This window comes from Pelmatolapia mariae, linkage group LG10_11 (assembly GCF_036321145.2).
Source record: "Pelmatolapia mariae isolate MD_Pm_ZW linkage group LG10_11, Pm_UMD_F_2, whole genome shotgun sequence".
Lineage (NCBI taxonomy): Eukaryota > Metazoa > Chordata > Actinopteri > Cichliformes > Cichlidae > Pelmatolapia > Pelmatolapia mariae.
The window spans coordinates 51,347,356-51,924,071 of record NC_086236.1 but is presented as its reverse complement, the minus strand read 5'-3'; the positions used below and the strand labels follow the sequence as shown (position 1 = coordinate 51,924,071).

At 40.6% G+C, this 576,716-nt stretch overlaps 18 protein-coding genes and 1 long non-coding RNA gene across 31 annotated transcripts in view; 10 read left to right on the top strand and 9 right to left on the bottom strand.

The window, feature by feature from the left end:
• Positions 1-17,296, top strand: part of LOC134635430 (furin-like protease kpc-1) — a 201,651-nt gene extending 184,355 nt beyond the window's left edge. The window contains exons 16-19 of the mRNA XM_063484815.1: positions 4,663-4,786; positions 9,844-10,013; positions 13,641-13,703; positions 14,186-17,296. Coding sequence (XP_063340885.1) covers positions 4,663-4,786; positions 9,844-10,013; positions 13,641-13,703; positions 14,186-14,347 — 519 coding nt within the window. The 3' untranslated portion in view covers positions 14,348-17,296. The remainder of the gene's footprint in view (positions 1-4,662; positions 4,787-9,843; positions 10,014-13,640; positions 13,704-14,185) is intronic.
• A 5,015-nt stretch (positions 17,297-22,311) lies between these two features.
• On the top strand, positions 22,312-23,472 carry pou3f2b (POU class 3 homeobox 2b). The gene has a single exon (XM_063487357.1). It carries the CDS (start codon positions 22,327-22,329, stop codon positions 23,470-23,472), a length of 1,146 nt encoding a protein of 381 aa, XP_063343427.1. The 5' UTR covers positions 22,312-22,326.
• A 9,592-nt stretch (positions 23,473-33,064) lies between these two features.
• On the bottom strand, positions 33,065-50,807 carry fbxl4 (F-box and leucine-rich repeat protein 4). 3 transcript variants are annotated; one of them, XM_063487411.1, is made up of 9 exons: positions 50,740-50,807; positions 47,586-48,216; positions 45,790-46,123; positions 44,374-44,618; positions 43,912-44,125; positions 42,043-42,114; positions 38,281-38,405; positions 37,709-37,896; positions 33,065-36,966 (listed from the first exon to the last, which is right to left on the bottom strand). In XM_063487411.1, exons 2-9 carry the CDS (start codon positions 48,080-48,082, stop codon positions 36,803-36,805), a joined length of 1,839 nt encoding a protein of 612 aa, XP_063343481.1. In that variant the 5' UTR covers positions 48,083-48,216; positions 50,740-50,807; the 3' UTR covers positions 33,065-36,802. The 3 variants fall into 3 exon arrangements, with proteins under 3 accessions (XP_063343481.1, XP_063343480.1, XP_063343479.1); XM_063487410.1 differs by lacking the exon at positions 50,740-50,807 and adding an exon at positions 50,642-50,731; XM_063487409.1 differs by lacking the exon at positions 50,740-50,807 and adding an exon at positions 50,421-50,725.
• A 31,556-nt stretch (positions 50,808-82,363) lies between these two features.
• Positions 82,364-105,762, bottom strand: faxcb (failed axon connections homolog, metaxin like GST domain containing b). 2 transcript variants are annotated; one of them, XM_063484644.1, is made up of 7 exons: positions 103,979-105,762; positions 102,204-102,325; positions 98,059-98,194; positions 95,912-96,108; positions 89,690-89,907; positions 87,194-87,310; positions 82,364-86,780 (listed from the first exon to the last, which is right to left on the bottom strand). In XM_063484644.1, exons 1-7 carry the CDS (start codon positions 104,012-104,014, stop codon positions 86,461-86,463), a joined length of 1,146 nt encoding a protein of 381 aa, XP_063340714.1. In that variant the 5' UTR covers positions 104,015-105,762; the 3' UTR covers positions 82,364-86,460. The 2 variants fall into 2 exon arrangements, with proteins under 2 accessions (XP_063340714.1, XP_063340713.1); XM_063484643.1 differs by lacking the exon at positions 103,979-105,762 and having other exon boundaries at positions 102,204-102,705.
• Positions 105,763-105,873: 111 nt separating this feature from the next.
• coq3 (coenzyme Q3 methyltransferase) lies at positions 105,874-115,554 on the bottom strand. The gene is made up of 6 exons (XM_063484646.1): positions 115,123-115,554; positions 111,444-111,581; positions 109,544-109,643; positions 107,629-107,880; positions 106,743-106,902; positions 105,874-106,428 (listed from the first exon to the last, which is right to left on the bottom strand). Exons 1-6 carry the CDS (start codon positions 115,314-115,316, stop codon positions 106,256-106,258), a joined length of 1,017 nt encoding a protein of 338 aa, XP_063340716.1. The 5' UTR covers positions 115,317-115,554; the 3' UTR covers positions 105,874-106,255.
• Positions 115,555-117,834: 2,280 nt separating this feature from the next.
• pnisr (PNN-interacting serine/arginine-rich protein) lies at positions 117,835-123,959 on the bottom strand. 4 transcript variants are annotated; one of them, XM_063485683.1, is made up of 12 exons: positions 123,871-123,959; positions 123,285-123,393; positions 122,984-123,160; positions 122,641-122,876; positions 122,116-122,281; positions 121,556-121,746; positions 121,294-121,434; positions 120,946-121,045; positions 120,294-120,347; positions 119,687-119,881; positions 118,510-119,608; positions 117,835-117,990 (listed from the first exon to the last, which is right to left on the bottom strand). In XM_063485683.1, exons 2-12 carry the CDS (start codon positions 123,370-123,372, stop codon positions 117,957-117,959), a joined length of 2,481 nt encoding a protein of 826 aa, XP_063341753.1. In that variant the 5' UTR covers positions 123,373-123,393; positions 123,871-123,959; the 3' UTR covers positions 117,835-117,956. The 4 variants fall into 4 exon arrangements, with proteins under 4 accessions (XP_063341753.1, XP_063341757.1, XP_063341756.1 ...); XM_063485687.1 differs by having other exon boundaries at positions 118,510-119,605; XM_063485686.1 differs by having other exon boundaries at positions 119,690-119,881.
• A 4,204-nt stretch (positions 123,960-128,163) lies between these two features.
• Positions 128,164-165,357, bottom strand: usp45 (ubiquitin specific peptidase 45). Of its 2 annotated transcripts, none has more exons than XM_063485928.1 (18): positions 165,246-165,357; positions 164,039-164,149; positions 163,663-163,832; positions 162,175-162,275; positions 160,898-160,998; positions 151,739-151,887; positions 148,958-149,053; positions 148,615-148,745; positions 139,264-139,351; positions 135,980-136,061; positions 135,442-135,533; positions 134,664-134,720; positions 134,314-134,445; positions 132,458-133,130; positions 131,821-131,918; positions 131,513-131,599; positions 131,198-131,342; positions 128,164-130,061 (listed from the first exon to the last, which is right to left on the bottom strand). In XM_063485928.1, exons 2-18 carry the CDS (start codon positions 164,139-164,141, stop codon positions 129,931-129,933), a joined length of 2,436 nt encoding a protein of 811 aa, XP_063341998.1. In that variant the 5' UTR covers positions 164,142-164,149; positions 165,246-165,357; the 3' UTR covers positions 128,164-129,930. The 2 variants fall into 2 exon arrangements, with proteins under 2 accessions (XP_063341998.1, XP_063341999.1); XM_063485929.1 differs by having other exon boundaries at positions 151,739-151,884.
• Positions 165,358-166,077: 720 nt separating this feature from the next.
• Positions 166,078-168,582, top strand: tstd3 (thiosulfate sulfurtransferase like domain containing 3). The gene is made up of 4 exons (XM_063485930.2): positions 166,078-166,223; positions 166,314-166,475; positions 166,892-167,051; positions 167,443-168,582. Exons 1-4 carry the CDS (start codon positions 166,085-166,087, stop codon positions 167,498-167,500), a joined length of 519 nt encoding a protein of 172 aa, XP_063342000.1. The 5' UTR covers positions 166,078-166,084; the 3' UTR covers positions 167,501-168,582.
• Positions 168,583-171,186: 2,604 nt separating this feature from the next.
• On the top strand, positions 171,187-175,028 carry zgc:172323 (uncharacterized protein LOC564165 homolog). The gene is made up of 11 exons (XM_063487750.1): positions 171,187-171,413; positions 171,565-171,718; positions 171,863-172,012; positions 172,413-172,532; positions 172,634-172,729; positions 172,826-172,960; positions 173,047-173,157; positions 173,240-173,350; positions 173,496-173,620; positions 173,715-174,578; positions 174,757-175,028. Exons 1-11 carry the CDS (start codon positions 171,187-171,189, stop codon positions 174,848-174,850), a joined length of 2,187 nt encoding a protein of 728 aa, XP_063343820.1. The 3' UTR covers positions 174,851-175,028.
• A 5,843-nt stretch (positions 175,029-180,871) lies between these two features.
• Positions 180,872-187,626, top strand: prdm13 (PR domain containing 13). Its single transcript, XM_063487195.1, has 4 exons — positions 180,872-181,156; positions 182,617-182,748; positions 182,863-182,983; positions 184,923-187,626. Exons 1-4 carry the CDS (start codon positions 180,989-180,991, stop codon positions 186,410-186,412), a joined length of 1,911 nt encoding a protein of 636 aa, XP_063343265.1. The 5' UTR covers positions 180,872-180,988; the 3' UTR covers positions 186,413-187,626.
• A 47,717-nt stretch (positions 187,627-235,343) lies between these two features.
• Positions 235,344-320,160, bottom strand: me1 (malic enzyme 1, NADP(+)-dependent, cytosolic). The gene is made up of 14 exons (XM_063487841.1): positions 319,848-320,160; positions 284,651-284,784; positions 280,897-281,046; positions 256,997-257,072; positions 254,627-254,788; positions 247,723-247,826; positions 239,153-239,262; positions 237,360-237,457; positions 236,936-237,049; positions 236,713-236,818; positions 236,420-236,562; positions 236,136-236,309; positions 235,941-236,039; positions 235,344-235,850 (listed from the first exon to the last, which is right to left on the bottom strand). Exons 1-14 carry the CDS (start codon positions 319,974-319,976, stop codon positions 235,683-235,685), a joined length of 1,767 nt encoding a protein of 588 aa, XP_063343911.1. The 5' UTR covers positions 319,977-320,160; the 3' UTR covers positions 235,344-235,682.
• Positions 318,760-324,265, top strand: LOC134637424 (uncharacterized). The gene is made up of 3 exons (XR_010095116.1): positions 318,760-319,021; positions 321,382-321,449; positions 324,175-324,265. It is a non-coding gene; the product is annotated as an uncharacterized LOC134637424 (long non-coding RNA).
• Positions 324,266-341,079: 16,814 nt separating this feature from the next.
• On the top strand, positions 341,080-347,006 carry prss35 (serine protease 35). Its single transcript, XM_063487415.1, has 2 exons — positions 341,080-341,237; positions 344,542-347,006. Exon 2 carries the CDS (start codon positions 344,561-344,563, stop codon positions 345,812-345,814), a length of 1,254 nt encoding a protein of 417 aa, XP_063343485.1. The 5' UTR covers positions 341,080-341,237; positions 344,542-344,560; the 3' UTR covers positions 345,815-347,006.
• A 1,306-nt stretch (positions 347,007-348,312) lies between these two features.
• snap91a (synaptosome associated protein 91a) lies at positions 348,313-405,529 on the bottom strand. 2 transcript variants are annotated; one of them, XM_063487417.1, is made up of 28 exons: positions 404,614-405,529; positions 384,812-384,954; positions 382,323-382,398; positions 380,864-380,966; positions 380,201-380,294; positions 379,675-379,786; positions 379,339-379,445; positions 379,204-379,245; positions 373,378-373,439; positions 372,642-372,654; positions 372,232-372,398; positions 372,023-372,117; positions 369,637-369,645; positions 369,197-369,409; positions 368,129-368,206; positions 366,002-366,256; positions 363,223-363,306; positions 362,859-362,927; positions 362,399-362,515; positions 361,642-361,713; positions 360,040-360,276; positions 357,277-357,474; positions 357,170-357,188; positions 356,918-357,008; positions 356,578-356,673; positions 354,848-354,967; positions 351,751-351,839; positions 348,313-350,837 (listed from the first exon to the last, which is right to left on the bottom strand). In XM_063487417.1, exons 1-27 carry the CDS (start codon positions 404,741-404,743, stop codon positions 351,759-351,761), a joined length of 2,883 nt encoding a protein of 960 aa, XP_063343487.1. In that variant the 5' UTR covers positions 404,744-405,529; the 3' UTR covers positions 348,313-350,837; positions 351,751-351,758. The 2 variants fall into 2 exon arrangements, with proteins under 2 accessions (XP_063343487.1, XP_063343486.1); XM_063487416.1 differs by lacking the exons at positions 348,313-350,837; positions 351,751-351,839; positions 354,848-354,967; ... (14 more) ...; positions 372,232-372,398; positions 372,642-372,654 and adding an exon at positions 373,205-373,232.
• Positions 405,530-407,136: 1,607 nt separating this feature from the next.
• dop1a (DOP1 leucine zipper like protein A) lies at positions 407,137-436,690 on the bottom strand. 3 transcript variants are annotated; one of them, XM_063485071.1, is made up of 38 exons: positions 436,338-436,690; positions 434,503-434,700; positions 434,148-434,329; positions 433,887-434,057; positions 431,523-431,712; positions 431,268-431,366; positions 430,761-430,860; positions 429,801-429,910; positions 427,782-427,896; positions 427,540-427,660; positions 426,941-427,060; positions 426,045-426,162; positions 424,793-424,822; positions 421,080-421,346; positions 418,862-419,384; positions 418,434-418,717; positions 418,195-418,347; positions 418,020-418,120; positions 417,623-417,888; positions 415,407-417,528; positions 415,066-415,177; positions 414,645-414,827; positions 413,436-413,561; positions 413,044-413,178; positions 412,689-412,744; positions 412,438-412,542; positions 412,004-412,070; positions 411,708-411,852; positions 411,206-411,285; positions 409,876-409,985; positions 409,552-409,701; positions 409,226-409,287; positions 408,867-409,019; positions 408,622-408,758; positions 408,473-408,528; positions 408,217-408,381; positions 407,905-408,034; positions 407,137-407,736 (listed from the first exon to the last, which is right to left on the bottom strand). In XM_063485071.1, exons 2-38 carry the CDS (start codon positions 434,638-434,640, stop codon positions 407,428-407,430), a joined length of 7,491 nt encoding a protein of 2,496 aa, XP_063341141.1. In that variant the 5' UTR covers positions 434,641-434,700; positions 436,338-436,690; the 3' UTR covers positions 407,137-407,427. The 3 variants fall into 3 exon arrangements, with proteins under 3 accessions (XP_063341141.1, XP_063341142.1, XP_063341143.1); XM_063485072.1 differs by having other exon boundaries at positions 429,801-429,883; XM_063485073.1 differs by lacking the exon at positions 424,793-424,822.
• A 1,053-nt stretch (positions 436,691-437,743) lies between these two features.
• On the top strand, positions 437,744-457,654 carry ube3d (ubiquitin protein ligase E3D). The gene is made up of 10 exons (XM_063488058.1): positions 437,744-438,019; positions 440,420-440,631; positions 441,143-441,233; positions 443,059-443,281; positions 443,667-443,739; positions 443,825-443,903; positions 444,904-445,012; positions 446,087-446,253; positions 449,703-449,841; positions 457,237-457,654. Exons 1-10 carry the CDS (start codon positions 437,931-437,933, stop codon positions 457,255-457,257), a joined length of 1,203 nt encoding a protein of 400 aa, XP_063344128.1. The 5' UTR covers positions 437,744-437,930; the 3' UTR covers positions 457,258-457,654.
• Positions 457,655-487,193: 29,539 nt separating this feature from the next.
• Positions 487,194-489,437, bottom strand: tpbgb (trophoblast glycoprotein b). Its single transcript, XM_063488167.1, has one exon. The coding sequence runs from the start codon at positions 488,930-488,932 to the stop codon at positions 487,799-487,801; it is 1,134 nt and encodes a 377-aa protein (XP_063344237.1). The 5' UTR covers positions 488,933-489,437; the 3' UTR covers positions 487,194-487,798.
• Positions 489,438-492,188: 2,751 nt separating this feature from the next.
• On the top strand, positions 492,189-517,375 carry ibtk (inhibitor of Bruton agammaglobulinemia tyrosine kinase). Of its 3 annotated transcripts, none has more exons than XM_063484666.1 (29): positions 492,189-492,357; positions 492,968-493,835; positions 493,992-494,088; positions 495,305-495,429; positions 496,839-496,949; positions 498,328-498,498; positions 498,661-498,778; positions 499,160-499,340; positions 500,649-500,772; positions 501,095-501,272; positions 501,491-501,644; positions 502,821-503,205; positions 503,397-503,653; positions 503,739-503,825; positions 503,935-504,017; positions 506,290-506,327; positions 506,456-506,552; positions 506,697-506,798; positions 507,046-507,163; positions 507,334-507,394; positions 508,347-508,474; positions 508,649-508,761; positions 508,851-508,996; positions 509,150-509,268; positions 509,540-509,638; positions 509,849-510,004; positions 510,987-511,187; positions 515,632-515,764; positions 516,204-517,375. In XM_063484666.1, the coding sequence occupies exons 2-29, from the start codon at positions 493,512-493,514 to the stop codon at positions 516,327-516,329; spliced, it is 4,032 nt and encodes a 1,343-aa protein (XP_063340736.1). In that variant the 5' UTR covers positions 492,189-492,357; positions 492,968-493,511; the 3' UTR covers positions 516,330-517,375. The 3 variants fall into 3 exon arrangements, with proteins under 3 accessions (XP_063340736.1, XP_063340737.1, XP_063340738.1); XM_063484667.1 differs by lacking the exon at positions 492,189-492,357 and adding an exon at positions 492,639-492,725; XM_063484668.1 differs by lacking the exons at positions 492,189-492,357; positions 492,968-493,835; positions 493,992-494,088; positions 495,305-495,429 and adding an exon at positions 496,327-496,428.
• Positions 517,376-542,342: 24,967 nt separating this feature from the next.
• tent5aa (terminal nucleotidyltransferase 5Aa) lies at positions 542,343-547,220 on the top strand. Its single transcript, XM_063486179.1, has 2 exons — positions 542,343-543,542; positions 544,005-547,220. The coding sequence occupies exons 1-2, from the start codon at positions 543,117-543,119 to the stop codon at positions 544,782-544,784; spliced, it is 1,206 nt and encodes a 401-aa protein (XP_063342249.1). The 5' UTR covers positions 542,343-543,116; the 3' UTR covers positions 544,785-547,220.
• Positions 547,221-576,716: the final 29,496 nt, after the last annotated feature.

Genomic DNA, 576,716 nt, shown 5'->3' with positions numbered 1-576,716 from the left:
TGGTTCAGATTAAAGTGAATCTATATTTAAAAAATGTGGAAGCATATCTCAGGAAAGTATTTTATATCATCACAAACTGACCATTTCTTGGCAGAATTAACAAAGCCATTTATTTAGAATTAACACCCATAGTAACAGTGACTAAACAAACATCTGCCACCTGCAAAACAATCAGTACGTATTTGTAAAAAGGTGTCAACTTTTAAGAAGGAGAGGATGGTGTAGAAATGGTTGGAGAAATGACACAGCAGTGATGCCTAATGTAGCTGCTAGCGAGCTTTGCTTTGATTCAGAAATTTAACACGGTGCACAGTCACGTCCTTTCTCAGAGGAGCTGTACTTTTAAGAATTATAGAATTGTGGTGAAAGTATCTTCCAGGTGTATGATTGTATAAATGTGGAATGGGGTGTCCTGGAAAGGAGTTGATACTTCCTCTGGGAAGAAGCACTGAAAACATCATAAAGTACAGTTTTCTTGTCTTTTCTTTGCATGTCTCCATTTAATTGTCTTTCTCAGTGATGCTCTCCGTCTTCTCCTTTCTGCTAAATGCATAATTTGTGCTCTGTTTTTGTTCTTTTCATCTCATTTTGTCTATCATCCTCCCACTCTCACCATCTCTCACTGTTCCCATGTTTTTTTTTCCACAATTCCACTACCTGTGTATCAGCATCTCTTTCTGAACTCCTTCCTCATCACTCCCAATCACCGGGTCTCGCTCCCATCACCCTGACACTCACCCGTTTCGATATCCTGCCATCTCTCGCCCATCACTAATCCCCCTCTCCAACCTCTTTTTGTCTCTGTAGTTTCACTCTCTCTCTCTCTCTCTGGCTTTTGAAATCCTTCCACTTTCCCCTCTGTTCCTCTACTTCTGCTAATCCTTTCATTTTCTTTGTCTCCCTTTGGTCTAAAAGTCAGTTTAATATCTTTCTATCCTCTATGCCCCGATTTTGTCTCCACTTGTAGTTCTCACATTTTTTATAACATTGTAGTTAAATATCATTTTCATCACGCCTTCAGTGTAATAGCTGGATGACTGCTTCTTAATTTTTGCCTTATCTTCAGTTAGTAATGAAGATAAGGTGCACTTATAGTTGACACCAAATATCACCATCAAATAATACAACATGTTGTTTGGTGTGCTTTACAAAATGATTACAAAGTTATGGAACTCACAAGCTTATTTTATGGATTCAGGAACATAACTTTATGTGTAAAATGAACTTCGGCTCAATTAGAAACAATCTGGATTTGAAATATTTGACTCGTGAGGTTTCCCGGTGACAGCAGGGTTGCAGCTCTTCAGAGAGCCATGTCAACCTAGTAGAAAGTCCTGCTGGGAGGCGAGGAGGCATGCAAGGCATATCGATCCACCTGTAGCATCCAGCTGTTTGTTTACCAACAACAAATCAATGCAGCACTCAGCTGGGGGCTGCCATGCCTGGCCTCTGATCTGCTCTGAGCACTCTCTCACACACACAAACACTGCATAGAATATACACACACACATATGCACACACACACAGGCAGACAGGCAGACTGGACAGTTGATGTAGCAGATTTATGGTATAAAGCCATCTTTGAACAATGCTTGACTAAAAGGGGATTTTGTGGGTTTTCATAATAGTCAGGTAATTTAGATTGATATGTTACTTTTAATTATCTGTGGGCTGAGCTACAGAAGAGATTTCATTTTTCCCATTTTTTATCCAAATACTGTCCTGATTTATGAGTAAAATACTGATTTGACGTAAATGAAAGTGGAAGTCAGAGAACTGACATGACAGAGTGAGAAAGATAGTTTTCACCACCCTTTGCAGCCATAACTTGAAGTCATGGTTTTCCGTATGACTTTATCAGTCTCTCACATTGTTGTTGAAGACTTTTAGCCCACTCTTCTTTGCAGCATTTCTTCAGTTCATTGAATTTTGCAGGCATTCGTTTATGCACAGATCTGTTAAGGTCCTGCCAGGCATTTTAGTCGGGTTGAGGCTGGACTTTGACTGCGCCATTGCAACTCTGTTGCTGTTGTAGATTTGCCGGTGCACTTGTGATCCTTGTCCGGTTACTTGACCACATATGGGACAAGCTTTAGCTGTCAGACAGATGGCCTCATGATTAAATCTAGATCTAGGTCTGTATGCCTAAGTAGTTGGCAGTAGTCGACAGTTGATTGACCAAATGACTGCAAGGTGTCCAGGTCCTGTGACTGAAAACGAGACCCAATCATCACACCTCCACCACCTTGCTTGACAGTTGGACAAAACATCACATCAAACATCTCTATTTTGGTCTCGTCTGTCCAAAGGACATAGTTCCAAAAGTCTTGTGGTTTGTTCAGATTCAATTTTGAAAACTTAAGATGCGCTGCCATGTTTTGTTTTGCTTTTTAATAGAAAGAAGAAGCTCTCTCCTGGCAACCCTTTCAAACAGGCCATATTTGTTCAGCCTTTTTCTAATTGCAAGTCATGATTAGCATTTAACATGCTAAGTGAGATCTGTAGAGTATGAGATGTAGCTTTTGGATCTTTTTGGACTTTCTCTGCGCATTGCACGGACTGATGCTGAGGTGAATTTCACTGACAGCTGTCTAGAATGTTTTCCACTAATGAATACTGTTTCTGTTTTTGGAATGGTGACTTCAGATTGTTAAAAAAAATGTTCTTATACCACTTGTCATATTGACAGGCAGCAACAGTTGCTTCTCTAAGATCACTGTTGAATGCTCTTGACCAGCTCTTGTAGGGATGAAGTTAATTTTTGCCTTGACAATTACATTAAAATGCAGCTACAGAATGATTCATCTTGTACCTTTGGAGATTACAGACCTCAACTTGCACTTTTGCTGCAACACGCTGCATTGGCCGCTGTGACAGTCAAAGGCTTTTCATAGTCATTTGTGTTGTTGTGTACAAGTTTTAAGTACTAAGGCTACGTTCACACTGCAGGCGAAAGCTTATCAAATTTTTTGACCCTATGCACTGTCATGGTATGACAGTGTGAACGGCACAAATCCGATATTTTCAAATCCGACCTGGGTCACTTTCGTATGTGGTACTGAATCCGATACATATCTGATGTTTTAGAAAGCGACTGCTGTTTGAACGGTCATGTCGCATTAAATCCGTCTTTTACGTCACTGACACAAGACAGACGTCAATTATCAGCGCCGGAGAAGCGCCCGAGAAGACATCGCAAACACTTCCTGGCCATCCAGTGTAGATGTTAGTGAAACTGTTGGGAAGACGGCGTTGGAGAAACGTGAACATTTTATTTGTACTGTATAATCAGCAGATTCTGACAGAACTCTGCAACTATCCTTTGAAGCACCGCTCCTCTCTAAAACAGCAATAAGGATCATTATTAGGCCATATGTAAATAACAAAATAACTTTAGAACTTAAAGGAAAATTGGGAAACGTAAAGTCCGAAACAAGTCTTCATATTAAGGGCCATCAGTCAGACAATACTGTTTGGTCTGGGTCTAAACAGAGCACGTTGTGTGTGACGTCTTCTTTTGCGCATGCGGGCCGCTTTGAGGGTTCACACTAGAGCGTGTTTGCTGTCGCATTTTATTTGTAGTGTGAACAAGCAGACAAAAAAATCGGATTTGATCAAAAAATTGGAATTGAGCATTAAGACCTGCAGTCATCAGATTGCGCTGTCACATGATCTCACCCCCCACCCACCTCTAGCGAAAAACAATCCCCAAAACAGCTGAACAGTTGGCATATCGATACTCTTTGTGGTTGTTTAGAGTAAATGAATAACTTCTGTCCTTCACTTAGACTCTTAAACTCAATTAAAAAATAATAAATAAATAAACTAAAAACTGTGGATGTGAAATTCTGGGCTGAGACTGATGGTTACAGTAACAGTATTCCTTATTCCTTCTTTCCAGAAGATATCTTCATTATAAAAAAATATTACTGAATATCCATCCACATTATACACTCAAGGTTGCCATCGAGTTTATTTTTGTATTGTTGTATGAAGACTTTATGATTTTGTAATCTACGCTTTGGTTTTAACACATAAGCTCTTCCTGCTTTAAAAATGTGGGTTGATTAAACAAAGTAAGAAGCGTTAGTTCACAGTTTTTATGCTTTAATAAATGTAAAAGTAACGGACAGAGACTCTGGGGAGTTTTATCTCTGTAGCAATGCATGCTGGGAAGTCTGCTACTATGTTTATTCTCTTTCTTAACCTCTTGAGACCAGAGCTTCTGTTGGGACGCATGTGCAAAATCAGATGTAAGCATCTGGGATTAATTCAGCTGATACGAACTAAAGTTAGATATTTAAATTATGCCAGAATGGATCGGTGTATTCCACTAAATTCCTGCATGATAATTTACAGATCAAAATCCATTTCATGTTTATGTATACCATTACTTCATCACCTTTTTATAAGAGAAGTCTGGCGCTTTCCTAAAAAACCTTTTTCCATCATGAAAAGGTTCATCCAATAGTTTACTGTAAAATAAATTCTCAGTTTAACGATTATATGCTTTATTCACATACTGGGAGATCTTCTCATTCTTTGCCTTTGTTTTTAGTATTGCTGCGTTAGGACATTTTCACATAAAATATTGATTGACTTGTTGATCAATTGATCGATTTTTTTGTGAAATGGTGTCTTTGTCATGGTGATTGTTTCCAGGTGACTGACCACAAGGGCACAGTGAGGAGCTGCGCGAGGCCAAGTGAAGAGGAGGCAGCCGGAGCTCTGCACAGCGTTACACTCATCCTCTATGGCACCTACCACCCACACAGGACCACGCACGGTATGTGAAAGCGTCAACCGGTACATTCTGAGGTGGGCACGGAGGCTGAGTTACTGTAGAGGTGTGACATGTGTGCTGGACGTACTGCAAACGATGCACGGAGTTAATATAAAAAACAGGACAAGGAAAAAATAATACACGAGCTAATTAAACAATAGAAATCTGAAAATAGATATAACATGTGCTATCCTTATTATTCCAAGTTTCCTACAACCCTCCACTCCCACCACCACCTGCCATCCCTGCTCGTGTGGCTGAGGCACCGCAGTCAGAGGAAGTCAGTGGACTGACCACAGGGACTATGATGTGTAATTACAGCGTGACCCCTGGCTGCCCCTTCTCAATCCCACCCGTTCCTCCACAGTGTGTGTCAGCTTCCCTGTTGCACACAACTTCCACACACACACACACACCTTGTTAGCCGCACACAGCATAAAGCCACAGCACCTTCCTCTGTGTCCCTGTCGGGGGTTTCAGGTTTGTTAGACTCACCGAGGCATGCTGGGAGAGAGAGACGTACCCAGACTGTCCTGTTGATCTCTGTCAACAGGGGTTCACACTGGTCATGAGGTCCTGGAATACCACTTTTTACTGATAGTCAGGCAAAGTCAGGAACCCTAACCAAAGTGCTGTCAAAGTTTAGATTTATTTTAGATTTCTTTTTTCCCTCGCATTACATCCCTGTTTCAGCCCAAATTAGGAAGGAGGTGTGTTTTTAGGGCATAAAAGTACTCGAGCTCAGTTATGGAAAAGTCATGGAATTCACCCGAGGGCCGCAGTGGGTATCTCCCCTCTTTTTCTGTGTGTGTGTGTCTTGCTCCGTTGCTCACTCGTCTCTTTCTGTCAAGATGCTGATCTCTCTGTTGAGAAATCAATGCCCCCCCCCCCTCTTCCCTCCTCCCTCTCTCTTCATCCATCCATGTATCCCTCCCCATGCTCCTGGATCTAACCCAAGTTCAAGCTGTTAGTCAATCTGCTGTCCACACACACACTCACTTCATTCACAGGTTCTTACAGTGTTGCTATTCCTCAGTCGTATCCCCAGTGACATCATTCTGTAGTGGGCCAGTTAGCCACACTGTGCCCTGAGCATCACCCTCAGTCATGACTTTGGATGATTCTAATTTCCAGAATAGCTTGTATTATGCTGTGTGCAGAACAGATTAGAGTGCTTTTTCATATTTTTTATAAATAGCTTTCCAAATCTGTCTGCTAAATATGAAGTTTGTCATAGAAACAGTAAAGTTTCTATGACAAACAGTAAAGTTTCTATGACAAAGTAAGTTAGTAAGATATGAATTTGTATGTTTCAGACTTGATTGTACTTAATATGTGTGCTTTTTAAAGTAATTAATGAGTTCCCTGTAGAAAGTGATGTTACACTATTACATCATCACAATACTGACTGCAAAGTTGATGAAAACTAGCTGCACAAGAAAATTATCATTGAAACAGCACTTCAACTGTAGATTTGTCCCAAAAATGTCTCTCCTCTGCGTGATCCTATAAGCCTGTTGATCTCTGCCTTTTGTTACCTTTAAAACATTAATCTTTGGCAGATGGCATCAGCATCACCCTGGGTCATGTGGTCTTTAGCTGCTATGTTTGTGTTAGTGTATAACAGACTTCTGCAGATTTTGAATGCCTTTAAGTCAGCGTCACTACTCCCTAGGCTTGTTACTTTTTACAGGGAGGGATTTGCTCTTGTTCTGCCACAGAAGAATTATTTAGATTGCATGTTGATGATGGGTGAAACCATGGCTCATGACTCATCCTGAACATGTATGGATGGAGTTTGAGCTTTGTGCTGGCCAAACTGGGGAAAGCCATCTCACTGCACTACACTGTGCACAATGGAAGTGTCATGTTGAAGCAGGAAAAGGACAATGTTATTCAAGTGTGTGGGGTTATATTCGTGTTTTTGTTTTTTTGTTTATTTGAGGTCCCATGAGGAACTGCTGCCATTTTTAGCATTAAACCTGTGTGTTACAGTTTTAGCAGAACTTATATATTTATATAAAGGCAACTCAACGGACACCGTCTGAAGACACAAAATTTGTCTGATTTCTTGGAAAGATAAAATATCAAATCTTTATGCCACTCACAGAAAAAGAATATCAGAAGCAAGGCACAATAGCAAACAGGATCATTGTGGAAAGGTTATTTTACTCTTAATTAATGATAATGATAATTATAGCAACTGACTGATGATTTTGAGATCCCTGGTGTCATAAAGAATGTGCAAGAAGTGATTAAGATGAACAGATTTGGGTCACAAATGATTTCTGTTACTTACTTACAGCGCGTACCCTTAAATATACCCAGCTACATTTGCTAGACAGAAGCTGTGGTATTTATAGTGGTGGCATTAATGTAATGGACATGTTGGGAAGTGCTGTTGCTGTTCATCACATATTTAGTAAATAAGCATTTCACTTAAATTGTTCTCTGCCATCGTCCTCCGTGTCTGTTTGATGCTGGTTAGCCTGCGGATGCCTCCAGATGAGCTTCACATTAATGATGTGTAGAATGAAGCCAGTCTGGTCGGTCTTTGTGATGCGGCTGTGTCTCTGCTGGCGTTTGTGAGGGGAAACCGCCTCTGTACGTGCGCCTGTGCCTCTGTGTGTGTTTGTTTGGTGGCTGTGCAGCAAGTGAAGGTAAATTGCTGTGATTATGTGGCAGTAATTGAACAGGGATGGTGTGCTTAATTGAGTTGTTGTTTCTTGATGTTTCTCTGTAGTAGCAGGAACCACCGCGCTGACAGGTGCCTCGTCTCGTCTCACCTCGCCTGGATGAGGGCTTTTTTTTTCCTTCCATACTATAGGCTTTGTTGTGTCTTCTTTAAAAAATGCGTGTGTGTGCGTTTGTGTGTTTGTGTTTAAATGTTCAAGCAGGTAGAAGAAATCATAGGGTTTGTGAGATGGTTCTGTGCACTTCTACAGGTTATTTACATAATATTTGTACGGATTTATGGCTTTAAATGTATGTCTCTGTATATGAGTCTGTGCATGCGTGTCTTCTTTCATGTGTGGGGTGGTATGGAAGAGGGATGGTGTGCATGCATCCTTGTTTCTTTGCATGTGCTGATTCTATGTGTGCATGTAGCTCTATCTGATCTGCCTCCTGGGCTCTGTGGCCCAAATCAAATGGTAGGAAACATCAATTTCACCATTCCGTTTTCCTCCTCCCCCTTCCTCTCCTCCTATCTCCTTGTATAATTTCTCCTCTCTTCTTCCCTTCCTCCCCCCTCTTCAGCCTGTCCTTCTCTCCTCCCCTTTTCGATGTCTTTCTCTCTGCGGAAGTGTGATTACGTTGCTCCTCTGAGCACCAGTGATCTGAGGGTTCAGCGTGTTTATATGTGTGCGCGTGTGCGTGTGTGCACGCGTGCTTGGTGACTGCTTGGTGATCTGAGCAGCCCGGCGCTGGGTATTGTGCAGCGCAATTCACGGACGATGTCTCCAGATGAATGCCTCCATTCACAATTACAGCCTCTCCATTAGCTGCAGCCCTCACCGCCTTGTTGTTGTCTTTTCTTCCTTCTCTGCAAAAGGAAAAAAAAAAAGAAAAAGCAATTAAAGCAGGACAAAAACAAGCTAGAAGAACACAAGTGATGTACCTGGAAGAGAAAAAAAACAGCAAAGGCAGGGGGAGTTGGGAGTGTTTGAGAGGTGGGGGGGCTGATTCTTCAGTCGGGATTCACACTACACACTATCTGTGTTTTATTCTCAAGGAAAGCTTGTGGATTTATTTGAACATTTGTGCATGAACTCAGTCCCCTCAACTACAAATACTCTGTGTCAGATATATATTTTTCATTTTGCTGTTTGTGCTGTAAGTGACTCTGTCCTGCAGTTTCATCCTTAAAAGGATCTTCTTTTTTTTTTTAATACACAGAAAGCTGAGAAGCATCCTCTAAGTTGAGGACAGACTAGTGCTTTTTATGTGTGTGTGCCTCTATTACTACAATATTATACTCTATAATATGATAGAATAGATGCTTCCTGCTTTTTTTCTTTTTTTTTTAATTCTGCAAAATGATTCTTACACATTCTTTGGTATTATTAATGCAAGGAACAGATGGATATGTTGTGTCACTGCACTTACTTATTCTAACTAAAGAGGATAATGTCAGTGAGATAAATGGAAAGGCTGGATTACATGTTGCATCTTCATGCAGGGAATCTCTTTTGAAGGGTAGACAGTTTGAGTCTGACACTGAAAGTCTGCCGCTAACAATGAAAACTCCTGCATGACTCTCTTGGCTCACAGTGGGCCCTTGGTGGGGTGACATGATTGGCCTGGGTACAGTAAAGGCAATGAGTCTGTGTTGCAGTATCTCACCGAAAACAAAAAAGACCTGTAAATTTTCTTGTTGAGTAACAGAAGTATAAATTCAAAAATCTGGTTTTAAATCAGCTGCTGCTGATTTTAATATCAATCTAAATAAGGGCTCTTTGGAAGAACAAGAACTCCTCCTGCAAGTAAAACCCTGCATATAAAAATATTGCACAACTATGGCTGAAAATATCAGTTTGTAAACTGTAACAAAACAGGATTGACTCGATAAAATCTTCTGATGTATGTGCAAAATGAAATTGCAAGGCAAATATCACCCAATATCATTTATTTTAGCAAAACTGCCTGAATAACATTTTTCTGCTACTAACCTCAGCAAATGGTAAATGGACTGGTTCTTATATAGCGCTTTTCTACTCTATCTGAGCACTCAAAGCGCTTTATACAACTTTTTCATTCACCCAATCACAGCGCTTTTCTAGGTTTTCAGTGCTACCTAACTAACATTCATACACATTCACACTCCGATGAATGGATCCTTGGGCAAGATATTTGGCATGCAGACTGGAGCAGTTAGTAGGTGACCTGCTCTACTACCTGAGCTAGAGCCACTCCAGCACACTTTATGTATTTACAGACCACAGAACCGTTCCTGCCTTATTTAAAAAATGCAATAGAAACATATTTGGCATGTACTGTAGATAGAAACATAGGTAGTGAGGCATGCAGCAATCTAATTGTGCTCCTATTTTTAACTTCAGAGGGACCCCTGCAGAGCGTTGTGTCCATGGGGTTGAATCACCCTGTCCCTCATGGGTGGTTGTTCCAGAGGGACCAGTCCCCTTCTATGGACCTGCTGCAGTGGATCTACCAAATGGAGAGGGAGAAGAAGGTGCGAGCTGCTGATATCGCCATGTCACTAAGAGGAAAGGTACAGTATGGCGCACGGAGCTGGAACACAGACTCTCCACACATCACACGCACCATGATTTACTGTTCCAATAAATCACTTGCGCCGCCTAATTTCCTATGGATTTCAATTTCCCCCTGGACATATCTGCATTGATCAACTTCAGGTATAAGGATGTGCCAGGCGTCGCTCACTGTGACACTGAAGAATGGCTCACAGATCTCTGTCAAGGGTGTTTCTGTGTGTGTGTGTGTGTGTGTGTGTGTGTGTGTGTGTGTGTGCATGTGTGTGTGTGTGTGTGTGTGTGTGTGGATAGGGGGTAGAGCCGTGGGATTTGTGCACATGCAGCATTTCTGTTGAGCGCCGTCGTCGTCACTGTCGAGGCTTTAGGATACAAATCCTTGAGTGTGAGTAATAACATCTGAAAATGTCAGAATCATACAGGCAGAGATAAGGATCAGACAGTTGAATCGGGACTCCAGATATTGTTATTCCCATCATATCTGCTCGTAGTCTAGGCCTGATTATGAGGAACAATTAAATATCATTCTGGCTTCTCCAACAGTTGTTACTGCAGAAAAAACACCAGGGTATAACGCTCCTTAGAAAATTAGACGACATTTTGCGGTCTACTTAATCATTGCTCCAGCCCCAGCGTTTGAGCTGAAACAAATTCACAAGCCCCTGTCACTGTCCTTTATGCTGCATTATCAGGCCAATTACAGCCTTGACAGAAGTGTGCCGCCGGACGACAGGTAGCTGTTTGCGTGCACGCGTTGCTGCCCGATGTGTCCTTGCAGGGGTACACGGTCCCCGGGCCTGTAGATGAGTTTTGAGCTGGTGTTAGGAGGCAACGGCAAGGCCTGACAACGTCTTTACCCCGAGTTCCTCCCCTAGAGGCAGATCTGAATGGATTGCAGAGGCAAGGAGGAGAAATAAATTGGAGAAAAGGATAAATCGATGCTCGGCGGAGAGGCAAACAGACCTTCCAACCCCCGGCCCAGAGACACACACACACATGCACACACACACACACACACACACACACACGCACACTCGTACCACAGCGTGGCTTTTTTTCCTTGGGCTGTATTGGATTGGTATGCAGAGCTGAGGAGAGAGACGCTCAGAAAAAGACTTGGCCTACAAATGATGTCCTTTGTTTGATCCATTAGGTTGGGGGGGGGGATTGGTTGGTTGGGGGTGGATGGGGAGGGTCGTCCCACGGAGACGGTGGAAGGGCTGGGAAACAAACGTCTCTGTCTGTGAGCCTCTCCCTCTCTCTACTCACCAGCATCTTCTCATCTCAGAGAAGAGAGAAAGATCAGCTCGAGGAAAAGCTGGTTGTCGTCTGTCTGCGGTGATGTGTTGGAGGGCAGAAAGGATGCAGTGTAGGTGTGTGCGCCTATTCGCTTGAATATGCTAAATTTACCAATCTGAAGCTTTTCATCTGGAGGTTGTTTTTATTCTTTTTTTCTGGTCGTGGATTTTTCTATTTGTTCATCGTAGTTGTCGTCCTTCCTCTTGGATAACAGTAACACTGTGTTCACCACGATCATTTCTGATCTGAACTGGGAACTCTGTGACACAATTACAAAACAAACAGTCTGACAGATATCTTTGGGTTTTCATTTTAATATGTATAATTTTTAAAAAAAAAAATAAAGCAATCAAGGTCGATGCCAAAAAATGTTTTGTTAATTGAACAATGAATGATGTTAATACACAGCAAACAACATAAACCCGAAGCTGCTGTTGCTGTTGAATTGTATTATTACCTCTGCCAACAGGTAATGTGATCGGTTGAGTTGGTCTGTTTTCATGTAAAGTTATTGCAGTTGTGGATTTGTTTGAATATTTTACTTCTGGAGCTGATCTGGATCCTTGATCTGGATCCTTTAAAGGATTCTTTACTGTTGTGATACAGATTGATTTTTTATTTATTTATTTTTTTTGGTGTTGTCAAGAAAATATCACAATCTGGTCTCTGTTCTAAGTTCTTACTCTGGAACGGGTTTTAGCCTTAGCTGAGGTTTGCAGCATCACACTGCTCTTGTTTCATAAGTTATCAAGGTATATAAATACTGTAAGACTGTAATATAACATGGCAGTGCAGTACAAAGAGAAACACTCTGATGTAAGAAACAGCATCATGAGTTTGGACTGGGTGCTTCATTTGTTTTCACCCATGTTAGCAGCATAGCTGTATGAGCTGAAAGGTCAGTAGGGCTGGGAGTCAGTCCACTGCTTTGATCCAGACCCCCAAAATATATGCGATCAACTACAGGACGGATTGATGATGATTATGTGCCGAAATGTATGTATTCTGTCTGTTTTTCTATAGCATTATCATCAAACCAATAATTTAAGGTGGCAGGTTCACAAACAATAACCTACCTACAGTAGAAAACTTGCCATATTCCCGTTAGCCTCATCTGTGCTTAGCAAATGTTAACGAATTAGCATGCTAACAGAGCAAACTTAAAAAGCAGGTGTTCTCCTTTCTGAAACCAGCGTAAGTTGCAGCAAGTTTCCATAAAGCCTTCATATTTAATATTATGAATGGATCTGCGTGTATGAGAGGTTCTTTGAGGCCCACTGCTTAGAGCATCAGGCCAACATAACTCTAAAAACCGATTCATAAGATGCTCTCAAATACAAACTTCAACCTCCTTCCAGTTATTTATGCATCCATTTTGCTCCATCACCCCTACTCTGGTCTGTACTCTACGCTATTTCTGACTCTCTTTTCGGGAGGCATGCATTTTTCTGAGCTCTTCACCAGCAACGGCACACAACGCCATTTATTTTAGCTTGGGAGTTCTCTTTTCACTCCGTGTCTTTTTATAGTTTTGTCGTTCATACTGTACTCCCCGCTGTGCTTCTATTTTCATGAATGCTGTGAGAAATAATTGAAAGCACCGTGTATGGTGCCGTCTGTTGCAGCGCTCCCACTTCCTCATGCCTTGTAAATACTGTATCACTAAAACCCCCGCTGTAAGCTGCCGGCTCGGGATTCCTCACAACTCTGAGACGTCAACACTCACTGAAAACTTGAGCCAAGATCAAATCGTAACCAGAGCCTGAACGTTGCTCCTGTGGACAGAGCCAGCGTTTGATTGATTTCAAATTCAGCTGTTTGTCCTTGCCTTTTTTCTTGCAAAAACAGAGCTGAATTGGATTCCTCTGAACAGCTCGTGGCCCATTTCCTCTGTGTGTTTTCTCAGCTTTTTGACTTCCATAAGGAGGGGGAAAAGGATGTCAAAGGAGTCGCGACTCCTGCTGCAAGTGGTGGTGGTGAGAAGTGCAGCAGATGGAAGCCCACAAGGAGCCTTAACAAGAATAAATAACGTACCATAGCTGCTAAAAATAAAATATTGCTTATTAGAAATTAGAGTTTCTCTACTGGTTTTGCACATGAATGCAGCTTGCTAGTGTAGCCAAGTGCTGCCCAGCCTGTAAAGACATTGGTGTCACGGTGAGGAATAACTTTAAGAAGCTGAAAAATATGGTTCATTACCAGGTTGGAAGAAATCTGCATTATGGGAAATGCAGGAATCAGTGTAATTTCGCTTCCCTCACACAAAGAGTCATATTTTGTACATATTTGGTTTGTCTTTAACATGAAACATCTGTTTCATTAACCAGATGGGAAAAACTCGAGGAGACAGACCGGTTAAGTCGAGCCTGACATCTAGTCTGGCTTTCAAGGTAAGCTGCAACCCCCACCAGTCCTAAAACACAGGTTATTTTTATAGTTTGGGTTTTTTGTGCTTTTTCTGTTAGGGGGGTGAAGACTGAGCAGTGGAATAGATGAAGGGAAAATGATTTGATTTAATGAATCCGAGGAATGTGAGTTTGCGTGCTAGACACATGGCACTCTGCCCATTTGGCCACCAGAATGCTTTATTTTTTTTTCGTAATAGATATGTGGTTGGTCTTTTTGTTTTTGTTTTTGTTTGTTTTTTAACAGCTGAAACAATTATTTAATTGAATTGGCAACTATTGTGATATTCAGTTAATTAATTAAAGAGATTTTTCTCTATTGAAATGTAACCCACTCAGGTACAGCGTTTTCGATTGTACCAGAATTTGCATATTATAAAATTACCCAATAAGTGAACTGAAGAGCAAAATCAGACCCTATATTGCCTGTAGACTGCTATCTTATGACTATTTACACTGTCCCACAGACACTTGACACACATGTTGCCCAGAAAACAAGACCTACTGTTGAGAGGGAGCCTCCTGAAACCGAGACCTTCGGGGACGACGCGGATGAGGAGCGCAGGTCCTTGCCCTCACAGAAGATCCAGGATGTCGGCACAATCCGGCGTTTTAGATCCAACAGATGACGGATCTGTGAGCAGAAAGGCATGAGAGGAGGCGGGGCAGAGGGAAGGGAATTAAAAACACAACCATGAACCATAGTTACGTAAAGACTGTAATTTTCCACAGTGCTGAAAAGCCAGTTAATCATGAATCAAGTCAGCGTACTGTATTTTGACTTTGTGGCCTCGGTGTCAGCAAAGATGACTTATTGTAGGTCGGCTTTGAAACCCACTTTCTCAACTACACAAACCCCAAAACCCTGTTTCTGAAAAACAAATAGCTTCAGCAGCGCTCGTCTCCGCCCCCCAACCCCCGATCCCGCTCCTGGTTTGCCTTCGGAAGTAGCAAAGGTTAGTGAAAGATATGTTTGTCTTTTTCCACTTCAATGAAGGGTGAATTCAGCTCCGTGCAATAAGAAATGGATTACCCCGTTCATTAAAGGGGGCTGCGTCACTCCTCATTGAGTTGGACAAATAACAAATTAATTCCTAGCCGCCTAATTTCTCTCTGTTCTCCACTGAATTCCCAATAACGTCGAATTACTGATCACAGCCATGTGAGCTCTCTCAACTTTCTATCAATTCATTAAAATTTTTGCCACAGTGGAGATACTGCTGAGGAGGATCTCTCCCTTTTTCTTTTTTCTTTTTTTCCCATGCATGCTTCCTTTAACACCACAAGCTGTATACAAACAGAAAGCAAGTGAAGTGTTAATATTAGGAGATTAAAAACACCAGGAAGCGTTACAGAGAAAGTTACTTTCACCCCGGGCGGTAAACTTTTTTTTTTCTTTGCCAGTCTAGTGCAGGTCTGTTGGTGGAGGTGTTTTGTAAAGTAGCAGTAGTGTATTGACAGGGCAGTATTGATGTTTCAATTAGAGCAGCGTTACATAGTGCTCCAGCATGGTAACACGGTGCGTCTTCTGCCATCTGCTCTGCCTCCACGTCTGACGAACGAGGCACGTGGGGCTAATCGAGCCGCACATGAGCGATGGGGCTGCGAGATCTTCCGCGCACATACTCGCGCGCACGCACACACACACTTATCCTGTACGCACGTCCTTATGCAGAAAAATAAGGGGGGAAGGACGATGGAGAGCTCCTCAGCCCTGCTGTTTAAACAGCCTTCAGAAAGCCTGTGATTCCTCGCTTCACATGTGCCACAGGAGAAGCCAGCAGGTTATTTCCCCGACAAGAAAACGGGCAAAAGCGCCAGATGCACAAGTTAAAATTCTTCAAAAAAAAGAAGCTCATCTGATAGAAAGAACAAAAAATAAATAAATAAAAGAGAGAGAGAGATCAGCTTCTGCCAGGTTTTCTCGTGCTGGGACGGCCTGAAATAACAGTGTGTATTATGCCTGGCATTATTGCCTGCCAAACCACACGAATCAAAGACCTCATTGTGTGGATTACCTCGTTAATCTGTTGATGCCATTGACTAGTATTGCAGGTGCTAATGTGCCAGGTTTTTTTCCCTCCTCTTTCCTTCTCTCTTCTCTTATTGGGGAGGTGTAGCGTTAGGTTTGTAATCTGCTTTAAATGCTTTCTGGGGAATGAGACGCACTGAAAGCCAGCCAAGAGAGCTCTGCTATCATGGAGCGCTTTCTCTTAATACAGCACACAGAGGGGGACAGACTGACTGAGGCTGCGGCGCCTGTGCCAACGGGGACGAGCTAGCGAGCTACACGCCCCACGCCACTTGTTGAAATATATGACTGCATGAATAATGAAAGAGGAAGAGGGAAGTGGTATTGCTAGAGCAGTCCCACAATGACATCCATCACAGGAATGCCTCATTGCTCCTCTTCTTCTGTTTCCTCCTGCAAAAAAAAAAAAAAGGAGCTCCAACTTGTGTCTCTTTGGAGAAGCTAACCGGAGCTGAGCTCAGTTGCCTGCCCGAGCTGATAGACTTTAGAGGTGAAACCAGAAAGAGAGGAAGATAAAGAGGCAGAGAGAGAGAGAGAAAGACAGAGGGAAAGGGGACAGAAAGAGAGGTAATCCTTGCTTTTTTTTTCAGCTCCCCGGGGTGGTCTCTTCATCCAAGGCCTCAAAGAGGGACAGAATACACGTCCCTGCTACAATGAAGGGGACCCACAGGGGATGTTGCTATCAGTGTGTGTGTGTGGTGGGGGTGCAGCTTTAAGCAGGCCTTTGAGTGGCCTAATTGCATTGGAATACAGCAGTCTGAGAGCTGGCTCAGATCACGGCGGGCTGCTGGAGGGGTGAGCGCCCGCACCTCGACAGCCACACTCAGCAAAAGAGCCCCGGCACAAAGCACACAATTAATGCTGTCCCTCTCGTTAACTCTCTCCCCACTTTTTGTCCTCTCCTACTTTTCTCTCATTCTCCTCCTCCTCACCCCCATATCTTCGTCTCTCTCTCTCGCTCTCCTCTCCCTCTCTCGTTCCTCCCTCCCGCCTCAGTATGTCGTCACTCACCCACTGTATTAATCCTCCCATACAGCCTGTCAGTCTCCCTCGTCTTTGATGCACACAACAATTACAGTAAGGATGAAAGGCGTGGGTCGGCTCTCGTTATGCAAGATTCGAAACGGGCCTTGGCGAGAATTATTGACATCCGAACAGCTAATCTGAAATAAAAACTCTGTTATTACTTCGAAGGAAGTGATCTGTGCTCGCTGCATATATTTCTGGCTGTATATACTCAGGATTAGGGGATCTTATTTTATTGCATAAATTAAAAATAAGGCATGTACTTTATTTGTATTTAAATGAGCCCACACTGATTGTATTCTTCTGATCTGAAGATTTTGTATCAGTTCTGCTATCAGCTAAAGTCAAGGCAGCTGATAAATGCAAAGTAAACAGATTTCCATTTCATCACGATTGTTCCCCAAAGATGACACCGCGGTAGAGCAATAATGCTCCAGCGGGGACTGTTTGTATCTTTGCTGCATTAAACACAAAGCTGTTACAATCTAAATGTGCTTCATTGGATTTTATCTTTTACAAAGAAAGCCTGGATATCATACAGGAATCTAGAGGTGTATTATATTAGAGATAATTGTGATATTTAAAAAAAATGATATATCAATATTGTGCTAGTAATTCATAGGCGGTAATGCTGCAAATAATTGTTTTTTATTGTGTGTGCTTTAGTACAGTTATGTAAACATTTGTCCACTGGTATTTTGAGTTTGTTTCATTTAAAGTATGAAAAGTCATAGATTATTTTCAATGATAACATTATTTACATTACTTTAAAAAAATTATTTTCTACAGATGTTACAGTATTGTTTTTATATTTTATTATAAATCATCAAACTAAATTCTAGTATTTTCTGATATTGATTAGATTTTTAAATACAATGCCATTTTTGCAAGGTAAAAAAAAACCAATCAGACTTTCAAATATGAATATCTAGTGACTGCTTACGGCTTCTAAGGTAACCATATGAATCTTTTTGGATTTTGGACTGTCGGCTGGACAAAAATAAATGTTTATGACGGGAATTAAATGAATTTAATTTACCAAGTTGTTCCACACATAAAGTTCAGCAGCTTCACTGAAGGTCATTCCATTTTAGACTGAAAATTCACTGGAAAAAAAACTAAACAAAACAAGTTAACCTACTGGACACAAGATAACGCATCTGCATCACCAAGAAGCCTGTTGTCAGTGAATGGAGGCTTTCAAATCTCCATATCACACTAAAACTGCATACTGAGTTGTGATTGGCTTTCAAAATGATGATGTCATGAATTGTTTTTTTTATACTGTACATGCATATGCAAGGCAGATTTAAGGTGAGCACAGCCAAACCTAACCATACCTGTCAGCACATGGGTGTGAAAACCTTCCTACTGCACACACACACACACACACACACCACTGTGTTCTGGGCTGTTTGTGTTCTGGAAACTGATAAGTAGGTTTCATTAGTTAAGACTGTGAAAATAATCATGATTACAAATTTCTTTCTGAAAGATCTGACACGTTAAGGTGCTGTATCTTCTCTCTGCAGTGGGCGGTGGACACACTTTTCATTACACGGGTTAATATAATCGTTCTTTGGCGTTCACAGACAGCGAAGAGTGATTGGGCCTCGCCTTCCTCTCTCCCTCAGTTTGGACCCCAATGTCCTCGTCTTTAAATAGGACTCAGCGGACTGAGATCGTGGAACAATCAGTGATTTAAAAAACATATCATACTCAACCAGCCCCTCCTTTGATTTTCTTCATTACACGAGCCGTGTCTTAATAAAATCAAATTATTTCCGCTCACAGGACGCTTTCTGGTGAGAAATTGGCAGAGGGATGTGAGCTGATGTATGGGGAGACAGTCGCCTAATTAGAGCGTTAGAAATTGAATCTTTACAGCACACGGGTCATATAATTATCCTACTGTTAATTTAACGCTTACATTCTCTACTGTTCATTTTTATTCCCTTAAATGCAGTTTGGCAGCGACCCTCACTGCGTCTCGGTGCATGAGAGGAAAGGCAGCGTGGCCCCTAACGCTGGCCCCTCTGTGTGATTGAATAACTACGGACCCCGCAGTCCAAATAACAAGGCTCGCATCATTTATGCATTGTTAAGCCACGTAATTGAAACGAGCCATAGTTTGCATATTACGCCATTAAAATAATGTGCTTTGCGTTTCTCCCAACACGACTATTTAAGCCTGTGTGGCGATGTGGTAATTCCTTGAATTACAGCCTAATTACCACAATGTTCTTTTGATTTGGCCGATTTCAATGTTACACCACAATAATGTTCAATATTACCAGAATGAATTACTGAGCCGTGCCTGGAAACTTTTTCCTGGTATGACTTAAATCCTGGCCTCTTCATGTGCTGTCAGTGCAGCTGGATTCACTCCTATGAAGGATTATTAGCCTCTGAAATGAGATCCATTAAAGGCCCAATCAGTAATACTTAATTGAAGAGCCCGAGTGATACATGGAATACGAGGATTTTGCGTGTGTTTTTGCTCTTCATCATCACTACTCGCTTTATGCTGCTGCGTATTACTGATGTAAACAGACCATCAGAAGGCATTATAGCAGTTGTCCACTGTTTATCTCCGCAATTAAAGACAAGTCTGTTAATTAGGGCTGATGGCAGTTTTCTTTCTTTTTGAAAGTTTGCTGACAAAACATGTATTTACTATACAGCTAACAGCCTTAAATGTATTCTAAGTTGGTTACGTTACTTGTCTTTTGTTCATATTTTGTGGCATTAAAGATCAGAAATGAGAATTTTGGCCACTTAAGTGACATCAAAGCGCAAAGAAAAAGTTGTAGTACAACTTAAATCAGCATATGAATTGAAACTGCAATCCAGGTCATAGAGAAGCGACATTTTGGAATTAGCACTTGCTCTTTGTTGGATGGCCCTGCATTGTTCCCAGACCTTTGTCTATATACACGACATGTGTCCCTGTGTGAACTTTTTGAATAAATTAACATCACTAATAATGATTTGTGAGCGTGAATATTCACCATTTGTGTTTTCGTTGCACGGCTTGAATTTTTTTTTTTTTTTTTTTTTTTGGGAGGGGGGGTGAAAAGTATTTCTTTGATAATTGCTTTTTTATTGCCTCTTAATTTTACTGCAGGTCCAAAGTTATTAAATAAAATGTTTAATTACAGTTTGAGTCATTTGCATACTTTGAAAGTTATAAATTGTGGATATTGAAGAACTGCCTGCATTGATTTATAGGTTTAATTTGTGGCCAGTATGTATGACTTTATTTCTGGTGGACTGAATTGTTGTAGGCCATAGACTAACCAAAGGTACTGTTAATTGCACACATGCAGCAGGAATCATTAATGTCTTCTAACATGCAGAATTACTGCCTCAGAAGTTAGAAAGTTAAACATGTGCCTCTGCCAGTGAAAAATGTCCAAGATGTGTTTGTCATTTTTTTCACAGTTTGCTTTCTCTCAGCGGAGTGTGAGGAGCAGCTTTGAGGACAGACATAATCTCTCTCATCTTTTTTTTTTTTGCTTTTTCTAGCCCTTTCTCCCTCTCAGGGCCCTGTGCTCTTTACTCCTCCCTCCTTTATCCCTGCAAAAGCTTTGTCCCCGCAGTAGAGAGCCTTTCTAAATAGAGGCCTTTAGATAGTCCGGGAACAGGGGTGGGGGAGAGCTGCAGCGATGCAACTGCTGTTGTTTCATTTACCTCTCCCTATGGCAACCAGCAGCAGTTGGCCAGGAATGTCCCCTCTCTGGACAAAGTCCTGGTCCCCGAAGCTGACACTGGAGGGTTGGGGGGGGGGACAGCTGAGACAGGATGGAAACCTGCCCTCCCTGCTCTGGACTAGAGGCCTGAGTTTGGACTTAATCCTCCTCTTCACTTCTGTCTAGCTTCACTTTAGTGGATGACGAGCAGCCAGAGAAGGTGTTCACACAATATTAACTCTGTAATCGTTCTATATAAGACCTGAAAATAATTTTTAAATCTCTTTTAGTGAAGTGAATAAGCCTTCAGTACAGTTGCACCATGCTCTAATGGCCCCATATACAGGTTCTTTACAGTGTTGTAAACAGCCATTTAGTCCCTCATAATATCCTTTAAACTGCATTTAATAAGGGCACACTGGAGAGAGTTTTATCTCTCTTTTTTTAATCACTAAACTTTGCAAGTCCTCCATGCTATATATATAGAGAGAGAGAAAGCCATAACTTCAACTGGGAGGGGGCTTCCTTCTTTTTATCAGCGTGTAGCCTCTCCCACCAAGACAGACTTGTAAAACTCACTTTACAGCCTAGTTGGACACAAAAGTTGATCTGTTTACTTTATGGGCTGTTAAAAGTTTTAAAGTCAAGACAGCTGACCGACATCTACATTTACAAGCCTTCGGTGAAGGGAAAAAATATACTAGTTTACACTTTTACAGGAAAGCGTCAGTGTTTGAGGAAGTGCAGCTTGAATAGCCGATGCTTTTAAAGATCCCAGTCCCCATTACCAGCTGCAAAAATCACCTGAGACTGATGCCAGCTAATGGCACACACCTCAGTTTAAGCAGAGCGCAATGTTTTTACCTGAAGACTTTAAATACATTTCAGTCTGCATGGCAGCAAATGTTCAAAAGTTTGTTAACATTTTGTTACTGTCATTTTTTTTAATAAAATCAAATTGTTTAAAACATGCCCGAGCTCCTTTCTCTATCAAATATTTCACTTTAGAAGCTTCTTGTGTGACAGATTTATTACATTTAGTTTCATTCCAATATATGTCATTATAAAAGGTCATTATAAAAAATGATTGGCTCATCTAAGATATATTTTCATCCTCGAGAAGAGACAGCGCAATATGATGCATTTTTCCCTCATACAGTACACAGACAGCTCTGCACGAACAGCAGCAGACATATGAATATGCATGCATTACAACGACAAGCAGAAATGTTGCACTAAAACAAAGATTTTCTGTCAGACGGAACTAAGCTTTCCTGCAAATGTAGACTACACAAAACGCCGTCTAGTCCTTGTTTGCACTGGGGTGGAGAAAAAGTTATGCGCAAATCAGAATGGTTCGCACTTTTTCCAGTATTTAATGCCATAAATGTGCGTAAAAATCTGAAGTCCACCTAAATTAGGGATTGAATGGTTAAATACACGGCTACACAGAAGAGCTCCGGGTCTCCTGGAACTAGACTCCCTGCAGTCTCAGTCTGGATAGAACGAGATTATCAAAGTAAATGAACTGGATCTTACAGCTGCGCTGCTGATCCCGGTGCTCCGTCTCCCCATGCTGCACTCCGGCTCTCCGCTTCCACGGGAGCCTCGGCTCGCACCTCTCCAACAAAGACAGTAGTGTTTGTTGAGACTTCCACGCGGCCAATCGCCGCGCCGTTGCCCCTGGTAACCCCGTCCATCATCCTCCCGTACCCAATGAGCGGCGGGGGGCGGGGCGGAGTCCAGGTGCGCTTCGGCGTCCACTTGGCAGAGCGCCTGGGAGCCGCCTGTGGGCAGGAGAGGTTCTGTCAAATGCGAGGTTCCTTTAATAAGAGCGACCAGTCCGGCTCCGAGAGTCATGGCGACCGCAGCGTCTAACCACTACAACATTCTCACCTCCAGCGCATCCATCGTGCACTCGGAGCCCGGCAGCATGCAGCAAGCCACGGCGTACCGGGACGCGCAGAGCCTGTTGCAGAGCGACTACCCGCTGCAGAGCAACAGCCACACGCTCAGCCACGCACACCAGTGGATAACGGCGCTGTCCCACGGAGAGGGAGCCCCGTGGTCCTCGAGCCCGCTCGGCGCGGAGCAGGACATTAAACCCGCGGTGCAGGGCGCCCGGGACGAGATGCACAATTCCAGCAGCAACCTGCAGCACCAGTCACGGCCGCCCCACCTGGTGCACCAGACGCACGGGAACCACCACGACGCCCGCGCGTGGAGAACCACCACCGCGGCGCACATACAGAGCATGGCGACGACAAACGGCCAAAGCCTTATTTACTCCCAGCCGGGCTTCACCGTCAACGGGCTCATCCCGGGCAGCGGGCAGGGGATGCACCACCACAACCTAAGAGACAGTCACGAAGACCACCACAGCCCGCACCTCAGCGAACACGGCCACCCTCCGTCCCAGCATCAGCACCAGCACCGGCCGCAGAGCCACCACGACCACTCGGACGAGGATACGCCGACCTCGGACGACTTGGAGCAGTTCGCCAAGCAGTTCAAACAGCGCAGGATCAAGCTGGGATTCACGCAGGCGGACGTGGGACTAGCCCTGGGGACCCTGTACGGAAATGTGTTTTCGCAAACCACCATATGCAGGTTTGAGGCCCTGCAGCTCAGCTTCAAAAACATGTGCAAGCTGAAGCCTCTGTTGAACAAGTGGCTGGAGGAGGCGGACTCCACCTCGGGCAGCCCGACCAGCCTGGACAAAATCGCGGCGCAGGGGAGGAAAAGAAAAAAACGGACTTCAATCGAGGTAAGCGTAAAAGGAGCTTTGGAGAGCCATTTTTTGAAGTGCCCTAAACCGGCAGCGTCGGAAATAATCACCCTGGCGGACAGTCTGCACCTGGAGAAAGAAGTGGTGAGGGTTTGGTTTTGTAACAGGAGACAGAAGGAAAAACGCATGACCCCTCCGGGAGGAGCGCTGCCGGGGAGCGAGGATGTGTACGGGGACACGCCGCCGCACCACGGGGTCCAGACCCCGGTCCAATGAACTCTGCCGGACCGGCTCCTCCAGGACTTGTTTACCGTTTTAATTTATCCCACCCCCCAAGGTTATATATAAATCACTGGACTATGAAACGATATAGTGGGTGTTTTATGTATAATAGATTGCAGTGATTACTGACACAATATCTGCAGTGAATATCTGAGAAATGGAAAACGAGTGACGGGAGGACAGGACATTTTTTTTGTCCTCCCCTCTCGCAGAGCTGAAGGAACATAAGCCCGTGTTATGTTCTCCGAGGATACATGCCCAGCACTGTGACTCCAGACGACGCAGTTTCAAGGTGTAGCCCCTATTGTGTACTGAAATTATACTTGACGAAAAAAAGGAGGGGAGGGGAAGAATGGTTTTAGAAGAAAAGCTTCCATTTGCCAGTTTTTTTTTCTTCTTCTATTTTTTTTCTTAAATATATCAAATCCAACCTTTTTGGGGTTGTGCGTAAAAGGGAAATCAAAGACCTTTTTTATCTTTTCTTTTCTTTTCTTTTTCTTTTTTTTTAGTTTTGTAGCTCTAAATTGTGCGTCCAGCAGTGATGGGTGTGTGAGCAGTGCAGTGGGAGGTCAAAGGAGCTGCGTTAATGGAGTAAAGTGGAGGCCGGTATAGGCTTCAGCTCCAGTGCAGTGGAGTCCAGCTGAGGGTGAGCATCGCCTGAGTCCCATCTGTCAGCCAGACCGCTTTTATTTATTCTGTGTGGACTGAGGTCACCATTTAGTTAAGAACACATTATTATTATTATTATTATTATTATTATCATTATTATTATTATTATTAGTGCACGTGCAGCTCACTGGTTAAACTCTTCAGTATAAATGGCCTGAGCGCAGAGATGTGGTAAATAAAAAGTGTGTGACCTCTATCGTGAGTCAGCCAGCAGTCTAAACAACAAAGTCCGTGTTTTCCACACAACAAGCGTTAAATATTATTATTTCCGCCCTCAGAGCGTCTCCCAGCTCCAGGATTGGGGCTCCGTGGCGATTGTTTGGATTATATGGCACCTTTTTCTTTTTTTTTCTCTTTTTTTCTTCTCCCCACAACAGGATGGGCTCCAGACACACACACACACATACAGATCTCTACGCAAGCAACTCTCACAGAACAGTTTGGATCCGCTTTTGTAAATATTGTATAACTTTAAAAGTCATCCCTCTTTTTTCTCGCTTTTTCTTCACTGGGGCACTTTTTCCCATTTCCTTTCATTTTTTTTGTCCCCCTCCCCAAAAAACAAAAAAACAAAACAAAAATCACACACACACACACACACACACACACACACACACACACACACACACACACACACACACACACACAAGCAGGTTGAGCTTCAGAGTCCATAGCCTAAACCCACCGCCTTGCACTTGTGTACCTTTTTTTAATGGTTCGGACTTTTTTTCTTTTTCTTTCTCTCTCTCGCTCTCTTTTTTTTTTTTTTTTGGTAACGCGTTAATTTTGATGTCTAAAAAATGTCTGCTATTTTTGTTTGTTTTGTTATTTTTTAAATTCCCCTGAACTTTTATTTTGTATTATTATTATTTTTATTATTATTATTATTATTTTGGCTTATTCGCCTAGTAAGAGTTTGCTTTCGCCATGTTGCGCCTGCTCTGAAAAAAAAACCAGTGCTTTAAGAGTGAATCCACATAAATATGGCAGAGAAATGTCCACAATAAACGATCTAAGGTGAGGATTACAAAACAAAATTAATGTGCGAATAATTTGTCCTCAAAACATATTTTAGTTGCGTTCCAAAAATTGCAGCATATGATCAAAATTATTATTATTTTACAATTACCATACAGCCTTTTTGTTCGTCTGTTTTGCCTTTTTTATATAACGGGGGGAAATTGCGCGTAGACATTTTATTTAATCTTATTTTTTTAGTTTTGTTAATGAGATTGTAATTTATTCTGGGTGGCTTTTACAGAAGAGACAAAGGGTGAGATATATAAGAAATGAAGAGCCGAGAAGGCTTTTGTTTTGTAAGGGACGGGGAGACAGAAAGAGAGACCTATTTTTCTTTCTTTTTCTTTTTTTTTTCCTTTTTTTTTGTAATAGCGGGATTGCCACAGCCTGGACCGTCACAGCTAAATGTATATACATGTTTTTCTCCGTGCAGTAGCTCGCCTTTTTGTTTTATGCAAAGAGAGAAATCCAGGGACTTTATCCCCCTTTCCTATCCCCTCTCATGTGGAAACAGCTTTTCTTTTCTCCTCCTCTTCCTGCTCTGTGTTTTTCCTCTGCAGAAAAAAATAATAATATCATTAACAAGCAGAAACCATCATGGCATTGAAATCTTTCTTCCAGTAGCTTTAAAACGAATCGATCCGAGTCACAATTCACTGGAAATACAAGTTGTGGGATGTAGACCTGTAGCAATCCAACGCTGTTCTTCTTGTTGTTTTTGTTTAATTGCTTGTTTGTTTATTTGTTTGTTTGGGGGGGGGGGGGGGGGATAGGCTATGTCATATTCACTGGATGAACTTGGGGTAGATATAACGCAGAGGTGAGGAATGCCTGCAGGTGTTTCATCACTTGACACATGAACAACGGACTTGCACATTTTTAAATAACGGGGTTGATATTAAACAGCTTTTTTCCAACGTCGAGGCTAAATGTATTTATTTATTTTATACACACACACACACACACACATACATATGTATATATATTTCCGTGAAACCCAGCAAATCAGGGAGCTGCTGCACTGAGTTGCCTGACAGCTGTGCTGTTAAAAAATATGCTTCTTGCTTTGAGCCCATTCGTTTGAGTGGAATTAATGGCCGAGAGAAAATCAGGGTTGATGAATGGAAGATTGTGAGCCGATGATGTGTTGTTTCTGCCCCGAGGCTGCTTTTAAATGAACTGGCTTTGGCTGGGAAAACCACAGCTTCCATCTAGGGTTAAATTAGGGCTTCCCAAAGTGGAGTCCGAGGACTAAAAAGTGGTCCTTTTGGAGGGCTGAAACAGGTCCAATGCGGTAATCTTTTGCTTTTACTAATATGTGGACTTTTTCTTTTATCACACAGGATTACACACAAAGATTGTGAGCAGCTGTAGATGTGTCCTCCATTTTTATTTAGTTCCCCCCCCCTTCTTTTGCTCCTCTTCTCCCCCCTTGAATGACGCCGTCTAGTTTATTTCTTAAGATAATTAATTAATCTAAGAAGACAAAAAATTACCTTATGAAGTCAGCTTTAACCCTAAACACAACTTTAGGCTGTCGTGATTAAATGAGGGTTAAAAGACTGGCAATTGAACGCATCGCGACGATGCTTTCCTGATTTCAGATAAAACCTGAACGCTTTCAATTTGTCCCGATGTGCTAACATAAAAAATACTAAGAAAAAAAAAACTCTTCTTCTGTTTCTTCTCTTCTGGTGACCGTGAGTTTGACACTGGTGACCCTGATGGCATTTCCCCTTTTCCCTTGAGTGAGTTATTTCCCCACAGTAAGCATTGGTGTGATGTTTGTGTGAGCACGTGTGTGAAAATCTAGCCTAGCTGATTATTATTACTATTTTTTCCTGCTTAAAAATGTGCGTGATTGCGCGCGGGCCTTGTGCCTGTCAGAATAATATTAATTAGAATCGGATCCCTCTCTGTTTCCTGTTCTGATGTCTGCAACCTCACGAGCATGGATGAAGTGCGTCTTTTCTCTCTCAGAATTAAGAAGTAAACAGAGAGATGGATTGGCAATCAGTAGCTAATAAGGTATTGATAGTGTTTATCAATAAAGCTGATCATAAAGAACTAAAAAACCAATCGTGCGCTTTAAACAGAAAAAGAAAAAACATGCAGATATCCTCTGATTCAAGGTGGGTGTCATTTTAATCAACGCTAATGTGCTTAATTTAACCTATACGAGACGATGATGATGTAATACCAGCTTGCCAGAGAGCGCGTCTTCACGCGTTGTTTTGATGTGGGAAGAAACACCATCATCACCACCCCCACTCACCGTTTGACCTGCCATTTGGACGCCTGGTATGAAATGACCCCGGCATTTAAAGCCCCCTCTGCCACTCTCTGATCTCTGAAGTAGACTTTTGTGAAGCCCTGTAATAAAAAAAATAAAAATAAATAAATAACATTTTAAAAAAGGAAAAAAGTGCGCCCTCGTGCCCTTCATCCGCTCTCTAGCAGATGCAATTAATAGCGCGTCGCGTTAATTACACCTTCCTTTTTATTTAGGTGACTTGAAATTTCCCATTAGGCTCACAGGCAAGGAGGGAAAGCTGCTGTGCTGATGCTGTGGCGCTGACTGAGCCGAGCAGAGGAAGAGAAGCGGGAGGGTTGGGGGGAGGGGGACATGGTCGATGCTCTAGCGCCATCTTGCGACACCAGCAGGAGCCTCGGGGGTGAGTGCAAAGAAAAAAAACTGGAGTCAGGAGGTCGGGTCAAGTTTTTCTTTCACGACAGAAACGTGGAATAGAAGGCTTCTCTGTTCTTTGGGGATATTATGTTGGGATACTGTTGAGGTATTTTTTTTAAGTTCACATTCTTATGCGAATTAATGCAAGGTAAAAAAAAATAAAAATAAAAAAGATTTCACTAAGATGACAGATGAAAGTCAGGTTCATTGTTCAACCCTTTAACTGTCCGACCAGATGGAAGACATTACTTTTCATTCATAAAAACAAAACAAAAATGGGAAAAATTCAATGTGCAGAAATGTTAAAAGTCGAAAAGATGTTACAGTTTATTAATTACATAAAATCAGGCTTTAGTGTTAGCGTCCCCCATGAAAGGAGGGAGTTTGTCCAACTACAATTCATAATTACAATTCAATTTAAATAAAAGTGCAGTGGAGCAGTTTTCCACTGGTTATATCTTTACCATTCATGGCTGGCCAGTCTCTGTGTGGGGTTGACCAAAGTGCAAGTGATTCTTCAAGCCTCCACTAAGCTCCACACCCCTGCCCAGATTCGTGCTCACTGTGGGCCCCCCGGGTTAAAACTACAAGCTGATTGTGAAAGACTCTTTTACACAAGTATGAGTCAGGTTGTCATGTCTCACCTCCATTAGATAAGCCTCGTCTGTATGTAAACTTACCTCGATAGCATTGGAGGGTTTTGTTCTCTTCTAGTGACAGAAGCAGCCAGTGTCTCCAGTGGTGGGTAATGAAGTAGGGGAGTACAGTGTGAGATTTAAGGAGCATCGCTGACTCAGCACGCTCAGCCCTGCCACTAGATGAGCATGTGTAATTAGTGGTTTTACTAACTTGCTAACAGGGGGGCTGTTAGGTGTAAGTGTGATTCGACAATTGTGGATACATATCAAAAAAGTGATACACAATCTCACTCAGATCACAGAAATCTAGTTTAACACTGTGTGTGTAACTACGCAATGTTTCAGTGTGAATTTCAGGGGTCTAATTGATTTTGAACACGAACGTTTTAGCCATCCACCCCCTCCACAGTGATCTTCACTTAATGCGTTTGTACAAAGTATCAAACATCAGGGTCCTGTGAGGACCAATCAGCCCAACAATCGCTCATTTCATCTGTCAGTCTCTCTTTACTCACACCTCCTCCTCCTCCACGCACACACAGAAACACACACAGATAACAGTGATACAAGCTCACGAGCTGAACATAATTCCACCATTTGACATTGTTGTTGTTTCGGTTTCACTCAGATGCATCGCAGCTAATTACACTTTGCACACTTAAGCACACAAACGCGCGTGTGCGTTCATTTGTAAACGAGTTATTGTTTAATTATAACTTCACATGAACTTTGCTGATCAACGGGGCGAGTCGTGTCTCCCCTTCAGCGCATAATTATTCGGGCTATAATTGCTCGGCCTGTTTGTGAAACATGCTCATCCTTCAGCACGGCCATCGCACACATCCTGTGCCAGACCCGCGCTGTGAAGGCCCGGTGTAAGAACAGGAAGCTTTAGGTGGACAAATAAAGCTTTTATATCCATTGTAAATGCATCATTGGCCACATTTACATTTAACTGGTGCATTTGACCCAAATCATAGCCTCCTTATTTACCCTGAGTTGTCTCTACTTCAAGCTTTAATTCAAACCTGTGAAAAGATAGCCTTATAAACTTCTAAATATATATTTAAAAAAAAAACATTTTAAAAACACACACAAAGATGAGGACAAAAAAATGCTTCCATATGAAATTTAACGTTTTTGTCAAAAAAAAAAATTTTTTAACAGTGCAATTATATTTGTATAATCACAGAATTATTTCCAAAAAACCCCAAAAATTACCAGGGTCAGTATTATTAGTCCCCTTTTTACTGAGCCATAGCACAAACCACTGCTGTGCAATGATGTGCTTCACCTCTGTATTGCTCTAAGCAGTAAAAGCAATTTAAAACTGAGGGTTATCTTCCAATTTACACACAATATAAAAACGTCAGTGGAGAAAACATCATGCCAAATACAAAAGACATCTGTTTAGACTTGAGAAAAAGAATTGTGGATGCTCACAAAGTGGGAGATGGATATACAAAGTTATCACAGAGCCGCCAAGTGTCAAGAACTGGAGTGAGATGTATCATCAAGGAATTCAAAGAGAGCCACACAGTACAGAACAAGCCTGGCAGAAGTAGGAAGCGAAAAACTTCAAAGACTCTGTAAAGCAAACTAGTGAGAGATGTGTCTGAAGAACCCAGAACAACTGCCAAGACATGAATGAATGACTTAGCAAAGTCAGGACTGCTGACGTAAAGAAGACAATCACTAGAATTCTGCATATAAGTGGACTGTGAAGTGGACAAGAGAAAGAAGACACATTCAAGCCAGACTGAAGTACGCCAAGGACAACCTGGAGAAAGATTATGCTTACTGGAACTGTGTCCTTTGGTCAGATGAGACGAAACTAGAGCTCTCTGGACACAGACGCGCTGATTATGTTTGGAGACAGAAGGAAAAGACATACAATCCAAAGAACATTGTTCACAGCGAAACATGGTGGTGGGAGTGTTATGCTGTAGGGATGCTTCAATACACCTGGAACTGGGAATCTCATCAAGGTGGAAGGGACCATGAAGAAGGATATGTGAAGATTTTGAAAAAGAAAACCTCATGCAGGCAGCAGCAAAACTGGTTCTGGATGGATGTCTTGACAATGAGCCAAGACATACATCGCTCCTGCATAACTACGTCCAAAGGACCAAAGTAAACGTTACTGGCTGGCCTTGGATCTTTTACTTAAGAGCTTGTTCCTGTGCTGCCACAATTAGTGCCTCTGTGCTGTCTTAGTCCAGCCACTGGTAGTATTTAGACATTTATATTATATTATATTATATTATATCCCCACAAACTGCATGTCTTTGGACGGTGGGAGGAAGCCGGAGTACCCGGAGGGAACCCACGCAAACACGGGGAGAACATGCAGTTTGTGGGGATAGGTTAATTGGTTAATCCAAATTGCCCATAGGTGTGAATGTGGGAGTGAATGTGAGCGTGAATGGTTGTCTGTCCCTGTGTGTTAGCCCTGCGACAGACTGGCGACCTGTCCAGGGTGCCTCTCGCCCTATGACAGCTGGGATAGGCTCCAGCGCCCCCCACGACCCTGAAAAGGATAAGTGGAAGCGAATGGATGGATGGATATTATATTATATTATTATTTTATTTAATAAAGACAGATACTCACACAGGAACAGCCTAAAATTAAAGTAAGTGGATTACAGTTGTAGTTCAAAACTGAAACTACTCTCTAAATTCACACACACTTTGACTTCTTTCTCTGTTTATTGAGGGGAAAAAAAAAAAAGACGTGACTAAGGCCAGCATTTGCAAGCAACTCTCTGTTTTAATAATGTAGATGTCACTTTAATACATTTCTAATCATCTGTGCCACCAGGTCAAAGTTGGTGTGAAATCTGCAGGATGGCTGTTTGGTTCAAAACAAGAAAAACTGTGTTGTTCATTTCGAACGAGGAGACCCGAGATAATGCTGACGGGTCACACTATGATTAGAGGGATAAGAAGGGAAAAAAACCCAAAAAAAAAACACTTCAGGCTCCTAAAAATTCTTCAAAGGAAACAATCTCAGCAAGGAAAGTCTCTCCTTGTAACTCACGTCCAACACTGAGGCCATAACCTGCAATGAGAGGCCAGATTTTTTTTTTTTAGTCCTAGAAAATCAATTTTCTGAAAGGAGACAAAAAAGAAAAAAGAAAAAAAAAGAGGGACTTGATGTAACAGGATAGAGTGAGTTCATTTTGAGAAACAAGCACCGCATCTCTTCAGCCAGCATCAGATCGGATCTCTGAAGAGTCACTGTGTGGTGGCACTTTGTTTACAATAATTAGGGTGAGGTATCACAGTTTGGCAACATGTACAAATAAAAACAGTTATCCTCGTGGATGCACAGACGGCTAAAGAAACAGTGTACCCCTGTAGCTTCAAAACACCACCCTGTTGAGTTTAGTGCTTGGAATAGATTTAAGAAACTGAGTGCTGACATTCAATATCCTTAAAAACATAACAAAAGTAATAAGCTTCAGACACAACGGTGAGGACTGTCAGGGATGTCTTCATTATTAGAGTCCAAGGAGGGAAACTAGAGAAGCAGCACCAAGCCACATAATGATGGGTATCACGGTGAGGTCTCCCTCAGGCAGGTCTGAGGCCTGTCGAATCCCAGCCTGAGGAGGGCTCAGAGGAGGTAGACCACAGAGAAGACTGTTTCTGCTGTCAGCTTTGTCCAGGTATGCTCTTGTGTCACTCACACCATCTGGAGATGGGGGGGGGGGGGGCAAAAAGGCACGGAGAGACCTTGTGACACCACTCCCTAACCCCCCTCCCATTTACTTTTTAAACGCTGGATTTATTATTCAGGAACAATATTTCCATCCATATATTCCCCCTGCAGATTCATCAAGCTATGTCTGTAGGCACTTGAAAGACAAATAAAAAGCTGAACTAATTGCTGTGGAACCCCCCCTGGATATATCAGCCTCGTAGAGGAGCGTGACAGCAAGAAATCAAGCTGTAGTGCAGAGCGGAAAGCCTCCATGAATCACGTTTGCATCCACACTCGCGCGCAAGCACGCGCGGCGGCAACGTTAGTGGCTGAGGAATAATCATTGGGGAGGCAGTCCAAATTAATACTTCAGCCGAGGCCGCCTCGTTCTCCGTCATTAGGGCACATTACAGGGCCACAATATACATCATTAAACTAGGCATAAACAATTCATTAAAAGGCCGTTAAGAAGACAAGCTAATGTCACTTCTCCCTGTGGTATTAATAGACTGTAAAATGGCAGAGGGTTAAGGCAAAAAGGATCATTCCGCAACGACTATCCAGTCACTCATCCTGACTAATGGCTCTGCTAGTTGTTGTGGATTCAGTAGACGAGCCTACTCCCCCCCCCACGCCTCCAACCCCAAATCACACTTAGACGACTCTCTCCTTAAGAAGCCCCAACATGATACAGCGGCGCAATTTCCATTTGTTTCGGCGGCAGTGGCGTGCTGTTCAATGAAGCTGAAGAATAAGAGAAAATAGAATATGAGCGAGTTAATGCCTTCGCAGCCACTTTGTTCTACAGTCAGACTGCTTACATCTCTGCTCCTACAGGATCAAAAACGAGCCACACACACTCAGTCATCAGCCTTAGGTTTATTTAAAACCTGGTGAAAGTGAAGCACCGGATTTCATCGCGACAGAGGCACACAATCTCTTTACACAACAGTGGCTTTCACGCTGCAGCGGAGGGAGCGCCGCTGCAGGTCCTCCCAGTTCATGGCACAAAGGTTGATCACATATCCAGAGTGGGAGAAGAGAGACTGCATATTCATTAGAGGAAGAAAAAAAAAAAAAAAAGCATAGGGCCACCTCAGAAAAATACACCAAACTGCATCACTGGTCAAACAGTGATGATCTGAGAGTGGTGCTCATTTTTTAAATAGTTTTGCCTTTGCAAATTAATGCTGTTGCAGATAGTTGCTGTACAAAGTATAACGCTGACAGTGTTTTTATTGTGGTGCAGTAGTTATTACTGACATAATTACATAATTACATGATAGCAGGTCTTCGAAATGAGAGGTTTACCTGGATAAATAATAATAAAATAAAAAAAAAAAAACATCAAAATGTATTAAAAATTTGGGTGGGCCGGGCAAAAAAATGCATTAGTGAAAGGGCTGGTGTGCCATACTGTTACCACACCTGTTTAAAACAAAACTGGAAATAAACCAAGTATTAATTTCCCACTCTTATGCAGCAATTTAACCATACCCACACCAATAACAAGACTGGAAGATCGATATGTGTTTGACTTCTGCGCAGCCAGGACTGCTCTGGGTTTAGCCTAGCTCAGCACAGAGACTGGAAGCAGGAACAGTGTAGGAAGTCATTTTTAAGGTGTTTAGAAAGGTAATGACTGTAGCTGCAGAATGGGAATGTCACTGCCATATTATTTCTTAAAGCTTAAACAACTGGCAGATGGGAAAAAATGTGCATTCTCTAACATCGATCACTGAGCAAATCTGAATTTCAGTCTTTTTTATGTTTCTGGAGTATTTTGGGTTACCGGGGGCAGGCTGCTGATTGGTCTGTAGGCCCACGTGATTTGAGGTTTAGTGGACTAGCATTGCACAAACTAAGGTAAAGACGTGCATTCAGTCTTACTGCTAAGTCAGGCTAAAGGCATGTTTTCAGTCTTTATGCTGAACCAGGCTAAAAAAACATTTCCACTTCATGTTAGGCTAGGGTAAAGGCATACTTTCAATCTTAGTGATAAGCTAGGCAAAATACCAAAAAACCCAAGAAACAGTTTCCCAAATTGTATATTACCATTTACACATCCACCAATAGTGAGTATAAATAACATTTTCATTGCACAGGGAAATATAAATAAACCATTTTTTGCATATATAGCTCTATATTTTGCAATAATTAACATGGCTGATACAAAGTATATGGCATAGAAACTGGTCAAATATAGGTGTGAGACTGATGACGACCAGGTTAATGTGTTATTACTTTGGTTGAAGGGCATTAATAAAAAAAAAAAAAAAAAAAAAAGCGAAGCACTTCACCACAATCTAAACCACTTGGACACAACATTCAAACAGAAGCATAAGGCACAAATATTGACTAGTAGCATGTGCTTCAACTAAAAATTCAAGTTTGTTTCAAACATAAAAATGCTCTTCAAGCACTTCTCCCACACTGCAGCCTTGGCTTCATATATTACAAAAAATAAATAATCAGCAGCAGTACATTTTTCATACAATTACCGCAACATTCAACACTCAATAAGCTCTGATTAACGTCTCTGTTACGCCAGCGCAAACTGACGATTTGTGTCACGTGTGTGTTTGTTGTGAGCAACACCAAAGCCCAGTAACCTTAAAGCTAACTCAAGTCTGGTGTTACTTTCTGTAAAGATGTCCTTTGTGCTGGTTTCTGGAGTAAAACATGTTTTTAAAAAAGTGACATTTAATGAAAATGAGATTATATATAGCCCCTGAGTTTGAGGACAAATACTGAGGTCACATATAGTACTTAAACGTGTTACACGTTAACATTATGTCCTCGGCTAAATTTACAGCACTCCTCCTCAGCGGTGGAATTTGATCGGAGTGGGTTATGTAGTCGGCTGTAGTCAGACAGCAGTGACAGAACTCAACAGGAACGACAACAGAAACAGCACTAACATTATGACACTGCAGAGGGCCCATCTTGCACTTTCAAAGAAGGTGTTCTGCATTTGCAGCTAATTTTAATGCCTGGGCCCAGCTCTCCAAGTTTCATGAAACTCAGCTTGTGTAAACTTGCTGACAGAAAAACAGCACTGAAAACACTCCTCCACCTGAGCTCTCACCTTGGCGGAGGAGCCAGTGACTTTTAAACTTGGGGAAACAAAAATTTAGCCTAAAGGCCCCAATTTGCCTACGCTGAAATGTTTACACAACCTATGAGGTCTGAACAAAACCAATTATCAAGCACCCCGATTATTAACACTTTCTATTTCATTTAGTCCACTGAATTGTCTGATGTACTGTATACAGCCAAACACATTAAACTGCTTCAGCTGCAGATGACTCTCTCTACAGTATTCCAACAAAGGCCTCTAGTTCCACACATGCATATAGCATAAATTTAGTTAATAACTACCCCTGTATTTCTTACTTGTTAACACCTGGACTTAATATAGAATATTATTACATTCATCTGAAGTGTCTGATATGTGGTGACACATTAACAGCTGCCCAGGTAATACAGTTGGAAATTCTTTCATATTATCCTAGTGAAAACATTAACTTCTGGACCAAAAGCGCCTAACTGAGAGTTGGAGAGGAAAAGATTTATAGATTTGTTTCATGTCATCTTAAATAGCATCTTCATTACTTCTCTGTGCTTTTATTTCAAATGAGTCAGTGTGCATATCTTTTGAATTTGATGCCTTTAGGTGTTTTCTGTACTCCTGCAATTTTAGAGCATGTGGAAATGAAAACAATTTTTTTCCCCCCCATTGATGGAAACACGCCATAGCTAAATCTCTAGTGCATGGACATTTAATGATGAGATCCTTGTATATGATCCTGCAGTTTGTAGCAACAAATATTAACTTGTGATAGTCTCATTAAAGTAAAAAACTAAAAGAATAACACTAACCACAGTGCATTGCATCTAGTGCAGCTGTTTTCACCTTTAAAGCCCCTTTGAACACAACACCATCCACTATGATTCAATGAAAGTGAGTGAATGGTGATAAACACCACCGGAAAGACCTTCATGTACAAACCAGCCCGTTCATATTCCACAATCAAACAAGGCACTGACCAAGGCCCTGATCTGTAGCTAATATTATTATGTGAAGTCCAGTAATAGGTATGAATGCTTTGTGTTCCATTTGTTTTCCTAAAAAGATGCTTAAAATAAGTTCTCTCTCAAATGTTGCTTTTTTCATGTGTGATTTCTAGTGGTAAGGCATATTTCCTTGCCGTGTGTTATCTGGCAATACATACTGTAAGTGCTGATTCATATTGTGGGAACATGTGGCAGCTTCACTGCAACAACTCTGATTTAAAAAACAAACAAACAAAACCCCACCCAAAAATACAAGTGTCTTATGTTGTATAATCCTGCTCCTACAAATCTGTAGTCATTTAGGTTCACTAAATCAGTAAAGCCAGTAAAATCCTCCTCACCCAGTCCCACCGCTTTTTATACTGACCGCTAAAAGAAGATCTCGTCCGTGATACAAGCAGAGGCAGGTCTGCAATCTCCTCCTGCATCTGACCTGCCTCTGAATCACTCTGGGGCAGTATGTGCTGACCAGTACCTCCCTCCACTTGCTACATCTCAGTAGTGGGAAATGAGCCAATGCTGGGGTCACTGAGTGAAGCTTTTCTTGATGGCCACATTGGGGAAGAGGCCAGAGAGCTCCTGGACGACGCGCATGTCTATCTGTGAGCAGAAGGAGACGTCCAGGAGGACAAGCTGAGGACACGACTGGAGGAGTTTCTTCAGTGAGGCGGCGCTCACTGACCGTGTACCTGTCCGGCAGACGTATCACAACAGGGACACGCAGAAGGTGAAAAACGCTTCACAAAAAACGCATAAAAAATAAAACAAAACAAAACACAGAGCTGAGAAATAAAAACAATTATATTTTTATGTCTGGCTATTTCTTAAAAAGGAAACTGCGTGTGTATTTTCTTTGTAAATGAAGTAAAAGTTCCTCTCTGCCTGTTCACACAGATCATAGAGTCCAGACCAAAATCATTTGCACACCTTCCAGCGAGTCAACCACTGAAGCACATCTGAAATAACCAAAGAACTGACACATCAGCATAGCCTGAATAACACTGAAGCTACTGTGCTGTCAAAAACATCAACTTATGCAACTGGAACTAGAGTGTTACTGCTATGGTGTGCTGCTGTAACTTTGCTTACTGAGCATTACTGTATACCAATATTAAGCTGATTATTTGAGTTTGTGTTCGAGGTTAACTTTAAGTTTTTTTTTCACCCCTCAAATGCTATACTGGGAATGGGCCTGCTGTGAATATGATAAGTGAATGATGAGCTAAATCAAAAATGCAGTTGCCCAACTGACAAAGTCTCTTATAAAAAATAAAAAAAGTTAAGTTGTGGCTATGCTGCTCTGATGGGCAGCTTTATACACCAACGTGATGAAACATAAGTCATGACCGAATAACCACAAACTTGACACTCATTAACAAATGATTAATAAGGCAAAAGTTTGTTTCCACATATGTGTGAGGGAGATCTTACCCAGAATGTCGAGATGCCTGAGACAGGGGCAGCTGGCTGCCAGCTCCTCTATGTCTGAGTCGCAGACGGTGCGGTTGGCAGTGAGGAAGAGCTTGCGCAGGCGTGGAAGGCTGCGGGCGAGGTGTTGGAAACATCCCGTACTGCTCTGCAGCGTGGGACACCAGCCCAGGTCCAGTTCCTCCAACATCCTGAGCAACAACAGAGCCAACAAGTAAACTGGGGTGACGTAAGGACAAATTTGGATATTCACAGAGAAACCATGCAGTGTCTCTAATGTGTTAGTGATTTAACAAAAACAAAGCAATCACAGAGAAAGCTAACACCATTTCATGTCCTGGACAATTTTACAACCAAAGATGTTATATGAGAAGAATCCTGAACTGAAAGCTATGAAAACTCCCCACCAAGCAAAAAGATGGTGGCAGGAGCAGAGAGGGGGGAGGAGCTTCCTGAAATTTTATTTTGGGGCGAAATTAGCACTTTAAAAAAAAAAAAAAGCTGTTATGATTGGTTATTCTGCACATGCCTGGAGTCTGCAGGTGTTATAAACAACAGTAGCTTCAAGTGACTACCTGCACCCTGAGACGAGCTCAGTCAGGCCTCGATCGGTCAGGTTTCTGCAACGCCACAGGTCCAGAGAGCACAGCGAGCGACAGCGAGTGGCCAGCATACTGGCTACAACATCATAGTCTTCGATCTGCAAGTGAGACAGGAGCATTTACTCTCTATACAATATGCAGCATTTGCAGCTCACAAGCGAGTTCCCAGAGAGACTTTTGGACGATTCAGACCTGCTTTAATGTGCAACACCACCCTCGTCGTATGCTGCAGTCGATTCAGATGTTATGATTGGTACACGTCAGTGTGAGCGATGTACGGGCAGAGGTGCTGTGATCTGTGCTCATCTACAATACTCTTCTTCTATGGGGTGACATACTGTCACAGTCCCAGGCTTTTAAAAATGTGCCTTTAGGATATCGTAAAGGAAGATGATGCTGTCAGGATGAGCCAGTCAATAGTCTATCTAATATATTCTGAACAAACTTTTGAAATGCTGCGATAATAAAAAGCTGATTAGCGGCATCACCCGGCTTGTGGCTCGTAACCTCGCTTCCTCGAGAGAGCAAAAGAACAAAGCACTAACGTGGAATACTTTCACCGTAAAAAACAAAAACAAAATAGTCTTTCAGGAACTGATTTATGTTTGCGAGGCTGTTATTGTTCTTTGGTGTCAGGTAATGCTGGCCATATTTCATTGTTTCATCCAAAGATGAAAGCAAAGAAATGCAATTTAACAACTAAAAACAGCCCGAGCAGATACCTCAGCTACAAAAATGACAGCAAGAACATTTCTCAGAGTTAGCAGTGATGGATATTTAAACTCTGGCAGAGAGAGTCGCTGCCTTTATGCATTTCTCTTGCCAAATGTTGCATAACTTTATTTCTGATGATGACAGTTATGCCTTAAGAAAGACCACAAGAGGATTTTCTCATGTATTATATCAGTATTTGCATCAAAGTCAGTCAACTTTCTTTAGGGACACCCAGATGCCCCATCATTATCATCATGACACACTAAACATTTATTAAAATTCCTCATTAATAATTCTAAATGATATTAATAATAAAACATATTGTACTTTAATATCATCATACATATCTGTCCACAACAATTGCTGTATACCATTCCCCTCATATTCAATGAGCCAAACATCATTAAAGGAGTAACAGGAGAATGACACCTCTCTCACAGAAGTCTACAACTACCAACCAATTATCTTATCTTAGCACAGACTGTAAACAGCTGCAATTGATTCCAATATTTAGGCCCCTGCTCAAAGATCAGCCAGTGACCCCATGCCAACCACTGGCTGTTAGTGAAAAATGTGTATTCCCAGACTGGTTTTCAAGTGGTTGTTGGCGTTTGCTGTCACTGGGTGAAATTGGTTCTAAAGAGGTACACGGTGCTGCACTGAAAACTTCTTTGGCCTCCAGCAAGTTGCCATGGTTGCCTGTAGTTTGCACGGAAGAAGCTTAATGTCACTGCTGTCTAACCATGGAGCAGTAGTGAAACTTGGTTTTGGTCTTAAGACGCACGTTTTTCCAGGTCTCATTACCATGCTATGATTAGTGTTTGCAAATGGGTGTCTTCCATGCAAACACTAAGGTGAACAATCGCAAGGAGTGCATGGTGCAGCACCCTCTTGGCATCTGAATTCACTTGGCAACACCCAGAAACCTCCAGTAATCACTCACTAACCAGTCAGGGTATACATATTTATTAGGGATGCAACCATACACAAAATTCACGGTTCGGTTCGATACTTTGGTGTCACGGTTCGATATTTTTTCGATACAAAAAAATGTTCATGCCTTTTTAATTTGTCATGTATTAAAATTATAAATATATATTTGAACTCAAAAGTACAGTTTTTAAATTTAATGTTGCTGAAACAACAAAGTAATAAATCTATCTGATCGAGAAATCACTCATCTTTGGAAAAAGAGAGTTTATTACAGAGAAATGGCTCTTTCCAAAATAAAAGCTATACTATACGCTTCTTCTGGGCTATATTCTCAGCAGCATATTAAACATATCAGGTCCCCATAAGGAGAATCATGTGCTAACGGCTGTCTAAATGACTCGGGTAAAGTTTGTAGCATGCGTGCTTGTTGTTTTTGTCTGCTTCCACTTGTCTTTGCACTAGGATGATGTCGGCGTAAATATGCAGTCATATTCGTTGTGTTCCCACTAGTGCTGTCAGCGTTAATCTCGTTGAAATGACGTTAACGCCACAACACGGCAAATCTCCGTTAACGAGCTACCGCGGATCGCCCCGTGCGTGGGGCTGGACGGCGTCAACACGTTAACAAGCTAACTGCGCTAACGCACTAGTTCCCACCAATGTAATTGAGCATTGCGTGGCACATCCGACATACTGTTTTACTTTTGTCCATGACGCGCTTACCTTCAGGGTCATACTTCACATGAAGACCAAAATAGTTCCAAACGCCAGATCTGAATGAGGGTGGGGGAGGTTCAATTTGCCATGTTGCAACGAGCAACTTCTGTCTCGCTAGCTTGCGCTGCGCTCAGTGGATCTGCGCTCGACAGTGCAGCCTAGGCGGATAAGTCGAACGCAGATCCACTGAGCTCTCAACACAGACAGCATCGTCAGAAGAAAAGTTGATAAAATAAATAAAAAAATTTGTATTGTTCGATACACATGCGTACCAAACCGAAAGCAGTGTATCGAACGGTTCAATATCGATACGAGTATTGTTGCACCCCTAATATTTATCACTAGCCACTAGATGGTGGCCAAATGGTGTCTAGGCCTGTGTGACTATGGCATATGCAACAGTCATACTAAGAAGAACAGTGGTTGGGGTATGACCAAAATTATTGTGACCTTGTGCAATGACCTTGCAATCCTGTCACAGACAGGGACCAGGTCTTGACCACTCCCAGTCAGTTGCCATCTTCAAAGAGACTTTGGCGTGGCAAGATGGTGATAAGAGTGATTTGCCTATCAGTCTGTCAGCTTGCTACTGAACTGGGTCAAGTTGGCAATTACATGCAATCATTTTGTGTTAATACAGTGATTAACTTGTGACAAACTGTCAACAATTGCAAATCTGTTGCAGTATACATACACAGAAATCAATATTAACTACTTACAGAGTCGAGTGAGAATCTCAGAAATTCAACAGAAGCAATTGCTCCAAAAATAGAGACCTTGCTGCTTCAGGACAGCAATTTAACTGCAATGTGATATACTGTAGGTGCTTGGCAACCTTGATTTTATGTAGGAATATAACCAGAACGCAAACAATTGGCCACCAGCTGACTTGATTCATTACAGCAAATTGGCATGTTACAGATGAGTTGCGCTTATCTGCACAGACTGGCTCACACGCTGACTGCATTTTCAAACTGTTTGTGTTTATAAATTAAACATCATTTACTTGAAACCTTCACTAATCAGAGTGATTCCAGTCAGTTTGAATCAGGCCACCATTGTTTGCAGACAGGTTGCCTTCCACCAGACAACCTGTGCGATCGCACAAGTGGGTACTGCAACTACTTGTAATCAGTTTTTAATGCAAAAAAACATTAAATTTAAAAATTCAATTATATAAACACAGATTTTTCCCAGTTACGATAAGATTGCTGTCCTACTTTTACTCCAGTGTGACTAAGCCATTTGCCAGGGATCACAGGGCTCTCTTTCATCTTCCTATCTGGCATCTTTTAGACAAGCTTCCAAAATGAAAGGTAATAGTTAAGATTGTAGCTTTCTTTGAAACTTCATATGTGTGCACATTCTCACCCTCACACAGCTCCCCAGGTTGAGGTGTCTTAGCTCTATGCAGAAAGTCAGAATGCTTAAGATGGCTGTTTGCTGTGGAGGAAAGGAGAGAGAGACAGAGGTGCACAGGTGAAAACCAGGTAGGTAGAAAGAGCAAAAGAGATTTAAAACACCGGTAGCATCTTACCTGAGTGTAAATCTATATATAAGATAATTTAAAACAACATAGGTTTTAGTAGCGGTAACAAATCCAGTCATGTCACCTAAAGTTCTCGTTTAAGTAACTTCCTGTCTGTTACCTGGCACACCCAGCACTTTCAGGATTAAAAGGTTTTTAATAAAGCACAGGAGACAATTTTTCCATCTCCTTGTGGAGTGAAAAAAGTGAAAACGGAGGCCTCTCGAGCAGCACTACAACTAGTATATGGAGATATCAGAATTCAGTGCTGCAACTGCCAACACATGTACCTCAGCGGTAGGAGAATGTGTCAGACATGAAAGTGAAAGCCTCTTGTCTGCGTGTGCGCGCGTGTGCTCGACTCGGTGTCAGGCATTTTTATAAGTGCCTCTCTCCCGTATTCTAGCCATTTAATTAGAGCAGTGACAAGGTAATGACAGCTGAGATGTCAGGGCCTCAAACAGACACACGGCTCGCTCTGTCTGTCCGGGTGTAAACAACCTGCAGCACGCTGCCTGGCTCCACCGCAGAAACTCTACACCGTCTGTTGCCCACAACGTCACTCTGAAACATGACAAACACTAGAGAAACGCTGAGGTGCACCACCAAAACAAGGCACAGTGATATTACACATCAGACATGCCTGAGCTTGAATACACGCAATGTATATTCAACACCCTGTAGAATCAGAGTTTACTCAGTTCATCTTAAATCTTTCTTAAGGAGAAATCATTAGTTTTTTCATTAAATGCACATTTTTGGGAAGTTTTGTTCAAACTTATACTATATGCATGTTTCAAGTGAAACAAAAGAGGGCATCAGATCATTAACTAAATACGAAAAAATAAGATTAAAACATCTTTAAAACAAAATGATGATCATTTTTTTATATTAGTTCAGTTACACAGGTGGACCTCAGACTTTATAAATGAGGAAAATGTGGTTTTAATTGCTTACAGATCCCCTATCACAGAAAAGTCATAAGTCATCAGTATGTGAATGCTGTAAAACCTGAGTTTCTGAACAGGGGCGCGCAGGCCAGTGGAGGCCCTTGGTAACAGTTCATGTGGCCTAGCAATGAAAGAGGTTATGACATGAGCTAAATCGGTTTGCACCAAGGCTTAGTGTAAGATAAAGGATTCATTTGAACTGTGAATCATGCAAAACTACTCTAATACAGTCCAAGAATAAAAGTACAGAGTTGGCGATGAGCAGGTCCCCTTTAAGAAGATAAAAGCTGCCTCTGGCTCCTCTTTTATCTCAAGGGGTCGTCAAAGTGGGCAGCTCCTCATGTTTGATTTGCCAGACGCCCTTTCTGATGCAAACCCAAAAGGGATTTTCTGCTTTATTAGATACAATTGATCAAATTCTGTTGCTTGAATATCAGAAAAGTGACTAAATTCTCTGACCTTTCCACCGTGTGGAATCTACCTCTTGAAAATCTCTGACATTCTATATATTCAAAATACGAACGATAATTCATTTTTTTAAAATCTTTTTGTAATTTTTTTGTAACAGCTTAGTATCAATGGTGAATAAAACATTTTATACATTTAGAAAAAGGAGCAGTCTGCAAATTATAAACAGCCAGGGTATCGGATATATCATTAACCAAACAACAATTTGACCTGCTCTATATTTAAACAAGACAGATCGAAGTCCACACGAATCACTCTGATTAGTTTCGCAGAGACACTGTTTGCAGCGCATACCTCTATCTTTGTTCGGTAAAGCACCAGCCTGCGGAGGCGTGTAAGTTTTGAGATGTGCGTGAAGGCCTGTGGGGGGAGACGATCACAGGAGGACAGGTTGAGCTCCTGGAGTCCAGGACAAGTCTGGGAGATGACCTCGAGACAGGCTTCGTTCAGGAAGTGGCAGCATGACATTTCCAGGCAGACCAGGCTGAGACCACAGGCCTTCATGAAACTAAGGCGGGAGATTGAGAGAAATGAGTGACAAGAGGCCAAAAACAAAAACGAACAAAAAAGCCATCAATTCCCCAGTAGTCCTTCATCCTCTTCTTAATTTATTTTTCAATCAGTTACAGAAGAATGTGTAAACTGATTTTCTTTGTTTCAGTATGCTCCTCCTTGAAAAAGTGCTTTTACTTCTATTGCTACTTTCCAAGGTCATTTCCCTGTTTGCTGCCATTCGTGGCCCGCTGATAGTCTGACCTGCTGAAGCCCGTCAGGGTAAGGGCTCCACGGTTGCCGGTCCAGGACAGGTTGAGCCTCTGGAGGAGGGTGCAGCGGCTCTGCAGGTGTCCCAGGGAGGCGTCACTCAGCCGGGCCCAGTAAGGCTGCAGACTCAGCTGGGTGTACTGTAGCGGGTCACAGCAGTGCTGGTGCAGCAGCTTACAGCTCTGGGCCAGACGGCAGAGGTCTGGCAGGGTCAGGTGGCTCAGTATCAGCTGGATGAGCTATGGACGGGAGTCGGGGGAAAGGGGTTAAGATAGGAGACGAGGAGAGGAGAGGAGAGGAGAAATGGTAAGATACGAGGAGGGTGAGAGACAAGACATGTTTGGTCTTGTAAGAAAACATAAGCAGAAAATAACACATAATAGAGAACATTAAAGAATAGTGGAACCTAGCAGAGAAGAGAAAATAGTTCAGTGTAGAGTGGAGAATGTTAATTGCGTCCCCTCTGTCAGGCAGATCTAAATAGTGGTTATCTGGGAGACACAGCACCGATAGCAGGATCAGCAGTGAGGTGGGCCGGCTTGTTTTGCACCGCATTCGTGTGTCTCTCAAAGAGAAAGAATGGTTGTGCGTGTGTGTGTGTGTCACAGTGGATTAACAATACACTGTGTTCAAGCTGGTATCAGCTGACAGATAATAGCTATATTGTGTTTCTGAAACAAACACACAGCGGTTGTGAAGACTGCTGTTAATGGCAGTGGTTTGGATAGGAGATAAGAGAACAACTATCAAGAGTACTGCTGGTGTTTTGAAGCTCGCCTCAGACAACATGATACGTCTGTATGGCATGAAAATGACTCTGTCTGTGAGTGCGAGATCAAGAAAGTGCCAGAATGGTTCAACCCGCAGTGTTCGTGTGTTTGTATGGGACACGTTTTTTTTTTTTTTTTTTTAAATACAACAACAAAAAAGTGCACATGTGCACACATGCTGAGCACATATAATAAGGAAAAAACTTGATGTGCATAAAGAAAGCTTTAAAACACTTCAAATAATCAGCGCTGCAAATGTTTTGTGTGCAAAGAAATGACTGCAGCACCTTCAACCTGTATGTAAGACTACTGCGTGCTACTGGAACATCTTCAAAAAAGGAATTTTACATATTGCAACTTTCAGGCAGTAATTGTAGAAGTAATGAGGGCGGCAGCTGAGGAGTCAGGTTGGATCTCTGTGCTTGTCAAAATAGGAAGAGTGTGATAGGAAATGGTTAAACCTAATATTTATTAAAGAGGTACTGATCGAAAATACTCCTGTCTGTACCATTAAGCAAACAGGATCACATCTGAAAAATAAAATTAAAAATGCAGTTTTATTTCATTGTGCGTATCTAAACTTTCAACCCAGGCTTGGATGACGCAAGCCTTCTGATTTGTTATTAAGGACTGTAATCACCTCATATGGCAGTTTGTCAAAGTAGCCATTTCCTGTCCTCTGGTGCTTGCCATCTCCTTGCCTGAAAGGACCTCCCACATCAGACAGCTCCTCTTCGCTGTCGCTCAGGTCACTGATGTCGATGATGGGCATTTTATAGAGAGCCAGCATGGGCCTCTCTTTTACCCCACGCAGGATAACTGCATCCAGTTCGGTGTAATAGTCCAGCAAAGAGCTGTTCACCTCTAGACGCAACAGGTTGGTTGGGAAGCCGATATGCTTTATTTTAGGGGAAAACTGGCGAGCCTGTGGAGTCAGCACCTTGGTGGGCTCACCAGACCACAACACCTCCCACCTGGACAACACAAAACATGTGCAAATATAAAAATAACATTCTTTGACCTATATAATGCTATTAAGACTACTTTGCACTACTCTAGGTACTCGTTGAAAGCAGCAGGAAAATACAGTCCTAAAAATGTTCTTAAGCCTGTGTGTGGCATTGTGCACAACAGTGTTTGCCTCTTTATCTTAACATATTTCTAATAAGCAGAGACAGACGGATTTGACCATATATGTTGTCGGATATGCCCCCATATGAAAACTGTCTTTATTACAGTAATTTTTTTTTTTTAAAGCTGTGCGGTGTAACTTGTAAATGATGTTTTTACATAGCTTATCAAGCAGAGCAGTTTTCCCTCTGTTGTTTGCAGTACTATCAGTACTTTATGCAACACATGTTCACAGGTTGTGAAACACATTGGAAAGTTACTAAATAACAACTCCATCATTGTCTGTTTTCAATATAAATCAAACATACAAATCAGGCATATATAGTATTATAAAGACTAATGATATAGTGATATCAAAACTTTACACTCCAAAACTCCAGTGTTGATCATGCACTCTTAAATAGTGGGACTACTTTGAATGGCTTTTAGCAGCTGACCACATCCATAATCCATCAGAATTGTATACCCTGACTTCGGTCTCACTTATTTTTTTGCTGGCTCCCTGTGTGTCTCAGTGGACATACAAATAATCCTTACAAGCCAGAGGTTGAGGCTTCAGAGTAAAAGCTGATACTCTGCTCTCTATGGTGTCAATGACAATGTACCTCATTTAGTAATCTTTGCTCTACATGTTTTTTTTTTTTAATGTTTTCTATGAGAGGGGCAGCCAATCAGAGGAAAGCAGGCTTGTGGGGGAGGGGATTCTATGACTTGTTTCGGACAGTAATGAACTGAGAGACTGCACCAAGAGCAGGACCAAGGCAACATAAGGCAACACCTAACACGAGGCAATAAACACCAAGCTAAAGCTACTGTAAAAAGTGAATAAAGATCCAGGCAAATCTTAAGACTTTATACAATTTTATCAGTTTAGTTTTTTCTAATCAAGGTAGCCTAAATCATTTATCTGCATGCAAACATGGCTAAATATGATTCAGTGCTCTCCTATACATAATACTGCGTCTTCAAGTCGGAACTAAGAAATTAAAAAAGCTCAGTCTCTGCACATATGCAGCTCCACTGTGCAGTGTGACTCCCTTGACAATTAGCAGTTAGTGCTATAGCAGGTAGATTGTTGAAGAAATCATCTGTGATAACGAATTGTAATAAGCTAATCCCATTGCATCCTCTGCCAGGTTTCTGGTAGTTTTCTGGTAGAAATTCTGGCCAAGCAGTACTTTACTCCATGAAATGCCAACTGGATTTTATCCAAACACTGAAGCCTTGTTATGTAATCGAAAACTGTGCAATTTACTGGTATTGTAAAGTTTTAGAAATGGCATAGTGTGGAGGAACTATTGTTACCTGACATCAGTAGGCGGGTTCTGGGTGAAAGGATTATGAGAGCAGGCCAGGATCTGGACGATGGCTCCAGGGTAATAGGTCTCAAACACCTCCACTGCTGTCGGGTAGACGGGCTCCTCAAAGCCTAGCTCAATGTAATCCTTACTGTAGAAGCCTTTAGGAGTGCGACGAAAAGGCAGCGGAGCACTGGCACACTGTTCCCACCACGTCCCATAAGTTCTGAATACAGCTGTCTGGGTGAAGTCCCCTGAGCTGGGGTAGACGTTAGGCACCCCTGCCAGGTTCCACATGGTGTAAGACATGCTATTCTCACTGCCATAGTGGGAGCTGAAGTCCAAAACCTCTTTGGCGTACTGCTCCACCTCTACACTGACTGGCAGTACCGCTCTCTGGCCAGATTCCACAGCCCGTCGACTGGTCAGAGCCTCGCCTCGAGTTCCACTCCTGGAGCGCCGCCGCAGACAGATATAGTAAAACATGCTCAACAGGGTTAACATAGGGAACTCTGGGACTGATGGGGGCAGTGGGGAGAAACGGAGTAGGAGGTTAACCCTCCACCTACAGGTAGAACATTATCTCAAGCGCTGGGGATGAACAAAGCGCAGGCTAGAAGGCTGGCTGCATGCATGACCTGTGGGTTAGGCAGAGACAAACAAGAGTGAGAAGAGCAAGACAGCAGGTCTAAGACACCACAGAGGGACCAATTTCTGCTTGGTCCCGATATAAACTTGATCATTTTGGATATCTGAATCCTAAATTTTAATGAAAATAGCAAGAAGCAATAATACATTTTTGGCTGAATATAAATTGAAGGATTGTAAAACCAAAACAAAACAAAAAAACCTTCCATGTGGAGAAAGCGCTACTTTATGTTGTGCGTGATTATACTAATAAATAATCAATACATTCAATACATTTCTTTGGGGTTGTCATAAAAAAGACCTGCTTTCAACACAAGGTTTTTACATAACAGGACAAAATATAAAATCATCCACCCTGTAGCGGGTCTTTAAAATCAGATAAATGCAAGATCAGAAGAACAACATCACATGACATATGACGCATCCCTATTCATTTAACAAAAATTAAGCCAAAAATACAGAAGCAGTGTGTGAAAGACTAAGCACATGCCCGGTTTCAGCAGCTTTTAGAGCCCTAATCATCACCCATCCACCGCCATGCATTACGGGCAAATATCTCCATATTAGCTCGTCTGTTTAAAGGACACTGTTCTAGAAGCCTTGTGCTTTGTTCAGATGTAACTTTGCAAATCTAAGCTGAGCTGCCATGTGTTGTTTTTTTAGAAAGAAGAGATTTTCTCCTGAAATCCTTCTAAACAAGCCATACTTCTTCCAATTGTACCGTCTCCAAGCACAGTCTGACCTTGGGATGCATCTGCTGGGAGATACACTCCAGGGAAAATTGGCAACTGTCTTCAATGTTTTTGCACTTTTTTTTCCACTGCAGAATGATAGACTTCAAATTGTTTGGAAATGGTCTTTTAACCCTTCCCAGATTGATGGACAGCAACAGTTGTTTCTCCAAGCTCACTGCTGATGTCTTTCCTCTCTAGCATTGTGTTAACACACACCTGGCTTGTCCGTACCAGTAACCTCCCAGAGCTTCTGCTTTTCCATTTGTTAAACAAATAATGACGCTGTGCAATATGTAAAATGTTGTTGGTTATCTGAGGTTATATTTGTTTAAAAGGTAAGACTTACTAAGAACCATGTTTTGTAATTTGTGCTGATATAAAAAAAAAGTTAATTAAAAGATGGGCAGCTTCTTCTTATCATGACTGTACATGTATATACTTATTTTTACATTTTGATGCTTTCTTGTAGACAAATGATTCAAGTTTTACACATTGACAAATTACAGCTTGTTAATAAACACTTGTACCGCCAGCGAATCTATATCATCATAGAAACTGAAGAAGCTGGATCTAATTTCTAGCGGTTTCTTCACTATTTTAACCACTTTGACACTTTCTGAGAAGAAGACTTTTGCTAATTTAATGAATACTTATTCTGCAAACAAACCAAGCACTTCTGCAGCTGCCAATCTTCGAAAGGTAGCCTTGTACCGCTGCTTGCGTGTGGCATTTCTTCATAACTACATGCGGTAGTTTGTGGTTAAATGAAACACAGCAAGACATTTATCAAACCAAAATGCAAACTTTAGAGGTTAAATCCATGTTAACGCTTGAAACCATCAGAAAGCTCTAGCACTGACTACAATATTCAGGTTTCAAGACATCCTGGTACTTAATGGTAGCCACAAATCAAGAGTGGCTACATGATACCAGAAACTTCTGGGTCTGGTGCCTGACACTCCTGCCTCACAGGTTTTCAGTATCACAGATTGACCCAGCTGTAGGCTGCAGTGAGCAGTACACGTTTGCCAGGGACATCCTGTGCTTATGTGTAAACAAACGAATAGCCCTACAAGCAGTAACAGGACACGAATCCCTACCAACCCTATATTAACCGCCTTTAACATTAAAAAACAATTACATAAAAGCCAGTGATGTTTAGACATAACAGGCACGTTTTGATAAAACTAAAACATTAGCTTTAACTGTACACATGAAATACTAAGAATACTGTAAAAAATACTACAGTTATGACAATAATGTGGCCTTATTAATACTGTACAGGAAGAGAAAAGGAAGTGTAGCGTTTTCAGAATGAATGCTAAGTCTGTCTTGCAAATGTAACCTTTGATATTTCATTGTGCATTTGAAGCTAGCTAAACTAGCCCTCCAACCTTGCTACCTTTGAAGGCATTTCGACATTACATTAGGTAAACGAATTCTGACATACGTAAGCGTACTTTAAGCCAGCTGCCACGAAGAAACTGTCTTTTCCCAAGTCCTTGTTCAATAAACTGAGCAGTCTCCCACAGCTAGTGCTGTCAGTGTTAGCTAACGATAAATAGTTAGTGTTAGGTGGGCAGCTAGCTAGCAGACACAGGCTGAGCTGTCAAAACATGAACTGTTAGCTTCCGTAATGGTTGCTGTGCAAAACCGAGCGATCAAAGAGGACAAAATTTACAGTGAACGTAGATCAATAAATCCACTGACGAGGAAAAACTCCCTTCCTTCCATAGCCGTTCACAAAGATTTCAACAATCAAACATTCTTGACGTTTACCTTGTGTTGCCTTCAAGTAACAGTCGGCCAATACATTAACTCAGAAAGCGCACAGTACAGTCAGCAACATAATCTGGGTAACCCTTCATCTTTGTGTGTTTTAAGTATTAGAGAAGTATCAATATTATTACTACCACTACACGAGTTATTTCTACAAAACACGATGCACTGGGGCGAGGCTCCAGGGGGAAAGTAATGCATTTTGGAAGACCGCTGCTTTTTTCTCTCTATCATTGCACCAGTGCGGCACTAAATAACTGACTGTGTTCAAATATCGTGAACAAATGGGAAACATGGCCAATTTTGGCGGTTTTTGTCAAAACGTGTGATTAAATAGGACGCAGAAACCTGAAAAATAGAAGTTACGTATGAACTTTAAACGTCACACTTTAAATGTACAACAAATTATCAACATCCGGTCGGCTTCTTTTAAAGCAAAGGATTATGGGAAAAGTAGTTCTTTAGTTTAAAACAGACGCTCAAAACATTCACCCCAGTTTCATGGTTTTTAATACATTTATAGATAATCCAGCTTAATGTGTATTAAAACATACCATTAAAACAATGGAGGAGTGTAATAAGATTTCATTCTGTTTCAAGGCCATTCACAAACAACATAGATGTACACTATATACACACACCCAAAAATAAAAGGTAGAGTTCGGTCAGCAATGGTGAAAATAATTCTTCAGCTTAGTCAACCTCGGAGATAAAAAAAAAATTAAAACAACTGAAAAAGATTTTTTTTTAAATAAAACACACACCAAAGGGGAACCAGTCATGTAAACAAAGAAAGATATAAGGTATAAGGTAAGAGCTAATTAAAAAACAAGATAAAAATGTATTCAACTTTTTAGACATATTTCAGCGTCCTAAAATACTAACGTAATGTAAGAAAACAGTCAAAGAGGGAGTACAGCCTTTCGCTCAAACACAAGCAAACACAAGCAAACGTGAATAATAACTCTTTCTCGTTGAAGGACCCATTTATTGGCAGGTGTTTGAGCAAAGGGGGTCAGAGGAGTTTAGGGAACACTGCTTGTTGCTCTGCTGCATCCAGAATATTGTTCCGCCATTGGCGTGTGGCAGTGGTGGCAAGGGGTTCAGTACTGGGAATGAGGTCACCCTGTACTGTCCTATTGACAGCAGGAAGTGGTGCAGATGACACCACAGCAAAGAATGCGGTGTCTCTGCGCGCTGACTCTTCTCCTGGTCCCGTCAGGATGTAATTCAAGCCTCTTTGGGCAGTGATGTTTCCAAGAAGTTCATTACTCTTGGCAGTATTAGTGCTTAGAGAGTAATGGAGCAGATTGATTTCTGATTTGCTCCATTAGATCAGAAATGAGCTTAGTCATTTCTGCTCTGATGGAGCATGTGAAAATAGCAGTGGAGAGCTGGTCTGCTTTAGCTAGGACTACTTAGAAAGCCATTTTACTGAACTGCTTGGGGAGAAGTGCTTAAAGGTGGCAACCAGGAACCTTCATCATCACTATCATCACCACCAAAAACCTCCTGCTGGTGCTCTCTCTTTCTCCTGGAGCACCCTTGATCCTGCCGGGTGGTCTTGTAATTTAAAAGCACTTGAAAGCACCCATGAATCTTTTAAAAATAAATAAACTAAAGGTACGGGAAAACATTTTTATACACCAGATAAACCTTTAAACATTTTGCCAATTTTCTCACATCTTCTCTTGGTTTTGTAATGCCACTTTATTTTTTTAACAAGTAGCTGATAATGTAGACATAGTGTACTCAAAAGGAAACAAAAAATAAAAAGCTAGCATGCCCACTGCATTTTCAAGAGTCGTAACTCTAATGAATGTACGCTACAATTTGCACAAATACTGAATATTATATTTTGGGGCTGCCAATCAAACTGAATGTTTTTCACATGCTAAAAGTCTCTTATCTACAAAAGAGAAGTCCATCCTCCACCATCTCCTCATCACCTAAACTCTTCAACCACAACAGACAGCAAACTTCAGCTGCACAGTTTGTTATACAACAAAATCCATCAAGTGATCACACAAAAAGAAAGAAAACTCAGTGTTTGCTGCTTGCTGTAGCGTTCCTCATGGCAGTAAGTTTTTGGACTGCTTCAAGTGAAGTGTCCAGGAAGGACGAGTGATTTTCAAAAAAAAAAAAAAGAGATGGTGCATGAGATGATGAAAGCGTCGTCTCGAAGAAAAAGATGAAAATGTTTTCGCATTGCTTGGCAAACACTCCAAAGGCTATAAATACAAAGAAGAGTGAAGTCACAGTGGTGCTCTACAAAGGTTAAAGCAATTTGTGCTGAGCTATTGGTGGTTTAAGAAGTGTTTTATTTTTCCTGGGCACAAAAGCACACAGATCACACGTTTCATAAATCTGAAACTCAGCCATCTTCTTCAACTCGTGAAGCCCTCCTGCTGTAGATCGTTTGCTGGTTTTAAAACCAGCGGAGTAACTAGACAAACAGTGATGTTGAGGGAAAAAAGCAAAAACAAAACATATTCGCAGTTTGAAGACTCTTGATGGAAATCTGTAACAGACATCGAGGTTGAAATTATTGCTTCATTATTGCATTAATATTAACTATGGGGAAATACATTACATAAAACCTAAAATAAATGTAGGTGCAACATTTTCTGTTTGGTTTATGTAAGCGGACAGACACTTAAAAAAAATCATGTGACTTCAACCAGAATCAAAGGCTACAGGCACAAGACCCAAAACTGCTAAGAAAACTCTAAAATTAGTTACTTCTGATTTTCTTTCCTTCCCTACCTTCTATGTTATCCTATGCATTGCTTTGAAGAGTTACTTTCCTCCTGTATATTTGCTTCCTTTGTTTTCCCTCATTGGTTTCTTGTGCCTTGCTTTACTGCAAATTTTGATATCAATCCAATAACAAGGGTCAGTATTGCAGATTCCAATACCAATACTTATACTATAGAGGCAGCTTATACAGGAGACAGCAGCATGTCGTGATTTATGAGCTGAGTCAACATCAATTTGCAAACTATGAACACATTTTAATGACCACTAAATCACTGTGATTTTTACTTTGCACAATAATTAGTTGATAAAACAAATCACATCTTTCAGCTTTTCATGTATTTAGAAACTAGGTCTTTTGGATATCTGGAATGCAAATGTGTTCATCTCTAAAGCACTTTGGGTCAGCTTCTGTTGTTTAAATGTGCTATAGGCTATAAATAAAAAAGACACGACAGTCACACAAAGGTTCAGTTGTTTATTATAGTGCAGGTTTAAATAAAGTATACTAAAACAACCTCACACAATTCAGTGGGTTACAAACTGAGCTTAGGTGATAATAACAAAGTATCGATCCTATCGTGCTTGTATTGATCCAGTACCAGTACCAGTTTTGGTATTGATATTATCAATATTTGGATCGATCCCCCCCACCTCTACATTCTATCCTGTGTGTACATGGTCTGCCTGTGTCTCCACGTCTGTAGTGGGATCATCTCTTTGCTCTTCATTTGGCTACCTCTCAGTTCTTGTGCTGCTTTTGGGAACTCTCTTTTGGACTTTGGGTACAATGTTTTTTGGGTCACCCCCAAAAAAGCTTGCTTTATTTTTTTTTATTTATTGTCTATTCTGCTTGTCCCTGCTTCCTGCATTTGGTTGCTCTCTTGTACATTGCTACCTTGATATTGCACATAAGAGAACATGTATTAATCATATTGAGACCATGACACAATTCAGTGTTTGGCATCACCTCTCATAAAACTTTAGTGATATTCCAAAATACACGCACACTCTCCACCCTGTATCCCCTGATAATTAAGAGCCTAATAGATCTTGTGTATGATGGCGGTCACACTTTGGCTGGCATTTTGCATCGTTGAATGACTTGTCCAGTTGCTCAGTCTCTGCAGCACACCGAGGCTCTATTGTCAAAACCAAAAGACCAGAGTGCCTCGACACACCCGCAGGCGACCAATCATGAGTCCAGCTCTCATTAGCAGGCATCCATTGTGGGTGACAAGAGGAGATAATTACCTTTGACCACAAGAGCTCTCTTGTTCTCTTCCTCTGTCATAGAGACAGTGTCATAGAGTGTTATGGAGACTTTACAGATAAAAATATACCCCATCCAGCTAAATCTGTCACTTTTTTGTAAAAATAGGAGACTTGTCTATGGCTTGCAAGAAAGGTCCTTTGATTGTGATACTAATAGTTCTTGACCGTGATGAACAGTTTCACTTTGACATCACTGCATTATATCTGCTGATGCTTGGACATGTTACTACAAGATCAGATTAACTTTCACAGCATGACATGTTTCTTAGCAAATCCTGTACTGGGTTTTCATCACTTTATCTTGATTGATCTCTGTCTAAAAGAAGACTGTAACACAGAAGCACATCAGAGACAAGGATGCAAAACTCCACACACACCCACACACACACACACACATATAAAGACTACCCAGCCAGATTTAGAGTTAACAAGAGAGGATGATGTGAATAGGGGGCTACTGGGCATGCTCTGTGATTGACAGGCCAAGCTGCTGTCAGCTCCTCCAGGCAAGCATCAGCGAGCAGCAGTCCTGCTACTGTCAGAGCTCTGTTCTGGTCCACTGTGCCACACATACATATGCACATGGCCGAGCACCCACAAATGCAAATCAGGTTGGACACACACATGTACACACACACACAATCTATTATTTTCCCTTGTGTCACTCACACGCACATCCATGCACTGATACACTTTCTGTCCCTCTGCTGTGCCCCAGCTGTCAAAAGCCAGTTAAATAACGAGTGTGCTGCTCTCCTGCCTCTTTGCATAGAAGCAGAGAAGCTGGTTATTGCTTGTATGGAACAGAGTATGTGTGTTTTTCTCCCAGCTGCAGTGTGGTCACCCCACATGGGGAATGTCTCATGAGGCTGTAAGAGTAACCGAGCATGCCTGCTCATCCCTGTTTAGATTGGATACAGGGAGAAGCGGCCTTGCACTGTGGCTAGCCTCTTATTTTTAATTCACTTCCCTGGAATGAAATGTAATATTGTGCACTCTGGGATTAATCCTAGAGTAAGGCAGTCGTAGAAGTTTGATTTATAAACGGATCACAAGTTACAGCATCCTTTGCATCAGAAAGATCTGTTTTTGTGCCATGAGCTCTAGATGGCTGGACATGTATCACTTGTATATATTTAATCGACAGGTCAACATGTTTCAGGCATTACAGCCGGGCAAAGGGTGTGGCTGAAGGACTGTGGAAACTGAGAGGCTGTATAGGATTGACAAGAGAAAGCAGGTTAGTGTGAAAGGTGCAGTGCAGCTGTTAGCAGGTTAAGATTTACATTGCTGTTAGTTGATATAGAGGTGATGGCAGATTTGAGCGCAAACTAAACATGGAAATACCAGAAATAAAAAAAAAGTGTCTTCCACTTAATATCGCAGTAACTGGCCACAATGTTGCTCTGAATGAAAAACTAATGTGAGCATGTTAACAGGTTAATGCTTAGGGAGGTGTGGTTTAATGTGTGCAACTAATCTGATGATGGTTCTACATGAATAGTTAAACACAGTTTATCCTGCTACTCACATGGTTGTGTGTGTCATGGCAGTCCATCCCATAATAAGATGGATGTAGCCATCAGGACATCACCCACTGGTAAATGTGTTTGGTAGTTCTTACAGAAAAAATTCCAGGGACACTACAATCTCATGTGGCGTGACTTGTCAGTCACAATATTGGCCAGCTTTACTGTTCTTTTGACTCTAATATGGACCATAATTAACAACATGGACATGAATGTTTAATTCATTAGGACTTGAGTTTGCATAGAGCCTATGGTCTATTTTACTCTATTTTACTTATTACTATTGAATTAAATGGAATTTCAATGCATTTTATCTGAAACTACAATTAAATTATATTTACTTACAAATGCTTATCCATAGATACTCAGTAATAGTAGTAGTAATAATAATAATGTAATAATAAGAGGTATTTTAACAGGAAAAGAGATAATTATACTGTAATAGATTTTAAATAGTGTGTAACTTCAAGTATTTTATAAGAAACAAGAAAAAAAATTATATTGTAAGTAATTTTAAGTAATCTGATTTTTATACATATTATCAGAGTACAACTGAATAGTGAAGAATCCGTCATGCACACCAAAGAAAGTATAATTATTTAATAGGATTGGAAGTTAAGCTACTTCATAATTAAGCCTACGGCCCTGTATGTACTGCGCATTTACAGCATAGGTTGGAGAAGTATTATTTTTGTGCTAAAATACATGGAAGTTACTCACTACTTAAAATTACTCACAGTATAAATAAATCTTCTTCCTTGTAAAGTATCTTACGTTACACACTACTTACCATTTTTACAGTGTAGTCTGTTTCTTCTGTCCTGTAAAATACCTGACATTACTTAAAGTAGCATAAAGTATAATTATTTCTTCTTTGTTGTAAAAATGTGAAATTATACCCCCTTATGCTAGTGTATAGGTATTTTAAGCTAAATTAATTACATCTTAATTCTAGCACAATTACACCCTTGCTGGGAGCCATAAAGTGCTACCAAATGATAAATAGTTTACAGTGTCGTTAAAATACATTGAAATTTGCAATGCATTTTTTGTTTGTTTTTAATTCTTTTCCTGTGCTTAATTTTTAATCTGGTAAAAATTATAACACCTTCTGTCATTTATAACTGATTGACAGTAATAGTAATTACATGAAATTTTAACTGTGTTTTATTTATACATGACATGATAAAGCTTCAAGCATACTAAAGTATATTTAATAACAATTTAGACAACTCCATTAAGAGTCCATTATGACGAAAACTCAGAGAAATCTATATCTATTTCACAGGATGTAACTGTATGATTTGAGATTTTAGACGATATTAATCATCAGTCACTCCGCCCCTCACTCTTCACACAGCTACACCCATAGATTTTTCTGTTGCCTCAAGGCCACACACGGGTATAAAACTCCAAGACAAATCTAATTTCCCTGTTACAGTCATTAGATGAAATATTTTAATATATTCTATCCACCTTGGTTTTCTTGTTACTTATCCGGACTTTCATCCTAGAGAGCGCAGTTTCTGAATAATCATACTAATATTTCATTCAGTAAGCACCAACACTGTGTGTGAGTTAGGCTCTGAGTTGATGAAACCCACTTAACAGCCTGTCAAACCTGATTGTGGGATCCATTCACCCTCGCTGCCCTTGTCACCACCATCCACTGGAGCAAACCAGTTTATTAAGTTTCCTTTCTTCCTTTTAGACACTAAAACGCGCGTGTGCATCAGTATATACCAAAACTATTATCTGTCATTATGATTTTAAATCTTACAACATTCCCATCATTCACTTACTGTTCTCTTCATTTAACTTTTCGCACAGCTCTGACCTCCAATCATAGTCTGTCACATGACATTCAGCTAAACTCTGATAACTTTGCCTACCAAGATGCTTTGAACATTTTCCACTCATTGCAAAACTTCTCTTAATGACAAAATCTGCAAATATAATTACTGCTGCAAGAAAACCCAGCCAGAGATAGCGGACAGAAGCTGTCATCTGCTATTGTTTTCTAGTCCTTGTCCTCCAACTGAACTTCACCGACCGACAGTTTAATTGGTTTCAGGGAATCGAGTGTGAAGAGGAGTCATGACCTTGATCTTTCTCCCCGATAAATGACTTTTTCTTTTTTTTTTTACGAACTATACATGCAAATATGCAGAGTATGTGTGTTAGAGAGTTGAGAGGGAAGTAAACAGATACAGATTGTCTCATTTTATTGTGTGTTTAGTGGCTGATTAGAGGCCTAATTAAATACAGTGTTAGTGAGCTCAGAGGCAAAAAGAGGAGACACTGACCCTGCGACTTCTAATGCACCCTGGGGATCAGCTGAACAAAGAGAGTAGATGCACATGGGAGGACAGAGAACATGCATTCAGAGACTTTGAACAAACAAGCATCACCAGACCTTTATCACCTGAACCTGTCCTTAATTCACTCTTCAACCCGCACCATAAATATTAATAGGAGGGCAGCAGGAAACGAAGCAGAACTAAACATTAGATCATGGTGATGTTGTTTGCTTCAGTTCAGACCTGGGGGGTAAAAAAGCACAATATTCAATATATAGGCATGAGGACCAATGTCACAACCTTGACATATACCCACAACTGACAACTCACCTCCACTGATTTCAAAACAGTGTGGGATTTAGCAGAAATATCTGTAACGCCATCAGCAGCCAATCTCACTATCAGTTTCTTTCCATCTGATGCACTGATACAGCAAACGTTCACTTCAGAATAATATGATTATGTGAGAACGCTGCACGTTCTTCGCCCTTTGGTTGAACAACCCTGTGTTGTATACATTTTACATATATGTACTGTTTGGAAAACATATAAAACAGCACAATCAGATAACTTACACAATCAAAATCTGTCGTTTCTTTCTGTTATTTTGTTTTGTTTTATTTTTAAAAGTTATATCTCAGGTAAGCCTGAAAACTGCAAATTGGATTATTTATAATATTGCAATTGTCACTAGTTGACAATAAGATTATTATATGTTACTGCATTTCTTTTTTCTTTTTCTTCTTCTTTTTTTTTTGCTTCTGCTAAGGACTGGATGTAGTTTGGTTTGTCTGTTTGTCATTGTAAACCGAATTACATAATAAGTTATGAATGAATTTATATACAAATTTCAGGAAGCCAGAAATCCAGGATTCAGAAGGTAGGATTTTTTTTAATGTTGCAAGATGGGGGGAAATTGGACCCTTTCCATTATATTTTCATGAATATATATCAGATTGAAATAGGAAAACACAGAGAGACATCTTGACGTTCTCCAGAAAATGATCCAAACTAATAGAGATCCAGGTATTCTTTTCATTATAGGAATTCAGCTCATACATAATGTTTAATGGATTTTTCCATTCTCTGAGGTATGTATTTGAGGATCTAGGAAATGCACTTCCAAAAACAATGCTCAGAACTGAAGGAACATGTGGAGGCCAATATAATCAAGACTACATTTCCCACAGTGCAATTCAATACCACATTTTCACTGACTCAGCTGCCACTGGTAAGATCTCTTTCTTTTCTTTTCTTTTCTTTTTTTCTTTTCTTTTTTTATTCTTTCCTCCTGATTTTAGTTTGATCTTAATGCAATTAAACAACCCCAGTTACATCATTAAAGCTGCTTTCTAAAACTTCAGACAGTTCTTTCAGGAGTCACATGAGACATGGTCATATCCACAGGCTTAGTGCTGAGAAGGGTTTTTTTTTTTTTTAATTATTTTTGTTGAAAAAAATGTTTCATAAATTTTTGGGATTAAAAAACAATTGGGAGTGCTTCCATAACTTAGATTGGTATGAAACTGCGGCAGGTAATTCAGTCCAAATGATTTGGTTATATTTGGGAATATCTGGTTCTCTGGATTAACACGTAGTAGGTGTAAGGCTCGGTGTGTAAACCTTTTCAAATGAGAAGTTAGCTACACCTTCTACAAACACAATCAAAGAGCATTACAATTTGTCCCAACAGGTGCTAAAGCTTGGCTAAAGAGTTTCACTTTAAAGCATTTGAGTCTTAACCCTGTGAGGTACCGTTCATCGCTGCTGATAAGCCTAGGCTAACAGACTATGTCATGTTTTTTGTCAATGTTTGCATCAAAGAGTACTTGAACTTTTTCCAAAACATCCATTTTGCTTTTTTCCAAAGGATTCAAGTCCTGTTTTTGAACAGAATCCAGCAGCTTGGGGTCTGCATTTTGTAACATCGGAGCAGTGGTGGTCAAAGCTTGTAGGCGCTGCAGAATTTTCCTGCGCTCTGCTAAAATAACTGACAAACAGTATCTCTCAGCTGAAATAAATAGATACGAAGAGAACATACATTAGATGTGTAAATTTTTACCAAGGTAGTTTTTCTTATGTACTGCTGTTGAGCAACATAACGGAAAATAAGAATCATTCCTCAAGTTAACTGACGATAATGCTAGTTGGAGCTGCAGGACAATATTATGTGCATTAACATTTTTTCCAGTATGTGCCCAGTCACTTTTGCTTGGTTTTTTTTTTTTTTTCAGTGAATACAGCCTAGCTTTAACAAACTTGTGACCATTTAGTTAACTGGTTTTGGGAGGGGGGGGGGGGGGGGGTCTTGAAGTGCCACTTAAGGCGCTTTACTTAGTACATGATGGCTATGAAGGGCTTGCAGTAGTCATTAGCAGCAGAGAAAGTGTATGACGTGGGGCTTTATTTCTTTTTCTGGGGCAGTGAACGTAATGTACTGGTAACATAACATATGACACTTCTTGTGGAGAAAGTTTAACAGCTTACATTATGTCAAACACACACACAAAACCCCAACAATTTATTTAACTGTGATGTATAGAGGGAGTGAGAGGAGGGGGTAAAGAGAGAAAAAAAATAGGATATAAATATGTAAAAAAAAAAAAAAGAATTTCTGTACAGATATATGGTGCTTATCCCTGCTTCTCTAGTGCTGTTCTGTTGTGGTATTACAGACCTTATGTTTGGGGGGTTTACTTTTTTTTTCTTTTACATGCATTAGGAATAAATGTTGAGTTCACAGTTGAACACCTCTCCATGCTCTGATGGTATTCTGCTTCTTTGCAATGATATTTCGCTTCAGAAATGCATGACCTCTTTGAGCATTCTCAGGACTCACAGGATTAGCATTGATTACACACCTAATCACACATGTGTTCCTCAGTAAATGTTAACATTTTTGGGAATAGCTACAAAATTAGATAATTAAAAGTAAATTTGGTATAATGTTTTTTGACCAGAATTTTAGGAATCTACATTCTCCAGGCCACAGATGAAGCCATTATCCAACGATCTATTGAGGAAACAACCATGGGAATCTACATCATAAGGTCGAGAGATGCCAGTGACAGCCCTGAGGACATTGGGATAGTCCTTGAAGGCCAGAGAGTCTTGCAGCATTTAGATAACTATGCCCTAGCAGCTGCAATGCTGTTTGGACTAATGTTCACTTTGAAACTACCCACCGGAACTTAAGTATACCTTCAAGGTATTAGAGAAACTGGTTATGGAGCTCGAAGGGAACAGCCTTTCAAACAAGGCCCCGGTTCTCAGGAACAGACTGTACAAGTGAACAGTTTTCCAGTTATGACACGGGAACAATATGTTTACCACTTTGAATATGTGTCCTTGTTTATTTTTTGTAGAACACTGGTAAAATTACAGTACATAGTGAAACTGTAGCATTCAGTGTTCACTTTTCAAGCCACGGCTCTTTTGAGAAACAGAAAGTGTCATGACACTTGTGCTGTAGTTTTTTTTCTTCTTTTTTTTCTCGTCACCTTGAGACTGAGTGTGCCACACCCTCTGCTTCTGGGCAACCATTTTCAATCGTAAGGTGTATTACCACAAACATTGCATGTAATGCCAACTCAATCCCAATCGACTGCAAAATGATCACTGCATTACTGCCGTCTTGATTCACCAAAGTGATTTTGAAGCTGGCAACTGATCTCAGGTGGTCACAAACCTGGTCTCAGTCACTGAAGCAGCTATTTAGAAGGCAGACAGTTTGCAAGTTCGTTGGACATGGTCACAGTAATTGTGGTTATGCTGCGATGTCTGGCCACTGTTTTCCCTAGAATGACTGTAGCATAAGTTATTGTGATGTTTTGGTGATAGAAGCAAGCCAATGCTAATCACAGTTTAGGTCTCTTGGTTATGTGCTTGCAGGTTAAAATGTTATTTTAAGGCTCTTGTTTGTGACATTTTAATAATTACATTCCTGTTGCCATACTGCCTTAAGGCTCTTACATTTAAAAATATTTTTTATTTAGATAGGTGGGATGTAATAAGGCCATAGAATGTTGAATTCAGGATCCAGCAGATATTTTTGAGGAACGTTGTGGAATGCATTGTAACCAGATGACTATGTTGGAAGCCTGAATTGAAAGTCCAGTGTTACAAACTGTATAGTATTTTCAAAAATACAGTTCATTGTTCAAAAATGTTTTTCTTATTGCTTTTATTGAAAATAAAATGTACAGTCCATACACTGAGATCAACCTTAACTTAGTTAACCTCATCTTTCACCTCTTCGTCGGAGCAGAATCGACTTCCTTTTTTTAACTTAGGGAACAGGTGGTAGTCACTGGCTGCCAAGTCCAGATTATAGGGTGGGTGGGTGATGAAGTTCCAACTTGTCTTAGAGGAGGACGACAGTTTAACGGGTGACGTGTGGACGAGCGTTGTCGTGGAGAATGCTTACGCCCTTGCTTAACATTCCTCTTCTCCGGTTCTGAATTGCCCTTCTGAGTTTTTTCAGTGTTTCACAGTACTTGTCAGCATTTACTGTGGTCCCAGCAGGCAGAAAGTTGACCAACAATACCCCCTTTCGGTCCCAAAACACAGTTGCCATGACTTTACCAGCAGCCTGTGATTGTTTGAATTTGCGCAGCTTGGGCAAAGAGGGATGGCGCCACTCGTATGATTGTTGTTTGGTCTCAGGTGTAAAGTGGAACGCCCAGGTTTCGTCACCTGTGACAATCGAGTCCTAGAAGTTGTCCTTTGTTTGCATAGCAGTGAAGAAATTTGCGGGAAGAATCAACTCGTTGCCGTTTGTGGTCTTCTGTCAGCATATGTGGTAACCATCTTGCGCACACCTTCCGATATTGCAACTTTTCCATTAAAATCCTGTGGATGGTGCTTCGGGATACCTCAGGAACCAAAATGCAGACAGCATCCAGAGCAATGTTCCCTCTAAGCTGCGCGCGTGCGCAATTGCGCACTGCTGGCACGGTCTCTGCGCACAGAAAATCTGCGTTGCGCACAAAAAAAAAAAAAAAATCTAACCTGAATTGAAATTAAAATTAAAACTTTAACAATTCTGTTTTGCAGTGTTAGTCAGTAAGTGACTGGCTGCTCCCGTATGGGATTAGAACGATGCCACCTTATCACATAGCCCAGCCAATAATACGATTCACATTTGTATATACGCAGCTAATCAACGTCGTTGACAGGCTATGACAGCGTCCTTATGTGCCGACACCGGTGTTTTAGCTAGCAAAGCGGCGTGGCTGATGTGGAGTGAAGCCACGTTAATGACAACGTGTACAACCATTGGAGATGTGAGCAGGACAGACGGAACAATTGACTGAAAAAGTGTGGACTTTATACAGTTTTTAAATTGTAATGATAGGCCACGTAATACCAGAGTTATGATAAAAATATATGCAATGTTTGGTTTTCTTCCTGAATACTATTGTTGTTTATATTTACTGCCGGAAGAAACGGTAAAAACTGCGTTTTATAAGGAAAACGCCTGAAAGCACTCTCCACCTGTGAGCAAAACCAAAACCAAAACACCCCCACCCTTTCCTATTGGTCGAAAAATGTACCATGTCGACCAATCAAAAAATGATATGGCAACATGGCATTTATTGTTTAGGAAGGGGGGAAGTTTTAGGAGTGACGGCGGTGTTTTGAGATGTGAGAGATTTGCGACGTTTAGCGCAAATCTTGTTTAGTTAGTGTGTAATGTAGTCAATAGTTTTGTTGTGTGTGTCAGAACAATGAGGCGATACATCTGCTGTTGTCAGGCCTGCCGGTATCAGGCTGTTGTTCTCCTTTATCTCACAGTGCAGCGGTCCCCAACCTTTTTTGCGCCACGGCTGGTTTATGCCCGACAATATTTTCACAGACCGGCGTTTAAGGTGTCGCAGATAAATACAACAAAATAAAACTAGTACCGGTACCGAACAAAGAAGATTTATTCATAACACACGTGAAAAGACCCAGGAAAACTGTGTTAACGATAAAAAACGATAACAAAATAACGCTGAAAACCGATAAAAACCCTGAAAACCATACATTTCACACCCGAGCCTCAACTCTCGCGGCCCGGTACCAAACGACTCACGGACCGGTACCGGTCCGAGGCCCGGGGGTTGGGGACCGCTGTCATAGTGGACAGATATTATTTTTTGGAGTGACACAAATAATTTGTGTGGCTTCAAATTTGATGCAGAACACCTGATTGTGCTGTAAATAGTTTGAAATGTTTATTTTAAAAAAACGCCTTGGCTGCACTTTTAGGTAAACAGCTGCAAAAAACTTTGTTGTTTGCATAACTAAGTTACTTTTTTGAAGAAGTAACTATATAATTAATTGCCCAACATTGGTCATTATATACTGTATTTTGCAGACAGAGAGTTACAGAACTCTCTCCCAGACCACAGACTCATACTCATAATACAAGTCAGAGCTTTAGGGGAAAAAAAAAAATAGTTGTGTTTTCAAAATTGGAGTTCAAGTTATTTTTACTTCCAATAGTGTTAACATACTACACAGGTCATAAACAAGATTTTTTTAAATTTTCATTGTAAGTGGGCTAAAGCAGTTAACTAAAAGTAGTCTAACATAAATGCTGTAATTTGATTATTTTAATAAACCATGTAACTTGGATGGATTCGATGCTGGCGTGACCACAGTGCACATGTCTGCTGTTGCTCACAGCAGGGGCGGATCTAGAAGGGTGGCATGGGGTGGCAAGTGCCACCCTAAAATGTTCCCTTGCCACCCCAAGTGCCACCCCAGTTTTGCAAATGACAGTGTTGTTTATTAAAATAAGATAGCACTAACAGTTTGAGCGTAGTTACAGTCAACAGTGAATATAAATGCTAAAACTGAATATATTGCAGAGTGTTCCCCCCCTCCAACAAATGGTTCAGCCCATAGCAGGACCGGCTTTTTTTCTTGTTTTCAGTAGCAAGCGATGCTTATGATTGTGCCAGAGCGCATTTTGAACAACAGCATGGGAATTTCGGATTTTACACAGGTGGGTGGATGTTACACTCTGGAAATGGAATGAAGGTGAGTGTTATTAACCCTCTGTGGTCCACGGACACGCTGCACCTCCAAATCACATGACTATTTTAAGCTGACATAGCAACAAGCTGCAGCCACGCTGAGTCTCTATTTCAGCCCACATTGAAAGTTCGGACTTCAAAGTTTTTAAATTTTAATTACAGGCCAGTAAATCCAGAGTTATGATAATATATATAAGCCATGCTTTTTTCTAAATACTGTCGTCACGTTTTTGTGTGTGTGTGTGTGTTTTAAGCGTTTTCTAAGGACAGCGCGAAAACAGTAAAGAAAGGAAAAAAAGCCCCCTCTTTCCTATCGGTGGAAAAATGTACCAGGTCGACCAATTAAAAAAAGTCAACACGTGGGATTTGGTTGTTTAAGAAGAGGGGAGAGTTTGGGGAGTGACGGTAACGGCAGCGAGACAGAGCGAGCAAGTGAGAGAGAGAGAGCGAGTTAGAGAGAGTTTTTAGATGTGGCCATTTGTGACCTTTAGTGTGGAGTGTAGAGCTGGGCGATATATCGAGTTTTTAAAAAATATTGATATATTTTCATACGAGATATAAGATGTGACAATATTGTTTATATTGATATAGTATATGTTACGTTATAATTACAGTTGTGGAGCCGCAAGTTTGCCTCTCTTTCGTCCATTTTTGTCTCTACGCTGCGTTACTCGGCCTCGCCTCTCCTTCACTGAACACAACTCCCCCTCCCCCATAGCTTCACCTGCAGGCAACGACAAGATGAACACGGCAAATCTCCGTTAACGAGTTACCGCGGATCGCCCCGTGCGTGGGGCTGGACGGCATCAACGTGTTAGCGAGCTAACCGCGCTAATGAGCTAACCGCGCTAACGACATGCAGCACCTAAAATCCTTTCATTTTCTCAAAAATCGACAGTGCACCTTATGTATGAATTCTGGTTGTGCTTACTGACAGCGAACCGTTTTTATGTGGTACAGGGCGCTCAGCAATCTGTCAAAAAATGTTTTAGTACGACTTTGGTAAGCTACGGAGCCGCACCGCTTGATTGATTGTCGGAGCATTACGGCTACCGTAGTGGAGCCTCGCGGAGTGATACGTACGGTGCTTCAACGTAATATTACCATATTGTGTGTGTATAAGGACCATAAATGGCACCTGTTAAGAGACATGGTTACAAAGAGGATTTCAAACTGCAGGCTGTCAGTCACACAGTAGAACTTGGGAATAGAGCAGCTGTGAAATCTGTCTCTTTGTTATTATGCTCAGCGTCTTTTAGTTTACATTTTGACTGCACAATTGTGAGCTCTTTGTTATGCACAAAAACAACATTGTGTTCTTTTATTTATGGAGCATTATTATTTAATAAATGCTGATAATTTATTTTTGAGTAATTTCTTCATGTACACCTACGCTGTATGTTAATAAAAGTGCCTGTGTGACATCTGGGACACAGCTTTGACTAAACTCTTTTTGTTCTTACCTTATGGCTTAAAAAAAAATATCGAGATATATATCGTATATCGCCATGCAGCTAAAAAATATCGAGATATGAATTTTGGGTCATATCGCCCAGCTCTAGTGGAGTGTATACTTAGTGTGTTGTGTTGTCTTGTGTAGTTGTTCTTTTGTGTAGTCGTTTTGTGTGTCAGTGAGGGCACTAATGAATGTCACAAAGGCACATTGCAGTGTAAACGCTGTAACGAAAACCAGCGGAGTGATACACCTCCTGTTGTCAGGCCTGCAGGCTTATCCCTGTGCTGTTCTCCTCTGTCTTTTGGTTTACAAACTTTTTTTTTACTGGCACACATCATTTGTGGGTCATCTTATTGCGAAACCTGATTGTTCTCTCATTTTAGTTTTAGTAATATTTTTAAATGGTTGCATAAAATGAAAAAAACAGCAGGTGTATTGGCTGCATTTTTAGATAAATAGTTGTATATGTTTACAAAATGTACAATTTATATTTGCCTTTCAAGTTGTAAAAATTTACTCAACATGTCTGTTTTTTTTTTTACAGTAAAAAATGCTACTAGGATTTTAAGTTATTTGTGTGATTTCAGATCAGTAATACTAATGCAGTATGTCAGTGAAAAAAACAACTAAATTCAGTTGAGCTGAAAAGAATGATGCCAAACAAGGCAAGGGGGAAAAATAAAATGAAACAATTTGAGGGTGAACTACAAACGTAAACTCAAAAGGAGTCAAAAATGGCTGTTGTATTTCAGACCTCAGTGGGTTAATCCAACAAATCATGAAAAATTAGGTTTAAATTTTTGTTCATGAAAGTGCAGATTTCTGACATTTTGTGTAATTTAAGCACCTAACAATGTGATTGTTTTCTAAGAAAAAACAGTGTGAAACTTAAGTTAGACTTGTGTTTGTAAATGAACCGCCCCACGTTGTGTAGCTTTCGAGATTTTATACTTATTGGGCTACGTATTTATTTATTATCCAGGCTATACAGTACATACAATCAAAACTCACATGTTTTATGTAACTAAAGTGTTTAATTATTTAACCTTTATTTAACCAGGAATGTCCCATTGAGATTAAAAACCTCTTTTTCAAGGGAGTCCTGGCCAAGAGGCAGCACATTTTCAAACAAATACATACAAACAAACAAGATTAAAAATTACACAAAACAATTACACATTATTGAGGCAGTCTGTAGGCCTTTGAGTTTAGTTTTAAAAACATTTAAAGACAACAATTCAGTCAGTTTCCAGTCTTTCTGTAACAGGTTCCACGAAAAAGGCGCAGAGTGGACAAAGGCTTTCTTACCCAACTCTGTGCGGACAAGGGGAACAGACAGCAGCAACTGATCATTTGAACGCAAGGAGTAAGAACCACTATTTGTCCTTGTGACCAAAGTACAAATATAAGGAGGCAACAATCCAAGCATAGCTTTGTAAATAAAAGTGTACCAATGCCCCTGTCTTCTAATGGCCAAAGAAGGCCAATTTACTCTTAAGTACAAGTCACAATGATGGGTCAGATATCTACAATTGGTGATAAACCTCAAGGAAGCATGATACATCGTGTCCAACATTAGAAGACATGAGGAAGAAGCGTTCATATACAGAATGTCACCATAATCTAACACAGAAAAAGGTTGCAGTGACAAGACGTTTTTTTACTGCAAAAGAAAAACACTGTTTATTACGGGGAAAAAAAACGAAGTTTCAGCCTCAGTTTCTTTACAAGTCTCTCTATATGTGGTTTAAAGGTAAAGGAGTCATCTATCCAGACACCAAGGTATTTATATTCATGAACTATCTCTATGACATTTCCTTCAAGGGTGGACACCACTGGAATAGGCTCTGGGACCTTCTTTGACTTAGAAAACAACATTAGCTTAGTCTTGTCAGCATTGAGAACTAATTTTAGCTGGATAAGTGAATGCTGAAAAGCAACAAGGGCTTTCTGTAAGGTTTCAATGGCCTGAGTAAGAGATGATCCATAGCAGTAAATAACTGTATCGTCAGCATAAAAATGCAAATTTGTGTCTGAGACATTTTGACCCAAGTCATTGATATATAAAAGAAACAGAAGGGGACCCAAAACTGAGCCCTGTGGCACCCCCTTGTGGACAGCAACAAATTTAGAACAAAGACCTTCAAGTTTAATGCACTGGGTTCTATTATTCAGATAATTTGAGAACCACGCTATTGCATGTTCTGACAATCCAAGGCTGAGCAGTCTGTTTTTTAGGACAGCATGATCAACAGTGTCAAAAGCTTTTGAGAGGTCAATAGCTTTTGTCTGTAGCCCACATAATAATTAATTATGTGGGCTACAGAGAATAATTAAGTTATAGAAAATATTTATATGAAAAACGTGTATACTTACGGCATTTGAATAATTTTAACCATATGTAACCACCTGCATATGTGTTTGGGGGGGGGGAAGAGGCTTTGATTTTGCCACCCCATTTGATTTCTTTGCCACCCTAAGAAAATTTCTCTAGATCCGCCCCTGGCTCACAGTGGTCCAAGGGACCACTCAGGGACTTTGTGTTTTCGCTCAGACACATGAAAAATTAGAGGGAACATTGATCCAGAGTGATCTGCCAATCTTCAGGCATGTTTTCATCAACCTTCGGGACTGTCTTGTCGGAAATTGACAGTCTCCCACTCCTTTGTTTGAAGTGAATTTCAGTACGACTGGCTGCAAACTCTCTACATCGCTTGCGAACATTTTTGACATCCATGCACAACTGTCCATACACGTCTCTCAACTGGCAACGAATTTTCAAGGGGTCCTTTTGCGTTCAAAAACAGAATAACTGCGCGCGCTTCGCACTTGGCGGTGGCGTTCAATGGTAGCTCCATTTTCATAGGGCTGTCAAGCCAAGATTGAGCATCCCAGCGAAGCCACGCATGCTTGTTTGGGAGTGGAGGAAGCACCAATTACAACAGTGTGGCCAACAGCCGTACGAACAGTTTCTCTACGTCACCACCGCTTTGGGAGACCTTACTTTTGGGATTGCCCTCATATATAAAATAAACTTAGCAGAGAATAATCTTGTTAATCTAACACATAGTAGATAAATACAATTAACATAAAAAAAAAAAACTTTACATTTTACATAATCAGTTAATGGACAATAAACAAGTGGTTTCTATAAATATTTGACAGAAATGAAAAGCATAACAACAACATAAAAAATCATGTTCATTGCAAAAAATAATTGTGTGTAGTTACAATAACATAAAAAACTATGGTTGACAAAGCATAACTTAATTGCGTGCAACTGATGTACATATTTTTTTAATGTTAATCCAACAGGTTATTTTTTTCAGTGTAGATGGGCCCTATAGTTTCTGTTTTACATTAACATGCAACATGCAGACCGCTGCACACGCATGATGTCCTAGACACCTTATCAAAACAGATGAGATTAAACTTTCATTTTACCTGAGGGTGCCTTTGTAGATACGATCAGAGATGTGGTAATACATGTAACATACTAACAATGTCAAGTGGGAATGATATAAATATTTAACTAAAACCTGTCTGTGTTACAGGGGTTTAATTATAAATGAGGAAGGACATTTGAGAGAAAACGGTATGGATTATGCAGTGTGAGGACGTGTGAAGGAACAACCACAAAACACACCAATATTGTACATGGCAGGTGAAACGAATGGGAAGCTGTGGTAAAATAACCGTTTAAAGCCAAAGCTGTACAGATTGCAGCTCATTGCACTCTAACAGATGTAAAGAGGATACAGAAGGTATGAAAAGACCTAGGTACTGTACACAATGCACATGTCAATCTGGTGAAGATAAAGTACATGTAGAGGAAAGGCAATCAGTGCCACACAGTCCACAGAAGCAGTGAGAGTGCAAAGTATATCGACACTGTCACCTATTGACGCGGTCATTATCACTAATCTAAGATGAGGAAGGAAATCGTCTAAAATAAGCTAAAATATCACTGCATTGGCCACACCTTTGATTTCCATTTAGCTCATGTTCCTCCTGAGGCCCTTGAAGGCTATTTCTCATGCAGACCCCTCCTTTGGTTCTCCCCCCACCCCCACACCCCCTCCCCCTTTTTTTTATTCCCCAGCCCTCTCATCCCCTCTCCACCCCATTGCCGCCAACAATACCCCTCTCACCACACCACCCCACTCTCAACAGGCTTCTGTGGAATTTATTCAAATATTTTGACATTTCGCCTCCCCTCACTTCCCGAGCAGAAATGATTTGTGACAGCTGGAGATGGGTTCGGTCGGAGGAGCTTCCTCTAACACCCTGCCTTCTTTTTTTTCCTTCTCTGTCCTTCTTTGTAGAAGGGCAGATTTTTCTCTTTCGACTCCCCATCTTTTTTTTCCCTTCTTTATTCACCACTGCTCCTGTCAGCTGGCACAGGCCTTGAAAGCCTCTCACCCAGTTTTTTTTTTTTCATGTGACTTCATAGTGTGATAGACAAACTGGGTGATATTCCCCTATTTGTTGACATTTTGTGTTTGCTGTCTCTTTTTGTGCCTTTTGCTCAGTGCCCACCTACTGTTTGATCCTGGGCTGACACCATGTATTGGTAACATGGAGGGTAATCCTTCTATGAAACGCCTTTCATCTGCCTCCTCTGACGATCGAGTGCAACAAAATCCTCGCTTGTGTTGCCTATAGACAAATATAAATAACACAATTTTTCTACAGTGTGATCACCTGCATGGTGTTGCGCAAGCTGGACAGTAAGGGAATGACACCAGCACTTTCAAGGTGCCTTATTTTCCCACATGCATTTCAATAGCCGATAAACTGATAGAGCATCAACATGAGGAAGCGGTGCATCAGGCAGTGCTGCCTGTGACAGCAGAGTGTGGACTACAGCGCGGTGCACTGACAACAAAGACTCCATTTGAATAATGCTGCTCATTAGTTGGGGGACAGGGCCTTTTTCTGTTGGCGCCTGTCCCTGGTCACTTTGCACCACTGCGATAGACAAACACGCACACACACTCAACACCAAGGTTGTCATCCATCACCACGCTGGGAGAAAGGTAGGCGACGCTCAAGACAAATGCATTTTTCGTTTTTTTGTTGTTTTTTTTCCTCTGCAATGATTAGACATTTTCTCTTGTGGAGCATCACAGCATCCACACAGAGTGAAGAAAGTGATGCCAGCTCTCTTGTACTGTACATGGCGCAGACTGAAGGAAGCTATTGAAGAAAGATCTGAGATTCCAGTGGAGACTCGAGCTGTTGGAAATCCTTTATCAGCTCCAGTGTCAGACTACTAAAGAATAATAAACTTCCTGACTGACCACATACAAAAAAAAAAAAAAAACGAATCTTCATTATATTCTAGCATCTGCATAAAATTAATGAGTTTCTGTCCAAATTATACTAAATTAAGTAGTTTTACTGTGTTTCGTTAATCTGTACATGTTCTAAAATTTTACCTCCATCTACTACAATCTACCGCCCCAAAAAAATGAAAAATAAAAAATTGCCATGAATAAGAATCAAAGTCCAGTATCCAGGACTAAAGCTGGATATGCTTTTGCAAAGCAAGTGGAAACATGAAGCTAGCATCAAAGACACGTCAATCCCCACAGAGTCAAGTGAAAATGCCCAAAGCAAAAATAAGCATATTTGGTTTCCGTATGATAGGAGCTTATTGTTATTCATTATGAACGGCTTGGCTAATTTGACTGACAAGTGGATGCTGTTTGGGGTTTTTTGTTGTTGTTTTTTTTTTTTTAAAAAGTAGTGAATTACTGATGGACCTTGCTGAAAAGCTAGCTCGCAACCACCACTAGCATTTATGGTTAACACCCTAAGCTAGCTCAGCCTGTACTGGGGTTAAGCTAGCTTAAACTGCCAGCTTAAATAAAACAAATTTTTTATAAAATAAACAAAAGAAAGCACAAAAGCAGGAAGCCAAAAAGCAAAGAAAAGAAAAAAACTGCAAAATAGTGTTAATAATTAGTGATTATTTTTGATAAGATCTTAGTGTCATTAGCTAATGCTAGCTGCATTTATAAACCATACCAGAAACTCTGCAAACATGGTTGAGGGGTCCAATCTAATAACACCAGTTAGTAAAGGTGAGGCTCAGCAGACAGCTGTGTGGGCGTAATGAGTTATAAAAAAAAAACCCAAAACATCAATCTACCATACAGTTGTTATGAAGTTAAATGGATTCATACTCATTTAGTGCTTTTCTACTCTGAGCATTCATGCATTTGCTGCTGCAAGCCTCATTCACCCAATCACACACACACATTCATACAAGTGTTTTTTTTCTCTACCTAAGGGCCTTGTTTAACATTCGCACACAGACTAAAGCTGATGGATGCATTGGGGGCAATTAGAGATTCAGTATCTGGCCCAAGGATACTTGGACATACAGACTGGAGTAGCCGGGGAACTGATCCACCAAATGTCCGCTTAGTAGATGACCCGCTCTACCTACCCACTCTCTGCCCAAAGGTGGAAACAATCCAAAGATAAACAAAGCATATTTTTGTACCAGGCTGTAACCATCTATGTCTTGGAGTCAGCCTGAAATTGCCATTCCAGGAACTGCAGTTTCACCGTTTGATTAATTTTACAACCCTGGAGGTTGTTGCTTGCTCCAAATGCTGACTTTGTGGTTCTTTTTACAATGAAACACTCCCTTTTGTTTTTACAAGAGCACTTGTATCAGTCATTTCAAAAAGTAGCACCAGACAGCTGATATCACTGTTTAGCTGCTCTTTTTAGGACATCTTTATTTGGACAGAGCCAGGCTGGACTAAGCTAACTGCCTGCTGGTGGTGGTTTCATAACAGCATTTTCCTCATTATGATATGATGATAGTTTTTCTTTAACTTGACCTTTTTGAATGATTGCACTACCTCAGATGAAAATATATACAGCATGCACCATAGGCATCAACTGAGTATCGGGAAATCCATCTTCAAGTACGAGCACATCTCTGGTAGAATTTAATTAGACAGTGGTTTATCCTTTATGCAAATAAAAAAAAGATGAAACCAAAGTAATTTGGCTTTAAAAAAAAAAGAATACAGCAAGATTGTGATTGTTTGAACAGACCTGTGGAAAATCCAACTGTAGCTCTATAAAAGGGAAAGAATCAGTCATCTGCCAAGGACAGCCGGAGCTAATAAGTGTGTAACATGATAGAAAAGAAAATTAGTTCATAGCTGTCATCTTCTTGATGAAGAGGCAATCAAAATCAAAGTGAATCACTCTGTGAGGAGGATTGTGTTTTGGAATTCAAACGGGCAATGCTTCAATATGACAAATCAGCCGGTGTGGTGCATGTTGATTGATTCCGTCCATGAAAACCTAATAGATTTAGCCCTCTGTGAATTTGGCTCTCATTAACCTCGCAGCGTTTTCATACGAGAATGTATTGGAGCCATTTTATCCACCACTCAAAGGCAATTCAGTGGGTGATAAATCCTTTGGCTTATCTGGCTGCAGGTGACAGCACAGCAGAGCACTGAGGCTGACGGGGGCACAAACACACTCTCACAGAAATGCATGCGCACATATTCACACTCCACAGACACAAGCAAACACACATTCTGTTGTGACGCACACACATTTTCTCATAGGGGTCGCCATGGTGACCCATGTGCGGAAAAACCCTGTGATCCAACCGGAACCGAAGACATGCTCCTCGACCCGAGCGGCCAGCCGCAGCACAAAAATCTTCCTCTCAGCTCCCAGAAAAGAAGAGGAGGAAGAAGAAGAAGAAGGAGGGTAAAAAAAAACTGAATTCAATTACACAGTCGAAACCCACTCCTTGCCCTCCGGGAGTGATATCAGCACCATTTAAAAGTCTGATTACTCACAAAACCAATAACATTTTGACTCCTTGGTAATGGACCAGTAGATTAGAAAATTTAGATTACATTTAACTGCCTGTAGATTCTCATTAAAACGCCACCAACTAGTTAGAAACAATAGGTAATTAAGAGTGTAATGAAGCGCAGTAGCGTTAGCGCACGTCTGCACGTATGCTACTCTTGTGGGACCCAGCCTTACTTTGCACTTATCCTGCAGCAAAGCCATACCAGCGTCTCATTTGGGCAATACGACATATTTAATTAGATTAATGAATTTCGGTGCCGTCTCCATGGGGTTGGTTGCGCTGCTTGCAGTGACAGTATAACAACACATTATATATTGGGGGAGGCTTGCAAGCTGCAGGCAGGCCGGTTTTAGGTTGGTCCCCTGACGGAGGCGCAGTTTGTGACAGTTTGGGTGGAACCTGTCTCAGGTTTACTCCTGCAAAATTGTCAAATGCAAATAATCATAAGCAAATGTGCTGCAAGATTAAGCACAAACTCTTATCCAAAACTCCAGATTTGATTTAGTAAAGTGAGGTGTATTGAATTAAACATGATTGATTGTAACAAAAACAGAACAAAAACTGAAAAACACAGGCAAGAGAACTAAGGGTGATAAATGGGTTAGTGTTTGGCTTAAAGCTAGTCTCTGTTGCTCTGGCCAGTCAAAAGTAAATGCTTCGACACAAAGTAAAGACTAAAGGAAATGAAACGGGCCGTGGGTCTCTGAGGCTGCAGCTAACTTGTTTGAAATACTTGGAGACTGTTTTCAGCCTGCTGTAACAGTCAGTTGAAGAAAGTTTTTATTTTATAATGAAATGGTAAATAACTTGGAAATACATTTAGCACGAAGTTCATAGCACCAATGTGATACTACCTTAATATGTTAGCTTAAACAGTGTTCCTATTGGGTTTACAGGCAGTTTTTAGGCTGAGACAATTTGCTACAAGAAGATGAGAAAAGGTTTTGCTGAGTGTAACATGAATAGGTGTTACTGGAGTTGAACTCACCTCTTACGACACTGCTGTTATGACACTTCTCTCTTCCACGTCAGCATTTCTGTGCCTGTGTTGAGTGTCTTACCTCGCACAAACCTTTTGGGTGGCAGCGACAGTCGATAACTCTGTTTTAACAAGCAGCTTATCTCACTGAACGTCACCTGTTTTTGAGCATATAGTCTGCTTTAGTGATTATTGGCGTAAACGGGGCCTTTTCATAGCTCTGCTGTGTTGAGATATATTTAATTAATGAATCATCCTGACTGTGCTGTTCACAAAAGTTGATTTACTTATTGATTACTGAAAAAATTCATCATTCGTAAGTCATTTTTCTTATTAGGTTACATGTTGTGAATTTTTATGTAATTACACACACGCACAGACATACTGTATGTGTAATAATTAATATATATCGATGATGGTTTTATTGTGTTTGTATTTTATTGTAAATTCGTATGCTTTGGCAGTGTGATTATGTAAAGTTTAATGTCAAAACACCACTGATACTAGTAATAAGAGAGGTTACAGTCCATGTGAACAATAATACAGTGAGCACTATCATAAAATTCTGACTTAAAATTTAAGGGGAAAAGCAAACAAAAAAGGCAAAAAATTGCATTGTTGATTTCAATAAACAGATTAGACTTTTGTTGAAAAAATGCACATGTCCAGATAGGGTTGATAGAATTGACTGCAAACAAAGGACAGCCACTGGAACAAATCACCTTTTTCAGTTTTAGAAAAGTTAAATGTAGTATACTACGAGGCCCTGATTGATCCACTCTGTGGGAGGAATAATTGCTAGTTATTAAGTTACTGATGCTGGCTACTCTGGACAGAGTATGATAGTTATTCCAAAAAAGGATGGATCAATAGAAGTTACAGCTGTTTACAGCTGTCGTTTAATAGCTGTTGCACCATCAATCCATCCATACTATACCAGCTGTCACAGTGCAGCATGTGCTGTTGCCCCATGGGCTGGCAAATTAATAACAAGGAGTTAGTAGTTTATAGTAAATATTTTTATCAAACTAAGTATTAGCTATAACTGTGTTTTAGGTTAAGGTGGGAGCTCTGGTTTCTGATTTTTCTTTAGCTGTAACTTTAGCTTTGACTATTTGCATTATATTTGTTTGATTCAGTTTTTAGAACATTACAAACATTTTAACTGGCACTAACAAGAAGTCACATATTACTCCAGTTTTGGATTCTCTTCATTGGTTGCCAGGAAATTTTAGGTTTCATTTTAAAATCTTAGTTTTAACTTTTAGAAGTCTACGTGGTGAAGCTCCCCAGTATATCTCTGACCTGTTGAAACCTCATGCTTCTTCCCGAGCACTTCCCGAGGTCTTCAGGTCAGAAGTTACTGTTGGTCCCATGCACTAGGTTCAAAACATGTGGGGATCGAACTTTTCAGGCACTGGCAAGGCTGTGGAACACTCTTCTGTTGTCTTTACACTCCATTAACTCTTTTAAAAAGACATGTCTATACACTTTGTGATTTTTTCTATGAAAAGTGCTATATAAATAAATTTTACTAACTTACTTACTTACGATTCATTATGGGTGTTGACTTGTACAGAAGTCAATGTAGACCTGTATGGACCATAGACTGTAATGGGGCTTAGTAACCGTGACATTATCTATTGGTTAGGGAAGTTTCTGAAACCTGGAACTGAGCGTTTTCCCTGTGGGCATCTTGCTGTTTTGAAATTAAATGTGATCTATGATAGTAACCATTAGGAGTCTCCCTCTGCTGGCTATTATCAGAATAAGCACATGTTTAAAGTGCTTTCACTTCACTGCATCTTAAAGATGGCTGCAGCCATCTTTAAGATACAGTCCCTGTTTGCACAGCATCACACTGAACCATAAAAACACAATTCATAACTGATGAATAGATAGCATTCAAAGCTTTAACCTATTTAGTCAAATGGGTCCTCATCAGAGCCAAACAACACAGTTTATATTAACTGTACACTTTTGCACCTTTGCCTATGGACTGCGAAGCCATGCTTGCTATCATTTTTCTTTTGTAGTATTGCACTGCCCTCTATGGGACTGCATCCAAACTGCACACAGTTTTGTGTGTTTCGGGCATATCTCCTGCCCAACTGTTTTCAGCACATTATGGATCTATATTTCAGCACAGAGGGCATTACATTTTGCCGAGAAGCTTTTTAAAAACAGTTTCTCGAGCTCAGCTTTATTCAGAGTCTACTGTAAATGGCTTGCTGTATTTTAACTTTTTGCGCTGATTTTAGAGACAGGCACAGATGTTCCACTCTCTATGTGTATAGACACAGCTTGTATGTGAATCACTAGGGGAATATGTCTAGAAAGCGCATACGCATTTGCACACCTCCAACCTGGTAGAGTGTTTGTGCTTGTAAGTACTTGAATAATTGAGCCAGATTCAAACACACCATCTCTCTGAAAGGAGTCATGGAGGAGGAGGAGGAGGAGGAAGAAGAGAGAAGGAGAGCAGATGGCCCAGTGCAGATAGACTCAGAGACTGGGAGCGAGGAGTGTTCGCTGAAGGACAAGGTCTTGTATTGTTGTGGCTGCGAGGGCAGCTCTGTCACACGTCGTACCAGGGGTCCCCAAAGAGCCAGGGTCTTATGGTGTCAGTGTCCCCCCAGTCCTCATCCCCCAGCCCTGGCCTATTGTGATTCTTGTTTTTTAATTTCTCAAACGCAATCAAGTGTGACACAAACTGTTTACCTAGCGTGTCTGCCACAACCAAGAAGAGAAAAGGAGAGGAGAGCGAGAGAGAAAAAACAGGCACACAAGCCAGGATCTCGGCACAAAAATAATCCTCCATAATACCAGAGAGTTTAAAGAGGCTTTGCCAACACCTCCCTGAATCCCCCCCTCCACCTCTCTTTGCTCTTATGAAAAAAGGAGGGGGGAGATAAAAAGAAAAAGGCAAGGAAAAAAAACACATCAGAAGAAAGCTGTTAAATTCGCCCCTCAGTCTCGTTTGGGATTGCTAATTATTGTTTTTAGAGCACAACAATTGGGGTATTAGGGCATAAGCGGCTGGAGATAACATCCAGAGGAAGGCGAGGGGAGGGAAAGGGGAGAAAAGGGAAGAGGTGCACGGGGGGAGACAGATAATGGCTCGACAGAAGGGGAGCTATGATAGGGTCTGGTCCATGGCGGTGTCTCTCTGTACTGCGACACACCACAATATCGGGGGACTCGCTGACTCGCTCTGTCTCCAAGGATCTTGAAAAGTGAAGAAAACTTGGCAAGGAAAAGTTTCTAATGTTTGACAGATTATGAATTTGGCTGAGATCAGAAGAAAGGGAATGAGAACAAAGTCACCACATCACACCACAACAAACAATGTTAATATAACCAAAATATTCAGGAAAAGAAATGTAAAAATGCTACTATAGATATGCCTTAAGAAATATATAAAACCCCTTGTGGAATTATCATCAAACACAACATTTATCATCAGCTTTATGGGAATTTTGTGACTTTTAGCTCTTTGTTTCAGTTTTGGGCTCACATTAGACGCAACCAATGACCAGCAGAGTGGCACATTTAACAGATAAAAAGACATATTTCTCTAAGAAAGCACAATCTAAAGCAAAGGAGAGACAAAAGATTTTGAAAATCAGCTGTGGAATGAGTTAATTGCGAGCACAAAGACTTTTATCATCTTTCCATGACTTTTGGTGAAAAAAAAAACCCTTGCAGTTTCTGTCATGGGTTACATTTTCATGTTATGAATGGGTCAGTTTTGGTGTTGGAGGTCTGCAAATGAAAAACTAGCAGATTTTGTGACATCACAACCAATATATAAGAGAAGAATCTAATTTTTAAAGCAATGATAACTTTAAATTAGAGGTGATCCAAACACCGATCCTTGTGGAACATCAAACATGAAATTATAGACAGAGGGGACATGGTATGGCAACATAATATGTTTAATGATGTTGTTTATATTACATGACTTGACTTGATTCAGGTTTATTTAGGAGTGAGTGGTTTGTGGTGCTTAACTGCTGACACTGATGGGCAAAGATAGATGGCACACTATCGTATTACATAATTAATTTTATTTCAATGAAGAAAAGAAACTTTAGAGTACCAAAAAAAGTACCTGGAGATGGCGTATGCCCCAGAGGAGAGAGAAAAAAACAACAACTGGAAAACACATTCATACACACACACACATACACACTTTGGCTTTTATCCTGTGAATGAGCAGGCCAGCCAAAGTCATCTGGAAGCCTGCACATGCCAATGAATAAATAAAGCCGTAATTAGTAAAGAAAACAGCGCCACCTGTTGGTGTCCCACCCCTGTGAACTCGGACCATTATAGGGAGCTGTGGGAAACACCTGAGCCTACAAAGACTGTGTGTTAAAGAGCTGGCACACGCTCAGAACGTGCGTGGGCGTATCAGAGGAAGTTTTTTTTCATGTGGGCCACCCGTGTAACCATGTGTGTTTCAGGCCTTCCATTTGTAAAGAGGCTTACTGAGCATATGTGTTGGTATTGTGAGAGCGCGCATGTGTTTGTGTGTTCACTTGTGCTCGCTTGCGTATGTGAAGGGGTCCAACTGCATGTCCTGGGGCCCACCTGGCAGCATTGTGCAGATTCCGGGGCCTGAGCAGCTGGCCTGGGGGCTGGTGGGGGTGTTCGGTGCGGGAGCAGGAGAGGAGGTTTAAGAGGGGCGTGCGGAGGTCTTCCATGGCCCTTCTCCCACCAGACCCAGGCAGTAGGAGGCAGATGGGCAGGCCACAGTCACTGCCAGAGGGCCAGAGGGGCCACAGGGCCAAGGGACAGGGCCAGCCAAGCCCAACAGAGCTCACACGCATGGAAAAAACATCAAAAAGACCCCCCTCCCAACAAATAAAAAAACAGAACAAAAACAGCTAACCTACAATAACAGACTTAATACATGTAAATTGGAAGACTTAATTTATTAATGGATGCACATCCATGAGCAAATAGTAAATTTGTACTAGTTAGTTTTTATATATAACTATATAAGCAAAGTACTAGATGATGATCGCCATAGTTATTGCAGTCTATCCTAAGAAAATACAGCAAATGTGTCAGAAATTCAACCAGTCATTGTTTTCAGAACCTGTCTGGAGCTAAAAGGGTGAATGACCAAAAACTGATCATTTATCATTATTGACCATCAGAGAAAATGTTGCTCTCTTCCATACTTTTAATGTTGCTCAAATGAGGCGAGACTGCTGTAAGTGTACACGTCTTACACACCGATGTTCATAAAGACGATTATGAAGTCTCTTTTAAACCTTCCGCAGCTGCTTCAACACATGCTGAAGACAAAAACCAAGACTAAACCAGCACAATGCAGAGGACGGTTTTAAACATGGGGCAGGGTGATTTCAAAGGATATCCTGTGTGAGTGTGTTTGTGTGGGACTGACACGCAGATTGTAGTGAACTTGTACTATAGGTTGATTCTGGTGGTGGTGGTGTGGTAGGTAGCCACCGGCTCTGGTAGTCCAGAGAGCCACAGATGCTCCACTGTTTGTGTGTTGACTCTCTGTAATTTGTTTGCTCTAATTTGTTTTGCCGTGCCAAGGGAGTTCCGATTTTAATTTTGCTCTGTGTGTGTTTACCCCTCTTTGTGGATCGCTGATCTGTTAAGCACAGAGCGAGGGAGAGACAGTCAGTGCGGAGGGTGGGCTGTTCGCAGAGCCAAATTAAAAAAGGAGCAGTGCAGATTGTTTTAAGCTCTGGCAGCCCCTTCAGGCCCAAAGGCCTCGCTCGCAGCCTGCACCTGCTCCGTCCCCGGGGAACTTGGTTCCTGATCCGTGGCCCTAGCTTCTCCTCCCCGGGCCCCTAGCCCAGCCGCCTCATCCCCTCCTTTTCTCTCCTCTCCACTCCACTCTGACTTCTTGCTTTCTTTTTCTCTCCTCTCCTTCTACCCCTGTCTTTTCCAATTCTTCCCCTCCAAAAAAAAACCTCCTGATGCTCCTTTTCTCTTTCCTCCTCCTTCTCCTCCCCAGTGACTTCCCACTATCCCTTCACTCCTCAGTCCTGGCCTCTTCACCTCTTCTCTCCTCTCCACCACCTGCTCCTCTAGTTCTTTCTCATTCCTCCTTTCCCTTTTCTTGCTCCTGGTTACTTCCTCTTCGCCCTGGCTCAACTCTCTCTTTTCACCTAATGATCTTTTTTTTTTTTCCTCCTCCTGCTCCTCTCCTCTCGTCTTGCCTACAGAGTCCTGGCACACTCTTAATCAGCCCCCCTCTGCACATGAGTGATTGCGGCTGGTTTAGCATGATTGAAAACACACCACCACACGCATGATATGCAGTCAGGGATACGACAGCCTCGCACATTAATGCACAGTGTGCGTGTCAATAAAGCTGCGTCATGACTTCGGCCCCTTTCCGTTAAGCTGAGATGCACAAGGAAGCAGAGTGAACACGAAACCAGGGTGTGGTTAAAATTGTCACAGCTAGTCTTTATTGAAATCATCCAGTCACTCCAGTTTGTATGACTGCCACAGGTAGTTTGATCAGTCAGTCAGCTCTACATACAGTATGATACACTTTGTCACACATACAATATTTACATTACACCAGCAGCAAACGCTATGATGTGGTTCCAATAACAAGACATCTAGTTTTAATATGGCTTGATTAATGCAGTCCAACTGTACTGTAATATCATGCCCAGACTGGATGAGGCGACTGAGAGGCACACAACCGAGGCTGGTGCGGATCAGGTCGGAATGCAAACCACGGGACGACATGATGGAAGAAGGTTGTTTCTACAACCTGAGTCTCAGTTCATCTCTGGCCTTTGGGCAGCTACCCAGGATTGTTCCCCCAAAACAATAAAACAAAACATAAAAGTCATCTCCTCAGATGATACATAGACATGCAGACAGTTTTGGTTTTCCCTGGCCAGGTTTTGAGATATCCACTTTTACTTCATAAGGATGGAAATGGATGGATTTTTTCCTTATTTGAAGTGAACTGCTGCTCTCACTTCCACTTCATAGTTTTAAAAATAAACCTTATGTATCTTCTACAGTGCCTCCCTCAGTCCTGCCTCTGTCTGAAACAAGCTCTTTTACCTCTCATACATTAAAAACAAATTTCTTCTGATTGGGTGCCTCTTACAAACAACAGGTTTGAACAGCTGGTGGGTCGGCTTCTGTTCCCACTGCCAAAGCTATTAGGGATAACCCCTCATTGATCGCAGTGAGAGCCAAGAGTGGAAAAAATGTCTAAAACGGAGCATTAAGAGCAGTCTGAACCCTGAGCTTTTGGCTCACAGAGATTACCGACATAAATTCATTATTAGAAAGGTGGACATGTTTAATATTAATCCAGTAAGCTAACAGTATATTATATATATCTATATACACTTGCTTATTAGAAAGATTTAGAGCATTGTTGTTCACTTGGCATTCCTGGCTGTCTGATTTAACTACAGTACTCACTCAAATTTATCAGTGGTTTGGTCTCCAACTTCTGAAGGAAATTTTAGCTCTTTACTTGCTAAATAAGCTCAATTATGATCACCAGCAAGTTGCCGTCATTATTAGTGTCATATGGTGCTAAGCAGTTTGTCTAGAGCTAAAAAGCTGCCAGCTGCTTCTGAGAATGACACTAATGAGAGCAGTGAGACTTAACAAAAAGCAGCTAAGTTGCAGCCTGCGCAACCAAAACAATCACCGGAGAGGTGCTGTGTCTCTTTGTAGATCTGAGGGGAAAAATGCAACACGACTCTGTTCACATTAGAAAAATTAATGGATCCTTTTCTGAAAAAAAAAAAAGAAGAAGTTACCATCAGCTTTAAATAATTCTGCAGAAATCTCTGATAGTTGCTCAAAAAAAGACTCAATTTTTTGGTGACAGGTAAAATATGTTCAAAAATGTTTCGAAAGCATGCAAAAATCAAAGGTCATTTTATTAGCTATAGTATTTAACATTAAAAGAAGATTAATTTGAATGATTTACAAGTCAATTGATTTTTGTGACAGACATCTGAAGGCTGGGTTCACACTCCAAGCCCCTATGCAGAAATTCTGGTTTAATCCTCCAATGAGTTTGTTTGGCACTTTTTTTTTTTTGCATTCCTCTCTTAGCCAATATCAGAAAGACACATGTGTAACAGCGTCCCATGCATCGTACTTTTACACGGAAGCGACAAGAGGCCGAAAAAAATGCGTTTACCATTTCACTTTTAAGTTGATGTGCAGAAGAAGCCGGCTAATCAGAGAGGAAAAAGAGAAAGACCGTGGCTTTTTGTGGTACAGTAACTCCTAGCTTCATATAGAGGCGTGGAGGCAGTGTTGGAGCCCGGAGTGGTTGGATTCTGATTTTCACTGACTAAAAAACTCTGTATTTCAGGGCTCCATATGAAAGAATTGAAAAAAAGAAAGCAGATTTCTGTGATTTGTGCTTTTGTGAAGAAACACGAGTGGTATTTAAGCAAAGGAATCTGATTTGGGCCTTTTTTGCCAGCAAGTGAATATAACCTACGAAACCTGTTTGCACTGTAAGATTCTAGGCTGATAAGTGTTTAAGTTAACCATCTCATATTTTGTTCATTTACTTTTTGTTTATTCCCCTTTTTGTGGCATAAAAACTAATGAATCTGACAACTCTGACCATCTATCCAGCAAATTGAATGAAGATTTTTTAATTTTTCCAGGAATTAAAATGAAACTCCATTAATCTCGTGGAGTGAAATAAGAAAAGAGACATCTCCAAGCCTGGAGAATTCAAAACAAAACTATCTGCACAGTTTAGTGCCACTCGTGAGGAGAAAAAAAAAAGTTTATAATCAGGGTTTGTAGACCCTTTAATGCAAGTCACACTTACTTTTTATGTACCATAGTCAGTTTTTAAAGCCATCACATTTCCATTACGAGCACTTCCAGCGAGCTTAACGTGACAGACAAAAACGAACGCTCCCCCCGGCCCAGACACTTTGGTCCACATTTTAATCAAGATTTTCCACCGAGCTATAGCCGCTTCCTTTTCATTTGGTATTCTGACTCAGTCCGGTCTGCAAACACTTTATCAGCTGCTTCACTGATGACATTCACACCCGGTAACATTCGCATATGCGCAGCCGACATGAGCAGCACAGTCCACTGCAGCCTGATCTTTATCGGAACGCTCAGCGTTGTTCAGTCTCCATTCTGTGCCTTCACAGCTGACTCCTCCGACTGAAATGAGGTGAAAATTAAATTTCCACTAGTGCAAATTAAGATCTCTCTTTGAGAGCAATAAGAAAAAGAAATAACATTAAATATATGTATATATTTAACAAAAAATAAATTACTGTAGAAAGAATAATATCAAGTGGCACTGATAATAAATTATATCATAACAAAAAAATGTCGCAAAGGAGTTTCAACCATTTGTTTCAATGTTCTGAGTGCTGAGGGTGAGTTGTTGCTGCGCTAAGTTGTAGTATGTAGTATCTTTCTCTCTCACACACACGTACACACACACACACACACACGCACACACACACACACGCACACGTTACGTATGAACTGGAGATTTAGCAAAGAAGTGGAAATTTCTTGTGTTAAACGTACTGCACGTCCTTAGGCTGGAGTGACCTTGATGTAGAAGGCAACAGGCGGACTGCTGACTCCATCTAGTGGTCAAATACAAGAACTGCAGCTCTTCGATAAGACCACAAGAAGTTTGGAAGAAACTACAAAAAAAAACCCGACAACAACAACAACAAAAAAAAACCCAACTCTCCAAGTTCAACAATAACAAAGTGCAGGCAGATAATTACTGGGCAGAAAATAGGATGAAGCTTGCAGAAGAAACAGGCACAAATCTTACCTCCTGATTTTTGTTCAACAGGCCTATACAGTAAGTGTATCTGGGGTTTTAGACAAAATGATTGATTTACTTTTTTTTCACCACATACAGAAGCATGAGGGAGCATGAGGAAAATGACTTTAGGGTCAACTTAATGCACGGACTGATGCTCAATGTCATCTGTGTTTACTCCTCAGCACACGGATGGCTAACAGCAGAGACATGGCAGCTGTTCCTTTTTCAATCTCCACCTGTTTCAGTGGTTTTGTGCGTTATGACACACGGCAGAGTGGTGATTAGTTGCATCATTTCATAGCAAGTGAAGTGCCACCTGTCATGTCTGTAGCACTCTTCTGTTGCCAACGCGCTCTTCATGAGATGGTTCCTTTGTGTGTTAACCTTTTGCGCTAGCTTCTGCATCTTAGGATGAGACAAATAAGGCAAAGAGGAACTGTCACAAGGACAGTTCTGACGTTACGGGAGGGAACTGACTGTACAGTTGCATGTTTTGTAAGGTTTATTTTGCATCGTCTGCATACAAACGCCCAGTCTGCCCATTGGGAAGTTGTAACATGCTGGGCATTACAGGTGGAGGAGCTGGAATAGTTCTTTCAGCTGTGTGCGAGCTGTTGCTTGGACACATCGTTCCAGCCAGATTTATTTAAGCAAAACCACACAGCAGCCTGTAGCACCGACTGTTCCAGCCTTCGGTCAGTCTCAGTCTGCCTAGGTCAAACTTCCAGGTCTGGCATTGACTCCTCTTTAAACTGAGCATCATTGTCAGACCCTGTGCCCACGTCCGAATCAAATAGCGAGCGGTCAGAGTCGGGGGAATGTGTGTGCGTGCGTCCGGCTGAGTGGCTGCTGCCATCGCTGTCGTCCAGCGTGTCAGTCCTGGAGAAGAGGCCGAAGTCCAGCAGGCCTGTGGGGGTGCCCCCGCTGCTGCTCTCGCTGTCTCCGTCGTAGTAAAAATCCTCCACCTCAACAAACCACTCGGGCCAGAACCTCCTCCGCATCCGCTCACAGAACATGGCCAAGTTGATCAGCTCTCCTGTGGAGACATGTAAATCTTTTTGAAGACAGAGAAGAAACCAGCAGGTGGTATCACAGGTGCTTACTGCCTTTGTTAGTCTTTTTTTTGTGTCCGGTTTTGTTCCCACAATCACCTTGATCACAAATTATGGATTAAAACACAGAATCAAGCTCTGATGCTGTTCTCTGAAAAGATAAAAAGACTTCAGTGTTCCCTGTGTGAGACTTTAAAGCTGCTCTCTGAGCTTGTGTAAGCAGCACTGCACTGCAGCAGAACAGCACTGCCATCTAGTGGACTACACATAAAAATACACCAGTGAAAACATCTCACAAGTATGCTTAAATACGGCAAGGACAATGTAATATACAAAAACTTGTGATAAAATACAGCATGTATGTGTTGATTTGCAATTACTGAATAGATCATCTGACCTTTGATAAGTTGCTCTGGTCGTGTTCCAGGTAAAGTCCACATGGCTTGAGCTAGATGCCCAAACACTGTAGCATCTAATGTTGACATCTTAGAGCCCATGAAGTATTTCTTATCTCCTGCAAGACAGAAAACAAACAGCAATTTCAAGCAACGATAAAGGGAATATACGAGAACCTCCACAGCACTGTGCAGCTAAAGATGGTTAAATTAAAACTATTAATAAGCAGCGATGAAGCAACAAGTTGGCCAGCTGATACTGTCCCTGTTCACCAGTACTGGCATGTTGGCAAATAGGAATCCATGTCAGTGGCTGTTAGTCATCTGCTGTGGCATGTTAATGCAGAGCTGAGAAGACTTTAAAACAAATCAGTTTTTACAGTGATGATTTACCTGTTGCAAATCAATAACAGAAACAAAATAACCAAACACACACACACACACACACACACACACACACACACACACACACAATAGATATCAAAAACCAAATTAGAGTACTCCTTTTTCAACTCTGCAACTCGTTCCATCTGTGTTGTTGAAAGGTTTTTTGCTACAGATGATTTTCATTACACTTGTACTGGCAGAAGGTGTTTGTAAACCAACAGTTTTCGCTTTACTTTGAGCTTTTTTGATGCACTAACTCTTCATGAACTACCTTTAGCTCACTTTTTGAGAGGTTTATCATTAAGACCTTTGCACACTGAGTGTGCTGGGAAAAAACGTTATATTCCGAATTCTTGGGATATGAGCTGGTCATGTAATGTTTATACATATAGGATGTCAGTGGGGCAGTTTAAGCTCTTGGTGGCAGAGTCAGTATCACATCTGAGGAGGCAGAGAAATCATTTCAAAGAGCCAGAGCAGTGTCTAGCTGTGTGACTGAGGTAAAATAGTATAATTTTACCATTTCAATATCCATCTTAATGTATGAAATATCAGTACAAATTTGATGCATCTGGTGTGTGGAGGGCTTTACTTTAAGATTACAATACAAAATTATCTATCACTAGCACTAAATCTTAGTTCACGGTTGTTTTTGGATAGTTTTTTTTCCACCTAAACACATTTCACCGAGCACATTTTGAACTGCTGCAGACAGAGTGCTAACATTGACTAGAAAGACAGAGCATATTTCTCCCATATTGCCTTCTCTTCATCGGCTCCTTGTTAAATCCAGAAACAAATTTAAAAACCTCCTCACGTACAAGGTCTTGACACCCTCGATTCTTTTAAGATTAGGCTTACAACATTCCTTTGTGATAAAGCTTATAGTCCTCCCCTAGTTACACTGCTATAGGCCTGAACTTCAGACTTCCCATGATGCACTTGGTGTTTCTTCTTCACTCACCTCCTTCCTTTAGACTCTGTATGTTTATACACCACTCTGCATTTAGCCATCAGTTATTATTCATCTCTGCCTCTCTTCCACAGTGTGTCTTTTGTCTTGTCTCCCTCCCCTCACCCCCACCTTGTCCTGGTTCTGCTGGATGTTTTTTTTCCCCAACTCTGCCAAGTGCTTGCTCATAAGGAGTTGTCTGATTGTTGGGGTTTTCTCTTTATTATTGTTGGGTCTTTACTTTAATATAAAACGCCTTGAAACTTGTGATTTAGTGCTATATAAATAAAATGGAAATGAACTGAATTTCTTTTTACTTTTGTTTTTAAATTTGTTCAATTTATTCATACGTTTTTCAAATAAGTGGAAATACTCTGCGATCTTTGAGTACCCCAGGCAGCTGCTGAGATCTCTCCTGGTTGGGAATCCCTGCTCTTATACACATCATCATCAATGCCATTAGAGATGTTTTTAATGTAACCTGTAAACACTTCCAGTAATGCAGAGGGAAACCAAAACACTACAGGAAGGCTGGTTAATGAAAGGTTGCTAAGTATTTGTGTGCTTTTCTTGCCCTTCACAGAGCAAACTTCAAAGTAAACTAATTTCATTTTGAAGTTGGGAAATCAGCTCTTCTGGTTAAAATGCCAGATTTTAGATGAACACTTCTGGTACTTGTGCGTAACAAACATTAAAAGAGGGAAGCCAGATGGTTGTGGAGTGTACCAATGCTTTCACTCGGGAATGACTTTTCCATTTTATACAAGCGGTTGTTCGCTGTAATGACACAAGCAGATCGATGCAAAGCACTATTCTAAACACACTTATATTGCATCCCTCCAGCTAACATCCAGAGCTTTCCCTGTTTTTCATTACTGTCTGTAACCTCAATAAAATTCAAGTGCAAAAACGCAGATAAATGGCATTTTGTTCTGATAAATATAAACCAATTAAGAGGAGCTTGTGAATATTTTGAGAAATATCAGCTCACAGTAACAAATTCATGTATTTTCATTACAGCCAATGGAAAAAAGAAATAACACTAGCTCCATTATCAGCTTGCATAACAGCATTAGCGTATCGCTCTATAACCACAGTCCTGATGAGGTTAGTCTTAGTTCTACTGAACAGGCATTAATACGCGCAGCTTGTTCCGTACCCAGTAGAGTGGCCAGTGTCCTCATGTCCTTCTCCATCAGTGTGTAGACCTCCTCCTTGGAGAAGCGTCCAATTCCGTGGCCGTACATCTCTCGCCGCACCATGCCGCCATTCAGGTGGCTCAGCATCCATTTCAGCGTGTCACTCAGAGGCCCACTCATCGCCAGCAGCTTCTGTGTTTCCTCCAGGTTATCCACCCACTGGCAGTAGGCTATTGTCCTGAAGGAAAACACAATGTAGACAACACTGTGTTACGATTACACTGGCTGGCAAAAAGCTACTTCTCTAAATCAAAAGTGAGCCTCAGCTACACCTACAGTCTGTCAGTTTCTTACACTCCTCCTGTACTTACTTAGCTCAAGATCAAAAAGTATTCCAAATGTTGGTCTAAAACCATCGTGGTCTTTTCAAAAAAGAACAAACTGCATTTGAAACTGAGTCTTTGAGCCATCAGTTCATTTGTATCATTTATAGTTGAACATAAAAAATGATTTCTACACAGCCAAAAAACCTTATCCCACTCAGCATACAATCCATGTACCACGAACATGCTAGAAGGTACAACACCATCAATATTAGCACACATATTTAAACATAAAATTATCACATACAAAAGGTTAGGGATATAACAGTTCTCCAAAAGCATGCTTTTGTTCATACTGCTGTTTTTAAAGGGGATAAATAAAGCAAAAACAAGGAAAAACAGCTTTAATGCCTTAATGCTTAAATCTTATTTAGTTAGTTCAGTGACTGCATGTCTGTGTTCACTTTGGCATTTTTCCCCTGCTTTGCAAAAACATTGTCATGTTGTGTTGTATTAAAGATCTATAAATCATAAGATCCGTTTCAAGTAAAACCAAAAACTACACTAATACAAGAAAGAAGAGCCATGTTTATTCATCTCTCCAGTCTAATGCTGTATTTTTAAAACTGAATATGGTGGCAAACCAGAATTTTACAAAGGACCAACAGTAATATTTTACTCTATGATGTTGAGTCAAACTGAATTAGAGTGGGATTCCAATAAAAGTGTTTAATGAAAGGTTCAGCCACTGCATCGTAAAGCTTTATGTCTAATAACAATTAGCTTCAACTTAATCAATAAAAGTGCTCCACCCATTCATCAGCTGGACCGCTCTGCACTTGCTGCCAGAACACAACATCGTATATTCAGCCCTTCAAACTGTCGGCCTGAGGGTTGAAAGAAATGCCTGGAATCCGTTCCTGCCTCTCATAATAAAATACAGACGTCTACTGCTGCAAAGCACCGGCAACTTACAGTTACTCATGAAAAGAAAGCAAGGCTGCAGAAATGGCAGCATATAGTGTATCTCTATATTGAGATTTTTCACACACTGTGGTCCAACAAATCCTGTTTATTTACAAGCAAACAAGCCCAACTCAAACCCTCAAAATCCCTTGTGAAACCACTAAAGGACAAATGTTTCACATGAATTCACTCCATAAAACAAAGACAATGAAAACAGCAACTCTGGTATTTCATACATTTGTTGCTTCTGTTCTGCATAAGTTGTCTGTGTATCCAGATACTACGATTAAGCTGTTACATTCTTACACAAGTGTAAGAGTCTAGTACAAGTGCAGGGGAGACCTACATGTTTCTACCTACATGGGTTAGAGCTTTTACCTCTCAGTTCATCTAAAGGCCAGCGCCTGGCCATCTTTCTGCTGTATGTGACTGGTTGCTCAATAGAAACTGAATTAAAGAATCTGGGTTATATTAATTTTCAGAGTGGGGACTATCCATTGGCCAAATGCTACTTCCTGTTATATTATCTGATGTCCAAAGTGTCTGTATTCTTAAAAAAAAAAAAAAAAAAAAAAAACAGAAGAGGAGCAAGCATAAATAGAGTAATGTTTTTTTAATCCCCAGGTAATTTCAAATGCAACCTTTGCAAATGTTTCTGTGCAGTTTGCCACAAAATGCATTTTCAAGATAAAGCTGCAGTTGCAGTATTTCCCTGGGAGAGAAAAAAAATGCTAATGTGTGATCCTGACAGATGGAGAAGGATGCAAGAAAGAGAGGAAGATGGATGGATGAAGGATGACTGTTTTCAAAAGTTCTGGCTGCTCAATACAATAAATTTTCCATACAGGAAATTTAAATCTTACATGTAATGTCCTCATTCATTTTAGAGTTTTATAATCAGATACATGTCTGATGCTTTACTAAATACATTTTTGTGAAACCTCTTGACAAACAAACTGAGTGTTATTCAAGGGTTGCATGGGAATACCTGGCGGTTTAGTGCAGGCTAAACAGTACAGCGGACTGGTTACACCGAGGGTGGCAGGGATCATTTTGGTATATTTAAGGTAATGATGCCGATTAGATTCACTCTGTGAACTATGGCTTTTATACTAGCTTTATAGTGTCTAGGAGTTGGGGCCATTTAGCCATAAAGCTTATGAAACATCTACTTATACAGTATTTTAGTGAACTTTGCTGGCTAAATCCACAAAGAGCAGTGAATATCAGAGCAGCAGCCCAAGTCAGACAATCACAGCCTGCACACAAAGAAAAGTCCAATGGAGCTCACGAAACAAATCATTTTACTGCGTGATTTATTTATAACTCATTCTTTTCACCATAGATGTGTTACAGCCGATCTTAGAGTTCCTCCTCCTGCCGAATCCCCCTTTAATCCGTGGTTATACCTGCTGTGTTTGCAAACAGTTGGACATTTAAATATCCAGCATAAGGTTAATCTCAATTTAAAGTTGTATTTATGCCCAGTTTTACTCTTGAAATTCCTCTTTGACATTCACTGGATCACAGCTGCTAAACACTAGTTGTCTGTGTATGTCTACTTTAAAGTATAGCTGAGTGATCCTTTTCTGGTAGTTCTTTACAGCAAACAAAACCTAATATATCCCTCTACAGCATAGCGTTGCCCTGAGGCAACAAACCACATTTTCATGCCTTACACTGGCCCTTCAAAAAAAAAAACACTTTTTTTTTCAAATAATGCTACCAGACACATCTCTTTCCAATAAAATGATGAGTTGAAGGTGGTGTGACTTTCATTTTAGGGGGGAAGGACCCCTTTCTGCAAGTTGCACTACATGAGAGACATCTCGATTAGGAGGCAAGATAAACATCACTATTTTACATGTTTATAGTGAAATAAACTTATTTTAAAAAATACTTGTATGTGCATGAATATGTTAAGAAGCATATTTGATTGTTTGTTCTACTTTTTAAAATTTATTTATACAGTAAAACTGTTAATTTTCATTCGTTGCCTCAAGGCAACACTGCGCAGTTAGCCCAATTTTTTTCAGGCAATATAATGCATTTGCATATGTGTGTACAGATGTGTTTGTGTGCATTTATATGATCATAGACAATGTTTTTTACTTTACAATCTACTCATAATTACAGGACATGGATGTAAATACCTTTTATGGAAGGAAACCAAGGGAATGTGCACTTTCTGTCCTCAGAAAGTGAGGACAGTGAGCTTTCAGGGAGTGACATTGAAGTAGAGGAGTGGATCCCTGAATGAGGTTTGGGGAATACTTAGGAGCTCAGGGGTCAGGGGTCAGTTAGTAAAGTAACTGTGTCTGTGTGTGTGTTAGTGCCCACATAGCAAGCAGGTCTGGCCAGGATCTGGTATCAAGTCGGCACTGCTGGCTGACTTCTGGCATGATAAGATGTATGTCATCCAGATAAGGGCCAGGCCTGGCATAGATGGCACTGTCTATGTGATGGCATGCCATATCTGGCTTGATTGTGGCTTGGTTTATGTGGCCCAGGCCTACAGAAAACAGGTCTGCCCCAGATCTGGCATCAAGCTGGCACTTCTGACTGACTGATGTTTTGGCAGAATGTATGTCAACCAGATGTGTGCCAGGTCTGGCAATGACCCCACTGTTTATGCGATGGCATGCCATATCTCAGGTGGTAGAGCAGGTTACAAACTGATCGGAAGGCTAGTGGTTCGATCCCTGGCTCCTCCAGTCTGCATGTCAAGAGTGTGAATGTGTATGAATGTAGTTAGGAAGCACTCAGTTTGGCGAAAGTGGGTGAATGTGGCATGTTGTATAGAGCACTTTGAGTAATCTGGGAGAGTAGAAAAGCATTATATAAGAATCAGTCTGTTCACTGTCTGAACAGAGTTTCGGCATGTTACTTTTGCACTGTTTTGCATGTTCTGGCACATGTTGTTATTACATGGCTTGATTAAGGTACACATTAGGCTGACATCTGGGGCCAGAACTGAAACCGTTCTGGGCCAGCACAGGGCCAGCAGTGTGTCTACAACTGGCCTTGTGCTGGCCCATGTGTGGGCCACCTCTGGTAAACCAGGTCTGGGCCACCAAAGGGCCGTCATTCTTTGCGGTATGTGGGCCATGTGTAAGCACATTGTGTGGGCCTGATCCGGGCCATACCAATTTTGCTGTGTGTGTGTGTGTGTGTGTGTGTGTGTGTGTGTGTGTGTGTGTGTGTGTGTGTGTGTGTGTGTGTGTGTGTGTGTGCGTGTATTACTTATTGTTGTAGGGACACAAATTTGTTTACACACTCACATTGTGAGGTCTCGCCTACTTTATGGGGACAAATTGCAAGGTAAATCATTCAATTTTAGGGTGAAGGCTTTAGTCAGGGTTAGGGTAAGGTTCAGGCAGGGAATAGTGATGGGTAGAGTCAGGATAAGTCTCCAGAAAATGAATGTAAGTTAATGAAATGTCCCCAAAAGTGATGGAAACACAACGTGTGTGTGTGTGTGTGTGTGTGTGTGTGTGTGCGCGCGCGCGTGTGCATGGGGTTAGGGTCAAATGTTGGATATTTTGGTGTTTTATTGTTCTGTGGAATGTTTACATTGTTTATTTTTTGTGTATTTATTTGTTCATCCTTGTTGTACTAGTACAACTTATTATAGAATAACTTGGCATTTTACTACCCTTGTCGCACAGTGTTGCCTTGAAGCAACAAACCAATATCTGTTTGGGGGGTGGGCAGGGTGTCAAATTTTTTGATTGATATATTATTAGGGACCCTAAAGCTCCCCCAAAATAGGTAGAAATATTTTTTTCCCCAAAAATTAAAAAGTCATGCAGTAGAGGGATATTACAGAGTTATTAGAAGATTTGTATTTTTAAAAAGCACAGCAAAATAAATGAGTATATAATAGTATAACCAGCTTTCAGAACATTTTCTGCTCTATAACCATGCCACTATGAAACAGGAAGGCAACTCTGTGTGTGCATGATCTAACCAAATCTATCTCTAGGCTGTGTCTCAGTACACAAAGAGCAGCACGCTGTCATGCTGCCCTTCCCTGAAATAAATAATTCAATCAATAGGTCTATATGTGGGTCCAAACCTGGTGCAGGGTGCATGGAGAAGCAGAGGAAGAGGAGCAGGGAGGTGACACAAGGAGACAGGAAGGGAGGGAGCGTGAATGTGGATTACATGAATGACCTCTGCTGCTTTTAGAGAAATGGAGCAGATTCGGTTTATAACACAAAGCCAGCAAATTGTTCCATCCTTTGTTCCTTTTTTATAAGTGAACTAAAACCATTGAGTAGTTCAAATTGTGTTCTAAAATTATTATATAGAGAGGAATAGGCCATACCACATGGATCAAACCGAGTTAGATAGTGTGTGTATGTGTGTGCGCCTTTGTGAGGGGGATGGATAGAGAAAGAGAGATAGAGCTTTTAGGTAATGGAAAACACTCCTCTTGGTGTAGATGGAGTGTGGAAAACGATTTCCTAGCAGCATGTCTCTCCCCCAGTGATCCTGGAGTGACTCACTGCTGCGAAGGATGGCAGATATCACAGCCTGGGCTGAAAAGCTGCACAAACAATGCACAAATAATCTTACTTTTTTGTTTTTAGAATAAATCTGCAGTGTGTCTTTTTTCTCTTGTTGCTAAAATAAATTGGACCTTTTTTTCCCGGGAGGATCAGTGTAGGTGGTTCCTTATATGGTTTAGCACTGAGCACATTAAAGTGTGCATTTAAATATGAATGCATACACACAAAATTACATAATCAACTCAGCACCACATAATTTCACCCCTCAAGTGCAATAATTAAACCAAACTGTAGAAACAGAGAACTGCTTTCTGTCTTTAAATTGATCTGAAAGTGGCAAAATTATTGTACTTTTCCATTTAAAGTGCCTGAAGTCATAGCTCTTAAAAGCCTTTCAAAGGCACAGCTACAGCACTGTATACCTATACGACTTACTTACCAGTAGAGGTGTTCCTCAACCATTTTGGTGACAGCGCGGGACACAGCTATCTCCTGCGGGGTGAGGTTCTTGTTGAGGTTCACACCCAGCTTCTCCTCCAGGAAATCCACTATGAACTCTGACCCCGACACCTGCTCGTGGTTGTACTCGATCCAGGGCATCTTACCTTGCGGCGATAGCCTCCCATCAAAGTAGTTCTGCAAAGGGAAACAACTTTGCACATAAATTTCCTGGGCTGTGTGTACATTTTATTAACAAAACAAAGAGACTGTAGACCTATGTGTCAAAATTGTTGTTGTTGTTTTTTTTAATTCAGTGGTTATGTACTGCTGATTTTTAAAACGTGGTGATTTTCAGTAAGTCACTGAGAGATCAGAGATCCTTTTACAAGTCAAGGAAAAGCTAACCTAATTATGCCTGCTCAAATAATTCTAACCATTCAAATACTGAACACTACTCCTAAAAAATCTAATAAACTTAAGAAAACCTCTTAACTAAATATAAGAAAACCTCTTAACTAAATAGCAAATCTGTGTAAAAAGTGACAGTCACAAGATAATTCAAAGAAGTGTGGAACCAGTATTTCAACCAGTATTTCTGCCGAGTCATTAATTTGTAATAAGATTAAAGAATTTGCAGTTAGCCAATTAGCTGTAACTTACTGCAGAAATGTATCAATGGTTAGCTGATAAAGTAAAAAGACCACCTAAGGTAATTAGCATTTTGCTGCATAAGATAGCTTCAATTCATCTGTGTTTTCAGAGAAGCTGGCGTTAGCTAACTTTAGCCAAAAGAAAGCTTAGGGTTGGATTTAACAACCACCCCAAACTTAAACTTTTGCCTGAGAGCACAGTTCCATTTTGGTCAGATGGGCTTCACTGCATAAAAACTTGTTTATTCTGGCTAATGTTAGCTTACATTATTGCTTGATTATATTTAGCAGCTAGCTGCCTAAACTTAGCTCAGTTGCTAACAGTTTTGCTAGCAAAAAATATTTGTGACCTCTTTTGGCTGCTCCCTTTAAAGTTAATCATCTGGCTCCATCTTACCCTGTAACTAGCATCCTCTTTTGTCACACCAACCTACTGCATATCTTCACTAACCACACCTGTGCGGTCTTCCTTGCCTCCTGCCTTTGCCCAATCATGGACAATAGAAAATAAAAAACATAGCTTCTAGACTAGATCACAAAAATTAAGCCAATACGGAAGTCCCTTGAACCTGTATTCAATCTGAAGGCCACCAGATGGCAATAGATGTGATTGTAACAAAGACTACGGTGTGTTCACACCGTAAGGGTGAACACACCTCTGTACACACTTTTCTGTTAATGGCCTTCCTGTTAAAAGAAACTTTTTCCAAGTGCTTAAACAAAAGGGGGTCATCTGATTGTTGGGGTTTTGTCTGTATTACTGTACAATCTTTACATTATAAAGCACCTTGAGGTAACTGCTGAGATTTGGTAGTACATAAATAAAACTGAACTGAACTGAAAATGGAGACTTATTTGTGGCATGAAACCACACAATCATTGACTAACAAGCTGTAAATCACAAGTCATCATCCATAATAAGCATGTGGTTTCAAAGTCAGACCCAGTCTTCCTCATTGCATCCATTTTTTTTGCAACCAAGATGGTGGCAGCATTAATACTCACATAAACACTTGATGCTTCAAAACAAGACTTCAGAAACCAATGAGTGGCATCACAGTAGCATTTCCTTTATACTGTCTATGTTCCCAGTAAATCTACTATCCCTTCTCTGCACGTGTCAAAATTATCTCTAACTTGCCTTTCTAACTTTATCTCAAAACCACTCGATTAGAGTTGTCCTCCACCCTTCCCCCGATACACTCCTTTATAATCCTGTCCCTTATGGTCATTAACAACTAAAATCTTAAGATCTTCAACTCTGTCACGTCCAACAGCTACAACAGCTTTCATTGTTTTTGTCCTTATATGGAAGCTGTTGACAAATGGGACCCCATTTCTAAGCTGCCATTAGCTTGTGCTGCCCAGTGTTGATGCTGATGGAAGAGAGGCATTAAGGCTGTGCAACAGAAGTAGCTATTAATGGCTGAAGAGAAAAACTACTTAAACAAACTCTTCAGAGGCAGAAACACCCCCCTCCCCTCTCTGTTATCACCTGGTAGGGCAGATCCGCCATCCGCAGGTACGTCTCTATTTTGAGGCAGAAGGGCGAGAGGCTGGGCACACCATTCTTTGGCCTGGAAAACTGATGGAGGATGATGGCGTCTTTGGAGTCCAACTCCTGCTCCTTCCTACATAGAAACCAAAGATGGAGAAAACTCAATGAATAAATGTTGTAACTGTAAATGTTATACCTCTTTAAAGACCATTCTTAAACTCACTAACATACATTGTCTCATTTTGTACATTTTGTTCCAGTGTTAACGTTAACAGCATACTTTCATCCATTCTGTGTGGATGAAAGTATGCTTTGGTGTCTCGAGCCTTGCCAACTATGCATAGACACCAAGAGCAAAAACTGCCTAAAAATGTTTAATTTTAAGCCAGCCAGCCACCTGTTTTCAGGGTCAATTGGTGCAGTGGGGCCAGTGAGATAAATTCCAAATGTAACTCAGCATCTGAACAGAAAACAGGACTTTGAGTTCAGCTTCAGGCTCTGGCCGACCTCCCTGTGAGGAGCTGGTCACACCTGCAGTTTTTTTCTACCACGGTGACACACTATTCGTGCCGAGTTCTGTTTTCTTTGCTAGTTTTTTAAAAAATTATTATTATGTTAAAAAATTACAACGAATCCCAATCCAACTTTATTTATAGAGCACTTCAGAAAAACAACATAGCTGACCAAAGTGCTTTCCTGTTAAAAGACAACATCAAGATTTAAACAAACATATTAAACAAAAAGGAAAAAATAATATAAATCACAGTAAAACATGGAAAACTATAAATAAAATAAACAATAACATATACAAGAAATAAAACTAACAATAAATGCAAAATAAGTATTAAAAGGGACCAAAATAACAACACTTTCTTTATTCACACTGAGGTCACTAACTTTTACATAATGAGTCTGTACTTCAAGTGACTTCAAGTGTTTTGAGATATACTGGCATCACTAGCTGTTATTATACTCCATTAAAACTCTTTAAGTGATTGTCAAGACTAGAAATTTTATTTCCACTTTGATAGATCGTTCTGTGAAACAAGGAGCAGCAGAGCTACCTAAGGCTTAAAATCCACAAAGTTGTATTTATACTGCTCCACTGTATTAGCTGAGGGGTATTAAGAGCTTCAGTTATAAGTCAGAATATTGACCAAATGAGTCATCTCTCCTCCCACTGTACTGTAGGCCTGCTGTCTAAAGACACTTTAGATAATAATAAGCTAGAATGCAATTGTGCAGGGAGGATGTTGCTGTATTCCTGCACTGCTATTACCGTGCTAAAATTGTAGTTGAGGAGTGTCTCAATGCTATCTAATATGGCAATTAGAGTAAAAGACCTTTTTTGCAACCAGAGAAATAAAACTACACCTAACACATCAGCACAGGAAAAAAACTAAATCTAATCTAATTTTACTACACCGCTTTCCTAATCACATTACACATTCATCTGGGCATCTAAGAAGAAGCTTTTAGGCATCATCTCAGGTACACACACACACAGACCCCATCTGCTCTGTTTAGCATCTCTTTTATCACTGACCACTGCTCCCTATATTTGAATACATTTATGTAACTGCAGAACGGTCTGACAATACTTACTCCACTTTTAACGATCCGTTTTTAGAGTTAAGTTTGTGGAAATTATATTATAGATTATGGTTGCTTTTGTTTTTTGTTCTATCCTATTTTACGATCACCATTACAACATGATGTCATTTTTTAAATTATTCGGAGGGAAAAAAAAAACTTAATTCTGTACATTAAGACAAAAATAAGTAAAAAAAAAAAATTACCCAGGCCACTTTTAGAGTGACAGAAAAAAAAGATAAAGCAATATTTTGCATGGCACTATTGTATCGATAAAGGGACACCAAATATCTATATTTTATTAAATAAATTAAAATATTCTGGAAACAATACAATAAGAGAGCTCATATCATGTAGCACCAGCATTAGATAAGGTTAGCGGAGCAAATTCACATGAAATCAGCTGAACTTTTGCAATATAAAACAACTCAATAAATACATCATTAAAAAACAAAACAAAATGAAAAACCATCCAATACTGGACACAGTTAGCTTGACGATGCTACCTCCTACTTCAAAGCAAGCTAATCGCTCAGTCACATGAATTCATTTGTAACAACAGATATTTGACTGTGAACAATTTATCACTGTAACAATTTATCACAGTTAATTACCGTATTATCAGAAACTGATTCCATGTAATTGGCAACTTGACCCCATTCCAGGCTGGATGTTATCTAAACAAAAACTAAATACAAATCTGTTTTTACAGGATAGTACACAGTTTATGTTTTATTATATTTAAAAAATTATATTTTCATTTCTAATTTAATATCAGCAACATGTTTCAAAAACCCCAAGTCAACAAAAGATTGTTTTAAAAACAACAACAACAACAACAACAACAACAAAAAACAAAACAACAACAACAACACACAGCTGGTTGAATGTTTCACAACTTATGAGATTAAACTGTCATGGATGCTCCATCCTAAAAGATAAAGAAAAGAGCAATCCCTCAATCTACTATCAGTCCATATTTCAGTGCCAGCATCTGTGGTTGTGTGCATTGTGTGCTTTGAGGCAACGTATGCTGCCATCCAGACAATGCTTTTTATTTTCTTTCAGGGAAGGCCTTGCTTATTTTCAGTAAACCACATTCTGCAGAAAATATAAATTCATGCTTGCATGACCACAAATTCTTATTTTTTTCATAACGTTTGTAGTTAGGGCTTAGTTATGCAGGCATAGGCTAAGGCTGCAGTGGGGACTTCCCATGATGCACTAAACATTTCTACTACACTCACCTTTTTTCACTCCCCATGTTTTTGTTTTTTGTTTTTGTTTTTTTAAATAAATCTAGTGCATGCCATTAACTTTTGTCTAGTCTCTCCCATAGCTTGTGGTTTGACCTGTTTGCGGCTGAGATCACAGCAAATATTTTTGATTTTCCTAAGCTTTGTTCTGCTGGAGATTCCTTCCTGTTTAAAGGGAGCTCTTCCTCTATATTGTCACAGTGGTGGCTAGGAGTTGTTGTTTACATGGTTGTTACAATGTAAAGCGGGTGTTGTGATGCTAAATAAATAAACTTGAGCTGACTGTGGTGCTGAAACCTCGCAGGTCTCATTGGTACCTGTCCACAGTTACATGGTGCTGAAAATATTCTAAATCTGCAGAGAAACTGACATCATATTATTACGCCTGATCTACGCATGCCGTCCTTCTTCCATGCACATTGTGGTGCTTCGTCTCTCAGAGGAACCACTTAAAGAACCTCTCAAAGATCTCTCAGCTGGGAAAAGGAGAACAAAAGCTGACTAGTCGTAGCAGCAGCTCTGCCAACAATACATCACATGGCACGGACAGATGACGCCGGCAGGCTGCGGGGCCAGCCTCAGCGGCCTGCACGTGAGTCAGAGTTTCTGCACGAAATGCACGGTTCACGCAGCTTATGGATCGAGGAGGGGGGAGTGAAAGCAGAAACTACCAGGCCACTGTAACAGGATGTGCTTACTTCCTGGCACTGGCCTGGCCGAAAAAAATAAATAATCCGTCCATTCACAGCCAGGCGTTCTGTGCTCTGACAATAGTCCCGTGTTAATCTCTCTTACAGTGACCGCATACTGATCACCAGCTTTCATTGTAGAAAACAACTGTAAATGATGCGGACAGCTGCTGTGTCTCAGCTCATTAAAGGTCAGGCTGATTCCGCAGCGTCCGAGGAGCGCTTCGTTTAGACACGCTCAGGTGCCGATGTGTTCTGCACGGGAACTGGCACACGAGCGGACGCGTGACTCGCTTATTAATTAATTTTATTTTTTTTTTTAAATCTCCACCTAGTGTCGTGTCCTTTGAAGGAGAAAACGAGGGACGGCAACCTCAGCAAGCCTCTTCCCGCGAGAGCTGCAGAGGAACCACATCCCCATGTACACACTCCTCTATCCATAATGCTTTATGCGGTGTCACTCATCAGTCACTGTCAGCGGGGGTGGGTGCGATCAAAACGTGAGCCCCGGGAGGCAAACGAAATACTAAACAAACAAACAAACAAACAGAAACCTGGTGGTGATAAAGATGATAAAGAGCGCAGGAATGTTGTGCGTCCCTACCTGATGGCGAGCAGCTCATGCAGTAGGTAGGCTGCAGCAGCCAGCAGGGCCCCCCCGGTGATGTACAGCGTCTTCTTCCACCAGGAGTCCGAGCCCAAAACCGACATGATGCCTCCGTAATCCTGCAGAGGAAAGGCGATGATATAGCCATACAACGACTGCTGCTGCTCGGAGCCGCACAGCCCGATGGGCAGGCTGTGATTCCGCCCCAGTTCAACAACACACGGCCGGGAAGAGGCGAAACCAGCAGCCCAGTACATCCTCTTCCCTCGGTTACAGCCGCCCCGCGTCCTCCCTGCTGCAGTCCCCGTTAGGCTTCATCGAGACCACCGGCGCTGTGTCTACGGCATGGCGGCGGTGTGGCTAATATTGATCCAGGAAAGCGGAAAAGGTAAATATCTGGAACATCACTCCCTGAGATGAGGCTCGGCAGCCAGCTCGCTTTCCTTCGCAGGATCTGCACAGCATTATCGCGCGAATAACAATGGCAACACCGCGACTTCCGGTCCCTAATTTCAAAATAAATGTCAGTGTCCACACTGTTCCAATTACATTTTTTGCACCTAATATTTTACTTGCAAAATAACCTTTTCTGCTCTTAATAACCGTACACAGTGGCTGTTAGTTATTGCTAGTTTTCCATCACATATCATGTGAATGAAATTCTATCGTAAATCTGAACATGATATAAACTAAATTATTCATTTTTGTTCATGAAATGTTATAATATTTTAAAAGTAGTCAAATCATTATCTGATTTGTCTGACCAAATAAATAGGTTTAATTTATTATTAGCAAAAACAAATTAAAGTAGCTGGGACCAAAGATTATTTGGCTGTTTTGCTTCCAAATAATGGCAAAAGCTTAAAGCAGGCCCATCATGTATTCCCTTATTTTCTGTTTATATGGCAGATCCTCATATGACCAAAGTTTCGAGGTACTAATGGGTGCTTCCTTTTTTCTCAAGGGACAAACTAAGATAAACATGAGTTAATCTGAACTGTGAATTGTGCAAAGCTACGTGTACATGCCTATATTCTATGAAGTTTAGATCAAGGTGGAGGGCTGTTCCAGTTTTTTTTTTTTTTTTTTTTTTGCGTCTCTCAAAGAGCTTTAGTCAGATACACTTGGTTTGCAAAAAGATGTTGTCCAATCCCCACCATAGAAACAAGAGTTTATGAGAAAGAGAAGCAATTGATCTAATTAAGTTCTGTATAGAGCTGGTAAGAAACTTATGTGATTAACATCTGTAGAACTTAATAACTTTCACAGCATATATTACGTGTAGTGGAGTGTACATTTTGATCATCAGATCAAGGTAAACAGAGGGCTAGAAACGCAAAAAAGAATTACCCAGTCCTTTTATTTTTGTGGCAAAGTTGGGCAACTTCCGTTGTTGTCTAGTCAAATGCTGGTTACTTCATGCAGCCGGCCTATTGTGTTTCTCCGGTGGAGGATCGGAGCCACCCCGCCCTGACGAGCCCCCTGCGCTCACTGAACGCAGAGACTCACTCACCACCACGAAAACACAAACTATTGGCCAACAGCAGCCAAACATAATGATAAGCCCTTCTGCTCCGCTTCAGCTACTACAGACTGCTGATTCCATGAAGTGCAGTGTGTTTGTGCAATCACACTGAAGCACATTACGCAAACGAGAAAAGTAAGACACGGATTGCAAATCCACTATGCCACCTGTGCTGTGGGTATAGACTCTACTTACAGTCTAACTGTATAACTTAGTGGTAAATGCACTAATAGGAAGGAGTACTCACTCTGGAGCAAGTTTGGAAGTGGAAGAAGACGTTCATCCTGACGCTTTAATCCAGCAGGTGAGTTGGAGATCTGTTTGTCGAGCATGCCGAGAACAGGATGTAGACAACTTGGACAAAAGAACATCCAGTAGTTACGTGTCCGCCGGTATCATCCTGGTGCCAATTACCTGCCTGCTGCTGTCTGACCCCGTCAGGTCAGTGAAGGAGGGTGAGCGCTTACCTAAGCCATGGCTACGGCAAGTTAAACGCGCGGCCTCGTGGCTCTCGGGAGCGCGCATTACAGCAGGAGCGTGTATTGGTGTTTACTGCTGAACCAGCCTGGGAATATGACACAGCAGGCACTGCTGGAGCAAGGCATTTAGTAAACACACACATAGATATACTGTCGGCAGATAGAGGAAACGACTTTGACATCAGGAAGCATCTTTATGACTCGGCTTTGTTGTGCCTACATTATAATTTATCTAGTCCTTTTTGGCCAATTAAAATATCTGGATAGAAGCGTGATGCTATATTTGCTGTGATTTCTGCTGCACTTTTGGCCAGATCGCTCTTGAAAAAGACATTTTTGATGTCAATGACACTCTTTACCTAGATAAATATAGGATACATAAAAGTCACTTTGCCAAAAACCGACTGCAGCTTCTTACCTTAAGGTAAGACAGGACTGTTTTATTTCTGGCCCAAAATGGCTTGATATCATTCTTAAGAGACATGCTTGTCATGTGTTTGACAGATTGTGGGTTGACAAGTCATTTAAAACAGTTTAGATATAGACAATCATTTTGGGGTAAATTCCTGAAATCATTTTTCTGGCACAACACAGACTTAAAGCACAGCGCAGAGTCTCTAACACAGCAGCACAAGAACAGGCTTCTAGGCATCAGATAGAGGGTTGAGTCTACAAAGGGAACAAAGTTGAACAGTGTGCAAAGGTGCCCCAGAGACTATCCAACATAGAGTAATAGGATGTAAGAAGCAAGCTGGAACTGCATAGATGTAGAGGCACAACCAAGTGGCTGTGATAGTGTACAGGAACATCTGTGCTGCATATGGACTAGAAGTCCCCAAGTCCTCAACCACAAAAGGTGGTTGAAAACAACAGGAGTAAGGTCATGTGGGACTTCCACTTCCACATAGAAGCTGCTGGCAAACCGAGCAGTATTGTAGTGGTTGTTGACAAGGAACAGAAGACCGCAGTTGTCATAGATGTTGTAATCCTACCGGACAGCAACATCAGGAAGAAGGAGCACAAGAAAATGGAGAACCAGGTGCTGAAGAAACATCTGGAGCAGATGTGGAAGGTAAAGTCCAAAGTGGTCCTAGTGGTAATAGAAGCATAAAGGAGCTGGAAAATTAGCTTGAGCAGATTCCAGGCACAACATCCAAGGTCTCCATCCAGGAGAGTGCAGTCCAGGGACCAGCTAAGACACTGCACAGAGCACTCTAACTTCCAGGCCTCTGGTAGAGGACCTGAACGTGAGGAGCACACACATACCACCCCCCAGAGGGTGAGAGGGAGAGTTCTTTTTAAAATATGTATGTACAAAGAGCTTTTTTTTAAAACAGTGAAATGTCAGCATATCTGAAATTGAAATAGGTGTAGTGCTCAGTCCTCAAATGGTGCTCTGTTAGCTTCTGCACATGTTCTACAGTCATATTTCTGGTCTCTTTAAGACCATCATGCAAGCATGACTTATTCTCTGCACGAGGGAGATCTGTATTATGTAATACTTCCACATGAGACCAGACCCCTTATAATCCCACAGGAAATGGTTGCCCCTCCCCTCTGTGGACACAAAATATAAATTAATATTAACATCTAAAAACCTGAAATCATGTTTGTTTGTTTTTTTGTTAGCATTCCAAATAAATCACATTTTTCACTCTCATGCTTTCATTCTTGAGAAATCAAACTGATGTGAGGTCAGTTTTAATGGAGGATGTTGCAAACCTTTCACTATTCAGCCTCAAACACCACACTAATGCAGGACAGCATATGCTGAAAATGATTACACAATTAAAGGATGCGCCGTTGCTTTACACAGCTTATCAAACACAAGACATGTATTCAGCACTCACGCAGCACAGCACAGCACAGCATCAATAGGTCTGCCAAATGCAGCACATCTCTAATTCTATCTGCAGGCAGTTTGTCCCTTTCCTTGAATAAACTCAGTCTCATGTGCTGCGTCACAGCTGGCCGACAGGATCTCAGGGCCGCTCGCGTCTGAGTTATTATTTCTCATTTCTGGATTTTTTCTCAAGTGGCGTGGCTCAGCTGCGAGTTTCTATGGTGTGGTCCTCTGGGTGGAGGCTGCTGTCCTCAGCCTGTTTTCTCAGTTTGACGGCGTGGAGGGCGTAGTTGATGGCAGTGCTGTCGGTCCAGCTCCAGGCTCCCGACAGGGGGTTGTACAGCATTCCTTTGACAGACTGCACCGAGAAACCATCTAACAAAGAAGGAAGACACTGATGTCAACACAAAGGCAAAATTTGATTTTTTTTTTTGCACTACTTCTGAACACGAATTATAAAATGAGCTTTGCAGACAATTTATGGACACAGAAATCCTCAAAATTTGATGCCGTTTAAAAAAACTTTCACATCTTGCAGCGACCTTTTGTAATATGGTATATTTACTTAGTTCCACATATATTTGCCCACCTAATTATTTAAAAAAAAAAAAAAAAAAACTTTGCATTTTTAGTCTGTTTTCTATAATCAGGGGGAGCTTCTTTTTTTTTCTCCCTCCAAAGGGACTTACGAGACTCCAGGAGGCGCTCCAGGTCTACTGGGCTGACAAACTTCTCCCAGTCGTGGGTCCCGTCGGGCACGATGCGCAGCAGCTGCTCCGCTACAACAATGCCCAGCACGTAGGACAGGTTGGTTTTATTTATAGTCGTGATGAAGAGTGAGCCACCTGGCTGCACACAGGGAGCAAAAATGGAAAGGTTTGATTCATGAAATATAAATTAAATAGACTGCGTTACTTCTGGAAAGACATTTCATGACACCTCTGCAGGTGATATACAAGGGAGGAGCTCTTCTACGAGAGGCAGCAGGGTATTTATAGAATGGATTTAAGGCTTTGAGAGGACAAAATCCAGTGCGCGAGACCTGGAAGGATGCCAAACCTCAAAGTTCAACAAGGCCAAGAAAAATAGGTTGAACAGGAGGGGAGAGAAAAAAATAAATAAAAGCATGAGCATCAAAAAAATATATGTATGCGTGGTCAAGAAAAGTACATTTAAATGTTTGGGTTTTTTTAATGAAAGTCCAGAAGAAAGATTTAGACCAGAGAGAGAGAGAAAGAAGTCCAGTCATGACTTAACCACCTGCATTAAGCTTTTTTTTTCCCCTCTCAGCTACTTTTGGCCCACTAACCTAGGAGATTCTGACCCTCAGGCTGCAGTATGGACCACGGCTTTCACTGAAACTTTTCAATGATAAGTACAAGGCACACACAGAAAAACACAGCAGGTCATCCAAAGACCCCGTCCGGCCCGGTACTGACTCGGGCCCCCATAACTGTCTAATTCAGAGAGAGGGAACCTCTACCTGATATGCAAACACAAGTGCAGTATTAATGCACAAATATCAGAGTCAAAGTATTAAAAAACAAAACGAAACAATAAAACAACAAACAGCACCTTTAGCACTTGGCTGCAGCAGAAGGCGAACGTTTCCAGGTCAGCCAGATGTTCCACAACCTCAGACGCCACCACAGCGTCAAAGTGTCCCGCTCCTTCATCCTCTCCTCCTGAGAGCTCTTCCAGGGTGCACACTTGGTAGGACACCCGCTCACATAGGTCCGGGTCAAAGGACGAATGCAGCTGGGCGGTGCCAATGCTGTTTTCCACTGGATCTATACCCAAAACTTTAGCTCCCAGACGACCCAGGGGCTGGAGGAGGAGCAGAGAACTGCATATCAAACTTTTTTTTTTTCTTTTTTAAAAAAGCAGAGCTGAATACGATTCACTTAAAAGAAGAAAAACAAAAACAGACAGTACAAAACCATATTAAAAATGATAAAGGTAGACAAAGCACACATTTTAAATGAATAATATATTAGTTGCATTAGCTTTGAGGAATAAGAATAAGATTTTTCATTGTCCTCTTTGGATGATAAATACAACATTATACATCAATCATATTAACCATGCTAAATAATTAAAAAAATAAGTCACTGTTCAACCACAACAGCTAACAATATGAGCAACATTTGTCTTGCATTATTAAAAAAATATATCTGTATCACAATAACTCATATATTTTACTTAGTCTTAGTAGAAAAACTTGACTTTTACACATAAATAACGTTGTACTAACAAACTTAAAATGTTACTGCTTTGTTAGCTAACCTGTCTTCTTCAGGATGCTGTGCTCATTTGACTGTGAAGTCACTGATTATGTATTGGAACTCACATTTCCACAAGCCTTATGTTTATCTACAGTAATATATTCACTGGGGGGGGGGGGGGGGGTAATAGGCACAGATTTGCATGAACTATTAAATTCTGGAATACAAAATTTAATGAGAGAAAGAAAATTTCCTGACTTCCATCATTCACTTCATCCACACTGATTCATAACCTGTCCATCTTCATAAGAAGAAGAACTAGTAAATGGGGACTGTTGTTTTACATGCAGATAAATACAGCACAGTGTAGGTCAAATGAGAGTTATTTGAATTCAATGTTAGGCTTTTATAATATATCTAAAACATGTCAATTAATACAAGAGATTTTGTGGTTGTTGAGTAAAAAATAAATAAATAAATAAATAAACAACTCATGAAATTTAAAACAATATCAATCATGGCAGTAATGCACCATTTCATCTCCACAAGACGCTGTGCTGGCACTGTAAAGAGAGTGGGAAAAAACATAGCAGTGATATGCAGGAACACGCACTAAATAAGGGTTTGGTGTGAACGGTGCCCTCCTGTGGACAAAAGCTAAACATCCAAGTCTGACTGAAGAGCTTTTTCGCCCAGGGGCCTGATATCCATCCTTCTGCTGCTGATCCCGTGTGATGGTAGGACTGTTAGCTAAGAGACGGTCAGACACACAATAACAGTCACAGCCTTAACAGGCGCTCTTATCATGTGTGTCTGTCTCAATAAGACAACCTGTGTGACAGAGCTGTATAAGAACAGGACCTGATTTTGTCTTCAGAGATCACACAGCACAGCTGGTGAGTCCTCAGCTCACATCAAAGCTCCGTCCCGGTCATGCAGCTATCAGCACTAACAAACAGATAAACAACTGTAAACGACCGACTGTCCGATCCACCACGCCGTGACCAGTCAGATCAAAGCAGAACGAGCACCGGGCTGACGTTGAAATGTTTATCCGGGCACTGCTGCGTATGCATGTGAGAAGCCTGGCACTGAAGCACATCGAAGGCACATATTTACGCTGCACGAGGGAAGAAAAGACTCAATGTGACGTGAAAGGTAGCAATTGAAAAAATTGCGCCCGGACAGATAATATGTAGCAGGAAAGACGCTTTTCTTTGGCGCTGTTGTTTGCTCTGAGTCCGCAGCTTTCATACGCTTTTTACCTCTGTGAGCAGGCCTCCTCCACAACCGACGTCCAGGATCTTCAGTCCTGCGAGTGGCTTCCCGGGATGGCGCGCTCTGTGTACATTCAGCAGGTTATCCCTGTGCAAGGTAAAAATATATAAAAATATATCTCCCATTCCCAAGTCTTCAAGATATTTCAGAATACTCTACAACAGACCTAACGCTTAAAAGTAAAAGAACAGTGGGCAGATATGAAATTGTGAACCTCCAAAGTCTATGAGAAGCCGCTTAGCATGAGGAAGTGTAGGGGTAACTCCATGCTGTATTACACCATCTTCTCTCAAATCGCTCCGAGCAACAGTGTCAGCCAGCAAACAAACATCCTCACTTCCTTCCCTAACATGCAGTCCGACAGCCTCCTGCCTGAGGCCCGAAACATGGGAACAGGCTTAGACCTGACTGCACATCATGCTCGTCATTAAAGCTCTGCTAAGGTGCCAGAATATACTTACATCCATCTAACTACCTCCTCACACTACCACCACCCAGACAGAGCCAGACAAAAGCTACTGCTGAACTATCAGCACATGATAAACCATTACTGTCAGCATGAACTCAGTGATTACTTTCATAAAATTTACTTTGACTTAATGAACCAAAAACCCCAAAAAGAAATTCAGTCTCAAACCTGAAATATTTCTGAGTGTTTTCCAACTTTATATTTTAGAAACTGTGGGTAAACATAATGTCAAACAGGTAAATTTGCATACACAATGAATAAAAAGTCAAATAATGACCTCTACATTTTTTTCCCTATCATACTGTGTTCCCTCACTTTGGTGATGCTGGTAGAGTAAGCCATCTATCACATGGATCCAAATATCTCCGTGTTCAACTTCGTTGAGATCAGCTGATTGTGAAAACTGTAGCATATGGTTCGCATCATTTTCATAATAATCAAACCTTTCAGTGACCCACTCATGTCCTACAGAAGGTTACAACTGCCATCTTGGAAAAGACCACTCCCATCAGGACATAAACCTGTTTCTTCATTGCAATGATTTCCAGTGACCCCATCCTTTGATAAGAGGACAAGTATGATGGAAACTCAGAATTCCTCACAATAAAGGGCAGATTTTTTTCCTTTAATTTGTCACCATTGCATGTATAGTTATGATTCACTGTATTGCTGTCAGTGTAACATTTTGAGGACAAAATAGAAGTAGACCATTTTGCTAATAACTAAGACAAATCAAACATTAAACCCTGTTTTGTTAAAGACATTGCATTTGGTTACTACGCGGGGTATCTGCACAGATCCTGAGTCTGTGTACAACACCATGTATCACAAAACTAAAGCACACACTGAAACAATGAAGAAAATAAGGCACCATGGCAGGATGAACTATCAGAGTCGCAGAGCTCCAGCAGCAACAGTGGCAGCACTGCTGCTGTCTCTCATTTCAACTTGCCCTGAGGGTAAAATCTTATTGGGCAAATCATCCCCACTCAGACATCACTGACACTAGATCTGTCATACTGTCACCATAAGCACACATCATCATCACCACCACCATCACCACCACCACCACCAAGAAGATCCCAGGGTGGGGGAGGGGAACACAGCACTGGGCTCTTGGCTGGATGGCTGTCATGATTACAGCAAAGGGTCCTGAACAACAGATCTTATCAATCAAAACAGCCCCAGCGGACCCCCAAAACATGCACACGTGTAGAGCCAAAGCAGCTGAAACACTATTGGCTAAAAATGTACTGATATTTGGAAGAACCCTGTCACTTTCAATTTCTCTTATTTTTCCTTGTATCCTCACAAGTTGCTTTCAGATACCACGAGGCCGCCCGGCTTTCCTTTGGGTTATGTTACGTTGACACCATCTGTTGGCGCCTCTGATGATGATTGACGGGCGGATTGTGTACCGTATAAAAGGCACCCTCAGGTCGTTCATGGCGTGAAGAGCTGCAAATTCTCCCTGTTCATCCCACCACTTGTTGGCCAACGACTGGAACTTCCTCAGTTCATCAGGGTCCACGGTGCTGTGAGAGGCTGACCGAACGCTGCATGTGGAAAAAAAACAAAAAACAGGCATTAAAGTGGAAACAACCAAGCCAAATAAACAAGGAACCAACAGAAGACTGTTCTATAGTGTCGATAATAAATAATAAAAATCTCACTATACTTTTGGATTCAAAATTCTTCTCCAGAACCTGCAGCTGAGTAGCCCGACAGCTGTGTTGAGTGTGTGCACATATACACACACACATATATATATATATATATATATATATATAAAAAGTATATACAGCGCTTCACTTGTTCCACATTTTGTCATGTTAAAGCCTTATTCCAACATGGACTCGATTATCACTTCATAATGAGTAAAAAGGTTTGCTTGAAATTCTTGCAATTTTATTAAAAATAGAAAAAAAATATGCCATCTAAGTATTCAAAGTCTTTGCTCAGTATGATGCTACACGCTTTGCACACCTATCTTTGGGCAGTTTCTCTCATTCTTCTTTGCAGAAACTCTCAAGCTCCATCAGGCTGGATGGAGTGGGAGTTGGTACACAGCCATTTTCAGATCTCAAACTTCAATCATGTTCAAGTCTGGGCTCTGGCTAAAGTCACTCCTTTGTTATTTTGGCTGTGTGCTTAGGGTTGTTGTCCTGTTGGAAGATGAACCTTCGCCCCAGTCTGAGATCCAAGCTAAGGCTGACTAGTCTCCCAGTTCCTGCTGCCAAAAAACATCCCCCAGCATGATTCTACCACCACCAAGCTTCACTGTAGGGATGGTATTGGCCAGGTGATGAGCAATACCTTGTTTCCACCAGACATGATGTTTAGCATTCAGGTCAAAGAGTTCAATCTTTGTTTCAATTTCAAGAATTTTGTTTCTCATGGTCTGAGAGTCCTTCAAGTGACTTTTGGTAAACTCCAGGTGGGCTTTCTTGTGCCTTTTATCGAGAACTGGCTTCTGTCTGACCCTCTCCCATACAGGCCTGATTGGCGTAATGCTGGAGTAATGTTTATCCTTCTGGAAGTTTCTCCTCTCTCCACGCTGGAGCTCTGTCAGACTAGGGCTGCCACGATTGGTCGACTAGTCACGATTACGTCGACTATCAAAATCGTCGACGACTAATTTAATAGTCGATGCATCGTTTGAAGCTTTGTAAGATCCCAAAAGACGCAGGACTAAGTAGTAGGATTTAAGAGTGTAATAACGGAATGAAACCGAAGATGGCAGCACTGCATGTACAAGGATGCCAGCTGCCGTTAAACCCAGAAGAAGAAGAAACTGTGTCCCAGAATTCATAGCGCGGCCCTGCTCAGTTTCCAACAATGGCGGCAGCTAGTTAGTTTTAATATCTTATTATTCTTTCTGGGTCACAAAATAAACGTTTAACATATTTTCAGGCGAGAATGTAGCTGTGTAAACTTCAAATATCTGCTCAGTTTATCAAGACACCACATATTTTCAAAAGCGCTCCGACGTTTTCGGAGACGTCTGTTACCCACTAGCTCGATAGCGAGCCGGGGGCAAGCCTCACTAGAGCCCGTGAGAACAGCGGACTCCCGGCAAATTGTTTTCAAACCCACCGCTGTCTTTCACTACTCAGGTTAAACATGATATATGAGTCACTTAGATAACTTAAAAATGTTATTGTTTGGCTTTTTTCAGTATTTTATTTGTTCCTGAGTAAATCGGTTTGGCTGAGATTAAAGTTATAGTTTTTACACAGCTGAATAAATGTCAAGCAGACAACTGATTATCAGAAGTGTGAGATGCTCGAGAATATACTCCGATATCCCGTTATATTTTAGATAACAAGGAGTTTATTAAACTTAACCGAAACAATCTGCAAATTTCATTTAAATTTAATAAACTATCATCTTGTTTTTATTTTTAGTTAGCACATACCTTAAACACTTAAAGCTGTAAGCTAATGATAGTTATATAAGAGCAGATGCTGCTGGTGCAATAAGCTGTACGTTTTACGTTCAATGGATGCATAATCTGATTAGTCGACTAATCGCAAAAATAATCGGTGACTAGTCGACTATCAAAATAATCGTTTGTGGCAGCCCTATGTCAGACTGACAATCGCTTTCTTGGTCACCTGCCTGACTCAGGCAGAACTTCTCCTATTTACAGATGATGGTGATATTTTTGATGAAGAGTAATTTTTCTGTAACCTTCTCCAGATTTGTGCCTCAATAAAATCCTGTGTCAGAGGTCTGCAGACAATTCCTTGCTTTGTTTGTGCTCCAACATGCACTATTAACTATGGGAGCTTATTTAGACAGGTAGACTCCAATCAAGTTATAGAATCATCTGACAGATGACCAGTGGAACCAGGATGTACATGATTTTGAGTGTCATAGCGGGGGCTTTGAATACATATATAAACATATTTGTTTGCTATTTTTAGTAAATTTAAAAGAATTTAAAGCAAACCTTTTATTAACTGTGTCATTATGGGGTATTGTGTGGATTTTTTAGGTAAATAATGAATTTAATCATTTTGGAATGAGGATGTAACATGATGAAACACCAGCAGTCGTGTACCTTCTGGATGCACTGTGTTGGGCTATGTACCAATATCAATATCATTGGCTCTCATATGTGAGCTTACTGTTTTTCTTATCCTATCCAGTATTTTGCATTCTGCTGTGCTCATCATACTTTGGACATACTGAGTGCAGTAAAACTGAAGAAAATGACAAGCAAAATACCAAGTCCTTTTGTTACTGACATCAAACATATAGTTTCTGAAGATGCAAATTGCAAATGCAAATTCTAAAAAAAAGGTACTTGTGCTGGTATTTGACCCTCAGTACCCATTTCATTCAGTTCATCTTGCTAAAACCAAGTAAAGACGTGTAAAAAAACGTGTAAAATGGTTCGGTAATGATGCAGTCTCTGGTGACGTGCAAATGTTTACAAATGCTTAATTGTGCCGAATTTTGTTTTTTAGTTCATGCATAAGTCACATGCTCAAAATGCTATCACTTGAGTAAAAGAAAAAGGCAGCATTTTTTAGTGTACTAAGAAATTTAGTGAAAAGTGTTCAGCCACAGGACACATGAAGTAAGGCTCACTGAAAATCGTGTCTGTAAGCAATGAATCGGTTTATTTGTGCAGAGATAATCTGCTTGGAAACCTTTCTAATATTTTACCATCCACAAAGATACTCAACTTTAAGATACTTTGACTATAAGGCAGTGCATTGGAGGAGCATCACACATTTCACGAATCAGTCTAGTTCATTTAACAAAATGACAAACCTGACTATCTTTCTGGATGCAAAAGGATGCTTGTATTAAATTTCAGAGTAGTAATTAGAAATATTTCCGTAACATATTTATGATGTACTATGTATCAGCTGTCCAGAGTCGTAGAGCTATCAGGGTGAGCCTCGGACCTCTTAGTCTAAGCAGTAGCTGTATGCTGCTAAATTTCACTGGGTTTTACAGTTTCATTTATTTTTTTTTAACTTGAATACTAATTTCTAGCCTTGCTTCCGGCCGCCCAAATATTCTTATACAATGTGGCACTGTAAAGGAAGGTGTCACCACACGAGTGTGTCTGCTAAATACCCGTTATGACGGAGCACAGCACGTCGCTCTATCTCCCGACAGGCGCTCCTCTGCAGCCACAGTGTCCGCTGTTTACACACCGCAGTCCAGCTGAACCCGCTTCGACCTGCGGCCCTCTGGACCAGGGCGCAAACAGCGGTCGTTTTAAGGCAGTGCAGCCCTAACATGAGGCGGCGAAACTTGTTGGAGTACATGTCATAAAACCATCGAGCTACTAGCTGTGAAGTTCATAACAAACAGTCTTCTTCGTCTTGGGAGTTCAGCGTCGCTGGTTTTCCTTCTTCTTCTACGCTGAGATTTAAGCGCAGCTCTCACCGTCGCCGTTGCACTGCTGCCCTCCTCTGCCTTTGGAGATGAGCCCACTTCTCCACTCTAGTTTCTCGGGCCTCTCAGGTAAAACCAGCGAGATGTAAAGCCTGCTTCCAGATTACAGTTACTATTTTCAGTTTCGTCATCATTGACGTTGACTATCTTTTTCAATTCTCCAAAAGTTGAATCTGTTCATCTGGACGTAGCGTTTTGTAGGAGAAACGTTTCGTCACGCATCCAAGTGACTTCTTCAGTCTCAGCTGACTGCAGGTTCCTTCAGTGGGCTGGTTTCAGTCATGCAAATGTACTGTTTATAAGATTTGGGGAAACCTGCAGTCAGCTGAGACTGAAGTCACTTGGATGAGTGACGAAACGTTTCTCCCACAAAACGCTACGTCCAGATGAACAGATTCAACTTTTGGAGATTTACTTTCCTGGATGATTGAGAATGCATCAAGACATCTTTTTCAATTATTCCCCACTTCCTCTTGAGCTGCTAAGGACCCAGTGCCTCTGCCATTCTTCATTTATTTATATTTTATATATTTAATTTTATGCTATGCCAGTTTTCTTTTTTGACTGCTTGTGTCTGCTCTATGGTATTCGAAAAAATAAATATGAGCAGTAAAAGTATGCCAAGTTCTTCCTTAATTGTTTAAAAATTAAAAAGTCCCAGTTGAGACCTGACCAACTGGACAATGTAGAGTCTAATGACTTTGGTTAGTTTCATTTGTCCAATACACTTTTTTACCCAGTAATCACTTGCTGGTTAATAGGATCCATCAGTAAAGAAATCGGATATTGCAAATCACTCAGTAAAAATCAATGTTTGCACAGTAGGAAATGAAAGTTCGACAGCTTTCTGTTTGTTCCCAGTTTTTTCAATTTATGTTTTAAAATGGATTTGTGGGAGTCACACTCTCAGTTGTAATGCCTGATCAAACATTTAACTATAGTTTCATTTTTTTTAAAGTGCCAATCATGGCTGTACAAACAGAAAAAAAAGTTTACTCATTGGGGGAAAAACAAAAACTGATAACTTCACTGGCCAATCATATGTTACTGATGACTATTTTTTACTACTAGGGTGTAATTTGTGATAACTTGCATTATGTTCACATGTGGAAGAAAACAGTAAGATCACCTATGACAAGAACGTTTCTGGCACAGTGGAAACAGCTGAATGGTTTGAGGGACGTGAGATGAAGATTTTTGTGTTGACTGTTGTCTCCAAATTCTAAATGTGATAAAGCATTTAACCTGCACAGGCTTCAAGTACTCATGTGGTACACGGTGTTGCCCGTTACGGTGTGAACACACCTGTGCTCCCCATTTGTCAGCGCTTGGACTCAGTGTTGGGATGCATTACATGAACAGCTGTTGTTTTTTTCAAGGCCAAATCCAAGCATCACCTTTCAGAAAACTGTCTGGATGTGCTCATGTTATATTTTTATGTTCCAGGATTTAAAAAAAAAAAAGATCAGAAACAATGGTGTACCAAACACTGGGCATGATTTTCAGGCTCATGTGCAGCTGAGAGCCTTTAACGATGTGTTATGTAAGAAGTGAAACTACTGAAGTGTTAATATTATTTTATATTGAATAACTGTTTTTCAGTATGAACAAACAAGAAATTCGATGCTTTAAACAGAAACCATTATCCTAACTACAGCATCAAAAAATATTTTTTTCCTAAAGTAAAAGTTCTTATACAAAACCTTTTAGATTTCTAAGAGTTACATTTTGATGTTGTAGATCTAAATTGATTGGATTAAAATAACTTATTTAATCACTTTAATATTGCTGCATTGCTTTATCTATAACAGCAACAAACTTGTAGATTTAGTTTAAAAAGTGACACTCTAAAACTTTAAAATATATGGTAAGGAATACAAAGTGCACCATTTGCATTACCTAGTGGAACAGAAGTAGCATAACTTGTAAATACTTATGGACAAAGCAACCGTTCTTCAGAAAACTGAGAAAATGTTTTAAGTTACGTTCTACCATTCATTCTATCAATGCATGGTTTTTGCATCACGATTAACACTACTTCAATCCAGCAGCACTGACAGCTGAACACATGCAGCCTTAAAGTGTGAATTATTGTAATCTCAGGGAAGTAGCAGGATCCTGCTTTGTATGGTTAAGTTTAATGCAATTGTAACACGCATCATTAAATACTGTGTTAGTAAATACTGAATTAAGGTCAGAGAGGTAGTGAGGCAAGACAAGAAACAGTTTATTAGACATCTTACAATAACTGGAGAAAAAGTTAATCTTTTTTTAAAATATACACAGTTTCACTTGAGTTTTTTAGTGTGTAATTAAACTGTGCATGATAATGGAAACTCCTACCATTCAAACTTGTTCTTCAGGCACACTTTAAAAAGAACATATTTACAGTAAAAGAAATGTATGAGGGGGTTTTCACCTACACAACTGCCTCTATAATGAGACAAGCCTGTTCAACTCATGGAATTTAAAATGGCAAAGTGCACAGATCAGGGCAGTGACTGTGCTCCTCAGCGTCTGCTACGACGGGAGGGAGACGTCGACCTGAAAGAAAGTTATGAACACGACATTATTCCTGCACTAATGACACTGATTGCAGTGCACAACAGAACAAAACACGTTTCACCAAAAATAGTGTCAAGACTATAAATACGGCAGAAAACTTCCATAAAAACTGATGTTATACAAATTCTACAGATGCAAATTAAACTGCAGAACATGGCAAAAAGACAAATTTGTTTGTTTGGCTCAATTTGACATTTTCGCCCTCTACTTTGGCCAGGAACCACACAAACCAGGCAGATGTTCTAGGGAAGCGGTACTTGCTAGTATTCAGTCATGACATATTTGCATTTGACATAGAAAACCGTTGTGAAAGATTTAAACCTTTAATTCATGAGACTTGACTTTACACAGTCAGGCACGTGTAGCTGTATTAAACATTAAATTTTCATAACAGCCAACATTATCCTCTCAGCTACTAAAACAGATCAAAGACTCGAGAGAAATCACAATGAAAACAGTATTATACAGTATTTTGAAAGAGAAAAAAACGAATACTACCTTGATCGCGACTTAGACTTGTGTTTGCGGCTTGCCTTCTTACCAGACTTGTGAGATTTTTCCGTCGATCTTGAGCGACTACGTTTGGATTTCTTATATTTTTTTTCCTTGCTAACTTCAGGGGAGGGGGATCTACTTGAGTCAGAGTCTGAGTGCCTCTTGCTAGCTTTGGCCGAGCCCTTCTTGCTGGCTTTACTATCATGTCGCGAGTGCTTGTCAGTTTGAGAATCGGTTCCTAACTCGCTCTCTTTCCTTTTCTTCGATTTGCCATTCTCTTCACTAACTACAGAGCTCCCTTTTTCCTTCTCCTTTTCCCTCTCTTTGGTCTTTGGCTTTTCCTTCTTTTTATCCACCTCTTTGTCTCTATCTTTATCCTTCTTTTTCTTGTCTTTCTCATGGCTACGACTCCTTTCCCTCCTCCTCTCTCTGTCTTTGCTAGAGGCCTTTTGTTTATGTTTGCTGCTGCGACTATGACTGCTGTCCCTGCGTTCCCGGCTCCTTTTCCTCTCTCTATCCCTCTCCCTGTCTCTGCTGCGACTGCGACTTCCTCTGGCCCTCTCTCTGGCCCTGTCTCTGGACCTAGATCTACTCCTTCGACTCCTGCGCTCCCTGGAATCACTGCGATCTTTCTTGTGGCGGCCTGATCGCTCTGCACTGCTCCTCCTCCTGTCCCTGCCCTTCTCACTGCGATCACTACGATGCCTGTGTGAGCTGTGGCTGCGGCTGCGCTGCCGGGTTTTGTGGGATGAGGAGCGACTACGTCTCCTTTTCCTTCGCGGGGAGGAAGATCGAGAGGAGCTACGGGAAGATGCTGAGGAAGAAGATGAGGAGGAGGAAGATCGACTGCTGCTGTGGCTGGAGGTGGAGCGGGAGCTGCTGCTGTGACCATTGGCGGGAGAATCGCTGCCGCCTCTCCCTGAGCGTTCCTTCCCTCTGCCTGAATGCTTTCCCTCACTACCCTCCCTCTCACTACGGGACCTGCGCCTGTCTGCCAAGGGCTCTGCCTCCCTCTCTTTCATGTCCTGTTTGTGTGGATATTCTGACTGACTCTCATCATATTCCCCCCTTTCTTTACTTAATCTCTCCTTTGCCATCTCTTCTGTACAAACAGAAAACAAAGACTCAGGTTAAAAGTGAACTAGTAACACACATTGCACAAATGTCATTTAATATTTACCACGTGCTAGCAGCGCCTCCTGAGCTTGTTTCTCTTGCAGCAGCTGCATCTCCCGCTCTTTGCGGCGGAACGCGTCCTGCTTCTCCCGGATGCGGTGACGTAATTCTTCCTCATCTGTGTCTGAGGATTCGGATCCTCGGACGCTACGGCCATCCTCATCCTCGCTCTCATCTGAACCATAGTCACCGAGCCCGCCTGCCACAACAGAGCCCCCAGGTTGTTGAGTGTTGGAAACTGTTAAGATCTGCTCTCAAATCAGGTTCCACTTATGAAACCACTCAATCCAAACTCAAGGTCCCCATGAAAGGCACTTAATCTTGTTTAACTTTATACTTCACACCAGTAAACCTCTTATTAACAAAGAGTACACATACAGCTCTTAAACACTTTCAACAGTCTGTAATGTCTTTGAGAGCATGCTTCTAATTTCAAAGCACAGATCTAAAAAGCAAGTCAGATGCCACTTTTGCCTTAAATAGTAGCAGTGAAATATTGGGTGTCACGCTTTGTGCGAACAGCTTTTCCCACGTTCCGACTAATAACCCCGACTATAAATCAAAGAAATTTCCCTTCCCTCCCCACCAGTGACAGAAAAAGGGATACTCACTGAGACCGGTCAGAGAAGCCAGTGCACTTGACTGTGCCAGCTGTTTTGCAGGAGCTTTGATTCACATCAACAACAGGAACAACATGTTAAAACACATACTGCCATTTTCTCAAAGGCAAGAGTCGCTAGAGAAAGGGATGGGGGCCACAGATAAAGCACTATTCACAAGAGCTGCCATTGGTAACAAGAGAAAAAAAATATAAAATAAAACAAAAGAAATGGAGAAAAGAGAGAGGGTTAACAAACAAACTTCTGTCACACATCCAAGTCAAACAGTCGGACAGGAGCGAAAGAACCAATCTGTACTAATGCACAGTCACTTCACTGGAGGAAGTCTCTTATATCTACAGGTGAGTGAGCGCTGAGACTTTATTCAGTCTTACAGCCATTCAGCAGCACCTCCAATACCATGACAGGTTTTCAATACTGTTTGTGACAAACACTGCTCTGCTCTGTCCTGATGCATTAGCAGAGAATGGTTGAAAATGCATATCAGACAGACATACTCTGATGTATGCTGCTCAGTCACCCTCACTTACAGGGTGTTACGGAGTAATTTTAAGAGGCACGTAACGAATTCTGTCCAGATTTAAACATAATGTTTTTGTGACAAGTACAGATAATGCAAAAAGAGGAAAATATAAGACCAGACCTCGAGTGGCTTTCCTGTGAGTATCTCTAGCCACATGCAGGATCTCTTCATTTGTGACCTCGAGAAGGATCTCTGTCAGGAGTGTTTTTGTCATCACCATCTAAAACAAGGAAAAATTAACAAACATCTCAATATTTTATCAATTTCAACAATTAGATTAAAATCAAGCGCTCAAAAAGGAGTCAACTGGATGTTTTGGTTTGTAAACACATTTCACCTCTACAAATCAGAAAAGACGTCCAGTTGCCTCCTTTTCGAACACTCAAAACTGCCATGACCCGGACTGAGAACCTACACAATCACACTCAAATCCGACTACTTGAATGTAATTTGAAAGTTCAAACTAACCAGCTGGAATTCCTTTTCCTCCTCAGTCATTTCAGGTTCACTGTCTTCTGCAGGGGGCGAGGGACTCCGCACAGAAAATTCTTTCTTTAGTGAAATCTTTTCTTCGTTGTCATTATCATCATTGCCCTCATCATCACTGTCCTGATGCAAACAGAAGAGAAGAATGAGTTTCAATCAAGAAAACATAGCCAATCATTGCTACAGATAAAGAGGGAAAAAAAACAAAACTATTTGCAGTATGGGTCTTAAATGAGTTCCTTACAAATTTACTCTTGCGGGGCAGACGTGGGCCATCACCACCCTCATCGGCCTCATGGCCTTTAACGTCATCTTTTGCCATTTCTGCACGCTCCTTCTCCATCCGCTCTCGCTCCAGCTTCTTTTGCTTCTCCCTGTCCATCTTTTCAAGACCTTCTCTGATCCATGCAGGTAGTGTGCGTCTCTTTACAGCATCTGGAGATCAAACGTGTTATCCACATATATTTTACAAACAATTAAACTATTCCAGTACAAATCCATGTACGCGAAGAAGTTGTTGTATTAATATGTTGCATCAGTTAGTTTCTACAGCTATCACCTATTTAAATTTGACTCTTTTTTTTTTTTTTTTAAACAACCAAATTTTTATTAATACCTTTTGTATGCATATAAAATGAAGCCAACACAGGTGGAATAAGGACTTCGATTATTTAAACATGTAGTCATCTACTGATATTTATCTCATACCTCAATACCATTTTCTTGAAATGTTTCTAGAAATTTCAGGAATTTAAATAAATAACTAAAAAAAAAATAAAAAAAAATTCAGACATCAGGACTCACCTAATGGTGCTGCTGGGGCCTCAGGTTTGACAGGGAGCTGGATAGGGGATCTTGGCCTGTCTCGAAACCCAGGCGGTCTGGCATCTCGTCTGTTCTGAGGAGGACCCTGCCAGTATGGGGAGTGGAAGCCTGCTGGTGTCGGAGTAAAGGATGAGGCAGCTCCATGCTGTTGAGAGACAGCACAAACTCAAAATTAAAGGCAGTTCTAAGTACTAAAGGTCCTCTGTTTTGGCAGTCACTAGGTGTGGGGTTGCTGTTGTCTTTCCCCACTCCTTACTGAGCTAAAAGGTATACTTGGGTTAAAAGGGGAAAAGAAAAGAAAACTCAACAAATAAAGTAATAACAAACCATGCTGGATCCTCAACAAGCCAACACTTCCTCTGCACAGCATCAAGAAAGCAAACGACTGATACGCCTAGATGCTCGGACCCGGCAGAGTGTCTATGGATTGCTCCTTCTCGTGCTACTTGGCTGTCACACTAAAACCAAAACGCTTCAACAGTTTCTACCGTAGCATCTGCATACCTGATAATCAAACTGGTTCATGGCCATGGGGGCCATGGCGTAGCTGTCGGGCTGTGCCCCATACCCATGGCTGTTCTGGGGGTAAACCCCATGGTGGGCTTCAGAGTTGAATTCCACGCTGTCCTGGCTGTTGCTGTCCTCGCTGGGGTTCACCACATCCATTGGTCCTGACCCTGGAGGGATCCAGGCCTGGTCAGGGGGTGGAGGAGGAGGGGGCTGGCCATGCATTCCCCATTCTGTTAAACACAAAATACTTAAACAAGCCACAAGAGAAATCTCCAGTTTTCTGTTTTGTTTTTTTTTCCCAGGGGGAGAGCCATGGCTCAAAGGCTTAATTGTGTACCTGGTTGCCACATTCTGCCAAATGCTGGGTCACCCTGAAAATTGCTGTGATTATTCTGTCCGACAGATTCGAGGCCTGGGATTTCCTGACCATTGGGCTGGATGTTCTGCTGCTCTCCTCCTGTAGACTCTTTTTGGGCTATCCATGCTTGCGCCAGGGCTGCCCAGTCCACTTGACCTGGAAAAAAGTGCATTAAGACTCTAGTTGCCAGTACAGTTTTTGAATCCATTGTAAAATATTTAGATTTTTTTATTGAGGGAGCAAAAATGCCATTTGTGGTGCATGAGCATCACTCACTAACCTGGATCATGCTGATGCTGAAAAGATTGCATCCACTGCTGCTGGCTAAGAGGCCATTGCGGCCAGGGCTGTCCTCCCTGGTCCCACATTGCTCCTTTCACGATTTACACCTGAAACACCCAGATCAGCTACATTTAATTGTATTGTGCACTCTCAACATGGAGAGGTGTGTCAGTGTAGAATTACACTTGCAAAATGGCAATGGAATTGCAAGCTGCAATAAAGTGCTAACGCTACTTCAAACTGACCGGCTAGCTGTACGTTGGGACACTTCCCTCTTAACGTTAGGACGCTACCTAATGTGAGACATTGTGTCGTTACTTACATACGAAACTGAAATTAATTCGGGAATTGTGCATTGGTTCTTTTTTGTTTTTTTAATTAATTTTTTTTTAGCTAAGAAAGCTTAGCCATGCTAACGTGAGCTACTATTAGCTAGGCTAGGCTGAGTCTGAAAACCAGCAGTTAGCACCACATTTTTCTCAACGACCGAGCAAAGGTTCACTCATTTAAATTAGGCCATAATGGGAAAGAAGAGTGGATGAAATTTACACTGAAGCTGTGCTTTGAGTTTACAGAATTCCCACCTTTGCCTGACGGGTTCGTTCCGGCGATGCGGTCGCAAATCAAAATGGCTGTACAGGCGAGCTGCTCGGAGGAAGTACGAAAGAAGAACTGCTGCCTTCAAACTAAATAGGAAAGTTACAAATCATTCAGTATGCATGGTTAGTAGAAGCTTGCTGGAAGATTATTTGAAAAGTCGAAGAGATACTCAATCTAGTCTGTGACTGTATGTGCAATACAGTGCTTGTGAACTTAGTGCGTGTTAGGACATTCATTTGTCCTATGTCAAAAAAGTTGAATTTGTTGTTCTAATTTGAGCTATTAAATACATTTAATGAATTTAAATTCTTTAAATTTTTGTAGCTATGACGGGTGCATTTCCTAACCTCAAATAATATTTTTGTTGTCTAAACTTGAATAAATGGGATTAAACTGAAAATGAAACGGAAGTCTTTCCACGTGAAAGCTTTTCTGTACGAGCAGCAAGTGAAGGCAGCACGCCAAAGGCTTCAGATGGTGATGTCAGTGTGATTTTAGCACCCATTTATAGCTTGCGTAGTTTTCATGTAACTGGAATGCTGAGATGCCTTTCAACTTACGCCCTCATAGAGGGTATAGAGAATGTGCCGCAATGTGCATTCAGAACCACAGGCATTTGGATTTGAAACAACAAATCTACCCAGGGCCTTCCTGTTTGTAGGGACCCTTCTAAGCCTGTAATGAAACGCCTATTTTTTGTTTTCGACTGCTCGTTTCTCTGCAGTTCTTCTTCTTCTTGTTGATATCAAGCTCCCTGACAAACTCAGCTGAGTGAGCGAACTTCCAAAATTAGAATAGAAAAAAATGAAACAGCCTAAAATAAAATTATGAAAGGAAATTGAAAGAAAGCAAACTGTGGGACGTCAGTAGTTAATTTTCTTTCAAAAGAAAGGTGGGAAGAGCACAACTAACAGATTAAGGATGGTTTAGATATCAGCAGTTGTTATAGATAGTGTACGTAGTTACTTCATAGTGATGGATGTGTTCATGTATCTTTTTCTCCTTGTACCATGTACACCAGCATACCTGTTTTTATTACTAAATCACCCAACATATCTGAACGACCATCACGCTTCCGTATTCATTTTGATAATATGAAGTCAAACAGTCAAACATATCAGATCATATCTATTATTTACAATCATTATGGTGACTTTGGTGATCTGGTTGGATCTTTGATGTGCCTCAGCACCAAAACGGCTGGAAAACAGTATAAGGCTGTAAGCAGGTTAGCCTAATATCAGTCCTGTATGCTTCATTCCTGTGGAGGTTATGTCTGTGTAGCAGCTCATGAGGCTTAGAGGTAATCTGACCAAAATGACAAAGACTAGAACTGAAGATGTTTCTTGCACATTTTTATTTTAATAGTTTCCAAAGTATAGATCATCAGTTATTATTATCATTTTAACTAGTTAAAAAAACCTGCAGAAAATAATTCATTTGTAATGAATGAATATTTTGCACAAAAAGCAAAAACTACATAAGATTATTTTGTCTCTGTTTATACTGAATAATGATATCATCAAACTGAACTGGAGCATATTTATATAGCGATCTATTTTTTGAAAGAAACAAAGTTCTCTGAGCCTCGTCGTTTTGGCTCTAGAAGAGCGTCCGCTCTGCAGGGTAAGCTGGTTCACAGCCATTTAACATCAAAGACTTCTTAGCTTGAAAATTTTTTTCCAATAAGACATTTAAAATGAAACACTTCATTGTCAAACACTTGATTTGTATGCAGCCACAGATTGTGCATTTCACATTTCAATATTTTATTATTGTTCAAGATGCTGGGTCAAAATTTGGTTCTTCCTAATTTGTGTTCTCTTTTTGAGTATTTTTGGCCTTTCATTACTTCTTAAGTACAGGAGATACCCACATGAAATTTGCACAGCTGTAAAACAACTGTAAAGCGCTGTTACAAATGGCAAGCAAATCAATTTTACACCCAAACCAAGTGGCAGAGCTTTTGTTTCACAAAGCTTTTTTAATAACCAACTTTTACCATCAGTATCATGGGGAATATCATAGGTTTAATAGCAAACAGCACCAGTTTAAGGTTTATAATATTGAGTAACAGAAGAATGAAGCAATGTTGGTGTTCACATTTAAAAAAAAAAATAACTCAGACATATTTTAGATTCTGAAAATTCTTCCATTCATTTTCTCCTGCTTAACCATTTCAAGTTCACAGTTGGGCTGGAACCTATCCCAGACAGATCCAGCCCATGACTGGTCTGATGCAGAGCAGAGACAGCCATTCAAGCTCACACCTACAGCCAAGTTAGAATCACCAGTTAACCTTACCCCAGTCATGTCTTTGGACTGTGGGAGGAAGTTGGAGCACCTGGTGAGAACCCAGGCATTAAATGGAGAGCATGCAGACTCCACACAGGAGATTTAAACCCATGGCCTTGTTGATGTGATGTTATGGTGCCATCAAATGCACCACAGTTTTTCCAAAATTTCCACAATTGGAGCACACACAAGAGGCTTAGTTCTTTCCATAAAGTTTCAGTTGGATTCAGGTCAGGTGATTGGCTGCGTCATTTTAGCAGCACTATTTTCTTTCTCTGAAACCATTTGAGTTTCCCTGATGGTGTGTTTGGGATCACCATCTTGCTAACCCCCTCGCCTTGTTTCATCTCCATCATCCTTGTAGATGAAGCAGATCTTTAATCAACAATGTCTCACTACATTTTAACCATTCATCCTTCCTTCAATTATATGAAGTGTGCCAGTGCCATATGCTGAGAAACCGCCCCACACCATGATGTTCCCACCTCCAAACTTCATTGTTTGTATAGTGTTGTTGGGGTGATAAGCAGTGTCTTTTGACCTCCAGACATGGTGTGTATTATGGCATATGAAGAGTTCAATTTTTGTCTCATCTGACCAGACTATATTCTCCCAGTATTTCACAGGCTCATTTAAAAGATGTTCAGCAAATTTTAAATGCACTTCAGCAAGCTTTTTCTTCAGCAATGGAGTCTTGTGTGGTGAGCGTGAATACAGGCCACGAGTAGATTACTTATTGTTTTCTTTGAAACACTTGCTGATTCTGGTTTTTCTGTACCTTTCTTTGCATTCAATACTTTTTCCCTGTGTGAATTGTTACCAACATCTGGTAAGACTTTCATGTCAATAGCACCTTTAGAAATGTTTTTTCTTTTTTTTTTTAACTAAAATCGGTGATGCTTTCAATACTTCTTTTACCTGCTGTGTCCATTTGGGAATCCAGCCATTTGCTGAGCATAAACAGGTGCTCATGTCATTCTGGAGGTTCAAACTGCATAATTTAAGACTTATTTATTGGCATGAATAAATTAAGCCATAATCAGCAGGATTCCAGCATTACACAGACTGGATGGAGCCCACTTTTTTTCCTAAAACAGAACTGAAGCATTTTATGAGAACATGTCGTGTGTTCAAAGAGGTCATGTGCAGGTGTTATTTAGTACCATCGTGTATTCTCTTGGTATAGTGTTGATGCATTTGCCCTGTGAAGAACAAAGCCTGAGGCGTGTGCAGTCCAAGTGTGTGAATGCTTCCATGTGAAAACGTGTTGAGCGTGTTATACATTAGTGAGTGCATGTGCAGCGTGGTGTGCAGCTGGGCCAGGCTGACAGTGAGAGCAGTAAAAATTTAACCTCGACTGCTGGTAGACGAGCTCCACAGCAGCACCTTATTAGTTTCTTAAAAATGTCTCATGCAGAGGGAGGGCGCTTTTCATTACACGAGATTAAATCACATCAAATGCCTCAGCATGTCCTCCAGCCAAAAGCCCCCCCCCCCCCTTTAAAAATAGACAAATGCACTTCAGAAAAGATTTACTTGTTTTGTTTGGTGGCGGTTTGACAACATGCTCTATGTTCCAGCCGCACGGCCAGGATGTCACAGCGTGTGGGAGTGAGAGAACGCACGGGGCGAATGTCTTTGGACGTTGCCCTTTTTCCTGATTCCACACCCACCTCCTTTTCACCAGCTCCCGACATGTTCTGAAGCAGTGCTGCTTTGCACCCGTCACGGCCGATAACGGGCGAAGACTGGCTGAATGTGGCACCGCGGGATCCGCAGTGACAGCTGAGATAGGAAGAGGGAGACTGTCGACGACATCTTGCTTGGAGTAAAAAAAAAAAAAAAACAACCCAAAAAACAAAACCCAGCATGACACCAATTTAGCAGCAGAAAACATTAAATCTATTGTGATTTCTTTTCTACTACTAGAGCTGTTGCACAAGTGAAGCTTAAAAAAAGAGAATATCGTTGAATATACTGTTCATAAATTAGGTTTATTTTTATACATTATGTTTTATGTTCATTCCATAAGCAAATTTAAATATTTTTCTGGGAGCAAGAATTTGTCTTGAGGAAGGAAACCCTGCACGCCTGGAGCACCATGAGTTTTGTATTGTCTTATATGTACATTTACATACACTCAGTACTGTTTTTGCTTACAGTAAGCAATACTGTACATAAATAACCCACGCATATCCCTCTTTATATGATTGCAAGTTGTCTTCTCACCATGCACGGGTTTCTTAACCGTGAAGAGAGGCACAGATTTTGTATTTTTTCTCTCACAGGCAAACATAATTCATAAACTCGGATGCATACGTTGAACTCTTTTCTGTCTAATCGTTTTGGCAAAGCAGGAGAAACAAAAGTAGTTGTAAAATATTTTCATAGAAAAAAAAAAAACCCAGGTCATTTGTCATGGACATTTGAAGAATAGGCAATACATTCATTAGAACATCAACCCATGCACATTACAGAAAGAGGTTTTTCTTATTAGCCTTTTTTTTTAAGCCTTTAAACTGTTTTCTAACATGTTTCTCTAATTTGTTTCTTCAATTATGCTCAAGCTTATTCATGGCATTAGAGAATGAAGAGCAAGTCTGTTGTGGTGCTGACTGTTTGTCTGACACTTTCGTGTGTTCGGGTGGAGCTGAAATACAATGAAGGCAGAAGAAGTGCTTTGTTGATGCGATAAACATCAAGTGCGCCTGCCTGCGGGGGGAGAACTACACCGATGACCTTGAGGGAGAGTATGTTAAAGAAACTCGGCTCAAACTTGCCGCAGAATAAAAAACCAAACAAACTTGTCTTTGGCAAATTCAATTCACTGATAGTCAGACATTTATACATTCTGATTTTAAGAAAACAATCCTTTTGAAAAAGGCCGAAGTAGAATAATGTTGTGCTACTCCTTTAAAGGTGCTGTGTGGCAACTTCAGTCAGTATGTTAAGCCAGTGTGTATCCTGCGTCAACAGAGCCAAGGCTGATTTTTCAGACTGGATGTCTCAAATGTACAAACACAGATTCCAGTGAACTCCACAGAATGCTGCTTCTAGGCTCCTCATCGTCTATATTCGTCTTTACTGTCACAAATGATCACGTTCTCACTGAAGCCATTGCCTCACAATTCAAATACTTTGTGCGGAGCCTTTACATTCATAACACAACCAGACTACCAAGTCTGATTTAAGCTGGCGATCATTTACTGATGTGAAAATGGTACACAGCACCTTCAAACTACATTCACCGGTCTCTCGCTCACTCACCCACACAAATACACGCAACCGACACCAACTCATAGGCGCCGGGTACAGGTTAGCATGCAGTAAAATTCTGCTTGTTTCCAGTTAGTTATTGTAATAAACTATCATGCATTTTACATCTCAGGCACGTGACTGTGGCTGAGACAGACCGTAACATTTGAACAGCTCAGGTTCAATAACACTCTGGTTTTCACCTAGCCTCTTTTTAAAGAGCAGGCTTTTCATAGTAATGATGATAATAATAATAAAAAACAGAACATGAATGTAAATCTCTAAGCCACAAAATAAAATCATTTTATCCTTTATACATCTACAATATTTAAAGGTGCCAATTTAAGTAATACAAAGGTGTATACAGTGAAATCCTTCCCTTTTCTTGCCTCCAAAACACCCAAAGATACAGTAAGAGGAGTTTACAGGCTTCTGCAAAAACAACACAAAGCAAAAGGAGGTTTTCTAGAGATAAAATACTTTCTTCTGTCATGTTAGAGGATTTCCTCATAGAAGAGCAGATATGCCTGAGAGTTGAGTACCCTTGACTCTGGTACCATCTGAACTGTGGTATCGCTGACATACACCCACTGGCCCTGGGAGCTGCTGCAGGTGTCCCTCGCACCTGGGAAAAAAACAAAAACAAAACCCACAGTGTCAACATCGTGAGGCATAAAGGCTCCTCCTGGAGTCAGGGGGTGGAAATACAAGGAGATACTGGGTTACTGGAAGTAAATATTGGGACAAGCTGTCACTTCATGCTTCCATAGCAACAAAGCTAAAATAATGCTAGCCAGTAAGGAGTGCTGAAACTAGCTCAAAGTGGACTCATTGTGCTCTTCTTATTTTCTATATGTTACAATGGATGAAACTTTATATAACCCTTAAAATGTCACAAGGGGCATTTTAAACTCTGTTCTGAGAGCTTACAACACTCGATTTATGGTAACTAAGTGGTAAGACCAGTGCCATCAAGTAAACAGACAGAAAGCCTCAAATAACAAGGTCACAGTTTATAACAGGCTAACTCGCTGCTATTACCTGTGTGTTACAGCAGCAAGACTGCATAAATTAAAAAAAAAAAAAAAACTGAATACTTTTTAAAGTCTTTAATAAAAACACATTTTTAAAAAGGACCTGCAGACATGTTGGCAATAAGATTATTTTTTTACCTACTACTCTCACAAGAAAAAAAGCAAAGCATGATTATATATACACAAAATAATACTTTCAAGCTTAGCTGAGTTAAAATGAAATTATTGTAGTAAGTTACTTTAATGCTTTTACATTGAGCAGCTAGAGCAGACAGAAGAAATGTTGAGGAAGACAAACTTTCATTTAATAGAGATGTCACAAGGGCTTAAGATAAGAAATTGCTCGATTCACCAGTCTGTCAGCATTCATTGTAAAGACGTGAGACCTGTGTGTCATCGCCAACTAAAAGCTCCTATTGTAAGACATCATTTCTTAACATTATTCTGGAAGCAGCAAGGAGAACTTCTTCCTTGAGGTTTTCAGCTATTTTTCAGCTTTTCTGCAAACCTGGACACGCTATGAAAAGAGAATGAAAGAGGGAAAGAGAAAAACATGGCTCCAAAGAACACAAAAACTTCTATTCAACCTGCTCTTTGTGGAGGACATCTTTGAGGTTACAGGGGAGTCAGGGTTTTATTGCCAAAACACTGACTAAGCTTACAAAAACACAGAAACAAAATAACAGATAGAAGGTCTTGAAAGAGCTCAGGAGAGCTGGCCCCTGACCTGACAGGTTCTTGTGCTGTTGTTCTGTTTTCCTCTGTGGAGCACGCACTTTTACATATGCAGTGTAGTGGCCTCCACGCATTGAGCCACTGTGTTCGACAATCCCGTACAGGCTGTAGAGGACACGCTCACCGGCTGCCAGGTTCTAGTGGAAAAAAAAGAAAGAAAGATTAGCAAAAAGTAAAACTGAACTTTACAAAAAATTAACTACTACCAACCAAGGACTTTCATTACAAGCTGAACCAATGAAGTGATGTAGTCACGGTAAAAATCTGAAGGTGCAGGAAAGTTTTCAGAAAATTTAAACTCTAAAACCTTGCAGGACGCAGAGCAGAAAGGAGCCAGATCCAGGATCAGAGGAAAGTCAACATGACGGTTCACCTTACGGAGGTTCATCCCTGCCTTAAAGGAGAGAAAAAACAAACAAACACACACACACACACACACACACACACACACACACACACACACACACACACACACACACACACACACACACACACACACACACACACACACACACACACACACACACACACACACACACACACACACCAATCAACAATTAGGCTCTCAAACTTACTGATGATTTTGCTGAAGAAAACAGAGTTATGGCTGCCTACCTGGTGGAAGCGTTTAAGGTGCAATGTGATGACAGGAGGCAGTGAGGATATGAGCATCTGCTTCCTAGCACTGGTGTAAACCTTCTCCACTTTCTTATCTATGCAAACACAGAAACACAGTAATGTCAGCTTCAACTATTAACTACCTGAGTAATTTAGACAAACACAGAAGCAAGCCAAAATAATATCAGCCACTCAGTATGGGCAGTATGGATTCCTGGACGTCTGTTCAAACTTGAGCGGTCGTTTTAGAGCAGCAGTCTGATATGTGAAGACATGCGGCAGCTCATGAGAGTGAGGCCTCAGATCCAAGGCCTGAGATTTTAGCTCTGTGTATGTTATGACTCACACTACAAAGAAGTGGACCGCTACAAGATTGGACCGACAATTTTCTGTGTATGTTTTTATTCTTTTTCCCCCCACAATGACAAAAATACCAACTCCACACAACCAACTCTAAAGAATGTGAAGAATACTCCGATGGAAGATTTTGCGTGTAGCGTATAGACAACCTGTGGTCTGGGATTCAAATGTACAATAATCTGGAAATAATTTAAACTATGCTTGTAAAGAAAATGCTGGTTTCTCATCCTCAAAGCATTTTGTATTCTGCTTCCAGATGTTTGTTTTCTTTTACCTGCTGAGCTGCTCTTGCGCAGCTGCTTCATCCTACGCTCAGTGCAGCTCTCACAGAGCAGCCTGTTGTTGCCCATCAACAGCTCCACAGAGGTGAACTGGTGGAGGCAGGACTGGATGGAGCACTCCTTGGAACTGGGTGTGTAACTGTGGGACAGAGCCTGGAAGGCCCCCTGGTGGTGCTGATGGTGGAGATTGTCTCGGCTCTGTGTTTCTCCGTGCTCCTCTGGAGAACAGTGTGCAGATGGAGAGCAATCCCCAGAGCTGAAGCTCAGGTTGACTTTAGAGACAGCGCTAACTAGCTGTTCTACAGCGCCGCCTTGCCTTGTGGAAGACGATGAAGAAGGAGATGAGGCGGAGACAGGCGTAGGGGATGGAGTGAGGGTGGAGGTGGATGATGGGGTAGACATGTGCCCGTGGCTGTGGCTGTGGCTCTGGCTGGAGGAACGTGGCGTCCACTCGCTCTCAGAGGCCTCGCTGTCGGCATCATTGCTGCTGTCTTGAGCACCCGAGTCTCTCTCGCTGCCGTCCGACAGGCTGCCGGCAGCCGCCATCTTACAAACTGAGACGCAGTGACTTGATCCACCTGCAACGCCTTCATCCTCTGGTCGGTCCCCACTAAAGCCTGCTCCTTTCTCCTCCACAGAGCTGGAAGACCTCCTGCTCTGTTGCTTCTGCGGAAAGGGAGAACAAGTACATTATCATGCACACTGAAGACTGATCTTTCTGCAGGATACAGCATTTTTATTTGAAATTCTCATTCATTAAAAAAAAAAAATTCTCATATCTGTACACAAGCATTCTAAGAGTCTAAGGGAACTCTCACCAAAGCCAAAAACCACAACACCTTCCCATGAATACTGAAGGCAGCTCCATCTAATGCATAATCATGCATTAGAAAAACAGAAACCAATGTCAGAGAAACCAACTACCTACAGCAGTTTTCATATAAAGGAAAGAGAAAAAACAGAAAAGAAAAAAGATCATAACAAGGACAACCAGAAGCACTCCGAGAGAGAAAACCTCTGCCAAGGCAGCTCAGTCTCTGGGCAGTATTTACTTTTCAGAGAACAGTATTGCATTTTCTATATATTCAGTTTGTTTCCTTTGTTCTTTTTAAACGTACTTTGAGAAGTTTGTAATTTGGCTTTGTTATTTATCCTGGTGAACCCCATTTTAATATACTTGATGATGAGTACAATTATTCTTTAGTTTTCTTTATTTATGTGGACATTGTTTCAATCTTTAGTTAGAAAAAAAGCTTTATTATTTTCTTTTCCTAAAAAAACAAAACAACCCCCCCCCCAAAACAATTAATGTCGTGTACTTGAATTGTTATAACTGTTACTGTAATGCATATAAAGTCAGAAGAAAATCAACTATACTCAAAATATATTAAATAGCTCTAGCTCTTTAAATAGCATTATTAATCACTTTGACCCTGAGATCAATTTACTGACCTTGAAGGAGGTCAATAAATTGTAATATTTTTATAGTACTTTCTATATGTTGACAATACACACCATACTTGTAAGAATCATAGTTCCTAAGTTCTAAGGCTTTTTGTCAATTTGCAGCTAATAAATCAATAAGTTGGTCTTGTAGATCTTGGTGGTTGCTATTCGTGGTCAAATTTCAATGGATTGTTAACACGTATCTACACCCTGAAAAGGTTTTAGCAGAATTCATTCAAAACTATCCATACTATCGCATTTGCAGACAGAACAACATGCACACAAACACTACCAAAAACATAACAGTCTTGGCAGCGGTAATAATAATAATAATAATAATAATAATAATAATAATAATGATGCTCAAGAAAAGGAGCAGAATAGACCTGTACAACAGTCTCACCTGTCCGCTCAGCTTCCTGGTATTTCTGTTGACAGAGTGTGTTGCAGAAGGAACTTGCTCACTGTGAGCTGTGTGGCTCTCCTGCTCCCGGGTGCCCTTCCCCAGCCTACCAGGGTTGGAAGGTTTTGATATCTGAGCACAACAAAAACATGGAGGTGCAAAGAAAAAAAAAAAAGTTTCAACAAGGACATTTAACTGATTTCAGCAGGTGAGGTTGACCATTAAAAAAAAATAGAGAAATGTACCACTAACCCAGCAATCTGTGAGATAACTACCAGCTCAAACTGTCTCAGAAAGTTAATTTTTATCCTTTAAATTATCCACAATGAATGTAATTTACAGCAGCTCACCCTCTCCTCTATAATGGGCAAAGAGATGTCAATGAAGGCTTCCTTTACTGTGGATATCTGAAAGAGAAATAACAGCAAGTCAATGTCATGATATAAACTTTTATTCTCCTCAACAGTTAAAATCATAGTTCTGCTGCAGTCTAAGAGAAGATGACTGAAAATGCTTTCATTTCCTCTCCTCTTTCTTAGCTCCACACCTGCTGCTCTCCATCTTCAATGATACTCTTTAGTTTGCATAGAGGCATGTGCTTTGTTAACCACCCTAAGCTTCCACAATTTACTGTAAATGCCTGCTGTAAACAGTTGGTATTCGAGCTGGTCCTTGAAATGATTTGTGTTTGTTTTTCCACTGACTTCCATTTGTTTCCTCTGATTAATTTTTAAAGTCTGGAATGTTTCCTGGACGTCACAGCTGGTAAAGAAATCTTGGTGCTTAGTTTTGTTGTCTTTTCATTTCTGGTTAGAGATAAATGTCTGCCAATTTCTGACTAACTGAAAAATACCAGTGCTGCTCTTGTGACAATCATTCAAAGCAAAAAAAAAAAAAAAAAAATCAAATAATTAAGGCATGAAATGTCCCACAATGAGTCCTAACTAGGTTACACAGCTATTAAAAAGCGACTCATGTCGGAGCTGGTTGGTTTAAGAAATGCCAGCTTGTCAACCCTCATGTGCTTCATAAGTTCTAATTCTACAGAGGGGAAAAAAACCCTACAGAGCAGTGTCTGATTGGTTCTTCCCGACTATTCAGGTCCTTTGCTTTATTTCACTCGCTTACGTGCTCGCACTCTTCGCACATGATTGTGTTTGTGAGCTCGCCGACAAAGATGCGGTCGACAAAGTTCATCTTCACACCTTCTTTCCCGTATGCTGATGGAGAAAAAGACAAAAGGTTTTCTTTTATTATTTATGCATGAAAATTGTGATTATTGCTGTTACAGGATTACCTTCAAAATTTTCAACACTATAATTTCCGCTTTAAACACTATTAAGCATCAAAATTTACAATCACTATTGAGAATTAATGAGATCAAAAAGTGCAAATACAGGACTACTTTCACTGCTGAGACAAAGGAAGAACATGGGTCAATAAAAAACAAGTGACAGAGATCAAAATTAACTATTTAAATTTATTAGCTGGTGTATAAATAACTGATTATACACAATCAATTTTGGATACACAACTGGAAGGACGAGCTAAAACATGAGCATGTTTATTCTTCTCTTCATGAAACTGTCAGTAAATTAACTGCCTTTCCACCAAATGCCACAAGATGGAACTATTGATCTCTGCTGTGTGCCGCCTCCATATGAACCTTTGACTTGGCGTTTGGTCTCCTCATCTGCTGTCTTCTCTGTAGGATTGTTGAACGCCTTTAAAATGCCCGCTTTCACCCTCTGCATATAACAAAACCAGAAAAATACTAGAGGTCACATTCGAGGTAATATTCATAAATCAAATTAATTATATAAATGATGCAAATAAAATGCATTTTTGGGGGGATATTTCTTGAATTCTCTTTATTACATCCATTAGTGACATATCACAATCTCGCCTGCAGCTGAGCCTGACAGGTATACCCATTATAAGCATCATTAGTGTAAAATAATTATTGTGCTTGTCCAAAAATGTTATCATGTAAATCACTTAATTAAATGTGCATGTTTGTGTGTGTGTGTGTGTGTGTGTGTCGTTGTCTTATTGGAGATGACATGGTCAGTGAGTGTGTTGTGAGAGAGCTGTGAAGAGGCACAGCCACAGTAAAGCACCAATCAATAGATAATTGGCCATGGTCTATGTCTGAGTCGAGACCAGTCGGCCCCCATTGTCCCGGGACCCACACACTGCACTGGCTATTTAGGTCAAAAAACCCTGTTAATCCCAGCCCGGCCAGTCTGCACCTCATTCAGAGAGCGTGGTCAAACCAGGATGTGGCTCTCCTACTAATTAATTACCAGTAACCCCCATGCCTCTCTATCTCTCTCCCCCGAAAGTAACAGCATGCACTGTCTCACACAGGATGGGCCAAAGGGAGGGGAATCTGGTCGGGGGGGGGGGGGGGGCGTGAAGAGAGTTGCTGGTACAAGTGTGCAGGGGTGGAAACTAAAATGAAGACAGGGCAAAGAAGGACAGTCCATGACCTGGGAGGGTAATACCTCCCATCTCAGCTAATTGGTGATAATTGACTGGGTCTAAATTAGCATATTCAGATCTCTGATACTAATGGCCATTAAACACAAACACTTAGGGCCTCTAAAAGGTTGGCTACACACAGTGAACACTAGAGTGGCTCTCCCACTCTCTTACACACACACACACACACACACACACACACACACACACACACACACACACACACACACACACACACACACACACACAATGATGTGGATGTACTATCGCTAATAGTCCATTTGTGTGGTCATACAAATGAGAAACAAATGGGTTTATTCCAGTTATGAATGAATCAACATTTCATGAATTGATGTGTGCATCCTGTTTTTCTGTTTGAGAACACGTGATAATAATAATACTTTGATTTTTACAAGAAAAATTAGTAACTGGTATGACTTACGAGTTCATTTTTAAAAAAGGTATTCGATAATGTAGGCCTAAAATGCCACTGAATCTCTGAATGTGCTGCATAAATGAGTTTCTGAGTCAATGAATAGCGGAGGCCATACCCCCCTCCCTCTTTACCTCCTTGATTGGATTGGGAGACGGGCTGATGAGTGTGTGTGCATGTGTGTTTGGGAGGAGGCTGTGGGCGACCCTCAAGCACAATGGGACGGCCCTGGAGCTCATTCAGCAGCTGTGGGTTTCCCAAGATCACACAATGATGCTGGTTATGCCACTTGCAAGTCCCCTAAGTGGCACAACTGTTACTGTTCACAAGTTTGAATGGGAACAGGGGAGCCGAGCCCGTGGCCCCTTCCTGGGCCCGGGGCTGACCACTAAACACACCCGCTAACTTCTCCTCCTTGGTTTCACACAGCCACTGGTGGGATCACAGGGGCCAGCTAAGCCCTCCAATGGGCTGTTGTGGGGTCTCCTAATTGCCCCATGAAGGGTTGTGGGGGCAGGGGTTCTCTGTACTTGCCAAAAACATGGCACCATAAGGTTTGAACACAACTGCTGGCTAAAGACGACATGGGTTTATGTGAGCGAACAAAGCCACCCACAAAAACAAAGATGAATGTCTTCTGGTGATAGCCATCTAGGATAAGTTTTAAGATCTTTACTGAATTACAGCATAATGCATATGTGGAGCAGTTGATAGGACTAACAACAAGTAAGACAGTGATTAGCTCCTCATGGCTTTTGAAATAAACACAGTGGCAATACCACTGGAGCTAAAAATCAACCATCTGACTTATTCCGATGCATTTTTTAAACTTAATTATTAGCATGTGAGATTGAACTATCATCACCAAGTTACTAATGTGCATTTTTTTTAAAGCAATCGAGCTGAGTGTTTGAGCAAACTTTAAAAATCAAGCACCTCTGTGAGGTTGTACTTTGTGTTATCCATCCAATTTAGGTTTGGATATTTATATGTTGACATGAGGTGTGATCATAAAGTTTGTCACTCTGCTCATACAAAAAATAAGTCAATACATAAAATCCATTAAATTTGTCTACTTTCCCCTTCAAGGTCGACTCCCTGATCACCACCTTTAGCTGTGCGGTTAGTTTTCAGTCATGGAAGTCCTATTCTGATCATTTCCACAAGTAAATATCAACTTCTGTGTCTGACTGACCTGATGCTTTTTCTCACTGGCAATAAGAGCTGAGTCTGCGGCTATGACCCAGAGACCAAACAGCACTCTTCACTGAAAGAGTCTGCAGCATCCAAGACTGAAGGCAGCAGCAGCATGACCAGAAGCACGCTTATGTTTTGTTTTTTCCTGACATTAACAGGGTGTACCATAAATTCATCCAGCAGACTCAGACTGTCAAGACAGAGCTCTCTTTGGAAGACTTTGATGTTTTTGAGACAAGAGTTTGGTGAAAACTTGAACTGCAGTGCCAGCAACTTTGATCCAGCACACACAAGTTTTGTGTGGCAAAAAGAACAAAATTCTCATTTCTCACTTCCCCAGAATTTAAATTTAGGTTAAAAGGTCAATTTTTGGACACACTGCAGGTGATTCAACACCCATCACAAAAGCATAAATGTAAGGGGACAGAAAGGGACTTCCACAAAGTGACCTAAAAACAGCAGATAATCTTGAAACAGAAGAGACTGAAGGAATATATGGGGCAGACAAAAATTAAATCTTGTGTTTTTGTATCACATATTTCCCAGTCAGCACAAAACTATACCTAAGCACACTGAAACTAAAACACATAAATCTATTGCCTTAATGTTTGCTATAACCTTAATATGTATTCATGTTGTTCATATTTTCTGCAAATTTGTCTCATACAAAATGTTCTAAATGCACCTGAATGAAGATGACAAAAATAAACCACAAACACTTTGTGCTTGATTGAAGAACATAATATAACAAAACATCGCCCAATTCTTATTCTGGGCTTAGAAAAATCATATGGATTATTGAAATACATGAAAGCCTATCATGTATGAAGGCGTACTTTAGTTTCTTCTACTCGTATGGAGTCCAGTAAGTAGTGCAGAAGCTCCTGGCTGTCTTGTTGTTGGTAGCCCTTGAAGCATGGAGCTCTGGAGAAAAACAGAAACATATTTTTTTTAGAAAAAAAAAAAAACCACAACAAAAACCCCAAAAACAAATAAACAAACAAACAACAAAAAAAAAAACGCCCAGAAAACAAAGTTAAGACTAACTGAAGGATGGATGTTTGTGAAAATACAGTGACAACATCAAACGTGGGAGTGAATCTGACTCAAAAGATTCTGTTGTTTGTGCACAAAAACTGAACACGTTATCGAGTCTAGAAGAAAACCACTGAACACAAAGCAATTAGAATCCATGGCAAAACACGCAAAAAGAAGAAACCGTGCGTCAAGGTCTCTCAAGAGTTTTCACTGCTGGATCTGTGAAATCCTTTCTGCCACTATAACTCCTCCTTTCACAACCCAGGTGGACGCAGTATAAAGCTTATACACTTAAAGGACCAACAAACAATTTGTTAAAGTTATTTTGGTGGACAGAATATTTTCTTCATACAGTCATGTTAGCAGAAACCCAAACAAGACATTTTGAATTGTTCCTAGATATAATTTAAAACCAGAACATCAATGACAGAGTAGCTCATTAGGCTCATGACCCAAGACAATTCACAGATTTTAAATGTTTGTGCAGGGCAGAAAGAAAGCTGCAAGTCCACTTGTCGTTGGTTGGCTCTAATGCGCAATATATAATGAGAATTAAAATCCACCAAGAAGTCGAGGACGCTTGCAAACAGTCATATCCAGGATCTTAGGTTAACAACTTCACTAAATGGTCTGAATAGAATATTGTTCAGTACATCATAATTGGGTGCTCATAAAACCACAAAAACGACTTTGAGCTTGAGCACAGGTTGGGTGAACTTACACACAGTGATCACATGTTTGATTATATTCTGACCAAAACTGTAGGAGGAGGAGCGATTTTAGTGAATGTGAACAGACCACCAGATGAGCTCTAACTATCTGCAGTAACTCCATTACCAGGATGAACACCTATTTGCTACTAGCAAATGAACTGTGTGAAAGCAGGTCCCCCTCAGATAAAATTAAACATCATCTTCTTTTTGTGAAAGCAGTTGCTTATTACACTGAACTTCAATAAATTATAAATTCATTATACTTTATTTATTAAAAAAATTATACTGGATGGAAAAAAATATTTAAATAAGTCTTATTAAATACCATTCTTCCATCCATAAAAAAGTAAAAAATAAATACAATGAAGCTCTCCAAGCAATATAAGAAGAGGTTCATAGGCAAGTCACCACTCCTCTATGTTGGATACTTCCACAAAATTGACTTTCTGCTGTGCACAAACCTTCTTGGTAAAGCAAATGGACACCATTAGAGTGGTTAGAGGGGAGGCTCTCCTTGGCTCCGACCCCTGGCTGTCCACGGTGAAGCAGATGTGAGGACAGATGCCAGGGGCAGATGGGTAGCCAAGGTTGGAGCCACTGCAACCTGTTGGGCCGAGGCAACCACATAACCAAAGGACAGGTTGGTTCAACAGGGATAACACATACTGAGAGGCCACATTCCTGATTAGACAACATTGAGGGTGGTCAGAGGTGGGGAGTGGGTAGTAGTGGGTTAACTCCTTTCAGGCCATTGTGGAGCTTTTGCTATGCTATGATCTTTGTATGTTAAGTTTCTTTGCTTGCCAAAACGTTCTGAATAGGAATGCTGCACACCTGTTCCTGTTTGATGAAAGCAGTTAATCCTATTATAATTATTAAAAAGGAATGCAGTGTGTCAAATATAAATTCTGACCAATACATTCTCCTAATGACATTCCTAATCCTACTTATGTGGGAAGATCACTCAGACCAAAACAGCTTTTTACACCCTTGACACATTGCCCTGAACAAATGGATGTCCATAGCTAGGAGAGAAATGGCCAAGCACCTCTCTTCAACACAGGTCAGAACCTGTAAATCTGGAGGAGATCAAAGTTGCCCCACATACTCGCATCTTATCCTAATCTCTGTCTTTCATGCCTCTTTTTGTGCAAACAGAAGGCAACGTGCAGGGGTGAAGATGGTACAGAGAACATATGTTATTTACTGGCGAGCCTCCAACAAGAGCAGCAAGTAAAGGAATGCCTCCATCTAGCTTTGCTAACTGAATTTGTTGATCAACTAAAAGAGAAAAATATGAAGAAAAAACAGAGGGGAGAATGCGTGAGACAGAAAAAAAAAAGGGGGGGGGGGAGAGAGAGGCAGTGAAAAAGAAAAAAAAATGAATGCGCATAGTTGGTATCAGTGGGAATGAGGAGGTCTGGAAGTTCATCCCAGTGGAGACAAAGCAGAAGGGCCCTGTAGCCCTGCTCTCAATCTGGCCAATACAAACAGCTGCGGTGCTAACACAATTAATAGCCGGATGAGTTAGTACCAGACACAAGGCCACACAAGCTCCCCCCAAGTCGAACACACACACACACACACACACACACACACACACACACACACACACACACACACACACACACACACACACACACACACACACACACACACACACACACACAACATGTTTATTATTATTAATCCTTTACTCTTAGACGGCTTTAAAACATTGCAGTTCAATGTTTGCATTCACTGCAGCATTTAAACACTATGAATAATTTCAAATTAAAAATAATAAACATTTGTTGTCACTCTGAGAACATTGTTACTTTAACTACTGACTTCACTAATGGGAAATTGAGAGACAAACCCCCCAAAAACATTCATTCTGACTACATGGATTGGTCTGCACCCTCACTGATGCTGACATACTGGTGCTGTATAAGAGAAAGAAAACTCATATATCATGACACAGTAACGTATTTAAAGGTTGATTCGTCAATGAGAAATGGCACAATGTTTGAAACTGTAACATAAAAAGATTTTATGCCTATTGAAATATTCCATAAAAACGCGCAAAAATTCTAGTGCAACAGGGGAAAAAAAAAGAAAGAAAAGAAATCACTGAACCGCCATCACAGATTGGCTTTGTACTTTTAATTCATATTTTTCTGGTTTTGATCATGAAGCTCTCAACATCATTATTCGAAGGTGTCCTGTGTTCACAAACCAGATAGAGAGCAGCAGAGCAGAGGGAAAGGATGTAAAGTTTCAATGCCAGCTTTGAATATGTGCACATGTCAAAATTATTATTCTTATTTTTATACCAACTCTGAATCTGTCTCTCTTCTTTTAATGTGGTGTGTGCTGTATGTGCATGTGACCTGGATGCCAGCACTAGATGGAATCCATTGTTGTCATGTGCTATTTCTATCAGGGATGAAAGGCTTCTCACAAGGCTTATTTATGAACAATTTTTGAAAGATGTGAGTATGTGGACACAGTACACGGACAGAGAAGAGAGCCAGCATACTTTTCATTTTTTTGCACCACAAGAGTGTCCAGTGGCTGTCCTGAAAATGGAATCAGTCCTTGAAAGAAGCAGGTGTTGATGAATGCCCTCTGTGTGGCCTTTTTGTCCAGATTGTGCATTCCACATGTGTAGAGAGTGCATCCAGATAAAGTGATGGACATTAATGATGAAAATTCTCAAAAAAATTGTCATTTTTAATACTTAAGACATTTGAAGTCCAGGTCCAAAAAGGAAAACAGATAAACAGTTGTGTCTGTAATTATTTTTTTCCCCCGGTTGTGCCACTGACTGGCTTTGTAGTACACTGGGTACAAGCTGGGACCCTCCCTGGCACCAGATACAGAGTGTGGTGCTGGCCGTCCGACACACACTGCTTGGCACTGGTCTGAGCACAGACCAGACCCCGTGCTGTTGGCAGGAGGATGAGGAAGCAAGCTGTGGGGTACTCAGCTGGTTAAGGTCAAATCCATGTGAACACACGCACATTTAACACAAAAATGGGCTCGACTGTAGGATGAGCTGAGTAGAGTAGGTTGACTCATATGGCTGTTTCAAGGTGTCGGAAACAGACTGTGTTTGTCGTTATAATTCAGAAGATTAGTGCTGTTTATTCCAACTTCTACCTTACTTTCAAAGCACAACAGCTCCAGCCTGCAGATTTACTTCCTTTTACCGAGAGTAAAGCCTAAATCAGAGTCTGCTCTGCGTGGGAATACTGTAAAACACTGGATCAGCCATGGCTGTAATCAATTGACCCCTGCTAAGTATGGTCCCGGTGCTGAAAAAACATTTAAACTGCCCTGATCACAGACTGAAGGCCCCATTATGCAGTGTGCTAACACAAACATACTGGGAAAGACTGATAAAGAAATGAGAAAAGCGCTGTTAGCCCCCGCAGGCCAAGGGCAGACCCAATCTTCTTTGAGTGAGAAGAGCTTGCAGAGGATGGCAGGACATTTTCAGAGTACAGGTACTGTAAAGGTCGCTACAACAGAAAAAAAAATGTCCCAGTAAACAGGAGCAGTTCTTGGCCTTGGCCTTTCAGATCAAAGGCTTTAGGCCTGAGTAGAGCTGGGCGATATAAGATTTTTTCATATCACGATATGTTTTTTTCATTTCAGGCGATAACGATATATCACGATATAAGCCAAATAACTATATTTGTAAGATTTAAATGTGCCGTTGCTCAAAAGTAAAATGTGAAATAATCAGCAGCTTGTTTTGATTTAAATATTTATTTGCCATAATAAGTTCAACAGGGTAGATGTACTTAAGGAACATGAGACTTTTTCAGATAAATAGGCAAATATTGCAAACTACACAAAAGGCAGCCGCTAAAGCGTTTAAGTTTCAAAATAGAACAAACAAAACAGACTACTAAATTGTCAATTTCACTTAGAAACAAAATATTAATTCTAAAAATAAATCTTAGTTTGTTTTACAGAAGAACAGACAAACTTTTGTCAATATCAAATAAACTGAGAACTAAAAGGAAATTCTCAATCTCTCCTTGTTGTATAGCTTAGCTTTTCAAGCAGTTTTAAAATAAAGATGCTAACTGAACATTCTTCATATATATATATATATATATATATATATATATATATATATATAAAATAAATAAACTTTAGTCTGACAAAAGCCGAATGACGAATTAGCGCTTTCAATCAGAGATTGAGCATGCACCGGTTTATTGTATTTCCAGACTTGCTTTCAGCACAATTTACAGTGCGCGCTACTCTGTTTTTTGTCAGACTTGAAATAGCCGAAATACCTTCGCACTACGGAACTTCTATGGCCCTTCCATTCGACAATCTCTCCGGCATTGGAACCATCATCTGTTTTCTCTTCGGTAACCTTCGGTCACGCTCTCGGTTGATTTTTCTCTAGTCAGCACACTCATTTCCTCCATTACCCGGGCAGCACGGCGGCTGGCTGCTTCCCAAACAAATACACATGTGCGGCTTGGCACTTGTGCTGTACGTAACAAGTCAAGTGACGTGACGCTGCGGCTGTGATTGGTTCGGCTCTGCACTACTTAATTTGGATTGGCTGTTCTTTTTTTTTTTTTTTTTTTTAAGAAAGCAAGAGAGATGAGGTCTATTGCAATAGTTTAATTTTTCTATCGAGAAAAAGTTATTTCGCAATACATATCATTATCGTTCTATCGCCCAGCTCTAGGCCTGAGTAAATGTAGATAGGCTGCTAAAGGAGTCGTCTAAAAACAGGTGACAGCGCAGGCTATCATCAGGCTGAAGAATCATGTATGTTCTGTGGCGTATAAGTAAATTTAAAAAAAGTTAAGTTGCCAATCACAACACTAACAAAAAACAACAACAAACAAACAAACAAACAAAAAAACAAAACCCAAAACAACCCCCCCCCCCCCCCCCCCCCAAAAAAAAAAACCCAACCCAGACAAAACAAAACCCCTCATTAAAAATAAATATATATTGAACACTACATACAGCCTGAAAGGAATCTACAGCAATTGTGGCCAGAGACAAGTGACTACAAGCAAAATAACTGCTGGCGATGGGAAGTGGGCGACACCCAAGAAAAATTTCTCTCAATTCCAGGTGATAGTACATACATTAGAGGCTCACCCAGACCACTGGAAACTGGCTATCCACAAACAACCGGCCGTCAGCTTCAGCGATGTGTGACGAATGCGTTACTTCAGTAGGCATCTTTCTTGATGAGTTTATGTTCTGGTTTGTTAGTTTTAAGTCTTCCTGATTACAACAAGACAATTTTGTCTTCATTAGAGTGAAAAATGAAGCTAAAGCAGGGAATGCTTTAGGGCAAGGCTACCTCATGGCAAATAAGTCTCTGCTGTATGAGTGTGCAGTGTCCCTCACTTTTTGAATTGGATAATTTGGCTTCAAGACATCAAGATGGCGATACCAAAAACGGGCTGACCGTTTTTGGTATCAGTTTCCCGTTAGAGCTAGCTAGGAGGTGACGTCACAGTAGTGAGTAGTAGCTTTCATCATCAGTCCACATAAATAGAAGAAGAAAAAGAATCTACTTTCAGCTGCTTCCTTGCCATAAACAAGGGGTTCACCAAAACGAATAGCTCTGCACGTTTGGTTTGACGCAACCATGAAGGGGATTTGTCTCTGGCTGGAGTAGAATCAGCAACTTTTCACCTGCCAAGTGAATGTGTTAACCACTACACCATGGGATGAAAAAAATTTACATAAACTTCATACCTGTAAAAGGCTACAACATACAATAATTTGAATGCTTACATGTCTATCTATATCTCTATCTATTAGATTATGTGAATTGAATTTACCTAAAAAAAAAGGTTATAAAAACAAAACATTGATGATGAAGTGCATCAAATATTATTGTCATTGGGAATAGACATGAACACTGTAATTGAGCAATAAAAATGTTTTTAAAATAAAATATCCTTTGTTTCCCACCTCTTTGCCATTTGAAGCATAAAAACAATGTATTAAATCTGTCATTTTACTGTACTACAATAAAGCTGTATGGAAAAAAGAATAAATTAATCATTTGATACAGTTTAAACAAAGAGTAGCATAAAGTGTGGTGAAGCTTAAAGTCAAATCTGTCTATTCAAATGTATGTTAGTGGAATAGATTAGTTCTACTTGAAATTAGACATGTATGAGTGCATAAGAGTGTGCAGTGCTTGCTGTCTGAATGCACAATTGCCTGCATGCGTTGCAGGGCGAGGTGGTGCCAGGTGAGGTGGCATCCCACAAACACACACTACACAAACACACACAGAGGTCTGTCTGATAAAAGCTAGGTACCAGAATAACTGTAAAAGCCGCACCAGAGAACGATCCAGTCATCCAACGTCAAATGCTCTGGTCATCCACCTGCACTACTAAACAGTGTGAGACCCCAGCCCCCCCTCCATACACACAAACATGGTGGACCCAACCAGCAGGGTACCAAGCTCAAACAATAAGTCAGCCAACCAGACACCCACACTTTTCATGTAAGAGCAAGGTCTGCCTGCCTGTCACACAGTCTGTCAGACCTTGGATCAAATGCGACACAGGTGGCACAGCCATGTGGAGAGAAGCAGAACTACAAATGGCTAGCTACAGTGGTACAGTGATTTGAGTGCATGTTCCGTGTACGTCAAGGTTAGTGTGTGTGAAAGGCATTCAGCAGAGACCATGTGCTACTGGGGTCTGGCTGGTTAAAAGTGTGCACTGCTGCAGTAAAGGGATGAAAGCAGGTGGAAGCTGTGGCTCCTGCAGTGGTGATGGAGAACACTAATTATGGTGAATTCTGATGGCTTCACTGACCCTGAAACCAAACATTGGCAGGAGTCTGAAGCTGGTGTATCATGATTGGTGATTTTAGGTCCGCAATTACACAACCAGAGTTCAAAATGTCTGAAAGGTTTGTTAATAAAATCTGTGTACTCGAAGTACAAATACTTTTTTACTGTGCTTAAGTACTATTTTCAGATATATGCACTTTACTTGAGTTGTTTTTTTCTGACTACTTTTTGCTTTTACTCCCTACATTTTTTAAATATTTGTAAGTTTTTATTGATTATCTTGCACAAAGTATTTACATTAGGAGCGTTACAACATTCCTGAAAAAAAGAAACCTGGCATTTATATGTATAGTATTTGTCCATACACAATTTTGCTAAACATTGGAGACAAACATATATGACAAACAATTTCAACTCCTCAAAGTTGTAGCAAGATGGAAGTGGTATGTCCCGATTGTATTTCCCAGATGTTTTTTATGTAAAATGTTTATTTTGAAATAAATATCTGGTTGTGATTTTAATTGTAGGCAAAAAAAGAAAAGAAAACCAAAAAAACCCAAACCAAACCAAACCAAACCAAACCAAACCAAAACAAAACACACACACACACACACACAAAAAAAAACAAAACAAGAATGAAACCAACAAACCGAACAGTAGGACCAGTGGAAACAGCTGGCCCAGTCTTGATGGCATTTTCCACCTCATAGTTGTTTTACTAGGTAAGGTAAGCTATTTAGACAAAATTACTTCTTATCTCTTTAATATAATGGGTCCACTTAAACCAGGGTATGTTGAATTCACTCTTTAGAGCCGCAAAGACATAGTGAGCCTCACCATTATAAATATTTGGTAGACCGTATGGTACAGTTCTTGTATTCCTTCCAATGCTTGGAGCCATTTTCTTGTCAGGGTTTTCTTAGCTGACATAAATATCTACTGAGAATTATGTTAATCTGCTGGATTAGTTATATTTGGGATTTCCAGGCCTAAGTACATATATAAGAAATTAAAGGGAATTTGTGTGCAGAAAATCTTTTTCAAACATTTGTGGATATCTTGCCTAACCCTAATTTTTGGGCAGGACCAGAATAGATGGTAGTGATTAGACTTCAGACTGCCACATAGTCTCCAGGACCCTCTACAGTATAGGCAACAGAAAATAGATACACATTTTTTATTTTCCTTCTTTGTCTTCTGATTCAAGATGAGTATCATTAGAATGAAAAAAGTTAGACAAAAGTGATTTCAATCTACTGAGATTATGTTATCATTACGTTAATATAGCACAAGGTTCAGTTAGCCTTGCATAAAAATAGAAGCATCCTCCACAGAGGTTTCTTACTTTAAGTGCATCTCTGAGCCTGTGCTTTTTTGCTTGAGTAAAGAAGTTGTATCAGTACTTCAACTTTTACTGGAGTATTTTTTAACAGTAGTATTTGTACTTCTACTTAAGTACAGAATGCCTTTGCTTTTGCCAACTCTGCTTGCTTCAGACTGAAAATATTCAAATCAACATAGCCTCTGCTATGTTGATTTGCTTACATTACTCCTCATGTTCCCCACAGATGAGGGGACACATAAAGCAGAGGCTTTGGGTTCACAGGAAGTAGCAGGTGTTATGAAAGGTTGTGCCTTACTTTTGGCAGAGTTGGTTGAAGAGGATTTTGGGATTGACACAGCCCTTCCCTGGATCCTTCATGTTGTGGAGGAAGGCAAACATGGCGGCAGTCAAGGGTTCTGGACTGGGCAGCACTACTGTTAGTGGACTCTGGAATAAGAAGAACACATGAAAGTAAAACATGTTGTTCTTATTTGAAGTAATTAGTATCTTGTTTATGAAATAAGGCCAGAAATACAGAAAACATGGAAATACTTCAATTTTAACTACTACTAAGTTCTAACAGCATTCTAAAATTTCTGTAATTATGCATATTAAAATATGCATAATTCTCCTTTATTAATGAGAATAATAAGCTGTACCAGATTTGTCTCTGGAGGGGGGCAGATCCTCAATTTGTACCCCTTCTCCTTCACTTCCTGGATAAGGTCAATGAGCATGTGTGTCTGGGACAGGTTCTGTGAGGAAAACAGAATCATGTTAAGACTGTTAAGTGTGGTGATCGTTTTCTAAAGGTGGGACTCGCTTATACAATATTAATGCAGTTTAACATTTTGCAATATACTGAGTATTGCAATAACATCTATTGTGATTTGTCACCTTTTCCCAACTGCAAATTATGTCCTCAAAGTTAGACTTTGTCAGTATCTGTTTCATTCATATTATGGTTTTGTTGCAAATAATTGTCAAGCACACCAACACTGCCACTAAAACCTGCCATAAATGTTGCCAGTAAGTCTGCTATCAGTCTGCAATTTAGTTTGGGTCAAGTTGGCAATTACTTGCAATCATTTATGACAATACAGCAATTAACTGTGATAACTCATTAAAACTCACATGTGAAATTCACATTTAACCATTACATTTGGACTTAGCAACATTCCTGCTTTATATAACCAGTATACAACCAGTTGGCAGCCAGTTGAATCCTATGGAGTTGTCCTCAGTGACAAAGACTCATTCAGACTGATGGCAACATGCAGGCAATCTGTCTGTATTTATGAATTAAACAGAAATTATTTTCACACTTTTGACAATCTTTCAGAGGGATTGCAGTCGGTCCAAGTCAGACTGGAACTGTTTGCGGAAACATTGCCTCTTGCAATCAAAAGTTGTTGTGAGGATCTAACACTCTCAAGGTCTAGGCAACCATTTACTCACCACAAGATGCAGAATGTGAAAAAAGGGCAATTTTTTAAAATGTAATGAAGATCCTATTTTGTAGTTGTGTGACTGAAGGTAGCTTTGTCAAACTAAGTGTGTCCAGTGTTGGATGGTTTTTCGGTTAATTTAAATTAGCTAACATTATCTCAGATGAGGTAAATGAAGTGAGCCCTCTTTTTTTCTAAGTATTAGAATTTATTTAATAAAATATTGATATTTGGTGTCTCTATATCCATACAATATCGCCATGCAAAATAACACAATACCAAGCTGTGTTGATTTCCCCCCCACCATATCTGACACTCTGATTTTAACTGGGCAACAATATTCATCAGGTGCATTAGATCAACTGGTTTTAACTAGAGAATATTGTACATTAAAGAAGTGGCTCCAACTGATCAAAACCACAGATTCTAAGATTTTTTTTCATAAGGCAAAGAAACAAGAAAAGCTATAATGTTTTAGAGATATAAAAATGTTTCTGCACTTAGCTTGTGGCAATATCATGTAGTCAACTAAAATAGCTGCGCAACAATGTTTTCTCCATTTTAGTATGATTTAGAAACTTGTGCCGAGTTTATCACTGAAAAAGGCAAAATTATCTATGATCTGTATGAATTAAATGCAGAGAAGATTCTTGGCGAGGAGATAGCTTGAAGCAGTCATTGTCCCTTCATGTTAGAGAAGCATCTTTTCCTCCCTTTTCAAGAGATATTTGTTTTGTCACATCCTGGCAATAAAGACTGTTGCTATGGAAAACACACAATGGAGCTGGCATTGTGAACACAGACACAGCTCATCCTCTGACAATTATGTGTTTTCACCAGAAAGATTGCAATTTTCAAGGAGACAATACAAACAGACAGGGAGAGGGAGGGAAAAGCATGTAAAGCGCGCTCACTCGAATTTCAATCAACGAGGGAGACCCTGAGGGTGATTAACAAAATGGCGGAAAAAAAACAGCTTCATTGTTGAAGAGGCATGTCAGTTTGCAGTCACCATGACATGACCAGGGAAAAACTGAGGATGGCTCTATAGCTGTGCTGTGAACGTGCTCCGCACCAACCGAGTGCCAGTTGTGTACAGTAAAGTCTGGAAATATTTGGACAGTGATACAAATTACATAATCTTGGCTTTGAATGCCAATATCACATTAACCACAGAGGAATTACAACTATTTTTTGTCCAGAGTCATCCATTTTCAAGGTCTCCAATGTAAGGTCCAAAATAAAATGTCCATTTTAAATACGTTGAGTATCCTTTGAAAGCAATGACTCCCTGATGTTTAGAATCCGTGGACCTCCCTAAAGGAGGAGCTTCCTACTTTGTGATGCTTTTCCAGGCCTTTATGCTGTAGTGGTCTCCAGTTGTTTGAGGGTCTTTCTGGCTTTCCAGTATTGCAAGTAAGTGATAGACTTGGCCATTGCAGTAGTTCACTTCATTACCTTCAAAAGCGTCTGGATTGCTTTCAGAATATGTTTTAACTTATCTTTGAGTTGCAAACACCAACCAGTCAACACTGTTGAAAGCGAGCTGGCAATATAGTTAATACGAGTTTTACTGTCTTTCAGATGATAGTATGCTTCAGGTCACAGATCACTTGTTTGGATCTCGTGGTGAACCCTCTGTATTTTTTCCCTCCTTAACAGTGTTCTTCACTTGGCTGCATGTTCTCAAGCAGTTCTTCTTTACCATAGAAAGGATACTACGATCATCCACCACTCCTGTCTTCCACAGATGTCCAGGAGTTCATGCACATTTACTATCTATGGCTTCTTTCCACAGGATGCCACTGGTGTCACTTTCCTTGGGAGCTGTATGCCAAAAACGATGCTTCTGAATATTTTAGTGTTCTGTTAATGGCAACAGTTTCTCAGTTCTTGAGTTCTGACCCAATATTATAAAAAGAGTAAGATTCAAGTAAAAAAAAAAAAAAAATCATCAAGGACGAGTAACAGAAACAGAATAGCAATACCAACCTGCATAACAGCATTGAAGAAGCAGGTGTTACCAAGGTTATTGATTCCCTTAACAGGGACCAAAGCACTGCTGACTGAGCTCTTGCCTTTTGGTGGGTCAGCATAATCTGGTGGTTCTTCTCTGAGTTTTATGATCTTGGGTGATACTGCTGGAACACATAAAACAAAGAGGTACAGTAAAAGGCTATAAGTTAGAGTTAAATGACAGGATTATAGTGTGCACATGGTTTTGAATTAAACCTTAATATTATTTTTCATAACAAGACTGAAGTCAAGATGCAGCAAGTGAGGTGGGGGTCTTGAACAAATTTCCATTGTCCTGGAATACTGGCCAAAAAAAAAAAAGAAAGAAAAAAAAAGACTTTGCCTTGCAACAAAACTGGGACTGAGAGTAGGGTATTGGGATGGCAGCTGGAAGGAGAGCTGGGTCATTTGGGAAAGCAGATGACAGCTGTAGAAGTTTCCGCTGGTTAGTGGTGGAGGAGTGGGGGCTGGGGTTGGAGAGATGGCTCTCCAGAGCCAGCTGTTACTCCTGATCACCAATGAAAACTAACCTTCCACAGAAAGTAAGACACAGATGGTCAGAATCTAACAGTGGCATACAGCTTGCTGGGGACAGACTAGAGTTAGTACTGGAGCAGTGTGGGCTGATGGCGTGCCAGCAGCTAGCAATATAGCTAACACCATGATGGGTCAACAATAACACGTTACTGACACATGCTAGTCTTCTTCACTAGTTAACTTATTGTTCTTAACATGAAATCTTACTTTTGGAATTTATCATGGTAAAAAATCATGAATAAATAAACACAAATATGTGACAGTTGCAGCTTCTTCAGGTAAAACGCAACTGTTGTTCGGAAACAAACGCCTATGTGGGAACACACCATAATCCTCTACAGATTTGGCTTTTTTAATTTATCAGCCTTAGGCACAGAAAGAGGTCTACACAGTGAACCAGCAGTAATGAGAATACCAATGTAGCCATTATCAACTCCCTAAAATGATCACTGTACACAGCTGAATAATGAAATGAGAAACAATGAATGTGTTCTGTTTGGTATTAAAGAAGAAAATAGACTATTTTAAATGCTAAACAATAACCAAGCCAGGGATGAGACACACAAGCAACTCAAAAATGTGCTACTCTTTAATTAACATTACCTGTTTGCAGTGAAGAATGAGAAGATATTTCAGTCAGAGTGCATTTCATTTGTCAAATTAATTCATGAATATTTTGAAAGATTTATCTATTTGTTTGTATGTCAGGAGAAAGCTTTTCTTTAATTTCTCTAATGATCTGGAAACTTGATGTTTATCATATTTTTGTCTATTTAGTCCTAGTACTTTGGGATTTTCATTAACAGGATCTGATTTTCTGCCTTAAACAGTACTGGGCAAAAGCATCGAGCCACTGTTCATTTCTTTATATTTTGCTTCCCAGCAATCAGACTTTCTTGTAATCTTTTAAATTGGTCTTGAGCAATAGTTCTCCAGGCTTTCTGAAACTCTTGCAAAGTTTTTCTTTGGACATTGGCTCTTTTTTCACTCATTTTTTAGAGGAATGTTTTTTTGTTTTTGTTTATTTCTTTGTTAATCCACTTAAAAAGAAAAAAAAATGCACCTAAATTAAGGATGAACAAGTGTTGTATCCATACATAACAGACAACTGTAATAGCAGCCTGTTGCAATACACAATTTGTTTCCTTTTCTTCACTAGAATCTATGAAAGTCAGAATCACAGTTTTAACAGGTATATAAAGAAACTTTTTGCACCAGCAAGGTGATTACCAAAGAGCTATTAGCTGAAAACTTGGTATAAAATATCTAGGTATGATGCACCTAAGAAGTCATCATAGCTCAAAAAGAAATATGATGCATCTGACCCTTCAGTTCATCCATCTACTGTTCACTAAAGCCTCATCAGAAATGGTCTCACTGGAAGCGTTGCTGGCAGTTAGCCATTCTTAAGGAACGGAAACAGGGAGAAAAGGCTTAGGTAGGCAAAATTATACAAGACCTGGACTGAAAATCAGTGGCAACAGTTCTGATGGAGTGATGAATCAATATGTGAAGTTATTAGTCAAAATTTTGTCAGTATTTACAGAAGAGGTCAGGAAAGATTTACCACAGTGTCTACAACCGTCTTAAAAGCACGCTGGAGGCTCTGTCATGGTTTAATGCTAAATTTCAGAGGATTGTGTTGGAGAGCTTCTTAAAAATAATGAGCACATGAACTTGTTAGAATTGTACAAACCCAGTTTTTGATTTGTATCCTGTACTTTCCTTTATGTTTGCACATGTTTTCAATGGTCAAATGCCGGACACTGGTGGCGCCAGTGTCCGGCAGCCTCGCCTCTGTCAGTGCGCCCCAGGGCAGCTGTGGCTACAATGTAGCTTGCCATCACCAATGTGTGAATGTGTGTGTGAATGGGTGGATGACTGAATGTAGTGTGAAGCGCTTTGGGGTCCATAGGGACTAAGTAAAGCGCTATACAAATACAGGCCATTTACCATTTAAATAAATCACAACAACCATTTCCCATTTTCTAGAAAATTAGTAGTATATATAGAAATAGTGGCCCAAGTCTTTAGCCCAGTACGCTATAGTGAGGCAGATCATCTTATAGAGATTTTAGAAAATGTTACAGGATGATCCCCCCCCCCCACCACCACTGTGGTCAGAGTAAGGCACAAGTGATAGAAGTGAACACGGACAATCCCTGTTATGACCAAGACTGCAGCAATCTTTCAAACTGGGTTTGTAAAAAGCTCAAATATATTCTTTGATGCAGTACAGGACATTTGACATATGCCATTTGCATTACGCTCTGAATGGCATCCATATTAACATTGAGAACTGAATTCTTTTTAGCAGTAGTCAGTCCTCAGTGTAAAGAATTTGTGAATGCACCAGCATGATTTTAAAAAAAATCAAATAGTTTGAATTTTTTGAATACTACAATAACAGAGTCAAAGGATTTTCATGTCATTTTAATCTTATTTAAAAAATATTGCTGAACAGAAGTTACAACAGTTGACGTAAAAAAAAAAAAATTCAATGAGTTTCCTACTGCATAGAAAATATAACCTCTCTTCTGAGCTGATAATAAGACATTTCATTACAAAATGGCAAATTCTTGCAGGGGCTGATGGAAGCACTTTCAGGTCCAAAGGCTGTTGAGAAATCAAATAATTGCCGAGAAACACAAAGAGAGTTTGGTCCATGAACACTTTATACATATAAGCGAGTCAAGAGAGCAAGCTAGCAGCGAGGTCACTAGCCTGAACCTGCTTATGTCCAAACCGAGAAATTCAATACAACAGTAAACCTTTATAAGAACCTGCACCTTTGCTCTTGCCATTCTCTTCCTCAAAACAAAATGGCCCTGCATTTGCACATATTGAATTTATAGAATCACTCTTTGTGCACGTTTACTGAAAAAGCTATTCAACATACAGCGATAGGTAAGCCCACTCTTGGCCGCTACCAAGCAAGCTTTCCCTCCCCAAGGCCAAGGGCATGAATACCACTGTCCTGGTCACAGTCGGTGGAATGTGAGCCTTGGACTTTTATTTGTGGCTTTAAAAATTTGCATTTTATACTAAATCAAATTCCACTAAACAGTGTCTAAAGAAAAGGTCAGCTTTTCTTTTAGATAGATTTGAGAAGAAATACCACAACAACTCTGTCACAATGCACAGTGCATAGTTTCTTTTTTCATTGTATTTTCTTGCCTGCACCAATGCTGCTGCCTTAAATTATATTGCTTTAACAGAAAATATTTGGCGCTGATGAGAAATGAAGCAAGCGTATTTAACCCTGGAGAACCCATGGGGTCAAATTTGACCCCATGGTTTCCCTAGAAAACCAATGGGGTTGGATCTGACCCCATGGGTTCTCCAGGGTTAAGCTTGTCCTCTAGATTTGGGATCAAGAAGGCAGGGGCGAGGTTCAGCTTGTCGGGACAACATGCTGCTGAGACACTCCACCCAGTGGTGCTAAATGCATCTGGCTCTCTGTGCTGGCAACATCTGGAGGCCTATTTTCAATTTCAATATGCAGCCATAAGGGAGCTCCCATATGTCATCACATAGAATGCATGGAAAACAAGTGGGGATGACAAAAGGCCATGGCCTGATCGAAGGAAAAAAAAGAAAAGAAAAAAAATCGGTGTATTTTTGGAGTTTTGGTGTGAGACTGAGAAGGTGTGAAAAGAGACGTTTACGCAAGTATGGACAATTGAGCAGAAGAGATAGTTGAGTGGGAGTAAGAGTGTGTAAATGAGCATGTCTACTTGTTGTGGTATTTGAGAGACACAAAAATCAACAAAGTGCAACTTGAGTGCGAGAGCCGAGACCTGCACTTGAGCTAAGAGAGAAGCAGAGGAATGAGGGAATGAAATGGATGGAATGGGGATGCCGATGGACACACACTGCATCTGGGACCGTCACCCAAGGTAAACAACGTTCAGGGAGCCATCTGGCTGAGACTGGAGGCGGAGGAGGGGGTGGGGGAGCGATGGGCAGAAGAGGGCAGTGTGGGGGGAGTAGAGGGTGGAGGGAAGGGTTGCGACGAGCACAAGCATATGGAAAAGCAGATTTTTCCTCTCCCCGCAGCAGTCAGCGCAGGCAAATGTCAGCATGAGCTGCATCCACGCTTGACTGTGCTGCACTCGGCACCACCACCTGGCCCTCCTTGCTCAGCCACCGAGTATGGGCAGCAGTGACACTGTGGAGCCTTTCCCCAGGGCAGAGGAAAGCATCGCGGTGCTCGAGCTCGCCCACATGCATGCATGTACACCAACACCTCCTGTACTCCCTGCTCTTTTTCACACAACGGAAATACAAAGAAACATGCTTACTTTGGCAGGGAATATTACTAAAAGTACTTGCAAAAGAGAAAGAGAAAAAAAAACGAACTGCCTTACATGTTCTACATTATCAAGCTGAAGCAAGGCTAACATCAGAATAAAATTCAAACTCACAAAACAAAACATATCCAGTTTTGTTAAAAATTAATATTTTCAACTTTATTTTTAGCAGCAGCGCACCACAAAGACTTTTTTTTTTTTATATCTAAGAGAAACTTAATGTAAATTTATACTGATATTATCAAGACAAAACACAGGAGTCTGCAAAAGTCTATTTTCAAAAGGCCTTTACTCTGCCTTCTTAATGCAGTTCACAGTTGGGCTGGGAGACTGTCAAATGCAAAGGCCAGTGGGCGTCATCCACGTTCACTTACAGTGCAGCAGTGCAGAGGGCCAAGGCCGGCTCACTTCATGCAGAGCAGCCAGTCAAGAGGAAGGCAAGGCAACACCAAATGTCTTATTAATTTGCTAATTTGTTGTGACTGCAGGGCATGAAAAGCCCGTTTCCTTGCCATCTGAGGCCAAGAGAACCCAGTGCCATGTTACTTACAGACACACACACATTTAAGCACACAGATTTTACTACCCACTATCTGGCCTACTTTCATGTGCGGTGGTGGGAATAAAGACAGAAGCACTCTTGATTACCTCCATGAAAGCACCACCAGGGGACAAGCATCTTACTGGCTACTGACTCGGCAAAGCTAAACTGACAGTAAACTAAGAATTATGGCTTACAAAATTAACAACCAGGGTGAGGAAATCAGGTGAATAAAAGTGCCGTAATCCAACTACAGAATATCTCTGACTTTAGCGTTTAAGCCACGGTCTCAAAACTGGAGGCTAGAAGTGCAATTCTGAGCACAACAGAGACAAACAGCCCTGGTGCAAACAATATGTAAATATTCCTCATATAAACATGTGATAAATTTCCCACCATGACAGCAACCTATTTAGAAAAGGATTTAATGTGAGTGTGACCAACACCACACAGCAATAAACTTTTTGCAAACAAAACTGTTTTGGCCTTTGAGAATTCTGAGTTGAAGAAAAAAAAACCTAAATTATAAAAGGAAAATGAGAGATAAATCCATGTTATTCCTGATCCAGCAACATTCAGAGTCAGCCACTTAATGCAGCTTTGATGTGCTGACTCTTACCTAGGGGTGCATGTCTGTGTCGGCAGATATGAGAACATGAAACTTCTTAGGATAGGAAAAGAAACAAAGGCAGAGCACAAATATAAGTTGTGCAGCTACATTTGTCTGACACGACTGTGCACTGTATTCAGGTCAGTAGTAGTGATGCTGCAGTCTGTACAGTTCTTTACTGCATGCCTCCTATTGGGAATGCAGAAAATGTTGGGCGTACACACGGGGCAACGTGGCTGGATATCAACTAAAACTGTGTGAACTGGTCTGGCGCTTTTTGGGAGAGTGACCGAAGCAACAACCTATGAGAGGGAAGGATATCGCAATCTGACATCAGGTCAAAGTCCTTCATTTAGAACGTTTCTGGAAACACGCAACAAGGTTACCTTCACATCCAAAACTTAGGAATGTCGACTATAGCAAGCTGTCAACCACACAGCAATGACACAACCAATGAAGCACATTATATGTGGATAAGGCTTTACTGGTGCAAGTTCATGTGCACAGGGTGGGTTTGAATTAATGTTAAAATTAATGTTTAATACAAGAATGTTTATGATGATTTGGTTATGTTAAAATAAAGAAAAAAAAATTGTAAAGCAACCCTGAATCATTTTCAAAAATATTTAAAGAAAATTGCTTGAATACATTAATACACACATGCAGTCCAGTGATACTGTATATTAACACTCAGATTTTCTTACAATTATAATGCAAAGAATGACTCGATCACAATCACCAATGTAAAACAAGAAACAATTAACAGATTCCAATGAGAAACAAGCTCCGACGTCTATTCACAACCAACACTTTAATTTGCTCCACAAAGACTCCCCAGCTGTGTTACATGCTGCAGTCTAGCCTCCCTGAGGTCAATTCGCTTTTTTACCGGGACTCTGGCACTTGAGCTGAAGGCCTTGATGGTGAGAGACCACAGTTAATCGACTTTCTTTCTTCCCGAAGCTGTTGTTGTACAAAATTATTATAGATTTGGAAAAAAAATCCTTGCTGGGGCTCTTTTGTGCTTAGGGACTATAGGAAAGAAAAAAGAAAAAAAAAACCAGAGTACAACAGCAGCTTCTTGAGAAACCCTGGCCTCCACTGAAATGCAATTTTACAAGCTCCTCAACAAGCAACGACCATCTATTTTGCTGCAACAATGGCTGTCCGCTTCTATACCCATTTGGCCGACCGGTGTGGAACAATCAAGTGGCAAGAAAGGTGACAAAAAGGTGACACATAATTTAAAGAAGCAAAGCTGCATGAAAGCTGTTGGTAGCTACAGTCCAGCTCGGCAGATCAATTCCCACCAACAACGGACTGTGGCCTGGCACTGTGCACAAAAAAAAGGCTATTCCACAGACATACCATATAGGTATATAAAACAAAACACGCAACACTGCTCACCTACAGTCTTTAAAAATGAACAACACAAAATCAAAAGTGTGTACCTATGTAAATTTGTCAACCCACCACATGTCTAATTTATGAATTCTCTGTACATTTCTTTTAGAGTCTATGTGTGTAACACACACTATGTAGACACTTTTAAAACACTTCAAAGAATCTGAATTTTTCAGGTATGTAATGTACTTAGAGGAGAAAAGATATTCAGATTTATTGTGCCAGGAAGAGCTTGTGCTCTGTGCTGCAAAGAACACTTTGTGCCAGTGAGAATTCAGTTAAGTGTATTACTGAAACTTAAAGCCCTTTGTAGAGCCCAAGTGTATAGTATGAGCTGGAAGAAAATAGGGTATCTGCTTGACTTGAAAGTTATTTTTAACATTCAGCGTTATGTGTATCTGTGAATGTGTGTGCATGATGTCCACTGAGAGTTAACGCGCTCCAGCTGTTAGGATCCAGTTGCTCAGACTTGTTGAGGACCCTGGCTCCCACTAGTGCAGCACACAGGCCCAGAGGTGGTGAGACATACAGCAACTTAACAGAGGAAGCTAGGGACAGAAACGGATAGCGATGGAAAGACAAAGAACGACAGATCACAGGGCTGAACCCTGCGCAGCTGCGCTTGTTCTTCAGGGAACCCAGCCGGGGAAGCAGCGCTCAAGCGCTTAATTCCACAAATATGTGCAGTCATGCAATGTGCAAGGTGGGGGCAAGGGAGGGAGTGAGGGGAGAGATAGCTACAGAATCAATCTTGCAACTTCCACAGCCATGGCTTAGATTGGGGACCAGCTTGCCTGGGCCTCAGTGGCTGGCCTCTGGCCACTGGCAACTGGGCAGCATGCAGCGGGCGATGCAGAGATGGCCTGAGAGACTGAAAGTGATGATGCCCACCACCCTGATCAACTACAGTCTGCTAGGAGGTCTTTCAGCACGCCAGCACAAAGCAAGAGATGCACACTGAGCTGAAGGTGTAGGTACATGTAAGTATTGAGAATGGGAGTTGATGTCTATATGGATGACTGACTTGGTGTGGGATGGGGGGGGGGGGGGGGCTCAGGTGGTCCAAGTGAGGGAAAAGGACAAGTCTGAAGGTAGTAAGTAATGCTGAAAATACTGCAACTAAAATCCAACTCTATTCTACATCTAGTTCTTAGTATTTCTAGTAAGTTGTATTGCTTTTAATGACAAGTTTGCTGCTCTAATTCAATTTTAGACCGACAGAAGGGTAGAAAGAATATTCTTCAAGCACTTAGCAGCATAGAAAAACAAAACAAAACAAAAAATCAAATAACCATTTCACCCATTTCAATAGTGTGGGGTGTCTCTGCATGAAGAACAGTAGGTCAAACTTCACATGACCATTGCCACCAGGGGGAGCAGGTGTACTGCAGTCAACTGCTGGAATGTCAGCCCTTCACTTAGAACAATAACTTTTCTGATAGGAGTCTGTCTTATTTGTGGATCTGGCCACAACGCAGCCACTAACTGGCTCGTACACTGTTATTGTGCTATTGCCTTCTACTCATAGACACAAAACATAGACTGAGCAGAATATTAAGCAAATTATGTAACATGAGATGTATTCAACTAAAGAAAGGATCACCAGTTTAAAGGAATGATAAATCTTGAGCTAAACTGTAATTTGGCCCTGCTGAAACTGCAGTAAGCATGTACGTTTTGTATAACTGAGGCTTAATTTGACAATAGTGGATGGCCAGAAAACACCTTACCTGATGTTGCCTTGACAGAGTGCTTTTGTAAAAAGTCCAGGCTCTGAGCCAAAGCCTTCTTGTTGCAATGAGTTGAGAGCTCTTCACTGCATTCGAAACACCTGTCACAAAGAGAGAGGTTAATAAGACCGGGTTCATTTTACTTTAGAAACTAATAATTTAACATCAGAATTACTTGGCTAGAGTGGAAAGCAGTTTAGAAATCATGATTAGGGATGGGAATTGATCAAAATTAATCAGTGTTGGGGTCATTACTCAAAAAAGTTATTATTGCACATATTACACAGAACACCTTTCTTAAAGTGTTCTTCTACTTAATTACACCCAGCCGAAAGTCATTTGTTAAACTACTCATTATGTTACTTTCATGTTACTCTGCAAAATGATCTGAAACGCAACATCTCATAATTACCATTTAACTACATAAACCTACAGGCTACAGCCCCACACACCAGCACAAATCCCTATCCTAATAAGAACACACGTGATCTTTCTCTTAGTATTGATGTATGAACACAAATCAAAGAGACTTTAAACTGATCGTCACAGTGATTTTACTGTAGAAACATGAACAGGTAGACACGGAGGCTGCAGCCTGACCGCTCAGCTCTAAACTACCTGTTGAATTTAAGCAGCGGCTTCACCGCAAATAACTGCTTATCACGGTGCTGTTCTGGTGTCAGCATTTACTCAGCTTTAACATCCCATCTAGCTTAGGACAGTGTCTGTGAAAGTGCTTGTAAAGAGCCGAAGTTGTGTTAACAGTATAATGTAGTTGTTTCTGTCTTGGAGCAGTCTCCACTTCATTATCGTGCTCTCATCCTTTTATGCAATAAAAATAAAAGTAATGTCCATATCCATGCTGTAAACTGACACTTTTTTTTCTCCCCTGACACACAAACTGAAATCAGCTGATTGCAGCAAGAGCTCAAGAACTGATAAGCAGGATCGATAAGCAGGCAGACTAATGATTCCAAGGAATTGGACTACTGGGAGCTGGTTCTCGATTCCCATCCCCAATTATAATCGAGGAAAACATTTGATTTTATTATTTATGAGCCTAAAATTATGTAAAATAATTTACAAATAAACAAACTGATATTAGAATTGTGGTAGCCAGGATCAAAAAGACTGCAGGTGCCTGTTGTTTTCTATTTGAGCTCACATGCTGGCAGCATTCTGACACATGCCATCGCAAGGTGACAAACAGGGCACCATTGTGTGCAGCCTTGGCTTCTTTTCATGACAGTTCACAATTAACTTCCTGGGTTTCTCACCAGGCCTTCCATGTGCTCAAACTGATGGTGATGCAGTGTGACTCTGGGTGGAAAGCCTGTTGATGCTTCACAACATGCTGGATCCCTGACTGGTTACAGCCCTGTAAAAACAGAAATCTTTGTTGGCAACCATAAAATACACTCTGGGCTCACAACATTTAAGGTGCAACAAATCTTCAAGAGCACAGTAGGGTGAAAATCTTTATTCAGGGTCATGTTTAGACTTCCTCTTTTCTTGAAAGTTCCAACAGGCCTAACCACTTCATTATGGACATTTTCTTAATGCTTCACTAGCCGCGTACCCTAACCAACAAAACTGAATGTCTAACCCCAAGCCCAAACCTAACCATGACCTAATTGTAACCCTGAAACTAAAACCACATTTTAAGTCTCAAAAATGCCTTCAACCTCAAGGGGAGGGGCATTTTGTTCTTATAAAGGACTGTTGATAGTTTTGTACCTTGTAATTGAAGAATTTAAAAAAACAGAACTGTATTTTCTTCTTTTTAGCCACCTATGTCATAACTTGGTTATTTGTAAATCATGAATTCCGGTCACATTGATACAAAATGTCTCAGTCACGATGCTGCTGAAAAATACACTCACCAAACACTTCAATAGGTACACCTGTACAACTGTTCATTAATGCAAATATCTTTTAAGCAAATTACATGGCAGCAACTTAGTGCATTCAGGCATGTAGATATGGTCAATAAAAACTGGTGAAGCTTTAACTGAGCATCAGAATGAAGAAGAATGATGATATAAGTGACTTTGGGCATAGCTTGGCTGTTGGTGGTAGATGGGCTGAGTATTTTAGAAACTGCTGATCTATGATTTTCCCCACAAAGCCAAGGCAACAGTAACTCAAATAACCACTTGTTACAACAAAGGAATGCAGAAGAGCATCTCTGAACATAGAACACATCAAACCTTGAAGCAGCTGCGTTACAGCAGCAGAAGACTGTGTCTGCAGAAAAATGATGCCACAATTTACACGGGCTCACCAAAATTGAACAACAACAAAAAAAAGTAAATAAATAATTTTAAAAAAAAAATTGGTTTGTTGAGCATGACAATGAGTTCATTGTATTCAAATGGCCTCCACAGTTACCAGATCTCGATGCAACAGAGCAGGACAGAATGTAAAATTAGCATTTTGGACATGCAAGCAGCAACTGTATGATACTATCAAATCAACAACGACTAAAGTTTCCAAGTAATGTTTCCAGCACCTTGTTGAACCTATACTGTGGAGAATTATGGCAGTTCTAGAGGCAAAATGCGGTCCAACCCGGCACTATTGAGGCACGTTTAATAAAGTGTCCAGTGAGTGTACACATGAAAGTAAAGAAACAGTCAAGTTCATACACAACTAAGAATTAAAGAAATTTGAATATGATAATGACGTTCTTACTCTGTTGTTTATTTCAATTTAGTTTAAACTCTGCTGCATCACATTTTGCTTGATGAAAAAAAAAAACTTACCTGAAAACCACACTTTAGGCACACCAGAATGTCCTGAGAGGCTGCTGGCTCGCCATCAATCATTGTCCTTTCCTTTAGGCACTCTGAGCATACCGACCACACACTCGAGAGGACTGATTTCTTTACTGAGTTCAGGTCCACTGCTCTACTCACATGCTGGCAAGTCAGTCCTGTTAACAGACAAGGTGTCTTGTAAGCAAGGATCCTTTTAATTGAAGATGAATTGCACTGATCCCATAAGAATAATGAATGAAACCTCACAGACTTTTCAACATTGACAAAAAATACCCAAGAATAGTCTATAGGACTCTACCAAGTCAAAATTCATAGCCTTAACTGTAACAGTCCGGTGCCATGTACTGTTACGGTGACTTACCGCTGACTTCATCTGATGATTCCTCATCTCGAGGTTTTCTCGGTTTATTAGTCCGCTTAGTCATGTCGGCGGCTTTCAAGGAGAAGGGGTCCTTCAGCCGCATCTGGAGCTCTGAAAGCAAGAAGGGACAACACTGGTTTAGTTTTACACATTTAGGACACCCACCCATAATTTTGTTTATCCAGGTACTAGACAACTGCTATTATTATTTTCTTCACAACAGAATGAGGTACTTTGAAAATAGCAACAACAACAAAAAAAAAACATACAGTTTAGATCAGGCATTGTTAAATGCACACACACACACATTTATTGTGTTTTCATTGTACTACAGCACAGTCCTACAGAAATGTGCCAAATCAAAACTTTATGACAGCATGTGTTTACATTCAGATAGCTATGCATACATTGCATCGTCAAGCACTACTTTGCTTCCAACAATCGTGAAAAAAATTATATTAGGATAGAATAACTAATTATGTTTGCACAATTACACTCTTGCTTTCTCATATTTTATATATATATATATATTCAGTAAACTACTTTTCATTAAAGCAGTTGTTTTTTCCCTCCTTCATTCAAAAGCCCAAGCCAACTCCTCCTTGCTGGGCTCTGACTCAACGAAATCCACTTTCAAGACAACAGCACTAAAAAAACAACAACAACAACAAAAATTCATTTTTTTGCCATACCAGAATAGCCTCTGCTGAAGATTATTTAAATAATTAAACGGTAAATGCAATAGGTGGTTTGGCTGTTGTAAGTTGGTGTGTTTGACGCTACTCTCAAGCTGGTGTGTTCGGGACGATTAAATCAGGTGACTGATTTAACCAATCAAAAACTTTCCACTGCTTGTAGGTTTAAGCTGATTTTCCTGGTGGACTCCTTTTGAAAGAATTTTTACACCCTTCGCCTAACATGCTACTGACCTAAACCTTCTCTAAACTGCAGGAAATCTGGAAGCGAACGGTCACAATACCTACGGCTACATGATATGCCACTGCTAAATAAAGGCAGTAGGAGAAAATGAGAGTTTTTACGACAGATAACTCTATTAATGGACAACACCATGATTAAGAGGCCTTAACAACCGCGGCAGCCCGGTTTGGGTGAGAATAAGAGGCTCCTAACCCATTTATTATTATTAAAAAATTAATTTATCTTTTTCATACTAGATTTAGCGAAAATGGAATATGTATTAACTCACCTCTTAAAGTTAGCTCCTATGTTGACTTTGTCAGCTAATATGAAGCCAACACTGAGATGTCAGCTCTTCCTGGGTTGCAAAAAAAGGCCAGCTACATTAGCTTGGTAGAATAAAAACTGAACTGGTGTGTTTTATCCAAAATTACACGCAGACATTATGGCTATTCAAAAAAAAAAACGCGCAATACCGTCAACAGTTATCTCAATATCTTTTTGTTTCCACCCTTGACTTTTAAAACATGTGTCAAGCTTTCGTTAGCATTTACAGGCAGCACTAGTTACATGTGACGCACTACGGGAGCTCAGGTTGGCCCAATGCTGCATTCAAGTTGAGTGGGAAAATCTCACCGGTTAAGAGTTAAGAATCAGATAACTAAACTAAACGAGCGCAGTTTAGTTTTATGTGTTGGAGAGGGGAAAGAAGACGACATACCAGTACCACGAGGATAATACACGCGATTATTATTACTTTTTTTTTACTAGAGGTAAATAAAGGCTTGTTTCCCATCTTTACGCGTTTCCCAGTTTCCCATGGCGGCGAATGCAAAATAAATAATGTTTTTTGTTTTGACTTGATGCACTTGTTTGATGTAATTAGGGGACATGATGCTAATTTGTGTTGATAAATAGTCTGACAGATTACTTGTTTGAAACTATCAATAAGGCATTTGTGGGGAAAGAATTTTGGCCCATTAGGATATCCGTACGTCTGCGCAAGCGCAGATAATTGTCGGCATTGTGACTTTTATTAGTTGTCCCACGCAGATACCGCATAAGCGAGGGTTTGTGTTGAAGAGCAGTGATAATTTAGAGTGCAGTATCTGGCTTTGATAATCACACATGGCCTTGAGAAGTTGTTGGAGACTTGCCGGTGTTGTCCCGCGGCTTTTATGGAATAATACCGTCCAGTTTGAAGCTTGCGTCCCGGGAGGACAAGGCTCTGTGTCCAGCAGTGTCAGCACTCGTCCCGGTTACAAAAGTGAGGTTTAACATGAGCGACTCACTGTCATGTTTTGAAGGAGCTCATATACTGCATTAAGTATATTGTCTGTCTTGTTTTTAAACGCAGAGTTGCTTTTCCGCACATTCAGTTCAACGCCAGCGAGCACAGTCGTGAGTTATGAGCAGCTGAAGGAGCTCCTGGTTGGGCGGAAAGCGGTAGTTATAGATGTGCGAGAGCCCTGGGAGCTCCGAGAATACGGCTTCATCCCCGGCTCCATTAACGTCCCCCGTGAGTACTGCTCTCTCTACCTGCAACATTGTTGTCCGGCTGGGCTGCCAGGGCTGTAGACTTGTATACTAATGTAGTATACTGCAGTTTGTGTGGGTTGGGGGTAAATAACAATTCGTAAATGTCCAAAATGAAGCAAACTCATACACAGTTTTTATATTGTTCATAAAACAAACATCTGAAGGTGTGCTTTGTCCCCTTGGCTTTATAATGGCAAGTTTAATTAGGTTTGAAATGTGCTCAATTTTACATACAATTCTAAATGGAGTAAAACGCAAGCAATATGAGCCACTTCATATTATATGGTACGAAGGGGGGCATTATTCTAAAATATTACTACAATGCTTTCAACCAACTGTTCTCCAGAGCACCAAACCCATCATACTTCCTTAACCTTGTGTTTTTTGACTTTACAGTGGCGCAAGTGAACACTGCACTCCAGCTGGGTCCAGACGACTTCAAAGAAAAGTATGGTGGTGAATTGCCCCACCAGACAGATAATGTTGTGTTTACTTGTTTGGCGGGAATCAGGAGCAAGACTGCGCTGAACACGGCCATCACACTGGGATACAAAGAGTGAGATATGTGTCCTTGGCTTATGTCTGTCACCATCACTGGTTTCCACCTCGTCATTATGTTTCTTACTAGAGTTGGCCATTTTCAGTCACGAGAAAAGTTATCAGTATTGTGGTTAAACTTAGACTTTTATAGTTACCATGAGACAGCATTTACTATAGTTGAGGTTATTGCCTTGTAGTTGCACAATGCTATTCCTCCTTGGAAGGATACCACATGTCACACATCACATTTTCTATGTCTATGTGACAAGTATTAAAACGCTGTGATTGTCTGGTGATGGTGAAGTCACATACAAATGCATGATTTTGTTTAAGTCTTAAATTATGAAAAGTCTGTGATTTCGTCAAAGCAAATGTTCACTTTTTTTCTCTTTTGTGTCTTGTTTCAGTGTTCGGCATTACTCTGGAGGATGGCAAGACTGGGTGAAGCATGAGCAGCATAGATAATCAGTGATCATGAAACTGGAAAGATATTTATATATTTATTTGAAGGTGTTTTTGCAATTATTCGAGTTTAGAATGTGAAGTGATGGCGCAGCCTTGTAAAGGGCTTAAAAAAATCTTCATGGCTCCTCATTTCAATGTTAAAATCTCAAAGAGGTGAAACCAGTTTGCTTAAATGCACATCTGCCATACGATATTACTTGAAACCCCTCTTTAATTTCTCTCAGGCTTACACTCCTTCCAAACCCTTTACAGCTTTTTGAAAAAAAGCTCAAAGAATATTCTGAAGTGCTAAAGTTTAACTATGCAAATAAAGTCTTCCACTCCATAATGTGAACTATTTTATTATTTCCTGTTGACATATTGTAAATATTAAATTGCTCAACAGGCAGTGCAGACTTTGCCAATATTTAATGCATTTATTTATAAATGTACTATTTAATAAAGTTATCAAAGCTAAATAAACTAATATTTAACTTGAGTCTGTGTGTGTATATTATTATTTTTATTATTTATATATTGGGCAGGATTAGTAGATGACCTAAGAGGACATTCGTTTAAATAATTCCAGATATAAATAGGCATAGAGAGGCTTGCCGGGGTGACAGCTGCTGGGGAAGTACTACGATTTACTGTATTGAAGGTCCTTGTCTAATATCCTGTATGAATTTGTCACCAACTCTCCACAGGTTCCTTCATCATCCGTGATAATAAATGGGTTTGTTTTCATCAGGGAAGAATGTTTCCACTACAGTTTGCTGACCACAGCCATGGACCTTGTTCCCTATTCCTTCTTTTACAGCTTGAGCTGAAAGTCCCTACAGAATCAGCTAATTTTAATCTCACTGTCTTGTTTAATTTGGACAATATTCTTTTAAATTACTTTAGTTTATCCTAAAATTCAGCTTAATCATTGTGAGTGAAAGGAAACTGGCCTCTAGGTGACTTTTCAGATGCGTGAGTAAATTATCTAGAATTGTTTATTGGTTTTCTTTGGGGACATAATTGATAGCTTTAAAACATACCTGACATTGTTGTATCACCTCAGCACTTTACAGGGATTTTTGTTTCTTTTATATTTGAGCTTGGTGTTGACAGTAATGACTTGTATATAAAAATAAACAGTTTTTGAGAATCAGAAGTTTTTGTGCTGCAATAATATATTTACTTAAGATTTACATCAGTATCTATATAAATATTTAACTTTGATTGTATTAAGAGAGTTTCACCTCTCTGATACAGTTTTTAAATAAATAAAATATTTATGAAAAAAAAGTCTTATGAACATGGAAACATATTTAATACCATATATTGATGCATATATATTGTATGAGCAGTTCCATTGGTAAATTTGTCAAGAATTTGTGAAAAATTATATTAATTTACAGCAAAGCTTTGCATGGTATTCAAGACATAATAATCTCTACACAAAGTTGTAAAAAATAAAGTTTTCACAGGACTTAATAGCTCTGTGAAAAACTATGTACATCCATATTGTTTCGAGGAGTTCGAAGGGGAAGCACCAGGGAGGTACTTATATTCAATGCACTTGATCAAATGATCATCAGCATGTGTGAACATCTCCATCAAAAGAGAGGTTTTGGTAGTTTGCTGGTCTGGAGCATTCAATATCACAAGCTTTCCAGGATTGGACATCCTAGCAAATTCCCCCCCAAGGTCAGACTGTGCTCAAAAACTGCAAAAAACCCAAGGGTAACATCTCAAACTCTACAGGCTCAGTTAGCATGTTAAAGTTCATGACAGTTAGAAAAACACGGAACAAGTATGGCTTGCTTGCAGTGGTTGCCAGGAGAAAGAGAACATGGAAGATTAGGTTTACAAAGTTACATCTGAAGAAACCACAAGATTCCTGGAACAATGTCCATTGAACAGATAACACCAACATGGAGATGTTTGGCTATAATGCTCCGTGCTACATTTGGTAAAAACTAAACACAGCATATCAACACAAACACCTCATACATGCTGCCAGCACGGTGGTGGATGGGTGATGATTTGGGCTTGTTTTGTAGCTACAGGACCCGGGCACCTTACAGTCACTCAGTTGACCATGAACTCTGTATGCCAAAGTACTGTAGAGTCAAATGTAAGGCCATCTGTTTGACATTTGAGGGACTGATAATGTCATACAGAAAACCACTACCTTGAGATACTCCATCTAGTAAAGGAGTATCTTAAGGTCTTAACTTTATTTATTAACTGAATTTATTATTAAATAATACATTTATTCAATCAGTTTGCTGAACGTTCTCTGCTGCCACAAGGGCGTCTTTCATAGCAAATGCCACCACCCTCTAAATATAATATAATTATCTGGTAGAGGTATTTGTCATTTAACACCAATAATAATAATGATAATAACAAAGCATTTTTAGTTCAATATTATCATCCATTTTAATAAGTAATAATTAAATATTTAAATGAGTATCGGGCAAAAAAAGTTATTATACCACACAATACCACTCAATTATGTATAAGAGTTTGTGGTCTTAGTAAATGAAGCAAGGTCTTATAAATACTGTAACAGAAAGCATCATCATAGTGAACAACGGTTGGTGGAACATGAAACAAGCAGCTTAGTAGAGAGATGACTATTCACATGACTGAAATATTCTGGCTCTTCCCAAAAGTCCCATGCGGCTGCAAGATGTGAGGTCAGTAGGAGGGAATAGATGCTCACTTAATCCATCACGGGAAGTTTTCACATGGAACTGTAAATAAATCATCTCATAAGTTGGATTTTAATGTTCTAAGCGGACTAAACCAACATCGGCTTTATGCATATTTTGAGTTTTTTTGTGGTTTACCATGTAGCTGTGGTACCTTCTTTTTTATAATTGAGCTCATTGTAATATCGTCTAACCCCTGCCCATGTGATTCTGTAGGTGTCAATGTAAACCATGAACAGGGCTGACTGGCATTTATGCCCTTTTATCACTGTGTCATGTCATCCGTAAACTCCAGACTGTAATCTCCCCCCTCCTTTTCTTCCGCTTTCTCATTTTCCCGCTGAAGCAGTTAATTCCATTTTCTTTTTTCTGCATATTCCAGTTTTAATATGTTGAAAACAGAGCAGACTAATAAGTACTAATTTACGTCAAAATCTTGCCAGCGCTCTTTTGTTCCTCTGCAGCCACAGCCTCATCAGGTCACCCTCTAGCTTCTGCTCAGCATTCAATTAAAGTCCCTCGTCCCATCAGAGCACATCACATCAGAGATGCACCTACTGGCTGCAATGACTTACTGGACCCTGCCTCATTGCCTGCCTGCCTGTCTCCCTGCTTGTCCTCTGATGCCGGACATTAAGGTGGTGGATGTGTTGTAACCCAGGCAAAAACCCATTGTGATTTGGATAAAATAAGGAGTCTGAGAGACTTGTGCCCACAGCCATGATCCCAGCCCATTTCTGCTTCTCACAAGCTGCTGATACATATCTGAGAGGCAGGTCAAGCCTGCTTTAGTACGGAGGTTCAAGATTCCGCATGCGTCGGCTCATGACCTGGGCTGTTTTGAACAGAGCAGGAGCATGACTGTCAATGGGGAGTATAAAACCTCAGACTGTGCTGACAACCAGAGAGTGCAACAAAGGAAGGTTCAGGAGCAGTAAAGTGCAGCAAACCACTGACTATTTCCCTTCACAGAACCAAAGACACATAGAAACCGCTGCCATGAGCTTCAGCCCAGAGAGGATCTCGTCCTACCGCCGTCACTTTGAGGACAGCAGCAGCTCGTCCTACCAGATCAGGGTGTCGAGCCCATCCCCCACCAGGAGAGAGGCCCGTCGTGCCTCCACCGGCTGCTTCTCCTCTAGAGCCGGGGCCAGCAGCATGCGTGTGGACTCAGTAGGACGAAGGACCATGTCTGCAGCACGCAGGTCTCGCATGGTAGGAGCAGGGTAAGCCATTGGATTTTTGTTTTACAGGCGAAGCCGCGAAAATAAATTCTTCTTCTACAGGCTCTCTTTAGGAATAATTTTAATCACTTAAAGGAACATATTTTGATGCCTGTGGCTGTAGGTTAACTTGTATCAGTCATTTCAGTGTGAGTGCAGGCACCATGGTGTGCGTTGGGCCGAGTGGAGAGCCTGCCATAGACCTGGATGTGGCTGCAGCTGAAAACCAGGAATTCCTCAGCACCCGCACAAGCGAAAGACAGGAGATGATCGTCCTCAATGACAGACTGGCCGTATACATCGACAAGGTGAAATCCCCTTTTTCAACTGTATTTTACTTATTTTGATAGGCGCAGCGAAAAGCAGATATCACACTGAACTCAAACATGTTGCACAGAAGTAATTCTCATCTTGTGGAGTGTGGTTTAGACTGAGTTTTCGTGTCCTTACAGGTGCGATCGCTCGAGCAGCAGAACAAGCTACTGGAAACTGAGATTGAGGCCTACCAGAACCGGTTTGAGAAGCCTTCGGGTCTGCGCCTGCTCTATGAGGAACAGCTGAAAGAGCTGAAGAAGATTGCTGAACAAATGAGAGTTCAGAGGGTGAGACAAGAAATCTCCCGGATCCTGCCTCTGCTCTTCCTTTGCTTAGACAGTCAAGAGGGCATTAAGTTTACACCTCACCGATCTGTAGAAGATCCACCCAAACAACGATACAAGACGTCAACTTGGTGTTTTCAAGGTTCTTTACCTGGTAACAAGCTCATTTCTGGCAGGCAATTTGAGGGGGATCCTGACCGTGTTTGGGTGTCACAGACTACAGCTGTTGTCAGATGTGCTTTATGCACAGATGAGATGACTTGATAATGCGCTGGCAGGCACACACACAAGAATGAAGCTGAAATATAAAATGCAAAAGGCTCGGCTAGATTTTGCGCACACCCTTGTGTTCACCTTCAAATCTAGCAGACAGGCGTGTTACTTATGCTTTCTTGGTTTTCAGGACATTTCCTTGGCGGCCAAAGAGTCTGCAGCTGCTCAACTAGAGGCAATCAAAGTCAAATATGAGGAGGCAGTGGAGCTGAGGAAGAAAGCCGAGTTAGACATTGAGGCCTTCCGTCCAGTGAGTGACATTAAATTAGCCACTGTCCTGGGTGTGAACGTCGCCTACACATTATTTCTCAGGGGCAGACATACATGATAACACTTCTGTTTATTTTTCAGGATGTGGACAAAGCCACCTCCTCCCGCATTGCCTTGGAGAAGAAGCTGGAGCAGTTAGAGGTTGAAATTGAATTCCTTAAACGAATCCATCAGCAGGTGGGTGACATCTTTACGTAGGAATTAGCTATTCCAAGTTTGCCTTTTATTTTTAATGATTCCTAAAGGCCTCTCTTTTTTTGGGGGAGGGTTTAGGAAATTGATGAACTCATGAAACAGATCTACGCCGCTCACATCTCAGCCCAGAGTGCGTTCACTCTGCCCGACTTGGCTGCTGCTTTGAAACAAATTCAAACCCAGTATGACGATATCGCAGCCAAAAATCTCCAGGTACAAAAATATCACACAAAACCGCTTCCAGATGATGAAAAGTACACAGTCGACTCTTCTGTAACGTTATCATTCGCCACTGTTAGGAAATGGATTCGTGGTATAAAAACAAATTTGAAGATCTAACCAAGAAGACGTCGAGGCATGTTGATAAAGTTCGAAGCGTTAGAGAAGAGATAGCCAGTGCCAAAAAAGATGTGAGTATTACAAGTGAAAATTAATATGTAAGAACCGTTTATTAATATTGAGTGCCTATAATTGGGCTGAAACTGTCCCTAGATCCAAAGTAAAGAACGAGATTTGGATGCCATGCGGACCAGAAACGAGGCTCTTGAAGCTCAGATCCGTGAGACACAAGAGAAGTACAGAAAAGAACTGGAAGACCTGCAGGTAAATGTCGGCTCATGTTGTCCCAGGGTGCACACCTGATCCCACCAGAGTCAGTCATAAATACACACATGCTCTCACATTCATACATGTAAACACAAAGCCACTACAACGACACATTCATTTTATAACCCTGATTTCCTGATAGGCTCGGATTGAGGCCCTGCAGCTCGAGCTGAAATCCACCAAGGAGAAAATTGCGCTGCACCTGCGTGAGTACCAGGAGCTTCTGAATGTCAAGATGGCTCTGGAGATTGAGATCACAACTTACAGGTAAGTGAAAAATAACCACCTGAAAATGATTTTAGGGTTGCGTCTTTGAGTGAATATTAATAAATTTGGTAATTTTTTGTTTTTTCCTCTGCAGAAAATTGATTGAGGGCGAGGACCTGCGGCTTTCTGGCATGATGCAAACCTTATCTCTCACTAGCTGTAGCATGAGCGCCATTGGCGCCGGGATGAGCATCAGTGGAGGAGGCATGGGAGGTGCAGGTGGAATGGGTGGTGGACTGATAGGACGTGGTGGTGGTGGAGACATTGGGGGCAGAGTAGGAATGGGTGGGGGCATGGATGCAGGAGGCATGGGAACAGGTCCAGGAATTGCAGGTTTAGGTGGAAGAATGGGTGCTGAGGGTACCAGTGGTAAAAAAGGTCCTGCTGGTACATCAGCTGGGGCAGACTTTACTGGTAGTCATGGATTAGGAGCTGGGGGTGTAGGTGTAGGTACTGAAGCTAATGGTGGGGTTGTGGGCAAAGGCAATGGCAGCAGAGCAATGGGCACTGGAGGAACAAGTGGTTCTGGTGCTGGAGGTGTGGGAAACCTGGGATTCGGTACTGGAGGCAAGAGTGACAGCAGCATAGGTAGGACTGGAATGGGTGGAGGTGGTAAAACTGGAGGTTCAGGTGGGATGAGTGGAACCGGCACTGGGTTTGGTGGAGGAAATGGTGGTGTAGTTGTAGGAAAGAGTGGTGGACTTGCTGGAGGAATAAGTGAAGATGGTAGCATAGCCCGTGGAATGGGTGGTGGAGTTGGAGGCAGTGGAGGAAGTGGGGGTGTGGGTAGTGACGATGTTGCTCTGTCAGCTGCTAGTGGCATGGGGAAGACAGGTGGAGGAAAGGGTGGCATTAGTGGCACCGGGACTACATATGGCTCAGATGGACATGATAAGAACATCGAGGCCTATGCAGAGCAGGCTGTGGAGCTGACGGAGAGGAGGACGGTGCTCATTAGGTAAAGGTACCATCAGGTGTTTTTGCAGTTCTTTCAAACAGGACAAGCACTCACACCCAGAAAGTACAACCAAACACTACCCTTCATTAAGAAACAATGACTTAACCTGGTCTGTGACAGAGTTGGGTGTGGTTTAACATGCTTGTTTCAGTCACTTTGTCTCTCTGTCTCTCTACAGAACAGTCAAAAATGAGGATGATGTGCTGGAAATGGACCACCAAGAACAGACCTACACCATCACCGGAGCGGCCGATGACTCTGACAACGAGTGAGCAACACAAATTCCCAAGCGACCTCCTCTCACCCTTAAACCTCCACGCCCCTCTGAGCTTTGCACTGACCAAGCCCCATGTCTGGACACTGACCTTTGCCCTTTTGCCCCAGACAAGAAGACCATGACTGACCCTTTTGCTTCAAATCAGGGGCTTTAACTATGCCTCACTAGACAACTCAACATATTCTCTAAACTTTTGTGACCCCCCCCCCCTTTTTTTTCTACATGCCGCAAATAAAGCTATCAGCATTGAATTACCTTGTTGTTCTTTTATTTCGTGTCCTTTTGAGGAGTTTATATGAGGATAGAGAACATCATTCAGCAATAATTCAATGCTGGTTAAACCTCATGTTTTGCTCAGCACAGAGAAATGCTACTTAGAATCCTGGCTTTGGCTTGAAATGATGCAGAGTGAAAAAGGGAAAAGGAAGTCATGAGGGAACAGCAAAACAGAGATAGAGAGGGGGAGAGGGACAGAGTCACCTGAGGGTCGAGATGGTTGCCCTGACACTTTCTGCAGGGCTGAGGAATCCGTCAGTCAAATGCGGTCCTGCAGCAGAGTGACGGCACACAGCCGTTTCCTGTCCTCATTCCATCCATTTCCACACCTTTTCCCACTGCTGCTGATCGGGAGAGATTGGATGTGGCCAGCAGATGCCAAACACGCTCAGTGTCCTGCTCAGGGGCAGAGAGTGAAGACATGCAACACACCAATCCAGAGACAGAAAGCGCAACAAAGACAGGAGCAGAACCGGTGCTCCGGTGCTGTCACGGCAGCAGTAACATTACTGTGCCATTATTATTATAATTTGGCACATCTCAGGAAAGCTAGGAAATAAATAAATAAAACAAATAATTCTCGGTGGATGGAAACCCAGAAAGGCTTCCTCAGTTCAACGTAATAAGGCTTCAATGGAACTTTTAGTTGTTTGATTGGAGATTTTTTGATGTTTCATTGGCAGCTTTAGAGTGGATATATGTCAATAGACAATTATTATTATTTTTTCTGAGTAAATAACTTAAAAAGGAAAACCAGCAACAGTGATACACGTGGGATAAATATGAGTGAGTTAATTAAAAGATCAATAAATACATTTTAAAATAGCAAAAACAGTCCAAGCAAAACAAAGAAAAAGGGGGAAAAGAACAGAGAAGAAAATTAGTAAATTAGACTTAGTCAAGTATTTTAGTGTGTAACCCCGTATTTCTTGCAGCACAAATTATTTATCTGAATAATATGCACTGACTTCATTTTAAACTCACGTCATTTTCACGAGCTCAGCCCACTCAAACACGCAGCAGAAATTAGTTTGAACCCGAAACTGTCGATCGAAAATATGACGCTCATGTGAGAATGAAACAGGAAAGCATTTATTATCGATAGCCTCACGTGTGTTTTTGTTAATGTGTGGAGCTCTCCATGGTGCTTCCGTCTTCACATTGAGAAAACTCACTGGGAGAAAAAGTGAATACATTTTTATTTAAATATAGATAAATAAATAAATAAATAAATAAGTATTCTGAATTCCACCGCATATAAAACAAAGAGGCAAAATGTGCTCCTTTAAAATAAAAGTGTTTTTTTTTTTTAAAACCCTCAAAGACAGTGTACCTGATCATTGATGTTATTTTTATCGCTTATGTTTATTATTAGTTGCAGTTTCCTTTTAGAATGGAAAAAAAAATACAAGACTGAATTAAATGTTGTTTTTTATTCTTTTAACGTTTAACTTGTCGCAGAAAAATGTTAGAAAATATTGATCTCCTTGTTGAGATAATAACCGTGAAGTTCACTAAAAATGTCTAACCATATTCAGCCACGCAGGCGAGTCAAGGTATCATGTCTTTAAGCGTGCTCTTTGCCTTTATATTTGTTTGTCTCACATTGCCAGCTTGCAGAGACAAACCCGCCGAAGTGGGTCACTAACCTTCATCCTGGGAGAAAAAATGCGTTTTTGCTCGGGGCGAGGGAAAGAGCTCCTCAGATTCACCGAGAAGGGCAAAAGTTGCGACTTTCTTTGAAGCCGGTGATTCTCTGTCACTTCGGCGCATATGCTTTGGGTGGCTAAATCCCAATTAGGGTCGGCTGACACGCTGCTCTATTCACGGGCGACCCTGCCTGCATACATTTGCCTAGGAATGAACTCCTCAAATAGATCTGCTGCTAAATGCGCCGGACAGCAGAGAAAATCGGCCTGAGTGACACTTTCTTTCTGAGGCGCTCGAGTGAGAAAAGGTATGAATTTATAAGGTACACCGAAACATATCAATTCACGGAACTTCACGCGCCTTTATCCGCGTCTTCTCACGCGAGACAAAGTGAGTTGAAGTCAGGGAAAAGTGGCCTTCCAAAAAAAAAAAAAAAAAACTTTGTTGAGACTTTGAATACCAAAACGCTGCAGCCCACTTTTGAGTAGGGATTTTTTTGAATGCAATCACGCATGAACAGCGCTGAATCGGATGCCATTTATTCGGCTCCTCTCTAATGCGATTTTGAATATTAGTCTGGGTTAAAATCCCAATCATGTCATCTGGTGGGAGTCCCATACAAGCACAATTACTATTCAAACGCGTCTCAAATGTCCCACCCGCATCAAGGCAGCTGGTCTGCCCACGTTGCAGCTTGCATCTTTCCCCAGGTTTCTCAGAGTGTGAAACACCTTATAGATGAGCAGGGGAGGGTGTTTCTGCAAAAGTAAAGAAAAGCACGGAGAAGATGGACGGTCTGCTCTGAGAGCAGGCATGAATCTGAAAGGAATAATAATGATTGTTTTGCTGGGTGGGATTCGGAGGGGCCAGAGAGCCATACGCGCGAGGATTTCAGTTTTCTTTCTTTCGTCTTCTCCTTTTTTATTTCTTGAATCAAAATTTAAGTGTGACCGACTGAATGCGAGAGGTGGGCTACACAAGATGTGCTGGCTTACACGCGGAGAAATAAATGGATTTAGAGGAAAACAAAGTCATTTCTTAAACGTGGGAATCTGTGAGAAATAGGCCACATTGCTAAGTGGGACAATGATTGGGCTCTCTCCCCCCTCCCTCCCCTGAATAGACCCAAAGAAAGTTTATGGGTCGACATAAAAAATGTGTTTTCTTCTGCACTCAGAGGGGTCTTCAATGGTTAGGCCATTGAAACCAGTCCAGGAGAGGTGGTGGTGAACCCTTGGCACCCCTGAAGTATAGTCAGGGCGCATGAATGGAGATCCCTGGTGGGGCATTGCTCTCCGTATTTACCGCGTTGCTTTGCAGACAGGTTGTTCCTCTATATTCATGGGTCATTAATGGCCAACCAGTTAAATCAGAGAGAGCCCCACCGTTTAGACAGTTTTAATCCAAAAAAGGCTGGCAAGAGGCAGGCAGAGAGGGCCATAAAAAAGAAGAAAAAAACCCGACTCCCACCTCTTCCGAGCACCAATTCTTCTCAGGTCGTTATTTAAGTTCATTAAAGAGAAGAAGAGTTCATTAAAAAGAAAGAGCACTCGCAGAATCCGCAATATTGTCCCTGAATAAAGATCCAACTATGTAATTGTTTTTCTTAAAAAAAAAATAGGAAAAAAAAGAATAGGAGGAGGCACAATAAGGCCGCTCCAGCCATTTAATTTCATTTAATTTTCCATCCCATTTGCCTCCAACACTGCCGTCACTCTGACACCGAGCCTTTTGACCACTCTTCAGGGCTTCAGAGCGCACAGCGGAGCGGGGATTCACCCCGGCGACTTTTTCCGCTAAAAGAAAGGAAACGTCTTCCCCTCTTTTTTCTTCTTTTTCTTTCCTCCTTTCATTCACCCCACCTCCTCCTCAGAGAATAATTAATTTCACTGTGGAGAAGTGCGGGCCTTTAAAGCAAAGCAGGGGTGGATGGGAACCTGTCGCAAATGGCGAGGCGTTAATAAATAACTCCCCCGCACAGCCGGGCGCAAAAACATTGACGAGATTGTTCGCGTGTAGTTCAGGACTGTGGAGGAGCGCAGGGAGGTGGAGGCGAAGGGGGATAATAGTACCTGAAATAGTTTATTTTCATTTTGTGGATAGATAACTGATGGAAATGCACTAATGAAGTGCTTTTATTTTTATTTTTATTTTTATTTTTATTTTTATTTATTTATTTATTTATTTATTTATTTATTTATTGTTATTTTATTTTATTTTATTTTTTTTTTGGGGGGGGGCTCTTTATTTATTACCATCTTTTTGGTTCTAATGTCGCATACCCACAGTCTTTCCTCACTCTAATAGTAATAATCCCCTTCCAAGATAGTTTTAGTACCACATGTTTTACATTAATTGTGCGTGTGTGTGTGTAAGAGAGAGACACATGGAGACGTGCACAGTGGACAGGTCAGAGGTCAACTTGTTCATGGTCTGAACTGATCACCCAGTCTTTTTTTTCAGTTCAGACTCCTAGACAGCATCAAAAATCTTTAAACAACCTGCTGCGCGGAACCTCATTGTGGATGTGATTCTAAGTCCGCCAGTACACAGACACTGTGTTCGCCAAACAAGTGGGTTTTGGTGGGCATCACGTAAGAGCTACAGATCCAAGAAAAATGTTGTTAGAAATAACAGTTTTGGAAAGAATAATGAAAATATATTAACATCCATTCTCAAATGACTTAACATCGCAAAAAAAAGAAAGAAAAAAAAAGAAAAAAAAAGTGTGTGAGCTCATGCAAAGTTTTGGAGATACATGGCTTTCATAGGGCAGCGATGTTGCCATGGTTATTTTACTTTATTTATTTATTTATTTTAATCAATCAATTAATCATTCAATCAACCAACAGGTTCAATTACTATGTCAGGCCAGCCACAGGACGCAGCCAGTAGAATCACCTTGAATCTAGCGTTTCTATTTCTAGCCTTTTTAATAAGAGAGACAGAGTGAGCAGATTTTTTTCTTTTTGTCATAATAATAAGAATATTAATAACAATGACAATATATATTTTGAGAATATATTTGTTCGTTAAAATAAACAGCCTTTTGTACAAACGATGCTCCATGTTTACATATATATACCTTCATAAAAATACCAAATATATATATATATATATTTGGTATTTTTATGAAGGTATAAATAAATATATTCTGCAATAATTCTATTATCTTCGTGTCCCTGAGCAACCAAAAAGGAAAAAAAAATCATCTGTTGTATCTTGAGCCAAGAGAGCCACAAACAAACAAAGTGTGAGCGTCGTGAAGATGATGATGACGGTTGTTTCTTTCTCTCTCCTCCTGCTGGTGGTTCTCTCTTTTCAGTACCTGCCTGATCTCAACCCGGCACACGCCGAGAGTCAATAGAAGTTAACAAGTCCTCTAAACTTTCCTGCGCCTTTTGTTAATCTAAGGACACAAAGGCGGAGGCAGAATAAAGCCCTTTGAAGTATGCAAAGCCTAAAGAATGCCAGCCAAGTAGATTTAAAGTAGCCACTGATTTCCAAAAACCTGCCTTGAAAGGGAAGAATGGAAAAGGGTGAGGATTTATGGAGAAATTATACAGTGGATTTGTCAGTTAAAATATCGGAACTGTCTGGAGGACAAAGCCACATGCTGAGGATTAATGGCCGCTCTGGACCTTTGATTCTGCACCCTCTTTTCTCTGGCCTTGACAAATTGGATTTCGGGGATGGGAAGGTCGCCTGGCCCTTTGTGTCTCTTGACCGTTTTGGAGCAATTCATTATACAGCGGGGTGAGGGAAAGTCTCCATGTGACCAGGCCGGCCCGTTTTCTCTCTCCACACAGCTGCTGGGTGAGCCCAACTCTCTCACACTCACTCACTTCCACACAGTCACCGCTGCTGCTACAAACTCAGGACCGCTTCCACCCCCCACCACCACGTCCTCCTCCTTCTCTCCCTCCTACCTTACAGCACAGCATCACCTCTTTGCTACAACCCCCCCCCCCCCAATCTGAAACACCCTCACACACTTGCATCCCCAGATACAGGAGTGGGTGGGTGGGTGCGTGGCTGGGGGTAGGGTGGGGGGTAAACTTACTCTGCTCCATCACTAGAAAAGCCGGAGAGCATAACGCCACCGCGTCACTTTGAGGGCGGACATCGGCCTGTCCTCATCATCTCCTCCTCTCGCTTCATCCCCCTTCCCTGCGCGCTCTCCATACTTCGGTCTCCATCAGTCTTCATGGTTCTGATCTCACCCCACGCCATGCAAGCCACCCGGGCGTCCACCACCGTCAGTGTGTTTGCGGACTGCAGCATCCCGGCCGGGCTCCGGATTGGACCGGTACCGGGCATCTTCAAACTCGGGAAGTACGTGTCGGACCGCAAGGAAGTAGGGCCCAAGAAAAAGGTAAGTTTAGAGCATTAAAAAAAGAAACGGGGAATAACTGTCTCTTTCTGGAAAGTTCTTGTTTTTACTTTGCATTTTCGAGTTTTTTTGTTATATATATATTTTTTTATTAATAACGGTTTTATTTTGAAAATTTTGGCAGATATAAAGATTGATTTATTTTTGTAAGCTTGCCTTTATTCAAAATCATTTTCGTTATTCCAAGTTTGTATCGGAACTGCTTTATTTTTTCGCTGATATAATATACATTAAAGCATTTTACTATATTTATATAGTATATTTTACGCGTGATTAGAATTATGTATATTATCTGATGTTTTTAAACATAAGTAGCTCCAGCAACACTAGAAATTAGATATATATTTTTTTAAACTTGCTCTGTCAAACTCCATCGGGCCTTGAGTTAGGCTTTTAATTGGTTTGGCCTGTCAAGTTGGAAATAATTGAGTTCCATTAGCGGCTGACTTGTCAGTCTGTGCTTCTACTTAACCGGCCTAATGGGCGACCCGGGTCTGCTGTGTGGGATTTCAACCCCTCAGCCGCCTCACATTTCTCTGCCTGGCGGGCCTGTAATTCCGATGAGCCGTTTAATTTTTATCTAATCCGGCCACAGAAAGATGCCACTGAGACCGAGGCTTCAGCATGGGGCTGAGAACAACATCCTAAAATAAATCACCAAAAATAAAGGAAAAACAAAACAAAAACAACAACACATAAATAACTAACTAGACTGAAACAGTGAAACATGAATTTGTCCCACGTTATCAGCAATTAATTATTTAAATTAAGAGAAGCTTGAGGGGTAAATGATGCCCATTCAAAGACCAGCATTTTTGCATTTTTTAAGTCCTTCGGACTGGAAGTATGGGGGGGGGCGAAACCAATATATCTGCCCCCCCTTTTTTTATTTTTTTTACACGCGCAGTAGTGAAGAGTTTGCGGCTCTGTGAGCATCTTTAACTGCGCCGTGTTATTGTTGAAGCTGTCATCGGGGGTGATTGATGTGTCTAAATGCGTGGCCCCGGGCTGCCGGCGATCATCAGGTGCAATCTCTGTGTCAAATGTCACGCTTCGATCTTTAATGTCCTTGAACAGTTTAGAAACGCTCTGACACTCCTCAAATTCGTTTCCCATATCAACTCAATTAGGCCCGTGTGTCATCCTCTTTAATGAATTATCAGCAGAGCGGAAAAAGACGCATTAAGCGCGTTTTAAGGAATATTATTAGTGGCCGCTGAACCCTTCAGGTAGCTCGACTTGGAAGACAGTCGTTTGTGGCAATTTCGTTTTTTGTAATGTGAAAAAAAGACCAAAATAGCAAAACTGCATGTTTTTTTTTTAAAGAAGGCAGCGAACTTTCTTTTAAAAATGTTCCTTTTCTGATGGTCAAAAATGGCCCTCACTGCTCACGTTTGTCTTCCTTCCCATCATCATGTTTTCTCTTTTTTTCCCTGGCTCAGATCCGCTTGGTAAGGGGGGAGTTCGTAGATGAGTCAGGATGTCCCGTCCCGGACTGGATCGGATTAATCCGCGCCGCCAGGAACAGCCAAGAGCAGAACCTGGAGGCTTTGTCGGACCTGCCTGGCGGACAGGTGAATATTTTAAGCCCGTGACATCACAGTTAACGGCCTCGTGAAGTTTCTCATGAGCAAATTCCTTCCCCCTCTATATGGACTCTTAAGTTAACACTATTGCTTTTTCTTGAGATTTTCTACCGCGTGCTGAGAGAAATCCCCGCAGGAGAGGAGCTTAGTGTGTGGTACTCCAACGCTCTGGCCCAGTGGTACGACATCCCCACCACGGCCACTCCCACGCACGACGAGAAAGGTAAACGAGTCTGCAAAGAGTGGTGCTACTAATGTGGACAGTTGAACGATTTTCAATCCAACAACAACAACAATAATAATAATAACAATATCATAAAAAATCAGTGACGTTTTTTTCCTTCTAAGGACGCGTGTGTCGTTTTCATGTGAACACTACCTTCTGTGGCCATGGCCTCCGATTTAAAGATCTGACACATCGACATGTTGAGGGTTTTTATCACCGTGCAGTTAAATGACTGCCAATACCCCATAATGTGACTGCTTTATCGCTCAGAGATGGAAATCAATTGGATGTTTTTTTCTTCCCTGCAGGCGGATTATTTATTCATTTGCAATGTATTCTTCATTTCGTGCGTAAAATAAAATATCGTGGTTAAGAAATCAAGTGAAGAATAATATACTGGAATAAAAAGATTCGTGAAGGGAGGGAAAACTGCACTTTTAGCTGTATTTTGGGAGGTGTTTAATTATTAAAAACTAGTTCTTGTGGGCGGATGAAGACGATACAGTGGATAACAGGTCATCAACGCAAATCATTTTTTGGAGTAAAATGCTAGGATGAAATGATTCGATTTGCTAAGATTAAAATACAGAACACAAGAGGATTTCAGTTTTGTGAAAGACAATTTCTCGATGGGTTAAGATTTTTCATCAGCCCGTCTTCGAATTTTTAAATAATTTGTGCGGGCCAAATTGGTGCAAAGTATTCGTTTGCGCGTCGGGGATTAAACGCTTAATCTTGGTAAAAAAAAAAAAAAAGCTCAGAAGAATTTAATCGGTTTAAAAAAGATTATCCTCCGATACTTCATTGGAAATTCCATCAACAGGCGATTATTTTATCTTGCACATTTAATTTCGAGCTGGAAGGGCCTCTTGAATACTTTCTAAAAGCACAGCGGCGAAGCTTTAAATGATATCAAACTTGATTCGAGATGTTTTTTTTAAAGCTCTTACTCTGCCACAAAGTAGTTGCGGTTCTTGAAACACAGAATAAAAAAGCAATTAAAAGCAGAAACTGACGCGCCTCGGCGACCATGGAGAAAGAAGAGGCTGGTGATTCAGTCGCGAGACTGGAGGTTAACAAATGTCATCGCACCATTAATATTCATGTATTCAAAAGCAAATAAATTCAAAAACAAGTGCTTCACGGTAAATTAGGTGGGTGCGTTAAGGTATTGTGGGCTAATGAATGCTAACTTTTATGTGGGGTGTATATTGCCCTGATTCTCCGGCCCAACACACCGTGTGCGCTCCTGGACATACGCTCTCCTCCATTATGAGGCGTCAACAGATGGGCCGCCGCCATTGTTTCCGAGGACTTGCGATTTCAAGCAACAGCTGCTGTCACTTCCACGGGAAAGAGCACAGAGAGGAAAAGTCCCACATTCAATGCGTCGTTTTCTGAGCGCCAGATTGGGCAGGGCGTTTGCCCTTTTGATGGTCATCATAAACAATGGCCCGTATGAGAATTACAAAATCATTACATCTATATTAGGCCTAACCTCAGAGTGCTCGACTGGGGGTCATTATGATGGCTCCATGTGTCTATTACCATTTGGCACCAGATCTTAGAAACCGGATCATATCCATTAGGCTTGAATTGAAATTTCAGGTGAATCGTAGCACTGACTGATAAAAATCTGTCAGAGTAAATGGGATATTTAAAGAGGTTATATGTTATAGGTTTTGTATGCGATAATGTATTTGGGAATGGGCAATTATGCGAAATACAACGTGTATTTTCTGATTTTTCAATCCTTTCAGCCCAAGCTTATGTTTGTTTGACTTTGTGTGTGTGTGTGTGTGTGTGTGTGTGTGGTTACATGTACAGTTTTTTTTTTTTTTTTACAGGTTACAGTGGCTGTTATTGCCATTTTACGCACGGGATCTAACGCTCCACATTAATGTCTCTGTTGTTGTCGTGTGTGTTGTCTCTGTAGGTGAGGAGCGTTATATCTGCTGGTACTGTTGGAGGATATTCAAATACCCGAACACACTCAAGGCCCACGTTCACTTCCACTGCGCACTGAGCAACGGGCGAGGGTTTGTGAGCAGCGAACAGGCCAGGGGCACAGAGACCTTCAGCAGGTCACCAAAATCTGGAGACATTCCTAACAACTCCGCCTCACCGAGGAGCGCTCACAGTAACTCCTCCATCACAGACTCAGGTCGGCGGGCGGTGTCCTCGTCACCGTTTTTGAACAAAACGGGACTGTCAAAGAAAAGCAGCTCCGAGGAGCAGGACAGGGCCCTCGACATGAGCGTCACTTCAGGCAGAAACCAGGGGCATCTCCTCGGCCTGGGCGCCACCACTTCAATGCTAAGCAGCATGGGCTTCCATCCTGGTGTGCGCTCAGCCTTTAAGCCAACTGGTGTCTCAAAAGTCCCGGGAGCGGAGGGCTCCAGAGAGGAGGCCAACGGAAAGCTGAGCGGTATGGGATTCAGCAAACTCATTGGGAACATGAAACCAATCCGCAACGTGGGCGAGGGTCTAAACGCAGGAGGGAACCACCCTCCCAAGTGCCCACCTGCAATTATGGACTCCACATCTCCGATGGTGCCGTGCACAAACGCAATCCGAGGTTTCCCGCTGCTGCCTCACATGGAGGAGACCTCAGCTTTCAAGCACGTAGAAAGTCGTTTGCACTCCGGCCTGTCTCCGTCCCGTTACCCACAAATGCCCCCTGGTCTCCATTTTGAAAGATTCTCCCTCCCTCACTTCGACGGTGTCAAGACTTACGGTGGAGACTGTAACATCCCCCTGATGCCCTTCACTGTCTATAACGGGGAGCTTTTATACAGCTCCCCCTACTATCCGCTGAAATTCCACTTCAGCAACCTCCTCAAGTACCCAGAATCCGTGTCATACTTTGGTGCACCCTCGCTGAGCCACGACCTGGGGTCGATCACGAACATTGACCGGGAGATCGCCATGCACACACAACAGCTGTCAGAGATCGCAGCAGAGAAGAACCGGACACGGCTGGATTCCATCCCCGCCGGAAGCACGAGCAACACCACTTCTGGCAAGCCTAAAAAGGGACATCTGTGTCTTTACTGCGGCAAGCTGTACTCCAGGAAATACGGCCTGAAAATCCACATGAGGACTCACACAGGCTACAAGCCGCTCAAGTGCAAGGTGTGCTTCAGGCCCTTTGGAGATCCCAGCAACCTGAACAAACACATCCGACTCCACGCGGAGGGAAACACGCCCTACAGGTGTGACTTCTGCGGAAAGGTGCTGGTGCGGAGGCGGGACCTGGAGAGGCACGTCAAGTCCAGACACCCCGGACAGACCGTCAAGAAACTGGAGGACAAACCGGGCGGTATGTTCGAGGAAGCCGAGCAAAAGAGCGACAATGACAGCGACGTGGACGTGTGCTTCACCGATGACCAGAGCGACCAGGAGTCGAGCAAAAACAATGACTGAGATGTTTTTCACGACCACATAAAGACTGGCATTGTCTTTAAATATTGTACACAGCAACACGTGTCATTTAGTCTTGTATGAAGTCTTGCATTTTTATATTTTAGATGCCTGGAAGGCGCGCGAACTACAAACATGACGAAAACATATTTCTGGCCTCGAAATAAACGTCATAATCCACAGCCTAGCTGTTAATCTCAGTAATAAGTGGGGAGCCTGGCTCAGTATTCAGTTTTCTCACGTTTCCCGGCTGCTTCGGACCCCCCAAAAACCCTTTGAAAAAAAAAACCAAATAAAGAAAAAGGAAAAAGATGATCGTTGCGTTTTTGCCATGCAAACCAAACGACAACAAAAGTGAAAAACAAATGAGGAAGCTTCGACATTTCGAATTTTTATTTCAAACCCGAATCCTCGCCCTTTTCCACATTCCTTTTGATGCCGACGAAAACACATCTGCCAGCGATTCAAAAAATAAATAAATAAAGATATTCACATTTCAGCAAAACCGTGAAGGCAGCAGCGCAAAACAAGCAAACCTCAGTCACACAAGAAAAACAAAAGCTCACAAGACTGAATATGACACTAAAACACGTCTCCTTGATTTGGTTTGCAGTGTAAAACTATCTGTTGTAAAATCCCCCACACCCCCCTCCTCGCCAATGAATTTCCATGTTTGGAACTGGTACTTAACTAAAGGCCCACCAGAGGGGAGGGGGTTTAGCGTTACATTCACTTACACGGGATATAGACACATGATCATTGTTGTATTTCCCCTCCCTCGGACTGTCAGTTGCACTTTAACAAACAAGCAAACAAAAAAACAGCAATGGGCATTTCATCTCCACGACACGGCTGCTTAATTAGCTGCTGATTATTGATTTGAATATTGTATCTATAGCCTCACCCGCACCCTCCTCCTCCTTCCCACTCACTCACGCACACACACCGGCGCGCCTCGCGCACTGTTCTTAAACTTGCACTTTCTGGCCGAGGCGCGCGCTTCTCGCGGAGGCACCCGATAGCGTCCAGTTTATTTAAGGAATCACGTCTAGACAAAGAGTATGTATTGAGTGCAGTTATAGCCTATGTAAAGAAGTTGTAAAGTATGATATTTCAAATTTCAGTGGAGAAGTGATGTATACGTTTGTTTCAAAGTGATCTTGTCCACGACGGACAATGTTTTACTTCTGTCATTGAGTCGATTGCTTTTTAAATAAATTTAATTTAATTTTTTTCTTAAACAAGCTGTGTGTGTGTATGTGTGTTATATATATATAGTCCTCTGCTACTTCAAACATAAAACTTCAGCTGATACACGGTAATAAATACATTTTTATTTATTAATCTATTTTATTTTATTTACTCAGATTTTGGAGGCGTTCAAAGCGGGCGTAAATTCCGCTACAGCTGCGCAGTGAGTCGGCCTTATATTGCCCTTAAAACAAGCAGAATATGTGTGACAATAAAGCAGGATTTCTTTTTAAAATATACATAAATAAAAAAATAAAAAACAAGTAGCTAACGGAAGAGAAAATGCCACTCAACTTCAACTGGGTAAACCCGGCTTTCCCAAAAGGACTTGTTAAAAGACGTCTCCTGCGTGGTGGAAGACAGTAGGCTGAGGTATGTTAGAAATATTTACAAATAAAATAGCAAAAAAGCGGACCCCTGTATTTGTCACACTTTTACATATTGTATTAGCAGATCGTTAAAGCGGTTGCATTCATGCGTCAGCAGCATTTTATTCTCTTTGCTGCTTTAAAGAAGGCATTTTGTTTCTGTATATGCGCCACACTAAAGAAATATTCGAAAATAGCTGTCGTCTAATGAAATGGTTTATAACGGTACAATATTTAAGTGAAAATAAAATCGAGTAAAATTAATTAAACATAAAAAAAACAAAAATTGAATAAATTGGAGGATTTTTTTTCGCGAAAATTAAACGAAAGCCAAAGGTCTGCTCCGGCCCACGACTGCATGAAATCATAGAGTGGGTGAAGGTTTCATCCCGTGTGGATGCTCTGGACTGAGGCAAGCTTTTTTTGTTGTGTGTTTTTTTCCTGCTAGCCGGGCGGACATTGCTACACCCCTTTGTTCTGCACACAGTCCGCCTCGGTTAAGGAGCGACAGTGTCCAGTATAATAGCAATCACAATCAGAAATTCAGTAATACATAAAATCCGTTTGTTGTGGCTTTCTATTATAAATCACGGTATTTAAAAATGCGTCATGAGCTACGTGTTAATTTACCAAGTTTAATTGGACAACTTCCTCCTGCTAATTTTAAATGAGCACTGTTGATTGGAGTGTATCCCATCATTTTGAAATTAAAGCATGGCCCGGAAGGTTGCAGTGGGGTTGAAACCCGTTCCAGCTCACATTCCGGGTACACCCTGAACAAGTTGCCAATCCGTCACAGGCATAACACAGAGCGACAACCACACACTTCCATATTCACACCTGTGGCCAGTTTAGAATGAACCCAACACTGTTTGTCTTAGCACACAGCCCAGCACACAGGAAAACTCCAAGCAAATGTCATTAAAGAATGACTATTATTAATTAATAAAGAGTCTCTAAACGAAAACATGTTTCAACAGTAAGACAGTAAGAAAATAATGATGACAATAAAAAAATATTCCGGGCTGTGTTGTGTCCTGTTTACAACATATGAGAACAACGTAATCTCAGTCAGATTCTACGGAATCTCAGCTCAGTGTGGGTTCAGTTTAAAAGTTTAAAAGGTTTGGCTTGGACATGATGTTAAGGTGCAGTTAATATGCTACTTGATGTTTCCTAATACTTACACAGAAATTTTTTAAAAAAAAGGTGCTGAACCGCCTCAGCTGGCTCCATTCCATGTCTGCTTGGAGCTGATTGAGCTCCTCACTTTACCTCCAAGGGAAAGCCGCGCCACCTTCATTTATTTTGCTTTTATGCATGCTCTCATTCTTTTGGTCACTATCACAGGTGAGGGCAGGAAGGTAGATCGACCAGTAAAATCAAACTCTCAGCTTCACGCTCAGCTCTCGCTTCACCACAATAGACCTGTAAAACATCTGCATAGCCTGCTGCAGATGCTGCCCCAATCCGTCTGTCAATCTCCTGTTCTTTTGTTCCCTCACACACGAATAAAACCCCGGGATCGAAGTGCAGTACAAGGAGAAATGTCAGACATGCGTTATGAATTAGCAGAATTAACAGTTTATGAATTAGCAGTTCAAAAAAAGTGAGGTTCCACGAAAAGCAAGAGTAATTACAAGAACTATTTTTTCATTAATAACGTTGCTCCTTGCTAACATCGAAGAAAGCGGTTACCTTATTGTTGCATGCAGCAGAGCTCAGTCTGCCTGTAAATGATTTAATGTTCCTTTACAAACCTCACAGCGTGTAGTAAACACGAGAAAAAGGAAATGTTTCACAAGCAGCCAGGTTTCTTGTCCATCTGCTACCTGCTGATGGACAGTAAATGTGAAGGTTATGTGAAGTGCTCTGAGCTCTGCGCAAAACCGTTTGTTAACATAAGGCAATGGCAAGAAAAAAAGAAGTAGCCAAGAAAAATATCTGAATATAATAACTTTAGAGTCATTTTTCTGCTTATCTGTCCTTGTGCCAGACAAGTACTTCGCTGTCCAATCAAGAGTCTCTAACCCCTAAGATATTGACGCAACTGAGCATTACTGAGAATACTGACTGTAATTACTGGATGTTAAAATGCAATCCCTGAAAATGTAATGCCGCTGCTACATCACATTCCCACTGAGTGCAGGAACGCATGTGCACAAATCATCAGAAGTCTTGCACCAGATCGCTGCCATTTAAGGACAATCCTCAAAGCAAACCAAACACACTGTTCTTTTCCCAACATCTCTGACCACTTTTGCCTCTTTTGTGGCAAAAGTGCTCTTTGAGAAAGAAATTGACCCGCCTGGCACTACACAATGACAATTTACTGCTGTGTAACAGGTTGGATAGAAATATGACGTGCTTGTGCTCCATATCAGCGAGTACTATTCCAATCCAAGCACCATGTGTTATGCTTTAATGGATATGAGTGAAAGCTGTGACTCTTTCCATCCACCTAATAACTGCCCAAAGTGGAGCAGTACTAGGCTTCTGGAGAGTTTTCCATTAGTGAGGTGAAATGGATGGTGGGGTTGAGTGTGAGTCAGGCCTCCGTGATGGTAAAGGTACAACTGAACAACAAAGAGAAGCTTTTGATTTGTGCTTGATCTTTGTTCACCTGCTGGTCACGAGCCCCGGATAGTGGCAGAAAGAATTCTATTGCACATACAAGAGATACGATTAGATTTTTTTTTCCAAGGGGGAAGGTGACTCGCTTCTCTTGTAATCCTAGTGATTGCATACCAAAGCTACCTTGGCTGCAGTGTATTATCTTTAAAATAAAGACACAGCGTTGTGCTGCTGATTTTATTTTGGATGCAGTTACCTTCCTTGGGACTTGCATAGTTTAAGACAAGAAGAACAACGGGGCAGCGTGAGGCACATGAAACCCTCAGCAGAATGTATACTGAACATGTAATCTCATTATATTTAGCCACAAATGCACACCATGATTTGACCTCCAGGAATTAATGTAATTAAAAATAAACTCAGCAGGGCTGCAGCTTCTGGAGGGATCACATGGAGCCGATCTGTCCCCTTTATGTGTCTGCTCACTGTACCCTGTATTATTGTCCCTCCTCCGTTTAAGCCCACAATACTCAGGGCTCATTGCTGTGGGCCCCCGCATAAGTCTGGATCTGATCCAGACAGTTTGCAATCAACCCCCCCACCCCACTCTCTCAAACCCCGCTTGCTCATCCCCTCCCACCAGCGTTTTCAATCAATTAGTGCCGTTCATTAGTGGGAACACTGGGGAGGGAAAAAAAGAGTTTGACTGGGGGGTTTGACTCCCAGCCTAGAATTTGATCCAAAACTCGCCTTCATTGGGAGGCTGACCACCACTCCAGGCAGACCTTTTTCCAGGCTACAGCTAAGCCTCTTCTAGAGGCTTGGTGCAGGTATCCTTGATCACAGGAATCCTTTTTAAACTGCTTACCTCTGCCGACAACCATGTTGTTGATCTAAACTTCTAAACATGCAGTTTTGTGCATTAATAAGTTACACATGCAATTTTAAACTCATGGATTTAAAAGTGATCTAAATATCTTTAATCATTTCAAATGGAAGTGCTTTGGGTTTTTTTTTTTTTGCACCCTCTCATTGCAAAAGGCTGAATATAAAGCAATGCAAAACTCAGCACCGGTTATCATCCATAACACAAACAGAACGTTCTTGGCAAGTGTACAGAAAAAAAGAGAGTATGATTACAACAAGGACACAAAGACTGTGTCCATCCATTGCTTTCATAAGAGAAATAAAAGTGATGCTGGACTGGATATATTTATTAAGTAGGGACTGGAATGAATAGTTGAACGAAATCTCTTCCTGCACTGCTTGGGGGAGATCTTCAATGATAAGTTTGAGGGTCTGTTTCTCACCTGTTTTTGGATTTTCAAAATGAACGCAGCGTTTAAATGCTTTAAAAAGCATCAGTGATAACAAATTTGAAACAGCTTAAAGTTCCGTGCCTTTATCTTTGCTTTTCCCTTAGAGGAATGACTAAATTAATTTCACTTTTATTCAACAGCTTCTGACAACCGAAGGCCAAAGAATTGTTAATACAGTGTGATTGCAAATACCAGGATGAAGGCTATCTAAAAATGACCATCCACCCTGGCAACTAACAGGCCTGTCAGGAGTTTGCATAGACATTTAAGACTGCTAGTTTAAAGGAAGTTAAAAGCACAATGAACTGAACACCAGATAATTATGAAGAATAAACAGTTGCTGAGATATCTGCTGAAGTTTTGCATGCTATCGCGCTAGCATCATCTCATATCCTTGCATAAAAAAACATTTGTAAGACACAAGCGCTGCCCAGAGGTCATACTTTTCTTTTCCACAGTCCATGATCGTGCCCTCTTTCCAGTCATGTTAGAGGACGTTACTGAACAGAAGAGTAGGTTGGCTATTAGCTGGTTAATAGTTTATGCTGTAGCACTGTCAAAGTTGGAGTCAATAAGAAACTACAGGATACTCTTTTAGCATGAGGTATTATCTATATGAAAGCTTTTAAGGAATCCAAACGACTCGGGCAGCTAGAAAGCCAGTGTGCGTTACAGAGCTACACTACAAGTAACAAACAAACTGTCAAACATCTGTTGTTTCTTGTAGTACAAAAAAAGTCAAACATACCAAAATAAAGTCTTTAATGCCTTAAGAACTAAAAGATCACACCGATTTAATCAAGAGATAGACGTTTTCTTGAAAGAACAATGCACACAATGTTTAGCTATGCCACTACTGGGCCCTATGGACAGCAGTGTCTGTAAGTCAGACCGCCACAGTCTTTAATGTGAATGATCTCAGCAACTATTACACTGGCTGACCAGAATGTTCACAATCCCCACATGATGAATCCTCCTTCCCCTATTTTCCCCTCAATCCACCATTATTGGGTTTATTCTGAACAAAAAGGAACACTAATATGTCTCATGATCACGTAACCTTAAATTTTTTTTTTTAGCTATGTTGCTTCCACATGGCCGCAATGTAAAACTATGGTAAATGGGCTGGTTCTTATGTGAAGCTTTTCTACTCGAATTGAGCATTCAAAGCACTTTACACAAGTTGCTCTCTATGCTCTTTCTATGTAAGTGCTTTCTATCCAACATTCACACTCTGACAAAGAACTTGGGGTTAGTATCTTGGCCATGCAGGCGGGAACAGACGGGAATCAAAGCACCAGCCTTCTGATTAGTAGGTGATCTGCTCTACCACCTGAGCTACAGCCAACCCCAGTACTGACATGCCTTGCATTGAAGTGTCAATATAAAATTTGAACATGTATGCTTACGTGGTAATGTGATGTGACCAATTCTAGTCCTTCACTGCATCTGATAAGTCTTAAAAATAAAAATAATAAGAGTGAAAGAAGTAAAACGAGAAGAAATAAATAAATAAATTATGCTTTGACCTTTTCAGATTCATGATTTCAGCAGTTTTCAAAAAAAAAAAAATTGTTGTGTGTTATTTGACCTTTCCTTATATTCAGTGTTGCACACCATAACAGGTTCAACTTGCCCACACAATACTGAAGAGCCTGATTTTTTCCTACTGGCAACAAAAAAATAAAGCTTAAAAAATCTCAAGGCTGTCTTATTTTTTTGGAGAATAGCAAAGGAATTTTTGAAATTTTCTCTTCAAATCACAAACATCTCTCTCGCAGTTTTGTGTTTTTATCATCGGTTTATGCGTTCTCTCACCCTGGTTGTTGCGTTCCTTTGGTCTGTTATCATGTCTCTTGAGACCAGCTGTTCACACCTGCCCTGCCTTCCTGTCTGCCGGATCACCTTGGGCGTGTTAAGCCCTGAAAACAGCATGCAAAATCTTGCTACAGTGTAAGACCTGACAGATGCGTAAACGACTTGATGCTAAGTGTATTTCAGATTTTTATTGTCACAGTGGAAAGTGCAGTGCTTTAGGATGGCTCTATCAGGTGGTAGCTCGATCAAAGCATTGGGCTGGGTGGGTGTGCCTTCATTAATGTGTCAGGACACCCAAAATACAGCTTTCCTTCTCTTATGTCTGGTTTTATTTGACCAGGTTTTGAAAAATTGTTTTCTGCGATGTCTGCCTAAATCCCAATTCAGTGGATTCACAATTGCAGAACTCTGAAAACACTTTGGAATTTTCAAGTAAATAAAAAGTCCCGATGAATACTGTTCACGAGAAGGTAATTGGAAGATTTTCACAGGGCAGACCTTTTATTTATATTTTAAAGTTTTTTTTCTTCAATTCTTTAGTCATCATGAATGAAATTCCATCCCTTTCCAACATACGGGGGTTGCAGCAGGCATTCAGATCAACACAAAGTTTTTGTGCAGTATCGTTGAACCAGTGGTTTCATGTGTATCCCAACATCATCATCACAGTTCAGTTCAGTTTGGCTTCATTTATACAGCGCCAAATCACAACAACGGTTGCCTCTAGGTGCTTTATATTGTATTGTAAAGACCCTACAATAATGGAGGCAATACAGAGAGATGCACAATCCAGGTGTCGTTTATAATGGACTCCTCTCCAAGAAGTCCGCCTCAAAAATCTGAGGCAGTTTCAAAATTTTCGGTTTAAAAACACATCTATTGATTTCTCGACGGAAGATCTGCTCAGATCGAGGACAAAATAAATCCCCGCTAGATGCACGTAGTCTTGGGACACCTACACAAATGGCATTCAAATCCAGCTCCACGATGGCGGGCACTCATTTATGTGTAAAAGAGAATCAATAGCATCAATAAAACCTGCAAGGAACTGGGTCAGAATCAGCACAGACACCAAAGAGCAACCTGGTCTCCAGGAACCACTGGATGAAGCACACAACAGCTTTCATTACCGAATATTAAGAAATAGGTTTTTCTTCAGTACCATTAATGTTTTTTATTTTATTTTATTTTACTGAAGCACCAGCCTTTCCCACAAGCACAGACAAGGCAAAAAGAAATACTAGCATAATGTGATGTTGCTGTTTTGTTATTTCAAGGCCACGGCCCACGTTTTTTTTTTATGTTCACCAGTCTGTAAAGGGAAAAATCCACTGCTGTGACTTTTTTTTAAAAAAAGCATGTAGCAATAGAACTGTGTTTTCTGCACAGCTGAATATTTCAGCATACTGTTATTTTTTGTTGTCAAGCATGGCTGCTAAAACAAATCATGTCTCTGAAAAGGACACAGCGAATGTTTGTCTCAGTCTCTCAACGTGACAGAGCTGATGTTGCCTGACTGCTCTGCTGCTGGCAGCTGGCTCTCCTGGAGCAGGTAGACCAGGAAATGAAAGCAGGTAGAGCCAGCATGCACAACTGGTCAGACAGAGCTTGAAAGAGATCAAACAAATAGAATTGTGTGTGCACACTACCTAGCCGTACAAATGATGTCTGCAAAATCATGTAGCAGACGAGCAGGCCTCATAGCCATGACGGGAGTCTGTCAGCTGGCATGTCAAGTGACAGAGTGGCTGCAGGCAGCTTGCTCTCCTGGAGCAGGTAAACCAGGTAGAGTAAACACACACAGCTGGTTTCACAGAGCTGCAGAGAGAGAAGAAATACACACATGTGAGAAGACAAACATAAAGGAGCGCAGAAGGAAAATGATGCATGTTGACATGCACGCACATATCTGTAGGGAGTTGCACAAAGAGGTAAAAGGAGGGACACAAATTGTAATCAGAAAAATGGACAGATGGACGAGCATGAGATGTACAGCCAGTGAAACAAGCTGACAACTTTGGCTCAGTCGGTCAAGCAGGCAGACTGCTGTGTGGGAGTCCACTTCCTCAACTTAAGTCAGAGAGAGACTATTAATCTCTGATCACGGCCCAGCTTGTCAGTTGTGATAGCAGCAGGTAGAAGGTTTAGACTGTGGCACACCAGCTGTGGCCCACTGGTACCCTCTCCTCCTCTGTCCCTCCACCACTTCTGCAACACAAACACATGCTAAACAGGCCACTGTCTCCACCGGCTCCCACATTCAGCTGCAAATGAGCCTGCTCAGGGCCCCCAGCCCCGTTTGATGTCATGAATAATGAGGATGAATTTTCATTTGCGCAGGTTTCTGAAAACTATAATGCCTATTGTTTAGTCTTGTCACATCAAGCAGTCAGCTCTGTGAGCTCGGGAGTCTGTTTATGTGCAAGTTTCAAATACACATTAATGACAGGTTTTAGTGAGGATATTGTGGCTACGTGAGACTGACTGTGCTACCAAGTCAAATAAACTGTGGTCTTCTATTGATGCTCAGCATGTGAAGCATCAGTGCACACACGAGGCTCCTCCTTGACATGATGGACATCTGATGAAGTGGATGTGAAGTCCTGCTGGCAGCCTTCTCTCCCTGAGCAGATAAACTAAACTTAGTAGACATACACACGTGATTATAAAAAGCATGTAGGAAGAACACCAAGCTCACAAAAAAACTAAGGTTGCTGTTAGTGTACTAGCTGCTGGTATACGCACACACCCACAAACCTGAATGTCTCAGAAGAGAGAGAATATACAAGTCTTAAAAACTAAAATTAGTATTGGTAAAAATACAAATGTGTTATAAAAATAGATTTAAAGGAATGTTCCAAACACAGACAGTATAAAAGACGGACATAGAGTAGTTCTCGGGTCTGAAAAGTGAATCCAATATTAAAATGAAACCTGCCCCCTTTTTTTTAAAATGGCTGTCACCATCACTGTGGATGCAAAAAAAACTTGTCAAAGTCAAAAGACTTTTTTGCAATCACTTTCCCACTGAAAGTGATTGTGTACTTTCCCACTGAGTACACAGGCTCAGTTTTATTTAAGATGATACTAAAAAAGTCCATTTTGCAAATTGTGGTTGTTCTAAGTGTCAAAAAGGAAGATTAGCCTTGGTATCCTGAATGGCTAAGGATTTGCAAAGTCCTCAGCCAATGAAGCGGCATCTTCATAGCCATATCCACTCCTGATTCTGATTCTGACCCCCCCCCCAATTAAAATAGTGAAAGCACTGAAACTGAGGCTTTCCATATGAGACTTCTGCAAACCAGTGGGTGATGTCATGGTATCTGTGTCTGTCTGTCCACCTTTTATAATGTCTATAGGTCCAAACTCTGAGGTCACCGCTAGATTTAAGCCCTGACTTTGGAGCAAGACCCCAACTGAATATACACATTTGTGAGTGGACCACTGTTGGCATTGGTATTTAAAATTTAAAATTGGTATTTAAAATTTTAAATACCAATTTTAAATTTAAAATAAATAAGATATTACACACTACTTGGTACTTTTTTAAAAAGTAATGCTATACACTACTTTAAAACTACTCAGGAAAAGTTATTTGTTGCACTACTCATTACACTGACATGGTGTGTGATGCAGTGTCAGAAAAAGGTAGAGGCAGAAATTGAGTCTACAGTGCCACTAGTGTCAGCAAACACTTAGCTTTTTCACTGGTTCTTGCTAGCTTTGTGCTAGCATGCTGTCTGCGCAGATGCTTGCAGAGACTCAGTCTTGTGTCGTCAGCAGTGGATAGCTATTATCTGCTAGTGCACAGATTGGACCTTACCATTGTGCTCTTGTCCTTTTATGTTACAGAGAAAAATGTAATGTCCACATCGCCACTCCTCAACAGTTGTAAACTGCTCTACCACTCCTTCCTGCACATGAACTGAAGTCAGGTGATGCTAGCGTAAGTGTGCAGGAAAAATGCTGGTGTGAGTTTTTTTCTTTCCACCTGCTCATCTTGCAGATAACTGAAGGTTTGTAAGACAAATAAAAACCTAATAAATGTAATGCATTACATTACTACATTAAAGTCAATGCTGTGACAATAAAGCAACTCTTCAGTGAATTCTGACTGAGAAAAAAAGCTTCTCCTAAATCAGGTCTGTTATACCAAAACAAAGTGAAGACATTTTAAAAATATTGGGGCTGAACTGTGACATTCTGGACTGCACTGTGGAAGAAGATGGATTGAACAGACAGGGAACAAGTGTGAGCCAAAAAAGTAGCAGGTCTAGCTGTCATCGACTAACTGGCGGGTGAATAGTTGGATTTAATTGAAGCCCACAGGCTGCTACAAGTTACTATCGATAGACTGTTTATGTCCATAAGAGACCACGAGTTAACATATTATCTAACATCTGTGGTAAGTCATGGCTGTATCAATGTGCTCAAACTAGTCTTATGTGAATGGTATTTGACTGCCGAGGTAATGTTCACTGAGCTGAGGGTGAATAAGTTCTACTCCTAAAAAAGACTAAATATTTGTTGAATGTGGTCCATTGATTTCCTCATTACCCTCAGCCTACTAAACAACCAGGCGACTGCTAATGCACTAGTCATTACCATTCAGAGTACTGGCCAAGGTCTCAGAAGGCAAACCTTTCTCTTCGATCCTCAAGGGCATTCATTGCTGTGTTGTTGTGTACCCAGTGAGTGCCAAGTTTACTTTACAGACTGAAAATAACAGTAAACTGCAGCAGGAGACCTTTTGTTTCGTTTTGCATTTCTTTGGCTGTTCTGCATTGAAAACCATGCTACATTGTGTGGTGGCCCTGGCAGTTCAACACACTGCTGCCTAAGACATTACAGGCAAGTAGACACAAAAAATAGCAAACCTAGTAAACACATTCCTCAGAGCTCAGTGTTCAAACATATTGTCTTCCCGGTACAGTAAGCGCTTGTCAATGGGTTTGCATTTGCAACGCCAAGCTATGTCTTGATAAGCTCATATTCAGCACACTGCTCCAGCAGCTCTTTCAAAATTCAGACTTTTACCTTGTGAAAAGGTGTGCATTACTCCGTTAAATTGGTTTTCATTTGTGTGTTTTATAAACTAACAAGAAGCACTCAGAGAGCTCAAACTTCCACCAAGCCAGCTCACTCCATGATCTCTTACCTACATATTAATTGTTAGTTGTTTTCTTTGTTCTTTGTTAATGTACTTTAAGAAGTTTGTGGTGCAGTAAAAATAATGCCTGTTTGGGTTGACTTGAAAGAAAAGTATACGTGAAATGTGAAAATGAAAGCAGAGGTCAAATGTGACGAATAAAGTGATATTTAGAATCCAGGAACACCAGGATCATTTCATAAATGTTGCCAATAAAAACAAAGACAGTAGAATTTTAAGCACAGTTTTAATACATAAAAGACACTTTATGAAACTTTGACCCTATTGACCTTGAAGAAGAGGTCAAAGGTCCAATGTCACGTAATCTTTAGATTCCCCATATCATTTCCTGTATGCCTATATGTTGTCAGCGCAAACAATGGAAGTGAGAGTTACAAAGCTAGTTTTAAATATCTATATGTATCATTTTAACCTTCCGAATAATGTATCGACCTTGAAGTAGAGGTCAGAGGTCAAATGTGACACATTTTAAATTTGTATACAGTACATTCTTTATGTTGACAACATGCACTACACTTGCAATAACCATAATTTATTTCTAAGTTTTAAGGATTTTTTGGGGTCAGTTTCCAACCAATAAATCGTTGAGTTGACCTTGAAGACCTTGTTGGATGTAAGACAAATTTTAATGGATTGTTAATATAAAACCACTCGACACCCCTACACAGTTTTATCAGAATTGAATCAAACATTTTGTGCTCTTGTGTTTACCGACAGAATGACACGCATGCAAATGCTACCAAAACAATAGAAGGTAATTAGTAACTGAGACAACTGACATAATTATTAAGTAATTTGCATTACTGGCAAAAGGGGTTAGGGTTACATTTAAAATTACCTGTAAATCATGCATGTTACTCCCCGTTTGCTTGCTTATATTCTATAGTGCCACCCAGAGCCCTCAGCAATTCTCAGTACTGAGCAAACATCTCCATGTTGTCTGCTAAAGGCAATGCCACAATGCAACACATGAAAAATGGACTCGCTTGACAGTATTTTGGATAAAACTGCCAAACAGATTTAAGTACTAATTAAGTAAAGATGCCCTGATGCCATTGTAGATAGTTCTGATTCAGGTTCTGGTTAAAATTAGAAATAAAACAAAAAAAAAAGAAATGTGCTAATGAACTCTGACTCGAGTCAAAAAAGCCAGTAAAGCAGTACATCAAAGTAGCACAAGGACACTTTATTAGTTTGTAAAATATTTCCTATTTAGACTGATGCTTTATTCACACCATGATTTACAAAACAGCCAAACTTTTTATCATCTGTGGGCTTGTATATCTGTGAAAGTGTAAAGAACATTTTAATAAATCCCGTAGTCATGCCTGCTAGCATAACCTGATATTTCCCACTCATCTGACATTGCGCAAGTTAAGAATGATGCTTATTTCTCCTTATATGCATAGTTAGATTAAAAAAAACCATACATACTAAAGTTGCAAATGACTGATTACATTTAATACATTGTTTGCCCTCCTTGTGATGCTGTAGTCGTTTCCTGTTTAGGAGTTTTTTCCTTTAGTGGACAGCACTGCTGCTTTACACACCGTTAAATATCTCACTAATATGAAAATGTGCAATCTGCTAACTCTCAGTTTCAAACAGCTCTTTACTAGGTAGAACTAGGAAATGGGAATAGAAACAAGTTTCTAAAATCCAGGATCCCTGTGATTCCTAACAGATTAATCGTTATAGAAAACTGATGGATTGAAACTTTATCAATATGTAATTAACTTTCAAAGGTTCCTTTCAAAGTGTATAATGCATCACATAATTTTAATTTAAATTTATGCTGAATTAAAATGCATGGTGCAAATGCATAGATAAGATAAGATAAGATAAGATAAGATAAGATAAGATAAGATTTTATTGATCCCACGACGGGGAAATTTTTGCATTACCTCAGCTCAGGTACAGATATCAGAAGGAAATACAAAAATACAAATAAATACAATCAATGAAAAAAAGTAAGATAATACACTATATACAACGGTAGCATACACAGTATGTGATTATGGATATGGTTGGAAATATGCAAGACATAAACTATATAGCTTATCATAACTATTGTACCACTAGGCGCAGGGATTTAGGATATGCGTGCACTTAAATGAACATTTTTTTTCTTTCCACATCTCCAGGAGACAATCATTACCAAACATTACAAAGGCTAACTATTTAAACCCTTGCTCCTATTGAAAGCCAATTCAGAGCGACTTAAGAAGAGGTTTTTTAAAAAAAGGAAGAAAGGGAGGAAAAAAGGAAACAAAAGCCAATATAGACTTGGAGACAACGTGGAGAAGAGAAAGAGGACAGGAAAGGAATGACGGAAAAAGCTAAAGATGGAAAGAGTGAGAATAGTATAGAGAAAAAGATGGAGAAGTGAAGGCTCCTTTGGAGTGCACTGGGCTGTGAGACAGGCCCATTCAGTTCGATCTAAACACTGTGTCACACTGCGCATCAGCGCTCTCACCCGGGCAGCCAGCACTGTGGCCACAGACTCAAAGTTAACCAGTCAACTCCATTACAGTGCAGGGGGCGTGTACAGACCTGCCACACCAAAGGGATCACGCCGGCCAGCCAAGAATATTAATTGCTTTTAAATGAAGTGGAAGTCTCTTTATTGGGTGTCTGGTGTTGGTTTGTTATCTGCACGGCTGAAAAGGCCCCACTGCTCTTTGGTCTCGCCGCCTTTGAAAGAGAAACTGACTCTGGATGAGGTCACTGATCAGTGGGGGCTATATACTCCCAGTGGGTTTTTGTGTGTCCTGCCCCTTTAACTACTCCCATTGTACTCTGCCCATTGTGTCCTCAATGCGTTGCGGTTAATAAACATATTTGTTAATGATGCTTCCTCCCAGGCGTAAATCCAGTCGAGTGTGTGTTTATGTACTCATCGTGCGTGTGTTAAACATGCAACTTTTAATAGATAAGGAACTGATGCATGCTGTGGTCTTTCACACTTTTTTTTAATCGCAATAGAGTTTTAATGGAGAGTTGATACTGGCTTGATGTCACTGTGCTCAGCTAACAGAGTGGCAGCCTGTTGCAAGGACAGGAGGGGAAAGATATCACGGGAGAATCTTGAACTTCTACAACCTGTAAGACAAGAGTCACATGATCAACAGAGCCAACTGAAGCTGTCTGTGAGCTAATTCTTGGCAGTTTGCTACTTTCTCTGCTTGTGTTGTAGGCTTGTCATGTGGTGTAAAACACAAATGCAGCTTGGAAAAACAGTCAGTAATTCTCTCTGTGTGTGTGTTGGTGCTAGAGGAAGATAGTTACAGATAGTTGCTACATTAACATAGTCTGATGAAGAATTAGAAAGTTATAAGTTTCTAAAAAAAACAACCTAATAATCATTTCCATTGCAGAGGTTTACACTGACGCATGACTAGGTGACAGTATTAAAAGGTTAAAGGCCTAGTTAAGTATTATATTTTACTGACAATTAGCATTGATTATAAGATAAAGATGTAACATGTGGTGCTAACATATTTTTTAAGATGTGGTGATTAATGTAGTAAAGTAACAAGTACTGCATTTTTGCGCTTTTCAGTAATTAGTAAAGAATCTACTTTAATGAATGTTAGATTATTCAAAAAGAGTCAAATACTTTGCAGTACATCAACACTGCCTTACATTCTTATTCTGTGTAATAGTTTGGCTAATGCAGCATTCAGATTAATAAATCTAAAGTGAAGCCTATATGTAGTCTGCTGTACTAACACATTTATAGAGATCCAAATACTCAGTTGGCTATATTAATAGATAGTTTTTTTCATACTTTGACCTTTTAGTCCACATCGTATAAAGCTAGAAAGACAGTGTCATTAATAAAAGGTATGAATTTAGTTTTACAGTAAAAAACATATTTTTTTTATCCCTTAGTTTGGTTTCTGAAAGGTATTTCGATACCTTAGAAGGTAAACAATGCAGTGCATCTTTTATGTGATGTTACTTGAACAGTGTCTGCTCTGTCATTTGTTTATTAGCTAGACCTGCTTAGTTAGCTAGCTACTACTATGCTTACAGGCTGAGCAACTAATGATTAGTGATTACAAAGGAATTATGAATTATTTCTGAATAAATTTGCATACTTCTAGAAAATGAGGTCAGCAAAACCAAAGGTTGGATTGGTTTTCAAGAGGTCATTTTAATGCTCACGCAGGTTTCATTCATTTGATGCGCTCAAATCTTTTCTGGATTTGCATAATCTCTTATCTGACAAACACATTATTGGACATTGCTCAACATGGAGGTTTTCCCAAGCTGATAAAAAAGGACTGAGTGCAGAAAGTTCAATAATTTCCTTCAAAAAAAAAGAAAAGAAAAGAAAAGGTCATCATCAAAAATTAAGTTACATCCCTTTAATGTAGCAGGAAATAAATGATGTGGACATTTATTTCTGGTTTTAATTTGCATTTCAAATTCATGCATTCAGTTCTGCTTATAGAATGACCTATAACAAAATGTAATGTAACAAAAGAAGTGTGGGTCCCACGTAGCGCACCCACTTTGTTATTACGTCTCATAGGTAACTCCTCGCCACCTGGCTGTGAGTAAATGCGTTTCCACCCGTGAGCCCTGTTGGGACTACTGGCTTCCGAAGCTCAAATCACATACAGTGCATCCACCTCACTAGTCCCCACTGAGCTCTGTGTCTGAGGCCTAGCAGGCTAGCAGGGGAAGAGGATAGAAGACATTATCTATAATTCCCTGCGCCATCTCTATCTCTCTCTCAAAAGGGGCCCGAGCACCAAACAAAGCCCTGGTGCTAGACATCTCTGGAGATGAAGACGAGCTGAGGTTTCACATCCCTGTGAATAAGGTTAGATATTAATCCAGCTAAGAGAAGAAAAAACATGCTACAGGTTGCTTTCTAAGCTTCCTTTGTGGGAGTATTTCTTTGTGTTTCTGTGTGTCTGGCTTTTGAATAGGAACCCCCTCCTTCTCACTATGTCCATTGAAAAAATTGGCTTCTAAATACAAGCTATTAGAATATTTGTGTAGATGAGTAATAAGTTATTAGTTGCAATTACTGGTCATCTATTAGTCTGGTATAATAGACTGATTAGGCAGTGGGCCTTTTAACTTCTGAAGAAGTAATTTGGAAGACAGCCTACCTTTGACAAGGCAAAGAAAGGCTTCCTTTATTCAGGCCATATCTAGCTATTGTACTAACAGACATGTTATAATGGGATTACTAGCGACTACAGTGGACTGATGAAATCAATGGCGAACGCATCATTTTGTATAATTCACAGGTACTGGAGATGAGAAGAGATTTTGGCTAGTGAGAGGGCACTTCAAACAGGATGAATAGGGAGCAGTATATGCATTACACAACCTATATTTAATGTAATTTACTGCCTATAGAAGACGATGGTGGGATTTTTTTGTCCCTCTGTGTTTGTTTAGGATGACTTGCACAATTTGGGACTTTTAGGGCTTTTGGAGCCATCATCACCCCGACACGTTACATTTTGGCCTGCTTGACAATGAAATGCATTTGACCTCGGAGAAATTGGAAGCATAGCCTCCTCTGTACAGGTTGTACTGGTCTTTTGTCAAAGAGGATGACAAAACCTCCATTCATATTCTGCATGAGTTTTCCAAGGACGCTCCATTGTTGTTTTATATCCCTGCCTGAAATCTTTCATTATAAAGAACAATTACAGCTCTTGTGGTCATGGTACTTGGACTTTCTCTGTTTTCATCCATCTTTCTCTTGGCTTCTTTGTTCTTTTTGGTCCAAGGAGAAACTGGTAAAGAAAATGCGGCGCTGTAGCAAGTAAACTGCTCCCACACATTTTTCGCACATGAAAAAAAAGTGTATCCAAAACTAAGGGCAGCAGTGTGAGGGAGAACCTGCACTGCAGCACAAGGTGCTGTAATCTTGAGAAAAATATTAGAGAAACAAAATAAAAGATTTCCCGGAGCATAGCATGACCAGTTTCTGCTCTTGAAGGCTGTGATGCATCACACAGATGGATTTCAGAAGTTCCTTATAACCCTCCCACCCTTCAGTTATTGGCTCAAGTTGTGCTTCCTGCCTCCTTGTTCACCAGTGGCCACAGATGGAGCACCATGTTGACACTGGGCCAAACTACGTGGAACAATATCATCTTTCCGTACGCACTTGTCTCCACTCTTTGTACCTCTGCTTCTTCCCTGCCTGTTGTTTATTCTAATGTGGTCCGAATGGAGCAGCTGGTGGTGACATGGGGTTGATTATGCTGTTCCCACAGTGACATTTTCAAAGGCGGCTGAGGAAGGCGCCGTTGTTGTCTGTGATCTGTGGATGACAGCCTTGCCTGTTGCACCAGCTCCACATTGACAATTGCATGGTGTGAGGGGAGCAGGGGCGAGCGTGCAGGGACGTGTGCAGAACAGAGCTCAGTTTGACCGATATGTGTTTTTAAAGGGAATTCAGACTACTGCTAGTCCATGCAAAGGATGCACAAGCGTGCATAAAGCTTACACCTATACCTTCAAGCCCACTAGCTCTAATCTGTTTAAAAGCATAGGATGATACTCTGCACACAAGCACAGAAGAGTGCAGCTAGTCACTCAGTCAGTCCAGCCCCTACATTACAAGGCCCAGTTTGGATCATTTGGTCGGTAATTGCTGCCCACAAGTGAGCCACTCCACATGAATGGAAGTGCAGTAAAGCGTCAGCGGCCATGATCAGCGTCTGCTCCCAGGTAATAGCCTTTTCCCTCCCCCCTTTCTATCACTCCTTCCCTCTCCCAGGCTGCTACTCCTGTTGAATGAGAGGATAAAAGTAGTGAGGGTGAGGCAGAAGGCTTTTGGAGAAAGAGGAGGGGGCAGAGAGGCGGTGATATAGGCAATCCATAATTACCTGTAATGAGACTTTTGTCTTGGAGCATTATAGGGATGTTCTTGAAGTCACCCCGGAGGTGGTTTTCAGATGGAGGAAGAGCTGCACGCGCCTCAAGTCCTCTCATGCCCCATCTCATCCATATGTGCAGTAATAAGTAATTACTGAAGTCTCATTGAAGTCCATGTGGAGTATTCTCCGTCTCTTTCTCTCGAGGCAGATGAATACCCGCCACTCACCCATTACACAAAGTGACACTCCTGGAGATCCGACGTGTCATCTCAATCTTCCTCTTCAGTCCTACTCGTTCTTCTCTTCCACCCCCCTCAGTTTGAGAAAACAGCTGGCACCCTTTGATGTCTGACTGGCAGCTCACTGGGTCACCTTCACTGCTGCATCTGACAGGGTATCTATTCAAGCTAGTCTTGGGACGCTGAAATCATTTTCTGTATGGCACCATGATAGAAATTCTTATCATGGGCTTCCTGTGCTGCTTCCTAACACTTGGAGTGTGATAGGTCTCATGCAGGGACCAAAATGACAGAATTGCCTTGACTGTGACTTTGACTTTAGCCTATGGGTCAACATCAAAGATTCTATCAAGATGAGTTCTCCCACCAAAACTGGTAACTGTTAATTGTTTCCATTGTTGATGGATAATTCTTCACAGAGGAAGAGACTTTATTACTTCTTTTTTTGAGGAAATAAAGCGGTTCTAAGCTGCTGACTAACAGGTCTGGAACAGTACTCTTTGAAAAAAGAGTCATAAAAAGTTGTGGGTTAAAGTTATTAAGCTAACATGTTAAAGTTGCTGATATGGAGCAGACGTGTAGACACATTAATATTCAGTAATTCATTGTTTTATGCAGTGTAGGTTTTGGGGTTCCTTTTTATTGAGAATTGCAAACCCTCCAAACATTTGTAAGGATAGTGCTGCTTGCACTGTTATTAGCCTACACCTTTGGTTACATCTGCCAGCCATTGCTAATCATTGCTGTTTACTTTTAAACATGAATGGGAAATAAAATTTGGGCTAATATGAGCTGAAGACCAAAGTTGCAAAACATTCCTTGGGAATCATTTTGTAGGTACAAAAATGTTGTTACTTTTGATTGATTATAGATTCAACTGAGGAAATGGGCTGCTAATAACACAGTGCATAAAGATACAATTTACAGTTAGCTGACTTGTTTATAGGGTAGTGATAAGTGGCTCAACAAACAGATAACAGAAATTGTAAAAATACAGAAGTATAAGCCTTTGACTTAAAGTGAGTGAAAAAGCAACCAATATCCAAAGAAAAACTTTGAAAGATGAGGGAACACGTCTAAGGACCACTTGAAAAAATGACAAGAAATTAAAAGCAAAATCGAGAGAAATGAAGGGTGACTCAAGACTTCTGCACAGTACTGGAACTAAGGGTTAATCTTTCCAAGTGATCCTGCTCATCACATGCGTGGTGATTTTATCTATTATTTATATAAAATGTGGGTGAGTGGAGCTTTAAGTAAACGTTTAAGCACATCTCAATAACATAGCCCTGTTGAAGCTCTGTTAATATGCCATTCTGAAATCGAATACAGTTTCCTGAATGGACGCCTCATATTTTCATAATGAGTCTTGAAGTACACTCACAACTCGTACAATAACACAATGTATGTGGTTTCAAGAGCTCATTTCCCATCATGTAAGCACACATCTATGCATTCCCTCTTAACCAATCAACTTGTTTTCAAGGCCTTGGGTTCTTGACATACACCATGAGGACTTACATTACTGCAACACAGTGGCAAATTCTAGTATAAATTAAAAATTTTTGAAAGCTCCCGGAATAATGGCATCATTTGACCTGCCAGTAAGGTGCACACCTCATATGGATATGAACTTGAAAATCAAGCTGAAGGGCTAAAGCTTTATTGTTTGAACCGATAAAAGATATTCATCTTAGCGCCGCTGTTGTGACACAAAGGCACTGAGCGGAATCTGAAAAATAACACGAGCGCAATGAGGGGGTCACCAGTAGGTACTCCAAGCTTCATCTCTCAGGTGGAGTTTTAAAATGAAGTGCTTTAATTGTGTGTGGGTGTGGTTTGAGCTCTTGAGACTTCTACCAGACTTTTTTGTTGCCAAAGCAGAAAGTGACCCTTGGTCACCGCACGTGCTTAGACTCACAGTCGCGCACACTCTCTCTCTCACACACACGCATTTGCACACGAACTAACAAAACAGCTGTGCGGGTGGGCCTTGTCGTTGGCTGTGCCTGTTTTGTCTTTCGATTGCGGGAACTTGCATTGCGGTGCAATTCTCAATGCATGTTCGAGAGCGATCGTGCGCGCCATGTGGATCAGTTCTCAGTGTCCACTCGGCGCTGGGACTAATTTGCATTCCTTTGTGCGTGAATAAAGGACACCTATTCTGAGGACAGAGTTTACCAGCTGCCATCCAGGACTAGTCCTTATTAGAGCCCTGCTGTTCCTCTGAGAACGCCACCACATGTTCCACACACGCTGCTGCTCACACACTACCTACACACACGCACACTCAAGGACACGTGCACCCCCTCAGTTATAATCTGTGCACAAATGAAAACACACTAACACAGATGCACAAAGAGAAACAGACACACACTTTACTTGCGGACAGTACAGGCAGTGATTACAGGCACCAGTGGCAATATTCTGTGGTTGTCAATAACAGGGCAAAGGTCACTATCTCTCTCTCATAGACACACACACACACACACACACACACACACACACACACACACACACACACACACACACACACACACACACACACACATCATATTTTCATTCTGTTTACTCATATACTGTAAGTTTGGATATGAACAACTGTGTCACCTTCAGTTTGGCTCAGTTTTTCAGTGCCCACAGACTTGGATGGAGTTATGGTTAAATCGAGGTAAGAGGCAGTATTCATCATTCCTTTTAGTAACAGAATAATACTTTCTTAGACAGACAAAAGCCAGAAAAACCCAGTACTCAAGGTTACTTGATTGCTGCCAACAATAACCTGCCATCCATGTTTTCCTTCCATTAAAAAGCTTTAAAATGAAATGAGTTGGTAAAAGTTAAATACCAGTTATATAGGTATAAATAGGTCTTCTTTAAACACACTTTGCGTAAGTTTTGGTGATGCTGCTGGATTGCAGTTTAAATGGTTCTGAATGGCAATATGTACATGCTCGTGCCATGGCGATGTCTGAACATGGTGGTATCCTCCATACAGTCAGCTCATCTCGGGTTTGCAGACACTCCATGCAGAAATCCAACCAGTCACACATTTTTTGTTCTGAATGAAATAAAAGAGATAATGCGCTATTGTAGGGTTTTTATCTTGCAATATAAAGCACCTCGGGGTGACTGTTTTTGTGATTTAGAGCTATATGAATAAAACTTAATTAAATTGAACCTTAGAAGTGCTGAGTTTTAGCTTTAATTTGAGCATTTTTCCATGAAGATAGGCAATACTATGTGGAAGATACAGCCCTTTAACACATAGTCATGGACTTGCAAGTGTCCAAAAGTAACTGCACACTTGATTAGTAACGTTCGCTGAGCAGCTGTGTATCTAATGGTTCCTAGATGGATACATGGATCAAGAAGGATAAAGCCAAAGGGAGCTCACTAATGACTTGTGCTTGTTAGCTTGACAACTAGAGCATTCAGTATGTCTATTTCTATACAAATATACTTCATATTCTGTAGTAATACTTAAAGATATGTTCATATGTTTGTTGATAAAAATGCAGCTTTTGTAGTTTTGCTTGTGTACACACCCACAGTGGACTTTAAGTCAAATAAGTAAGGAGTGATTAAAGAGCAGACTTTCAGCTTCAATTCAAAGATTTTTGAAATAGACTTGCACTTTCTAGGAATTATAGACATTTTTTTAGACATATAGACATTTTCAAAAACATTTGGACAAATGACTATAGAGAAATTTAATTTCCAGGTGAGCACGAGCAGACATAAAATCTGGAGTAATTCCAAGTGTTAAATTTGTGTTTAGAAAGTTCACAGAAAACTCACAATAAAAGGTCCAAAGAGCTGCTGGACAGCATCGCGGTGGAGTGGCTAACACTGTTGCCTGTAACTGGGGGGACACTGGAGGATCTATTTTCCTTGGGAACTTGCAGATGGAGAAGGCAGACAAAGTTTCCAGGTAGTGGTGACATCGGAGATTGGATTGGCAGAGGATTCACAGGTTTTATGATCGATGGCCAGCTTAGTTTTTCTGGTAAGATCTTCCTTTTCAGATTAAACAACTCAGAGATTTCTTGGGTTGCAGTCAAGGATTCTTGATGCAGCCAAAGGGTAATGAATTGATGAGAGACAGGTGTGCTGGCTGGAACAGGAGGCAGGGGCAACCCTGGTCAGGGGCCTGACAAGACCTGAGCCCTGCCCAACGTGGATGTGAGGTAGATAAAGTCTTCTAAGCGCTATATAAATGGCTGATTTTCTTACACCTAGACACTATTAGGATAGTATAAGTATAGAATTCAGTGAGTGAATCTAATCAGCATCATCATCTTAAATGTAAATTAATGCTTACTACCTTTGGTGTAAACCAGTCCAATATGGTGCATTATTGTAAATTTCACCACAATGCTGCAAACTAACCAGTTTAGCTTGCTTAAACGGTACCACACTGCTTAGTAGACCTCCATAATTTTCATGCAGAGGTTGAATAACACAAAATCAAAAGGCTGTTCCAGATCATTCCAGCTCATGTTAACAGCTGGTTATACTGAAAAACTGAAAGGACAGATGACACTTTGGCACTTTGCCAGAAAAACATCTAATAGAGCCTGCACAGTTTTGTCAACAGATGAAATCAAGTTGAAAGTGTGGAAACGGAGAGAAACAGCTCACTTTGTGAAGCATATCGCATTATCTGTTTAACATGGTGGAAATCCTGGAAATCAAAGTGACAATATACATATACATACATAAGTTATAAGTGCGGTGTTGATGGAGAATTTAGGATTAGTATGTAGTGTTTATTTTGTAGTTAGAGAGGCAACAAATATCAACATAAAGAAACGGTATTTGAGGAACATATTGTTATCGTGAGTGAAAAAGTGCCCTAGTGAGCACCTTTACCTCTCCATCAATTATCAGCAGCACTTTGTAATTTAATTCAGATGTACTTGTGTAATGAAGAGCTGCAGAAGGACGCCCATCGGTGTCATTTCCCATCACTCCTCTGAATGTAAATGACTTGCAGATTAGAGGATGATTTGAGATTTAAAAGGAGAAACAAATTGCTCAATTTGGGCTAATTAGAGAAGAAGAATGCAGATAGTGACCAGTGTGGTCTTGGGATGAATACCTAATTACAGAGTGGAAAAAAATGACTCCATTTTTTAGTCCACCCCCAAAATCAGGCTCTCCCTCCAAAATTACAGCTGAAAAATTAAGAGTAGGACCATAGAGCTTGTATGTTTTATGCATTTGACAGAAAACATACACTTCAGTGTCTCCTGTGGTCATGGACCCATGGGTGTGTGTGTGTGTGTGTGTGTGTGTGTGTGAAGTGGTTGCTGATATTCAGGCCCATATAATGTGTTTTTCAATATTATGACACTATTGTCCCAGTTTTCTTTATGCTTTTCTTTTCACCAGTTCTCCTTTATCCATTTTGCATTAATTGCATCTGTCCTAATTGTTCACGCGTTAAATAGAGAGTTAGTATGGTGCACAACAAGTGAGGAAGGACAATGGCACTTCAGAAATGTTGCACGCAAGCTAACACTCAAGCACACTTCAGCACAGTGACAAAGTGCAGTTTTTAGTGCTTAATCAAAAATCATTTTGAAAAATAAAAGCTATGTTAATTAGGTTTGTTATTACACTGCTATCAATTGGTGCAGACACGCTGATCACTGAGGAAAAAAATTAAATAAATAAAGATGATAATGTTGACCAGTAAGAGCGGAGACATGGAGGAGAGGAAGAAAAAGACACAATAATTTACATTTAAATTCTTTGCAGGCTGAAGCAGTGCTGGCAGTCTTTCTTTTTTCTTCTTCTTCCTTTGTTGTCATTGGTTGTCATTTTTCAGAAAACATTAAGGATCTTAGAGGTTGGGAGGAAGCTTGATGTAGGTGAGCCACTGGAATTTCCAAACTCCTCATACCTGCAGCACCTCAAACTGTTCACGCATCAGCACCACATCTTCAAAGGTCAAAAGGTCTGCAGCTCCAGAGACGCTTCGACCATGTTTTCTGTGACGGTCAGAGTGCAGTGCGTGACACAAAAGCAAGATTTTCTGCTTTGGTTTCACACACATATACTCTTAAAAAATATTTTTAAAAATGAAAGGACTTCTGTCAGAAGTTTACGTATTTAATAACTGAATCTTTTTAGGTCGGGACAAATAGCTACCAGTCATTCGAGCTTCCCCTTCATTATTAAACATAAATCGCCAAATGATAGATTCTGATTTTGTCTTCCCGGGATGAAGAAAAAGAGGCGATGCAAAATCCTGCAAAAGATTAATTGGATCGCCTCAATCAAAACTCATTTAATTAAAAATGATCACCATTGAGATGAATGCAAATGAAAGACAGCTATTGAACTAAACCCATTCTTCTATTCACGAGCTAAAGGTGGGATGAGACTACATGGTTAATACGCTGTTTGCTCTGCTCGGATTGTGTGTGTGTGTGTGTGTGTGTTCACCATTACTCCGATTGTGGGATACTCGTAGCTGAGAGAGGGGCTATGTGATGGAGTATGACCGCTGTCACAATACAGACAACAGAAAGGCTTGGTAAAAAAATGTAATTTCCCCTCCACTGTGAAGCAGCAGCAAAAAAAAGAGAGAGAGAGAGAGAGAGGGGGGGGGGGGGGGGGGAGAAAAAAAGGAAGGATGAAGAAGGAAAAATGTGGGGGTATGAAAAAAAAGGACCCAGCAGAATTATTTGCCTGTAACTACTAGGGCTTGTGGTAATTATTATAATGATGTCTCCGAGTCAAGGCAGAGGTAGTGCCGCGATCACACGAAGGCTGATCAGAAAATTCAAAATTCCAGGGGGTGCATAACGCAGCCACAGTCAACTCATTAACGTGTGCTAATAAGGAGAAATGACAGAATGATGCTGGTTAGCCTTCTGCAAATATGACGGGAGGTAGACAGCTGTGATCGTTTTCTTTTGGTTACATGCTGAAAACATGTACAGTTCTCTTTGAGGCTTCTGCTATCTGCAGTCATTCATACATCAATGAAACTAATATTCCATGTGAAATTTTTGGATTGTCGATTGTATTACATGTCATGCAAGTTGGACTTGAGTACATGCACACAAGCAAAAACAATACATCTGCTTACATTGTGGCATGGGTTTGGATACAGCAGAAAACTTTATGCACAAAAAACAGTAAATAAATGACAAATATGAACATTTTTTACAAATGATAAAATGACATGCAGAAGCTGATCATGTGTTAGTCGCTTGTAAAAAAAAGAAAAGAAAAAAGAATCAGCAATGATCCTTGTTACACTAAATTAAGTGTGTATCAGAAATTAAGGATACACTGATATACTGGCTAATATTACACTACTATTCAGGTGTATCAGTAGAGTTTTTTGTCCTGGTTATAAATTAAAAACTACTGTGACGAGTAGCTGAAGAACTTTAAAACACGTCATTTATTTTACTGAGGCTGGAACCTGGAACAAAGTGGAAAAACAACACAATAAACTTAAAATATGTTGGTAAAATATCAGTATTCCTTACCTGACATTTTATCATTTTAAACATTGGTATCAATACAGGCTCAAAATTTCCGTGCATTTCTGTGCATCCCTGGTAATTAGTATAATATAGAGTACGAATGGCCATTTAAACACACCAAAAACCGCAATTGCGCAATTTTTAAAAATGTAATTTGCATTCAAATTTTAATCATATCTGTTTCTAGTCTCACGCTGAAAATTGAGCTCTATTGTGTACACAGCACGCACGGCTTCATGTAATGTTTCTCAAAGGACTGGATTTATTCAGGCTACATGCTGAAGATCTATTGTAACTTCTCAGGTAATAATGGCGCTATTTTTTCCGTTTCTTGTTTGTCAGATTAGCAGATGTTACATGTTTCCCAAGTATTTCACTGCAAAACAATAAAGTTAGTCAAGCAATAACAAGTATGCAACATCTTTGTCTGCTTTCTAAAAGAGCCCGGGCTCTCTTATCTTTTGCAGCTGCAGAGCAGTCATTAAAGATGCTGTTAAAAAGCTGAAAGTCCCCTCACACTTTATTTTATCATTATTAATATTATTGATTTATTAAGTTATTTGAATAACATACTGTAGTATCTGTTTTTTGGAAGAATGCATACATGTTTTTTACAGATGTGCTTTAGATTACAAAAAGACCCTCTTAGAGCAGGAGTCCTTTCATGAGAGGGGAGAAAGAGAAGGTGTGTGAACTAGATTTCTTTATGGAAGATGGATTTTGGCAAACAATGTTTTGTGACCAAAAGCATTTTCTCTGTGACTCTGCGACTGGCCCAAGAAGGCATGGTGGACATGCAGGGATAGGGTAGGCTGCTGATATGCACAGATGTTCCCCCTCATATCCACGAGCGTGTGACCACAGTCACTGGTTCATCCTTGCCCGGCGCCCGCTTACGCATCTTGCCTCTTGGTCTCTCCACATTACACAGAGCCCTGTTTGATTCTGATAGGTCCTGAAAGCCAGGAGACATACACAGCTGTAACAACATCAATGCGCTTCGTCAGGTTTTCAAGTCGGGGACATGTCTTATTATAATTACTACCTTTGCATTATTTATTTTGCTCTACAGAGGCAAATTGTTTTGGTGCTTACTGGATGGTTTTGCGTTTTCCTCTTTTCCCTTCCTTCCCTCCCTCCTTCCTGTCCTCCTTTTCCTGCTCTGGGAGAAGAGAGAAAACCGGAGTTTGGGAAGAGGGACAGGGTGAGAGTAGGTGAGGGGAGAATGGTGGGGGTAGCAAATCATTTATTTACGTTTGGCATCTGCATAATGAGGCAGGGAGCCAATGGCAGCCCTGGCCGGCTGGAGACAGGGTGGCATGCCTTCAGTTTTAATGGGCACACTGAAGAAACTTCCAATCCTTCTTGACATTTCTCATAGCGAAATAAACGTGCTCTGGGTCAGAGTGTCTATTAGCAAGATAAGAGACGAACAAGTCAATTATACTTCAATGACTACATAGCCAGGGGACCTCATTAACATGATCAGGGAGGTCCATGCTGCAGCAGCCCTCTCCTGTGTGTAGCCCCTGATTAAGTTGTGGAAGAATGACATGGCCTTTTTCCCTCTGCTCCATGCAGGAAGAGAAGAAAAAGCAGCGCAAAGGACATAAATATATTCAAATCTACATAAGCAACCACAAACACAATCCCCCCCACACACACATGGGCATGCACGCGGTGGCAAAGACACAGCAGACATCGCCAGGACGTGGTGTCTGACCAGCCAGCCAGAAATTGTTGACACATTCAAAAAAAGTGAGAGGCACACTCCATCAGAGGTTTGTGGGGAGGTTTTTTTTTTATCTGCTGATAGGGTCACAGAAGTGGATGCTTTGGGAAAACATTTGTGGCAGCGGATGTAGCGAGCTGTCATGCACAGCCTGGACGGATGGCCTTGGGTTGAGAGTGGAGGGTGGGCTATGTGGGGTGGAGGGGGGGTGCGGCGCAGCAGCCGAGGCGGGGCACAGACAGAAGTGGAGGCGCGGGTTTAAAAAAAGCAGAGCCTGGGGTTTGGTGGGCGGAGTGGTGCTGTTTTTTTTTCTTTTTCCCTTCCCTTCTCCTCAGCGCCGGCTTGTTTTCTCGGCGAGGACGCTGCGATCTGTTGACGCTGATGCGATGAGTGCAGACAGGGTACAGGGAGCATGGCTTGTCTTTTCTAGTGCTTGCATAGTGTGCATCATATAAAGCCACTGCTTGGCCAAGGCTCTAGCTAATTAATTTGTATGCCTATTTGGACCAGTGGGAATTGATCAGCAGTCAGCTTATCAGCAGCAAAAGTGTCGACTGCTGCTTCCGACTGCAAGAAAAACACTCATTCACCCAACACTTGCAGTCTTTTATGTTGTGAGCTATTGTGGCTCTGCCTCTTGGCTTGAAAAGCAGTGTTTATACATTTATCTTTCATCTCCATAAGTGTGTTTGAAATAGTAAAGAGAATGGCATTGATTTGGTAACCCTGGCCAGGGTTTAAGGATTGCTAAACACTGGCAAAAGATCACAAGTGCTTAATAGTATAGAATCAAAGTAAGGCACTAAATGGAGAAACTTCTCTGGGTTGTGTGTGGCCCTGAAAAGTAAGAGGCGAAGGAGAGACGGTAACAAGCCTTTGTCCACAGGCACACCAAGCACACACAAAGGCATCCCACTAGGAAAGGTCCCAGACGTATTTGCTCACATACCTCAATTATTGCTCTGTGAAACATGAATGATTTGATTATTTGATGACAGCTTATTTCTTAAATCTGTTTCGGCACCATATGTGTCTAATATGCGGCTCGCCCGCCATATGAATGCGTTGCCCTGGGGACTGTAAAAGGCCAGTGCAGTTTTCAAACCTGGAGGGAGGATTGGCTTGTGAACTCAGACAGGCATACTGTGCTACGCAAAAGCGCAGCGGACTGGATTCAAGTGCATGTTCAAGGAAACGTCTTCCTATTGCCGTGCCTCTTGTATTCTCCCGGTCTTTTTTTTTCTTTTGGATTATGAATTAATAAGACTGCTTAAGGCTATAACTACTGTTTTTGAATATCTTGGCCTTGGCAAGCCAAATAAATCAAGCAGAAGAGAGCCACAGAAAGACTCCTTCTTTATGTCCACTGTCGTCCTGAGGTAATATTCTTGTTATTATAATTGGTTCCTGAGTTTTTTCTCCCCTGGCAGGAATGTCAAACAATGTGTTGCAATTGAGACTAACTTTAACCTGCTTGGCAACCTGTGTCTAATCATTCTAATTGGCTCCTTAGAGGAGCTGACTGGATGACAGTGATGCTCTGATGATAAATCACATCAGACTGTTCACACTATTGGCACAAATTCCAAATTAATTGAATTAATCCATAATTCTTGCAGAATTTAGTGGTGATCCAGAGCCGATGACTTTGGCATTTTTCTGTGAGAGGTGATGCAGTTTCTGCTTTCTGTTAGGCTTCATCAAACATATATTTTATATATAAAATATATAGTATATATTTTTATTTTTTCATATTTAGTATATTTTTGCCGAGGTTTTAAATTACATATTACATGTGATTTATATTTCCAACACTTAGGAAAAACCACTGCTAATTAACTCATAACTAATTACATTTTAGTAGCATTTGGTAGTATTTTAATATCTGTTACACAATAGAAATACTTTGCTTAATAAAAGTAATTATTTTCAAAATTATAATATTGTGTTATGTATGTCTATTATGTCTACATATATCATAAATTACAGCTTTTTTGAAATAATTGTGTTCTCTTTATGTCTCACATGCATTTTGTGTTTCACGTACTTTAATGATTACCAAATGTTACTTTTTTGTAATAATGCAATTTTTGTACATTTAGTCATTTTAAGCCTATATTTGACAGCAAGGCAGTGTTGTGTTTTAGTTTTAACTACAATCCTTTCATATCTAAATCTAACCAAGAAATTTGGTGAGAAAAGCCAAAGTGAAAAACAACAGATAACAAAACTGAATGGTTAGAGAAACCAAATATGAACCCCCGCGTCTGAGTTCACAGTTTTACTATTTATATAAACTACTCAATAAATTGTAGTAGAATGAAACTCTATGAAACCCACTTTCATGAAACAGCCATTTTATTGATATTGTACTCTTGATGCTAAGCTAGAAATCGCTCAGAGCTTAAAAATATCTTCTTCATAATAAGAAGAGCTATATTTTTTGGGAAACATAATTGTCATTTCCTCTGTTACCTTAAAGTCTTGGTACTGCTAAAATGTGCAGGGAAAACATCTTCTAGATTGGGGGTCAATAGTGCTAGCAAACTAAGCTAAACGTGTGCTAACTAACAGTGGCCCTACCTATGTAATACATTTCACTGTTATTTTCCCAGTCTGTTGTTCCACTGAGAGTCAACCTAGTAAGTGTTTTTCAGGATTACATTTGAAGTAAATCAGTAAATGGAATCATAAACCTTGAGTACCTTGAGTGTTTCGCACTGCTCTTTAGCATAACTATAGAGCAGCAACAAGAGCTAAAGTGCGTACACCTTTAAAATACTGCTATATGCGGATTAGTTTATTTATTATTTTATTCCTGAGGTCCCTCTATCCAAAGTTTATTATACCATGTGTCAGCTACTTCTCTATCTTCTATCTGGAAGTGGCTGACATCCAGAAATCCTACCAGTGGCTGGACAAAGCTGCACTGAAGACACCTCTGTGACATAGAGGCACTAATGGCAGCACAGGAACAAGCTCTAAGTACAAGATCCATAGAGGTTGGGGCCTATCGCACCAGACTAAACCCCAGGTGCAGGCTGTGTAGAGATGTTCCTGAGACAATCCAGCACATAACAGCAAGGTGCAAAATGCTAACATACATGGAACGCCATAACCAAGTGGCCGGCATAGTATACAGAAACATCTGTGCCTGAAAGTCCTGAGGTTAAAATGGGAGATGTCCCCTAGCATGGTTGAGAATGACTGAGCTAAGATCCTGTGGAACTTCCAGATACAGACAGACAAACTGGTGATGGCTAAGGTAGCAAACCGGCACTGCATCCCTGCTATAACTCATACCTCTAGCACAGAAACACCTGATGTTATTCTTACTGAAGTGCAAACAGACATGGTTAGCTTTAAGTAATGCAAATGACCTTGTGGCACTGAAGCACATTATAGTATAAAATTGTATAGTGGCATGTACAAATTGCTTAAGAACTGAGAGACTGGAAGATAAATGGGCTGTTTTGATTATTTTTCTGCTTTCTCAAAGAACCTTTCCAACAATTGGAATATACTGACTTGCTAATTCTCCACTTCTGAATAAAATCAATTCATGAGCTATGAAGGAGGTCACACTGCGGTCTTGGGATACAAGTCTTCTTTTATCTAACTGCAAATAAAGCCCACCACCGCTTCAAGGTTTGTGCCACAACAAAATTTTCCAGTGGAGAAAACTGGAAACTCAACAAGGGCAAATTCAGACACTTTTGACCGTACACAGAGATTTTCACAATTAATCTTGCAGTACTTCTGGAAAAGGTAGTTTGTAGGTGTCACAAAGGTGAGAGACATCTGAGGTGGGCTGTAATTCTGTGTAGACATATATGTGGTTCCTGTGAGGATTTGAGGGGGGTTGCAGCTACGGGGATTCTTTCTGGCCATTTAGCCTGGCTAATAGCCTCTCTGCCATGCCAAATCACCCTTCTTGCCAAACATTCAGACCTGAACTCCTGACATCCCCTCAGGGGACAGAAGAAGCGCTTTAATTGATATACTGCATCTCAAAGCCTTTGAATGTAAAGGAAGGAGGAAACTGGTGTAAATAGAAGAACAAAAGGCTACAGCACAGAAAGCAGGATTTATCTTCTTCTCAGCATTGCTGGTGTCACACTCGGTGTTCCTGCTGCCTCAGATCTCTACAGCAGGGATAATGCTGGCTGTGCCCTAACAAGACATACAGTTATGGTTGACTTCTTGTTTCTCAGGTCTTCTCACAGACTAGAAGAAAATACTCACTTTATTCACTTCAAATGCGGTAACTACACCCGTCTGCTTGTTCTTTTGACATGTGAAGAATAAACAGAAACCTCAGATGAACAAAAGACCAAAATCACCAGCAGGAATTAATATGCTGGATTTTCTTTTCGTACAGATTTTCATTTGGATGGTCGGCTTGTCTGTGACTGTTTAACATTGCTTATTACAGCAGGGAAGTGAGGCATGTAATAGTCATCCCTTCAATAACCTCTGAGCCATACGAAAGCTGTTAAGTCTGGAAGAGAGAACAGCACGAGTGCCACTATGCTCTCTCACAGCAGGTAGTTTTACTGCGAAAATCAATAACAAAGACTTCAAGACACTTAAAGGCTATGGATTTTATATTAAGAACTTATTGGCATTAGATTTAAATACACTCACTAAGGGTTAATATTAGTAAGGGTTAGGATTTTTAATTTTTAGTGCTTTGTCCAAACCACCGAGTGAAAGTGATGGCAAAGGAGTGAAAACACATTAAATGAGCAAGTGAAAACAAAGCCCCTAAAAAAGCACACAGATCACAGCTGACTAACTGATAAAGCTTCAACTTGGCCACTTCCAAATGAAGACTTTAGTCCTCTTTAAAGGAGGACTGGTGTCTCTCCGTGTCCTCTGCACAGAGTCACCAAGGCCAAAGGACAGCGATTACTAGCAACCTCTGACAGAACTTGAGATCAATATGATTCAGCAAAATGTTGCAGAACACAGAACACATTGCTCCCAATCACAGCAGCAAATCTGCTGTGATTGGGAGCAATGTTGTCAAGAAGAGTGGGTCAAAATTCCTCCACAATGATGTGAGAGACTGATAAAGTCATACAGAACACCATTACTCCATGTTAATGTTTCTAAATGTTTTTGCACTAATTTACTCTTAGTTGCAGAACCACAAACCAGTATGTCATACAACGTCACACAACGTCTTCCTTGTCAAATGGTGGGTCCTACATTACCCATGATACATCTCACTCACCAACACTGTTGATTTAGGTGTATGCTAGTGCATGCTTATGTAGCTTATAGATGAACAAACTAGAAGCTGCACACAGTTGTTAACAGATTTGTCTCTTTAGAATTGTTTGTTTGAAAGATTTTGAGTAATTAGTAACGGAAAGAAAGACCAGATAGAGAACCATGACTTGTATTAAACACATTTGTGATTAAATAATAGTGTTGGAGATCAACACACACATGCACAGACACAGTTGTCGTGTGTATTACGTGCTAAGAAACCGTGGCTCCTAAATATCTATTTGCCGCCTGCAGGCTAAAACAGGTCACAGTGTCATGCTCATTTGGCCTGCTATATTTTTCACACTTGTACACGTGCCGGCTAATTTACCATAATTACCAAATTAACTGGTGAATAATTTCATTTTAATTATTACATTTTTTTCACTTCTCGTTCCTTCATCTACCTTCATAGTGTTGGATTTAAAGACGAGGCCTGTTTCGAGTGTCATGTTCAATAAAGTGGGATGGGAAGGGACCCAATTAATATCAGATAGCTGAAACCCTCAAACAGAAAAGAAAAAAAAAAAACAGACTCTAACAGGGACATTTCCTCAGGACATATCTGAGTCTGACTAGATTAGCTTTAATTTGAGCAGTGAAACCCACAGGGTATAGGTTTGTCTTGAAGGTAAGCACTTTGGACCGAGAAAAGACCCGAATTAATAATAATAATAATAATCTTCTGATAGTAAGCTATGCACCTGCAAAGCTCCTGTTGTTAGCAGGAGATGTGGTTAAAAAAAGCAAATCTAAAAAAACATAAAGAAAAAAAAAAGAAAGCACATTCTTCCATACTTTCCCACCATACCCTGTTATATTTGTGTCACTTTAAGGATATCCAGCTCTGACCTGATTAATGATCAAGTCCATGCTCATTCATTGATTTGGTGAGCTAGTTTTAGGACAGCTACTTTAAAACTCGAACATATTAGATGAATCCACATGACTATACATGGCTACAAAGGTGAACTACAAAGGCAATTTTTTCTGTGGGTGGGATGTCACTGTAAAAGAAAAAAAAGGAGAAAATGTAATATTTAAGTGTACCTATATTCTCTAATAGTAATTTTCTGCATTGAATAATTTTTTTGAAATGAAGCTTTGACTTACATTTTCAATGAAGGGGATTTTCTCGTAACAGGTTACTTCTGTTCAGTGATGTTGTCACTATAACGGAAGAAAAAGACTTCAATACTCCTTCCACAGTTTGTGTGAGCTCCTTCGTCTTTACAAAAGATGTCTGCGCAAAACCTTTAAAACTCAGACAAATATTTTCGGTGCTGTTTTGGTGCAATTATGATTAATTACATAAAAACTTAACTGAACCCTAGTGAAAGCTCAAACCCACCCTGTGCCATCCCAATGACCAGTGCAGAAGTTGCTGTGAATGTTTTTCTGCTGTGCTTCCGCTTCTGCTTCCACGTCCCAACCCTCTCGCCTCTTTCTGTCTGTCACTCTGATACTCTAATAGCTCTTCTACTCCGTGGTAGTCTTAGAAGGATCTCTGCGCTGTGGTCCTTCAGCTCACATTACCCAAGGCTAGTCCACACTCTTGAAATTGTAACCTTATGATTCTCCAGGCCAAAGTTAATGGGACACCAGAGTCCTAACCCGCCCCAACCAGCACCATGGATTAGTGCTACTCGGATCCAATCACATCCAGGCCCGTCACAGTGGCCCTTCAGACCAAGTAGCTGCAAATCTGAGGCGGCAACTCTGGGCCCAAGACCTGCCTGAGTTTACCCATAGCCCCAGGTCATGTGGCTTTGCTCACCAGCCTTTGATGGCCTCAGGGGACTGAAAGAGCAGAGGCAGAGAGAGGAAGACAGCTAGACTGACCCAGAAAGTCTAGCATGGTGAGACACATGATGGTCCCATGGTGACCTCCCCTGGTTTTCAGTTGACGAAGATGTGGACTAAAGAACATCTGGAAGGCATCCCCATGAGCAGGCAAGAGGCATGTCTGTGGCTGAAGTAGGGCTGGTCAACAGACCAAGATGAGGGAATGCTTCCTGTGGGTCACAGAGGTAATCTAAAGTGAGCATGTCGATAAGGTAATGCTAGCTAAACTCACTACCTTACGAAACAGTTAGCCACTAAAATAAATACCATTAGCCCTATGAGGTGAGTTGGTTGCAAAGTCTGTGTCCTTTTTTAAGATACAGTCATGTGACACTACAACCGCAGATAACCTACAAAACTTGATATATATGCACTGTGTTATTGTTTATTTAGCAAAGATTGAGCCAAAATGCAGTAAATAAAAAGCTTAGTAATGCTTCCATTGGAATAGGAATTAAGAGGGTAAATAGCCACCAGGTGCTGCAACATAACCACCCCTAACATAAGCAGAGGATTTGGCAGTTTGTTAAGGAAGAAAGATATGAGCAATGAGTTTAGATAAGCAATAGTTGCTGCCCATCAATCTTTGACTTTTTAAGACCATTTCTAAACAGTTTGAACTCCATTAGTGCAGTGAGAAAGATTATTCACAAATGGAAAACATTTTAAACAGTTGCCAGCCTTCCAGGAGTTGGAAACTCACTCCAGTAACCTCACTCCAAGATCAGACGGATCTTGTTTCCTCAAAGAAACAAGGAGAAAGCCTCATCTCTCTAAAGAACAGTTCAGCATGACTTAGATTTGCAAAGTTGCATCTGAACAAACAAGACTCCTTGAATAATGTCCTTGGGACAGGTGAGACAAAAGTGAAGACGCCCGGCCACAATGCAAAGCAATATGTTAGTTATAAAGGTTTGGGGTGGGCCACAAGACCTGGGCACCTTGCAGTCATTGGGTTGATCGTGAGCTCCTCTGTACACTAAATTGTTCTGGAGTTAAATGTGAGTATGACAGCTAAAGCTGAGCTAAAACTGAGTCATGGCAATGGTAATAATCCCAATCACAGCAGCAAATCTGCTGTGATTGGGAGCAATGTTGTCAAGAAGAGTGGGTCAAAATTCCTCCACAATGATGTGAGAGACTGATAAAGTCATACAGAACACCATTACTTCATGTTAATGTTTCTAAATGTTTTTGCACTAATTTACTCTTAGTTACATGGCACTAGAAGTCAGAGGTGAAGTCACAAATGAAGGATAAAGTTGTATTCCGGAGGACGACACTCTTAAGGTCTTTTTGATCAAATCTTGCCAATTTATTCTTAAAGAACACAATCTCCAAGCCTTATTTTTTCCCAATACTTCTAAAAGTTCTTCAAAAGCCACAGAAAATGTCAGATGATTCCATTACCCCCCTATTACACCTGTTTTGGGGTTTTTTGTTACGTATGTTTTTCTTAATGGCGCCCTTAAATCCATAGACAGTAGAAGGCTGATGTATGCAGCTTCCAGGTCTGAAAAGAAAGGTCATTATAAAAGTACCTTAAACCTTCAGTCAACAGCAGGGGGCAACTCCTGTAGTTGCAAAAAGACTTCCAGTTGTATACAAGTCCATGTGAAAACAGCCCTTGGCTCACTCAATCCATGCCTTCAAGTAAACTCTTTCCTGATGAGATTATAAGCTCGATGACTAGTTTCAGGTCATACTGAACAGAGCTGGATCACTGCGACTGTGAACCTGTTTATTTTCACCACAGCTTCATTAGTTTTCTTTGAACATCCACAGTCCATTTCACGGACATTCAAGACAGCGTGACCATTAAGCTCAACAGCTGAGCAGCAGCATCCACGAGATGTCAGATACTACAGTAACCAGCCAGTTGCCTTGAATGAAGGTGCACTGTAGAAACGAGGACAAATCAGAACAAACAGAGGAGCCACTTGGTTACAGAGACAAAGGGATACATTAAGAGAGTACAAAGACAGAAAGGGAAAGCGAGGTGAGGCTGATTGCAAAACTCACTTAAAGAGAACGTCAAAAGAATTAGGTCCATTACATCCGACTGAGCGTAATGGAAGCCAGCGGGTTGACAGGAAGCTGGTGAATATGCGGTGGGTGTGCAACGGCTGAAATATCAGGCAAAACTTGTATGTTGACTAGTCTTTTATTTGACTGGATTAATGTTACTTAGCCCACATGCAATGAAGCGCATGTAATGCAAAGATCTTCATACAGACTGACTTGATTTCTCTTGTTGTTTTTAACATCCTTAAAGATCAAAGTGTAGAGACATACACTCAATGACCTGTATGATGGACAGTTCAACACTTGTCATTCAAAAGACCCCACAGAACTGTTCTAGTTCTGATTTTAGTACCAGGACGCTCATATTAGGGGCACATTGCTCAGTTAACTCAGCGGGAGCTTAATGCTAGTGAGCTGATTCATAGCATCCACGGTGAATGGCACCTGATTCTGCATTACGTTTTGTTAGCACATCTGTTAAAATCATACAGTGGTTGTTTATGTTAGTTGTCAGTGCAGTGTGATACAAACTACAGTTTGAAAATCAGTCATCAGTTTCACTGCTGCAGCCATCATTTATGGAACATGCTCCCACCTTCAACACATAAAGCCTTTCGTTTTAAAAGCCCACCTCCCTATTCATCAGCGTTGTCATTGTGAGACAACATGGTCATGCTAGGCCGTGTTTTCAATGCTGTTTACAGGTATTGTGTTCAGGGCTATTGGGCCAGCGTAGCCTGGCCTCCAGGCCATTGTGCCTGCCCACAATAGATAATGAGCTATCCACCCATATGCAGCGAGCAGAATATGGACATACACCCACACACACACGCAGTATGATTTCACCAAGACAGGGACACAAGCACTCAGCCGGTGTTGTCCACAGATTTCATTGATTGAGCTATTCTGCTTACAGTTATTTTCTGTCATGAAATATTATGACCAGGGCAACTTTGTCAGAGTATTTGGATTGAGATTTGTGCCTGAAAGCATTCAGCGGAAGGTCAAGAGCCCGATCAGGTGTTGTTCACAAGCCTGTGAGACATTCAATGACCAGCACAGTGGATGACTAATTTCAGCCACCTTTGGGGTGTAAAAATGGTTATTCAGGATGCATGTTTTGAGAAATTTATATTGCAGCAACTTTATAATTAAATATCTCACATACTGATTGTCAGCTTGTCAAGTTATCAATAACACATACAAGCTTGTGTTTCTGATGCTTCAACTGAGATTAAATTGGGGGATATCTGATCTGATTTTGGTGTTAAAAATATTATGCTAAATTACTGGACATAATTCAAATGCAGCCATTAGAAGTTTCATGTGAAACAAATGGCCTGAATCTTCTTTAAACCTTTATACTACACTCTCAGAGCTGTGTAACACTGGTTTGCTATTCAACATTGTGACATATTGATTAAAAAAATAATACAGCCTTTGTAGGTAGGTTCTTTAAATTACCCACCAGGTGGACAAACTTAGATCCTCGAGCAGTTAAGGAGGTAACACAGCAAGTGGATTTACATGCCGCAACTGATGCAAAAAGAGAGGCCACCTCGCTCACGGCGGCCACATCAAAGGGAACCTGGTTATTAATGGGCACTGGAAGCTGCATTACCATCACATACACCTCGCTGTCCTCATTTACTCTCAGCAGCACACACAAATACACACTGAACATATGTGCGGCAAGACGGAGACACACACCACGACCACACAAGCTACAAGGGACAAACTGGGTTCTATAGTCAGAATAACCAGAAGCTGTTGTTGCTTCACAATTAATTAGGCAACTTATTGAGCTCAAGATGCAATATGCATGTTAATTTAATGGGTTATGTCTGGTTTTAGAAAATAGAGAAAATGCTTTGATGTTCACAAAACTTGGCAGTAAATCACTGGCAGCAAACAATTACAGAATTAATGAAGATGGAGAAGACAATAGCGCAGGCTATTGTTGCAAATACATGCATGTTATTATCTTAAAACGCATGCATGGTAAATGGGAATCAGCCAGTATTGTGCCACCGTGTTTATTCAGGCTTAGTATCAATGCTCTCTTACTGGTCATGAGTGCATCAAGTGTGATGGTGGGCTCAGCTTTCTTTGTTGATCACTTTGATTTATTTTGGAGCGGTTCCATACCATAGACTGTATATAAATGATGGATGTGGCCACTGTGTCATCACCCAGTGCTTTGTGAATTGTCATTTTGAACTTTTCCTTTATGTTTATCACCATGTTGTTATTTTTGGAGCCAGACACTTGAAGCTAATTTTTCAGCTAATGCTAGTAAGCTAGGTTAGCAACGCACTAACCTAGCTTACAGGTATAATACTAGTATTTCAATCATTCAATCACCAATACTGGAACTTAGTCTTCTTGGACAGGTTCTTAGTACAAAACGATAAGAAACAACCCCCCCTTACACAGACACACGCACGCACGCACGCACACACACACACACACACACACACACACACACAAACATTTTCCTCCACTATTTAACCAGACAAACGGAATTGGATTTAAAAATACCATTCATGCTGCTTGCCTGTGCTCTACATGGACATCTTCACCTCTCTACACACCTTCCTGGCTGAAGAATTGTAAAATATTATTACTTCTATAGTTGAATAAATATCTACTATATCACCAAAAATTATTTACTATTAGCTGACAGTGCTAGGTGGTGGAGGAATGTTTCAAACCATTCCTTTAAGAAAAGAAGCAATAAAACCCCACGAAAACACCTCACTAGATATAAAACTGCATTACTGGAAAATTGTGCATAAAATATCAAATATGAAAATAATTATTTAGCTGGAAAATGATCCTTATCAGTGTTAAATGTATTAATATTACTGCTTTACGTTGCCTGTTTTATTATCATCTTGTTCAGAGACGCTGTCCTCTCTCCATCATTGTCAGAGCGTTTCTTGCTAATGTACTAAAGGAGTTATTAACAGCTTTTTCATACTTCATCTCCTTGCGATGCTAAATCACTGACGTTCCTTTACTTGCTAATGCTAGCTGTGATTTCCACTCAAAGTGCCAATCATAACTGATCTCATGCGCCCCAAACCATCTGTGAAAGAACAGAGATTTATCCACAATGCCCAAACCACCAGAAAACAGATTTCCCAGCCTACCCAACTCAAGTCAATGTGATGGGAGATGGACTCGCCTGTAACACAGAGACAGCTACATTTTCCTATGAACACGAAACGAGCAGAGCTTTCAGAGACAATAGCTGACTGTGGCCACAAGATGGCAGTAAAGTGGCAGTAAAGGATGAATCCAAACAGGCGAGGAACTTTGTGACAGCACTGTGTGAGATGAAAGGAGAGCGATCGCTTTACTTTGGCAAGATTTAGATTATGTCTATGTTTAGATTTCACTTGCCTTGCTTATCCTGACAAGAGGCCATAGCCCCAACCCAACTGAAAGGTCCAGTTTACTAACTCAAAGTATCTACCATACCTGCCAGTCAGTCAGTGGGCAGAAAAGCCCCTAACTTTAATAAACTTTAATAAACTTTAATAAAGTTTAAATTGGTAGGCCATAGAGACAACAAAATATTTTAGTTTTTGATCTTACATAGACCTACATGTTCTTACATGTAGATACAACAAGGCACACCAGTAAAGTTTTAACACACACATTAACATATATCACATAATACCGTTACACTTAACTTCAAATTCAAATTATACTTCAAATTATAGCTTCAAACATTTACAAAAATCATGCAAACTTAAACTATATTTCTTGAATTTCCAAGATGTGCTCTATAAATTCTCTGTAGGTTATATAGGTCTCCATGTGTTTCTTTTATATGTTTATTTAATCATTTGTATTAGTGTCATTTCAGTTATTACATTATATGTAATATAGTATAGTATGACCATGTCTAAGCTGACAGGAAGGAAAAACTGCTAATGGCCCCACTAATTTTTATTTTTCTCAGTACTGAAAATCTCAGTTTATGCAATGTTCTAATCCAGGACCTTTATAAGGGTGTCTTTGGACTGACTCGTTTTGCATGGTGGAGCAGAAGTGAGTGATTTAGGTCACATGCAAATGTCTTGCTTGTAATATTTTCAGCATGTGTTGATCCATCTGGAGCTTGCAGCAAAATAATAAGCACAAGCCTGGCTAGCATGTGCCGACATTCAAAAGGCGGCAAAGACATGCTGAAGAGCTAAAGGCAATGTGCTGTAGAGAGACTTTACAGAACTAGGTTAAAACATTTTCCTCCTCTTGAATTTGTAAAACAATGAACAATGATCAATGATCAACCATACATTTGGACCTATCACTTGTTGATTTTTGTCTAAAGAGCAGGTTGAACTCGGTAAACGTTCATGTAATTGTTCACAAATGCTACAATGTGGCCTATTTTAGTAGAACACTGTTTTGTTTGGTGGCGAGAGCTGCAGGGAATGATGTCTGCGCACCCTGTGTTGCAACAAAAATTAATTAAACACGACTTTGGGTCGTGATCACACATGTCATGTTAGATTTCAGTGCGAGAATGCCCACGCTGAGCGCAAGGCCTCATCTAATTATGGAAAGGTTGTCAAGGCGTTGGCGCTCCTGCTTGGTATCTGCGCGTGGTACCCGCCCGAGAAACAACAGGCTGTCGGAAACCTGCGCCCACCACTGCCTCTCAGGCTAAAACCTGTGCGACGTGCAGGCCTCACGAACTGTCTGCGAAACAGAGACGTCCCTCCGAATTACTCACAGAATCACTCACAAGGATGGCTGAACGGTAGGGAGCTGCTGAGCAGAGGTTCCTTGATAACGGTCCTCATTCAGTCTACCACCAGCTAGGCAGGGCACCGAATTTGCTGAGAAAATAAAAGTTGATTTTGGTAGCAACTTGTGTTGACTTGCATCACAAAAGGGGTTGTTTTGTCACGATTGCAGGAGGTTAGTTTAGTAGCTAAAACTGAATTAAGGCCGAGTGTGCCAATCTGGTGCGTACTGTCCACACATCAAGATGCAGATTTCTGTCGCTACAATCCTTTTGTGACACAGTCACAGGTAGGAAACTTTGATATTTGTTGAAGAAGTTTAGCGTTGTTGTGAAGATAAACACAAAGTTATAGCAAATGAAGAATTTTATTTTCATTTTATTGGGAGCTTTTGTGCAGTGATCCTTTCACACGCTGAGCAAGGTTAATTCAAAAGGACATAGAAAAGCTGCATGTTGGTTGCGTCCCGTTCTTATTTAGCGGTTGTACTCCACAATCAATACATTTCAATTTTTAATGCAGCCACCTTTAGTGAGGAAGAACAAAAAGTGGCATAGTGGTGCAAACAGAATCCTTGAAGTGTAAACTGCTGTCCAGATGACGACAGAGCTGCTTTAGAATTCACATAGCAGATGTTGCTGGCTGATACACAAACAGGTTACACAAACAGGTTTTAAAAAACCTTCTTCTAAATACTTTATTTTCTTGCCAAGGCTTATAAGTCTGTGAATGACTTGGGGTTTTATACAATGTACTTACAGACACATCAAATTTTGGCGACAGAAAAAGATGCCTAGAGAATTTGTTTTCTTCGGTATCCACTTTAAGCTGTGAGGTCCAAAAAACAAAGTTCATGCAGTGTCTTACCTACCAAATAATTCGATTTAACATTTGCTTTTTTTAAAAAAAATAAAATCATCTAAACCTTAAAAATTACAGTTGATAGAGAGGTGATGACACAGGAAAAATAGCTTCTGTTATTTGATATATATTTATTTAGAAAAATCTTTCAATTCTATGGTAAAGTACTCAAAATATACTTTAATATAATAAAATATTGATCAGAATCAATAAGATATTAAGTGATGTATTCTATTTGGGCAATATTAACCAGTTGTTTTCCACATACTGTCGATGATTATTAAACTGGATAACACCATATCCACCACTGCCCTTGAGCTGGTGCAATGAAGGAATCTCTTCATTCTTTTTTTAGACATAGGTGGTGAAAATCGTGGAGGACTTCGTTTTTGGGGGGTTATTACTCTACATATAGTAGTCATTATCTTCATGCATTAGCTACACAAGTTGCAGTAGATGTAGGGGGAAATGACAGTAGAGAAGGTGCTGCTTGGTTGGAAATATAAAAGATGCACTGTGGTGACATTTAAGGCCTTTTATCGAGCTCTGCTTGAACAGTGAATAAAAGCGCCCTCTGCTGGCACAACATCACCTGAGCAGGAGCATTTTAAAAAAAGTGTATAAACAGAGAATAGTAAAGGCTGGTGTATAAGGCCTGGGGACTGTTTCACAGCATCAGGCGACCTCTGTTGATGCCTGATGTACAGGCATCTAAAAACTCACAAAAAAATTCTTTATATTGTCATTAAAGTCCAAGGCTGACTGAACTGTGGAGACAAACTCAGACAAATAGGAGAAACTGAATGTCCTGTGAGGAATGAAAGTTACTCTGACCAGTTGTGCGGCCTGGTGGATGTGCAGATGGGGGAGGTTGTTTGGATAAAATGTCAGACAGGCGAGTGGGAGGATGGGTAGACAGACTCATGCGGGCGACTTTCCCCTGGGGGTCTTTACTGATTGGCACTGATCAAAAGGTCTTAGCAAGGTGCCATTTAACATGAGACTGTAAACAAGGTCAAAAGGATGTCGGGTTACAGCTGCCTGTTACCCAGCCTGTGACCAGCAAGGTGCTAGAGAGGGCTGCAGGGTGAAGCAAACATGGAAAGGAAGCAAAGGAGCACAAACAGAATAAAGTTCAAACTAAATAAATAAATAATTATATTTCACCAGCTATAAAATCTCAGTGTGTCTGTGACAATGTGGAAATCAACTAGTTACCTCAAAGTAATGAAGAACTGTTAAATCTGTTAACTAAAAGTCTCAGGTTTACCTTAACCTCCTAAGACCCGAACTCTTTCATGACATGCATTTTTAATTTCTCTTTGATATTTGGACTGATTTGGACCTGATGAATATAAAAACAAAGAATTACCAGATGTTTTTTAACCTAATTTTTGTTTCTAAGAAAAATGAGAGCCACATATGAGGATATTCGTTTAAAATTTCAATAGGACAGTAGAAGTATAATGTCCCCGTAAGTGGATATCAGGCCCTTGTAGAGCAAAATTGAGTATTTTGGTCTAAATAACCCAACATGTGATGTCCACATATGTGGACGCCAGGTCCTAGGAGGTTAAAGAATGGTTGTAGCTGCATGAAGTAAAATAGCTCAAATCGTTTACAGTACCCAAGGTTACAGTGGCTTGCAAAAGTATTCGGCCCCCTTGAACTTTTCCACATTTTGTCACATTACAGCCACAAACATGAATCAATTTTATTGGAATTCCACGTGAAAGACCAATACAAAGTGGTGTACACGTGAGAAGTGGAACGAAAATCATACATGATTCCAAACATTTTCTACAAATAAATAACAGAAAAGTGCAGTGTGCGTAATTATTCAGCCCCCTGAGTCAATACTTTGTAGAACCACCTTTTGCTGCAGTTACAGCTGCCAGTCTTTTAGGGTATGTCTCTACCAGCTTTGCACATCTAGCGACTGAAATTCTTGCCCATTCTTCTTTGCAAAACAGCTCCAGCTCAGTCAGATTAGATGGACAGCGTTTGTGAGCAGCAGTTTTCAGATCTTGCCACAGATTCTCGATTGGATTTAGATCTGGACTTTGACTGGGCCATTCTAACACATGGATATGTTTTGTTTTGAACCATCCCATTGTTGCCCTGGCTTTATGTTTAGGGTCGTTGTCCTGCTGGAAGGTGAACCTGCGCCCCAGTCTCAAGTCTTTTGCAGACTCCAAGAGGTTTTCTTCCAAGATTGCCCTGTATTTGGCTCCATCCAGCTTCCCATCAACTCTGACCAGCTTCCCTGTCCCTGCTGAAGAGAAGCACCCCCAGAGCATGATGCTGCCACCACCATATTTGACAGTGGGGATGGTGTGTTCAGAGTGATGTGCAGTGTTAGTTTTCCGCCACACATAGCGTTTTGCATTTTGGCCAAAAAGTTCCATTTTGGTCTCATCTGACCAGAGCACCTTCTTCCACATGTTTGCTGTGTCCCCCACATGGCTTGTGGCAAACTGCAAACGGGACTTCTTATGGTTTTCTGTTAACAATGGCTTTCTTCTTGCCACTCTTCCATAAAGGCCAACTTTGTGCAGTGCACGACTAATAGTTGTCCTATGGACAGATTCCCCCACCTGAGCTGTAGATCTCTGCAGCTCGTCCAGAGTCACCATGGGCCTCTTGGCTGCATTTCTGATCAGCGCTCTCCTTGTTCGACCTGTGAGTTTAGGTGGACGGCCTTGTCTTGGTAGGTTTACAGTTGTGCCATACTCCTTCCATTTCTGAATGATCGCTTGAACAGTGCTCCGTGGGATGTTCAAGGCTTGGGAAATCTTTTTGTAGCCTAAGCCTGCTTTAAAATTCTCAATAACTTTATCCCTGACCTGTCTGGTGTGTTCTTTGGACTTCATGGTGATGTTGCTCCCAATATTCTCTTAGACAACCTCTGAGGCCGTCACAGAGCAGTTGTATTTGTACTGACATTAGATTACACACAGGTGCACTCTATTTAGTCATTAGCACTCATCAGGCAATGTCTATGGGCAACTGACTGCACTCAGACCAAAGGGGGCTGAATAATTACGCACACCCCACTTTGCAGTTATTTATTTGTAAAAAATGTTTGGAATCATGTATGATTTTCGAAACACTTCTCACGTATACACCACTTTGTATTGGTCTTTCACGTGGAATTCCAATAAAATTGATTCATGTTTGTGGCTGTAATGTGACAAAATGTGGAAAAGTTCAAGGGGGCCGAATACTTTTGCAAGCCACTGTATCTTAGAAATTCTGAAATGGTTAAAAGTAACAGAAATACAATGAAAATTGCTGAAATATAAGTAAACAGTTCAGCTAGCTAAAAGTAATAAAAAGAGCTATAACAGCTAAAAGTAACGGACAGCGAAAGCATCAGTTTTGTTAGCTCATGGTAACACATGCTAAAAATATAGAGCTAAAGCTAAAACAGTTCAAAAGTGTAATAGTAGGTAAAAGTATTTGTTAAAAATGCTTAAAGATACATAAAAGTAATGAATAAACAGTATAAGTATAAATAAGTTGAATACTGTTTGAATTGAGACACTAAAACACTAGCTAAAGAGTTAAATAGCTAAAGGATAGCTAATAGAAATATTACATTTTTTTTAAAAAGGAGGAAATGTTATCTAAATGTTGTTACTGGGTTCTAATCAATAAAGAAATGATGCAATGAGATCAAAAACTGAAACAATAGACCGTCTTGCTAGATGAATACATTTGAACTTGACAATGAGGATAAAGAGTTTCTTCCTCAACAATAGGAAGTGCTGTTAACATTCGGCATTTTGCACATAACTCATCGAATTACTGGTGTGTTCTGCTTGTGCCATTCTAAGGTTGAATTATATCCTTAAAAATTTTAACCATGTTAAAATTTCCATATTGTGCTTTTATGTTTGTGAAGACACATCTTGAGTAAAATAAGCAGTCAGCAGCACCACTGATGAACATTTACACCTCTGAACTGCATCAGGAACAGGATTTACTTGCCTTTAATGACACATTAGTGGCTGTTTGATAAAGAGGTCTTGGGAAGTAGTAGAGGGGTTGGCTGAGATTGTCCTGTGGACTAATTTGCATATTGACAGACCTGCACATACAAAGGGGTAAATCTAAGCCTTTTTAGGGCATGGAGAGAGACGTTTTTTGGGGAAATCTAACCAATAAAAAGGTAATTTAATTAAAGAAATGACCGGTTTAATTAATTTTGAAAGAGGAACTTGAAATCCTTCCCGTGTCTTTTTACAGTCTTTTAAAGTAGCTTTATCAAACACCTTCTAGTAGCAACTCTTCACTTTTTAACCTCAGAAAAAACATTTGGTCGGTTATTTTGAATCACCGACTTCATTTGTTCTAAAATAAGGTTTCAAAAATGTTTTTTCTCCCCTTGGAAGATAAACTTTTTGTTATTCTTTGATGTTGTGGAATTCTCTGTTTTCAGCTCTGAATTCTTTTTGAGTGCTACAACTCTCTGTTAGACTGTGTGGCAATAAGACGATGTTAATCCTTTTATTTGCCTACAAACCAAACACAGCCTTACAAAAGTCAAGTATGTGTTAGTTTTATAGCTCCTGGGGCTCGCACAGCCACAACTAATAACTGGATGGTGTTGACATTGAGACATATTGATCCTCAGGTCAGAGCAGTGGTTGCCCAGGGCAGATTTGGGGATTTTAAATAGAGGCTGGAACAGTGAAAGTGTAAGGGGATTTTTTTAAAAAAAAAATAAAGATTGTCTCTCAGATTTTTGCCCCGGGTGAGACGCTGAACACTGGATGCTGACTGGTCTGGTTGTTTCTTTATTGATTTCAGACAGGGATGGGCAGTGGGCTCACCAAGGCCTCTGGTACTGACTGTCTGGCGAGTGATTGATTAATTAATTCATGTCAAATCCTCCTCAATTTAATTCAAAAGGCACCAGAAGGACAGCAAATCACAGCTGGACAATAAAATATTTGGATTGAATTTGGCTCTCTTTGATACATGTGTGCCTCTTTTTTTCTGGGTGACACAGTTTGTGAATGCATTTCTTTGTTTGAATTTGCTATTTACAAATATGCGCCAAACGAGTTTTCAGCTCAAATCACATTATTAAAAACATACACAGAGAAAGGTGATTCAAAAACCAAGATATGCATAAGCGCCCTGTTCCACTGCAATGACATAAGGTGGCCTCTAGAGGGAGGCAGAGCACCATATCATTCAGTGGCAGGACCTTTTACACAGCGATTCTCTACAAAACTCAGTGAAGGTTTTATTCAAAGTCTCTATCCATCTTTGCCCTTTTGTCAGTACAAATGTGATCACTGAACATGGAAAATATTAATCAAACAATGTTTATTTGAGAAAGAATTTTTTGATTTCCACTGGTACAGTCATAATGCAACATCATGTTACAGACTTTCCTCAGATAATTGTGAAAAGATGCCTTTGGTACAACACTTCATGACTGCTTTGTCTTCCAGTACTTTTTTAAAACATTCCAGTGCTTTTCAATATTTATGTGTTGTCGTCACTTATTTCACAGTAATGCATATCAATAAGAAAATTCTAAACAGAGCTTCTCTCATATTCCAACATCACATCTTGATGATGACAGTGCACATCAGTAGTCACCATGCCTTCCCAGGGTTTGCCTGGTCTCTATGTCCAGTGCATTAAAGTTTGCATGACTGCACAGTCATGCTGTCCTCAGGCCAGCGGTACGAGTCAACAACAAAGTCATCATAGTCAGAGCTGTAGGACAGTGAGCGTATATAGGCTCCTTTGTCGGACGGTTCAGGGCGAAGTGTGGCCATGTTGTGCTTGTAGGCAAACTCCATGATCTGTAACACACAGGTTTTCATTGTTTCATATAACTGGACCCAGATATGACAAGATGTATCTCCTGCACTGTGTGCATCTGCTGAGCTCACCTTGACTGCCAGTTTGAAAGAGACATCCCTGATGGTGCTGAGAGGAGGATACAGTCTTCCCTCTGCCAGGTCCTCCTCAGTCACCAGCTGAGCAAGAGCCTGTTTCAAAGCAAAGAAAGAGCAGGTACTAACAGAGAGCACAACAAATTGAAAAGGATGCATATAGACTATAGACTGTGTAAGTGAATGTTTTACCTCTGCTGCAGTGAGGAATATTTCCTCAGTAATGTGCGGTAATGAGCAGGCAGTGACGCCCAAGCCCACACCAGGGAAGATGTAGGCATTGTTTCCCTGACCAGGGTAGAAGGTCCTCCCATCAGGCAGTGTCACGGGATCAAATGGACTACCACTGGCAAAAATGCCACGCCCCTGCATCACAGAAAAGTATTTATAAAGTATTTACAATGCTTGTTTTTATTAGGGATGATCAAAAAAATCCTTCAAATTGGACACGCATTGGGATGCCCAGTCTTCAGCACCTCTGTGAATGTATAGCACTGTTCAGCAGTACATTCAGCTTTGCTGGTCGGGTTGCTGAGGGCAAAGATGATGGGGCGTTCATTGAACGAGGTCATGTCCCTGATGATCTGCTCAGAGAAGGCTCCAGCAACAGCTGCCACACCTGGGACAGAAAGCCAGTAATGTGCTGTTTATTCCATTTGGCAACTTTTAGTCGTTTTAGTCTTCATTTTCAGCATATTCAAAATGACCTCACATTCTCACTGTAGTCTATAAATGCACTGGTGACAGATAACATTATACAATGTTTTACCTATGATAGCTGTAGGTTTCAGTTCCCGCACCACATCCTCCAGTTTCTTCATCTGTGGGTGCTCATGTGCGAATCTCTCTTTCTCATGAGTCAGGTGTTCCCGACCCTATGAATGAAAATTAAAGGTATTCAGTTATTAGTAGAAACGTCAGAGAACAGAAAAAAATGGGTCTGAGTTAAATATGCATGTTTATAACAGATGTTTGCAGGTTAAGTAAGGTACCTTAACAATGAGACCTTTAGAATCAACCATCCAGATCTTTCTCATGCACTCCTCTTTGGAGAGCCCCTCCTTCACCATGGCCATGGTGATCAGTTCAGCAATCCCCATCGCTGCCTGTGAGCAGACAGAAAGGATAACAGTAGGATGGTGGGAGCTGATTGGCAGATTTAGTTTCACATGACTAATCCTGCCATAAAATCGTATCAACCTCACAAAAGAATATTAAACCATAATGTCTTCTTTCTGTTAGACAGCGCTGCTAACTGTGGTGAAGAGGATTGAGAACAGTCTTGATTAATGGTAATGAAATCACTGTACTGTTCACTAGTCAGAGTGCTGGTGCTCTCTTTTTACAGCAGAATTAGGTATGTTCTGTCAGCATTAACAGCCCAAGTCTCTTCTTCAGAATGAATTTTGCACCCACCTCTCCTGCTCCTTGGAACACAATGGTATGGTCACTCATTTTGCTTTTGGTGATGCGAAGGGCGGCCAGTAGTCCTGCTACTGCTACTGCAGCAGTACCTGCAGATTAAGACAGAGGAACTTTAGTGCTTGGAGATAATGCAGCTTCACAGGGGTTTTTACTGCAACTCTTCCAGTTTTACATTCCGTGTGATAGAAACATGATTCCATAACCAAGCAGGACACATAGGATAAGAGACTTTGTATGCGATCCTGTCACATGATCACGTCATGTGTCATCCAATCTTAGCTGAATGATAACTAAAGTATGAGCTATTGCAGGACACCAAAGTGGTATAGAGCCCAGATATTGAGAGGTGAGGTGTGCATTTAACTTTCTGGGGACACTGCATCATTTTGAGTGCAAAGCCAAGCAAGTGACAAGACTCTCAACATAAGTCAGCAGAGGCATGTATGAGGGTAGACTGCTAACCTGAGTCTGCTGCTCAGAGGCCAGGAGAACTCTGCTTTGAGAGACATTTTTAAATAGAATCTAATAACTATTTTTGAGATTTTCTGACTCATTCTTATCAGGACTTAGCTTATCTTAAAGACCTCATAGTAACATATCACCCCATAAAGCACTCCTCTCCCAGACTGCGGGCTTACTTGTGGTTCTTGGGTATTTGAAAGTAGAATGGGAGGCAGAGGCTTCAGCTTTCAGGCCCCTCTTCTGTGGAACCAGCTCCCAGTTTGGATTTGAGACACAGACACCCTCTCTACTTTTCAGCTTAGGCTTAAAACTTTGCTTTTAAGCCTAAGCTTCTAGTTAGCACTGGATCAGGCGACCCTGAACCCAAGCGTAGTCACATTTCTATAGGCCTAGGCTGAGGCTTAGTTCTACTTTACTAACCTCTTTTCACTCTCATTGTATTTATACATCACTCTGCATTTAATTATTAGTTATTATTAATCTCTGGGTCGCTTCGAGCGTGTCTTTTGTTCTGTCCCTCTCTCCTCATCCCCAACTGGTAGCAGCAGATGGTTCTGCTGGTGGTTTCTTCCTGTTAAAAGGGAGTTTTTCCTTCCCACTGTCACAAGTGCTTGCTCATAAAGGGCCATCTGATTGTTGGGGTTTTCTCTGTATTATTGTGTATTGTATTGTATACTGGGTTTTTACTTTACACTATAAAGCACCTTGAGGCAACTGCTGTTGTGATTCTGCACTATAGAAAAAAGATAAAATTGAATCGAAATGTAACTGAATTCTTTGTTTAACAACACCTTACAGAATCCAAAGAGGCTGTAAGTGGAGCAGAATGTGAGCAGATATTCCAGGAGCGAACTTCAGTGCTGACTGATTATTGTTACTGCTTGTTTTTATTCCTATTGACTTTATTTTTTTACTGTATTCAGTATAAAACCTGAAGTTAAAGTAGGAGTTTACTATCCTTATAAAGTCTGACTGTTTTTCATGTGCAATTAGCTGCCCTCAGTGATGTAAAAGTAGAGACTGTGACTCTGCAGTAACATTCCCTTCAGCAGTAAAAATGTACCTACAGCTAAAAAAAAAAGCTGTCCACTTTTTACATAGCAGGCAAGCTGTCATTAACTTAAGTGTTTTTTAGTCTTCTTAGGGCTGGTTATTAAGGATGCTAATGAAAAAGTCACAGGGAAAACTTTTGGAAAGTTAAAAAAATACAAGAGCTGAAGGGCAGTTTGGTTTTGACATCTGGTGTTTTTCCTCAGCTTTTTATCAGCTGTACTGACGACTGGTTTATCCATCCGTGTGTGCATGACTGTCTGCCGAGTTACCTTGGATGTCATCGTTGAATGTGCAGTACTTGTTGCGGTACTTGCTCAATAGGCGGAAAGCGTTCACATTGGCAAAATCTTCAAACTGAATCAGGCAGGCCATTCCATACCTGTGAACACAAGAGCCGCATTACATCAGGCTGAGCCAAAACAGAGGATGAAAAGGAGCAGGGGAAGGAGAGTCGCTATCTTAACATCTCAAATTCAGCCCACACGTGTACAGAGAGCATTTTTTTCACTCCAGACGGAGATGCTCGGCAACAGCACTGCTGGCTTTTTGGTGCAAAAAGTTAATAACTGATTGAATTCAAAGTCTCAGCTTACAGAAGAGCACTGCTTTGTAAAATGTACAACAGCTGGTCACAATGAGCTTCAGTGAGAGAGGTCAAACATCCAATAAAAGTCACAAAAAAGGTGAGATCGGAGCAAAAGAACACCGAACAGTGTTGGACTCGGACCACCTATCACATGCAATCAACACAGGAGCCGGTGCTTATAAGCTCCTACAAAAAACTTTAAACAACCAACCAAACATCAGCCCAGCATTTCACATCTGTAAACAAGATATAGCAGCCAAATGAAAGTTTCCATGTCTTTCAACCGGTTCAGGGATTTCCTGATTTTTGGAGAGCAGAAAAAGGTTTGCAGATGTAGGAGAAGGAAAGCTTGGCCTGGTGTTTGTTATCAGCATACTCGAGCTTGGTTTTTTTTTTGAAGTGTTACCCTTATTGCAGTCTTTGACACTTTGGATTATTTTTATGTTAATTTTTGATTTCTGCTTATAATTCATTATTGCTATATGTTATTTGAGTTCTGATCCTCTTTAGTTTTCTAGGGTTTTTGTACCAGTTTAATTAGTTTTTAAATTCTTGGTTTCCATTAAGCATCAGCTCCTAACCCAGCCATGGGGGGCTACAAGCCAGTGTACTCCTGCAGCAGTATTGAGCCCAGGCCTGGAACAATGTGGAGGGTTGCATCAGGAAGGGCATCCACCCTAAAATCTTTACTAAAGCAGACATACAGATCATGAAGAATAAGATTTCCATACACTGGTTAACAATGAACACCACCGGTGCTGTTGACCAGCGGACAAGCCGCTTTGGTGACCCCTAAAGGGAGCAGCCAAAAGAAGAAGAAGTATTACGTTTAATTTCTTATTCTGAGTTTCCTCTGTGTTTATCAGTTAGTAAACTGGGTGAATGATGCTGCATTCAAAGGTGAACTTTATTGACAGCTCTAGATGATCCAGCTAGTGCTAAAAAGTCTGTCCATGCTGAAATTTCAAGGATATAGCTCTGTAATCAAGAATCATGAACTTCTCTAATTTTGTAAGAAACAGCTGTCACAATGGTTTTTTTCCTTTCTTTTTTAAGCATTTTATGTAAAATACAGTCTTTAAATAATTTACACCAAATTATACTCTCTTAAAAAAGAAAAAAAAAAAAGAAAAAAAAAGAGAGCATCTCTCATCCAAAAAACTTCAGACTCCTTGGGCTCAAATGCAACAAGCCCACCAACTTTGAGTTACATCGCATGAATGGATGTCATAAAAGTGAAAAAACAAAAAACCACACACCTCCCTAAACACAGATTCTTGAATTTTTAAATGAGATGGCACTCTTACCTAAGCACACACTGTAAATAGCTGTGTTTTTATTTGCTCCCAGACATTCGCTTGTCCCGTTCTTCTGTGAGGAAGAAGACTAAAACAGATAAAGATGTATAGTCACAGGTAGAGAGGCAGATAAAATATAGTACATGAAGCTGAGAGCTTTGCCATTCTATTTTATTTTTAATGGTGTTTTAATGAAGACAGCTGGAATCTATAGTAATGATTGTGAAGCAGTAGCACATGAAGCTAGTAGCTGCTATCCATGAATGTCCACTAGCTCCAAACATGCTGCTTTCTCTTTGAAGAAAAGTCTTGCACTAGGTAACGTTACAAGTAAGACCCTGCAGTAGACTTTGAAACTCTCACATTAACAAAAGATGTGTGAGATTACTGCATTAAAGTCCTTTAAGTTATGCGACTCTCTAAGACCATTCAAGAACAGCAGAGAACTGTTTGTGCACTAAGTCAGTTTCAAGACCACAGGAACATTAGGAAAGGGTGAGGTTGTCCGAAACCCGTATGAAAAGCAGAGCTCATGTTTCAGCAACTGAGTGATGGAGGAAATTGGGGACAGGCCAAGCAAACAGAGCGAGTCTCTTCTAACACCTGCAGCCCTGTCAGTGAACTGAGCAGAGAGAGAGGCCAGACATTTTAAAATCCAAGTTCCTCACTTTCTTTTTTCTGTCCCTTTTCAGTCATTTCATGAAACCCCCATCTCGGACCACAAAGGTGTGAGATTGTCTGCGCTGTTACGCAGACGTCTCACTAAAGCTGTTTCCCACTTGTTCCAGTGGCTGCTAAACTGCTTAGATTTGGAGGACGGAGGAGGATGGAGCTGAGCGGAAGCGAGGCTGTAAAAGAACGCATGAGAAGCAACCAGAGTTCAGCTGTAATAAAACTTGATGTCCTTGTGAGAGAGTGCCATTCCTTGGTCAGTGTTAATCCTCGCTGCAGCCACCAATGTCTTGTGCAGAGACTGACAGTGTAGCTGACTTACTGCCAAGACTGCAGCAGTGCTGAAGAGAGAAATGTGTTTTCTATAAAGCAGTGAGCAGCATTAAAGCACTGAGAGCCTGTGCAAAGAGGAGGGATAATGAGGCCAAGAAGGGAGCTATAAACTTTTCATTGTGTTTGGGCTTCAGGAAAAAGGAGACAGGCGACGGGCGAGGATAGATGTGGCCTTGCCCAATCGCCAGCACAGCGCCCTCTGGTACGGTTTGGTGTAACTCTCTGCCGGAGAGGTCACACCAGTTCACGTAGAGCAGAGGGAGCGTAGTCCTCTGTGAGGGGAGAATAGTGCTCACTCAATGCAGCTATTCTCAGCAAAACCGTCAAAGTGCTGACAGATCTGGATTCAAGATCTGAATTCAAGACAGGTCTTTTGAGAGATATTTCAGAATGACTAAGCTGGAAACACATGCATATTTATGTGCATTCACTGACCATAAACTACAGACTGACTCTCTGTGGTTGTGGCAGAAAGAAAAGAGCATCTTCCTGCTCCAATAAAGATAGGGGAAGTGTTTCTGACAGCATATATTTGTATGCTTTGCTTAAAACACAGCTCACATTGGAGGTCGTTTGTGAAAATCTGTTTTTTTTCTTGATGACCTGCTGAAACCTGACAATGTACTGCTTTTCCAACTGAATTGAAAAAGAGAGGAAAAAAACTGGACAAAGAAGCAGGATTTGCTTTTATGTCTGCTTTAAAGTATCAAGGGCAGAAACCTAACCAAGCCCGGGCCCACCCAAAAGATGAAAAAACACTCGCCATACTCCTGACTGTGCTGTGAAAAATGCATTAATCTCTGAGCACAACTGGGGAGAGGTGCACAGGCTGTGCTAACGCAGAATGAGCCGTAATTGTACAAAAATAAAATGCAGATGTTTAAACAGAAGGTTCCACTGTGGATCCTGTGCCATCGGTTGTTATGGATTGGCAGCAATTAAATTAATCAGTCATTCAAGTCCACTTTAAACTTAAGTAACACCATCAATGAAACAGTCAGTGGGCATCAGTACTGGAACAAAGAGCCGTAAAAAGAAACAGGAGAGTAGTAAATGCTGGGAACAAGGAGTGAAAAAGCTGGTGTTTGAGGGCAACTCACATGTTGTTTTAATTAATGTGTACTTTTTTTAAACACTTAAAGGGCTGTGCCTGGGTAACAACACAGAAAAAAGGGTCAATGTAACGTTGATAATATCTCAGTGTCATTTAGTTTTACAGTTATTTGTATGAAGTATAATTATGAATCCTACTAATTTACTGTAAAATAATTTATATGTTTCTTGCATTTACTATTGCTTTAAAGTTCAGCTTTGAAATGCTGAAATTTAGTGTGTAAGAACCTTACAATTCAAAATGAAGAACAGGACTTGCTGGGAGGTTTTGAGACTTGATGCTCATCTACATTATATAAAACAGTGACTTTTTTCCCCCTCCGTGTTATTAAAAAGATAGAGATGGATTAAGCCTGCCACAGGATAGGGATGAAAGGTCACGTTTGGTCTTGGAGCCTTGCTTTGTCAACAGCGGTGTCTGTTCACAGAGTTTCTGAGTACCAAAAAGGGCCTCGTGGGAAAGCCCTCAAAATGGGACAGAGGGCAGGAAAAATCAAACAGCTGTTTAAGAATGTAAAACAAGACAGTGAAAAGTGTCAATTCTCCTATGCCTGAAACCAAAGACTGTATACAAAAGATGGACTTTAACACCATGAACCAGAACAGTAGCTAACAGTAACTTGTGGCACATAGTCATTGTTTAGTCTGCTATAGAGTTTCATATGAATTTTACTGTTTTATTTAAATCAGTACATTGTTTTCAACTGTAAGACTAAGCAAAGGACAGTCGTCAGCCCTCAAATTTTACATGATTACAAATTACACTTGATTATGCTCTTAGAGGTTTCTGATGCTGACTGAGAAAACAGGTTTTCAAAGCTTATTTGAAGATTCTGCTATATTAGTGCTAGCTTTTAGTGTAAGCCAATCATTCATCCTCCACTTCTACGATATAAATGATCATGTGAAAGCAGGTGTTTTAGTCAATTTAAATGTGTAAAAACAGGAAACAACCACACAGGCAGTAAAGCCTACAGCCCAAGCTTTCCTTTCATGGGACAGGAATCTGAGCTACTGGATTAGAAAAAAATAGGTCCTATTTTTACTTAAAACCTTTTTTTCCCCTGTGATTTGTGACAAAAATGTTGTCAGAAAAAGAAAAGGAAAGACTCTCAGACTCATTGTTTTCAGATTTTATAGTCTCTTGGCACTTACTGCGAAAGCAGTCTAATATATTGAGAGTAAGTGCTTACGACAATAATATTAATGTTTGACAGTATATAAAAAAAGAGACAAGAGCCGACAGACGCATTCCCATGTGGCGAATCACTCAGACGTTTGGTGTTATGTCTGTATTTCTGAGGAGTTAACGAGTGACCCAGCTCCCACAGGAAATGTGATCTGGCTTCATCTGAGACTTAATGAAACTTGACTCTCCACTAAGAGGAAGTAGGTGGAAGTCATTTATGCTTGCACTCGTCGAGGAGGTGGAGACTGAAATCAGAGGAGAAGATATGAACTTCTTTTGGTGCATTCATGATGGCTGCAATAGCCAAGGTGGACCTCAGCAAAGAAGGTCACGGACAACGGTGCTCTGTCCAAACACAGCTGTCGAACCAGTGTGCATACACGTGTGTTTGTGTACACACACACGGCTGTCTGCTCCCTCCGTCCCTACAGGGGTTTGTGGCTGAGGCCTTAATAAATTCCCAGCCCCCTCTCACTCTCCAGAGAGCAAGCATCTCTCAGCACACATTATTTCCTCAAATCCCTGAGCCGCCATTAAAAAAAAAAGGCACATTCTGCATTCTTTCTCTTTTCCTCTGTTGGTCCTTTTATCCATATATACGTCCATCAGTCTGTCTGGCTGTTCCTTAGTCTCTCATTTCAAAAATTTTAATACATTTGATTGCACTCCTATAGTTTTTGCATGCTAGTCAGAATTATCCATGAAATGCCCTTAAGTCTATTTCTGTAAAATACAGCACAGCCCTTCCTATGAAATGAACAACACTATACAGTATGTCAGAGAGTACTTTGGCCTCCAAGGGTCTTTTAATGAAATTTATTCACCTAGGGTGTTTTTGGTTCCTCCTCTTTCAGCTCTCTGCATGGTTTCTTCATGTAGGAGTCTCCAGGTAGGGCCCTAAAACTATTTTGGGCATACCTTGCAGGTCTCCAAATCGAGCTCAAATACTTTTGGCCTATCCATTGTCTTTCTCCCCCTCCTACGATCCACGCCTTCTGGTTATTAGTCTGTTTTTACTTTCCATACACTGACTTTTATCTAATTGTTTCAGTTAGGGCGACAATAATCAAAGGAAAATTGTTTTTCCCATTTGCAATAATTTATGCTTGGCTATATGGCTCTGTTCTGGGATCTCCTCTCACTCTAAGCATATGTGAAAAACATCAGGTAAGGACAGCGGCAGCAAGAACAGAACAGCGTCAGTGACAACACAAAGCAGATGTGGAGTATTTCAGTCGGCTATCTGTTATATTAATTATACATTATTTAATATAATTCATTATCATCTCAGTGTGTTGGTCCAGTACAGGACTGAATTCTTGAATACAGCTTACTTTAGGCCTTTCCTTTTTGAATTCCTGTGTCTAATACTAAAATGGCACAGATGGCATCTAAATCAAACAATTTCCATTTACTTGTTTTTCTCACTGGCTTCATCTGATTTTTATTTATTTTTTATTTTTTTGCCCAAATCTATCTTTTAAAGTAATGAACACTTTATTGTGACCTCTCTGGGTTTGGATAACTTCCTCTAGTCTCAATCAGACCGCCACTGTGGACAACTGTGATTTCACAATGGACCACAAACTTGCAAAAAAGGCAAAGATACTCTTTTGTGTCAACCCCACGTGGCCTTCGTGCTGGTGGTCACCACCGGTGATGGGACGCGGCTATGGCCCACAGACAGAACAACCTAAAAATGTGTTGTGTATCTGCATGCACTTGAAAAGTTGAGATAATTCTTAACGAATCCAACAGAAAAGATGTCTGCCCCAAACTTGGCTCTGTGGGACTAATATTTAAATTGAGGGGTCACTGTTTTGACACAGTGGAAGAAATCCAGGGTACACCAGAGTATGCAGGTAGGCATCTAAAAGTAACAGCAGTACCTGAATAACCACAGTAGTTCAAAAGGAGCTGACCTTAAAGTAGAAAGCAGAGAAATTTAAATCTGGTAGCCTATGTTTTTGGCTTTTTATGGCCATTTTTTAAATGGTATTCTTTTTTTACTTCAGTCTAAAAAAGTTTAAACCATTTTCCAGCTTTTTAAGGAAAAAACCTGTAGAGCTGCAATGAAGGTTGCAATGCAATGAAAGTGGATCTCTAAGTTTGAAGCAAAATATCAAAATGCTGAGCAGAAATGTGAAGTTCAAAGTTTCCGAACCTCGGCAGAGCTGTGGCTTACCCTGTGCTGTGGGTGTGTGCAGGAGCAATGAGATTATGAGATAATTACTTTCATTTCTGCTAGCAGACAAAAGCACCACTGAACCTGATTCTTTTGTGGAGTTGGGAGGCTGGCCTGAAATCAAACAGCGGGTTGCATCACCAACCATTTGCCTTCGAACTAAGAAGTATTCTTGAAACAGCGGATTAAAAAGACTTTTCCTTATTGATGATGAGTCAATCTGGAGTATTTTAGTTCACGTTTAGTTTCTTAGAAAACTAAACATGAATATTACTTAAAAGACTCCAGAGCTGTAATCATTCATTGAATCTCTGAGCCCATAATTATTCATTTTCCGCCAATCTGGCTCCTTTGGGGAAAAAGCATTGCTGTTCCCTGTAGTTGGGAAGCTACCCGGTTATTAGAGTCGTGGCTTGCTGTTGCCAGCTGGAGGGGGCCCAGACCCAGACTTCTCCCTCTGGACTCCAGCCTCCCTGGGTTAGGATGAGGCTCTACCAGCCGTTTGTGTGTGTGTGTGTGTGTGGGGGGGGGGGGGGGGGGGGGGGGGGGGTTGTAATGGCTCCATGGTACACAGACATGTCTGAGACTCCAGTAAACACAGGAGGTACCAGTCCCAACAAGAAGCAATAGCACGTCCACAATAATTTTAGGTCAGAAAAGAGCAATAAAGTTTAGCTCTGATAATACAAATCAAGTAAGTGACCATACAAGACACTAAATAGTTCAGTGCCTTACTGTGGCTCCAAGTGAAAGAAGCCAAAGCTAACCACTAATAAGGTTTTGCATGTCAACATGACATCACCGATCTCAATTACAAATTCTCTTTGATTGGGAATAACACGACCAGATACTTTCCCTGCACTGGATTACTGGGGTAAACACACAGAAAAGGCACATTCCTCCACAAACCAGAGGTCTCCACCAGTTGTATGAGCGTCTCTCACATCCTTTGTCACATTCTCCAACCATTTAGTATAAACCAGTTTATGACAAACAACAAAGCTTTCCTTTTATCCTCGAAAGAAAAGAAAAGAGCTCGATCTTGATTTATTAATAAGAAACAAATGTTTGTGGACAGGTCCAGAATAGTTGCTGCCTACTCAATAGCCAGTTAGCTGGTTTCAGTCATCTGTCTGAAAGAAACATGCCAATAAAATCAAAAGCTTCACTGACTCTCTGATCACTTTTCAATAAGCCAATGCTGCCATTCAGCCAGTAAGCAAGAGGTTTGATGAATATTTCTTAGCAACCTAAACTTCAGAAAAGTTCAAAGAAGGTGAATCAATGTGACTCAAATTCCAGACCCCTGAATCCCACGAAATTTGGCTGCATGGTAAAGCATGCACTGACCATGCTAAACTGCTTAACATTTTCCCTTTAAGAGCGCAGCGCGCTGAAATGGCGATAGCAGGCCACAAAGAGGAAGTGGGTAAATGATAAATTGAAGGTAAATATGACCATACCTGTCTGATACAGCCTTCATAAATTCATCCAGCAGGTCATCGTAGGCCTGGCCTCGCACTCTCTTATGTCTCAGTCCAATGTAGAGAGGGTCTTTCAGCAGAGCCTGTAAAATCACAGGAAGGAGAGGAAAGGGCAACACATGAGAGAAGAACGTAAAAATCCTAGGAAGACTGAAGCTATGCAAAATAGCACTCCTAAACTGATACTGCAGAACCAGAGATATTGCCTATTTTTTTTACCCTACTCTTTGTCAAACTATGCAGTAGTTTTGGGGGTTTTTTAACTAAAGATTGTAAAGTGAATCCAATTAAAAATTTCCACTTTTCCATCATCTAGAATGAAAGATAACAACTGATGGTAGAGACAAATGAAACTACGAATGTAAACGTGTGACTGTGTGAGCTATAAAAAACTGTTTTCTAAATGTACAGCAACTAAACAGTCAAAGGGACCCTTCAGGCTGAGGAAATGAAGGATTGACCTTTGACCTTTGAGTGAAGTGATAAAAGCAAGTGTGTGTTTAAGAGACGGGGAGCGAGGGTGACACTGTTGTGTGTTAGGTGAACCAAAATTCCTCACTAGAGTGACAGAGTGCCCACAAAGTCTGCTTTGATGCATCGGGGCATATTTCACCTGAAATCTGACATGGTCAGGGATGGAGGAAACAAATTACAGTTGCTCTCATGTCCGTAACAAAGCTGATTTTCGTGTGTGCACACACAAAAATTAATTGGTAGGAAAACCTCTGTAAACACTCTTCAGGAGAATTCATGAGCTTAGTTGCAAGTTTTCAGGTCATGAAGTTCATTTTGTAAATGATCAAGTAAATGAGTAAAGTAGTACTTTTTAAGAACAAACATCACAAAATGTGTTTCGATACAAAATAAGATAAAAAAAATTGCTTATTGGGTAACGACTTTTCAGCTTGCAATGTCCTTGTTTTCATGGTCTTGTTTCCCCCATTTGTGAAGTCTATTTCAATACCAAGATGGCGACAGTGAGAAACCGTTTTATCATTAATGGTTTGTTTTTTGGTATCTCGTGGTCCAGCAAACGATAGCTATCTAGTTTTGCTTACTTAAGCCTGAGTTACACCCACCACCATTCTGGCTTGATCTACAACCTGCTTCAGATGATAGATAATGACGGGTGAAGAGAACTAAAATTTAAGACATTAGTAATAATAATATCCTGTGATAACAAGTGTATTCAGAACACAGCCTGAAGCACAAATTCAGGTCTTTCATCCTCCAGCATGGTGCACCTGTCACATGCAGTGTCTAGTAATACAAAAACCAATTTCTAGCTAAATCTACACGTGCTGCACTCTATAAACACTGACTTCATTTGTGATGACCAAATTTGGGGGAACTGCTCCACAGTGCAGTCATGCCTCGCTGGGACAGACGACCTTTACTTATGGAAATGGATAATTAAAGGGTGGCACTACGATCAATGCGGCTTGGAGAAGGGAGAAGCCACCTTTCCATGGCAGGGTCAATAGTCACCATGTCCAAGAACAGCTCAAAAAGCTTATTTAAGACAATATTTATTTGAAGTTGACAAGTCATTTCCTGGCAGTGGTGGCCAAGTTCAACTGTAACCAAAACAAGCAAAACATTTTCATGTGGTCCCACAAGAGTTCTGATATCCCTGATATCCGAGGGAGCAGTTTTTGTGTCACTCAGTTCATTTAGAAACTGCAAAAAAACCAAACCCCTGCTTTTTAAGGTGAAAGAGAAGAAGTCGTGAGTGATTTTCAAGTGTTCTGACCCCGTTGACACTGTGCTGAACTGTTGACATGAGTTGTCTTTCTGTCCCAGATTATCTGCTGCTGATTGGCTAAGCTGTCCTTTGTGCTGCACAGGCCCTCTTCTCTCAGAGGGGATTAATCCTCGTGTATGGCTTTACAGTCTGTGCTTGTGAGACACAGGAGCTCCTATTTCACTCGTTTCCACACTAAAGACTTCAACTTCAAGATAATAATATAGATCTATATTCAAATGACTTCTTGTGCCTAGTTGAGTTTAATATACGTGTCACATACAACATTAAACTTTGAATAAGAGGTGAAACAAAACTGAACATTAACACTGCACGTCTTCTACCTGTCTGAGCCAGAAGACACCCAAGCGCTGAAGTCTGATAGCCCACCCAGGACTCGCACAAACAGCATATTGTTCAGGATGACATCACACTCTCATTTCAGCATGAGTCAGACCCAGAAACAGACAGACAGACACAATCAGGGGAGATAACAGGGTGAAGCAGAGAAAAAAAAAATCAGACTACTGGAGAAAATGTTTACTTTCCTTCATGCTGTGTATCTGTTTCTGAAACTCTCTCCCTGCAAGCTCAAGCTGCTTTGTTCGCATGTTCTCTGTGTGAGAAAGCAATAAGAACTGTCCAGATACAGATATTTTATTGCCGGGTCTCACAATAGTTTACACAGCTCACACATGTGCTGCTTAAAAAATAATAGCAAGATAGCTACAGAGCATGCTCATAAACTAGTCCAGTTCTAGTTATTAGGAGGAGTGGGCTCAACACTTCCTCGCAATCCATCCATTATCTTAAACACTTATTTAATTCAGGGTCACAGAGGGTGCTGGAGCCTATCCCATCTGTTCTAGGGTAAGGGCAGGCTACACACTCGACTGGTCGCCAAGCTATCATAACAGTCGCTCACACCTACAGCCATTTTAGAATCACCACTTAACTGGGGGAAGTCTTGGGACTGTGAGAAGAAGCTGGAGTACATAGACAAAATGCAAACGCCACACAGAAAGACTCCAGTTTCGATTAAAACCAGCACTGCTGTGAGATGTCAGTGCTAACCAGCACACCACCAGGCCAACTAAATCTAACATATAAAGAATAAAAGTACATTCTAATTCCTGCAGTGACTGCTGTCCTTCAGTCCAAAGAAAGCAACATACAGCTGCAACACATAAATAATGGAGCCATTATGCTCGCCGTGTCATGTGCCGAATTTGGCATCACATTCTGTGTTGCGCGCCACAATCTTTGTGCTTCGCCAATCATGCACCTCTCGATTTTTGTAAACTGGTACGCTGCGCCGTGGTGAAGACATGAGTTTACAATCGTGTTGCTTCAATGATTTTGCTGTACGGAAGCTCAGAGACATACAGATATACAGAGGGAGATGTTGGAACAGTTTTCAAACATTGCAAAAAAACACTCGAAAAAGTCTTGGCTTCCAGTTCTTAATAATAGGGTTCTTAATATTAGTAGGTTGTTTTACAATCCTTATTTGTGTCGTGGATTATATACAAAAAGCACTCATCTCAGGGATGCTACAGGAAACCTGCACCATACTAGTTGGCTGCTCTAACCTCTGGTCTTTTTTTTCCACTCACAATGCCCACCTAGGGTTTTTAGCTGCCCACCAAAATGGCTAGATTCAGCACTTCTCATAAGGTGAAACAATCAATATAATTTTAGTTAAATTCAGTATTATTTATAAAGCATTCAAATCACAACAACAGTTGCTTCAAGATGCTTTGTATTGTGGGATACAGTATTAGCAATAAAGTCCACATATCAGACAGCCCCCTATCATCATGCACTTGGAGACAGTGGGAAGGAGAAACTCCCTTTTAACAGGAAGAAACCTCCAGCCGAACCAGGCTCAGCCGTCTGCCATAACCAGTTTGGGGGTGAGGGGACTGAGACAGGACAAAAGATGTACTGTGGAAGAGAGCCAGAGATTAATAATAACTAATGATTAAATAAGTGAAAGGAGATAAGCGAAGAAGAACAAAGTAGTCTAAGCCACTCTGATGTTTGTTATCAAGACAAATATGGAGCTATAGTCAGAGGCTGGTTAGCTTAGCTCAAGCAGAAAAGGTGGAAACAGATTAAAACACCAAATTTACACGTTGGTACGGATTACCATGTAAGGTGTTGGAGTGGTGTGAGTTGATTGTGCTACCTCTGGACAGAGACGTGCTTTGGTTTTGCTAAGCTATGCTAAACAGTAAAGCTGCTGGCCTTACAGTGGCAGCAATCTTTTCATCTAACTCTTGGCATGAAAGCAAATAAGTCAGTGTCACAAAATGTGAACTTTTGGTTAAAAGAAAAAACAGAGATATGTCTAGCTTGTGGGGGCCTGCATTCTTGACTGTTTGGATGGATGCCTGCCTCTCTCTACCCCTACATCCACTCAAGGACACACATAATCCCATAATAACAGCCATTTTAATAATTAGCTAGTGCTACCACTACCACATAGCCTTCCACCTCCATCTGCTCCCATCATTCCTGCAGAGTGAAGCGAGTTACCAGTGGCAGCAGGCAAGCCTCCATTCCATATCAAACTGGTCCTGAAGAACCACACATGTACACACTCACATAGCAGTCTATTTATCCTATTACGTCTCATTTATTCTGTCATCTCTTTAGAATAACAGAAAAATGGAAGTCATCCATGGCCAGGCAGGCCACAGCAAAAGCTCTTGTACAGCTATGTATAGGTTGAATGAGCAGCAGAAATATATATCTGTATGTTTGTGAGTGTCAGACATGTATAGTAAATCTTATATCTAACACAACATTAAAGGAATGTGCTGACAAAGAAAGACTCTTGAACTCATTTTCAAGATTTAAGAAGATTAATATAAATCTAATATACAGTGGTGGTGAAGTCGCTTAAAAAGCAATATATTTCTCAGTGTATGTGACTCAATATGGAGCAGCAACACTCAAAAAATCCATCTGAATCCATCTGTTTCATAAGGCCTTCAATCTTAAACATAAATAGTCTGAACATATAAATATGAGATATGTGGAGTTCTCCTCTTTGTACAAGCTAACAAAGTATCTCTGAAATAATCAATCAACATCCAAATGAATGAATCAGTAAGACAACAAATAAGCTGACTTTCATTAATCAAGTCTTAACTGAGATTAGCTACTATATGCTAAAAATTTTCAAACATGAAGAATTTATTTATTGGGAGTTATATGCTATATCTATAGAGTGGGTTGTCTACCCAGCACAAATACAAAACTTCTGTCCAAACACAAAAGTAAATTGTGTCTGGACAGAAGCAGCATAATTTTAATTTTCCTGTGACAGAAACACTCTAACTTGTAACTGGTTTGGAATTACCCAATCATCATGTTATTGGACCAGAGAAAAAACTTCACGCAAACACAACAGAGAAAGGCCCCAGCCTACCAGGTGATTCAAACAGGGAACCTTCTTGGTATGAGGTGCCTGTGCTAACCACTGCAGCACTGTACTACAAGAACTCCTCCTTTATAAGATGGCATATACTTAAGCAGTCAAAAAACTGTGTCACTGTTTTGGAATGAGGTAAAAAGACACTCTGGGATAAGAGCAAGTATGGATCAAGACATTCTATAAAGACCTGTTAAAGCTGTGCTGTGATGCCCATAAATGTCTAAAACTGCTGTCATGTACCCAAAGATCTGCAGACAGTATTATCACCCTAAAATAACATCACTTAAACAGAGCAGAAGATTCAATGTGGAAAACTAGAGTCTGTAGCGATGACAGTACGGGAAAAGGTCAAAAGGTAGAGCAGGCTTATAAAGATAAAGAGCTGAGGTGCAGGACTTGGAAGAATGACTTATTCCAGTTAGAATGGCAGGAAAAAGACTAATGTAATATTTTTTATGAGGTTTCTAGGAAGAGAGCAGTGTTTTTGTTGTTATTATGCAGGGGATTTTTGCTGTGAGCCTAAATTCTCTGATGACGACTGCACTGAGTAAATGTTGTCTACAGTTCATCAAAGAAGCCATCACCTGCATGTTCTCAAAGGTTTTCTTGGCCTCTGTCCAGTCTAACTGCTCTTTGAATTTCTTCCTGCTGCTTAATATTTCTTCCTACACTTTATTTGCACACTCCACTACTCTTTGAAACGTCTCATCCTTAATCCACTTGAGACATCTGCTTGGAATGAAACTAAAGCCCAGGACTGAGTCATCCAAAGATGGTCTTGGAAAAATGAAGGATATCTACTGACGGATGGATCTCAGCTGTGCTGGGCACACAAGCATCTGAGTGTGCCACGCCCTTAGCCAAGGCCAAGAGTTGTGTATATATAGAAGCACACGAAGACTATTCTTAGTCTGTTTAAGGCTGCACAAACACGTGCTCCATGCCCGGTTTGCATCGTCTTTCAGAGCTGCTGACATGCAGAACAGGGTCCATAGATGGATGACTACAGCTCTGTTGGCTGCTACTTCCGCAAACTGGCAAAGAGGAAAGGTGCTTTCCCAACTGGCACCCATCAATGGAGCTGCTAGCCTTGGTTAGGTGAAGGGTATTTCCTGGTTGTAAAGTGTGAGATTTGTTTTCCTTTCTCGGCTGACTTCTAGTCTTGCCTACCAATGGGGGGATTAACCGCTCTAGCCCAAGGCTATTTTATTGAATTAGTGCCTGAAAAAACATACCTTAATTTAATCTGTAAAAGCCCCACACTGTTGGACCAACGTGAACAATCTTGGGCTTTATGGATAAATGACATGAGAGAGAAGTTTAAAAGACGTTTTTCACCATGGCCACAAACGAAAACAACTTCAAGAGGTCAAATACTTCTAAAGAGATACAAGATACTTCAAGAAACAACAACTTAATGAGCCCGTGATACAGAAGTCATTCTTCATCATAACCATGTAGACAGCCAAGTGTGCCATATATTGCACTGCTTAGGGTTTAATACTAAATCTCTCTCTCAGAGGTTACAAAATGCACCTCGCAGTACCTCTAAAGCTCACAAATCAACATGTCATTTTATCTTAACCTTGTTTGTTTAAGTTCTTTTCAATTCAGTAGAGTATTATAAAAGTACCAGAAAAGATAGAAAAGATGCTGCTGTAGGGACTCAGTCATATTCAGAGCTCAGCTCTTACCTCATTGTCTGTGCCAACGTCCAGCATGACAGGTAGGCACTGCTGTGGTGGCATACCTCCACAGGCTGTGTAAAGGGCCAGCTTGCCAACTGGGATTCCCATGCCATTGCAGCCGAGGTCCCCCAGCCCGAGGATCCTCTCTCCATCCGTCACGCACACAGCCTGTTAATAGATTAAACTGTCAGCCATAAAAACAGCATACAGAGGTCACACCAGAGATCTTATTATCTTATTATTTTTATTAAAAATCTGTGCGTGGTTCAACTACATTCTGGTTAGAAGAAATCACTCAAACCTTTTTTTTCCATATTTGGGATATCAGATTCTTGCTAGTCACATTAAATTTGCTTAAATAAATAACTTTGCTTAGCCTTATTTTGATTCAACTCCAAATTTCTTCATCAATACAAGTCCACCCCACTACCAGAAAACATGTTTTTTTCCTCACAGTGAGCCAGGCACTCCTACACCACCTGGCTTTCCACTCACAAGTCACTTTACTTATTAAGAGATAAGTTTCTCACTGGGTTGTTTCCACAATATATATATATAAAAACAGTTGTGTAATGTTTAATATCAGCAGCAGAACAGTTTAATGCTAAATGTTCCTAATTTGGAGTGTTTTTCTGTTTTTCTTTTTTTCTTCAGTTCTTTTTTCCAGCACTGCTATGACGCAGAAAACTCTGGCCCAAGGATTTAACAGCCTTTTTCTCCCATAATCTGAATGTTTAAAGAGTGCCGTTAGCTTTCTGAATTTATAAAATCCACAGCACCCTTACTAAATAACATTAGCAGCTTGTTTTTTATATCACTTGCTAATATGTGACAGAAAAGCAGCCAAGTCCTGTCAGTGGATGGCTACCTTGGCTCCAGCGTGCCCTCTGTTAAAGTAGGGCATATTAGGCGAGCTTATCATAAGACCACCCTGACAACGAGAGGCGGCATGTCAGTGCCGAGGTAAATGCCCTGCTGTTGACAGCTGCGAACAGGTGGCTGAGGCTGCAGGTATATTTGACATGCCAAGAATGCCTTCTGGTGTCGTCATTCTAAGTATGGCTAGATTATGACTTGCACATAGTTGTGCTATACACAAGATTAAAGAAATAGTTGAGGTTTTTGGGAAATTGGCCAGTAAGACGGGTCAAGGGAATCAATGCCAAAGTCTTCCAAGCCCCAGAGACTACTGGATTTAGAGAGAGCCCCTCTAATCATGCATCTCACCATTAAATATCACCATCTTATGGTTTGTATATGATTTTATTTTTAAAAGAAACACCATCAGTATACTTTAGTAAACAGTTCAGTATTTTATTTTCTTTCCATTAGCAAACAGTCAGTATTTATTTAATTGCATAAAAGGACCAAAGCCAATACTTCCCTGCTTCACAACCCTGTCATGTAATAATGTCAAGTCCCATCTTTCATTCATCATGAAATCTCCATATAAAGCACAATGTAGCCGACAGATGGTCACGCACATTTCCATACCTCGTAAATATTTCACATCTTGCCTTATTTCAGTCACCAGTATTCTTCCGTCCAGCTGGCAATCACTTCGCCGGCTTTCAAGTTGAGTAAAGTTAAACACACCACCCATTAGCTTGTTCTACATCAATCACCACAACACTACAGCACTACTCTCTTTCTGTTTTCACACCCCTTAGTGTTAACACTGCACACAAGCACTACACATTTGAAAGCAGTGGTTTTTTGTTATGCTGTAAATCTCCATGCATTTCAAACTGTCATGGCCCTGGGTCTGTGACCCAGCATTTTGTGTGTTGAATTATCATTAATAGTCTCTGATTTCATTGTTATTTATAGTTTCTAGTCTCTTGGTTTCTGTCTCTGTGCTTCCCCTGTGTTCCTTGTGTCACGTCCAGTAAAGGGATGTTTTCATGTCTGTGCTTCGGATTGTTTCAGTGTCAGTCTGTGTCTCTGTGCATGTGTTGTGTTTCCTCTTTTACTTTGATAGTCTTGCATGCTATGTTAGTGTTTTCAGTTTTGCTTTCCCCGTTCTCGTTGTGTGTGGACAAAAGAATATAATAACAATAGTACCAGACTTTTTTTCTATCTGGAACACATGACAGCAGGTGACCACAGGACATCAGAAAAATAGACCTGAGCCAAAGATCACCAAAAATAATTACATAATTTTTGCATCAGTGTTTTTATGACTCTATCACTGCTGACCTTATGTTGATTTTAAGTATTTTAGATAAGTATCTGTCACGTTGTGCTTTACAGGTGCAGGGATTTTGATAGTTAATATCAAAACTGATTATATATATATACACACACACACACATATATATATATATATAACAAACTGATAAAAACTGAGTTAATGCCACTGTTTGAGTTATTTACCCTTATGTCCTTTTCTGGCCAGTTCTGTAGTATTGAAGCAATGTGACCACGGTCGTGAATGGTGATAAACAGCCCCCTAGAACAGAGAAAAGCAGACATTTTAAATTTTTAGATATTGGACAGTTAACCAGAAAATCCTCTTTCTCAGTCTTTAACTTTGACCTTTCTGCTCTATCAAAGCAAAATGTCACTAAGAAAGTCTTGGCAAAAGAATGGCAACACATCAACACTTTGTGCTTAAAGAACGAGCCTGAAATCTTTACCTCAGTAACTGTTTGAAGTGAACCGCTATTTCATTTCTGCCTGTCTTTCTTCTGAACAAAACTATGTTGAGTATTGGAGTAATGTTAAGCCCAGGGCTTCTTCAGGGACTTTGCTTTGGACCCCAAATATTCGCTGATCTTAGTCCACCTATCCCACCCCACCCTGCCTCCCTTACCAAACCCCCGTCTTTGTTTTTTTCCTCACTTACATCAATGTCCTTTGCTCCAGGACAAGGATAAAGAGATCTTCTCAGTGTGTGGGGTCCCACTATAGTACCTTTCCTATTTTACTGACCCATCTGGTTATAGTATGTAAGGGCAAAACCTCCCTCGTATGCCAACAACAGTAAAAACATCACTATTTATAAGGATCTGCTCATAAAATGAAAAAAAGCATCCCAGATCAGTGCTTATGGTGGAAACCAGGAGGAAAATGCAAACAGTATGAGACGCTGTTAAATGTAAGAAAAAACAGAGTGAGATGAAGAGAAAGACGTAAAAGTGTCAAATAAAAAAAAGGCTGTGATATGGCAGGAATGAGGTAGGAGGAAACACAGTCAACATGGGTTTCCACTTAACAAAAAAAAAAAACAGCAGAAAAGATTAAATAAAAAATTAAGTGGATATCCCACATGTGAACAGCCTTGAAACAGATGCTTTAATTAAGTGCACTCGATATAGTTGTTTTCCTCATTTTAAAATAAACTTTAACACTCTATCTATATATGTTTTATCTATAGACAGACAGGTAGATAAACAGATAGATCCACCTTCAAATAATGAGCGTAATACTAATTGTGAATCAGTTAGTGTAATACTCTGGTATTATCTGTGAGGACAAAGCTCAGACTCAGGGACAGCCAATAAGAGGAAGGTTGGGTTAGTGGCAAAGTGGCAGAGTATAAGATAAATATACAATATTTTGAACTGTGAATCAAAGGTACTCTAGCAGAGTCCTGGAAATGAGCAAAATGGATTCAATTTAAACAGCTTTAAAACCACATGCTCAATAGCAAATCTTTTAAACCAAACCATCAGCTTTTAGGATAAACATTAGCCATTTCTGAATTAAGATGTGTGTGTTTGGTTTGAGCAGTATAGCTGATCATGCAATGACCACATTTAAATGGAAGAAATGCTTATACGTGGTAAACAACATCAGTAGTCCCGGGGCTCTCCTGGCTCTCCACGTGTCCTTCTTAATCTGTTATTGAGGAGGCCGGGCTCATACACAAAAAGCTTTGAGCTTGGTGTTTTCAGGCTTTTTGTTTTGTTTTATTTTATTGCCACTACACACAGGGCTCACCTTTAAACATGACTATAAAAATTTACTATACAGCAGTGCAACTACTCCATGAAGCAGATACTTCAAGTGTAGACAGTAGTGTTTTGTTGTGTAGCATGGCAAAAGCTGACATTAAGAGACCATACGTTTGCAAGAAAGTAAAATGTCAAAAAATGTCATACATATTTTTCTTAAATGTTTTTTGAGCAAGACCCCATTGTATTAAAACTCAGTCACACCCAACCCAGTGAGCACTCCACCCTATACCAGCTGAAAACCTCAGACCTGGAGGTGGTAGTTCTCATTCTTACCATTTCACGTTTCTCAGCTACAGACTACCGCAGTGTAAGCTAGAAGTCACCACCTGATGAAGCCAAAAGAATGACATCATCAAACTCCCATGCACCCTTAAATATCATGAAGAGGACAAAGAGCTGGTATAGAGTTCTACAACCAGAACAAAAACCACATTGTTCCTCTTGAATCTTAGTTCACCTAATGGACAGATTCTCCTCTCCAGTATCTGGGAGCTTCCCAGAGAGGGTGAGGAGTGAGATCCCCCTGAAGTTACAGCATAGCCTATCAGCCATAACCTCCATGTCATATTGGAGAGAAACATCAGCCAGGACAGCCCCACAACATCCAGAGCATTAAAAAAAGCAGGACAACTGTCATACACCCCAGGCACCCTGTCACTTAGAAGTTGTTTAACTACTTCAGTGACAGGGGGCCTGGAGTGATGGATGAGTTTCTGCATTATGTCCAGGAAAAAGAAAGTTTATTGGACAACAGATACACAAATAATAAATCAGTCAGGCTCTAAATAAAACAAACAGAGCATGAATGACCTAAGACCCTGCCTGTTGCAAAGCCTTTAAAAAGTGCAGTGGTTTCTCTAATAAAAAGAGGTCTGGAGGTCAAATAAAGGTCACATGGCCACAGACATCTGGCATTCAAAAAGTTTCAACTCTTCTGACGCACATCTGCACATCTATGCACAAAAATGTTTAAGAGCCGGTTCAAAAGCAGCGCGGAGAGATCATTAAGAGAGTCTGCAAAATGTCTGCAGCTGTAAGGGGCTGTAGAGATCAGGACAAGAGCGAGGAGAAGGAGTGGCCTGCCGTGTGTGTTTATGTGAGGCCAGGAGGACATGAGCCACTGCCAGCAACAGCATTATGATGAATTTTTGGGGAAAGAGAGGTGATGGAGCTGAAAGGTTGACCTCAAAATATGACTGTTGGAAAACAATTTCATACAGTGAATCAAAGCAGACAGGCTGGCTGGCAGTAATTCCTAACCTCTGTCAACCTGAATATTACCAAAAACATTTCAGGTTCATGTTTTTCATTATTTCTCTTCCTCCAATACTAATTTTCTGACACTTTGTACTTTCCGGGGAGCTGTAGACCTCATGACCTGAGCCACTCCTTTGAGCTTAATCAGGATTACAGCTCATAGAATAGTAAATACATGTATCTCATAACGTCACAAGTCATAGTGTTTTAAATCCATCATCACTGTCTATCTAGGATAATACATCTGGAACACTGATTTTACATGGACAAACCAAGCTGGATGAGTCACTGTCAATATATGGCAGCTGTAAGGGAGTTGTGTATGATATGAAGCCTTTCACCCACAGATCAGGAAACAGTACTGTAAACTGTATGTGTAATGGACATCGACACACAAACAAAAGGGAAAAGAGAAGTGTGTCTTACATATTTGTGTGAGAACATTGTTGCAGAATGAAGTCATTGCTGCTAGTTATAGGTTCAGATTTGGGTTGAGGGTAAAGGAAAATTCCACCCTCTGATAGTTTGATCGTTGCTTAGCTAACAAGAAAAAATAAGGTGAACCACATAATTTCTGGGCCATAAAGATTTGTGGCCAACACTGATATTGTTTTTCCTACAACAATGATTTCAAACTTTCTTTGTAAGAAGTAAATCTGCTGCTCTGTCAGATGAAATCAAAATGTCTTAAAACCAAACCTTTCAGCAGTTATTTATTCTGTGTATTTATACCACATTTTTTGTTATATTCGTTTCCTATTTGAATACATACATATTTATATCAAACTTTCATAGAAAGTTTTATGTAGTCTGGAATTTTAATGTTTATTCTTATCTACATTTAGTCTTTCTACCATAATTTCCAGCTAAGGAATAACTAGCGGCCTATAGCTTACCCTTTTTTACTCTTTTATTCATTTTATCTAGCTATTTCACTATTAATGGTAAATGGACTGATTCTTATATAGCGCTTTTCTACTCTTTTGGAGTACTCAAAGCACTCTATACAACATGCCATATTCACCCAATCACACCCAGTCTCACAAGCACTTCCTCTAAACTGAGTGATCCTAATTCAGACATTCATACTCCGATGAATGCATCGGAGAGCAACTTGGGATTAGTATCTTGCCCAAGGATACTTGACATGCAGACTAGAGGAGCCAGGGATCGAACCACCAACCTTCCGATCAGTAGGTGACTAGCTACAGCTAAGATAATCCCTAATGTATGTTTGTTCCCTACTTTAAGTTAACCATTCTGGCCATCTATCTTATCAATTTAAAGCTTAACAATTAAATGTTTCCTCTTACTTTTTACCTAACGGTTCCTCCAACTTTTAGCTAACTTTTAGCTAAGCAACTTTAGCGATTGCTTTCACCAAAAGATTAACAATAACTTGGCAACTGTAACTTCAATTCTTATTTGATGGGTAGTTTTTCCAACACTATAAATTCCTGTTGTTCAGGTGTAACACCTGAAGCAGTAAGTAAACAACATTTTAAAAATATTTTCACAGTAGTTGAACAATCTTTAGGCCCATTCCCAACCACTGGAGTAAATATCTCTGGTTAAGAGGCACATTTTTGTCCTCGGATTGATGCTTTGGCTTCTACTAAATGATTTCAATATTCCATTTTTTTTCAAGTTTGCTTTTTAATGTGCCTGTTTGTGTGTGTGCATGTGTCTGGCTGCTGCTGATATAATAACCACAATGAGTAGCAGACGCCCTATTTTCTAGATGAGAGGACAGCCACAAAGCATTGAGCAGCCATGTCTGGCTCCTCCAGTGTAAGAGTGTGGAGTGAACACAGAAGGCAAAGAAAACAACCTGATGGGCCGAAACAGCTCAACTGCTGACCTGCAGCCCCATACAAAACACACCCCAGGGATTGTGGAAAAGGCTGCTGGACGCCTTCGGGAGGAAAAGCTGCTTTCTTCACCATGACCCCAAAACACACCAGAACCCCACGAGAAAAGCAACCTCCAATCTTTGACCCGTGTCCACACCAAACCAGCCACCATTCTTCACTCCCGCCGTGTAACCTTAATCTTCACTGTGCTGGACGCCCTCAGTTAGCAAGGTTCAACTGACACAATGGACACAAATCACTGAGAAAGAGTGTGAAAACAATGTTAAAGGTCACAGCCGCGCAATATGAGAATTTGACAACTAATTAAGCAACAAATCTAGCATGAAAAACTTTTTTATGGTTTGTCTCTGGCCACTGAGGAAAAAAATTATGACAGGATTTAGTTCTTGATTTTAAAAACTCCTTTGAAGAGTCTAACTGAAGCTGAATGGCGCCTGCATGTTATTAGTGTGACTTTGCCCAGAGTCAGGAGGTAAATGTCCATTCAGTCGAGAGGATCCAGCGGTTACTGTATGAATTCAGGTTTTTCACTTAAAAACTAAATTAACGAGATTTTCTTGGCAGAGCCTTCAAACACACACAACACACAGCATAAAGGCTACTGATTCATTTAACAATCAGAAGTTTATTTAAAAGGTATTAAAGAATAATTAGAGATTAGAGTTAGGTTTTACAAATTGGGCACAGTTTTAAAAGAACTCTATGTAAACCGAATCTTACGTTTCACTTCTGACCCCACCTGTTTTAACATTTTAGAATTTTAGTCTAGCTGATCCTTCCTTAACTGTGTACACTGTCTAGTAGGTGCATAATGTAATATGCATATGCATCGTGGAAAATTCTGGGCTCACCAAAAATGGTATTTGGTATTTAACCAAAGTTGTGATAAAAACAAATGGCACAAGGTCAAAATGGCTTTCCATAAATTTCTAGACTGCTTATCCAACTTGGGGTTGCTAGAGTCTATACCAATTTTATTTTAGTTTTTAGATGCTTATTTTTATATACAAAAGATCGTAAATCGCATGACTAGAAGGCTAGTCGTGCAATTTAGAACTGAGCTGCGTGAGATCACTGACATGCAAAAGCTTAAGGGTTATGTAATGAGAATAGGTATCTAAGATGTATAGCAGTAACTGCATACCAACAGATTCACACTGGGAGGTACAGAAGGAAGACACATTTAGCTCATTAAATGACATAATTCCATGTCACTTTTACATACTGTAGTGGTGCTGCATATGCACTTAATTACCAATGACTTGCATCCTCCATACACAGATGAGGACAAAATTATTAGCCCCCCCCCAGCATAAAATTTAAAATGTTTGTTAAAGTTTTTTTCTAACATCTTTCCCAAGGAATTTCAAACATTTGTCAGCATATTACTTTTCTTTAGAAGGCATACATTATTTTTCTTTGCACCCAATGACAGAATTATTTCAGTAATAAACAAAAAATACCAGGATCAGTATAATTTGTCCCTTGACAAACTGAGCTTTTTACTGAGCCATACTGTAGCACAAACCACTGCTGTGCCCAAAGCAGCTTCTCTTTACACGGTAAAAAAAACTTTAGCAAGTGTTGGAGCTGTCAGTAAAGAAGACATCATGCCAAAAACAAAATAAATCTGTTTAGATTTGAGAAAAAGAATCGTTGATGCTCAAAAAGCAGGAGATGGATACAAGGTTCCTACAGCGTTTCCAAGTGTCAAGAATTGGATTGAAAAGTATCATAAAGAGACCCACACAGTACATAACAAAACTGGCAGAGGTGGGAAGCCCAAGATTTCAAAGATTCTGGAAAGTTGGAAAACTAGTAAAAGATGTGTCTAAAGACCCCAGAACAACTGCCAAGACATGAATGAATAACTTAGCCAAGTCAGGACTGTATTTTCAAAGAAGACACTCACTAGAACCCCGCACAGGAATGACTGCGAGGTTACAGACCAAGAAAATCTTCACTTCTGCAGAAGAAATACCTTCGAGCAAGAATGACATACGATGAGGAAAACCTTGAGAAAGATTATGCATACTGGAAGTGCATCTTTTGGACTGAAGAGAAAAAAAATACGAGCTCTCTTGCCAGAGGAATGGGCATACAACCCAAAGAACAGTGTGCCACAGTGAAACACAGAGGTGGGAGTATTATGCTGTGGGAATGCTTTAGTACATCTGGAACTGGGAATCTCATCAAGGTGGAAGGAACTGTGAAGAACAAAGGATGTGTGAAGATTTTGAAAGAAAACCTCAAGCAGTCAGCATCAAAGCTGCGTCTGGGTCATCACTTCACTGTCTTCTAACAACACACAAGCTGAAACATCTCTCTCATGCAGAACTACCTCCAGAAGGCCAGTGAGAACTTTGTTGACTGACGTGCACAAAGCCCTAACTTGAATCCCACTGAAAATTTGTGGGGTAAACTGAAGATCAATGTCCATGTCAGAAGGCCATCAAATCTGGAGGATCTTGAGAGATTCACAAAAGAAGAATGTGCCGGGATTGCTCAGGAGACGTATGTGAGACTTGCTCAAAACTACCAATTAAAAAGTATACACAATTAACTATTAGCATCAGGGAACTAATCACTGGTAGTTTTTGAATATTGTTAAATAAATGTGTTTTTGTATGATAAGTAAAATAATGGAAATAACTGAGAAGATGTCATAAAAATTCCTTGATCTGTTTAAAAGCACTCGGAAAATATAAAAGGGGGCCTGATAATTCTGTCCCCATCTATATAGCTGGGGTACACATTGAGAATGAACATGTAGATATTCATTAAACTGCAGTTAGCACATTGGGAAACCTATGATACACAAAAGCTAAGGCGCTCCAAAAACACTTTTCACTGGAAAATATTTATTCAGTGTTTGAATTCTCTTGATATCGTTGGCTTTTCAAAACAGATTTAAAGACAGAGTATTTATTTCTGAAAGACCAATGGCTGAGATATTTAAGGTATCATTTTATCAAAGTTGGGAAGGTCAACAAACGTTCACAGGAACAAAAACAAACCATTTCCCATTTTTTCATCAGAATAGATTAATCAGTTGGCCAAAGGGTTCAAGAGATGAAGAGTTAAAAACACAAAGATGAACCACAAATTTAAATGTAATGCAACTGGATACCAAAAACACTGCTTTTTTGAAAAAGAGTTAAAATAACAGTATGAAAGGAGTTATTATTTATGCTGTTTCAGTGCGATCAGTTCAGAGCTTAAATTAAACTGGATTTACACTGATGCAGAGCAATGAAGATATCCTACAAATGCACTGGCATATGGAGTCCTGTCTACTCAGGAAAAGAAATTAATAGACTACTAATTAAAATTGGTCCTTTAAAAACAGACCAGATTTGTTAATATTTTGAAGGTATCGTGGAAGCCAAGTACACTACATTTATATAACGGTCCGTTCCACATAAGGTAATGTTAAGAAATAAAACAAGAGACTATGGAAACAAGACTAAATGCTGAAATACTTCAAAGACTACCATCCATTTTCAACATTTTGAGGCAGTACCAAACAGGAAATCAGCTGATGACAATTTTGCAGGTATTTGAATTTTTGACTCCAAATTTCATGGTGATCCAATTCCAGATATCCTGGGGTCATATCCATCATCTTGAAAATCCAGCGAGGAACTATGCAGTTATTGAACAAACCAAATTACATTCAGAAATCCACACCACACACATTTCCTCCTCTCCAGCTGCTTAACTTGCTTTAGTTGTAGCTCTTCTGACATGGGCGTGTGCACTTAATGCCACAGTGAATCACCACCAAACCTCCATTGCACCTTGGTTTACCAACATTAAAGGAGGAAAACACAGAGACATGAAGGGAATTGAGCCTCCAGCTTCTCATTCGCCACAGGGTCAACCAAACAGTCAGTCCTGATTGTGACATGAAGATAACAGTGTTTTGAATTTTTCTACATGTTTCAATTTGGATTGAACATCAGTCTCCTGTTGTAATTAGACCAGATAGACAGTCATCCTTCTCTGTAAGTGAGTTCAGCATCTTCTACGGCACACTCATAGGCGGACAGAGGCATTTCTGTTACTGGATGTGGTACCTAACCACAAGCTGTAGAGAAGGACAGACAGCACAATACTTAAGGAGCAAAACTGCCGGTTTCGACTTACTCGCTTCCTTTGCTGAGAGGTACTTAATAAGTTAATGGCTTTCTAAGAAAAGAGAAGAAGATTTTTGTGGAGAATAACATTGCACAGCAGAGATTGTTTTTTTATTTTATGACAAAATGTATTTTTGTCCTTAGCTGTAAGTTAACTACCGTATCCATATACTGTAAAAGCAAAACAGAAAAACAATCATCTCTAATGTTTAAAAACTGAGGTCATGCTGTTGGTTTTGGTCGACTGGTCATTTCCAGAGCAATTTAGTAAGTGAGGCCAAAAGGAGTGAAGCTGTCGGTATTAAAATAACACCCTTATGCTGCAGCACCTCGAGCAGCCAAGCAACTGACTAATCCAATAGTGCAAAAGAGGAAAACTGTGAGAAGAGCAGGTCTGGCAGACCCAATCAATAACCATGTTCCTGCTGCTGCTGACGCCAATGCTGTCCACTTTTAAAATAACTAATTGCAATGGAAATGATGACCATCAATGAAGCAGGAAAAAAAAAGCAAAAGTGCTCTGGGAATGGGTAAGAGAAATTTGCAGACACAAAAACAACAGGACATGGAATCCACACAGTGGGTGAATAGTTTAGAATTATAATGAATGAATTCGAATCAGCTCAACAAATACAATTCCTATTTCCCTGTCTTAGTACAGCCTCTCGGTTATTGTTAGAGCAGAAAAAAAATCTTTTGTCGTGTTTCTTCGAGGAATTTATCACAGCAGTAAGTGAACTGTGCACAGAACTTTTTGCTCAGCACCTCTCTCATGAGTCGAAAATGAAATGTGATGGGAGGGATTCTCTTTCCAGTTCCTTCTTTTTTCCCTTTCCCTTCACACCCATCTCTCGAGGCACTGTGCCTCTCCAAAGACAATGCACTCTTCTAATGCTTCCCACCTTCCGTGGCACGCTCACACTTTGACAGGATTCCATCACATTAAGAGTGTTCAGCACGCTGCCTGATTCGCCCACAAGTGAGAACCAGCTCCAGTGTCTGGCCTCAGACACTGGGGCTGCCCCCGCCTCATTCCACTGCAGCCCACTGACGTTAGCCGGGGCTTCGTATAACTAATCTGTCATGAAGATTTCGCGACTTGGGAGCTGTGCATGTGGGGGGTTAGCGCTAGAGAGCTCAAGTCCAAAATGAACACAGTTTAGCCAATTTGATCAGCCTTTCATCACTCCAGATATCGTGCTGAGGCAAAACATTAGAAGACATGGAATCTCTGACAAAGGCTAACCTGCAGGTGACGAAAATAGCAAGCAGCCAGGGTGAGAATCTGAGCTTTCATAACCAGTCGTCTGCTCTAACTGTCCGGGTGAAGGACTGTCCAGTTTCTTTGTCCGCCAAGCTTACATAACTAAAAGGGCAAGAAACAGCAGGAAAATCCTGTTCCAGCACAAAGGCCCTGCTAAAAGAATCAGAGGCACAGACCTGATGAACCCAGCTGGTTATTAGATGAGTTTCAGTCCTGTGCAACCAGCTTTTCCATTCATTTGCTACTTTTCACACACATCCTGACATTTGATTCATGCCAGTGACGTTTTATGTGGGATGCAAACTCAAATTCAACTGGTTTTGCCATGGCCAAAAAGTGTAGAAACTGGTCAAAGTGTACCGTGTTTATTTGCAAATTCTCTGTCTTAGCAACAGTGGTCAACACTGTGTTACGTGAAGTATGCAAGAAGCCTAAACTATATAAAATTCAAATAAAGAATAGCTTCATGAAAAACCAGACCATTGGACAGAAGTGCTCTAAAATTAGACAGAAGTGCTCTAAAATCACTGAGCACTCTATAGAATGACAATGATTTATGACCTATTGTATGCTCAGGCTTTCACAGAAAAAATGTGGATTGCATTTTAGGGATGTCTGGGGTGGTGGCAGACTAGATGCCATAGTGTTCACTATTAACCAGATGGGAAAGTACTTTCAGAGTATCCAATTCTTCATGGCTTAGAGCTGCAAAGATAATTCATGTAATATGTGACATGAAGTGAGAAGGTAAAGCCATTACTGTATAATTTACAAAATATTACAGGTCAATGCTAAATAAAAGGTGCGTTTTTCTCTCCATAGTCATGGTCTCTAGTGCTTTTAAGTCAGCCAAAAGACAGTCCAGTGCTGTGAAATTCATACTGTCATTTGATAATTTACTGGAAACTTCAAATAGTTCATAAACCTGGTTGTCTGGTTTTAGAGAACGTTAATAAGAGATTGCGTGGTTCTGCAGCAGCTCACCTGACGCATGAGGCTCAGCTTTTACAGATAAACCCATACAGAGTACAAATAAGCATACTAAAGCTGTCCATCCTGACTTTCACTACTGAGATATGGGTTTGTGCCATTTAAATCTTGGTTTGGTTTAGGAAACTAGAGTAAAAACAGGATGGAAACTTCTGCTTGTTGAGGTTATTAAGCATGGCTTGTTGAACAATTGCAGTTACTCAGTGACTGTCAGATGCACTGAATTTTTTTCACATTCTGCGACTAATTGCAAGCAGTTGCAACAACTAAATGACCAATGTGAGGTTGAGCATCTAACACCTTCGATCTCTGGACACCCACGGCAGGAGTGAACACAACGTGACGCATACTGACGAGGGACTGTCAAAGTAAAACAGGAAGTGCACAGAGGTTCAGACATAACGGGCTGGGGAAACATGGAATAAAACGCAAGGAGGGGACACGGGGGTTCACAGATACAGAGGGGCACACAGAGGGTAACCAAATAAGGAACATCTTAACTGAACGACCCAGGAACCAATGCCTAAATAAAGAGCAAAATACAAAATGCACAAAAACTAAGAATACTGGGCCCAGGACCATGACATTATGTTTGCAAGTACATTGCAGATAGTTGCAATACTTTTGCTTGTCATGGTTATACCAATAATTATGTGGTTAAAATGTCCCATGTTAAAATCAGATGTTTTGGGTTGTTTGACTATAAAACATAAGGAATACATTGATGCAGCACTTAAGCTTTTAGGTTACATTAAATGAAACTAATTAAAAAATAATAAAATCTTTGTTCTGTGCAATTTCACATAAAAAGAAGCATTCAGCTCAGTGTGATTTAACTACAGGTAAAATATTAAACCAAGTCACTAACATTTTGATTATAATTGATTTCACTTAACATATCTACCGACAGAATTGTAGAATGGATTATACTTGTGTTAAAGAAGCATTTGAGCAATTCTACCCAAAAGAAGAATGTGTGCCCTGTTAATATGCAACTGCTTAGAAGGTGGCATTTTTTACCTCTAAGAAGGAAACTGAGCTCAGCCCTAAATCAAAGTGAACGTTCAGGGGAGAGTTCAAGTGTTGGATAATTAAAACGGAAGAAAGGGAGTCACCTGGGGTCAAACCTCGTTCCTGCCGAGGTCACACGGCACGCTGAAGAGGTGAGGTGTCTGCAATACTACTTACTAAGATTAGTCGTAATAACCACAAGGTCAACGTGCATTTGGTGTCCTGTAAGTAGACACTGAAACCCAACACGCTCACTTGAAGTATTAACAAGAATGTATATCAATGTCATAGCCCATGTCGTACACAAATTCAATCTATATAACAAACACTATGCAACATTTCTGTGTTCTATGCCACACTCCAGAGGAAATATGAACGGTATGAAACAGCAGGATGGTTTCAGGCAATTGACTTCCAATGAGCTCTGCAAAAATACACTCTAAGTAAATCATGTCATGTGTATTTACAGTATACATTTTGGTGTTACAACACATTGGCTGGGATCAAATAGGTTTTATTGTATTTATTTTATCTACAAATAAATTATCCCAGCAGATGCAACAAACTGTGCAGCAGGTTTGCAGAAGCACATCGACTCATTAGGCGCTCAAAAATAAGCATGCCTTTGCCTCTCATGTCAAGTAATCTTGTTGTACGTTTCTGGCTCACTGCACAGGGCCTTTGAGTGCTTACCATAATTCTTACAGCAATCACACTGAACAATGAATAATCACTATTTATTTACTGGACTGAGGTGCAGCGCTCTGGTTTCTGCTCCGTTTAAGCCAACTTTCTTCTGATTGGTTGACCTTCCCAAACAGAATATTTGAACAGCAGGTAGGTGGGGCTTCTGTGCTCACAACCACAGCTGTGTTTTGCCTGAGATGACAATATCCAGGACATCAACTCTCAAGCTAACCACTTAGAGAATTTTGACTTTGCTTTGAAAAAAAGAAATGAAGCTGTTGTAATCACTAAAGACCTCCAAACTCTTTGTGTATGCGCTGCACAAAGCATGCTCTTTAATCAATGTATTCTTAACACTTGACCATTCTTAACACATTTAATAGACGTGAGTGTTAGTAGAATCCATTATTGTATCCACAGTCAGATGGACTGAATCATCTCCAATTCCCACTGCCTGGAAGTACCGGAAGATGTGAGTTCAGGCCCTCTGCAAACACAAGTGTTTGAAATGACATGGTTTGATTTCCCAAGAGCTGCATTTAAGGCTGTGTTTATATTAACATTATACTATGTTCTCCAGGACAAGCACCACAGGAAGTAACAGGGACAGTTCATGGAGTGCGGTTCACGTTCCTGCACACTCACAGAGAGGTTTCCCACTGTGCGACAAAAGTTTGGACAGATTAATGTATTTTTTATTGAAATAAACTGTGTTCTGACTTTCTCAGTTGAAAGTGAAATACCTAAAGCTAAAAAACATTCCCTAATCCTCTCAAATAACGCACTTTAATTACAGTATGGTGATTGTGTGTGCAAAGCAATCCAAGTTTGGAAGCCGTTTGACTGATTCCACAACTAATATGGCCCATAAGTGCAGATGGATATCTTCAAATTTTCCGTTTCTAACCTCGGGCCAAATATCTGACAGGTCTACAAGCGCTCAACGCCAAAGTTGAGCTGAGAGCTGATGGAGCTGTCAAAACAGAGAGAAATTACCCTTTAGTGCTTTCTCACCATTAGCTACAGTAAGCAGAGCAGACTGCTAAACTAGCTAATAAGAAGCAGAGCTGTTTAAATATATTAGTGTCAGATACCGTAGTATCTCATATTTCAAGACAAATGGTCTTCTCCAAGTGCAAATATGAAAGCAGTGATTAATGACTGATTTGTTGACTTAGTTCTTATCAGTAAGGAGGGTGTCCCATGTCAGAATGAAGCTGACCCAGTTTCAGACGTAAGCTGCACGGCTCTAAATTAAGATTTCATACCATTCTGTACACACCGAATAACTAAGGGGCAACAACAGAGGAAGATTCTAGCTGAGATGTAGCAACCACAAACCACTGAATATGAATGAAATTCAGCGACCTTTAGCAATGACAAGCAAAATAACTGTAACCAATGCAAGCAGGCAAACTTTGAGTTTAACTGTTCTCATCTTTGAAAGGATACAGCTTATTGACATATGAGGGGGTGTAAACACATTATATGGTTGCCCACATAACCCACATGTTTTTTTTCCAATTGTGAACAGAATATATTGCTCAAGAAAAAATGGGTCATTTAAGACCATGAAAGGAAATGACAAACTTGATCCTTAGTTGCAGGACGCACACAGAGTAATTCTTGGTAACACAGAAAAATAACTGTATATGTAGCTGAAATTCTGCCACACCTGGAAAAACTCGCATCATAGTGAATCAAACAGGCAGTTGTGGTGTACTGTCCACAAACTGTCAAGCGGACTCAATCCAGCTTCATTAGACCAAGACTGAAGTTATATAGCGACACTATCCTTCTGATGTTGTTTGGTGTATCCCAGTGTTTGCATCATTCCATTTGGTCACATGTTTTTTTTTTCTTTTTGTTTTGTTTTTTTAATACCAGAACAGAGTGGGAAAGAGAACACCAGAGATTATAGGTGACAAAATGCAGGCGAGCTTGGATTCAGAGTCTGGGAAATTTTGCGTTGGAATTTCCATTTAATCCAGGGGGAAACAAAGGTGGATTCAGCAAACTTCTCAGACACTTTCCCATGTGTGACGGTAAAGATTTGTATGTACCACCTCTAAGATACAACACCAGTCTGTTTACAGTGTATTCTCTATGTATTTTAACCCTTAACGTTAAAAATCTTAAGTATAATTTTTAATTCAAGCTTATTTTAAAGCTGACTGCATTTTTCACTCTGAAGTGTGGCTGTGGAGATTCCTTGGACCATTTTCAAAAAAGAAAATAATAAAGAAAATAGTAATGAAATAGATAAAGATACCCCACTCATTTCCACAAATCTGACCTGTCGTGGGATGGCTCTTGATAAGGTACTGCGTTAGATAACACACCTGTCATTATACATCACACAACAGTGAGGCTTGTGCAGGTCAGCTGTGTAAATCAACTGCTGAGGTCTGGGCAACCCTCGTACACTAGCTTTGGACCCCTCCAACATCTGTTTGGGCATCCAAGCAATACACACACATTTGAGTCTTGACAGGTATAATAAAGAAATGATATAGTTTTGTTTCAGTTTGCCGTCTGTCTGTTTATAGGAGCTCTGCGACAGCAGTCTTAGAGAAAACATAACATTGTTAAAACAGAGTGCTAAGTAAGAAGTGGAGGATGTGGGCAACAGTGAAAAATCGGGCTATCCCATAAGGCGTCGTATATAACTCGTCACCCTCTGCTGCTTTTCACTTTTATAGTTCCACCACGTTTTCTTAAAGAGATGACAGCTGCATCAACTTTGTACTAGCTGGGCTGCATTTAGCCATTTGCGCAACTTCTTTGACTCACTGTCATCAGATTTATTCCTGCAATTTTTTTCTCTCATCCCAAGGCTCTGTGAAATTCCCATTAAAGCTGTGAGAGAAGATCTGACCTTTCAGTTTGTGTGACATATGCTCAATACATTTTCTGCTGCATGCTGCTAAGGCACCACTGGGTATGCTTTAAAACTGCAAACCAGGCCGAGTGTGATTTACAAAGAGTATCAGATAAGTTTCATGGGGATGGTCAGCAAGTCGTGTTTTCCAGTGTGGGCTGGTGAAATATTACTACTCAGCGCCAAAATCAGAACTGTGGAGATGATGTGGGGGGGATAAATGCCAAACACAACTATGGTCTGTAATTTTTTTGTTTAGAAGAATAGGGACTTTTACTAATATGTCATTTGGCAGTTCCAGTAAGGTCGGACTGAAATTGTTTTTTTTATTCAGCTCCTTTGGAGCTGTGTGTACACTTCACTACTGATGAGCTATGAACTAGCTGGCTTTTGATGGACATCAGTAACACTTGCATTTACCTGCTATTTCATATCAAAATGACTGCATGCAAGACACCTGCACTGTGGTTCCTGTGTTTTTGGGCAAAGACACAGTTCATTTTAAACCAAGCCATCAAAATATGATTGAACTGCAGACTTTCAGCCTTAATTCAAGGGGTTTAACAAAAGTATTGCATTAACTGTTTAGGAACATATAAACATATACACTGCATAGAGAATGTCACATCATATAGTAGAGCTAAAGAAAAATCATCACCTACTGTTATCTCCTGATCCATCCTGTCTCTAACTGCATTTTGAATAGTGTTGAAACCTGTGTCATATTCAACACAGACACTCATACTAGTTTATCAACTGTCTAATATTAGCATTGTAAACACCAGCAGCCTTCACTGTCCACATAATTTTACTGAAGGTGGTTATGCATTGAGAGACTGAACTGAAAAACTGACCATATGTCAGTTTATTCTGATGCCATCTATATACATATTAGCAACGTGTAGAACAAAATACTGCTGATGATTTTCAGACATATCACGATACACTGGCAGTAGTGTGTTGTTCTTTGGGTTTGTGTAATGTTGCTCATAGCAGTTTCTGAGGTTTGAAATTTGGGCATTTTAAGCTGATTTTTTTTAACAAAGTCAGAATCTGAAAAGCAGTGAGTTCAGACTGTGACTGGATGTAAACCAACAGAGAGTGTGAGACTAAAGCCAAACCTGTCTGAGGTGAGGTGAGACTTGGATAGAACTGGCCAGGCAAGCTTTTAGGCTGACAGCCATTAGCCAAACCAAACCCCAAGTTAATATCACAATGATTTCATGGTCATTTCTTAAAGACACAGGACAGCAAGCGGACTTTCTAAAAAAGAAAAAGAAAAGGCCAAATCCAACCACCTGGGTTTTCAGGCAGGCTACACCGCTCTCAGTCGTGGAAAGTTATGGCAGTTTGAATTAGCAATGGTTTCTGATAATGCAGGTCAAAGACGATTCAGCCAGGTAGTCTTAGTCCAGTACACACAGTTATTCAAAACATATATTTAGTTTGATTACTTTCCATGTTTACACAGTAAATTGTAACACTACAGTGTATTTAAACTGTATATGAAATCATAAAAAGGGATAGTGCAGGAAAAAAGGAGTTAGGTCTGCTGTGTCCTAAAATTTCTTTGCTTTCACTGGCTTGAAAATTTCCTTGGACATAAGCTCTATATTGTTATACAAAGTCCTCAAAGTCCAGAGTGGAATTATTTCCAAATGTTTGCCACTTTCTTCACGAGGTCAGTGTAATTCCAAACCATTTCTCTGCTCCCCACTTCTTCATTACTTCTCCCGATCAAACAAAGCATTATTGAGCATTTTGAGTTCTCTCATGTTCTACCAAAAAGAAAAAATGCAGTAAATAAACTCATCATTAAAGTCATGCAATCACTCAAAATCTTGAAAGAAATTCTCTTTAGACTCACATATGTGGGGTAAGTGAAATTTCTTTTACTTGTAGTTCATCATGGTTCAGTAGTCCTGTGTGGATTAACAATCCAGAAGAAGAATGTAGGTTTTTTTTTTATTGTCCTGCATGCTTATCAATCTAAATGCACACGCTTGCAGTGTAACACTGTGTGTGGGCCCGAATAATGTGAAGTCACAGCTCAAAAGCCCATAATCTGCGATGTTGGAACACTTCATCATTCAGCACGTGTCCCTTTAGGGGCGGCTTTAAGCCTTCAGCTGATGCCTTTCATTATAACCTCCTGCAGCTCGACTTCTGACTTAATCAAAGAACAGCCTTTCAAGACTTAGCTTGGGTCTGTTGAAGTGATGCTACAGTACAGTTTTTATTATAAAGAAAATTTATACACACAATTAGATTTAAAACACAAAGCATAAAAAAGACACAAACCTCAGCTTTCAGGTTTACATTTTAATGCCTTAAACCACTTCTGTCCCTGCTAACCTCAAGGCTGTCCAGTCATGGCAAAAACAATCACTTGATCGAGAGCACAATGCAAAAGCACATGAGAAACTCAGAGATTTGGTGACACAACCAACTGTGGACAACTGTTGGTGATCGATAGGTTTACCTACGGAAACCTTTCATGATTTGTAAATCTTCTAGACACATCTTATTTTAGTTTAAATTCAGTGTGAGTGAGTTTGGGCTATCAAGAACTGATGAAAAGTGCAGTTACCTTCCAACTTAAGTCAAAATGAGAGCTTCAGAGCAAAAACAAATGTGAAAAAAAAGAATAATTTCATTACAATTCAACTCATTTTTACATTGTTAATTGAAAATAAAATGCACTCTTTCAGATAGAAAAGGCATCATAACACAATCAGCCATATACTTCTAATAAATTAGATTAGATTGATCTGTCAACATGCCTTTCTTGCATGCCCTGTCTTTAATAACACAGTCCATCTTTGAAAGAGCTCAGTGAAAGGGCTTAAGGGCTAAATGTATAGGAAAAATAGTTTCTGTATATCATATCACATGGTGCACACTGATGCTAAGACTTTTAAAAGAAGAAGAAAAGGTTCTTCACCTTGTCTTCAAGAATGCCTCTTAGTTTTAAGAAAGCCTCCAGCTTCTGACAGATAAAACTATACAGATCCCCTCAAAGTCCATCTCCATCAGGAAAATTGATTGGTTCGCATCGTTTATCACAAGGGCCCCTTGAAAAGGCACGGTTGGTAGTTGTAAAAGGGCCTATGAGGATTTTTTTTAGACACACCAAAGAGGTCACAGGAGCACTGGAAATGGCTCAGCTAGAGGTAATTATTTTCAAACTACACTTGGAATCATGTTTCTGCTGAAAAACATTATCGTTTATCACAAGTGGGCTCTTTCAACTGTCAAACAAAAGTACACAACCTACATTTATGGTGAGAACAGAAACAAACTTTGTGTGATGAAGACAGGCTAACATTATCTGCTAAACACTATCTGCTCACAAGCTTACAAACCAACAAAAGTAAGCAGAAGCAGAAGCACAAATCTTCTCATGATGTGAATGTATTCCTTTGTCCGACGGTCTCTCTCCTATCTTAAGATCAGTGAAAAAAGCCTTGGTTTGACAGTTAATAGTGCTCAACTTTGAGCCTCTGCTACAGGTCCTGGTGTCAGAGTGTTTAGTCCAAGAGGTAGATTAGCTGCTAATCAGCTGAGACAAAGAGAGGTTCCTGCTTCCACACAGAAAGTCTTTATACCTGAATGAAGTGATTAGAACCTAATCTGCTGCTAGGGTGGTCAGTATAGAAGACACTTGTGCACATATGCACTCACACACTTGGATGCATGGTGACATCAGTAATCCATTATGAAGATTTCTCAAATTTCCTTTGAGTAAAAAGCAAAAACAGAAGCATGGATTTTTACACCAGATGTACCCAGAACAAATCTGAAACCTGACCTTATCCTTCAGGATCATAGAAAAAAAAAAAAAAAAACACCAAAATGACGGCCACATGTCCTCAGCAGTAACACATAGCAAATTGTAAAGGTGGTGCAGTTCCTTACAGTCAAGTCCATGGAAAATGCTATTACTCATATTTGCTTGTGGTTTTTCAATATGACACAAAGGACGTGTTCATTAAACTAAGATGTCATCTTTTTGCTCTATAATGGTACAGAGAAAAGACAAAACAGGAGAGGGGCTGGAGGAAAACAGGCGAAAGAAGAGTTCATTCAGAGGCTCTTTAAAACAAGCCCAGCCCATGTTACCATAAGTCTGTCCAGTGGATGGATAGTATGCCTTTGCAGCTTGTAGACTGGAACAATCACCCTCGCTAATGATTTATGTTTGCCATTTACAAGACAGCAAGACAGCAACTAACCACAAACTGTCCCAGATCTGGTCTCCTGTCTTCAAAGGCAACAATATTGTAGCTCATTGTGCACAGTTGGAGTAATTTTGGTCATGCCACGGTCTTCGACCACTATTTTTACAAGTGTGACTCCAGGATTAGTTGCTTACAGCAATCATCATTATAAGTTCTGGCAAACCTTTTTCCCCCTCTTGTTGACATAGTAATTCATCAGTGCAACATGTGTTCATATTTGAATTTTGTGTGATCTGCAAAGGGACATGTATCACCCAAGTTTCTCCAAAAGGCATCACTTCTCCTCAGCAGCAGCTTTTTTCAGGGTACTTATATGAACCACAGATTACATGAGATCATCATGCAATATAACCACCTGCAGCTGTTAAAATTTTTAAAAAAAGAAGAAAAAAAAGAAGCTCACTGGGATAGCAAATGCTGTTCACTTATTTAACCTCTGCTGAAGGACTTCTATAAAACTACAGACATTAGTTTTATAGAAGTCCTTCAGTTCTTCAAGTTTTTCAGTCAGCATGGGATTTAAAATGCAGTAATCTAGATATCATTGTTCTTTTCTCAGGCTATGTCAGTACAGAGCAGCAACCTGGCTGAAAATCCAAATCTATTAGAGCCTCTTAAAGGCAGTCAGATTTGTCCCCGGTGTATTCTGCTAACCGACCCACTGATGCGCATTCAAAGAGGCCAAGCTCCCAACCCCGGAGGCTCTGGCAGCACGTTCTGGCTCACTCTGCTCTGAGACAGAGGGAGTGTATAAAATGACTCCTCCAGGCAGCTCAGTGTGAGAAGAAGGCAAGCATGCTAGGAATATTTTCCAAATAGTTTTGCAAGGATGGGGAAACAGCAAGATGTTGGATAATGTTATGTGCTTGGGAGAATTTTGGTTTCCAAGCACCTTAAATGTACCAGAGGTAAGTGTTTAAAATAAAACTGTTTGGACACAATTTGGAAAACTGCGGTTTCACAGCTCATCCAAAGAATCCGAAGAGTTTGTATGAAACCATGACTCATTAAAGCAAAATTCTGCCGCTGCTGCAGACCAGATTCCTGATAGCAGGAAATACTGGTAGATCCCCATTGCTACTTGGTGTCTTTAAAATATACACTACCCTTCTGACATCATTCTTTGATTTCTAAGGTTATTATTGTGTTTCAGTTTAGGTCAGTTCTGTTAGTACACTACATATGTAGCTATGTAGAATAAGACTTTTTGAAAGGTTAGTGTTGTCTTAGATTGAGTGAATCCATAGCACAGTGTTTTACACAGTCACCTAACAAGTGAAAGCACTCTGGTTTAGAAGATTTAACTCTCTTTGGGGTTATGTCAGTGAGGGTATCTGTGGTAATCTCCTGAATGAAGTTTGTGGAGTTACCCTTTGTAACTTTGGAGTAGCAGAAAGTAGCTGCTTCCAAGACATGATTGTAAACTTGACTGTAACTGTTGTGGTAGCTACTGCAGCGTGATTATCAGCTGTACATGTTGTGCTTCTGACCAGACATAAAACTAGACTGTTCTACAATAAAGGTGACAATTTAACACACATAACAATTCTAGGATAAATGTAATATGTGGTTTCAAGTGCAATCAGGCACTGTTAGCTAGGTAGCTTGTATTGGCACAATCATTGGTATAGACAACATATCCTCCTTTTACTTCCAACTGCACAGCCAAGATGGCGACCTTTGAAAGTAAGCAATGTACAGCATTTCATGTTCAGCAAATGACTATTATGAGTACTCAAACCAAGTACTTCTGGAGCACTTGGTGTGGCTGTAGTTGACAGTGAGAACACATCTCTCCATCGGACAAAGCATGTGTAAGTATGGAGGGAAGTAATGTAAGAGCAGCGTAAGTTTTACCATTCTATCAGGTTAACTGTCTAACTCCAGCTTCTTTGTTAAACTATTTTAGTAGTCACCTTTAGTTAACCCTGTTAGTTAGTTATCAGTGATATCAAACCCTAACCCTATGTTTTGGAGACAAGAAAGTGTCTTTTGGAAATATGCAAATGGTTTTTGTGTGTCAGTTAGAATGATTGTATTTTCACCCATGATGGCCTAGACTTGGGATAACATTTTTTTCTAAATGTAGGTTCCTAAGATTAAGGTCATCATTGATGAAGATTCATATTTTAATCTGTATATTATGAAGGTTTATATTTTTTTTTACAGCTCCTGACAGTAGTTTACTAACAAAGAGTAGGTTTATATGTCTATATTTAGGATTACATAAATCCTATTAATTCTTTCACCTTAAAGTGACCAGTTGATATCATTTATAACCTGAGGTCCATATTTACATGTGCCACTGTGATATTTTAAAATTGCAAAGATGTTTCCAACCATGCATTTGTTAATCTAATTCCAGACGTTTTCATACTTCTTGTGATTGGACCGTTGGTGTGATGGGGTTGTTTATGACTCAAGAATTATACATATGTTTTGTATGTTACAGATTTGGATGTTATTGTAATTTTCTACTTCTAACTGTTGCCTTGTAATGTTTTGCAGTGAACCATGGCTAACAGACACAGAGCACAAGATTTGCAGCTGCAGAGAGGTAGCTACTTAATAGCCAAATTAGCAACGATGAAAATAGTTCAACCGATGGAAAGGAGTCTATTAAGTGAATTTGTTTTGCCTTAAAAATGACTGAAATCATGAAAAACAGAACAGTTACAACATGTGTTGTAAGAATGGCTAGAGCTTTGATAAACACAAACAAAGCCATTGAGAAGCATTCCAGTTGAAAATATAAACTGTCATAAATGACGCCACTCCTGTCATTTTAGTAGCTAAAATTGCTTGGTTGCTTGAGGCTGAACAGAGTCAATAATTATAATTCCAGTTAAGTGAGGTTAAGGGCCCGTGGAGGACAGTAAAATGGTGGCCTTTTTCAGTGGGAAGCAAACAGAGCACAGAGCACCTGAAAAAGGTTAAATGCAAGGAGGAGGATCCAAGAAAAACAGAACGAGAGTGAAAGCAGTATCAGCTCAATATCTAGTAGTAGCTGCTCAGGGAATTTATTTGTCAGATAGTGAGAGACTTGGACCAGATGAACCTAGGTGAAAGAAAACAGATACAATCAGAGAAATGTGTGTGTGTGCGTGTGTGTGTGTGTGTGTGTATGTGTGGGTGTGCGCGTGTGCGTTTACAGTAGAGGAGAAAGGGAAACCTGTGAATGTCTGTCTGCAAGGAGCAGAGCCAGATCCAGTCAAGGTAAATGCTGGACTGATTTCAACAGCTTACTGCGGTTTTGCCTCGAGCTGAGCAGTCCAACCAAACTACAACTTTAAGGCCTACCGCAACCTCCAAGTTTGTTTCAGATTTTATAGCATCAAAGAGTCCAGTTCCAACATAGCATACACATAGGTTAAGAGTCTTTGAGCTTCTGGTTTCGTTACAGTACAACCAGTCATTTGTTGGCACACATGCTTGAACACTTATATGGCTTTTAGCCTTGGGTGAAATAATGATCTACACAATTGATTAAATCCCAGATTGTGCTATTCAACAATATTACTGTTGCTGCCTGTCAACTTGTTTAGCATATTGTCTCTCCAGTGAATCGCTCATCCTTTTTGAACACCATAATCTATCTGCCATGTGCATTTAGATTGCATTTTGCCTTTATCCTTATACCATCAGTCTATGGTATGTTACTAGCTGACACCTGTGACCAGGCACTTCTTTTCAGTGGGACTCGGTGTGTAAAAGGGCAGCCTGAAGCAGTGAAATATAGATGCCACACAGCCAGCAGTAAGAAAAAGACAGAAAGAAATGCTGGCTGATACTGAGCACAACAACCAGTACCATAAAACACTTAATAACTGAGTGTTAAAAGACCAACTGAGGGATAACAACATTGCCTGAAATAAGCTGATAATAAATGTAATGTTAAGTGGGTTTATTGGTTTAGGAATGTACCATTTCACAATATAAGAGGAAGAAAAACACTGTAAGAGTGACTCACCTAGGCCTTTGGAATATGAGGCTATACTGCTGGCAGGCCAGACCCACAGTGGGGGTGTAAATGATGGGCATAAACCTTTCGATGTCTGACAACAGCACCCGATAGAAGAGCTTCTCGTTGCGGTCCTGGAGCCCCATTAGGAACACATATCTGGGAGTGACAGATAAGAAAACAGAGCATGTTAATCTTAAGCATCTTGACAAATGGTAGCTGCTAACCTAAGCTTATTGAAGTCAGATGTTAAATCCTGGATGTTTGCGAGAGACTATCAAGGAGACTGAGGGATGAGAGTACACCGTGTTCACCTGGCTGCAACAGTGCACAAACCAGGGAGATTAAAGGAACTGAAGCTACTGAAAAAAACAAGAAAGAAGGAAAAGAAGAGAAGTATTCCCCCTAAAACCTGATTTGCAAAGAAATTTTTTACTTGTGTTCCAAATGACTGAAACAAATAAAGAGAATAAAAAATAGTTCTCAGATAACCTACACAAGCTTTTGACTGTGATTGTAGATTTACTGGGAACTGAAGGTTTGCATTTGAACCAAATTAAGCAGAGCATGCCTGAAAGGGCTCTACTCCTGATCACAGAAGTTTCCATGAAGTCAAGAGCACAAGGGTGCCTCTTGTTGAGATGATAAAAAGCATGCGTGGCCTCTCTGCTATAGGTTAGGCCACAGCACCTGCACAATGCACGGTGCTGACAGCTGCTCTTGAAGAGATGTGTTTTCATATTGATGAACCCAAATATAACCATAGAACGGCTTGCTTTTGCAGTATCATATAATAAAAAAAAGTTTAATTAATTTAGCCTTCAATCTGTTATTTACTGAAGATTCAAAAACAGTATGTATCTGTTTCCTCCAGTAAGAACCAAAGTGATGAAACCGTGTCCATGACACCTGAGCAAACATGATCTGCTGAGGAGAACCAAAAACTACAGAAAAAAAAGCTGCCCTTGAGGTTTTTGGGGGGGGGTTGCTCAGTGGATTTGTTTCAGGTTAAATGCCAGATTCAAAACTTCAAAATTCACAGCACTAAAAAAGAGAGTGGAAAATGTTACTCTGGGGCTCTTTGTCTGGCCAGAGTGGCATGATGAAAGCTTGTCTCTGTTGCTGAAACACTAGAAAGAGAGTCTGTCTTTTTAAAAGGAAAAGGAAATGGTGACAAAACAGTTGTGAATGGTTTGTTCTAGTCTACACTAAATGGCAACCTCTAGGGCTGAAAAATGAAGAGAACTTGGAAGTGCCAAAAGTTGCAATTCCAAAAGAGCTGATTCCAACAGACTTTCATGTAAAAGCTCACAGATTTGAAACAGAAATTCCTCCATAAATAGTGACAGTTTCTGTAAGACAGTGATTTACCTGCAAAATGACTTTCTGCTCAGCAGACTGGTTGAAATATTAGCAACCCTTCACCAATCTGTTTGAGAATGATTGCAGTCAGTTAGTCAATTTGACCTTGACTAACTGAAGACAGGTTGCTTCCCACCAGGTGACTTGCTTTACCGCCTTGCAATTTAAAGCAAGTCACCCACAGGCTACCCAAAGGTTACCAACTGCAATTCATTAAATGTGCTGACACAGTCTATGGTCCACACTTAAAAGACACTGAAATGTTTTTATACTCATATAAATAGCCATTAGTAATGTAATTTGCTGATAACATGTGAATATTAATTTTTACCTTCAAAAGCTGCTATGGAACAATACAGAACCCACATCAGTGCCAGGGGGGAAAGTAGAGAGTAAATTATGGACTTGTAAAAAAGGAAATTTAAAGATTTCCTTTTAAAAGAAAATTTAAGCAATGGCTGAGATTAAAGCTATGTAAATTAGTTATTAGAGTTACAGAAAATCATTCACACCCATCAAGCTGACAAGAAAAGAAGAAAGAAGCCTCAGAGAGTTCAGGTGTTGAATAAAGTTCATGCAAAATATTGACTCTCAAGTTCATTAGAACTCTACAAACTCTGCTTTTGCCTTATACACTGTATTTCCATGTATGTTTCATTGTCCGTGGAATTTAAAGAGAGGCAAAAGTGAGATGTGATGATCACATTTGGTCATTTTCACAATATAATCCTTTCTTGCTTTGGTGGGCTGAGAGAAAAGTAAAAGATTTGAAAGTAAACTGATCTTCATGAGTAAAATTAACGGAGATCCCGAAACACAAAGAAGGGCACGAATGAGAAAAAAGGTGGAAACTGCGTCGACACGTGGCTTCAGTTGAGCACAATAATAGACATTTTACATTTTTCTTCAACATTTTAATGACTTCAATTGTGATTGTCAGTCATCAAACCATCAAACAAAACCACACAACTAGTTACGTCTCCATATAAAATCCTAATAATTTCCTGTGGGGTGATATGGTTTGATTTGATGCTGGCAAATGTTAAGAAAAAATTCTTTCTCCATTTTTAACCTTAAAAGGGAGCACACTCCCACACCCAGGAAACAGCAATATTTACAGTACACACTGCTTTATAAAGCAGTATCCCTGCTGACTTATTGGATGCATTGTTTCCTTTAAAGTCAACCTAGTGGGGCAGCTGACTTAGGATCTCATCTATCTCTTCCTTTATCTGTCTTAGCATGAGTGATCAACAAGCTCTGCTCAGCCTTGGCTCATTTTAAATCTATTAATGCCTTTTAACAATATCACTGGATGTGAAGCTCCCCTTCAGCTGTACCATTTTATGTCCTGCAGTATTGTGCTTGGCGAACACTTTGAACATCCATTTCCTGTGTTGACGGTGCAGTCACAGCAAGCATTCGAGTCGCTCCATCATCTCAAATGGCAAACGCATGTGCTCACAGTGCCGTTTCTCTTTTTTCAAAAAATGCAAAACCAAGACAAATTCCACACGTGGGATTAAAATAGTATGGGAAGATGACATTTTGAGTTATGCTCAATAAAAAAATGAATGACAACGTCTAGCGTTAAACACCAAAGAAGGATTCAGAGTCACAGGACAGACTGTATGTAAACACAGCATGCTCGAGCAACGACAGGCAAATAGCAGTCTGTGATCTACGAGAGCAAAACTCATAGTTTGGAAGACGCTCAAGTCCCGGAGAGATTGTAAATGACACTAATAGGGCATGGGAATGGCAATGTCAGGCTTGTAATAACTGTTTTTATATGCTGACGCTGCACTGTTGCTATGGTGAAAAATGAGGAGGCTGTTAAAAAGCTATCTACAGTAATTCCTGCTGACCCTGAATCCTGTCTCACAAGCATTATAGTGACAGCTAACTAGAGCAAGGGGCAGCTACACAAACACATATTATTCAGCGCGCTGCAGATAATTCAAAACAGTAAACCAGATGACTTTGACTGATCAAAGAGCTCAAACTGAAATGTTAGCAAATGGCACTTTCATTGCACAATGGTAACAGCATTGAGTCTAATAAAGCATGTAAAACTGTCTGCACTTTTCATTTGGACCACATGGAGGGTATGACAACAAGAAGAGGTGGCAGGAGAGATGGGGAGAATAGCGTGCAGGTTTGTTAGGTAAAATCTATGGCGTTAGGAGATGGATGTGGACTTTAGAGGGGCGGATCACTAATCCCTTTCGTGTCTTGAAGGCTTCCAGATGTGCAACTCTCTGCGTGCACTAGGAGGATTAGTTGAAATTCAACCCTTCATGGGCTGCTGATTGGAAGCTGATAGAAGATAAGGTGGGTAAGTCATTGCAGCTTGACTGTGAAGAGATTCCCCATCTGTGTTAGACTGTGCCAGTCTCACCTGTCCAGGTCATCTCTCTTCATGTCATAGTTCTTGAGCACTCGCAGCAGCTGCATGTCCTGACTGGCGAAGCAGGGAGGCAGCAGGCCGTGGATCCCCACCTGGAGACGCTCCTCCAGGGAGAAAGCCATGCCCTACAAACACACAGGCACAAAATAAACACACAATCAAACTCCACTGTCTGCCATCATAATAACACGCACATGACCTTCAGACTGGGTGAAACCACTGACTGCGAAATCTGTTATTTAATATCTGCTACAGAGGATGAGGGAGTAAAGTAGGATAGAGTCCCAACATATCTGGTATAGTAAGCATACAGGGGCGATCGTGGCTCAAGAGTTGGCAGTTCGTCTTGTAATCGGAAGGTTGCAGTTTCGGTTGTTGTGTCCTTGGGCAAGACACTTCACCAGTTGCCTACTGGTGGTGGTCAGAGGGCCCGGTGGCGCCAGTGTCCGGCAGCCTCGCCTCTGGGCGGCTGTGGCTACAATGTAGCTTGCCATCACCTGTGTGTGAATGGGTGGATGACTGAATGTGTAAAGCGCTTTGGGTTCCTTAGGGACTAGTAAAGCGCTATACAAATACAGGCCATTTACAGGAATGCAAAAGTCTGTTTTACTGAGCTCTTAGTATCTGACTCTCCGTTAATGGCAGGTAGGCATTTTTGGAATTTTCTTAATGAATCATAAGAACCATTTACACAAACACTCATGCATCAGTCTAAGTGCATCCCTATGTGTCAGCTTCATGTCTGACTCAGCTCCTCTGTCACTTTTCATTACCCTCAGCAACTTTTCCAATAACATTTACTTATCAGTCACTGTGCGTGTCTGTTACACTGTTACTGTTGACCCTAAACAGCAATACTGTGTATATAAAAACATTTTATGCCATGGTCTCTGTTTCTAGTTTTGGATTAAGATATTTAGCTATGATCCGTGATGGCAGTTCCTAATCCAAAAGAGAGCTCACTCTGGGGAACCTGTGTTTATGAGGTGGAGGCAGCATTCTGCAGCACCATAAAACTGAAATGGATTACATTTGAAACAGCAGATGAGTGTAGATCGATTGGTTCAACCTTAATTACTTTCTTTAAATGACAGAATTATCTGTGTTTTTCTGCATGTCCTGCAATTAAAGCAGCACTAATCATCATGGTTTGTGTTGCAATACTGCTGTGAAATGTGAATAAATGAATATTTTATGGAACACATTCACCACTTATTTGTGTTAAGGTGGGTTAAACTTGTCCTCAGCTCCAGCTGACTGCTTGCTCTCAGACGGGCTCCTCCCTCTCAGATATGCCGCTGCTAACTCACATTCTGGTGTGATGTCAACATTTACCGACAAAGCCACGTACATAATGGGGCTCAGGCTAATAACCTGTTTCAACTTTGACCTCTGCGTTGGCTTTTATCTTGCTCACCCCCTGACCTGAACTGGAATACTGAAAAACATGCATGAGTGGAGCATACAAAGAAGAGACTGTGATCACACTCAGGAGAAGTAATGCATCTTAAAGTGACAGTAGAAAGAGGTGGGGTACTTTGGATACTTCAGCTCCTCTGAAAGGATGGCTGTCCCCAAAAAAACCATAACAAGCATCAAGTCCATGTTTAAGACTGGAACAGCTTTGACTATTCTCTGCAAGTGAGGCATGATACGTCGAGCATTTTCAATCCATAAAAGTGCAGCGACCCGGTGAAACCTCAGTTTCAGCACGCCAGCTACTGTTGCTGACTAGTAAGACAGAAGCGAAGCCCGGCTGTAAACGTCCCTGTGCTGGTTTCCATCCCCGGGCCACCAACCATTTACATGCAACCCTGCCAAACCTTATGTTTCTGGTTGTGTTAAAATGGTTCTGAAGTTGTTAAAAAAAAAAGGCACTTGATCACAGGTCCCGCTGCTAAAGAAAAGCAGCAAAGCATGAGACACGGAATAATAAAATTCTGCAATTTTGACGTCACGTGAACCATCAGTGCTGACCACAGACACGCTTCAAATTAGCTTTGCATTATTTGAATAAAAAAGCATATGGTTTCCAAACTGTTGGTTTTAGATTTAATCTAACTGATTCTGCGTAATGAGGCGAAAGAAACAAGCAAAGACACACCATTGCCCTTTTTGGCGGGAGATCTGAAAGAAAAGGATTTTGTGTTTTCTTAATTACCTACCAGCAAGCAGGAATTACTGTATGTAACTACATAAGTTAACAGCATGTAAACATGAAGTCTCATAAATCTGTTTTCTTTTTTTTAGTGACAGTACTAAATCTAAACTTGACTCAGGGAGTCAAAAACAAGGCATCAGTCATTTGAGATACTGAAATATGCACCCCAATCCGTCCGTCGTTAGCCGAGGCTCTGTGTAGCCTGTACTTAACGGACCTCAAAAGGACAGAAGCAGTTCTGAATTACAACCTTCCCCAATTATCAAAAGAGATTTTCTATTTTTCAGAGAGCCAGCTGTTCTCATCAGACTCTATGTGAGTTTGGAGCAGCAGCTGGACATGTCTGCAGCAGCAGACTATGCGAGAGTCTTAAAATACACACGGCAAAATGAGCTTAATATGAGCCTATAAAATCAGATTCCTCACAATGTTCCTCCATTAGCTGAGATTCACTGGCTGCAGCACACACTGGTGTCCTCTGGGGACTGGCTGCTTTAGACACAACTCACATTTGAACACTAAAGTTAAAAAACACTCATACACACACCCACATAAACAGACAAACGGGAGCCTTTAATTAGCCGAAACACGCTTTATTTGCGCTGGCTTACACTTCCTTTGGGAGAAATGGTTTTCTTGCACAGATTAACTGAGCAGATTTGCACACATGTAGCTCTATAATTAGCCTGCCCAATTGTGCGCTTACGTCCTACTTTCACAGTGCTTTCACAGCTCTCAGACTTATTAGATTTCACTTTCACTCACACTGTCAGATTGTATGTGCAGGAGGGGTTTTAAAACAGCATTTGCATGCTAACTGAGTGATGTTTTTGGCTGCTTAATGACTCAAATCAAACACGCCCAAAACTTGTCCTGACTGAGGACATTTCTGCTGTTGTTCATTTCAGGTTATTTACGATACGCATGTTCTATTTTTACCTCACTTTACAACAGATACACATCAGTCATGAGACTGTACTTTAAAGAGCCAACATATTAGCGCACTTAAACCCAACTGCACTTATTTTTGGTACTTCAAAGAACTTTTTTTTACATGCTAAAGTAAGTTGATTGGTCGGTTGTTAGAAAGTAACAGAGCAGTTGTGCTTATAGTCTTGTGTTGAATCTGGTGCATGTATCTCCACTGAACTGCAGCTGTCGATGGCAGCCAGCAAGCTCATAATGGGCATACTTAATCCAGTTCAATTCATTTGAGTTTTATTTATATCACAGAGCCTAAAATAATACAGAGAAAAGCCCCAATAATGGAACAGCCACCTATGAGCCCGCACTTGGCAACAGTGGGAAGGAAAACTCCCTTTTAACAGGAAGAAACCTGTAGCAGAACCAGGCTCAGGGAGGGATAGGATAAATGTTTGCCTTACTCTGCTCTGCTGCCTTGGTGAGCTTTGCAAAGCAGCACATGAACCAGTTGTCCACCTACTGGAAGACTGCTTCAGCATGGTTCAGGCTGAAACAGCAGTTGAGACCGCCACATCTCGTCTAGTTAGCAGACAGGGAAACAAGAGACAGAGATATAATAGTGTGGAAGGAAACTTTGCAGTCAGGTGTGCATGGTGTACTTTACTAAGGTGGATAATAAAATTAAATATAAAAAAGTAGGTCATCAAATATAATTTTCAAGTGAGATAAAAATTCTGCTTACTTAAACATTTAAGGGAAGAGAATGGCTCATGGCTCAGAGAATGCCATCCAGTCAGACAAATGCAGGAATCATGCATACACTAACTGGACTGGTTCTTATATAGCACTTTTCGACTCTACCTGAGCACTCAAAGCACTTTATACAACAAAAATGTGATGTTCACACTGTTAACTCCTTGCTGGTGATGTTTTATTTCCTCCCATGCAATGTGCCAAGAAAATTTAACTGATTAGAAGAATGTTTTAGGAGACAGATTTTTTTTTATTGCCAGGAATCATTTTTGTTCATACTCAAAAATATGCACCTTTAGCCTGGTGCGAAGTTGCTCTGCAAGTGAACTCTGTGACCTGAGAGACATCAGTGTTGGACATGTTTCTTTAAGTAGAGAATCGCATAACGTCTTAATCTGTTCGCTTTAGGTCTCAGGGTCTAAAGAGAAAAGAACAGAAAAAGAAAAATACTCCAGAAAAAAGCAAATATTGAATTTACACTGTACAATATATCACAGCTCTTGCCCAGTACCACGCTTCATTAAGAATAATTACCGACATGGTTCAGAGGCAACCAGTGTCACATGTGAAACAGATACCATCCACTAAGTCTGGCCTTAAATGACCAATTAACATCCCTGACAAAGGATCGAGCAGCTCAGCAGTCCAGAGGGGGAAACACTGTGCTCCAGAATCATTTCATGATTAAAGATAAAACCTGAGGCCGGGTCAGACCTAGCCCCTTGGGACGACAGAAAAAGAGCGCAGGGGTGGGGTGCATAAGATGGCTTTATGGTAAGAAAGATTAGCAGTACATGGTTCAGAGAGTTTGGCAGGGCAAAGCGTGGGAACCACTAACACCAGATTTGACATCTTTTTGACTTATGACTTGAATATTGACTCTGCACCGCCTGTGTTGTTAGCATGTAAAAAGAACTGCCAATCTCTTCAGTCCTGGCGTCTTGTTTGTCTTTCCCTCAACATGCTTGTCGATCGACCTAATAATGTATAAAGAAGACCGTTCTCTCAACACGAGCCAGGGTAAATACATTTAAGGAATGGTGGCCTGAGCTTTCATCTAACAGCTGAAAAGTTAAGATAGCTGCACATGGAGAAAAATGTGGACCATTGCTCTCCTTTATTCCAACCGAAAGTTTGCAGAAGAATTCTAACCGTCACTCACATATATAGCTCAGTTAATTATGTAAGAAAGTCTCAAACTAAATGACGCAGCATGCTAACAAAAGATCCACATATTCTTAATAGAACAAATATCAACATTTGTCTTCACTATATTTTCTTAGTTTATATTCTTTAAAACGAAAGTACAGTGACAAATGTAGACACTTGTGTATACACACAAACCATCTCTATGTTTGTTTGTCTAAACACAGGTTTCTGAGTTTCACTGCTGCACTCTGTTTCTCTTGTTCGGGAGCCCTAAACTGGGCTGGGCAGGATAAACCCTAGAAAGCTTCCACATGGCCCTAACCACATCTGAAGTGCCCGCACCCTGTGCCAACACATGTGATGCCCGCAGCCTCATGTTCCAGAAGCCGCAGTAGCAACCTTAACCTGTAATCTACCCACTGGGCAGTGCCAGCTCTTAACCTTGGACTGGTGCCATGCCCACCCCTAAACACTCAGTGGATAGAGGAAACATCTAATTAGATGCCAGAAGGCTAAACAACAGAGATGAAAGTGCAAGTCCTTTGAAGCTGATAAAATGCCTTTCTGTTCTTCCTATGGAGTTCAAAGGGTGGGTTTGGTGCAACTTTTCAGCATGAAGATTTAGAAACCTAAACATTCAGCTGTCTCAGCCTTTTAATTTCCTTCGGCCAATACCACACAGAGTTCAGTCTAACATTGAGCTTGTAAGGTTGGCAGTAAAGCCACTCCCTTCAATGCAGCCTTCAAGTATTCCTTCATGTAAAAATTCTTTAATGTCACGAGAGGAGAGGGCTTCTTATCACAACAATAACACGGTCCAGAAACACTTTCTCACACTGATATTTCACTGTGAAAAGCATGCAGTGAATGCTGTATGTTGGAATTTCCTGCACACGATGACAAATTACAAACATGAGTGAAACAAGTATATGATTGTCATGCATTCAATGCAGTGTGATATGAAACAACTGTTTCCTCATGGGGCTGATAAAAGGGCTGTATCTGCTGGGACACCAGGCGAAGCATTTTATAGCTTAACAGAGTCATCAAGGATAACTTATATTCCGAGGTATAAACAAACATCAGATCCAGTTTCCAAAAGTTGATTCTGTTCATCTGGACGTAGCGTTTTGTGGGAGAAACGTTTCGTCACTCATCCAAGTTCCCCAACTCTCTGTGAATGGTACTCATGGCCATTGATCAGTGGTCTTTGATCAGTGGGTTTTGGTCAGTGGTTGTTGATCAATGGTCATGAGAATTTGCATAATTAAGATTAAGGAACTGACCTCCCAGCCCATTGTTCCTTCAGTGGGCTGGTTTCAGTCATTATGCAAATGTACTGTTTATAAGATTGGGGAAACCTGCAGTCAGCTGAGACTGAAGAAGTCACTTGGATGAGTGACGAAACGTTTCTCCCACAAAACGCTACGTCCAGATGAACAGAATCAACTTTTGGAGATTTACTTTCCTGGATGATTGAGAATGCATCAAGACATCAGATCCAGTTATGTTATGCAAAGAAACAATGTGATATAATTAATAATGTAAATGTAATGTTGTAGTTCATTTTGGGGAAACTGAGTTCTGGCTGCTGAAGTGAACAGAACATAACAAATCAAAGCCTTCCATCACATCCACCAAGTCAGATAATCATGTAGGAACTGAGCTCTGTATTATCTAGCTGTAATGTGAGCTGAAAACCAAGCCCACAGAGGAAGCAACCCACAAAACAACATCAGAAAAACAAACAAACAAGGAAAAACAATTCTTCCTCCTGACATCTGTACAAGTGGGAGACTTTTTAACTCTCTTATTTAACTTGCATTACAGGTTAAAGCTGCATTTTTAGTAATGTGACTGCTTGAGTAACAGGTTAGTGCCACCAGCTCTTTCCCATATTTCAGTGTAGCGGAACACAATCTCACAACCATGCCTGTGGTGTTATTGTTTTTAGTGGCATTTTTGTCAAATATGAAGCTGTCAGGCTGGAGAAAAAGAGGAAGACCACAGAGAAGATTCACGGATGTAGTGAAAGATGACATGCAGAGGATTGGTGTGTCAGAAGAGGATGCTAGGGACAGCCTGAGACGGAGGCTGATGATCTCCTGTAGCGAGTACCGACACCTAAAAGAAGCAGCCAAAAGAAGGAGTGACAGGTACTGAAATTGCAGATACAAGCGGTGGAAATGAGCTTTCTCGAGAGGGTGCCAGGGTTTTCCCTTAGAGATGGGATGAGTAGTGCAGTCATTTCGGAGGGACTCAGAGTAGAAGCAGCTGAGGTGGTTCAACATCAAGGATGTCTCCTGGCTGCCTCCCAGGTGAGGTATTCTGAGCATGTGCCACTGGGAGAAGGCCCCAGGGTAGATACTGGAGAGATGCTCCCATGACCCAGCTCCAGGTAAACAGCAAAAAATAAATGAATGGATGTCTGATCTATAGCATACTAAAGTACAAATATCTTTGGAATGTGACTTTAAACAAACACATAAATATACTTATAGTGAAGGTAAAAAAAATATTATTTTCCATCACCTTACCTTACCATCCTTATTTTTCTTTCTTTTGTATCAAAAATAGGGCTTGTATTTTACTGTAAGACTACATAACTGCTCTATGGGGGCAATTCTCTCAATGTGCTGACAAACAAAAACTAAAGAATTAAACCACAATACTCCCTGAGAAAACTTCAGAATTATGTAATTGTACACAAAGACACATTGAATCAACTTCTAAGATTCACAGATAAGAAAAAAGGTAACGGGCTGCATTTAATATCATAGACGCACATTTTATTTTTAAATAATAGCCTGCCACACAGACTGAGTTTCATTTTTCTCCATTTCTTACTGTGCTCCCTGAGCTTCAATGTTTCTCCTGCAGAGACAGACCCTATTGAAAGTGACCAGAGCCTAACACGAAACGGAGGCCTTTCCCCATTGAGCCTCCCTCAACCACAATCACAGATCAGACAGGGGGACAAAAGCCCACAGGCCTTCGACAGGGACAGGGCTCAAATGTTTGGCACTGAGATAAGACCTGGCAGAGATGTGTGTGGTCACAGAGCACTTCTCTATTCAGGGCTGTGTGGGAGAGTGAGTGCTTTCTTTTCATAAAAGGGAGAGCCAAGGCAACACACAACAAGGCCTTCAAGTACAACATGTTTAGCACATAAACTGCTGGATGAAGGTGGTGTATAGTGATAGACATCTTAACCCCACTTCCTCTCATCCATCTGTTGCATCCTAATGCACATTTTTTTCTGTCTTTTTTAAAAAAAAAATTCTTGCTGTTGCACCTAATGATTCAGCAGTATTTATTAGAGATGCAACTATAGAGTGAAAAAAAGGGGCAGAAAAGGGTTTGTACATAATAACAGGTAAACCACATCATATACACTGTAAAGTTATAAAGGCAAAGAGGTTTATGAGGTGTTAATGAATGTCTTTAAAAGAAAACTGTGAGGCAAAGTAAGCTTGATTTGCAAGTCATAAGTACAGTAAGTCTCTAATCTGGAGGCTAGGGCCGGGAATCAAGTAATCTTTTAATTGCATGTATTCAGGATCCTCAAAGGTTTGATGTTTTGGCACTATTTGACCCTTTAATAAAATAAATACTGGAGCTATTTTAAACATGTCAATAACATTTCATTTGCCACAAGTCATTGAGTTTTAAATCCTTTTAAAAGTCCCTCTGTCTCCTAGTCAGCTGTCTCAAAGGCTACAGTGCTGTTAAAAAGTATTTGTCCCTTTCAAGCTTTCTTATTTGCTACACTTAGATGGTTAAGATCACAAAATGCAGTTTTTAAATGATGATTTTATTTATCAAGGGAAAAAAGCTATCCAAACCTAACTGATCCTATTTGAATTTAGCTTTCTAAAAAATGAAATAATTAAATACTTCACAAGAGGGACAAATACTTACAATTACTTAAAATGGGGTCAGGTAGGTTTGGATAGCTTTTGTCCTGTAATAAACAAAATCATTACTTAAAAAACGCATTTGCATTTACTAATAATAATATCAAATCGACTAATTTCAAAATTCTCTAATTTATGATTTTAATGCGAGAAAAGCATTCAATAACTTGTCTGGTTTCCCTTACAGAACTCCTTCTTTTAGAGAGTTCTGGGCTGGATGGTTTGCTTCCCTGAACTCTGTTAGCATTTTAGCGAGTGAGTGGGCGAGAGTGGTAGGATATATTTCACAACTTGGAAGGCAAAGAGCAGAAAAACTTTATCCTGGCAAAAAGGAGACACCCTTTTTAATGGCTGGCAATACAAAAGTTGACTTTGAATAGACCTGAAATAAAACTGCAGAGGGGGGTAACATTTGTGTAACATTAAACGGGACTGTGAGAAAGTCATCTACAGCGGTTAAGTTCACCCGCACTGCTATTACACCATAGACCAGTGGATCTGGATTCACTTCGGCTGGTGATGTCAGAGCTCCTCAGACCAGCGATCTCACTGCAGCTGACCAAACAGGGAACAGAGGACTGCTGAGGTTGTTCCCATAAACACCACCACCAGCGCCATCTACTCTACCCCTCTATTACTGCCACGTGTGCTCCCCACAATGCAGCTTAGACTCTTACAGTTAGATGTGCAGCCTACAGTAGCAAGTAGGACCTTAGTTAATTATGTCAATGTGTCTGCTAAGCCAAAAACAATGTTTCTTTTCCTTGCATAAAAAAAAAAAAAAGCAATACTGGGAGCTTTTGGGAGTTGCCTTGAAGCTTAAGAAATACCCACGTAGACATCTCAATTCCTGAACCTGAATACAATATGTGCCCCAGACGTGCAGAGTAATCCCATTCAGACTCCAAAACACATGCAGGAGACTGGTAAATATCAAGAGTCAGCTGAAACTGAATTAGAAACTTGCTATCACAGGAAGCGTCCTGATGAGTTCATTTGGTTGGCTGACTGTGACCCGCACCGGGGGAGACTCTGGCTAACAGCTGAAGGAAAGACTGAGTCATACGCCTCCTTTTCCTCCATCACGGTTGCAGTGTTTATAAACACACACATACACACACACATAATAAAGAAATAGTGATTTTTAATGCAAATTTAAGTAAAATCATCACAAACACGTCCAGCTTGTGCAGACAATGTGCACAGGGTTTTGTAGGTACTTCACAAACACACACACCACACTCAAAACTGTCCTAAGACCTGGTTCTGAGGCACAAAAACATGAGCAGTGAGTCAGTTTAATCCTGCCACAAGACAAGAACCACACCGCATGACGTCGTCATTGTCCAGCAGCGCACCGTGCCATCCTCTTGTTTAATCAATAGCGGCATGTATGTCTAGACGCTGTGAAAACAGCTGGTGGGGGTAAGACAGTGGATATCCCAGTGGAATGACAGATTTATCCCATAGTTATCATAGCTGGGATTAGCAGATAGAATCCAAAGATTAGAAAAACAAGGAAAAGTGACAAAAACAAGGAAAAGAGTGGGAAAAGAAAGAAAGAACGTAGGGGGCACGGCTGCTGTTTTATGAGGTCAAAGGCAGACTGCTAGGGCAGCCAGCGTTTGGCTGGTGGGGTGACTGGCTCACTGGATGTAATGGGCCAGTAGTCGCAGCTATTTAAGTCTGTGATCAGCCAGCCGACCAGGATCGTTATATAACAGCAAAGCTAACCACCACCACCACCGACACACTCAGCTCAGCCTCTCTCTGGTGCTGCCACGTAGGAAGAAAGAAAGAAATGTTATAAGCTGAGCTGTAAGCAGAACTGAACTCGGCAAACTTCTGCTTGTTAGTGGCAAAAGCATCCTTAGGCTGTCATGGGGCAAAGGGCGTGATACAACCTGGACAGGTCACCAGTCTATTGCAGGGCTAACACAGAAAGGCAGACAACCATTCACACTCACATTTACAGCCAATTTAGAATCATCATTTAACCTAACCCATGCATGTCTTTGGGCTGTGGAAGAAATGAGATAGAACACACGCAAGCATTGGGAGAAAATGCAAACACCACACACAGAAGAACCCCAGCCAGCCAGTGGATTTAAACCCAGGACCGCCTTAAGAGCACCCATGTGAGAATTTGTACAGCAAAATGAGTATGTGTGACATTGATAGAAGGCCCTTTTTATTCTCTTCATGGACAGAACTTAATTTTGATATAAAAATCCAAACTCTAGGCTCCTTTAAAAAAAATATTAAAAACATTCCTCCTCCTCACTCATAATTTCTCTCTTACCTCCAATCTGACTCCTCTTTCGTATCTATGCATGTCTTAGAAAAGGCAAGCAGTGTGTGTGTGCATGTGCATCTGTTTTAGAGCATGATCATCATTTAAACTCCATATGGAGTTGGCATATAAATGGTCTAGGGTTTCAGAGTTCTTTATATCAGGCAAAAAACCCCAAAATCTTGGGTTAGCCGTGGCCATCCGGATCAGCTGAGCCCGAATAACCTCCTTCTCCTCCTCCTGCTTCCCTGCATAGGAAATAATCCGAAGTCTGCGAAGTTGCGTAACACGAATCTTAAATTCAAAAAAGTCACCGAAATAAATGTCCGCTGGGTCCAACATGGTCAGGTCATTCTGTCACAGTCTGTGGGAGGCAGACTGTATGGAGTGCTGAAAAAGGGCCCAAAATGCAGACACCAAGACAAGCGGAACAAAACTTGAATTAACAAAAAGCAAGCCGTTTAATATGACTGATAGAGAAACACAAAATAATACATGGGGCAAACAAAGATGAGAATATAATAACCTAAACTGGCAAAACTAAAAATAAACATGAAAAACCCAAAACATAAAACTTAGCATAGATACAACGCTACCTGGAACATGGAGCATGGAAATGTAGCACAAACAACAACAGACGCTGAACAAAGGAGGAGAGAGGACTTAAGTACACAGAGAGATAATGAGGGAATGGGAACAGGTGGGACCACAGCTGGGACAAATCAGACCTAACGAGACAGGGGGAAGCAAAACTAGACACACTGCACATAGGACAAGGACTTTCACAATAAAACAGGAAACAGAATGGACAGCAGACATAACAACACGAACTTGATAACATAAGACACGCAGCATGAAACACATAAAGGGTGAGGGAAACTTAAATACAGGGGAAGAAAACACAAGAGGAACCTAATAAACAAATGAACTTAGCTAACGTAATGAACTTAAACATCAACATTAAAATAAACTAAAGCTTAAAACGCTGGGTCAACAGACCCAGGAACGTGACAAGATGTATCTATATTTTGTATACTATAGTTTTAGGTAACTTTCTTTCAATCATTTTCAGCAGACATCTTGCTAAATGTTAATCTGTTAGCTTGCTTTGGCTGTTGTCCCTATGGTACTGGAGACAATAAGCTAAAAAATTAGGCAGGCTCACTAACACGTATGCATAATGTGTGAGTCCTGCATTCTTTCTCTGATTTAGCTTTTTTTTCAAGCTTTATGGTATCAATCACTATAACTTCAACAGTAGTCTGTAGCTTTGATCTTAAATATTAGAGCTGGAAAGGAAGTAGGTGGAAAAAGAGAACAAAAACAGGTGTTAATACCCTTTCATAGAGCAGTCTTTAGCATCTAGCAGTGCACAGCCAACAACCTGTGGGGCACTGTAGAGGTGTGTGATGTGTTCTTGTGTATATTTTACATCACTGTAAGTGCGTAAGTGTGTGATTGATGAGGGATGAAAGAGAAGGAAAAGAGAAAGAAGGAGTGAAGGGCTAAATGAATGCATTCATTCATGCCACCGTGTGCATGCATGTGTGTTTTTGCTCACTCTGCGCATTTTAACTGCAAATCATACAGCAACCATAAATTTGGATTGAGGAGTGCACTGACTGGTTCTTGGCCGACACAAATAATGACCCCTTATACTCTACTGATGACCTTTTCCCTGTAACTCTAGGCTCCTTTAAAAAAATATTAGAAACATTCCTCCTCCTCACTCATAATTTCTCTCTTACCTCCCATCTGACTCCTCTTTCTTATCTATGCATGTCTTAGAAAAAGCAAGCAGTGTGTGTGCGCATGTGTGTCTGTTTTAGAGCATGATCATCATTTAAACTCCATATGGAGTTGGCATATAAATGGTCTAGGGTTTCAGAAAGGGAAAGTGATGTAGATCTCAGTGTAAACCTAAACCTGCTGGATACTGGAAACACACTTCACAGGAATACCTTTCCTGATTTTGAGGAAGCAAGGCTACTTGCATCACTGCACCCATTGTTCAAAATGGCCAGGGAAGTCATCCTTTTCCATATAAATTCTATAAGCATCAGCAATCAAGTGGAAACACCAGCAATATTAGAAAACCTTGCATCCTGAAACAAAGGCCTGCTCTTAGAAGAATGTGACCTAAGCTGTGTCTGAAAACCACGCCACACCCTGATCCTCACTAAACCTTGGTAGATGTCCTCAAAAATGACTGTCTGCACTTTACAGTTTGTTTTTTAAGAAACAATTTTTAACAAGCATCTGTGAAACCAGCTGAATTTTTAACTACACATCCCTCAAACTGGACAAAAATGCTTATTTGCTGAGGACTATTTTCAGCTGTGGGTGAATACACAAAAAGTCCTTCTAGAACACACACAAGCAAAAACTGAAAAGGGCTGAAAGTGGCCTGTTCTAAAAAGAAAACAAAGCGCGGCAGATGATTGCTGGAAGTCTGTGCTGCTATTTAACTCAATTCCAATACGTCCATGTTTGTTTCATCACTGATATAAGCAGCAGCACATACCAGTAACCTGCATCATGTTTTAAATGTGTCTCTAAAACATGCCTCTTAAAATAATCTGGATTAGAAGACTGGCGTTGCCCCAAAAGTATGTTTTAAAAAGCTCCAAAACAAGTTGTTTCAGACAGTGGACTGACAGAGGAGCTGTAATTACCTGTGTGGCTTTGGAAAAACAAAAGAAAAAAAAATCAATCAAAGAATCCACTGAAATGAAGGGAAGCATAAACACTTTGACTGACACAAGGTTAGCACATGTTCACTGGGTTTAGGGGGGGAAAAAAACAGCTACTAAAATGCCTGTAAATTTTGGAGAATGTACACAGTGCGTCAAAAGCCTGTGTGGTTAGACATTTGCTTCAGTCAAGCTAAACTGTTAGTCTCAATAAACAAAGGACAGGGAGACAGTTAAAAAGTCTGAGGCAGGAATGTGATGGCAAAGGTCAGAGATGTCTGTGTGGAGTTAAAGTTCACTCGTTCATTTCAGAACTCCACACATGGCAGATAATTATAGGCTAACTGGACCGACCGTGGTCTTTGATAAATAGGAGTGGGTTTCTGTTAAGCACATGGCAGGTGTAACAGTCTTTCCCTGCATTTTATAAAGGCCACCCCGAGGACCACTAAAGTGTTTCCTCCCTCTGAAAAGTAAAAGTGAAGGGTTTCTTAAATGGTCCTAAAAGTACACAGAGTGTAAATGGGAAGTGTATTTATGGCTTCTGCCTTGCGCTTGCAGGTGTAACACTGATGGATGGAAAATCTTGCAGAAATTTAAGCTTGAATGTGTGTGCATGTATGAACGAGTGCATGTGCATGAATCTGAGTCCATGTAAGAAAAGCGAAAGGTAAAATGTGTCAACTTGGCATAGTGAGGGAAATACTGAAACTCTCCAGAAGTACCTTGAGTATGGTGAACACTGTGTTAGGGGTTTCCTCTTTTAGTAGAATTTTCATTACAAATAGTCATAATCAATCCTATGTGAGCACTTCATGGTAACACAAGTTTGCTCCAAGTGCCATAAAGTTGACCACATGAAAGTGAAGAGAAAAGACATTCATGTTTCTGCTGCTCATTGCATTTTTTTCCTGTTTGGGTGTCTGTGAAAATACTTGACAGCCGGGGGAATGTGGAGTTTTCCACAGACTCTACACAGGATTCACTTCAGTCCTGGCTGTTCCATGGGGTGCTCATCACACCCCTAGACCAATAAGACCTGTACCACAATATTTATAATCCCTTTGCAGGCGCTTAATTTAGCAGGACATAATAAGGCTTATGTAAGGCACTTTCTTTGGTTTTGTACGTTGTTGTTGGTTTTTTTTTTTTAAATTTTACAAAAATTGAGCGCACTTTACATTATATCTGTACATAATACACAAAATACAAAAAAATTAATTGTTGACATCCTTTTTTATTTTTAAATGAAGTAACATTTCCTACATTTCAGAAATTTTATTCAGACTCACTTTACTCAGTTAGCTCATTGTTTCTGGTTTCTGTGGTGTTTAAATTTATATTTTACATAAAATTTTCAATTTAGACCAAGTTAAGGTTTTACAAGAACAGCAGTCCTTTTTTTCTATCTTTCCCAGTTTAATTCACCAACAACACCATTATCAGGATCTTTGTTTCTACGGCTGTTCAGGGTAGAGAGGTAGAATTTTACCTCAGTTTCAGGCTTGTCTGGGATTTGAACTCGGGACCACTTGTACCCCTAGACCAATGAGCCATGTATATCCACAAAATATACAGAATGGACCCAATCACAACAGGCAGCTTCTACAACTTACAGGTTGAAAAATCACATACATAATATAGTTGATGTTGGTCCTAAAAAAACCTCAAATCAGCAGTCTGCTACATTGTTAAAAACAAGGAATGCACAGATCCGCTCAGCAGCACCAAAGGGTCTGAACAACCAGAGAAGACAATTAAAGTGCATGATGACAAAGTTATTCATATGGTTCAGAAAAACAACTTCACAACATCTAACCAAATCAAGAACACTTTCAAGGAAGCAAGAGTATCATTGCCCACAATCAAGAGACACCTTAATAACGAACTATATGACCCCTGTGCCACAACTGGAAACAGGAAAGCCCAAAAAATTTCTAATACAACCTGCACAACTCTGAAAAAAAAAAGATGAAACCATGATGACTTTGTAGCAGAGAAGAGAAAAGTATGGAGAATGAGAGGAACAGCTCATGATCTGAAGCATACCACACCATCTTTCAAACATGGGGGAGGCAGTGTTATGGCATGGGCACGTATGGCTTCCAGAGGAACTGGGCCACTAGTTTATTGATGATGTGAAGTTTTCTGAAGTGTACAAGTGTACAGACCTGTACAATCTGCTCAGGTTCAGCCAAAAGCTGCCAAACTGTTTGGACAGCACCCAGTTACTAGTAACCAGCACCCCACAGAGCAGGACTTTCAGCTGAAGCTAAAACTGAAGGCAGTGAGACCAACAAACAAGCAGCAACTGAAGGTGACTGCAGGGAAGGCTTGCAGAGCTTCTCAAGGGAAGAAAGCATTTGGTGATGGGAGCTAGACCTCAGGCAGAAGTCCAGAACAAATGAAAAGGGTTTCTATCTAATTATTAAAAACAACAATTATTCATAAAATGATGTTAGTTTGTTCAATTACTTTTGAGCCTCTGAAAATGTGGAACTATACATAAAAATAAGTAAGTAAGTAAGTAAGTAAAGTTTATTTATTAAGCGCTTTTCATAGACAGGTAGTCACAAAGCGCTGCACACAGAGATTAAAATAAACAGTACAATAAATAGCAAAATGCACAATTTAAAAAAAAAAAAAGTATAAAAATGTAAAAAGCATTGGTCAACAGAAAGCTTGTTTAAACAGTAAAGTTTTTAACTGCTTTTTAAAGGATTCCACAGAGTCAACCAAACGTAGTTGTAGAGGTAGACTGTTCCACAGCCTTGGTGCCACAGCCTGAAAGGCTCTGTCCCCTTTCGTCTTCAGACGTGTTCTGGGAGCAACCAACAAGCTCTGAGTCTGTGAGCGGAGACGGCGAGCAGTAGTGTATTTTGTGAGAAGCTTGGATAAATAATCTGGGGCTTGGCCATTTAGTGCTCTGTATGTTAAAACAATAATTTTAAAACGAATTCTAAAATCTATTGGGAGCCAATGTAAAGAACATAAAATAGGAGTGATGTGAGCTCGCTTGCTAGAGCGAGTTAGCAGTCTGGCTGCTGCATTTTGTATAGCTTGGAGGCGAGAGAGAGATGATTTATCCAAGCTGGTAAACAGGGAATTACAATAATCTAAACGCGATGACACAAATGCATGGACAATTTTTTCCAGTTCAGCTAAGGAGACCATATGTCGCAGTTTAGAAATATTCCTTAAATGAAAGAAACAGGAACGAGACAGAGATTTTACGTGTGAGTCAAGGCCCAAAGAAGAGTCAAATATTACTCCAAGATTTCTAATATTTGGCTTAGCAGAAGAACAGAAAGGGGCAAGAACCTGACTGATTTTAGAATATAGATCAGGAGGAGCTATGATCATGGTCTCTGTCTTGTTCATGTTTAAAACAAGGTAATTGTTAGAAAGCCAATCAGAGATTTGAGTTAAAGCCTGGAATAGGGTGGACAGCCTATCCAGCTGATGAGGCTTAAAGGACATATACAGCTGAATGTCATCGGCATAGAAATGATAAGAAAGGTCACTAAAAGACTGAATAATGCCAGCTAAAGGAAGCATATAAAAAGAAAATAATAATGGACCCAAAACTGAACCCTGTGGAACCCCGCAGGTTAGGGCAGCAGTGTTAGAGGAGAACCTATCAGTCCTAACAGAAAAGGTCCTGTCTGATAAGTAGGAAGAAAACCAGTCTAAGGCGGTGCCAGATATACCAGCCAAAACCTTGAGCCTGTTGAGTAGGATTTTGTGGTCGATGGTATCGAAGGCTGCGCTAAGATCTAGCAAAATGATCACGGAGCAATTTCCTGCATCAGATGCCATTAGTAGATCATTATGGACCCTTAAGAGAGCGGTCTCCGTAGAGTGCTGCTGTATAATAATAATAACTGTAATTCCTAAACAGTTAATGCAAAAAAAAAAAATTGTAAACCATTTGATTAAAGATGAAAGTTTAATGTAATCTTAAATCTGCTGTGCTGGTGTACAGACCCAAAATTACAAAAAAATAAGAAATTTCACTGTCCAAATACCCTTGAACCTACCTGTAAGACACAATAATGTCTTTTTTTTAACATACATAAAATACACATCTTTTTAGATAAATGTGGGACTGGGTTTAAAAAGTAAAGTATCTCATAAATCTCTACTTTTCCTGTCAGCTGGTATTATCCATATTTTGCTATGGTTAGAATTTATAGCTCATGTCTAAAATTTACATCCACTATTTGTCCATGTTCCATCAAAGCAACAGGACAATCTGCAGCAATGTGTAGGTGATGGACATCACATAAAACACACAAAAGGACAGTTCATAACTTGTAGAGCATAGCAGCAAGTGTGTGGAAATAAAGACTGTACAATGCCTTATAAAACTGAGCAGTGACTTGAACAGATACTACCTTTAACACCTGATGCTGTAGATGCGAATGTCCAAAATTAATGACTGCAGTGTCATTTTTATGCCCATCTAAGCTCTCACTTTTGAATGTCTGTATTCAGTGTGAAGGTAGAGAGAGCATTACCAGGTTTCTTTACCATTTGAGTTTCTAAGCAAAGGCCAGATACCCCCATCTGTTTCCTGCTAAACTGGAAGCCATAGCAGAGTTCAAGAGGATTACCCTCTGAATAAAGCCCTTTAAATCCATCCTTTCCTCTCAGGAGGAAGACAAAACGCAAACATCAGCGCCCAGCCGTCTCCTCTCAGGATCTTACAGCCTGACTAAGCTTTTCCTAAAAAATACCTTGCAGCAAATGTGCCATGTCAGGCGTGCATGTGCACCTAATCAGATCTGCTCATTAGCAGTCAAACTTTGTTCAGAGGCCCAAACGCATCCATCAGAAAGCTAACTAGTGATTTCTCTATCAACATTTTAGCCACATGTTGTTAATAATACTGTCAAAGAAAAGCAATGAGGAAAAAGCAGAATGAGAAAAAAAGAGGAATTAATGGACACAGGTGGAGTCCTCACTACACAACCAGAAGTTTATTATGTGAAAATGTTCTTAAATTGCTAACATAAGCTGGAATTGGATTGTTTGTTATGTGCTTGGTAAAAATCACAATGAAACCCATAGAACCATGATGACTGCCATGATTTTTTTTTTATTTTAATATAAAACAATTGTTGCATTATTTAACATCAAAACCTTAATCTAAAGGACAATGGCAGGGTAATGGCAACTTTGCACTGGGTATGGGTTTTATGTGCTCAAATAAAATTACTAGTAAGAAGGAAAAAACTATACAACTGGAAGTATTTCTGCAACCAGGGGAGTCACCCACTGCTAGCTACTAAAGAGAATGCAGATTTTCAGACTCTTTCAGAAAACTTAAAATCTCAGCTTGTTATAATTCTAGACAAAGGGGAGTAGCAATTTTAATCCATAAAAAAATTAATTTCACAGTACTCGATACAGTTATAGATCCAGAGGGCAGATTCTTAATCATTAAACTATCTATACTTGATAAAAAGCTATGTATTGTAAGTGTATATGGTCCAAATGTTGATGATCCCTCATTCTTTCACGGTTTTTTCAGTGCACTCTCCGAACACTTAGATGGCACACTTGTTCTTGGAGGCGACCTCAACCTTGGACTAAATGAAGAAATGGATAGGCTCAATACAGCAGGAACTCAGCGTAATTGGCAGTCCATAAATATAATCAAACAGTATATGAGCGACTTTGGTCTTTGCGATGCATGGCGCTCCCTTCACCCCACCAGTAAGGAATATACTTTTTTCTCACATGTCCATCACTCCTACTCTCGTCTGGATTATTTTTTGGTCAGCAGCTCACTGCTGAGGGACATTTCAGACACTGAGATTCACCCTATAGCTGTCAGCGATCATGCTCCTGTATCTTTAACACTAATGCACAAGAATAATACTACGCCTAGTAAAAACTGGAGATTTAATACATCACTGCTTAAAGATGAAGACTTTATTAAATATTTTAAAAAAGAGTGGACTTCATATTTAGACTTTAATGACACTCCCGGAACATCAGCTTCTGTTCTATGGGAAGCAGGGAAAGCTGTGATGAGAGGTAAAATAATTTCTTTCTCATCACATAAAAAGAAAAAAGAAAACAAAAATATCCAGGAATTAGAAAAAACCATCAAATCACTAGAAGAAGCCTATGCGTCCGACCAAGATCAGGAAACATTGAACAAAATACGCAAAACAAAACTAGAATTAAATGAGATAATTGATAAAAAAACAAAATTCTTAGTACAAAGACTACGCTTACAAAATTATGAACATGGTAATAAATCCGGTCAATTTCTAGCAAACCAGCTAAAAATAAATAAAGAAAAAACAACTCTATGTGCTGTTCAAGACTCATCTGGGAATACAGTATATGACCCGAAACAAATAAACAACATCTTCAGGGATTTCTATAAAACGTTGTATTCACCACAAATAAACCCATCTAAAAAGGAAATTGATCAGTTTTTAGACAACATAACTCTCCCAAAATTATTAGACTCTCAAGCAATGGCATTGGATTCGCCACTGACACCAGGTGAACTCCAGGAAGCCCTGATAAGTATGCCCAATAATAAGGCTCCAGGTCCAGACGGCTTTCCTGCAGAATTCTACAAAGAATTCTGGACGATTTTAGCCCCAATTTTTTACAGAACGCTGTTGGAAATCAAAGAAAATGGCAGACTCCCATCAAATATGAATTCTGCAAACATTAATCTCCTGCTAAAACCAGGCAAAGACCCTGTATATCCCTCAAGCTATCGTCCAATATCCCTTATAAATGTAGACCTTAAAATAATCTGCAAAGCTCTCTCGAAGAGACTAGAGAAAATAATCCCCCTCTTAATTCATCCTGACCAAACTGGTTTCATAAAAGGTAGGCACTCATCAACAAATACACGTAGATTACTTAATTTGATAGACTACTCATACAGTAAAAACCTTGAAACTACAATATTTTCTTTAGATGCAGAAAAAGCGTTTGACAGAGTTAACTGGAAATTTCTATTTGCAACTTTGCACAAATTTGGTTTTGGATCTTCTTTCATCAGCTGGTTAAAAATATTATATAATTCCCCAACAGCTTGTGTCAGAACAAATGACCAGACATCCTCCAGCTTCTGTCTCCTGAGGGGCACCAGGCAGGGATGCCCACTCTCCCCTTCACTGTTTGCAATTTTTATTGAACCACTAGCAGCAGCAATTAGACAGAATTCAGTAATTAAGGGCATAAAATGCAAGAACGTGGAACATAAAATCAGCCTTTATGCGGATGATGTGCTACTCTTTCTCCAAAATTCACAAACCAATATCTCTGGGGTGATTGAATTGATAAACTCTTTTGCAAGAATATCAGATTACTCAATTAACTGGTCAAAATCTACAGTCCTTCCGATTAATTGCTCCTTCCATAATTCCTCTTCTACTCCACTGCAATCGGGAAATATAAAATATTTAGGTATTAATGTTTCTCCCAAGCTTGCAGATCTAACTAAATTAAACTATATCCCACTTTTAAAGAAAGTAGAAGGCGATCTGGCTAGGTGGAAATGTCTACCCATATCACTCATGGGAAGGGTTGCCGCTATAAAAATGATGGTCTTACCAAAAATAAATTATTTATTCTCAATGATCCCAACTAAACCGCCACAAGATTGGTTCAGATCTCTAGATTCATATATGTCCAAATTCCTTTGGAAAAATAAGCCCCCACGTATAAGCTTAAAAACACTACAAAAGACCAAGGATAAAGGAGGATTAGAACTACCTAACTTTCAGCACTACTTCTTAGCCAACAGGCTCCAATTTATCTCAGGATGGCTAAAACATACCCTCTTAGATGAACCTTGGCTAGATGTAGAACAAGCACTTTGCAATAATCTAGAGATTTCAGATCTACCATTTATCAGCTCAAACATTCAACGACATGAATGCTTCAAAAGCGTCAACATTAGCTCCTCTCTGACAGCATGGTGGGAGTTTCTGAAGTTGACAGAGTCTTCATTAATCCCATGCAAACGTACACCTATCTGGAACAACCCTGACATATTACAAAACAATAATATGATAAACTTTTCAGATTGGAGTGGTAAAGGAATCAAATATTTAGAACATATACTAGAAGGAACAGAATTTATTTCATTTGACAGACTAGTTACACAATATGGGATCAACAAGAAAAGATTTTTAGAATATCAACAAATTAAATCCATAGTAAAAAAGAAATTTAAACCGGGTCAAGTTGAACTACAAACACCACCAAGTGTGGTTCAATTTCTTACTCTTAAAACCCCCAAATTACTATCCAAAATATACAGAATGCTTTCTAAAATAGATGAATCAATATCACTTCCTATTGCAAAATGGGAAGCGGATTTATCAGTTAACTTAGACCAAAACTTCTGGTCTCAGATTTGCTTAAAAACCTTTCATCTAATTAGAAATCCCAGTCTTCAATTAATTCAATACAAAATACTGCATAGAGTGCACTATACAGGTCATCGGATGTTCAAGATGGGCTTTACGTCTACCAACAACTGCTCACACTGCCAAACCAATTCACTGGACAATTATATCCACGCTCTTTGGTTCTGTCCACCAGTTCAGAAGTTTTGGCGTGAGATATGTGAAGACTTATCGAAGTGTCTGAAATGTAACATTCCAACTTCTCCTTTAGTGTGTTTGTTGGGCAGCTTAGATAATGTCACTTCAGAAAAGAATATAGCCCACATGGTTTTCACTGCCCTATGCATAGCCAAGAAAACAGTCCTCATGAACTGGAAAAATAAAAATAATCTTAATTCTAACCAGTATAGAAATTATCTATTAGATTACATTAGTCTTGATACAGCCTCTGCCACCACATCAGATCAATTGCTCTGGGCTCCTTTGATCAGCTCCATCACCTAGTGGGGGTGGGGGGTCATAGTTTGGTCCCACCTTTACTGTTGTGATTGGTGTGGGGGTAGGGACAGGCTTAGGGCGTCGGGGGGTTCCCCAGGAGCATCTTCCTTGGGGGGCTCAACCCGGGGTAGCGGTCATGGCCAATTAAGGGCTCTGTTGGCTCTTAGGTGACGGTTTCCTCGTGGCTGCGTGCAGCGGGGCTAGGGGAGGGTCTGTGCTGACGGACGTGGGTTACTGACCTGGTAGCTTGGCTGCCCCTGGGTGGGTCCGGGACGGGCGTGAGGTTCTGGGGGCGCTCCGTCTCTGGGCTGGGGCCCTGGCCGGGCCTCGGGGGCTCGGGTCCTGGTTGGTGTGTTGCTGGGGTTGTGGGCGGGTGGGTATATGGGGGCCCAGTCCTGGCGCAGGGCGCCGCCGGTGCATCGAGCCACCTGGGGGACTCTTCAACTGGTGGGGGAGGTTGTCACATCTTGCAGGAGCTTTCCTCTCCTCAGGAATTCTCTCTGCAGGAGGGGGAGATATAGGAGAGGTGGAGGAAGATCTCAGCCTGGGCGTCTATTGTCTTGTGTAGTCTGGAAGATGAGTGGATGATGGGGTGGGTGCAGTTTTCTCTGTAGTGGGGTCGGGTGGGCTGTCCCGGGCTCTGTGGGGCCGGGCGGCGCTGCTGCACTGGGCCCTGGTCCGGATGGGCCTGGGCCCCCTTTCCCTGGCGGGTTGCAGAGCATGGGGGTGCCTACTGGGGTCAGCGGGGGAGCTGGCCCCAGGGAGGGGTCACTTGCCCCTCCCTTTCTTCCCTCCCCATCTCCAGCTGCCTCCCTCTTCCCGCTCCACCACAATCACCCACACATGCAGGGCCTTGGGGTAGGGGTGTGTCACCAGGGTGCAGAGGAGGCATCCCCCCCCTCTGTCCCCTTCTGGCTGCCTCTGCCTCAATTTTATCTCACAACTTAGACATTCACATTACTCACACTCTCATAACACATACATATAGGATCTTGGGGGTGGGCTCACAACACGGACTCCAAATTACCATCAGGGTGTACACCTCACCCCTGGCGTCGTTGCCCACCTCTCAATTTTAAATACACGTAGACATTGAGGGCTATCAGGAGGGGCTATGCGCTTACCTGCTGCTCTCTGGCAGGTAGCTCCATGCCCTCCTGGGTTTTAATTGCACCTTAGAACACATATACATCAACACTACATATGAGCGGGTAGAGGGAGGTTTGGAGTCTTCTCACACCCCCGGTCTTTGCGGCCTGCTGGAGCGGGGGGGCTAGGAGGAGGAGTTGGCCGTCCGACTGGGGTCTGGGGTGTGGGGCCTCCCTGCTGCTGCGGAGTCGGGGCAGTCTGCTTCTCCCCACTGCAGGAAAAAGGGTAACACCACCTGGGTCTGGGTGCAGTTTCCCCCTCCAGGGGCAAGGGTACCTAGACCCGGTTCTTAGAGTACGCTTGGGGAGTGTGATTGTGTGTACAGCGTCTCTTTATGTCTGTCTCCACGTTGGTTGAGTGTGGAGTAATTGCCTATGAGAGCATGAGGGTGGGAATGGATGTTTGTATTTGAGTGTGCCTGTATGTCTGTGTCTATATGTCAGGTTGGGTATCAGACGCCACCTCTCTGGGGACATCTCAGGCCCTCCAAGGTTTGGAGGCCTATCTCCCCCCACCACTTCCCCTGCCGGTGGCAGACGCCCTCAGACATCGATGCGTTGGTGGTTCTTTGTGTCCGGGGGTGGGCGTCCGGGTACACACCGGCTCACTCCTTGGTGGCTGCTTATCGGGGCCTGGAACCTGGGGCTCGCTCGGGCCACTTCGGGGGTGGGGTGCCCTCGGCCTCTCGGCCTGGGGCTCGGTCACTCAGGCACAGCTGGCTGCCGGCGGAGCTCACGGGCACGTCACTGCAACCCCCCCTGGCTTCTGCTCCGTGGCTGCTGAGTGATCCCTCATCTGGGACTCTCCTCAGCTCTTTCTGGGACAGTGGCACGGCTGCCCCTCTGTTGGTCTTCCTTGGTCTCTTGTGTTCTGGGGGCCTCTGGATGTCTGGAGTTTTGATCTCCTCCATACCTGCTTCATGCCCTGGAGGATGGGACTGTGGCCCCCCACACCCTCTAGCAGATCATTACATTAAGGAACCTTTTAAATACAAGCGCGCTCATGCTCACAGGTGTACACACAGGTGATCACACACACAAACTACACCCTTTTTGGCTCCTACCTCAAAGCACACTGTGCGCTGTCGATCTTACGTGCTGCACAATAATGTTTAATATTAAGTATGTAGTGTTATATTCCCATATATCATTGTGATGTTGTTTATTCTATTACTCTCGTTTTCTTCTGCTTGTTTTTTTTTTCTTTCTCAACAGGTGATCCAGGTGATCGATATATGTATTTTTTGTCTGCTTATTTTGTTGGTTTTTGTTTTTTGCCCTTTATCCCCGTCCCTCTTCTCCGCTGTTTTTTTTTTTTGTTTGTTTTGTTTTTTCCCCCCTCTTTCTTTCTCCCTTTTCTTTTCCCCTGTCCCGTATCTAGCAAGTAAAAAAAAATAAATAAATAAAATAAACAATAAAAGGTAAATCAAATGGACCATTACGGCAAGGCTGGGATGGTCCATTTGGTAAAGTAAATCCGTTGGGCATCTTTCTTCGCCTTTAGACAATAATTCTGATGGCAAAAGAACCAAACGGGACAGGTTTATAAAAAAAAAAAAAAAGAAAACTTAAAATCCCCATAGTACTATGTCAACGACTGCTGGCTTACTTGTGGTTCCTTGGGTATTTCAATTTTAATTTAATTTTTAATTCCACTGGCTTCACCGGACTGTGTTGTACAGCTTTTAAAAATGGAGTAAAGCAACATATTTTTCTTGCCCAAATCTGCAGACAAATTCTGAGCTCTGAGTCACTCCTTACTTTCATGGGTCATGTACTCCGCCTAGCAACCCTGAGTTCTGAGACTGATCAACAAGGTCGTCTTAAATCCTCCATCTCAAGCAAATATGCAAAAGCAGGGTTCCTTAAATCAGGAGGTGCCAACTTGCGAATGCAGAGACATGTTGGTCAAACAGCCTTGAAAGCGGAGCCGCTGTTGACCTAAGGAGGGCAGCCTTAAAGTGGGTGGAGGCAGCAGACATGCAGAGTTCCTTAGACACATCCAGTTCCCTTGAGACAGCCCTTTTCATGCTGCAGAGCCCAGGTCCCTTAGGAGCCAGAGAGTTCCTGGAAAAATGCCCAAGGCCCTTAAGAAAATCAGCTCTGTGGTCCAAATGTTCACTTTCAGCTAGTACTGCAGCATTCATCGGACACGTTTGGGTGACAGCATGAGCCTTGACAGCAATGTGCAACTCTGCAAGTGTTGCCACTCTCCTGTTATGAAACTTCATTTGTACTGTTTGTTTTCTGCCACAAAAAGCAAGTAATACCCTCAAGCTGATTAATGCAGACAGGAAAACACAAATAAGACAGATGTCTCAGTGAAGAGTCCGATGGCTGACCTGTCTTAATGGAACAGGAAATCTCCCACAGATGCCCAATCCAATTTCAGAGTCTGTCCTAAAATAACTGTCTAATTCGTCCTTCAATACCCAGAAGGAAGAACAAATATATTTTAAAAGCAGATTGTGAACAGTCAATTAAAGCAGTCATAAATACAAGAAAGGTATACTCTGGGTGAGTCACTGTGTCACATATATTTGTGCCCTCTTTATTTATTTTAAGGTCTATTTATTGATCTGAGTTTCCTTTGTAGTGTTTCCTTTGTAGAGTTTCCATTGTAGTGTCTGCCTGAATTTGCATTTTTTGTTTTTGGGAAAAAATGCAAGTGCAATTAAGTTGCGCCCAATTAATGTTTTGCCATTGTATCACCTGTGAATCTACTGCTCCAGTAAATTTAAAAAAAAAATCTAAAAGTAGTTAACCTCTCTCTTTACTATAAAAACACTGATACAATTAAAAAATGTTGGGTCATCAATAATGCTATATATCATGGTCAGAGGTAAGACATGTCTTTTCATTTAAAAAAATGTCATAGTTTTTTTTAAATCAAGGGTGGAATAAATTTTAAGAAATTCACATAAATTTCACAATTACTCATAAAGTTTTTGTAAACTTTATGTGTCATCAAGTTTGTTCGGTGTATGAAGGGATTTGCCCTCTTGAGGAAACCCACTGATTGCTGAGCGAAGTCAGCAATTCCTTTGGAATCAACTGACTTTGCTGCTCAATTTCACCGCTCTATCTGCAGGCGTGACCAGGCCTTTACCCTATTGATTGAAGGGCATTAAAACTAAGCACCCCCTTTTTCATGAAGCTGCAACATCACAGAGCCTGTCAGTCTGCATAGCATCAGTCGTAATGATAGCCATCTCTTCTGTCTCTGGAAAAAACATTTGCACATAATGGTCATACACTCACAAGCTGCAGAACACTGAAACCAAACACTACTCTTAAATTCTGATGCATCTTTGTTAAGTCATGACAAGACCTCCAGCGCTCTAATATAACAGACAAAAGCAGCATTGAGGAGGAGGGGAGGGGAAAACGACAGGCTGAAAGAGGAGGGATGTTTGGGATGAGCTTCATAGGAGGGTGATGAGGCTCAGACAGTCTCCCTCTTTCTGTCTGGGACAAGCTAATGGCTCCTCCGTTGCACTCATGTGAATGAGTAACACAACCCCCCCCATAAAAAAAACCCATTTACACACACAAAAGTGAGCTGAGGAGGGCCGCTAGTTGGAAGGAATTGCTGTTAAACACACACGAGAAGTGTATGTGTGTGCATGCAGACAGTTGAATTGACAGTCTGATCACGTTACACGAAGTTTATTTGAGCCAGCCCTGGAGAAAACACTGATAAAAGCACTCATGGTGCAGCAGGTTAACAACACAACATAGACATGTGTATTCGCCCCTGCGTGTGCACACATGTGTGCGTGTGAGTGTGTAAAGCTCAGGTTAGCGGGGTGATCACTGGAGGGGAAACGAGGGTCCACTTTCTCTCTCGCTGCCCGATCCACTCCAGTCTATCAGAGGAATGTCTGTTCACCCGTGATGTGACCTTAAACACCTGGCCACACCTGGGACGACTCACACACATGCATGTCACACACACAACCGCATAGCGAAGCGCATTAACAAGTGTAGCTGCTCTCTATGGAGTTTAGCATTGAAACTCTTGTACTGTTTTCAGTGCTTAGGCCTGTAATCTGACTGACAACATCATCCCTAGTTTAACCACAGACAGGCACTAAACAGCTTGTAACACCCCCCTCCCATACACACACACACACACACAAATTGATGCAACAAACTTTCTCACACACAATACGATCAGGATTAAAATGAAAAAAATATAGAAGCAAAGACAGTTATGATAGCTATGATGCTAATCTGGATACCTCAGAAGAGGACTTTGGAAACCAGTAGCTATGTCCATCTTTGATATACTGTGTATGGTTAGAGGAAGCTTAGTCTTACAAAATGCAGAAACAAGCCAGAGACAGCCCAGCTAGTAGCTTATTCTGCCGTCTAAAACACTTTAGCTTGAGCTAAACACTAATATCAACTTATTTACCATCTTGCTTAGTTTAAGTTTTTAAGCATGCTAATATTTGCTAATTAGTGCTAAAATTACAGCTGTGGCTTATGGGATTTTTGTTTTGGTGGTATTATTATCATAAACCAAAGTATTAAAACAATCAAGCGACCAATAAGAACATAGTTATTTATCCTGTGTCCGTCTATCCTCAAACCATACAAACGTACTAGAGTAAAAATCAAATGATGTTAAGAGTTCTTCATCCTAGGAAAACATTGCTGTCTTTATTTGTCTTTTATTTATATCTTTGACTCTGGGTGCCATCAATCTGCTCATCCACAGAAGCAAAACTGTGCAATTCCCATACTTCTGAACTTCTCATGTTGCAAAAACTTAACATTTGTCAGAATTTGGCAACACAGTAAGTACTCCTTGTTCATTCCTGCTTCCATCAAGAGATCCTCATGAAATGCTCTAATTTAAACCTAATGCACTATCATCACAAACACTCAAGGATTTCCCCTAGGATGTGAAATGTTGATTCTACAATAGGTGGGTGCTAGAAAGCTATGGTAATGATAAATGCACAAAAATTCCCAAGGTCCATGGGAACCTTGGCTAGCAGCACAAACAAAGCATTACACTAATGCTTCCCCAAAACAGCAAACTGTCAGCATGAAACTTTTCCAAGTCGTGACGGTGCAGAAAACAAACTCTGTCCTTGTGTCTCACTGGCACAGTGAATCAGCAGCCATCAAAGTTCCAGACTCCACTGGCTAAAATCAGTGCCATGTCATCATTGTGTTTTCTTTTAAGGAACTGTGACATAACTCAGTTAGAGAGCATGCAGGCTTATGAAAACCTCATCAGGTTTTGATATAGATGCAGAGCGGCTGGAGCTCATTATGTTTCAAATGGAACAAACACCAAAGCACAAGACAAATGCCCAAAGGAGAAGATTTAGAACCAGACAACAGCAGCAATATTCCCACTTCCGAATTAAAGGCAGTTTTTATTTGTTGCCATTTGTTCGTTAGTTGCTAAATTTATTTATGTCTCAGTTTGAGGAAAATGCAAACCCGGCGAAGGAAAAAACAAAATCTTTTGCTGAAACAAAAGTAACAGCCAAATGGGAGAAAATCTAACATGAGAGCTTAATGACTTCCAGTTGCTTGAGGGTTATCAGGAAAGTTGCCATTTTGGCATACCAGGACATCTTCAATGCCCAATCAGATAGACTGCTGTTTGCTGCTCGCCAAAAACAGGGCTTCTAAATGTCAGTCTTTTATCTGAGCGGCCATCTTGCAGCATTATATGTGGAGGCTTTGGTTACAAATGAGGCATCCACCTAAAGTGCTACTGAACATGGACTTTCCATTTTGCTCAGTATTCATGGGCTCAAATGATGCAGAATGTTAGTGATCTTAATGAACTTAACAAACAAAACATTATTGTTTAATCGAGGGGATCAGTGTAGGTTTACGTCAAGTTTAGCGCACAATTTCTCTCTTAGAAGCTTACTGTATTTGAATGCAAGTCTTTGTGAGTCTGCTATTGCTAAGGTTGATGGTTTTTTTATGCAGACAAGGTAAAGACAGTTCAGGTCCTGTGAATGAGTGTCTGTTAGGAACAGCATCCCTGATTAGGCGCTAAGAGCATTTTTAAGGATGTAGTTGTTGTTGTTGTGTTTTCTGGGTTGTTTTTTGGTTTTTTTTGAGGCAGCAGCAGACGGAACCAGCGTCACAGAGAGACACACAGCGCCTGAGATTCACACAGATGCCTCATTTAAGTGTGTTCAAGCAGAGAGACAGAGAACTTCTGTGGAGCGAGGCCAGCGCTCTCTTCACCGCCACAGAGGACCCTTTCTACCTCGCGCACCCCACTTCATCTCATTATTGCGTGGTGCGCACACACAAAACACACCTATAATATCCGGTTCCACCTCTGGAGAGAGCACATTAACCATGAAGTAAGGTGAAGCCGTGTTTGTGCGTGTGTGTGTGTGTGTGTGTGTGCGTGTGTGTGTTTGTATGTCCATACATCAGCTGCGCAGGCTTACGTGCATGTATGGGGAGATTAAAAGGAAATCGAAGCCTGTCGATGTGAGGACAGGCTGCTTTCAGCGCTACGTCCCTCAGCATCAATTAACAGGTTGTGCAGTGACTGGCTCCTGTTAGGGGTGAAGCAGGCCAGCTGAGGGAGGTAAACACACCTCATCCCCAGGGCTTGCTCAAATCAGGAGGAGGGCAACAAGGTGCCACTGCCTTAACCACAGAAGCGCGCCTGTGTATGGCCACTAACACGCTTTAACAGTCATTTCCTACCTTTTCCTCCAATTTCCTCGACCCCCAGGTCATGTACAGCACTGAGAAAGGTTTAGCTGTCTGCATCATCTGATATTACTCTAACCTGAGCGTTTGTGTGTTTGGGTTAACGTTAGACAGCTGATGGGAAGGTTACTTTGACCTCATACAACCACCAATTAAGATTAACCAAGGTTATAACCATGATGTATGGGAGCATTTGTGTCCTATCTTCTCCCCAAACCACCAAGCAAAGAACATTTTATAACTGAAACGTTTACATTTGTCCAAACAGTTCTCTCTGAGAAAACGTTTGTGCTGAGTACATTTACAGCAGGCTCTGCCAGTGCTTGCTTCTGAAAGTTTTGTGTTCACATAATGAATCTTATTAATTCTTTCTTCCAAAACACTATAACGCCACAAACTGTGAGCTCATTTGGGATGGCTAACTTTAAAATGAGATGAAAAGCCATCTAGTAAAATAAAGAACAAAGGACTGGGGTGCTTGTTACATTCCTCCTTGACACCACTGCAAAGAAAGAGTGCAGAAAGAAGAAGAAAAGGGCAGTAGGCAAAGAGTGTGAGAGAGAAATTATTTTAAAATGGAGATAAGTGTGTTTCTGTGTAACTTTAGTCTGGATTTCTATGTTTAAGGTCTTTGCATATCCTTTATTTAAAGAGACAAACTAGTGCCACACGCTAAGTGACAGACAGCCTTCTTTACGATCCCTCCCCTACACTGGGACCATTTAAGGCCTACATGTGTAAACTGAGTCACGAGCAAACAGTTTATTGGGTCAGCTCTAAACACAGGGCCAGGCATCCACAATGGTCTCTATGACAGTCCTCTTACTATAAAGAAAGGGTTAAAACACACACACACACACACACACAATTTCAAATTAGTTCTCTGAGAAATTAAACCAATAAAATTTAAATTTTTGAAAGAGAAAATGAAACGGAATGTTCAAGATGTTGTTGGTAATAATGACGCCCTGAGAAACAGTGCAGAACTTGGCAATGGACACGTAATGGTTGTAAGAAGTAATATATTAGTAGTACATAGAAGTAGTATTGTAAGAAGGAGTATATTTAAAACACAGGGACACTTCAGACACTAAGGTTTTATTCTTTCTGTACAATAATATATGGGATAAGGAAGAGCTGGCTGAAGTTGTTAGGAAACCTCCGGAAATATGGGTGACATTTTTTTTATTTTGTGGAAACTTTTTTGAATGAATTGGCTGACAATTTGATTGCAGCACCAGATCTCCTCAATATGTCTGTGGTATTAACAGAGTTTGCTTTGTGCGCCACTGATTTAATCAGCATTTCTGAACCAAGACTCACCCTGGTCAAGTCGATTGCTGCCAGGACTGATGTTAATATTTGATGCCTATTTGGTAAAGCACGCAGACAGCATGTCAGCCTACAGTGGCAGCACCAAAGTTGCCACTCCGGAGCTATCCTGGCAGTCCCCGTCTTCTGTTTGTGAAGGAAGCTATAACTTTAATTTCTCCTGAAGTTGTATTTTTGGCTTTTAGGCTTGTATTTGATAGTGACAGTATCAAACAGGAAACTGGTGAGAGGAGACGGGTGGGTCTGGTCGCTTGGTGACTTTCTCCAAAAATGTTTTAAAAGCCATTTTCCCCTACAATTCATACTTCATAACAGCTTCATTAGTGTCATGTATTTTCTTGTGTAGATGTAAAGATTATGACTTATATTACATTTTAAACTGCTCGCAAAGTTCACTTGAGGAGGTAAAGTGGATACTAGGGGTTGACTTATTGGTGGAACCATTACTTTTAATTTTGTTTCATTGTTAAATTTTTGTTCGGCTTTCAAGCATTGTTAAATTTGGCGTCCACGTCCTGCTTGAGTAGCTTTATGTATCAAAACTAAACGCAAGACTGGGCAATATGGGAAAAATCTATTCATGACAATTTTTTTCACATCAGTCGATAGTAATATATGTCTCAATATACATCAAGTCACTATTTCATTCATATGAGATGAAAGTGGCCTAGTGACATCACTCCGAGATTAGTGACACCTTTTTATCAAGCCTCAAGCTGAACGTTTCCACCCTCACCCTTCATGGTGTTTTTGTTTTGAAATCAGCTAATTTACTGTGGAAATGTATGATTTTTTCCCCCAATGAGTTTACAGTTTTGTTTTTTTAAAGCACATATTCTGTCAATTCACAAATATGGTCCATTTTATAATTACAGGACATCCTTTGCAATGACCTATAATTTTACACATTTATTTCTTACAATTTATGCCAAAATTGTAGTGCACACAGATGTCTTTCTTTTACTACAGCATCATTTCTTTATCATGCATAAAAACTAAGATGTAATGTTAAAATTGATCTTGTTTTTAAATATATCAAGAATTCAATCTGTAGTGAAGCTTACACTTTACACTGAAAGAAAAGGGAGTTTTACTGGTTCAGGACACTTAAGATCTATGTGAGCTGGACATTGTAGCCCACAAAGTAAATGAGTTTGGCATCCCTGTTCTTTACCTTACACTGTCTCTTTCTATTCCTTTAGCAGGTAAAGTGATCTATGATTAAGCTGTGCAACACTGCATATCCCATAAACCATATAACTTACTGTCACAAGGAGGATGTCAGTATATTTATTGCAGTCAAACAGATTTCATACTAAGCATGACACTGCATTAAATGACACAAGGGTGCCTGTTTACTCTGCAGCAGTCTGGTTTATTTTATCAAACACTGTTTGACATTCATGTGGAGATCAGTCAGGGTTACATATATACAAACAGGACTTTTATAAAGGAAGACTAACATGATCAATCTGTGTCTTTATTTCAAAGCTCACAACTACCACACAACAAAGGATGGCCTTTATGAGTCTCGCTGGACACACCTACATTACAAAAGGTGCCATAATTTATTTTTATTAGTCATATTGCATTTGTGTATACACATTTCATTTCGCCCAGCCACTCTATACACACTTAAACACACGTACACAGGGTTGACATGCAGCGTGAGGTGCTATCAGGAGTGGAGTGATTAACCTGCCTAACAAACAGGCCTCTGTGCAGCCACCATTTCTCCACCCCTCACTTCACACAACCACACACACACACACACACACACAAACACTGGCCTGTTTGACCTCCACTATCTCACTTATCAGTTGCCAGGCTGGCAACTCCTTCATCTGCAGTAAACCAACTGCAACGTTTATCAGCCCGGAGCAGCTTGTATTTAGAAAACAGGCAGTGTTCATAGTTTCAGTGTGTATTTTGTATATTGTATCTGTAATTCTGGTCAAATAAATCCAAACAGCCCAGATGTCAAGCTCAGATAGGCCTACTGGTTTGAATATTTTCAGATATTTTCCAAGAGTCAGACATATTCGTCTACTGAGAGGCCAGAAAAAACAGGTCAGAGGGAAAAAATAGACAGCCGAAGCGTTCTAAAATTAGCCTGAAAAAGGTCAACTGGTTTGGGGCACACTTGACATAAGGGCGAACCTGAATTTAGCCAGTCATTCTGAAGGTCAGTCAGCACCATGGACAGAGATCCTGTCATCACAGCCTGACCTCTGGGGCCCCATCTCACCACAAACACCAGGAGAAAACACTGGAAAGGCTCAAAAGCTGCCAGACCCTCATTGTTTACTGTGCGTTTATGGGAGGAATGGACACAAGTACATCCTACTGATGATACAGCAAAAGGGTGGTCATAAGGCTTGAGTTAGGTATGTTTTTCAAACTATAACATGTAAAGTCATCCATTTTTCTCATGACCTGAAAAGAAGCAACTCAGCACAAATTATTTCAAGAGTAAGCAACTTCCAATAGCTTTCTGTTCCTCATTTTACTTTAAAACAAAGAAGAAAAAAACAAGCTTTCAACTTGATGTCTCGTTACATGGTGTCAGCTTCTGTGACTATGTGCTGAATCACGCTTTAGTGTTACAGTAAATGGGATGAGCTGAGTCACTCTTACATATGCAATATCCCGCCATGGCTGTCCGGGTAAAGCGATATGTGACAGGGCAGTATAACAAAAGGCCAGGCTCTCCGTGTAAGCGAAGTCTTTGGTCTCTTTAAATCTAAATATAACCGCGTCTAAAGCTGATACCTAAAGCGCCTAGCTGCTGTTACATTCACTTACTCGTCTAAGGCTCCGACATGGGTCCTGTCACATCACGAAGATTGTTATATGACTAAATAAATATATCAAATACACTGGAGCTTTTGTAGTAAAATAACAACGAAACACGAATTGTAGCAAGCAATTAAGCTAGGTGTGAAACTTTACATTAGCAGTTTGATTACTCAATACCAAAAAGTCGTTATGGGTTTGTACCAAATCACTTTTGAGCAGCTACCCTGCCACAATAAAATAATAATAATAAGTTCCCGTGTTTCCTCGCCCCGTTCATATCGATATTTGAGAATGAACTTTCCCGCTGTATTTAGGGTGCTAATATTTCCCGTAGCCCCCGAAGGCATCAGCTAACTTGTTAACCTTGTTCATTCATGAAAACTGAAACCTCGCGCGCGGGGCACGAGCGCTCACCTTGTTCAGGTGGGGGTTTCGCGTCACATCGTAGCCCCTCTTCTTGGTGTGAACGAAGTTCTTCCCCTTGTCCTCGGACCTGTGCATCTCCGTTTCCACTGACTCTCGTCTGACTTGTCCGTGTGCCATGTTGTTGTCGCTTTAAATAGAGCGAGCCCAGTGAACTGCTGTTTACTCAACAAGTGGATGCGCAGGTCCAGCCGCAGAGATCTGGTCTTCACGTCTGCCGCTCGGGGAATCTCTCAGCCCAACAAGAGCCAAAGTCTCTTTTATCAGTGTTTTATCGTAATTAACCGAAGGTCTCGTTATGAGCAAAGTACCTCCGTGTTACCTGACCTGGCAACCGTCACCAGGTTACTTGAACAAAGTTACAGACTCTCATAAGAAGACATCATGTAATCCCTTATAATTGGCGTAGTGACACATCTTAAGACTATGTATAAAGGCGATATTAGGCTATTTAAGGAAAGACTGCAAGGTTATTAATGTAGCCATATAGTCATGCGAGCATTCCTTTATAAATCAGTAAAAAGGATAGATATACCTCCCTTTTTGTAAAGAATACATTAGTCATAGAGTTCAGGCAAAACAGTTCATATAAGTAGTTATTATTTGCACGTGGTTTATATGATAAATGCGCTTAGTGCACTAGCCCATTGATAGCAGCATATATGTAAAACTCCTTACTTTTAGTTATTATGCTCAGTGTTTATGGAACAGTCTGCCCGACGACCAGAGGGCTGCTGAGATTGTTGAGATTTTTAATATCCAGGTAGGGGGGTTAGGCTGGTGGGGTGAAGAGAGGGTGTAGTGAAAGGAATTAAGTGAATTGCTGTATAAATAAAGTTTTGCTTGACTGAAGTAGTCACAGCAGTAGGCCCCTATTAGTAGGCCTCGTGGTAGCAATGCTTCTGCAACAATAAGTGTTGCACTGAGAAAATAGTTTCTCAGAAAAATACAGTCAGTTCATAAACTAGCATAAAATATTCAGTATAGATATTGCCTTGGATTATTTCAGACTCCCCAACAAGTCTCTGATGAGTTGTAGTATTTGTTACAAACACATAGCTAAGATCATTTTCCAGCATGGTGAGTCTGAGGCCCATGACAGCACAGACATTTGAAGCCAAGGTCAACCTCCAGCCTTGACACAGTCACAGAGTTATGTAACAGCAAGCACCAATGAAGTCTGACAGTCAGGAATACACCGGCATTCCTGGAGTGAAAGCGAGGTTATTCAACCCTCACTCCATATGTCTGGTGTTTATGGTGTGACTGCTAACAAACCAGAGCAGACTTTACCCAGAACCGGATGATTTGTCCAGATCGATGAATTTTATCCTAGTAGGGATTTGGAAATTGGACCCATTTATACAAACACAACACATTCATTTTTGTTCCTTAACAAAAAAAGTTTTAAAGTTTTATGTATATATATATTTTTTCACATGACTGCTAGTGCATGTGACTGAACATTGAGGTGTTGCACAACTGAGGCTGTTTTTTATGGCACAGTGTTTCGCTCATGTTGCAGGTCTAAAGATGATCAGACTGATAAAGTTATCTTAAAATGCCTGCAGAATGGAAAGTGAAAAACCTCAGGTGAGTATGAAGTGCAGGAGGAGAAAACTCCTTGAGCCTTATGAACAGTATTGGTGTCTTGTATATTGGTGTAAGGTTTTAAAGACAAAAACAAAGGATGTGCTTATAGTTATGGGATTAGTTATAGTTAACACTGCATTGCTTGCATTCACTTTAAGCCCAGAAATATTGAAGATAGTAGTGCAGAATTAGTCTGAAATATAGATAAAGGATATTTCCATGAATTTGAACTTTAAAATGCTGCATGCCTAGAGGTACATATGGATCAGCTAAGAATGATTTTTAATTACTTAAGTTAAAAGAACATTATTATTGCACCTTTATTCAGCTGAAACAATTAAACAATTAAAGCTTGGACAGTTTAAACAGCTCAACAGCCTTTGTCTAAAGCAGGGGTGTCCAACTCCAGGCCTCAAGGACCAGTGTCCTGCAGGTTTTAGATATCACCCTGGGTCAACACACCTGAATCAGATGGCTAGTTCATTACCAGGCCTTTGGAGAACTTCAAGACATGTTGAGGAGGTAATTTAACCATTTAAATCAACTGTGTTGGATCAAGGACACGTCTAAAACTTGCAGGACACCAGCCCTTGAGGCCTGGAGTTGGTCACCCCTGGTCTAGTGTATCCACTACCCCTCCTCTGTACATTTCTAAACTATCTCAGCCTTGTCTCTTGAACTTTGCCTCCAAAATGCCAACCTGAGCTGTCTCTCTGACGTACTAGTTTCTAATTCTGTCCTTTCTAGTTGCTCTGGCTGAAAATCTTAACATCTTCAGCTACTGTCACCAAACCATGCATGAAAGCAGGTGTCACAAACCTTCCCTTTCACTAATGCTGCTGTCATTCTGTCACAAATCATCCCTGACACTCGTTTCCAACCTCTCCACCCTGCCTACACTCTCTTCTTCACCTCTCTTGTGCACTCTCCGTTACCTTGGACTGTTGATCCCACATATTTAAAGTCATCCATCTTCGCGAACTACTCCTTGCTTCTTCACCTTTCCACCTGTCTCCCTCTCATTCACACACATGCATTCTCTCTCACTTCTTCTCTGCAGAGCATACAACCACTTCTCCGGTCTCTGTTCCACCACTGTCCTCATACATGTCCTGCACTACCCTCCCATATTTCTCTGCGACTCCTGACTTCATCGTGCAGTGCCACAGATCCTCTCTTAGCACCCTATCATATGCTTTCTCTATGTCCAAAGTGAAGCTCCTTCAGACCTTCCATATATTTCTGCATCAACACACAACTGTAGTGCTCTGTCTTCACATGAACCCATACTGCTGCTCATCTCACCTTCTGAACCGAGCTTCAACAACTCTTTCCCATGGCTTCATGTCATGGCTCATCAACTTTATCCCTCTGTAGTTACTTCAGCTCTGCACATCACCCTTGTTCCCTGTTCCTTATTCGGAATAGGTTTATTTAATATGACTTATATAACCATTTTCCCCCCATAATAACTTAATATACTTTATTATGGAAAAATGGTTTTCCTGCCTTCTAGTCTGTAATGAATCACAAATTGAGTGAACTTTACCAGATCTGCACTGTAACGTGAGAAAAGTTAGTTTTCTTTTTTGAAGATGCATTTTTGGCATTTGGCTGAAAGAGGCTGGGGAGAATGACTTGCAGGAAATGGTTTGGGGCACACTCAGACCCAGGCCCCTGCAGCACCCAATAATATATCCCAGCAAGGTTAGTTTTTAACTTAAATGATAGGTACAGTGGATGTACCTGCACATCTGATTTGGCACAGATTTTACACCAGATGCCCTGATCATTTAAGGCTCTAATGTCAACTTAAGATAATGGAAACTGCAGATTTTGTAGTGCTTTATAACCCCCGAAATGTTTGTCTGCAGTATCCCAAGAATACCAGGATATAGTGGTAAAAACTATTGGCTTTCTGCTACATGTTCCTCTCATCAGTTGAGTCACATGGTAATTAATCTTAAATCAGTTTCAGCTGCACTCAAAATATGTTCATGATCAGGCTACTGGGGTTCACCTGAGGTCACACAGTGTTGCACAGTGTGTTGCAGGCAGTGTTTTCATCAAATCAATGTCAACTATAAACTTGGACAAACCTGGCTGAGCTCTGTGACACCATGCTTTTGTATTTCTCTGTCATTCCATCATTAATTAAGTACTGATAATGAAACAAGCCAAAGAGTTCGAAGAAAAAAAACTTAACAGAAAGAGTTTAATGCATAGATGCTTAATTAGGACTGTAGGTGTGGCGGATCACACAAATCAGCTTGCATAATGCCACCATCCATCATCACATTTTAATTTAAATTGCTCCTGTTTGTGTATGATTCCATCACTTGTAGTAAGATATTAATGGAGACAAGATTTTGTGTCAGGAGTATTCAAAGACAAACAAGATTCTAGAGGATATAAAATGACTTTTTAAAAAGTGTCTTTGAGTTCAGGTTTTAAATGCCAAACTTGATGCAGATAAAACAGAAATATTATTTTTGGCTAAATATAGAAATGCAGAAAAATCAGCTGTGCAGATATTGAAAAACCGAGACTGGCATCATGTCTATCACATGGGTCAGCGCTTGATATTGATCAGTGTCTGCAGCCAAAGTGTTTCCAAACTGACAAAAACCTCCAATCGCTGTTTTTTTTTTTAAAATCAGACTTACAGCCTGTGCTTGAGGAGCTAATCTGTTCAGCAAACATCTGCCGTCTGTTTCTGTATCAGGCTGGAAGTTATTTTGGAGGGTCAGGCAGGACGCCAGTTGGCAGTGTGAGGCATGAGGAATGCATGAGAGAATATGGGACGTACCAAGAGCTCACCCATTAAAGGTAATCGCAGTGCTGGAACAGCTGGATGTTCTTCAGGAAGTCATCCACCTGGCTGGATGTGTTTATGAATAAACAGAGAAAGAAAGCCCACAATATAATTTTTTATAATCCAACATCAAAAAGAAATATGTGTTTGTGATGTGCTTTTACACTTTAGCTGTAAACATACACACACTGTAAATGCCTGTGCCAATTTCCTCTGTTTATTTCAATTCTGCCACTTGTAATGGAAGTATATATAATAGCCCAACGTCCTAAAATTACCAAGCAACAAGCGTTAAGGAAGCCATGTGTGGATTAAAGGCTTTTTTTAAATGGAGGATTGTGTCACTATAGTGTACATCAGTTACACATAGTTAAAAAATAGTGCCAGCCTCCCATTTCATAAAGGATTGTTGGTAGCAAGTTACAGATCCAGTTGTTGATTGAACACATAGACAGTATATAAAAGATAGATGTACTCACTGTTCTGTCACCCAGTGGTTGGCATGGTTCTGTTACAAAGTCTCAAACTGGGCATCTTGCTGTTTAGCTATGGTGCTGCCATCTTGCTGTTTTTTAAACTGGACACAAAGAGTGAGAGACAGTGCTTGTTTATAGGGTCGCAACCTGTAGGGCCCTAAATCATGGCCTGTATTATCCTCCTTGATCCTACCAGGGAACACAACTTACAAACTCGTGTTGTATTAAGTAAGACTTTGCCATTAGTGAGTGGGGCCACTTAGACGTCTGTACAGTTCTTTTTGAAACCAGAGGACTCACCCCCTGCTGGTCATTAGAGAGAATGCAAATTTATGGTACTTCCATGTCCGTTTTATATATATACATATACAGTCTGTGGTTCACTGTCCTGCCCCTGCTTGCAGGTATTAGGAGTTATTAGAGCCAAATTTAATAGAGAGAAGACAAAAGGAAAAAAAAACAGAACACAACAGACAAAGAAAAACTTTTACCCTTTGGTACAAAACTTTTTTTGGTGTTGCTGTACCACAAATAAGGCCTTCTTGAGTTGGACAAGCTAACACTTCACACAGAAAAGAGAGTAAGACAGGATTTTGCGTGTGTGTTGAAGACAGGTTTAATTATTTATTTACATTTTTTAACTTAGCATCCGAGCTTGTGCCTTTGCCTGTCTGATATAACAGCGTATAATTCAATACAGTGCACAGCTACTCTTGCAGCTCTACTGGCTTGTTTTTTTTTATCCACAAGTATGCATGCACAAATGATTTTCTTTACACAAATACCCCAAGTAGAAATGCTGTGAATTCTGAGAACATCACAGAAGAATGACTGTTGCTGAAAATTAGCATCCAGCAACAGATGTGGTGAATAAATTTCTTTGAGATCTAACAAAGCTTTTGTTCCACTGGAAAGAAGCTCGTGAGGTTATGCATGCTTTCATTTGTTAGCACTTAATAAATAAATAAATAAATACAGCTGACTTGGATTGGAGTGTCTTCAGCCTAATACCTGTTATAAACAAAAGCATAAGGAAAGACTGCCATTTATTATTAGGTTAGATGAAAGGCCAAGAGACCACCAAAGCTGGGTGACCACTGACATGTGGATAGATTTTTTAGTAAAAGTCTATTTAAAGTGTATTTAAAGTCTGCAATAATAAAAGTCAAGAGTCAGCATTAGAAATAATAAGATGCCATAAAATGTCATACCAGTCCATCCAATAGATATTGTGATATCTGGAAAGTGTTGGAAATAGCAGCTGACTGGGCAACATGATGACCAATGATAAGGCTTAAATTGCACCTCGGCTAATGATGCGAGCTTTAGATAAATCAGATCAGACAGATCTGTGAGAATGAAAGATTACTTTAAGCACACAGGCTCTGCAGATAATGAAAGACAAAGAATAATGACTGCTTGTGATGTAACATCATAAAAAGTGCTCCTTCCAACAATAACTTGTTACATCATTAACAGAATGATTGTATGCAGTTTATCTTTGATTTCAGTTGCAACACCTTCCAACTCTGTGACCCTGCTGTGCCAGCTGTTTTATCAATATAACCCCTCGTTAAAGCATCTTAATAATGGGCTTGTTTTGTAGAGCTGCCTTAATAGTCACTGTGAACTCATGCAGTATGCATTATACACAGTAGCCCCTTTTTGTGTGTGTTTTGATTCTAGTTTATCCCTAAGGGACTTTTCTGGGCAGGAAAAGGATAAGACAGCAGACAAAGACAAATACAGTTACTAGCAATCCAATCAGTCAGAAACCCATGGTTTTCTCACTTACCTCCATTTATTCGACTGTACACTGACATCAACACCTGGCCATACTTCCTGCACAGTAGCTGATGGTAAAGCATTCACAGACATGTCCATTAAATGTAATTAGAGCCAGACTTTGTGGAGTGGGAAAACCATATCTACTTGTCAGCATATACTGTAGGAAAGAGAACTCAGATCAAATTTAATCACAGTGTCTGTAAGACTGATCTAACGGGTGGACACCTTTTTAAAGTAGACAATAGAGATACAGATGAGTTCCAAGTCATTTATTTTGAAGGTAAGATCACTTGTAGGATTTCTCCTGGCAGAAAGGTCGTCATAGAAGCAACAGATATAAAATTTAAATGCTGCAAGTGCCTTTACCAATAAGCATGTCGGAGGATTATACAGATCTTATATCAAAGATGATATGAACCATACACACTTTTCCTTTTTCCCTTTTTTTACCCCCTGCCTTCATGGTGGTGAGGAGCTCATGCATATCAGACTCTGCATGTTGACATCGACTGGATACTTGAGGGTTTGTGGGAGGTAGAGTCTGTTTACATGCCAATCCATTTCCATTTCTATTACTACTCACCTTAAAAAAACATGTTTTTAAAAAGCCTAAAAAAAGGCAGAAGTGTAGTTTTCTCTCAGATTTCCTTATGCTGAAGATGATTATTTTTCACTCGTGCAAAAACATGTTGCCTACCACTTCTCCTTTTTTAAAAAAAAAAAAATTAAAACAAATTTCTGGACCTTGATGGTCAATCCGAAGAACATTAACTCTTGTAGTTGCTGTGACCAGCGTTAATTGTTAAAGCAAATTTTGATTTACAGTAGTTTCACATGTTTTCATGAGGGAAAAGAAAGCTGTACTATTTCCTAAGAGCAGATCAAATGTGTGTGTCTAACCTAAACTTACTACACAAGGAGTTTACTTCTGATTGGATCACTTCCAAACTTGTCCCGCCTTTCTACACAGCTTCATTAGGTCTGATTGGATCTCATCTCTCAAGAATATTTTCATCATTTTTTTAAAATCTTGTTTTTGTCGACAAAACTGTCAGTACATTTCATTTTAGTTAGGTGTATTAGAGTTTTATTGAGCAGCAAAATTCAGTGGGTGTGACCTTTCATGAATCCTTTTAAGAAGAGACTGTCTAAAAATGCTCAAAATTGATATCGATGTTAAAAGACACAACTTCTAAAAATGAGAAATAGATCGCTGAATATATTAAAACAAGGGATCGCTTTAGAAAGACAGATGAAAGATGCAAAGATCAAAGTGCAAGGTGACATGAGAGCTTCAGGTAAAAATGTTAGTCTGTTGTGTGATGCTATGCTCACCTGCCTGGGCCTCAAATTCATGTTGACCTTTCTCTCCTCTTTGAATATTTAGAGGCCTGGGCCAATTACCTCTACCTACAATGACCTTTGTGTGGTTTGTTTAACATGAACAACAACTTTTCCCACAATTAACCGTTCCATAACTCCCAGAAGCCATTCCGCTTTTTTAAAAAATGGCAACATTTTAGAGGAAAATCTGAACAGGAACCACATTTCCTCCTTTGAGGTACGTTTAATAAGCTATAACTGTTGTTGTTTGGACTCTGAACAGAACAGCTCAGAGGCGTTGGGCCTGCTGCGCACCTTCAGCAACAGCAGAGGAAATGGGTGGATGCTTTCAAGGGGTTCCTGAGGGACGCCGCACTTCCAAGTATGCTACATACATACATGACTGCTTTCTTTCGCTTCTACTCCCTCTCCTTTGAGTCCATACATGACCTTCCCCCAATCCCGCAAATCAATGGGCCCTTTCACTGATCACCCTTCATAATGACCCACTGTTTGGTTCCATGGATTTTTGGGGATGTGGAAAAAGAGAGAGCTTTAAGCTGCAGCCTTTCTGTTTTGTATTATTAGAAAGGGCTGAAGTGACATGCATATACTTCAAGAAGGAGTTGATCTTAATACATCATTCCGTTTCAAGTTGGCCCTGAACAGATCCTGAGGAACATATTACTGAGCCTTACAGATAACATACTCTATGAATATGTCTCAGGATGAATCAATGCTTTCCTGTTTTTTACACTTCCAAAAGTCACAACAGGAATCGAGACTCATCAGACCAGAAAACATTTTTCCAACATCATCATCTTCTATTGCCCACTTTGGCTGAGTCTATGTGAAATGTAGCTTCAGTTTCCTGTTCTTACCTGACAGAAGTGGCACCCAGTGTGGTCTTTGCTGCAGGGTTGGCATTGTTTGACATCTTGCACATTCAGAGGTGACCTTCTACGTACGTATGTTGTAACAAGTGGTTATTTGAGTTATTGCTGTCTCTCTCAGCTCAAAGAAGTCTGGCTATTCTACCCTCACCTCTGGCATCTGCAAGGCATTTTCTCTCAGTGAAACACTCTTCACTGGATATTTTCTCTCCTTTCAGGCTATTCTCTCTAAGCCCTAGAGATGGTTGTGTGATCTGCAGTTTCTGAAGTACTCAGACCAGCCCATTTGCAAGGAACAACCAACCAGATTCACGTATATTATATATATATAATATATATATTATATATATATGCTCATGCTCAGTTTAACCTCCAGCAGGTCGCCTTGACCATGTGCATTGAGATGCTGCAATGTGAATGGCTTATTAGATATTTGCATAAAACAAGCAATTGAATAGGTGTACCTAACAAAGTGGCCAATGAGTGTATATATAATTAAATGCTACTTAGCATGCTTGCTATCACCCATATCAGATGCTAATTTGCTCACTTGCTACTCCAAATGTTTAATGTCTATAAGAAAACATAAACAAAAAAATGTATGGATTTAAAATGACAATTTATTAAATAAAAAATACATAAATTGGAAAGCACACAAATGTTACAAACAAACTCAATGGATACAGTTGCAAATTAGATACAGAGATAAAAATAATAATAATTTTTTACTCACAACATATAGATTTATTAATACCTACATTTAGTTTTAATATCCATTTGCATGCATTTTTAAATGCAACATTTAGTTATCTAACAAGTAGGTGACTTGTTCCTTATTTTATTTCCTTTTTTGGATTTTGGCAGTTTCACTCCTCCATACAGGCAGAACTAAGTAGTATTGCACTTTTGCATATGCTTTACTTTTTAAACCCTGTAACGACTTCCATTTTTATAACAGCTTAACCTGATGCTGTGCCTTGTGTGTTTGTTTAAGAAATTGAAATAAAAATGTCTTGCAGTAGCGTGCATATACTTTTCAGGGTGAGAACATTTTCTGCTGAAAATTTAGATTATTGCATTTTACAATTTCTAATAAACCACTGCTGAACAGAGACTGTTTCTGGCACAGTCTGGCTCTCTCTGTGTGTTTCTGTCTGTATGTGTGTGTTTTTGCATGCAGGAACATGTGAATGGGGTTTTGCCTCTTTAATAATGACTTTACTGACTGTGGCAGGGGTGTGGTCTTTGGTTCTGTTGCAATGGAGGGGGGTACGGTAAGCTCATGGGGCTGTGCGGGGAGGACAGAGGGGACAGGTGAGAGGGATTACAACAAATGAACTCTGCCCTCTTTAGTGTCTGGAGTCGGAGTGTGTGTGGTGTGGGAAGGAGCTGGAAAGCTGGCTTCCCAGTTGAACATGTACCATGCAGAAGCGCTAGGAAACGCTGTACTTAAAAATAAAGGCACTCAGATTGACACTTGAATGCTGTGTGGGTTCTGATCATTTCACACTAATAAAACGAGGAGTACCATTGAACTCAGTGTGACTGCAGGATTTAAAACAGGCATGCAGAAGCAAGGCCAGTGTTTCTCATAAACAAGTGAACAGAAGCAAATGAAGATCCAGCTCAAGAGTCAAACTGCTAAATGGGATTGGACAGAATGATCCAAAGATCCATCATTCACTTCAACAAAACCCCCTTTATTCTCCAGGAAAGACAGCAGAGATTAGTGTGTTACACTGCTCACACGGTGTGTTTATATAACCTTTTTGTTCCTGCATAATGTCCGAGTCTCCTTCCATCAACATACAAACTCTTTTCTAATTCCCCTATTTTCTTTCTTACTCTGAAGGTATTTGCATATCATTGCATATTTACAGTAATGTGCAAAAGACTTGAACAACCCCTTCTTTTGAGTTTGTAGAATTCTAACAAGCTTGAAAGTCAATATTTTGTAACATCAACTTTATTCTTCAACACATATTGAACTCTCTTAGGCAAGCTTTCTTTTAATTTCTTTAAGTAGTCCTCAGCAACATTTCTCAACTTCAAAAGATTACAAGAAAGTCTGACTCCTTGGATGGAAAAAAGATCCCGTTTGCACTTTACTTTTTTATAAAGTGTTTTAAAAAGTGCATATACAGTGACATGGAAATTTCTGGGCATCATTGGTTGAGTAAATTTTAAAGAGGGATAAATATAAACATGCACATTTTACTTGACCGTGTAAAGCCAGACTGTGCCTTCTGGGGTCATGCGATGTAGGTTTTTGAGTTGTTTTAGGATCATTATGTTGCTGTAAAACCTCTTTTCATTTTTAGCCTTTTTAAAAAAAAAAAAAAATACATGATATTGGATTACAGAATTGATCTAATTTACTTCTTCTCTTCAAAAATCCCGAATTATACTGGCTTCTATACAAGCATTATAAAACCATCCTCTGCCGAACAGTTAGAAGTGTTCCATAGAAGTTTTCATACCTTTGCTCACCGTAACCAAAAATGTCCTATTCTAACTTCAACAATGCAAAGAACTTTTCAAAATACAACTGTCTCTTTTACATGCAAATGTCTAAGGATACAGGAAAAGCTCTGTACTGGTCACTCTTCCACGAGCATCATATTTGTGCAGGTGTGGCTGCACAGCAGATCAGTGCACCATCATTTAAAGGGCTACTAAATCTTCCAGAAGCTGCTTTGCAATCAAAAAGGGGTTTGATTCCCCTTTCTAGAAAATCTCCCAAGCTGCTGTCAGGAAAAATTTCCTTGGACTTCCAGATGTTACTTTAACCTTCATCTTTCCCTGGTAACAGTTATTTCGACTAAAATTGCTTTCCTATCTTCTCATAGCCTTGTCCTGCACTGGTGGCATTGAATGATTGCCTTCATTTGTGCTGAGCAACTACTCAGAGGAATAACGATGGCTTTTAAAATTTTGAAAAATGACAGTGTTAACACTCTAAACCTTCCCTTTGTGAGAGTCTGTCTTCTTTAAAGGTTGCATGCCACAGCGATGTATTCAATGACAAAAAACACTCCAGTTTATTTTAGTTGTTAGGTAGACTTTAACAGCACACTTTCACATCCGAAGCTATGAATGGGTCCTTCTTTGATCAGATCGGTCCTTCTGAATAATAATAGCCCCTATCTGCAACACAAATACCTTTATCTGCCTGTTTTCTCCTGCCTCTCAAATGTCTCAATTTCTGGCAGCGTGTTGGGAAATAAAAACACCTCCTCAGTCCAAATCTCTTCTCTAAACAAGAGGTCTGTCAGAGATAAATTTCACATCTCGCCTTGTTTGTCTCTGCATGTCTAAACAGCTTCATTCGAGCGGGACGCGTCGCAGATCTGTTACCCTCAGCTCAACATCAAGCATGAATTGTTGGTTCCATTTTCCCCCGTGCTGCCAAATAATCTTCACTGGTGATGCTCTATAATCTGCAAAATATATGTTTGCTGTCAAGGTTATTGCACAGTGTAGGTGAGTGATTTCAAGCCAACATTTTGTGCAAACTATAAAGCCTACCCCACGTCTTGCATACATGCTATAACAATAGGAGATAAGGTTTCTGTTTGTATTTGTTTTACTTCCTCTTTGTGAGTTCAGATTTCTCAGCTGTACTCTGTGTATTGACACTGTGGATAAGGACTGAAGACATTTCTAAAGAAGTTTTCTTAAACTTGCCTGTCTGAAGGGGCTGAAAGGCCATCATCTCTGTGAGGTAACCGTGCAAGAAAGGTCAGTAAAAGCACAGCCCTATTTTTGGTTGCCCTTTTCAAAGGAGACTTGGAACCTTAAATGCAATTCTGTTCATGCTCTTTGGGGCTGACGAACTAACCATGACTGCACAGGAGCACAAATTACAAGATCATCAGTCACAGCTGGAAACCTCAAGTGTCCAAATACTATGCAAAAAGCAAAAGGAGCTCTGTTTCCTACCCTCAGGGCACATTTGATTTTTTTCAGTGGAGAGGGGATTAAGGACATTCAAATTGGATGTTTCAGGCATGCCATGGACTTTTTTCTTCTTCTTTTTTTCTTTCTGCAGGAACAGATTATGAGCAGTCAGTGCAAATGTGAGGCCATACACAGCAACACTCCTGGCACAGATGCTAATGACAAGACTGCCGATCTAAATGTCCTTAATGTCTTTGAGAAAAAATTTAGTGCAGTACATGAGCAGATATGCTTTCGGTTTTGTTGTCAATCTGGGAACTGGGCAGACTAACAGAGGCAAAACCAATCTGTCATTCTGAAAAATCACTCAACGCAAACCGGACGAACCAAAAAGAAATGCAATACACAGATCATTGGCAGCGGTTCTTGTTTTGCCTCGACTTCCTCTCAGACCATCGTCAGGTTGACAGGTTGTGGTTCTTGGTGCAAACAAAACACAGTTTGTCACACAGTCTGGTGCAAACATTCATGTTCTTTGTGATTTGTCTTCTTCTTCTTCTTTACAGTATCCATTACAGCTCACAAAATCAGTACCCTGGCATTAGACCAAGAGTAAACGAAATGATGATATTCGTGAAAACAATAAAATGAGCAAAGTCTTCCAGACTCGCTGAAAAATAGCATTACAAATTCTTTTGTGACAACAATATGAAAGAGTGAGCTGTATAGTATGTGACCTGCCTTCACAAGTTTGCAGGAAAACTGCAGCTGCCTGTTCATTTGCACGATATTTAAAGGAGCACGTGCGACTGCACTGAGCCTTTCAACGTGTACAGTCTGGACTCTGAAAGCAGGCTAACCGTTTATCCAAATATTTACTATTAAAAAGACTATAAACTGAATGGAGATCTAAGAGAGACCTTTGACTAACTGACCTGTTACTATACATATATACAGTATTAGCGTTTTCATCTGTGTGTGAAAGAGAGAGAGAGGCAGTCAGTCAGGCAGCGAACCCTATCAGATCAATGGTGGTCTGTTTACTCTGCTGCAGTGCTAAAAGGGCGTTCAGTTGTCAAAATAAAACCTGTGGAAGTGAACTGTGGGTCAGTGAGTTTGTTTATTAGTGTGGTTTACGTGGAGGAGTAGGGCACCTTTAATGTGTGCCGCTATATACAGCAAAAAGGGGAACAAAGTTCTCTGAGGAGGCATTTTAATCAGAGACTACATGTGAAATATGGAGGAAGCCACTGTGACGTCACTCACTGGCAGAAGTACAGACTTTCTTTGCTTAAGTAAAAGTGAAAAAGTACAGGCTGTATTAATATAATAATAAAGCAATATTAGTACATGAGTCAGTGGGATTTAGAAGGTGGGGGAACCTAAAGATCTGTCATAGTGGCTCAGCTTAGGGAAAAGAATCACAACTCAGCAACAATAATTTCTAATGGTGACCTGTTGCTCTTTGTGGATTTACACAGCTGTATTCAACAAGATGTTATCAAATGCTTCACGAGCTATGTTGGCTTTTTTTCTATCTCCTACACTGACACTATACTGTTTATACTATCTTTATACTCAACAGTATGCTCTTGATATCAATTGGAATTAAGGGACTGAATCTTAGCATCAAGCTGACATGCAGATTCATTGCTGCTACACTTGATGTAACCTGACTCTGACCATGAGTACCACAGCCACTGTGCATCAGTCCAACACAGTGCTTTACTGCAAATCCACCACAGTACTGCAAACTAACCTGTCTATCCTGGACAAAGCGGTATTTTCATGCAACATTTGAATAACACAAAATTTGGTTAGCTTAGTTTGTTTTGCAGGAAGTTTCACAATATGAAAATATATAATTTATCAAAACACATCATATTCAAATCCAATATGTAATTAAAATGATGGCATCACATGTAAACTTTATCAAGTGTCACTGAGCAGTCCTTACCTTTAAATCTAACCTCTCTTCTTCCTCTCCAGTCTTTCTTATCTTTCTCCATCTCTGAGTGAAGTTAGCTCTCATTCTTTTCTCTCCCTCCAAATGAATTTTAAGCTAGCAAACATCAGCAAACTGCACACGAACATTTTGCGTGTTTGCTGATGTTTGCTGAGCTGATAGAAAGCTGCATTTGAAAATACGTGACACTTAAAAGAACGTCACTCCCTTTATGCTTCTTCATCTTGGGTAGCACTGGCTAGATTCTAAAGTACCACAGCCGCAACCTAAGGACACCTGCACTGGCTCCTACAATCGGACTCAATTTTAAACCCCTAGTATAAACACTATAAATGATACTGTTAAATCTAAAGTAACACGCCTGTTTTAAAAATGTGTGAAAATGTAAGGAGTAAAAATAAAAAGTTGTCATTAAAAAGTACAGATACCTGAAAATTCTACTTAAGCATAGTAACAAAGTATTAGTATTTCATTACTTCCCACCTCTGCTCACTGGTTTCTGGAGTCCACATTTTGAATCTTCAGTGTTGGCATTTTGGCCACACCCGCTGTCTTTTCCGGAACCAGAAGATACATATTTAGATGAAAGGGTGAGGTGAGGATTTATCAGCTAATGCTAGCAAGCTTGGTTAGCAAACTGTATCTATAAACTCTGAGTAAATGCTGCAATAGTTGTCAATATAAATTGGGTTCAGTTCAGGCCAGCAGTGTAAATTTTGACATCAAATTTTGATTTAGTCATTTAGTTTTAGTCCAAATTTAGTCATTTAAATTCTTTTAATTTTAGTCTTGTTTTAGTCACCTAATCATTATAAGGTTAAAATCTAAAGTTGATGCACTTATACAAAGTATGAACGTTAGCTGTGTTCTTACAGGTGAGAGTTTACAAAGTCTTATTTTCATTGGCATCCATGCAAAATATGTCTACTCTTGTCTTCCTCCCGAGCCTTGATATTTTGTTGCATTTTCTTGAGAAACAGGGAACTACTTTTACTGTTTCCCAAATTATTCAATAAATAAATGATCAAATGTGCGTGTCTCTCCGTACTGACAAGAAAATCACTTCTGACTGGAACGCTTCCAAACTCGTCCCGCTCTTTCTACACAACTTAATTTGCTCTGATTGGCTCTCGTCTCTTCAGAATATTTTTATCTCGTTTTTATTCACTGACAAAAGCGTCTCTCATCATACTTTTTAGTTACCATTATCTTGCTGTTGGTTAAAACTATGGCAAAAATTATTAGTCAATGAAAAAAACTGGAGGCCAGACAGACAGGGTTATCTAACTTGCATTAACCTGTCAATCAAGACAGCCAAACCTTAAGCTTTAAGACAATATGAACAGGTGATAGGTCATCCTGCAGATTTTATGAAGGGCGAAAAAATAGTTTTATACATCAGACTGCAAACGTTTTCATTTCAACACTGAAGCTTGGCATTTTAACATGGGAGTCTATGAGGATTTAACCAATTTTGGATCCAGCCTCAAGTGGTCACTGGAGGAACTGCAGTTTCCAGCATTTCAAGCTTTCAGACTGCTTTGTTTGGACAGGAAACATATCTTTGTGCTGCTTTTGTTTTATCGCTTCCAGACAATAAATCACTAAGAGCAGGAAATCACCGGCAGTCTCTTAAATTACCGTGTATGAATAAAGGCAAATATTTGCTCAGGGATCAAAGTCAATAAGAAGGAATGTCTCCACAAAACTTTGTGTACACCTTTAAGAACCACACCCATATACTGGTTTACTGCTGCAGAGGTTTGTAATGTCTGATCCTGAGCACTCAGGCACACCACTAAGAACCCATCTAGTAGTCCAAGTGCAAAGAGAGTACTTCCTGTCAGGGTGTGACACACAACACAAAAGAACCTCTGTCCCCACAGTGCAGCCCTGACCAGGAATATCACTCCCTGCCTTTCTGTTTGGAAGATGCAGGACAGGGAACATAAAGCTCTAACTCTGTGTGTGTGTGTGTGTGTGTGTGTGTGTGTGTGTGTGTGTGTGTGTGTGTGTGTGTGTGTGTGTGTGTGTGTGTGTGTGTGTGAGTGTTTTTCCTTGATCTTCTTTGACCTTTGACCTTGACTTTTACTGAAAACAGGAACATTTACTGTGTGTCTTTGTCTTCCTGTGTTCAGTTTACAATAACAGCGGTCACAGTTTGTTATGGTGTTGAGTGGCCTCCCAAATACACAATTATAATTATGCAAGATGCAGTTCTACAAACAGATTTGTTCTTAAGTGGCACCTAGGAGGAGTTCAGGAGAAGCCGTGGCTTTCACTAGCTTTTCTGCTGCTAACATAACCCACAAGCAAATTTATGAACAGATAGGTTTCATTTTGTGGTGCAAAGAGCACAGCGCTCTAATATTCTGTAGTCAGATATGAAAACCTGGTCCGGCTGTCTTAGCTAATTATAGGCCAATTTCCAACCTTCCACTTATTTCAAAAACTCTTGAAAGAGATGTTTTAAAACAGCTGAATGATCATGTGTAGATGAATGGCCTACTTGATGTGTTTCAATAAGGCTTCATCATAGCACAGAAACAGCATTGGTAAAGCTTAGGAATAACCTTCCTATGGCCTCTGATGGTAGACTCATCTCTGTGCTTGTCCTGTTGAATCTCATTGCAGTATTCAGTGCTGCTGATCATATTACTGCAGAGAGCAGAACACACTGTTACTATCAAAGGAAATACGGTGCAATTGTTTGAATCATACCTATCTGATAGACTCCAGTGTGTTCATGTAAATGATGAGTCTTCTTCACACATGAAAGTTGGTCACAGAGTACCACAGGGCTCTGTGCTAGGTCAAGCACTTTTTACTTAATATATGCTTTCCTTAGGCAATCTCAATAGAAAACACTACATAAATAATGAGACTCTATCTTATCTTAAAGACCTTATAGTACTGTGTGAGCCCAATAGAGCACATCACTCTCAGTCTGCAGGCTTACTTGTGGCTCCTAGGGTATTTAAAAGTAGAATGGGAAGCAGAGTCTTCTGTTATCAGACGTCTCTACTGTGGAACCAGCTCCCAGTCTGGATTCCACAGACAGACAGCCTCTTTACTTTTAAGATTAGGCTTAAAACTTTCTTTTTTGATAAAGCTTATGGTTAGAGCTGGATCAGGTGACCTCAAACCATCCCTTAGTTACACTGCTATTGGCTCAGACTGCTGCGTGACTTCACGTGGATGCACTGTCAGGCACTGAGCACTTTGTCTCCACTCACTTCTTTTCACTCCCACATGTTTATACACCACTGCAGCATGTCATTACATTTGTCCTTTCTCTCCTTTAGTCTGTTTCGACCTTTCTCCCTCTTCATTTTTTTTCCTTTTCTCTTCTTGTCTTTCCCCTGAACCCCCAACCAGTCTGAGCAGACGAGCCTCATTCTTCCTGCTAAAAGGGAGTTTTGCCTTCCCACCATCATAAAGTGCTTGCTTATAGGGGGGTTGTTTGATTCTTGGGATTTTTCTCCAGAATACAGTAGGGTGTTTACCTCACAATATAAAGCGCCCTGAGGTGACTGTTTTTGTAATTTGCCGCTATATAAATAAACTTGAATTGAATCATCAGTCTGAGAAAAGCAGTTCATTACAAGTTTGTCCAGTTTGACGGAGTGGGGCCACTTACATGAACAAGCCTCATAAGGAAAAAAAAAGAAGAAAAAAGAAGCATTATAGTTTAACATTTGCACCTGTACTAACATCTGCCTCATGCAATCAAGGATGGTTGTTTGAAATATCCGAGTTGAGCAAATATTTGTGCAGTGTGCACACTTTGCTATTGTAAGCCCACATTTACATCACATCTGATACAGAAAAGCATTTTGCCATAGCTGAACTTTACCTCAACAACACCCAGTGGAAACTGCTGCCAGCCACTTTTAGTTACTAAAGAGTCAACCACATTTCACCATGACCATTCAACCAGACTCTGTGTGGACTGACACATAAATATTTGCCTGTGACTAATTTTAGAAACAGTTTGTGTTGAGATGCACTTTGGGGCAGGTCGGTGGGTGAGAGTGCCAAGTCACTTTTCTGACCATTCAACCTTTGAGCCTTCTGACAGCCAGTCACGTTTTAAGTGTGTGCTGTGGTGCAGATGATCAGTTTGGGGTTCAAAATTCCTGTGTTTCATGTATCTCACATCTATTAACTATACTTTGTCTTATCCTGGACAGGGTAGTGAGGGGCTGGAGCCTATCCAAGCTGACAATGGATGAAATCCTGAGCAGGGTGCCCGGCCAGAAATCAGACCATGATCAAACTCTAAACCCATTTAGAATCACTTAACGTGCACATCTTTGGTATGTGAGATGATGCTGAGAAAACTCACACTCAGAGGCCTCGGCTGCACTGCCATTCTGTCCCATTGCATCAGTCTAAATCTCTTTTTATAATACAAATTTTAAATTTGTAGGCTGATTAAAGCAGATTAAAGGATGCAATGTGAACAAATAAAATTTTCTATCCATCCATTCATCCACCACTTGCCAAACCAGGGTCACTGATTTGGGCAATATTTAGGGAACACCTTTGATAAGGTTAAAACAGAGAGAGACACAGAATAACCATCAACATGCAAGATTTATAGAAACTGACAGTATCCTTTATGAGCACAAGAATTCTCTGATTCATTTTTTTTGTACTATTTTTTTTCTCAAAATCCAAATTCTGCCTTTTTTCTTCCTTTTTTCCCCCTTCATGTCTCATTTTACTGCTCCTCCCAGCTAATTACCAAAATGATTTACATACTGTGGCTTCAGTGATCTGAGAGAGATGATGAGTGGTAACCCAACTTAACCTTTAAAAAAAAGTTCCTTTTGAGTGATGTCACATACACTATGTTTTTCCACTGTCTGTGCGGCCTTCTGCTTAACTTAATATGCTGGGCGTGAGCATGACTATGCAAAATCATTGTGGAACTGTAGGAGTCACTGGCCAGTGGATCAATCTCTTCTCTCAAAATGTAGCTACAGAGTCTGAAAGAGACATGAGGACCACACCCAGATACCACGGGGATGGTTAATATAACTATTGCTGTGCATCCTGCTTGGAAAACATCAGGCTTTGTAGTTGTACACGCGTGTGTGATCACCACCCACAGAGACAAACACCCATCATGATCATTAACATTGTCAGGTGTTGTGGGCCACCCAAGTCTCCTCCGCTTCCAGTTTCAGGAGCAGGTGTAATTCTATAACCAGTAGAAGAAGACTGAAAACTGCTGCTGTACATCAGAGTGAGTGACAGAGGAGCTTACTCAAAGATCACTTTCTGTCCCTAATGACATGCTGCACTCCCTGCACTCCCTCCTGAGCCACATGTGTATCATCACTCTCCCCTCCAATCCGTCCTCTTTCTCCCTCTCATTACACACGTATTTTTCTTGGCTCATTGAGACTTCAACCATATAGTCACCGTGGCATTGAGACCTCCTCTCATTTTGTCCCGTTTGGTTTCCAGATTGTATAATGCAAAGACTAAACAAGCAGAGTTATTTGAGTGGGTTGCTGCATAATGAAGGCAGCAGACGAGCCTGCCAAGTCAACCAGCAGAGCGAGGTTGTCAGCATCCACATTTACCAAAGTACCTCATGAATTACATGGAAGAAAAAGCATGGACGAAATATATAAATAAAGTGTCAAGCTTTATGGCTTCCTGCACACATATGTGTATCTTTTTGTGTACTCAAACGTAAATAAATGGAGTCACTGATAGATAATAAGAGTCCCCTACCTGAGTTGTAACCTCAAATCTCAAAGATTAGAAGCTTAGAGGACAGAATTAACTTAAATATAAGTAACAGATGGATCTTTTAAGGGGTAACAAATCTATTCAGCTCAATTCAGTTTAATTTATATAGCGCTAAGTCACAACAACCGTGGCCTCACTAAATCAAAAGGTGTGGAATTCGACTTGAAGGGTCAAAAAGTATAAAACTATATCGGTAATCGGTGAATATGTTTGATATATTAAGGTGAAGAAGGAAAAAAGCATGTTAATAGCAGCTGCTTATGATATTTTTGTGGCGTTTACACGTCACGCTGTAGAATAAGAGCGCTGCAGATGTGGGGACTCACACGCATCACAACAGAAACGCCCCACACTCTGTAGAGACCGCTGGAACTAATTCCTTCACAGTTCTACACACTGAGGTGCGTTTCATTTTTATTTTTCCCCTCCTCCACCTCCTCCACGCAGACCGGGTTTGCTGGTGAATAGACCACTGACTTCACTCCCGATTCAGCCTTTTAGTTAGATCGCAAGGTCTGGTCCCACCCATATGTGAACAGCTTTTGTCACAAGTGAAAAAAAAGAAGTCCCTTTCACATTTTCCCCCCTTGCCTCCCTTCCTCCCTCCTCAGTCCTCCCTTCCTACCTCCTTCCCTCCCTCCCTCCCTCCTCAGCATCAAGTGCAGTGTGAGCGGAGCGACTTTTCTCTCAGCCTCTTTGAAGGAGCAATGAGGAGAAGGCAGCCATCGCCCTGCTGATAGCAGAAGGTCTGGGATGCAGTGAAGTCCCGTTTGTTTCCCAGTTCATATTTGTGTAGGTCCTGGGAAAACAAACAATAACGTTGCGGATTTGGCAGATCCATCAATCGAATGCGAGCAGGTAGGAAGCGCTATTGTGCACACTTACCCCTTATTATTGTGTCCCGAAGGGGAACACGCGGGGAATGACTGACTTTATTCAGTCTCTTTCTTTCTTTCTTTCTTTCTTTCTTTCTTTCTTTCTTTCTTTCTTTCTTTACAGCTTATTTACATTTTTAATAGATTTTCTTTTCGTTTTACTCCGACCTGTTGATGTTTTAAAAGTTGATTTAATTGGATTAGAGTGCAAACACAAACACACACACAGGCTTCAGTAATTTTGAGTATAATTGCTATTGTTGTGCGATGTTATTCCCTTAGGGCACACTGAAATACTTTCAGTGCATTCTTAAATAGACACATTGTCAATTTACTCTCCACATACAGGTGATGCAGATGTGGAATTACTGAATATGTGCTAAATATGGGATTTAATTGTAGATTTATTTGCATTTTTGTGTTGCCAAACACACGCCTCATATTTTTACTTTGATTTTTTTAAACAGGGTTTCAATCGGGCTTTAATGTCAGATTTCTGAATCTTTTATCTCTTTACCACCTGACTGACAGAAGTGGATCTAATATTAAGAAAAAAGGCTTCAGTGAATGCTAACGCTTACTGATTTTATTATACACCATTGTGCCACAGCGCCACCCCTTGGTGACGTTTATCTCCCGGGCGCCCCCGATACTTTCCTGTGACTTCTTCCACTGAGGGACGAAGAAGGCACAGCCTTTTGTTTAGCTGACTGCAGTGGAAAATAGTTCAGTTGAAATGAGGGCCTTCTGCTAAGACCGAGAGCCACCATGGCAGCATATCAGTTTCCACTCTCTGTCGAATAATTGCAGGCTTTCTCCTAGATTGTGTGTTTGTGTCTGAGTCTGGCAGCGAGAGTGTGAAGTTAAACACAAAACTAAAGGTCATTTTTGTCTTCTCATTTATTGAGAGAGTTTTACAGCTCTTGTGGGCTTGTAGTTTATTGCTGTCTGTTGTAGGGTGGCTAAATGATGGCCAATGGGTACGTTTTATTAGAAGCTTTATGGTAAGCTGAAGCCAAAAAGTCCCAACTACAGTTATACTTACTTGAAGGACAGTGTGCTTAATGACAAGTTTATCAGCTGGAGGGTTGACTCCATGACCGGTGAGGTTCTCTGTCTCAGCTGAGTCTCCTGGGAACTGTACCAAACCAGGCAGCATGCCTTTTTCACAGCACATCAGCATCTAATTGAAAGGCAGTGTGTCTTTGGAACCCCCCACCTCCCTTGCCCCATCTTAAAGGTTTGTGCTCCAGCTGGTCTGTCACACTCAGTTTCAACCCTGTATATTTTCACCCCCAACTTCTGTTTAAAATTAACTTTTGGATTTGCACTTTTGTGCCAAATCATTCTCTCTCCTTGCATACGTGTGACTTCATCGCCACAGCCTCGCTGACGAAACTGCTCTGCAGTGAAGTGATGGTCTGCTGAATCTATTAAAACGCACACAAATTGTAATTTTCTTTATAGGTTTATCAGGACTGTTGGCAACGTCACAGTCGTACAGTAGAAGCACGAGCCAGCAGGCTGTGTGCAGACTGCACAGTCTCAGTGTTTGATGTCATTCGTGTGCATGCAAAGAGTCGAGTGCAGCTAAGGAAACCAGATACTGTCATTACAGAAAGAGAAGGTTAACCATTGTGGCGAACCTCCAAGCCAATGTCTCAGCCCATTCGGAGGATCAGGGTTCATCTTATCCTTTTCTCTCCCCGCAGCCTCCAGCAAGATTCAGAGGATATAAATCTTTCAACCACACAGCTAATGTAACAGCTCCAGAGACATGTCTGAGGAGCACAAGACTACTTTAAACTGAGTGCCATTGCTTCAAATAAAAATAAAACTGCACCAATTTGCAACCATTTTCGGCAAGCATTTAAATACATAAGTGTGATGTGCTGTCACACTGCTGTACAGCCAACTGTAGTGCTGTAGAACTGCAAGGCTGTTAGACATCTCTAATGTTCTGGGCTATATTGCCTCCCTGTGGCTGTAATGGGACTGTGCATATTGTGATCCAGAGGTCTTAACATTGGACCTTTTCATTCCAGGGAAATCAGAGTGTTCCTATATTCTGAACATACTTAATTATTAGTGTCTGGGGAAAAAAATCCCTGGCAATCAGTACAAAAAGTGTTGATACATTTCACTTCAAAACCACAAACATGAACCTTGGGATGACCAAAGTTATTGTGGTTCATAATTTGGGGACCACCAACTGTAAATTGTTATGCTAATTTATGTTGTGGTTGTTTAGATATTACAATTTTGACAGTTTGTAGTCCTACATGAAAAGCCAAGGCATTGCCAGTGTCATTATGGTTAAGCATCTGGGAACCATGGATCTCTGCACTAATATTTATGGGAAACCATCCAATAGGTGTCAGCCTTCTTAAGTTGAAGCTTAGGACGACTAGCAGGGAATCACTAGTCAGTGGAATATGTCCTCCATGCACTACAATGGCATGTAAAAAATTACATGGCAAATGATCTCCTGATATTGAGATATTTTAGTCTGAACCAACCAAAATTCATTCTGTCCAATAGTTCTAAGAGGAAGAACCTGTTGGCTACAGCTAGAGGATTATTATGATTTGTCATATCAGGATGACTAATGGTCTCTTTTTTTTTTTTTTTTAGCTTGTCCATGTTGTGAATGTTTATGTATTTCAGGAAAAAGGGGAAAATGTTGACAAACCTGTGGTCCTACATGAAAAGCTTGTCATTGTAAGCATCTTTATGGTTCACCCTCTGGGGAACACAGATGACTAAAGATTACACCAACCTTAAGAGTCACCCTCACAATGGTGTGAGCGTCTGCTAGAGAAAAACTAAGGGAGTCACCAGAGTCAGCAGTGTACATCCTGTTGGGACCACGAATATGTGCAGAGAGTTTTATGGCAATTGTCCTTCTGGTGTTTTGATGTTAGTGAAGGATTAAATGTTGAAGGAACATTGGTCAACTCGTGGTCCTACATAACAGGCTGGGCAAGATTTATGGGAATCCATCCAACAGTTCTCACCCTCAATAAGTATCACGCTTGTGGTAATGCTAGCAGGTGACAAAGGAAAAGGCAGGATGTCATCAAAGTCAGTAGGATATATCCTCTATGCCATAAATATATTTATGCCATAAATATATGGCAAATTATGTACTGATGTTGAGCTATTTTAGCATAGAGTTTTAATAGTGGAGTGAGCAACCATCAGTGCTACGATTAGTATCATGTGTGGCTAAAGAAAGTATAATAATAATAATAATAATAATTCCCTCATATGTTCTTATTTTTCAGAGCCAGGCCCAACTTAACAATGGGCCACATACCCTTCTGTGTCCTGGTCCCAGTGACAGTGCTGGCTGTGGTGGCTGTAGCTGCTGTAGATGATGAGTACACCTGGCCGCAGTGGAAAGTTCCTCTGGTGAGGAAAAGACGTACTGTGCCTCTCAGCAGCCCAAGCTTCTCAGCTCATCCACAGCCAGAGCTAAGTGGGACTTGTGGGATCGAGTGCCAGCGTCGCCTTCCTTCACCTTCCCTGGAAGACTTGGAGCAGTTCTTGTCTTACGAGACAGTCTACGAAAATGGCACACGCACGTTTACTTCCATTTCTGTGCAGGGTCTCAACGAGATGACCGCATGGTCCAGAAATGCCTCGTCTAGCTCTCGCCACAAACGAGAGGTGTATGGCACAGATACCCGCTTCACCATCGCTGATAAGCAGTTCTCTACCAAATATCCGTTCTCCACCTCTGTGAAGGTGTCCACAGGCTGTTCTGGGGTTCTGGTATCCCCTAAACATGTGCTGACTGCTGCCCACTGCATCCATGATGGAAAGGATTATCTAGATGGAGTGCAGAAACTACGTGTCGGGATTCTGAAGGAGAAATCCAGGCGAGGGAAAGGAGGCAGAGAGAGAGGAGGACGACGAAAAGGTAGAAGAAGAAAGGGAGACACAGCTCAAGAAGATGGACAGGAAAAGGAGGAGAATGGCGGTAAAGGGAGGGGAAAAGGGAAAAGTAGGAAGAGCCGGAATAGGCGAAGCGTGGAATCTGAGAAACCATCATTTAGGTGGACAAGAGTCAAAAAGACCCAGGTTCCTAAGGGTTGGTTCAAAGGCGTGTCGGGTGGACTGGCTGCAGATTACGACTATGCTGTTCTGGAACTGAAGAAATCCTCAAAAGTGAAGCACATGGATCTGGGTGTGATCTCCTCAGTCAAGAAGCTTCCTGCTGGGAGGATCCACTTCTCCGGCTTCGATGATGACCGACCTGGTAACTTGGTGTACCGGTTCTGCTCCGTGTCTGAGGAATCCAATGATTTGTTGTACCAATACTGCGATGCCAAACCTGGCTCCAGTGGCTCTGGGGTCTACATCCGCCTCAAAGAACCAGGCAAGAAGAAGTGGAAGAGAAAGATCATTGGAGTCTTCTCCGGTCACCAGTGGGTGGATGTTAATGGGGACGGGACACAGCAGGATTACAACGTGGCAGTGAGGATAACACCCCTCAAATATGCTCAGATCTGCAACTGGGTCCATGGGGACTCAAGCGCGTGCCAGGTAGCCTAAAAAACACAGGACCCCACCTCCCCCTTATACATAACCCTAGGTACAAGCGATCCCCAACCTACACACTCCTCGTCTTTAATCATCAATCAGGGGCCCAACAACTGCCTTCCTGTAACCTCCTGTGCCTCCCAGTGGCTCCTGCTACACTGGTCCACACACACACAGACACACACACGCACGCACACACACACACACACACACATACAGCCATTCAGACTCTGTGTTGACAAGAGAAACTTGTCAGCGCATCAGAACTGTGGCTCTTCAGCTTTTCTAATTTATTTGCTAAAAAGAAAAAAAAAAAACAACTGAGAAAAATCATATATATTATATGTATTTTTCAGATCATTCTGATCTGCTGTTTCTAATTTGACCTTTTTTTTTAAAGATATGACCTCTTTGGAAGGTTGAAAAGTGTGTATATTATATTATCCCTGGTACATTTATTCTTATTCTAGGCCCTGTATGAAAAGACTGCACTACAAGTCTTCTCCACTAGTGCGCATCAAGTTTGACAAAAGACCCAGGAAAAATCATTGTAACTCTTGTTTCGCAATTGAACTATATGGAGATATGGAAATAACTTTTTTATAAACATTTTTAATTGAACATGTTCCATTGTGTGTATCTGTCTTGTTTTTTTGTTTTGTTTTTCAAACTACCTTTTGAAGACAAATCGTCTCTCTAAATAGAGAAAGGTTCCTTATAGAAAATAGCTTTGTTTGTTTTTCTCTGTGAGTTTTGCAATCTTTTTCTCTGTTCTTGCAACACAGTGAAATGTGGTTTCATTATTGTGAAGATAATTGTGTTGGTGCTTATCCAGAAGATGTGGTGCTAATTTATGAAAAAGTAGAAGGCTTTTAAAAGATGTTTTGTTAGCCACATACTGTAACTATATATTTAATGTGAGGCTACAGATTTGGGTTGCATTAAGATGGGTCTGAACAATCCGACAATTTACTTGAGCTGCATATATTTTTCAAAATCTAAAGGATATAGGATTTGCTATAATGCTATAATATTGTCATGTAATGGAAGGTTTTAAATGTGGATTTCTTGAGGGGGGATTTTTTTTTTTAGATTTTCATGTTGCTTATATTCAAAAAGTTCATGAGTATCCTTTTGAAGACCAAATACCTGAAATTAAAGATGCAGATTGAAAACTACCAAACATTAAATCAAGTTTACTACCTGTGTGTATATGTGTGTTTTCAATTACGTACATTCAACCACAGCGATCTATAAAATATCTAAACCGTTAAACAACACTGTCGGCTTTGAGACTCGCAGCTAGTGACATATTTAACCAAGTATAATGTAAAATCAAACTTTAAAAGTGTTTCATCATTTAAATTAAGAAAACTGATCAGTTGCACACAGTTTATTAGACGTTTAATCCATAAAATTAAAATTAAATTAGGAAAAACTTCTCCAGAGTAGCTTCATATCAACTGTGAAGCATAGCTTTGGAAATGTAATAGTTTGATGCGGTTTTGTTGCTTTGTGGACCGTGCAGCTTGATATCGTTGATTAAGCTCTGAATTCTGCATCATATGAACCTTTAAACAGGATTACAACCTTAAGCACTTTAGCAAATCTACTGAGACAATAAAAAAGAAAAAACAGAGTGTTATGGGATCAAGATTATAAGCCCAGATATGAATCACTCTAGTGGGATTTAAAAGCTGGCAGCACATGCAAAAAAGTTATCTTTTTCATGGAAGAACAGGGATGAAGAAAATTCTCTCAGATGTATGGGGTTGCACTGGCTTCTCCGGTCAAAGGTAAACTTAGTTTGTCCACAGACTAATGTGGAGAACCTTACAGATTAATAGGTTTTTACTGCGTAAATGATTGAAAAAGCTGAAATTTTTTAAACCGTGAAAATGACACATTTCACATTGGATCCGTTTTCTTGTTTAAAACATTCGCAGAAAAGTATTCAATTAAATTTGGACACTGTGGAGTTTAGTTTCTGAACGAGTAAAGGAAAAAAAATTTTTTTATCAACATATGGCTTAGAGAAATAAAGTTAAATTAAAAAAGACAAAACAATTGAGCAAAAAACAAAAACAACAAAAAAACAGCACAAAAAATGACTTGCTGATATCACTCCATCGTTTCATACAAATATGGTCACCTCTGGCTCCAATAAGACAAAAATGCCAGCAAACAAAATACTAACACTGAAGCATTCATGCTCAGAATGAAATCATAATAGTCAGTACAGACTGCACATGCTTCGTTCTGCACCCAGACTGTACAACCCCACATCTAGATTGGAATAACTGGGAAGAGACACCGGCCTAGGATTTGTGTTTGTTGATTATTTTGTGATCATTTCAAATTTTGACATACACATGTTTTTCAACTCTACTCTTTTAGACCTCTTTTGGAGGACAGAGCCACAGCAAAAGACAGTTATAAAAAAAAAACTATAATGTAGCATTTTCATGTGGTGAAACTGAAATAAAAGCAGTCATTTGGGAGCCAGACAGTTCAATCCATCATTGAATTTATTGCATCTCAAAGGGCTTACATGCACATGGGGAGGGTCATTGTAAATAAAATAAATTTACAACTAAACAAAAATACAATTTTCATAATTTAGTCATGAAAAATGTTAATAAGCTCCCATTATTTTCTCTGAATCACATCTGATTCACACAACCAATCCACTAAGAGGACAACACACAGAGTAAGCTTGATAACTGTCTGTAGTTTACAGCACAGGAGAGGGGGACCGGTGTTAAACAATGTCCAAACATATGCATATGTCAACACTGAAAACATACAGATTCCAATGTAAGTAAGCAGGAACAGAAGTGCTTTGGGTAACACGTTCAGAAGGTTCGACAGTGACCTCCTGTGGGTTTCTCTACACACTGTTCCTCATGTGGCCACATACAGAATTACATAAAGTTCCACTAAAAATTGGCCGATCGTCAGTACTGATCAGATGAAGAACTCAAACGCAGTGTTCAGACAGCAGCAGGATCTGATTTTTTTCTTCACATTATAACTTGGCCACATTTGCTCAGTGGGTGCATACTGCTAGATAACACTGAAGTTAAAGGTACCATGTGGAGTTTTCCACTGCTAACAGGAGTAAGGTTTTGATGAGGAGGTGTAAACACTGTACATTTCAAAGGTTTTTCTTTACATGAAGTAAATGCTTCGTATTTGTTAGAGTGAATTGTTAAATGTTTGTCATTTCTATGCTTGCCAACTCTGATGCAAGGGATTCCACTGTCCTTCCCCCAGATTCTCGAGGTTCTGGTTGGGGGGGGCTGTAATGTTTTATTGCAGATACATCCTATCTGGAAGATCTGCTTCTTTTGATGTAAGCTTCCTGCGTTTACGACCCTTTGGTCAGCAGGAGGTCTCTCACACACACACACACACACACACACACACACACACACACACATTCTTACTTACATACAGAAGTTCACACATATACATACAATGCCTTAGAACTATGTGGGCGTTGCTTTGCTGTGTTTTGTGTGAACTGTCTCTCAATAAAAGCCAGCGAGAGGAGGTCGGATTTGGGGTCATTCGTGATGAGCTAAGATACCAACGAGGCCTCCCTTGCGCAAGTAATCGATCGATCGACTGTCTTGTTTTCATTCATGATGAATAAGTCTCTAGAACTAGCGGGGTTTGTGGGAACAGACCCAACAGTATTCATAACCATAATCAACGGATCGGGGATACTTAAACAGCTTTCTTTGGTGTGAAATACTGAATGCAAGCAGAATATCGTATGCAAACTCCATAACGTACCTTTAATCCGCACCCAAGTCAGTGATGGGATTATCTAGTTGTTGCTAGGTTACCATTTTGATTAACTGCTGTTCTTAGAAATGACTCAATATAAATTTCAATCCTTAAATCAACTGGATGTCAAATTGATTAATTTGAGCTGGCTGAACACAGGGTTTGGTATGGCATTGCTATTGAGAAAGTCTGAAAGAAAGAACAGGCACCAGACATTCCCCGTGTGAGAAGTGTCAAAACCAGACTTACGTAGACAGTTAAACAGGAATAATCTGAATTTACCTCCGTGCTGAAGAAGTACATTTTAAGATATGTCCTGTAATAGCAATACCAGCAAATAGCAGTAGCGGTATGGAGGAGTATTCTAAAACAAACAGAACATATACAAATGAATAACATAAAACAAAAAGACAAAAGAAGAAACGTAGAAAAATAAGCCACCAGTTAAAAACAAGAAAAACAAGAGAAACAAACAAAAGGATCACTTGCTGGTCTTGTATGACTCAGAAGCCCATAGAAGAGGTTTCTAAATACACAGTATATTAATCATGTAGCGGTAGTCATATTTGCTTCCAAATAGTGTTGAAAGATGATGGTAAATAGAAGGATACTCACACCACTTCTTACAACTTCATGTCTGACTCACATTTATATTTCTCTTCAACACACGTACAGAATACAGACGAAATCCTCGCCCGGAGAAATCTATGTACATCAAAGAGGACCTTTCTGTAAACAACACACAGCATGTTTCTCAGAAAAATCTCCTGGGGCTTTGTTTGTTTTTCCCACTCTAATCCAATCAGAGCGGGACAAAAGGAGAGCCCCTCCCCCTTTACAAGGAGGTACGGACAAAGAAAGGGGCGGAGACAAATAAGGGGAGGAGCTCAGGACACCAAAGCACATCCATCATTCGACTTAGTACTAGAAATGAATCCGAACACGTACGCCTTCGCTTTCTCGCGCTTAATTTTTTTTAAGTGATTTTGTTTAGACAAAAGTTTGGTACATCGACATAAGCACACGCTTTTATTTTTTTCTCATATATTTATATGTAATCCGCTATGGTTCACTTTCACAGTTTGTGCTACGACATCACACAGGAGAAGGGCTGGGCTGGAGTAGGGTGGAGAAAAGAGGCTCTTAATAAGGTTGAATAGCTGAACATCGCTGGCATCCTGAGATGTTGACAGACACCAGGTAAAAAGGTGAGGGGGCTCTCATCCAAAGAGGGAAGCAGCTGGAAGACAGGAAACAGAGAGCATTCTTAATATAAAAGTCATTTTGTTCTGGAGGCAAATTGAAAGGTCTGTACTGGAAGCTGACTGTGATTTTTGTTTTGCAAAGCGAGGATCTGAAACCAGCTGATTTTCATGTTGCTTATATTCAAAAAGTTCATGAGTATCCTTTTGAAGACCAAATACCTGAAATTAAAGATGCAGATTGAAAACTACCAAACATTAAATCAAGTTTACTACCTGTGTGTATATGTGTGTTTTCAATTACGTACATTCAACCACAGCAATCTATAAAATATCTAAACCATTAAACAACACGGTCAGCTTTGAAACCCGCAGCTAGTGATGACATGTTCAACCAAGTATAATGTAAAATGAAACTTTAGAAGTGCTTTCATCATTTAAATTAAGAAAACTGATCAGTTGCACACAGTTTATTAGACGTTTAATCTATAAAATTAAAATTAAATTAGGAAAAACTTCTCCAGAGTAGCCTCATATCAACTGTGAAGCATAGCTATGGAAATGTGATAGTTTGATGCGGTTTTGTTGCTTTGTGGACTGTGCAGCTTGATATCATTGATTAAGCTCTGAATTCTGCATCATATGAACCTTTAAACAGGATTACAACCTTAATCGCACTAGTATTAATCCTAGCTGAAGACGCTCAATTCCACCTGGGTTTTATTTAATCCAAAGCTCATTCTTAGTCATTTTATTTTTGTGGATATAAAAGCACAGAAATAAAAAATTTATTTAACTTCAGCTAAACGTAGAAAAAAACCTGAAGATGCTGTATATGGCTTTATTATTTGTTGATGACTTTCTTAAGCTCTGAACTCAGATTTGCAGTGGCACTGCCAAGTCACATGATTCCACCAAACGTACAATGAGAATTCTTTCATGAGCTCCCACCTGGGGCGTTATAAGAAGTCCTTGAGGTCAAGTTCTGCCAATGGGTCCTTGGGCTTCTTGGGGCTCTGGCTTGCAGGTCCTGGAGAAAGCTGGAGAAACAGGACACACAGATCTTCTTAAACTGACCACAGATATTTAGATAAGAAGATATAACTAATTAAAATCAAAATTAAGTAACATTTTTTTAGAGTGACTCCCAACATGTAGCTCATTTATGTTGTTTTACATTGTTTTTTTGTGCTTTTTAATGAGTTTTTGTAGCACATTCACAGAGCAGTTTGCTGGAGCTTATATACTGTACTTTATGTTCTAGTTTTGCTGTTTGCTAGGACGAAGTCCCACAGCTTTGTAATGGACAAAAAATTGTTTTCTTATTATGATTCTTAATAATATAAGCAATGTTTGTAAGGAATATCTCTATAGATCTATATGAAAACCAGAACTATTAATTGATAAGCTGGAGAGGAAATGGCGTGTCACAAATTTAGAGGATCATCATTTAGCCTGGAGAAATAGTTTGCTGCTTTATAAGAAAGCCCTCCGCAAAGCCAGAACATCTTACTATTCGTCACTGATTGAAGAAAATAAGAACAACCCCAGGTTTCTCTTCAGCACTGTAGCCAGGCTGACAAAAAGTCAGAGCTCTACTGAGCCAACCATCCCTTTAACGTTAACTAGTAATGACTTCATGAACTTCTTCAGAAATAAAATTTTTATCATTAGAGAAAAAATTACCAATAATCATCCCACAGATGTAATATTATCTACAGCTACTTTTAGTACCATTGATGTTAAGTTAGACTCTTTTTCTCCAATCGATCTTTCTGAGTTAACTTCAATAATTAATTCCTCCAAACCATCAACGTGTCTTTTAGACCCCATTCCTACAACACTGCTTAAAGAAGTCCTGCCATTAATTAATTCTTCAATCTTAAATATAATCAACCTATCTCTAATAATTGGCTATGTACCACAGGCCTTCAAGGTGGCTGTAGTTAAACCCTTACTTAAAAAGCCATCTCTAGACCCAGCTGTCTTAGCTAATTACAGGCCAATCTCCAACCTTCCTTTCATATCAAAAATCCTTGAAAGAGTAGTTGTCAAACAGCTAACAGATCATCTGCAGAGGAATGGCTTATTTGAAGAGTTTCAGTCAGGTTTCAGAGCTCATCACAGCACAGAAACAGCTTTAGTGAAGGTTACAAATGATCTTCTTATGGCCTCTGACAGTGGACTCATCTCTGTGCTTGTCCTGCTAGACCTTAGTGCAGCGTTCGATACTGTTGATCATAATATCCTATTAGAGCGATTGGAACATGCTGTAGGTATTACAGGTACTGTGCTGCAGTGGTTTGTATCATATCTATCTAACAGACTCCAATTTGTTCAAGTAAATGAAGAGTCCTCTTCACACACTAAGGTCTATTATGGTGTTCTTCAGGGTTCAGTGCTAGGACCAATTCTATTTACATTATACATGCTTCCCCTAGGCAGCATCATTAGAAGACATAGCATAAATTTTCACTGCTATGCAGATGATACGCAGCTCTATCTATCCATGAAGCCAGGTAACACACACCAATTAGTTAAACTGCAGGAATGTCTTAAAGACATAAAGACCTGGATGGCCGCTAACTTTCTGCTTCTTAATTCAGATAAAACTGAGGTTATTGTACTCGGCCCTGAAAATCTTAGAAATATGGTATCTAACCAGATTCTTACTCTGGATGGCATTACCTTGGCCTCCAGTAATGCTGTGAGGAACCTTGGAGTCATTTTTGACCAGGACATGTCCTTCAAGGCACATATTAAACAAATATGTAAGACTGCTTTCTTCCATTTGCGCAACATCTCTAAAATTAGAAATATCCTGTCTCAGAGTGATGCTGAAAAACTAGTTCATGCCTTCATTACTTCCAGGCTGGACTACTGTAATTCTTTATTATCAGGATGTCCTAAAAACTCGCTGAAAAGTCTTCAGCTAATCCAAAATGCTGCAGCAAGAGTACTGACAGGGACTAGGAAGAGAGAGCATATTTCTCCTGTTTTGGCTTCCCTTCATTGGCTTCCTGTTAAATCCAGAATTGAATTCAAAATCCTGCTCCTCACTTACAAGGTCTTAAATAATCAGGCCCCATCTTATCTTAATGACCTTGTAGTACCATATCACCCTATTAGAGCACTTCGCTCTCGCTCTGCAGGCCTACTTGTTGTCCCTAGGGTATTTAAAAGTAGAATGGGAGGGAGAGCCTTCAGTTTTCAGGCCCCTCTTCTGTGGAACCAGCTTCCAGTTTGGATTCGGGAGACAGACACTATCTCTACTTTCAAGATTAGGCTTAAAACTTTCCTTTTTGCTAAAGTATATAGTTAGGGCTGGACCAGGTGACCCTGAATCCTCCCTTAGTTATGCTGCAATAGACGTAGGCTGCCGGGGATTCCCATGATGCATCGAGTTTTTCCTTTCCAGTCACCTTCTCACTCACTATGTGTTAATAGACCTCTCTGCATCGAATCATATCTGTTATTAATCTCTGTCTCTCTTCCACAGCATGTCTTTATCCTGTTTTCCTTCTTTCACCCCAACCGGTCGCAGCAGATGGCCGCCCCTCCCTGAGCCTGGTTCTGCCGGAGGTTTCTTCCTGTTAAAAGGGAGTTTTTCCTTCCCACTGTCGCCAAAGTGCTTGCTCATAGGGGGTCATATGATATGATTGTTGGGTTTTTCTCTGTATTTAATATTGTGCTATCTACTGTACAATATAAAGCGCCTTGAGGCGACTTTTGTTGTGATTTGGCGCTATATAAATAAAATTGAATTGAATTGAATCGATACATAAAAGCCAGTATAAATATACATATATATGCACAGATCACGGCACAATTAATTTACTGTCAGACAACCCAATCGATGTGTTTTTAAAAGTTTAGCCCCTGCTAACCAGCTATCTTTAGCCCTTCTCACCTAACGTTTCCATATGGGCAGACTGGTCAAGTTGCTGTTGTAGCGGCTCTTTATTTCATTTAGCTATCCTGAGTTTCACACTTAAACAAGCATGCGAAAATAAAGCCTAATTTTGAGGGAAAGACTGTGATGTGTTACCGGTGCTCCTGGTGCAGCGGCTCCGGGTGCAACTCCGGCCACCCCAGTGAAGGGAGGTCTCATCATGGGCTGTCCCATCATTGGCTGCATCATAGGAGCTCCAGGCCCTGCTGCAGGAGGCTGGCAAGATAAGGGAAGGACCTCAGTCTTGGAGCGATACAATTCCCCAATTCCCCAAAAATGCAATAAGATAGAAAAGCAGCTCAAAGGGGTGTAGTTTTTGGATGTCTGTTTTCAAAAATATTCATTCAGTCGGTTAAACATAAAGTTAAGCATAAAGAAAAAAAAACTTTTCTTAGTTTAGAAGCTCTCTACTAGAGATGGCACGATACCACTTTTTTATGTCCGATACCGATACCGATATCATAAATTTGGATATCTGCCTATACCGATATTAATCCGATATAGTGTGTTTTTTATTCAATAAAACTGTTTTTTTTTATATCTTGCTGCATTTTGTATAAGTTCATACTCAAGTTTAAATAAACAACACTAAAGCTATTCTGTTATACCTGTATGTAAAAAATACACTGCACCCAAAATATTTCATAGTTCAGCAATACTGATCAATCTAATAAACTTAAACCTACTCCATCCTCCCTATTCTGGTATTTTAAAGAGTACTTAGCAGAAATATTAAGCAACCTAACTAATAGGGTTGCAAACTCCCAGCAAAAAAAAAAAAAAGGGAACCACCCCCACCCTCCACCTCATGATGCTTAATCGACGTAATCAACTTTAATTTGATGCAGTGTGAAAAAAATGCACAGAAATAAATTATTTTTCAAGAATAATTAAATATATTCAACATCTTTCTTCTACAGAATTGCAGACTGCACAGATGGTACTTTCCCAAAGGAAAAAGTACTATAGCTTACTAGGGTATATTAGACTTAACAGTTACTATATACAGTAATGGACTTCTATACATTTTACATCAGATTAAAACTTTGGGTGTAAGATTCAGATAATTATTTATTAAAAGCTAGACATTTTAAATGAGAATAAGAGAGATAAGTATGTCTTTGTGCCCCCTTTTCCCTGTTAATGCCCTATCGGCCCCCCTGGCTAAACTTTGCTAGATCCGCCCCTGCACAGTTACCAGCCGTCAGCTACGTAGAAAAGGATTCTGGTGTAGAAAGTAATATTAAATAAATTCTAACAACAGCTTATCAAGGTTAAACGTGCTGCTGTTGTTCAGCCACTGGTTTCCTCTTTCTGGTGCAAAGTGGGCCAAAAACAAAGAAGAGAGACGGACTCGCGACAGAAAAGCCGATCAGCTGATCATTAAGCAGTTTCACGATTGAAGTAGCAGCAAGAGAGGGAGAGAGAAGAGGCTCCATATATCGGTTGTTAAGCTTAACGTAGGTACGCTTTACAAACATTCAGAGATGAACTTACACACTTGCTTTACTTCTCTCTGGGATAACTTCCTCGGAGATGAAATGCTGGATTGCTAGCGAGGCTACAAATAAACACAGCCGCTCTATCACGTGAGCACACTGCTTTGACGTGCTACGGTTACAAGCCGAGTTACGTCGTGTCGCAAGTTTTGTGAGGTGCTTTTTTGATATTTAATGGATCGGATTACATTTTTTAATTTCTCGCCGATATCCGATCCAGTAATTTAGGTCAGTATCGGACCGATACCGATACTTAATATCGGATCGGTCCATCTCTACTCTCTACAATACTCAGAAAAGATTAGTTATAAATTAAATGAAGCTTACCATGCCAAAGCCAGGCTGTGCACTCATTGGTGGCACCATGGCTGCACCAGGGGGAGCTGCTCCTGGCACCCCAGGAGCTCCAGGGGTGGAACCAGTCTAAAGAGAACAAACAGGTGAACAGGTCACAATAACACATCTTGGTTCAGGAAGTGTCTGCACAGTGGCTGCCTAAGTGACCTGTTTTTACTGTCCAGCTTAAATGAAAGTACAGATTAAAGGAAATGTAGTTATTGATAAGCCCGTGGCAGTACAAATGCACACTTCTAAACTTAGTTTTCAGAAAGGCTACTTTTCGTATAAAGCATATTCTGATCTTGAAGGAATGAATGCTGTTTCCTACCATGGGGGCTCCCGGTGTAGCCCAGCTTGTGGGGGCTACCTGTGGCATCCAGTTTGCGCCTCCTGTCAGCTTCTTCTCACTCTGTGAGTCCCTAAAGGAGTTTAAATGTAGGATACAAGTCAAGATATATGCAATTAATGTCACTTCAATCTCTGTCTGTTTGGACCAAATGAGCTTCATATAATGAGTGATCATAAAGAAAGGGTTTGCAAATCTAATGATTAACTCATTTTATAGAATTCACACACTTACTTTTTCTTTACTCCAAGGTCTAAACAGGAAAAAGAAGGAAGAATGAGTTACCTTTCTATGTAAGAAGACAAATAATAGAACTCCATACAGGAAAAGCTACAGTTTACCTCCAACCAGGTTGGCCAGCGATGTGTCCAGATCTCCTACAATGGTTTTGGTAGCAGGAGGGGTGGCAGATGGAGCGGCTGCAATACCCCCCACTGCAACAGGAGTTCCCATGCTTCCTGCAGTGCTTCCAGTAGTGCTGCCCCCAGTGCTCTGGGGCGTTACACTAGGCATCAGCAAGTCACCTAATCCATCAAACACTTGATGGTGGGAAGGTGGGATAAAACAACACAGATTACAAACCTGTCAATCCCTACGTTAATGAACACAGAGCAGAAAGTATGATGAGTGGGACAATCTGGCTGTGACAGCATAAGTATTCAGTTGTGTATCACATGCACAATGTCTGGTAATACATTTGAGCACTGAAAAGGGCAAAACTGCACCAATTGAACTCCCTTGGTCAGCTGCTCAACCAGTTAAGATTGTCACATCTCAGAACTTAAAAACCAGCAACATCTGGAGGACATGTTCTAAACCAGGTGTCATCAAGGCCAGCTGGTTTAATTCCAACTAACAATTACAGAAGCACTGTATTGTTACAAGTTGGCTGTTTGTTGCGGTATATATGCATGTACAAATGATCAATTTTAATTTTATTAACAGCTTCACAGTGTATAAGCAGGCAAGCAGCAGTAACAGCTTTGGCAAAAATTGGGCATAACATCTGCTCAAGAAATGCCAGTCCTCTTCAGCTGATTGTTCGGCTACAAATTCTTTGTAATATCTCATATACCATGCTCTGAAATTTTGTGAAAGTACAAGTCGATAACAGGGAAGCACACTTCTGTCTGATGTCAACAATACTGAGGTGAGTTGCTGAGGATATCCTGAACTTTCCTGTTTTTAAGCACTGGTGTTAGCCTTTGTTAGCTGCTGTTAGCCAGTGTTAGCAGCTGTTAGCTGCTATTAGCCAATGTTAGTGAAACTTTCTTTGAAGTGTATCTAACATTGCTGGACTCAGACATTTAGTAAATAAACTCTCATGCAATGGGACAGGGTCATCCAACTGTTTATCAGAGAGGTAAACAGTTGATACTCTGACCTAACATTAGCTGGTTCAATGTTAGCTTAACCATCTGCAGTTGCTGTTTAGCTGGCTTGTTCTCAGCTGTCCAGAGACGGGAAAGCCACATTCCTAATCTGCTGTTTTTGCATGTTTTAGAGGCGTGTCTCTTGAGTTTTCACTTCTTTGGTAAAGGAGACCCCTTCTCTTGTTTACCCTTTGACATTCTTTGGATCATGGGTAGTCGACAATGGCAAGAGACATCCAAAACTGGGATTCAAAATCTCATAGAGGTAGGTTCGCAAGGTAAATACTGAACCGTGTAGCAGAGCGGACCTAAAACACATCTACTCAGTAAACGCCATTACCGGAAGTCCCCCAGGATACCCCTTCTCTGATGAAAAAAAAAACCCCATGTGTACTATCCTTCATATCTCAAGTGTGAAGGTTCAGAAACAAATTAAATTTGCCTCTGCAACACATGAACACCTATGAGTTCTCATCTCTATGGCCAGTCTTGCCACATACATAACATCCTTCGACAAACCACCATCTGCTCCAGTGTATTTTTAATGTATTAATTCTAAGTTTATGAGAACGCATCAAGTTGTTGGAAAATGTAGTTGCAAACAAATTAATATATATTTATGAGTACATTTTTTTTAAATTAAATAAAATCAAAAAATGATGGACTGTACCTTTAAGCTGGTATAGCCTGCCCAAAGAGGCTACCCATCTGCAAGTCACTTTGCAATCTGCCTCCACCTAGCTCCTCTTTTCCACTTTCTACTGATCTCCCTGCCTCTAGCTTTCCCTGTATGTGTGTGAAAGGGTGGGGAAGTCCTAAAACAGAGCCATACTGCAAAATATAAACATCTTACAGATGGAACCATTAATCTTCTTTAGTCTGTAGTGGATCTGAATTAACTGTAACTGCAGGAAGTAGACCATAACCTTTAGTGTTTGACTAATGCTTGCAGTAGGTTTAATCATACGATGCCAATCTATTAGGTTTCATCAGAGTAATGCTTTAAAAAAAGGAAGGTTTGAAAGGTGTCGCTGAAGCCTTGATGGCATGTGGTTACTCCAAGAGGCTAAAATCCAAAAGACTGAAGGGAAACGTAGATGCATTAAGGGTAAGCAACAAGTTGTGTCTCATGCAGGAGACAACATGCAACTTGGGAACAGCTTTGGTAAAGAAAACAGTAAGGGAGAGTTGTCCAAAGGGCATGCTGTTATCCACCGCAGGGTTTAACTCACCAGTTACAGATTAGAAGAAGCAAGCAATGACCCAGCAGAGTGGAAGGAGGGTGATGAGGGAACAAGATGTGTAAAGCAGAGGAGAAACACAGAAAGAAAGCAAGAAAATAGAAAGAAGGGAGAGTGGAGGGGTGAGTGGGGAGGTGAAGAAAGCACAGCATTTGTGAAAGTTAAAGAAGTAAAATAGAGGAGACTAAGAGAGAAAGACCAGTGCAAAAGAAGCAGCGGTGCTGAGGAATAAAGCAGTCAGCAGGAACAAGAGTTTTACGTCAGACTGTGACCCCAGCACGTCAGTGTCTCATTCATGCAGAAATCAAGCTGTCAGCAGGTAACAATAACTAGGTCAGCTGTTAAGAGCGCTCGGCTTTAATAAAGCAAACAGATTAATGCACATCAAGCAAGACCTGTGCAAATATCAACAAAATATTTCATAAAATTCTCTCAACTCACAAGACAATAACATCAATCACTAAAATGAAGCAACATAACATCCACTTACTTGAAGCATCAAAGCCACCAGAGGGTGCTGATGTGGTGGATGGAGGTTCTGCTGCTGCTGCTGGAGCTGGCACTATTGGTACTGCTGCCACTACAGCAGGTACTGGTGGAGCTGGCGAAGGAAGCGCGCCCAAGGCATCAAAACCCGTCTCCAGGAGGTCATTCTGCACCAGAGCTGGAGCCAGGGCTGGAGCCAGAGATGGGGCAGCAGCAGGGGTGAGGGTGGGGGACATTAGTCCTGAAGGATATAAACAACAGGACTGTAGAATCATACCGAGTACTGCATCAGCACAATGAAATAAACAGGAACAGATCATCCCTCCGAAAGGAAAACAGATAAAATATTCATGCTCCAACATATCTTTAGAATTCATAGTATCATATTGTCCCAACAGAGCACTTTGCTGTCAGACTGAAGGCTGACTTGTCATTCACAGTTTCCAAATGTACAATGGGAGACAAAGCCTTCAACTATCAGATTCCTCTCCTGTGGAACAAGCTATTAGTTTATGGTTCAGAAGGCAGATACCAGTCTACTTTAAAGATCAGACTTCCAACTTCCCTGTTTCATAAAACTTGGAGTTGACGCTGAATCAGGAAACCCTGAACCATCCCTTAGTTTTGCTGCTGGCCTCAGGCTGCTAGTGGACTTTCCATGAACGGTCTCCTTTTTACACTAATCCCAACATCTGGTCGCAGGAGATGATTTCCCCTCCCTGAGCCTGGTTCTGGTGGAGGGCTCTTCCTGTTAAAAAAGGAAGCTTTCCTCCCTGCTATAGCCAAGTGCTTGGTCATAGGGATATATCTCTCACTATTATGGTAGATCTTTACCTTCTGATGTAAAGTGTCTTGAGAAGATTGAACTGATGCTGATAATGATTTAAATAAATGCCTTGTTTCTTCTACAGTTACCTGACAAAATTTATTTTTAGATGTTTCAGTTATAAAGGCATTCAGCAGTATTTAACAGCTGAAAGAAGAGAATAAACTGTGTAATGTTGAAGGGTTGGGGTTGATGAGTTATAACAGTGTATGCTGCCAATACACTGTGCATTAGTCTTATTATGACGGTTCTGAAAGCAGGACTTTCACTTAAATTGACTATTTCTATAATGCACTGAAACATTTACTGGGCCAGATCTGCACAGTTTTCTTTTTACAGTAACATACAGAGAGCCAAATAAATGCTTGCCAAGTGTCTGGGTATGATCATCTACTTCTAAAGGTTTTGTAGTTTCAATGTAGCTAATGCACAACTGCACCTCCCAGTAGGTTCATCAACTATTCAATAAAGATCTAAATGAGATGGGCAAGACATAGCCATGATGTCATTGGGAGCTCGTGGGGGAAAGACATATTCCAAATGAGTCCTAAGTCACTCTGGAACAGCTGTGCAATTAATTCAACTAGAGCTGCCAAGTCATTACTTTATTGACGACATCTTAATCAGCGTAAGACTCTCCAATCAACCATTTGCCAAAATGAAAAGTTTTTAAAAGACTTTTCAGCACAACTTATTTAAAATTTTCTGTCCATTCAGTCTTTTGATTCGCATGAAACACTGTGATGGAACTCCAAAGGGTGACAACTAGAAGAGGCTCACCTCCCAGCAGGTCGTCTTCAAGTCCTACAGGAGCAGAACTCTGCGTTTCCTCCACAGGGCCCCCGAAAGAGTCTACGGGAGCATCCAGTTATCCACAAGGCAGCATGGAGGGTAGAAAGGGGTGAGAGGTCAGCCCTGGTACACAAAATGAGACACGATGAAGGGGTGGGTAGGACACAAAATTATCTTTATAAAAGAAAAAGAAAAAGTGTGAACAAAAAAGGTTAAATTAAATCAGATTTTAAGGCAATCCATCCAAGAATTGTTTAAACAGAAAATACAATGAAAACATCTGTGTTGGTTCAAGAACACATCTAAAACCTGCAGGACACCGGCCCTTGAGGCCTGGAGTTCCCCACCCCTGACATAGAGAAATAATTGTTCTAGGATACCGCCCCCCCTCCCCCAGTAAAAACCCCCAAAACAAAACAAACCCACAAAAAACAAACAAACAAAAGAAAGATACGGAAAAGTCAAATAATATGAGGCACAAAGTACATCAACATCAATTATATGTCACATTTTATTGTAGAAGTGATATACCAGTATGGGATGTCAAGTCAGTACTTAATAAACATCTATTGAGTGAGCCTACATATGCTTTATGGTATCAGGACACTGATGCTTACCGAATGTGAGTGTATTTGAGACATTAATAAAGTGGGTTTACACTTTATTAACTCTAACAAACTCTACAACTCTAACAAATCTCTCGCAAATCTTATATATCTTTCAGTTGGTGTTGTATATACAGTACCCAACAGGTCAATGACAGGCTCTGGCTCTGCTTTAGGTGGAGATGAGGTCCCTGCCGCAGGAACAGAAGCAGGAGCCGGGGCAGCGGCAGGGGTAGGAGCAGGAGATGAAAACGAATCTGGACAGAAGAGATAGAAAAAGAGATTTAATGAAATCAGTTTTATTAATCACTGCTTCAGTTCCAGTGACAGACTCCTCTGCTCATGTAGGGTTTTTTTTTTCCTGCCTGTTCTAAAAAGACTAAAGCAGACATGCAGAGAAGAAGAAGCAGAAGGAGGAAGCAAGCATCCCTGCATCTTAACTGTGTATCCACATCCTTGAAGCGTGCATCCTTTGGAAGTAGAGGTCTGGTCTGCATGTGCATGCAGACCCGAGTACCATGCAAAAACTTGTCTGGCTGCACCCCTCATAAAAAAGGAAGGGAAACAGTGATGCAGTAAAGGTAAAGCAGCTTGACTCACCCGTCACAATGTCTCCAGCCGGAGCCGGCTCGGGCAAAGGAGAGGGCCCGCGTGAAACAGCAGGAAGGTCTAATTTACCAACGCAAGCAAGAGGCAGAATACAAGAAAGAAGAAAACCATGGAGGTTGGGGAGCAAAAAAAAAGCATTAGCGTGGCAGGTAGAAAGATAAAGCATAGAAAGAAAGCAGCCACAACGATTATCCGGTAATTGACGAGTGGGATGCATGCACAGTTGTCACATACCACTATGGGGGGACAAACCAAGAGGTGAGGGAAAAGAACAGCTGACAGAGGAGTGGACATATAGAAACCAGAGGAGATGAAGAGGTTCCATACACAGAGAAATGGATATCAACTCCTGTACCTGCACCAAAAAGGTCTACGCTAGGAGTGGTAGCAGCTTTGGATTCAGTGGTAGGGCTTTGCTCAGGCATAGAATCAAACATATCTACGAACAAGGACACACAATCATATGTACATTCAGAGTCCGAAGTCCAGTGCATACAAAATGGATTCAGAAGAGAGATGAGGGGAAAGCAGAGAGAGCAGATATTTTGATTATTAAATGGGTAAGTTGCTGTGTATCTATTCAGTGCAATGCAGAATGAGAGTTAAAAGGGAAATATTGCCAAAGTTAAGCATGAAGACAAACTTACGTATTTTCTATATAATAATCACTACCATGCCATGTTCAAAATTCAAGAGATAAGAAGACTAACAGGAGAGGTTTTCAACACCTGGCATGTCCTTTGCCCTCCAATAAAAAATATATAAACATACTTTCATTTAGAAAATCCTGTTTGTAGCTGTGTGGCATTCTGAGCTAAACAGTAATGTTGGCATGACAATATTCTGATATCTCGCTTCTTCAGTTAATTTTATGTTAGCATGTTAGTATGCTAATAATTAGCAACAAACAAAAACTCAGAAGAGGACTGTCATTTACCTTTGTACATTTGCTACATTTGTTGGATAAAACAAAATGCATTTGATCCCTTCTGATGCTAAACAAATATAAATATATATTAGCAACAAACTACCAAGTTGATTTTGAAGGGAGTATGATTTGTCCAAAATTCTTTTTCAATGGCTTCTTTACACACACCCAAGTTTTTGCTTTAGCCACATTCCGCTTGGCCTGTCAGTACCTATCGACTGCCTCAGAAGTCCCACAGGCTAACCAAGCACAATAGGACTCCTTCTTCAGCCTGACGGTTCCCTTCACCTCCAGTGTCAACCATCTAGTTTGGGGGTTACCACCATGACAGGCACCAACCACCTTGCGCCCGCATTGGTGCAGCTGCTTCAGCAATGGAGGCATTGAAAATGGTTCATTCTGACTCAATGTCCCCAGTCTACCTCGAAATGCTGTCTAAGCAATGCTGTCAAGGGAGTTGAAGAGCTCGCGGACGGGGGCCTGTGCCAGGCGCACCCTCACTATATGTTTAGGCACCCCATGTCTGTCCAGCATCCTCCCCCAATACCTGATCCAACTCCCCGCCAGGTGGTAATCAGTTGACAGCTCAGTGCCTCTCTTCACCGAGGTGTCCAGAACATATGGCTGCAGATCTGAAGATACGATTAAATAATTGATCATCGACCTGCTGCCTAGGGTGTCGTGGTGCCACATGCACTTATAGACACCCTTATGTTTGAACATGGTTTTTGCTATGGACAGACTGTGGTTTACACATAAGTTCAGTAAGAGAACACTGGTTGGGTTCAGATCTGGCAGGCCGTTCCTCCCAATCAAGCTCCTACAGGAATGTCGGGTACTCTGAACTGTCGTTCAGTGCGTAGGCACAGACAATAGTCAGGACCCGTTCCCCGATCCAAAGGCACAGGGAACAGACCCTCTCATCCAAAAACTCCAATGTACAGGCAGCAACCAGATGGGATATTAAGATACCCACCCAGCCTGCCGTCTCTCACCAAGGGCAACTCCAGAGTTAGACAGTCCAGACGTTTTCCAAGAGACTGGTTCTGGAGCCCAAGCCATGCATTGAGGTGAGCCCGAATATATCTAGTTGGTACCTCTCAACCTTTCACACTAGCTCAGGCTTCTTTACCACCAGAGAGTCGTTAGTCTTGGTAGATGGGGACTGGTCCGCCAGGGTCTCTGCCCCGGGTCGCCACTCAGTGCACACTGCACCCGACCCCTACGGCATCTCCTGCAGGTGGCGAACCGACAGGAGGGTGGGCCCATGTCCCTTGTGCCCTGGTAGGTCTAAATTGTCATAGATTAACTAAAATTAATTAACCTTCATGCTGAGACTAGATGAGTTATTATAATTAATTTAAAAATGAGTGCACTAAATTTCATGACAAGCAATCCACTGGTAATTTTAAAAAACCTACAGGTTCAACAAAACTTAGAAATCTCAACCTTATGGTACTATTTGAGAAAGCTCAGCAGATGACCAAAGTATACTTATCATGAATATCAGAATCAGTGTACTATCGCTAGCTTGGCTAAGATATACAGCAAAAACAATTCTTATTTGGGCTTCTTAAGGCCTTTGGGGTATTAGACCTTTCCACACACTGAAAAACAAACATAGACAAATTCTGTTCTTTAATTCTAACATTTAGCGATATTCCCTTTTAACTCAGATGCATAAGCTACAATACAGCATTCCCATCCACCAGTATCTAAAAACTCTGGTCACAAGCAGGAGAAGAAAACACTTTTCTTCCCTCCAAGTTTGGGAGACTGTTAGTAATATTAAAAAAAATCAACACAATTTGAGCCACCTCTGTTAATAAACACAAAACAAAATTTTCTTTTATCCACAGAGATCAAATAAGTAGAAGTTTTGGTCCCCGGTCAATAAATAATATTCAATTTTAATACTGGCTTTGGAGATTTTTTCTAATTCAATATATTCATGTTTTTTGTTTTTTTTTAACAGAAGAGGTCAAAATGCTTGATTTACTATAAACAATCTAAAGGAAAGGTATCATGGAAAAATATAAAAACAAATCAGAATGTAGGGACTGGGCAAGTTATTGTAATTTTCACCACCATCATCATCAATACCAAGAGCAACACAATCATCATAATTATTAATACCATCATCATCACCATTGTCATAATGCAGGGCAATGCAGTGAGAGGCATAATGAGAGCGAGAAGACTTTACCACCAAAGAGATCTAGAGTCGGGGCAGCTGCAGACTCTGTGGTGGTGTCGGTGGTGGTTGTGGCAGTAGTAGTTGTGGTGGTGGTATTAGTGGAAGAAGGGGTGGGGGCAGCAATGGGAGCGATGATAGTCGGCGCATCACTAGAGGTGGGAGGAGTAATGGCAGCAACATCCGCCCCCATGTCGGTGGGCTTCATAGCAAACAGGTCCAGTTCTGGAGCAATGTCCGCACTGCCCTCCGTCGTAGCGAATGGGTCTTCACCAAGAGCAGCAGGTTGGTGGCGTTCAGGAGTTAGGGAGGGGGTAATGATTAGAAAAGAAGGGAATGGGTCAGTGGAGAGGGGATGAGGAAGGGAGGGATTAAGGATTTGTTAAAGTGACAAAAACTGCAAAAAGCATTTTTGTGAGGCTAAATACCTCAGAAGTGTCAAGTTAGGGTCAAAGAAAGTAAAACAATACATGGTAACTCATTAACTTCAGTGCTCCATCCACAAACTTCAGCAGAAAATACAACAGAAAGAAAAAACAGTAATTATGGACTATAGTTAGTAGTGGAATAATTCCATAATGACCAATTTGTCTCAAACATGCAAGCCTAATCCAAACCATCCATGTGTCCAGGAAACAGCCGGCTCTGTGAACACTGCTAGCAGTATATAAGAATGAAAGGACATGCTATAAATAACTTGTATCCAATAAAAATCAATTTAAACAGTTTTTTCTGTCCTACAATGACAAGTCTTTCTAACTTGTTGACAAAAAAAGGGGAAAAAAAAGAATAATTAAATATTACTTATTACTGAAGAACTACTACACAGTCAGCCATTTGCTAGTTAGCATTAGTTTTTGTTTGTTGGTTGTTTTTGTTTTTTTCTGGTTTATCAATACGAGCAGGACACCTATCAATACATTCCTGGAGCAAAGAACCTAGAAAATTAGCCTAGTTAGCATAAAGTAATTCTAGGTCTAGTCAAGTATACAAGTTAGTATAAGTATTAAGTTTTCTTCTTCTTTACCAAAATAGTTAACTATATATAGTACTTCTTAATCAATCTACGTAAATGGCCTTGATCTTCATTCTTGAAGTAAATAACTTTAGCAGTGCACTGGTAAATAAGCTAAATGCTAACATGCTCACACTGACACTAGTGACTTGCTAATGTTTGGCAAGTAATGATTTAATTTAGCAAGGCAACATGCTAATTATGAACTTCAAACAACAACTGAAGCTTAGAAAAGCTAACAAAGTACAAATGTATTTTGGCCGATGGTGTTATATAAAAACATCACGAACCGAAGTCAATATGATTCAGCCTCTAGTGAACATCAAGGTTCGTAACACAATTGACAAAGGAACAGAATTTTTTGTTTTATTTAAGTATTTTACAAAGTTATTAGAACCTAAGCTTGGCGATTAATGTATTTTGAGCAGTACTGGGGTATGTTGTGGCACAAATTGAAAAAAAAGTCATAGAATCACTCCAGTCTTCTCATTGTTGAAAAACTAAGCTAACCAATGCACAAAGTTGTCAAAAGCTGGCACTTCCCTTTTACACAGAAGATAAAGTGTGGATGCAGGATAAAGTTATTTTTAAGGTTAATCACACATAAATATTAATTACTGTGATTACAGTAGAGGTAATTGCAGGTGGTTACAGTACACTATGCACCATGTAAAGTAACATTTTTGCTTATTGCATGGACATTATGTAGGTTGCTTCAGTTTCTCTGCTATGTAAGCTGCTGCAGGCCAAAGAGAACAGCTGAATGCAAGTTATTAAAAACCAAAATAAAATATGATTAGTATAACCATCATAATCCAGTTGTGTCATGGTTAGTGGTGTTAAAAAAGACATTTATTTCTGGAATACTGAGAAGATAAGAGCTGTACTGTGCTTTTTACTGCAGTATTCACTGGATGAATATTAGGAGGAGAGGGTCCATGACTTAGGCATTAGAGTAGGATTTGGGGTGAGACAGTGGGACCTGAGGGCAGGTTTGTTCTACTGTCTTCTATGAAAGCAGAAGCAGCTTTATTAATATAATAAAAGCAACAGCCTTCACATTCGCACACGCACTCGTACCTCCATGCACACACGTTTGCACAGAAAGCTGTTTTGTCACCCACCAGATCCACCAAATGCATCAGCAGCAGGGCCCGCGGCCACGGCAGCAGGACCATCTCCTGGGGAAGGTGCAAACGCATCTAGGGTATTGCAGACGAAAAACAGCCGGAACGCGAACACAAAACGTAACACCCGGACCAACACACCAACACACACATGGATGTATAGAACAGAAGATGAATAAACAGATGAAATGGACAGGGAAGAAAAATGAGAGGTCAGCATCAGGAAAAAGCAGAGAATACAAGAAATATGCAGCCCAGTAACTGCAATGATTGATCTCATTGTATCATCAGTCACATGATGAGTTTTGTTTTGATGGGGCTGCATAATGCTGCATTCAGTGAGTGCACCACCAGTGCAGGCTCGTGAAATGAGGCATGTTGTCACAAGTTACTTGCACTCTGTGACAAGAGGGGAAATGTCAAGGTCAGGGATGGACAAAGGTCATTTCTCTTTGGTGTTTTAGTAGTACTCTGAATGTTTGTTAGTATTAACTAATATGCCAAATTATCATTAAATAGCACTCAGCTAGTTATCGTCTTGGCATATTTAAGAAACTGTTAGTAACTCATAGGAAGAAAATAATTCAGGGCGATAACAAAAAGCACAAATTGACAAATCTCAAATATATGCATCATGATTTTGCACATTTCGGCAGGGGAATGAAATAATGCCGTACTGTACTGGTTAATTTTTGGGGGGCGGATTTGAAATGGTAAAGGTTTTTCCCCTGCCGAGTGAAAAACATGATGCGTGATAGCTGGACACTAAGCCAGCACAACAGTATGTGCATGGCAGTCACAAAGCAGGACGTAAAAACATGTTTAGTCACATCACTAAGCATTATTTTTTCCAAAAATGAAGTACATCTGTACATCAACAGCTCTGACCCCCCCAGAACCCTCAAACATTTCTAGCTATAGAATGAAAAAATACCAGTTTAATTTTGGTATTTTATATTTTATATATACAAAGGAAATCTATCATTATGTAACTAAACAATGTATGGGCTTGTTGCAGAAAAGCAGGCAGGTCGCGTCTGCATCCTACCCTCCGCCTACACTGACCTCCGAAAAGGTCGATGTCTGTGGCTGAGGTGGTGGAGGCAGGAGCAGAGATGGGCAGCGAGGTGGGCGCCTGCGCAGCTGCAGCAGTGGTGGAACGAGCAGGGGCTATGGGCGGGGCAGCCACGGGGGCAGCAGCAGCCGCAGCATTGGCATCAGCAGACTCTTTCTTTGCCAGGAGAGATTCAGAGGCTCCGTCGGTAGCGGCCGGAGTCGCTACGCAGATAAACCCCGCAATCCAAACGCCACGACCCAGTCACAACCCCCAAAAGAGAGGAAGAAACAGCAGGAGAGAAAATAGGGAAGAAGGAGCAAGACGGCAGAGTCAAAGACGTCAAAGTGAGTGAAAAGTTCAAAAAGAAAAAAGAAAATTCAGAACTGCAGGTTGAGAGACAAGTTGAACAGTGGATGACTGCAGGCGACGCTGTCAACAGAGTACTTACCCAAGAGATCTTCAAGATAGCACAAACAAAAACAAAGAGAGAGAGAGAGAGAGGTCAGAGACAGTGAATGACTGAGTTAAAAAAGAGATATACTTTTAAATTATGCAGATGCTCCAAGTAATGATTTTTTTTGGTTAATTTGAGAGCTTCCAACCTTTTACAGGAAAAGCCAGAAAAGCAGAGATGGGACAAAAGCAAATCCAATTGAGTGAAAGGGTCATTAATATAACTGAGGCTTTAAAAAGGCTAAGGCTGGACCACAGCCATGGTTAAGGTATCAGAGGACATGTAGGAAAAAAATCGTTAAAATTGCGATTAAAACCACAAGAAGTTTCACAATGTTAAAGAGGAGAGTCCCATTTCTCTTTCTGCTAAAGCCAATGATTTTTAGTAAAAGTTTACGAAGAATAAAAGAGGTTTTTTTATGTTTGTTTCTGCACATTTATTACAAACTATAAATAACTGATGCTGCTGCCAGCCGAAGCATACAGGCAGGTTTTTCCGTTCAGTTTCTTCTTTCTCCTTCTTGGTTTTCATTCATTCTATTTTGGCAAGAAAAATCACTCAGCAGTAACCTCACCACACTGTGTGCTTTGAAAAATGGTGCAAATAATGTAAAGTAAAGCTGGCAGCGAGTAGTTTAGTAACTGAAACATTAAAAAACAACAGCTTTATTGAAGAACTTGATGTAAGTGTGTAAAATGTGCTCTTTCACTGAAGTACATTAAGTTAAGGTCATTAAATATCACTAAAACTCTCCCCTGAATACTGAAGGCTCTGTCACAGCTGAGCGACCATAATGTGACAGTGTGAGTCTGTTAAACTAAACATAACAGCATGTTAAAGAGCTGGGCATAAGGCTGTAGGACAAGAGATACACAGTAGTTTACACTTCAGGAGGTCTGGTTTAACATAAGCTACAACTTTTAGCAGGTTGAGCTAACACAAGAGAAACTTCTCACAGCAGTAGCAAAGGGTTATATCTGAAGCCTAGACGTACTGGGCAAAGTGGCGGTTACAACCATTTCCGTGACAATAACACCCAATAAACTTGATTTTCCTAACTAATTGTGTTTGATGCTAAAATAAATTTACTACTTTTTATGTTTCGTTAATGTCTCTGATCTCCTTATTTTGTAATGTTTAGATTCCAGTTTAATTGAATCTTCCCTTCTGTCCATTTCCTATTTTTAATAAATTCTATCTTTGTCTTTGAAAGAGTAAATTCCTAACTAAAATATATTATCTTGTTAGCTTTCCAAAATTATAAGCTATATTGAAAAAAATCTATATTCATAACTAGAAGATCTGATCTAAATTTTCTTTCCTCTGTGTAAGTTTTTCTCACATTGAAAAAGATTGATGTTGATCTGTCTGATATATAAGCAAATAGGCTGAGTATGTTAGAAACAAAAAGCTGATCTCACAGTTTAATTCATAACACTATAATACCAGGGATCTGATTGTTTACCTAAATGGATCATTAGCGTATAGGGATGCTGACTTTTTGCCTGAAAATGATGAATCCAGTTGATTTGAACATTGTATCAGGAGCTACACTGACTATTCTAAGAATTCAAAATACAGCCTTGAAACAGTGCCATGTGAGTCTGTATTGTTCTGTATTGGACAAGCAATCTGATATGACAAACATAATTTCCCTAAAACACTTGATCTTTGGGACTAATGCTGTATTACATTTAAAATCAGAAGTCAGAAGTTCCACAATTCCCAGTCAGTCATTTTTAACTGAAACATCCCCTTACTTACAACTCAGAAAGTTAGGGCAGCCCCGCCAACCCCGACTTCATAATCCAAAATGGCCCCAGTGCACGTAAACGGTAATAAAACTTCTAATCTGTGCCGCCACTGCTGTGTCTTTGTGACTGGTTAAATAAGCCATATACAGTGCACTGACCCAGCTCTATCTATGAACTTGATGCACCGCTAATTTAAAGTGCAACAAAAAATACTATTATTGTGCTGCTTTCTAATTATGTATGGCTGCCTCCACCTCCTAAGAAGCAAAACAAATCCTACTTTTCTTTGCTTTTATTACTTGCTTATTATACTTGAATGCACCCAACTTGGGAGTGACATCAGTCCCAGCTCTGACATCCAACTTCCGAGGTAAATGAAATGCAGCATGATTGAATGGGTTGTGGGACTACTCTGGGGTCAGACCTGTCTCTAACAGCATTTAGCATGATATCTTTGTAGGCATTCATTTATAAGGCCCCTTTTTTAAGATTTTAGCTAATGTTAGTCAATCAAAGCTGCTAAATCAACAATCAGTGTCTAAAAATGTGGGAATATCAGCTTGTACTCAAATCAGAAAATGACGGGAGTTTCAAACATTTCATTTGGTATATCAAAATGACCTTACCTCCCCATCCAGTTGTGGAGGAAGCTGCTGCAGTGCCCCCTGCTGATGAGGAGGACATGGGATCTAGATCCAAGAGGAACCCATCATCAAGTGCACTGAACACAGGGGAAAAAAGACAGTAAGGGTGTGTTGACAGAGGAATCCATTTAAAATGTGGTATCGATGCAGATAAGTTACAACAATCTGTTATATTGATGAGTAATTCTTACTTGCTGGCAGTGGTGGGGACTGGTGCAGTGGGAGTGACAGAGGGTGGAGGGGGTTTGGCAGGCGGCACGGGGCGGGCTGGAGGCCCACCGGCAGCAGCGGGAGGCGCGGGCTTGGCTGGCGCAGCAGGTGCTGCTGCTGCCGGCATGCTATTGTTAGCGGTAGCATCCTGCCGCAGAGGACAACCCCCATTAGATGATGACCAACATATTCATGTAAGCTAATGTGATTCACGAGCTTTCTAAACAGATGAATAACAATAAATCACTACCCATCTAAAGTAAAAACTGGTAAGGGTGAAGCCCTTGATTCAAGTTCTCAATAACTGTATTTTGACTCTGAAAGTTGTCACACATAAATACAGAGTCCTGTTATCATAGCTACATTGTGATTATCATGAAGCATAGCTTACCTTTGTGGGCGACCTGCAAGAACAACAACAGCACATGAGTTAACGAGTTTAACGCTGTACACAATGGAAGCTAATGGCTGCTACTGAGACAGGAGGCAAAGTGACGGCTTAAATATCCCTTTGTCGTTTTCGGGCAGGAAGCATTTCAAAGCAAATCCATTAAGCAAGCATCTTCAATTAATGGATCTATGCTGCATTGATGAGTTACGACTTCTTGGCCCCAGCGCCACTTGAACAAAGCTTTTTTATTTTGACATTACACATAGAAAGTAATGACTGACATGTGACTGAAGCTTTGTAAAAGTTGGGGCTGACTCTACAGTAGGATGATAACAAAGGTGTTAGGTTAGTGATGACATGTGCGAAAAGGCAAGGCCTGTCATCGCTCCAAATGATTTGATGATGAAATGATGATTCTGAAAGATGCAGGATATTCAGACGCTGTGTCTATTCAATCACTGAGTAATAATATAAAAATAATGTATAACCTGAATAAGGCAAAACACTGATGAATAAGGGGAAACAATGGTGGTGGTGAAATAACATTTACAAGTCCTACTCTTATGGACAGAGATTACTTACTTATCCTCTCTGAGTTGTGTAAAGATAAGAAGAAATGACAAGTTGGAGAAGTATTAGTGAGTTTTACTACAGATGAGCAAAACCCCTGCAAAAAACCGTTGCTGTTAAGCGTTAAAAAAACCCACTAAATAGGTGTTTTGTTCGATCTACTTACGGTTTCTTCCCCTCCAAAGTGTTGAGGTGGGTCTCCAGAGATGCCAGAAGGCTTTCGGGGGCCTGCAGACAAATACACAGAGAGGGGCTGCTAATTACTCAAACACAGACAGCATGTTGAGTACAGTTAGACAGAAAGGCATAAGAGCAGACCAGGGTACACAGGGTAATTTATGGATCACATTTGGATTGTGCGAATGCCTCTTTAACAAGGGCTTCTTCATGGTGGCTATAAAATAGAAGGACAGCAGCTGAGGAGATTACTTAAGTGCCTTTTTTCTAATACGCTGATAGGCTGCAGACTGGCTAATATCCTGATGGCTGTTCTGCCTTCTCGTATTCCTGCCTGATGCTCTGATAATTGTCCTCCCTGCTCAGTTTTATTTTCTCTGTCTAATCTAATCAACATTGAATCAGCAGCACTGACTCTTGGAACACCTCACTCTATTTTCATTTTCCTACATCTTTGAATGCACCGCTCCAAAGTGAACCTTAGGCTGGCACATTGCCTTAACTGTGACTTGAGTTTTAACACATTAGGGCTGCAAAATATCCTGACTGGCTCCTTCGTCCAGCACTTAATTAAATCCATAAAAGAAACATGTTCTTTTGGAGTGGTAGCTTGTTCTCCTTTTTGTTTTTTTTGTTTTTTTGTTTGCTTTTTTAGAAATGGAAATTTCTTACGATAAAAACATACTAACCAGTAAGGAAAAATAACAAATGTAAAACTGTTGCTATCCAAAATATATTTTTTATAATGTATAAAAAATATTCAGGCACAAATACACAGCTCTGCTCTGTACTGGGTGTCTGTTGGGACTTTACATCCATTTTCTTTTCTTTTTTAACCCTCACAATATTATAAAATGATCTTTGGTTTTTGATATACAGTACTTTAATTGACCTTCTGTCACACAGTGGACACAGGTTTAGGCATGCCTTCTTCCACAATAGTTCTCCAGGTTTCTTGAAGCGTATTCAAAGCTGTTCTTTGGATGTTGGCTGCCTTTTGTAAGTAAGTAAACTTTATTAAAACTTCATTTATATAGCACCGTTCTAGATAAAAGATCACAAAGTGCTTCACACAAGGATAACAAAGTATAAAACAAAACAGACAACAGTTAACAAAATGTACTTCTAAAACAATGTGTTTTAGCTGTTTTTTAAAAGAAGCCACTGAGTCCAGAGATCTTAAGCTCAGTGAGAGAGAGTTCCACAGTCTGGGAGCAAAAGTGGCAAAAGCTCTGTCTCCCTTAGTTCTCAGCCTTGTATGATGAATGACAAGTAGACCCTGATTACATGACCTAAGAGACCTGCAAGGGACATAGGGCTGTAGAAGTTCAATGATGTAGGCAAGAGCTTGTCCATGAAGAGCTCTATAAGTCAGTACCAGAATCTTGAAGTGGACTCTGAATTCAATGGAGAGCTGGGAGTTCGAGGAAGTTGTCAGCCATCCAAACTTTAATGGAATCTAAGCACTCATTCATTGTTCTGTTCTCTTTCAAGATGACCTGACGCTGCTTCAGTCCTAAAGGTCTGAGGTCCTAAATCTGAGGAGACCAGATTTTTATTATGTGTTTTTCAGGTATGGTTTTACTGCATTGGCAGTGTGTTTGGGATCACTGTCACACTGCAAAGTGAAGCTGTTGACAATCAGATGCTTTCCCATTGGTATTACATAGTGCATTAAAGTCTGAGGGTACCACAATATCATAATATATAAAGTTCTTGGCTAATAGCTCTTTGGGAATCAGCTTGTTGGTGTAAAAATAGGAATACTTATGCTGGTCAAACTATGTTGCTTTTATACAACTAAAGAAATCAGAACAAACCTTGTTTTAGTAAAAGCTGCTAGTAACAAAATGCCTAAATATATCATTGAAAACTGTTTCTTTCTGGGGAAACACCACTATTCAATACCTTAAGTTGGATTTTTTATATGCTTGAATGACTCACAGATCAGTATTAGGTGCCTTAACAAAAAACAAAACATAACAAAACAAACAAACAAAAATCCCGTAGAAAGACTGAACTAAAAATGGGTAAAAAAAAGCAGCCAATGTCTAAAGAAAAATCACTGGGTCCTTGGAAGTAAACAATAAAGAAATAAAGGGTGGCTAAAAAACTTTCGTAGCATTATACATACTAAAATGGACAATAAACAATAATTGTTACACAAGCGCCGGGACACCACATTTAGAATAGAGCAGATACAGAAGCAGATGCTTTATCTTTATGCTACTAACAGCCACGATGCAAAGCTGCATGCTAAATCAAGCTAAACTCAACATAATCACCTAATGATGTGCAGTAAAAAGGATAGTATGATATTTAGAAAAATTCTTAAGAATCTCAGCAAAGGTTTTTTGTTCTTCCTATAACACTTTCTTTAATTCTCTGCACAGTTTTCTGGGTCTGTTTATTTATAGCTCCCTTTTAAAACTGAAGACTTACAAGGCAGATAATTTTGTCTTGACACTGAGAGGAATAGATAGATCAGTATCACCCTGGGACTTTAAAGTGTCTGTCCTCACTACCCAGTACAAACTGTTCTCTGTGCAGAGGACATATTAACTGTTTAACTCCATTATTGCAAAGCTTAGACAAATGCAATAATGGCTCTCGTTTTAGGAAGCCAATACGAAAAGCTTCTGAACCAAATCTCTGTGATAGCAAAAAGCTTCCAGGATAACGTATGAACGATATGATCCGAAATGGCTGACACTGCCATCACTGGAAGGATAATTTCTACATCTACTTGCTGCTCTAACAAAACAACAACAACAAAACAACACAAAGTGTGCATGAGTGATGACATAACAACACAGCAAGTTAGTCAATGCTAAAATTATTCTGTCTTGTTTGTGCTGATGTAAATCCTCCTAGAAGGGATGAGAATAGAAATCTGTATTCGAGACTGAAATAAAGGTTTCAGGGCTCTGGAAGACTGATAGTTTTTTCTCCTGCACTCATCAACTGCATTTTATCACAATATTCTGAGATGAATTTACTGTCTGTAGGTTAGTCTGTAATGATCAGTGATGCTGTTATGGCTTATTTATTGCTGATAGCTTTTAACAGTGGCTGGTAAAGGAAACTGTGGCAATTTGGATAGCTGATCTAGTACCATTTAATATTTATAGCTTATTTTATCAAACTAACAGAAAGAGATTTGTTTAGTTTTCTTTTCTCCTGCTCAGAAACAGTCATAAATTGTTATGAGTTAGTCGCAGTGTCTGGACTCTTAACTCTGTATCAGATTTTCCTCATATTACAATATGGCCACCATCTGAATGGCATTGTCAGAAAAGTCAAGAAATCCAACCCAAAGGAAGCAAAGAATAAAGAATTTCTCTATAGGCAGAACATCAGCATGCCATGTTGGGGCCAGATGTTGCCAGAACATGTTTATATGCTTCCCACACTTCCTTCATAAGTTATTGTGTAAAATTTACCACTAGAGGCCAGTGGATTGCAGATTGCAGTCAACTGAATTCTGTTTTCTTACCCCTCCCAATTTAAGTTCCTAAAACTTCCTACAGTTGCCGCTATAGCTAAAACAATGTGAGTCGATGAGACAAAGCTCAATTCTGACTGATGGCAGCAATACTGGGGTGAGTTGTTGAGGATATCTTGAACTTTTCTGTTGGTGAACACTGCTGTTAGCCACTGTTAGCTGCTGTTAGCTGCCATTGGCCGGTGTTAGTGATAGGAGTCGATGAGTCAGTAAGATGGTGTTAGTTTCTCTCAGCAGCTGCCAGCTGCTGTTAGCCGACATTAGTAAAATTGTATTTTGAGTAGATCTAATATTGTTTGACTTGGATACTTAGCAAAAAAAAAAAATCTCATATGATGTGCAAATGCAATCAAACTGTTTATTAGAGGGAAAGTGTGATTTTTAAGACACTCGAGCCTAACATTAGTTGGCACAATGTTAAGTTATAACCAACTGTTGTTGTTGTTTAGCCAGCTCTTGTCAGCTGTCCAGAGACAGGAGGGTTAAAACTCTAATCTGCCGACAATCAGTACTTGCAACAATATCAGGAAAAAAAAATATGTTTATGCACATTTCCGTGTGTTCCAAGGTTTGAAGGTTGAAGAGAATCACATTTTATCCAGATGCCGGTCATGTCATCTCTTTCCTTTACATGAACACCTACGAGTTCTCTTATTCTACACCTCTGGTGTACAATATATGTGGCCAAATAAATAAAACATGACTTGGCGGAACAACGATGTCCATCTCGGCCACTGTATTTAGGATGGCTGGACACCATGGCAGCTTGCACAAACTGACGCACACTCCTTTGTATTTTACCTGAGTTAATTATAAGTTTGTGAGTTTGTTGGAAGATGTAATTACACACAAATCGATGTATATTTATGAGTACAATAACACTTTATTTCTATTAAATAAAATAAAAGAAACAACTGACTATATTTTTAATTGAGGAACAATAGAAGAAGGTAACAGATGTACAGATTAATGGGGAAAAACCTGAGGAAAATACAACATTGAAACATTTAATGAAGAAGATGTTTTTCGATGATTGACATGTGTAAGATGTTTCAGGTTTAGATAAATATGAAGCTAGTGCTAGGAAGTTCTTATTTAGCTTAGCCTAAATACTGGTCTATCCATTAAATATTTCACCAGAAAAAACATGCTCTTTTTTGTCTTTATTAAAAATAGTAAAACTAATTTAATTCCATGTTTCTAGGAATGAGAAGACGCACATAAGAAACGCCTCATTTTTAGCACACAGACATGACACTGGTTTTGAAATTCTCAGCTAACTTTATGTAAACAGACAGTACCTGAAATGCAGAAACAGGAGGTTAAAGCTAACACGATAACTTCTTTTAACTCTTATGTGAGCTGATATATTTCACAGCCATCCAACCTGTATCTCCAGATAAAGGTGTTCTGTTTCAGTTTAAATGTTTTTTTGCAACGTGCTCAGCAATGACCTAACAAGCTTCAGACAGCACTACAGCACACTTTTCATGCAAGGCTGCCATGTCTGAAAGGAACAACCTTAGCCACAGAGTTTCCACAGCAGAACAGAGCTTTAAAAACTGCAACTGATTCAGGAAACAGCTGGAAAATTAGGTTTCTCATCCTGGGGATTGCTTATTATAAATAAATCAGATTGAATCAATGAATCAGATTAGGAAAAATTAATCATGTGACTCTATAGCTGTGATGGAAACTGCAGCACAGTCTGAGGATAACAATCTGCTCTGTTTTATACAGTTGCTGAACGAAAACTAGCTGTGCTAAAATCAGCCACCTGATCAGCAGCATTGCTCAGCATGTCCTAGCTTTCATCCAGCTGGCTCTTCTAGTCACATCATCCCACTTTGTCAGAGCGCCTGGTGTATGTCTGCTGGGTCTGCACTCACTGTGCAGTGTGCTTCAATTCAGTGCACTCAATGAGAGTTTAAATGGCTACTTTCCCTAAGCTGTTTGCTCCCAAAGCTAGCTCTGTGCACTGCTCACTACTCACACTCTCAGCCCGAATGATCGATCTGCATCTCTGAAAGTGAAAACAGAAGGGGAGCCACGGGGACCGTCAATCAACAAATGAACACAACTTATTGGTTGTGTGGCGGTTGTGTCGTTCCTGTTTGAATTTCTGATTGTTGTCAAGTGGGAGCAGTTGTGGTGGACACAGCAGAAAAAACAAACAGTAGCTTTAGACATTCATATTACATGCAATATAGTTAGAAAGACCACACCACTGTTAGTTAGTCTGTTAGCTTGTAGTCTAAAAGAATATCATATCTCCCAAAATGGCCCAAAACTCAAATTTGACAGTCTTACCTTAGTGAGCTCAGGTATGTCATTTTTGTCTATTCCCACTTCCTTTAAAAGAAAACAGCAAGAGGTAAGACAACAACTGCCAGAATGTACTTCAGCTACCAGCCAATCAGTGACACCTGGTGCTCAGAAGGTTACCTCAGCAATTTTGAAGAATTCGGAAACTCGAGTCATTCTTGTCAGGAACCGCTTGTAGATCTCAAGCCCATCTTTACATTGGCTTCTCTTCATTTGAAAAAATTTTTCTAGAAAGAAAAGAGGTTGAAATGTGACATCCTATCCCCCTGAATTTCACCCAAAGCATTTCCTATTACTCTGCGGTATACATATCCAAACGTTTCCAGAGACAAAAAGTATTTGCCACCCATTTTTTCTTTCAGGAGTAGTGTTAGAAACGAAATCCATCTGCTCACCCATCAAGACAGTGGCGTAAATACCGACTCATAAAGGTAAAGTTCAGGGGTGACTCTTTACCTAACAGGTTGATGATGCCGTCATTATAGCAGGCATATAACTTGATCAGATCTTTGAAGAGTAGGAGAAAGCAGGCATTTATCACTCCATTGTTGAGATCCTTTGGATGCACCTGAGGGGACAAATATATCTGAAGTCAAAATCTTCGTAAAATGTTTCCTATGATCAGCGTCTTCATTTAACATAGTCAAATTAGTATGTATACTTGATAAAAGTTTCATATCCTTCTTCAAAATGGTCTGGCAAGTTACCCGGCACACAGTCAGGTTTACTTGTTCCGTACGAGTGAATGTACCTTCACGTTCTGTTTTGTAGCGGTCGTGTTGTCGTCTTGTAGGTCATTACCCTTCTAATGTTAGACGTAAAGCTAAACTATGACTCCAAACAATGTGGCCTGATATCATGTATCACTTCTTCATAGATGCTGCTACAGTACACAGTTTTGTTAAAGCCGTTCAGTATCTCTAGGGCAATGTCAGGATGCCTTGCAGTGTGACATTGTCGCCTATTAGCGAGTGTCACTCACATCAAATTCCAGCAGTGCGTCGATCTGGCTCTGCAGAGTAGGCATTCCTTTCAGCAGCTTCTCTACTGACATGGTCCTCATCACACCCTCAGCTCTGAGACAGAAAGAAATGGAAATTGTGAGGTTTAAGCAGCAGCTCTGTAAAACAGAGCCTGGGGAGAAAGCTACTATGAACAACCCCCACTCCCTTGATAATTGGGGAAGACATGGTCTACTAACCACTGAAATGAATCCAGTCTCTGAACCTGTCACACACAAGTATCCGCCACTGTGTCTCATCTGTATTTTGTCTTTATTCTGAAGTCTATTTCTCAGTGCCAGTTTATCTAGCTAGAGGGACCTTGTGACTGCCAGCTAAATAGAGCAGTCCCATCCATAAGCATGAGTGTTACCCCTCTCTGTATTCATCTCTACATGCCAGTAAAGCAATGCACGTGGTTCAGTGCCAGGCTGGAGGTGATGGAGCCAATCCTACTCATAAACATGACCTTTGTGGCTTTGGGATATGTGCTATTCTGACTGATATGGACAGCGACTTGCATAAGGTGTATATTTCTGATCTTGGGTAAGAAAAGCATGTTAAAAGATGAAAAATAACATCAATAACAGAGCTGAATTAATCATGCAGCAAGGCCATATGAGAAAGAGAAATAGATACTGCACCCTTTCTTGACACGGCCAAAGTCAAAAGACATCTGTCTGTAGGCGAAGGCCTTCTCGTTGAGATAGCGGCTGTAGCGTCTGATAAATGTGGACATGTCGAGGCCTGAGGACAAAACACGCATAAGTATCCACATGCACAGCTCCCAGTGCAAGAAAGACATTAGCAAAGTGTTGAAAGGTTGTATATATCAAAAATGACACCAAAGTCAGACTAGCTTTTTCCACATTCCAGTTATGCTAGAATTAGCTAAATGCCTGTCGCTTCAATCTTCATTCAACCTACATGTCTGTATGCAAATTATAAAAGTGAAGCTAAGAGATTTTAGCCTAGGCTAGCATAATGGCTGTAAACAGCGAGGAAAAGTTAGCATGACTGTAAAATTTAAAAAGAAGACCAACTAGCAATTACAACATTATTTAACATGTTATATGTGTTTCAAAAAGAAGGACAACTGATCTCTTAAGGGGCTTATGATTCAAAATCTACTCATAGTAGGCCGGAGGTATCTTGTTAAAACTAATGACAGGTGGTAGGCCACACATAGGCTGCTATGGAAAATACTTAAATAAAAGCTTCTGACTGTGGCCCGGTTAGCCAAGTCACAGATTTAATGTTTAATAAAGATGATCCAGGGAAAGTCAAGTCTGCCCTTGGCCTATAAATAATGCTTATTTCAATATACAGAGTTAAACAAGTTTTAAAATTAGCTCTAACATTTGTATCTCTTATGTAATTATATTTCATCTCTAATAAGAAACAAAATGATACAAAATGTGTAAAAATGACCAGTTTTAGTTTTACACAGCTTGTGCCGTTAGTTATGCTATGCTAAACTTAGCACTTAGCTTTAGCTTTATATAGCGTTACCTCAATCTAAAGCTAAACTTTGTATTTGTACTACAAAGAATATGAGCTAGTGTCAGCAGCTGATGAGCTTTACTCTGTTCAGGACTAAAAGTATGAAAGTTAGTCTTATTTTGATTACAAGTAAAGACAGCTAACCAAAAGAGTAGTACAGAGCTTCTGACTTAACCTTCCTAAACCACTTTTAAAGGGATAAATCTAATGGGGATTTTGTCAGTGTAGAATCACAATAACAGTGCTTACCTCAGTAAACCCAGATTACCATAATCCTCCTGTTAAACTAAATTAGATTTTAAATAGTCTTAAAATGGCTCTCCACATTATGTAGTTCAACTAGCAGGCAAAATACTCATAAGAACAGCTTTTGGACCTACAATTCATCACAAAAAGACAGAAATAACTTCACTGGAACAAAATTGACTGAAAGGAACAGGGTTACTGGAAGTGTTGCTTTTAAAATTCAAGTTTGCTCTGCTTTTGTATCTTCAAATATCCTAAACTGAGCTAATAGAGATGCAGAAATGGGCTGAATCAATTAGTGGTGGGATCCAGGATTACTTAAAGTTAGGGAACATGGAAGGGAACACCACGCACCATGGGAGCCAGTTCTGTCCAGGAAGTTGCTGAGGTTGAACAAGGTGTTTCTAGATGCCAGGAACTGGAGGAATCTCTGCAGGAAAAGATGCACACACAAGGTTAGCGAATCATCCTAAGAGACTTCAGTAATGAACACATGGCATAGTCGCTGTTAATTCTTTAGCTTATTGTCATTTTTAAACAGATGGTTGAATCTCTAAGGAGCTGTTCGGTACAGATACAGTAAGGCCCTCTGAACCCATTGTGGAGAATAGACATAAAAGGTGTGACTCTATACTTTTTTGATTTTCTTGAACAGAAAATCAGCATTGAAGGAGCAGTGCTGCAGCTTTATGAGTGGGAGGGTGTGAATATCAAGGAGAGCGCTGGGAAATAAAGTTTCATGTAATAAAGAGAAATCTGCTCAGAAATGCTTTCTAAGGCTTTCTAAAATGCTGTAAATATGCAAAATAAGCAATATTTTACCCAACAAATAATCTAGTCCTCAAGTAAACAAAGATTTTTGTTTTGGTTTGGGTATTGGGGTTTTTTGGGGGGCTTTTCTGTGATGAAACTATAATTTAAAGAAGATTGAATGCTTTGGATGAAAATAACAAAGTAAGCTGTATCTGCTCTTGGATCTCCCTCTTTTTTATGTGCTCCCATGGAAAGTCAAAGGAGGCATCAATGACTGCAGATAAGGCATCAATCAAGTCAAAGAAACCATGAAAGGAGGAGCTGGGTTGAAGTGGGTTGTAAAGCAGCTTGCAGATGGCCAGCAATTGTGGCCTGAAAGAGCTTATTATATCTGTTGAAGCTCAAACAAAATGAAAATAACTGAAAATGTGAAGTTAACCAAGTCTAGAAAAAAAAGATATTTAGATTTATTTATTTCTTATTTTATGTTTTTGTTTTTTTAACCTGGTTATTCAGAACAACTAGCTTCCATAAGGCAAACTTTATTATTAAATCATACAGAAGTCTTGTGCCCACATTCACGTCCACATCAGGCAGATTAGAATAAAAACATGGGGAAAAAATTCCCCTCGTGACATTATGTACACACTGAGATCCGTTATTAAAAGATGCGTGTGCAGGGCCACAGCATCTCATTGTGGCCCATGGTAAAACAATTACACTTGTCCTTTCCTCTGACACCTGCTGTGGGGACTGCAAGGGTCAATGCTGTTATCTTCCTGTTGCTAAATCTCATCTGCTTCCTGTCAGCTCCTGCCGGGAAATGCACTCCCACACCTCATAATAATAAATAGGAAACGCTAGGGCAGAGAAAGTAATGGCTTATTCCCCAATTAGCCACAGTGTGTTTGCTTTTCTGAAGAATATTTGTGTATCAGTATTTCTCTCTCTGCTTTGTGTCATCTGCTGTTTATTTCTACGAGTTCCCCATTCAGAGCCTTCGGCTTTCTTCATGTATCAGGACAACATTTGGGTCAGGGGGTCAGGGCCAGGCCAGTCCCTCGGCTAAAGCACAACTGCCATTGAATGAATGGGATTATGTTTTGCTGTTTCTCTTTCATTATGGTTGGGAGTAGGGACATCCACGGCCATAGGTGAAGAAATGCTAGTGCTCTCACTGATAGTTACATTTCCAACAAACAGATAAAAATTAAGCACAAAACAAAATACAGCAATGATTTTTGGCGTCAGACATACACAAACTCATGGTGGTGTAAATAAATGTATTAAGTCCAAGAGCAGGTAGAAGTCTAACACCTATCAAGATCTATCGCCTCATATAAATACAAAGAAAAGCACAAACTAAACTTTATGCAGGCTGTCGATATTCACAGAGATATGTACACATGACAATAATAATGGACAATAGTGGTATCTGGATGACTCAACAGCACAAAAAAGCCAAACATTATATTTACCGAGCCAATTCATCCTCATATTCACAGAGCTTTTCGTCTGTCTGAACATATACGGCGACAAACAGATTTTCATTGCCTCTGTGCAGTTTTTTTCACAATGTTACTCCCTTGACTGTAGCTTTCATCTGTGTTAAACCTGTAAAATCCCATTTTCTCTTTCAGTTCCCCTTAAAGAGATTTGAACTTCCATTTATTTTGGCCACTTGAGGCCTATAGACACCTTATAGAGCTGACAGGAAGTACTGCACGCACTGTGCATTTTTTTCTCTGGAGTGGATCAATGTTTAGATTCACACCTAAACTTTAAAACTATTCACACACACAAAAAAATGAAAATATCAGTTCACTAGGCTGGCAGAAATAAGTAAACTACTGATTCGTCTTTTCTGGTTACATTTTCACAAGGAAAAACATAACTGTTGCAGATTTTACCTGTTGTTATGTCTTTATATTGCTGGATGAACTGAGATCAAAACCAAACCTTGTATACATAAACAAGGCTATTCCTGAACAACTACAGGCCTCTGTTGTGTCTGCGGGAGGCTAAACCCACATTAATGGCCACAAAAAGACTCAAAGTGGAAACTAAGTTTGCGTGTATTGTGATCTCACCTCATTGCCATGCACCATAAGGTGGTGTGTGGTGATCAGGGCTTTGAAAACCACCACCCAGCTGGCATTGCCAGCCCTCTCTATCAGCGTGTCGGCCATCTGGGGGACGTTCACGTTGGTTTCTTGGGTGGCCTGGATCAGGTCTGAGAAGCACAAGGGAAAGATGGAACAAGAGGTCAGCTCATGGATACTAGCAAGGGACATAAGCAGCACAGGTACAGACTGTGCTGAAAGCCTTTTCATTTTAGGAGGTAATGGCAACTCAAACTGCTACACTGAAAGAAGGGAGATGGGCGAGAAGTGACGAATAAGAGTGCAATTGAATAAATGCAATGACACTGCATCTGGCTGCTGCTACATTTCACAGTCACACTCTCACAGTTGTCACTTAAACTGACTGAACGGTTTCACATGCAAAGCACTCCCTCAAATGGAAAAACACCTTCAAATGGAAAGAGATTTTATACAAACTTTTTTCAAACGGTCTTGTTCTCAGAATCATATTAAGAAGCTGCCACTTTTATAAACTAAACTGCCTTGGCCACACAACACATTGTCATCATTGAATACCATCTTTTAGGGCTATAATTAGATATTGATCTATATTGTGAACTCTTATTTTGCCATCGAGTGTCCATTTTTAGTCTGCAGCAGGCTCATCTGTGCAAGCAAGAAGAGCTCATCTGTGTGAGCAGAGCTGCATTGGGAAGCTGCTGATTTCCATCATATTGAAATGTACTTAGATGAGCTCTTCACATTATGCCACTAGAGCCTGGTGTGAGTCACACTGGCTGCTGCTTTGTTTCGTTTTTGCAACCAGTCATTAACACCAGCAGGCAGAGCGCAGAGAGGAAGGCAGTGGAATATTCCACAGCAGAAAGACACAGAGAGAGACACAGAGAAAAAAATGAAGCAAGAACTGCAATTCCAATCAGATGTGTGGACCTATGGAGGGCAGTCAGTGCACCACCAGAAAGGAAAAAAAGTTTTTAAAGTTGTCAAGTAGCTGAGTGATATTAAATCGTAAATTACCGATATCAATAATCCATGTTAATAATTAAATACATTTCATGATGAGGAACAAAAAAGCATAACTTTCCTGTAGAAGATATGACAATATGTTTTCAGCCTGTCATAAAATAGGCAGTCTTTAAAGTGGGCACCTTATCTAATTATTAGGTACTTAAATGGATATGCAATTTAATACAAAATACTATCAAGCAAGTTCATTTTTCATATTCCACAGCCCGGCGGACCTTCCAGCTGATGCTTTACTTTCTCAATAAAATTGATGTCTTGGTACTTCCTCGTTTAGCTCGCTCTAGTGCAGAGGAGCAAGAATTAAAAGAGCAAGTTGATTTCGAAAGCAACGTTTCAAAGAGCTCAACAAAAATGAGCAAACAAACAAGCTGTTGCTATACACTTTGACACACATTGGAACTGTTAGCTAAAGGAAGAGTTACTGAATTTTACAGGAAAAAATATCATTAATATGTCCCAACTTCATGGAACAAAGATATAAGAAAGTGAGGACAGGGCAGAGAGGTGAAATTATTTGCATGCTCAGAAAGAGCCATTTCATAAACTGGAATTCAAGGCTCACGTGTAAATTATATCGTAAACCAGAAGAACTCCACCACAGTAGTTCACTCTCTGGGCAGTATTTACTTTTAAGGGAAAAGCATTATATTCTGTTTATATTCATTGTGTTTTCCTTGTTCTTTTTACTCATACTAGAAGTTTGTAGTGCGGTAAAAATCTGATCAATGTAGCCGGACAGGTTTTCACTTACACAAGCATTACACGGTATTCATTTGTAAATAACTGGACACAAAAAACTAGATATAAAAAATGTGATATAATATTATACTACGGTGTATTTCGAACAAACTAGGCAGCTTATTGTCTTTCTCTTGATGATACTTTCTTTAAAGACAGAACACATTTTGGGTTCAACTTAAATGAAAGGCAGATGTGGTATTCTTGGTCTCAGCTAGGTGAGGACCTGCGTAGCAGTAGAGACATTATAAGAAAGATACTCGGAACTGACGTTTATGGGAGAATTTTGCAACAGAAGCATAGTAATGGTAGAAGAAACACTTTCACTTGGAAAAAAAAAGCCTTTAAGACTTTATTTTTGGACAAAGTCTGCAAACTTTTACATGTTTTCTCTTTATCAGACTTGACTGGATATTCCATAAATGCAGTCTTTATGTTCAACCTAATAGAAAAGTAATTGAAAGAATCTTTCAAAAAGCTTCCCAATAAGTGCTTCCAATATGGCTCCTGAATAACAGGTCCTGCTTCTAGAAAGACTGTAGTATCTATTTGACTTTAAGCTGCTGATGTTCTTGAGTCATTTAACAGATTCCACCTATCTACTAGCCTCTGGCCACACCCACAACCTGTCCACAAAAAAAACACAATGGAAATTATTATGTGACCTACTTTTATGAAGCCACAGCTTAAGACTGCACTCTCCTCAGCCTTACTTTAAAAGGACCCACACCCCCACCCCCCAAAAAACTCTGGCACAGCAAGCCAGTAGTCCAGATCCAGGTGATTGAGGTTAGCAAGTAACTGTTAGCAACATAGTTGAGCACTTTCCAGCTAAAAAGCCACATACTTTGATATTTTCATCAAGATTTGGTGGGAAGCAAAGAAGACTGGAAATGCTTGCTAACACATTAAGTGATAGGTGATGGATGATACATGCTACTTTTGTAAGTTATATAGTTATACAGTTCTGGGATAGGGGGCTTCTTTCCCTAATTCTACTCCACAGTGGTAACAAAGTTCTTATTTTTTAATTAATTAAAGCAACTTTAAAGCTCATTTTAATTTCTTAAACACATTTTCAATCAAATAATGTTAGCTAACTCCTACATTTTCCACTTGAATATTAAATGTTTGTTGCTCAAAAATAAAGCTGATAAAGAGGACGAAGCATGAAAAGCTTCGAATATCTACCCAAAAATAAGACCAGTGTTTAGCTGTGTTTCCTCCCTCCTGTTTATCAGCATCTTAGAGATAACGGAAAAGCCTCTGTGCAGGAAATCTATTCACTGGCAGACAGGAGAGGCATACCTTCAGCGACAGCGTGAGGAACGAGATAACTAGATGTGTGCTCAAAGTGATGGACAGAAAGGCAGAGAAAAGATGACCGCTGTCATTTTAATAGCCTTGATACAGCAGAGCAGGCCAGACACCAAATATTTCCGTTGAGTCTTGTCGATTCATTAACAGTGTCATATCCATGTCTGCACACTTAATGGCAGCACACCGGGGGGAAAGCTGAGAGGTGTCTATTCAATTTTCCTCTTTGGCTTATTATTGACTAAATGCCACTGCATCTCACACCTGGTACATCGTACAGTAGGAGCAATCTGCAACCAGTATTGGGAACTTGTAAGTTTTACTTTAAAAATAAGACTGAATGTTTCAAAAAGCTATATAGAAGATTCTTTTGTTAACTTTTGTATTGCTAGTATAATAGTATAAAATGTTTTTGTTTCCATATCTATTATTTTTTTTAATCCACAGAAAACTGAAGTGGACACCAACATCTAGAGTCATGTAAATGCTCAATGGAGTGCCCAACTGTTGTCATTAAAAAATTTCAGCCTCTGGGGATGAAAGACAACTCCAAAGGGCCCCAAACTGCATTTCCTTGAATGGTCACATGGTTGATTTATAGAGAATAGTCTGAAAAGGAGAAAATATCCAATGAACAGCAGTTCTCTGGGAGAAAATGTCTTATTGCTGCTAGAGGTCACAGCAGAATGATCCTACTTCTTTAAGATGAAAGGAAGACAACAGTAACTCAACTAATCCCTCGTTAATACCAAGGTATGCAGAAGAGCATCTCTGAATGGACAAAATGTTGTGCCTTGAAGCAGATGAGCCGCAGCAGCAGAAGACCAAACTGAGTGCCACACCTGTCAGCTAAGAGCATGAAACTAAGGCTGCAGTTTTCACAAATGGACAATGGAAGACTGAAAAATGTTGCCTGGTATGATGAGTCTCAATTTCTGCTGTGGCATTTGAATGGTAGGGTCAGAGTTTGGCATAAAGAACATGAAAGCATGGATCAATCCGGCTTGTATCAAGGGTTTAGACTCCTAGTGGTGGTATAATAATGTGGGGGACATTGTTTTGGCACACTTTAAGCCCCCTAATACCACCTGAGCATCATTTAAAAGGCCTCCGCAGTCACCTCAGTGATGTGGAAGTGATGGTACACAGATTAGCATCATAGATGAGCTGCCAACAAATCTGCAGCAACTATGTCATGCTTTCAGGTTGTGGACCAAAATCTCAAAGGAATGTTTCCTGCACCTTGCTGAATGTTTGTCAGAAAGCCTTATGGCATTTTGGAAGACAGTACGAGGTCCAGCTTGATACTAGCATACTCTTGGTGTTTGAGGGATTTCATTTTTTTAAGGAATGTACCACTGACAGGTTAGAAAGAAAAAATGGTAAGGCAAATGCCAACAACAACAAAAAACAATTTAGCGACATTAAATAGTTCCAAACTGTAGAGGTTTTTGGGTATAGACAAGAATCTTCTGGATTTAGACTTTGTCTTTGTTCATGGAGACTCTGGCTTTACTCAGCATCCTTGACATGACGTTTGGAGACATCGTGTAAGTCTGCTTTGAGCAAAAGTAAAATTTTCATTGACATTCCAGCGAGAACCACGAGCAGTGTAGACAAATGTATCTCTGCACTTTCTCTCGATAAAATTATTTTTTTCTGGACTGCTATAAATTTTCCTCATTCCATGAATAAATCAAAACCTGTATTCATCAGTATGAGTAGCTGGGAGAGAAAATGAATGAATAATGATGTAAAAATTGCGTTCAAGGGCGTTTTGTCTTTGACAGTCGTGTTACAAGTCTGCTGGCTTTTTTGCTTCCTCTGTCATGCTTTCATCATGCAGCAATGATGGCTGCGCACGTCCTCTCAAATAGTAAGGCAGTGCACATGCCCACAGCACACGCACGCACACACAAACATGTAAAGTGTGTGAAGGATAATCCCTACAGGGCTGATGAGTCAGCAGCCTGCATCATCCTACGCTTTTCATCTCTCTGTCTGTCAGTCTCTCTCTCTGTATTTCCTCCTGTGAGGGTCAGTGCTGCTGTAAGACAGTGATGCAAAATACAAAGCTACTACATCTACTATCTCCATAAAGGTTTCGCTTAAATCTACCCTAATCAACATGTCAGATTCTAGCTGCAGGTTGTGAACATTAAATAAAGAATCTGGTCAGATCTGCTTGTGTGAAACTGTGCAGGATAAAGTCGAAGGAAATATTTCAAAAAGGAATCAGAAGCGAATCCCAATCGTACAGCAGGATAGGAACGTGGGTAGAGTCTCAGTTCAGATTGAGATTCTTAGCAACAATTCAGCAGGAACTCCTGACTCATCGTTTCCCCTCCTCTTCCCTTTTAATTATTTATACGTGCGAGTATGAGTAGGAACGAGTGACACTAGCACGCACAGATAGAATCACCCTGACTAACAACTATTTGCATGTTTAGATCCACGTTCCGTTTACTGTGTGCAGAAATATGCAGCAGATGGAATCATAAATATTTTTATGGCATGGCTGCCTGTCTGCACCCTCTCTGCATGGGAAACACCAGCACAGTCCTAGCTTCTAGTCCAGATTCTGGTTCAAATTTTTTGTCATAGTTCACCTGTTGCAACAGTGAAATTTTACTTTTATGTGTAAAAATGAATTCCCAGGTTTGCTGTTAATTATTAGTAGTCAGGTCCAACAAATTCCAAAAAATCTCCACATAATCCAGGTTATGTTAAAATCAGTTAGGCTCACGTCTCCATTGATTGAGCTCGGCAGCGTGCTATACACCACTGCATCCGACGCTTTCCATTGTGCTTGGTGATGTAAGGCTTGGATGCAGCTGCTCAGCCATGGAAAATCATTCCATGAAGTTTTCTATGCGCTGTTGTTGAGCTAATCTGAAGGCCACATGAAGTTTAGAGGTTTGAAGCGATTGACTCTGATGAAAGTTGGTGACCTTCAGCATCCATTGACCCTGGTCTGTGATTTCATGTGCCCTACAACTTCGTGGCTGAGCTACTGTCTCTCCTATTCCACTCCAGTTTGTTATAATACTACTAACAGCTGACCATGAAATATTTAGTAGTGAGGCAATTTAACCACTGGACTTGTTGCACTATCACAGTGCAAATCCTATCACAATATTCACTGTGTGCTCCTGAGAGCAACCCATTCTTTTGAAAATGTTTGAGGAAGCAGTCTGCATGCCTAGGTGCTTGATATACACCTGTGGCCATGGAAGTGAAACACTTGAATTCAATGATTATGGTGGGTGAGTGAATACATTTGGCAATATAGTGTAGCAATCACACACATTTGTGTGGAGGATTCTCGTGTGATGGTCTGCAGTAGCATGGACACACTCAGGCAATTGAAATGCTTATAGTACAGTTGGGAGGCTTCATTCTGTGGTATTTTGCGAATTACAACCCCAATTTTGGTTTTATTGATTGTTCCTGAAAAATAAATGTAAAAAATCCATCATAGCTTAAAAACAGGAGGGTCAGTCTTGTACTGTGGCTGTAGTATACCTTATCAGCATATAGCTTGTGTCCTTCATTTAAAGCCTAGGGAAAAGTTTAGCCGTTACACAAGGTTATTTGTGACATGAAGATTATAATAGCACTATTCCGCACATTTATTATTTTATTTTGTTCGCAAATGTGCATGCACACACAAACACAGATTTTTCCTGCTCTATTTTACGACCACAGCACCTGAGCCGTCTTTGTGCAATGTACCGAACAAAGACAGGAGATGCATGATCATGTTGTTCCAAAACAGGAGGAGAGAAAACAAGAGATCCGCACCTGTTTGAATAAGAGGAGCTCATTCAAACAGGAGCTCTAAATGAGGCGCGCATACAGTCCGGATACATGCAGCAAAAATGATAGCAGACTTCTGTTGCAAAGGTGTTCCCTGAGCAGGTGGTGCTGCTGGATTATATTGACTGGGATCTTCTCACACTTGGAACTTAACATGTGCTCTGTTGACCTAAGTGTTCAGATAACTGTCACAGAATGCTTTATCAGGATGTTCGCAGCATCTGCCACACCCAATAACTCTCAAGTGGCAGGACTCGGATTTCAACGAGCTCTTCCTTTAACGCATCAATAACTGTAAGCGATATCAAAACCACTGTGTGTGAGTGCAACTGAAGGCACACCACCAAGCATGAGTGCACCACAAGATGCACACATATATGTGCCATAGAGAGGCCTCCTGCACCAACAACACCCTCGACATTTTTCTGTTCTTTTTCATAGATTAATTTTTACCAATGTGCGAGAGACACTTGGGACATGCCAAGGTGGTTTCCTAGGCAACAGGCTCTGGTGTTTTCAGTGACATCAAGGATGCGGCGAAATTTCTTTGAAATCATCTTCACAGTAGCAAAATGATAGGGGTTATCTAGCCAAAGCCAGATGCATGTGAGTCATACCAGCCTGAACGTGGCTGAGAGCAGAAGCGGCTCTGAATCCACATAAATACTCAGCTTTACCCTTCATATAACCAGTGGTTATTTTATCTTGTCATATCCATATACAGTAGCTCCACATTTGAACAGGTGATACATAAACATGAATATTGGTTTATTCAGTAAGCAGTGTGAGTGTGTGCATGTATGTGTGTGTGTGTACACATGTTTGAGTGTGCAGAGCGTGATACAAGCCATGCTGCATGAGTGATGCCTTGTTGAGCTACACATGAATGGACCACGAGAGCGCAGTGGTTATTTATAGCTCCTTTCACCCTTCAGCAACATGTAAGGGGAGGGGGGTTTGTACCCACAATGCACTGCGCTCCATAGTAGCATGGCACCAATGTGGTGTGGCAGCCAAACAAAGAGGGAGCCATTGGGATTCAGACACTGTGGAGGCTGGAAATGACATCTGAGGAACAAGCAGGCATCCCATATAATGTTGCAGTTACTGCTGGTGGACACAGATAGCAGCGTCGTATGGACGCTTTGGCTTTTAGTGACACTTCACCCCGCTGCTGGTGGAGTTTGTAGTTTTGTTTTTTCAGGATCCCACATTCATTTGTTTCTGTATATTAGTGTTTTTTAATAATTGGAAAAACAAATTTGGATCTGGCATTAATGTCCTGATCTTATCTGCTATATCCTGTATAGTGGCTTGTCGCACTTAGCTTGTGTAGAAATATCTACATTTGTGTTGACCCTTACAAAAAAAAAGCAAAAAAGTCCTGCTATATTCTTATGTTATGATACGATTTGGAATAAAAGAGAAGAATTTTAAGAAAATGTGATCAAGCACAGTTAGAGTGGGAGACAGGTACTTGGCTTGGTGGCGATTAGTAGGTGACAGTATTAGCATGGTTAACTAACATGGTGTATTAGTTAGTGATATTACCTTTTTTAGCCTGACTGGCACTCATTAAAGGTGTGCGCTCAGTAAAGGTGGCGGATCAATTAAAATATCGATAGCATCGATACCATGGATTTTTTTTGGGGGGGGGGTCACACCTATTATTTTGCCCCAGAAAAGCCGTACCAGATACATGTTTACACAGTACAATATAAATGTGCCCATAGACCTTGAACAGCTTGATTTAGTCTGATGATAATATAGTCTGAAATGAACCTTCACTGTTCACTGGCCTGGTTCATCGCTCATCATATGACTAATCTTTTCTGTCGGTGAACAGATCTGTTTTTGCCAGCTATATTTACTGATTAGTCTTCCTCTAATTACTCTAATTGTCCTTCCTCTTGCCCACATCCCCTGTATCTGAAAACTGCTGTTGCTATCTGAGATTTAAATCAAACAACAAAAGAAAAACTTACTTAAATTAAATCAGTTCTGCCTTCTGTCTTGCTGTGGGCATTTGCTACACTAGTCAGTGTATTAGCTGTTTATTTCCCCTAAGTATGAGGGTCTTCCCTGTGTAAACAGAAAATTGTCTAGCTTGTGGATTTCTCTTGGGTGCAGCAAGTTGTGCTCTGAGGAAGGTTCAGCAGACAAAGACAAATATCAGCCCTGTATGCTGAACCATGTGCTGCAGCCAAGACATTTTTTGTTGTTGACTTTTTTAGGGGGTTGTTGCACTTGTTTTTCTGACAAAGACACATTTATCTGTGTGTGCGTTACAGAAAGTGTGCCCAGAGGTGAGGAAGCACAGAAGAAACATGGTACACCACACATAAGTGTGCACATAGCATCTGGTGATGTTATTTACTCTCTCAGGTCTAATTCAACATAGATGGCAACTTTAACTTTAACTATATATGTTGGAGAAAGGATAAACTGACTCTTTGATTTATGTCAGTTAGCATGATGACGATGATTAATGTTATATTATTATTATTACTAGCAAAAATCTACCCAGCTGGAGTTTTTTCCAGGCCAGCCTGTGGCACTTCGTTAAGGTATTAAGGCAGACATGTATGTTAATTAATCATGTTATTCTTTTTATCTTCATTATATCACTGTATGTGTTTCTTCTTCTTTTTCTTTGCAAGCTAGATAATCATTGTGCAGAACAAAGTAACCAATTACTATTAGCATGACTGTCTGATGAACACTTATTTACAGATTTGCATGGCAAAACATTTCAGTGACCTCAAACTGCATCTGTGCTACAATTTGTTTAGGAACATTTAGTTATAAACCACAATGTACACATAATATACACGTGATGTAACGTACACGTAAGGTGACAGTTTGTTAGCGGAGAGTAGTGCTTATACTGTATAGTATAAACACTACACTATATCAGCTAGTAGTGCTTATACTATACAACATTTGTAAGGATTTGAATGTTAATAAAATAATTCCCAAAAGCTATATAGATACTGATACCCTAGGCAATTCATATATTAAGTTTAATCAAGATTCACTAACAAGGACTTAGGGAATGGACTACATGATAATTATAGTAAGATTATCATTATCATTCTTATTATTATGCAACTTCATTGTCAAGATTTAGAAGAACAATTTAATAAAAACTAACGTGATTACCAAAGGTTAGAGTTTTGGTCAGGGTTAGGGCCATTATCAATGATAACATTGAACTTAGTGGGTTAAACTAAACTCTTAAGAATCAACAGAAGCAGTAACAAACTACTGAAAACAATCTAGCCTTGAAGTAGTTTTGAAGTAGAGTAGGGTGTGTCAGGGTAACCATGCTAAAAGTGTTAATGGGGAAAATTTAGTAGTTCTGTGCCTCTCTTTATTAAACATTTTTCAAACAAGTGACTAGTCAACATCCCAAAATTAACTCAGAAGCAGCAGAGTTATGTTACAAGAAGTCAGTGTAACCACCCTTGCATCACAACTACAGTATAGCTAGCATACCACTGCCTGGAGCTAACTGCAAAAACTTAATTCAGGCAGCAAACTGACACTTTCTGGTGAGAAAAGACAAGAATGTGCAGTCGCCTTATGTCTGACAGTTTTAGCAGCATTAACAAAGCCCACAGCTACAGCAAATGATCATTTTCTTAATTAAACACTGATCACAAGAAGAAGAAGAGGAGGAAGTTTTTTATAGCAAGATAGCAGTCCTCAAGTAGCTGCTTACATGCTACTTGTGGAGTCTATGGAGATCATTTTAATAGAGGCATGGTTGATGTGAAACTCTCAAAACTATTTTAATCTTTTTTTTACAACTCAAAATGTTCCCACAGTGCCCCTTACCTGGTGATTCAGTGAGTAGGGGAAGGGGGGGGGTACATTTTCTTGTGACACTTTGCTTTTTATTGCAAATGTCAGATCCTGAAGCAGATAGAAAGAGTAGGCTAATAAAACAGCAGGAAACCCTAGCCTCCCTGCATTATTGATACGCAGCCCTGGGTATAGACATGCCCCTTTACTGTGGGAGATTCTGCTGTTGTTTACCTGCCTACCAGAACAAAGGAGTGTATGCTTGCATCCAGTCCTGCCCATTTAAGCACAATAACCCCCTCTGCCCCAAAAGATTCATCTTCACTGTAATCGGCATGTTTTCATTCTCAGGCTAGCAAACTCAAGGGCACTGCGACCTCCAAAGAATATGAGTAATAGGCCTGAGAGGGAGGGTAAGAGGTGGGAGGAATTAAGAGAAAAGGAGCAAATACTTTCAATCTGGTGCTCACATTTAGAGTAGATGGTCGGATAACAGCGGCATGGGGGATCCATAACCCGGCTCATTAATCTGGACACACACTGTTGGTAGGAGAGTGCACCTCCCACACATTGCTTGACATTAGAAAGACATTCGGAGGCTTTTGCAGAGCCCCGCTGTGCGATCAGCGCAGCAGTACATGGCCAACCTTCTCAACAACCTCTTTTACTCTTGCACTTGTTCTCTGCAGCTCACCATTAGGCAAACACTGCACTCGAACAGTATACAGAAGAGAAGAAGAACGAGTGGGAGTAGAGATGATGCAGGAGAGTCTGAATAAATAAAATGAATATCACAGTCCATAACTATTTGGACATTGCATCAGTATAAGAAAAGGAAGAATTGTTTTCTAGACAGTTGGACACTTCTTCCCCAGCTGCACAATTTTAAGCAAAAATCTTTAAGAGTTATAAAGGGAACTGGTCCATCACAATTTCCAAGCACAAGAATACAGAATGGCAAGCTTGCAGGTAGAAATCAGAAAGCTTTTGTTGTTTTTTAGCTTTGAAATACAGTGGAATTAGGAGTGAAGTTGAAATGAAACCATGGAGAATGAGTATTGCTGAGTAAAAAAGCAAAAAGAAGCAGGTAAACAAAATGTAAACACTGTTAAACTTGATAGAAAGAAGAAAGTGTGGTTAAAAAAGAAGGAACAATTCTTGAGATGAAGCAGGCTCAAGGCTTGGGTATGTCTGGCTGCCAATGGAACTGCCAGCATGCTGGCACTTTTGGGTGATTGCACTGCGGACGAAAGCCACAGGACGAATGTAGAGGTATACGGGAACATGCTGACATGCTGTGTTCAGCCAAATGCATTGGACAAAATTTCATAATTAAAAAATTCTAAATTGCTAAACAGGCAACTTTTAGCCCTTTTACATTAGTTTGTACTCCGGTTTTTTTCTGCGCAGCTTGAAACATTTTTAGGGTTTTCCATTAGGCAGTAATACCTGGTAATAACCCGAACCCTAAAACCACATTTTGAGCCTCAAAAATGCCTTCAAATTTTTCAGGACCGGCATTTTGTCCCCAAATTGGTGACTGTTTGTCCCAACAGGTATAGTGGCATGCTGATTTTTGGTCACCACAAAGTTGTTTCAACAAACGTGCACACACACTCACACACTGTGACAACAGCAAGCTGTCACAGGTGTCAAAAACAGCAAGATTACACCACTAGATTGTATTCGTAGCTCACAGGATCTAACCGAAGCAGCATGAAAATGTATGCTGCAGAAGCAGCCAGCACTTTCTGTGACGATATCCACACTGACAGCACAGGGTCAACAAGTGGAGGTGCTTAAAAAGATGTCACTTTGTGTCAACTTTACTGACATATTTCAGGCATGCCAAGCCTCTGCTGTTACAGAGAAAACTGAACTGGGCATGTCTTCAGCATTTCCACCATGCTTGGAATGAAGGCCAAGTCTCTGAATCCCACTGAAGATAAGCTAAGCCATGCTAACCTGCCTGTGGCTTCATATTTGCTACAGATACAGAAGTGGTATCACTCTTCTCATCTAATGCTATCCGGGAAAGCAGAGAAGTGTGCTTCTTAGAATGCTCATTCTGGATTAATCCCTCAGTGCAGAGACATGAATCTAAATTGTAGGTGTGAAGGATCGCCTGTCTCTCTATGTTTGCCCTGTGAAAGGCTAGTGACCTGTTCAGGGTTGCCATTCTATCACATTTTGCACACATAAAAACAAAGATGGACAATAAGATGGATATTTTACAGAGATATTGTCTGCACTAGACCGCCTTTATTTAGGGCAAATAAAGTTGAACATTGACCATGTAAACGAATACAGACACGCTTCAAGCCCCTTCCCCCATCCTCCATCCTTCGAGGAGTCAGGAGGCCTCTCAAACATGGTAACACATTGATGGTGACTCATGTTGTGGTAACAGCACCATAGCAGCCAAAGGGGACTCAGCACGCTGTTTATGTTTCTCCCCGCCTCAAACACACACACACACACACAGAAGGTATTGTATCCTGTGTTTGCTCTAAGCAGAGTATAATCGTGTCTCTGGGTAAAAAAAAAAAAGCAAAAAAAACCCCCATGAAAAACCCCCTGTTCACTAGAGTGACTGGATTTAGAGCGGTGGGAGAGCTGGTGATAATGATTGCAGAAAAAAATGGACAGAATGCCAGCCGTGACGCTTAATCAGGTCATTATAATCAACATTGCAAAGGTTTAAATATTGTGTAGATATAGAGAAGCAAAGAGAAGAGCAGGCGGAACATGATGCCATACATTTCTGAAAATATAACCTTCAAACTGTAAACCTGTTATAGCTCCTTAAACAGCATGAGGATTAAGAGGTGAGGGGCAACATAAGCAGTGGCAGCTAGAGATGGAGGCTATTAGGAACAGCAGCAGGAGTTGTGGTGCCCGTCCCTGAAAACAAAGAAATCTTCATTTAGCAGATGTTAAAATCCTGTTACACTAGTTATCTAGTTGCTTCCCTTCAGGCTGCAGAAACCCTGCGTGTCCTCTGATCCACACTCTAGGCCTGTATCTAGTTGAAATTGCTGACCAACTGCGCAAAGAGATGCATTCAAGCACTGCTCATAAACTCCTAATTTCTAAGGCAGTGAAAAACAAAACGGTCTTTGCAGGTAATAACAAAACGGACCTGATGGTTGAAGTAGTTTTGTCGCAGTTGCTGTTTCACTGTGCTACGGTGGCAGATGTTGAGTAATCCACCAACTCCAATCAATCCAGGCAGAAAGAACCAAAGCGGCATCTCGAACACGCCCACGATGGAGGAGCAGCATCAGATGTGGTGGCATTTCTCTACTCAGCCGCCGCCTCTTTAAAATTCTAATATTTCAAAACAGCAGCATCTCACCGTCATCCCACACATCTCTGTTTCATACATTGATAAGTGTGGTGAACATGGCTTGTTTGTGTCATTTCTCACTCCACTGTGAACCTCTGAGCGTACGTGAGTGCCAGGATGGCAGATGGCCACACTAAAAACATTTCTACTGATTCATTTAAACTTAAAGTTAGCCCATGTAATTTACTGAAACATTAACACATTTAAAAAAAATACATTGTATCTCTTAATTGTGCACATATAGTTCTGGAATTGTATTTTCACACAGATGTCCTCATCTTCACACCAAAACAATGAGAACACCTGATATTAATTCATTTTTATTAAGTTTATTTATATAGCACCGAATCACAACAACAGTCGTCTCAAGGCGCTTTATACTGTAAGGAACAGACTCTACGATAATACAGAGAAAACCCCAACAGTCAGACATCCCCCTATGAGCAAGCACATGTCGATGGTGGGAAGGAAAAACTCCCACTTAACAGGAAGAAACTTCCAAGAGAACCAAGCTCAGGGAGGGGGAGCCATCTGCCATGACTGGTTGGGGGTGAGGGGAACATTAAATGTGCCTGCTTGAGTTTTCTGCTGTTTATAAAAAAATGCCAGAAATTCTGGTGAGCATATTTCCTTCCTCATAAAAGCTGGATTTTAAGTTAGCTCGGAATCTTTTAAGCATGTTTGCAGTGACTCTTTGTTTATGGCAAACGTTCAGTGCATATTTAACATTTTGTGCGACTGACAACCCCCCCCCCCCCCCCCCCCCCCCAAAAAAAAAAAAAAAAACTACCAGACTTTTTAGAAGTGATCTTTGTACACTGCTATAATCCTCATCCCCTTTAAAACTTTGGCCCATTGAAGCACTTGACTCCCAGCTGCACCTCCTCACTTGGATCCACATGCAAGTCTATTCATGCTGGGATGCTGCCAAAGGTTTGTGAATGCACACAAGCAGACACGTGCGTGCTTGTGTGTGTGTGTGTGAGGATATCAAGATCCTTCTGTAAGACACACTCATAGCATGTGGGGTGTCGGGCAATCTGTGCTGCTGCCTGAGCACTAATCTTTTAAGAGTTTAGAAGACTTCCGATCTGCATCTCAGTCATCTGTCAGGCTCTTAAAATACTTTTTTTTAAAAAGTGATATCAAATACTTGCTAAGCCTCCACAGACACACACTTACTGAACTATTAATCATTGCGTTTTGTTTTCTCCAGCCTTTTAAAAACCCAAGGTAAAGAGGCATGAACCTGGAGACATGTCTGCTTATATTCTCATCCCACTCTTTTCTAATACCATCTATTTATTGTGCTTTTCATCCTCAGAAACACTACAGCACCTGATTCAGTCTGAATACAGTAACTTCTAATTTTCTCCTGTCTCTCTATCTCACTGCACGGTTTTGGGATCACAGCTTGCGGAGCTTACTGCCCTGGTTGTCACTTGAACCAAACGAACACACATTTGGCTGTCAGTGGAACAATCCATGAGAGATATTTTTAGACCTTGAGCACACAGCTCCTAACACAAAGTGCCCTTTTACAATTCAGCATGTTTTCTCCCCCTCTTTTTAAATGACTTGCAGAGTGAAGTTAGTACATGTTTAGTGTATCATTTTGCACTGATAACAGACTGACCAACTACAAACATTATCTATTCACTTGGAGAGGGACAAAAAATGTGCTGCTGTCAGGTTTCAGGCAGAGTGAGAAGCAGCGCGTCACATTACAAGCCAAAAAGCTCCCAAAATGAAATACAACAAGGATTTGATATGCAAGAAGGCAATCAGTTATATCATTGCAGCATCTTTATGTAATTAAAATATGTAAATTGCTTCAGTAATAGAGTATCCTAGAGCCAAATACACATACATAAATCCATGTGATTGTGTGGATGACAGAGTGTATTTCCAGGGGTATTAATGGATGCCAAGCATGTCGATATAAAACAGGACAACAGCGGTGTTGGAGGATCTTGGCAACAAGTTTCACTGATGATTAAGATGCATCTTTCTGCTAGCGGTAAAAGTAGACATTTTTTCTCCAAGCAGCACACTGGGTAAATGTCAGCTATGGGTAAAACAGGATGTAATGTCAGACAATTTAACCTAAGGCTGCTTCTCCTGCGCAGAACAAATTACCTTTGTCACATACAATGAAGAAGTTTGATTGAAAAAAAAGTATAAACTCAAGAGCTCCATGCTCATTTGGAGCTGATTTATCAATTTCTGTTGATATCTGTTAATTTCTGACATCGGTGCTGTGACTTCTTAATACAATTACACAAACTCAGGCAAGGTTCTAAATTTTAACCCCCCAACATCTTTCATCTCTTCCTCCCCATTATAAATTTATATTACTGGTGTACCCTCTGCCCCCTTGTACAGTTTTCCTAAAGGTAATAATTTATCCTGTTAATCTGTAACGTTGTATTTCACAATTTAAATATACATACGTTCTCTCCAGTACCACAAGGTCTTCTTTTTTTTAGCATGTTGGCACTTGTAGCAGAGATTTTAAAAGCTAAATGGTACTAGCTTAAAGTTACAGTAAGCTATGCTAATGCAACTTATTTGTAAGAGTTGAAACAAGGAGTTTTACCTCCATGCATGTTCTGCCTGTCACTGCCAAATTCATTTTAATATATAGTTTTTATTTATTTTTAATATCATGGGGGGAAGCATGTTTAAAAATGAAATGTTTAGCTTTAACATAAGATGGAATAACCTAACAAGGCTGTTAGCTTAGTGTAGGAGCAAGCTAGGTGTTTTACTTCTGTGAATGGCTACAGACAGGTTTTTATGTGTGCAGTTAGGTCCACCAGCTGTTGGAAAAAGACACATTTTTGTATTTTTTTGCCTATACACCAACATGGTAGATTCACACAATCAATATGTGACTGAAGTGTGAAGACTTTTACTAAAGACTGAAAATTAATTGGACAATTGAGTGACGAGTAGTTGAGGTGAGGCCTGTTCCCAGTGAAGCAGACATAATGTCTGAAGTTGGTTTAAAGTGTTGAATTTGTATTTGATAGCTTATCACTGTATTTCAATATGATGCCAAAAGCACAAGACAAAATAAGGCTGAAAAATCAAAATAAACCTATTAGAGAGAGAAACTAGGAAAAACTTTATGGACGCAGCCGAATCAACAATCTGAATTATTCTTAAAAACAAGGACCTGGCAGCTCAGCAACACCAAAAGACCTGAAAGACCACAGAAGACAACTGAAGTGGCAAATTATTTCCATAATTAAAAAAAAACATTTTCACAACATCTAACTAAGTCAAGAACATCCTCACACAGGAAGAGGCATCACTGTCACATAGTCTATAATAAAGAGACACCTTCATAAACAGATATATGCAGAGATTACAACAAGGTGCAAACCCCTGGTTACACTCAAGAACAGGAAGAGCAGATTAGACTTTGCCAGAAAACATCTGAAGGAAAATCTGCAAAAAAAAATGAAGAAGAAGAAGAAGAAGACAAAAAAGTGGATGGTGAAACCAAGATGAACTTGCAGCTGAATGATGGGAGAAGTATTGCGAAAGAGAGAAACACCTCATGATCCAAAGCAACATTATCTGTCAAACACGGCGGAGGAAGCGTCATGGCATGGGCATGTATGACTGGACACTGACAAACAATGATTTCACCGTTATATTTCCAACCCTGGTGATTCTGTCTCTTTAAAATTACACAAACAATAATTTCCCTGTCAGGGGGCTGGGTCTGTGACCGAGTATTTTGGGTTATTTTGTATTAGTTCGTCTTAGTTGAAGTTTAGTCTAGTTTATGTTATCGTCCATGTCTCCTTGTTTATGAGTCTTTTTCCGTTTGTCATGTGTTATCTCCTTGTCTATGTAGGTTCCCCTTGTGTCTCTCTCCTCTTTGTCCCTCTCCATCTCTCACTCCGACTCTCTGTCTCTTGTATCAGGCTTGTGTGTCCCAGTTCACGTCTCTCCATGTTTCCTGTTCTACTTTGAAAGTCTGTGTTTCCATGTTCAGTGTGTTTAGTTTTGCTTCCCTTGTGGCGTCAGGTTCATTGTGTCAGCTGTGTTTCCCCAGGTGTTTCCACTTCCTTCATTACCCTTCTGTGTCCTCTATCTCCCTCTGTCCCCCCTCTGTTGGGTAGTCTCTTTGTCTCGCGTCATGTACTTCAGGTCTCAGGATTACTTTCATGCTTCGGTTCAGGTTCATGTTTCTTGTCACAGTTTTCGGATGTACCTATTCTGATTCATGTTCACGTACCATGGTATAGTTTTCATGTTAGTTTTAGTTTATCCCAGTTTAGGTTTTAGTTTAGTTTTTTCCCCAGCTCACCTTGCCTTGTTTTCTGTTTGATGACAGCCTAAATAAACGGCTTGCTTTTTGTTATACTTCGTTTTTCTCTCCCATGTCTGCTTTTGGGTCCACACCTCAAACACATCGGCCATCCCGGCCGTAACTTTCCCTCCAATAGTTTCTGTCTATATAGATGCCTATAACCTCAACAATTCAGTGACTTGCACTCACTGACCTCTCACCAGCTTGTTTCAATAACTTCCTAATGTTTCCAATTATTCCAAAACCAAATAAATGCACTAAATCGTTCATTTTGGGGGCAAAAGGTTCCTTGGATAAAAATCCAGTCAAGGATCACGGATTTCATTGGTGTAGGAAGAGGACTGAGGACATTCCATGTATTTCTATTTATGCCAAGTCTTTATGTTTCCCAGATGTGATGCATGGATGGTGTTTATATTATAGACAAATTAATTTTGTGTGTTGAATATCTTAATACAAGCTGTATTATATCATTGTGCAGAAAAAGCAAAAGGCTGTGTTATTCACATGTATGTGTTCTGATCAAATGCACAAGTTTGGTATGTTTTTTGCATATTTATTGGCAAAAACTACTTAAAGGCCTTGTGTCATTCATTTGCATCCTGAAAAAAAAAACACTCTAACTGAAACCTCCACCTTTGCTGTGTTCACTATTATCTATTCTACGCATGAGTCATTGGAGAGTTCAATCTACTTTATGTATGACCACTGGGGATATTGACTGTCCCTGAAATTGTGTGTTATCAGTAAATACAGCCCCATTCCACCCTTTCCAAAAAGCTAATAGCCTTTTTTTTAATTGAATTGGCACTACCTGATCCTTCATTTGACAACCCTGTTCGTGCAATGAAAAACATCAAGAAACTGCACCAAGAAAAATCGAAAAAACAAATCTGTGATAAATATGTTGGCAGTTTTTTCAGTGCTACCATAGAGGACAAGGTCTCAGGCAACAACCCCACCTGTGTGCTTAGTAGTACTGAAACTACTTTTAGCCTTTTAATTATGCAGTAACTAGCATAAGAGCAGCATTGGAGGGAGAGATAGCATGCAATCAGAGGGACTTTTATCTGTAAGCATCTGGTTGGAGACTTTGTGGTTTCCCTATTTTGGCTCTACACTAATGCACAGTGAGCGGGTGAGAGGCCCTGTAATTATATATTAACTTTGGCTTGGTCAAGACTGAAAGCAGTTTCTGTTGGTGGTCTTTCGGTAGTACGCGTGTGTGTGTGTGTTCATACACGTGAGTATATACTATGACTAGAAACCCATCCAAGCATATTAACACACACTGGAGGAACGGATGTGGGGGTGGGGGGTAACCATCATGGCTTTGGTGCAAGGCCTAGTTGTGCATGAGAAGGATGGATGGAGGGGTTACTTAGACGTAGATGTACTCACACTCCAAGTGTTTCTTCTTCGGGGCTGTCTGTTCGTGCGTGGTGGCTTTGCACACCGCTCGGCACACCTCGGATCCTGTCAGGCTGTACTGAGCCGCGGCGATGCGGTCCGTCAGCGTCTGCCCCGACATCTTCTCTCCGCGGAGTCCAACCAGCAAGCCTCCAATATGGTCCTACCCCCCCTACTCACACACACACACACACACGCCGGAATGAGCGAGCAGCCTCAGTAATCCCAGCCGCCCTCGAGAACACCACACAGACACAGGCTCCAGGAAAAGAAATATTAGGGCACTTTCTAAAGAGCCGCAATTGATTTGAGTTGCATAACAAGCGGAGAGCTGGTATTCCCACTCAGATCTGCTGGATCTGCATGCGTTTCTGGAACAATCATGAACTGACTTTCTTCCCTGAATTCCAGTATCCGGTGATAACTACAGTCTATATGCAAAAAAAAGAGGGAAAAAAAGAAAAAAAAGGAGAGGGCAAAAAAGTAAAACGCTAATCCAGGTTTTAATTCAGTGTTTTCCCCTCCGTTTTTTAATGAATTTCTTACTGTTCCGCGTTATGGTCGGACAGCCTCCCTCACAATGCCGTCCTCCCTGGATGATGCTTGTCTCTTGCCTCCCCTCCTCCCTGTCTTCCTTCCGCTTGTCTCCTGGATAATCCTTACCACCACCACCAGTCTGACAGTCCCTGAGTATCAGCGGGGCGTGCAGGGGAACATTATCATCATCTTCATCCCACACCATCCAGTGCAGCGTTTTTTTTTCCCTCTGTTTGTTTGTTTTTCTCTCTCTCTCTCCTTCTCCTTCTGCAGCCCTACGCTTCCTCTGCGCCTTCCTCGCCGTCAGCTCCGGGGATGCACGCTTCAAACCGGGTCGTTGGATGGCGGTGCTTTCGGTGGACTTACATCCTTCCGTTTATTTAATTATTATTTTATTTATATTTCTCAACACGCCCTGCCCCCTCCTTTGAGTCAGGTGACGCAGTGTTACCAACCCCTCTGCAGCCTCTTTTATCGCGAGAGCTCAAGGGAGAAGCGAGAGAGGGGGTGGGTGGGCGACTGGGGTTGATGCGTGAGGATGTGAAGGGTTAATACAGCTACTCTACAGCCGGGTTTTGGTGCCTGTCATGCTGCTTCCGTACTACGAAGGTCATAAGAAGCGTGCAGCTTCAGGGAGCACGATTTTATATAACCACGCGCAGCCAATCAGCGGATTCGGCCCTGTCCATGGTGCTGAAGTCTTCTGGCGTCGTGCTCTCAATCACATTTTCTGATCAGCATTATGCAGTTCTATCAGTCGTTTTTCATAAAAATGTACATTAAAAATGTGTTAATGTACATTGGAAAGACCTACATATAAAATACAATAATTTTTCATGGCACTTAGAAATGTATTTTAAATATATTTATTTTTAATAGCGTATAATAACAGCTGTGACCTCTCTCCCATCTGACAGCGCTCATCTCTCAATTATCAAATCAGACTACTCTGGAGAAAATATGAAGTCTCCTGTATCCCACAGACTGACTGTTGATTTATCCTTTGACCTATAAACCCCAGCCAGGTTGAGGACCATGTATATCCATGTAAATGCATTTTATCCAGCTCCTTGTCTTTATTATGTTTCGTGCAGACAATTTTGCCTGCACGAAACCACTATATTTCACTATTTATGATGTGATTGTCTTTCTTGAAGGGATATGAATAGCAGTTTCCTCATTTGGTTCAGAATCATCAGATTCTGAACTGACCTCAAGATGGACTTTATCTTCAGACACCACCCCTAATCTACGATCTACGTTGAAATCCAGAGCTGTCAGCTGTTCACTTCTGCTGCCCATTTTGTAAAACTCTAACAGGCCACTATATCATACGTAGCTGCTCAGCGTACTGTTGTTAGGACTCCCTTGCAGACAATGTTTATATGTTTTGCTCCTCTCCTGCTGAGTGTCTACTCAATGTAGGTGGAGTTGACCAACAGGAACTTAAAAGGGTACCATCTAAAGTCCATACTGATACGGTCATCTCAGAGACAAACTGAACTCTTGACTGCCTTTGTGGTGTTGCTGCTTTGCATCTTAAATAGAATTATCTCACAAGAATGACTTTCTGTGCAGTAGAGAAGTCTTTGCTTCAGTTTTGGTTTTAGGGATTTTCTAGTATTTTATTACCCCGTTACTTAGCACTAAACCGCAGGTAGGTGTGTCTGTGTATTGCACTCACACATTTTTCTAACTATGTTCTCTAGCATCAGCTGATAACTTAGTACTTGACCTTTTTTGAGTATCTGTGGTCATGGCTGGCTCCAGAAAAACAAGATGCCGATGACGACAAAGCTAATGTGGAAACCAACGGGCAATGCAGTAGTGGCTGTCTATCTTTTACACACAGTCTACACCTGCTCAGATGAGAATGGAGAAGAGACTGAAGAGACTTAGACTGAATGGCAGGGGCGTAGCGTAAGTTCTTTCTTAATATTTAGAAAGAGAAAAACATAGCTGATGTAAACTTCTCATTAGAAATCTTTATTAAGTCACATCGATATGGAATGGCACAGCATTTTCACTTTATCCTAAAGGACTCACATGAAATGTTGAAAGTCATCAAAGCTGCTCCATATATACAAATAATTGAAATCAATAAAGTAGCTTTTAAAAGTAAAATCGTTATAAATACAAAAAAAAAAAAGAATGTACAAACTCCTCCCCAAGTTTATAGTCCCATATAGTTTTTTTAATGTACAGGTTGAGGTTCACTAGTGTTGATCAGTTGTGTGTTAGTTCCCTCTCCCTCCGCTTGTTTTGACCTCACGTCTTGATGAGGCCCTCTAGAAAGTCTTTTTCAACCATCTCCTCGATGTTTTGTCGAGCTCGACTCCAGAACACTTTCTGGCTCTCCAGTTTGTGGCCCTCCTTGTAGCCGGGGAAAGAGGCATCTGTGCGGTTGTGAGCATAGGTGGGGCCTGAGCGGCTGCTGGCCTTGCTGCTGAACACCTGGCTGAGCAAGTTGAAGAAGGGCAGCAGCTGCTCCATACTGCGGATCACGTAGAGGGTCAGCATTAGGTGACCTGGCTCCCAGGACAGGGTTTGGGTGGAGCAGTCCTCCTCTGGGTTTTTCTATGAGGAGGAGGCAAATAATTTACTAAAGCTGAAAATTCACCTGCCAACCCGCAGAAACTACGATTTGCAAAACAGGCTCTTTTAACAAGCACTTTCCTCTTTGTAAGAGGCACTCATTTGTCTTCATTATTTAATAACCTGTGTAGACAAGAGAAGATGAGATACCTTGGCTCGTTTCCTCAGCAGCTTCACTAGTCGGACAATGTAGGGCTTAAACTCTCTCTGGTGAGTCCCCTGACGTCTCACTTCCAACCCCGAATCGTCTGAAGCCTCTGGGATGAAGGCCCAGCGATACCTGTAATGAGGCGTGACATACTCAGAAAGATCTCACAGCTTTAAAGGAGTGAAATTCACATAATCAATTATCACAATGTTCCCTTTCACATCTCAAACACTGACACACAGGCACACACTTCTATCTAAACAAATTATGTCTGTTATTTTTTCCCTGACAATGACATGCAAGTCTGTACTGACATCTGAAACTGAGGCAGGCTCTCGGGAGGCAGCGCCAAGGCCAGATCCAGAAGCTTGCAGGCAGAGAGATAGAGGTTGAGCCAGCGTTGACTGTTGTAGGAGGTGGAGAAGCCGTTCCCTCCAGAATAGGTGGTCTCTAGCCCAGCCACAGATGGCCCGGATGTCCTACAGGTGAACAGGGTTTTGTTCAAAAAATGATGATGATGTTGTACACTTACCACCACAGACCAGTTTGTCATAACAAGACATTGTATACCTTGATATGTCCTCATCTGCTGTCAGCTCCTGCTCCATCAGTAGAAACACCTGAACCTGCAACATACAAATGTGTGAGTGCGTCAGTTTGGGTAAAACACAGGCACAGCTGCAGCAGGGGTCAGATTTTATGTAGCCTGTATTGCTAACCAGCTCAGTGATCATGGTGGGCCACAGAGAGGTGAGGTGCTGAGGTGACATGCGCAGCAGCAGCACTCTGAAGAACAGGAACACCTGAGCATGAAGGATGGGCACCTGAGGCAGACGCAAGCTCTCCACGAGACGCTCTGTGGACACACAGGTTAAAAGAAAAAATACCTAATAACTTCAGCTGGGCTTTCAGGTGACAGATAATATTAAGGAACTTCAGAGTGGTGTTTTCTGTGTGAGGTTACCTTGTATGTCAGGCAGATATTTCTGATACTGGTCCACTTCGCTGCTGTAGATGGTGAAGGCCAGACGTTTAAGCAGCATGGCCCTCTGCTCCAGCTCAGCATCTCTGTTGGTGAACAGACTCAGGGAACTGCTCTGGGCTACAGCCACCCGAGCTAACAGGAACACACACACACACACACACACACAAATGTGACGTGTTATTACTTCACCTGCCACAGTCTTTTAGCTTTTAATATCTGTAACATATTAAAATTTTTTTACACCGTCAGTAAGTGGAGGGAGGGGGGGTGGTCTGATAAATGATCTGTGACTGCACCCAGTGATATATCTCCAAATTCTAATAGGGAAACTAGCTTACTCATGAGGTCTCTGAATGTGGTCTTGTCATGAGTCATCAAGTGGTCAATGATCGCTCTCCAGCTGCAAAAATGAGGAAAATGATGGAATAATTTCTACAAGCACAGTTCTGTAATATTTGGCAACCGATTATCTTCATGCAAAACTAAAACATAGTGAAGCTTTTATTTTAAAATCTCTCTCTGATGTACCTGAAGTGTCTTTGTTTATAATTCTATCCCCTTTCAATTGTGATCTCTTAAGTGCATTTCTCTCTTGTAATAACTTGCATTACAGCTGTACAAGTCTTCACCCACACACAGTTAGTTTCCTCTCCTTCCTACTCACTGGCTGACGCAGGAGGAGTCCATCTGGAAGAAGGTGTGGTCCATGAAGAGGTCGAAGGCCTCCTTCTTCCAGGCACGCCGGGTGTACTGATACCCACTTAGACTGCTCAACAGTTGGATACAAGCCCGGTAGCTGGGGGCGTTGTGAGCGCTGTCAGAGAAAAATTAGGAATGACCAGGATGTGAAGCATCCATGCAGACATTCAATGCGTTTTATTATTGATTATCATTACTAATTTTTTTTTTTAAAAAAAGAAGAAAATACATAGTGTTATTTCTCAATGAGGACAAAAGCAGCACACAATACAAAGAAGCTCATCCAGACCTGTGGTTGCGGAGGTAGGGAACTACGTAGTGCATGATATTAACCAGCAGCGGAATCACCTTCTCCTTCTCATCACTGTAGAACACCATGTCCAACAGATGAGCCAGCACCTGGCGGATACAGCCAACATTCATTGTGTTGTTTACATCAAAATCTTAGTAAATGGGGCAAAACCAAGAAAAAATTTTCAAAAGTAGAGAGCAGATAGTTATGGCCACTGAGCCTCAACACCTGCTTCCTGTGTTGTTTGGTTGCAGATAAAAAAAGACATAAGACAGAGACGGGGGGGGATCCACCCAGGTGAGCAAACATTTTTAAATAACATGCAAGTTTTATGTTCTGATGAGTACAGAAGTTAAAGTTAATTATGATAATGCTTTAAAATGACTGCTCAATTAACTGCTGAGTGATGCTTCCAAAAGAAGTTGTAAAAATCACATTACACCAAAGAGACTTAAACTGAAGCGTCCTTGAAGTTGGCTGCCTTGAACACCATCCAACCACTGCATTGTGCGTTTTTTATGCTGGCATAGTTTCCAGTGCTTGCACACCTTAATATTTTCCTTGAAACAGCAAGTTTCTCATTCATTACTTTGTGCATATTAAGGTTTTGGACACAGTAGCATGCTAAACAGCGCTCTTTTCTCGCACAGTTTCCCGCTCTTTGGTTGCTTTATTTACAAACCACATCATACATCAAACATGTTACTGATATGATACATATTTGACTGCATACTTAACTTTATTTCTGCTTAAATAAATGTGTTTTTCACAAAAGTCATTTACACTCCACATTTTGTCACATTCTTTCTGCCATTAGGTACTTTTATCCAAAGAGTGAAAAATAAGAAATGACCATCACACTACTCACCAGCTACCAGATGCATAAACTGCAGTGCAGGACATATTTGATAAACTGCCTTATATGCATCCATCTATAAACTGCATCCATGAAGCATGGGCAATATCTGCGTAATGAGCTCCACTCTGAGCTAAAACAGCCAAAACATTGGAGGTGGCCACCGATTTCAATTATCCACCTCCTCCAAAGCATAACACTTAACTCAGCACATGAATTTATTGGTTCACTAATAATGGTTTAAGAGTTTGAGAGGTGGTTATAAATCAGCTCTAAGAAGTTCAGATGGACCGTGGGGGGGGGGGGGGGGGGCTTGATAGCGACAGGCCTAAACATTGCTGGTAAATATGAGCAAGAGCAGCTTGAAGCATAATCAAGACGAACAGTGGAATGAAGCAGCACAGTCACTGACTGATGGCTTGAGAAACAAAAACAGGGTTGAACTGAGTCACAGACACTCAGGTGTTTTACCTCGGCCAATAGCGTGAGGGCGTGCACACTGTACACTGATGGAGTGAAGCTGGAGGCCTCCATCACTGTGAGCATTAAATCTACAAAACACACATACCAAACATTAGCAGCAGCTACACAACAGATAATAACACATCCACGCTGAAGCACCCCAAAACTATTCATATTTCACATGTTTTCAGACATGTTAGCTCCTGTGAACACAAGTTTATAAGTGCTTTGCTTGAGCTGAGTTACGTTAAGAATTATTGTCTGGCATTCAGATTAAACCCGAAAATGTTAGCTACATTTATGACTCTGCTATCTGATTTCACAGAATTACCGAAATCATCTTAAAAAAAAAAAATCAAGACGAGAAAAGGAAAACCAAGAAACACATTAAACCATCCATGGCAGAAGCAGAGAATGTAGTTGGTGTTGAGGCCAGGCATGTTTAGTGTGACTATCAAGCAACATAGCGAACAGCCTTTTCATGTATGATCGTAAAGTTCAGGCAGCGCACCTTCTACATCAGCTTCCAGGTTGGTTCCATCCACAACGATCTGAGGAGAAGGTTTCACCTCCAGGTTCCTCCTCAGCCACGTGGTTTGCTCCAACGAGGAGCCTGCAATCGTCCCAATGGCCTCCACCACTTTATGAGTCACGTCCTGAACATATAAATTATTTTGATTCCCTCAGTGTTCTTGTTGTGCTTAATTTGATTGTATCCAGCACGTTATAATCCGGCATGTCTGTAGAGCATGGACTTGTCACATTATTATCTACAATCAAAACAACAGATCTGGCTGCAGTACCTACCTGCAGCTCTCTCTGGTCCTTCTTGCTTTCCAGATTAGGGTTCTTCAAAATGAACTCGTTCAGAACTCTGGAGAAGAAAAACAAAGGAGCAAAGGTATTAAATAAGTTAAAATTAAAAAATGTATTTTGGAAAATCCTGACAGAGACCTTTATTTACCCCAGTTTCAAAAGAAAAGAGACATTTTGTTGAAGCAGGATTCTATCAGAGTAAGCTGTATCTTGTTTGCTTATTATAACTGGTTCTACTTGCCCTGTTAAATTTATAGCATTAAGACTTTCTTTAACTATTTCAAAATAAAAGCCTTCTGGAGCTAAACTGGACAGAAACACAGAAAACAGCTTTATACAAAGAATGAAAAAGCAAAGTGAATCATACCACTGTTTACTCAGTTTATGTTTACTGGACTACTGTAACACCCAGGGGAGAAACGTACCCCAATATGAGAAACTGTCCTGGAGCAGGCAGGCCCAGCTGTATAGAGTCCTTCAGCAGTGCCAACAGAGATGGCCAGCTATCAACCAAACTGGAAACAGGAATCCTAGCACAGAAAGAGGCAACATCATAAATTCAGAGTGGTTAGTTATTGTAATTATACACACAAGGAAAGAGTGTATTCTATGTATATCGGAATTCAACAGATATGGTGTCTAATTATATAATAATGTGAGGAGGCTGTGTACTCACCTCTGGACATAAGAATAGAAGAACTGCAGCATACAGACCTCTAGAGAGAGGTGCTTCTGGAAAGCAGAAAAAACAGTTATTGTAATGACTGAACTCTAACTGAAAGATTTCAAGGTATCCTAAGAGAAAAGGGATCAAAATTAAAAAGTGCCCCTCTAAAACAAACCGTAAAGCCTCTGAAGCAGAAAATCATGGCAACAATTACCACAGTTCTTCATTTTTACTGACATAAATCATAATGATTCTCTTGATATTCACATGAGTACATTCCTGTCCTAGCATTGTTATGCAAAATTTAGAAGTGAGACAAAAACAGATAAAGACTGGCTTGAGCAACAAACACCAAAACACCAACCTTGTCCTTGGCGATAGCAGGCGGCTGTTTCAGGACCTCTTTGACTGTTTGCATAACAGTCTCAGTGCGCATGGCGCTGACAGAGCGAACCAGTTCAACTAGCAGCAGCTGCTCTTCACTGGCTACAGGAATCACCTGAAAGAAAGTCATTCAGACTCAATGGAAGAAATACAATGATTTCAAGAGTGTAATCAAATTGAGGCATACTGGCCCTGGTTAAACACTCCTATTAAGAGAAAGAGAACAAATGTGAAAATATATAACTTCAGCATGCTTTTAGAAATAAACACACTTTGTCATTTACTACAGCAAATAGGAAAAATATTTTGTGTTACTTAAATAGCTTCAAATGGAGGCACTGAGACAATCATCCACATTTTAATTGTTTATACCTTATTTCTGACTGGAGTCTTGACTTGTTTCCTCTCATTCCAAACGTATGCTATAGCTGCCATGAAATGAGCGCCATGATTCATGGAGATTGGACCCAGCAGCTCTAGGATCTGCTGACGGAGGTTCTGCAGAAACAATGCACAAACATTAACCATACTTCTACCATCAACATCCTATAATTTCAGTCTATCTTGCAGAGCTCTGATTTCTCCATGATACAGCTGCAAACAGTTTACTTCCCTAAAAGTTCTTGGCTCACATGTCATATTCAAATATGTATAACATGCAACTTTCCACAGTGAGCATATAAGTGACACAATAAACTGTTAAAGAACATTTAAACTGGGCCTTGCACTTCGCATATGTAAAGTCGGTTACAAAAGTAACCAAGGTATTTAGTCCTAATTACTCCTCCATCAGGGACTCGGGGCCTGTAATAGTTACAAGTTATTTCAATTGCAGGATGCGATTCACCACAATATCTCTGCGAAATTACATTTCCATCCCACCTCAGTAAAACATGAAATGTTATCTGCAAGGGGCAAATAATTATCTATAACTGCAGAAAGAAAATCCTTAAGCACCAATAATGAGATTCTGTTTTAGTATTGCTTTATGAGTTATAGAGCCAAGCAGCAACTCTTCAGGTTAGGTAACAACACAAGGTTAACAGGCTATCTGGCTTTATTTGGGCCCAACTTGCAGAATTTACTGCGTCTTTGCTCATGCCTACAAATCATTGTTTCGATTTAAACCAACTATTAAGAGCAGCATCACTTCACTAGGATAGATCACCACATTAACTTACAGTGTTTGCTCCAGACCTGTCGACAGACCAGATACTAAATAATCAGATCACTGTAACAGCTCTACTTCTTTCCCACATGAGTTGAACGGGTAAACCAAGAATTAATAGAGCCAGCTCTTGAGTAGTCAGACAACTAAGGAGAACAAGACCAAGATAAAACTCCATTATTCAAGTTTCTGGTCGATACTTGGTCTCTGTGTCTGTGCTGATGCCAAAGGCATTTCAGATCATCTGTGAAAGAAAAAATACTTCTGAAGGTAAGTTATCTGAAATAAAATCTATTAATGAAAATCTTAGTCTTAATATTAGAGGCTCCTTTCACCCAATTCAGTCAATTTGAGCAGTCTAACTATGAGACCAGACTGACTAGACAACCATGAATACATTTCAACTTATATACCTTAGTGGAGCCAAGGTTGATGTTAGATGTGGAAGCAGCAGAGGCAGCAGCTGGCTTGTCAGAGTTATCAGCCTGGTGGAGGACACTCCAAAGGAGGGTGACAGAAGACATGATGGTGTGGAGGATGGACAGGATGCCTGATCGAGCCTCAGCCAGGTGCTTCTGATCAACGCTCACTTGTAACTAAACAGCAGAACATACAGCAAGACACTGAATGCTGGTATACTGCAAAGCAGAAAATGAAAAATGTGTAAAACCTCATTATGATTATCCTCACTAATGTATCAAATAAGGAAACCACTATTCTAAAATATAAGGGAGGCATTGCTTTGTGTAAATGAGTCTATGTAAAGGCCTATAAATGTTCACTGAGGTATCAGAATGCAGTCTGCTGCAATCATGTGGTGCATGATGCCCTCACCTGGTGGTACTGGGAGGTGGGATCCAATAGGCAGTAATGGATGATGGCTGTCACGCCCTCTAGCAAAGTCAGAATCAGGTCAGGAGGAATGCAGAGAGCCATCCACTGTGGCCTAAAAAGCACGGAGAATAAGCAGTTTAAACATGAAATATTTCAAATGAACAAAAAAGCATAACATTTTACACAATTATAGAGGCATTTTAGAGAAAATTACTTGCAAGTGAATCACTACATAAGATGGTCAAGGCTGCCCTCTGGTGACCAAGCCATGCCATGGCATTTTACTGCACTGTGCCGCTGATCTGTTACATAGTTAACAAGATCCATCTAGACATTAATACCTGGTGTCAGTGATCCCAGTCTCATAGCGGTACTGCTGGAGAAGATTATCCAGGTTCCTGCACAGCTGCAGAGTGACCGAGGCCACAACCCTCCTTAGGACTCTCCCCATGTAGGGTAGTGTGGCTGTGATGAGTCCGATCCACTGTGGGTGCATCTTGCACGCGTGGTGCTGATGCAAGGCCCTGATGACCGAACAAAGGAACATACCCTGTGCTGTGATAGGCTGTCCGTGGAGGTACTGCAGTGATGTCATTGGCTGCTGAGGGTTGACATGCTCCACTTCCCCACCCAATATCTCAAACCCTGCTCCAGCACTGCCTCCAGTCCCTCCACCTCCTGCCCCTCCTACTACAGGTTCTGCTCCTTCATCAGCTGGCAGGAGGACCCTGTGCTCAAGCACAACAAGACTCTGCAGCAGTCTGAGCAGCTGGGCCTGGACTGCACTACAGCTGTCTATCTGGTCTTCTGATAGGTTGATAACGCTGTCCTCAGATAGACCTTCTTCCACTGTGGCCATGTTGACCCCTGCCACCCTCTGCTCGTGCCATTTCTGAGCACTGAATATGGAAGAGAGAAGGCAGTGTAGAACCACCTTCTGAACTTTGCACTTAGAGAGGACATCGCTTATAAAACTAGCAAAGCCCTTCGCTGAGCCACCTGTGACTTTGGCTAGCTCGCTGAAAAGGAGAGTTAAGACCTCCACACTGGTTAACTGCATGGCCCGGTTCCCTGCCAAGTCCTGAGGGCCTGCAGGCACATGAGCAGAGTAATAACTTCTTAGGAAGTAGAGACAGAGTGAGATGATGATCTCCAGGTACATGGCACTGCGGAATGAATGGGAGTGGGAGTCCTGGGAAATGGGGCAGTAAAAGTCTTTGCCCATGACAGAAACACGGTGACGGGCTAGGAGGTTTTGAAGCAAAGACAGCTGTGGGGTGTAGGTGTTGTTGATGCTGGTGGTGGAGATGGCGCTCACAAACCCTGAGGGAGCAGCTCTAAGCATGGCTGCAATGGCTGACAGGGCGTGGAGTGCCCGGGAAGAGTCATAAAGCTGGAGGTAGAGGAGGACGTGCTGGTAGAGGGGGTGGATGTTAAAACGAGGTGGGGCAGAGGATGATCTGCGTCCTGTAACGCTGACACCCCCAACAGTCATCCCAGAGCCCCCGCTGGGCGAGCCTGTGTCGCTCTCTATCTCCGACACCTCACCTTCCCCGCAGCTGTACCAGTTTTCTAGATCTAAACTATCACCAAAGAAAATACTGGGCGGGCGCAGTTTGTCTGCTTGATTTGCCTTCCTCTGTCTCTCCTCTTCCTTCCTCTTAGTCTTCTTGATCTTTGGCTTTGCTCCTGGAGACTTGTCTGCCAGCTTCTCCATAATTTTCCCTTTAAGGCTAAGCTGGATGCTGCTATGGCTACGTTTGCGGGCCTGAGGGTCATCCACCTGAAGGGTGTGGTCTGGGGTGGCCGGGTTGGAGCTGTCTGGCAAAGTGACAATGGAAGGAGAGGAACTATGGCGGGTAATGCCCTCTTTGTGCTGTCCGTCTGCTGACGTATCAGCTGGTGTGATGGTGAGAAATTCCAGTGTGCCTTCAGCCAACATCTCCGGCACAGTCTGGTGGTTGGAACAATGAGGAAGCCCAGAGTCCAGGCGGGTACCAGTGGATGTATCCGAGGAGGTGCTGTCAGTGTCGGTTTGGGGCCAGTTTTCAGGTGGATATGATACTTCAAGAGAGCCCTCATCAACTAGCTGTAGAACTCTGTCGATGAGTTCACCTATAACACAAGACACAACTTCCTCTATAGAATCCTCAGAGGGGTCATCTGAGGATCCAGGTTGTGGGTCTGAGCCATTTATCATGCATTTGACTCCCTCTGGTTCCTCAAAGCTGCCATTTTCCACTGTAGAAGAATGAGAACCAGTGGAGTCTGAACTCTGAGGCTCCCCCTGTTGGTGAGCAGGCTGATATTCACCAGCTAGATGCAAGTTCTCACTGCTCAGACTCATTATGGACAGGCTGTCACTCAATGGGTTTACAGTCAGGCAGAATGGCTCCATGTCACCCACTGTCAAACCTCGAAGATCCTCTTGTCCAACCCTCTCACTCTGGATCTGACTGAAGTCTAAGGAAAAGTAAGGAGGAGATAAAAGGAATATTTACATAAAGAACCAAAGTGAAGCCAAAGTTCAAAAAGACAGTTAAAGGTTAGTGCTCACTGTCTGAGAAGCCAGAGTCTCTGTTGTAAATGGGTTCTGATGGCTCCCGTTCAGGCGGTTCAGGGAAGACTTGGGCTAAGTGGCGCTGCGCCTGCACCCTCTGAATGGAGACTCGGTGGGTCTTGGGATGGAGCAAGAGGAGGAGGAGTGGTTCGAGGACCCGGGCAATGTCATGTCTTTGAAGGACCTGATTCAGCCAAGCCCGACCAACTGCACTGGTACATGGATCCCAGTAGCTCAGGCAGTCCAGCATTATGAAAAGAGATCTGAGGGATAAAGACAACAGTAAGACAAAGGAAAAATGAAGAGGAATTTAAGAAAAAGGAGTCATCAAATCTACTAATGGTGGATACTTTCATCAGCACAATTTCCATATGATCAGCAGTTTCACATGTACCTGTCAAATGTGCGACTAAATGGAGAAGACTTGGTGATGTTCAAATCTCGCGTTAAATGCCACAGCACAGAGAATTTAACATGGGCCTCCAGACGAATTTGCTGAAAGAGAAACATGCTTCAGCATGGATTTCTTTTATCTGATTTTTGCCTGGTAATGTGAGCACTATGCTGACCTTGTCCCTGTGCATGAGTTGCTGGCTGATGACATCCTCGCAGATGCTGGAGGAAGGAACGAGGTTGTGAAGCTGGTAGAAAAGTTCCACACTGCGCTGATGGTGCTGAGGGGTTCCCTCACTCAGCTGGTCCCACAAAATCAGAGCCACCGACTGAGCAAAACATTAAATGGGGTTAAAAAAAATAAAGAAAAAAAAAAGCCAAATAGTTCCACTGCAATCTGGAACCAGATCTCTACCTTGAAGAAGTCTGTCTTGTCAGCAATGTGCTTTAGGATTCCCTGAGTGAGCGGCGGCCTGATGACTACAGCCACTCGACCCTGGCTTGGACTCATGGGCTGGGTGGACTCGGAGCTGTCGCCAGATGCCACACTTTCAGCAGTAACCATGGCAACAGATTGGGTAAGCCCAACTAGGTCCATGAGGAGGGATATGGCTACACATTGCAGGCTGAAGTCACTGGCCAGGCAACAGGCATCCATCAGCGTCTGGAGCCACAGCGGGAGCCGGACCTGCTCACTCTCTGCGTGGATGCAGGAGGGACAGAAAACATGTTAAAGACTTAACTAACATGAATTCGTGTCAACAAACTTTCCTTGTTCTTATTTACAATGATGTACAACTGTATGCACCCATTAGTGCATTTATTAACATAGACTGCACCTACCAAGCAGTTCTTCCTGTCTGGGTGAAGACTTGAGATTTCCCTCTGCGATGTAGACAGGGAAACTGGAGCATTCAAGGAAGAGCTGGCAGGCAGCCGTGAAGGCAGCAATGCACTCTTTCTGGACCATCCCAGAGCCCGAGCAAACCTCTGCATGATCACCATTCTGGGAGCTCTCTGAAACCAGGAGCCCTGATTGTGTCACTTCGCCTCTGTGACCCTCGACTTTGTTCACCTGCCCTGGGATAATGTATAAGGTGATGAGGCGGGAGAGAAACTGCTGGAAGTGCTCCAGGCAGCATTGCATGACTGGTTTGTCCAGAGGTTTAGAATGACATGGGCCTGAGGAGCGACGGCCTGTTCTGACTGTGGAGTGCGGATGAGGGGTGTGCTCTGCCTCTTCAGGAACGTCTCCTTGGTATTGGACAAACTCTGTGAAGCCACTCTCAGAGCGACAGCTGGGAGTGTTTTCCACATCCTCGAAGACATCCTCAGTGCCAGGGCCCTCCAGAGTGGAAGGGAGAGTCTATCAAAAAAAAAAAAAAAAAAAAGACAAAGGAAGAAAGATCGGCAAAAATGCAGACATTATCCATCTGTAAGTGGATTATTTTCTGAAAAACTCTCAGATTTCTTATTAATGATTTTTTATTTTTTTCTATACAAAACCAAAACCAAAAAAAAGGTATTAAGCTGAATGAAGGGTGTAGAGATGTTTTGAAGCATCATCATGGACACTGTCACAGCAGACCCTTTGATCTATAATAGCATAAAAAGCAGATGTAACCTCAACACTAATCAGGAGAAATTACATCTAAAATAGGACATCATAAATTTATCTAATAGCATTTTTTTACTCCATAAGGCATTGCAGGAAATGGTAAAATTTGTTGGCAAAATTTGTTGAAGTTGCAGTTTTTGCTGCAAGTTACAGAATTTGTTTCTCATTTGCAGCTTACTGATATAACTTGGTTTATTACTGATATAACACTGCTCAAGTAACTCAGTCTCCACCTATAATATAATCTAAAGACACTTCCAGGAAGTGCAGTGTATCGTTCATATAGTGAGACTTGAGCAGAAAATTACAGCCTTTGTCCATAAGAAATATGCACTCTGTTCAGTAAATAATCACTATGTGCTTAGCTATTAGTTAAAATAGTGGTAGCCTTGCAGCAGACACATAAAGTTTATGACTACACTGGTCTTTATATAGTAAGGCTGCGTACACAGCTGCTGGGCCTGATCTGAGGGAGCATCCTGCTGCAGCGAGACTGACAGACTGAAGTTCTTACATTTCTTTTTTCCGGCCAACCTTTGGGGGCCTCGAGGCTTCCTGGGATATATTTTGAGTGAGGTAGCGTGTACATTATGGAGCCTGGACTCAGATGGCATGTTTGGTAGAACGTTCTCTATATGCCCCTCAGAGTGGGTGTAGGGGTGGGGTGTTACAGTATTCAGTGGATGTATGCAGAATGTTTCCACTCTGATGGATATGGCAAACCCCAGAGGCATCGTGAGCTAGTTTATTCCTCTACTTCCTCAGAGGAAAAAGCGAGCCGGGCTCAGCTGTTGGGGAACCATCTTCTGCCTTTCTACTTGTCCTCTTTCAAGCCCCTCATGGGTCTCTCTCTCTCTCTCTCTCTCTCTCAACAGTCATGGCCCTCTCCAGCTCTGAGCACTGGACTGACTGAACTTTAAATCATGGCTCAATAGGCTTACAAACACTTAAAACAACCAGGTTGTTGGACAGGGACCAGAAGGACCTCAACAGCCGAAAGCAGCATTTGTTCTGAATAGTCTTCAAATGACTTGTGTCGAGGGAGCGTGGAATGGCAGGGCCACCCAGCCAAAGACAGCACAGGCCAGAAGGCTGGCAGGAGGCACCAAGAGGCCCTGTTCATGGACCAGGACACACCATCAGAGCCTAAGCTGATGAGTTTTTGGCTAATAACTTGTAGGGGAAGCCAGTCAAATTAAGGTTTGATCTGTGTTTGGCAGCAACAGGGTCTATGTTTTTTTAAAGGATCAGAGACTAAACTAAATGATCAACAAAGTCAGAGCTTGGCAGAACACTGACTTCTCTTTTAGTGCTTTATTTTTAACTTTGAATCTCTTTACTGTCTTTAACCCCAACACTTTCCAATTATTATCCTTTTCCCTTGATCAGGAACCCCAACTCCCTTTTACACCCCCGGAAACATTTTTGAGACATTGTAATCACCTGTTTGTCCTCCGTGTCTCTGTTTTTGTCCCTTGCTGAGTTTGATGGCTTGCCGATAGAGCTGGAGAGGCCCTGAGCCTGAGGGCCAGATGGCAGGGCCAGAGGGGAGACCAGTGGAGGTTGCACCTTGCTGAGAATCTTGGAGCACAGACGGAGGCAGTGGGTGAGCTCGCCGAGGCCCAGGGCCTGCAGGTGACAGGTCAGGGCTGCTACCATCCGCAACAGCAGTTGAGGGAGATGCTCTGTCTGGATTTCTATGTACGTCTCCTAAAACAGCGCAAGGGAACAAAACAGAACTGAGTTGTGGAACTAAGTGTAATTACTGTGCATTTGAAGGGCTTAGAGGGGAATGTGATATAAAGTTATTACGCCTGTTAGCTATGCTGATGCTGGGCTTTAACTCTACAAAATTGTTAATAGAAGACAGTTTGCTTGATTAAATATTGTTAAATACAAATTCATATATACGACTGAGTATCAAAGGGCAAGTCAGTGGAATTTTTGTGTGCTTTCTTTTTAACTTACATGAGGTGTGACCAAAAAAAGTTACAGGAACTGGCCCACAAATATCAAAAAAAGTACCTGATTTAATTTGTCTGAGCTCGTTCATCTTCTTGTGCAGCTCTGGACCACTTCCACTGCTGCTGCTATTTTTATTGGCTCTATGGAAATCCCATAATGACCACCGTGTACGTCAAACATCAAGCTAAGCTGAGCAGTATTCAGGAACCAGGAGCAGGATTGTTATGATTGTTGTTAACTTAGAGTTTGACTACCGACCTGAGACATCTGAAAAGGGACATTCAGTGGAACCACCCACCACATCGTAATGTTTGTTTACCACTGCAACACAATCTTCGCTCACAACTGGCACTACATGCCACATTATGGCAAGAAATCACTGTTTTGACACACTGGAGGAGATCCAGTGCATCACAGAGGCACAAATGCAAAGGGAGAGAACAGGTCTTTATCTGAGGGATCTAAAAATAGCAGCAGCACTAAAAACAGTCTGGAAGTGCAGGGAAAAAAACAATTTTAGACCAGAAAATTTGAATGTTCCTATTTGTTTATGATCACACCTTGAATCAATAATTTAATGTTGTATTGTTTCAGAGAATGACCATGTGCTAATTCTAAAGAAGAAAGAAGTGGAAAATACTATTTGCTACTGTTTATCTGTTTATCAGTATATAGAATGTGTGAAATATAAAGTCTAAATAAGAAAATAAAACTATCAATTCTAATTTTTTTTACACATCAGAACAGGACAGAATTGGGTAAACACAACCGGATATGAACAACACATGATGTCATTTATTTATTTTACAAGCAAATAAGCCAAAATACAGAAGCAGTGTGAAAGCCAAAGTATATTCTAATTTTTAACAGCTTGTAAGCTAGTCCCCTTTAGAAGAAAAAAACATGAAGAAATAATTTATTGTCTCATCTGTCTATCAAAATGTGGAGGAATTTTGGCCCACTCTTATTCATAATGTTGCCCTAGGTTGTTAAGGTTTGGAGGTTATGTACAGCTCTCTTAAAGTCACGCAAAAGCATTTCAATCAGGTTGAGATCAGACTGTGATCGGGCCATTGCAACACCTTGATTCTTTTCTTTTTCAGCCAGTCTGTTGTATTTTTGGGGGGGATCATTATTCTATTACATGCCCCAGTTTCAGTCAGGCTTTAGCTGTCGGACAGATGGCCTCACATTTGACTTTCCTGAGTGTACTTTATTTTTATTTTAACTCGTTTGCATTTTTCGGTGTAATTTGGAGTATGAACTACTTTAGGACATATGGTAAATCCCCCCACCCCCCCTTTAATCCGTAGTGGTTTAGTCCAGAGCCTGTTTGGCCTTCGGCTTAACCTGTTAAATGCTAATTGGTCAGCTTGTTTATTTGTGAATGTGTGATTGGTCCACTTGGATTTCTTCTGTTTCCTGTTTTTTTATTTAAACACAAACTGTTTGATATTTTGTAATGACCCTGATGAAGGTCGCAAGCCAAAACACGTTTGTCAACCAATAAAGTTGTTCACTAATAATTTAAGTTTCGCTGGAGTCTTCACGTCATCAGATATTTGTATTCTCCATGCACCTTGGAAGTAGGTGCAGTTGTGCCAGAAAAAATTGCTGGATACTCACGTTTGACTCAAGAATACTTTGTTATACAGAGGAATTCATGGTGGACTCAATGACTGTAAGGTGCCCAGGTCCTGTGGCTGCAAAACCAAATCATCACCCCTCCACCATCGTGGTTGACAGTTGGTTTGAGGTGTTTTTGCTGATTTGCTGTACAGTGGTCCCTCGTTTATCGCGGGAGTTACGTTCTAAAAATGACCCACGATAGGTGAAATCCGCAAATCAGCCAACTTTATTTTTTATTTTATTTTATTATAGATGTTTTAAGGCTGTAAAACCCCTCGCTACACACTTTATACACTTTTCTCAGACAGGCATGAACATTTTCACACTTTTTTCTCTTGTTTAAACACTCTCAAAGTTCAAACCTTCGTAGAAAAATAAGTCCAGTATTATAGAATGAAACCAAAGGCACTAGCAGCTGCTTTTGGCGGTGCAAAACGTTTCATCGACATTGTTGTGTTTGTTGTGGAGAAAACTTACAAACATACAGTACAGCACTTCAGAGTCACACTGCTAGCGATTGAAAATTAATGTAAATTTTACAAGCTGAATGGATTCTTTACTGTACAGAAGACACAGCACAAGATTGATCTGACAATGGTCTACAGCTAATCAGGACGCAGAACACAATGCGCTGTACAAAAAAAAAAAACCACGCAAAATTGCACACAAAAAAAAATCCACAAAACAGCGAGGCCGCGAAAGGTGAACCGTGTTATAGCGAGGGACCACTGTATTTGTTTTTTTTTTTTTTTATATGTGCTGCGTGGTTTTGGGGTTTTTTTTTTACAGTTTTTTGCAGTTTCTCTGAGCACTGCATGGTCAGACATTGTTGTCACATTGACATCTAGCCCTAGACCCCTGTTTTCGCCATCATAGTTCTTTTGATGGCAAAAACAGTAAATAGGTACTTTGTTTTTTCACACATTGCTTCTGCATTTTGGGTTAGATTTTACTCATCTAAGATTACATTTACCCAGTTTTAAGAGCTGCTAAGGACCATATTATTTTATTATTAAGTTTCTTTTCTTTACCTTTAGTTCAATAGTTCAAATGGAAGAAAATTGTAATTTTGTCATTAAATGTATTAAATCTATGCAAGTTGGAAAGTATTTTTACTCAACACACAGATTTTATAAAACAAAAAAGGCTAACAAAACATATTATAGCACAAGCATTAACTCAAAGAGTAAAATAAAAGGGTCATATTTCTTAATAAATATGTGAGCACTGCAGTAGCATATAACTGCATGCATACTTAAGAAAAAAAATAAAAAGCACATACACACTGGGCAATGATTTCATTTTCACAAGATCCACACCAAACAGCCAGGTTAAGCTTGCAACACATGTGATGGTATGTCATAATCCATTGGGATCATGTTCATTTCATTTGGGATTAAAATGACATTAAGTGACAACAAGTCAGTCGATTTGAAATGATCAGTCAAAGCAGGGAGGCAACAAAGATGGCCTGAGGGATGTTGGCAGGACGTTGCAGAAATGTTATCGTAGCCTCAGTGAAGCAGGGTGAGGTGAAAAAGCAGGAAAGAGCAGTACTTTACCTGGCAGATTACCCTCATGCTTCTAGTAGGCTTCAAGGAGAAAGAGCAGATAGTTTGAACAGACAGGAGCGAGCAGAGAACGGGCAACACAGCACTCTCACAACATTCTCTCTTTATACACATACACCTGTACGCACACACACACGTGCGTACACACGCACGCACGCACGCGCGCATGCGCACGCACGTACGCACACACACACGCACGCACACACACACGCACACACAAGCTTTTAAACAGGGTAATAAAAGAGTGTGGGATTTCCAAACCATTCAGATTGGAAATTCAGTCTAGACAAGCATAATTTTACAAAGATGCAAACAATAGTTTTGGCGGGAAAATGAAACACACAGGCTTTTTGAACCTGTGCAGTCATGGCACACAAACACACAGAACAGACAGGAGGAAGGCACACACCCGAGTGGTGGCCATAACATCCCACAGACTGGATGTTACAGAAACAGAGCTGAAGGACAAATCTGACAACATGGGTGCAGAATTGTTAATGGCGAAAGTACTTGTAGGGGACATACTGGATAAAAAGAAAGTATGTGAGCCAAGAGAGAGAGACTGAGACTCAAAGCCCAGCAGGGTGACAAAGTACTGTAGGAGAGAGACGACAGGTTGTGCTAGAGATGCAACACCAAAGAAAAAAACTATTAAAGACAGAAACTAAAACATGAAGGTACGGTAATAAAAGAAAGAGCACAGGGTGTCAAAGGAACCTAACACTGCTGTAGTATGAAGCAGACAATGGAGATACTGGACAATGAAAATAACATGTAGAAATGCATGTACAGCTACAGGTCTGCTGCTACCTATAATAATAGGAACACTCTATACAAAAGGAAGACACACTTCAAACTGCAATGTTTCTGCCATCTATCAGAGTCAGCTCCAAATATGAGCTGGGTGCTGCTCCTAACGTCAAGAGAGCAAAGTCACTAACAAATGTGTTTAAATTAAAACCTTGAAATTGTACCTGGTGTCAACACTCATTTAATTTCAATGATATTGGTACGGACTACAAGACCTCAGATCACTGAAGTTTTGTAGTGTTAAATAAATAAATCTGTAAATGACAAAGTAGCACACAAAAAACTAATACAATTGATAAGAAAGCATGAAAATGCTTAGAAATGAGTGAAGGAAGAAAGAAAGAAAGAAAGAAAGAAAGAAAGAAAGAAAGAAAGAGAGAAAGAAAGAAAGAAAGAAAGAAAGAAAGAAAGAAAGAAAGAAAGAAAGACTCACCAGGGAAACAATATCCAGCAGAAAATCTACCAGCTGACAGAACTCAACCAATAAGAGCTCAGGAGGATCTGCACTCCCAACATGCCGCGTTGCAGTTGCACTGCTGTTCACTGTCCTCCTGCAACAGGGAAACATATCCACTTAAATGTTAGGAAAAAATTTTGCTAAAATGAGAAACATCCTGTCTCTGAGTGAAGCTGAAAAACTAACAAAGCATTTGTCACTTTTAGGCTGGACTGTAGTTCCTTTAGTTTCAGTTAATAAAACACCCTGAAAAAGACTCCTGCTGATCCAAAATGTCACAGTGAGAGTACTAATGAGGACGAGAAAAAGAGATAGTCTTTTTTTTTGCTGGCTCCCTGTGAAATCCAGAATTGAATTTAAATTGAACTTCCTAACTGGTCCTGAATGACCAGATTTATCTCATCATATCTTAAAGAGCTCTTATCAGGCTTTTCTCCTTTGGAACCAGCTTGTAGTTTGAATTTAGGAGACAGAAACCCTCTCTAATTTAAAGATAATGCTTTTTGATAAAGCATATAGTTAGGTCTGGAGAGTAGGTGACCCTGAACCATCTCTTAGTTATGCTGCTATGGGCTCTTACTCCTTTTCTCCCCCCCCCAAAAAAAAAAAAAATCATTTGTTTTTTTAAATCTAATATTGCACATCCTCCAGTATTAAGCACCTTGAAACAACAGCTGTTATGAACTGAATTAGCTCCCACTACTGGCTGAAGAGAGCTTTACCACCACAATGAAAACCAAACAAGAATGAAGCACCAAAAGCAAGACAGCAAATTTAGTTTTTAACAGATTTACACTTTTTGATATCAGCAAGATGTGCCTCAATTGCCTTAATTGTATTTTGTATGTCAACATTTATCTTAATATACAGACCTGCAGCACTCCTCAAACCAGTGAGCGATGTAGTCCCACATGTAGTACGGCTCAAACGAATTAAACAGCAAATTGGCTGTTTTAATCAGTTCTGCCGTCTTCTTGTTCTCCCGCAGTTTACTGAGGAAGAAGTCAAAATTAGCATCATGCAGCTCCAGCACAATACAGCATATGCCAGTGTTAGAGTAAATGTATTAACTCCGCAAATAAGAATATTCCATAACAGGTCCAGTACGCTCTGTAGTAAATTCTATTTGTCATTCATTGTCCAGCTTGGAAAAAAAAAAATACAGTATACTCACAGAGGGGATCTTATTATCCCACTGACAAAAGTCCTTTCAGCCAAAGTTAACTAATGTGCTGCCTCCTGTCACTGTCTTGCCATTAAGAGGCTGACCTAATGTATCTGACTGGATGGTTTAAAGTGATTTATGTATTTAATGTACTACTTTTGCAGCGTAAGCTTTATATTGTAAGTCCATATTTCACTATACCAGTGTCCACCGTCACTGTTAAATGAGCTGACGAATAAATGAGGCTTTATTTATCATCCCTCATGTCTCAACAGTAAAGAAGGTCGAGCAGTGGATCAGACAGACCTGCTGAGGTGTGTGTGATCTTTGCTGAAGGGACTCTGGTTTTGGAGGTCCAGCTCTGTTCTGCACTGTGTGTGCAAAGTTCGAAACACCTCGATCAGAACGTCTTCCAGGATAGCAGGCCCTAGGATGACACACAAGCAGAGTGTGTGGACACATTCAAAAATCAGACTATTTATATAACACATAGTGCATATAGGACACTAATTAGACTTCTATTATCTCAACACTAATAAACTGGTTACCAAGCTCTGGTTTGTCCAGTAGACTGATCAGGATGCGAAATGGCTTGAGGTCATGCATGAGGATGCTCTCCTCCTCTCCGCCTCGAGCCTTGCCCTGCAAAATCCCCACCATTGCCTGAAAAAAATAACCCCACGCATCGACACACACACACACACACACACTTTATTACTGCAAGAATTATAAAATATAATTTATATTCATTTGATTTTCATATTTGTTTATTTTCCATTATGTTTGTCAGAACCAATTTTGTCTTCACAGTGACGCCCTCTCATTTTTTTCTCTTTCGGTATGTGACGTGTGTGTTTCACGCTTCGTCTGCCACATCACTGGCAAAGCCATGGAACAGATGGTCCCTGTAGTATTGACCGTATCCCTACGGAGGGAGCTCCGATTAACTATCTGAGCAGATGGCGAAGGAGGAATATATATACATATACATATATATGTATATATATATATATATACGTATATATATACATATATACATATATATGTATATATATATATATATATATATATATATATATATATATATATATTAGGGGTGCAACAATACTCGTATCGATATTGAACCGTTCGATACAGTGCTTTCGGTTCGGTACGCATGTGTATCGAACAATACAAAATTTTTAATTTATTTTATCAACTTTTCTTCTGACGATGCTGTCTGTGTTGAGAGCTCAGTGGATCTGCGTTCGACTTATCCGCCTAGGCTGCACTGTCGAGCACAGATCCACTGAGCGCAGCGCAAGCTAGCGAGACAGAAGTTGCTCGTTGCAACGTGGCAAATTGAACCTCCCCCACCCTCATTCAGATCTGGCGTTTGGAACTATTTTGGTCTTCATGTGAAGTATGACCCTGAAGGTAAGCACGTCATGGACAAAAGTAAAACAGTATGTCGGATGTGCCACGCAATGCTAAATTACATTGGTGGGAACTAGTGCGTTAGCGCAGTTAGCTTGTTAACGTGTTGATGCCGTCCAGCCCCACGCACGGGTCGATCCGCGGTAGCTCGTTAACGGAGATTTGCCGTGTTGTGGCGTTAACGTCATTTCAACGAGATTAACGCTGACAGCACTAGTGGGAACACAACGAATATGACTGCACATTTACGCCAACATCATCCTAGTGCGAAGACAAGTGGAAGCAGACAAAAACAACAAGCACGCATGCTACAAACTTTACCCGAGTCATTTAGACAGCCGTTAGCACATGATTCTCCTTATGGGGACCTGATATGTTTAATATGCTGCTGAGAATATACCCCAGAAGAAGATATAGTATAGCTTTTATTTTGGAAAGAGCCATTTCTCTGTAATAAACTCTCTTTTTCCAAAGATGAGTGATTTCTCGATCAGATAGATTTATTACTTTGTTGTTTCAGCAACATTAAATTTAAAAACTGTACTTCTTAGTTAAAATATATATTTATAATTTTATTAAATGAAAAATTAAAAAGGCATGAACATTTTTTTTGTATCGAAAAAATATCGAACCGTGACACCAAAGTATCGAACCGAACCGTGAATTTTGTGTATCGTTGCACCCCTAATATATATATATATATATATATATATATATATATACACACACACACACACACACAAAAGAGACCAAAAAAATAAATTAAAATAATTAAATAAAACGTAAAAATAAAACTGCTGCTGGCTGCTCTCTGTGCCCACCGTGAGTACCAGAGCACATCACTGAGTTGTTTTTAGCATGGCAGGACAGATTACACAAGAACTGAGCTGTCTTCAAAGTGCTGGCTGCTGGGAATAGTAGCAGGACATACAGTATCTGCACAGCTAGGGAGAGGTGTGGGAGAAGGATAAAGGGGGTTGAAAAAACTGTGTAGCACACAAAAAAACACAACAAAAGATTTTCCCCCCACCACACTGCAGACATGTCTAGTCTCAAGAGACATTGTTTGGGGAATATTTTGAAAATCAGTTTTACACAAAAAACTATTTTTCCATTGGTGACCTGATTATGCAGTCAGCCTGAAAGCTCACCTGGACCAGCATGTCCTTAGAGAAGGTGTTGAAGTAGTGGCTAGCGTGCTCCTCCGGGTTGCTCTGTCGAGTGCTGCGGGGGCCTATTATCACCCCATTGTTGTCAAAGCCTTTAAAGAAAAAAGTCGTACACTTAGATTCACATTAACATTCAGAAATAATTCTATAACACTCAAGCACAGGAAAAGGTGTAAACCCTTTGTTAAAAGAGGAACAAATAGAGGTTGAATCTCTCGCTGAGATAAACCGTGTGTTTTATAGCTTCTTTTACGGTTAGTGGCTGCTTAAGCATTAGTAATATTTCAGCCTCAAATGCAGATCGAGATTTACCAAGTGTGACTAGATTAGACTGGGTCAATCTCCAAAATGACTGAATAATAAAACCAAAACAACATAAGTGCTGCTGACTGAATACTAATCACACTCTCCTGTTTACCTCAACATAAGACTCAGCCTGATTTGTTCCTTCATCATTTCTGTCATTCAGAAATGTTTGTATTTAATGCATTTAACATTGTAAGCTTGCACAGTGCTTTAGTTAAAAAGAGTGAGCAGATTCACTTAGTGTCGCCTTTTAATCATGCTGATACTTACCAGTGTGTTTGCCCGCAGTAAGTTGCAAACAAGAAAAAATAAAGTAAGACAACAGCCGAAGCAGATACATGCTTAATGTGCATAGTGTGCACACACAAGGAGAGTGTGTTTAAAGCTTTGTGTCTCAGGATTCCTGCCACGGTCTGTGAAACTTGTCTGTTAGTCCTCTTGTATTTACATGAAAGTGGATTTAAGGCTAAGAGTAAAGAGTAAAAGTAACCAATTCTTAAGAACCATGCACTTTGACAAATACAGGAAAATCTGGAAAATATCCCTCTATTTCTATAATATTCCACAACTGACATGATGAGTACAAACTGTGATGCATCCGAGTGTCAGTACTGTGTCTGAGCATGGATTTCGCACCCAGGAGCCAGGCGTAGAGTCTGCGGTTGAGGGACATGTCTCTTCTCAAAACCACATGCAAAGCTGCTGACAGGATCCGGATCATGTCAGGGCGAGTTGCCTGAACACAACACACAACAGACCACAATATTTGTCATTGTGTATTTGTCCTTTTTGCACAGATTATATGGTTTTACACACAAACACAATGACAATCAAGGCCATCCTAGCCCTGTCAGATCCAGAAATGTTTTTGAGGTGAAGAATATAACAAGCAGCCAGCAATGGTCACCAAGCTAGCTGCCTAAACAGCCTCCTCGTGATCAGATACACACACACGCATGCATGTGCAGATGCACAGAAAGACCCAAAGAAACACCTTTAGATTTGAAACAACAAAAAACAAGAACAATAATACTAATGTTACAACGGATATCTTATTATGAGAAGTCCATAGATACTTCAGTCTAAAGCCGACTCAGAGAAACACTGTTATCATACTGCAGAGACCACGCTACTTCCCCCTACCTGGCTCATATGAAAGGGGAAGCAGAAGAGGATCAGGTCCAGAGTGCTCCTCTGTACTAAAACACTGGAGTCCTGGACTGACGTACTGACTGCCTCCACCTAGCAAGAACAGAAACAGAATATTATCCAGCCAGTCCAATCCACTCTAAGCTGTAGTGCATTTTTTTTAACTAGTGCTCTCACTGAAAGGGTCAGGACCTATATTTTTAATTGAAGGACATGCAATGTTGTCATGAGGAATTATCTGCCACGTACCATGAGCTCGATGTCACTACCCATGACATAAAGCTGGTCCTCCATGGAGAGCTTACGGTTGAGGTGCAGAAGTACAAAGGATACCCCGGGGAGACGCACAGAGGGGCTGGTCAGGATGCTGCCCCACAAGGCACTGTAGAAAGCCGACTGTTCCACGGCTGCAGCCACCTTTTCCAACAGGGTGTTGGTTCTACAGGAAGCACAGACGGGTCACAGGGACCAGCCTTAGTAAGCACACACCAACCTTTACCTCTAACTGGCCTGGCGCTAGAAATGATGCAGTCCACAATGCACAGCTGGTACTAAGAAGTAAAAGTCTTTGTCTACATGAGCATCTAAAAATCCCAAAGTAAAGGGGGTTTATATGAGATCCACCACAACCAGGAATCTGAGAACTCCAGAAAGCAAGTGTTCACATTCTCACACTACACCTTAATTATCATATTGCCAATCAAGAAATAAGATATATATATTACTAATGCAACTATATACATAGTAGTATTGATAATGTTATTGCTATTTTTTTCACCAAGATTTAACTGAGAAACAATCCAAGTTAAATAACAAAACATCATAATTTATTAGTCATTACAGAGTCTTCTCTGAAGAGAGCATTCACTGAGACACAGCAGATAACACGGCCCAATAGTGGTGTAACGTCTACTGAACTAACAAGAAGGCAGTATATTTGTGTTTCACTTCAGTTTTGTTTCAGTTAGTTTCAAATGTTAGGGCTTGCATCGTTCAGTTTAGCTTTCATTGTTATTACATTGTTAAGTACTCAGAAAAAAATGTTTCTTTAGAGTAGTTGAAAACAGTCTCATTGTTAGGTTTTAGTCTTTTTAATTATTCTAAAATAGTTGGTATGTGTCAGGGGCAAGATACATGAAGTTCTGAATAAATATTACAGTGCCAACACAGCACTGTGGAAATAATTTATAATCATGTAGACAAATATGAATTGTAAGAGCCACATTAAGATGCATATCTTATTTTTTGCTTTATAAAACTTTTTTTATTATATGCATAAATATATCCACCATAGCCTACTGATAAATCTGTGAAATCTGTTTTCACAGATTTAACCACAATAACAAAGAATGAAGATATGTTAAAGTTATGACTACAGTAAATTTTGTTTGTTTTGAAAGCTTTTTTTTTTTATTTCAGGTAACCAAAATATTTTTTAAAACAATTTTTTTGTTTAAATTTAGGTAAAATATAATTTAACTATAATAACCTTGCACGCAAGGTATATAAGACACAAGTTAGTTCTTAGGCTATAATGCAACATGAAAGTCCTTTGAATGAGAAAGAAAATACTGAAACAACAACAAAAATAAATACATAACACAACCTCCTTTTAAAAGTAATTTGACAGAAGCAAAATCTGTTCAGAAAGGAATCACAATGATAATGTATATACAACTACTAACAGGCTGAAAAGACAGCCAACATTCAGATATGCCATAAAAAGGCACATTTGTATTCACAAATATTAATTCCATACGCTATTACTTACTGAGACACTGTAACAAAATGGCACCACCGTCTGCATTGGAAACACCTATGCGTTTCCTACTAGAGCATGCTGAAACTCTACTATATATCCTGTAGGCCAGTAGTACCATCATAGTTTAACTGGAACTGGAGCGCCCCCTAGGGTTTATTTTGCACAGGATGAATACATTTCTGAATACCTGGCCTATCATTTGCCAATAAATGCTAAGATAGTCTTTTGATTTGATTGAACAAATGAAAAGAATAGATGCCAGATGCCTACTTTCAGTTTTCAGGACAATCTTAGACTGTTTCAGTGATCATTATGAGACATGAAAATACATCGGTCTAAAGTCCACACTGAGGTACTAAGTCTCAGGCTATCCTCTGTTAGTAACAGTGATGTTGCAATGACTCACATACCTCATTTATCATTCATATGATCTACTATCACTTCCTTTCCACATTAGGCAATAAAATGCTTTCTTGTAACGGGCTATCACAGCAATTTAACTCTTTAAAGCCCAGCGCATCGTATTTGATACGACTTTTTGTGAGTTTTTGAGACTTCTATATCATCAGCGTGACTTCTTTGTACCCTTAAAAAATGACATAATTTGCATGACAGATTTTTAATGACTAAATTGCAAAAATATGCCTTGTGTAGCAAATGTGACACAAATTAAAACTCATATATATGCAGATTGAAATTTGATATATTTTTATATAGATTGTCTAAAGGTTCAACAAACACTCCATTATCAAAAAATTAAAGATTTCTGGCAGTTATTTCATGGTTCAGTTAAGGGCTACTGTGCACGTCACCATCATTCCAAGTGTTGCTTTTTGTGTTCCTATTCTCACCTGTCATAGTACTCAGAGCCCTCCTCCAGACCAGGTAGGACCCCAGTCAATAGTCCCTGCAGGCCTGGCTTCAGGGTCTTTCCCAGGGGCAGGTAGTAGGTCTCATACAGCCCCAGTAGAACAGGCTTCACTGACATAGCAGCATTGGAAAGTAAAGGGAAAAGCCCAGCACTGTGGAGGGAAACGGCAGATGTTTACTGCTACCCACTTTAAAAACCTTGTGACTATCTTGCTTTTTGAGATCTGACAATGCAGTATTACCTATAAAGAAAAAGGTCTTTGGCCAGCCTCTTAGGTCCTATGATCTTGAAGATGATTTCATAGGTCTCCAAGGCCTTGCGGTGGACCCCGCTAGGAAGGGCAGGGTGGAGGCATTGGGCCAACCGTTTGCCTATTGTCAGCTTCTTAGGAACCACTTGGTATTTTGCATTATTCTGCAGAACCTGAGACAGGATTTGAAAACTGACAGCTAGAAGGCTTTCCCGTACAAATCATAGAACCAAAACAAGTGAAACTAAGACCGTTGTACAGACCTGTCTGCATTCCTGTTACTTATACAGATGCAGTTAGGCAACAAAGCAATCTTTAGAAGAAGCTGAGCCTATAGGACTCTTACCTTATTGAGTTTGCCCAGTGCAGAGATGAGGTCTGCCCACTCACTGGAGTACTCAAAGTTCTTGAGGGCCTTGTCCACTGCTGCGCCATAATTCCTGTACTTGGAGTCACCGAGCAGCTCCAGTTCCTCTGCATTCATTCTCCTGGATGGTAATGTTATGCTAATGTAAAACACCAGCCGCACATATGTACATCACACCTGCAATAAAAGAAAGACAACACGAATGGTGATATTAAGCCAAAGTGTTATCCTCTCCGTGCCTCATCATGAAACAAGAAGCCTGAGTCTGCAGTATCAATTAAATGTTCAGATAGCTCCAGAGTGGAGCTGGAGCCATTTTATCGAATCAGTCTGACATGAGTAGCCATTATCGTATTTACTCTTAGGAATGAAACACGGCAGCAGACACGGTGACCTCCCCACAAACATCTGCCTAGTTTAGAGAAGGAGATGACGCTGCTGCTGTGAGTCCTACAAGGCAATAGTTGAAGAAATCCTATTGTCTAAAAGGAATGGGGTTCCAATAAGCAGATTCCTGAGGCTGGTTAACAGGAGAGGGATGAGTCTGACTAGAAATTTATAAGTAACGGCCTAACCGTGAAATGGCCTCTTGTTTACACACAAGCAGCTGTCAGGTCTGCTCCCTGTGTTACAAAGCACTATACAGGCTGACAAACCACCATTAAATCCATAAATACTGTTAGACCAGGAACAATTCCCTTCTCTTTATATGGCATTTTATACATAAGAATACCTAAAAACCCTAATAACATTCAAAATGTATTGCAACATTAATAAGCGCATCCTCCCTTTCTTAGAATACACCAAAGCTGCTGATGACACTCTATTTAAATTTGGATATGAATGCATCTGACGCACACATTCATCATATAACTAATCTGAATATTTTGGAAAAAATGTAAAACAACAACAGTGTCGTCAGTATACACATTTATACATATGCTGACCAAGCTGTATACACTAATAACACTGCAATATGCCAATACCTGCGCAATAACACTTGTCTTCTGAGTGAAATCCTGTGTTTTTTCCTCTGAAATTTGTAGTGTAGCAGCTAAAAGTGACAAGTGAAATCAGTGGGAGAAACTGATGTTAGACAAGTCACATATTACATTAGGAGCTATGTGTACTATATGGCTATCTGCACTTGTTTATTTACATCTATAGTGGGTTTAAAGCCACAGACTTTTTCTAGACCAGGCCCTCTTGTCTTGTTAGAGGAGGGATTGTGACACAAGTAGCAATATAGGCGTATCGGTGAGCCTCCCTCCACAATGCGGCCATTACTAATTAATGTTACTAATCTCACCCGTGTTTCTTCTGACGTCACGTCAAAATGCCCGCCGTAAAAAAAAAAAAAGTCTATAGCCGAACCAAGTACAGCCGTTTTTCTCCACCTAGGAGCAGCAGACTTTCACTTGGGCTGAGGTAGCTGTGTAGTTTAAATTTCAGGGAAATGTAACGTTACGATAAGGAGCTAGCTCTGAAACCTGGCAGTTGTACTCTCAGACAAACTTCTGTACAGCTTTCAGCAATGATAACAACAACAACACCCCCACAGTGGAGCAGTACCTCTCTCCTGTGCGATGGTTGCTGCTACCAAAGTATGACAACGTAATGCTACCTGAATAACTACCCTTTTACACACGGAATATTCCCGAAACATTACAACTAACCCCATTACCGTTACTGCCTGTTACAGTAACATTCCTGCTAGCAGCCACAACGTCATTAGCCAGGGGAGGTTATTTCAGCCAGCGCAGGTCGTGTGACACTTTATAACGTTGAAATTGAAGAACACATAAGAAGCTTACCTTTGTAGGGCACTGACAAACGACTGCCATTCATTCGTGTATCCCGTTAAACGAGGAAAAAACAGCTGACAGCATCAATAATGAGTCGAAAGCTAGCTAATGTTGGTAGCAGGTTGTTTTAAATGATGGGCCCGGCTACTGTATCAGCCGTTCATGCGAACAACAAATCAGACCCGTTGACAAGATGGCTTTGGAAGCAGACAATAGGTAATTATATTCTACATATTCTTTTTTTTCTCTCTCTCAGGGTTGTCCCGCTGTGTGAATATAACAGCGGCGAGCGCATCGGTGAGCTCCCAGAGCCACAGATACAAAGCTAAACGACTGACAGTTCCCAGACTGCACTGCAGATTAGCTGTACGTCCAACCCAGGGCGTCCAACTGGTCTTCCGCATGGACGTCTTCCGCCTCTCGGCTAGTGGAGTCACCAGCCATCACGACGAAAAATCCAGGAAGTATGCAAGCTTTGTTTTCAAATTAAAAGCTTAGTATTGTATCACACAATTTACGTTGACTTCCAAACAGCTTCTTAGAGCACATTTTCTCCCTCTAATAACTGTACACAAACATTTCCACTAGTACAAGTTTAAAAATGGAGGGAAAATATTCATAATTCACACTATAACACGTCTCCGAATTTAGATTTTGCTCATTCATTCATATTGATAAAATGAATAGGGCAGTGGCAGTGTTATGTGAATAGAAAGATAAGAAATGTAAAATAAATAAAAAGAAATAATAATAAAAGTTTCATTTCAATGAAATTAAATACAAAGTTTGGTGAAGAAGAGTACAGGCAGGGTAGAGTGGGTTCAGGCAAGTGTCAGAGGTGATTTGTGACAGTAATACAGCAGCAAAAACCAGGAGGCAGAGCTGGAGGCACTAGAGCTGAAAATACTAGGATTTTCCTTGGGAGAGTGACCAGGATGGACAAGATTAGAAATGAGTACAGTTTGGGGTGAAAGAATAGAATAGAATAGAATAGAATAGAATAATCCTTTAATTGTCCCACAAGGGGAAATTTGGTTGTAACAGCAGCAGAATAAAAGCATATATACAAACAGAACAGGACGCAGAACAGAAACATACATAGTAAGTATACTGCACAAAGGCCTTTCTAGGCAGGAAGAAAGAGGGAAGACCTCAGAGGTTTGTAAATGTAGTGAGAGGGCTAGGGTGAGATGGAGGCAGATGATCTACTGTGGCTGCTGAAAAATAAGAAGAATTAGACGGAATCTTTAAACATCATTTCCTAATCATACAGCTGATAATTTACCTTAAAACTCAAAGACTACACGAAAAAAAAAGTGTTCATTATGGGGGTGGTATTTTAAAAACGTTTAGCATTTATTTTGAAATCGTTACCGGATGTTGTTCCTGCCTTGTCACTCGATTGCTCTTGGTCTTACGTACTCGTGGTGCCGTCACGCCGCGAACAAACATAAAACCCTGTACATTCAGTTTGGTACATCAGGCAGATAGGGTTTTGTGTTTACTCTGCTTTGGATTCTGTGTTTCTGATTAGCGTCACCCAGCCACGCTCGTGTTTTGATAAGCGTGTCATCTCTTCTGGATTCCTCCTAAACAAAGCGAATGGCAAAAGAGGTGCCAGCCAAGACACATGGAATTGGAGTCTTCTTGGAGCTGAGGAGAAGGCTTCAGAGTGGACTGCTTATTGTGGGGTAAGTATGTAGCAGATATCGTAAGTACCAAGTAGTCAGAAATGCATGTTTCTTCTTTGGCAAGTACAAGCAAGCCTAGCTAACATTAGCTAACTTAGGTGATGCTACAGCTTCACCATAGCACCGAGAGCAGGCAGGCTATGTAATTTGGTGTTTCAGCGAGATACGCTAACGTTTACTAATGTTTTTAAAGTAAGTGCTTAAAGTAACTCACCCGTGTAAGATAGTGTTTTGAAATGAATTAACTTTATTGTTGTTGTCTAGACTAAAACCCTATGAATGCGTGGTTAGAAGTGTGGTTTGAAGTCTAACACTTTGAATAACCAGTGAAACTGAAAAAGTGCTGTAACAAATCCGTGTGTTACATTACAGTTACATTGCAATAGAGTACCTTCTAGTTTTCTAATTCATAATCTCATTTAAGTAAAACTGCAAACATTTTAGTATCAAAATATAGTTAAATTACTAAAGTGGAAGCATTCACAATGGATAATAGCCTTTTTTAGAGTTGTATGTATTATTGAATCATAATCCTTCCCCCATTAATGTTTTGTGTTTTAGTTAGATGGGCTGAATGAGTTTAATTGCCTATATAATGCTGGGTAGTGTTATCTAGAATAATCCATTATCATTTCTACCATTCTCTAGCTGTTTGTCCGGCCTAGAGTTGTGCAGACACTGGAGTCCGTCTGAGCAGTCCTAGCACAAGAGGCAGCTGGACAGGAGTGTCCAGGGTGTAGCAGACAGTTAACCTAAGTAGCATGTTTTTGGACTGATGGAATAGCCAGAGTACCTTGATAGAGCCAACATAGGGAGTGAGATAACGTCCAACCTGTACACAGATGCCCCAGCCAACCAGGAGGTTTGAACCTGTGAGGCAAGAGTGTACCACTGTGCTGCCATATGTATATACTAAAGCTTTCAGATTAGTGATGCAGGGTAACAAGTATAACATTTAAAGTTACTGTGGAGTACAAATAGATGGCAGTGTAAAATAGAAATACTTAAAGTACAAATACACTGTTTTTTTTTTTTAATGTATTATATTTAATGAGTGATAGCGTCAAATTCCACCACTAGTGTTATACACACAGAATAGAAATTAAAAAAAAAAAAGATTATTATTATTATTATTATTATTATTCATAAATCAAACAATAAAATTATATGCTTAAAACACAGAAAAAGCAAACTAAAAAACACACAATTACAATAAAATAATTAAAAATTAAAACCAACTGTCATACTATGGCCAGTGAAAAGAGGTGAGTATTAAGAAGTGGTGTTTCTTACCTTGAGGTGGTATATACCTGAGTATATACTACAAAGCCACTAGATGGGGCTAATGAGATTTGAAATGCACCAACATGAGCCCTTGTCCTTTGTTGTCTTTCATAGTATTCAAATAATGGTTGACAGGCTGTTGTATTGCGTGGTTTTACATATAACTTCATTATGTAGCACTGTACATACCTGTGATCAGTAACAGCAGAGCTACCCTCTCTCCAGTGTTTGCCTCTAAAGAAAAAAACTCCATAAAATGGTTGATGTATATCCATATGACTCAGGAAATGTTCAGGCTTTTGACTTTAAACTGTTTTTATTAGTGTTTATTACTGCAGTAGTGTTCATAGTAATAGCTCCTAACTGTGCCACTTCATATATATATAGTTCTCATCATTTAACGTACCTGATTTCTGTTGTGCAACAAAGGCTCGCTCATTTCTCACTGTGAAGAATGAGGCTAATTATGAGTCCATATGTTTTGAACGAGGGAAAAAATTAATTTATGCTGGATTGTGTGAAGTTTATGGGTTGTTTTATGTCCACATTATGTGACAAGAACAGAAAGTACAAAAGGAGTCAGCCTTTGGAGTTTTTCTTTCATTCCAAAAAAAAAATGGTGCTCCAAAAGATGATTTGGCCTCCCTCCTGAAGAAAGATCACCAGAATTCTTTTTTCTCTTTTTGTTATCATGCAGTGACCATAAATACAAGGAAAATGTATTATAGTAACCTCTGACTTAACGAAAGTAGTGTTTTGATTACTTTGACTTTTAAAAATGTCAGAATAAGTGAAGACAGCCTGTTATATTATCAATAGCCCCAAATCCCAAATATTTATCATTTTTACTTGGAAAATGAATTTTTCAAAGTTGCTAACTAATTATGGTAATATGGGCTATAGATGTGATTGGTCACAGCAGATGGAGTCCGGTTCTCTCAGAGGTTTCTTGCTGGTAAAAGGGAGTTTTTCCTTCTCACTGTCACCACGTGCTTTCTCAAAGGAAGTTGTTTGATTGTGTTGTCTGTCTGTTATTGTAGGGTCTTTACCTTAAAACCTCTACAGGAGTCCAAACAGCTTGTGTTTATTAACACTTACAAACCATCTGCTCTTCAGGAAAGATGTGGCCCAGACGCCTGCAGATGTGGCCGTAACAAGTGGAGATTCATCCCTCCACATCCGCACTCCCAGAGGGGTGCTGTACCTGACTCTGCCAGCAGGAGTCACCTTCGAGCAGGGATCCTGCATTCCGACACCTGCGGGAGAATCGTGCGGAGAAGAGCTTCATTTCAGACTGCGCATCAGCGTGGAACGAAGCACGGATGAAGGTAATGCCCAGGGCGACCTCCCTCTGAGTAGCTGCGCTCCTACGTGCCAAGACAAGAACAAAGTCTTTTGGTAGCTATTTAGAGCCTTGCTGTCTATTCTGATTTAATTGGGCTGAGTCACTTGGTCATCTGAGAGAGTGAAGGTGTAAATTTTCCTCTCAGGATCCTTAGCAGCGCACAGGCAGCTAATCATCAGCCCGGGAAAGCTCCCTTTAAGTGGTTTGAACGGACTCATCTAAAGCAAACCCCAGAGCCGTTGCATAATATCCCCAAACTCCCATCTTTTGGTGTTCTGTTTGTTTTTGCCATTGTAAAAGAAATTTACAGCCAAGCCCCATCAGTGACAGTCCAATCAAACTCAGATTGATCGCCCGCTCTCTATCCAGCCACCTTCACCACCCAGTATTTCATCGATTTTTGTGCCAAGTCGTAGAAGGTTACCACCCTCTCACCAAATCCGCCTCATTTGTTTGGTTTTTTTTGCCTTTTGTTCCCCACCCACTTCCCACAGATTCTTCTGCCAGCATGATGAAGACGCTCCGGGCAAAAAAGGCTTATTGTTTCTACTGCCAGGGCTGCATGACAAGGCTGCTCGAGGACAGGTGAGGAGAAGACGGGACGAGGAAGGGCACTGGTGGAAATGGGTTTTTATTTACTCCCTCCTGTGTAGGAAGAGGAGCGATTCTTTATTGATGGCGTGACCCAGCTGTAGGAGTGATAGTCGGAGAGAGAGAGGGGAAAAATTGATGGATGGGAGCCTCTGCGGAGAGCACAGCTGACAGCTTGACTGGGTTAGAGTTATAGAGTCTGTGTGACGTAAAGGTCTGTGCTAGCCATTAAAAAAACAATTGTGTTTCTTACCTTGAGGTAGTTCGACTGGACAGTGGTATTGTTCTTATTGCCTTGTAGCTTTCTCTGGTCAGCAATGTGACATGCTGAAAATTGCAATAGCTGCATTATGGAGACCCTTACCCTCAGGCTATGTTTCTCAGCTGTAACTCACTAAAAGTTGGCAAAAACATATATATATACTTTTTTCTCTTTTTTTGCAACAAGGTGCCGGCAAAAGTTGAAACATCAGGGGAAGAACTCAGTGCAAAATGAAAAGTTATAATTTCCACAGCATTATGGCTCATTGTGCTTTGTAACAAAATGTTCTATTTTATATGTCTGCTCTCAGGTATTAATGGCTGGACTTGCCACATAAAAGACTTCTGTGTAATAAAACAGGGCTGGAATAAAATAAAGAGTAGTATCTTGTAGCTTCAGGTGTTTAGGGTGCATAGCGTCTCTGCTGGCTTCAGTCTTTTTCCAGTTGCAGTTGCCAGGTGTTTTAATTTATTAAAAAAACAAACAAACAGAAAAACAAAAGTTCTGGGTCCTGCCACTCTAGCACCCAACAGCAATTTACAAGTTAGTGGACAGTGGAAAAAGGAAAAGGGCGAGGTAAACACCACTCATCCAATGAGCTGTAATGTGTGCTCAATTTACTGTAAATGTTGCTTACAATCATTGTCATTTATTTACCCCAGTTGGAAAACTCTGTAGTTACAAAATGAAGCCATCTGGTTACTGGAGTCAGGGGGCGTGTGACAGGTGGAGCACATTGCTCTCCGCGAGGCTACACCTCACATAATTCGAGTCACTCAACTGCATCTTTCTGCTGTGCTTGTGATGTTTGCGCCTTTTGGACCATTGTGCTGGAATTATGTGACTAATATTATGACTTGCTGTCCCAAGAAGTTTGGGCTTAAATTTGGTTTGTGAAATTGTGTTTTTATGTTGTTGTTTTTTTTGTTTTGTTTTGTTTTTTGTCTGTTACTAATTAGCCATTATTTATCTGTGCATTAAACCCCTGCAGTTTAGCATGCTTTAGCTGCTAAGTTGGCATGCCACCCTTTCCAAATATGGCAAACCAACATTAATATTATAACATGCAGAGTCCAAAGCCAGTGTTTGATGGTTAGTAACCGGTGTAGTTCCAGTTTTTTACAGCTAAAGGCCAAATATTTCCTCCTTTTGAGCCATTTCCATGGCTCAAGCGTGTCCTCTTGCCACCCTGTGGGATCTGGAGACTTTGGAACCTGGGTCAGCTCTTTCAGGTCTTTGTCATATCCCTTGAGCTGCCACTGGAAGATGCTGCTACCACCAGGAAGTGCCTGTGCTCTAGGGAAGGATATTGACTACATTTAAGAAACTCCTGGAAAAAAAATTAATGTAGTTGGATGACCTATCATCTTTTTCTTTTTTTTTTTAGCTAATTATACGCTTCTGTATTTTGATTTTTTGCCAGCTCTCTGGGATCTCTGTGCTTATTGAGAGATAACACCTCTCACTGCGACAAGAACCAATTAGCACCGTGTTTAAATATCGCTGAACAATAACTCTGTAATTGCTTTTTTCGTATTATTTTTTCCTCTTTTTCAGAGTGTTTAAGCGAGTTCTTCCTCTGCCTAATGGTAACTGGAACGCCATCGTGGATGACTGGTGTTGTCACCCAGACCCGTTTGCTAACAAGAAACTGTTACCCCGAGCAGAAGATTGTTTAATGGGCGATTCCTTTGTGCTGTTAGCCCGAGATGGCAGCTGTGAGCAGACTCTGACTGAGGAAGTGAGTCCTGTTGGCACAGACGACAGCCAAGATCCAAAGGTGAGGGACGTGCAACAGAAATGGCTCCTGTTTATGCAATTAGTACAAAAAGATTTCAGTAGATTTTCCATCCATTCATCTATCCATCCAGACACTCTCTTCTTAGACCAAGCAAAATCAGACTGTGCAGATGAAGATTGATCCCCCTCTTCGTCCATTAGTCATTCTCCACACAACCCGCTCAACACAGGCACAACTGCATGACTAAAGCTGAGAGAGAAAGTGCAGGAAAAACAATCTGCCTGCAGTAGATCTCTCTCTGTGTCACATCCTTTTCTGTCTTCCAACCTAGCTATAGCGGCTACTAAATTTTAAAACTGCTGAGTTATAGGTGGCTGCTTTGTGGTGATCCGTTTCTGGATGTTTCTATCTATGGTGTGCACAGAAACCTTGCCGCAGACTGGCCCTCATCTCCTGTGCGAGCTGTTCGTCGGTGCTCGGAGAGGCCGTCGCACCAGGTAGGGGACAATTCTTGAAGGTTTTTATAAATAAACAGCATTTCAGCAAGCATGTGCGAGCCCTCTCCCCTGTGGTGTCTTCCAGAAACGCTGAAGCTGTACGTCACACAGGTGGTGGTGGAGCCTGCTGTGGGAGACAGAAAGCCAGAAGCTTCACTGAACAGGCAGGTTTTTGTTTTGTTTTTTTCCTTTCAAACCCATACGAGGGACTGTCGGTGCCAAAGATTCTGTTCGCATGCACATTGTCTTTGTCGACTGGACACGTGACAGAACATTTGTTGATGCCAGTGCAACTTTACTTCTGAGCTTCCTTTCATTTTAGCCACGTTGTTGTGAATCTTGTGTCGGTGCGTTGTTTGGCTCTGTTATTGCAATTGCCATCCTGAAGGCACTGTATTTGTTATTGTCCAGTGCTGTATAAAACTGAACTAGTGTTTAAAGCATGAAAAATGTTTGTCATCTGCAGTGCAGTGTGGATGTGAATTCTTGGCACAAATGGAACCTCATATTCCACAGATGACAAGAAGGCATCTGTTGCTTTTAAATTACACTATTTTATAGAAAATAATCCTTTTTTTTTTTTTCTTTTCATTTCAGGTTATTTAGTGGGGGGGTGGAGTCACACAAGCTCTAGTCAGGCTTTACTTTCTCTATAGTTTCATCATTATGACTGCTGTTGGATATTTTTTGCCCTTCACAATAAAATCAGTACGATGACTATAAATCAGTTCAGGTCCATTTGTATGTTTTTCTCAAGTATCTGACACACCGCTGATTGGATTTTACTGGATCTTGGGGGTGAATGAGGCATATCAGCACTGTGTTCAGGCTTCTTCAAAAATGATTGCAGTCTAGGTCTGAATTAAACACTTTAATAACCACATCTCCCACTGCACCAGTCTGAATAATTCAAAAATCTACACATAAGCGTTTCTCGTCTACGGCCTCATGATTTGATTAACCACCTCATAAAAACCAACTTTTACCAGACATATTTTATTTTTGTTTTTTTGTTTGTTTTTGTGAACTTTGATCAGGCAGTATCATCTTCTCCTAAGATAGTGTTTGCTCCAATCTGTTTTACTGCGAGTGCTCAACCACCATCGAATGCCTTTTCAGGACAGAATATGTAAAGTGAATGAACATCATGTCTCTCTTGGACAGATCTCTGTTTGTGGAGAGGACGGTAGCTGCTAGGTTGCTGGAGGTGTCAAACTCATTGAGCACCTACCACTTCTCTGTCCAGACTCCCGATGGAAAAGCCTTCCTGTTGGTAAGAACCACCCAGCATAATCAGAAAAATAAATGACTTCTAAATACAAATCAAGTACTCTATTATTTAAGAAACGGAAAAAGATTGACTGTGATTGTGTTGTGTGTATCATTCCCCCAGTGCGTCCAACAGAGTGAGTGAGTAAATGTTAGATAACAATGCTTGGTTATATAAGGTTTTAGGGGTTATTTATTTTATTTTTTTTGTGAATGAGGATTATAGTAGAAAACACAGAATACTCAAGTTGAGTAGTAAGGTGCTATAATCAGTTTATTGTCTTGCCCAAGGATGCATTTTGCTCTTCTCCAACAATGCACTGTTCTGTCTTTGTGATATTCTTCTAGTTTTTGGAATAATATCTGTTACGCTATCATTTTGTAAGAAAATCGTGGTGGACAGACTCCTTATGCTAGTAAATTTCTTGTCATAGCTTCTAATAGTTCTATGACACCAAGTCTTGTTTGGTGGAAATGAGTGCAGCTGGTTCCAGATCAGGCATCATGTCAGTGGAAAATGTGTATCTGACATGTGAACAGGTTTATTCATAAAATTGTGTTTTTGTTTTTTTTCCTCAGTTTTACCTGATGTTTGAGTTGAAACGTTTTCACAGTAAAAATGTCCAAAAACTATTCCAGTGTTCTGGTTGTGTTCTTGGCAGATATTAAACAGCAGCACATTAAAACTCATCAGTAAAACTCGGGATGGCAGTAACAGTATAATTAATCTTGTGTGAAACTGGGCTGAAAAGGAGCATATTCCAAATGAGAAAAAAATGATTGCAAAAATCAACGTTTCCACCTCTGTTCTCCCATTATTACACATCAGTATGAGGAATCATATTGCAGTAGTAACCCTTGATTTACACTGAACTTAGAGAATAGAACTTAAACCTGTGTTATCCTACAGAATAAAGAAATATTTTCATCTTTCATCTTAAATCAGCTATACCAGAATAGACTATTTTATTTCTGAAAATCAAACTAATGAATGTATATCATCTCTCTGCTTTGTGATGTGTGACTCCTCACCCACATATGTCTCAAGTGTTAAGTGACCTGTCTGCTCCTCCTGCAGCTCTGGCTCTTGAACAGCGACTCCATCATAGCATCAGTCCCGGAGACGCGTGTCGGGACTGAGAGCTCCAACGGCTCCCCTGCTCTTCACAGTCCATCACCCAGAGCTACGAGAGCCCTGAAACTCCTCTACATAGCCTGCTCTGACACGGGCATCCAGCAGAGAGAGTAAGACAGGGCACTTAACATATCTCCCCCCCCCCCCCTTCAATCTTTGCTTTCCTCTTCCTAATCTTATCCTTTCATCTCTCCTGCGCACCTTCTCAATCACCATCTCTCTTGGCTCACTGTGAGGGATGAAAGCCTACTTTGTTGGTGAACAGACTTTAGGTGTTAATAGAACACGTTGCTCTAAGGGTCCCTGCTCGGATATAATTGTCTATTATCCTGCGAATGAGCTTCCCATCAAAGCTGCCTCAAAGTTGTCAGCAGCATGTTTGTTGCACGCATAAGGGGTTGTTATGTTGTTTTGACTGTATTGAGGCTCTGTGTGCCTTGCTGTGATGCATTAGAGAGGTGTAGGTGGATGTGCTGCATGTGGTTCTCCATGCTCAATACAGCAGCACCCCACTGGAAGAGCCTTCCACCCTCATTATTTTCAACAGAATCAGAGCTCAGCAGTTTTCCCCCCCCCCCACCCTCCTCTTTCTTCCCTTTTTCATTCCCGCTGCCGGGGAAGAGTGAAAGCAGAACAGAACAGGTTTTGTTGTTTCAACTGTTTTGACAAGTTATGATGGAGAAACGGTAATTAGAGACAACACTAACCCAAAGGAGAAATAAGGCTGGTCTTCTCAGCCATAGTAGTAAGAGTTAAGAGGAATACTGTAATGTACTGTTAAGCTGAGTGATGCATGGGTACAGAGAGTCGATTCCTCTTACACAAGCTATGAATGCATCTTCAGGGGAAGTGAGAGACTAGGACATACTTTCAAAACAATCTGCTCCTTTCTTTATTGTGCTGTACTTTGTCCACCTTGAGTTTACCCAATAACTCCTACAAATAAATAACACTCTCTCAAACAGCCCATGTACGCACTCCTCAATAGAAATATTAGTGATTCACTTTATTTAAAAAAACAAAAAAACAAAGCAAGTGTTGGAGGCTGAGGCACAAACACAGCTAACCTTTCACAAGAAGAGTGGTGTGGTTAAGTCTAGACAACGTCCTGATTGTTTTGTTTTAGGAAAAGATCACGGTTTCAGTTAAAAATACACCCTTTCATAACATTACAGTCATGTTGGAGAGCTCATGCTTTGTCAGCACAATTTATATTTACTCACTCATGGTCTTAAAATGGCGCTTAACTTTAAGACCTAATTATAGGTAGTAATCATAGACTGTAAATAAAAGATCAACACTGCCACTGTGACATCACTCAGTGGTTTATAGACTTCCATTTTGAAGCCTCCATTTTGACTACTGCTGTCTTTGTTTCTTTGAAGCAAAACTTAACCATATCCTGAGAAAAGGGTAGAAGAGGGGAGTAAACAAGAAAGCAAGTTTCTTCAGTGATATCAGTAAGCATGCACATGCCGACAGGAAGTCCATATCCGAGAGAAAGAGTTGTGAGCTAGAGAGGCTTCATCCTGGTTCCTAGACCAGAAGGTACATCAGCTAAGAGTTGAATTCCTACATTCTGAGACACCCAAAAATGTGGAGTTGTAAGTCACATATGTTTTTACAGACTCAGGCAGGGACCATCATACTGCTTAGCTATGTTAGCGTGGTGAGCAAGGCAAATTTGCCGCCATTTTTCACTGAATGTCACTAAACTCTGTGCATTTAGGATATAACACAATTGAAACTTGTAATTAATATGACAGTTTACCTCGCTTAGAGTTGTCACAGATGGGGAAATAGTTTTTACTTACAGTTTTTACTCACTTTTGGCAGATGCCTCAAGTGGCCATTTGAGGACATGGCGATTTTCAATTCAATTCAGTTTTATTTATATAGTGCCAAATCACAACAACAGTCGCCTCAAGGCGCTTTATATTGTAAGGTAGACCCTACAATAATACATACAGAGAAAAAAAGCCAACAATCATATGACCCCTTATGAGCAAGCACTTTGGTGACAGTGGTAAGGAAAAACTCCCTTTTAACAGGGACAGTTACTGCTGATCCATCAGTTTCTCATTTTTATGCTTATTAATTGGCTTGTACACCATATTAATTACAAAGAATAAGGTAGCAAAAGTGACAAGGCTTCACCAGTCGTTTCATTGTGTCACACACGTACTCGTTTCTTATTGACATGTTGTTTATGTTACACGGCTTCAGCAGATACCAAATATTACAGGAACCCATAATAAAGTTATCACAAATAAAGATTATTTTAACAAGGATCTTTTTTGTTGTGACAAACGTGCCAAGAAATAGGCTAAACAAGATATTTTGTTCTTAAAGTAAACATGTCACAACCCCCTGGTTGTGAAACTACTATTTATCATAGTGAAACTGTATCTGAACAGTTTTAAACATGCTTTATTTTTGACTGCAGTCACCTATTGGGCAACATCAGCCCAGCCAGTTTGGGTCTATGTCTTTCTTTTTCTTTTTTTTCTTTTTCAACTGTTCTGTGTTTAAACCTGCAGTGAACTCCACGTCTTCTTAGAGAATAAGCTTCACGTTGGTGGGCTGCTTTTTAGAATTTTACCCATTTCTGACATTTGAATTTTTGAAGTTTAGCAAAGCTAAATGCCGGTGTGACTCACACTTCCATCCCCCCCACATAATTTACCATTCATCCTTCATCACTCATCTCTGACATTTTTAAATTAAATGTTATGCCTGGGGAGCTGAAGTCCCAGGATGACGGCCCTCTTATTCAGAATACAGCTGGTTACAGTTGAGTGCAGCCAGTGGTTGCAGTACGCGTTGTTAAAACTGCCAATAATTGGCTAGAGAATCAGTGAGCCAGTGCCTAAGTGGATTAGGCTTGTCACTAATGGCAGTTATTTGATTATAAATTGAGTGAAAGTCGCAGGCACCATCACTGTCCCAGTACAATAGAGAAACAGGAGGTCTAATAGATGTGGAAAGTGAGTCTAATGAAAAACACACATGCACAACTTGTTCATAATGTCTAATCAACTCCTACAAAGCGTTATGATGTTGGCTGGTTGGGGTTCAGTACAGCCACAGTTGCCTTTCTCAAACATTCAAAACACAGTAGTTTTTTTTTTTTTTTACTGTCTTGCATCTTAAGTACAACTGCCAAAACTTTGAGGAGACTTTACCCTTTCAGAAACTGCACAGACGGCTAAATGTCACCCAAACAAACTGGATCAGCACCTCACGCTGACAGACCATCAATCTTGGTTCTCTCAATCACTCTTCGTCTTCTCTCTTCAGCCCTTCCCCTTTCTTTTTGTCCTTGTCTCGAAAACGCACTTCATCAGGCTCACAGACACGTATAGCGACACGTGCTCACACAGGTTATAAATCCATGTGTTTGTATATGTGGTTATCAGTTTACAGTTTAAAACTAGTCGATTAAAATGGCAGGACGACCACTTCAACTTGAGATTTACGGTAGCTTTTCTGAACATCATTTTGGTCGTAAAATGCTAAGGCAGTCACAATAAATCATTGCTTCTCTGTGTGTTTTCAGCATTGTAACTAGTTGGGAGGTCAGTGTCATAGGACATCCTGTGGTGCTGCCACTAAAGGTGTGTGAGGAGCTGCTGCAAGTGATGGATGACAGCAACTCAACACTTCCCGCGTCGATGCGTTGCATGAGGTCCTATGAGGTGAGACGTTTACCATGTATTGTAAAGCCATATTCATTGGTTGCTTATCTTTATTACATAAGCAAAGAGAGAGGGAACTTCATGTACCTTTAGCTTTCTACCTTTTGTAAAAAGCTGTATTAGCAGCACCACAGGCTTTGTTTTAGTTGACAGCGCTTGCTTACTGCTCCCCCTTTTTCCATACAGCGCCTTGTTTCTCCATTATTCAGTAGTGCTTGACAGTGTTTTTATCCCGCCTTAATTAATTTCATGATTCAGAGCTTTCAGTTAACAGCCTCGCTTTAGGGATTATGTGGGTCAAATGTAAGACTTTTCTTTTGTCAGCCTTATTTCAGCTCCTATACACCTGTAATTGTGCAAAATGTGTATATTTAGCCCGAGTTGCCAAGGAAAGCCATGCGACTAGAAAACGGGAGGCGTTAACTTTGCTGACAAGTCTATTCTCTGTGAGGCTTTAAACAGTGATGGGGTAATTAGTGCCATTATCCTCCACTTACTTCTCAGAAAGTTTGGGAAGGGACTGCTACCTCTTAAACAAGTCTGCAAAAAATTACAAAGGCTAGATTTGAGCCTCAAAATCTACATTCTAAATCTCATTCTGATGCTTGGTTTGAGCTTGAGCAGATTACTGTGACTATAAGCATATATGCCTCAATGCCAGAATGCTTTGATTGGCTGAATAAATATTTTCATTAGCAGTTGAACAGGTGTACCTAAGAAAGTGAACATTTTTATATTCATTCATTCTTAATTTCATTTATTTCTAACACAGCCTGATAATTAAGATGAGACCCAGATAAGGTAAGGTTTAAAGAAATAATCATCAAAGTCATCAATGACTAACTGATTTGTGACTTGGAGAACCACTGGAGAACTGAAGAACTGAGTTAAAGCACTGATGAAGATATAATTAGGAACTTGTAATTTCACACACTCAAATCTCTGCTTATTGCCTACGTGACAGGTTGTGGTATTTCAGCGCTACTTTAAGATAAGCTAATAGACTTGGGAATTTACAAGTGGATGTTTACACTATTTTTTTTTTCTTCCCCAAGCTCAGGAAATGGAAATGCCATGGCAAAGGACCAGATCGCTCTCTGGCCCTGTCAATGTAAACCACATTAAATTCCCATCATCCACATATAAAACAATCCGCTCAGCACTTATCCCTTTGTGGCTAATACTTGGGCACTACTGGAACCCAGGCGCTGGGTTTGTAGGTACCCCACACTCTGTTATGTCAGTTTCCAGCCTCCTTTGCTACTACTGATATGTTCTCTAGTTGCTTTCCTCAAATGAAGATTAGTTTAAACTGCTACCTGTCCACTTCTCCTCACATCATTGCTACTAGCTACCAAACTTTATAGTGATTCCACAAGCTCTGCTCTTCAATTTTGTGCTAGTCTCTTATGGCATATGCCATAATAAGGATATCCCCTTAAGGCATAAGGAAGCCCACTCTTTTGTTCTCTTTGATGGCTGCTGTTTGTCCCAGGCTCCCTAATGAAATGCGCTGGGAGGGAAATATTAAGACTCTGCTGTATTATTTTGATTAAGATCTGAATTTGACTCGTCTGCTTTCATTCCTCACGCATAAAAACTGAAGTCCACCAGTTTACATCAACACTAACATAGTGTTAAACTTAGATGAAGCCACTTTTCCTTCTTCCTTCTTATGAGGGTAGTGGTCTTTAAACCTTAAACATTCCTCACTATGGAATTGCCGTCTCGCCACAATCCTTAAGGGTGAGACACTAATAAAAGGTCAGACCTATCTCTCATTCCCCCCGCGTGCACACGCGCGCGCACACACACACACACACACACACACTGTGGTACAATAATGAGCAGTATTTTTGTTTTCTCTGCTAACAACATGACAGCGGTGGGTGGAGTGGAGGGAAATTGGGCCCTGTTGAAATGGAGAAGGTTACAGAGAGAGCGACCCAGACAAGAGACACAGTATCTGTCTGGTGGTGGAAGCGGTTATAACAGTAAAGAGAGTGTGATAAATTGACACACTCAAACATTTCCTGATAGTAGGAGCCTCTTGTGCTGCAGGCGGCAGAGTACGGGAAGGTAATGTGATCATAGGGTTATCTAGAATTACCGGAGACTGTCTGAGAAGAGTATGTGAGACTCGCTGTTTGAAAACACAACAGAGTATCAAAGCATGTAGTGTGGCATCCACCAATGATCTGAAGAATTATTTCTGCTACTTAGACTGTTGAGTGAGTAAAAGGCTTACTGTTATAGTTATAGTAACATACAATTGGCAAATGGAGGGTCACTGGTTCAATTCCAGCCAGATATGGTATTGCATATGTGGACCTACCTGCTATGGTAAATGGTAAATGGCCTGTATTTGTATAGCGCTTTTCTAGTCCCTAAGGACCCCAAAGCGCTTTACACAACCTGTCATCCACCCATTCATACACACATTCACACACTGGTGATGGCAAGCTACATTGTAGCCACAGCCACCCTGGGGCGCACTGACAGAGGCGAGGCTGCCGGACACTGGCGGCACCGGGCCCTCTGACCACCACCAGTAGGCAACTGGTGAAGTGTCTTGCCCAAGGACACAACGACCAAGACTGTCCAAGCCGGGGCTCGAACCGGCAACCTTCCAATCACAAGGCGAACTCCCAACTCTTGAGCCACTCACTCACTCACTCACTCACTCACTCACTCACTCACTCACTCACTCACTCACTCACTCACTCACTCACTCACTCACTCACTCACTCACTCACTCACTCACTCACTCACTCACTCACTCACTCACTCACTCACTCACTCACTCACTCACTCACTCACTCACTCACTCACTCACTCACTCACTCACTCACTCACTAAATAAAGTGAATCTTGTGTTGTGTTCATGATCTTGGTCAGTATATGTAATGGTTACTTTTCAGGTAATATATTACAATACCATATAATATGTAGTGTCTGTAATGTTGTTTCCAGTGCAGCTGTGTTCCGTTCATCGCATGGCTTTAATCGTAACAGGAACATCTTGAAGCAGAGATGTAGTTTGTACTGGGTCTTTTATTTTGAAAATTGACCAGATTCTCTCTTGTCCCGTCCCTGTGTCTGACTTGCTGTTACTTATGTAAATGAAAGTCTGTAGTCATTTGAAAAATGGATATTTGACAAGCCTTTATGTAGCTCTGTGAAAAACTAAGTCTACTTTTGCTCCGTCTACTCTTTATATAGAAAGTAAGAGGATAAGTAAGCCTATAAAAGCAGAAGTTTTGGCAGTTTACTGGTCTGAAGCATGCGCATCCTAGGAAGATGGGTGCATTGTGTTAAGTGTGTTAACAGAATGCCAGTATTTCCACAGGAGTGGACTTCCCAGCAAATTCACCCCCAAGTCAGGTTGTACAATGCTCAGAGAAATTGTAACAAACCCAAAGATTTACATCTCAGACTCTACAGGCCACAGTTAGCATGTTAAATATTAAAGTTCATGACAGAACAATTAGAAAATGACTGAACAAGTACGGCATGTTTGCAAGAGTTTCAAGGAGTAAGTCCCTTGTCTATAAAAAGAATATGGTAGCATGGCTTAGATTTAGAAAGTTGCAAGACTTCTGGAACAGTGTCTAATGGACAGATGACATGGAGTATAATTACCTTAAACTGAACACCAGCATAGCAGCACAAGAACCTCCTGTTGAGCTGTTAAGCACAGTGGTGGAGGGGTGATGTTTTTTGAGCTTGTTGTGCAGCCACGTGATCTGCACTCAGTGAAGCACTCATTTAGTCAACCATGAACTCTATACCAAAGTATTCCAGGTTAGGTCATCTGTCCTGACAGCTAAAGCTTGGCTGTAATTAGGTCATGCAGCAGCAAATCTACAACAGAACTCTGAAAAAGAAAAGAAGGAAGGGGTCGCAGTCACCAAGTCAAAGTCCAGACCTTAACCTGACTGAAATGCTGTGATGGAGTAAAGTGATGTTGTAAAGAATGGACCAAAATTACTCCACAATGATTGATAAAATCAAGACTGATAAAGTCATACAGAAAACCATCACTGCAAGTTAATAGTGCTAAAGTTGGTTTTACAAGTTACTGACTCATAGCATGTACTTACTTTTGTGTGACTATAGGAAATATTAATGGCTCTTAAAACTCAATGTATTCACTCATGCTGAGCATAGGAGCTAATAAAAGACCTTTTCAGCAAGTCGTAGTTGTACAAGTACAGGTAACTAATGAATATACTGTGGGACTACACTGGATCTTTGGAATGACTTATCACGACGCTTAATTGAAACTTCATTAAAGTTAGTAGTTATTCTTTCATGTGTCGTGCCTACATTTAACTTCTCAGCAGATTACTAACTTTTACCTACACTGGCTTCCATTTACTGAGCTCACTTTCAAAGTTCTGGTATTGTGCATGTTGGCTCACTGTCACCCTGTCAAGACTGACTGGGACACTTGAATAGAACTGAGCCATTGTTAATGTGATTAGTGACAGCACTTCTTGTGATATGACAAGTGAAAATGTTCGCTGTGAAAAAGCTTTTTACAGGGCCCGGGAACGGCTCACCAAATGGAATGAGCTGCCATTGTCATTAATTACACCTTTGTTTTTGTTTTTTTCTGTGATGATGCCAAAATCTCTGCCATGAACAAAGAAACGTTCTATTCAGACTGAAAAGACAATGTTCAATCTGAATAAAACAAGTCAAGCCTACATTTAACATATAGTTAGATATATAAAATGCAGTAATCTATCTATATATATATTTAAGGTGTCTCCCTACATATTTATTTTTCACCAGCATACTGTATGAGTAGCAACCAGAACAGCCTCAAATCACTACCACAGCACTTTGGCATTGTTTGCAGGTAACTGTGTTGAATCAGTTGTGTTTCTAGATCTGAGTTTCTTTGTTTAATTTCAGTCAGTGTGACCAGATCAAAGTCTGCACCGTAGCTGTGCCCATTATTATGCTACATGTGGAATGTGTGGACTGCTGGGTTCCCCGCCCTGCGTCCCTGGGCCTGCCAGCGTAATGGGGTGTAAAGTAGATCGAGCTCGGAGTGTCACTCTTGAGCCTGCAAACAGACAACGCCTCCCTCCTCCCCCTCTGCTTCATTAATCTCCCTCTCACACACACTGAGATGGCATGTAGCTCAGACAGAAAAGTGATCCAGTGTTGAACAATGGAGAAGCGGGAAGATCCATCGATCGTGCAGTGTTTCTGCAGTCCACATGCCGTCACATCAGGAACACAGCTGCACTTTGAAAGAAATGACTTCATCCGAGATGCACGCGTAGTGATTCATTGAACATGGAATTAATTAACACACGGGGGGTGATCCTGTTCTCAGTTAAATGTTTACATCACTGGACTCTGTTCTAAACATGAAGATATGAATAAAGTTGATTATATGTTGGTTACCTCCAAACTTTATTGGAGACCTAATAGATGAGACTCTAAAGAAGTGCTTTGTCTTATACTTCCTCACATGCCCCCCCAGTTTTTCTTTCTTTTTTTTTTTAATGAAATCCCTTAGTTCTCTAGTAACTCATGAATGGCATTTTCTATGACAGGTTAAGAGTATCCTGTATTCGGGCTAGTAATAACTTGATAGCAGCTATAATCTGAAGCGATAAAGAAAAACATGTCATGTCATGTCATGGAGGCACACCAGAGGTCGGCAGTAACAGTGCATTATTACAGAGATCAGCAGATTTGCTCATTTTGTCAAAGTTATTTGCTGGGAACTCGCTGTGTTTCTTTCATCACCTTCTACTCTTCCAGACCTCTTTCAGTTCTTCACAGGCAAAGACATGTCCTCAGTGCTGCTGGCCAAGTTTGGAGTGTTATGATAGTAGAGCTCTGGCTCCAAGAATCAAAGAGCGTGTTTACGCGAGTGACTTCCTTAAACCAGGCTCTTGTCATTGTCTCACTACCTTTAATACCCACACTTTAACTGTAAAAGCCACTCAACTAAAGAGCTGTCGTGTAGAGATGAAAACTAAAACTAGAAAAGGTAGTCTCTCACCACAGCTAGGTGTATTACTCTGAAGGATTTGCTGTGCGATGATGTATAAAATCTGAATTCTGATAGATCAAAGACACCCTTAAGTATATTAATGAGGCAGATCTGCTGTCAGCATCCCAAAAGACTTTCATTGATCTGAGAAGCTTTTTGTTTTTAAATTCCAATAATTCTAATAATAAAAATTTAAATTCTAATGAAAAGTTCTAATTAAATTCTAACAATATAGACAAGTGACTTTAAAAGGGGGGAGAAAAAGTCAAATCTGTTTACCTCGACTTGGTTACCAGGTTTTCAACCCACTTAATTTCATAGTTGATGCCAAAGACGAATAACAACAAGCTGTGGGCCAGAAAATTGGTAATGCTGGCAGCTTACCTTTGTTATCTATATGTGAGCAATCACTGAGTCCCTCAGACTGAATTTGACGCATGTGGCAGGTTTGTTTTCTTCATGTGGGTTGAATATTTCAGGGTTCCTATTATATGTGGAGTCTTTCTGAAAAATGTGTTATTTTCTCAAATAGTCAATGAGGAATCTCACAGATTAATAAAAGTTAATGTACGTGTTTTGTCCGAGCAGGGGTGGGAAACAAATCATTTAAGCATTTAATTTAATGTCGCAGAAGGGAAGAAACCTGCAAATAGTGTTTTACCTCTTGAATAGAAATATTCACCCTCAGATTTTTCCTGAAGGTACGACAGCTTTTTCTTTAAACGTTCTGAAAACCAGTGTTGTTTTAATCAGCTTCTCACACTGAGGGATGGCGCCCCTCCAATCACAAGTCTGTCTATGCTTCGTCTCCTTTTTCTTGGACTTAGCAGCAGCAGCAGCAGCTCACCTCTCGTTGCCGTTTCTTATCATTTGTATGAATTACCACTGATGCGCTTGAGCAGTGAGCAGACATTGGCACAGGGACGGAGAAGACAGGGCCTTGAGTGAGGCAAATGCCCTCATCTATCATCCCAATATAGAGCCCTCAGTGGAGCACAACCATTGTCTGCAGCAGGCACACACCCAGGAATAGCAGATGGAGGGAGAGAGGGAGGATGGGGCGAGCTGATTTGTTTTCTGGGCTTTGTTTATCTGAATGTGTGTTTTTGAAGTTGATTAAATCTCTACCACCTGTGTTTTTTTGTTTTTCTGCTGTTTGAAGACAGTAATTGCAGATAATGTGTTCCTGAGCTGATCAGTGGACTGTAGAGATTGAGTACATCTGTGGTTTGGCCAACAACAGAAAAAAAAATGCACAATTGCCCATTGCAAACTGGAATTTGACCAAATGCTGAAGTTCCATTTATTTTTCCATGTTGTAAGTTTCTGCATAGATTTTCACTCTTTACTAAACTTGTGCTTGTCATTTCTAGGTGGCGTACTTAAGGCTGTGAGATCGCAGGTCAGAAGGCTAGGTGGTCAGGACTCCCACTCATCACTCTTGGTTACATATTTCAAGAACTACTGGGAACAGCTAGGATTACATGTGCCGTTTCTTTAAGTTAACATCCCCCAGTGCACTGAGAGAATGGGAATGGAATTTACTGCAGGAGGGGGAGAAGTGCACCAAGCAGGCTGTAGCTTGTTAAGCACGTCAAGTTGTGGATTGCGGTTGCTTCTGTCAGAATATTTTAGTGTGTCATCACCTGCACTTAGATTCATGTTGAAACAGGATGATGGCACACTACATTTGTAGTTCCAATGATCTTGAAATGTATCACAATGGTACAAAAGCCTGTGTATATGTGTTGGTTTTTTTTTTTTTGACAATTCTTAGCAAAAAACCTGAATAAACAGTTGCTTAAAAGAATCACCTCTCTTTTTTTGTCTTATCTCCCTGAGATGACTGCTGGTTGATATGTGGGACATTGTTCTTCAGTTGGCTTTTGATGAAGGCTTATTATGGGAACACTTCAGCCCCAGGGCACAGCAGCACATCTTCCACTTGAGAGTAATTACAGCTCATGGAGCTAGGTGATTTTTTTTTTTGTCTTGTAGTGGGTTTGTTTGGGAGTGTGTACCAGTTATTGATAGTATTTATATAACGTGCGTGATATGAGGAATTATTGTCAAAAAGGATGTTTATACTTTGAAAGTGGTCCTTTTCATTTGAAATAATTGCTCTACTTCCAGATGGATGGAAATTCATGCAGACGGTCAGGATTTCCAACAGAGAAATCTTTGGTGGTCCCACAGATGGTGTGATGTTTATAGCTTTGACAAAAAATGTTTTACTATCACAAGGATTACCATGTAGCCTAGACATGTGTTAGTTTGTTACGTCCATCATTTTGGTTTATGACCAAATGCCTCCAAAACTAATAACACTCCCATAAACCTCATTCCTCTTAAGATGCTAGCATTTTAAAATTAAGATGCTGAATATAATTAAAAGGTTGTCGGCGTGTCAAGTAAGGTAAGTAACAATCAGGGATTCCATGAATCACATTTAACTTGGGATTTACTAACACACCTGCCTAATATTGTATTGGTCACCCTTTTGTTGCCCAGCCCTGACCCACTTAGGCATGGACTCAACTAGACCCCTAAAGGTGTGCTGTGGTATATGCACCAAGATGTTAGCCACAGATCCTTTAAGTCCTGTAAATTGCGAGGTGGAGGCTCCCTCGATCCAACACATGCTCGAATTTGGAGGCCAAGTCAACACCTCAAACTCCTTGTGTTCCTCAAACCATTCCTGCTTTGCAGCAGGGCACATTATCCTGCTGAAAGAGGCCACAGCCACCAGGGAATACCATTTCCATGAAATGGCGTACACGGTCTGCAACAATGCTAAGAAAGAGGTACGTGTCAAAGTAACAGCCAAGTGGATGGCGGGACCCAAGGTTTCCCAGCAGAACACTGCTCAAAGCATCACACACTGCCTGCACCGGCTTGCTTTCTTCCCACAGTGCATCCTGGTGTCACATGTTCCCCGGGTATGGTGGAGCCCATGCACTGGGCCATCTACGTGATGTACATAAAATGTGATTTCTCTGTTGTCCAGTTCTGATGCTCACATGCTAATTGTTGGTGCTCTTGGAGGTATACAGGAGTGAGCATGGACACCATGACTGGTCTGCTGCTATGAAGCCCCCATAGACAAAAAACTGTGATGCACTGCATTTTCTGACACTTTTCTATCAGAGCCAGGATTAACTTTTTCTGAAATTTGAGCTACAGTAGCTTGTCTGTTGGATGAGACTGCAAAGGCTAGCCTTCTCTCTACGTGTGTATCAATGTTTCTTGGTTGTTGGATGAACCTGTTGCTGGTTCACCACTGTTCCTTCTTTTAACCACTTTTGATAGATACTGACCACTGCAGACCAGAAACACTCCACAAGAGTTGCAGTTTTGCAGACGCTCTGGCCCAGTCGTCTAGCCATCACAATCTGGCCCTTGTCAAACTTGCCCATTTTTATTATATTCACTATCTCCCTAAAATATCTCACTGACTAACAGGTGCCATGATGAAGAGATAATCAGTGTTATTCACTTCACTTGCCAAAGCGAGGAGTAGTTCCCATGGCCCAGCTTTTACATGCTGAAGGCAAAGAGCATAGAAGGGTCTGACAGTGAGAAGGAGATCTCACTGGTTGCATTCCTTTTCCTTTAGCAAAGACACAAGCTTGCAAGAAATGAGGAGAGACAAGGGCAAAGTATGGTGGCCCTGAGAGGCCAAACGGACTGCAACTTAAGAAAACACCAGCAATAAGAAAAACGCTGCAAAGGCACACAAAACAACGGAAATAGGAAAAACGACAACGGAAATAGGGAAAAACTGATTTCCAAAAGCACAAGGGAAGTGTTTCTGGGGAGACAATAACCCGACGGACCAGTTGCAGGAACCAAAATATGTTAAGAATTGCGCTGGGAGACACTTTAAAGAAGTGGAGGATCGATCGGTTTTGTGAGGAAAGAAAAGATGAGAGGTAAGTGTGTTAGCCTAACTATCAGCCTAAAAATCCGTCATCTGTATTATATGAATCATGATAAAACACACCTACCATGTTTTGGGTTCCTGCGACTGGTCCGTCGGGTTATTGTCTCCCCAGAAACGCTTCCCTTGTGCTTTTGGAAATCTGTTTTTTCCTCTGTGTCACCAACAGTTATTCTACCTGTCATCACTGCCAGTCACTGTTCATCCCTCAACTCTTTTTTTTGCCTGTGAAAGAAAGGTGATTTATTAATTTGACACTTTTAATTCATATTTTCAAATGTTGTATGGAGAGCATGTCATCAGTGTCGCATTTGAATGCTTGAACTTGCCCCATAAATCAAGAGAGAAATACTTTTTTTTTCTGCTTATGCGCAAAACTGCCTCCAGAGGCCAGCCAGATGAGTAAAGCAAAATGATCTATTACAGATTACCACTGAAGCATGTGATGCACACACCTCTACTTCACGGCTCATGAACACGGCACCCAGTGTGCATAGGTTATCTCTGACCAACAGTGCAGCATAATATCTGCCTGCACGTCTATTTTTACAAGCTCCTAGTGAGGACAAGGGGACTTTTTCTCCCTCCTTCTCCTCACTGCATGCCTGGATCTGCTTAATGCTGATGCGGCAAGTGACAATTACTTTTAAAAATACAAAGAAGCATTGTGCCCACCGAGGCAGCAAAGCAGAGAGTGAATTGGCTAATTAAATACATCCAACACTGAACCGTCAAGGGGTTCTCATTTCCTTTCTGCCCTTTCTCCACAAGTGCAAATGAAGTAGGCTCTAAATAACCCATTTGTTTCAAGCCCGCTGAGCAGACGGAGCTACTCCACATTACTGGCTACTGCCGCTGTTTTGAACATGCCAACAGACACAGTCACCCAGAAGCCTTGAGGAATTCTTCGTCTTCCCCCCTCTTGATGATAGACAATAGAAGTGTCAAATTAAAACTTTTTTTGGCCAGTACACCACCGTCTGTTGACACTGTGTGGCTCATTAGCCTTTTCAGGCAGTTATCCCATGAATAATATCAGGCTGAACAAAGGCCTACTACATATTCTGACTAATTAATTACATGTCCATGTTGGAGGGAATTTTCTTTTTAATGGTTGCTCTTCTTTTATGTGTGCAGTAAATTTAAGGAAGAAAAGAAGATGAGACTCAGCTGCACCTGGCAAGGATTCTAATAAACTGACATTGTTGTGCATTGTTCCAGGTGCAAAATTTTCCTGTGGGATAGTTCTGGCTCTTTGCAGAGATATCACTGTCATTATTACAGCCCAACTGATATTACCATGCCCATAATATTCTTTTTTTTTTTTCTGCTTGTCCCATTCGGCACAGTAGCAATCAGAATTATTGTTATTATTGAAGGCCAAGAAAAATGCCCAACAGATTTATTTTCCCAGGTGGATAAGTACCCCTTCCGTGGGCACCCCTGTTTCCTGGAATCCACCAAGGGCAGGGGGCCCAGGCCCATCCGGACTGGGGCCGATAGTAGCAGCACCGCCAAGCCCCACAGAGCCCGGGGCAGCCCACCTGACCCCACCGCTTTTTGTTTTTTTGGATGGGTTGGTGTCATGTGGCATCTTAGGATAATTTACTGACCAGTTTTACTGGAAAGTTACTAAACATTTTCAGAGATCAGCCTTGCTCTGTACAAGTGTTTCTGTGAGCAAGATCCACTTGATTCCCAGGATCCACCATGCAGCAGAACATTGCACTATAACCACCTGTCACCAGGTTTTAATATAAACAATATCAAAATCAGCATTAGGGGTGGGGGGGAATGATACAGCATTGTATCTAAATATTTTGCGTAGCAATATTGTATGGGTGCAGGGACACCAAATATCAGTATTTTATGAAATAAACTGAATACTCTGGGAATACTATGAACAAGAGGGCTCACCTCATGTGCCACTATCCTGAGATAACGTTAGCCAACACTGGACATACTTAGCTTGACAAAGCAAACTCTTAAATCAGAGCAAGCTAACAGCTCAGTCACATGAGTAACTAAATGGTTGCCCAGAGCTTGAGGTTGTTGCACCTCAAGCTGCACTTTTGATATTAAGGCAATTACACAGAGATTGCCTGATAGGACCTGTCCTGCAAACAGTCACAGTCTGACTTGGACCGACTGCAATCAGTTTACAAATAATTGCTTTGCCGACACATTGCCAATATGTTGCCATCAGTCTAAATGAGTCTTTATCAGTAAGGGCAACTCCCGGGAGCTCAAGTCAATTGGCTGCCAGCTGACTGTATTCTGGTTATATTCCTACAGAACAGGACAGTTACTGACACACCGGTCACTTTGTATTATTCTGATACATCATTCGTCCCAATTTATGTCCTCAAAATGTAACATTTGAGGACTTAAATTGCAGTTTAAAAACTGTGATAAATTGCAATATTTCATTGCAATACTCACAAAATGTTAAAAGTCGCAATCATGTAGTATTTTGATAAGTGTTAATATCGTATTGTGGGGTGTAAAAATGAACTTTTCAAGTGCCAACCAATCAAATTTGGTTTATTAAAATGTGGCATTGATGCTCCTGGCCAAACTAATCACCTTACAAAAATGTCCAGAGAAAGCAAAGTAGCTGCTTATGTGTCCTGTCCATAAAACTAAACCTGATTATTTCAGTGAGTAATCACTCTGTGGTAAATGAACAAAGTTAGTAACAGGGAACTAGCTGTGTTAGTGTGCCTTGTGAGTGATGGTGCATAGCATAAGCACATGATGTTTTTATGTGCAAATCTTTTTTTAATACATTCATGAACTTCTCTCAATATGTCCACACTCTGATGCTGTGATTATTTCAAGGGTGCCAGACTCACCGAGAAGCAATGTGACCAAAATAAATAAAATAAAATAACATAATAGTAAAATGCTTCATAAACTTCTTCAGGCGTTCTAGTGGTTTGGTTAGGCTGTGTTTTGCACAGCAGGGAATCGAAAACAATCATCCTAGCAAAGTCTTTTTTCAACCCCTGGAAATGCTCATATTTGCTAATTAGAAATAGAAGTAGTTTTGCAAATATTCATCAGTAGTGAGCAAGAAAAAAATTTAGCCTGATGATTACAATATATAAAAATGTAGTGCTGAATTTGTTAGAATTTATCTAGAAGGGCTCATTGGCTATAGCTGTCCAGACACTTCACTGAAAATAACAAATATCAACCTCAGGCTGGTGCTAGAGAAGAAGTCTGGAATCACTAATTAAGATGAAGATTCACAGTCTCAGAATTATATGTTTGTCTTCCATTTTGAGGTAATCTATTGACCTGTTACTAGATAAGTGAAAATGTTGACCTGACAGTGGCACTAAATAAAAGTTAGAGGCTCATCAAAGTCATTGATGTTCTTAGACTGGGACTGAAAAGTAGAAATTAATACATTTCTTCATCCAGAACCGCTTCACCCATCTGGAATAAATGTCCAGTAAATTGACACGTGACATCACAAATGTGGAATGATCAGGTCTGCAAACACCACAGTATGAAATTCAAATTGGATTTTCCAGGTCTGTGCCTTTGCTAATGGGTGTTGATATTATTTTCGGATTAAGCGAGACAGCGATGTGTGAGATTAGAGCATGACCAGTGTAAAAAGAAAGAGATCCCTTTGGGAGAGTTCAAGCCATAAAGCTTGTCTCATCTCTGAGGGGAAATGAGGCATTAGATTGAGTTCCCGTTTTAGTCACCCAGTCCTAATGGGTCATCTATCCTGAGAATCTTGGAGTTGTTCTGCCAAAAAGGGATCACACAAGCTTTGCTTCTCCTCTCTCTCTTTTTTGTCTGAGTCACTGTGAAGGTGACCAAGTAAAGAGAAAAACATCTTGAAACAGTCAAGTGATGTCCATCTGTAGTTTTCATAGGATTCCAGTGGGATGGTGACAGATTGTTATTGGATTTGAGAATATTGCACTAATACAGAATTTGACCCTACATCATCCACTGGATCATCCATCCTCTACTGCAGAAGGCAGTACCATTTAACTGCGAACTTAGACTCATATCCACCGATCAAGCATAAAATTATGACCATGGACACTCGAGGTGAATAACACTGACTATCTCTTCATTGTGGCACCTTTAAGAAGGTGGGCTATGTTATGGAGCAAGTGAATATTTAGTCCTTAAAGCTAAAGAATTAGAAACAGAAAAAATGGGCAAGTGTGAGGAGTTCAGAACTGCAGCTCTTGTGGGGTGTTCCTAGTCTGCAGTGGTCAAAATCTACCAAAAGCGGTCCAAGGAAGGAACAGTAACAACAATAACATGGTCATGGCTGGCCAAGGCTCATTGATGCATGTGGCCCCAAAGGCCCATGTGGTCTCATTTAACAGACAGCCGACTGCAGTTCAAAATGCCAAAAAAAAAAAAGAAAGTTAATCCTGGTTTTGACAGAACAGAATATACAGTGCTTTCCTCTGCATAGCTGCAGAGCAGTCAGGGTGAATATGGTGACCCCTGTTTACCGCTGAAAGCACCAACGGTGAGCTAGTGAGCATCGGAACTGAACGGAGGACCAATGGAAGAAGGTGTCCTGCTCTAATGAATCACATTTTCTTACATGGATGGCTGGGTGCATGTGTTGCTTACCTGGGGAACACCTAGCATCAGAATGCATTATTGGAAGAAGGCAAGCTGGCTGAGGCAGTGTGATATTTTGGCAATGTTCTGCTGGAAAACCTTGAATTCTCCCAACCATGTGGATGTTAGTTTCACATATAGACCCTTTCATAGAAATGATGTTCTCTGGTGGCCGTGGCCTCTTTTAGCAGGATAATGTGTTTGAGGACCACAATAACAACACTTTATTTCTTTATAATGTACTAGGAAAATGGGAAATATGTGCAGCAGTTTATTGAAACATGCACAAACACACATGGATATACAGTATACATTATGACTATCTTTATTTTCTTCAACACAGCCTGAACTGTGTTAGGTAGCTTTCTTATATAAGTAGTCTTCAAGATTAGTACTTCTGAATGCCATATATAGCACGTGTTAGTGTGGTGTTTAATCTTCCTCATATGCTACAATGAGGCTGAATTATTTGAGTAAAATGTCTCGACAGCTATAGCTGTTTAACTTCTGTGACATTTTTCCAGTATTTTTGGTTTCTAACTAAATACCTGCAAGACTTTAAGTCTTAGCTCTGCGTTGTATTTGTGTTAGTATCTTAGCATGCTAATTCATAGTTCTCAAAAAAATTACCGTCACTGTGAGCATGTCAGTATGCTTATGTTAGCGTTCCAAACACTGCTGCACTCAAGTAATGACCACAAAGAGCCTCTGGCATAACTGTCGTTTCTTAGTCGTTTCTGTGATCCTAATTTCAAAGTCAAACTGTCTTTCCCTCTGGCTTTCCTGACCCCATAAATATAAACCACCCAACCTTTGCATCCATACATCTCCCTCTGCAACTTCCTCATCTCTGTGATTTAATCAAACCTTGGGTCATATCCATGACTCTTCAGGGGCTCATTAGTTTGTCCATCGGTCTCAACAAGCTTCAGTGCTAACCTTGGAGCAAGCCTACACCAAGCCTTAAAGCAGGCGAAGGCCACAAAGTCAACATGCTCCCAGGGAAGAAGGATGCAGCTGCTTCAGCAAGCATAAAAAACCCCCCATCTCAAAACAGACAAACAGAAAGCACTTTTAGAAGTTATAATGCTTGTGACAGCGCAATGACAAACGGAAAAGTGCTTACTGTCATGAGCAGTGGGTCCAGAGTGAGAATACAGTGGTGAGAATGAAGCTTGTCAAATGCATCAGCAATATTTCAGTTGTTGGGGTTCCAGGATACACGTTGATATTCAGCCATAATGCAAAACCTCATTTCTAACTTTGGAAAGAAAGTGAGGTGGTAGGTGGGCAGACAGATACGGATTGAGCTGAAAGCTGTGGTGTGACAGGCAGAAGACATTTTGAGCTGACAGCTGGCAGAGGAGATGGAAGCCCTGCTGGAAGTGGGGTGTTAGGATGCCGCTTCTGCTGCCGCTGCAGCTTGATATCTCCTCCAGCCCGAGGGAAGATAAATCGTCTGTTGCTTCTCAGTTTGGAGACAGAGGAGCTTTTGCCTCACTGTCGGGGGGGCAAAATGCTTATCAGTGGTTATGTTCAGATGTATTATGGTAAAATAAGCAGTTAAGTTTCCTGTTGCTGCTAATCTGCACTCCAGGGGTAGATGCACAGTGTGCTTTAAAATCCCAATTCAAAATGAACAAGTTTGTTTACCAGGTAGAAACAGGGCATAAAATCAAGGGTTCACACAAATGAAAACGAAACAAACAAACGAAACAACTAACATTTTTTAGAGGTTGCTCCTCAATGTCGATGGAGTTTAGTTCCAGACCACATTTGGCAGATAATAGATTTCTGGTCTTAATTGAACTCGTTCTTGTATTTAGTAAAGATGAGCATGAGAATGATACCTACGTGAACTGGTGGGAGGACCTGAACGAAGGAGGTGCAGAACAGAAAGAAACAGAGGGAGGGACAATAATGACAGAACAATCTGTCAGACTTAAAACGTTCCAATCTGCCCACAAATTTGATCTTGTCTTTTTATTCATGATAGACAACAAATAAGTAGTGAATTTTTCTGGGATGTTGGGATCAAAACAGAAAGCCTTGCAAAGGTTTACCTCACATAACTGTGTTCAAGTGAACTGTCCTTATAGTAAGCTACCAACTATCTCAACTTTTTCCTTGACCATAAGCTAGGGAAAAATGACCATATTTTGACCAAATAGGTAAGTCTGCTTCCTTGAGATGAGTGCTACTCACACTCCACATTGATTATGGTATTGGTTAATGCTAACCTGCTAACATTTGGCAAGAAACACAAATACACTCATTCCAAAAACAAAACAAAAAAATTTACATGTAGTTTGACTCTTCTAGCTGAAAAGTCAGGAACATCAATGATATTATAATTAGGCCTCAGGGAAACGACTTAATTCATTGGAATTCCACCCAATAGTTCTGGAGATGTTTCAATGAAAACCAAAACCATAAACCTCGATATTTCAGTCTTGACTAAAACATATATTTTTTTAAAAAACAAAAAACAAAACTGTAGACAAAATTGAAGCATTCATCTTTTCAGCAGTTCTAGGACACCAGAAAATCTGTAGCCAAGGAGAGAAGAAAAGAATAGGGCACATACAAAATTGCAATATTGCTCAGCACATTTCTCTGCTGTCCTCCCCCTCTTTTTCTCCAGGAGTTTTAGCTGATTCTAGCCTCAGGATAAAGAGGCCTTCTGTTTGTGTAGCAGACCTGACCTCTGAAACCCTGCAGCAACACATCCTTCACATGATGAACCCAAGAAAAGTGGAAACCTGGAACCAAAGCGAATAATAGGCAGAGACACATTCCCACTGGCCAGCCAGGATGGTCTCCACAGTTTCTGTGTGTGCCTTCATGCCAGTTTGTGTGTTACCCATTGCTTCTTGCCAAAGCGAGGCTTTTTGTCTGTTCCAATATATTTCCGACAATCTATCTTTAGATGGCATTCAGTTTGATGAGTCCGGTTTTCTGAATGGTTCCAGGATTGTGCACATTATGAGCCTCTTGAGGCATTGATGTTTTGAGGTTTGAGATTCCCATTTCCTGGTACCTCTCCCAAATTATACTACCTTCCACATGCAGGTGTCCCTAGGCGGCCTGCTACATTAGACAGAAGCCTTTACTCAGTGGGGGGTTTTTATCGCTGAGACTGAACAACGACCCTCGTATCCACTGAGTTGGAAGGGAGGAAAGTTTGACAAGTTGAGAAAGTCATTTCATTTCCTTTCTGTCAAAGTGCCGCTTTCCTTTTCTTTTGCAACACTTTCGTACCTCCCAGAGAGAAAACGTGAGTATAATATTTCTTTAAGTGTGCTTACCTTTCTTTGTCTATTTTCAGCAATGGAGGGTGACAGAAGTTCAAGCGAAAGACCTTGAAAGTTTTTAGTAATGGTTAAAATGCAGGTTGCTTCACTCGAAAGAAAACCTCGTAATTCCACAATCATGAGAAAAACAATTCCTGTTACATTTTGGACACAGAGCATATCTTTGCATTGTTCTCTCAAAGAAAAAAAAGCACATTTGAATGTTGGACCTGCTTGTCTCCACTGCTTCTCATCTATAAGAGAGCCTGTCCGTGCTGTGCCTCTGGCTGGGGATCTTGCAGTGCATTGTGTCGACTGTAATAGCTTCTGTAACAAAGTAAGAAATGATTCACTTCAATTTGCTGAAGGCTACATGCGTTGTACTGTGCTGTATGCGGTGAATGAATCACGGCCACGATACACAGCATTTAATGTAATTTTTGTGGAGGAAAGAGGGCGGGGGAGAGGTTTTTATACCTACTTTAATTGCAGTGCACGTTATTATCAAGAGCAGTTAGCAGGAACTTTTTCAGCAGTGATGGCTTTATAATTACTATACAGCAGGTTTGACTGTCACCCTTGGCAGTACCATACAGTGGCCTCTGCACATTTTTATAAAATGATCATTTTAGCACACTGACAAATCGAACCATAGTAAGAAAGTAGGAGGAATGTCATTCCTCACCCACACTGAGTAGAAAAGGCCAATTAAATTCATAAACAACTAGTTGTAAAAGTTTTCCTCTTTCCAGCATTAGGTCACAAACAAGCAATATGTTTTTACCTAATCTTGACAAACATACGCGTAGCTCAGTTTTAAAAGGGATGAGATTTTGCAATATTGAAAAGTAACCGCGGTGCTCTATGATTAATGGAAAAGAGTGTATGTCTTAAAGGACCTGTAGTTATAAGATATGCTGTTCTGCCAGTGGAAACAGTCCTATGCAACTCTAACTGACCTTTGTAAAGAAATAACCCAGATGATTTTATCAGCTTTTTTGCAGTACCGCTGATATCATCCAAAAAGAACTGGTATTTAATTTCCAAGCTACTGCTTGGTAGTGGTAGTATCAATGTACTGCCCCTCTCACACAAGCATAATGAACCAAGCTGTAATACCTCAGGATGAAAAAGTAAGCCAATGTGAAAGGGACCAAAGCTGTAGATCCTCAAACAGCCACTTGAACCGGATTTCAAAGATGAGTTATTACCCACAGACCCTCCATGGATAGTTTTCCTTCTTCATAACAACTGTATGAGGTGGGTGAATCATTTTGTAACTCATATACCTGGATACTGGTTTTAGGTAGGTATACAGGTATACTGGTGTTGGGTATCATTATAAGCCTTATTTCTGCTAAATGGAGTCACTGACCTGATCTCTCTGTTTGTGCTCTTTGTGCCTTTTGGAGCATTTAAAATTAATTATTCATTTAATGATATGGCCTATAGTGCCGTACAAACACAAAAAGCTAACTCCCCTGCTCCTTGCAGGAGCAAATACAGGCCTCTTACCTGTGTCCCTAACCTAAACAGGAGAAAAAAAGTTTTGAAAGAAAAAGGCTTCCCACCCCTACAGCTACCAGATCAATCAACAAAGGTCTAGTTACACTATTCACAATATATACAAAAACAACCATCTAGTTCTTCTAGCCACAGAAACATCATCACACACAGTAACACACAGCTAAACACAAAGTACAGGGCTAAATGCACAGCTTGTTTGGAAGCAGGCGACAAACTCTGTCATAAGTTTCCTTATTTCCTAGATAGAGGGTCATCATGGGCAAGGCCTAAAACTTGTAGATGGTAATCTTTTGGCATCACAGCCTTAGTGACCACATCACACTCTCTTCCAGACACCGGAGACCACTTACGTAGCAATACACCGTGGTCAAATAGTACAACACAGGTTGGGTTACATGTGCTTGTTGCCTGGCAGCAGACAGGGACCCAGACAAAGTAGCATCAGACTGCTGAGTTTTAATGAACTGCTCTCTGTCTATAGCCAAACACAAGTCATTTGGTAGCACATTAAATGATCTAGATTTATTTTTTTTATCCCAGGAGAAAGCTTAACAGCAGTTTTAAACTCCTTCAAGAATGTATCGGAAATGTCCACCACATCACCAAGGTGACGGCCTGGGCACAAGTAACCACGCATGCCGGTAAAACTGAAGAGACACTGAGCCCAGAGGGGGTATGAACGAAAACATCTGCAGCAGGATTTTCAGTGACTTTGGGTGTGGCAGGAAACACCTTTCCCCGAGGCAAATCATTTCCAAGAATAAGATCAACACCAGCAACTGGCAGCTGATCTTGCACCCCCACTTGCACCCGAAAGGGGGGAAATAGGGTAAATGAATGAAGCGGCATGCCAAACATACTCATTCTTACTCCCCACACCAACAAATCTGAGCCACAGTATGACTGGTCAGAAAAAGGCATTACACCACATCGCGCCACAGAATGCTTTGCACTGGGAACCTTAAAATTGTGACTGGAACTTGGTCCCCCTCACTCCCAGTCAGTGAAAGAAAGCCTTTAGACATAAAAGGCTTGAACACCTCATCTATCTCTACTGCTGGCACTCTGGCAGACACTGGTTTATGCTGATCAACAGTAGATTGACCCTACAGCAGAGGTTTTATCCTTCAACATTTCTTTCTTTCTTAGCACCAGGCAAAAAGCAAAGAAATGACCAAGTTCTTGACAACAGAAACACCTCCAGCCACCATGAGGTTGCGCTGGGAAACCTGAGGTGACCGTGCTATATCCACACCAGGTGAAACCATAGTGTCATGCTGCGTCTGAGATGAAAAAGCACCCTTGTGAGTCAGGGCAAACTCATCAGCTAGGACAGCAGTGTTTGCAAAACACTCAACTTTTTGTTCATTTAAATAGACTACCACATGCATTTCTTAAAATCTTCTAAAAGCACTAGTTCTTTCAGCTTTGCAAAATCCTTGACTTTGCTAGCTTGACACCATTTATGAAAAAGCAGCCCAGGTTGATCTTTTTTTTCCACAATGTTGGAATTTCTGTCCATATGCTTCAGGCACCAACTCATAACCGTGCAACACTGTAGCCTTAACCACATCATAATCTAAGCTTCAGAGTTTGCAATTAGCATCAAATCTACTTTTCTTCACTTATTTAGCTGCTGTAATGTAGGATTTCTGGCAAACTCATCTAACTCAAAATCCATTGTGGCCAACCAAACAAACAAAAAAAAAAACAACAACCTGAAATATGTAGACACAAATGAGAAATACCTACGGCACTTACCCATTCAGTCTTCAAGCTGTTGTAACCTTTCTGAAACCCTGTGCTGTAACGTACGCCATAATATGCGTACGCGTATGTCTCTAGAAATACAACTACATGTGGCATCAGTGCCAGCTCCAGTTCAGTAGCATCATTTTTCCCCTACCTATTGCCTGCTGCTTCTTCTTCTGTCATTACTTTTTACTAAATTGACTGGAGAGAATGGATGAAGCTGAAGAGAGAAAGCCTGCTGCTAGCTTTGATGTTGATGGTGAAACTGCAGAACAACACAGGCACATAACGTACAAGTATAAATGCTGGGAATGATTTTTACTGCAATTAGCAACAAGAAATGAGTCAAACCTAGCACCAAATGTCTGATTTGATTCTTACAGGTTTTCAACATAAATTTTAGGCAGTAATAATACCAAACTCCACACTTCCAATCCTACAAGGACGTACTTGAGTATGTTATGTCATAGACTCGACATAGATTTAACAACCTTTAAATTAACTATAAGGAGCTGCCCTTTATACTGTGTGTATAAAGGAGGTTTAGTGTAAAAAACGCTGTAAGAAAGCAGGAGCAACAGCTCCAGCGTCTGTTCAGGGAGTAGTCAGAAACAGAATGAGCAGTGTTTTGGCAGCAGTCAGAGAACAAGTGCATATTCAGCGTGGTTATGTTGGGAAAACAGAAGAAAATGAGACAGTTTGCCTCTCACATGTAGCACAATTGAAACAACATCACACAGTTTCTTTAGTTGCTGGGATCATATTATATTATTCTGGTTGTTTATTTAATTCATCACATAAGGTGATTTGAGCCATCGGTTCTTAGCATGAGATGAGTGAGGAACATGATGCCACATCTATGATGGGCGATCTGCACTGTGACCTATCTGTGCTGCTTCTGGGTGGAAGTTTGGCTGCGGCACAAGGGAATACAAAGAACAATGTAGGCTTGATGCCTGCCCTGTATGTTCTACCCTCAGCCCGCCATAACAACAAGAAAAATTGCTTTACTTTCTTTTATATTACACTGTTAAAGAGTTTCTATACAACTTTTGAAAGGCACTGGAATATATTCTTCCACCTGAAAAAGAAAAGGAAAAGTTTAAACACAATAAAGCACCCTACAGTTTTTTTTCCACATAGCTACAGCTGTCTGATTAATGACATTGAAATTAATGATACTTTTCTTATTCTGTTCTTATGCTTTATGGTATATTTTAAAGGTAACAATCACCCCATAGTTTCCTCTGCTTGTCTGTATAATTAGCATTAATGTTGTTCTGGTAGAGGAAAGTAAGTTGAACCCATAATCAGCTCTTCTGGAGTTTAATTCCTGGAAACATTTCAAAAGAGCAGTTTGAACTTAAGTTTAATGTGCAGCGTTTGTCTGTGAGCCATGCATCTCTGTTGTTTTCACACCACTAAATGATGCCTCTCAGGGATGTCAGCGTCTCAAGCAGGGGATGTTATTACAGCAGCCCTTTTCCTCTGATCTTCCCGTCTGTGCTTGTTATCCAATAGCTCCTTTATCACTCGAACAGCCCCATCATCATAGTTCAGAGTCGCTGCGGAGGAGAGCGGCAGGCCTTGAGGACTGGGCTTATGTCACACGGTTGTGGAGCTTATAGGGCGCTGCGTGTACATCTTCACCAGCGTTCATGGTGAAAGCGCAGCTCCTACTTAAGGATGCTGACTAACTGGCCAATAGGGAGGATGATGTGATTACAGAGTGTGTGCATGCCCAGTCGATCTGTTGTCATTAACATTTTACGCTCCTCTTTGTAACGTCAGTGTAGCACAGCATTATTGCCTGCGGCCTTGGCCTCGCCGTAACCCTGCCAGCCTTGTTCAGGATCACTGCTGATAAAAGGAAACTGTTTGAAAACTCCCTTAATGGGAACAACAAGGAAGAAGCGTTTCATTTTTCCTCAACAGCTGTCTGTTTGACTTTGTACCCCTCATGCACGCGCTCGCACACACACACACACAAACGCAAACACAGCCACACCTATCTGGTCTCTCTCTCTCTCGCTAATTAAAGATGGAGTTTACCTGAGTCTGTGAAGGTAAATTAGCTCACAGTCTGCAGTTCTTGACTTTCAAGTTGCTTATTACAACGCCATCATTATATAATTACATATATACACAGCACTTGTAAAATGTTATATATGCTATATGTACATTTTAAGGTTTAATGAGATACTCTTGCACTTTAAGAAGAGACCAATGCCAAAACGAACTGGTTATCTGAATAAGAATACTTTAATATTATTGCATAATAATATTAATTTATTTTTAATAAAAAGTTAAAAAATAAGATGTACTGTATAAACAATATATTTCATAAGTCATAAGGAAGAGTTGGAAAGTTTGATGGCGTTCTGTGGTGCATTATGTTGGAATTAGTCTTTTTCTGAATGTGCTTCTGTGGCTATTCAGCATTAGCTATAGAAGCTGTCTAATACTGACAGTAACATGTAACAACAGCAATAGTAACTAACTCATGAAACATCATGATCGTGGGCTGTTCTCACTTGGCCACTGGTGTTCAGGTTGCTCTCATGTCTATAAGCAGTTCCTTAGTCTTTGCCACGTTAAACTGCAGATGGTTCTGCTCGCACCACACAACAAAGTTGTCCACCACAGCCCTGTACTCTTCCTCCCACTACTCCAGAGTCATCAGAAAACTTCTGAAGGTGGCAGGTCTTTCTGCAGTAGCTGAATTGCGTGGTGTACAGGGTGAAGAGATAGGGAGAGATGATGATCCCCTGCAGGGCTCCTGTGTTGTTGACCACACTGTCTGAAACACATTGCTGTAGGTGCACACTAGAGAGGCAGCCACCTGCATCACTGTGAGTTTTTCACCTACTAGAGCCACTCTGAAGGTGTTGAAGAAGTCAAAAAACACGACTCTCACAGCGCACACTGGCTTATCCAGTTGGGTGTAGACACGCCCACAGGTCTGAACCTGAACTGGGTGGGATCTATCAGTGGGCTAACCATAAGAAAGAGATCCAGGAAAGAAAGAGGTCCAGGTTGAGTCTCTCCACATCGTGATGCGTGATGTGAGTGCCACAGCTCTGTATTCCTTAGGGCCACTGGGACATGATGTCATGGGGATCCTTTTGCATATTCAGGCTTTTCATCTTCAAGGAACTGCCTGGTTCTCAAAGTTGTTGGGCACAGAACCAGAACTCCAAGGCTCATGTTGTCACGCCCCGCAGACTTGCCTGAGTGATTTCTTAACAGCTGTCTCCTAATTTAGTCAACAGTGAAGGTGGCTGGAGCGGAGAGAGTGATGGTGTCCTGATCTAGAGTGTCGAGAGTGCAATGTATCTGGGAACCTGGGGAGCAGGTGTGAAATAGGCTTCAAACAGTAGGCTTAAATCTGAAATTCTGAGTTCGCTGTGGCAATTTATTTGTGGAACATACATGTATTTGTGACTAACTGAATAAACCATACACAGATTACTGACCAGGCTCTATCCATGAATGCTCTACAGTGCTATTTTTAAGCACAAAAATCAATATTTTTTTTGCTTTGTAAGTGACATGAATGGCTGTACCTAGCTCCTCACTTTTCCCCCCGAATGCACTAACTTGGGACTGACATCACTCCTGAGTTCCAGACACAAGGACTGTGAAGAGGAGAGAAGGAGAGAAGGAACAGAAGGTAGTTGGTGATTGTAGGCTTCACTTCCACTGCTGCTGGTTGTCCTGAAACTAGTGATGGTCTTCATGCCACTCCAGACCTCCCTTGCATTGTTCCACTGGAGTTTTCACTCCGGCTTCCTCCTGTAATTGCCCTTAGCGTCCTTGATTGATGTATTCAGTTCACTTTGAACTGTTCTCACCTCCTCCCTATTGCCAGGTCTAAAGGCCGTCTTCTTCCTGTTAAGGAAATGATAAATGGTTATGTTGAGAGAGATTCAGATCCTACTTCAAATTTATAGCACCTTGCTTTACAATTACAAATATGATTTGTAGCTTCAAATGTATTTCATTAAACGGATTTTTTAAGTTGCATGAAGGAGCAAGACGTGTCACATCATGTATTATGATTATCTGATAAATGTTACATTCACCAGTTACACTTTGGGAAATAGGTTAACTTAGGACATAGATTGTAAATCAAAGCACAAAATTAATTGCAACATGTTACTACATTTAGCTCCAAACTTTAGAAAAAAAGGGAAAAAGTTAAGTTTAGATTTATAATATAAAATAAAATAATATATATTATACAATGCTTTTATCCTCCAGCCATACATTCCCTTCTGCTTATCCGATTCAGGGTGGCAGGGGGGCCTGGGGCATATCCAACCTGTCATGAAACAAGAGGCAAGGCCCCGGATAGGTCCCAGCACCAGTCAATGAAAAATCTAATACAGAGAGACAGAAAATCAATCAAAACTCACATTCACACCTATAGCAAGTTTACATTCACCATTCAACCTAACAAGTCAGAGGACATGGAGAGAACGTACGGAGCCACGGAGAGAACATGCAAAACCATCAGCTGGTGAATTCAAATCCAGAATCTGACTATTAATATTTAAATATAAAATTTAAATCTAAATTTTAAATACAAATATCAAATCTAAATTTAATTTTTTTAAAAATGTTACATTTAAATAGTACACCTAAATGTCTTAGTTAAAAGTAAATAATTATCTGTTATACAAATTTAAAATGCTGATCAGAGAAGCATCAAAAGAAAGCTTTATGAAAACTTTGTTGCCAAACAAACTCTACCTGTATTCACATAGCCTCACAAGTCCAGGACTAACATTAGCTAGTTTTTGACCAGTACTGGGCTAATGTTTGCCAGATTTGCTACTATTACTTAAAGCTATCCACCGGACACACTGTCAAAGCACTCTATGGGCTTTGATCAGCATTATGATCTAAAAAGATCATAATGCTGCTGACTGGACTCAGTAAATATACATATTTACTAATCACCTGTCACATTTACATTTTACATTTTATTTTTAATATTTAGCATTTATATTTAAAATACATGATTAATTTTACATTTAATTTTGACAATTTTAGATTTAATTTACGATTTAGATTTACATTTAAAAATGTAAATATTGTTGTAAATCTTGTAGAAAATGACATGTAAAAATGCTACATCATATTTGAAAAAAAAAAATTGAACTATTTTAATTGTGCTTTAATTTGCAGTCGAGAACCAATAGTGTACACGAGTTGGTAGAACTTTTTGGTTGGAAACAAAAACCTGTTTTGATTATGATCTGAATGATCATAATCATGGTTCACAACAATAAATTAATGGACAATGCATTTCTTAGTAAAATATTGAACTGATAATAACCGTAAAAGAACTAATCAAAGCCAGCAAAATAAAATAAAATCCATTAAAGGTAAAGTAATTTAGTTATTCCCTCACCTGATTTTTGCTATATGCATATCATACCTATCTCTCCTAATATATCATTATAGTGATAAAGGTCTATATTAAATCTATAGTAGATATAAAAGAAAAAGTTAATTTGGCCTATATGCATGTACATATAATGTATTTTATACATTCAGCTATGGTATTGACTGATTGTGTTTTTATGTAAAGTATGATGTGATAAATGTCACTACTGTCCTGGTTAAATAAATGCCCAACTATCAACACTCAGCCCTTTTTATTACCTTATTTTAATTTAAAGTTCAGTAGGGACATTTCTGTTAGAAAAAGAATAAAGTGACATTATTGTGTTACTGCACTTCAGTAAACGAGCGTGCTTCTGTTGCAGCTTCATTACTTGCAGATATAAAAGATTTAAGGGAGAAAACGAGTTTTTAGGAAGCCAGGAGATCTTTATCAGATGATTGTGAGTCACATTTTAAACTCAATGTGACCTGGCTGGATTGGAGCAAAGGAATTTTTTTTTTTTTTTACCATTAACACGAAGCTCGCCTCATTTCATTAATTTACATATTCTCCATCAAATCAAAGAGATATTTGTGGAGTAACAATGCCCCACAGACATCATTTCAGAACTTTGTCTGCTTTTTTGGCTGCAATCCCCATATTTCTGATTTACAACGATTCATCTCAAATAAATGAATCTTTGACAAAGTGTGTCTCTGCAGGGCGAGGAGAAAATAGAAGTTGAGGGAAAGATAAGGGGGAGGGAGACAGTATGAGGAGAAACAGTACATTTCGTCTCAGCTCCTTCATTCTGACGACTAAGAAGGCTGTGACTTCACCGCATACCTTTATAGTTACTGAACCAACGCCTCTTTAGACTGCCCACTCAATGACGTATAAACAGGAGGACCAGTTGTCAGATCAAGTATTCTGTTCATGTTTATCCTCACATTGTTAAAGGGATTTGTGAGGGAGTGTGATGGATTAATCCTCCTTGAGCTGTGCTTTTTGTAAACTCCAGTGAATTTAGAAATTTTTCTGCTATGAGGGGGCCTGGAAATTCATCTCAAAATGCAAAGTAGTGACAATAAACAAATAAGAAAGGTCGTAGCTTAGCAAGTATAGTATGGAATATGTCAGCAGGTATGTGAGCGATCAGCACTTTACAAAAGCTAATTGAGTTTCTATCCTTCTCATCTCAGATTGGCTTGTGTACAGAAGGGTAACCGGAGAGATCTAGCTTGCCCAAAGCGTTGGCTTGTGAATGGTAATGGAGGCATCGTCAAGTACTATCTGATGTCTACATATGAAGCTCATGTTACAGAGCACTTTAAGAATGCTGCATGTCATCTGTCGGGCGGGGTGGGGGCTGTCTGTGGCTCTATCTGAAGCCTGTTTCATTATTCTCAAGCGCTGCTGCCAGACCTTTCTGGCGTGGAGACTCGTCTCATTTCATACAGAGAATAGAAAATGACAAGATGGTGTGCAAAGGGGCGGAACGGCACACTTGACAACTGGGGGCAGAGATTGTAACAGGAGAAATGTGAATGTAAGTATTTCCACGTGCACTGAAGCTGCTGAGAGAAAAGGCTTCACTTGATGTCTTGAATATTATGCACATGTATGAAATGTTAACAAGGTGTGGGGCACTAAAACTGACAAAGTGCAGGAAAAAGTCCAAGTTATAGCTGAATGCTGCTATAAAAACTGTAATTTTCAAAATGGTGTCTAAAAGTAACATGAAATGTATGTTTTTTTCATGGACAGTTCCTTGGAAGCACCTTTATTTTAATATCAGCATCATTCTAGATGATAGTACTCATGCAGCCCTCATAGTGATGTGTATGGGGGTTCAGTATTCCTGAATACACTTGGGAAACTATTGGATGTCCAAACATTACTTTTGTTGGACAAGGTTAATTTTTTCTTTGTAAAAATGCATCACATTAGATATAAAAATGTTCAGTTTCATGTTCAGACATCAGTTTGGTCAAAATTATACAATAACTTTTGAATTAGGTAAAAATAACCTTACAGAACTTTATCAATTGGGTCACAAAAATAAAATATATTTGTTGTGGATATGCATTATTATGTAATTTAACTATTACAGTCCCATGCTTTGTTTATGTGTGGCCATAAGCAACAAGACTGGCACTTATTTCCTCTACATTAGGAAATAAAATAATAACATAACTCGGTTGAAATCCTATTTTTACTGAAGTGCATTTGATGTAAGGCAGCCATTAAAACAAACATTCATTCAAAAGTCGTTTTTTCTGTGTTCAAAACAGTCCAACTTAACATATCAAGTTTAGGAATTCTTGCAGATATGCAAAAGTCACCAAATTATCGAAAACACAAATCTATTCATTTTAATGCATCTTTATCCCTTTTATACATGTTATATCTTTAATATAGCCATTCCCCTGTATTTGCTGTAGTTAAAAAGTAGCAACAGCAGTAGCATATACAATATTTGCAGCAGTGATTTTAGATGGTAACAATGGTCAGCAACTAGTTTGAACAAATTTAACTCCAAAGACGCAATCAATTTTAAACTTTCTAAATACTAAAACAATATTACACACTGCCCACAGTTTAATACAGGTGATAATCCAGCGGCCATACTGCACCGGTTCTCCTCTGTGATGTTTTTGTGATGTTTTGCAATTGATCCTGTGTAAGACTCGCCTTGGGCGGCCAGAAATATCGTGTAAGATCAGCTTTCACATTATCATAAACAGGAAGAGCATGTGTTTTTAAACCAAGTGTGCATAAAACGAGCAGAGAAGTGCAAGTTAATCCGATGTGGCTGCCATGTGTAAAGAGCCATGAAAAAGAAGATAATTTTAGGCAGCATAAATTCTTGTTTCTTCTCTAAGTGCTGTAGCTGGAGGAGTTGACACAGCATCCACTTTAGTACCTCTTGTACCAGCAGATTAATGGCAGGAACACAGTTTTCATATTCTGTGTGGACCTTGTTATACTGATTCTTCAAGGCCTGCTGAGCACTCTAATTTGGATATGGAAAAAAAAAAACGTACATGTTTTTAAATGGGGGTTTTGCACCACATGACCTTGTAAAAGCAGTGCTGGATGGCGTGATCAAGCTCCTTCTGGCTGTCTCTGCTCCCGTTGCTTGCTACTGTTCCGCTGAGGTCGTTACTCATTGTGACACCCTCCGCTGATCTACATCATATTACAAAGCATTTAATATTGTTCCGTGTTGAACGCGTGGCCTCGCAAAACAAGCACCAAAAAGCCAAATTAAATACATCATCACGATGGTTTCAGTGCTTCTTTCCTCAGCAAATCCTTCTCGTGTCTTGCAAAACTTTTTTAATTTTTGCTTCGCAACTTTGGTTTGACATTCTAGTTGATTAGCAATTGATCACCTTATGTGAGAAAATGCACACACTATGCAATCAAAACCTTTTCACATTTTACCTCCTGAGGTGTTACGTGTTCAGCCCAGCATAACAAACAATTCTGAGCTTGCATTTGTTTTCCACTCCCGTTGTCTTCAGTCCCACCCTCCACTGCAAAACTGGAAACTGCACAAAGACAAGAAGAAAAAAGATGACTTTCCATCTAAAAATCCCCTATTTTTCCTGCTCTTCTTTAAATTAGATTCATTTCTTGCTCTGAGATGGTACATACTGTAGCTAAGATTACATAAGAACCACTTTACCATACAGCACAAATATGCCTCAGAAAGGTTGTGCTGTATTTGCACGTTAGGGAAATAATTGCTTTAGATTAGATTGTGAATGTGTTTCGTTTTAATCGTTATTTTTCTGCCTAATTGCGTTTGTGTACGTGGTTGGAGTTTGTCCATGTAGAAATGAGAAGTCCCGGCTTAAAAGCTAATAGCATCCTGTGATTGAAACCACTGTAATGGAGCTTGTAGAGATTATTGTTTCCAACTGCTGCCTAAAAAGGTAATATTGGACTTTTGACCTTCTTTCAGTCTCTGCCAGGAAATCTGATTGTAATCTGAGAAAAAAAGCATGAACTTTTACAGTTGTGTTCAGATTACATGATAAGATCTAAAGTTCCAGACTGCTTTCTCTGTAATGAGATTTGAGCCTCATCATCAGGAACAGGAACGCACTTGAAATTCTCCACAGGAGTGAAAGTCACCAGATGGCAGAAAAGGTAAATAATCCCACACTGGACCAGAGCTCTGATGTCAAAATCTGATTTTAATTTTTATAATCAGAAAATTTCACTTCAAACTCAAACTACATTTTACATTCGTCATTTTAATTCCATCTATGAACACAATATCTCAAACATCACAGTACAAAAAAAAGCTGGCATGCATTTCTGTAAATCGCTATAATACATTTATAAAACACACATTATTTGCCAAGACTGTGCTCATACAGCTTCACCTAATGCTTTCAACAGCAACTCGGAGCTGTGAGGCCCTGATTGTGAGTCAGTGTAAACATGCTGTTTGTATAGGCAGACTGTAGAGCAACATGTTTCCATGAGCTCAGGGCTAAAGGTGTAAGGGTGTTACCTGGTCCAGATCAGGTTTCCAGACTACCAATCAGGTGGTAACACTTCCTGCGGTAATTTAAATCCCTTTATTTCTACCTCGTTGTCACTGTGGGTGAGAATCAAAGAGTAATTCACGGCAGCTAAATAAGAAAGAATTGTCAGTATCCAATAATCCAATTGTCATTGGATTATTATTAAACTTCAGTAATGTGGCACCACCTGAGGGCAGACCCTCTGTGAAGTCATCATGAGAATCATTTTACAATCCCTTCATTTTGTTTTAAATAAAAACATCAATATGTCTCAATATGTTGTCCTATTGTCTCTTGATCATTAATAACTCTTCCTGAATGCACCATTCTGACACCTGATCTGAAAGGTTTGTGATTTTTTTGAGAACTCTTACTTCTCTTTTTAATAACAGGGATAATAGATGGTCATGGTTCGCCCACATTCTGCTGAAACCTTTTGTTTGAGAGGGGCAGGAAATCAGAAGACAGTCAGTTTGAAGGGAGAGGAGCTTATTTCAGACAGTGGGTGAACTGAGGGGTTCAAATAAACAAGGGTGTATTTGGAATGAGTGAATCATGCAAAGCTACTCTTCTTGAGCCCTACAATAAAAATATGGAGCGTTAAATTAGCATAACAGGCCCACTTTAAGCCCTTTTAAACACATCTGCCTGCTACCACTTCATTCAAGAAACAAATTAGTGTGAAAACACTCCAACATGTCACTTTCAAGCACTTGGTTGAGGCCATACATTAATCAGCTTCTGGTGGGGTTTTTATAAGTGTTGGAAAGGCTGCCTTTGAGTTACTGACATTGCTAGAATCAGGCAGCTTTCAAGTCTGAGTTCACAGAAAGCATATTGATGGAAAAACACGGGGCTCCTTTTGAGACCGGCCCATTGATCAGCCATGTTATTGAGCGCTGAGAAATCAACACGAGAATCAGCCACGTGCGCCTGATAGATTGTTAGGCGCACAGGTAATTTTCAGCGGAGTGAGAAAGAGTTGCACAGCTAAATAAATCTTTACACGGGAGGCATTCGGTGCGTGGATCAGTCTGTTTTCGTAGCCGCGGAGGTAACACTGAAGTACTTTTACGTCAAGATATTCCTGCAGTAGACTCATCAGAGGTGTGAGCTTCATCAAACTGAAATGTGAAATAATACAGCCAGGTAACCAGGGTTACCCATGGGGCATCTAAACCATGTTTATCTGCAGAATTTCCACAAAAATCACTTGAAAAAACACAGGAGCATATGATCTACCAGGATGCAATAAGAATCAAATGTTCTTGGCCCACTTTGTTGAATATCAAGAGCTTTCTGATGTGTTTAAGAGTGAATTTTTGATGTTCTATGAAAAATCTATTGAAGATCAAATCTATCATCCAAACAGACAAAGGTCACAGGAAAGGCTAGAATATTATTAACATTTTACAACCATCATGCTGTTACCCAAGCTTCTTTAAAAAAAACAAACAAAAAAATCCAGTGACATATGACATAACCCCAGCTAATCTACACATAAAGGTCACTGCAAATATGCATTTTAGCATCTTACAAGCATCCTACTGAGTTCCACCTTTTATATTTATTTTTCTTGGAGCCACCGGATAGCTTCACAGCATTTGTGTCCTTTTCTCACTCATCCCTGCATTTCTGTCCCTCAAGCAGATGTGGCAAATGCTTCCGGTTGCTGGAAAAGGCCGTGGCACTGTCAGCTCAGATCTGTCTTCGTTTACGGGGGCTTGTGGTCGTCAAGCCCTGGTGTGGCTCAGCGGGAGGCTGACTTTCGCAGCAGGCTCAAGCGTGGCATCATAAATCCACATTAGAGAAGGACAAGGCATCGTAAGGGGGAAGGAAAGAGGCTGGGCCGATAACAAATACTCCAGGACCAGCAATGCCCCAACGTACACGTAAAGACCTCATAAAAGCTGCTACACAACCTTTAAGGATGAGGATCAGTGTTGGCGATTTCTGTACCTCGTGTTGCTTTGTTTAAAATTGTTATCTACAAAGCATGCCCCCACACTCACAACCGCCATTTACATAGTCTGATTTTTTCTTTTTTACTAAGGGAAAGGTCAGCAGCTGGGGCAATGTGCCAGGTGTTTGCGGAGCAGCAGACCAGTGCGGTGTGGTGAATGTAATTACGGCACTCTGGCAATCTGATAACCTGCCAGCCTGTCTCTCAACAGTAGGAAAGTGCACTGGCATATTAAATGTGGCTTAACAAACAGGGAACAGTGTGTGTGTGTGTGTGGGCAGTATAATGGGGTAAGTGTTCTGTCGGGTTTTCAGGAGTTTTCATCTGTAGGTGTTTTATTATTCAGTTCTCAAAACACTGAAAAATTTCAGACCTTCTGATATATAAAAATTAATGCATTGCAACTTCAGTTTCTCTTTGCTAGGAGGCTATACTGTGTACACCCAGGTTATGGGAATGGCTGACAGTAACAAGGGAGGCACTTTTGTTCCTCAGGTTTATGCACAAGGCTGGGTTTGCCCCCTGGGAGGTACGTCTGTTGTCTAGAAGGATGCACTACCTTAACAGCAAAACTCAGGGAACAAAAGTCTCCTGTGAGCACTAAAGGACAGGTAAGATGACAAGCTGTTACATAATCAGCTGCAGCCTTGATCTCCATTATCAGCTGTGAAACTGGCTCTGTGTCTTGCTGGATGCTAAGATGTGGCTTCAGCTGCGTGTTAGCCGAATAAAGTGGGGGTCTTCGAGAGCAGGGTACCAACATTCCCTTTTAATGCTTTAAAAGACTTGCTAAGCAATCGGAGCTAACATACAGATAATTTCTGCATGTTTAATTATGGGACAAAGTCTGTACTTTTGCACATTTATTTAATCCCACTTAAACTTCCACTTCCTGCTCACAGGAAAACACTTAAAAAAAACATCTCAGGCTATTCATTATCAGGTTTGTAAATTTATGGTTTATTAAATGTTCTCAGATGAAACTTATTTACATTAAAATACATTTTTTTGTAGGTTATGAGGTCATAACTTAGGAGGTAGGTGAGTGTTACCATTCAGTTTTCTAATTGCTAGTAACAATCCCCAACTTACTAACATTTAGGAAATTGCAAGTTAACACTCTTGGTGAACTCGAACCATCCCTTAATCACATTGGCAGGCCTAGGCTGCTGGGGGCTTTCCATGATGCACTTATTCTTCACTCACCTCATTTCACTTTCTGTGTGTTTATACACCACTCTGCATTTAACAATTAGTTATGATTCTCTGCCTCTCTTCCACATTGTTTTTGTCCTGTTTTTCTCTCCTCACCCTGATTCTGGTGGAGATTTCTTCCTGTTAAAGGGGAGTTTTTCCTTCCCACTGTTGCCAAGTGCTTGCTCATAGGGGGTTGTCTGATTTTTGGGTTTTTTCTCTATTATTTTTGGGTCATGTGCCATTCTAGGAAGATTTTTAAGAAATAAATAAATATGAAACAAATATGACCTGGGCCTAGAACATGTGTCTCTAGGGAAGAAGTTTACCTGATTTGTCTACCAAAATTTGTGTAACACAACATAAATATGGGCACTTGTGTAGAAAGGAACTAAAAGAAAACCATATTTTAAAGGGCGGATCATAGTAATTAAGCATACTGAACATAATTAAACATATTGACTTACCATAAATACAATCTGTACAGTACCAAAGTATAACAAGACCTTAGTTTCTTATATATGTATTCTTAAACATGAAAAGCACTCATTTATAACAAAGAATTAATATTAATTTAAAAAATGACCTCTCAAGCATGTACAGAGGTTTGAGTAGAAACCTTTTGGATAAGTATTCATACAAAAGGTAACAAGTAGGTAATATATGTACCAGTTGAGCCTCTGGTGCCAATATCTGTAACAGTATCTGTTTACTAACAAGTACGACCATCAGTCCTGCCCCTGTCTGGAAATGAGCTTTAGTCGACGGCCCTAACAGACTGCTGAGGGAGTCCAGAGAGCTGCCCGAGACACACCACCTCCTCACTGGACCTCACTTGACACCACAAGTCAGCGGCCAGCTATTTAGACATCCAGGCAGCTTGGAGACTAGAGTTAACGATCACAAAGGGTTCAGAGACGGTGTCGTCATGCTTAAAGAAAAGAAAGCCCTCCCCTCACTCATCTATTTTATTCTGCTTCCCCTTCAGCCATTCATTCTCTCCCTTTTCTCTCTCACTGTAATTACACCTGCTCTGCCAAGCGTAGCTTGAGGCATGGCTGGGCAAAAATCACTTGTTAATATGAATCTGCAGATAGTGTGCGAGGAGGAGAGCTACTTACTGATGGTCTCTGTGGAAACATTAGGCTGTAAGCAGCCTGCACCTGTACGCCCCTCCTGGGAAGGCCAAGTGAGAAGCCTCACTTTGGGGAATAACGTGTGCGTGTAGAATGAGACCATCCGTTTTCAAAAATCAGCTGGCAACAATTTCGAATGCACAGTTGGGTAAGGGCTTGTTTAATGGGCTAAATTTTCAGTGCTAAAGCGTGCATGAGGAAGGTATAAATCAAAGGTGACATCGTTGAATTAGAGGACACACACATTACACACAAAAGTACCCTCCCCATCTCTAAAACTGGCAAAGCTGTTGTTTGAAGCAATGTCTTGAGAGATGCAAGAGTTCCACATGGTACACACAAAGCTAAAGATACCGATAGTATAGATAACACCACTGATATTGATATCAGATTGATAATAGCATGACTGGATTGACACTTTGTTTCTGTCTACTAAGTTCAACATGTAACCTATTCTATGAATTCTATGAAATTCATTATTTTTTTCTGCAAAGCTGAAAGGTGTGTTTTGTTGTGTTATTATTAGGAAAAGTAAAAATCGCAATGATTCAGTGGTCACCGAAATGTGTTCAGAATTTGCAAACTGATAACGATTCATTTCATAAATCATGACACACTGCTCTCCCCTCCATAAGCAGCCTTAATAAGTCAAAAGTATTGGTATTGATATCATCAGCGCTGGCCCCGTATTTACTTGGTATCACATTGATACCAAAATTTGCAGTATCACACAGCACTACCTGCCGCGTCTGTCAGGAGACACAAAGCATCAACACTAACCGGAGCACCAGATAACACAGACAGCGTTCCACATGACTTCCCTTTCTGATATCCAACAAGTCTAATCAGACACATCCAGAGACAGTCCCAACTACAGCAGCAGCAGCTGATAACAAAAGCTCTTATTTTTCCCCCCTACCCTGAAACACACAGATGTGCAGAAACACGCAGGCCTGGCAAAACTGTGAAGGAAATCTGTGCAAGAGGCACGCTGCGTGCACTGGAAATAGCATGCTGCGGGCAACGTGAGGCCAGTCGTTAAAGAAATTGAGGAATAGGGAGATGATTATCTGTAATCTCTTCTTTTTTTAAAGGCCAAGGAAGTTCACAGTTATTCCTGCATGCAGACACAACAAACATCATTAATTTGTACTGCTAGATGGCAACACGCATGGCATCCCCTTCAAAGGAATACCACGAATACCCCCCCCCCAAAAAAAACAACAGCAACTGACAGATGAGTAAAAACACTAATGACTTACTTCCAGGGATGCAAGTTCCCCTAAAACAGGGTTACATGAAAAGGAAAGCCGCTTGAGCTCATTTCCATAATACCTCCGTGTGCCCCCATGAGCACCAGCATCTCTGGTTCGGTTTTTCTTCATTTGCATGTGCCATGGAGCGACACGAACACTGATTTTTTCTCGGGTTTTTGCAGCTGGAGCATATTGAAATGCTTACAGTAAACGCTGGTAGGAGCTGTTAGTGGTGAGATTAGTCTTCTGGCTGCAGTGCAGGCTCACAGACATTATTCTGGGAGGGGGGGCGCAGCAGAGCCAGTGGTTCTTTATCAGGCACACAGCGTGAAGTAAATTGGACCGGAGATAACAGTTGGGCTACTCTCGTCACCTTTAAACCCGCAGACAGAAGCTCATTTGAATTCAGGACGTGTCCTCTATTCAACATCAGAATTTGACTTCTTTCCACAGAAAGTTGCTTGTTAATGAGAACACAGCCGTACACTGTTACCCTGGAGATACTATAAGTGGCAAAAGTGCAAACGTTTCACACATTGCTGAGCTCGCTGACAGCTGGAGTGAGATTTAGTGTTTGTCATGTGGTTTTTAGCCGAGCTGTGGCCCTGCCTCGGGAATGTAAGTGTGTGTGTGTGTGTGTGTGCCCGTGAACTCCTTCATCAAAGCTTTGGGATCACATTCCTCAGTCTTACAATTAAAAAGCCCTCAGTCGAGACAGATACCAGCAATCCAGAGGCATTTTATTCAGCTGAATATCATCACAGGAGAAAAAAAAAAGAGCAATCACATCCACCTAATGAATCCGAAGAGCTAATGCAGTGTGCACTATAATCATTCAAAAGAAGGCATACTGTATTACACATGTTCACGTTTAAAAAACAAACTCAAGCAGTGTAACATTTGTCTGCAGCTGAGGCTTTACGAGAAGGATGCAACGACTGGCAGTGTGTTTTCACCAACTATTCTTTCAGTTACAAGTCAGTTCCCTTCATTCGTTTATCCTTTAGGGGAAGGTAAAAATAGAACATATCACTCTTTGCAACTGTCCAGAAAACCCCTTTGCCATGACTCATTGTCCATGCACTGTTACACAGAGACAATGCTGCTGACATCGCAGCTGCCAGGTGACTGGTACGGGACATGCGGCAGTGGCTGATGGGGAAGTCACTAAGGGGTTCGTAAAAAGGAGCGGCGACAGGTGCAAAGTCTGAGTATTATCATGGGGTGGGGGGGAGGAAGACTTTCATGCAAATCTTAATAGTATAAAGTCATTTATTATCTCACTGCACGGTCCCAGGCTGGTGCCACACTGTACGTCCCCTCTTCACACATCTGAATTGATGCTCAGGTTGGCCAAACGTGGGTCAGAGTTTATCTCATACCTGTAATGATACCCCTCCATGTGGTCCCTACAAGCATCCCGGATGTTGTACATCCACCGTTTGATGCCCTTTCTGTTCAGGTAGAGCACCAGCAGGAAAATGACGCCGATCAGGGCCAGCACCAGTCCCAGGAACACGTAAGAAGTCCCCAGCACACCCTTCATCTCCATCGAGCACTTCAGCTCGTACTTCTCCAACTGCAGAAGCGGCTGGCGTCTCAGGTCCTTGGGGTTCGTGCAGGTCAGGTTCTGGACGTCGACGACCTGAGTGGAGTTCTTCAGCCACATCAGCGTGTCCTCGATAAAGCAGTTGCAATGCCAGGGGTTCCCTGCCAGCTGGATGCGGAGGTCCGGCTTAAGGCTGAACTCTGCCATCATGGTGCTGGACAGCTCTTCCAGGCTGTTGTTCCTCAGGTCAAGGTCACGCAATGGGGGCACTCTGAGAGTCCCGTTGTGGATGTCGATGATGGAGCTGTTCTGCAGGCTGAGGCTGACCAGGCTGGAAAGACCAGTGAATATGTCGCTGGGAAGAATCATAAGGTCGTTGTTGGACAGGTCCAAGACTGTCAGCTTAACGAGGTTCCTGCTGCGCAGGAAATTTAGAAGCTCATCTGTGGTGGAGTGATTGTGCAAAGACCTACTGAGGTTCAAGTGCTGCAGTTTATTGTCATTGGGGAAAGCGCTTTCATTGAAATTCTGGAGTGTGTTGTTGCTCAAGTCCAGCCGCACAAGGTTTGGCAAGTTGTTAAATGCCATCGTATCCACATACTCCAGCTCATTCCCACTGAGATGGAGATCTGTTAATAGCTCCAGGCGGGTTGGGAAGGAGTCCCCACTAATACGGGAAATGCTGTTTCCTGACACAAATAGAATTTTGGTGTTGTTTGGTATGAAATGCGGAATCTTGTCCAAGTCCTTGTTTTGGCATTTCACAGTTTGTGAGGAGCACAAGCATTCCTCCGGGCACCCGTGACCGGACGACACGATCGCGAGGAGGAAAAGTAAAAACATCACGCCGGACTTTCGGAGTCTCCCTCGCGTGCCTCCGCAGTCACTATCGCACAACGTGCTTAACATGCGCCTCTTGGAGTTTGGAAATCAGTGTGCGCAGAGCGTGCGTAAAGAAATCGCTTTTAAAACAATCCAAGCGTGCGACCCCTGCTTCGTTGTTCGTCTGCGGTGTGGGGAACAAAGGAAAGTTTTTCTAACACCGTTTCCCACGTTTATCCTTTCGAAAAATGCCCCCAGTTCCAACTCCATACAACTACCGCCACACCATCCTTGTTTAAGATGAGTCTACATTTCAGTGAAGCCGGCAAACTTCTCCGATCCTATTTCTTTGTCTTCCCAGTCTCAGGCTTTTCGGAACATTAGAGGTACAAGATATTTTTTCACCTTTCCTTAGCAAAACAAGCAAATCCAGAATATTTCTTTCTTCTTCTTCTTCTTTTTTTTCTTATTTTTTTACATCCAGTTACTTATTCCGGCTGCTGGTTTCCAAACAGACAAAACTCTCGTTCTCCCAGAGGTGCCATACATTACACACGTATTTCCAGCATTCCGCACCTCCTAATCGTTGCGCGTCAAGAGGGAAAGACCAACCGCAGCAACACAGTGCAGACCATTGCAAGGAGGGAGCGTACCATTATTCAAGAAAAGAGGGGGTGAACAGAAAACTCCCACAAGTTTTCTTCGGCCTTCAGTTTTAATTCCACGGTCATGATGATGTTTATAAGTGGTTTATTTTTTATAAACCCTAACCTGAAACTCTTGCAGTATTCATAAATTGGCTCGCAGCTTACCAGTATGTATGAAGAGGGCTGAATAGTTCATCTTAAATGGGACATGGGCTTATGGATAGTTTAGTGTGGAAGTGTTAACATTCATTTTATTCATGAAAGTTACTTTCTGTATTAAATAATAAAATGTTCTATATAGTCTCAAAAAAATCAAGAACAGATTTAAAGAAGCAAGCCAGTCTGGCTGTTGGATTAAGTGTGATATATTAGAAAGAACGAGACACAGCACTGTCATTATTAGTATTATGATGTGAAGACACTATGAAGAGAGATGGAAGGGTTTTGTGCTCATGCACACTTCAGTTGTTTTCTTACATTTTAAATGTTAACATGTCACTGTTCTACCTTACAGGAGTCTAGATTTCCTTTTATGAATAACTGTAGCTTTTGGATTGAATGACTTGTCAAACATAAGTTAAAAATAAGTGTAATGAAGCTCTAATAACTCATGAATAAAACTGAAGCGGTACTTGATATTCTACAAAAAGAGGAGGTGACCCTGCATGAGGAAAGGGAGGGAAGGTAAAGGATTGTCAGTCCTTATTGCATTTATTAATTGTAGTTTTTACTAAGCAACAGACCATGAATCAGTATTTTGCACTATTTAGTTAAAAGGAAAAAGGTGCTTTCATGTGGTCTCTTATGTCAAAGGGTCACCAGATGCCCTTGCTTACCCACTCATCCGAATTTCTCAGACTTGGGACCAGCACTGGGAATACACCAGCTTGTGTCCTCCTGAGTCTGGGTTTGTGTGTCTCCTCCTGGTCTCAAACTGGGGACAGTTTGCTTACATGATGAATCTTAAATGTTCCACTTTACATAAAATCATTCCACTGAACCATAACCACTTGTTAGTGTATTCACAAGTGGTAGTTGTTTAAACATTATTCGTTTAGGTAATGTTTTTAGCATAGGAGTGGCTTTGTTTTTGGGGGGTTTTTTGTGTGTGGTTGGAATCCTGCAGTGCAGTTCAGCACAAACCGCATTCGATTAGACATAGTCTCCATGGAAAAAAAACAAAACACATCTAGCCTAAAGGGATTGAAAAGCCAAAAAAAAAAAAAAAATGTTAATGGAAACACATTCATCACTGATCTACTGATAATGCCTCATCACCAAAAATATATTTACTGCTATTTATTAAGAAAGGGGACTTTTTATGATTCGAGTGCTTTACTATTTCTTTTGACCATCTATGAAGATAAACGAGGAACACCGTGAAGATTTATTGCATGTCAGCAAAATACTAAATTAAATAACAGTAAAGAAAACACAAAAAGTGCCTGGATATTGTGTGTTAATATAGTACTATATGTGTAATTTCTAAACATGCTTTTGATCCCCATTAATTATGGCATAACTGTTTGGCTGTAATTGTACTTGACTGGGGTCTTGTAGTAGAAGCATCGTCTGGGCAATTGAACAAGAGTCATAAGCTTGAACGGTGAGGGAGGGAGTGCTCATTAATATGGCATATTTAGGAGCAGCCCCTAGTGTGTATCTGAGTGTAATCTTAGCTTTACCCTCCTTTGACCCTCTGCTATTCATAGTCCTGGCCAATATGACAATCATCTGTGTAATTCCATGAAACCTGGATTCTGAATAAATAACTACATGATGCTTTTCTGGAGAACCTACAAACTTTACATCTTCTTGTTATATTAACGCTAAATGTGGTAAACTCAAAATGTTGATCATCACATAAGTTTTCATTCACTGTTGAAGAAACAAAACAATGATCAGAGATGGTTTTTAAAACCTTTTCTATCCTATTAGTTTATCCTCAAAGTTTATATTTAAGTGTGAATAGCATTAGTCATTTAAAAAAATATTCAATAATGAATTCTTGCTTCTATGGAACGCTTATTATTGTCTTTTCTCTTGATTAATCTGCAAGCTTGTTAAGATGTAATATTTATGGTATGTATGTTTTCATTTTTTGTTTTTATTATGTTATTATTCATTAACATATGTACAAGGCACAGTTATTATAGTTTTGTATTTTCTGATTAGTTTCTGTTTTTATTTCATTTTGACTTTTTGTTTTTAATTCAGTTTAGTTTTAGTTTGGTTCCATACTGGGTTTTCTTGTTTCAGTTTACTTTTTGAACTTTTTAAAAATCTTAACAGTCTTGTAAACACACAGAGTCATCAGCCAAACTGTAAATATGATAATTATAATAATAATAGTTATTATTATTTATTTTTATTTTCATCAAACTAAGAAATACTAAAACTAAGGTTTTCCTCTATATGTTTTATTTTATTTTAGTTAATTTTGAGGTCACAAAATCAGTTTCAGTTAGGTTTATTTTTTTCCAGAATATTTCATTTTTATTGTGGCTAACTAAAACATTTTTTATGCCGTTTTAGTTTTTTATTTAGTGTTAGTTAACCAGAATAATCTTGGTATATGTCAAAATCGCATCCTATGACATCACCCACAGAGCGACAGCACACTCTGAACTCAACTGACCGCCCCAAAAATCCGCCAATAGGACATCAGGATGCAGGAGCCGTGGCCAATCAGAAGTCTTGACATTGATGCAAGCTCTCTTACCTAACCTGCAGGGGCTCATTCCTGTCCAAAATTCGTACCGGCGAAAAAATACATTGCATTTTCCATTTGTAGTAATGACACAGTGGATTTACGTCGTTGATGCTACTTTCTCCATGTCCTCTTTTTTCTTTCACTAGCGGAAGGTAAGAAATACCCCGACGTTCATTTCCTTCAGCTGCTAGCAGTTTGCTAACGCTAGCTTGCGATGATGTGTCAGCTAAGCGAGCTGTCAAAGTAGTATTAGGTAACTGTCTTTAATTAACTATACTGGGCTGATTTTCAAACTTGTCCAAATCGGTGCGTTTATCCCGCTTTGAAATGATCTATGCTGCAGTACCCTGTTAGGCAGGATGAGCTAATATTACTGGGGGAAGTAGCTGCTGTGCATAGCCTGCTTCTGCAGCAAGTTAGATAAGCAATAAGGGAGATACGACTGTTTCTATTAAAGAAATGGGGCCACTACGGCCTTAACATCAAGGGTGTATTAGCTGACCATTAGCGAGACCAAATGGTGAGTGGACAATAACAGCAGTTAATATTAAGCTAAGCTAAGTTAGCCTGTTACATAATCGTGGTGATTAGTCAACATTAAACCTTGTAAACTCAGCTGACTCGAGCTACTTAAGACTGATTTTAGGGCAGACTTGTTCTGAAGTTTACACGTTTGTATTTTACTATTGCACACGTGATTACATGTAATCAAAATGAGGACGCTGTTTTGTCACTAATGTGTGCTTCAACTTTCTCCTTTAGGTACACTCTACAATTATGGAGTTGTGAAAAAGAGGTGTGAAAATTTGGGGGGGAAGGTGGCCTTTCCCCTCAGGTTTGATGGTTGGGACTGCAGGAGGAGAAGGTCAGAGGGCTGGTGAAGTTGTTGCCTTTTGTACATAATTAGATGGAAGACTATTTTTTCAGATGTTGTACATTTTTTTTTGTATAAATTCATAAAGAAGTTTTCTATTTATTAAATTCCTGATGCCATTGTACACTGCGAGCACCCAGCCTTGTGTGCGGTCCTTGATCGAAATGGTGGACTGAAACGAGTCACGGAGAGGCTCTGGAGTCGCTAGGGTGCGGTGGAACCTCAACACAAGCACAATTCTAGCACTCCAATCTACCTCGGCTGTTTTATTTTTGTCCTGTTTTTTTCCAGATTTTTTTGACAGTGTTTCTCTTGTTTGTTGCCACACATTAAATTGTTTTTGAGTGTGTTTGCCATTATTGGTGGTGGGCTGGCAGAAGGACTTTGCCAAGAGGAGAAGGGCTTCACTGTGAAGATTTGTCAGAGGTCAGGATGAGTCAGGCACCGCTGGACTGCACCCCCAAATGCCGCTCACAGCAGCATGCAGACCAGGTGGTTGCTGCACTAACAAGCGGCTCTGAGGGGCAGCTCCGGGCTTTCCTGACTTCACACTGCCACAATGCAGCCACTTTGCGGGATGCTTTCGGTCGTACAGCCCTGCACCTGGCAGCCTCACTGGGTAAGAAGGCCCTGCTGGAGTGGCTGCTGGAAATCAAAAGTGCTGACCTGATGCTTAAGGACAAGGAGTCCGGTTGGACCGCTCTGCACCGCAGCGCCTTCTATGGACAGATCCACTGTCTCATATCACTGGTCAAGGTGTGTGTTGATGGAGTGCCATCAAAATTTACCACTGTGTCTATTAAATTATTACCAAGAAGAGACAGTCCAATCAAAGCTTTCAGTACCATAAAATGACAAACATTATTCTGAAGAGACTCAAACTTTGACCTACATTTGAATTTTGTATTGCAGCATGGGGGACTTCTCTCCACCCAAGACAAGGAGGGTCTTTCAGTCCTGGACTTGACCATGAAGGACCGCCCATCACATGTCTTGTATAGAAACACTGGTAAGAAAAGCCGACACCCTCAGACGCTGCTTTTAGTGCTTTGGTTTTGTTTTGGAGATGTGTGACTTCGCTTGTTCAAAAAAGAACAAAGCTTGGGCCTATACTATGATTCAATATATATGTGATATCTTTGTCTTTTCTGCCTTCCCTTATCATATCACTGGTAACAGTTAAGTGGTTATCGGCTGGATCAGTCAAATGTAGCTCACATTGAAGAGGCTGTGTTGGCAGCATATGACTAACCTCAAATAGGGACAGGTCCGATGGCAACCGAGCAGTCTATTTTATGATGATCAGATTGTAATAGTACAAAAATACAACCACCTGCTGAAAGCAACACAGCTGCTGCAGTCAAATAAGCAAAATGCGAGTGTGTGTGTGATAGGCAAAGTGCTGCACAGTAGTTCAGTGTTGAAAAACTCTGTGTAAATGTGTTTAAGTGCACTCTGAGCTTTGCTCAGTGAGACCAGAAAAGCTCACTGTGTCAGGTAACAGACTTATCATTATCATAGCTGTGTCACTGGGACACAGGCGATTCAGACATATAATTACAATTGCGTATTCTGTTAAACAGTCTGTGTTGTGTGACGTGTTTGTGTTATTCTTGCAGCTGAAGCCCCTGCGGTGTTTAAAAGGTCTGAAAACAAATAAAGAATAAATATAAAAAACAGAATTTAAACCAGTAACCATGTTTAGTGTGCTCGATTTGATTCAAAATCACCAAGTCAAGAGCTAAAATTCTCCACTTTAGTATCATATTGCTATATTGAGGCTTATAAAATGTTTTAAACAGTTTAAAAAAAAATGTCTTATTCATATTCTGCAAAGAAAGACGAAACTAGGTAGTCTGGAAAAGTTCCTACCTGCGCATTGTGGACCTCAGTGTGTATGTAGTAGGTTTCCAGGCTTTTCTAGGAATAGTTATGTTATTTTCCAGGGAATGGATTGGTCAGCAGGTGGTTGTTTGGTATGCGTTGATCTCCTTTGTGGAACAGAGCAGTCCAGAGCAGCCTAGGACTGCTCTGGACCGGCAGGCTGCAAACCTAGGCCGCCTGTCAAGAGCAGGCTAGGTTTGCAGCATATGTGGTGTCTCACTGAACCCCAAATCCAGTTTTGCACTACAGGCCTCTGTAGTTAAATTGGACATTAGGTGGAGACAGTGTTTTGGCTTTTTTTTTTTTTTTTTTTTTAAATAGTGTTTCTTTCTTCATCTTAGACCCAACTGAAGTTTACACGTGGGGAAACAATACAAATTTCAGCCTCGGTCATGGCAATCAGGAGAGCCGACAGCACCCTGAGCTTGTCGATGTCTTTGCCAGGACTGGAGTTTACATCAAGCAGGTAGGCTAACAACGCATTGCTGTCTTAACATCTCTCAAGGGAGTGGGAAAGTGTTTTCCTACCTCACACCCTGAAAACCCAACTTGTGTGTATCCCTGTAGCACCAGGAATGCTGTGATAGCGCCGTGTTTTGACTGAGTACCAAGATATTACATTAAATTAAAAAAAAGAAAAGAAAAAAGCACATGGGTGTTTCAGATAAGCCACATCACTTGGGTAAAACCAGTAAAACACTTGTATACACGCCCTGTATTACACCACCTTCTCCTCAGGGCACATGAAAATTTGCAAAATGTTTTTTTTTTCCCTCCCCCTTTCAGCTGTCCAGTACCGTTTAGTCCACAGCAGCTGAAATAATGCTTTTGCTGGAGAGCTTCAAACTATACCTGTGATAAATGTATTAAGTTGTACATTAAAGCATATTACATAATATAATTTGGCATATTGTAGTGAGTCATGGCCACATTTCCCGGTTCATCCAGGAGGTGGGGGGATCAGTAATGTTATTTGAGTCTAATACAGCACATTGTTTCTGTATCATCAGGCGTGGTCTGCCGTCTCTTGTACAACCTTCATTTGTGACTTAGTGGAGCTGGTCTGTACATTGTTAACCCCTGCTAGCTGAACTGTGCCAAGCCAGGCTACAATTTCATGCGTTTGTCATGTCTAGGCTCTTAGTGTGATTAATATAGCTCCTGGAACCAGTTCAATTACCCCCAGTGGCCTGTGTACCCAACGGGTGTCGGAATAAGATAAGACTGTGTTTGCTGTATTTTCACTTTCTGTTTATCTGTTGACTAATAATTTATCTGTGCCTAATGTTGTATAATTGCTGTTTACAGCTGAAAGTGTGAGGGTTGTTCTTTTTCTTTTTTTTTCCTCTAACCTGCAGGAGTCATTTCATAAAGCTAGTTGGGGACAGGTGGATCTGATTTCATGACCATTTCATGACCCAGTGAGACTCAGTGTAGTCTTTGTCTTCCTAGCCCAATCCAGCAGGTGCCAGAGGTTAAATATTAATTCCACAATGACATGTTTTTAATTAAATGAGCTATACTCCTGTGTACGCATGTGTGTGGATGTCCACATCAATGCGATACTTCAGGAGACATCCCTGTGCTCTATTGAAGGCTTGAGGGGAGCGATGTATTAGTAATGATGTTTGCTTTTCCACCTGTGCCCTGGCCTTTTATTGCATTAGTGTTTTACTATCGCTACAAGAAGGGTTGGCCCAGGGACATGGAAAGAGATGCATTGCAGCCTCGGACGTGAGGTCAAAATTATAATGACAAGAGCATTAATCAGCACAACCAAGCACCTCGTAATTTTCCTGTAGTGGGATATGCAGGCTATTAAAACTGAAAGCAACAAGGGGATACCACAATTATGTTTGTTTCTTCTTTCTGCAGGTGGTGCTGTGCAAGTTCCACTCTGTGTTCTTGTCACAGAAAGGCCAGGTGTTCACCTGCGGGCATGGACAGGGAGGCAGACTTGGCCATGGAGATGAACAGACTTATCTGGTGAGATCTGGGCATCATGTCAAAATTCCCCATATATTTAAAACGAAATGCAGAATTCCTTCCTCTTTAATGAACAAATATATATCAATGCATTATCATCATAATCATGTGCTTGTGCATTTTATTGCTTCAGTTACAGAAAAATTTAGGCTTCAAGAAAAAGTGGTTTTGAAACTTGATCTGGATTTGATATTCATTTAAATCATAATTATAGACAAACACAATCTATTTTAACCTATTATACATGAAATTCAACACAGCCAGGTTTTCTTTGTGCTAGCTGGCTTGGGAAAACCTTAAACCTCAGTTGTAGATAACAGGTATCATAACGGTGGTTATCAGCTTTCTCTGTTAAGCCAAGCTTTCTGCTTTGGTCTCCATGTGTGCTCACATGAAAAGGGGGTCATATGACTTTTTTTTTTTTTCCCTTTTTCCATACAAAATGATCCCTATGAGTGCCACCTCCTCCAGTCAGAAATGCTTTTAGATGATAATGATGATTATAAAATGGTGATTAAAAATATATAAATAATACAAAAATGTCAGTAAAATATATCATTTTTAAAAATAAAACAGATTAATCCTGCAGAATTAAATATTAATCATGAGATTTAATGCACAAAGCTTAACAAAACTTAACTTCATACATCACATTGTTGTTTGATCTTGTGAGCATCTACAGTCCTGAAAATCCTCTATTTTTACTCTTCAGCTGTAAAAGGCTGATGGGTTATTTTTGTCACTCCACTTCGTCCTCGAGTTCACAATTTTGGGTATCCACATCACCCAAGTGACGTGATTATTCCCACCAATTTTTTTTCTTTCTTTTCTGTAGAAAAGCAGATTTTGTCAGTAACCAAACTGGAGGGGCACTCAATATCTCCTTGATTCACACTCATATTTTAAGGAGATTTTTAAAAGCTGTCAGCACAAAGGTTCACTTACTTTGTTTAGTTGACACTTTTCAGTACAGGCTGGAAAATGTGTGTTCAATAAAGCCACAAGAAGTACAATAATTGTGTTCACTAGAAGATTATGGTTGTCTGTGGGACTTAGAGACGGGGATGGGAAGTGAGAGAGGTGCTTGTATTGCATCTGTAACTTAAGATCCCAACTACACAGATATACAGTACAGAAATGCCATTAAGTCTGTTACGCTAAATGCACGGTCTCATTTGTTTTCTGAGCTTTTAATGGTTTAACCAATAAAATGTAGAGCTGTGGTATCAGCCTTCTGCTGATACAAATTTAACACTTCTTTCATGTACTTCAAATGGGCTTGGAAACAGTTATTAAACCCTCTGTTTCTCTCTCTTTATTTTGTTTTATATTTTGGTTATATTTCTTTTGTCTCATTCCTTTTTTTTCTTTTTTTCAGGTTCCTCGAATGGTAGAAGGCCTGATGTCCCATCACTGCTCCCAGGTGGCAGCAGCTAAAGACCACACAGTGGTCCTGACAGAGGAAGGCTATGTTTATACGTTTGGTCTCAACACATTCCACCAGCTGGGCTTAGTTCCTCCTCCCGCCTCTGCATTTGTACCTAAACAGGTAGGAGGTAGCAGTGGGAGCTGCTGATGTTTTGCAGTGAATCTATAAAGCATTGGCTTACCTTTAATTAATTTGATCATTATTAGTATATAAAATGACCTTATGAATTGGTGTTATCTGTTTTGGGTTTTTTTATGATGGAATGATTTGCTTTTCATAAAGGTTTTCTCGAAGATGCTCAAAGGTAGGACTGTGATTGGAGTTGCAGCAGGAAGGTTCCACACAGTGCTGTGGACCAGGGAGGCTGTCTATACAATGGGACTCAATGGAGGCCAGCTGGGTAAGTCCTCATCCTTAAAGTCAGCTAAAATATTACCACAAAATAAAAGAATAAACACTTTTCAGATACATGATATGATTTAACAGTTTAGATCAGTCAGTTTAAGATGAAACACACAGCATGGGGTCATGTGTGACCATGCCAGAGAACAGAGCCAGTATATTTAGCACAAATTCATGAATAATGATTGTATTGCAAAAGTAGCTTTGCACAATTTTCAGTTTACTTATTGTAGGAGAGATTTTTTATTTTTGTAAAATGCCATTAATAAGATAAAAAAAAGACAAGAAGATTTAAAAAATAAAATAAAATCATTCCATGTTTCGAAAAAAACTCTTTAATAATCACTTCCTTTCTGGTATGTTTTGTCCTCTTTTCCAGGTTACTTGCTGGATCCAAATGGAGAAAAGTGTGCAACAGCCCCCCGGCAGGTGTCAGCTCTGCACCACAAGGATGTAGCCATATCTATGGCAGCAGCTAGTGATGGCGCAACGGTAGTTGTGACCGAGAAGGGGGATGTGTACCTCTTAGCTGACTACCAATGCAAGAAGATGGCTTCAAGGTGAATAAATCAGTAGGACAGGAGTGGCCAACTCCAGGCCTTGAGAGCCGGCATCCTGCAGGTTTTAGATCTCACCCTGGGTCAACACACCTGAATCAAATGATTAGTTCATTACCAGGCCTCTGGAGAACTTCAAGACATGTTGAGGAGGTCATTTAGCCATTTGAATCAGCTGTGTTGGATCAAGGACACATCTAAAACCTGCAGGACACCGGCTCTCGAGGCCTGGAGTTGGCCACCCCTGCAGTAGGACATCGTGCCAACCTTAAAGTTTAGCGCTCTTAAACCTGCAAAAATGTATATTTGGGCCATGTGGGGGCAGCAGAAACAAAGTATGAGCTCAATATTATCATGATCCCCATTTAGATTGGTGTTGTGATCAAATAATTAATCATTTACACATTTAGCAGTAACTTATTCTGAGTCATCTGTCTGGCTATTTGGCAAGCTTGCATCTAGTATTCAGTCTCCTTTAGCTTTGGTTTTGTTCGCCGCTGTTGTTTCCACTGAATCCTGATTGCTAGATGATATACTCAGTTTGGCAGTGGTTTGCTAACTGTGCTTATACTCACTGCTAAACAAAAGTTGAAAAAAATGGGTTAAAATTGACTGGCTAAAGGGTTAAATTTATCTTGGTAGCAAAGCCAAGCGTAGCTGCAGAATCGGCTGATAATTTTCTGTCGGTTCATCACTATGAGAGACTCAAAGGTTTCACATTGCCATATTTTTATTGTGTTAGACTAGATCAATAAATAGTTTTTAGATTAAGCTATGTTAAATGGCCCATCTTTTATTTTGATTTTTTTTATTAATTTGGTAGAACAATACCATCTGGAATCAAATAACTAATGGACAGTCTTCACTTTGCTCCAAACTTCTCATATTTTTCTACTGAAAATTGCTCATACTCTGGCAAAAAACACAGAGCTTTTATCTGTCATTATGTTAGAGCCAGACATGAAGATTTTTTACAAACACAGCAATTTTCTCATTTATTGTGTTTTCAAGCGATTGTTTTATCTATAAATATAAGTCTCTTTCATTGCAGCTCAGAAGTTGCTGCTTGTTTAACATGTAGTCTTAATGAACTGCATTTCAGGCACTGCTCTGTGTCTGACAAAAAATATTTGAGAACAGTTTTATTAGAAGTTTGATTTTATTGTATTAAATATATTCCCCTAGATTGGAAATAGTTGTCTATTCTGTGAGTTCTGTAGTTTAGTGTCGTACATACAAATGTATGTATTTGTAAATACATTCCTGCTCTTCTTTCTTTTCCGATTATTGATTTTGATGGGTCTCTTACAGGCAGCTCAACATCAGGAAGGTCCTGGTCAGTGGGGGGAGTCTGGACCATCGAGTAGCTCCACAGATCTTGAACGAGGGAGGAGCAGAAAAGGTGGTCATTCTGGCGTTGGATACAGCTGGGAGGGTAAGTGCACTGTTATGCAGCGCTGTGCTTTTTGTTCTACTTTAGAGGTGCTTGAAAAACCACAAGACAAGCACCATTTAGTTCCTGTATCTTCAACAGAAGAGGGATGTACAACAGTAAAGCTGTAGTTCACTTGTGCTTCACTTATTAAATCCTGGTACATGGAAAGAAATACATCCTGTTATTTTTATCATCACTTTACTTTTCCTATTCTTATCTAACCTATGCTACACGGTTACACAATCCAAAATCTGCCTTACCTGTGTGACAGCCTATAGATAAAAATGGTGAGTAAGACTAGTTTTTCTCTTGTCTCTGTCAGGTGTTTTGCTGGCGTTCCACTGGCAGCTCGGTGAGACAGTGCCGGTGGGCGTATGCGCGTCAGGTCTTCATGACGGACATCGCTCTCAGCAAGAACAGCATGATGTTTGTGACTCAGGATGGAGAGGGCTTCAGTGGTGTGTGGGCTGGAGAATATAAGAAGTACGGGGAAAAGAAAGGTGAGGAATTTAGGGGGGAGAAAGGTATGTTAAGTTGGCAATTTATTATTTTTTTGTTTTCCTCCACACTTTTTATCTGTGCAGGGATTAGACTTTGTTATATTGTGGCCTAACTATAAAATACATTTCAATGAAAGTTAAGAGGAGTGCCTTGATGAATGGAAGAATGGAAATGGATTATTACTATATGTGGTAAATGTTCTCCTTCTGTGTTACAGAGGGCAGTGTGGAGGTGTGTGGCCACTCGGATGTTGGGACACTGTATGAACGAATCCGCCTGGAGAAACTCCCCTATGTCCACAGAGCTGTCAGCATTACCATGGACTCAAAGGGCCGGAATTTTGGAGTTCTCCAGGCTGACCCAAAAACAAGGTACACATACCCTCAAGTGTAGAAAATGCACTACAATAACTGACGGACACTTTAGTAGAGCTGTAGATAGAGACTTTGCTCATCCCACGCTGGGAAAATACAGTTGTTACAGGAGTACAAGGTCAGGAAGAAAAAGTGAATTAGAGATGGATTAGAAAAAATAAATATTGTGTACAAAAAAGACAAAATATTATATAAAGGTACACAAACCTAAAAAATTGCCTAATCCAGCAGCCCACACATGCAATAGTTTATACATCTCTGTTAGGTAACCCACTGTAAGTGAAATGGCCATGAAAAAGTTTTTTGTGTGTGCCAGTGAGCACAGATTACTTCCCAGTATGAATGCAACAATGCAGCACCAGAAGGTACACTGTCCAGAATGATTGTAAGGTAGTTTCATCATAAACATTTTGATGTGTTAGGATAAAATTCAATTATTATTGCCTAGAGAGCCACTTTTGGATCGGTTATCCACGTCAAGCTTGAGAAAGAAAGCAGCTTAAACACAGCCTTTGTGAACAAGGCGTAGATAATGAAATGACTAACACCTAAGGAACAACTGACATGAAGAAGTAAAGTCTTAAAATCTTAGTTCTTTTTGTCTATGAAGTATGATATCTAAACTTAAGTAAAAAGAAGAGGTTTAATATTCTGATCTTTACTAATAATAATTACTAGTGTAATAAGTTCTTCCATCCACAATAAAAACATGGTTATAACTATCCACACTTCGGTAAACCTTAAATGTTAAATACTTAAAAAGAGTTACTTTAAAGTCCCCCCCCCCCCCCCCCCCCCCCCCCCTTCATACTTAAAAAGGTCACTAAATGTTGTGTTTAGGATTCACACTGCAGCTGTTTAGGCATGACTCGGGAGAGTGGACTGTTTCTCTGAGCAGCTTGTGTCTTGTTTTTTATTTTTAGATCTCTTCTCTGCTCATTACATTCATTGCTTTATTAGGAGTCAGCTGGGAAGATTATTGTCTCTTTAAGGGTTAAGCTACTTGCTGTCATTCTTCTCTTGTTATTCAAAAGCTGTGTTATATAATTTCTGATTAAACTGGATTTGAAAGATTAAATCCAGTTGGGTTTTTGTGTGTGTGAGTGTGTTTGTAATGTATGAGTTTTTATCATTTTAAACCTCAATCATTTTCCCTGTGTATATGTACTCCAGCCTGTACGAGGTTCCCAGCATTTCTCCGTCATCCTTCTCCCAGCACTTCGGGAGCCTTCTGGATGAGGCGGACGAAATGGACAGCATCCACGATGTGACGCTTCAGGCTGGTGATCGCACTTTTCCAGCTCACAAGTACATTCTGTCCATGAGGTCTGAGTTCTTCCGGAAGCAGTTCATGTCTGAGCACTGTGGGGTCGATGAGGAGCTCGATAAGGAAGTGAGGAAGAGCGAAGATGCCGTGGGGTGCGATTTGCTCATTCTGGAAAAAATCCCACCGGACATGATGGAATACGCTCTTCACTTCATCTACACAGACTCTTGTGAGCTGCTGGTACACGGAGCGAGGCCGAGAGTGTCGGGGGTCATTACAGTCCCAAACCAGGTGAGGGGGCAAAAAAGGAAAATCATATGTGCTTGATTACACTGTACTGTAATGTAGCTTTTTCTTTACGCTACATCGATTTTTAACTCCACAATAATTTCATTTTCATTGACCTGGGAGGTCTGTTAGCTCTGACTCGGCTGTGTTAATTCATGAAGACTGTCTTCTGCTGTGTTCATTGCCTTGGCCAGGATTCAGAGGAGGACAGGCTTATCAGTAGCCTGCAGGACTTGGGTCTGAGTGGTCGTTCAGCCCTCGAGGTGTACCGTTCCCTTCCACCTGCAGCCAAAGGCAACAGTGACAAGGCCAAGAGCAAAGGCTCCAAGCCTGGCAAAAAGGGGAAAGGAAGCAAAGGTGACAAGGCTGGAGCCAACGAGGGAGGTGCCAACCCAGTGAAAACCTTACAGGGTGTTGCAAAAAAACTCGGCCTGGGCAGCCTGTCGGCACGGTGAGAAGCCGAGCGCACTTTAAGCTCAAGGGCAATACAGATTTCGTGTCCTTTGTTTTCATCCATTTGTTTTATTTCTGCACAGACTGGACGGTGTCAAATACGAAAATGGAAAAATTAATGTTACAAACAAGAAAACAGGCAACAAACCAAAATTCTACCAGAAGAAATGGTACGTATGTGTGTCTATAATCAGCTTTAGTTACTGAATAAACTGCAAACTTAACTTGTCAGACACAACTTAACTGTTTATATATTTTGTTCTTTCTATGTCTGTGCAGCTCTTATCTTTGTGATGTCACTCTGAAATCTGAAGACGGGAAAGAGTTTTCTTGTCATAAAAGTGTCCTCTGTGCCAGACTAGGTAAGATGAATCAGGTAGCATGCCATTGAGTCATTCAAATCAATAAAAACTGTAACTTCAGTTTGTTTTGCACAACTGTGTATGGCATAACATATCATATGCACCATTTAATTCTAAAAAGGCTAACCGCGTAAGAAAGTAACTCATTACCTTTTGTGGCACAATTGGTTTTCCTTCTTTTGCCTGTAAGAGAGCATGCAAAGGTAGTCTGTAGGTTCAAATACTGTTACTGAAAAGATGAGTTTTTATCATGCATGTCATCTAGATACACATGCTACCCCCTCCTGGATCCAGAATGACTTTTTCAGTAATCCGGTACACCATATCCTCCTTAGCTGAGGTAACACAGAGAGAAGTGTAAAAAAATGAACAGACCTCACAAAATACAATACCTGTAAAGTGAACCAGATGTTGTAAAATGGGTTTGTTTTTAAGATAAAAACCCAGTTGAATGTAAATGCAGAGTTTCTGTTCAAGCAGTAGGATTGTAATTAACAGTATTTCTTAGAAGATAAGGTACACTGTGGGGCTGGCTGCAGTATCTCGAACCCTTCTGACATTCCTAGGGTACTTAATATTGGTCCATGTTCTGTCCCAACACCAGCTGTCTATATAAATAAATCCCCCAACCCAAAATTCTGCAAATGCAGTCGAGGCAGTTCCACATCCGGTTCTTCCTTAATTATTTTAGTCCTTTTTGGGGACAATATTCTCCAGAAGTACACTTGAGAAAACCTAGTAAGATGTTTTAGATAGTCATCCAGTTTGACCAAAATTGAAACCTGTATTTTATGTAAATGCTCACGTCACGTGAGTAGCCAAATTTTAGTGTTGATTGATTGAAACTAGAGATGGCACGATACCACTTTTTTATGACCGATACCGATATCATAAATTTGGATATCTGCCGATACCGATATGAATCCGATATAGTGTGTTTTTTAATCAATAAAACTGGGGTTTTTTTTTTTAATATCTTGCTGCATTTTGTATAAATTCATACTCAAGTTTAAATAAACAACAACACTAAAGCTATTCTGTTATACCTGTATGTAAAAAATACACTGCACCCAAAATATTTCATAGTTCAGCAATACTGATCAATCTAATAAACTTAAACCTACTCCATCATCCCTATTCTGGTATTTTAAAGAGTACTTAGCAGAAATATTAAGCAACCTAACTAATAGGGTTGCAAACTCCCAGCAAAAAAAAAATAGGGAACCACCCCCACCCTCCACCTCGTGATGCTTAATCGATGTAATCAACTTTAATTTGATGCAGTGTGAAAAAAAATGCACAGAAATAAATGATTTTTCAAGAATAATTAAATAGATTCAACATCTTTCTTCAACAGAATTGCAGCCTGCACAGATGGTATCTTCCCAAAGGAAAAAGTACTATAGCTTACTAGGGTATATTAGACTTAATAGTTACTATATACAGTAATGGACTTCTATACATTTTACATCAGATTAAAACTTTGGGTGTAAGATTCAGATAATTATTTATTAAAAGCTAGACATTTTAAATGAGAATAAGAAAGAAAAATATGTCTTTGTGCCCCCTTTTCCCTGTTCATGCCCTATCGGCCCCCCTGGCTAAACTTTGCTAGATCCGCCCCTGCACAGTTACCAGCCGTCAGCTACGTAGAAAAGGATCCTGGTGTAGAAAATTCTAACAACAGCTTCTCAAGCTTAAACATGCTGCTGTTGTTCAGCCGCTGGTTTCCTCTTTCTGGTGTAAAGTGGGCCAAAAACAAAGAAGAGAGACGGACTCGCGACAGAAAAGCCGATCAGCTGATCATTAATCAGTTTCGTGAAGTAGCGGCAGGAGAGGGAGGGAGAGAGAGAGGCAGTCGCTCCATATATCGGTTGTTAAGCTTAACGTGGGAATGCTTTACAAACATTCAGAGATGAACTTACACACTTGCTTTACTTCTCTCTGGGATAACTTCCTCGGAGATGAATTGCCGGTTTGGTAGCGAGGCTACAAATACACACAGCCGCTCTATCACGTGATGCTCCGACGTGCTACGGTTATGAGCCGAGTTACGCCATGTCGCAAGTTTTGTGAGGTGCTTTTTTGATATTTAATGGATCGGATTATATTTTTTATTTCTCTCCGATATCCGATCCAGTAATTTACCTCAGTATCGGACCAATACCGATACGTAATATCGGATCGGTCCATCTCTAATTGAAACACTTTTTTTTTCTCTCTTTTTTTTTTTATGTACTTAAATTGTTTTCTTGTTTCTGTCTTTCTGCAGAGTACTTCAACAGTATGCTCGGTAACCCCTGGATTGAGGTATGCCAAGTCCCCCACCCTTCTGTTGTGATATATATAATTATTATTATTTTTTTAAACCAGTCACAGCTCTAAAGTCACACAGTTTCATACTGATACTCTGATAATATTGTCTCGCAACCCTTCAGGCTACATCTTGTTCTGCACTCGAGATGCCCACCAGCTCAGAGATCCTGCAGGTCATTCTCGAGTACATTTACACAGATGAGTCTCCCACGATTAAAGGTAACCTAACAAGTTGGGGCTTTTTTTTCCTAATGAAAACACATTTTGAACTGTTTTTTATGGTCATGTGCTCTCCAAATTTAAAAGAATGTGGGGGAAAAAAACCCACACTGATGATACTGTTCTCTCACTTTTCCCTGCCAGAGTCTCTGAATGTAGAGTTTGTCTGCAACGTGTTGGTTGTCGCTGACCAGCTCCTCATCACACGGCTAAAGGAGATGTGCGAGGTCGTCATCACGGAGAACCGTACGATCTCTTACTTCAATTTGTGACATAACTTCTTGCACTTGCGCTTTTCTTTTTCTTTTAGCAGCCCCCTTCATTTGAGGGTATCTAATTCTCAGCATTAGCCTTGGGGCATCTGTTTAAAGTTGCGTTAAGTTCACATTGTCCTCGTGTCATCTTGATTCTGAATAATTTCATACATAGAACTCATGAAAACAATAAGCACACACAGCTGCATCATTTCAAACCGCTGCTTTTCTGCCCTCAGTGACTCTGAAGAATGCTGCAGAGCTCCTGGAGTTTGCCATCATGTACAATGCGGAACAGTTAAAACTGTCCTGCCTCCAGTTCATCGTGCTCAACATGGCCGCTCTGCTGGAATCAAAGTGAGAACTTAAAGCCAGTGTAGCATTTTGAATTCAAAGTGGTGTGTGCAAGATCATGAATATGTTTAGTAGAACATGTGCATGTAAATATGGATCCATAGAGCAGAGCAAACAGGAGAAGTGTTTTCTAATCAATATATTTTTGTTTTGTGTTACTTTGGTGTCCTCAGAGCTCTGGATATTCTCAGTGATGAAGTGCTGGTGGAGCTTTCTGCAGCCTACAGGAAGATGGTGAGTCCCCTTCCACCCTTAAAAACACCCCAGTCTGTGTCAGAATTTCTATTTAAGGATGCTCATTGTTTAATTTTTTTTCTTTTTTCTTTTTTTTTTTTTTTACCAGTGAAATAAAATAATTCTTTAAAGTGAACAGCAGGGGGCAGCCCTTGTAGTTGTAGAAAGACATCCAGTTGTATAAAAGCCTATAGGGGAGCAACCCTTGGCTTCAAACAGTTTCCTGATGACTTTATGGGCTCAGTTGCTAGGTTAAAGTTACACTGAACACAACATAAAGTTCACTTTGTACATTATTATCAACAGGTGGGGCTTCACCTGTGCGATCGTGGCTCAAGAGTTGGGAGCTCGCCTTGTAATTGGAAGGTTGCCGGTTCGAGCCCCGGCTTGGACAGTCTCGGTCGTTGTGTCCTTGGGCAAGACACTTAACCCATTGCCTACTGGTGGTGGTCAGAGGGTCCGGTGGCGCCAGTGTTCGGCAGCCTCGCCTCTGTCAGTGCGCCCCAGGGTGGCTGTGGCTACAATGTAGCTTGCCATCACCAGTGTGTGAATGTGTGTGTGAATGGGTGGATGACTGGATATGTAAAGCGCTTTGGGGTCCTTAGGGACGATTAAGGCGCTATATAAATACAGGCCATTTACCATTTACCATTCACCTAGTCTGAAGTGATGTCACTACATCTGCCTTTTATTTCCAGTCTTTTGTCACAGAAATCATCCTGTTGTTCTGACTTTCACTGATCATAAATCTTAAAACTATCTACACAATGTAGAGGTTGAGCTGTAGAGAGTTTCTCCTGTCTCTGCAGACTGTGAAAACATGTTTGTCGATTGATTCGTTGATTAACTGTAGGTGATGTAATGTTTTCTAAGACAGCCATACTTAGATTTATTTGTCTATTGCATAGAGTTTTTCATAAGTTTTTCTTTCTTTTTCTCCATTTGATTTCAGATCCCAGCAATGCAGAAGCGTGTTATCACCCCATATCCTGGTGCACCAGACCTCAGTGTGTATGAGGATGAGGATTTGGACTCCGCATTCAGCCCTAAACCAGAAGCAGAATTGGATCACTCTTGCAGGTACAGTCAAATATGGTATTAACTTGGTACATAGTATCACTATGTTAATTTCTAAAGGTTTATAGCTAAAAGGCAGGGAATTATCTGTGATACCTTTAAAGACTTCTATTAAATGTCTTCAGTGTGTCACTCTAACAATAATCTGCTAATAATTTCACACATTGTCTTTTTCAGGGAAATCCTGTTAAAAAAAGCTAAAATGAAGGCTAAGAAGAAACCAAGGAGGCGCTCTGATAGCTCAGGGGGCTATACTCTCTCTGATATCATCCAAAGCCCTCCTGCTGCTGGTATGTGGCTGTCAGCTTCTTTGTGATGTTGGATCTTGTTGTTATTGAATTTATGACAAGTTACCTAACACATGCCTTTTTTTGCTCAGTGGTCTCCCCATGCCTGGTGAAGTCAGGTAAGGTGAACTCGACTGAGTCTCTGCAGGAGCTCCTCACATCAGACTCTGAAGGCAGCTACATGGGGGTCGGCAGTCCCAGAGACATGCAGTCACCTGTTTTCCATGAGAGAGCTGAGGTTAATTTTACATCTTTAATATGCTGCACATTGCGTGTAGTTAGATAATTAGACGAGTTGGTAGATTAAAATCAAGACTGCAAAGATGGTCTACTTAACACTGTTAAGTTAGAGTTGAAGTGTTTGTGAGTTTTATTATTTTTTTATCTGCAGGATGAGAAAACTTTTAGCCAGAGGCTGAAGACCCCACCCAGCACCCCAACATCTATTAAGAACGGCCTCCCAACTCCCCCCAACTCTGCTCCGCAAACCATCCCAAAGGTCCTTCCCTGGTAGGGTAACTTTGATGGTGTGAAATTTATCAACATTTTTATTGTCTTATTAATTTGTTTTTCACACGTCTCCTTGGCTGAGAAATGCAGGTTTAAGATTGAACAAAGGCTATCTTGAGAGGATGTCATTTTATCCTTATATCCACCCACTTTATGTTGAGGGGGTGGTTAACAGAAAGGAAGCATTTTCAGCCCTGATAAATAAATAACCACTGAAATTTGAGCAGTATATCTTTCTTATTAAGTGTGACTCTGTTTTTTCAATTTGCAGTCCTGCTCGTGCTCCTCCAGTCTTGGATCTGAGAACCATCATGGACATGGAAGCCAATTCTCTGCAGACTCTTGGAGCAACTCCTAAAAGCCCTGGAAGGTGGGCGGGTGGTCTGCAGTGTTTAAACTGAGAAATCTTCAATGAAAAAATGATTTATGCCACTTATTCCAGTCAATAGAAGGGAGTGATGGGTTTAATTAATGACTAATATCTGTACTTTACACATGTATCTTTCAGTTCTTAATCCACTGTCTGGAAATGAGAACTATTGCTTACTTGAGCTCTGCTTATTTTCCCACCTGTCCACAGTGTCAGCACCAGCATTAAGCACTCCCCTCTTTCCACTAAACTGTCCCAGAAACAGAGGAAGATGCTGGCCATGGCTAACAAGGAGGCCAGTGCGGAGTCCACAGCATCCAAACCAACCCCCACAGCCACTCCATCCAAAAGCAGTGGAAAGGCCTGGTGAGTGAGCCCAAATACGAATACCGCTACTGTCATGGAATACCTTTGTGTTCCTGATATATGTCAGGAAATCTCAAAAGAAAAAAAAAATGCATTTTGTGCAGTGAGCCCACACATTCCTACTCTGGATGGGACAAGTATTTGTGAAAATGTGTAGCACGTAGAAAATATCAAGAGTGGAAGTCTCCCTTCTCCTCTTAGCTAAAATGCTAATGTTAATCCCTTCCACAGAAAAAGAAATTGTTTCTTCAGAATAACATTGTACTGTTGCCAGAAATTTGATGCAAGTGGTGTTTTAGATTGACTGGATAAGTTTGTTTTGAGGAAAATATTCTTTTTTTTAACTGCCACAAAGCAGGTTTACAGCTAATACAAGTGCAAACAGCTACAAAAGCTCCATATTTCCTACTTGTAAAGTAGATCTGCTTTGTTAATAAAAACATTTGTTTACATTGTACAACAGGTAAAAGTTGGCTTAGTGAAAATGCATCATTGTGATCTTTTGACTGCTTGTCGATGGTTTGACATTAGAAGGCTTATGTTACATCCAGTGTTTAGTTAAAAGGCTTGGAGAATACTTGTGGTGGATATTTGTTGCTGTGTTTGGATTAGGTAACACTAACTATACTAGCACTATGACATTTGACATTTAGACATGATCAGTTTGCATTCTCATGTTTCTGAAACAGGTTATAATATGTGCCACAGTCATCTGCCTTGTGATCTACCCTACACTATGATTTTAGTATTTTTTTTTTTTTTTTTAACCATCAAAGTTGGGCATGCTTACAATATAGGTCCCCTTTGAGCTTGGGCATTTGAAACCTGAATCTGTGGTTAAATTACTCAAAAAGGGACAAGATGAAGAAAGTTGTGAGCCACTATGTAATGTCTTAAACGCACTAGCAGCTACAGAAAGGGTAGCCACCTTTTGCTTTTAATTGTGAACTTCTTCCCTTCTATGATTTCTTTCCACCTGCAGGGCAACGGCTGTCCAGTCCCCACCCTCCTCGTGTTCATTTCGGGCTCTGCTGGAGGAGGAAGAGAACCATTTGATCCGAGCAGGGCAAATCGGAACGCAAAGGGGCCAGAGCACCCTGGGGTCCCCCATCGTTGCTGCACCTGCTGCCAGGAGGGTCACATTCAAGTGTGCTGAAGGCAGCGAGTCAGAGAGACCCGCGGGGTAAGAAGAAGTCGAAGTGTAGCGTACAGGAGTAAGGGGTTCTTCCACACTGGAGGTAGAGCCAAAATAGCCTCTCTTTTTAAGGAGATAGAAATAGTCTTGAATTGAGACTTGAATCTGTGCCAAATATTTTGAGATGGCCAAAGAGTACCTTATCTGTTACATAAAACATATTATAGGTTGCTGCTGCAGTAAGATTGAGTGTTTCTGACTTGTGCTGCTGATTTCCACTTGGAGGCACTATTGAGGTGTCATCATGTATCAGCTGTTGTGGGGGTTTTTTTTCCCCCCACAGCAGTCTGCAGCCCTGTAGATAACCCATTGTCTTAGCAATAATCTCCCATTATTTTTACTTCTAATTTCTGCAGCCTGAACATCAAACTTGGCCCCCAAAACAGGAAGACGGTGTATACGTGGCACAAGCAGGCACTGTTTCGCAGCTGAGACATATAAAAGAGGAAGTGATAGTGATTGTTTAGATCAGACTTATTGTCCAGGAAACACAAAAATAAAAGATGTGAGTTGTAACTAACCGTAACTCTAACTGGTGCCAGGGCACTGATAAGATGTGCTGTAGTTGGATAGGCTGACAGCCTGAGAAACGCATTAAGCTCTTTGTTGTGTGAGGTGAATGGCTCTGAATGACCCAGTGCTGCTGGGTTGACCTGCCCTTGACTGAGTCACCCTGACCTTTACAATGTTCCTCAACAGCTGGATAAACACGGCATGCACAGAAGATATTCCTAGCTGTAGTAAGTGGCGTGCTCTACTTTCTGACGTTGGGTAGCGCGGAAGCAATGAAATCCTCTATGTTTGGCCACCTTTGCAGCTTTTAATTCCTTTCAGGTCCAGAAAGTCAAGTTAATCTTGTCTATCTGTATGTAAGCACATCTCTTATCTGATTTCATCCTCCTCTGCTGTATGTTTGGCCATGCTTCATGCTGTTAAGAGCAGACTGCTAGATATTAAACAGCTGTGAAAGTAAGTCAAGTGAAGCCAGTGATGTTAATCAGAATTGATAAGGGCAGCCCTCGTGTCACAACAGATCACACAGAAACGGGAGCAGGTTTCAGGTTCGCCCGGGTATTTGGATGAGCAGACATGGACGAGTTCAAGGCTCAGGAAGCAGCCGCGCACGCTCTTGTGTCTGCCTTCTGGGACACAGTTTCCACATCCCAAATCAGATTTAATAGAGATGCCTTTATAATCTGCGCTGTGATTGAATGTCAGACATTTTTTCCTCTGCTTATGTCTCGTGGAAATATTTCCAGCGTTGTCTCTCGTCCAGATGAACGATCACACAAACGGAGGCCCCTCTTTCCATACGACATTAGCGTGGCCATAATGGAATGTTTTTGGCAGGATTTGTAACAACCCGCTATATAAACGACCAACAGACTAAAAAAAATCACTTAAAGCACACACAAATCGGTCTAAAGGTAGCTCATTTGTATGAGACATGTCATATTTTACCTACCGTGTTGAATAGATGTATTCTTTAACAAACATTATATATTTATACCCTCTTCTCTAAGTTGTTTTACAAGTATTTTAGGAGGATTTAGAAATGTGAATGTATATACATGGTGTTTCAAAGGAAAAACACCATCTATAAGCAGCAGGAAAGAGGTTTAAGTCAGCTTTCAGTCAACCTTTGTGCACACTTTGAATCCTCTGACTATGGGCTCAAAATGTGGTCATAAATATTTTGTACTTGTAAATCAGTTTTGTATGTGTAAAAAGAATTTGTGTGTGCGTAAAAAAGATTTGTATGTGTAAAAAAGATTTGTGTGTGTAAAAAAGATTTGTGTGTGCGTAAAAAAGATTTGTGTGTGCGTAAAAAAGATTTGTATGTGTAAAAAAGATTTGTGTGTGCGTAAAAAAGATTTGTGTGTGTGTAAAAAAGATTTGTGTGTGGACTTTGCCAAAAAACCCCTGCAAGTTACAAGTACGGATTTTGACCCTATTTTTCTTCCTTTCATCTGATTGGTCAATGTCATGTCAATCACAAATGTAACAATCCAATCAGAGAACAGATGGGTTTGCCTGTCGGAGGGGCACTTTTTTTGAACTGCAGGTCTTTGAAGGGAATAAATGCCCTTTTACATGCCAACCCAGCGTTTTCCTTTATCACCACGAAGGAAAACAGTCTGTGGTCTGAGTTTGGTGATTTTTGTGTCACAGGTCTATGTGCTTAATACAGGGACTTCCACAGCCTTTTCAACAGCGCTGCGGACCGCGGGGGACGGGCAGTGTTTTGGAAATGACAGTCTTCATTACAAAGCTTTCTTCGTTATGAATTAGCATACATGTTTTTATTGAACATTTGAAGAACTAGCAAACCCCCCCACCCCCCCCCCCCCCGAAACTCTTGTAGAGGACATAAAGTCAGAGATAGAAACGACAAGGAGCAGGTGCATCTAGTACAGGTAGAGCTGCTGCAAAAACCCACAGAGCCCAGCAGCCAGCGCAACAAATTCTGGATCCTTTGCGTTTAGTTAGCATTAGCAGCACATCCTGTGTCCGATGTGAAAGGACTTTTATGCTGCGCACTGTGACTCACAGCAATGGTCCCGGGTCAGCCCTGACTTTGTGTTAAACTAATCCTAAAGTAATGATGGTATTTCTAACCACTGACATACCACAACTTTATCCTTTCAACAGCTGCTGAAAGTTAGGGGACCTAGCTGCTATCGGATATTTATATAGAGATCCTCCAGCTTCAAACTGTATCACCCTTCAAGGACCTGCAGTTCAAAAAAGTGCCCCTCCGACAGCCAAACCCATCTGTTCTCTGATTGGATTGTTACATTTGTGATTGACATGACATTGACCAATCAGATGAAAGGAAGAAAAATAGGGTCAAAATCCGTACTTGTAACTTGCAGGGGTTTTTTGGCAAAGTCCACACACAAATCTTTTTTACGCACACACAAATCTTTTTTACACATACAAAACTGATTTACAAGTACAAAATATTTATGACCACATTTTGAGCCCATACCTGACAGCTTTTTTTTTTTTTCTGCTGTTGCAGTAACTCGCCTCATGTTTACAAATGATAACAGGTGTGACTTTTCTTATACTGTTGGAGCAAGGTCTGCATTTTATTTTTAGGCTAATCCATTTGGACACTGATGTGTGAGCCGTCACGTTTTGGAGTCTGTTTTTCTACCATTTTTAGAGTCAACAAGGATGCTGAATATAAAAGTCTCTAAACGATGTGTTTGCGAACGCAAATCCCAAAAAATGTTGCTGTGTATGTCCTCGGTGTGTAAATGGATGTAGCCTGTGACTGTTCTTACCTTCATTCCTCTGACAAGGGAAGATTAACAGAGACTGAACAGTGTGCTGCATGCTATCAGAAACCCCACTGAGCTGCTGAATGTAATGAAACATGCAGCTATTAACTTGGTCTATCAGAATAACATTGGGGGGGACTGAGTGAGTGGGAGAGTGCAGTGAGAACTGCAAACTCTGACACAGCTTTACTCAATAAATGCATTACATAAGGCAGCATTAGAATATGCTGATATTTTTAAATTTCAGCAGTAAGTCAGACTCCAGTGGTTTGTGCCCTTCGTCATCAATTCTGCTCATATCTTTATGAGCAGAATTTCTAGTTTCAGGCAAGAGGTGAAACTAGGAATTTGAAATTTAATTTGCAAAAAGTTTTTTGCGGATGATGTGGTCTGCAGTAATGAAGACGCTTTACCAAGTCTGTTTTGGTAAAGTGAGGGCCAAACATCAGAGCCAAGTTATCATCTCACTGGTGAGTCTACATTCTTACCCTCACCTATGGCCTCAAGGTGTGGGTAGTGACAGAACAGGATTGCAGATACAAGTGAAGGAACAAACAAGTTCCTCCGAGTGGTTTCTAGGCTGTCCCTCAGAGATGAGGAGCTCAGTCATTTTGGTGTGGCTCAGAGTAGAGCAGACACTCCTCTACATTAAAATGAACCAGCTGAGGTGGTTGAGGGATATAACTCCTGAATTCCTTTTAGATCAGGTGTTTCAGGCACATCCTACTTGGAGAGGACTCTGGGGCAGACCCAGGAAACCCCAGAGAGATTATGTCTATTGTCTGGCTGGCTTGGGAATGTCGCTATGTCCTCTGTCTCTTCCCATCCACCCCTGTGCCCCTGACCCAGACCCAAATAAATACCATGATATCTCAATGTTTCAAAGAGTGCTGTATCAAATGCAGCAGAGATCAGAAAAGGTTGTAGCTTGACTTTTTATAGTAGCATGTGCAGCAATCATGTTAAAGTCTTCAGCAAAGCATTTTAACTTCAGTACTGTTGTGCAGTAGCGGAAGAGGTTTGTTAAAGCCGGGTGGACAGGTGGCCATTCACACACCGGAGCTTGTCAGTAGTGGTTGACTCAACCTTTGTCCACTTGATACCAACGTGTGTGTGTGTGTGTCAACCATCTATCCCCTCAGGCCGTGGGTGCTGGGTGCAGTGGGCAGCCCTCCCCTCTCCTCCCTGGTGACCTTTGCTTCCATCGTGGAGGAAGAGAAGCAGCAGGAAGCCGCGCTGATCCGCAGCCGAGAGAAGCCGCTGGCGCTCATCCAGGTAACACATCGTGTCTGTGTGTCACAAGCACGCACACACACCCTTGGCATCACTGATTGCATAGCTTCTGTGCACAGCGTCCAAATGGAAAACATGGCAGTGGTCCATCAGAAGACGCTTCTTGTGTCTCCTGTCTTGACTTATCTAATTTTTATCTAATCAGCATTGCACTCTGTACAGTGCTGGTTAGAAATTAGGTGTCTCCAGTTTTGTCTCTTTGACAGCACACTCTTCTCCTCTCCAGCTGGTTGCCAGACTTCTGTCAGAGCCTTCACAAAAACACTTTTTTCCCCCTGAGGTTTTCTGGTTGCTATTAAGTAAAACACTTATTACCATTAAGCTTTCAGCGTCAGCATTTTGTTCTTTTCCCTCTCAATTGAAGTTTGGTTTTTGTTGTTTTTTTTCACAGTTTTTTCCTTGTTATTTTCTGTCCTTATAGATTGAAGAGCGGGCCATCCAGGATCTTCTGTTCCACTATAAAGCCCATGACAACCCAGATGAGCTGATAGTGGTGGAGAGGTCTTCCAGAGGTCCCATGGCAGTCCCGACCTGGAACAAACACTGATGTTTAACGCCAGTGACGTTCACCACAACCGCTACATACCATCAATGTGAGAACATCTCATCCCATAGTCACTCTATACTTCAGGCAGTTTCCCCAAGATCCATCAGTCCATACTAAGACGTACTTGGGACTCATCATCCTAGTTTAAGATGAGTGTGATGCAAAGCTCGCTTCTCTCTGCAGTTTTAGGTTTAATTTGTTTTATTGCTGCTCAGCATTTTGTTTGTGTGTGAAAGAATGAGTGTTTTTCCACAATTGAATACAGTACTGAGGAGAAGTTTTGGGACTGGGATGAGTTGTGCATGTTTTTTTTTTTTTGTTTTTTTTTGTTTTTTTCTTTTGATGTACTATTTACTCAGCAAAAACAATGGCATAAAAAGTAAACAACTCAAATGAATATTATTAGTGATGTGAAGTTGAAGTTGCCAAAGAAGTGAAAATGTGAGATGTTCCAGGCCACACAAAATGTGTCCAGGCTACATCACAGGGGCTCTCTGGAGCTTAAGAGAAGTTAAAGAGTGCCAAACATCATCTGTGGTAGAGCATCAGGAGCAAGTCGTATGTGAGCTGTTTAGCAAGGCAGTACATTTAGTTTCTTTTATGGACCCCCCCTGCTTTATATCAACATTGTGTGCTTCAGTTGATCTGCAGTGACATGGTAATTTTGCAGTAAACGGTAACATTTACTTTAAATTCAAACGCTCACATTTGTCATAGATAAAAAGCATTATTTGATGCAGTTACAGCGAATGCTAAAGCCAGACTATACTCAGTAGGGTTGATTGTGTTTAACTGCTCAGTAATGTGTTCTAGAAATGCTCCTGTGCCTTTCTATTACATGATAAACAAAGTAAAGCAGCTAAAAATAATTTTTTTTTCTCCTTATTGTTTTACTCTCCAGCTCTTTTCCTGGAGCCAGTGTAAGCTTGGTAGGTAATGTTCTCATTTTCAGATGCCATTTTTGTGAGTGCGTTTGTATGTTTTAGGCCTAAAGATGTGACGGGAAAATGGCATGCAATAATAAAACATCTCACCTGTGCAATGAACCTGTCTCCTCTCTGTGTTTCATAGATCTGAGTGGACAGAATAGAATTTTAGAGGGGGGAGCAACTTAATTTTCTAAATAAAGTCTTATCAGAGAGACTCAGTCATTCGCTGGATAATGTGGATCTCAAAGTATCTAATAAAAAATAACATTTAAGCTCTCCATCTCTCCGCACGTCATCTGCCCTGCATGAGCAAATGACCATTATTAAGTCTCAACCTGTGATTAACTGTGATGACCCCGATCTGAGCAGAGAGCACGGTGATTGAGGGATTTTATTGGCTGTAATTACAGGTAGAGCATCACATTGGAAGTCAGGAAGAGACAGCTCACGGGGAAAATGTTAATTACAGATTAAGATCTATTAGCTGGTGCAGAGATGACACATGAATCAATGCCTCGGAGGGAGAAAAGTTCCTTTTTGACATCACACCAATGTAACCTGGAAACTAATGAGAGATGTTTTTTTTTCTTTTCAAAAGGACTGCTCATGCTGTGCATTTGTGCGCTGAATAAAAATTTAGTGGTTTAGTGTGTAGTGTAGTGCCACACGACGTCTCCTAAATATGACTGTAGAACACAAGCCCAGATAAAGTATTAAGGAGTATTAACCAATAAGCTACAACTTTAAAACCTAATAATATGTAGAGCCCCCTCAGGGCATGGATACAGGACAGGAAGCAGATCTTGTGGGTTGTGTGGGTTGGCTTCTGAAGGATCTCGGTTTTCTTAGGAAATAGAGACCGCTTATCCCCTTTAGCCTGTTGTTGATGTGGACGCACTTGCGTTCCTCCATTACATCAAGATCCTGCCCCAGGATAGACATGGATTGTCTCTGATTCTTTCCAAACCACTTCACAAACTCATCCACTAGTCCCCCCCCCTCACTAACACATTCAACCACTGCAGAACTGTCAGTACTGTAGGTGGCATGACCCCGTAGTAGTACTGTAAATCTGAGCTGTACACTGTGAACAGGAATGCAGACAGAGCACCAGTCTTATATACTGCACCCTGTCAGGTGGTCATTAATGTATGAGCTGGTAAACATGTTTACTGAGATTTCCTAGAGCTTCTTTTTCAGCAGCTGAATCATGTTAAAGGAGGTGATCTTCACTGTGCAGCTGCTACCACCCAAATGGGAGCAGGCTCTCTGCAGCATGTGGATGATTAGATTCATTCTTTGTACACGAACGGCAGAGGGTCACACAGACTAGAAGTGTTGGAAGCAGGAACCCTGGCTCTGTTAAAGCGCAGTTATGTTTTTCTTCAGTTGGGATGCTGTGTAAGTTTAACAGAAGAAACGTATTACCTAAAATAATTAGAATAGGTGCCAGAAGATTCATAAAAATACCTGGTCAAACATCTCACTACTAATTAGGTTAATGAGTAGAAGAGTTGTGTTAAAAAAAAAAGGAACATCCTAGAGTCGTTCACAAGGAAAGGTGAATAGCTGTGTGGCAAAAAGTTCAACAACTAAAAAATGATTTTCACTACACAACAGCAGGAGAAACAGGGATCATTCAATTATGTTTTCCGTAGCTGGTATCTTCTGCTATCTCACCCTCAGGATCTCAGACAGCTGGCTAGCACAGGTCCTCAGAACCTTGGGGCTGATGCCATCAGGGCCAGCAGCCGGGCTCTGGTGTAGTTTCTCCAGCTGTCTCCTAACCTGGCCAGAAGTCACAGCCAAAAGCACTGGTAAAGCACATTCCCACTGTCATTCAGAGCAATAGCTGCTTTGTTAAGCATTTGCAGCCATATGTTGCTTTTAGCTTTTTACTGAAGCCAAATTTTACCACTTCAGTGCAAATGCAGCCATTTAAGCAATACTTTTGGCTCTTACCATTTAGATTAGCAAGCCACGCAGCCTTTACCAGAAACATTATAGGAGAAAAACGAGACAATGAAATCTATGGGAGGATTGTTTTAGCCATTAGCTACTCTTTGTTAACTGCTTAACCTTTACTTTTAGATAAATAGCCATTAGCAACCTTTAGGAAGCTTAACAATTTTATCATTACGTGTCATTATAGCCTTTTACTTCGTCTATATCCATTTAGCTATGTTGATGCTTTTTGCTCAGTTTCAGTGACTGACAATGTAGATTCTATTTTTTAATTAGGTAATGTTTACGTTCTCTCTGACAGCTGCATTAGTACCTCCTGGGCTATATTTACCCTGGTTACGAATCAGTGCTGTAGCATTTGGCAAGGAGAAGTGTGACCGAGCTGTTCGGCATGTTCGAGGAAGGAGTGCTCATCCTCTCAAGTGGTGCTCACTCCTGGCCTTCCAGCCGGGCAGATGGGAAAATCATAGGGCTGTCCTCAGGATGGTGAAGATCACTTCAGGATTAATTTGTTTATGGAGAAAAAGGGACATGCTTGACGTCTCATGGAACACATCCTACATTCCCAACCTGCTTTGCCTGGAGAGTTCCAGGTTAAAGCAAAATCAAGGTCAAACCCCATTCATCCAGCCGGATTTAATCACTCATCGAGTTGCTCTTCATGGTCATGGTTATAATTATGATGCTTTAGCAGCGCTCCAACTTCTTTTTTTTCTTTTTAAACATTGCATATACAGTATGCCAGGAAATACCAGAATAGTAATTTGTTTTCATTTCTTTAATCCTGAGGTGAATTGTTTACTATTTGGGTCATTCAGTGAAAATTCACCTCACCCCCACAAAATTATTGATTTTCTTTTTTTGTTTCTTCAATAACTTCAGCAAATTTAATGAAGTCCATCAAAGTACATAGCAGGAAAGAAATTTGGCAAATTTGGCATTTTCCAGATATCCTTATTTTTTCAGTATTTTTACTGCCTCAGAACAGGAGATACATACGTGAAGTTTTCAGGACTGAAAAAAATATTTGTTATATTTAAAAACTGCAGTCAGATTATTTTTAAACTCAGTCCAAGTGTCACAATCTGAAGCTATTTGAAGAAATAGTTTTTGTTTTGTTTTTCCTATAACCAGATTTGAGCATCAGTATAATAGGAGTATAATAGTGTCTTTCACTATGAATAACAAAACCGTGTGTGATGTGATGTAGCGTTTTTAGTGGCCAGTACACTTTCCAGGGGCATAAGCGACCAGTCAAATCAAGTTATAGTATCTGATAGGTCTCCTTTTATTCTACTCTTTGATACCTGGCTTGTCCTATAGCTCCTTCTGTGTTAAAATTATTTTTGAACAGTTAGAAACGTGAAGCCTCAGTGCTTCTTTGTTCTCTTCTGATAGTGTTGTTGGTCTGAAAGTTTGCGCTTCTGTTATCAAAATGTGAAAAATAATGACCTGCTGTCTCAGGATCTAGTGCTTTTCTTTTCTACAGCACCAGGAAAATGATTGTGCCTGGATGTTCTCAATGGATATATTCAATCTCAACAGGTAGAACTATTACAAGGTGCGTTTTTTTAACAGAACTTAAATGTATCACTGTCTGTGTAGGTTCTCATTCATCCAGGTCCCGACTCAGTCCTGACACTGCCCTCATCTGACTAGCTCTTGTTGTGATCAGTGTTGGGGTCATTGATAGAAATGTAGTGCATTAGACACGTTACACAGAACACTGCAGTGCGTTACTTAATTACTCCCAGGAGAAAGTCATTCATTACATTACTTTCCTGTTTCTTCATAAAATGACCATTTAACAGCATGAACCTATAGGCTAATGTCCCACACACTGCTGCTGACTGCTCATCGGTTAGTTACCTGTTGAAGTTCAGGGTCTGGCTGCTGGGTTGGGGTCAGCAGTCACTCAGCTTTAACATCACTCTGGGTTCTTGGCTAGCTTAACATTAACATGCAGTCAGTGCAGGTGCTTGCAAAGAGCCAAAGTCGTGCTAGCAGTATAATGCAGTTGTTTTTGCCCTGGATGCAGTTTGCACTTTACCATCACGCTCTCATCCTTTGTCAATAAAAATAAAAGTAATGTCCACATCCACGCTGTAGACTGTACTATTTTTCTCCTCTGTCACATGAACTGAAATAAGTGGGATCAAAAGGCAAGCAGACTATCAAAGGGCTCAAAAATGATGGAAAAAAGTGATATTAAAATGATAATTGTAACTTGGACAGTTTTCACAGTACGAAGGTAAAACTTTACATGATTTCATTTAATGTGCTGAAGTTAATACAAAAAGTTAGTACAAAAGGGTCGACTGATTCTAAGCAACTCAAGTAGGAACGTTTCTCCAATATAACTCACACTATAAATTTAAGGTTAACAACACACAAATAAGCACTTTAACTAAAGGTTGTTATTTTTTTCAGTCCAACAAGCGTTTAATACATATTCAAGTTCTTCTTCTTCTTGTTTCAGTTTCACTTTATCGTCTGCCTCCATCACACCCTATTCCTAGCTTCCTCTTCATCCTCTGCGAGTTCTCCTTCACTACATCTACGTCCAACCTCTTATCTCCAGCTTATCCACTATGCCTCCTCTGCAGATGTCCAGACCATCTCAGCTATGTCACACTAACTTTGTCTCCAAACCCTTCAGCCTGAGCTGTCCTCATGTACTCTGACCTCTCCATTCTGGTAACACCCAATGAAAAATAATAGCATTTTCTGCTCTGGCACCACCTTTTGTCTTTGTGTCACGGCCACTGTCTCTAAACCATTAATCACAGCTGGTCTCTCTCTTCTTCATTTTTCTTGTTGCACTGTCTGTCACTTTGGATAGTTGACCCCAGGTATTTAAACTCATCTACCTTTGCTATCTGTGCCCATTGTAACATCAAGTTTTACATTAAATAAACATTTTATGGATTGGAAGTGAGACAAAAATACAAATTACGCCTGCAACGTGTCCACGTCATCCAGTGAAGCGTTATACAGAAACACAGTGGGGATGTCTTGATTAAATATTTTTCAGCAAAACTGACTAATTTGTTCACGAGTCTCCCCGCTGCTTGGTTTCTTTTCAGAGCCTCTGTCAGGAGTAAAAGTTCAACAAGCTTCTTCAATCCTATTTGCCAGACAAGAAGCCAGTTAGCCCAGGATTACCTGACCTAGCCACGGCCGTCATAGAGCTGGCAGCTTTACAAAGACCATTAGAGCCTCTGCAAGTGTTTTACTCCCAGAGTGTGGCTGGAACGTGGCACCCTACCTGCCGTCTTGGATCTCATTCAGGAGATGCCCTCTCAGCTTCACGTTGTTTTCCAAGAAACGTGATGCATTAATTATGGCTTTTCTTAATAGATCTTTTAAAATATGTTAGGCATCCTGGCTCTGTTAAATAAAGATCAAGAAGGTTTTACTACTATATGAATGACTGTGTGGCAAAAAGGGATCTTTAAGAATACACTGTCTATTGGCTTTGTCAGAGAATACATAAATATAAAAAGCTATTATGTGATTCTCTGATGGAAATTTCTGCTTTGGGTTCAGGAACACTTCTTCTTTAGTGAAACGAGATTTAGAAATGCAAGACACCAAGAAAATGAAGAAAATATAGAGACAGGAATCAAAAATGCCACTATGTTTTCTGGCCCATGATTATATAAGAGACTGAAAGTGGAAATTTGTCCTATGACCTGACAACTTTGGATTTCCTCTTTGAAATCATGGACAGCATATCCTGACCAGCTGGCTTGAGGTCTGGCTTCTAGCACTCATGGCTATTTCTTTATATTTACTGTATAGCCCCAAGAGTCCACCTTTCTGTCAGTCTCAGCAAAAAAAAAGAAATAAACATTTTGCCCAAAATTGATGATGTCAGTGGATAAAAAATAGACAGTATAAGGCCTTGTAGAGTTATCTGGGTTTGCGTTCTACCTTTAGATTCAAATGACAGCTGAGACGTGTTGTTAGTATAAATGGGCACACCCGTAAAGGATGCAGGGTGCAATTATGTGTGAAGTCACATAGCCACAGATTAGAAAACCACATTTAAAAGCCTTCAAATTCAAGGTGTGGCTGTTTGATGTGGATGCTTTCCAGCATAGTTTGAGCTTCCAGGTGCAGGGGAGTGCTGTCATACCATTAGCGTTGGTCAAGTGAATGCAAGTATGCCAGACACAAGCGCATACAGTACTAAAATCACAGCATATCTGTAGCATCTATTAGGTGGTGAATTACTTTAGCAGCAGCTTTCAGATCCTTTGCTGTTCCTGGTCTTGCACAAAGACCCTGTAATGGGGAAGATTAGATGAGATGGGCCTCACTTATCTCCCAATGAAATAAGACCTGTTTTGTAACTTTTAGCCGTAATCGACCTTGAGTAATCTGAAGCCAAACACACCACAGTTTGTGTCTCTTTTGGATCAAAAGAAGCTAAAATAATGGGATCCTCTGTGCAAAGGTGACTGCTGATGCTCCTTCCCACTCCACAGACCCCACATAACCCCGCACTGCTTTTCCTTGAAGGCAGAGCGATTCTCCAGCTTTTTGCCACTGGGGGTCAGAAGCAGCTCGACTGAAAGTGGCTGGAAATCCCATTTCTCTCTCTGCGCCTCTGATCCAAAACCAAAACTAACTCTGCTGTCAGCAGTGGGAATATCTCTAAGACAGCTGGGACAAACTAATGCGACCCTCCTGGAAATCCAGTTATCTCTGAAAAGAGAGGACGAGGGTAAAGGATGATAGGGGAGACAGAGAGCTGAGAACCATGAGTAGATCTTTGTTTCCTAGTTATGCATGTATTTTCTTAGGCAACATTGCCTTAGAAACTGGTCACCCATATGTGAGACCTTAGTCACGCTGCAGAGCTTCTTAGGGCAAGTGTTTCTGATCGAATCTGACATCCAGTTACTCCATCTTCTTTTCTTCTCTAAGTTACAGCGGCAGCAGGAACCCCACCCCCCCAAAACAACTTGAAAATGAATTGTCTTTTATGTGACAGTGCTTGTACTGTAAATCCTTTGCTTCTGGTTTCTTTGCTGGCAATGAGAAAGAAATATTTATCTTAGAGGAACTGTTTCACTCACCATCTCTCCTGGCTGAAACAGTTTACCAGCAAAAGCACCAAAAATAATGCACGCATAAGATGGTCCTACTGGTAGAGCCATGTACACAGACTGATGTTGTAAAATCAACTGTTCCATTGGTAAAATGTTTGCAGTGGCTAATGTTACATAAGTGCTTAAGCTAATGTAGTGCACAACCATTATATGTACTCAGCATCCTTCCTCAACAAAACATAACATTTACATTTAAAATTAACTTTCCGCCACAGCAGGGATTTAGAATGACTTTTTAATAAAGGGGTTTCTATTTAAACTTGCTAGGCTAGCGTTAGTTGATACTATAGCGCTCCATCCACTTGTCCAGAAATGGTCACTGCCTGGTCCAGAAAACCAGCATGGTGGTGAGAGGCCAACTTGACGGCACCCAAAATGCTGACTTTGAAGAGTCTAAATGAGACTTCCCAAAGCAGTGGTTGATGTCATATTGGCTACATCTTACAGTCAATGTTCAGTCTGTGTTCTTAATGAGCTGCATCTCCACCATCTATTCTGGAGTCAATTCCACCTTCTTTGAATGCAAAGGGTCTACGTCAGGATCTCAGATGTGATGCATTCATCTCAAAACCTCACAATGTCATCAAGACTTTTAACAAAGCAAACACGACAATCATAATGACAAACATAGGAAAATCACCACTGGCCCAAACTGGAAAAATAAAAACAAACAAACAAAAAATGCTAACGTGGTTGTTTGCAGTATATAAGAATAATAGCATAATAATTGTTTTTCGTAACTATAAAGGTTGGGTGTATTACTAAATTTCTAAAAGTAAAACATGCAACAAGGTTAGCTAAAAACACTATAGCAAAACTATGCACTGCTAGCGACATTAGCACAATAGCTGAAGTGTTACTGTATAGTGTTACCTAGAGTTTCAGCTTGACAAATAAAAACATATGGTGTGGAAATTCTTTGTGTCTCCATCTATTGTGATGTAAATTTGTCATTTGACTTTGTTCTTGATAAAAAAAAATGAATGTCTTTAAAAATGCTAACCCTAAATTAGCCATTTAGTAACAGTAGCTCAGCCTTTATTTTGAGTACGAACCTAGCTAATGCTAACTTATAGAATGTTTAGCCTTATGATAAGAAACAACAATAAAACGAGAGGTAGGAGAGGTTTTGGCTTCAGCTAACAGTAAACAAAGCCAACAAGGTGGTTACAAATCTATCTATCTATCTATCTATCTATTGATGCCAGAGATCAGCGGAGAATGGCCAGACTGCTTTGAGGTGATGGGAATGCGACCAAGGTATGTAGAAGAGCGTCTTTGATCCTTGAGAAAGGTGGGCTGCAGCAGCAGAAAACCACACTTTGTGCCACTTCTGTCAGCTGAGAACAGGAAATTGAGTCTAAAGTTTTCAGAGTTTCACCAGAAGTTCGACAATAGAAGACTGGAATGATGTTGCCTGGTATGATGAGTCTTGATTTCTTCTGTGACATTTGGATGGTAGGGTCAGAGTTGGATGTAAACAATATGAAAAATGGTGTGGGGGATATTTTCTTGGTACATTTTGGGCCCCTTAGTACCACCTAAGCATCATTTAAAAACTCCAGCCTACTTGAGCATTGTTGCTCATCTATTTAGGACCACAATCCACCTTGCGCTTCCAGTGGGGTAAATACCCACACTCCATATTACAAAACTCAAATAATCTCATTTGGTTTTTTGAACATGACAGTGGGTTGACTGTACTCACATCTGCTCCTCAGTCACCAGATCTCAATTCAGCAGAGCACAGTTAAGATGGGAGAAGAATATATATGGCACCTTTTTGGGTGAGGGGTGGGGTGGGGTGGGGGGGGGGGGGTCAGAGGTCAGGGGAGGGGTGGGGGTTTTTGCCTGGGGGGATTGCCCCCCACACCCCCTTTGCCGAGCTTAAAAACTGGCATCTTGTGCACGTACGAGCACGCGCGCATGCACTCTCATGTACGCGCTTTCACTCTTCCGAAATGGGGCACTTCCTGTGGCCGTGCGGTCCCACTGCGCATGCTCTGTTTCCTCCTAGCAGGGTGTTTTTTAATTAAGGTTCATCAGCCGCTGTAGGCATTTTGTTTTTCATGGTAAATTTATACAAACAGGAATTTCTTTGTCTTTTTATTCTATAGAAAGACTTTTGTTGTCAGATAATCGAACTGAAACAGCAGTGTGCTTTATAAGCAGATTTTCTACGGTTAGTTAAGCGACTCCCCAACCTTGTTGCATTGTTTCTAACAACTCATTGCTGGCTGTTTTAGACTTTAAGACGCCGTTTATCTCAAGAAATGGTGAATAAGGATGTGGAGAGAGACCAAGCTTTTATCCCTTTCATTAAATAACTGCATCCCCCCCCCCCCAAAAGAAACTTTCACCTAAGAACAGCGCCGTTAGTTCGCATTAATTTTCAGTTAAAATTTAAAATAATTAAAACAAAAATACGCGAGGGCTTTCCAAGACATTCTTTAAAACACAGATGTGCAACGCATTATTTAATTAGTGTTTATCAGCCGATGCGTTTTAGTTTTCAGTGTGAATATATACAAACAGGAGTTACTTTTGCAATAGTGTTTTTACACACTCTAACCGAAATGGTAGATTTTGTGTGTTTTTAACAACTGCACTTTGGGGAGGGGGGTAGTTAAGGTGAATTTGAGGTCTGTGCTTTGGGGTGGGGGAAGAGGCATAAAGGTTTATAAAAGCCAGCAAACTCTATCCTTGAGCCTGACACCTGCACGTTAGTTTGTGTATTCGACCGTAAATTTTTAGAGAAAATACGCATTGAATTTTGATGCCATTTTTAAAACATAGATGTGCAATACATTATTTTAATGTTGTTTATCAAACGCTGTGTGCGTTTTGGTTTTCACTGTGAATGAGTTACTTTTGTAAATGCAGGATCACATTTTTTTAATGGTGCTTTTTAGACACTGATCTGAAAGATAAATGCTTTTGGTAGAAGCAGCTTTGCTGGATTTGTTTTTTAACTTGGTGAAACATAGTGCAAAACTCTTAATTCAGTATTTTACAGGTTTTAACTGTGTGGTCTTTCTGGAAAACGTAGGTCCACTTGTGAAATGAGAGCATGCACCGTGCTCTTCAGAATTGTCAGCTTTGCTCGTTTCATGGGTCCTCTGTTGATAAAACTGATTTTTAATGGATCTTAATGTTTAGAGACAATAGCGAAGGTACTGACCTGTGCGTCTCTTTAAACTCTAGATGTTAAATTTTAAGGCTACATATTATTTATCTTGCACTAAGTCTGCTTGGCATATGCTCTGTATAAAGGCTCTGGACCTTTCCAAAAAGGCGTAGAGGCAACTTTAGCATGATTAATTTATTACAATGTCAGTTTCTGGGAAGTTTTCCCTCCTGTGTCTATGGCTGGTGCAAGTTTTTTGTTTATTTGTGAAACTGAGCGTGGTTGTGGACAATTCCGACTGTGCTGTTTGAATTGAGTTTCGTGTTGGATCACTTTCTTTAATTGTTAATTCTCTGCGAGCAGTGAAGAACCAAACTAGTACTTCAAAGTTTTAAATCCATTTTGCCCCAGTGGCCAGTGCGAAGTTGTGCTGCAGATCCCAGCATGAAAGCTGAGGGTCCAGCCAGCCGGCAGAAAGGCCAGTTGATGCCTCGACATGCGTTGGAACCGGTTTTGCCCGCACAGAGCGTTTCTGACATGCTGGCGTTGCTTATGCATAAGAGAAAAGCAACAATACAGCGTTGCTCCAAGACATCCTTTCACACGGTATGTATGTATGTCTGTCTGTCAGCGCTAATTATTCAAACCCTGTTTAAAAGGCGACTCATTTGTTGGCCAAAAACATTTCCTCTAAATTTGCAAAGTTACTGATTTAAAAATATATATTTTCGTCACACTCTAGACTCTTGAGCATATTTATATAGCAAAATTCACAGTGGTATAACCATGTTAAATAAAAGATGCCCAAGTGTGCACCAATGCACTCTAATGCATGCCTTTAAACTGTATGCTGATAAGTCTGTATCCATAATTTGTGGATCTGCTGATTTGTTTTTTTTTAATGTGGTACTTTTTTTTTTCACGAACTGCAGATGATGAAATCCTCTTTATTTGAGAAAGTGTCCCTAAGCTATTGTTGTTCATACTTACTGAGTTCCCTAACCACTTCTTTACTATGTCAGCAAACTTTCTGAACAAGAATGGTATCGTAGATTTAAAGACACATCTTCATTGAAGCAAAGGCAAAACATTGAATTTTATGTTCATATTAAAGAGTGAAAATCCAAAAGCTGCTGCAGTCTTTTGTATTAATGATCTCTCTCTCTCTGTGCATGTGTGTGTGAGTGAGTGAGTGTAATGCTATGTGTGTGTGTGTGTGTGTGTACAGGAGAAAGGTGATGGCAGGAGCTTTTTTTTAATGCATTTCGAATCAACTTTTTTTTGTTTTACAAGAAGTGTATTTCATACATTGGAACAAATGTAATCTTTTCTATACTTTATAAGTATGAAACTCTAAAGATTTTAAGTTCATGCACATTGTGAAACAAGAATCTAAATCTTTCTGTCACAATGATTTCTATAAACGCATGTTGTTTATGGGATAATGTGAAAAATCTTTTGTGGGCTCTAATAATGATCAGTGGTGATTGAAGAGGAAGCTTGAACCCTGGCTCTGGAGATTTTCATGACAAGTGACAGTGCAGACATTTGTTAATGAGAGAACATGTTTTATCATCATAACGACTGCGAATTTAAGCGTCGTTAAAGTGTTGACTCGTGTTTTTTAATAGAAGACTTAAAACACTAAACTCTAATTTCAGGGGTTTATTTTAAGTTTACAGAATATAACATCTGGTATGACAATGAGTTTTACTTCTCACTGTCTGTGTTATGTGTATCTATTTATCATGTATGCTACTCTGCTCTGTGGACTAAAATGTTTCATTGTATTCATGAAATAAACCAGAATTTCAATGTCCGAATCTTTTACTGTTTTTCTGCTTTTGTTCACTCCAAGTTTGACAAAACCCACAGCTCACTAACAATGTGGAGCAATCTCAATGTATTTAGCTGCTTTTTCCCTAAACACAATCAGTTGACTGAGAGAAATGCCTGTAGTCCTCACTTTGGTCATTTTGAATGTTGAAGGAGATTTGCTCCATAGACACCTTATACTAGTGTTTCCTACACTTAATCCACCACTACTATGTTCTATTTAAACCCAGATTCCTTTTATAGTTTGCAGTGAAAAACCATTGCTTAATGGGACAGAAGTACAAGTCACTCTTTACTAACACATTGTAGATAAGTTTATTGCTGGACAACACAGCTAGCAGTCTCACACACTCTTTAGGTTTTTGAAGTTTTGTGTGTAATGGTTTAGTGTATCAAACCTTACCCTTTTCTCCCAGTATCACAACAGTATGACTCCCAAAGTACGGCTCAGTAAACAAACAAGGACTCTGAAGTCAGAACAGAAAGATACAGTTGGAAGATGAATGATTGTGTTTTTTATGATGCGTAGTAAACTACCCCCTCTTCTTTTTCTCTGTGTTGTTGTTCTTGTGTGTATGCTTTAGAAGTCAAAGTATACATTAGCCACACTTACAAAAAACATTTTGAATTTCATTTAGAACTGAGATTCTACGTTGTAAGCAGAAATCTTATGCTCAGCCATAAGTGTGTTTCCCCACTTTCACAATGCTAAGGTGGCAAATCCACAACCCCCAACAGATGGTTTGTCACACACTGGGTTCAAACACTCAAAAAGCAACACAACAGCAGGTTCAAGAAGGACAAGGCCCCCTTTATTTGCACAGCCTCACACACCATAGATTTTTAAAGTTGTGGTGTACAATGGTTTAGCCACAGATGTGACTTCTACTTTTGATAAAGATCACTCCACATGCATATTTCTTAAGAAATGAAGCGTCTTTATTAAGCTCTTATTTATACATGTCTACACAATAATAGACACCGTGTGCTCTGTGACATTATAGTCTTCTACTTCAGCTTCCATTGGTTTGCATTTTCAACTCCCAACCTTTCAGGTTGTTATGAACGACTTATATTTCTAACACTTTGTGATGTAAAAGTGAACCACGCAGCTTTTTTATTTTCTGTCTGATGGAAGGACTTAAGACACGAGTTATTTAAACAATTCTAAATGACAGTGTGACGGCCATAGTACTTTATGCGGGTCAAATATGTTAAGGATAATGTTTCTCAATGTAACATGGCAAAGAACTTTTGGTTAGGATACAACATTTTGTAAACAGTTACCTCAGAAGCTGTACTGTCAGATCTATGTATGTAAGGTTAAACTTGCCACAGTACATCCACTTAAGTAAGTAACCAAACACATAAAGTCACCCTCACCAATAATCGACTGTTCCTTGAAAAACGTAGCACAAACAGACAACTGACTCAGCAATGATAAGTAGAGCTACCCGAGGCCGATACTCAAGCAGAAGAAAATTAAAAGTTGTTTTGTTTTTTTATGGCTCGAAAGATTGAAGAAAAATATGTTTAATAATTCAACAAGAGCCGCACCTTCAACACATGTACATTCAAATTTTGGAACAGGCTCAACATTGCTGTTGTTCAATAGTTTTTATCCACTCTCAAAAGTCATTTTATGACTTTAATATTTCCAGCTGATAAGGAGACTTACAGCATTTCAAATGTGCGTCCAAATGCTTTAAACATCCGCTTTGTCTGTAACGACAGTCTCAAACTGCAGAGCATTGTTTTTACTCAAATTCAGCATTTTCTGATGAAAATTTAGCTGCTTTTTTTTTCACTGTAACACCCCCCTCAATGCCATTTTTTAGGATGATATTCTTGGAGATTCATTTTTTAAATATATATTTGTGCTTTTGGAGTGAGGGTATCTAATACGCACGTTGTCACTGTGTTTTGTACTACCAACTGCGAGGGCTCTGCTTTTACTTTGAGCAGTCTGGTTTTATTTTGTCTCGTCAGTGTGTGTGTTTTTCAAAGGAGATCTTCATCAGTTTGATTTTGTTACCACAAACTTTGTGTAAAGTTCACAACAGAGGTAAAGAGATTTAAACACACCAGTTTAAGGAGGCATGCAGGGGTTGGACCAGTTGCACAGGAGAGGTGAAGAAGAGAGTGTCGGCGGAGATGTGCAACAGAAGCAGAGGGAACATTTTACAAGATGATAAATGGCAGATTTAGATGATTACGGATTTTTGTTGACAAGATTAAAAGACACGTCCATCACAGTTTAGCAGCATTTCAGTTTGATTAAATTAAAGTTGTTGTTTTTTAAAACTACACAGGGTTTATTTTCTCCTTTGATAGTAATCATATTGAACATGTCAGTGATGGAAACAAGAATATAAAGAAAAATGCTAAACGTGTGTCTAATTAAACTGTTCCTGTGAACCATAAATCATCCTTTAGCATGTTCGGTGTTACAAACTTGAAGAAGCACAGAAAAGATCATCAGACATTAATCAGTTTTCAGCCTTCATTCATATTGAAATGTTGAAATCTTTCCTGCTAGACCGAAGTGTAGCGTTTGATACCGTTGGCCATAACATTTTATTACATCTATTATTAAATGGAGAGTCCTCTTCACACACTGAAGTCAATTATGAAGCTCCACGGCTTCTGTGCAAAGACTAGTTCTGTTTACATTATACTTGCTTTAGAAGGCATAGCATACATTTTTACTGCTATGCAGATGATACCCACTTTTATTGGTTAAACTGCTTGTATGTCTTAGACACATAATGAGCTTTAATTTTCTGCTTCTAAGTTCAGATAAAACTGAGGTTATTGTAATATGGCATAAAAATCTTAGAAACACTGTTGCTAACAAGATCCTTACTCTGGGCGGCATCGTCTGTTGTAGTGATTTGACACATTATAAGTAAAATTGAAGCACACAATCCCGTCGCACAACATCAACATTTATTTATATACAAAAATAAAAATGCTTTTTTTTTTACATAAAAGAATTGTAACTTTACAATTCATCACCGATTACGTGGGTACATAGTCCTCATCCTTAGCCCATAGTGGTTCGGGTAATTCCTCAGGGCCATATCAGGATACGTGGTTGAAAACAGGATACATGTTTTTTTTTGTTTGTTTGTTTGTTTGTTTGTTTTTGAATGCGCTAAAATGTAAGATACATGCTTGAAAAAGCGTACATGCTTTTAAAAGATGTGGCAAAATGCAGATTACACGTTTTAAGAAAGAAAAAAAGGGTAACTGTTTAAAGATACGGTACCATACGTGTTTTTTTTTGGAAAGAATCAGTCTTTCAGAGAAAGCATTAGCGGCCTCCTTTGTAACATTCTGTGACCATCCACAGCTGTCCGATTTTCACCACATCCTCCCCCACTAGATTGTCGTAGGCCTCGGTAATGGCGTCAAAGACTTTCCTCACTGATTTGAGCTCATGCAAGAGAGTCTCCGCGACTGTGCCGACTTTGACATCGTCCGTTTTGATGTTCCGGGCAATCAGCAGGCGTTGAATGGAAGGAATGAAACGAGGGGTGAGGAGTCTTTTTCTGATGCTGTAATAATTTTCAGCGTAAAAGTCCTCCTCCAACACTTGCAGACACTCGTGCTGTCTCTGGCTGGGTTGATCGAACTTACAGCCGTTGCATTCTTCGGTGCGGTACTTGTTGATTACAAGGTTGACTAGATGATACACCGCTGTTTTCACGGTATCGATGAATAAAGAAGGTGCCCAACCGTCAAGCTCGTCGGCTTGCTGCAGTTTCTCCAAGGGGCGAGAGTAACCGGGCGTGTCGGGTACTATTGTGCTCTCGTCCGAGGAACTGTCCTCCTCAGCGCGACGCAGGGGTGCAGAGTCCATCTTTCTTTCTGTTTTTGAGCTAAAAAAAAGGCTTTTGAAGGAATGAGACGGCGGTCTTCTTTTTAAAGTAAAAGAAGGCGGGCGTGGTCTGGAAGTGGGATGTTCTTAGAGGAGCGGGTAGGAGTGGCAGCGATTTTTAAAACCAGAGAGCTGGCCGTCAACTTTAGAAAAGAACGATAATGTCCTTTCTTATCTTTTGGGGTTGAATATCTCCATGAAAAAATGACATCTTGCAGCCCTTCTGCTCAATCAACCATCAATGTGGCAGAACTTGGTACAAGCAGCGCCGCCAACAGTAACAGAAATGAGTGTATCAGGGACGCTGTGCAATCTTTACTCTCTGAAGATCCATCCACAAACCCTACATTTGAAGATTGGAGTGAAGACGCACCGTATTCACCAGTGTCAGAGTGGAGCGCACCCCCTTCACCGCCACAAGTGTGGACTATGGACACCGACGATGAGGAAGATTTTTTGTATTTTGGCGACTCTCCCGACATTGATGAGATAGACTGGGCATGGCCGCCCTTCCAAGGCCCTGAGGAATTACCCGAACCACTATGGGCTAAGGATGAGGACTATGTACCCACGTAATCGGTGATGAATTGTAAAGTTACAATTCTTTTATGTAAAAAAAAAAGCATTTTTATTTTTGTATATAAATAAATGTTGATGTTGTGCGACGGGATTGTGTGCTTCAATTTTACTTATAATGTGTCAAATCACTACAACAGACGATGCCGCCCAGAGTAAGGATCTTGTTAGCAACAGTGTTTCTAAGATTTTTATGCCATATTACAATAACCTCAGTTTTATCTGAACTTAGAAGCAGAAAATTAAAGCTCATTATGTGTCTAAGACATACAAGCAGTTTAACCAATAAAAGTGGGTATCATCTGCATAGCAGTAAAAATGTATGCTATGCCTTCTAAAGCAAGTATAATGTAAACAGAACTAGTCTTTGCACAGAAGCCGTGGAGCTTCATAATTGACTTCAGTGTGTGAAGAGGACTCTCCATTTAATAATAGATGTAATAAAATGTTATGGCCAACGGTATCAAACGCTACACTTCGGTCTAGCAGGAAAGATTTCAACATTTCAATATGAATGAAGGCTGAAAACTGATTAATGTCTGATGATCTTTTCTGTGCTTCTTCAAGTTTGTAACACCGAACATGCTAAAGGATGATTTATGGTTCACAGGAACAGTTTAATTAGACACACGTTTAGCATTTTTCTTTATATTCTTGTTTCCATCACTGACATGTTCAATATGATTACTATCAAAGGAGAAAATAAACCCTGTGTAGTTTTAAAAAACAACAACTTTAATTTAATCAAACTGAAATGCTGCTAAACTGTGATGGACGTGTCTTTTAATCTTGTCAACAAAAATCCGTAATCATCTAAATCTGCCATTTATCATCTTGTAAAATGTTCCCTCTGCTTCTGTTGCACATCTCCGCCGACACTCTCTTCTTCACCTCTCCTGTGCAACTGGTCCAACCCCTGCATGCCTCCTTAAACTGGTGTGTTTAAATCTCTTTACCTCTGTTGTGAACTTTACACAAAGTTTGTGGTAACAAAATCAAACTGATGAAGATCTCCTTTGAAAAACACACACACTGACGAGACAAAATAAAACCAGACTGCTCAAAGTAAAAGCAGAGCCCTCGCAGTTGGTAGTACAAAACACAGTGACAACGTGCGTATTAGATACCCTCACTCCAAAAGCACAAATATATATTTAAAAAATGAATCTCCAAGAATATCATCCTAAAAAATGGCATTGAGGGGGGTGTTACAGTGAAAAAAAAAAGCAGCTAAATTTTCATCAGAAAATGCTGAATTTGAGTAAAAACAATGCTCTGCAGTTTGAGACTGTCGTTACAGACAAAGCGGATGTTTAAAGCATTTGGACGCACATTTGAAATGCTGTAAGTCTCCTTATCAGCTGGAAATATTAAAGTCATAAAATGACTTTTGAGAGTGGATAAAAACTATTGAACAACAGCAATGTTGAGCCTGTTCCAAAATTTGAATGTACATGTGTTGAAGGTGCGGCTCTTGTTGAATTATTAAACATATTTTTCTTCAATCTTTCGAGCCATAAAAAAACAAAACAACTTTTAATTTTCTTCTGCTTGAGTATCGGCCTCGGGTAGCTCTACTTATCATTGCTGAGTCAGTTGTCTGTTTGTGCTACGTTTTTCAAGGAACAGTCGATTATTGGTGAGGGTGACTTTATGTGTTTGGTTACTTACTTAAGTGGATGTACTGTGGCAAGTTTAACCTTACATACATAGATCTGACAGTACAGCTTCTGAGGTAACTGTTTACAAAATGTTGTATCCTAACCAAAAGTTCTTTGCCATGTTACATTGAGAAACATTATCCTTAACATATTTGACCCGCATAAAGTACTATGGCCGTCACACTGTCATTTAGAATTGTTTAAATAACTCGTGTCTTAAGTCCTTCCATCAGACAGAAAATAAAAAAGCTGCGTGGTTCACTTTTACATCACAAAGTGTTAGAAATATAAGTCGTTCATAACAACCTGAAAGGTTGGGAGTTGAAAATGCAAACCAATGGAAGCTGAAGTAGAAGACTATAATGTCACAGAGCACACGGTGTCTATTATTGTGTAGACATGTATAAATAAGAGCTTAATAAAGACGCTTCATTTCTTAAGAAATATGCATGTGGAGTGATCTTTATCAAAAGTAGAAGTCACATCTGTGGCTAAACCATTGTACACCACAACTTTAAAAATCTATGGTGTGTGAGGCTGTGCAAATAAAGGGGGCCTTGTCCTTCTTGAACCTGCTGTTGTGTTGCTTTTTGAGTGTTTGAACCCAGTGTGTGACAAACCATCTGTTGGGGGTTGTGGATTTGCCACCTTAGCATTGTGAAAGTGGGGAAACACACTTATGGCTGAGCATAAGATTTCTGCTTACAACGTAGAATCTCAGTTCTAAATGAAATTCAAAATGTTTTTTGTAAGTGTGGCTAATGTATACTTTGACTTCTAAAGCATACACACAAGAACAACAACACAGAGAAAAAGAAGAGGGGGTAGTTTACTACGCATCATAAAAAACACAATCATTCATCTTCCAACTGTATCTTTCTGTTCTGACTTCAGAGTCCTTGTTTGTTTACTGAGCCGTACTTTGGGAGTCATACTGTTGTGATACTGGGAGAAAAGGGTAAGGTTTGATACACTAAACCATTACACACAAAACTTCAAAAACCTAAAGAGTGTGTGAGACTGCTAGCTGTGTTGTCCAGCAATAAACTTATCTACAATGTGTTAGTAAAGAGTGACTTGTACTTCTGTCCCATTAAGCAATGGTTTTTCACTGCAAACTATAAAAGGAATCTGGGTTTAAATAGAACATAGTAGTGGTGGATTAAGTGTAGGAAACACTAGTATAAGGTGTCTATGGAGCAAATCTCCTTCAACATTCAAAATGACCAAAGTGAGGACTACAGGCATTTCTCTCAGTCAACTGATTGTGTTTAGGGAAAAAGCAGCTAAATACATTGAGATTGCTCCACATTGTTAGTGAGCTGTGGGTTTTGTCAAACTTGGAGTGAACAAAAGCAGAAAAACAGTAAAAGATTCGGACATTGAAATTCTGGTTTATTTCATGAATACAATGAAACATTTTAGTCCACAGAGCAGAGTAGCATACATGATAAATAGATACACATAACACAGACAGTGAGAAGTAAAACTCATTGTCATACCAGATGTTATATTCTGTAAACTTAAAATAAACCCCTGAAATTAGAGTTTAGTGTTTTAAGTCTTCTATTAAAAAACACGAGTCAACACTTTAACGACGCTTAAATTCGCAGTCGTTATGATGATAAAACATGTTCTCTCATTAACAAATGTCTGCACTGTCACTTGTCATGAAAATCTCCAGAGCCAGGGTTCAAGCTTCCTCTTCAATCACCACTGATCATTATTAGAGCCCACAAAAGATTTTTCACATTATCCCATAAACAACATGCGTTTATAGAAATCATTGTGACAGAAAGATTTAGATTCTTGTTTCACAATGTGCATGAACTTAAAATCTTTAGAGTTTCATACTTATAAAGTATAGAAAAGATTACATTTGTTCCAATGTATGAAATACACTTCTTGTAAAACAAAAAAAAGTTGATTCGAAATGCATTAAAAAAAAGCTCCTGCCATCACCTTTCTCCTGTACACACACACACACACACACATAGCATTACACTCACTCACTCACACACACATGCACAGAGAGAGAGAGATCATTAATACAAAAGACTGCAGCAGCTTTTGGATTTTCACTCTTTAATATGAACATAAAATTCAATGTTTTGCCTTTGCTTCAATGAAGATGTGTCTTTAAATCTACGATACCATTCTTGTTCAGAAAGTTTGCTGACATAGTAAAGAAGTGGTTAGGGAACTCAGTAAGTATGAACAACAATAGCTTAGGGACACTTTCTCAAATAAAGAGGATTTCATCATCTGCAGTTCGTGAAAAAAAAAAGTACCACATTAAAAAAAAACAAATCAGCAGATCCACAAATTATGGATACAGACTTATCAGCATACAGTTTAAAGGCATGCATTAGAGTGCATTGGTGCACACTTGGGCATCTTTTATTTAACATGGTTATACCACTGTGAATTTTGCTATATAAATATGCTCAAGAGTCTAGAGTGTGACGAAAATATATATTTTTAAATCAGTAACTTTGCAAATTTAGAGGAAATGTTTTTGGCCAACAAATGAGTCGCCTTTTAAACAGGGTTTGAATAATTAGCGCTGACAGACAGACATACATACATACCGTGTGAAAGGATGTCTTGGAGCAACGCTGTATTGTTGCTTTTCTCTTATGCATAAGCAACGCCAGCATGTCAGAAACGCTCTGTGCGGGCAAAACCGGTTCCAACGCATGTCGAGGCATCAACTGGCCTTTCTGCCGGCTGGCTGGACCCTCAGCTTTCATGCTGGGATCTGCAGCACAACTTCGCACTGGCCACTGGGGCAAAATGGATTTAAAACTTTGAAGTACTAGTTTGGTTCTTCACTGCTCGCAGAGAATTAACAATTAAAGAAAGTGATCCAACACGAAACTCAATTCAAACAGCACAGTCGGAATTGTCCACAACCACGCTCAGTTTCACAAATAAACAAAAAACTTGCACCAGCCATAGACACAGGAGGGAAAACTTCCCAGAAACTGACATTGTAATAAATTAATCATGCTAAAGTTGCCTCTACGCCTTTTTGGAAAGGTCCAGAGCCTTTATACAGAGCATATGCCAAGCAGACTTAGTGCAAGATAAATAATATGTAGCCTTAAAATTTAACATCTAGAGTTTAAAGAGACGCACAGGTCAGTACCTTCGCTATTGTCTCTAAACATTAAGATCCATTAAAAATCAGTTTTATCAACAGAGGACCCATGAAACGAGCAAAGCTGACAATTCTGAAGAGCACGGTGCATGCTCTCATTTCACAAGTGGACCTACGTTTTCCAGAAAGACCACACAGTTAAAACCTGTAAAATACTGAATTAAGAGTTTTGCACTATGTTTCACCAAGTTAAAAAACAAATCCAGCAAAGCTGCTTCTACCAAAAGCATTTATCTTTCAGATCAGTGTCTAAAAAGCACCATTAAAAAAATGTGATCCTGCATTTACAAAAGTAACTCATTCACAGTGAAAACCAAAACGCACACAGCGTTTGATAAACAACATTAAAATAATGTATTGCACATCTATGTTTTAAAAATGGCATCAAAATTCAATGCGTATTTTCTCTAAAAATTTACGGTCGAATACACAAACTAACGTGCAGGTGTCAGGCTCAAGGATAGAGTTTGCTGGCTTTTATAAACCTTTATGCCTCTTCCCCCACCCCAAAGCACAGACCTCAAATTCACCTTAACTACCCCCCTCCCCAAAGTGCAGTTGTTAAAAACACACAAAATCTACCATTTCGGTTAGAGTGTGTAAAAACACTATTGCAAAAGTAACTCCTGTTTGTATATATTCACACTGAAAACTAAAACGCATCGGCTGATAAACACTAATTAAATAATGCGTTGCACATCTGTGTTTTAAAGAATGTCTTGGAAAGCCCTCGCGTATTTTTGTTTTAATTATTTTAAATTTTAACTGAAAATTAATGCGAACTAACGGCGCTGTTCTTAGGTGAAAGTTTCTTTTGGGGGGGGGGGGGATGCAGTTATTTAATGAAAGGGATAAAAGCTTGGTCTCTCTCCACATCCTTATTCACCATTTCTTGAGATAAACGGCGTCTTAAAGTCTAAAACAGCCAGCAATGAGTTGTTAGAAACAATGCAACAAGGTTGGGGAGTCGCTTAACTAACCGTAGAAAATCTGCTTATAAAGCACACTGCTGTTTCAGTTCGATTATCTGACAACAAAAGTCTTTCTATAGAATAAAAAGACAAAGAAATTCCTGTTTGTATAAATTTACCATGAAAAACAAAATGCCTACAGCGGCTGATGAACCTTAATTAAAAAACACCCTGCTAGGAGGAAACAGAGCATGCGCAGTGGGACCGCACGGCCACAGGAAGTGCCCCATTTCGGAAGAGTGAAAGCGCGTACATGAGAGTGCATGCGCGCGTGCTCGTACGTGCACAAGATGCCAGTTTTTAAGCTCGGCAAAGGGGGTGTGGGGGGCAATCCCCCCAGGCAAAAACCCCCACCCCTCCCCTGACCTCTGACCCCCCCCCCCCCCCACCCCACCCCACCCCTCACCCCCCCCCCACCCCCCCCCCCCCCCCTCCTCCCCCAAAAAGGTGCCATATATATTCTTCTGATGGGGTAGAAGAGAAGATTCTTATCTTGGATGTGCAGCTGAAAACTCTGCAGCCACATTGTGATGCTGTATTGTCAAAAAGCACTGATGTTTTACTTTTATCTATGCAGATAATAAGTCCAATTCATTTTGAAACTGCACTTAAAATAAAAAGAATGAAAGAATGGCATTTGTCTGTAATCCAGTGTCTGATAATGACTTGTCCTTTCAAGTGAAGAACCTGCAATGATGATTAGTTTGTCTGTATCTGTTATGTATGTCTAGAAAAATTTTCAAAGGCTTTATGTCACTAGAAGGAAAAGTAAAAAGAACATTTAAAGGTCCATCTGCCACACAGTCCTGATCTGAAGGGAAAAGCTCAAAGGGAGCAGCGACGTTTCACTTCATGGTAGATAAAACCAGCTCATGCAGTCTGATAAATGATACTGGAAAACAAAATGACTCCCTCCCTTTCTTTTCTTTTCTTTTTTTTCTTTTTTTTTCTTTATTGGGCTGAACTGTCCAGAAATGTTTTCATAGACCCCAGAGGAAAACTTTGTGTGATTGTAAAAGATTGCTTTATGAGGCATTGAAGCCGTCTAATGCACATACATTAGATCCCGCAGAGCAGGAAAACAAGGCTCTGTTTTGGAAATGATTTTTAAAAACTAAATAACCACCAAGTCATCTGACAGGAAAAGGCATTAACATCACCAGTAGGAAAGGGTATGTATTATTTTTGAATTTGTGCCTCCATTTGAATTTCTGACAACATAATCTCATTCCTGTCTTTCAATACGCTCAAAAGAATAAATCATCCATTTCGCAATGAGTAATGAGGTGCCAGGTTGTGTTTATACAAAACATTTCATTTGCAGTCCTTGGTGTTGTAATGGATGTGTATACCTGCTGCTGGCTTTGATTTAGCTTTGCAGAGAGGAGCGGCAGCACCATGCATGGCCGCGGGGCCCAGTCCAATGCTTTGCAAACCGTGTCTCCACACCTGGGAAACGCATCGGCAGAGCTGCTTTCAGTCCATTGTAACTGACTAATGGTTCCATGTACATTTCCAGATGTGGGATTCAGTTTCAGTTCAACCTGTCTGACACACGCCAAAACAAAGTAAAGAGAAAACAAAACACACAATTACAGGCAACAGATGAAGTGAAGGTCAAGCTTTTTAAAACACCCTTTAGATTATACTCTAAAAATAATATTTTTCTTCCAAATTTGAAAATCTTTCTTTAATTAAGGCTGATTTTACAGGGGTGCAAGTTAACTGTAAGCGCCATTATAGCTGACTGCGTGTGTCTGCATCCTGTCATGATGAGGGAGTTACGCACAACTCCTGTGTGGGACTCTGAGTTAAGACAGTGCAGTAGAGTATATGGGATAATCAGGGTTTACAGATCTGGGTGGCTCCAGTGACGCAGGGCTTTACCCGTGCCTAATAGAGTGTCCGTGACGACAGCCTCCTTCGCCTCCACATGGCATCCCCTGGGCATCACTGATCCCTTCGGGCTCATGCAACCCCTGACCTTCTCACATGCTGATTTAATAGAGTCTGAGAGGTTCCTAAGAAGCGATACAGAAAAATAATGACATTAATCAAAGAGATGAAATGCCACAATGCAAACCCTTAACTGCAACCAATGACATGATGGACATGCTAAAGTGTGTTTTAGAGAGTATCCTGATTGGTCACTGAGCATATCAGCAGCTGAAGGTGTACGTGAGGTCAGAGGTAACAGGTTTTTAATGTCACAGGCAAAATGTTTACCCACTTTTTTTTCTTTTAAAATTAAAAGTTGCATTTCCTTGATGACTTTTAACAATGACTCTGTAGATAGTGACACTGTAAAGGTAGCCTTAGACTCAGTGTAGCTCAGCTGATTGATTTAATTCAAGGCCTAAACCAGCCAGCCCATAGATGGCGACATGACGACGTGTAGCGAGTTCTATGCAGATCAGAATCAGTCTGAACAGATCAGAATACTTTTATATTTATTTATTTGCTTATTTTTTTTTAACAATTTAATTCTATTTTTTCCTCTTTTTTATTTATAATTTTATTTGACAAAAGAGGGATCATGACCACGGGAATGATCTCATGAGTAACTGAATGATTGTTCCCGTATTGAGTGTGGTTCGGAGCCTCAGTTATCTCATGAAGTGATATGAAGTTTAATATATATCTTCTCATTAAAATTCATTTTAAAATTTTACTATAAGACTATGGAGTAGCTTGATAACGCAGAGCCTTATAGTATTGTCAAACTGACCAGCGTTAGCAGCGAGAAGCAGATGGGGGGCGGGGTGAAGTGCAGCTTGACAACTTCAGACTACAGACCAGAGTCTTGCAGAAGGATGCTGCGTGTCAAGTGGGCAAGTATCGGTTAACTTATAGAAAAAAGCACGGGGGGGAATATGTTGAACTAAAGAGACTCGAGGAGAGGAAGCTGGATTTCCTGAGCGCACACAGCTGCATTAACGGGATTACTATTTGGCAGCAGGAGGAGATATTAAAAATATGTAGGAGCCGTGCGTAAAAATCCACAAGATTCCTCCGAGGGGGTTGAACGTCAGTGGGAGGACTGTGCCAAAAGCGCGACTTGAGCAGCAGCTTATTCATGCAAATTCATAAAGTCATAGGCGTGCCTTTTGGGCGATGGAGTCACAGTCGGAAAAGCAAACACCCTCCTGGATCATCAGCGACCTTCAAAGACTGTGATGCGCAGCGCTCGGACGCATTGACAGCAGCACCGAGGCAAATGTTTTAAAGGCGTAGAAGAGACAGAAGAGAAAGTTAGGGCTCGCTCTTCCGCACGCTTTTGTTAGCGGGCTCAGATTCTCCCTTAGCTCAGTCACCAGCTCGACTGCTGCGCCACTTCTCCGCTTGGATCTCCAACCAGAGTGCGCAAACTGTAACGCACAGCCACCAGCTCCGCTGCTCTTTAATATATATATATATATTTTTTATTATTATTTTTTCTGTGTTTACAGTCACTTTGGACTATTTCAAATACTGGCACTCCTCATGCGGAAGACCCTACTGTTTTGAGAAAACGATTGAATTTTGTTTTATTGAAATTCCCGAGGACTTCAGCACCATGTCAGAGGACGATAGCAGCTCCACTACCAGCTGTGTGTCCGACACAGACAGCAGCAACGTCAGCGTCCTCAGCTGGGAGCAAGTGCAGCGGCTGGATGCCATCCTGACGGAGACCATCCCGATACACGGCCGGGGAAACTTCCCCACTCTGGAGATGCAGCCGCGGCAGATAGTTAAAGTGGTGCGCAGTCGAATGGAGGAAAAACAGATCCATGTCCGGGACGTTCGATTAAACGGCTCTGCGGCCAGCCACATTCTGCACGAGGACAGCGGACTGGGCTATAAAGACCTTGACCTCATATTTTGCGCAAATATGAAAGGAGAGAGTGATTTTCAGACTGTGAAGGACATAGTTTTGGACTGTCTCCTGGATTTTTTACCCGACTGTGTGAATAAGGAGAAAATAACCCCTTTAACGCTAAAGGTAGGCTACACACGCCCTGGCAGATTTTTTTTCTGCTTCAGATTTGTTAGATTAGTTTTATATATGTGATAAGATTGAATTGTATTTGTGCCAACAGGGATTAACGACCATTACGCACAGCTTAATGTGCAATTAGATCACTTTAGTGATAGTAAAAAAGTTTGTTTGCTGTAGTTAAGAGGATCGAGTTAAACCAATTTGGAAGGGATCCTGAGCTCAGCCACCCAGGTCTAATATAAGTACATTCCATAGCCTTTAATATTGAGGTCAGTAGCATTAATAGCACAACAACATACAGTAATTACTTGTATAAATATAGGCATTAAATTCAAATCCTTACTGTACAATGCAAAGTTAGGCAGAATTCTACTGAATTAGTAATTGCAGCTTCAGTTCTATTCACTTTGTTTGTGCTTCTTTTTCTCTCACTCTCTTTCACCCTCTGCACACTCACTCATTTAGGAAGCCTATGTGCAAAAGATGGTGAAGGTGTGCAATGACTCAGACCGCTGGAGTCTCATCTCCCTCTCCAATAACCGGGGGAAGAATGTGGAGCTGAAGTTTGTGGACTCTCTCCGGCGGCAGTTTGAGTTCAGCGTGGACTCATTTCAGATCAAGCTTGACTCTCTGCTGCTGTTCTATGATTGCTCAGAGAACCCCATGGCTGAGACCTTCCACCCCACCATCATGGGCGAGAGCGTGTATGGTGACTTCAGTGAGGCTCTGGACCACCTACGTCACAAGATAATCTGCACGCGGAACCCGGAGGAGATCCGTGGAGGGGGTCTCCTGAAGTACTGTCACCTGCTGGTGAGGGGGTTCCGGGCTGCGTCAGAGTCAGAGATGAAGTCCCTGCAGCGCTACATGTGCTCGCGCTTCTTCATTGACTTCCCTGATATTGGCGAGCAGCAGCGCAAGCTGGAGTCCTACCTTCAAAACCACTTTGTGGGCCTGGAGGACCGCAAGTATGACTACCTGATGACCCTCCACGGAGTGGTCAACGAGAGCACCGTGTGTCTGATGGGACACGAGAGGCGGCAGACCTTAGGGCTCATAGCCATGCTGGCTGTGCGTGTCCTGGCTGAGCAGAATGTCATCCCCAATGTGGCTAATGTTACATGTTACTACCAACCTGCTCCTTATGTGGCAGATGGCAACTTCAGTAACTACTACATAGCGCAGGTGCAGCCAGTGTTTGCTTGCCAGCAGCCTGCCTACTCCACCTGGCTGCCGTGTAACTGAGTATCCCTAAATAAGAGAAGAAGGAGGGATCCTGATGTCTTTAAACAGGAGCGAGTGGCACAGTCGTACCCTTAACCCTGCACAGTGCTTGACAGCTGACCGAAAAAAAGGCATCCTTTTGTTCTGTGTTTTGCATCAAAGCTTCTGCTTTTGTTCATACTTTGAGTATGAATGGTAAATCCAGAACAGTTGGCAAAATTCAGATGTGATTATCTCACATTTACCGAAACACCGACAGTCTCCTGATCCTGCCCAGGCCAACCAGGTTCGGAAAAGACTCATTTGGATAGCTTGGAAGCAATATCTGAGTTTTAAGGCCTTGAATGCCAGCTGCAGACGTGTCACTGACACTGTGCAGAAGACTGATTCAATCTTTAATTGAAACTCATTAGCCAGCATGTTGCAGCAGCAGCAGCCCAAACAGCTGCATCAGAGTCTTTAAGCGAGACACTCACACGCACTTTGAGGTGAAATCAGAGGTGCACAGTGCTCCAAAGCGCGCCGTGCTTTACATCATCTGAACCGAGGTGAGATCCTATTAAACTAGAGTGGACAACAAACATCACCTCACATTTGGATATAATTCTTGTTGTTTACAGACCAAAGATTTTTTTTTTCTAACTCGAATACCCCACCCACTTTTAAGGGAGAAATAGAAACAAAATATGAAGCTATTGTAATGTCTGTTTGTATATGTGAACATTTATGTGTTTATAAAGTGCCTATTGCCCCACAGCAGGCAGAGAAAAGAACGAGCAGGCCACATGACCCCCTACGCTGTTTATAGACAGTAGCACCCCCAGAGGCTTGTGAATGTATATGTGAAATCCTGCACAGTCAGTGTTTGTGTACACGCGTGTGTTCGGGTGAAAAAGAGCACCGTTTGTGTGGATTTTGCAGTAAAGTAGCAGCCAAACGTACGAACGAAAAGTTCCTGCAAGGTTCACGTTTCCTCTTGTGTATATTCAGTAAACGTCCCAGATTACCAGCATGTCACGACAGAGCCCGATTAAATATCAGCGACTTATCGAGTCACAAACAATGTTTCCTGTATATTTTGTATAGTGGTGCTTCACTTTTTCTCATCTGAGAAGAAAAAGAAAAAAACAAGGAGGGGTGGGGGTGACAATAAGTAGATGATAGATGCAGAGTGAGCTCGATCGTAGAATGTGTTCCTCAGTTTTGGAGGAGGCTTGCAGAGACACCTCAGATGATGAGACACTGTTTGCTGTAGCACCCTGGCAGGGAATTCCTCAGCTGCTGCTGAAGAGCTTGAACTTAGCTGGGAATGCAGATACTCTGTTCAGGAAATGTAGTGCCAAACACTTAGGCGTCTCCTCCCTCCTGCCCCTTTGTTGATAGCCCTAAAGTTTAATGAGGCCATTGTTTGAAGCAGATGCTGATGGAGAAAGAGAGGCAGAAGAGAGTGAGACGCTAGTAGGAAAAAACCCCAACTGATGATCTGGAGAGATGGGTGCAGCTGGTGATGGGGTTTATCTATCTGGGGCTGCTGTGTTTTACTGTACAAACTGTCTCTGTTAAGGTCAGATTACAGTTACAACTTGTCGGACAGCTTGAAACCAAACCATCCTGTTATCAGCGCCTGCTTTAATTATCTGCTCATTGAAACAAAGAATGGAAAGCGAAGAATCCCGCATGCATGCTTCCACCTCAGCATCAGAAGACTAAGTTGCACCTTATGTTTCCGTTGTGAGGGTTGATGGTTATTAATGTTTTTCTTTTTTGATTTTTTAAGGCTTCATTCCTCACCTGTTTTGAAGAATTGTGTATAAATATATGATTACATGCTTGCTAACTATACTGTAGCTCCCCCCCCCCACCCCCCCAACTGCATTAAGACAAAAAAAATCAGAAAAAATCCGCGACTAGCATCGTGTCAGTACTGCAACAAAAAGAGAAATTCTCTCGATGGAAAAGCATTTCGCTCTCATCCCCTAGTCTGGTAACCCATAACTTCCTTGCTCAGTTGTTTCTTCTAAATAGCTGTCCATGCTGATGGTATCCTCTGGATTGTGCAGGCAATGTATTGTAATTTTATACTCAGTGAAGTCATAACAGCGGACTAGCTAGTGGCTCCAGTCTGCTTGTCAGCTAGTGATCGTGCCTATCAGTTAGAGATTGTGGGTTGCTGCAGCGTCTTGTATGTGTTGTCCAAAGCTCAGTTTCATGCAGTCTTTTACAAATCACAAAAGAAAAGAAAAAGATCTTTGTCATGTATGTATATTTTTTATGATTGTTATTTTTATAAATGTATCAGACACTGCAGGTGTTGCAGTGCTTTTCAATCTGTGATCGAGCTTCAGAGGAAATGTTCTCAGTAGCTTTTTTTTGTTTCTTTTTTTTGCTATATTATGTTATGTGTCCAATGGGTCAAAAGGTTAAAGATGTTTTCCTCAATAAAATATCTGAAAACCAGATTTGTTATGTCTTCTGTTATGCATCTGTTTGACTGTAAATCAAGTTTACTGCACTGGTTTGCTCCAGAAACAAACCTCCTGCCAAACGCAAGAAATTACTCATTTATCGATTAACCTCAGATTTCTTTTTTTAGAGTCGTAATGTCTCTTTTTTTTTCTTCTTTCTTTCTTAACTGGCGTGAGCCATTCAGTGGTTTTTACATAGGCTCCCCGCTTACTTGCTGGGAAAGTCAAATCCCTGTCACGGCCTGCTGGGCCCAACAGGCCCAGCCAGAAACCCATCCAGAACTGGCTCGTTGCTGCCAGAAAGAGCTGTTGAATGTGAAGGGATTTGCGTCCACCCAATAAAAACAGACTTTAACGCTTTTGCAGAATGAATATCTTTGCCTGCTCATCGAATTCTCTCTGTTAACAAAACCCCCCCACCCCTCCAGCCCCTCCATACACCGACAGAAATGTAGTGACGATCAGCGCTGAGGCCTGCTGTGACCAGAGTCCAAATGTTTCACGGCTGTCAGGCTGAAAGAAAACTTGCCACAACAGAGCTGATTGTCACACAGGTCACATGACAGACTGTCCTAGATACAGAAGGATATAGAGATGTAAACACATAATGAGTAAGAGATTCACTGTGCCACATGGTCCTATATATAGTCGATAAGATAAGGACATTATAGCTTGAACTTAAGCGCATTTGCAGCTGATTAAATCTGAGCAATAGAGGAATGATTGACAGGGCCGGGCTAAACAGCAGAGCATCTACAGACAAGAGAAATATTTACTGTGTATGCCTATGTGTTCTACTGGACCTTCCACTCCTACAAACTGCAGGATAGGTTCATATTTTCTGACTGTAAACAGTACTAGCATTCCTACACAGTGAAGAAAAGGAATTTTTTTTACTATCTCAATATTCAGGTGAAACTTTGAGAGCTCTTCTTTTTTGCACAAAACAAGTTCTGCAGGCTTTTAACTTCCTAAAACTGCATTGTAGGGAGTTCCATTGATCTACAATCTAACTGCTTGAGGAAAACGCCTCTTTATGTCCAGTATTGACCAGTTTACTTTACAAATATTGACCTGAAAAGAAAGTGAGCATTCCTTTAACTAAGAGGATGTGATCACACCAACATATGAATCCCTAATAAAAAAATACCCCTGTGGTAGTTAAGGCTAAGAATTCATTCTAATCTTAACTTCACACCAGTGACTTTAAAGCCAAAGTGCTCAAAAATACTTTTGTGGCAGTTCTCTCTACAGTTAGCGTCTCCAGGGCCATGTTTTGTCATGATGACACACAGAAATAGGCAGACAGACAGACAGACACGGAGAAAACAATATCAGCTACGCTACTGCAGCTGGCAAAAATACCCACAACACAGCCTTGAAGCAAGAATGAGATACTAATAAACAGCTGGTTTTGTGAGGCACTTATTCTGGCATTTAAAGGTTCATTTGTTTCTGTGCTGAGCATTACTCACCACATGTTGCTGTCTACATAGCAACCAATCCGGCAATACCGCTGCACTATAGATTCCTTCCATCACTAACAGGACCGAGCACAATGTTGCATATGTCCTTCTTTAACGCTTTCCTCCAGAAAGATGACATCGAATGACCTCTCCATTACCTTTAATGATGAGTTTTGACACCAAGTGTATATCAGTGAATATGTGGTTTGACGACCATTAGGGTAGCCCTTGTATGCCGTATAGGCAGAGATTACGCTCACTAACTGATGCACACCCAGTCATTTTGTTCTGGAAATTTGACAGAAATTGCTGAGTTTAGAAAACAGAAACGAGGGTTACCTCTAGTAAAGCAGTGCTAGCCAATATTTCTGGTTCTCCTGAAGGTTTCTTCCTGTTAAAGGGGAGTTTTTCATTCCCACTGTCTAATTGTTGGGGTTTTGCTGTATTAAGGCCTTAATGGAGAGAATGTGTGGAAAAAAACAACACAAAATTCTGAATTTTTTGAATGCATAGTTGTTGTGTAATGTATACACACTCCAAATATGTTGTGATTTTGAGAAATATTCATCCTTAAAAGACACAGTGTGAAAAAAATGAAGTCAACATAAAGCAATGATGAGCTGGTCCTGAGGTTCTACATAAGGAAAGGAAGAAACTGAGATTTTGGGTTCATCCAGTTTTCATGAGAAGGCAGCAGCAGGGAGAGTTTCGTGGTTTCATCCAGGAGTTGAAGCTGTATCATGAACGCTTTTGTACAACATATTTCAGGATGTCAGAGGGGCAGTTTGAGCTCTTGCAGGCAGAGTTGGGACCACATCTAAGGAGGCGGAGAAACCTTTTCAGAGAGCAGATTGACCCGGAGCAGCATCTAACTGTGTGTCTGAGGTAAAATATTATTATTTGACTATTTCTATATCATTGTAAATGCAGTACTAGTGCATATTTTGAACTGCACGTGCACTTGTTGCTAAATGCAGCGATCTGATTAGTCAGATCTGTTCATTTGGATCCAAAAAAAGTTGAGAATGATCCTAAAAAATAAATGCTGCAAAATCGTCCTATGAAATAAAGTGGTCAGTATGAAAGGCTGTATTAGGAGTAGGTGAGTCTGAGAAATATTTTTAATACACAAAATATTTGCATGTATTGCATGAACATTACACATCTGGTGTATAAATGTCTTTATTGTAGGGTCTTTACCTTACAATAAATGTACCTTGAGGTAACTGTTGGGATTTATATATAAATTTTATATAAATAAAACAAACAGTGGATTAAATATCTATGCTGGTGTCACTTATAGTCATAATTACACAGAGTGTTATCACATGTTTTCACCATCTATCTTTCAGCCCATTTTGGGGGATTTTGATTAAGTAACTTCTACTTTGCTTTGCTTTGCTCCTGCTCGTCTAACAGAACTTTTTAATTTCCTTTAACCAGCACACTCTGTGCACCTCTGCTTAGCATCAAAGGCTAAAGGTTCCGTTTAGCAAAAGAGAATATGCCATTTAGTAACTACAGGTTAAAAATAAACTGCATATAGCAACCATCAACCTCTCTACATGTGAATTAGCATTTTGAAACCTCTAGCATTCTGCCTTTTAGCATTTTGTTGTTTTTGTTTTGCAGCCAGAACTAGCCATATTTGAACAAGATGGCAGAGTGGTCATTTATCAGTGTTAGCAAACATTCTTAGCAAGGTACACCCATAGACCGTATAGCTGCTATAAAGGTGTGTGACATAGATATAGATACATAGTTTTTGTACAAGCTAATAGTGTCAGTTAACTGCACGGCAAACCATATTATTTGTCAGATAATAGCTATAGCACAGTTCAGAGGTCCAAGAGACCTAAACTAGTTTTTATTATGACACTTCAGTGTTTAGGGATGGGATCCATGGCGATTGATTTGTTTCTGGAGAGTAGAAGTGGCCATTCAAGGAATTTCCCTTTTTTTGGCACAGTTTCCTCTTATTTCTCAGAATTTAGTGGAAACCCAAACAAAACTAAAAGGAGAGATGTCATAATCAGATTGCTAGAAACACAAGCCTAGATGCAGTTTAATGTTTCTCTATTCTATGAGTGCTGGCTACATGAGTTACCTTTTTAACATTTATGGCTGGTTGGCAGTGTTTTGTTTACTGATATTTGTGCCTTTATTGATTTAGGGGCCAGTGTGCACCACACATCTTTGATACAGTATCTAATACAGTACTCATCAAGGCTACTCCTTGGCATTTGTTGGGGCATATAACAGACAATGAGTGTGCAAATCATATCACCAGAGGCCCAGTATCATTCATATAGAGCCTAAAATAACTTAAAGTATCAAATGTCAAAGTCGTGCAACATCACCTTTATCATGTTGTCCTTCAACCTTCAACCAGCAGGAATATTTATTTGCTTATTGTCAACGCCTGCCTTCTGGTGCTGTTAGTCTAAGTCTTAATTTCAAGCATCACTCTACTTAATCCTCTCTTAAGAACCCATCTCATTTGTGGTTGGCTCTAAAGAAGTCAGATTGATGTAATGGCGCCAAAGGACCTAAATCTCAGGTCCCTAATTTGAGATGCAGCATGAAGTGAAGTAGCCCTCTTAATTTAAGGGAAGCTTTGATTTAGAGTTTAAAGAGAGAGTTCTGAAAGACTCCTACCGCAGTAGGTAGCTGGCAGAGGGAGATAGATGAAACAGAGGGAATCTACACAGTGGATCCAGTGTCGTTATAATTATCTGTTTACCTTTAAATAACGTCTAAGACACTTGTCATTCATCCTGTAGTTCTTCGTCCCTTCTGGTAGTCTGTACTCATCTGTTCTTTAATGGCTTTTCCACCGCAAAGATTGGAGAGTGGCTGGCTTCATGTGATTTTGCTCCTTTTTTCCTTCCCTGTTGCTGTGAAGAATTTTTTCCAGATGAAGGTTTTTATGGAATAAGTGGGAACTGTTTGGACCACAGCATTACTAAACCTAGTCCGGTCCCGACTCCAGTCCACTGGTGAGGAGCTACAACTGTGGCCAGACTAATATGCTGTTTCAATTTCTCTAAAATCCCAGTTATAGGAACATTTCAGTATCGTGTGTGTGGGGTTTTTTCAGTAGTGTGGGATACTACTGAGCAGACAGCATGAAAGCCCAGACCCCCCCCCCCCCTAACACACACACACACACACACACACACACACACACACACACACACACACACACACACACACATATATATACACACAAGTCTTGTAAACAGATTCCACACGGGTCAGTCTGTACAAACAATAAGGAAACATCCATCAGGCATGTTAGCAGCCATAAGTGAGATAAGAGTGAAGGTCAGCTGCAGGCCGACCTGCCTTTGGCAATGCTTTACATCAGCACGTCCCACTCAGTGTGCTCAGGCTGTGCTAATGTGTAGAATTTGTATTTACAGCAAGGTTTCGGCCATCATACCAGACTGTCTCATGATGTGACCCCGTTTCCGTAGCCCTTCACGATATACAACCTCATCCAGTTTAAAATGGGCTGGAAAAAACCCTCCACGATTTCCTTTACTCAATCAAGAGACTTTGAAAAAATAAAGATTTATAAGGTTTGAAATGTTAGTCAAAGTGATCAAAGGTATCATGAGTAAAATACACCATTCACCCATGATTGAGTTCAGTGACTGGGACAGTACAGTCAGAGCTCTGAAAGATTCAGTGACCAATATAAAGAGTCAAGATATTCAGGACACTGAAAAGAACTGCTTTACACATCACTTTTCCCATCACTGTAGGAAATTTTCCCAAGTCACCCTTATAATAATCATGTCAAACTAAATTACTGGCTATCATTAACTTAATATGGGCCTTGTTTCATGCTTTAAGCGATGCATATCTGTCTCCTGCTTCACCCTGTGGCAAATTTCTGTCACTCTGTGGAATGTGCAAAACATAATAGGAAAAACGTCCATTTAATTTAAACATGCACTCATTAATGGGTTTTCATCAGCAAAAGGTTAAATGAATATTTTACACAAGAATGTGCATTTGTAGTATCGACCTCACATATTCTGATTTGAAATCCACTCTGTGCAGCCTTTCCAGCATCAGACACAAAGACTTAGCATTAACCTAGCTAGTCGGCGAAGTTAAGCTATTAGTTTAGCGACATTTTCCTAATGAGTAGGTCAAGTTTACTAGATGGCTGCAAACACAAATGCAATAGCAAGGATTTCTTAACCTGTTAATAAGTCTTTGTTGAGCCTACAGTTTTTAAGATAGTTTAGTGATATTAAGATCTCTCTCTCTCATGGCCTGCAATGTATTGTTCATTACTAATTAAAAGGTGTTGAGTAAATATATTGTAATATGTGGTTGCAAGAATGTTTAAATACTTTCCCCAACTCTCTGTGCATATGAATGACCGTGAACCTGACCTCACAGCCCACTTTTAGTGAGTAGTTCTGGTCAAATGTATCGTTTCTAAGATTGGGGAAACCTTCAGTCAGCTGAGACTGAAGAAGTCAATTAGATGAGTGATGAAATGTTTCTCCCACTGAAAACACAACATTCAGATGAGCTGAATCAACTCTGTGATACTCAAAGAAGTTAGGTTTAAAGGCTGAAAATGTGGTTAGCACTGTTGCCCCACAGCAAGAAGATCCTTGGATTGAATCCATCATCCAGCTAGTTCTTTTTTATGTTGATTTTCCATGTTATCTCGGTGTCTGTGTGGGTTCTTCCAGGTATTCCAGCTTTCTCCCACAGTCTAAAGACATAAAATTAGTGGGGTTAGGTTAATTGGTGATTCTAAATTGCCCATGAGTGTGAATGTGAGTGCAAACTGTCATCGTGTGTCTCTCTGTGTGTAGCCCTAGGTAATCCTATCTGCAACCGTGAATTTAGACTCTACGTTATAAGATGATTATTTAAACTATGAAACACTTCTTCCATTTGACCCATAAGACTTTTATCATTGAGTCCACTGGTAAGTAGAGAGCAATGATAGAGAGAGCAACTTATCACTGACTTGTGTGTTGATAATGAAACAACATGAATGCATGTAATATAGATGAATACAAATCAATGTCCCAGCAAAATAAATTAAGTTGGAAATGAAGTGAAAAAAGGCCACATAAATAGATACATAAAGATTGGAGATACAATTTGAGGTCAGCTGGAGGGAAATTTGTCATTTAATCTCACATCAATGAAATGAAGTATTTCTGAGCTGCATTCTTGCTTTCAAACCCAATGATGCTGACATGTCTGCTTTATTGCCATTAATTATAATTTTGTCACACTTCTGTATCCATTTTAAATGATTTGCTTGTTATTAACAATGACCTTACCTTACTAAGTGTATGCCTACGAGTAGCAAGTGTTTTGGACCCAGATCCATTTGTTTCGACAGCACATAGATTACTGACTAATTTATGTCTCCATTCATTGAGGCTTTTTTTTAATTATCATTTATTTCACTGGAATTCTTTAATTTGAATTTAATTAACATTGTATTCTAGGTAAAACAGTAAGGCTGTGTAGTCCCCTTTTACATCAGAGAGTATGTTTTTTAGAGACTACACAGCTAAAGTTAATTAAGATTTATCATACAATGCATAACTCAATCAATTGATTTGCCCTGTCTCTGTTTATTGTTTCGATGTGATTTTCCGTGAGCAGTAACAAGATGAAGCTCAAAATTCCTGGGAACTGAAATGGCATCGCCTCATTTTCATATTCCCTGCTCTAAGCACATTAGATGGTGTCGTACACAGACTGGAAGGTCGGCTAAGGTATTAGCAATAATGGCCTAGAAAGGAAGAAAGAGGTATCGGATATTAGTAGTTTTGCACCAAGACGTGTGTCAAACAAAAGTTACTGCAGGGCAACTCCGCTGCAGTGTTACAAAGGACTTTTGAGCAAACACTTAAGGGAAACAGAAAAGAAACCAGACACAGAAACAGATCTGCAGACAAAGAGGTCAACAGCAGCTGTCAGTCAGAGCAATGAAGAGATGATAGCTTTTCAAGCTGATATTTGAAAACTTCTGTAAACGTACACCTCAGCTGAAAGCATCAGCGGGGCAGGAATTACGAAGCTCAAACTACTAAATTGCGCTGAGGTGAGGTTATAGGTCAGGATAAGGGTGACGGAGTAAGAATATGCTGGAAAAAGGAAAAAGGTTAGGGGGGAAGAGATGCAAAGAGAAGTGGATCATAATGGAGAACTATATGTGTGTGTAGAGAGAGTGAAGGTGAGCTAGCACAGAGTAGGAAGGTGATCCTCTCGTCTCAGAGATTAGGGTCACTGAGGTCGGCAGGTTTATCTTACATAAGTCTCAGGACAGACGAGCCTTCTTACGCACAAAGAGGGAGAGAGAGAATAGTTTGCCTATCTTATTAAACTGTGCTGGGTAAATATAATTTTGTGCATGTTTCAAAAGCAGTAAGTGTTTCATACCAACACACCTAAACAGGTAATGAGATTAAATCATTTTACTGAACTTACAATCAATATTTTGAGCATTTTCTGAAAGAAAATGTGATGGTAAATAATATAAAGTTTTATTTGATAAGGTGATAACAACACAATTTAAGCTAATATAACATTAATCTGCACAGCACTGTGCTCAAGTCTCAAGCCATCCTTCTTTCCTACATATTTTTGCAAGAAAAATGGGAAATAGGTGCAGCTATGTATTGGTATGTACAAACATGCATGGCAAATATAAGGCAAAAACACAGTTTTTTTAAAAAAAAATTGAATGTGAATATTTGGATCTGACCACCTTTACTGTGCAGGAGTCTTCAGGAATAGTTCTCCAGACTCTTCTTTGGTTATTGGCTGCCTTTTGTTCCAGTCTCTGTCAGGATGATCAAAACACTGCTCCAGTAATGTTGAAGTCCGGGCTCTGGGAGGCCAATCCATGACTGATAGTGCTCCAATATGAGTTTTTCTATTCATGTATTCTTTTGCCGAACTGGAGATGGATCAACTAAAGGGCCAGATGCTTAAGTCTTCCCTGGATTTTTTCCTATTTCTTAAGCATAAGACTTTTTGATACCATTTATCTGCTGTAGATAGTTTTTTTTAGTTAGTTCTTTTCACTTGAATGATTCATGTCTCAGTGTTTGGTGAAAAAAGAAAAGAAAAGAAAAAAACAACTTTCTTCTCAAAATGGTCAAATACAAAGATGGATGGACTGGACTGGACTGGACTGGACTGGATGAAGGAAAAAGCAGCCAACGGAGAACTGTTGATCAACTTTAAAAGATTATTACCAGAAAATCTGACTCCTTGGAAGAATAATATAAAGAAATGTTGGTGGCTTAAGACTTGAATTTGTACTTTTGATTAGTAATTTCCTGTTTCAGTTCAGTTCATTCCAATAGTTATACTCAGTGTTTGCTCAAACAGAAGCAGAAACCGTCACACTACATGAATAATTTAGATTTTGCTGAGATTCAGCTGCTTGTGATAATACATTTGTTGAATCTGTGAGTCAGAGCTCCTGTCATCACTATGTTTAGTGTGTTGTGGTTGCTGACAGCAATGGTTGCCACTATGGCCATAGTTCACATGATGCCTTGATGTGTGGGAGACCTGTGTTACGCACTGTTGACGTGTGAGCAGAAAAAGACACACAACCCATATTAGCACAATGTAAAATGTTTATGCATGGACTGGTGTGCATTGGTGCATGGCGTTTGTGAGAACAGTTCTTTTTTTTGAACACAAACGGGTAGCTTTATCAGATCTAAGTGCGATAAAGAGTGCGAAACTTCATAAGATTATCATATTTTCAGTCTCACATGCCAGTCTGATCACAGATAGAACCCCATAGAGAGATCTCACATTGTGATTGCAGTTTAAGAAGATGCCTGGTAAGCAGCCAAATGACTTTTGCTTTTTACAGAAAATGAGAGCTGTGGATGTTTTTCATTACATGAAAGCAGTCTCAAATCGTGTCCAAGGTCGACAAAAGGCTCAAGGGGTCTAACATGGTTATGGCAAAAGGCTATTTATTGGTCATGCTCTGTCTGTTAGCATGGTAACAACTTCCTGTAAGGATTAAACTGATTCGCTCATAAGCCAACCAAACTGGGTGAAGAGTCAAGAGATGACTGGGTCACCAAGGACCTTTCAATCTGTCTTCCAACTATTGCCAAGATATTTCAGCACTTATGATGGTGCAAGTGGAGAAGTAAGTGTGGCTACAAAGCATTGTGGCAATCCATCAAACACTCACTAATTTGCACAACTAATTATTTTAAGACATTTTTTTTCCCATTTTTCTGGCATCCTTCTTTCATGGTTCCTGTGGACACTTAGCTGTCGTGTACCATATTGCATGTTGCTGTGTGGCTCTTTGACCCTCCTTTGTATCCGTCTTTCGCTTGAAACAGATGAAATCTTTGGCTCTGATGCAGCCCACCACTGCTTTGAGTTTACCAGCTGCTTCATATGAAATTGCATTCTTAAGACCGCTAATAGCAGCTTAAAAAGTGTATATTTATATACTTGGCTGCAAATTCCCAAATATAATATATGATGTTCTTTGAATAATTTGAAAAAATATTGTAGGGTTTTTCACCAGTTAGTTTCCTGTCTGGAATAAAAAAAAATATTATCATCATTTCTGTAGGTCTCAAAATAGCTTTATATTTACGACAGGAGAAAAAAATACCACTGAATGGGGTCCGGGCAATTTGGAGAGCATTTAAGCCCACAACATATTACAAACATAACCTTTCCTGGGTAAACCACAATATTCTTCTCTCAGAGACAAATGAAACCATTTTAGGCTGGCTCATCAGTTGCTGAGGTAATAGGACCCAGATGGTAGAGCTGATATAAAAGCCAGGTAATTTCATACAACAGCACTGTGAAAGGACTAGATGCGTCTCGTTTGAAACAGTGCAGACTCTCCACCCTTGCGTAAAACCAAACTGAGATACGGCATCCGTGTTTCTCCCCAGCGAGATCATTCTTGTAAACGTCTATCATTTCCTTAAAAAGAAATTTCATTACTTTCCAATTTAATCCAATTGGTCGGAGAGAGTCTTGTGGGGGAAGGGGAAATGCTGAGAACTCCTTGGCAAGAGAGAGACTGTTGATTTTCTTTTGAAAGCTGCACAGTGCGACTAGATGAGGTTGACTGATCTGATTATTACCGCTGAATGCAATTGTCACACACAGGCTCACACAAACACTTAGAAACATTACAGGCTACGTGGAGGTTTGTGTAAGCAGATGAGGAAGACATTTCTCCTGATTCCTTATGTAATACTGCAGTTAAAAAAATTTGTCAATCCCATGGACACTGATGTTTTCAGAATATTTGGACAATTAACGACTGATCTAGGAAACTTTGCAAAGGCGGCATACTCAAAGAGAAAACACAGAAAACTGACATTTTAAAGGCATTTCCATTTCTTGAATCAGAATCAGAAGTTCCAGATAAGGTTCCAATAATTAGAACCTTCTTAGTTCAACACAGGTGGACCCTGTGCTATTTAAACCTCTTCATTGTCTGCTTTTTTCTTTGCTGTTTAAGTGTGTGTTGTCTTCATGCCAGGATCCTAAAAGCTCAAGGCTTCTGATAAAATTTTGCAGTGAGTGTGGCAAAGGATTTAACAAGATCCCTAATTAAATAAAATAAATAATTGCACTATGAGGCGAATTTTCTGCAAGGGGCACTGACTTCAAACAATTGATAGTTTGTCCAGAACTGGCCATCCCAGCTAAACTGTCACTAGAGCAGAGTGTTTTATGTGGAAAAAATACTCTCCGAGAACTCCATAACATCATCACAGGATCTGCAGGTATAGAGCCAGCAGCTCTCGGTGTCAAAGTACACGTGTCTACAATCAGAGACTTCACCTTTAAACTTGGTACATACTTGCAACCTCACTTTGACATTAAGAACATGTGTGCTGTCACTGTTCTCTGCTGTTGTTCCATCTAACATTTTTACAACGCATAAAACAAGACGTGTTTATTTGTTTCCTTGCTTTTACAGTTTTAGGATGTGAAAAATGATATATTGTGTTTATCGCTCAGATTTAGATTGTTGGTAGGTAAAAGTTTTACTTGAAATGTATCCATGCTAGATGTTTTTCATTGCTTTCAAGGATAGATGGAGGCAGATAAGCTCCTTGGAAACCAGCTGAAAAAAGAATATCAAGATGTTTTTCCTTGGTTTGCGCTAAGCTAGGGGCTGGGGCCCACACCAGGTGTGACAGGTCAGTAAAATCTAGCCAGGTCACCAGTCTGTTAAGATTGGTGGTCTCTGTGAGGAAGCTGGAGAAGCCATATTTTTGCTAATCACTGAACCACCTTGCCACCCTTGGACCTGACCTCAAAAAATGCTTTACTCATGAGTATATGGGCTCAGTCCCTCATTTCAGGTCATATTGTGTAAAACTTTTAATCCATGTTGTACAGTTTGGTTATTTTTTGGTACCCAGAGAACGCTCATTTGCCTACAACTAGCCATTGGGGGAGCGTATCCATTTTATCCATTCACTCGTCACATCTGGCTCCAAAACACAAAGAAACCTAATGAACAGACCTGAAACGCAGGTTTTTCATAGCAGATATTTTGATCTGTTATGATGTCTGCAGAAAATTAGAGGCATAAACAAATGTTGGCTATATTTTTTGATGTTCTAATGTTAGTATATGTTAACTCACTATCATGGCTTTACTGGATCAGAGTCATTCTTACTATTACTGACTTGCCTCAGACGAAGTGTATCATGCGTGTGTATTAAAATGGAGAGGATTAACATATTTTATTTCCTTGATGCTAAAAACAAAGCTTTGGAAATTTGACAGCATCCTACTAAAGATGGGATAAACGAATACCAACAATATTACCTTCGGTACACTTGCATAAGTTTATTTGTAGTTTAGTTTAATTACCCTTGACATGCACAAACGGAGAAAAAGACTTTGTTTTCTCCCTTGAGTCTGGGTCACTCACGGCCGTGTGTAAGACTGAGGCAGCATTGAGGCCCGCAGGCTGTAGGCTCGCTCTGCAGAGCTGCCTGCTTGGTTCGCAAGGGTCAGTGTGAGGATGTGCTCTGTTTGCACTGCAAAGGCACCCTGCTGCCAAAGTTAGTGCTTTAGAGCCATCACCAGAAAAAGAACTGCATATTTGGAAATCTGAGATTCCTCCCCCCCATCGGCTCCACAACCTTACTCTTTCAGTCAACATGTTTGCATGAAAGTGTGGCGATCTATTAAACTTGTGTGTTTATGGAGTTCAGATAGTAAAACCAGTCTCACCTTTGCCATGTCTTCATGACTTTCTGGTTATAAACAAGTATGAACATATGCAAACTGTATGACAAGCAGGAGCGTATGTGTGTTTTTGACACAGTCTAGCTTCCTCATCCATTCCCCAGGAAAGTACAGTAATTCATTGTCTGACAGCTGTTTTCTTTTCTGTGAGCCTGCCCTGCTTGGATCCTTGGGTGTAATTCCACACACAGGGCCAGCTGGAGATTTTCCTGAAAAAAAAAAGAAAAAGAAAATGCCGACTGAGCCCTGAGCTGACAGATTTGCCAGCAAAAAGCACCAAAACAGCATCACTGGTCCAGAAATTAACAGACTTAGTCTCCTACAGTTCGATTTATCCACCTATTTCATGTCCAAAACACATAAAACCAAACTCCAATGGAATCATAATTGAATTTGACTTTTAATTCAATTATGTGTGAGTGGATTTTCTTGGACATCTTCATGAACACCTGTTTCATCTTTCAGTTCAAGCTCCGTACAGTATCCTGTATACAACAACCAATGTAAGCATTAAAATGCAATTTTAAATAGAGCCTTAGTTTGGCGTATTTGCTAACTTTTAGTAATTATTAACACAAAAACTGTATGAATGTACTAAATTAAATAAATGCAAAAATATTAGACTTTTAATCCTATTATAAAAGTCTGGGAATCACCAAAAACTGGAAAATGAAGAAATGGATGTACCAGTGCTACATTTAAATTCTTGGAGTCCCCTTTCATAGATTTGCATGATTCACCGTGTTCAAAATATTCCTCATTTATTTTACTGGGCCTTGGTGCAGTTATAACAAGTTATTTGGTCTCATTTTGTCTTTTGTGTGTGTCTTTTGTCCTGCTCCCTGCCCTCAGTCCCAGCAGGTCTCGGCAGATGGCTTCCCCTTACTTAGCTGGGTTCTGCCGGAAGTTTCTTCCTGTTAAAAGAGAATTTTTTTTTCCCACCGTTGCAAAGCCCTTCTTCGTGGAGGTTGTTTGATTGTTGGGATTTTCTTTTAAATTATTGTAGGGTCTATACCTTATTATATAAAGCATCTTGAGGTGACTGTTGTTGTGATTTGGTGCTATAGATTAAACAGAATTGAATTGAACAGTTTATCCTTACTCCCGCTTTCAATCTACTTCCTGCTTTTTTTTGAAGGTAAGATCCTCATGTGCCTTTCAGTATTTTGACTTCCTTCCTTTGTTCTTTTCCCTACCCTCTTATCTGATTGATTTTATTAGTTCCTCTTTACGTGTCTCTGTTCCTTCTGTCTTTTTCAGGTTGCTGTGCCGTTCCAAAGTCTCACTAGTTTCCAAAGTTTCTGCTGTTGGCTGCTGATATTTTGGATTTCTCTCCTGGTTCTGTTAGTTACTGACACAATGTTCTGTGATTAAGGAGGCGAGCCTGGGATCTCTGTAATATCTGATTAGTTGTAACACTAGCAGAATTGCAATGACATTTACTGGTATCTTCAGAGAATCATATCTAGCCTTACACAGTTTAATGCAATAAGACTGTCAAACGCTGTGCATTAATAACACAGTTTGACAGTATTATTACTGTTATAAATGTAACATCCATATGTTCTTATCGTGTTGTCAAACAAACAAACCCAGTTTGCAATTTGAACTTTATTAAACACAGAGCATTTTCATTTCACACATGAACATCTGATAGCTTATGACTGGATGAAAGCGATGGCACAATGAAGCAGTCCAGGTCAGAACAGGCTAAGGGATGAGCTCCAGCCTGCTCCGATCTGAGTGCCAGGTCTCTCGATGAGTCATGAGCAGAACCCATTTTACAACCATTTTCCCTTTCATTTCCTGTCTGGATGACCCAAACCTCTCTGGAGGGTAGCTTGTAACATATCCCCAGCTAGGTTTGGACACCATCTCTGGCGTTAATTTGTAGACAGGATGTTTAACCAGGCCGCTTGGAGGGGTCATCGGAGGGGAACCCTAGGGTGATTTTCCTCTGATGCTGCAACATAAGTGTTTTCGCCTCTTTGTTGAAGGTGGTGAAAGCTACTCACCACTACAGCATGATATTTATCACCGACTTTGTATAAAAAACCTAATAAAACAGAGTTAGGTGATTTTCACGGTTCTCCTTTTTTTCATTTCTGCAGCTGAAGGATTACATGATCCTCTGTGGGTCGAACAAATTTTTGGCCTCTCGGCCTCGTGAAACACTGATCCGATCTACTGGGACGACAAAAAAACATTAAAAACGCCTGTTTATCTCAGCCTCTGGAAAAGTCATACTATGTCAAACAAGGGCTTAAGTAGATGGCTTCAGTGTCTGTGACCTGATAACTTCTTAATCTTGCAGATCTGTTAACAAGGGTCCTCCCCTCTCTTTAAATCCAATTTGTCAGTTCACGTTGTAGACAACAACACTCCCTACTTTGTCAATATTAGATCTTGCTGGCCATTTGCTTTGCTTCTATCTGTCTTTGTGTGATTTTACCAACATACTCTTAATTTTAATGTTATGCGTCTTGTATCCTAATGACAGGCATGTTTGTAGGTGTAAACTTTCAACTGCAAGGACTGCTTCCCTCTGTGCATGTGCAAAGTCAAGGAATTACAACTGAAACGCTTACAAGTGGAGCAATGACGAAAACTTTGAAAGATAAGGGCTTCCAGGGGCTTGGTTTTAATGTTTTATTGGCACACAGTACCAATTTTCAACATACCTCTCTCCTCAAGCCCTCATTAAAGCTAAAATTACACCAGTTAACGGCTTATAACCGCTGTATCGCAGCAGCCTGTCGGTGAAAGTGCAGCTCGTCAAAGCAGCCCCTGTTACTCTGGACAAGCCTCTGTAAACCAGCGATGGAGCAACACTCAGATCCAAAACCGCTGAGCCACAGCTATACTTACCTGAAGATTACAGTAATTATCAGGTTTCCCATCGTCATACCTGTACCAGCAGAATCCTTACCGCGCGGTACACACCAGCCCCAGCACAGGTAAGTATAGCCCCCAAGTATTCAACTTAAATGACAGATGCTTCCAGATCATGAATGAGTGTGGAAATAGCTGACCACAGGGTAGGACCACTTGGACAACTTCCAGGAAACTAGATTACACTTTAAGTGTACACGGCCTCAGTGAATGAACAGTGACGCTCACAGGAGATGAGTGAATGGCTCTGAGACAAGTGGTGTTAACAGATATCTGCTAGGGGTGCTAGGGGAAGGACACAGCTAAGATCTTGAATTTTTGGAGGTAGTCTGGGCATGCTATATGTGGGCTATCCTCCACTACCACAGCCTCTGCAAATTACTCTTTGCAGTAACGTGTTCAGTCGTTTTGAATAAATGAAGTGTGGGGTTTACTGTCTCTGTTTTGTGATAAAAACTGGCACTAGCCAATGAAGAATTAATAATACAACTCAGGTCATAGACCAGTTTGCTAAAGATACACTAAATCCCAAGTTTTCCCCGCTATCGTGGCCAGTAATACGTATTTGTGTGTGTGTGTATCTCCTTTGGATAAAAGGAGCTGTGTATATCAAGACCATCTCTCCTGTAGACCTTCTACACCCTTCACTCCATGTTGAACTTCTTCAGTTTTATGGTTCTACTTTATCTCTCTACAGGAGCTTTTGGATACATTTTTTAACTTTTTGACAGAGCCAGACTTGCTATTTCCCCCCACCTCCAGTCTATATCCCGAGCTACTAACTGCCTCCTGACTCCAACTCCATACTTGGCAGATAAATTTGAGAACTTTTGAGGGGATTTTTTGCATCTTACTTGAATATATTCCCTATCTATTTCTTTAATTCCCATAAACAGGATGACAGGCCTTTGAGCGGATCTGTAATTATATAAATTTGCACACATTTTGAACATTATTTAAATTCTGTCTTATTTTTTCAGTTTAAATGTATTAAAAACTATGTTCAGACTATGTTTTATTTCATTTTTCACTCAGTGCTTTAAGTGGGTTGTTTAGCCAAAGAACAGGCCTTCTCCCCAGTGCTTCATGAGGTCATTGTATCTGAGTTACAGTCTCGGTCCGGGTCATGGGCCGGTCCTGTTCACGCTGAGGCCCTCGTGTGACTGTTGCCTGTTGTTCTGGGATCCAGCCGTGCTGGTCCGAGAAATGCTGTCAAATGTTGACAACTCCAGAGAAAAATCTGGAGAGGAAAAAAAAGGGGGGTGGGGGGAGCGCGAGAGAGAGAGAAAGATTATAGATGACACAACATGAAGAGAAAAAAAAGAGCTTCGACACAGCCAAAATCTTGTCCTTTTCGGGCTGGACATGCCAAGTGCTAAACAAGCGTTATATATCAGTTTCTGGGGTTCACATTTATTCTGATGTTATGAGTTGCTGCTTCATAAATCAGTGCATTATTATGCCTATGAAGAGGGTTGCAGTGGACGGGGCATCTGCTGGCTAATTCAAGCAGATGTGGAACAAGAACCGTAACTCTGAAAATGACTTTCGAGTGCTCTCAAATGCTAACAGCATTTGACTTCCAAAAGAAGCAGATTGTGCTGAACCTAGCTGAACCAAAAAAAAAAGGTGATGGCAAAAGATAATATTTGGCCTTGTGAGGCATAATGCTGTACCTTTTCTTTGGAACTGACTTTTGTAATTTTGGCTGAACCGTGCCTAAAGTTCAGCAGCTCTCCTCATATATATTTTGAAACGGCTCTGCTGGACACCGGTACATCTCCTCTAACCGCGATGGAGTGAGAACAGGCGTCAACTGACTGCCTGCAAGTGCAGTGATAATACCCGCAGTGACCAAAGCGACATAAACCTGACACAGGATGGGTTGCTACACTGTATTCATCTCCCCTAACATGAGTAACCACACATACACTTCACCTCTTATGATATAGTGCCATAATTGCAGATAGCCCCACCGCAGAGCTTTTGTCTGAAGCTTCCTGGCTGCAGACGTTCCTCAGCTGAAACAATAAAGGGATCGATGCCTTGCTTTTCTTCTTCTCTTCATGCCAGTATTTTTACTGACCTGTTTTATTTTAACCTTCCCAGCATCCTCCTCCTCTCCTCTCCGTTGTGTGACTCCTTTGTGTGCTCGGTTTCCTGACATGTGAGGAATCTAATTCTGCTTCTTATTAGGCATGACCGCAATGACCCTGCGCTGCGATCGAGCCAGCGCGTCCTTTCCCACAACAGGAAACACCGTCACCTACAATTAGCCAACCAATACACAGTCTCTGGCTCCAATCACAGATCCTCATGCTCAGGGATCGAATTTTGTTAAACATGGAAGCAAATTCACAAATCGGCCCGTGGAGACGAAACGTAAAACACAAATTTTGTCTCGGTTCGCAACACTGTTTACCCCAGATAGATCTGACAGCCAACAGGACGCCTTGAAACCGAGGAATAACATCGCTGTATAAGCTGATCTGGACAGCTCACTTGTTCTGTTCACTTTCAGGGGCTGTTTGAGTCCTTAATGCAAATCCTGTCACCAAAAAATAAATGCTTTGAAATATAACTTTATTCATCAGAGTGCTCCAGCACTGCGGGGAATTTGGGATTCATGGGAAAGCCAGTCACTATATCCTCCGTAGAGTGACAGAGAAATTTAGAATTCATTTTATGATTTATACACTTTGTTTCACAGGCCTCGCTTTCTGATTAGTAGCTGCTTTTTTCTTTTTTTATGTTGTTGTTCTGTCTACATCTGTCTCAACTTACATCAAGTATTCAGTCAGTTATGCTTCCCAGAACATTCTCCAGAGAAGTGGTACCTTTTCATCTGTGAGCATTTATTCTAAATGCTGTCTAAGCGTGTTGTGTTACAGGCCGCTGAAGCAACTGTCAGGACAAAAGTTATGTTTGTGCTCCTCCTTCTTGTATTAAGGTAGTTCAAAAGGGCCTCTTTAGAAACTGTGTTGCCTTAGGTTAATGATAATAAAAGAACAAACAAACAAAAAACTTACACATTCAGTAATGCATTTGAGAATTAGTGCCAGTTTTGCTTTGTGTCAGCTCTATGTGTGTAAGCAGCAACTGTGACCATTTTTATGTGAACTAATATACAGAAATGTTGGGTTTGACATTTTGGTCATTAAATTATTCACGTTCAATAAAACTGTTTTACAAAAAAGCAAAAAAAAAACAAAAACTCTAAAACCCTCCAAAAACATTTGGACAAAGAAGCAACAATTGCAAAATTTTAGCTAATGCTAACCATGGCTAGCTTGATCTCTAGAATATGGATGCCAATTGTGGAAGTCAAAATATCACCTAATCTAAAATGCAGCACAGTGGTGCAGTGAGTAGTGATTAAACCTCACAGTAAGAAAGTCCTGGAGTGAAATCCACCTGTTGGTTGTAACATGTCTATATAGGATTTATATTTATTGTCTTTTGGTATAAGAAAATGATGAAACAGCACTCCCCCATTATTCATAGTAGCTTCAATTTACGCAAGAGGTTACCGAAACAGTGAGCCGTAAGGTAAAAAATAAGGCACTAGTATCAGTAGAGTGTTGTGTCTGGTGAAAATGTATTTGCAAATGTTGGTAAGGGTAAGTTATAATAAAAAGCCGTGGGGATATCAGTTTATTATTTATGACATCTGCTGGAGTAAATATAGGAAATCTTTAGCAAATGGATTATAGAAGTGCTAATGGCTCCCATGAATAGTTCATAAACAATACACAGCATATCGTTTTAATAAATGATAACCATTAATGCAGCTGCCCTTTGGTTGGAGTGGGATCATGGGATCTGTGGGAGTTGAAGAATGTTAAACATGCCTCTGTGTCAGGCCTGCTCATGAATCGTTTTGGTGGAACGTCTGGGCATGCATATGATACCTGAATGTTTTAGGATATATCTAGCGCAAACATGTCTATATATGCATCAATCCTTTTAGACCCACTTATTTAGCAGTACAGACTCATGTAAAACATTTATCACACTTAGCATCTTTTCTGTCACATTTATACATGTCAAGTGAAAATCTTTCAGATCTGCAAATACAGCATGAACATGTACAGGCACCTGAAAAAGTAAAGTTTTGATGGTTGAGCTGCCTGCCATCACAGCTTTCACACATTATTCCTCTTGTTACATTATTTACATATTGGGGAACAGAGAATACCAGCTCTTTCTTTGGATGGGGACCATGCAAAACATGTGCGCGTGTGGTGGCTGCAGTTTCCCACATGCCATGTGGGAAGGCTTTTTCTTTTGTGACATCTCTCAGTAGCTATGTCTAAACTAAACACATTCTCCGGGATGAGTAATCTCAGTTCTTCCATAGCGTAATCAAAATTAACCTTGGTGCTGCTTTGCTGAGATGACGGATTGGGTGAGGGACGAAGAACCTTTGCACACATCAATCGAGCTGCCTGTAGACACCAGTAAAACACAGCAATATGAATGCTAACTTACTGAGTTCAGAGATCTGCTGGGAGAAGCACATTTCCAAGTGACTGCTGCCAGAAAGCAAGACATATGAGGAAGGTTGTTCAAGCCAGTGGTGCTTGACTAACCCAACTTGAGAAGAACTCTGTAGGAAAAGCTTTAATACGCATTATTTTAATGCATTATGGCACACGGGGTCTTCTGAAACGTCCCTTCAGATGCAAAAGGATTTTTTCTCCAGAGCATAAAACATGAATCTCTCTGAAAGCAGCACCTGATTTTGTTTGAGTAATGCCTCGATTATACTCCGTTGCAGACACAGACACGAACAGCTGGAGACCTGACAGTTGAGCAGTCATTCCTGTTATATTCCTTTGAAGATCTGCTTGAAATCCCCCACCCAGGGTGCATGCGCAGTTGGTGCACTGTAATGTAAATTATCCACGGAAGAGTTCACGAGGTCACAAAAACCAGGCGGGCACGCGGACTTAAGTACAGACCCTCGTGCTCACCATCTGATGACGAAATTTATGTCGCTAAAACCCGAGCAGACCCTAGCTGACTCGTAGACGTGGAAAATATAATTGATGTTTAAGAATGAGTCAGCTGCAGCTTGCAGTGGTCTGCTTTGGAAGTCCCTGAAAATGTAATTTAAAGATGTTTTCAAGTTCAGGGAACAGACTCTTCCAAAGGTTGTAGCTGTCCTGAAAAAGAGATAATGATAGAGGTATAAGTTGTTAAAGAAAGGGCACAGTTGGAGAGTTTTAAAAAAGGCAGTATTTACACTTGGGCTCAGAGTGGAGGTGCTGAAGTGCAGCTGTCATTCTCAAAGTTAAGAGAAAGAGAGCAGGTAGAAATAGGTTTGAAAGAGGCTCCTTTCCATCACAAAGAGACAAGGCAGAGAGTTAATACCACACGAGAAGAAAAGAACTAATTATTGAAATGAAAAGCCAGGCTGATCATGCAGAGGTCACTTTGTCTCTCTTTTGACTCTCATTTTCTTTTCCCTGATGGTTTCTTTGTGCTTTCATAGCCACCTGTCCCGTGTGTGCCATTTGCATTGTTGCCAGAAAAGGTCACTGCGTTTACTGTCACATGGTGTTACATAACAGTTCCCGCCTTAAATTTTCCTGCTCACAATAACAAATTCAAACCAGAGTAACATTGTTTGATTATTTATTTATTTATTTTTTAAATTGAATTATACAAGTCTAGTGCTGTTTCATTTCTCGTATAATAAAGCACGACACAATGGCATGCTTGCCAAAAACAAAAACTTGGGCAGATTTCAGATGTCACTATTAAGATACTTGCACTTGTCTGCTGAGTGAATATAATGCATTCCAAACGGCAAAAAAAGGGTCAGGGTTAGCGTTATGTTCCCTTTTTGAGCAATTTGCAGAAAGCCCTATTAAAGCTTTTCACAAGAAGAGAAATTATTTGCTGTTAGACAATAGCTGGCATACAACAGTGAAAAAGAGCAGACCTGCTAAGCAATAGCTCTCACAGTGGAGAAACATATCCTGGAAAATCGTTCATAGATGGCAGCCTGAGCAGTCCTTCCACACAACAATGCCTCTTAAAGGACAGGTGAAATAAGTCAGCATAAAACAGTAAAACAATATCAAAATAACTTTATCATATTTAATATAAACTTTTAAGACAAAGATGTTTATATGTTACATATAGGTACCACATGGAAAGTACAGGAAGACTTTTGCATTACCAAGTCTAAAGAAAACCAAACGTGCATGAAGCATGACACATGGACGTGTGTTTGCAGTTATTCTAGCTTCATTTATTGGTTTCATTAGTTTTTGCAGATGACCTAGTGAGATTGCTTTAAATTTTACACTAGTGATACTTTTTTAGTCCACGAAAATATCAACAGTCTGTTAAAAGATTATCTTAATGTATTATCCTAAAAAAAGACTACTGATGTGATGACCACCTGACTTTATCTGTCACAGCATAGCATAGCTTTAAAATACAAAATATGAGTAACTGTATTCCGTTACAGTCATTTAAAAAGGTGATAATCAGAATACAGTTTGTTGAAATAAATGGATTACACAGTGGTCTTTTCCTGTTTATGTTAGGCTATTCCCTCTCTAATTTTGGTAATTTACCGCATTGCTGGAAACTCAAAACACAAAATAAGAGGCTCTAATGTAAGCGTCAATGTTCCCTCTAATTTTTCACGTGTCTGAGCGAACACACAAACTCCCTGAGCGATCCCTTGGACCACTGTGAGCGACATCAGACGTGTGCAATGTGGTCACGCCACAGTTACATGCTTTATTAAAATAATCAAATTACAGCATTTACATTTATGTTAGACTACTTTTAATTAACTGCTTTAGCCCACTTACAATGAAAATGTAAAAAAAAATCTTGTTCATGACCTGTGTAGTATGTTAACACTATTGGAAGTAAAAATTTACTTGAACACCAATTTTGAAAACACAACTTTCTTTTTTCTTTTTTTTTTAAATAAAGCTCTGACTTGTATTATGACTCTGTGGTCTGGGAGAGAGTCCTGTAACTCTGTCTGCAAAATACAGTATATAATGACCAATGCTGGGCAATTAATTATATAGTTACTTCTTTAAAAAAAAGTAACTGAGTTTTGCAAACAAAGTTTTTTGCAGCTATTTTTTTAAATGCAGCCAAGGTGTTTTTAAATAAACATGTCAAACTATTTACAGAACAATCAGCTGTTCTGCATCAAGTCTGATGCCACACAAATTATTTGTGCCACTCCAGAAAATAATTTCTGTCCACTATGAGATAAAAGAGAACAACAGCCTGATACCTGCAGGCCTGACAACAGGAGATGTATCACTCCTGTAACACCTGTAACATTCAGCAGTCGCCTCATTGTTCTGGCACACACACAACAAAAACTACACTACACACTAACTACACAAGATTTGCGCTAAACGTCTCAAATCTCTCACATCTTAAAACACCGCCGTCACTCCTAAAACTTCCCCCCGTTTCTTAACAACTAGATGCCACGTTGCCATATCATTTTTTTGATTGGTCGACATGGTACTTTTTTGGACGAATAGGAAAGGGGGGTGGAGTTTGTTTTTGCTCACAGGCGGACAGTGCTTTCAAGCGTTTTCCTTATAAAACGCCGTTTTTACCGTTTCTTCCCGCAGTAAATATAAACAACGATAGTATTCAGGAAGAAAACCAAACATTGCATATATTTTTTATCATAACTCTGGTTTTACGTGGCCTATCAAAACAATTTAAAAACTGGTATAAAGTCCACACTTTTCCCGTCAGTTGTTCCGTCTGTCCTGCTCACATCTCCAATGGTTGTACACGTTGTCATTAACGTGGCTTCACTCCACATCAGCCACGCCGCTTTGCTAGCTAAAACACCGGTGTCGCATATAAGGACGCTGTCATAGCCTGTCAACCACGTTGATTAGCTGCGTATATACGAATGTAAATCGCATTATTGGCTGGACTATGGGATAAGGTGGCATTGTTCTAATCCCATACAGGAGCAGCCAGTCACTTACTGACTAACACTCCAAAACAGAATTGTTAAAGTATTAATTTTAATTTCAAATCAGGTTAGATTTTTTTGTGCGCAACACAGATTTTCTGTGCGCAGAGACCGTGCCAGCAGTGCACAATTGCGCACGTGCGCAGCTTAGAGGGAACATTGGTAAGCGTCCTGTTAATGTTGGTGGCATCAGTTACATAATGGACCCGAAGCCAGGACAACAGAGCCAGCAGTGCATGGGCAGGAATACATTTCTTACTTGGAAAACTTGGAAATCACATTTAAAGAAGAAAGGGATGGGCGAAATCTGACCGTTCAATGCGAACTCTGTTTGCCAGCAACCAAGCTGCTCTCAGCGTCAAAAGACTCCACCTCCAACCTAAAGAAACATGTGGAAGTAAGTTCTTTTTAAAAACTAATGTTAGCCTACTACAACTACCTTGTTTTAGTTGTGGTAGCTACCTGGGTTATGTGCCACTTCAGTATCTTTGATGTACTATTGCTGTGTGATTTATTACTATTACTGAAGGCTACTCGCCACTGAGCCAACATTGCTAGCTGGCGTCAGCTGAGGTTAGTTCATAGACTGCAGACTGTTAGACTTGATGGATAGCATTAACAACCTGCTAGCTGGAAATAATCATGTGCAGTTCTGAAAGCAAAGTCTATGAACTAACCTCAGCTAACGCCAGCTAACAATATAAGCTCAGTGGCGAGTAGCCTTCAGTAATAGTAATAAATCACACAGCAATAGTACATTCATGTAGTTGTAAAAAGCATGACAATATATTAAGTAATCCAAAGTATTCAGAATACATTACTCTCATTGAGTACCTTAACGGAATATATTTTGGGGCATGTGTTAGGAAGCACTAATGTAACAAAGTGTTCTGCAGATTACCTCTGTGGCGGCCATCTTGTTTTCCCAGTAAAGAGGAGGCCTGCCTCAATTGCAGCTCTTTTATAGGCCAGTCTGAATTGGGAAGGCGTGGTCTTTAGAGTATTTAAAGTGGGCAGGAAATGGATTGGGGGCCATTTTGAGAAGTTGCTGTCTGTATGTGCATGATATTAGCAAGAGACAATAAAGCAATTACTTCAGTTAAGACAGAGTGAAGTCTGATGTTTCCCTCACCACACCTCTCTGCCTAACAGCATATATTGTCTAATCTGTAGTGGAATACATTTTAAAAGTAACCTTCCCAAAACTGAACATTATCAACATGTAAGGAGATCAGGAGAGAAGTCAAACATGAGTAAATTAGGGCAGCATTTCAGCCAATGTTGTTGGAGAGCTCGTCAAATTTGATGGATGTATGAACACAGCAAAGTACCATCACACTTTGATCCATCATGTATTACAATCTGGAAAGTCTCTGAATGGCAACAGCTTCATTTTTCACCATGACAATAATCCCAAACATAGTGTCAGTGCAGTGAATGGATACCTGATGGAAAAGCTCATAATGGAACAGAGTTGTGGATTGGCCTCCCCAAATAAATATTATTGAAGCAGTGTGATACCATCTTGACAGAGACGGCATCAAAAGAGAGCCAACATACAAAGAAGAGCTCAGGCTCTGTTGAAGAAAAACGTGGTCATACTTTCATTAGAATTGTATTAGCCCATTTTTATCACTGCATCTATTTTTAATTTTTCTAGCAAAATACGGTATTGTATTTGTTACAAAACTACAGCCATACCTGCTGCTGTAACATGCTGTACACCAGAGTAGCAGTGATTGTCAGCAACAGAATGTGCGTCACAATATCTATTATTGTTAAGGTAGAGGGTAAAATCTTGGTAGAGATTTCACCATTTTTTTAAACCATGCTTTCCCAGAAGCTCACTGATGAGGTGATGGTTAAAGTGTGGGCGCATTAGCGGCTCAGCAGAGTGGCTCCCTGGGCTCTGAGGACCCAGCATTAAGAGTCCAGCTGTGGACTACACCTGACAGACAAATCTGCCTCTACTGTGCTGTTGTAAGGCCAAAGTTTAAAATGTGTTGCTAAATCCTTAGCAACAAACCTGGGAGTCATACACCATGGTGGATAAACCTTGACAATTTAAAAGCAGTTGCTCAGATGTGAATAATTTATAACTAATTTCTTCCAGTGTCTGCTTTAGTATAAAGCATGAATCCAGAAATCTTTGGCTCAATGACGCATAACATTTGGTTGATTTATTTGAGTTTGCTTTGCATGGTCTCTTAGGAGGTGTAGTAATGCCTCTTTGAAATAGCATATTAAATACTAACAAATTAAAAAAATCACAAAAACAGGAGCTCAGACTCTTCAGGATCAGAGGGGTGGTTCCATTTCACGCGAAGATATGAAACATCCAGATTTTTTTTTACTGCCCGTAAAGACAGCAGGATTCAAAATACATTAGCTCTGGATGAGCTTGCTCCTAGAGCATGAGCTAGACTTTACACTTAATTGGATATAGGTATTTTATATTATACAGTGCACAAATGTCCAGGTGTGGACCATGCTGTCCCCATATGAGGCTACACACAGAGCTGTTCTTCAGCCATCACATAAACATGGAAACCCCTCTGGGCGGAGTGCCAATCAACAAGATGAGAGAGTTTCCCAGGATTCCTCACACTCTCCAAACTGTGTGTGCAAATGTTTAGTCTGGATCACATTTAAGGAGCAAAATGTGAATCACGACTCACTGGTAAAGTTTAGTTACCTACGTATGATTGGAAACAATTTATCCACTTCAAGGGTGTGAGTCAGCAGTCCCCGAGGAGAAAGAAGTAGCAAATTAAACTTAGTTGCTAATTATGATTGATGTTAAGGACCAAAAGACACACCCCCACCCTGAACATATTGAGGAAGGTGGGTGGAAGCACACAACTACCTAAAAGAAAACTACCGGGATCTGGGTATGAGGAATGCTGAGGAAAACAGCATTCAGACACCAGAACGATTTTCATTTGTGAAATCTGTTTTTTGATGTGTAGTAATTTTCCTTCAAAATTCTTACATTGTTAGGACTTGTAGACTCCCAAAACTGCAACCATAAAAAAGCCTGTAGTATGACAGAAAGCCAGTTCAGTATATGAATTACAGTGTTTCTCACGTGGCGACGCTTTTGCCAGTGCATTCTTTTCATGTCAGCAGAAAAACGTATAAACTTAGAAAGTTCACAGAGTCCAGAATCCACAGAATTTCTCTGTATGGATTTCATAAGACCAGAAACGACCACAATAAACCCCAAACGTCCTTCAAAAAATCTCAGGTCTTTAAAACATTTATATTGGTAAGGAAAACTTTCAATGTTTTTAATGATTCAGCAGACTGAAAATTAAAAGAGATGATGCTGAAGACGACATTTTGGAGGTATCCGGTGTAGCACTTGTATAATTTACCATTAGCAGTTTCTATTACTGCTTGTCAGAGCCAGACTTCAAAGGGCACAATCTAAAACCAGCAGCCCTGGACGTGCCTGAAAGATTATCTTAAAGTATGCTTCTAGAGTTTCCTTTCCAGAGGAATTTTTTTTCCTTCCTGATTTTTTTGCGTGCATATTTTTCACATTTATGCATTTAAGATGATCAAATAAAATGTATTATTAGACACAGATATAAGTAGACGTAAGTAAATACAAAATAGAGCTTTTATTTATTTATTGGCCCTGTGTAAAAAAGTGACTGTCCCATAAACCTAATAACTGGTTGTCTCATCCTTGGCAGCAAGAACTGCAATCAATTGCAGCCTTTCATATTGCAGTGGAGGAATTTTGGCCCACTCTTCCTTGCAGAATTGTTTTAATTCAGTCACATTGGAGGGTTTTTGAGCAGGAATGGCTTATTTATGGTCATGCCAAAGAATGTCAGTCAAATTTAAATCCAGACTTTGACTAGGCCACTCCAAAACCTTTGTTGCGTGGACTTGCTGGTGTATTTCTAGTCATTATCCTGCTGCATAACACAAGCACACTTGAGCTTCAGGGCACAAACTGATGGCTGGACCTTCTCCTTTAGGATTTTCTGGTAGAGAGCAAAATTCATGGATCCATCATTTATGGCAAGCCTGGTCCTAAAGCACCAAAGCAACCCAAAATAATCACACTACCACCACTATGTTTGACTGTTGGTATGATGAACTTTTACAGCATTCCAGTTTTCACTTAAAACTAACTTTAATTAACCTTAAAACTAAGGTTAATTAGTTTTAAGGTTCATTCTAAGGCATAACATACATTTTCATTGCTATGCAGATGACACCCAGCTTTATCTACCCATGACCCCAGATGACACACAGCAATTAAATTCAACTCTATGTCTTAAAGACATACAGGCCTGGGTGACCTCTAATTCCCTGCTTTAAATTTGCATAAATTTAGATAAAACTGAGGTTATTGTTTATAGAAATCCTTGAAACATGGTGTCTAACCTGATACTTACACTGGATGGCATTACCTTGGACTCCAGTAACACTATTTTTAACCAGGATATGTCCTTCAATGCACATTAAAACAAATAGGACTCCTTTCTCCCATTTGCACAGTTGCTTTAAATTTAAAGATAAGATTAAAGACAACTGTCTCAGAGTAGTGATGAAAAACTAATACACATTTATTACTCCTAGGCTTGACTATTGTAATTTATTATTATCAGGTTGTTCTAAAACATCGCTGAAAAGTGTTCAGTTGATCCAAAAGGCTGCAGTGAGAGAACTGACAGGAACTAGAAAGAGAGAACATATTTCTCCTATATTGGCTTCACTTCATTGGCTCCCTGTTAAATCCAGAATAAAATTTAAAATCCTTCTCTTACACAGTCTTGAATAATCGTGCCTAGTTTCAAAGACCTGATAGTACCATATCCCCCCAATGCAGCACTTCTCTGTCAGACTGCTGGCTGAATCCTGGGTATTTAAAAGTAGAATGGGAGGCAGAGTCTTCAGCTTTCAGCCCCCTCTTCTGTGGAGCCAGCTCCCAGTTTGGATTCAAGAGACAAACACCCTCTTTACTTTTAAGATTAGGCTTAAAACTTTCCTTTTAGATAAGGCTTATAGTTAGAGCTGGATCAGGTGACCCTTAACCCTACCTTAGTTACGCTGCAATAGGCCTAGACTGCAGACTTCCATGATGTACTTCTTCCCTCACCTCTTTTCACTGTTTATGCGTTTATGCACCACTCTGCATTTAATCATTACCACTGTCACCAAGTGCTTGCTTACAAGGGTTCATCTGATTGTTGGGTTTGTCTCACTATTATTGTAGGGTCTTTACTTAAAATATAAAGCGCCTTTAGGCAACTGTTGTTCTGATTTGGTGCTATATGAATTGAATTGAGTATAAAAGCAAGTTTGCAAAGTACTTATTACATTTTGCTGTTCGTTTGACATCCTGACATCCTGATATCCATCTTGAAACACTGTTTTCCCTACTGTGGCTGTAACGTCAAACATATTGAGCTGCATTAGCATCTGCAAAAGTTCCACAATCCTAAATGAAATAAATAAATCATGTAACACAGCAGAAAGTAAACATTCTCTATCCTAATAATCACCACATAAACAAACTGTGGTGGCAGTGGCAGTGGGAAGTTTTAAAAGTGTGTGTGAGTGTTTATGTTTTATCGCCTTGTATTTAGGCATCACTGCAACACATTGTAAAGACTGGTGGTGATGTGTGTTTAACTCACTTGGTATGTCACACATGGAGCAGGGATTGCCAGACTCATGGGCTGCATCATGACTGGCCAGAACGGAGTAGACACTTCACATAGCAGTAAACACATCAAGACCCAAGGTCAGCTACTTGACGTCAGCCTCCGCTTCACTTCTCTGCTGCTTGGAAACACAAACGCATGAACACACTTATGCGAATGCGCGCACA

Coding starts and splice junctions, on each gene's coding strand:
- tpbgb (XM_063488167.1), bottom strand. CDS start 488,932: ATGTTAAGCACGTTGTGCGATAGTGACTGCGGAGGCACGCGAGGGAGA.
- ube3d (XM_063488058.1), top strand. CDS start 437,931: ATGGCAAAAGAGGTGCCAGCCAAGACACATGGAATTGGAGTCTTCTTG. Junction 441,234..443,058: donor ACAAGGCTGCTCGAGGACAG/GTGAGGAGAAGA, acceptor CCTCTTTTTCAG/AGTGTTTAAGCGAGTTCTTC. Junction 443,904..444,903: donor CCAGAAGCTTCACTGAACAG/GCAGGTTTTTGT, acceptor TCTCTTGGACAG/ATCTCTGTTTGTGGAGAGGA.
- ibtk (XM_063484666.1), top strand. CDS start 493,512: ATGAGTCAGGCACCGCTGGACTGCACCCCCAAATGCCGCTCACAGCAG. Junction 495,430..496,838: donor CTGGAGTTTACATCAAGCAG/GTAGGCTAACAA, acceptor TTCTTTCTGCAG/GTGGTGCTGTGCAAGTTCCA. Junction 508,475..508,648: donor GAATTGGATCACTCTTGCAG/GTACAGTCAAAT, acceptor TGTCTTTTTCAG/GGAAATCCTGTTAAAAAAAG.
- usp45 (XM_063485928.1), bottom strand. CDS start 164,141: ATGCGGCTGAAGGACCCCTTCTCCTTGAAAGCCGCCGACATGACTAAG. Junction 163,833..164,038: donor ATCATCAGATGAAGTCAGCG/GTAAGTCACCGT, acceptor GTCTGTTAACAG/GACTGACTTGCCAGCATGTG. Junction 148,746..148,957: donor CCCCTCCAGAGACAAATCTG/GTACAGCTTATT, acceptor TTCTTATTCCAG/AGTCCACTAACAGTAGTGCT.
- tstd3 (XM_063485930.2), top strand. CDS start 166,085: ATGGCCTTGAGAAGTTGTTGGAGACTTGCCGGTGTTGTCCCGCGGCTT. Junction 166,476..166,891: donor CGGCTCCATTAACGTCCCCC/GTGAGTACTGCT, acceptor TTGACTTTACAG/TGGCGCAAGTGAACACTGCA. Junction 167,052..167,442: donor ATCACACTGGGATACAAAGA/GTGAGATATGTG, acceptor GTCTTGTTTCAG/TGTTCGGCATTACTCTGGAG.
- tent5aa (XM_063486179.1), top strand. CDS start 543,117: ATGTCAGAGGACGATAGCAGCTCCACTACCAGCTGTGTGTCCGACACA. Junction 543,543..544,004: donor TAACCCCTTTAACGCTAAAG/GTAGGCTACACA, acceptor TCACTCATTTAG/GAAGCCTATGTGCAAAAGAT.
- coq3 (XM_063484646.1), bottom strand. CDS start 115,316: ATGTACTCCAACAAGTTTCGCCGCCTCATGTTAGGGCTGCACTGCCTT. Junction 106,903..107,628: donor GCTGCAGCCAAGTGCTAAAG/GTGCTGTTTGTT, acceptor CCCTGTGTGCAG/CCAGGTGGCTCACTCTTCAT. Junction 106,429..106,742: donor GGAGCGCCTCCTGGAGTCTC/GTAAGTCCCTTT, acceptor CTTCTTTGTTAG/ATGGTTTCTCGGTGCAGTCT.
- prdm13 (XM_063487195.1), top strand. CDS start 180,989: ATGGTTCTGATCTCACCCCACGCCATGCAAGCCACCCGGGCGTCCACC. Junction 182,749..182,862: donor CGGACCTGCCTGGCGGACAG/GTGAATATTTTA, acceptor CTTTTTCTTGAG/ATTTTCTACCGCGTGCTGAG. Junction 182,984..184,922: donor TCCCACGCACGACGAGAAAG/GTAAACGAGTCT, acceptor TTGTCTCTGTAG/GTGAGGAGCGTTATATCTGC.
- dop1a (XM_063485071.1), bottom strand. CDS start 434,640: ATGAATGCAGAGGAACTGGAGCTGCTCGGTGACTCCAAGTACAGGAAT. Junction 434,330..434,502: donor CACTGGGCAAACTCAATAAG/GTAAGAGTCCTA, acceptor ATCCTGTCTCAG/GTTCTGCAGAATAATGCAAA. Junction 417,529..417,622: donor AGACTCTGGCTTCTCAGACA/GTGAGCACTAAC, acceptor ACTTTTCCTTAG/ACTTCAGTCAGATCCAGAGT.
- faxcb (XM_063484643.1), bottom strand. CDS start 102,463: ATGTACTGGGCTGCTGGTTTCGCCTCTTCCCGGCCGTGTGTTGTTGAA. Junction 98,195..102,203: donor CATGAGCTGCTCGCCATCAG/GTAGGGACGCAC, acceptor GTTTCTATGTAG/GAAGGAGCAGGAGTTGGACT. Junction 96,109..98,058: donor TGGCGGATCTGCCCTACCAG/GTGATAACAGAG, acceptor TTCCCTTTGCAG/AACTACTTTGATGGGAGGCT.
- snap91a (XM_063487417.1), bottom strand. CDS start 404,743: ATGTCGGGGCAGACGCTGACGGACCGCATCGCCGCGGCTCAGTACAGC. Junction 379,446..379,674: donor CGGCATCATCAACCTGTTAG/GTAAAGAGTCAC, acceptor TTTTCTTTCTAG/AAAAATTTTTTCAAATGAAG. Junction 379,246..379,338: donor AATTCTTCAAAATTGCTGAG/GTAACCTTCTGA, acceptor TTTCTTTTAAAG/GAAGTGGGAATAGACAAAAA.
- zgc:172323 (XM_063487750.1), top strand. CDS start 171,187: ATGAGCTTCAGCCCAGAGAGGATCTCGTCCTACCGCCGTCACTTTGAG. Junction 171,414..171,564: donor TCTCGCATGGTAGGAGCAGG/GTAAGCCATTGG, acceptor TTTCAGTGTGAG/TGCAGGCACCATGGTGTGCG. Junction 172,961..173,046: donor TCGCAGCCAAAAATCTCCAG/GTACAAAAATAT, acceptor CGCCACTGTTAG/GAAATGGATTCGTGGTATAA.
- fbxl4 (XM_063487411.1), bottom strand. CDS start 48,082: ATGTTAACCCTGTTGAGCATGTTTTACTATATCTGTCTGCGGCGGCGC. Junction 38,406..42,042: donor ACCTGGGGAGCTGTGTGAGG/GTGAGAATGTGC, acceptor TCTCACTTGCAG/ATCGAAGACTATGATGTTGT. Junction 36,967..37,708: donor CAGGCATCTCGACATTCTGG/GTAAGATCTCCC, acceptor TCTGCCGGACAG/GTACACGGTCAGTGAGCGCC.
- pou3f2b (XM_063487357.1), top strand. CDS start 22,327: ATGGCGACCGCAGCGTCTAACCACTACAACATTCTCACCTCCAGCGCA.
- pnisr (XM_063485683.1), bottom strand. CDS start 123,372: ATGTGGGACCAGGGAGGACAGCCCTGGCCGCAATGGCCTCTTAGCCAG. Junction 121,747..122,115: donor GGCCCCAGCAGCACCATTAG/GTGAGTCCTGAT, acceptor TTTGATCTCCAG/ATGCTGTAAAGAGACGCACA. Junction 120,348..120,945: donor TCACAGGAAAGCCACTCGAG/GTCTGGTCTTAT, acceptor TGTGAATCAAAG/CTCCTGCAAAACAGCTGGCA.
- me1 (XM_063487841.1), bottom strand. CDS start 319,976: ATGGCACACGGACAAGTCAGACGAGAGTCAGTGGAAACGGAGATGCAC. Junction 247,827..254,626: donor ACGTTGGCACAGACAATGAG/GTAAGAGCTGAG, acceptor GTGATTTTACAG/GCTCTGCTGAAAGACCCTCT. Junction 236,819..236,935: donor CTAAAGGTCTCATTGTTAAG/GTACCTTACTTA, acceptor TTTCATTCATAG/GGTCGGGAACACCTGACTCA.
- prss35 (XM_063487415.1), top strand. CDS start 344,561: ATGGGCCACATACCCTTCTGTGTCCTGGTCCCAGTGACAGTGCTGGCT.